This window comes from Prinia subflava, chromosome Z, assembly GCF_021018805.1.
Source record: "Prinia subflava isolate CZ2003 ecotype Zambia chromosome Z, Cam_Psub_1.2, whole genome shotgun sequence".
Classification (NCBI taxonomy): domain Eukaryota; kingdom Metazoa; phylum Chordata; class Aves; order Passeriformes; family Cisticolidae; genus Prinia; species Prinia subflava.
The window spans coordinates 75,430,454-75,966,256 of NC_086283.1; the positions used below are offsets into that span (position 1 = coordinate 75,430,454).

At 38.8% G+C, this 535,803-nt stretch overlaps 18 protein-coding genes across 38 annotated transcripts; 7 read left to right on the plus strand and 11 right to left on the minus strand.

Moving 5' to 3' along the window:
• Nucleotides 1-8,369: 8,369 nt before the first annotated feature.
• LOC134563842 (uncharacterized) lies at nucleotides 8,370-29,185 on the minus strand. Of its 2 annotated transcripts, XM_063422190.1 has the most exons (8): nucleotides 29,120-29,185; nucleotides 25,914-26,111; nucleotides 24,671-24,793; nucleotides 22,733-22,804; nucleotides 20,891-20,932; nucleotides 20,269-20,357; nucleotides 18,663-18,734; nucleotides 8,370-11,731 (listed from the first exon to the last, which is right to left on the minus strand). In XM_063422190.1, the coding sequence occupies exons 2-8, from the start codon at nucleotides 26,050-26,052 to the stop codon at nucleotides 11,543-11,545; spliced, it is 726 nt and encodes a 241-aa protein (XP_063278260.1). In that variant the 5' UTR covers nucleotides 26,053-26,111; nucleotides 29,120-29,185; the 3' UTR covers nucleotides 8,370-11,542. The 2 variants fall into 2 exon arrangements, with proteins under 2 accessions (XP_063278260.1, XP_063278261.1); XM_063422191.1 differs by lacking the exon at nucleotides 24,671-24,793.
• Nucleotides 29,186-41,683: 12,498 nt separating this feature from the next.
• On the plus strand, nucleotides 41,684-96,215 carry BRD10 (bromodomain containing 10). Of its 3 annotated transcripts, XM_063422234.1 has the most exons (9): nucleotides 41,684-42,409; nucleotides 44,726-44,926; nucleotides 45,337-45,408; nucleotides 51,646-53,075; nucleotides 62,216-62,292; nucleotides 67,593-67,682; nucleotides 79,765-79,880; nucleotides 85,983-86,170; nucleotides 88,346-96,215. In XM_063422234.1, exons 1-9 carry the CDS (start codon nucleotides 41,853-41,855, stop codon nucleotides 91,957-91,959), a joined length of 6,345 nt encoding a protein of 2,114 aa, XP_063278304.1. In that variant the 5' UTR covers nucleotides 41,684-41,852; the 3' UTR covers nucleotides 91,960-96,215. The 3 variants fall into 3 exon arrangements, with proteins under 3 accessions (XP_063278304.1, XP_063278306.1, XP_063278307.1); XM_063422236.1 differs by lacking the exon at nucleotides 45,337-45,408; XM_063422237.1 differs by lacking the exons at nucleotides 41,684-42,409; nucleotides 44,726-44,926; nucleotides 45,337-45,408 and adding an exon at nucleotides 50,971-50,993.
• Nucleotides 96,216-103,568: 7,353 nt separating this feature from the next.
• MLANA (melan-A) lies at nucleotides 103,569-112,352 on the minus strand. The gene is made up of 4 exons (XM_063423539.1): nucleotides 109,700-112,352; nucleotides 107,161-107,257; nucleotides 104,978-105,079; nucleotides 103,569-104,019 (listed from the first exon to the last, which is right to left on the minus strand). Exons 1-4 carry the CDS (start codon nucleotides 109,771-109,773, stop codon nucleotides 103,951-103,953), a joined length of 342 nt encoding a protein of 113 aa, XP_063279609.1. The 5' UTR covers nucleotides 109,774-112,352; the 3' UTR covers nucleotides 103,569-103,950.
• Nucleotides 112,353-118,475: 6,123 nt separating this feature from the next.
• Nucleotides 118,476-128,852, minus strand: LOC134564547 (monocarboxylate transporter 13-like). The gene is made up of 4 exons (XM_063423441.1): nucleotides 127,067-128,852; nucleotides 122,425-122,568; nucleotides 120,496-121,302; nucleotides 118,476-118,681 (listed from the first exon to the last, which is right to left on the minus strand). The coding sequence occupies exons 1-4, from the start codon at nucleotides 127,266-127,268 to the stop codon at nucleotides 118,476-118,478; spliced, it is 1,359 nt and encodes a 452-aa protein (XP_063279511.1). The 5' UTR covers nucleotides 127,269-128,852.
• An 11,131-nt stretch (nucleotides 128,853-139,983) lies between these two features.
• Nucleotides 139,984-160,615, plus strand: ERMP1 (endoplasmic reticulum metallopeptidase 1). Its single transcript, XM_063423670.1, has 15 exons — nucleotides 139,984-140,603; nucleotides 141,227-141,528; nucleotides 144,850-144,977; nucleotides 145,307-145,412; nucleotides 146,293-146,439; nucleotides 148,061-148,153; nucleotides 149,540-149,752; nucleotides 150,640-150,860; nucleotides 153,374-153,548; nucleotides 154,091-154,281; nucleotides 154,925-155,077; nucleotides 155,570-155,772; nucleotides 156,492-156,607; nucleotides 157,117-157,280; nucleotides 158,399-160,615. Exons 1-15 carry the CDS (start codon nucleotides 139,999-140,001, stop codon nucleotides 158,561-158,563), a joined length of 2,982 nt encoding a protein of 993 aa, XP_063279740.1. The 5' UTR covers nucleotides 139,984-139,998; the 3' UTR covers nucleotides 158,564-160,615.
• Nucleotides 160,616-164,154: 3,539 nt separating this feature from the next.
• Nucleotides 164,155-211,954, minus strand: RIC1 (RIC1 homolog, RAB6A GEF complex partner 1). Of its 4 annotated transcripts, none has more exons than XM_063423666.1 (26): nucleotides 211,810-211,954; nucleotides 201,889-201,996; nucleotides 197,714-197,790; nucleotides 187,228-187,335; nucleotides 185,972-186,114; nucleotides 185,600-185,733; nucleotides 184,535-184,626; nucleotides 183,394-183,482; nucleotides 182,445-182,589; nucleotides 181,921-181,969; nucleotides 180,615-180,767; nucleotides 180,065-180,268; nucleotides 178,590-178,628; nucleotides 178,212-178,322; nucleotides 177,540-177,629; nucleotides 176,708-176,868; nucleotides 175,559-175,697; nucleotides 174,371-174,487; nucleotides 172,899-173,627; nucleotides 172,416-172,574; nucleotides 172,173-172,306; nucleotides 170,919-171,205; nucleotides 169,919-170,113; nucleotides 167,988-168,177; nucleotides 167,663-167,851; nucleotides 164,155-167,362 (listed from the first exon to the last, which is right to left on the minus strand). In XM_063423666.1, exons 1-26 carry the CDS (start codon nucleotides 211,948-211,950, stop codon nucleotides 167,077-167,079), a joined length of 4,269 nt encoding a protein of 1,422 aa, XP_063279736.1. In that variant the 5' UTR covers nucleotides 211,951-211,954; the 3' UTR covers nucleotides 164,155-167,076. The 4 variants fall into 4 exon arrangements, with proteins under 4 accessions (XP_063279736.1, XP_063279737.1, XP_063279735.1 ...); XM_063423667.1 differs by having other exon boundaries at nucleotides 167,988-168,165; nucleotides 185,600-185,736; XM_063423665.1 differs by having other exon boundaries at nucleotides 185,600-185,736.
• A 238-nt stretch (nucleotides 211,955-212,192) lies between these two features.
• Nucleotides 212,193-304,594, plus strand: PLGRKT (plasminogen receptor with a C-terminal lysine). Of its 4 annotated transcripts, XM_063423679.1 has the most exons (6): nucleotides 276,978-277,074; nucleotides 295,432-295,524; nucleotides 295,995-296,150; nucleotides 296,450-296,580; nucleotides 297,524-297,633; nucleotides 301,867-304,594. In XM_063423679.1, the coding sequence occupies exons 3-6, from the start codon at nucleotides 296,103-296,105 to the stop codon at nucleotides 301,986-301,988; spliced, it is 411 nt and encodes a 136-aa protein (XP_063279749.1). In that variant the 5' UTR covers nucleotides 276,978-277,074; nucleotides 295,432-295,524; nucleotides 295,995-296,102; the 3' UTR covers nucleotides 301,989-304,594. The 4 variants fall into 4 exon arrangements, 3 of the variants coding, with proteins under 3 accessions (XP_063279745.1, XP_063279748.1, XP_063279749.1); XM_063423678.1 differs by lacking the exon at nucleotides 295,432-295,524 and having other exon boundaries at nucleotides 276,935-277,074; XM_063423675.1 differs by lacking the exons at nucleotides 295,432-295,524; nucleotides 295,995-296,150 and having other exon boundaries at nucleotides 276,904-277,074; nucleotides 301,867-304,592.
• LOC134564668 (programmed cell death 1 ligand 2-like) lies at nucleotides 233,216-243,011 on the minus strand. Its single transcript, XM_063423674.1, has 7 exons — nucleotides 242,367-243,011; nucleotides 241,697-241,765; nucleotides 239,860-240,222; nucleotides 238,502-238,783; nucleotides 237,041-237,181; nucleotides 236,265-236,306; nucleotides 233,216-234,201 (listed from the first exon to the last, which is right to left on the minus strand). Exons 2-7 carry the CDS (start codon nucleotides 241,749-241,751, stop codon nucleotides 234,119-234,121), a joined length of 966 nt encoding a protein of 321 aa, XP_063279744.1. The 5' UTR covers nucleotides 241,752-241,765; nucleotides 242,367-243,011; the 3' UTR covers nucleotides 233,216-234,118.
• On the minus strand, nucleotides 260,448-273,068 carry CD274 (CD274 molecule). 3 transcript variants are annotated; one of them, XM_063423671.1, is made up of 11 exons: nucleotides 272,785-273,068; nucleotides 272,585-272,658; nucleotides 271,475-271,580; nucleotides 270,383-270,491; nucleotides 268,126-268,194; nucleotides 267,082-267,432; nucleotides 266,349-266,630; nucleotides 265,055-265,165; nucleotides 263,438-263,488; nucleotides 262,428-262,493; nucleotides 260,448-261,486 (listed from the first exon to the last, which is right to left on the minus strand). In XM_063423671.1, exons 5-11 carry the CDS (start codon nucleotides 268,178-268,180, stop codon nucleotides 261,464-261,466), a joined length of 939 nt encoding a protein of 312 aa, XP_063279741.1. In that variant the 5' UTR covers nucleotides 268,181-268,194; nucleotides 270,383-270,491; nucleotides 271,475-271,580; nucleotides 272,585-272,658; nucleotides 272,785-273,068; the 3' UTR covers nucleotides 260,448-261,463. The 3 variants fall into 3 exon arrangements, with proteins under 3 accessions (XP_063279741.1, XP_063279743.1, XP_063279742.1); XM_063423673.1 differs by lacking the exon at nucleotides 272,585-272,658 and having other exon boundaries at nucleotides 272,714-273,068; XM_063423672.1 differs by lacking the exon at nucleotides 272,785-273,068 and having other exon boundaries at nucleotides 270,383-270,429; nucleotides 272,585-272,721.
• A 3,206-nt stretch (nucleotides 304,595-307,800) lies between the features above and the next one.
• Nucleotides 307,801-311,221, plus strand: LOC134564429 (relaxin-3-like). Its single transcript, XM_063423282.1, has 2 exons — nucleotides 307,801-308,094; nucleotides 310,226-311,221. Exons 1-2 carry the CDS (start codon nucleotides 307,878-307,880, stop codon nucleotides 310,591-310,593), a joined length of 585 nt encoding a protein of 194 aa, XP_063279352.1. The 5' UTR covers nucleotides 307,801-307,877; the 3' UTR covers nucleotides 310,594-311,221.
• Nucleotides 311,222-325,702: 14,481 nt separating this feature from the next.
• JAK2 (Janus kinase 2) lies at nucleotides 325,703-415,395 on the minus strand. 8 transcript variants are annotated; one of them, XM_063421925.1, is made up of 26 exons: nucleotides 415,257-415,372; nucleotides 406,176-406,294; nucleotides 375,595-375,740; nucleotides 371,176-371,426; nucleotides 364,803-364,926; nucleotides 363,897-364,014; nucleotides 363,345-363,490; nucleotides 361,867-362,188; nucleotides 359,835-359,954; nucleotides 357,336-357,493; nucleotides 356,541-356,652; nucleotides 354,694-354,880; nucleotides 352,435-352,562; nucleotides 351,736-351,870; nucleotides 350,076-350,163; nucleotides 347,898-348,025; nucleotides 347,061-347,199; nucleotides 345,633-345,784; nucleotides 344,475-344,625; nucleotides 344,079-344,215; nucleotides 342,690-342,879; nucleotides 342,012-342,136; nucleotides 336,453-336,625; nucleotides 335,532-335,649; nucleotides 332,069-332,182; nucleotides 325,703-329,865 (listed from the first exon to the last, which is right to left on the minus strand). In XM_063421925.1, exons 4-26 carry the CDS (start codon nucleotides 371,393-371,395, stop codon nucleotides 329,758-329,760), a joined length of 3,393 nt encoding a protein of 1,130 aa, XP_063277995.1. In that variant the 5' UTR covers nucleotides 371,396-371,426; nucleotides 375,595-375,740; nucleotides 406,176-406,294; nucleotides 415,257-415,372; the 3' UTR covers nucleotides 325,703-329,757. The 8 variants fall into 8 exon arrangements, with proteins under 8 accessions (XP_063277995.1, XP_063277994.1, XP_063278001.1 ...); XM_063421924.1 differs by lacking the exon at nucleotides 406,176-406,294 and having other exon boundaries at nucleotides 415,257-415,395; XM_063421931.1 differs by lacking the exon at nucleotides 375,595-375,740.
• A 15,438-nt stretch (nucleotides 415,396-430,833) lies between these two features.
• Nucleotides 430,834-465,296, minus strand: RCL1 (RNA terminal phosphate cyclase like 1). 2 transcript variants are annotated; one of them, XR_010083409.1, is made up of 10 exons: nucleotides 464,526-465,296; nucleotides 461,827-461,898; nucleotides 460,818-460,993; nucleotides 454,021-454,095; nucleotides 452,625-452,749; nucleotides 450,014-450,139; nucleotides 448,331-448,487; nucleotides 439,010-439,113; nucleotides 432,466-432,928; nucleotides 430,857-431,263 (listed from the first exon to the last, which is right to left on the minus strand). XR_010083409.1 is itself a non-coding variant. In XM_063421863.1 (9 exons), exons 1-9 carry the CDS (start codon nucleotides 464,773-464,775, stop codon nucleotides 432,778-432,780), a joined length of 1,236 nt encoding a protein of 411 aa, XP_063277933.1. In that variant the 5' UTR covers nucleotides 464,776-465,296; the 3' UTR covers nucleotides 430,834-432,777. The 2 variants fall into 2 exon arrangements, 1 of the variants encoding a protein (XP_063277933.1); XM_063421863.1 differs by having other exon boundaries at nucleotides 430,834-432,928.
• An 8,635-nt stretch (nucleotides 465,297-473,931) lies between these two features.
• AK3 (adenylate kinase 3) lies at nucleotides 473,932-484,986 on the plus strand. 2 transcript variants are annotated; one of them, XM_063421865.1, is made up of 6 exons: nucleotides 473,932-474,224; nucleotides 478,467-478,586; nucleotides 481,389-481,561; nucleotides 482,010-482,068; nucleotides 483,192-483,310; nucleotides 484,636-484,774. In XM_063421865.1, exons 1-5 carry the CDS (start codon nucleotides 474,077-474,079, stop codon nucleotides 483,298-483,300), a joined length of 609 nt encoding a protein of 202 aa, XP_063277935.1. In that variant the 5' UTR covers nucleotides 473,932-474,076; the 3' UTR covers nucleotides 483,301-483,310; nucleotides 484,636-484,774. The 2 variants fall into 2 exon arrangements, with proteins under 2 accessions (XP_063277935.1, XP_063277934.1); XM_063421864.1 differs by lacking the exon at nucleotides 482,010-482,068 and having other exon boundaries at nucleotides 484,636-484,986.
• A 3,091-nt stretch (nucleotides 484,987-488,077) lies between these two features.
• CDC37L1 (cell division cycle 37 like 1, HSP90 cochaperone) lies at nucleotides 488,078-497,468 on the minus strand. Its single transcript, XM_063423214.1, has 7 exons — nucleotides 497,281-497,468; nucleotides 495,698-495,979; nucleotides 493,310-493,400; nucleotides 491,222-491,337; nucleotides 490,796-490,918; nucleotides 489,757-489,912; nucleotides 488,078-488,804 (listed from the first exon to the last, which is right to left on the minus strand). Exons 1-7 carry the CDS (start codon nucleotides 497,383-497,385, stop codon nucleotides 488,703-488,705), a joined length of 975 nt encoding a protein of 324 aa, XP_063279284.1. The 5' UTR covers nucleotides 497,386-497,468; the 3' UTR covers nucleotides 488,078-488,702.
• Nucleotides 497,469-510,148: 12,680 nt separating this feature from the next.
• On the minus strand, nucleotides 510,149-514,861 carry LOC134563645 (killer cell lectin-like receptor subfamily B member 1B allele C). Its single transcript, XM_063421766.1, has 6 exons — nucleotides 513,065-514,861; nucleotides 512,295-512,393; nucleotides 511,838-511,978; nucleotides 511,238-511,392; nucleotides 510,953-511,062; nucleotides 510,149-510,546 (listed from the first exon to the last, which is right to left on the minus strand). Exons 1-6 carry the CDS (start codon nucleotides 513,132-513,134, stop codon nucleotides 510,378-510,380), a joined length of 744 nt encoding a protein of 247 aa, XP_063277836.1. The 5' UTR covers nucleotides 513,135-514,861; the 3' UTR covers nucleotides 510,149-510,377.
• On the plus strand, nucleotides 513,622-519,060 carry LOC134563647 (C-type lectin domain family 2 member B-like). Its single transcript, XM_063421769.1, has 7 exons — nucleotides 513,622-513,685; nucleotides 514,870-514,918; nucleotides 515,534-515,628; nucleotides 516,886-516,984; nucleotides 517,681-517,853; nucleotides 518,192-518,298; nucleotides 518,749-519,060. The coding sequence occupies exons 3-7, from the start codon at nucleotides 515,571-515,573 to the stop codon at nucleotides 518,960-518,962; spliced, it is 651 nt and encodes a 216-aa protein (XP_063277839.1). The 5' UTR covers nucleotides 513,622-513,685; nucleotides 514,870-514,918; nucleotides 515,534-515,570; the 3' UTR covers nucleotides 518,963-519,060.
• Nucleotides 519,061-519,171: 111 nt separating this feature from the next.
• On the minus strand, nucleotides 519,172-521,681 carry LOC134563646 (butyrophilin subfamily 1 member A1-like). Its single transcript, XM_063421768.1, has 3 exons — nucleotides 520,963-521,681; nucleotides 520,576-520,678; nucleotides 519,172-520,249 (listed from the first exon to the last, which is right to left on the minus strand). Exons 2-3 carry the CDS (start codon nucleotides 520,649-520,651, stop codon nucleotides 519,738-519,740), a joined length of 588 nt encoding a protein of 195 aa, XP_063277838.1. The 5' UTR covers nucleotides 520,652-520,678; nucleotides 520,963-521,681; the 3' UTR covers nucleotides 519,172-519,737.
• A 970-nt stretch (nucleotides 521,682-522,651) lies between these two features.
• LOC134564549 (uncharacterized) lies at nucleotides 522,652-531,483 on the plus strand. Its single transcript, XM_063423442.1, has 12 exons — nucleotides 522,652-522,780; nucleotides 523,084-523,179; nucleotides 523,709-523,921; nucleotides 524,005-524,027; nucleotides 524,136-524,245; nucleotides 524,497-524,628; nucleotides 524,925-525,489; nucleotides 526,712-526,950; nucleotides 527,085-527,327; nucleotides 528,183-528,456; nucleotides 529,391-529,438; nucleotides 529,570-531,483. Exons 1-12 carry the CDS (start codon nucleotides 522,718-522,720, stop codon nucleotides 529,745-529,747), a joined length of 2,184 nt encoding a protein of 727 aa, XP_063279512.1. The 5' UTR covers nucleotides 522,652-522,717; the 3' UTR covers nucleotides 529,748-531,483.
• The last annotated feature ends 4,320 nt before the right edge of the window (nucleotides 531,484-535,803 follow it).

A 535,803-nucleotide genomic window follows, 5' to 3' on the forward strand; every position in this document is an offset into this window, starting at 1 on the left:
AACTCACAGACTGTAAGTGGAGATGTTTTTTCATTTACTTCCTGAGGCAGTGGAACTCACCAAAGGCAGTTGCAACGTGGGAATACACTGAGTGCTCACAGAAGTACAAACCCTGACAGTGGTAAGGGAGCCATCCAGTGGGCTCTAGTGAGACACACGGCCATGAGAAATTAATATTAGCTGATTACCGAGGAGTTTCTGTCTGTTTGATTGCAAGATGTTGAGTGTTGTCCGAAACCTGCTTGTACTATTAAATGCTAAGTCCTTTACTTTTTTCTTCATTGTGGAGAATGAATTTTCCCTGAAATGTATCTGAAGATCAGGGTAGGGAGCTGCATTTTCTAAATACTCATTTAATTAAGCTGTGAACACCAAGCTCAGGGTTTTTTTTCGGTTTATATAATGAAAAGGAAAATGTGCCATATAATAATGAATAAGTTTGGAAGACATTTAATTCATCCTTTACTTTCTATTTTAAATACAGTTTAATCCTAATGGTTTTGATGTTGTGTGTGATATTTTAACTGAACTAAAAAGTTTTCAAATTTTCATTAAAGATTTCTTAAGATTCCTTTAAAAGATTCTTACAGTTCATTTATGGATGATTTTTCTATGATTTGTTAACTCTAGTTTAGAGTGAACAAAAAGCAATGGAAATTATGACTTCTAATGCTTATAGCAGCCTAAGGTCTGCAATCCAGAAAATTTTACATTATAGCTTAAGGATTAACTAGAAATCACCACTCTTTTCTAAGCTTGGAGAAAATGGTAATTGAGAGGAAAATTAATTTTTATCTTTGTTGCAAATAATCTAGCACATAGTAGCTTTTTTTCCTATAATTTTTACTCATCGGAACTTGATCAGGGGTCGATCTTCAATAAAAACACTTGACTTTGTTCCTTGACAAAGAAGGTCTTAAACAGTTGCAATGTGAGATATAATGACAAAGTCAGAAAAAGATGCAGCTGAACAACTATCAAGTGAAAAAGTAAGAACTCACCACAACATCAGAGATGGATTTCAAATTTTTGTTCCTCCCTGTATGGCATGATACTCTGAGGCATGCTTTTCATCTGATCACCATTCAAATCTGTCCTTTAATACCGAATCTTTTGCTGAAGTTCATCTGACATAACTGTAAGTACAGTTTATTAAGTAAGCCTATTCTAAACTTTTTTATCTCAGGCAACTCCTAGAACATTGAGGGGGTTTTATTCACATTTTAATAGATAAAGGAAATAAAATTTTGGATTATCTTTATAAGTAGACTAGGTATGTATGCAAAACCCCCTGAATTTATCTATGTTATAGTATCAAATAATCAATGTAGTTCCACAATGACCAAAAAAATATATTGCAATCTATTCATAAAATGTAATATTCTTGTTGTACAAATACAATATGAAATGTAGGTTACTTGATACTTCACTGTCTATTTGATTTAAAATTTGAGATCTTTAAGGATGTTTTAATTACTTTTTAAAATTTATTTCTTTTACTACTGTGTCTGAAAGCCCGTGAGTCTCTTACAAGCCTGAAACAAATGCACATACAAATTTGGGAACTATATATGCAGTAGCTGCAGTAGCTCAGGATATAGTTTCTTAATGCTATAGTATACAATGGATGCCTCTGGCTAAGATAGCATTGCAAACTCCTGCATAATATTTGTCAACCATTTCCTTCTGTGAATTTTGCCATGTATGTCTATGCAAATTTGCCTGTTGAACCGATTAAGGCCCCACTAAAATTTATCCTCCTCAGCTTTGGCTGAAAACCACTCAGAATTCTGTAAAATTGTTGCAATCATGGGGGTTTTTTTGGGTTTTGGTGGGTTTTGTTTGGTTGGTTGGTTTTAGTTTTGGGGTTTTTTTGTGTTGTTGTTGTTGGTTTTTTTGGTTTGGGAGGTTTTTTTTGGTTTTTTGTTTGTTTGTTTCTTGGTTTTTGGTGGGGTTTTTTTGTTTTGTTTTTTTTGGTTTTTTTACAGTTGATGCTTGGACTATTTTGTAAGAACTCCCTTATTTTATGAAAATATGTTTTCTGCTTGTTGTATTAAAAATACAGTTATTTTATATTTCAGAGAGAAAGAAAGAGTGGATTAGAGAATTCTTTGTGTAATTATGCTAGTCATTCATTTTCGTTGAGAATTAAAGCAGTTGAAAATAATGTATTTCAGGAGAAACCTTCCTTTTTCAGCTTTTTACAAGCTTGTAATTTGGGGGTGGTTGGCTGGTAAGTGAGCAGGTGCTGTCCTTAAATGCTGTTTGTTTCCTATTCTTTACATGACCTCCACAATTCATTCTGCTGTTTGAAAAAAGGCTTTCAGACCTTTGATAGTATATACTGCATGACACATTTCCTGATAATTCAAAACAGATGTAGAATAGTTTCTTCTTTTCCATGGTGATTTTATTCCTTGACCTCATTTCTTTCTGTTTTTTTGTTTCTATTCCTTTTTTTTTTTCTTCTTCTTTTTCTTTTTCTTTTTCTTTTTTTTTCTTTTTCTTTTTTCTTTTTCTTTTTTCTTTTTTTTTTCTTTTTTTTTCTTTTTTTTTCTTTTTTTTTCTTTTTTTTTTTCCCCGGGGTGGGGGTGGTGCGGGTGTTGGGCTGGGGAGAGTAGCTTTGGCTACAAAAATACAGTTTCTTGCCAATACTCGGCTATTTTGTATGTTGAGGGAGGAAAGATCAACAAATAGACCTTCTGTATTGATTTCCAAGAGAACTGAGAGGAACCAAGTAGTTCAAAACATATTCCTCCTGAATCTCTTTGCAAAGGTCTCGGGTAGGTGATAAGGTCTGCCCTTAAAATATAATATCAGTTTTAAAAAATGGCAATTTAAGAACATTAAGTACTGAAACTGATAAACAAACCATGACTGTTCTGACACAGACAATATTTTATTAATATATTTTTACTCATAGAAATACCCCAGAATTACAGCTACTATACAAGCAGCTACACTATATGAACATGACTACTAGATGAGAATGTAAAGCAGTTCCTTCTTCCAGCATCTACAGTAAAAAGGGTCTTTCTATCTTGGATTTCAGTTTTTTATCATTTTCCCATGCTTCTGCTAGAAATGAAGCCAAATAGCTGATATTTTCTTAGATTTTTGGTTATGAGACAGCACCAAGCTGTATTTGACTCATCTGTTGAACTAATCAGTTACTGACCAATACAAAATATTTTCAAAGTGCACCCTGAGAAAGAGGCACTTTATTTCTGAGATTAAATTTTCAGCCTATGAAATCACATTCCAGTTAATGACCTACTCTCAAAGTAAATTGTTTTCAAAATGTAAGGTAAAACTCTTTCAGGTTTTCCAACTGCATCTGACCTGCTTCTACAAGGCTTTAGTGCTGAATTTTCATGTTTTAGACATTCTCTTATATTAAAAATCCATTCAAACACAAGAGAATTCAACTACAGTCTTCATTGTGTAGCTGAAGTGGCAAGAGTTCAAGAAACAGAACAGTTACTAGGAGATCTGAGAAACCGTAATTCACAGTAGTCCTAAAGGCTTTCTAGAGTCTGCCTCTGCCAACCCTAGCAGGTTCCAAATGAAAAACCTCAGAGCCACAGTTTTCAAAATGACAGTTTCGTAGGCCTGTTACCCCATGCTGGTTGATCTGTCCAAGAAAACTATTGTCCTTATTTTTTAATTGTCTCAGGCATTACTATGCATCCAATCTCAATGCATTACATTGCATCCCCTTGGTAAAAGTGTGATTGTGATTTGCCCTATTTAAGACCAGAGTAAGAGGAGGATTTGAAATATTTTTGTTCTAATGCAAGTGGAAGCATAACATCAAACCCAAGGAAACTGATGGTGGCAGTACTACTGCCTTAAGCAGTACTGTTGTACTTAACTGTTTCAAGTGTAGTTGAAATTTACAGTTCAGCAGTAGAATGTAGAGGATTGTGAGACCAGGCTTCCATTAACACAACAGAGTTCATTACCAGTTCATTTTTAACAGAAATTACCGTGTTAATATCTTTATTTTCTTTGTGCTGAACAAGATAGAAATAGTCTAAATGTGAGCAATAAGATGGTCTTCCTAACCAAAGAAAAGGACGGTGCTATATCCCCCAGGGAGGCGGGGACTAAAACGCATTATAATTGTCACTATTATATCTCAGGTTATAATTGGCATTGCAATCTCTCTGTCTTAACCACGCCCCCCCTGAAAATACCTTCATCACAATGCCTTCTGCTCTCAATGACAGTTAAGTAACTCATATAATAGATCTGTGTAATAAAATATTAACTATTTATAAATTAACAATTCAGTGTACAGCCAATAACCTCTTTGTTTGCCAAAAGCATATCCCACTCTGATAAGGTGTATGATCTGGTATAACAGTGCAATTACACTAGTATGTCTGGTCTCCTACCAGCATTAGATGAACAGTGGCTCTTCTGTTTGTTGGTGACTATACCACAAAATTGACCACAGATTAGACAGTTTGTGTAGGAGTGGGAGAATGCCTTGTCAGCATTTGCCTACTTTAAAGTATTTGCCTACTTTATCCTTATTGCTAAAAAATCCATAGTTATTAGAGCTGTTCAAAGAGTAAACACCGTCATTTGTGTTTATTGAATGATTAAGGGTCCGTAGTCAGAACTTAGACTCACTGAACCGTTATTCCAACAGAGGTTGTTTAGATGTTTGCTTAAGGTCAAACATGATAAGAAAGTATAACAAAGGATAGAGAGAGAAGGATTTCAAGCAAGAAAAGATGGGAGTTATAGTGCATTTCTTTGTCTGACATGCTCTCTCCTGTGGAACATTATACTTTTTGTGTATTTTAGTACATTTTTAGATTTAAGGGGATGCATAAAGAATAAAAGTTCTTCTGGGCTAAATGACTAGAAATCGAATGTCTATTATGTCTCTAATTTTATAACCAGAACCTATTGCTTACACAGGCAGTTCATAACTTTCAGGAATCCATGGCCCTATGAAATTCAACTTGAAGTCATCTTCAAGTCATATAACTAGGTTTAGGGTATTGCCAAATGGAAGCTGAAAAATTCTGACAAAGATATGGAGATTAATCTTAGGTTTTAAATAAAAAGGGTTCATCATCATGATTTAAAATAGTGCTTTCAAGAACTGAACAGGACAAAAAGACAAAACATAATTATCTGTTTGCCCATAAAAATACCATACCATGCCCTGCCATAAAGACTACAGGATTGAAGCCCAAGAGGTACACACTTCAGTGCAAAGCTAAATATACTGTCACTTAGGTTTGCAGAAAGTTTATAATAAGAATATGGTGTAACTGTATTTCTAAATTGTCATTTCAAAGCAATCAAAGCCTTAAATGTGTTTTGAGTAATCAGCAGGGAAGCACTGTAAAGCTGAGCTCATTTTCTTGATCTTTGCCACCTATTAGAAATTACTGTAACAGACTTAAGAAAATTATATGTTGCTTAAATGCTGAAAATGAAAGCAAAACCGCAGTTAAATATGTGTAATAAGACAAAGTACCTTAATCAACTAGCTGTTTTATAATAAGCCATTTTTAAATGTTTCTTTAAGGAAAAGTTTCTTTAAGGAAAATTGTGTCATGCCCTGGAACACATCAGCAGGTTCTAATTGCCATGAGAAGCCTGTAACCCTCTTTCTCTGTATGCATCCTGTGTAAACTCTTCCCCTCACTGAGTGGTTGACTGCTTTTATTTAAGGCCAAATCACTTTCCCTTGCTGACAATGCAACCCTTACTGCTCATTGACATATTTATTTGCCATTTATTATTCCAAACATCTGCAATTAGTCCTTCAAAAATGTATCACAACTTTTTAATAAAAATAAATGTAATTTCCCAACATTTCTTGTGTATATTTCACAGTCTTATTTACCTAAATAAATTTTCTTAAATATGTATATTAAGCCATGTGCCTTGAAATGACTAGAAATCGATTTTTTTTAATATATATTGTTCATCTATGTGTTTGTGTAGGTTCTATTGAATTCTTTCACTCTTTGGATTAAATGCTCTGTGAGTTCCAAGGCACAGAAGCTTCCTTTGAATCATAGGACCACAAGATAGTTTATGTTTGAAAGAGCTGCTGGAGATCGTTTTGTCCAACCACTTGTTCAAAGTACATTCAGCCTTAAGTGAGATTGCACAGAGCCCTGTCCTACTGAATTTAGAAAAATTCAGGATATACAAATATTAGAATTTACAAATATTAGAATACTTTGTAATCAGAAAACCTGCTTCAATTCCTGTATCATCTGTGTTTTTATTACAGACAGTGAAAATTCATAACTTGTGACTTCTGCCTATTGTTTTTCTGATGTGCTTCTCTAAGGAAAGTTTGGTTCCATCTTCTCTGCAATCATCTTGCAAGTAGGGGAAAGGTTTCCCTCTAATCTCCAATGTAAACAAAAACTGCTGTCTTACCTCTTGCTTCTCAGGTGCTCCATCCTCCTCACTTTCTCATGCCTCTGCTCAGCCTTGTTCCAGTATATGTTGGAAAGCCCCAACCTTAACACAGTACTGCTATGTTATGACTGGATTGATGAGCTGCACTTGTAACAGTGATGTAGCAGCGTGTTTCTTGGTCTAAATCAGTGATTTAATAAAGTTTCATATTAAATATGACAGTGATTTAATCAGATTGGATGGTAAGGAGGTCTTAAATGTTTACTGCATAAAGAGCAGGGTCAGGCAGAACTACTGGAGACCTGGCTGTTGAGTCATGAGGTTCAGAAAGCACCGTGTTGCTTTCTAAACTTCTGTGATGAGGGGAGCTCACGTGTAGCTGCATCCAGACTTAGTCCCAGATCTGGTCAATGGTTCTTGCCTGAATGATGACATGGGCACAATCAATCCTTTATATCACTTAGGTAGGATTTCAAAGTTTAGAATCCTATTGATCACTTACCAAGGATCTGTAACAAGGAATTTCTCAGCCTTGAGGAGTAACATTGAGAGGTGTCCCTGCTCAAGGGAGGGACACCTCTCAATGGCTGCAGCCTGCTGTCCCATTGGAGAGATCAATGAGCCCTGGGCTGCCCTTTGTTTGTGGAAGAGGATGGTTGACTTACACCAGCTGTATTTGGGGTTGGCACATGCTCAACTAGCCCTTGCCTGTTGAACAAGTATTATGGCCCGTGGCTGCTGAGCAAGAGTTATGGCCCTGAGCTATTGTATCTCTCAGTCAGATACACCACAAACACCACTGGTGGCCATTGCTCAAGCAGAAATTTGGGAAGTGCAGACATAGCCTTGAAAGTGCCAAATAGAGGGGGAAGGTTTTCTTTCCTTGACCTGCTCCTCTGCACCCTTTAGTCTTCCAGACATAGGAGATCTAGTCTCTGTGTAATCTGGAAATTATTATCGAGGTTTGGAAAAAGTAATATGTTTCTTGTTTTCAGCTAATGAGAACTTTTCGTAGCTTGCTAATGAAATGTGGATAGCAGTTCACAACAGACCACAAGATGGTGCTAGAGATGGATGAGTTCAAGGAGCTGTACAAAAGCAGTCGCTGTGTCTTGTTTCTGGGCACCAGTTAGTCAATATAATACGCCAGAACCAATGAAGGGAGGGACTGATAGAGAATCTTCTCTGCAGTCTCTTTGTATCAACAGGGAATATAAGGAGTCACATTTAAAGCACACAAACTATGATTTCATTGGTTAGACAAATTATAGGCAAGCAGAATCAAAGCCAAAATGACACTAAAATAATGTCTATTTATATATATCTTCAAAATTCATACCATGTATATGTAAATGTAGCAACACTCAAGGCAGAGTACTCTTCTGTTTAAATCAGCTGGGAATTACAAAACACACATGTATTTACTGTGATGGCACCCTGACCACACCATCCTATCTAAAAGAAAGAACCCTTGACATCAGATTGTGAGTGCAAGGTGAGAATTTAACACTGGGGAGAAGGCATAAATCAGTCCTTCTGCTGAGATGTTGTGTTACTGAGCATCCTTAACTGAACAATTTGGATTGCTTACAAGTTTTAGCAGTATTACAATTGCACCAACATGAAAGTGTAATCATTTGTTTGGACTGTAGAGACATTCAGTGTCTACTGAATGTTGAATAAGTATTATGGCCCGTGGCTGCTGAGCAAGAGTTATGGCCCTGAGCTATTGTATCTCTCAGTCAGATGCACCACAAACACCACTGGTGGCCATTGCTCAAGCAGAAATGGGGGAAGTGAGGTCACACCATCACATGTGGACATAGCCTTGAAAATGCCAAATAGAGGCAAGAGAAATTACAATTTTTAATTCCAATTTCTAGTTCTTCTGGCTCCCAATAATGAAGGGAATGTATGTAAAACAGGGAAGGATCACCTACTTTACAGTTACTGTAGTTCTTCTCACAGGTTTTATTGTAGAAAGACACAAATATGGTCAAAATACTAGAAGGTATATATATAAAGAACACTTGCATTACATTGGTCTAAGCAAACAAAATGCAGTACTTTCTTTAAGGCAAAGCTTTAGAGGGGCAGAAATACAAGAGCAAATATCTACATTATTACTTTTATAATTATCACATCTGTTAAGTGAAAGTTAAAGAATATCATTGTTGGTTTTGACAGCAAAATACTAATATTTCACATTCAGATGTTGGACACATTGGATTTTTTTAATTACAAAGTAATAGAAACTATATTTTTCTAAAAGACTAACTGGCTTTCATTTTCTAATTTAAAATAACATTTCTATATGATTTCCACCTCACATAATGAAAACTTATCTGCCACTCATAAGACACTTAGATGGGAATTGGAAAATGCCCATTTGAAGGGATTTTATGGTCAAAATAAGACTCCAAAGATTAGGATAGAGTTTTTTTTAAACTTGCTTTACTATGTACATTGAGAAAGTTATCTGATTTTACTGTGTTTTATGAGAAAAGACGTCAATTGATGTTATCTTATATATGAAATCTGAAATTTTACAAAATTACCACTGCTGCTTTCTGTGGGTATTGACAGTGGTCAGATTTTAGGCTTCAGGCACTGCTCGAGTCTGTGTGAAAGACAAGTGAGCAACTTTCTCATTCTGGCCTGGGAAAATCTTAAGGCGGAAACCATAGCAATCCTTGGGAAGTGAAAACCATCAGCAGGTGGTGTTTTTTCAAACACGTTTACTGGCAAAGTTATTTACAAGAGGTGTAGGCTCTGAATGACCAATCATATTCACTGTACCGAAATACTGTATAAAAGGAAGATTTAGAAGAATAAAGATTGCTCTCATCTTTGCATCACGCCGAGAGTCATGTCATTATTCCATGCCGTCCATAAACCATAACAACTGTTTTTCATAAGGGCTTATTTTCCCTTAAATTAAAAAAAAATTAAGATGGCAGACAGTAAAAGTACAAAATTCTGCATATAATCATAATTTAAATTTTAACCATAAAACGTATTCAAATTTAACTGAGGTAAATGTTACTTTTGTGGTGATATCAGCAATGCTTATTTTATTTATTGTCGTTGTGAGCCTCACTCGAAAAGACACATGGAGTCAGGAATTTGGGAGAGCAGAAAGCAGCAGGGCAGAATCCCTGCTTTGTTTATTACTTCCTATTATATACTTTTAGCAAGGGGACCATGGATTGGAGACTGGTATTCCCACCTCTCAACCACATTGGTCAAAGGGACTGTCACACAGTCATTCCACTCCAAGGATAAGAATGTGAAACAATGATAATATTTACAAATACACTCTCCTTGTTTACATGAAATAAGCGTGAGAAGGTGCACACTTCTACTTTAGTATGAACGCTCAGCAAACTAGGAAAATCTCATGGCAACAATTTATATGCTTTGTACAAGCTTTATGGTGACTTGTCATCTTTTCGTCAGCTTTCCGTCTAGCCCATTTTGTAATTTAGTGAGGTGATTACACTACCAGTAATACATATATGATTATGAAGTGTTTATGTATCAGATAGTGAAACTAATGTACTTACTGCATGACTGAATCTATTTCTTGTACAACATCTTAAGTTGTGCTGAAATAACTTGATTCTAGTGTTATAAATGCTGAAATTAATATCTAGAGTTTGGGGTTTTTTCTTCACGCTAACTTTATTGAACTCTTGGCAGGTCCAGAAGTTGTAGGTATTATTTTAAAAATACTTAAAAGCTGTCTTCAATGAGCATGATAAGCACTCTAAAGATTTTCGCTATTTGAAGAATACCACAAGCAAGCTGTGAAATCTTTTATGGTCTCACAGACCTTTGGAGTTTAGTTTAGCAGAAAATTGCCTTATTTCAATGTGTATTGGTATGACCAACTGACAATAAGATTCCTATTTCAGGTGTGCGTTGTTTATTATATTTACACAGGACTATTCTTGCAAGTGTTGTGTTATCTTGTAGGCTGTTTTTGTTGCAACTAGGCAGCAGTCTCTTGGCATAGGTGCATCATGTCTCTCATTTATACACGTACAGTCTCAAATTACTTGCATCACAGAAAGTTGCCACTAAACCAGAGTGGAATTCCATGTACAGCAATGAAAACCAGATCTTTAACACCTAGTGATCCTGACAACATTTGGGTTGTCTTCTCATGTATTTCAAATAGGTTATGCTTTGCAGGGTATAGTCTATGGACATTTAAATATCTACATCTTCCATTTGACACTTATAGACCCTGTTGGTCAAAGGTAGGTACTCTTATGTCTCCTCCAGTGTAACCCCCATAAGCACCCCGTTTATTTTATTCAGTCATTTTGAACATTATTATTTTTCTGATGTTGTTCTTCACTGTGCTTTGCAATTGAACATGTGATTGCATTTGCCTCAATGACTCAGAAGTAGAAGCCAATGTCAGAGCAATTTTCTGCTGTGTTTGCAGGCATCTGTTATGGCCCATCGGTTCAATGTGTCTCCCTCTCTCTGTCTGCACACTGTGCATCTGATGCTCTGTGTACATTTTCTAAGAGAGCTGCCACGCTGGAGAGATGCTGAAATTGCATGGACTACATGGGCTGACTTGGAGCTACAGGTGCAGAGACATCTTCTAGCTTTCACCATCTTCCCTTGTTCTCAGATAGACTCAAGACACCTTTTCTACCTCTTTCTCCAAGTCAGTCAGGATATGCACATAGGCATTTAACAACTTCTAAAACTTTTCTTGTCACATTCAGGTGAGCTTACAAGAGACAGTTTTAAAATAGTAAAATGTTTACTACATGAAGAACTAATGGCACATTTTATGATCATATTCATATATGTTCCTTATTGTTGCCATCTTTGAAATATCCCCTGTATATTTTCCCACACCAGGCTATTTTGTTTCCTTAAAAACATAATTGTGTACGTAGGACACAGAGACTCATATACTAACTAACTGAGTTAGTATGTTTTTCAACTTGACCTTCCTTTTTTGCTATTGAATGTACAGAAATAAAGGACATTGGTGACTTAGAAATTATGAAAACATTAGAATTTAGCTCAAACAGAAATTAGTTGATCTTAAACTTCTTCATCTTCTTAGGAGCTGTATGGACACTTAGGCCACTGAAAGGTAGACAAGTTACTTTTCCTGTAAATATGACACCCTGAAGTAAAAATTTTTGTCCTCGTTGGGCTCTTTGTTTTCCAGCTTGCGAATATCAAGTGAGTCATCATTCACATACAGATAGTAACTTCTGTCTTCATAGCATTGGAACTGCACTGAATCTCCTTGGTCATGCATGATGAAAAAGTAATTATCTTCACTCAGCTATGAAAATACATGAAATAAAATACACATTATATTTCTAATGCCATTCTATTATGTTAAATGTGACAAAAATTCACATATGTTGTCGGTTTGTTATATTTTATGCTTGTTATGCTTTTCCCCAGTGACTCGTATTTACCAATTTTTATATAAAATTTAGGCAACAACTAATAATTTTGGGGTCGATTCTGTGATAACTATGAATAAAATAATACCCATCTCCCTCAAAGGACTGAGTAATACTAGACTAATAGATGCATTCCTTTGCTTTACAAAAACAACAACACAATTTCCCCAGTGTCATTACAATAACTTAGGTTTTTCATCTGGTTATTTTCTCACCTTAGGCCTACCCTGTCAACTACCACTAGCAGTAAAACATCAATCCACAGTTTTTCTTGCCTATTTTGAAGCGAAATTAGGATGTTACAGTAGAAATTGCTATTAAACAGCTGTTCTAGTACCTATGGCTTTTCTGTATGTCTCTAGTTTTCAATGTACTTTTTTTAAAAGATTCATCTCTGGAGCAATAGCTAATGTCCAAAGAGCTCCTCTGTGTGTGTGTATGTGTATGTGTTTGGGCTCACTAGGCACCTTAGAGTGAGAGGAGAAACTATGGAGAAATAGTTACAAAAAAAAATCACACTAGAGAGAGTAAGAGCATGTGCTGAAATCTGCAGAAACTGGTAAGCTTGGGGCACCAAAGGGCTGCTGAACGTGCCTGCGGTCTCCAGCCCTCCTCCAGCACCTACCACAGGTCATGTAATCCACATAACATCCAAGGCGCCAGCAGCTGCTACAACTGGACAAAGATTACAGGGCAGTGTGTGTGAACACAGCTGCTGAAACCAGGACCCCTGGTTGTGGCTGTGCACACCTGCTTGAAACCCGCAGGGGTGTGGGTATGAGCCCCTTCTCCTGCTTGTGTGCGCTGAGCGAAGGAGTAAAGGAATACTGTGTGAATAGCTATCCGATGTAATAGTAAGACATTAATTAACAGAAAGTTGAAATTCACATTTCCCCCAACTCAACCTCCTGCCAGAGAGCAGGGAATTTATAGTATCTTTTGGGAAAGACTGAAACTGTCATAATCTAATTATTTGAACTTTACTTTTGAGTGACCTCATTGAACACTCTCATTCTGCCCAAGAGACAGTTCCATAACTCTGACTAATCTGGTGTATTTGAGAAATAAGTGCCTTCTAGAGACTCAGAATGGTAAAAACATAAAAGGTATAAGGAAGTTTGATGAAAGAAAACCAGTAGAAGCAAGGAGAGAAATTCGTATGTACAATGTAAAAATTCATGTCATCCCACTGGGTGACAAGCTATAGCTGTCACCCAGTGGGAACTTGTAAAGCAAATATTACATGATTGCAAAAGCAGATTGAGATCCAGAAATTTAAAAGTACCTACTGTACCTGCATGAAATGATGGGAAAGTAGGTGGAAAACTATAAGAGGAAAATGATTTGGAGAATGACATTATGTGACTGGGAGAAGGAAGAAGAACTCAGAGTAAAAGCATAACGAAACACTACTAGGACTGTGAGGTGCAGCAGGTCATTAAAGAAAAAAATGTTTTGCAAGAAATCATGGCAGAGGTGATTTTCTATTATGACCTGTAAAGAAGGATGATGAGAAAACCTGGAGAATGTAGTGGACTACTACCAGATAAAGTTCCTCCTGAGGACAGTTTCTATAGCAGCAGTCAAGATAATTTGCAAGTTCCAAGAAAAAAGCTACTGATTTTTACTTACAATCTGATAATTTGTTTTCCATTGCATTGAATGGAGAACTAATTTGCAGCTTAGTTTTCACATTTAATGACAAAAATTACTCTTTTATTCATGTCCCACAGGTGATTCACAGTGCATTTGAAAAAGAATACATATGCTCATGTCACAAAAATGCAACAAATATTGCCTTCACAGGCTAAAGAAAAACATGTCAATGATGGGAACTAGAGAAAGAGATGTGAGAGAGGAGTATACAAGTTTTAAAATAAATAGACTAAAACTTATATAAAGTCAGATTAAATATGGCACAATGTGTGTTACTCCGAGCTGGGTTGAAGTGCTACACTCTAACCAAGGAAGAAACTAGAAGATAAAAAGGAATTAATTTGAAGGCCAGCTGAAACAGACTGTCTTGTGTTGTTCTGAGAGGTTACAAAAAGGAGTATACAACACACTGCAATCTACATTTTCTCTCATATAAAGCAGAGAAATGAGCACATGATCAAAGAGACATGAGTCATACAATGATGACAAGCAAATTAGTAAAACTGATCTGCCATCTCAATTGCATCAGAGAAGTTACGAACCTTGGAAGGCATTACAAATTAGTTATGTGGTTTGTGGCTAAAACAAGGTTGATGATGACACACCAGTGAAAATTTTGACTGTTGTGCAGTGCATGCACAACACAATGATCTTCTCTTTCTTCCCACCAGCCTCAGCATGTAGGCTGGGATGGGCAAGAGGCTGGGAGGGAACATAGCTGGGACAGCTGTCTCAGAGTAGCCAGAGGGACACTCTATGCCATGTGATGTCATGGCCAGTCATAAAGCCTGGTGTAGAGTATGGAGAATGTGGGGTTGAGGCGGGGGTGTTTGCTTCCAAGAAGACTACTGCTCAGAGACTGGCTGGGCATTGATCTACTTATGGGAGAAGATGAGTAAGGGCTTTTGTATCACTTGTGGTTTTTTCTGACCTTCATGGTTTAATTTTAGTTTTACTAAAGTTTTTTTTTAGTTTTACTTTTACTTTTTTCTTAACTGAAAAGTTTTCTTATTTTTGTTGTTGCTATTCTGTAATAAACAGATAGTGTGATGCTGGCTCTTATGAATGTTAAATGCATGTTGTAAAGTTAAAAGAAGTTCATTTAAGATCTGATGTTTCTTCATATAAGTTTTGTTATGTTGAAAGTTGATCTCCAGCCATTGGGAAAGTCGAAGCAAGAACAGAGTGCACAGATTCTGAGAGGTGGGATGAAGGAGGAGCTGGGTCAGGAAAGTGCACAACTCCAGGAGGGTCGCCTTATGAGACCATCCTTAACAGGCTTATCAGCTTACCAGGGGTTTGGCTTGTCAATAGCATATATAATGCTATATAATAGATTTTTGTGGGTGTGGGTGGTGTGCCTCTGGCTGCTGCTAAGCACCCAACACTGTCCCTTTTTCCTTATTCAGTCCCTTGTTGCAGTTCAATAAACCTTTTGGAATTTTAAGAAGTGAGGTGTCATCTCTCACATATTGTCTCCCCTGTCCACTGGTAGGGACTGGGTCTGCATGAATATTGGGGGCAGGGACTTGGACACTGGCTGGAGCAACACACCTTAACTGGTCCTATCCTGACAAATTGTAGGGCTGTGCTTCCAGCCCTGTGTCAGTCAGTTCCAGGTGTATGGGACATCCCTCCAGGGAAAGTAAGCTTTGGCCTGCACACTGCTGCCACAGTGATGAAGAAAAATGCTTTGGCAATATCAGCTGTAGCTTTCACTGTGCAACCTTTGATTCCATTGATACCGAAGGTGTAGGATCTCAGATACAGCAGCCCTCAATGGTGCATGACGTTGTTCTGCCCAGAACAGTCCACTTTCACCCTCCATCAGACTTCTACCCTGGCCATATCTGACTACTGAAGAGTAAGTGAGACTTGCTGATCACTCCGTGGCTTTTCAATAGGTGAATCAACTTTTGGAGCAAAAAAAAAAAAAACAACAAAAAACCCCAAAATCAAACCTCAAACTTCATGCTGGGTGTCAAAAAGGACTATGTTCCCACCAGCCTGCTGCCAAGTAAACATGGCATTGTCACTACTTACAAGGTCAAAACTTCAGAATCAAGGTATCTTGGTGGGCATTGCCAGATTTTATCTGTTTAGAGTTTATTTTGGCCTATTTAATTGAATAAAGAGTAAGCCTGTTAATAAAGTATTTCATGACTGCATAGCCTCTCTCTCACTTATCTTCATCAAACTACTCAGTAAAATAGAGAGTACTGTGGAATAAAAACTGTTACAGCTTGTAATAGAACTTTTACAGCTGCAGTCCTTCAGGTCCCAGTCCACCCAGGCTGGGGTATTCCAGTCAAAACTTTGGGAAATTATGTCCAGATAATCACCTAAGAACTTTGCATTATCCAGCAAGGAACAACAACTTGAAGAGAAGAAGACAGATCCAGCAATTGAAATTGTTGAATTCTATCTTTTAGTATTTTTTTAATCAAATGTGTTAATTTGTGAAGAGTTGAAACAGAGGGAAAATTGAGTTCTACTAGTACTTAAGAAAAGCTGAGAGGGTAAAGAATACATCTGCAGAAGTTTGAAGGTAGTAATGGTTCAAGAATAGTAAAATATTATAGTTGAACCAGAACAGAAGTTACACTAAAGTGATATGCCACAGATGTGTACTGAAGAAGATGTGTACTTCTTTGATAACCGTTATATACTCACTGATTCCTGCACTTCTGGAAGAGCAGAAAGGAGAAATAGTAAAAATCTACACATAATTAATGCTAACAGTAAAATGAGAGCTGTCTTACCTACTGGGAGAATTATGCACAAAGGGTGGAGGAACTGGGAAGACATTTTCAGTGGAGGAAAATACTGTTCTGTAGCTCTGAGATCATTCTGTTGTGTGGTTAACTGCATCTTCTTCTATGATATTATTAATTATGATAAGCATGCTCTATTATAGAGTTAAAATAATCACAGCTATAAGTAAATGCTCATGAGTGAACTGTGGGGGTTGGCTTCTCCACTGCTGCTCTGGCTGGGATGCTGCAACTGTGTGAACTATGTGAGGCCATAGTTCTGTCTACAGTGTAGTTTTCCACTCCTACCAAAACAGCATTGCAATAAATATTGGTTTTCACTTGTGTTGCCTTTCTGACTTAATCCCCAATCAGAATCAGATGTTATTGTAAACTATTACCTGCTGTAATTTTAAAAAAATATTTTATTGTTATTACAACATAATTAATATTTTTATTTACATCATAAAATATGTTTCAATTAATATTGATTGATTGTGAATGTTTTGATAGCCCTAGATACAGAAATTAATGTTTACAACACTATACACAATTCTTCCTGGCATTACAATAGGGTCCACAGATTCTCATGTTTCTGCTAATGCTACTGGCAGTCTTCAAACAGAAAAATGGAAAATGCCTGTCTTTAAGATTTACTATTCAAAGCTAGCAGATTAAATATCACATTGCAACCCTGCATAGCTTTGTCATTATCCACAAGAAGTATTTTTGCATCTCAGTGCACTACTCCCACGCTTTCTCATCTTAAGGACAATGCAGGCATTATTCATCACACTAGAAATTATTTACTAATCGGTACACTCATTTTAGAAAGTTTATGAAGAATCTCATGATTCAGACTTGCCTATTATTTTGCCTCTTTGCCCAACTGGATGTAGTTCAAGTGCAGGCTTCTGATTTCTCCTCATACAAGTGAGTAACAGTTTTCTTCTGTTTCAGGGTAGCAGCAAGAAACCATGATGAGCAGATCACTATTTCTCTTGTTAGGTGATGAATGGGTTCCCAGAAAGAATTTTTCCTTTTAACTATGTTTAAAAACCCAAAGTGATATATAGGTGTCTACAGGCAATTGTAGACATCTTTCCAAATATCTCCCAAAACCTGCAGGCACAAAGACACTAAGTCTCTGTGAACAACTCCACAGAAAAGGCATGTATTTTTATGTTTTAAAAAGTGTGTGAAATAAAAGAGTGCATTAAATATAATTTGCAGGATTCAATATCACTGTGATAGTTTACAGCACAAAAGGAGGGGACTGAACGTTGAGTTAAAAAATTCCTAAGCTTTGTTGCTTTCCCCTTCTGTATGGAGCCAAGGAATATTAGTGGCAGATGAGTAACTAAGGGGAACTTAAACTGAAGAATCCACTTAGATTTTCCAGGCCCAGGATGCAGGAGATTTGTTCATTAATTATTAGTAGTGTAGCTCATACCTTTTGAAAACCATTTAAGACAGATTTCAATTTACCAGAACTGGTAATTCAATACTTTCTGATTTAGGAGAAAGGTTAGCATTTTAGAAATTTTAGGCTGGGAATTTCAGGTTTTCAAGGCTTCACAGTCCCTATTATGAAATTCTGAAATTACCTGGGTGCAGGTAACTCCAATTTTGCCTATTGAAATTGGAAAGATTGTCTTTTCAGTTGAATAATAAACTCACAGGGCTATAATCCTAATAAAAACTATTATTAGATACATTTCCTTAGTTTTGCATTTTCTCTAAGCTGTAATGTGTATTACCGTTTAGGGATCCCAATGAGCAACTTCATGTGCCTAGTATATTTTATCATATCTGTCTAAAGAAGAGCCAACAAAACCAAGCTTTTGTCACAAAAACATGTTAAGAAACCACCCAGCTATCTGTATTTCTGTCCACAATGCATTACTACTAATTTATAATCATCTGATGATAAGAAATTGTCTGAAAATATGGCAGGGTTTTATTACTTCCCAGAAGTTTGCAACTGTTAGATTAATTAGTTCTTAAAACATCAAAACTTTTGTAATCTGATCCTTCTAGATCTCCAAATATACTCATCCAGATTTTTTCCATGGTGTCTAAGAATTTGTACCAGATAAAATCTACTTTGTATCTCACTCCATTCGGTGTAAGCATAGTAATACAGGAAACACATCTACCTTTCATGTTTTAATTGAAAGTCAGATATTTTGCCTGGACATTGAAGGATGTAGTCATAAATATAAGTCAAGGGAAAACTTCTTATTTTCCGTTTTCTGATAAAAATACAAAAAATCAGCTGAAAGAAAAGTAAGCAATTTGTCATCTAATGAGTAACAGGATGGTTTTAGCTGCCCTTTTTACACACCTGTATTTGCATACACAGGTTTTTATGTGTTTGGTCATGATTGTATACCTGTTTAAAGTCAGGATCTTCATGGCTGTATGTTTTCATATTGCTTTCCTCCACTGAAGGACACCTTACAACCTGTGTTTAGAACACATAGATTTGTTAATTTTGTAATTTAATTTGGTATTTTTTCTTCATATTTTGCTTTTTAAATCCATCAAATGTAGCATTAATTCTAAAGAAACCTCTCTTTTAAAAAAATTCATTAATTATTATGTTCAAATAATCCAAAATTAATAAATTGATAAATTCTTGAAAAAGTTCCATTACTATATTCCTTCTTTTGCCATTTGCAATGCAAAATGCATTGGGTTGAAAGCAAATACTCAGGACAGTCCTTCCAACTGTGTAATGTCCAGGCTCTATTTAGAAATGCAGCCTGGATTGAACCATATTATACCAGGATACCAAAACTTTATTCCAGATAAGAATTGTCCTGTTCCATACCAGAATCTCTGTTGAGGTTAAGGTAATAGTTTGTATTGTGATGGAAAAAGAAAGGTCCATGATCTTTCCAAGGTTTTTACATATTTGGTAGACACTAGGTATGTCTTATACATCTTCAGATAAGAACTGCCTTCAATTATGCCAAGAAACATAATTTGGTATGACTTGGAATTTCAAAATAGTTAATTGGAAAGTAAAATCTGTTAAGGCTCAACACTCAGTTCTTCTCCTGATTTGGTGGAACATCCTTCAAACAATTCATTTATGAAGAAGCAACCTCTGAACCAGAAGAAAAATACTTTAAAAATAGGTTCTGTTTCAGGGACAGAAAGGAAAATCCCTTTCTGTGAGTAATAGGGTATAAATATAATTTATGTATCTTAAAACATACATTTCCCTAGAAAAAATTCAGGAAATATATCTTATGGAGAGTCACTTGTGAGTTAAAAACAAATGAAAAACATCCAAGATTTTTTGAGGAAGCATTTGGTGTTTTCCACCATCACGCATGGCTGACATTAGATGAAGGGTTATTCTTTATCTCAGCATACCTGTGTAAACAGAGCTTCTTGGACCTTTGCTCTGTTTTAGACGGTAAATTGCAACATAGCATTCTTCCTCAGACAGATTTTAGCAACAGTTGTAATCCCTCACTGGGGAAGACTAACCTTGCCTTCTCTTCCTATCAGAAACAAGCCTTCACAAGACTCGAGAAAATGGGAAAGCTTATATACCAAATGGTAAACGTTTAAAACAGGATGTTCAGCTTCGTTTTCTTTTCATCACATTCCTTATCTTGTGATGTGGGTTCATTGGAAGAAACTAGTTTCCGTCTTAAACTCATCTCTTTCCAAAGCAAGATGCCTGCTTTTTACTCTCCTCTTATTTTCCTGCATGGTTTCTGGCTAAGAAACTCTCTCTTCCTCCACAGAGACTGGACTCCAAAATCCCTGACTGTCTTCTAGTGGTAGTAGTCAGCTACCCAACCCCCAGATTTTTGTGATAACCTTCTCTGAGTATTTCCCAGGAAAGAATAAAGGGACATACTTGGAAACTATGAAATGAGGAAGATGGTAAGTAAAGAGAATTTGAAAAGAACTGTGGGGAAAATTGTCTTATAGTAAGAGAGAGCACTCACAAGTTATAAAGAAAATAAACTTCTTACCTTCAGAGAGAGATGCTTCTTACCCGTGCACAACTGGACAAATTCGTTAAGCTTTGATCTCTGCCTGAGGATCACCAAATTTGGAGACTCTGTTTCACACAGAGAAGAATATTGTAATAATATGAGTATCACTTTATAAAATGAAGAAGAGCTGAATATGCTCTACAAAGAGAAAAGTTCATTTATAGGCATAGGAACAGAAATAAATACAATCACGCTTGATACCATGCTCTTGTATAAAGTATTTAACACCTGTGACTTTGTGAGACTTTAAATTTGCCATATGTATATTTCTCTACTTTCATGGTCAACATATGAAATGTCATTACTACGTGTCATATGAACTACAAGGGCATACGTAGTAGTAGATAATACATATGTGTAATAAACATGTTTATGGTATACACCTGACTATGTATATATCAATATGGAAAATGTAACATTTTTTCCATTTTGTTTTCTGTATGTTTCTAGATCAAAATCGTTCTACTATCATAATTGTGGATGCATTGGATTAATTCCATTTTTGAGCTAATACTGTTTTTTCAGCTTCAGGAAATAAGACAATATCAATAACATGGGACATTCTTCAGCCTGATAAACTGACAGTGTTCATTGTTACCTGGTACTGTAACTGTACTGTACTGTTCTGGTACTTCAACACCTGGTAAAAAAAAGTAAATAGATTAAGGTACCCTTTGCCAACTGATACAGCATGCAAGACCATTACCTAGCAAAACCCATTACATTAACGACTACTCAGTGATGCTACATCTATCTGACTGACTTGGAAACTTACTTCAAAAAATGCCACTTGTGCTTGTAGAAGTACCATTTAAGGCAAAAAATATAAAAGAAAGTGGCAGTTGCTCTATATGTTTAACACTGCAGCAACTGAATACAAATTTATAATACATTAGATTATTATGCGTTAACACTTGCAGTTAAGGAGATTGGAGTTATTTTACATATTATCATAAAAAAGGCATTTTTTAGCCTCTGAAGGATATTCAGAATTAGCAGAAAGCTTTCATTCCACTTGACTAATTTTAGCTGCTGTTGGCCCTGATTTTAATTGCCTTAACTTTTCTTAACTGTAATGCTTGTGTATCATTCTTCTGAAGGAATTTTTCTGAGACAGCTATACCATGATTATAGCATAAAAATTCTTCTTAAAAATTGAGAAGAACTCTCTAGCCTAATCTGAGTATGCTTTATTCAGTTTAAGTGAGTATCCAGATAAATATATCAGAATGTAGGTCTACAATTCTGTAATTTTTATTACTTTTTGGAATGTCACCTTAGATTGTCTCAGCTGCAATTGTCCAATTTCAGTTGTAGCATTTAAGAGACACATGAACAGGCAGGAGACAGTTTCTTATGTAAATCAAGAGTGTTCTCTCTTGAGGGTAAGAGTGACAACAAAAGAAGTCAGCAGGAGTCCATCCAGTTGACCAGGGGCATCCATCAACATTATTTACATCCTAACTACCCTTGTCTCTCCATCTATAGTGTTTATTGTGACTTGCTTATACATTGTTTATTCTGAGGAAGTCCAAAGGAGACCAACTTTCTCTGTCACCTCTAAAAGACATGACAAGTGGTCTAAAGAGCAGCCAGAGAAAGGCAAGGAAAGTAAGGAACCTTCCGGTGACTGTCTATCCGCGATACCGCCACTCTCTGATGGCTTCTGAATTAATTATCCTGCATCCCTGGTCACTAAAACCTTACCAGAGTCCCAGGGGCAATTTTAAGACCCATGCAAAGAAAATGCCTTGAAATTAAATAAATTTAAAAACTTCTTGCTTGGGATATCCCTAAAATGCAAAGTTTTGGGATTTGGGAAGATATCAGTATTTTTATACTGTTCCCTAGAAATTGTCATTTGTCCCTTCTTCGAGGTGCAGTACTGGACCAGATGGGTATATGTAACCATATATATATGGTTACAGGAGCCCCTGATGTCTGGAATTAGAGTGCATTTCTCCTCTACTGTAATACCTGAACTAATATATCTTTGATTTTCACAATCATTTCTTAAGTGTACAGTGTGAAAGTTCCAAAAGTGTGCTTCCTCTTTCTTCATAATAATTTATTTTTTGTTTTCCTCTCTTGCTAAAGCAGGTCTCTGCTAGTTGAGGCTCATATGGCAGCAATGGAACACCCACACTTTTCTACAGAAAAAATTGTATGTTCCAGTTTGTATACAGTATATTCCCTTACATACATTTGTGTTCAGTCCAAGCCACTACTCCTAATTTACAAATTTTGTAACTTTGGAGATTTCTTCTAGCAGAACACAGAAAGGGTCTTTTATTTTAGAACTGTCCAGTAACCTTAGCTAAATGAAAAATCTGATACAATATATTTCTTCTAATGCCAAGTCTATGTGTAAAACACTACTACCTTCTTTTCCTACTCTCAAATATATCTTCAAAACCAGACCCTAACAATGAGGTGATACCTTTTTTTCCCACAAGACGCTTATCAGTAACTGCTGCTTCATTGCTTGTGAACACGCTTAACCACGCAATATCTAAAATAGAAAGTAGTTAACAAATATGTGGAATTAGAGAGCTACATTCCTCAGCTTTAAAAATGATACAATCAATTTAAGGAATTGTTTTGAAATGTAACCTGAAAAGGAGTATGTCATAGAGGCAGACATCAGATTTCTTTTTTGAGATTCTTTGAATTAATTTAACCCTGGAAAATTAAACTTGTAAACAGATACACTGAAGTCTCAACACTGAGCCTAAAAAGTGTATTGATTGCTTAATTATCTGTTGCAACAGAGAATGCACATGAGAAACAAGAGGTTGGTGACCTGCTGTAAAGCCTAGTATGCTATTAAAGAGGACCCTGAAGTCCTTTGGCAGTGCATACCCTAATATGAAATGTATAGGATTGGAAGGCAACAGGTAACAACAGCAGGTGGTTTCTGGCTTTTCTAACATCAGCCTGAATCACACAGCCAGTCAGCTGGAGAAAACATCACACACTTCAGGTAAAAATCTCACAAATATCCTGGTTACAACTGGTTCCTAATATTATGTTGTCTTAACTGCATCATGAATATATGTCTGTGGTGCTTGTGTGCACTATAATATTACGCAGCTCTTTTTTTTTTTCTTTTTTTTTTCTTCTAAGAATATCACTCTTCTACAACAGTCTTGCCAGACTATGTCATAAATTCACAATAATAATTGTCTGAATGACTTCAAAATTTGATGGAGTTATCAAGGAAAAGATACTGAAAAATATATAAAACACACTTAAGAACCCTATCAGTGTAGCTGTTGTTATTCTCGATTTAATAGAATGAAAGTTTTAACAGTTTGATAGCTAACTTAAAGATTTCAACTTTTTCCTCTATTTTGGTTAAAAATATTTTTTATTGAGGTTTTTTCCCTACTTTCACATCTCTGGAAATGGTACCATTCTAGAATAATTGCATCAATCTAGAATAATTGCATTTGATATTATTTAGCTCTTCTCTACCAAAATTATATCCTCTAATAGGCCTTTGCATTATGATAGTTATGGTACCATCTTTGGTGTCAAATACAGAAGCCCTATTTGAGACAGAAGAGTTCAGTGAAAAATAAAATAACCCCATAAATTCCAAAATATGCTCTTTTCTCCATTTTGCATTTTTTCTTTAGCATTACCTTTCCTTTCTCTCTTTTCAGAGCTAAATGTCTGTACTTCCTGCTAAATCAAATGACAGTGAACAGTATAATCTTATCATTAAAATATATAACGTACCTACTGTAAATCAGGATAAAAATTTTCTTGTATCATTATCAATATTCATACAGATCCAATATATTGTTATGTCTACAGAGAACAGTATCATAGAATCATTTAGGTTGTGAAAGACCCTTATGATCATTGAAGACAACCCTAATCTGACACTGTCAAGTACACCATGTGCCTAATCACCACATGCAAACACCTACATCCCTACAGAGGTGGAGACACAAAACCTGGGCAGCCTGTTCCAAAGCTTGGCAGCATTTGCAGTAGAGAAACTCGTCCTAAATTTAATCTAAAGCTCCCCTGGCACAACTCAAGGCCATTTCCCTTATACTGTCTCTTGTTACCTGTGAGAATAAACTGACCCCCACCTGGATACACCCTCCTGTCAGGCAGCTGTAGAAAGTGATAAAGTCCTTCATGAGCCTCTTTTCCTCCAAGCTAAACACCTCCAGCTCCCTCAGCTGCTCCTCACAGGACCCGAGCTCCAGACCCTTCCCCAGCTTTGTTGCCCTTCTCTGGACATGCTCCAGCCCCTCAATGTCTTTCTTGTACTGAGGGGCTCAGGGACACATGATATATTTGAAAATGTCCTGAGTACTGTACATAGAGTTGGTGAGTTTTGGTGCATAAAGAACACTACCTTCATGGGATTGTGAATCCTTGGTAGATATTTCATGATGACCATCTTCATCTATATCAAAATGCACTGTTTTTGAATCTTCAGTTAGTATATAACATTTCACTATTTGCTGCAGGCTAAACACTAATAAAAATAAGTTATAATTATTTTACTATAAACAGAGAAATGACAACATTTCAACATTTGCTATTTCCATAGAAAAATATCAAGTGCATTTTTTTTTACAATCTTTACTTGATAATCTATGCATATTTGCACTATGAGCAATACGGCAAACATATACTAGAAGTTACCCGGTGGGCTTAAGCAGTTGTTTTGAGAGCTTGGTGTTGGTGTGAAGGAGGAAAATAAATATTTCTTTGCTTAGAAATTTATGTCAGTGAACAGAAAAGATGTATCTCAACCTTTCAGAGAGATAACGTGAAAACTTGAGTTTGACAAAATAGCTTCCAACCCAAGAGCCTGAGGAATAGTGCAAGAAAGAGGGATGGAGGACAGTTGAAAAAGACTAAAGACTAATGGGGACAGGATGAATTTGAATGTGGGAGAGTGGGTCCACATTTGCAGTTGGCTAGTGACTGAGTAGACTTAGAGTGGCCAATAGAGCTCTCTGGGAAGCCTGAGCCAAAGCAAGTTGTTCACAGAAGTCTTTGAATGGAGAGATGTGAAAAATAATGTTTTTAGACTAGTTTCCTGCATTTCATAGGTAAGTATTTGCCTGTTTCTCAATTTTGTATTTTGAATATTGGATCTGGGTATAAACAGGACTTTTAGGTTAGAGTGCTTATGGCTACCTAAAATAGCAGCATTTAGTTTGGGGATCAGACATCTCACACTGAAATTAAAACAAAAACCCAGGTCTTTCTAGCTAAAAGCTTCCAGGAGGGAAATTGTTCCCTTTCATTCCTGAACACAACTCTGTTGCTCTGGATGTCAGAAGGATGTATGTCCAGACACTTGGACATCAGCCACCTCCAGAATAATACTATAATAAGGCACTATTTTGGTTAAGTTTAGCTGAACATTATTGTTTTACTGGACAAGGTTTGATACTTTAAAATGCAGTTAAGACACTTTCGAGATCACATAGACCTCCAGGGTATACTGCAAGATAAAAAATCCTGTATTTGCCAGAATAATTAGGCAAGCAAAACAACAGGATACACAAAAAGCTTTTCCACATGCTTAATTTAGTTGGATTTTGCCTTGGATTCGAATATTCTTCTCAAGATTATAAACATACCTGTCTTATCACTCAGGTAAGAGTTACCTGGGTTTCCAGGAGGTGATCTCATGTTTGTAAGCAGAAATTGTTTCTCCACAGACTGCCTTCTACAGAGAGGCATTTGATACGGCTTTCTGCGGCCTGAGCGAAGCAGCATTGCAGAGTCACTGAAGGAATACTGCTGCTGATGATCTCAGCTGACTTCCTTTTCGAGTCCTAAGGTAGGAGTTAGAATTTGTCACGAGACTTTGTGTTTCTATTGAGAAACAAGTTTCCAAATATAATTTTAATAAATGGCAGTTAATGGAAGTAGATAAACTCAATAAATGTTTGATCGCCATGCATTACCCAACCCTTTGTCTTGCAAAGCAAAACCAGTGTGTTGCCAATGATTAACTACCTAAACTTCCAATAAGATGCACAGCAACGTGGATAACACAATTATGTTGAAGGAATATATTTTGAAAGACTTCCTCTTAGATAAGATATAAGCAGTGTTTGTGGCTTCAGTTTATGTTTGTCATAGGCAGCTAGCTACATCTTTCAAACTGAATTGGAAAATTACATTCATTTTGTGAATACAATCTAGGATAATTGACAAAGTATTCATAAGCGATTGAAAATGATGCTACCTTCAAAATATATTATCAAAAGTATCATCTGACTCTCAGAGGTATATGCAAGTATATTGCAATCTTAAGCCAAGGTTCAGGAAATCTTGCTTTAGAAATGATGGAATTTGAAAATTATTATTGTTGCAGAATATGAGTTAGGTTAGATACCTGAAGGAGAAGCTGATGTCTAAGAATATTAACTACTTTGATGGTGAAACCACCCAGGCATCTACTAAGGTATCATGAAATTGCAAGTTAAATCACTGCATTTCAGAAAAGCTAAGGACCTTATTTTTGTTTAAAGAAAGGGAAACTGAAATTCTGAAGTCAACATGCTCTCCTGAAGTCACTTGTTTATGACAAGCATTTATGGCAAGTGCAGACCAAAGAAAACAACGAGCTTCAATTCTGTCTGGTGTCCTGGTGAATGAAACAAGTGAAGATGGGTACGATTTTAGCCCCATGCAGCTTTGCACAGAGTAACTAAATATCTGTCAGACCAGAGAGGTCATGGCTCTGACACAAGTGTAATGGCTTGTAAATTCACCCAGGGAAGGGTAGGACAGTTCAGCTTTCTGATTTGGTTCACTTCCCTGTTGCAAAGCTTCATATTATATTTTTACATGAAGTGAAACATTTCTGGCCCTGGCAAATCTCTTGTTACTAGACCAAAAGGGATAACTAAGGCTCATATTCATTCTCTTCAACTGTAGTTATAACAACATTCATTTAGATCACTGAAAAGTGAAACACTTATTTTATGGGATTGCTCTTCCTTATAAATAGGGCTCATATCATAAGTGATAACTTGCAGTTAGAGGTAGAAAGAAAAAGAGGTAGAAAGAGTCTTCCGAGTCTTCCTTATCTTGCTGAAACTGCTTTATAACTGAGCATTCTAAACAAATAAAAATGTTTTTTGCCTTTTTTCCACTAGGAACCTGGTCTCTGGAAACTTCCACCTGAATCAGGTGGACAATAATACCACCCTGTGGATCTTAAGAGATGTAAGTCTCTAGGTGTTCATTAACAAAGCATTAAGACTTTGCTAGGTCTATGAGGCTCAAAAACAGACAATCACTGACTCAAATTTCCTGCTGAAATCATGTGTAATTCTAGTTTGGCTGCTTGTGATCAGAAGTTCTGAAGATCCCAACTCCTGATTTTGATCTGTGTTCAGAGACTTGCACCTGCATTCCTTACACCCACAATAGTAAGAGAAGGAGAATATTCACAAGTCAAGATTCTGAAGAATTCCTGAAGAGGGCAGGCTAGTTCAAAGAGATTTTCAGGAACACTTAGGAAGTGCATAAATTCTTAAGCAATTTTGTATGATGAATGATGGACAGGTAACCTTGATGTTATGAAAGACTGCACTTAAGTTTATTTGTTTTTTCTTGTTTAAACAAGTAGAAAATAGAAAAGTCTATGGTAGACTGTTGGCTCTCCATAAGTCAATTAATTGTTCACCAGAACAATTAAAGCTTCCTACAATAAATAAACCAGGCTTTCACATCTTGAATTGCCTCATATATTCCTTAAGACTGAGTGACATATAAATACTCCCATTTCAATAAACCTTTCCTGTCATTACATGTTCTTATATACATGTCACCTACGCCTTCATGTTTCATTCTTTGTCATAGTTTTTTAGGCTGTGTATATCTCCCTATGTTGATTTCTTTATCTTAATGTCTTTCATACCTATTTCTTCAGTTCTTTTCTCTCTTCTGTAAAGTATACATTGAAGAGAACTAGGAAGATTTGTATATTATTCTTGGCTGCAGACCTATCTACCATTGTTTTGGAAACCAGGATCTGATTTGTTTCATTTTGCATCTAAACTAAGTATAAGGGAATTAAAGCTCTTTAAACTGCTGAAACTATCAGCAGTCTAACTACTCTTAAGAAACTAATGAATATGTTTGTGGCCACTGACAACAAGATCACACTAAAAGCTGAGGAAATTTGATTTTTTTTCCTACTACAAATATTATATTAATTTATTGATATGAAGACAGCAAAGAAAATCTGTCATATAATCTCTCTTGCTCCTATTGTGATCTTCTTTGTTCTTAGCCATCATTCTTCTTTCATTTAACTGCAAGACACATGTGATCATAAAATGAAATTAAATCAAAATCAGTATATGAAAACAACATTTAGAATTTTGGAGTTCATTCATACTGTGGTATGTCCCAAATATTATCTCATATTGTGTTGATAAATTCGTAACAAGATATGTCTAAGATCCTTATAGGGTCAGAACTGTTTTAGTTGAGTGTACTGTGTCACAGCTGTCAGTCCTGCTAGCAAAGATAGTAATTCGTTCAAGTTTATTCCAATTTAACAGTGGATTAAAAAGAATTTTTGGCATCCTATAGCTAATAAAGAATGAAGTTATAGTCTTTTTCAAATCAGACTTTACAAAATCTATCATCTAAACTAGACACAAGGATACACAATATGCACATAAACTAGATGTAGAAAGAGCTTTCTTAAGAAAATTTTCAAGTCAACAGAAAAAAATCACTATTTCATAGAATCTCAACAAACAGTCTGTAATATATCTTAAATTATTTAACCCTGCTGTAATCTCCCCTTCTTGCTTACCTTATTTTTTGTGGTTTTGTCTCTCCTGGGATACTTCTACTGAACAGAATGCTAAAAGCAGCTCTGTTACAGCCAATTTATTGCCTGAACAGAGGGCAGGAAGCCAAACCTCTGAATAAAACAAAAGTCTGACGTGGACCTAATCTTCTAGATCTCTACATACTCCTATTTGTATCAACATTCCAATGGTGCTAACTACTCCTGGAATTACAAGAGGGTTGAAAATTGCAGGAATACAATTTTAAATGTCTGTTTCTGTAAGGTGCCACAGAAGCTTTTCTGCCTAGAACTGCATGCAAATTTTTAGTCACTAATTTTGCGTATTCTATTCCTATGTTTTATGTCACTAATATTGTTCTTGTTATCTGTCATTCTTCCAGGGCTGAGTCACATGCAGATACTGGGTTTATAGTAATATAGACATATTAAAAGTACAAATGTAGACTGTTTCAGGGAGCTCAAAACAAACACTGCTTAAACATTTACCCAGTTATCAAAAGGGCTTTGCCTGGATTGCAACAATGGGAATACTTGGACTGCCTGTGACATGAGTGGACTTTTAAAAGCGGATGTGATACAATTTTTTGCCCATGAAGCACTGGCAATAGGTAGGTTTTCATTATAAAATTTAGCACATTCACTTGGCCTTATCTATCTACCTATTTACATTTCTAACCCTTCACTCACCTATTGGTGAGTCCTCCCTATTCATATTACCAAACTTTTTAAAAATTAGTTAGCCCTTCATTTTTATAGGAGTGAATCACGCTTTTATTTGCCTCACTGAAATGCTAAAAATCCTCTAAAACCAATTACATTGACCTTTTTTTGCCGAAGTTTTCTTAAAATCAAGGAGCTACTGCTTTCATCTAGAGTTTGTTCACTATGTAAAGAAATTTCTACACTTTACCTGTGCTTGGTTTAGCAAATACAGTGTTTTTTTAGTTTTTTAAGCCCTCACCAGACACTTGTATCAGCTCAACAGAAAGACTTTATTAAAACATATATTTAGTGACAAAGCAATGTGATACTTTGAAATCTCAGGTCTTTGTCTATTTTCCAAACAGTCTGCAAAATGTGGGGAGATTTCTAAATGGCATGTCGTGAGATTGTCCTTTTGGTACACAATTGTCCTAATTTTGTGTGAGATAGAGTTAATTCTCATGCTGGTATATGGTATAATGCTGTGGTTTAAATTTAGAATGAGAATAATGTTGATAACACACTGATGGATGAAGTGTGAAGCATTAAGAGAAGGACTTTTCTGTTTCTCACATCACACCACCAGTGAGGAGATTGGGAGACACGAGCACCTGGGAGGAGACACAGGTGATACAGCTGACAGGGTCTGACTGAAGGGATATTCCATACTATATGGTGTAAAGCTGAGTAATATCAGCTAGAGCTAAAGCTGGCTGGAGGCTGCTGCTTGGAAACTGGCTGTGTATCAGCTAGCAGGTGGCTAGCAGCTGCATTGTACATTACTTGTTTTTTATATTTTAATTTTTTAATGATACTTATTTTTGTTTCCCATCCTGTTTCTAGCCTATTAAGCTGTCTTTATCTCAGCAGGTGAATTTTACAGGTTTTTTTCCCCCAGTTTTCTTACCCATCCTGGGGTGGTGACAGAGAAGTGAGCAAGTGGTTTGTATGGTGTTTATCTGCCTGCTGGCTGGGTTAAACCACAACAGTCCCCTTTGGCACCCACCCCATGGGGTGTGAAGGGCTTAAGATAACCACTGTTCTGACATGTTGAAACAAATTTGTTATAAGCAATCAGTTGCATAGTTTTAATTGTTGCTGGCCACAATGTTGATTTATTTGATCTCAATGTTGCTGTGTGTTCTCAGAGTTGCATTATGTAACACCTTACTTGTTTTGTGTGCTCCCCATTGTGTCATTTCTCAGCTCCAGGTTAAGGTTATTATGTTGCACTTTGTAACACGGGGTTTTGATATGATAAGATGCCTGTTGGCAGGACTGAGGCAGCGTGTGCACCCGGCATCACAGCTGTGCCTGCGTGGCAGGAGCTACCTGTTGGGAATTACACCTAACTACACCTCCAAGGGCCCATCCACGGGAATGACACCTCTGCCATCCTTTCCTTCTCCTCCAGGCAAGTTACAATGGCTCTTGGAAAGTATTCTCAGGGTGTTCAAACCAACACCTTTGCACTGCTATGGTGTCTGAATGTGTCTTTGGTCTTACATAAGATTACACAACTAGGTAAGAACATCACCCAGGGATCTGCCCTAAGGCTGGATAGTTATGAGTGGCAGGGAGTATGGGATAGGATGGGCGAGTGCCTAGGACAGTGAGCACCTTCTGGTGTTTTATAACTTCACCTCTGAAAAAGTGTGGAATTCAGAAAAAATTGTTAAAATATTTGGAAAAGATGAGCTGTCACCAGATAATTCCAGAGAAACACAAATTACTGCAGTGTGCTGGGGCCTGGCCTGATCTGACTGAGCTCTGCTCAACAGAGCTCAGTGCCCTCTGCAGGGAGGGAAGATCTCTGAGACTGAGAGCAAAGTGACAAGAGTCCATGGCTGAACCAGAGAACCAGCCTGTGCCAGTATTATCTGCCCTTGTATGCAAGGAGAAACGCTGGAAGCAAAAGCAGACATTTAATAAGGGCTGAAGGAGCTGCCTGTAAGAGGGATCAGGAAGTGGACTACTCCAAAACAGGGGAATCACAAAATAGATTGCTCAGTGGGCCATGACATGTTGGGCCATCCAGGAAGAGATGCAACGTACAAATGGGTTTGTGAATGAGGCATGGACTTATCATGGACATTACCCAATACCATGCACCATCTCTCCGGCCCTGAAGGTCTACTATGACAGAAGAAGCCCAAGCCCGTGGACTAATTTTACTCAATGGACTTTTCAGAGGGATGCCCCGTAGACTAAGGGAATGATATCTGTGTGTATGTATCAAAAGACAGACAGGGAAGCATGCACTGGGAAGAGTGGAACCTGGGCATGACATAAATGACACAGAATACAGAGTGGATATTGCTCTGGTTTTATTGCAGACAGAGTTAATTTTTGCCCTAGTTGGTATAGTACTGAGTGACAGCTTGAAGATAAGAATAATGCTGATAACACACTAATGTTTTAGATTTTACTAAGTGGTGTTTACACTAACTCAAGGAATTTTCAGGTCCTCCCACTGCCAAACCAGTGAGGAATCTGGGTCATAAGAAGCTGGAGGGGACACAGGGGAAGGGTAATGGTGGAAAGTGAGCCCATAGCTGTTTAGCTACCTTCCAGATTAAATCACAACTGGACAAAGGAAAAAAAAAAAGTATTACATGGGAAAAACATTTTAATTTGTTTTAATGAAGTTGTTCAGATGCTATACTGAGACAGGATTTGATGCTGCTGCAGCTGCATTTTTTAGTAAGGAGCAGATGGATACAGGTTGTAAAATAAAGACTGCATATCACATGAATCATGCTCTCAGGCTGCACATGTACCTGGGCCAGGAGGTAAAATTCCAGGTGTAAATATGCAATCCCTGTAGCCATAGCACAGAACAACCTCTTATTTTAAAGGAGCAACTGTAGGGACGTCATAACGTGCTACATCATCACTACTCTCGAGGAGCTAAACAACATACACCGTCAGCAACCACATCCACACAAAAAAGCTAATCATAATTGATAAAATCTGGGTGAAATAAGGCATAGAAATACCGAGGATGCAACTACATTGCATCTGACCTTCCACCTTAAGCTTTACAGTTTATTTTCAACTTTATTGTTTTATTGGTTTCATCAGCAATAACAACACCAGCAGCAGAAAAAAAGACAATTTTGTGCAGATCCTGATGGAAAGTATCAATTTACCAGGTTAGAAGTGAAACAGAGGAGGATACTCATCTGGACAACCCTGCACACTTATCTTCTAGGTTGGTCACTGGGAAGCATTTTCCATTCTCTGTCTCTTTCCAACACTGCCTGCCCTACCTCTACTTCCTGGCACCTATGCCTCCCTTTCCCTTTCTCAATCTCACACTCTTTCTTTCTTTGCTTGCTTGCTTGCTTTTCTTCTGCAAGCTTCACCATTAGAGTTAATGTACTTCATTGGTCATGGACTCCTCTTAATACCTCTATCCCTAGAGTTGCAACATTAGGTTCAGTCCATTACAGGACAGGTTTTCAAAATTCTCTTCTAATTCAAATTAATATGTCATATTAAATCATCTTGAAAGGTGACAGCCTCTAGAAAACAGTGATAGAGAGAAAAACATCAATGAAATCATTAAAATAATATTTTATATATAACTGTTGGCATGGAAATGACCAAGAAAAACAGCTGCCTAGGACTGGTTTGGATGTTTTTTTGGTTTTAGATATTCATCGGCAAAAAGTAAATATTTGCAGAAAAGAGAAGGAGGAAAGGTTTCCTGGTACCGCATGCTACTGCATGAATCATTTTGAGAGTACGGTAAATACTGACATTTTATCAGTCATTTAATTTGCCAACAATTTACAGGATAACTAATTCAAAATCTCTCAAGCTGGAGAAAACCTGGAACATAGCCAATGGACTGTACCACATAAAAGATCATATAATTATAATTTGACTCAGTGTATAGTCAGATTTACATAGGGGAAAAGATATTACTACAAGTAGTAATAGCGTGAAGAAAGCCTTTTCTAAACATTTTCTATGAAAGTGATTGAAAACATTAAAATAGATGGTGCAAGGTAGGGTTTTCAGATTTTGGAGATATCATCTCAAAAAAAATTGCTCTAGTTTAGGGCAAAGGGTTTCTATTCTAAAGTCCAGAACATATATTAACATTTTTATGAGAAGTTCTTGTTTTTCTTCACACTGCGGTCTTCCCTAAAGGTATAAAATACCCAATCCGAATATATTTAGCAGTAATATATTTTCTAACTGACAGAAACTGACATGGTAATCTACCAATGCCTTTTTTCTTGGAAACTGTTGGGGTTTTTTAATATTCTAAGAACATTATAACATAAGCATTTCACTTCCAACTTAATCTTCCTTCACATTCTGTTAACATGGCATGCCAAAGACATATATAGGACTAAACAGAGCCTACTGTAGCCTATCTATTGCTTCCAGAACTTCCAAACTGTCATTAAATAATTCTGTTCTATGTGCAGTGAAGACCTCTACTACTCAAAAGAGCAGGGACTTGTTTAAACCTTCATGTGTTTCTGTTTACAACAGAAGACTTATGACATAGCAATGTCTGTGTTGACCACTGCTGAAAAATCTACAATTTTTTTGAAGTTTGTTCTTAAAAACACACACACAAAAGTGAAAAGTGGTGTGTATAAATTAAAACTATTTATGCTTCAGTGCTAAATTACTATTTTTTAACATTTCTCTGTCTAGAGTTCTTATACCAAATGTTTTTTACTCATTAAGGGTTATATTATTTTTGGTGTTTATTGGAATAGGAGAAGGATGATGTCTCTTGAACTTGTGATGGCAGAAGATGTCCTCCCTTCACTTGCTAGAGTACACACAGGACCACAAAAGGCATTCAGCAAAAGGGATCCACTGGACTGTAACATACTGAATCCATACAAGGAGTGGCTGAGGTCACTTGTTCTTTCCAGTCTGGATAAGAGGAGACTGTGGAGAGTCCTCATTGCAATTACAACTTCCTCACAAAGGGAAGATGAGGGACAGCACTGGTATCTTCACTGTGACAGGACCAGTTACAGAACCCAAGGGAATGGCCTGAAGTTGTGTCAGGGGAGGTTTAGGTTGGATATTAGGAAAAGGTTCTTCCCCCAAAGAATGGTTAGGCCTTGGACAAGGCTCCTCATGGAAGTGGTCATTGTACTAGCCTGACAGAGCTCATGAAGCATTTGGATAATGCTCTCAGGCACATGGTATAACTTTTGGAATGTCCTGAACAGAGCCAGGAGTTGGACTGAATAATCTTTGTGGGTCCCTTCCAACTCAGGATGGTCTATAACACCCTGGGGTGCTATAAGCCATGTACATTAACTGCAAATAGAAGAAAATATAGATGCTGACAGGATATCTTCTTGGCCTACAGTAGTTTGCCTTTATTGCATGCAAACCTTTTGTGGAGCCTTCATCCTTGAAGGTACTCAAAACCCAACTGAACAAGGTCCTGAGGAAGCAGTTCTGTTTGCCCCCATTTCAAGCATGGAGGCATGGAGGCAACAGACACACAGAGATCTGTTTCAGCTTCAGCTATACTGTGATTCTGTGAAATCAATATTATGAAAATTTGTGGTTTATATTGATTATTAATTACTCTGACTTTTCTGTATCTCTTATTTTGAAACAATTGTGTTTTCTTTTTAAATATAGAATAAAACCAGATATATAGAAGAGATATGGCTGAATGAGACTAAAGACTGTTACATTTTAACCAAATATTGCTGATAGATTCCTGTAACTTTTGTGACAACACTTCAGAACAACAGTCAGTGTTTGTACAGACAATAGTTTTAATTTATCATTTTCAAGTATTGCTCAATGTTTCCACTGTTCCTAATTGGTGGACTGGTATAGCAGCATGTCAAAGTTGTCTTGAGGTGTGCTGTATGTCCAAGATATATCTATGTGTGAGGTGCCTAGGCATTGCCACAGATTCCTTTCTTTCACACCGTTCACCAGGAACAGTGACATTCAACACATACTGTAGAATAGTTGATATCATGAACATATTTGGAGCTTTTGCTCTGTCAGAAGCAGACATTCGTATCTGTGTGACTACAGTTTTAGCCCTTGCCCATGACTTGTCTTCTCAGATATTGTATAACATAGTTTTTACAGTTAATGATTATAAATTATCTGAATGGGCAGTGAATGGAACAAATGTTTTAGTCATCTAAACATTGACTCTGTGAATTTTATACTCTGCACCTAGTTGTTCTCAAAATCTCTCTTTGCTATGAAAGTTATATCCTTGTATTTTTTCTCCACGCTCCAGCACTGGGAAGGGGAAATAATTGTCATTTCTATAAGACCACAAAAATGAAAAAAAAAAAGAAAAAAAAAAAGAAAAAAGGCAAACGCTTCAGGTTGCAATTAGACACAATAAAGTATAACTGCAAAACCTTTCACATAAATAAATATTAGGTCTGCATGAAGCAATTTTGTTGCCTTTCCTGTGTTGCACAATTACAGAGAGCAGAGTAAAATAAACAGTGTTGGAGATTACTTAGTTCCTGCTAAAAATTTTCTAAGGGACTGAGGCATATGGAGTTGTGTTGTCCATCTGTCCTCTCCAGCCACTTTTAAATCTTTTGGATAATTTTGACTAAGTTTGGCAAGGGCGTGGAAGGAGGAAGCCTATTTGAGAAAAGTACACATTTTTTCAAGTTCTGTGAACATGAGGAGCTGAACAGCAGACAGACTGACAAACATTGCTAAATGAAATACTGCAGCCTGGTCTAATCAGTTATCCTTCCAGCTTGGCTAAGGACCAAGTTATCAGCCTGTATGTATGTATTGAGGTACTGGATATCCAGCTGTCAGGTGTAAATGGCAACGAACAAGGGATCTGAACTCTGGAGTTTATTACAGAACCAAAGAGATTAGATGTTTTACCTGACTTGATTATCTGGCATAATCATTTCCTCGTGCCGCATTCCTAGCTCACAACCTGTGTCCTCTGCAAGAAGGTCTCTGCTGATGGTCTGACATGGTCGTACAGGAAATCATGTTGATTTCTGTGGTGCCACTTCCCACAGCAGACAGCTGCATTAGGTATTAGTGGTCAAAGTCCCTGGGCATCCTACAGCATTCACGTGCTTACAGTTCTCATGCAGTGTATCCCAAAGGCCATCTGGAATCAAGAAAAAAACATTTGTGCTCAATTGCTTTATTCTTTATCTAGTTCTAAAAAGACATCATAATAAAATTTTGGATCATACTATGTGATGTTAATTTAAAAAATACTTATTCATAGTCTTTGTTGGAGAATGAATTTTTGATGCATTGTAACACATAAATTTTTAATTCTGCTTTAAGTTGCTGAGAATTACTCATTTTGAGGAGAACTGTACTTTTTCACTATTATATGCTGCAGAAGTTTGAATGCAGACCAGCTTATAGCTTTGAGGACTCAAAAATGAGGAATACCTCTAAAGTGTAAAACTCAAGGACAGTTTCTTTGTTTTCTGTCTGTTAGAATTCTAATTGGCAACGAGGACATCAGTGGCACTAGAAAGTAGCACTGTATCCTTAAAAGGGAGAAAGATGCAAGTAAAGGTGGGGAACATGAGAGAGGATGAAAAAGATTAGCAGAATAAGTCATCTGAAGCATTTCAAAGATTATTTTCTTCACACTCCAGAGCCCTTGTTTCTTTCTCAATAATTTTTGTGCATATCATAAAGGGAAACTTCAGGTGTCAGATCTGCAAATGGAAAGCACATTGATAGTGTTTTCTAGAGTTTAGTGTTCATTTTATTTACCATTACTATATGTAATCAGAAGGAGCATGTAACTACTTGAACATACAGTTTAAATGGCTCTGGTGGCAATGGTAATCCGGTCACCTCACAGTAGAGTTCCAAGGACCTTTTGTGGGCATATTCTATATCACCATGGAGGCCAACAGTAGCAGAAACTTGTACTTTGGACCCCTGGCTTTGCTGTATGAAATAGAAGAAGCAGAATGAAGGAAAATGGAAGCCACTGAGTCACTATTTATAATGCCAGGAGAAGAAGAAAATGATATGCTAAGTGAATATATGTTATACAGAAAAGGTGTTTTTTCCGATTTGTGAACTGTAACCTAAAGTTGAAGGTGGAAGGTACTTTTTAATCCCCCTTTACTACTCCTGAAGCAGAGAATGTGATTTCAAGGTACAGGAATCCAGGCCTTCACAGAAAGAAACAGTCAATTTTACTTCTCTTCCTAAGTATTCTGTCCTGCTGCTACAGAAACCATCCTTCTTTTTTCATTCTACACCCTGTAACAGGCAGCTCTGACCTGTTAGAAAACAAACTTTCAGTGCCGTAATATGAATATTATAATTCAGCCAGCCTAAATGATTCTTGGAAGGTGGTAATATCTTCTTTTACAGAACTATTGCATTTAAAAGTGCAATAGTTATCTTGTCTACTGGATAGAAGACAACTAGAGGGCTTCTGGATTTAAGAACTTTAGACTAAAATATTATTTTTGTATATATTTTACACATTTTCTGAGAGTTATATAGAAATCTCTAAAAATTCACATATAAAATCTTGTTAAGTGTAGAAAATGGCCAACAGTAACTCAGGAATTTTAAACAGCTGGGGTTTGCTTAGCTATTCATCATCTTAATCTATTTAATATTTGTAACTTCTTTGTAGTTTAATAACACTGATTAAAGATTGAAAGCAAATGTAAAGACAGAGTATCTGGTTAGGTATAGGATAAAAACTTATACCCGAATCAAGGTTTAGGAAGAGACTAATTATTTACATTGTCATTGGGTGTCTGTAGAAATTGTGGGTGCTTTCATGGTCAGGCTGAGATACTCTCCTTACTTTAGATCCCTGAATGTGACCGCCATGAGCTCCTAATGCTCCATCACTCAAAAATCACATCAGAGGTGTAGGACCCTGGTCACGTCTGACAGTTGCCTCTTTTTCTTTGCTAGATCATCCTGTCCTTTGTGAATTGTTTATGAAAGATTACTCTTTCCCAAGCATATCTCACATTTCTTCCTCATGGTATATCTTTATCCACTTGACATTTGCACTGTTCTGTACCCACCTAAGACATTGTGGATAATACTATAATGACAAAATTTCTTGCTGTCTTTGTGATAACATAAAGGCAGAGGCACTCAGTGTAATATTCTTTGAGAAGATCATGCATATCCACACTTGCATCTATTTTTTGTTATTAAAATATACGTAAATCTCTATCATGCCATTTTACAAAAGTCATATATCCAATTCAGATGTATGGAGAGGAATGGTGAGAACATTTATCAGCCCTATTTACTGCAATTTTTTTTTCTGGTATGCGAGTCATAGCTCCTATTAATACTGAATATGTAAAATGAAACACCATTGTTACAGGTTTTCCAAAATGTTTCCTTCTGCTTCAGCAGTTCCACCCTGGTTACATTTAGATGGGAGTGTTACCTCTAATTTAAGACAGGAATGACAGGAATAATTTAAAACATGGCATTTATTCAACAGTGCACTCGTGTGGCAAGACTCAGGAAGTACATAGATAGCGTATCACAGAATTCCTTGAAAACAATATATTTTTCTCATTACATAAGAAAATACAGAAAAGCTCTTATAGATGGATGCAATTTTGTTTCTCAGTATGATCCCTTTTTAAAAAGATTTTTCAATCCACTTTGATTGCATACATAGAAAAAAAAATCCTCTTTCAAATATTTTGGTGATACAAGTCAGGACTCCCAATAAAGGATATGATCTTGTTTTGTCACACGTGGGCTCTTCTTCACTGAAATTTAATTTCAGAGTGTAAACTTGATATCTTCATTTCTTTCATCACCATAAAATTTCAAATTTTGACAGGAGATCTAAATATAGATAAGATGTTATCACACAAAAGTCTCTAAACACATTTTGTGGTTACTAAGCCAATGAATTGTATACAGAATTAAGATTACAAGTTCTCATATTCTCCAAGCAAGGTCACATATATAGCAAGAAACAAAACTTCTATTCAGCTACCAGGTATGGTTGCAGACAGCATAAATGAGCCAGGAATAAGGGTTGCAGGCCAGATGTCCAACAGCCACAAAACTTGTAAAAGAGCTGCCACCCTCATCTAGTTTTATTTAATTTCTGCTAGAAATTCCCACAGTTACTTGAATGGTTGTTTACTTCAGTTATGTTTTTCCTACAGTTGATTTAATCTCCACACATGTTGCTGGAATCCCTCCACCACTCGTGTCCCTCCAGTGATGACCCTCCACCTTCAGCTTGGAGTGGGACTTAGACAAGAACACTGTTCCTGAGATCAATTAAAGAAAACATAACATAGCATTCCCTGTGTTTTGCAACAGGACATAGTGGTTCTTATGGTCCCAGTAAAAAAAAAGGCATTCAGACTCTGAAAGGTATCATTTCAAATGCAATTTATTAGAGTTAACATCATAAGGAAAAAGAGAACTGTTATCCCACAGCATTTCAGATCCCACAAACCATGAGCAGTGCAGCATCAAATGGGTCTGTAATGAGCATGCATCACAAAGTCTGTGGAAGGGCTATCCCATTGTGGTCATTCAAGCTATAAGGGGATTTCCTTAGAAGAGAACAACTTTATCCATAATTTCTACTGTCAGAGAGGATACTTGCATAAGGACTTGGCATTTATTGTGCAGTTTTAGATAGAGGCAAGGTCATAGAGATGCCAGTACAGTGTGGGAGCTGTCCACAGCTGCTCTAACAGGGCACTGCCTGAACTCATCCTGTGGCCGTGGGATATGCACAGCACAATGCAGACCTGAAGGCCATCCTGCATGTGGCCACACTTGGGTTAACTGTTATATACATCACTAGTCTCAATGCACAATGATCCTTCCAAGCAGGTCCACCCTCCTGCAGTGTGGAGGCATTTATTCCCATTAAGAGGATTCCATTGTGAGCAAAGTCTCTGGAGCGATCTCTCACGATCATTCTAGAACAACAAGAATACCCCTACTGAAGTAGTTTTATTTTTCCTGCTCCTTTACATTCATTTTCTCCCCCCCTCTCTCTCAGGTGGATGCCTTCAGCTTTTCATGTAGCTAGAAATGTGAAAACCACACACAGAGGTATGTCTTCAGGTGCTTTGCAGTGCCGTGGAGGCAATTATAACTGTCTGGTACTCGGGCAGTGTCCCTTAGGAGATCGTGTAGGCGTGAGTAAGACTGGAGGGAATGTGAGGGCAAACGTGAAAGGACTACTAGTGCACCCCAGCCCAGGACAGCCTCGTTAGCCCCCTCACAATGCACCAACTCCTATGGCAAGTCGGGCAGAACCGAGTGCTTTTGTGAGCTGCTGCCTCGCTTCGGCGGCTGAACACTCGTAGTGGCACACCTCTGACATGAGACGACAGACCCGTTCCGGGTCCGAAATGTCTCAGCCGCAGCAGCACAGCACCAGAGCTCTGCGGGGGCCCCGTGCGCTGCCGCGGCCGCCCGCGCCGCGGGAGGGCGGCAATGGCAGCCCCGCCCTCCCGTGAGGCGCCCGTCGCCCCGCCCCCGCCGCGAGGCCCCGCCCCGCCCGCACCGGCGGCCGCCCCTGCGTCGCCCGGCGGTCTCGGGGCTGGGCGCCCTCTGATGGCGTCATATCCACCCGGCGCCCGACCGCACAGCGGGCGCACGGCGGCCGGCCGGAAGTGCGCATGCGCGCTGGTGTGAAAGGCTCGGAGGACGGGGGGGGCGGTGCCCCCTCCCTCCCCTCTGCTCGCGCTGCTGCGCGCGCCGCCCGTTACCTGACGGACGCCGCGCGGGGCCGGCACGCGCCGCCTGCCCGTCGGGAGCGCGCGCGCGGCGCGGAGGGAGGTCCCGGCCGGCCCGGCGGGAAGGGCGCGCGCGGGGGGCGGGATGCGCCGGTGCCGCCGGCGGGGGGGGGGGGGAGAAGGGGGCGGGCCCTGAGGGCGAGGGCGCGGTCCCCGGGCGGGCGGGGCCGCGCCAAAGCCCAGTCGATTCCTCCCCGCCGGCAGCCGCGTCCCGCCCCCCGGCCCGGCGGGGCACTGAGCGGTGTCTGTGTGTGCAGGTGAGCTCGGTGCGGATGCGGCGGCCGGGCGAGGCGCAGCGCCGCAGTCCCCGGCAGATGCCGGAGAACGGGCCCGGCGCGGGAGACATGGAGTCCGGCGAAGACCTCTCGGCGGATCGGGATCGGCCCTCGGCCCTTCGGAGTGAGATGGAGGAGCCTGAGAAGGAGCCCGATGACGAGGGAGGGAAGACTGCCTGGCAGCAGAGCCTGAATGACGAGCTGCAGCAGGGGTACCGCATTCTGCGCGAGTTCCTGCTGGAGAAGCACCGGCCCCTGACGGCGCCGTTCCTGAAGCCCCTCGCGGACCAGGCATCTTTCGGGGAAGAAGGCGCCGGGTCCCTGTCGGGCCGTAAGAGCGGCCAGTCCTTGCAACAGTTGCCAGATGGAATATGGCTATTGAAAATGGAAGAGAAATTTTCTAGTGGGCAGTACACAGGAATAGCAGATTTCGTGTGCGACTTCCGGCTCATGCTGGAGACTTGCTATCGGCTGCACGGTGTGGATCACTGGCTGTCCAAACAGGCCCAGAAGCTGGAGATGATGCTGGAACAGAAGTTGGCGCTGCTATCCCGGTAGGTGTAGAAAACTATAGGGGCCGTGCCGCGTGTTCTTTAAACAAAGTAGAAAAATTTGTTTCTTTACCTAAAAATTCCGTTGAAAGAAAACAAGCATCAAACAAAACCCCACAACAGAAAGAACACTGGAACTTTCGATACTTTCATGAAGATTAACGTTTCCTACTGGGAACTATTCAAATCTTAATTCAGAACGCTTTGGAAATCCCAAACCTCAAAATGCCAAATAGAGCACAGCATTTCCTGGCTAAGATTTTTCTTCTGAAAGAAGCCTTTTGTGAACATGGAGGGACACTTGTTTACACAAGATGTCAAATGCTGCTTTCTTTATTTTATTCTGTCGTGAAACTGCCAAAACTATGTATGAATATTTGGCTCTTAGAATTGTTATTTTTACAATCTGTGAAATTTTTACCGCCCTTGAAGTACGTAGGAATAAAATATGTAGCCGAAGTTACCTGCTTTGAAATGGTGTCTTTTTTGTTAATCATAAAATGAGAGACAATGCTTGCCATACTGTAGTTTTGAATGGCAAAATGGAAATTGTGGTAAGTTGAAATATAAATCCCTGGCTGGAACTTTCTTATCAGCCAAAGCAGCTGAAACATAGAAAGCTTTCAAGCTGTATAGTAGAAAGCTCAGATTGAATCACAGCTGGAGTACAGGCTTTCTCATGGGCTTGTCATAGGCATAGTTCAGTCATTGTCAGAAAACCATGGTGGCTTCATACAGCCCACCGGTCTTCTGAATTACATAATATTTTGCATGTAAAAACCAAGAGGTGTTTTTGGTGAAGGATGAAGATGAAGAAGGAGGAGTGTTGGGAAATATGTAAAGCTGTATGTGTCCATCAGCTTTAAGTTTGCTAGTTACATACAGCATGAATTGCAAGCCGGTAAGAACGTTGCTCATTTAGGAAAAACAAGAGAGTGGTGCAGAAGTCATCTGAACGCAAAGTGAATTTATTCTGTGCTGCCGTAGTAACAGTATATTTGAAACTGTTTCTGTGTAACAGCAGTTTTGGGACAGTAGGGTAGCAGAAGGAAAGGAGCTGAATGTATTGGGGCATGAATGTTCCTAGTTTTCTTGAATAAAACCTGATTTAAAAAAACAAAACAAAATTCCTGACTTAGTAGCTAACTACTGCTGGCAGATAAATAACCAAATAAGACTTGGAAGATTTTGTGTTTTCAAATAGAAATATAGGTATTTACAAAAATATAAATTCAGTTGCCCTTGTCGTTCTTCCCTTCAGTGCACAGTCTTTTTCAGATAAACATTAGGAAACACTGAACTGTCTAAAGATAATTCTGCTTCAGTATATAGTTAATGTCTTGTATTAACTCTTCAGAGATGTGTAAAGATTTTTTTATTATGTCTGAGTGCACTAGCTTAGTAGAAGTTTCTAGGAACTGTAAGTATTATGGAACCTAGAAGTCTCGAAATTGTTTAACAGTTTTAGTTAGACAAATTTGTTTGAAGTTTTAATATAATGTAATTTGTAAAATGAAATTGAAGAACTACTTCTTGGAACAGTCATTCTTACGTCATTACAGAGCAGTGTTTAGGTCAGTGATCTCCTTCAAGTGATTCAAGGGAATCAATCGGTATTGGTTGTATAATTCCTGGATACTACAGCCCACAGAAAATGACATTAGAATGGAGGTTCCTTTTGAATGGAGATTGGATTTTTCTCCTCTATCCCTCAAATGTTTTGCAGGTTGTGAAAAAGTCATAGTAGTTTTAATGGAGTGTTTTGAAACAATGTAAGAAGAAATGTGACTTTGCAGACAAATTTGTAGGTTTTGTCTTTCAGATTTTGTAGTTTTAAATAGGATGAACCTGGTGTTTAACATACGCTTCCCCAGCTACCTTTCCCCCCACCACCCAGCCCCCTATTTTTAGGTATCTGCTAAAATGATACTTTCATATCTTAGGTCTTGTGAAAGTTTTTTCTTTCCAAATACCTAAGATTATGGATTATAATTATATTTTAATGGCTTAAGATAGAGAATTCCAACTCCAAATAGTATTTGGTAACTTGTGATAAAGATGCAGTTTTTAACTGGTGTGAAAACATAGGTCTTATTAATGTGTTTGGTTTAAGTTTAAAATTTCATCAAGGAGTTTTCAAAGTGGAAAAAATGGCAGGTGAAAAAATAATTGTGGGGGTTTTTGTTTGTTTGTTTGTTTGTTTTTTGGGTTTTTTTTTTCCTGAGTAAACATGCTCAATCCGTGCTTGGTAGGCTAGGCATTGAAGTGCCACTGGTATGGAAGTTTGTAGTTGTGAATTGGTTTGCTTTTTTCTTCTAGGCATTTAAGAGAGAAAACATCGTTAGCTGTAACATCTAGAGGATGCCATGGGCAGGAGGATGAGAAAACAACAGCATGCATTTCTACAAGACGTCGTTCCACGCCTCGCAATTTAGTAGGTTTGTCAACAGGCATGTTTGAGTCTGTGATGGTTCAGGTTCTAAGACAAGAGGAGCAACTGAGAGCAAAAGAGGAAAAGAGGTAATACGAAAAACTGTTTTGTTTTAGTTTTAAATAGTTGTGTCTTCCTAATTTTCTGAAGAGGCTAGCTCCTTCTGGCTTTTTTAGGTAAATAAATGTTATAGTGCTCTTGGAGTTTTAAGTTCATGACTACAACAGAGTGCATCCACAAAGCAAAAAAAATAGTACCGCCTTCTTGAAAAACTGCTGAGGTCATTTAAGTTTTGAATTAAATTGCAGCTGCTTTTATTTTAGTGTAGCAAATCTTCTAATATTAACTAAAAGCATCCACAGTAATTTCCTGCTAGTGCATTAGGGCTTAGCACACGTGTCCTTGGACAATTTTTCATGCAATAATTAGATTAAAAAGTACCAGAATGCTTAACTACAGTCTAATTCAATGATCTTGTCACTGCTTCTCTCACTGATAGCAAGAAGCAAATTATCTCTGCCAGCGCCTCAGCTGTTACCTCACTGATGTGGAATTTCAGCTTGTCACTTAGGTAACAATTTTAGACCGTACATGTAAATAGCTCTGAGATTTTGTGGTCTTCTTAAATTTAAGATCTATATAATTCCAGACAGTGTTAAATGTCAATAAGTTTCACTTTGAGGAAAATGAAGCTTTTAAGTTTGTCTACTTTAACAGTAATTTGAGTGACTGTGTCTAAACATGGCACACAATGGTAAGACAGTATTTGCTTCAGGAAGCAAAACTTTTCTAGCTTTTCCCAAAGTTCACTGCTTTGTAGACTTTTCCCCATATGTAATCAGCTAACTTTCAGCTTTGCAGATAATCTTCATTTGCAGCAGATTTGAAGCTATATCATTTACTTAACTGTTAGACAGTACTTTTTTCTGTACAAGTTTCTTCTTTCTTCTAATCCACTAATCTTCTAATCACACTTTGACAAAAAAAAAAAAAAGAAAATCACTAGGGTTATTGTTTCTCTGGTAAAATTCTCTTGATTTTTTCTCAACTCTGTGATCTAGAACTCAGAACTTGATAAGAACATTATGAAAAAGGACATTTTGGTTGGATTTTAATTCATTGGTAGTCTCTGCGGAACAGTTTACCAAACAAGATAAAATTACACTTTCATACACCTGTTTTAAGTACATTGCTGCAAAACTGTAGTAATTAACTGTTAAATCCATGTATCTGGATATACTCAAAAGTCCCAGATCCTGGGCAAAAGATGGTTGATTCTACAGAATGCTCCATGATAACAGAAAAAGACCACAACTAGCTTGCCTCTTTACACCCTAAAATTTTGATCTGTACAGCTTATTAAGAAGCAGTAAAAATCCATCAGCAGATAGCTGGTTTAATATTTCTTTGACTCTATTGACCTCTCCAAGTAATGATGCTTCAGATACCTTCTGTTTTATTTTTTAATTGCACCATATTTTCAAAGTAGTTTGGACCTCTCTGTACCAATTGTTTCCCAGCTCACCAAAAATTTTCCAAAAGTACCTTTTCCGAGCACTTTTATGAAATTAGAAGGCCTATAAAATTAGTTGCACATTTCCAGTGAAGATCACATTTTACAGTATATATGAATAATTCAAAGTGTTGCACATACAAGTGCACATACTTTCAACATTATTTTTATTTGAAAATATATTGCAACTTTCTAAACTTAGTTTGGCTTATTGCTAAAGTATATATTATTAAGAGAAAATGCTTATTCTGCTATTTTTTTGCTTTCTTTAGAAATCTAATGCACTGAGTTTGGCACAAAAGAGGTACTTTCTAAACAGTATGATAGATTGCAGCTTTGGATATTTTAGCTGGAGAGCACAGTGCTGGTAGTTGTGTTTGGATAGGCAGCATCTGCTCTTCACCCAACTTTAAGAGGAGTTATCAGGAACATAAAGAAAAGGCTCCATTTCTGGCCATCTAGTGAGAGACTCAGTGTGCTTGTAGTTGTAATTTATGTATGTAGCCATGAATTATCTTAGTTTAGAATGTCTAAGAGTTGCTTAGTCTATCTAAGACATCTAAGAGATGGTTTCAGTCCCAGAAAAGTAAGACTGCAAATGCAAGGGCCTTTCTATAAAACTTAGCCCCATATCTGAAGAGATTGCCTCTTGAAGTCCAAGTTTATATATAGTACTTTGCTTTAGATATTTAGGTACTATCATAATACACAGACGTGTTAGGATGAGAATTAAGTAAAACTGAAATTAAATTTTAAATAGTCAAACATAAGAATAATCATGTCAATTGTATAGAAATAAAAATGAAATGCAAATTAAATTAGTAGATTAAATCCTTAAAATATTTTTTGATTAATTCTTCCCCACAAAATCCTTGAAATGAATTTTACAAGCTTTTTTTCAACTGCATATTTTGGAAGAACATTCTGAAATGGGATTTTTATCTTCTCTTCTGTAGTTAATTTGAGGCAAATCCTACTCCAAATCTTCTAGTAACTTTTGTTATATAGCTATCCTTTTTTGCGAGTTCTCTTTTTCTCGTAATTTGTCCATTTCTTGCATGATCAGTTTCACCTTGCTTTATATAATATTTTATAACTTTCCCCAAGTGAAACTTTTATAACTTTACCATTTGTAATCGTAGACTCAACATGTAAAACCTGACAAGATGTTGTTGGCAAAGCTGATTTCACTGTTTTGCAGCTAATAGTTTTTGTACAGCAGCAAAAGCTCTTCACCTCAACAAAATACATATATGACAATATCTGATTTATGTCTTATTTACTTTTGTCAGTCTTGATTGTAGGTATTCCTTTTGTTCAATTGTTGTAATTATCGGAATATTGACTATCTTCTTCAAATTATTAATTACATTTCTATGGGTTTCTACTCAGCTGCTTGGTTATATGCTAAGTAAGTAACAAATCAACTGATTTACATATTAGTTAATAGTAAATAGTTGTGGGATTATTTTATAATTGGAAATGATTGACTAGTTAGTTGGATACTGAAATATAAAGGTAGATTCCTACTGAAATATTTAGAACCACTAGTGAATGGCAGATAATTAACTGGTTAGTTTCAGTGGAAATTAAGTGTCTGTATGGCTTTGGTTTGTTGAAAATTATGTAGGCAGTTCTATGTCTTTTGTTTTTGAAAACATGGTTTTGGGTAAGTTCCAGACATGTTCATTAAAACATTTGAAGTTAAATTCTGCAAGTAATTTAATTAAGGAAGTTGTGAAATAAGGTATGCTTATATAGTCAACTTTGCTTTTTATGAGGATGTTAGCAGGGAATTAACTGAATCCAATGGAAAAATATAGAGTATGTAATAATATGATCTAAGATATTTGAGATACAGAAATAAGGTTATGTAGGCATCTCCATATTTAGTCTCTTCTGACTACTAAGTCTTGGCTTAATTTAGAATAATACGCAGTTTTGCTAATCTGTATGTAACATTCTATTTAATTTTTTTAAAAGAAAGTTTGTAGAAACAAGTTATTGTGATTTAAAACAGTTCTCTGTCTTGTCATTAAGAATGCCAGTGTATGACCTTTTACCTGAAGTAGGTTAGACATGGTAATCGGGAGAACAAAATACAATCTAGTCTTTGTCTCCTCTCCCCACCAAGAAATCTCCGATTGCAAACAAGAAGGAATTTGCTAGTGATATTTGTCTGCTGCCTTAAGTAATGGAGGAAATTATAAGAGTAGGGAATTATGTCTGGACTCTGTTTTAGGTGTTATCTCTACCAGAGTATCTTGTTTGCTGAGTTTTAAGGTCAGATGCCACTCAAGAGCTGCAAAACAACAATAGCAAATGTGTCCTAGAAATATGGCCATTGTTAGTCTAGAAAAATCACCTTCACCTTAGAATAGTTTTGGTACTACTCTAAGTCCAACAGATATATGCAAACATATTCCTGGTAAATGTAAATAAAAGTATTTACAAACAACTTTTTTATGTTTTTTTACTTGCTGTCATCATGAAAGCCCAGTATGTATACCCAGATAATTTCTCAGAATAAGGGTATTTGTGCCACTAAAATATCAAATGTCTCTCTCTTATCTCTCTCTCCAGTTTCTCCCTTCACCCCTGCTCCCTTGCCTTGTGTCCTATTCTGTCTTTACTTCCCTTTGTCCTCTAAAAAAAAAAAAAAAAACACCGCAGGAAAAAGCTACACCTTCCAAAGGATGCTAGCAGGAAGACCTCAATAATGAAGATGTGAAAGGGTGCTATTATTTACATTTTTTCTTGAATGTCTGCTGAGAATGGAATGACAACAGATATTGTGATAAAACAACAGCTTAAGAGCAAGGCAAACTTTTTACAAGTGAAACAACTTACAGTTTTCTTTTAAAAAGAAACATTTCAAAAACATATTTTAAAATGTTCTTAAAAATTATATAATTGTAGTTTTATCTAGGTAGGGGTGAATCTAAGGTATTGCATTTATTTTGATAATTCTACTTTGATTTAAATTATTACTCTGTAAAAAGTTGAAACTGCTTGCAAAGATGATATTTTTGGGTCACCTACTTTTTTTAATGAAACGATACTGAAATGCTGTTGTTTCTACATATGTTCTGTCTCACCATGTACTCAATATTTAGCCTTGTTGCCATATGTTAACAGAGTTCACACCTTTTGGATGCAGGAGGTTATTAGGAAGTAAGTTTTACATTTAGGAAGAATGAGGAAGTGGGATCCAAGAGTGCTATGAAATTTATGTTTCAGACCACTTTTGCTTTCAGACCACTTTCTTCCTCTGCCTCCCTTGGATATTAGTTATTTTTATTTATTATTTTCGGTTACTTTTATTTATTATATCAATGCAATATTAACACATTTAAATAGAACATAAATCAGAGGAAAAATAATGCCCACTTTACATGTGCAAGTAGTATTGTTGAATTTAATGGTTTATTCACCAAGAATGGCTAATAGAGGTTTGTGCAGAAAAATGGGATTTTGTCTTTATATTCCATCTTTTTTATTCTTAAGTTAATGTTGCATCGGGAGACTGAAGTTAAGAATTTACTGACCTGTTTGCTTTTACCTTTTCTGCTTTACATGAGTCTGTCCTTCTGCACTATATGTATAATTACTAGATATATAAATAACAAGCATGCATGTATGTGGTATTAGAAAATTCTGTTCAAATTATAGTAACAAGTCATTGAACATTTAATTTTATTATAGAAGTTAAAGTATTCAGTAGAGTCTTACTGTATTTTATGTTATTTTGCATACACATGGCATATTTCTCCTGTGCTGATACTAAAATGTGGACAAAGCTACATTTGTTGCATTTTTACGTTGTTAAGATAACTAGTCAATAGTTAATGCTTGAAATACATGCCCTTCAAGCTAGAAGCCACTGTCAACTTCATGTTGTCAAAAGAAACATTTTCATTTATCATTACTCTTTTGCTGAATTTGGAATGCATTGATGCTTTGAATGGATATATGGCATTTATTTGCTACGTGTTTATGAAGAAATAAAATTGGAGATCCACAATTTGGAAATAAGGATATGTAAATTCCAGTAGCAGGTCACATTTGTGTTAGAGGCAGGTGATAGTTTTCACCAGTGATAGAAGCTTCAGAGAAAAAGATAAAAGAAGCTTAGGATAAGATATAAAAAACTTTTCTGTGAGTACAGCTGAATCCTAATCCTGTATTTTGGTATCTGGTTGTACCTTCAGGCAAAAATGTTAAGTCTACTTGTGCAGCAGTGTTAGAGAAAGTTTCCTTCTGTTTGTAACTTTTGATATTTGTGTGATTCATGCAGATGTCCACATTTCTGCTTTCAAAATAAATTGACATTTCTTGTATCCTGGATGGTAAGATACATGTAATTAATTATCTGAGATGGAAGCGTTTATTTTTCTAGCACATGCTGCCCTTAAATTTCATGATGAAATTACAAATAAAAGCAAATAGAAGTTTCCAGTCTATCATACGAGGTTTACATACTGCTGTCATTTCCTCTTGCTAGTGTTTTGTCTGAACTCCCAGATTACTCAGAAGTTTTTACAGGTCTCTGGTTACTGCTAATCTCTTTCTCTGAATGCATGTTATTTCTGCTCTATCCTGTTTTTTAGATAGGGGGACCAGAACTGAATACATTTTTTCAGGTGAGGGTAAACCAATTAATGTAATAACATTTTATTATTGGTATTATTTTCCTTCACATTCTTTGTGTGCTGATACTTTTATTTTTTGACCACCATTGCAAACTGACCAGTAACACACCTTTGGGTGGGAGGGGAAATGGCTGTAAATCAAGCGCTTAGCAATTAGGCATGTATACTTGTGTACTGAGGAAGGTGACTCATATTTGTGTACAAGGCAGGTGACATGAGCCACAGGCCAACCATTTGAGAGCAAGAATTACCTGGAATTTATTTCAGAGATTTTTTACATGGATAGTTTGTCAGCAGTACTTAATTCTGATTAAACAGGATTGAGGAAGGAAATAGGTTTTTTTAATACCTGAAAATCTAAACAACTCAAACTATTGATATATGCCAGGCTTTTTTCATATCTTTTTCCCTTTTTTAGACTAGTGGTGATAGAAAAAAACGACAATAATTTCCCATCTTGGTTGGTGTGTTCTGCACTGCAAAGTAAGACAAACTGAAATAATACTTCAGTTTTAGTATACGCTTTGTAACTTCAAGATAAGTATGTTTGACATACTGTAGTTCTGATTTATTTTCCTCTCTTACTTCTTTTTGTTCACCTGAATTTTGTTCATCTGAATTTTCATGAAATTTCTTTTAATAGGCAGAGAGATCAAGAAAGAAAAGAAGCAGAAGAAGCTAGTCAGAAAGAAATAGAAGAATGGGAAAAATCACTTTTAGCTCAAGCAGCACCTACAAGGATGGAGACAATGTGGGAGATTCCAGCTATTGGTCATTTTCTTTGTTTAGCACAGCAGATTTTAAATTTACCTGAAATAGTATTCTATGAATTGGAACGTTGTCTTCTGATGCCTCAGTGTAATGTTTTTTTATCTAAAATAATGACTTCCTTGTTAAGTCCTCCTCATCGCAGACCTACATTACATCGCAGGCCTACATTTTCATACAGGACTTGGGAAGCAGCACTCAGAAAGAAAGTGCAACATTGGTATACTGTTGTGGGCCAGACTGACAATCCTAATGGTGCTGCAGAAAAACTTGGATTGTGTCCCCAGTTTTTCAAAGTGCTTGGAGAAGTTAATCCATTGGAGGAAAAACCATTTCATGAGCTACCTTTCTACCAAAAAGTATGGCTGCTAAAAGGTCTCTGTGACTTTGTATATGAAACACAAAAGGATGTTCAGGATGCAGTGCTAGGTCAGCCTATTCATGAATGCAGAGAAGTAATTCTTGGTTATGACTGCTTGGAAAATGCGTATGTTCACTTTCCACAGTTCTGTGGTGCAGATGTTCGAATTTACAAACAAAAACCTTTTCAGGCTCCTGAATTCCCATCTCTTCCCATCAAAGTTAAAAAAGTGCCGCGTATTAAATCGGAAAGAGTAAAACATGAATATGGAAGCAAAAGCAATGGGGAGGTCAGTTCTGCTGGGAGAGGACTGCTGTGTCATTCCAAGACAGAAGGAGAGAAAAGTATGGACGTTGTTATCTGTCCAGAAAAAAGAACACATTTAGGTAGGTTTAGAGTCATTGCAGAGGATATGAAGATTGACTGTGAAATAAAAGCCTCAAGAGTTTGTGACATCAAAAAAACTGGTTGTCATAAAGAGAACTTCAGGAATTTGATTACTTCCGGAGAGATTGTTGAAATGGGTGGTCACCCTAGTTCAGGAGAAATAACAGATGTGGAGAATGGACAAGATTGCACAGAAATGGCCAGGGTAAGATCTGAGCTGAGTCCGTTCAAGGAGAACACACTGAAAGCTTGCCAAATGCATGTCAATGGCACTTATAATGAAAACCAAGGCAGAAATTACCATGAATCTGCTAAAGAAACAGTGATAGAGACCTTACTGCAAAATAATAAGAAATTAAATAAGATGCTGGCAAAAAAGAAGAAAAAGAAAAAAAAGAAGTTGAAGGATATTCTAAATGAAAATCTACAGAGAAAACTTGATGACTTGCAAAGAAAGCGTGAGATTCATCTTCATCCATTCAAATCATATAAATCTGAGATCCAGAACAAGTTGTTTATAATTAAGAAGAAAGCAAAACATAAGAAGCACAAGTCTGGTAAGCTGACATTTTTACTTACAGTAAAAATGAGGATGATACAGATTTTTTTTGAAGTTATTTTCTTAGTAGATAAGTCTACATTTTATTTTGTGAAAAAGGAGAGCCTTATTGCATTAGACAATTTGGATATTAATTTTGGAGTCAAAGTTACCTACGTGATAACATAAGCAGATAAAACATCAGCTAATTAAACTGTGATTAATTTGCAGAATGTGTCTTTGGAGAACATAATTATTTGGAAGAGTTGATTTGTTGCAAAAAATCTTCAGGAGAATGAATGTGACTGGCTGGTTAGCATCAGAGAGTGTCATTTGAGGGCATTTTATGGTATCTTATGTTATAGCAAATAATGTGGAAATGTTTCTCCCTTTTTTGGTAATATTACCTTATCCAAATTATTAAGAAACACATAGTAATTACATGAAGAATCTAAAGTCATTCATAGTGAAACTGTGCAGTCTTAGGTCACCAAACAGTACTGCTTTGACTGTGGGCCTGAGTCAAACAATCAGGATGCATCAGCATCAGAATTTATGCTGATGACATTTTTATTACAGAATTGGGCAGCGTCTAGTTAAGTGTTTCAGGTAAGTGATACACAACCAGATTTCAGTTAACTCACTGGAGAATTTCAAAGGTGTTTGCAAACAGTAAAGTTATAAAAACCTTAAGTCAGTTCAAATTGTTCAGATAGCTGTAGTATTTTTGGTGTCATAGGAAGCAATGTAAAAGCTTAATCATTTTGAGTCTCTGGGCTTAGCTATCTGTGCTAGATTTTAGCAAAATCCATCAAACATTTTATTTTTTGAGGTGACAGGCTGCTTTTCAGAACAGTGTAGACTGACAGATAAATATTGGATTTCATTTGAAAAGCAGAAAACCAACACCAAAAATCTGGGTGACAGTAAAGTAGCTTCTAGAGGTTAAGAAGCTAGCCAAAGTCTGATGGCAGTGCATGTAGCTAGAAGTCAAAATTTAAAGCTAAGAGAACAAGTAATATTTAAATCCTAAATATTTGCACCTAACACCCTAACATCTTAAATAGTAAAAACTGTCTTATTATTTAAATCACAAATTCCTCCTTCCAAAATATTTCACCTCCCACATGGAAACAGAAATTTTAAGAGGTGCAGTTAAGTATACATAGTATATGTATATACTATGTATATATATATATACACCACTATATAGTAGTACATATGAATATACACAGTATTCAGGGAAACTAATGTATTTTACATTTGCCTTTGTGACTGTTAGCTCTCCAAATATGTCACTATTTTCAGTATTCTTAAAACCAAGCAAACTGAGTAACAACCCAAATGGCAAACAAGGACTCCGGTTTGGAGAACTGTTGTCCTTTATCTCCTGACATGTTGAGGCATTTCCCTTCTTATTCTGACTACTTCATTTAACCTTGCTGGAGAAAATTTTGCAATAACTTTACAGCATTGCAAGAAAGCACTTTTCTTCTTATGGTTTTTAAATGTCCTTTGATCCTATAGCTGCTAGGCTGAAATGGATAGGATTGGATTAAATTTGTGCAAATACCTTGTTGTTTTGTAATGTTTCCTAATGTTTAAGGTTAAGTAGTATTTCTTAAAGATTGTCTGAAATTAAATCTTCTGTTTAAAGATTCCCTTACAGTATAGAGCAGAAAAAGTGATTTACTAAAGTTTGTTCTGAGTCCACAAAGACACCTGATTTTAATCTGATCCTAGCCATAATAGCTCTTTACAAGGTTCTTTAAAAGTACAATAAGTAAAGAGAATATCAGGAATGTAAAAGTGAGTACCTTTCATTACTTTTCAACAAAACTATTTTTTTCTTGGTTTTGATTCTCTTAGGTAGCTAAATGTAACTGAGTCACAGTTTGTGTTTCTGTTGAGATGATTTGCATGTTCCTGACTTGCAGTGGCAGTGGTACCCATAGTGAATATAGACTGGTCATGCTGTTTTTCCATCTGAAAACTTCAGAGAAATATTGTGATCAGAACTTACTGGAGAATAAAGCTATGACCTATACAGTTATGACCTTTACCATAGTGATAGAGTTTTCTTACCATTTATGAAAAGCTGTGGCCACTTTACTGAATCTACGTCTTTGGAACAAGGTGATACTTATTATTGTGGCAGTGTTCTGTGTCATTATGATTGACAGAGTAGTACTGAGTGTAATGGGAAGACAAAGTCAGAACTGTTCTGTAAATAACTGCATGCTATGCATTGGTTTTAAAATATTATTTTAAAAATTTAACTTAGTGGAGTTAGATAAGTTTCAGTGCAAGGCACAGTGCAAGAGCATGAGAATCCCACAATTGCATGTTTGAAACTTGGATGGAACTCAGAACATCTGAAGTAGATTGAGCAAATAGTTGGGACCCAATAGTTGGGTTGAGAAAATAGGAGGGACCCAAGGCTGCTTGAAATGACTGTGATGTGCCTGAAGCAGAGGTTGAAGTAAGTGTAAATTGAATCTCTTTTTATTCTAATTAGCCTAGAAAACACCAATATAACACACAACTTTGGAAGAACCTTGCATGTAAATTATGTACCATATACTCCTGCTGTGGAGAATTCATGGTAGTCTACCTGCTTGAAGTCCATTTTACTATATATTTTATTTCTTTACAGTACCATTACATTTTCTGTGTGAAGTGAAGCATTGCTTGAATGTGAGAAAACGAATTTAACGGCCTGGCAGCAATTTTGAAAGGCCTGGTTTACTGTCCTTGGGAGTTTAATATTCAAAAAACTTCTGGAGACTTTTCAGTAAAAACTTGGTTGTGTTGTCTAGCTTGTAGATAAAGGAACAGCCTGTTGATCACATTCAAACAATAAGTGATGTATTCCAGCAAGTAACAGTGTACTCTATGCATTAAGCTTTAGTGCCACTGTCTTCAGAAATATGTAACACTGAGGTTTTATAGGGTTTTGGACGTTGTTCTGTAAATCAGCAATATTAATGCACTTGTGCAGACTAACTTAGCTCATTTGACTGGATAGAAGTGTCTGCTGTGTCAATATGTGTCATGGGTTGGCACTGGCTAGATGTTAATGCACCCATGAATATATGGTTTTTTTCTAACAACTACTGTGGGATGTGATCAGGAACAGAGCAGAGCAGGCTTAAATCTTGAAAACAAAAAAACCCACCAAAACTTTATTACATTACATAAGAACAGAGACAGAAAAACTCTTAAACACACACAGAGATAGAAATAAAAACTTCTCAGAACATTTCTTCTCTCAGTTTCTACTCCTTACACATTACTTTTCACAGACCAAACCTTTGGGTTTTAGATAAACAATCACTACTCAAAAACAAACTAATCTTTAATTCAGCAAGGGAGAGAGGAGTCTCTCTCGCACCACAGACTGTTCCTCAGAAAACACGGGTCTACCCCTTATGTGTTTCTATCTCACTTGTGGCACCGCTCGGAGAAGTCTGCCAGGGTGACACTCTCTTTTTCTTATGTCTAGTGCTCTTACTGCTGTCTATAGTCTGAAAGCTGCATACAGGGCTCTTTTAAGGATACTTGCATGCCGAGCTCTCTCTCTTTTTACTCAGGGGCCAGGATTCTAAGAGCAAGTCTCCCCTGAAGGCAGAAGGCGCAACTTCACTTTCTCTCTCTCTTTTCTGCTCACTCTACTCTTCAAGTGCTAGTTACTGTAGCAAAAGCAGGGGCAGCTGTATCTACCTAAAATGCAGTTTATGTTCAAAAGAGACTCAAGTTCAGACCATGGCTGACATTATGCAAGAAAAGTCCAGCTCAGAAGGCTACTCTTCTCATTCTTTGCCCATCGGGTTCCTTTTAATTGTGCTTTATCATCTCAGTCTCAGGCCGTTTCCCTCTCTCCTCCGAAACCACCAGTCATGAGAATCAATGTCTAAGAAAAGTTTCTTTCTGCCAAGCAAGGGTTAACAGTTTTTATCTCTAGGCAGGGTGCAGGCTCAGGCACTCTCAGGCTGGGCAACTCTCACGTGGCTGGGCATCTTCTCCCAGAGGGGAAGAGGAGAGGGGAGTAAGCACACACAGAAGGCACTTCCACAGTTTTCTACTCTTCTATCTTCGACGAGGCAGCTCAGTTCTAGTCTTGTCTACTCTCTTCTCCCCCCGGGGCTCCGGCTTACCTGAGCCTGACCACGTGTTTCCCCTCCCCCACCCAGCCTCGTGGCTGGGCAGGGGAAGGAGGCCTGAGAGGTCTCTCCGCTTGAACTAGAATCTAAAAAGAGGACGAACTCCCTTGGAGTCTTGCTTTTAACTCTTTATGTCCTCAGAGGCGTGTCTAAACTTCTGAGTGACTAATCCAAGTGCCAGCAAAAAAGCTAATCACTGATTAGCCTGCTCACCTCCCCCTAGAAAAACTGATCTCCCCCCGCAACCACGACAATATGGAAGCTTCAAAACTCTATAATAATGCTTCATTTTCCAGATTCTATCATGTTACATTTTCTGAAAGAGGAGCTGTTAGGGGCAATATAGAAGAGTAGGAGATTAAAAGAAAATAGATATTTACAGTAGTTGCCAAATCTTTGAAAGACATGAAGTGTGTCTTACAAATTTGTTAACACAAATACACAGTTATTTAATTTCAAAACACTGCAGTTGCTGCTGGAATGTAGTGAAAAAACAGAAGTTCTTGCAGTTGGACAGGGCTAACTTAATGGTATTCTACCATGACAAATACTGCTGAGTTAGTGTTTAATATTAAAAACGTCTGTTGCCCCCATCTGGCATAACGAGACTCTGTTCCATGTCCAAGAAAAAAGTTTCAATCTTACAAAAAATAATTATTAAAATAAGTTTTTATTGAAAATTGCTCTGTGTTGTCACTTTATAATTTGAAGCATGGATTGACATTGCTTTTGTTCTTCAAGGAGAAGCCACAAGAACTCAAATACCAGAGTTCATAGTAAGAAATTTTACTAGATCTGTAAAAACGTTTCTGTTTTCAAATCACATCGACCTCAATGTAGAAAAAGTTATAAATAGGTTGTATTGTTCTTGCTGAAATAATTTACAAGTGTCAAGAACATTTCTGGGCCTTATTGTTTCATTTGTCTCATTTTTATGCCAAAAATAGTACTAGAAGAGATATGAATTATCTCTTTGTTTCCCCTTCTTCACCCTTGATGGCAAGACGAACTTGAGATGGCTTATGATTTAGTTGCCTCTAATCTCCCCAGTGTGTTTTTTTGGATGCTTATAATTACTGTTCACGTCTTGGTTATGTTACTTTGTTAGTTGCTTACCTAGCTATTCACTGATAGTATCAGTAGAATTTGTTTTGGCTTGAAAAGAAAACCTAGGGCAGTCACATTTCTCCTGTAGCTACTGAACTTAAGTTTAATGTCTAAGAGTTTTCACAGAGCTGGCTAAGGGGCTCTTGGTTAAGAAAATGTTGACTTCCTATTAGCTCCTGCTGGGGGCAAGATGCCTCATAGTCTCTTCCACTCTGAACTGAAACCAAACTGAGATGTGTAGCCTTTTGGAAAAGGCTGTGTGGAGACATAATTGCAAATTATGGCACAGTAAATTGTAACAGTGAATTGTTAGTGAATGTAAAGTTACACTGAAATATTTTTAAATGTGGGCAAGAAGCAGGCTGTGTTGAATTGAGTAGGTGAACTAAATAGATTAAGTATATGGGATTCTTAATTATAAATATTTTTCTAGTAAAGATTTAATAATATTCTACTAAGGTTTAAGATTTTTCCAATTGATTGCTTTTAGTCAGTAATTCTGTATTTGTACATTAAGTATGCTCTGAAAGGCACAGTGCACCATGATTCAAAATGCACTGTGATTTAACTGCTGTCAGAAACAGTAATTCATCTGCTTAGGAATTAATATCAGCCTATGAGTCAGTTTCTTCATCCAGGATTATAGATAAAAAGATCTCTAGCAGACCTCTGAAGCGATTTGAGAAGTTGCCTCTCTCTAGTGATTTTGTTATCCCAAGATGATGTTAGTAGCTGGGTGGGTATAACCAATTACATGGAGAAGATATTTATGTTTATTACACAGTTGCAAGTCTGGTGCTGGGTGGAAATCCATAAAACCATCACACCTCTGGGTTACAAAACTGGATTTTTATACACTTTTAAAAAATGTTTCACCTATGGAATATACACAAATTACAGATAACTGCCAATTGTGAAAGATTTGGTTTCTGTTACCATTGTCTAAAGGTGAGAAATTATTTTCAGAAAACCAGATACAAGCTTTTATAAAAGGTAGACATCGTCAGTACTACTACTACAACTTCTTTCTAATATCAAATTTTTATTTTAAAAGGGTGTTACTGAGGTAGAAGATGAATTTGCCGTATGCAGTTTGTGATGTATATTAATTCTCTCCCTTGGAGCAATTATCTGTAGGGTTTTTTAGGTTTTAATACATTATGTCCAAAAATGTCTGTACCATAGGACATCTGGTGTCAAAAAAATGGGAAAAAGACTGTGGTGCTGCTCCATACAGATGTGTGCTTAGCTCTTGGCAGTTACCAGCCCTGGAATTGTGTAGGTCTTTTGGTACATATATTCCAACAGATATGCTTTATGATATGTCAGACTATTTTTAATTTAATGTGTAAAGCTCATTTTCTTCTGCTTCTAGATGGTTTCTCTTAATTGTTGATCTGTGTGTAATGCCATAGCTTTCTTACTTCATGCTTTTCAGTTGCTGGTGTGAAGAAAGGAATGATGTGTGTTCTTTTTGTTTGGGTTTCTAGTTATTTATAACTCCTTCTAAAATTTTTCCTCCTCCTTTTCCTAAGGATATATTGGGGAAAAGAGAAAGAATATTTCTGATTAACTTACTTCTTGAATTACACTGCATCATACATCATACAGCGCTGGATGGTAAAAATAGACAAGTAAATACTTGTTGAAAAATATGTTGAAAATATTCAAGTAAAATGAAAATTCTATTTTAAACATATTAAAATTTTCCTTTTTGTAAAGAAGCAATCTAGCTGCCTTTTTTTTTTTTTACTTTTAATTTTGTTTCCAGATAACATTTTTTAAAAGTCCTAAAGGAATGAGGCACCATATGACCAGACTTCTTTTTGAGCCAGATTGTCAAGAAAGCTTCTAGACTTCTATTTTAGTTCATTCAATGAACAACATTGTTTTCAGTAGTAGCATGCAGCTGTATTCATAAATTATATAACAAAAATGCTGACTTCTTTTCCCATTGTCAGAATGGTTGGATTATTGTTCTAATAAATAAGCTTCTCTTTTTATCACATATTCTCTAATGTGAAATATGGAAGTATTTATTTTTGATAGTTGAGGTAGTTGAGGGCTCTTTACATTTTTAAATATGTTTGGTATGGGTAGTTTCTAGGTTGTTTAATTGATTTTAATACAGTTTGATTTTATGTGGTGTAGCAAAATGGGATTTAGATGGTGATGGCTGGTACCTATTCCAAATAAGCATCTCTTTTGGAAAGGCCACTTGGGTAGGCATTCAGGCAAGCAGTTAAGTCCACACACCACACACACCACAGCTAGCTCAGTGAAGGGAGGCAAGAAGAGCCTTTTGTATGATGAATTTCAGCAGGGGTTTATTCCAACATATGCTGAAGGGAATTAGGGACAAAAGACCCGGACCATGTGGTGCTCAGTGGCTAAGTAAGGGGTCAGAGACCAATGGTCTGAGGGCACAGGGGCAGTGCTAAAGGCAGGGCAAAGGGCAGTGCCCTATAAGGGGACACGAGGGCAGGACACCAGGGATACCACAACCAATGGGGAAACAGGAAAAAGAGAAACCATGAGAGTTAGGGACATATGGGGAAAGCAAAACTGGGGTAGATCGCATAGTGTCTTGCAAGGCAGCATGGGACAAGTCTTTTCTTTCAGCCTAGGTGGAGACTCGATGGTGTATTCTGCCAGGGCAAGGCCTTGGGGATTCCCCTGAGGGGTTCAAAGGCTTCCACAATGTGGAGTTTCAGATCTAGATTCTTCAAGCCCTGTGCCTTCTCCCATAAGTGTGTTTATTTCAGATCCAAATAAGATGTTCAGGAAACTCATGATGTAATAAACTGGAAATATAGATGCATAGGCATCTATGAATATTTGTGTGTATGTGTACCTACGCATTTGCACACACATAAAGCATCTGTAAGGAAGAAGGTTAAGTGCAATTTTTGCCAATATTTTCATTAATATAAATATCTAATCTTCCTGTGTTTGTATTATTACCAAGTGCCTGCAATCATGCTAGTTGACAACAAATTCCACATTGGATTATTTTCTTCAAGCTCTCTTTTTGTTTAAGGTTTTTAATTATTGTTTAGGACTCCTGAATGGGGACAAGTGATAGAGTGATGGTTTCGGCCTGAATGAACAAGTTAATCGTGATCTTGTTTAAATTTATTATATGATTGTAGAAATAACCATGTAAGAAACTTTGCTGTCTTGCTTGGTGATATAACTACTTGGTTTGAGAAATGAATCTGACTTGTGAACTCTTAGACTGTTTGCAGTGAAGCATTTGCCTTACCTTCACAGAGATTTTTTTTTTTAGATCCATTTGTATATAGCACAGCTGCATGTGAAGTGCATTATAGGAAGTTGTTTGCCTTCTTCTGAGAATGCTAGGTATTGCCACAGGCAGAAAAAACAAATCAGCCTAATTTCCTTGGTAAATTCAGTATGTTCATCAGGGATTTCTAGATACTGCTTGTGTTTTGAGGGTATCTTTTTACTATTAGATACAGAGATCCTAGATCCTAATGTTTGATTCTTTAGAGTGTTAGAGACAAATCTTGCAGGTAAGATTCTATATTTCTTATGTTTGTGTCTTAAGTTCTGGGTTACGCTTCTTTCAGAAGAGTGGTATCAATGTTACTTTTATTACTTAGATTTTTTAGGTGCTGTATTATTGAAATTGTAGTAGGCTTTTTCTTTTTTTTTTTCCCTTCCAGTCCACACAAAAGACTGCAGTACACAGATACTTACTCAATGTTTGCTTCTGCTGAGTCTGGTTCTGATTCATCATGCTTACATGACTTACTGAAAACCATCTGTTAGTTGCAGTTTAACTTCCAAGTCTGTATGTAATTTTGTTTTATTAATAAAGTGAAATGAACAGCATTATGAAGCTTTTCTCTTTTAATCTTACAAGGAAAAAAATCACTGTCTAAAAAACCAATCACAAAGAAGAGGAAAGGTGTCAGAAAGTCCACCGTCCCAGAATTTCAGGTAAACTACTTTAATTTTTGTTTCAAGCACTTGAAATCTGAATGTATGTAAGTCCTTTAGTTTCTGATAGAGACCTTGGAAATATTTATTAAAGCTTCTTCTACTTTTAAAGGCTTAAACTGATATTTTTGAAAGTACATTTCACTTTCTCTATGTAGAAAATATTTTACCATTTTTAGAATGTGCAGCTTGAACACTATTTTCAGTATTGTTTATCATCCCAGATATATCTGTTACAGTATAAAACCTGTTAAAACTGGGACTTGTTAAAGACATTTTTAAGGTAGATATAATTGTCTGGGTTAAAATTACCTTGGTTTATGAAGTGTGACAATGTGGTTCTTGAATTGAAATCTTGCTTGGTTAGCTGAAGGACTTGAAAAAATTTATAGGCAACTGTGCTTACCCTGCTTGCAACTGTTATTCCTTATCAGCATGTGATTTCTAGGCCTCCAGGACCCCTTAGGCTCTAGAAAGCAGCACGAGTATTAATTATGCTAATATGGTTTTATGGTGCTGTAACAGAAGTGTTACAGTACTTCAGTTCTAAGTTGCTCTCTCTGTATGTTGCTCAGATTGAAGTTCTCCTTTGGCTATTATTTTCCCCCTTCAGAGAGCAATCTGTACAAGTTTGGCCAGCAGGCTTTCATGAAATCATGACTGTTTTGTAATACCCTCACCCTGAGTCATTCCATCATGATCATGTGTTTCAGATGGAGCTGGTGGAATTTCTTGTGTTAAAATTGGGTAATAACAGTCAATGTTGAGAGATGGCTGATATTTAAGTTTACACTGATTTTGTCTATATTGTAATGGTGGTGACTGAAATGTTTCCTAACAGCTCCAAAAAATAGGCACATGTCTAATTTTTTTCTTACATGCATGTTATCTGCATGCCATGGATATATGCAATTAGTATAAAAATATTTTCTTACATAATTAAACAACCATATTTAAGTGGTATACCTAAAAAAGCCCAATCTTTTAGCTTTAGTAGATGAAACACATGTATGTCTAAGTGTATATTTATTGCCTGCAAAACCTTATATTAAAATGTAACAAAATACATCTGGCTCTTTTGATCAAAGCTAGGACTAATATCTGTTTCAGGTGAGGCTCAGACTGATTAGTATTGAGCAGTTTAATCATTTGGGGAGCTTTTTAACAACTTAACAACTTTTTAACAATTTACCCTGACTCTTTCAGGAGGTATGACTGTTAGAAGAATTTGCAAATATTAAACCTTTTATATTTGGAATAATACTAAGACCTTTGGAGTCTAGTAATGTATGCTTCAGTATACTCTTTCCCACATACACAAATGGCCAAACTTTACGAAATTACATAACTGGTTGAAGGTAAAAATATAGTTTATAAATATTTGGTAGAACAGCTTGCAGACCTTTTGAGATATGCTGGGAGGGCAAACCACAAGAATTTTGCTGTTCATGTCGACACATCAGTTCTTTCGGAGTGAAAGTTAATAAATTAAGAAATATAATATGTTTCATGTGCCTGCAGCCAACAAATATAAAAAAACCCCAAAGCCAACCAGAAGGCACTTTAGGTTATAAGATTAGGTTTTGTACTTAAGTATAGATCTTCTGAAAGTCATGACTTGGCTTTAAAGCTGAGTAAATTAGTATTAATAAGTCTTTTAGTAAGTGCAGTGACAAAAATCAAAATTAATTATTAATGAAAATTCAGTAGGTAATAGTGCTACTTAATCTAACATTTAGAATGCCATTTTTATAATATATAGCTCCAGGCTGCTTTAAAAAAAAACCCAAAGCCCTGCAAACAGCAAAATAAAAGCCCTGCAAACAACAAATCAAAAGCAGATGCAAATTAAATTCTTTTTACCAAATAAAAATGCACAAAAAACAAGTCCTGGTTTTAATATTCTGAAAATTATTAGAGAAGTGGGTTTACAACTTCATAGATCATGATTTGGTTGTATCTTGTTTGTTATTCTGAGTTCTAAGCTTCTTATTACTGTTGCTCATTACCATTTTAAAGAAATTAACAGTAATTATAGTACTGTACAAAAGAGACACTAATGTGTTTCGGGTTTTTTTCCCAGTTACAGAGTAGATTTAGGTTTGGTAACCAGTGCTTCACTCAGTCTTTTCTCCTTTCACCTCATGTACATTCACATGTTGCTATATAGACCTACATGTATGATAACTGTGGAGAAAGGGACCAAGCAAGCTCTGTTTCAGTGTATCTTTAACAATTTCTGTTTTATCAGCTATGGTCTATATTAAATACGGATCTCAAAAGGGGGCTATCTAGACATTTTCCACATGTTGATGTCAGTGACAAATGAGCAGCTTCATAGGAAATACAATTATAAATAACAGTCATTGCACAAATAGCTTAAAATAAAGCATGACACCCTGTTGAACTGAGTAAAAATTCTGCGAAAAGTTTGTCTGAAGTTAAGAGGGCAAGGATCAGTTATCTGGAGGAACACACTAGGTTTGTATTTATCAACAGGTCCACAGATTAGATATGGTTCTATGGTGTTAAAGAATTCATTTATAAGTTGATTACAGGGTATTTGAGAGATTACTGAGGTCTGAGATTGCATCATAACAAGAAAGTTGAACACTGAATTTGAAGTTTTACTGAATATCTGAAGATTCCACTGTATACAATTGAGAAACAGGATGCTTCTTGCCTAGAAAAAGAAGTTCCTCTGTAGTACATACTGTACCAGATGTGTGTCATTGTTGCAGTTAATATGTACACAACTAAGAGATTACACTAATGTAAATGTTTACAGCTTGGATTGTTAAACCACCATGTAGATATTCCCTAGAGAATAGGGACTAGTCTTTCACTCTCTCTGATAATTCAATATGAAAATATTTTTCACTTCAGATTATTTTCCTCATGATAGGTGATTAAAAGGCATGTTCTTCAGGAGCCAAATGTGAAACTACCGGTTTCAAAATGTGACGAAATTATTAAATTGTAACATTAATACTTTTTTTTTTTTGCTTTCATCTTAACTTACTCATTGAAACATACAGATCAAGTTAGAAGGCAATGTTGTTTGCAGAAAGTTGAATCATTAAGTTCCACTTAATGAAAGTTCCAATCATTAAGTTACCAACCATGAGCAAAGAACACTGAAATATAAGTAAGAATCTCATTGGGAGAAACAGCATCTAGAGGCCATATCAAAATATATGAAGTACACTACAATTCATTATTTTCATCACTTTTTTTTTCACCCTTCCTTCAAAACACTAGCTTGATTCTCTAAGATAGGAAATGTTAAACATATGAGAGAAGTTTTAGAATTAGCTTTTTCACAGTCAATGTGCATCTTTATTTTCTCGTCTCAAATCATACTGTGAATAGAAGAAATCAAAGTTTTTTCTTGAACCCTTTTTATAGTGCTTTTCAGTACAATATTAGAGTATTTGAAATACTAAACTAAATTTGACCATAAATCCTACAAGCTCAGCTGCTGTTACTTTCCTGGTTTTACTGTTAGGCAATTGACACACAGTTATGACCATCAAATGTACATGTGATGAAAGTTGTGACTTAGAGATTTGGTTACTCTTGCCTGTCACCCCCAGCCCCAAGGCAATTAAACTTTATTTACTGGCATTGTTTTTCCCTTTGCTGTAGTTTGGATTGGCCTCACAGGAGAAAATAGAAAGCAACGATAGAATTTAGTAACTGAATTATCAGGTGTATAGTCAAAAAACAGATTATAATTGTTTAGGGAAAACCTTTATCCATGCCTTTATTGACCTTTGTCAAGGACTTTGTGATATATTTTTGCATAATAATACAGTATCATAAATTTCTTCACAGGCCAGACACAGCCAGTATTTGGCTTCAGTTTATATTTTTAAGTATTTGGGACTCCTTTAAGTGCAGGACATGCATTTTGAACCTAATAGAGTTACCAATAGTAATTCTGTTTTCTGGGTTAAGAGAGATACTTTTCACAAGTAAATTTTGCATACACTGTCTGTGGCAAGACACTGCCAATTTCCTTACTAATTTGATATTCTAAATTCAATAAATGTGAAAACTGCAAACTTGGTTTCAGTCACTCCATTTCCTCAATGCTTCAATGTACACAATGCTATGAAAATAATGGAATGTGTGCACTAGATGTTTCTGAAATTTTTTTTGCTAAAAGGGTTAATTCAGTGTTTTAATGGTGACTAGCGAAGGTGCTTTTTTAATATAAACTTGCTGAAAATCTAAAACCGCACGTGAATTTGAAGTAAAAATATATTATTATAAATTACTGATTTGAGAAAAATACTTAACAGTTGTTGGATAAAAACATTTTAGTGCGCATGAATTTGTATGGGGTTTTTTTATTTGATTTTTCTGAAATTATTGCACATTTTCAGTAAAAAGGAAAACATGTCCACCTAAAGGTGTTCAAAAGAAGCAAGTCTAAATATAAGATATTTAGAACCTAAACATAAGAACCAAAAGAACCTAACATCTTAATAATTTCTAGATTTGTAAGTCTAGTTTTTTAACTTGCCCTAGATGATGGTAAGACAAAGTATACAAATCACCTTTGTCTGACAATTTTTTCAAGAAAATAGCATTCATTTTCTGAAAGGAAAATATGTAAAAAGCTGGTTTCTAAAGATAAGAATTAGAAGAATATAATACTTCTTCAAAACATACATTAAGTAGGTATATTTAGTGGATGACTAGTTGCCTTAGGACCATTGGTAGACACCTTCAAGATCATCCAGTCCAGTCGTCCAACCAGCACTGCTGCTGTCACCCTGAAACCCCTAAACCACATCACCAGATTCAGATGCCTCTTCACCATATCCGGGGTTGGAATACTCTGTGTGAGCATATAAAGTTATGCTCAGGAAAAGTTATACCAGTGTAATAAGTTATAAACATAGCATACTACAAAGCTGGTATACTTATTTCACTTAGAAGTTGTTTGGTACTCAGAGCTGTTCTAAAGTCATCCTTGTGGTTGAGACAAATTTGGTACTTGTCATTCAGAGAAGTTTTAAGAACATTCCTACATTTTGAAGTGGAATCTTACAGGTAGATATATGGTTTGTCTGAAGAAGAAGAGTATTTTCTACTTAGATTTTGTTCCTCTCAATAAGTCCTGTTTTTTTGTTTGGGTTTTTTATGTTTGAAAATACTATAAGGAAATAAAAATCAAACTGTGGCACTAAGTAATAATGTGCTTTTAAATTTTATTTAATTTCACTGTACATTTTACAAGTCCCACATCATCAAATGTTTGTGTTAATTTGTTTGGTTTTTTTTTTTAGCTTATTTGCACTAATCTTGATGAACTCAGGGAATTAATCACAAAGATTGAGAATGAACTCAAAGATCTGGAAGACATTAAAAAGAAATCGGTATGTGACATTAAAAGCTTTCACTTGTATGGATATGAAGCAGTGTCAGTTACTTGCCGAGGCCTGTCAACTGAAATTTTTTATGCTGTTCAGTAGCTACATGAAACCTCCTAAGGTTGATACGTGGGAACTGTAATCTTAACCTTTTCTGTGTTATGCTCTGTTCTCAGTGTTTTTATGGTAAGTGAATTCAGTATCTGTGTTAGCACTTCTCCATGCCAAAACAAAATATAGATAGTGATAATACCTTAGTACAAGTAGTTCTTCTCCATTAAACATGTGACTGTTTTGCTCTGAGGACAAGTTCTTACCAACAAATAATTGCAGGATAGAATTCTCCTATCTGCCTATGCAGTTTTGATCAGAACTTCTAATTTTCTAGAATTCTTAATTCCTCTTTTTTGCACGTGTTATTAAAATTTACTTTGTTTATTATTTATTGTAGGTGTTTGTACCAGAAAGCATGCTATCTGGCTTTTGATACCAGATTGAGTTACAAATTTTACCAAAATACACTGTGTCACTGAGTCTGTGCAACTGAAAACTTCAAAGGAGTAACAGACAAGAGAATCCAGCATGTCTGGCCTTTTCTAGGAGACAGTGATTCTTATTAAGATGGTGGATGGGTTTAAATACATGAACAGTGCTGATTTGAACAGTCCTCTGCAGTGAAGTCTTACTACTTTTTTCATTGTAGTTCTGTTTATTGAACCTTTGGTAGGCACATCTATAGTGGCATTTCTATGAAAAAGTAGTAGTTAGAAGTGTTGATTTTTCTATGTTAGAAATCAGGCTGCTTTTAATTCAAGTGAAAGTTCATAGTCTCATGAAGAATCAATATATTCTTAAGTTATTTAAATAAGGGAGAGAATTGTGGTAGAAGAGAGACAAAATAAATTAGGATTCTGAAAGACAACTATCAGTGCAGATAATTAGCATAATAATTGTTAATGTAGCCAAAGGAATAATACCAGCCTAATCTTGAAATTATATTGTAGTTGCTAAATTGCAAACTGGTTTTATCTTAAGAATGCCAAGAGGCTATCAGAAAGGCTATGTTAGCAATAGGATAAAAAGCCAAAAATTAGAGTATGCTCCTGGAGTATATCAATAATCTTAATGCAGGTGAGACTTTCAGTCTGCTAGTAAAACTGTAGGAACAGGACTTCTTCAAGGGTGGACAAATGCTAAATATGTCATAATTGCACTTTAAACTGAAATCTGATAATGTCATTATGTAAGTAAGTTGCATGACTTCAGCAGGAATACTATGTTTAGTTCTAATTGCACCATCTTAAAAAACCCAAGTAGTTAAGTACAATTCATTCAGCATGCAGAAGCTGTGAGGTAAGGACAGTCTTTTTTTTTGGCTTTTATAGACCTATCAAATCATGATTCTGTGTCTCTAAATACTTATGTTGTTTAAATTTTTATGTAAAGCAAAAGGATTGGGATTAATTGTTGAAGAAATGGTTATGAGGAAACAGTAAAGTGAGATACTGATTTTGAAAAAAATATTTATCAGGGAAATGTCATAGTTACCTTTTAAACATACAAATAGAAAAATGTTACATTAGGTGAATAATCATAAATTAGAACTTGCAAAAAATGAAGTTCTGCTTTGTAAGGAAAGTGTTTAGGATTTACTTTTTGATGTCTAACACCATCAACTATGTTTGATATCTGAAAAACTGGGGAAAATGTAGGCTTTCGTTCTTTACCTCTTAATCAAATGACAGTGGCAGTTTCAGAAGCATCCAGAATTGAGTTTGTCTAATTTTTCTGAAGTGCATCTGTTAAGTAAAACAATTTTCTAATTTGATAATGGAAATTCTACCTGATGTGAAAGTTTATTTTAATAGGATGGCACTTACATGCTGTTCATCGATTTCCTTGTTTTGACTGAAAGATGATGATGTTCTTACTACTTCATGGTAACTTAATACTGATTTTTGTTTGCAATAATGACCTGAATGAAGCCATAGGAATCTTTCTTCTTCACAATTAACCTCCTTGGTAATTTCAGTTTAGTAGTTGCTAGCACATGCTACTGAGAAAAGCCTTCAAGGCAAGCTTTACTTTTATGCTAAATACTAACACATTTTAGAAGTGCAGCTTATTTAACTTTAAATTAAGACTTTCAAACATAAACTTTTGTTAACTGTAACCTCCCTTTTATTACGTTGAAGACCATTCCAGAGTACATAAAAGGGATTCCTTCTCCAGAACTTGGAAATAATGGAGACTATAATGAAAGAGCTGAGCTACAGGGTCTTTTTAGTATGAATAAACTTACACTATTTTCCCTCATTTTTGGTAGGTTGTTGGACTGGTTTATATGATACTTTTCACAACATCAACTTGAGACAACAAATGACATGACAGATTTTTGTTTGGCAACTTAAAAGAAAATTAGAATAGGGTTATGTAAAGGAAAGTAATGAATAATTTTAAGTTTGGGCATTTCTTCAAGTTTCTTTTACGAGGAAATAATAAACCTGTTGGAAAGTATTTTCACTCTTTGATGAAAACAGTTTGGTTCTCTACTCTTGTAGAGATACAAACTGTATTGTCCTTTGAATTAGCTATAAGTAGTATTTTCCCTTGTAAAAATCCTAGTACTTTTTCTTGATCGCTGGTGAGTTTGTTGTACTCATAATGTGATTTGGTTTGTGCTACTTTGCTGTGGCTGTTTAGAGTGAAAAATTAAATTTCACTTCAGTTCTTTAATTTTGAAGAGTTCAACTCTGTACTTGAACTCTAGACACAGTTTTGAAGTGATGCTGCAATTTCACATATGCTTTCAACTGACATAAGCCTAAATTGCTGCCAAATAAATAGTTCCTGCTACCTGTGTCTCTGGAAGCTTCTGTTTTCTGTGCCATCCCGTGCCAGAAGCTAGCAAAATCCTTTGTTCCATTGCATGGCGAAAGTTAGACTGTGATAAACCTAACAACTTACTTCTGCTGGTGAATTGTTTGTAAGCCAGACCAGTTTTCTAATGCAATTTATTATGGAGTTGCACAAATACCTGTGCTTGCATTTGCTACAGGTTGAGTGGTCATTGTAAGAACAGAAATGGCTGTCTACAAAACGGGCAAAAGAAAGTGGGACTAATTTTAACAGGAAAAGCACCTCTGTGTAGCAGGTGAAGTTGTGTGGGATATTGCCATCGGGGTGCTCTAAGAAGTCTATTCCTTCAGCTACTAAACAATTCCTCTCCCTACCACATATTACACATTGAGAGGGAGAGGAGAAATTAATCAGATTTGCTATTGTTTAAGTACCTGACCGGAAATAAGAATGTGAAAGGTGCAGAAAGGGGACTTAAAGGACTTAAAGTTTAATGTTTTGTGCATTGCCCAGTGAAAGGCTTATACCCTAAGGAATGTCTAACGTAGAATTTCTTCTAGCTCTTGTACATTGCTTAGGACATGTGAAGCTGCATCCTTTAATTTTAAAAACTGGAGTAAAGGTTGAATCGATAGAAAAAAATCCAGAATTTACAGCAATGAAAATTAGATACTAGTAGAAATTAGGTCTCTTTTGTTGCTAATACTTACACAGATAATGTGTGGGTGAAATTACAAGCAGTCAGTAAACAATTAGTAACCTGAAGTGGAAGAATACTGGCTAAAAATTCTATTGACATTTTATTGCATTTTAAGCTCTTGGGTTTGTTTTTTGGTTTGTTGTTGTTGTGGGGTTTTTTTTGTTTGTTTTTTGTGGTTTTTTTGTTTGTTTGTTTTGTTTTGTTTTTTGTTTTTTTTTGGTTTTTGTTTTTGTTTTTTGTTTTTTTTTAAATTTAGACTGTATATGTAATGTGTCTGGCATTCCATTGAATATGAGCTCCTAGAAATTTTCTGTAACTACAAATTGACCAACATATGCAAAGTAGCTTAATTTCACACTTGCAGTGGTATTGCTGAAAAAAAATTTTGACAAACACACATGATAGGGAAGTATTTTGCTAGTATATTTAGGATCATATAAAGACTTCTATCTAATATACGAAATTTCTTTTATGAGAAGAGGCAGTAAAGTAATGCATTCTGTAAGATCAATACACTGGATAAAACTATCAGTCTCTGGCATTTTGGATCCCACTTTTCCCTAGGTCCTCTCTGTCTGGTCAAATCAGTGTTTCTTGGAGTATAAATGGAAATCTTATTGCCTTTCAGATAATCTGCCTCTCGTGTGATGTGAGTGTGTGTGTGTGTGTGTGTGTGTGTGTGTGTGTGTGAAACTGTTAATTAAGCTGCTTAGTTGATCCGTTGTATGTACTTAATTGTTGCGTATCATAGCAGAAATTTATTTTTAACTTTTTTTGTTTTTTCAAATCCTTCTTGACATTGTATAGTATCAAAGTGACAGGATTGCAGGTATTTGCATATAATAATGAACTTAGGGCTTTTTTGCAGGTACTAGCTGAATTTGCAGTAGCATGAATGGAATTTTTAACATCAACATGGGAAACTTTCTTGTTTACTGAAGTACAAGACTTTATTTATCCATATCTGATGGATAAATGCATAGCTGGGGCGACAAGGGAGGCTAGAGCCCAGGATTCCCACAGTTAAGCTGAGAAGGTTAAAACAAATAATGAGCAGTGCCTTCCTGAGAAGGAGACTTCATCATCCCTAGAGAGAGAGAAAAGTCAGACAAAGATTATGGGAAGGATTAATCAAAAGACACCAGCCAAGGTAATAGCTAATTATGGTTTGAAGAAAAGGCTTTATTGTTTGCAGAAATATGTAACACCCTGATGTTCTTGACTTAATAGCCAAAAAAGTTAAATCCTCGCTTTTAAAAGTTTTGTGTTCTGTTGTTGTTCCTGGAGTTCCTGGAGCTTGTAATGAGATGGTCCCTGGAGGCTGAATGCCTTTGTCTGTCTTTGGAAATGGATATTTGTTTTAGGCAGGTAGGTCAACAGGCCTGAAAGCAAAATGATGTTTTCTGCAGCATTAAGTCACCTGCAAAAGTATGTATTTCAGAGTACACCTGAAAATTTAAAGTGAAAAACCCGCTGGTTTAGGTCAGAAATAGTTAGAACTGCAGACAGAAATTCATTTGTGAGGCTATTCAAAGGAATATATTGATCCAGGGTGGAAGATATTTCCCTTATGTGGTTTTTTATGAGATTCCAATTAAGCTGCTGTTGAATTTGTTCATCAAGTGTAAGTATCTAAACTAAGAATCTGCTTTCTGAGGTTTTTCATTGATTTGCTATATTTTATTTTTTAAATATGTTAATACATGGAAAAAAATAATGCAAAATGGTTAATTTTATAAGTTTATAAAATATTTCCTCTCTGTTCAGTGAAGAAATAAGACATATTATCACACTTGAAAATGTTTGGCAAAATGTTTGAAAACTGTTTAGACAAGAATCTACAGGGACTTCTGAAGAACTTCCCCTCAGCAGATACTCATGTAACCATCAAAAATAGTTTAGGGCTCTTACTAATATTTTAGTCATTCAGACCTTAACTTTGCAAGCAATGAAGTGGAAAAAACTACTGTGTCTTGTCATTTGTGGCCTATGGAGACATTTTATTACTGGGTTAAATCTCATTCAGTTTTTATTCAGAGGCTGACTTCCTCTCCCCATTCCTGCCTCCTCATGTCCTGACCACTTCCTCCCTCCCAATGAAATATGTGCTTTGCTTGAGACTTTTGCACGTAAAGGGTTTTCAGTTATACTTGTTTTCATCAGCATTACTATGTTTACGTAAGTGTACACACACAGAGAAAGTACTATAATCTGAGAAATCTGTGTATGCACACCCATTTGCTGGTTTAAACTGCAGGTAAAGTGAACTACAATAAAAGAGATACCAATAAATACTAGGGTTGAGGATATTAATAGACACACTTCATGTCTTGAAGCTGAAACATTTTATATTAATTTAAGCCTAGTTTCTCTATTAGTGTGTATCTTCATCCATATGGTATATAGCCTACTTTTTTTTGTCCTTATCCTGAACACCTGATTTGTACTTCAATCACTTCCAAATACTGTTACTGCTTCTCTGATTTGCCTACATCTCTTGAAAACACTAATATAAGCCCAAAATACTGAATTTGAGACAGAAATATACACATCTACATCCATGTGGCTTCTTGTACTTTTGAGGATAGATTGAAGATGTGGAGCATTTGTAATATTTAGTTGTATAATATGAATGAATAAGGCCAATTCTAGGCTTCAGTTTTGGAAATCTTCTCCACATTTGTCTTCTCTGATATTTTTGACTTTGGCTTATCTCACTGGAATTCAATATTTTTGTGATAGTCTTTAGTTTTTCTTATCTTCTCCAGTTTTCTGTCTTTATTGTCTACTTTTTTTTCACAAATATTTTCTCTTGATATTTCATGCCTTTCCATGTGTAAAGTGAGGACTTTATGGAGTCTCCGTAAAACAGAAAATACGGAGGACTAAACCTCCAATAAATGTATTTTATTACAGAAGCTTTCTTTAAACCATTTTTGCCACATACCTTTCTACAGTTCCAAATGTGAAAGTGTGGGTTCTGTATCAGAGATGAATGGGTACCCATACATTTTTGTCAGAGAAATACTACTAAGTAGAGCACTTGACAGTGCTTTGGATTTTGATCAGTTAGTGTGTTGTTCTGAAGAAGTAATTCAAGGCATCCATGTCAGCACACAGTACTAGCAAACCAGCTGCTTTTAAGGTGCTCATCTGAGGAATACAGAAACACTTTTATATCTAGAGTTAAGAAGATAAAGAAACTCAGATATATAAGAAGGAGTCAAAGAAGATCTCGACAACTTAAAAGACATAGAATAATGTAAATATTTTAAGATACTACATACATCCAATTTCTTTGCAAGTTGCAGAAGTGTTAGTTAATAACTTTGAAGTTCTTCTACTGGAGGAGTAAAATGTGACAATTCAGTGCTGGATAATTTCACTGTTCTGAGTTCAACAGTAAGTTCATGCTGATAATAAAGTTTCTCTTGTATTTTTGCGGTTTATATATTTGTATATTTTTTTTAAAATGTGGTGTGTTGATCAGCACAGTGATGATTGTATAGTAATTTTGACTAAAGAAAATTAGAACTTGTGGCTAAACAGCTGAATGAAAACCATTTCATAGTAATGAATTAAATCATAAGATAAAGACAGTCTTGGTAGCAATAAATTTATTGCACTTTGTTTTGGTGTTGTTGTTTTTTTGTTTATTTTACTTTATTTGCTTGTAGAAAATAGAATAGTAGAAAGAAGAGAAATAATAGAAAGAAGAGAGTATGAGATGATTTTAGGATATAACTTGGTGTGATCAGATATCTACGTCATGGAACTGTATGAGGGAGTCAGGACTTTTCATTAGTTGCTGGTAAATGCTCAAAGATAAAATTGATTAAGAGATGTCATTAGTGAGTTTGTTTTATAATTTACTACAGGTCTTTCTTCCTGACTCTCCTTAATCCCAGTCTTCAAAGAGTATCAGAGGTCGGTTAGCTGTTGATATATATTTATCATGTTCAGAATGATGTTGCTGAAAGTAGAATACAAGATACTGCCTTTCAGGAACTTTCACTGTAGAAGAGAACTCTAAGCATTAAAACACTTTCAATAATAGATGAATTTGCATAGTACGAATATGTGATCTCATCATGCATTCTTGTTCAGTAAAAATTGAAAGTAAGTATATGAAATAGTAGTATTTGCCCCATCAATTAGTTATTAAGAGCATTCAACATTAATCCATATATTTGAAAAAGTTATTGATCTCTTTTCTTTAGGTATCTGTTGTCCAAAGCAGCTGGAGATCACCAACTCCCTCTCTGTGTGACATCACTAGAAAACGCTAGACTGGTGATTTCACACATACCACAGAACCCCGCAGCAGAATGGAGCAGGCCTATTAAGGGTAAGTTTTCTCCCTCCACCACCACCCCTTTTTAACAATATTGCATGGTTTTATAAGATTACTAATTTTCTTTACTTTATGTCCCTGGGATATTAAGTAAAGATTACAGATAATCTTATAAAACTGCATAATATTGTGGTGTTGTGTGTGTGTGTTTATTTAAAAACAAAACAAAAACTCCTATAAAAAATTCAGTCCTTACCCCATGTATCAATATCCTGGCTCCAGTCTGCTTTGGGGTTCCATAAGTATGCCAGAATAGTGCATGTTGGAGCATCGATCACAGAGAGTGGAGTCAGCATTTCCTGGCTGCTCTGGATGTCAGAAACCTTGTTTTAGAAGGTAAGTTTTCAGTTGAATGTGTTGAATATCTCTCTGTATTTATATGGAAACATTCAGCCCATTTCTAAAATGGGTTTTTATTGTGTTTGCATTTCTGAAATTCACTTGTAACTTGACATAGCCCAAAGTCACATTTTATACCTCTCTGTCTAGTCCTTTTTTTCCTCTGTTATTTTCTTGTGTTAATTTTCATGTCCTTTTATTGTGTTTCCAGAAAGAAAAATACTGTCTTGTTTGTCACTACTTGGAACAAGATGGTAATTAAACTTTGTTTAATATCATTCTCAGTGATCTGGACAAGGGGATCAAGGGCACCCTCAGTCAGTTCACAGACAGGGTGGGAGTGTTGATCTGCTGGAGGGCAGGAAGGCTCTGCAGGGGGATCTGGACAGGCTGGATCGATGGGCCAAGGCCAGTGGTGTGAGGGGCACCAAGGCCCAGTGCTGGGCCCTGCCCTTGGCTCACAACAACCCCAGGCAGTGCCACAGGCTGGGGCAGAGTGCCTGGAAAGCTGCCCAGGGGAAAGGACCTGGGGGTGCTGTGACAGTGACTGAACATGAGCCAGGCTGTGCCCAGGTGGCCAAGAAGGGCAAGGGCATCCTGGCCTGTACCAGCAATGGTGTGGCCAGCAGGGCCAGGGCAGGGATTGTCCCCCTGTACTCAGCACTGGTGAGGCCACACCTCCAATCCTGTGTTCTGTTCTGGGCCCCTCACTGCAAGAAAGACACCGAGCTGCTGGAGGGTGTCCAGAGAAGGGCAGTGGAGCTGGGGAAGGGTCCGAAACATAAATCTTGTACGAGGCAGCTGAGCGAGCTGGGGATGTTGAGCCTGAAGAAAAGGAGGGTCAGGGGAGACCACAGCTGCCTGAAAGGAGTGTGTAGCCAGGTGAGCCTCTTTTCTTAGGGAACAAGTGCTGTATGTTTCTGGTTAACATACACCTTTGGACGTCCAGCCTGAACTTCTTAAGCTTCAGTTTGTAGCTGATCTCTTATATTATTTGTTATTTCTGAGAATTTACAACACAGACATTCGTGAGAACAAGTTTATTATCTATAGAAAGTAGTAGGCAGCTATGTAGTAGGAAGTTAAATCATAGTTACATCACCTATCGATTTGCCTTTTCTCCCTCTGAATAAGACAAACCGCAGACTGTTAGAGAATCAAACTGCATATGAGAAGAAATGCTAAATTTTATAGTCATGGGTTATATAAAATTTTAATGTCTCTTTTTACTGTTTAATATTTAAGGAATAATAACATCTAGCATTTATGTGTTTGCACAGAAAACCAACTGAATCACAATAATTTAAAAGATCAGGGTTTTTTTATTCCAGTCTTTTTTGGACTATACTTGTTCTGTTCTGATTACTTCTGAGGAAACAAGATTCTTCTTATGGCTAAAATTTGTTCATGCTTCCATTAACAGGTTTACTGTCAATTCCAAAGCCCCACTAAGAAAAAAAAGTAATTGGGATAAAGGGAAATAACCTATGTTTTTAAAAATTATGTTGCTATAAGATTTTCATTGAAATTACTTGGAAGTATGGCTCCTCTTTGCCTGTTTCTCCACCCTATTCAAGTCCTTCTGAAGGCTTGCACAGCTCTCTGGGGTATCAGCCACTCCATCCAGCTTTGTGTCACTGGTGAACTCACTGAGGAGGCATCTGCTCCTCCATCCAAGTCACTGATGAACAAGTTAAACGATGCTAGACCAGTACTGAACACTTGGGGACACCACTAGAGACAGGCCTCCAACTATAGCTAGCTGTGGAATTAGGGGGCAGGAGTTGGCTAGCTTTTTATGTTTGTTTTTGTAAGTAGAGAGAAAAATATTTGTTTTTCTGTGAAGTAATAATGAAGTCAGTGAAGTCTTGAAGTCTGTTCTTGACTAAACACTGTTCATGTGCTGGCTGCGTAACAGTTGCTGCTTCAAATTCATTCAGTGGTCAGCTGATATTTATCTTTCTCATAAATACTTTTTTTTCCTACTTAAGCCAGGATCTTAGCCTTATTGAAAGACAAATTAGGCTCAGAAATTAATAATTTCGTGGGGTTTTTATTTTGTAGTGATTTTTTCATCTCTTTTTATTACATTTTCACACATTTTCTTTGCTATATCAACTACATGTACAGCATTTCTATTTTACAATAGTAGTAGCATTGTTTATTTTTGCTATTTGATTTTTGTTTTGAGACAGTGACTAATGCTCTGTAGTGTATAAATACCTTACTTTAAAATAGTCTGCAAAATGTTTTATCTTACAAGAAAAATAAATTTGCATGTAATATTCTTTTGTATGTTAATAATTAATTCTATTGATTACAGATATTAACAGATGATACCAAATGCCCTGGTAGGCTACAGTATGTGCAAGGATACTGGTTTTTGTTGTAGTGATTAGTAACAGGTTTATGCATGTGACTGGCCACAAGTGTGTTCAACACCGATCACTATGTGGTAATGTGGCATAATGATCCTAATTAAAATCTTTGCTTTTGTAATTTTAATTGAAGAATGAAGGTAACTACTTGTTTTGTTATGTAACATGTAAATGGTTATCCATTAAAAAATAGATACCTGGTCTTCAAACAAGCATTCAACCTGAGTGATCTTGCTGTTCATTGGAGAGATCTGCTGAAATGTGTACAGAGGAATTGTCTAAAGTCCTTAGGAAGATCATTTTTGTACACTGCTGAAATGCAGCTGTACAAGCTTTATCCAGATTTTCCTGCCTTACCTTTCTTGGTGTGCTGGACCACAGGAAGCTGTGAAGGATATGTGCACTGCCAAAAGCTAAATATGTGTATGAAATAAGTAACTTCCTAAGTCTTGCTTCTTTTTCTTGCAGAACCATAATCTCTTTACTGTTTTACATTTTTTCTGACCAGTCAAGAGCTAAAATCTTCATTTACATAAAATGCACGGAGTTAGTAGAGTGGCAGAAGTATTATACCATGTCTCTAACAGTTACATATATATGCATTGTTCAGTCTTTTATGCAATGAACTACAGAATAAAGTTTTGGGAAGAAGTATGTACAAGGGCTGTCTGTGAGTGTTAAGGGGTGTGTTCTGCAGCACCATGGCCAGCATGGTTGTAATTTCCCAAAGTCTTCTCTCCTTATTCAGACTTTCTAGGTTTATGAAAACATGAACATGAGATTCCATATATCAGTTTTGAGAATAAAAATTTTAATTATGTGTTTGAATTAAAAGCTTAAAGGATTTTATGTTGGAAAATTGGTTTTTGTTGTATAGTCTGTTGCTTCACAAAAGATGAATTTGCTAAACTTCTCTTTAAAAAAATCCATTTTTCTAGAACTTTAAATAAAATGTTACGGAAAAACAGTGGGATTTTTATCCTTGAAAATTGTAGTAAGGTTTCTTTTGCAATTACTAATGTTACAATTTATACCACTTTTCTTAAATGAGATTATGGTGAGATTTTCTGAAAAACTTTTAACTCAGAGAAGTGTACATACGTGGTTGATTTCCCTGATCTGAGTGGATTATTACCTATGTTAGTTACTCATTTAAGTGATTTTAAACACATGGTGTATTTGTAGAATCCTGTTTCAGTTGTAATTTGGACTTGTAAAAAGTGAGCGTCCTTGCAGTATTACTTTTCTAGCTAGGACATTATCTCTCTGTAGTATTAAAATAAAAGTAATAGTGTCCTACGTAAGTTAAAGATAGATGTAACTCTGAAAGTTTCTAATCATTTCTTCCAGTTGTTTTCCATATGCTTTACCAGTGTACCAGGATTACTGTAGTCCTAGTACAATCTAACAAGATTTAGGTCTAATGCAATGATAAATAAATGGAATTTATGTTTTCAGGGAAGATGGTACCACCGGAAGCAAGCAGTAAAGGAATTGCATGGTACATTGTTACGACTGCTTAATGAACTGTTACCATGGGAACCAAAGCTAATTAAAGCATTTCAAAGAAACAGGTAATTACCTGCTGGGGTTTTTTTCAACATTGGTACATGGGATGAAAAACAGAACAAAATTCACCTTTTAAAAACTGATCAATAAGTTGGCTTCTTAAATAAAATTAAAATAGTTTGTGGAGAGGAGTGAGGCATTGGTAATACTTTAGTTGGAAGTAGTATCTTATATTCCAGAGTTACTGTCTCCAAAAAAATTTGGTCTTAACCTGCTAGAGTTTTTTTCCTCTAAAACACTCTAGAATCCTTAATCAATAGTATATCACAAGACAGCTAAGATTTGTGTTGCTGCTTATTTGGTTAAGAAATGCTGAAAATCTTTCTCTAGAGAACTATACCAGGGCTTCTTAGAATACTCTGACTACTTACTGTAGTACCTAAGCTACCTAAATTAACTGTTAATGAATTCTCCACAGAGAAATTCTTGAAGCATTGTTTTGAGGTCTTTGTAACTCAGTAAATTAGAAATGCATCTGGAAAGAAGTATATCAGAGGAATGTGATTGAAGTAGTGACACGTTTAAATCTAGTAAAGCACAAGTATTAGTAACAGTGAAGGTGCTACCCTGATCAGAAATTACGGAGAGATTAGATATAGATACTGTCTTGAAGCTCAGTGCCATTCTTGCCTCTTAACTGTGCAGCTGTTGCTATAATTGTACCTTAGTTCTGCCACGTAGACAATTAAAAAGCAAGGAATGATTAGAGGATCAAACACTGTGACAAAGGATAGGAGAAGAGGCTGCTTCTTAAATGTTGAGTGTGAAGGCAGCAAATTATGCCCTTATGTGGTGCGGAGCTAATGCTGAAAAGTGTAAAAGGTGTTATGTTTAAAAAAACACAACACCATAACACCAAAGACATCAAATTGTTCCTTAATAGCTCATTTTGTGAATATCATGCATGTATTAAAATTCTTATTTGGAAATTTGGGATATTGTTGAATCTTTTGCTTTAAATAATGGACCCAAGTACAAGTTTTGAGGTTTGTTTATTCCTTTCTATTCTCATTCCCGTTCATTTTCCTGAGGTGTTAATTTCTTCCTGTCTTTCTCAATTCAGAATCCTTCTGGAATCATGGCAGGTAGTAATACTGTCAGGAAGAATTGTGTTTTCCAGTATGTGAAGTTTACAATTTTATCCTTTTGGTAAATTCTATTGTGGAATGGTTTGGTGCTCGGTATTCTTGTCTGTCAAATCACAGAATTATTGAACAGTTGGGGTTAGAAGGGGTCATCCCTTAAAGATCATCCAGTTCCAATCCCCCTGCCATGGGCAGGGACACCTTTTGTGGACCAAGTTCCTCAAAACCTTGTCCAATCTGGCCCTCCAGGGATAGGGCTTCAATATCTCATCTGAACAACCTGTTCCAGTGCCTCACCACCATTGCACTTCAGATTTCCTTCCCAATTTCTAATATAAACCTAGTCTCTTTCAATTTGAAGCCATTGCCCCTTGTCCTCTTACTACAAGTTCGTGTACAACTCTCTCTCCTCAGCTTTTTTGAAAGCTCCCTTCAGGTACTGGAATGCTGCAGTTATGTCTCCCCTGAAGCTGCCTGTTTTCCAGGCTGACCAATCCCTCTCAGTTTTTCTGCACGGGAGAGTGTTCCATTCCTCTGATCATCTTGGTGGCTTCCTCTGGACTCGCTCCAAGAGGTCCCTGTCTTTCCTGTCCCCTGCCAGGAGCGCCAGAGCTGGATGCAGCACTGCAGGTGGGGTCTCAGCAGAGCAGAGGGGCAGAATCCCCTCCCTGGCCCTGCTGCCCACGCTGCTTTTAGTGCAGCCCAGGACACGTTTGGCTTTCTGGGCTGTGAGTGCCCATGGCTGGGTCATGTCCAGCCTCTCCTCCACCTGCACCCCCAAGTCCTTCTCCACAGGGCTGCTGTGATCTGTTCATCGCCAGCCTTTGGTGGGACTGGAGGTTGCCCCAACCCATGTGCAGCACTTTGCACTTGGCCTTGTTAAAACACATGAAGTTTTCCCATGGACCCATTTCTCAAGCTTGACCAGGTCACTCTGGATGGCATCCCATCCTCTAGGTGTGTCAGCTGCACTACTCAGCTTGGTGTCATCTGCAAACTTGCTGAGAGTGCCCTCAATCCCTCTCTCAGTGTCTTTAGTGATGATATTAAATAACTCTGGTCTGAGTATGGACCCCTGAGGGACACCACTGGCCCCTGATGTTGTCCATCAGGATTTTGTGCCATTGCCCACTACCCTCTGGATACCACTGTCCAACCAATTTCTTACTCATCTAGCAGTCTGCTTATCAAATCACAATCTTTCCAATTTAAGAGACACTGAAATTGGGGAGAGACCATGTCAAAGGCTGTACAGAAGTCCAGATAAATAACAACTGTAGCTGCTCCCTTGTCTACTGATATAATCAGTCCATCCTAGAAGGCCACTGAATTCATCAGGCAGGCCTTGCTCTGAGTGCAGCTGTGCTGGCTGTCCCAAATCACCTCTCTGTGCCTTAGCACAGCTTCTAGGAGGGTCTGTTCTGTGATCTTCCCAGGCACAGAGGTGAGGCTGACACGTCAGTAGTTCCCAGGGTCCTTCTTTCAACCTTTTTTTAAGATGGGTACAATGTTTTGCTTTTTCTTGCCACCTTGGACTTCACTTGACTGCCAAGATTTTTTCAAATATCATGGAGAGTGGCTTGGCCAATTCCCTCTCTTCTGTCCATTCATGTTCTTTAGGTGATTGTGAACCTGACCTTTACTTAGAGTAGGAGGGACTTTATTCTCCCAGTCCCTGTCCTGCTGTCCATCCACTCAGGAGGTTTGGGAAGAAATGTTGCCCTTGAAGACTCAGGCAAAAAGCTGTTGAGTACCTTAGCCTTCTCCTTATTCATTGTTACCAGTTTTCCACCCTTATTTATCAGAGGGGGTCACTTTCTTTGTCCTTCCTTTTGTGGTTAACATGCCTCTAGACACCCTTCCTGTTATTCTTTGTGTCCTTTGCCGAATTCAATTCCAGTTTTTGCTTTGGACTTCCTCACCCTGACCCTGGACAACCAAACTTGATCTCTTCAACATCTCTTCAAGCTCTTCCTGGGCCACCCATCCTAGCTTCAGCTGCCTGTCCATTTGCTTCTTTCCCTTCAGTCTGACCAGCAGTTCCCTACTCAGCCCTGCTGTTCCCTTGCCTTCCCTGCCCAATTTCTTGTTCCTGGAGATCGCCAGCTCTTGCACTCTGAGGAGGATTTCTTAAAGATCTGCCATCTCTGTTCCACTCCCTTGTCCCTGAGGGGAAGTCTCCCAGTAGATCTCACTGCATAGCTCCTTGAAGAGCTGAAGTCTGCTTTCCTAAAGTTCAGGGGCCTAACTGTTCCTTGGCTGGCCCATATCCCTCAGGACTGCAAACTCCACCAATGCATGATCACTGCAGCCCAGACTCCCTCCAATCTTGACATTCAAGATCAGCTTACTTACACTGGTGCCCATCAGATCCAGGACTGCATCTCCTCTAGACAGGGGAAGAGCTGGGACTAGCAGGAGAGCTGCTGTCTATTCCTTTGCTCCAGAAAGTATCCCTCATGCTTTCCAAGAGTCTCTTGGCTTGCCTGCAGCTTGCTGTGCTGCTTTCCCAGCAGATTTTGGGATGGCTGAAGTGCCCCAGCAGGACAAGAGCCTGTGAGCAATATGCTGCCTATAGCTGGAGCAAGAAGGCTTCAAAGGGTCCATTTGATCAGGGGTCTGTGGTTACGGAACACAGAACTGTCATGCAAAGTGTGTGAAATGCTATATAGGAGCTGTGACTGATAGGAGTAAATTTTAGTCTTGAACAGCAGAGTTGAGATGTTATGTTTCTGTGTGCTGGTAGCTGGAGAAGCATGCACTTGGAGTGCTAGATAACTTCTAAAATTAACTAAATTCAACTCATGTTGTTAGTATGTATATTTTAGGCTGGAACCCTAGTTTATTCAACAAGGAAAGCCTGAGTATTTCTGTGACATAAGTGGACATACGCATAGGATACCAGGGACCAGGTCCATCTGAAGGATGATATTTACAAATCGTGGGGATTCTATGTCACTGTCTTGGTCTGATTAATTATGCAGCTGCTAGGCAGTTGTGTAGCACCAGTGACAGTGGTGAAGAAAGGTGTCATGTAAAAGAGAAAAAGCAATTCAGCAAAACTTGCTTACAGTAGCATAAACATCAATTCCCCCATAAGTGTCACTGCAGTTGCTCTGTAGGGTGCTTCAGCAAGGTACTAACATCTACTCATTGAATAACAATGTTTAACTTCTAAGCTATGAAAGACTGGGCAGCGCTTCTTCCTCCAGATGCCACAGTATGAAATAAGAGTCTGGTGTTTTCCTTCCTTCCTTTGTTATTGTCTTTTACTAGTAGGAGCACACCTTATGATCAAAATCCTTTTCTTTCCCTTCTGAAAGGTCTTTTGGTCTTTTCAAGATTATGACAGAGTATAATGTTGAATTGTATTTGAATTAGTAGCAAGGTTTAAAATGGAAAGTTACGTGTGCCCACTGATTACAGTTGTTCACTGGCCTCACAGCAGAAGTTTCTCAAAAGGAAAAAGGAAATTACTTCCAGAAGCTTTAGTACAGTAGTAGTTCCCTGGTGTGCTACTACAGTTCTTCCACACCTAGACTTCAAGTTCAAAATCCTGATGACAGTATTGTCCACACTACATCTTCAAACAGGCTTCAATATCTACTCTCTGTAAGAGTGTCAAAGCCGAGTGGAAACTACTAGATTGCACTGACCCGTAACTGGGCCCATGTGGCCATTTGTCTGTGCCACCTGTCCATGGGCCCAGGATCCCCATTTCAGGTCATTCTGCCTTCAATCTCTGCTGCTCGTGCCAGTTTCCAGCTGAACTACAGCAGTTAATGTGCCTGGTCATGGATCCTACTGATCTGGACTGACCCTCAGACTAACCTTCTACCTGCGTCATCACTGTGGAGCTGCTCAGAAACCACTTAACTGGGTCAGCCATCACTGCACCTGGTCCTGATCTTAAACTTGGAATTGACTTCCCAGATTGATCTCAGACCTGCCTCAGCACCAGGAACTTGCTTGTTGATCTGGGCTCTTGGTTGAAGCAAGTTACCATCCCTAGGCCTACCTTGCTGCGTTACCCAGCAGGGGGTGGAATAGCATTTACTGACTGGTGAGGTTCATGCCCTACCAGCTGTGACATCATTCTTGGCTCTTCCCTCACCATGTCATAGAGACCAGCTGGCCATTGCTGCATTCAATGTAAACAACTGTTATACTAATGAAAAACAATGAGTAAATTCAAGATCTTAATGTTACTGAGATAAGGGTTAGGTCCAGAATAGTCTAGATTCTATTCCACACAAGGTGTTAATTATAATCTATTCATTTGCTAAATAATCCTTCTGGGCATTGTGTGGTTACCACTAGCTGAATCCTGAAGTTCAGTGTATTTGTACAATAAAATAACAACTACATCCCATCCAAACAATGGTTTAGAAGAGGAGACAATGAAAACATGTACAGGTTAGCAGTATCAAGGTAAGTGGATGTGTTTCTGAATGGTGTTCAAATGAGTGAAATACCTGTGTAGTTCTGTCGTATGCACATTCTTTAGTGGAATGTGAACCTATGGAAATGATAGGCTGTTCTAATGGGCCCGAGATAAGAAAGTGTTCTTAAGATGGAAGTTACGTTATAGTCTCACAGCTGAGTCAAAGGCATGATGTGTTTAACAAAAATGAGAATTACTTGATTCTCGTCTTGGAGTTGCCTTCAAAGTAAGGAGTAGACGTCTTACAGCTAATACTCAAGTCCATACAGGTATATTTGTCACATAAAGATGAAAGAGGAAAAGCAATATGGATGCAGTAAAATGGTGATGGTCATTTGACTTAGTCTTTTTGCTATTGTTAGAGGACTTAATGAAATAGAATTCAATTTTGATAAAATAAGGGACATTGCTGTCATTTCACATTTTCTGTTTTAGAGACTTGCAGATAGGGCTACGCTGTAATTATTTGAAGGGCACAGGCAATTAAGTCTACACCAACTTTTAGTTTGGCAGCAAAACAAATAAAATTAATGTTTAAAAGTGTGGTTTTTAGTAAAGTTAGTTTTGTTATTTTTAAGGTCTAGATTGAAGAAGGACTATGATGACTTTAAAAGACATCCAGACCATGATAAATTTACCAGAGAATTGTGGAGTAATGATGAAAGCGAAGTTGATTCTGGCAAAGAATCTTTTGCAATAGTATGCGGTAAATCATCAGAGTCTGCAGAACATATAGAAGTTCCCAAAAAAGATCACTCAGATAATGGTAAGCATTTACTGGAATTCAGTAACTTGAACTTGATTCAGGAGCTGAATCGAGTTGATTTGGGAACCTAAATTTTCCATGTGAGCTTCCATGTGGCCTACTTCTTACCTTAACTCTACCACTGTGAAAATATGAAAATAGCTTGTGATGCATATCTGTCAGATGTAGACTTGAAGAGGGCAGACATGACCAAGATGAAAATTCTGCTATATTGAAGTCTTCACTATTTTTTGTGCTTAACTATTTCTGTAATAACATAATTGATATATGTGGAATTTACTTTTGTAAATTTTGTGGTGGCTTGACCTTGACTGGCAGCCCAATGCCCACCCAACCACTGTAACCCCCCCCATTCCTTAAGAGGCTAGGGAGAGAAAACAATATGGAAAAGCTTAATGGTCAAGATACAGACAAGGTAGATCATCACCAGTTACTATCACAGTCAAAACAGACTCACTTGAGGAGAATGAATTTAATTTTGTTGTCAATTAAAAATAGAGTAGAATGGTGAGAAACAAATACTAACTCCTTCCTTTCACATAGCCACCTTCTTCCAAGGTTCACTTTCATTCCCGATTCTTCCACCTTGTCAAATAGCACAGGAAGGATTGAATCTGGGGATTGAGGTCAGTTCATAACAGTTAGTCCCTTCTGCTCCTTCCTCATCCCTGCTCCAGTATGGGGTCCCCCCTAGGGAATATAATGCTTCACAAACTGCACCATTGTGGGTCCTCTCCATAGGCTAGAGTTTTTCAGCATAAGACTGTACTAGAGTGGATCTCCCATATGCCACAGTTCCTGTCAGGAAACTGCTCCAGGATAGGCTCTTCATGGGCTGCAACTTCCTCCAAGGCATTCTACTCACCTGTTGTAGAATGGGGTCCTCAAGCATCTGCAATATACATACCTGTTCCAGCATGGTCCTCCATGGGAGCAGGTAAACCTGCTTGATCAGGGGTCTTACTGGGTTGGGGAGGAATCCATTCCACTGGCTGGAGCACATCCTACTCCTCCTTCTTTGCTGTTCTTGGTGTCTACAGGATTGTATCTCTACATTTTTTCCTCCATCCACTCTGTCACATTATTCTGCAAAGCATTATCCATGAGACATGACCAGTTTGGCTGACAGGCTCAGCCTTGCCCTGAAGTGGATCTGTTTCGGAGCCAGCTGTGTCTGGCATAAGACAGTTCCTGGCCTGTCTCCTCAGAGAGGACCCCCTGCAGCCTCATGCAATGAAAACCTCAGTGCATGGCCCTTCTGTCTGCCTGGCCCTCCTGCATGCATCATCAGCCCTCTTACCGCTTCATGCATCCCCTGCTCATTGGCTAGTCCAGCTTGATGCTCAGTATGAAATATGGCATTCACATCTTCATTGCACAGGCATTCCCCACTCACAGGTCCTCCTGTTAGGCCAGCCCAGACCCCTAGGCCCTCCTGCTCAGCATCTAGTCTAGCTTGAAGTTTATCAGTGAATACACACACACTGGATTTGGGGAGGATACAGACACTCACCCTCCAGCAGCTGGCACCAGGCCCACAGGCTGTAACCTCTTGCAGCTGTCCTTTCAGCTCCCCTTACCTGTACACATTGATCCATGGGTTTGTATGGCTGTACCAACTCCCTCACCCCTCCTGATTCCGTCTCCAGGATCTCCCCTGGTTTCTAATTGTATTAGGTTCAAAAAGTTGATCTTCCTGCAAGAGGTCTCTGCAGTTTCCTGATAGCCCATCAATTGGTGTGATTTGTGAAGTTGTTTTCTTGATATTGTCTCCATTTTTGTTTGGTTAGATCGGTGTCTCTTTTGTATTTTTTTTCCTGGCTTTTCCCTTTTTCCTCTCAAGATAATCTTGCTTGAATATACATTTTCATGCTCTCACATACTGTTATCAATTAATCTGATTGACCAGGTTTGATTTTCCTCACTGTCTCCCATTGCTGGTCAGGTTTCAGTCCCTGTGTGTTCTTGTTTATTACTTCCTCCTTTTCTTATTGCCCCCTTTTTGTATTGCAAAGGTCCTTGACCAGATGCCTTTAAAAAATTAGACATTTCCTTCCACATACCTTTACTCTTGCAGACTAGTATAATGCCTTTAGTGAGACACTGTAAAACTGTTTTATAGGGGTTTGAGTTACAAACATGTAAAACGTAGTTTCTGTTTTAATATCCTTGCAGATGAAATGAAACTATTAGAGATGAATTTACCTGCAGGAAAAAGCAGAATTCTGAAAAAAGAATCAGCTTCTAAAGAGATACAGAAGATACTGCCCAAATGCACTAAACGACAGTTCAAACAAAATAGTTGTCTGGATCAAAGCACTAATGAGCTTTCACCAAGGAAGAAAGCTAAACTGAGCACTAATGAGGCTGTGGTCCAGAGTTCAGAAAGTAGCCTGCAGTCCGATAGTTGCTTGACTGAGCTGAAACAAGTTGAAGGGTCAACTCTAGAGCTGCTTTCCTTGACAGATCCTGCAACATCAGTATCAAACTTTCTGAAAGGGACCAAACCCATCCAGGCCTTGCTTGCCAAGAATACTGGGAACAAAGTGACCTTAACAAATCAACTGTTGCCTCCTGCAGGCATGAACATGACTACTTCTGAAAAGTCATTTTTACCAGCTTTGGAACCATCACTGATCAAACCAGCATTGCCCTGCCAGGCCAATTCAAAGACTCCTTTACAAATGGTATACAAAATGCCAAATGGCCACTGTATACCATTAGATGTTCCCAATAGCTCAGTGAAAATTCAAATGCAAGCTACAATTGACCCTAAAAATGGAGAAAAAGTCATGCAACAAGTTCTTATTTTACCTAAGAATTTTCTTCTTCAGCAGAAGGAAGAAAAAATTGTGTCCAAGGATATTCAGTCACTACAACAAAAATCATTTGAGATGCACTGTACATCTTTACCAAAAATGTCAAATGTCAGTGTTTCTTTAACACCTGTTTTGGTAACAGGCCCTGCAAATGCCACTAAGTCACCCACTACAGTTTTTTGCAAGAATACTACCCACTCATCACACTTGACTAGTCCCCTGAACACTACACAACCATTTTCTAATGTAACTTCAGCAGATAACTTATCACCAATAATTAAGGTAAGCCAAAGTGAAAATGACAAAATCAAGACTACAGTTTCGACTGCTACATTGCCTGTACCTTTGGCTTCACCTACTCTTTCCACAGCTAGCCAATCCTTGACACCAGCAGCAGCATTAAGTGCATCTACAAACACTGATTCTGCCTCTCATAATCTTGCATCACAGCAGCAAAATGACTCCCTTGAAACTAAGCAAGAGCTAAAGACAATGTGTGTAAGAGAATCACAATCTATTCTGGTCACAACACGAGGTGGAAACACTGGAATTGTTAAAGTGCAGACAAACCCAGACCAGATTTCACCTAGTAGTTTATGTCCTAGTTCAGTTTTCACTTACACATCTCAACTTCAGGCCTTTCTTGTGCCAAAAACCACAGCAGTATCATGCTCTAGTCTTCCGTCTGTTGCAACAGCCACATCCTGTCTCACACATATTGGACAATCATCTCCTGGATTTTCCCCCTCAACAGCTTCTGCTAACATTCCAGCTTTTCCTGCTGATTCTACCCAGGCAACAGAGAAAAATACCAAATTTACGCTACAGCAGCCAGCTGTTCGGGACTCTTTGTGTCAAGTAAGAGAGAACTCCTGCCATGTGTCTTCTTCATCCTCCATTCCATTAGCTAGCAATTTGGTGTCTGCAACTCCAAACAACCCTGTTAGTGTGACTAGCATTGGACAAAGTAATATTGTCAAAACTCAAAATTCTTCTGTGAAGCATCAAGGGGATACTAAAGTGAAAACAAAGGCTGTTACACAATCTGAGTCAAATTCTGCATCAAATGGAGAGTTAATCAGTGGTACTCCCATCCAGAAATTTACATTAATCACAAATCCACCAATTTTATCTCCCTCTGGGGCATCAGGGGTCAGTATTATACCCTGTCCAGCATCCACTGCTATTAATGCTCAGAAGCTGGTTTTCATTAACACACAAATTGCCAATGGCCCATCGACCACCAATCTAGTTACAGAATCATTGAAACAGAACCTTCCTTCTTCCCTAACCAAAACCTTTGTTAATGTCTCAGAGCAACCACAGTTGGTTTTGATCCCATCTACAGTAGGAGCACCAGTAAGAATAAAGTGCTCGTCACCAACTATTGCTCAAGTAAAAGATGTGAAAATTGGACTAAATATAGGTCAGACCATTGTAAATACTAAAGGCAGTGCGCAGGAGGCCCTACCAGTTAATAAATTGCACTCTGACATTTCTAAAGGAGAAGACAAAAAGAGGACAGCCTTGGCCCCATCCTTGACAAATAGTACTGTGGTTTCTGTTCCAAGTTTTGCCGTGTCAGCTAATGAATCTGTATGTATTGCAACAAAAGCTGAAAATGCCTTTTCAATAACAACAGCAAGTGCACAAGTAGAATCTGTTTCAGTAACATCAAGTGGAACTTCCTCTGGGGCACAGCCTACTGTCTTGATTGGTGGCAATGATCCCTCAAGAATAAGGCCAGTTGTGTGTAATCGACTTTGTACATCAAATATTGGAAATACTGTGGGAATGTCAACTGTGAAAACAGGACATCTTGCTTCATCTGTACTGATTTCAACACAGCCAACAGTATCTCCGCAAAACTTAGCATCTGCTCTGCAATTTCCAGTCATTAGCTTGCCTGGACCTGCAGCCCCCCCCCACAAGGTGTTACATACAGTTCCTCAGTTGGCAGCAGTTCCGTCTCCTCTTCCAGTACCAAAAAGACAGTTGCCCGCACTGGTTCAGTTTCAGTCATCAGGAATTTCAGCTGCTCTGTCAAGTCCTGCAGGTATTAACAAACCTCAGAGTGTGTTGCCCCCTCCATCACCAAATACAGGTGAAGTAATTAGTTTTCCCAATCTTTCTGCCCTACAATGCCAGCAGATGCCTCCCACAACAGAGAAACAAAGTCATGATTATGCTTGTGCTTCTACCATTCAGATGTCTGAGGCTTCACACCTTGTAACAAGCAAAACAGGAGGAGTTCCGTTGAATGGACCTTCCACTCAACAGAAAATAGTCATTAACACCTGCATGCCTTTGGCACCTGGAACTCAGATAATGATTAATGGTACTCGTTTTGTTGTTCCACTGCAAGGCCTTGGAGCTGGCAGCCATGTTCTTCTTCTCTCCTGTAATACAAAACAGACTCCTTTAACAATTAACCATGGCCAAGAGCCTCAAGGTGTACCAACTGTTAAGCCAATAACCCCAATAACCTCAAAAGTCATCCTAGCCCCAAGTCATTCATTAAGTTGGCAAATACCGAAACATCCTTCGCAAAGCTCTACAAAAATTGTGAACTCTTTTGGAGCTGCAGATGCTTTACCCATCGTACATGCAACACCCCAGATATTTAGTACTCCAGCTAGCTCATGTACTCCACTGTCTGCAGTAACTCTGTCTATATCTTCAGTGACAAAGTCTCCCCTTAATGTAGCTACATCTTCTGTTTCTGTCGTTCATCCTCCAAATTCCCATTTACCAAGCAACACGTCAGTGTTTCAGCTAGACAGTTCTATCAAAAAACTGTTGGTCAGTCCAGAGGGAGCCATACTGAATGCTCTAAACACTTCAGCACCTAAAGTTTCTTCCCTGTCTTCGTCACTGCTTCCTGTTGTTTCCACAAGCAGAAATCCTACCACGGTCTTCCCTGCATCTCAGTCATCTTGCCTTGATAAACCTGACAAAGCTGCATCCTGAATTTACTGCAAATGAGCCACTTTGAAATTCTGAGGCATTCTTCAAACTTTGGAAGTTGTAACTATTGAATTTTTTCTTACAATGTTTTAAACAATTGATTTACTCAATAAGGTTACAGTTTTACCTGTTTACCTGTGGGGATTTGGAGAAAGAAAAATTTTAATTTGTCAGAAGTTTTCCGAGAGTTCTCTAGTAGAAGGCTCAGAAATGACCAGTGAATTCATTAAACTGAATTCAAGTTTGGAGAAATCTCGCCTTTTGCACATGTTCCATCTTACGCTATGGACTGTTTGCCAGTGTGTTTATGACAGTATATATCTCCTTTTTATTTGTCAAATTTATTTTGGCTTGTTCCTTTAAAAAAAATTATGCATTGTAAAAATGCAATCTATAGTATAGAATTGTACATATTCCTGATATTCCTGATTGTACTAAACAATATGTACAAAGAACTATGCTGTCTTATTTATGTTTTGTTTACATAATGTATAGTTTTTTAAGTATTTTAGTAACTTTGGACCAGTGTACTGTTTAGCAACAATGCAGAAAAATCTGCATGTAATAAATCAAGTTGCTGTACTGCTTTGTGTTGGCAGTAGTTAAAAATATGTGTAACTGTTACACCATGGGAGAATACGTACATACATACATAAATACATACATACATACACATATATATATATATCTTTTGGTGTATGGTAGAGTGAAATTATTTAATCTCTTCTGTTCTTCTCTGATTTTACATTTCATGTGATTTGATAGGATTTGGAAGGAAGGCCTCCTTGTAGTTCCTCATGATATAGGGCAGGATAACCCATACTTCATCCATTCTTAATGGTTTGGTTATGTTGCCTAAATAACTTCAGTGAAATGGTAAGACTACAAATGGTTTCCTAGACAGCAGTCTAAGTCACACTGATTGCTGTTAAGGACTGTCATGCTTTGTTTTAAAGCTCAGAGAGCTGTTGAACAATTCATGGTTCTGTGTTTTACAGCCTGGTATTCACATATCTGGTAACTGTAACAAGGTCACTTACTAATCTTCCATCTAGCCATGACAACTACCCATTTTTTCCACTGGTCATGCTTTCTAGATTTGTATTTTTTTCTTCAGCTTATAAGTGGTCTATCTGGAAGGAGACTGCTAAAACATCATACAAGATTAAAAGAAGCTTTATTAGTACTTTGAATGGGGATAATTAATATATTGCATAAAAATTCCCTTTTTATACAGTGTATTTAGTATTTATTGGTGTAGTTTCAGCATTTGATCTGATAAAACCTTTGAGTTATTTTCTGCAGATCTGCTGAGTTCACAACTGCATGCTGCAGTGCTCATGGAGATAAGTTTTTGATATCTTTTGTGATTTTGCATATAGAGAAAAGGATGCCCATCTCTTTATCTTGTGGAAGATGATGATGATTTTAGAATTGTTGTCTTCATATATGTTGGATTTTTCGTGGAGTTAGTTGGTTTTTCTAGAAACTAGAAGGGAAGATTTCAGAAGAGCTTATGAATGATAGTTGCCTTTTAAATAGCTATGACTTAAAAGGGGATAAAAGCTTACATATCTGTATTTAGCAGTGTTTGTAAACTGAGCTTCATAAAAATGAAGCTTCAACCTTTGTTCTTCATCCTGTTGAATTTTCTACTTCCCTTCCTCTTTTGCTGTACACAGTTTTGCAGTTCAGGTGATGAGTTGAAGAGCAGGACCACATCTTACTGCCTTTGTCAGCTGCCCTTTAAATTGTTCTGAAAAGTCACCTGGTAGCTATTTAGCTGAAGTTCTGGGAAAGTGGGGGAAAGAAAGGTTTGTGCTTTCCATAGGAACCTTTCCTTTTGCACCAATTAAAAGAATTGCATTGGGAAATTGCGTCTTTCTGGATCAGAATTTTCCATCTTATCTCAGGGCTGGGAAAGATGGAAGCTGTCAATTTCGGAATGAAAGAATGTTTGTTTAAATTTAGAAAAAGCTACTGCTATGATTTTCCTACTTCTCTTGAAAGGTGTTTTGTAACTTATTTTGAAGACACCTAGTAGTAAGGGTGTCTGCTTGCCCTTGCAGAGTTTACAGTACTAAGGATTTTTAAGTCTGCATTTTACAGTTGAATGCTGCAAGTGACTTTTCCAACAGAGGGAGATGGCAGAGAATGGCAGTTTCTTCATGGACATTTTACATAGCCAAACCCCATATATACCAGCAACTCATATCCATTTCACTGGTTGAACCTTGGGACTTGCTTTTTTGGATTTTTCTCTTTTCTTGCAATGATTGTTTTTTCCTTTTTTCTAATTTATATTTACTGTAGAGTGAGTTGCCTACATTGTTTGGAAAGCTGAAGACTAGGTTTTAGTATTGAAGTTGTTCTTGATGGAGAAAAAAATTCTTGCATGGTGTTTTTCTGTGTGTTAATGTAATAGAAAGATTTATGCTCTAATTGATTCTAATAAAAAGAAAAGTTAGAAAAGCGGAACTTAGGAACTCAGGACTCAAATAACTTGCTTGAATGATTTCCAAAACAGTCTGAATTAATATGGCAATATTTTATGATTTTCATAAATATTTTATAATTTGGCAGACATAAACTTTACAACATGGAAAGTTTGATTCAGTTTGATTAAATTTTTCATGGATTTTAATTCTCAGACATATGTTCATATTCCAAATCCTTGTGGAGGAAGACTTGAGACTACTATGTAATGGGCTTGCAACACTGATTATGTAAAACCAAATTTTAGTATTTTTTGTGAATAAAATTCCTATTTCCAATACTATTCTCCAATAGTATGAATGTCAGTCAGAGATAAGGCTTTTTTTTCAAATGAATGTAAATACCCATTGACAATTTGCTATGTACCTTTGGCTGTCCATCAAATGTATAGTGCTACCAGTAGCACAAAAAGAACTGTAAAAAAGTACATTATATTCACAGACACAATGAAAAAGCAGAACTGCCTGCATCTCGACTTGAAGTTAAAAAGATGTTTAATGAAACAGAACAGATCTATAAATCAGCCTTTTAAGAAAACACTTTCAAATTTTCAGAGCCTGTAAAATGCTGTGCTTTTGGATGCCCTCTGATATTGTATACAAGTATTCATACACTATATTACATGCAAAATTTTAGGTTTACTAGTGACTTTGAATATTCTGAATGATGTCCTTTTAATTACCTGAATGGACATGTTCTGCACAATAATTTTGCTTTGCAATGAGTAGAAAATGATATTAATATTACTTCACTGTTCAAACCTCCATGTGTGTGCTGCCATTTTCTCATAGGGATTCTGCTACTTGAGAAGGAATTAAATTTGGCAAGTCTTAGGGGTCATAGAAGTACCTATTCAAACCAAGTGTTTCTGTCAAGTGGTTCAAGCCTGTGCTGATTTCACTGTGTGACATAACAAAGGGTTTAACATGAAAAGGGAAGCAAAAATTCTCCTGGTAATTGAATGAAAAGAAACTAGTTTGTCTCATGGGAGTAGGTCAGAAAATTACTAAAAGCTAGCATTTGTAGGGTATCCAGAGCTGCCACAGTGTGTGTAGTTCATGGTTGGTTTTGCCTATACTTTGTGGTAGTGCAGAACTTTAGTAGCCCAAATTAATTTTAAAGTAAATTAATAATTTTTATTGAAGTATGAATATTTGTTATGTTTAAGGACTGTTTCCTTTAAATAAAATGGCCAGAGATGCTCACAAAAACTTAAACTCATGTAGACTGCTCCCTGTAAGCTGCACTTCAGATGAGTTTACTGACTCAAAATAGTAAGAAAAATGAAATCAATAATGCTGCATCAGACTTAAGGTCCATCTATCCTATTATGATGGCCATTGATCCCAGCATCACTAGTCTCTTGAAGCACTCAATGGTAGCATTCCAAAAGAGCACAATAACAGGCCTGAATACTCTTGTAGTGTCCACTAATCTGTGATTCAGTCTTCCTCACACAGCTGTGATTTTTTTTTTATTTAATAGCTTTCAGTGTATTTCTCTTGATGAAATACACCAATCCTCTCAAGAATTCTTGGAAGTATGTAAACAGACAATTACCATTCACAGCATCCAGTGGTAAAGAGTTTGTAAATAGAGCTCCTTTTTGGTTTCCAAATTTGGCACCTGCTAGTTTCATTTGATGCAAGTAATATTTATATTGTAAGATACAATAAGCCCTTGCTATTTTTCCATGTGGCCTATGCAGACCACTGCCATGTTGGTTGTCTCTTTTCTAGAATAAAGAGGAATTGTGAATTCAATTATTTTTTTCATGGAGGATTTCAGTTGCTGTCATTGCTGTGTATACCTTTTCAATTTTACTGTATTCTTGAGATGTGGTATCAGGAGAGTGTCTGTTCTGAAGGCCCTATGAGCTATTCAGCAGTGTGTTGATGATTTTTCTTTCATAATAATTATTTCAGTGTTTGTGGGTTGGTTTCTGACTATTATTTAGCCTACGATGAAAACTTTTTCATCGAAGTATCAGTTGTAAACCAACTTCACAGCAGTGTCAACTCAATTAATCCAATATATCTATAGCACTTGCAGAATATTGTATCTGTAAAGACATGATCTTCAAACCAGGTTATTGAAAACACTGCAAGTCTGACACTCTCTGTTCCTATTTTTGCTTGGTTTATGTCTCTTGAAGATGTAAAAGGACAAGTTGCTGTAATGATTTTCAACATGATGCTTTTAAAATCTCATTGGTTTTTTGCACAGAATACAAGATAAAGTCTGTGTATGGTCATTTTATACAGATTGGCATCCAGATAAGGAATTTTTAGTTGTTGAACAAGCCACTTTGTAAATGTGACACAGAACAATGTTGTTTTTAAAAACTTCCTTGAAACTACGATGGCATAAAAGCAAACTTGAAAATCTTGATAAATCTTGGTGTATTTTCTTACTTTCTCAAAATATGGAATTGTCTGGTCAGTAATCACACCTGAATGTCCTGAGTGAACCTGGAAACCAGGACAGTTCATTGTTTCATTTGTAACTGGACCAGAAGTTCTTCAGAAAGTTGGTGTTCTTACAGTATCTTTTATTACAATCTCAGCTGAACTAAACACATTAAATGAAAATGGTATGTAATGTAAAGAAAATGTAATTAATTGCTTATAATATTTCTTGAAATTATGTTTATTACACAGAAGATCTATTAAAATGTGCATAAATATTATTTCCCACCTTTTGCAGATGAAGACAAGTTCTGAGTTCTCATAGCAACATGGAGGAACTGGGAATAGAATCCTTGGTCCCCTGACTCCTTCCAGCATCCCATCCATAATTAAAGGTTAGACACCTAGATTACTGCTTTATCTTCCCCTATTCTCACTTTTTACGATGAAGAAAATATTTGGAAAATGCAACTATTTTCAAAAATGTGAGGAGCATTAACAAATAACATTTATAAAAACTAAATAACAAAGGGAAGCAAGATAGTAAAAAACCGCTAATGTCATAAAAAGAAGACAATATACTTATTTAATTAGTTGTTCATATTGATTCCTTCTCAAGTATAAGTACACAAGAATGAATAAACAAGTATAAAATTAGATTATTTTGGCTGACAATAGGTTGTTGCCATCTGGTAGCAGCATATAGATTGAGATTGTCCTCATGACGTGGTGTTATTTGTAGAATCATTGTTCATTCTGTTTTTTAATCACATGCAGCAGTGAAATTGAATAACAGAGAGGAATTAGTGACTGAGTATTACTATGTAGCCACAGGATGTCTTCCTTATAATAAAGGGAGAGTAGTATCATGATGAATTCTATTTACACAATATAAAAAGCAGACATTTTTAGTATTATAATCAGTTCTAGCTACTGAGAAGGAGAAATTTCTTGTATCTATTTTTAAAAAACATTGACAATTCATATTAGCAACACACCAATACTAAAATTACAGTAGTTCGTTTGAGGCTTGTCTGGACAGTATTCTACAGTTCAACTACATGTTATGTCTGCAAAATATTGTTCTCACCAGTAGAGCGTTTTTTGCAGTGTGACCATAGAAGAGCAAAAAGTGAGAGAGGCATGTCTGAAGTATTTGCCTCCTCCATGGCCTAAGAAACTGGTGGAAAACCAATACATTTTTTTAAAAGAGAGCCCATGTCTGAAAGTCATTTCTTACTTAGGCACATGAAATGCAAATGATGTGGCTGGTGCAATAGTCCTGTCCATGTATTAGCTGCACCTTGGACTCGGTGTTTCACTCTCTGTAGCGGCCAGTAGAGAATCCTTAGTGGAAAGAATGAAGAAATTGATCAAGTATGACCTAATTTTCCCAGTATGTATACAGCCTCCAACAGTAATTCCAGGAGAATTGTGTGAGCTCAGCCTGAGATTGTCTGTGATGTAAAAGGGAAGATTTTGCAGCCAAAGAATCAGGTAGTGGAAGAATGTGAGCAGTAATTTAGAGAAGCAAAGCAGAATAAACTGATATAAATGTAAAAACCTGCTTTTCCGCTATAAGAAGTGGTAGGAGAGGTGCATGAATCCTGTTAAACAGCAGAAGATTTGAATGAGGAGTTGACTGAAATTGTTGTTGGGGCCAAAATCCAGGAAGTGAAGATCCTGTGAGCTGCATATCCTGGGAATTATGAATGTAAGAGAGACAAGCTTCTTAAATCTGTGTTGATACACAAAATGTTCAGGTTGAGTTTCCTGGAGAGAGAGAAATAGGAGTAATTTATAACAAGATAGACATCTGACACCTGAATCCTTGCAGTGGTTTCTCTACAGGATATTAGTGTCCGGGAATATTCATACTTAGCATAAGATTTTTTTTTGTTTTAATGCAAATTCTGAAGCAGTTCTAAGGATTTTCTTTTTTATGGCTTCCAGATGACAATCCTAAAATTCATACTGCAAACAACTGCAGAATCAAAACTAGCACTGAACTGTGTCTAAAAAGGGCCACTCTTTTGGTCCAGAGTGTCAGGAGCAATGAGGTGTACATGGTGCTATGGAGAAATAGAAATCAATTACTTTTGCCAAGGTGAGTGGGAAAGGACAAATTGATAGAACTTGGAAGTTGATACCTTTTTCTTAAATTGTTTTCAACAAAAATGAGTCAGATCTTTCCCCTTATATCTACAAGATGGTGGTAAGGTAAATGAAAAAAAAGAACTGTGAAGAAGGAAGGCTGCTTTTCTGTGAATGCAGAGAACATAGCAAGTGTACAGCAGAGAATTCTGTTTCTCCCATCCAGAGATGGAAGCTAGTGGAGTTGAAAAGACTTGACAGAATTAGTATTGAAAGACCGAAATACTTATATTAGGCCATCACTCTGTTTTGTACTGATTTGAACTCGTGTGATGTATCTCTCAGGAAAGGAGCCAGTAAAGCATGTGGTCCAAACATCTAATTGAGGCTATACTAAAATGGTTTGGAAATCTGAAGGCACATGTGCTATTTAAGCGTTGTTCAGATTTTCACCTTTGTGAACCCACCAAGACTGAGTTTGCATCTATCCCATGTGAAGAGCTTTCTGGGGGAAGAAGAGAAGGCAATAACTGTAATATTTAATGTCAATAGTGTTGCTACAATGGATTATATATTCTGCCCTTTTTTTCCTAACATAAAATAGGGCCTAGCAGTCTCTGGTTCTTTTTTTGCTGAATAAATGTTATAGAATCACAGAAGCAGAGAATGGATCAGGTTGGAAGGGACCACAGCAGGTCACCAGATCCAATCTCCCTGCTCAAGCAGGATCATCCAAGAGCACATGGCACAGGATTGCATCTAGACAATTCTTGAATGTTTCCAGTGAGGGAGACTCCACAACCTCTCTGGGTAATCTGTTCCAGTGTGAGAGATGTGATCCAGTAGGATTTGAGAGATGGTTCATGGTGGATGAGAGATGTGATAAGCCTTTCTTCTTCATATTGCTGTGAGCACAAGGCAGTTAACGAACACCACTACCCCTAAAAATGTAGTGTATTGGCACAAGAGTAAAATCTGTGTGGACAAGACATCTAGAGGAGCTAGATTTTGGCAGCAAGGGAAGCTATAGTTCATTCTATTCATTAGAAATCTAAGGCTGCTGCCTTTGAGCCAAGGACATTTTGCATAAAGGACGTAAAAATCTGAGGTTCTCTAAGGATGCAAAATATGGAGGGTCAATTCCGAAAAGTGCACAAGTGCTGGATTTTAGCTGGCAGCATAAATGGGATGTGTAGATAACACCTGTAGGTAGCTTTTTAAACTTTGTATTGCTGCTAGTTTACCTTTATTACTGCGTGTAAAGTTCAGTGCAGATCTGTGTCCAAAAGAAGACACTGGAAATTTTCAAGCACTTTTCAGCTCTAATGGGCAGTAAAATATGTTTAATGAAATGGCATGAACACAAAACAACCTTTCAGCCTTGTTTCACAGTTTAATATGCAGTCAACAAAAAAGTACAAGTGCATAAATGCTACTTCTCCAAAGACAAAAGACTCATTAACCTTTTCCTTTACATAAGAAGTGAAAAGAAATTTGCTTTTAAAGGCAAAAAATGTACTCTTACGTCATGTGAGTACATGGACATAACACCAACAAAGTAAAGGATATTCTACCAATATTAGACATAAACGTGAATTAAAGTATTTCACTGAAAAATTACAAGCAATATGGCTAATACTAATACAGTTCTTAGGGCCAAGATGATAGACATACATCCCAAGCTGTAGTGAGTTAAGGCAAAAGACATTGCTGAGGTAAATATCACTGGATTCTTCTAGCAACCAGCTGCAAATGACAGTCATTTACACTAGATTAGTGAGACTCTAAAAAAGCAAGTGCTTCCTGTGGAAAGTTTGTGGTACTTTCTTTTATGATAACCCTCTGACATGTATAGACTACACCCTTTGGCCCTTGGCTCAAGAGAGTGTTTTGCTACATGGTGCAGTATGCCAGGAAGATTGAACTCATCAGGACCTGCTGTATTTTACCTTTGTTCAATAGCTTTGAAGCTACTTTGAGGTTTGTAACTGCATTAGAAAGCAGATGATACAACAGGATCATACCAGGAGTCCAAACATAAACAGCATAACTGCTGTTGCCATTCTAATTTACCAATCTGACCAAAACACACTATTAGCAAGGGGTCTGTTTTTGAAGTATTTGTTGCATCTATGTAAAGGTTCCATGCTTAGCTATGGAGAAGCTCCTAAGATCCTCTTGTAAGCTTTAATATAGTATAAGCTTTAATAATAGTGCATCTGCTGCTCTGATAGTGCAGATAAACAGCAAGCAGAGCTTATTCTCCAGCTATGACCAGCCACCTCTTCATCAGCATCCTGGGAAAAAAACTCAAATTGCCCGTGAATTTCTTCATTAGCTTTTTTTGATGGAAGAAAATGGAGCACAAATATCACGTTTGTTCAAAATTATAGTTGTAATACAAGGTAGCAGCCTGATTGCAAAGAGGGTAAAACCAGAGGAGCAGAAGGTCTTTGACTTTTACATCCTCTCTATTACATACATGACCAAACTAAAGAAATTATGAATCTAAATTTTGCTGACCAGTTGGTACTCTGGGGTGATTGTCTGTCTAATCTGAAAGACTTTCCAGGACAATTGAACACCCTATATTATGTTCTCCATGTACAAAAGTTAAAACATTTCTGTGCATTTCTCTTTAAATGAACAGATGTCGTGGAATGTTTTAACTAGTCTTTGGTAAAGTGTAGTGTTACTGAGTGTAATACAGAAAGTACCACTTCTTGAATCATGCAACTTTGGCAATTACAGGTCTCTTGTTTTCAAGGTCTGACCTGTCTTGTATCAGTTGTTTGGTTTTTTTAATGTATCAGCAGCCAGACTCTGCCATGTACCATCACCAGGTATAGAGCCAGATCTGAAAAATGGAATTTAGAATGACATTCACCATGAGTAATGAAGTTCAGAACTATCTGAGCGCTCTGTGAAGCTCTATTTCATGCTGGTATTTTAATGCACTTAAATCTGAGACTGCTATCTAACTCTGTCTATAGAGCAAAAATACTGCTTTCACCAGGAGAAAAAAGGAGAGGACTTTCTGAAAACTAAGGATAGGTTTCCAAGAGGGCTTATCTATCCTTAAGTATCTATAAATTCAGCTCAAAGTTTAATTGTTCCAGTTGTGGCTCCTGAGGAGTTTTAACAAGTTGGTCTTACATAGTTCCACAAAGAAATAATTATTCCTACTTCATCAGTGTTAACTTACTCATGAGCTTTTGCAACATCTAGTAATATATTTAATTCTGACACTACTAAAAAATGTATGCAATCAAGTAATGCTTTTTGAACTCTTAAGCACTTCACTTCTTCATTGTAAATAATCTCTGTCCATTCTTTGATTTTTTCCTCAGACATGAGAAAATGACTGTGTATGTCAGTTCTATTCCACTGTAGCACTACAGTCTTTTGAAAGGATGCTGCCCTAGAGCAGAGAAATGCAGAGTGCTGGGTTGCTAAAGATACCATCCTCAAGATTTATCTTATTAGTCCTGCAAGAAACTTAGTCAGTCATTGTGTTCTACATCTCTAGTGCTTACTAGCTATGACATTTTTTAGGTTTTCCTGTGTATTCTTCTTCCTGTTGCTAAATAATTCTACAGTTTTTTCCCGACAGGCGGATATTGGAAATGACACGAGTAAGACAGCTTTTTAGGTTAAAATGCATCTCTAGGTTTCTAAATAAATATATCAACTAAATTCATAAAAACCATATGGATGGATTATAACCTTTCACAGTAATTACTGATATTTATTAACCTCAAACAATTTTACTAATTTATGTAAAATTTATATAAACATTTTTATTACAAAAGAAACATTTTTAAAAACCTAAAAACAAAAAACCTAAACTTTTTGGGTTAAGATGTTTGTATTTGCATATTTGATGACAAAGACCTAAATTCTTTACTAATAGCAGTTAATAATTGCTTTATGAAATCAGTTTTCTTCTGTAACTGCTTTTGATTGTAATGAATGTTGTACTGTTTTAGCTGCCTCCTGCTATAAGATATCAGGCCTTGTGTATAAATTTATTGATCTGCATATAATCTTAAGTAATAATCCAGCAAGCAAGCAATAACAAAAAGGCTAAGTAAACAATAACTGTATTTTCTGGCAAGCTGGGAAAATTAACATCTAGGAGTCCGCTGTCTTCTGTGTTCTTCAATAAACATAGGGGTTTATATAGTTTCATCATAGTAGAAAAAAATGACATGTAGGTCTTTATATTTACAAAGTTCTTTTGCTCTCTCACATGACTGCCACAAGGACACAGAACATGATGTCGTTATATACATTCAGAGTATGAAATAGTATGGACTCCAAACAGAAATTCCTAGATTGCCTAGATTGTGTTTTATAGGGAATTAATTCATTACAGGTACATAAACAAGTGATACAATGTAAAAGTGTGTTGTAAAATATAGTAACTTTTTGCACGTTAATTTTAAAACTGCTGGTGAGGAAAACAGCCTGTAAGAGGACATACAGTCAAATGGTTTGGTTCATTTTGTGACAGACTCTTTCACACATTCTAAAGAATAGCTGGGGTGGGGTTTTTTTGGTTTCTTGTGGGGTTTTTCTGGTGTGTGGTTTTTGTTGTTGTTGTTATTTGGTTTTGGGGTTTTTAATTTATTTCTTAAAGAAAGGGAAACTAAATGAGGAAGATGAAAACAAAGGTGCCATCACTTTTTACTCTGATTCATACTGAATAGTGTGTTATTACAGATCTGTGTAGACCTATGAAGGATTCAAGATGACCAGACCATAATGCATTAATTTGGCATGAAGTGAAAAACTTAAAAGCACATTCATATTTATTAAGGCATTTCAAGGACCACTTCTGTAAATTAAGCGGGAATTGCTCAGCAACAGCTAATGAAAACGTGTTGTTTTCTTTTTATGATTCTAGCTTTAAGAAAGTTAGGCATATACAGGAAATAAAGAGCAAGCATGAAGAAATGGAATCAGTATGTTCAGGGTTTCAAATTTCATGTTATCATGGTGAATAAGGCGGTGGTGACTGCTCTGCAGCAATTTTGTCATAAGCTGGTGGAGCATCGGGTACCTATGGTAAGGAAAATGGGTGTGAAAGATCAAAAAAAATTCCCAATTAGTTGAAAGAAAAATGACAAGAGAATGACATTAAACATGCAGCAAGCTATTTACCATCATATTAGATGCAGTTCTATGACTTAAAGAAGCTGAGCTTATTCATTGTGTCTATTGTTTAAGGTTATTTGTTTGGTAGTATGTTTTCTGGTGCTGCATCAGATTCACTGCATTGCTATTGTTCATCCAAAGTGAGAATTTTCAGTGTTGTAAAGTCAGGAATATTTTTCTTATATATATGAGGTGTTTTAGATTGATAATTCAGACAAATATTGAAGCTTTTCTTTAAGAGTCTTGATGCAGGCATGTTATCTTATTTCTAGTGGCAAAAATTTGAGCAGCTTATTTACAATTGTTTGAAGTTAGCCTCTTTTCAATTCTAAAGCAATTTAAACATACCCATTTATATATACTTGTCACTTAATTTACCTTTTTGGAAATTGAAGGTTTAAATGTTCATCATTCCATAATGATTAGAACAGTTACTACATTGAAGTTTTATAATGTTCCCTGATAATGGTTGTCAGAATATAGTATACCAGACACAATCCATTTGTTGTTTATCAGAATGGGAGAAAAACAATTAGAGAGCTGTTTGGGATATTTCAGTATATTTCAGCATTCAGGTGTTGTGTCATTCTAATAGATTGAAAAATGATCATATAATTTAAGAATAAATGTAAATTGAAGGCAATAACTTTTAAAATAAACATTCTAAATAGTAGGTTTAATTTTTAAAACAAATTTTCACAGTACAAAATTTTCCAAATAATTCCTTCTAAGTTGATCTTGAGGCACTGAAGACTCAAAGTATGAGAGAATACACCAAGGGAGAAATCATCAAGTGCTTGTTTAACAATGTTATCTCCCCATATCTTACTCAGTTTTAAGTCAGATCTTGAGTTGCAACTTACCACAGAATTAAAGTCTCTGTAGTCCTGCAGAGCCATTTTGCAGTCCAGTATTTCTGCCCCACCTACCACGTTTCGTATTGTGCTCACACTAGAGCTTTTACTCTGTGACAGATCATAAAGAAATATGGGGAAGGTGAAGGGAAGAAGAGACTGTGAAGTTGGAGCAAAATTTGACAGCACATATACAGAATGTATTAGAATATGGGACTAGACACAATGCAAGTAAGAAAGATACCTTACCTAACACTTTTTGCTGTGTCTGCTGACATATATGTTCTCTCCCCCGTGTAATCCAATTACATGGCCAGAAAAATAAGCATCACATTTTTTTACGTCCCAGGCTGATGTAGGAACTTACATGTCATGTACACAAATGGCTCCTCTTTTTTATGGCACCCATTTTTCTTTTCTTAGTTTCCAACCATTTTGTTTTCAATATTTTCAACATTTCTTTTGTACACATTCTGTACAATTCTCCCCTAGCCAAAAATAGCCTAGGGAAAATATGATTTTCAAAACTAGAAAGTACCAATCCATGATGTGTGATGAGAAGTAATTAAAAAACAGATTTTGCACTCTTTTTTTTGCCAGGATATACAAAGCAGGCATTTGGTTTGATTTTTGAAGGAATTTTTAAAATATTACCTTCATTTTTGCAACATTTCACTATGAAAGTTCAATTTTTAGATATTCTGCCAGTTGGTATGTGTATTGGATAGATAAATGTGTATTTGGATAGAAAGAGAATGGGCCAAAGTAACCAGAAACAGCAAGGAAATGGATTTGCTGACTTAGATGAGAGCTTTGCTGTTTCTTTTGATCCCAAATAGTTACTTTATACACTCTTCAAAATATTAGGGTAACTAAAAGATACTGTAAAACATATATTTGGATAAAGCTCTGTCCTGGTTTTAGCTGGAGTAGAGTTTATTTTCTTTTAAACATCTGGTACAGTGCTTTGTTTTGGATTCATTATGAGACGAATGCTGATAACATAATGATTGTTTGGTTCTTGTTTAGTTCTTTTGCTCTAAGTCAAGGACTTTTCAGTGGCTCATACTCTGCCACAGAGCAGGTGCACAAGAAACTGGGACAGCTCATAGCTGGGACACCTGACCTGGACTAGCCAAAGGGATATTCCACACCAGAGAACATCATGCTCCATATATAAATAAGGGATTTGGCTGGGAGGGGCTGATTGCTGCTCAGGAATGAGATGGACATCAGTTGGGGGTGGTGAGAAACTGTATTGGGCATCACTTGTTCCTTTGGGGTTTTACTGCTCTCTTTCTCTCCTTTTCATGATTATGAATAGTAGTAGTAGATGATTATATTTTGTTTCAAATTTTGAGCTGTTCTTAACTCACAAAGTTCACCTTTTCTTTCCAATTCTCCTCCACACCAGGGTGGCAGCAGGAAGTAAGCAAGTGTCTATGTAGTGATTAGTTGCTGTCTGAGGTTAAGTCATAAGAAGCTTTCACTTTAAAGAATTAAAAAAGGCTTCCCTTTCATAGGAGAGGGAGCAAAACTTCAAAAATAAAGCATTGGGACTTCTAACAACAGATGTTATGAGAAGGATTGTACCTTTTTAAAAAATATTTTCTAAGAAGACACAAATGAAAATATTTTTGAAGTGGTCTTAAGAAAACAAATCTTAAACCTGTCCTGCTTTTTTTGTAAGTCTTATAACTGCAAGTCAAATTTTATATGGATGAATCACACATCACCATATGTGAGCATATTTACCTACTTGTAACAGTTATTTTTCTTCTCTGCTTCCTAGATTTACTCTAATCATATCTGTTCTTATTGAGGGGTAAATCTTATGAACAGTGAATATATTACTTTTATTGGAATGAAGGGACAAAGAATATCTCTTTGTTTTGTGTATATAAATATAAACAGAATGCCTTCTACAAATAATTTTTTTACTGATGTGTTGTGCAACTGGTTTCATGTCCCTTTGCTTCTTGTTCCTCTCACCCCTTTGTTTGACTGGCAAGTTCTTCAGAATAGGTTGTGTTTCGTATTGTGTGGTTTTGTTTGTGACATGTCAGTGTAAATATTGCTTGAGATAATGATGTCCTGTTACAGATTTGATGTTCTCTGCTTTAATGTAATGTAAATCAAGGTAATGTGTTGTCAAAATAGTAGCACGAGAGAAAATGAGCTGCCACCCTTACCCGCAGACTTTTGTAGCCACTACGTCTTTTGTAATACCAGCAGCCAAAGGCAAGTAAAACAGCCAGCACCAAAATGAAAAGTCCAATACCCAGAGCTCTGTTGGGAAAGCAAAATAAAGTCATTTGAACCACAACTAGATGTATCCTCCTGGGAGCAAGAATGGTTAGACCAAAAGTTTGTTTCCTTTTATTCAGAGGAAGGCATGGAGCAGAATTTACCTCAGAAAATTGGCAAAGTATCAATAACTTCAGCCGGTTTCCGTAGATTTAGCTGTTAGCTAATTTCTCTACCAAGTTCTTAAACATTTAAAAATATATTTCTTTGAAAATAATTATCTACCAGTCACTACTGATTCCAAAACATACCTTTCTGTAAATATAGCTAATCACTGCGTTGTGATATTGCAATTGAATGTGAAATAAATTAAATGCCACATCTGCAGTGATGCAGCTCATGTTTATTTGCTAAATTTCTCTAGTCAGCAAGTATTTAAAATGTATCCTAATTGCATCATATTGCAACAGCTTCTAATGACAGAAGTGTTTTTTGATACATAAAACACATATACCACCTTAAAACATGACTAAGAAACTTCGAATTATTCATAAAGAGCTCTATAAGGATTTAGTTCTTGCATGACATACTAGGCACGGTATTGGTGTCACTGGGTCATTGTAGGGAAAATATGATTTGCAAACTGTGCTGTAAAACATCCTTCCACTGCTCACTGGGAACTTGGCAGAAGCAGCACAGTTCTACTCTATGTCAAAAAGCAAGCTGACAAAGTAATTTCAAATTTCCTAGTTACAAAACCCCTTCCTTTAGTGTTAAAATCCTCCTTGTTGAGACATATCAGATTCATTCCCCATTTTTTTGTTCTTTGCCTGTTCAGGAGCAGAAGAATATATGAAATGATGAAAGGAAAAAGAGTATGGGGGAAAAATTACTACGTGAATCAGGATATACAGAAGTATGTTAGAATGGGTTTATCTTATGCCTAGTTGCCTTGCAGTAATTAATTACCCCAGGCTTTTTCATTGGGACTGAATGGTGGCATTATGTGACTTACCATAGAGTTTTTATATATATTTGCTGTTGTTTTCACTGGCCCCAAGTCTCATGAAGAAGAAGAATCCTTGTGATCTAAAAAGCTTGAAAGGATGCAAGCAAATTTGTGTGGCAGAACAGGCTGCCTTTTTGTCTGAACTTCCTGTGTGCTGTTTGAAACATGAAGCCCCTTGGAGACAAAGGGGTTTTCTTTTTCCCAAGTACATGGATCCTGTAAGTTCCTCCTGCCTCTTGAAGACTTTGTGTGGCCTGCAGGCCTGTTTAACCCAAGAACAGAACTCACAGTAGCCACTTTCTTATGCAGCCGAAGTTGTGAGATGGCTCTACTGGTTTTGCTACTTTTGCCAGCACAGTTCAAACTTGGAGGGACTACTTCTCCGGGCAGCTGGTGCCCTCTCTATGTTTTTAGACTTTCTGTTTGTCACATGTTGTATTGTTTGAGCTGTCCATTAGCCTATATGCCCCCAGAATGTAATTTCTGGAGCTGCTATTTCTGACTGCACATTCGCCATCTAACTCCTTCCCTAACTACTCAGAGGCTAGTATGAAAAATGTGTATGCAATTTCTTGGAATTCCAGTTAAAGCTAAAATTGTGCTGCTAGGAATCTGGGCTCAGGTCTAGTGTACTTCTGGTACTGGAAGTAGAGTGTCACTTTAGCACACCTAGAAAAACTAGTAACGGCTGCAGCCTCTAGAATTCACATCAAAGAGGTGAGCATGCCTAGTTTCAAGTGCTGAAACATGATAAGCCAACTTCTTTTTTTTTTTTTTTTTTTTTTTTTTTTTTTTTTTTAAAGAACTGAACTGCTTTGGATGGACTATTAGAGAGCTTTCCCCTTTGTTTATTTTTAGGCATTAAGTTTGGGGCCCAGTAAGCCATTACCAGCAGCATAATTCACATACATTTATTCCAAGCACACTGGACTTACTTGTCTTATGTAATAAAACATCAGCAGTTGGGTGATGTCTCCAATAATCCCAGACCAAACATATTTTATTGTAATTCAAAGATAAAAAATATTTGCCAGAAACAATTTGGGAGTCACATTTGCATACCATTGATGCCTTTCACTCTTTTTTTAATCATTTCTCTGGGGACAGGGAACGAGACAATGTCTCTTTGAGGTTCCTGAAGAGAGTTCTGTGAATCTAGAGATTTAGTATAAAGATTACTTTGCAACAGCCTCAAAAGTAAATTCTAAATAAGCCTCAATAAACCTGGTAAAGGCTAAAGACTTGCGATCATGTGATTTAACTCTAGATTCTTGAATTCTGCAATTCTGATTTTTCTTAACATTGAGGGCTCTCTAAGATTGCACTATGACAAACATTAGAGAGAACTATAAGATAGTTAAAAGGTACTCCATCTATGTACAACAGTGACTTTTTTGATACAATTTTCTGTTTTTCTTTCAATGCAAATTCTTTTGCCAGCTTACATGCTAACATAGGTTTTGAATTATGCTTACTCTTCTGCTGCAAAATAGATGTGTCCTTTCCCTCTGAAATAGTTGCCATCCAGGTGGTTATATCTTCTGGGCATTTTGTGAGTTTGGTCCTGCTCAAACCTATATGGTAGAAACACAATGTGTCAGTGTGATAAATAATTTGTTACATTTAAAAGATAATATTGTTTTAGCAGGAGCATTTTAGAGAGGCAGGATAATCTGGTATCTTCAGAATCAAGTAGATCCATATACACATGCAACTGTCCCAATTTAAGATAAAGCTCAAAACCATAACTATGATCTAGATATTAGTATCACCACTGATATCAAGGTGTTTGTAACTGATTGTAACAGAGTTTGGAGAATTTGATGTGATCTGTCTAGGTACCAAGTGATGGCAGACTTCTGAAGCAAAATCTAGAATTTAAGAAAAAGGCAATTTACCTGGACAAGAAAAGCTATTGAGAAAAAAACCTAATATTATTCTTACAAATAATTGTTTTTCTATTTGGTTATTCACTGTAAACACTCAGGGGACAGGTTTTCAGTCACTGGAGACTCTGAGAGATCTGTTGAATTTCATATGGGAATACTGATTTATGTTTGCTGACAATCTAAACTCAGATGTGTAAGAAATTTATATTACAATCTTTATTGCATCTTATCAACTAAGGTGATAATCATACCTGGCTGAATAGTTAAAAATCTATTCTATCAAATACAGTGAAGAAAAAATCCACACATAATCGTGTTTCTGTAATATGGAGAGCACAACAACAGATGTCACTTGATAGTATCCCACTAATCTGCCTACCCTATAGAGGTAAACTATAAAACACAATGACTTACTGAAGAGTATTCTAACCAAAGAAGGAAAACATTTTGAGTTTACTTAGAGACAGTCAAGCTTCTTCTAAAGCATAATTTTTAAACAAAGCTGAAAATCTTGTGTAAAACAAAAAAATATAATTCTTACCTCCTTCAGATGTGTACTCTCTCTGTTAACTGAAGGCATATGTAGCTTTCTTTGACTTGGTCTGGTTTTTTCTCCTTTGATCTGTCCTCTTATGACTATCACGAGTTTAAATTCCTTTCAGTACAGCTCCTGAATGCATTAATTAGCATGAAAGGGGCAAGGAGACAACTTCTCATTTTCTTTTGTATCCTTCCCTCTTAAAAAGCAGCTGAAAAATCTGTTATTTCTTGATTAATTACATGTGCTCTGAGAGACAGCCCAACACCTTTTTACCTGCCCAAACTTCTAGAGTGGGCAGACTGTTTCTAGATTAAAAACATGTTTTGATCTAATCTGCTTATTTTGTTACAGATGACTGGAATTTTTGCATGCATTTACCATGGCTTTGTTTATGCACACTTTTTGCACCATTTTAACACTTTGCAAACTAGTATAGGTGGACCAAAACTCATTATTCTGTGACAGAAGTGTCTTAGATTAAGGTAAATACAGTTTAATTCTATACTGAGAAGCAAATACTGCAATAAAAAGAGGGTCTGTCCCATAGGCTGCAGAACTAATGAAGCCTGGCTTTTGCCTGTGCTAACACTGTAGTAATTCCATTTACAAGGCCAGGCAAGAAAAGGCAGTCTCTGATTTATTCAGAGGTCTGGGTACTGTGATACACCAGCAGTTAGTTACTGCCAAAAGAGCAAGGAGATAAAAGAACCATGTTCTGTTTGTCATTTGTCCTAATGAATCATTAATCTGAGCCTTTCTGTCCCTCTACAGATTTTTTTAAATTTCAAGGATTAAACACTTTTAAGTTTGCACTGGTCTTTGAAGCTGTGCACTGAGCTCTAAATATCGTGAAAATGATTGAGACTCAAAAGAAATTAGGAAAGAACAGATAATGTGAGTGACCAACATCCATTTCTTTAGGAAGTCAGATGAAAAGTATTAACATTGATATTTTGTAGCTAGTGTGGGGCTGTTTCTGTATTTTTCCTAATTATGATAAAAATTTGTCCTGTTCCTTATATATTTTTCCATGGTAGTGCGTAGTGACTGGGCCAGAGGCCGTGAGCACAGACTGAAACACAGGCTCGGCTCTCTGAACATCAGAAAACTTTTTTGTGTGTGTGAGGGTGACTGGGCACTAGAACAGGTTGCCCAGAGAGTTTGTCGAGTCTCCCTACTGGAGATCTGCGAAAGCCACCTGGACACAGTCGTGGGTAAGCAGCTCCAAGTGGCTCTGCTGCAGGAGGAGGTTAGATCACAGGATCTCCAGAGGTGCCCTCCAAACTCAGTCATTCGTGCGAGAAGGATCTGATGGGTTTTGTTAGACCCATTAAAGTTTGAAGCAACACAAGTTTTTGCAGAGGGGAAAATAAACGGTACAGGAAGAAGGAGTAGTGAGGAGCATAAACTTCCTAATATGGGCAAGTTAACCCAGATGAACTCAACAGGAATTTCAAAGGTGAAGGAGGTGCAGGGAAATTTCTGTAAATACCCATGTGTGTAAAACTAAGTGGACGCTATCACAGTCTGTCAAGTTCCCAAGAAACATGCCAGCCCTTGTACACTCTAAAAACGTTGTAAAGTTCCTTATCAATTCATGTGTTTTCCTGAAGAAAAGCTTCACTTCTGGAAAAGAATGATAACTGAAGGGTGCTGCTTGATCATGTGAGAATTAAAACACTAATAAAGAAAATCCATGTGATTTCTTCATGTAGCAAAAACCAGTCTCTGACCTTACTTGCCTCAAGTGATGTGTAGGGTAAAATGTCAACTACTTGAATATTATGTGTTATGAATGAATCTCTTGTTAATAGTTTAACAAAAAAGGGAAAAAACAACAACTTTGTCATGAATCTGTGGTGCCATCTGGAATGTAAATGCAGAATGCTCCTACAGAGGAGTTGGATGGATGAGGAGGTGAAACACTACATCCTGCTTCTGATCTGAAACACTACAAAATCTTATTTCTCTGATATAGTGCTGATAACTCCATCAGTGTAAAGTCACTGGAATTGACATGGATTACAAAGATGTAATCTTTTCAAAGACAACTTTTCAAGAGGAGAGGATGGAAGAGGAGTAACCAGTTTTTTTCTGATAGCCAAACCTGTGGCAAATCCAGGACACTCCAGTGAATCTTGGTGAAAGATAGGAAATGCATGCTTCTGGTGTAACTGAATAATAGGCCTGGCCTTTGAAAAATAATAGCTGTTCATTGGTTTTGTGCTGTTGACATTATGATTCCATCTTTCTAGGACAGGATCATGGGATTTTTATTAATTTACTTCCTTAATTTACTTCCTTAATTACCTTACTTCCTTCCAGATAATTATTTTTCTCTGATATTTGAGGCTTCCTTTCACACACAGAGCAAAAAACCCACAAGTACCTTGAAACCTGATTTAGTAAAGACTTTAGTTTTGAGTTTTATGGGAAATTCAGTGGAAACTCACAGGTATTTCACTGCTAAATCTACATTACCAGTAACACAGTACAGCAAGAGAAAATAAGGAATTACATCCCTTTCAGTTCGTCCTGAGGATCCTTTTCTCTTCATGGTTTGGGGACTTACTTTGAAGGAGGTATTGTCTGGTTTCCAGGTGGAAGAGTTCCACTATAAGCCAGAATTGAAGCTTTTTGAAAGGAAGTTATTCCTCAGCTTGCTTCTCCCTTGACTGCAGGCCCCTCCAGGGAGCAACATGTCCTGTAGGCTGCCTTGCACAAGCACCATAAATATGTTCATCCTGAAAGCCTGGTTCATGACAGAAACTTCCTCTTCAAATAATTTCCAAATAAAGCTGTGGTCCTTACTGTCAGACCCATCTCCCTCTGCTCCATCTCTGAACCTTACAATAAAGAAGGAATGGTAGTGTTAATCCTGTAGAAGCTGTGCCAAGGGGGCACCATGATTACCATGGTGCCTTTCTTACTCCACCATGTTTTTCTAAAGAAAAATGTTTGAAAGGCAGTTTTCCTTTGCTCCTACTTTGTGGTAAACTGGAGGTTCTGAGCCCAGGGGATTTTCAGATTTGTGGGACTTTCTTCATGAGAGGCAGGATGATCAATCATGGGTGAAAAACTTCTGGATGCAGTTGGGTGCTATCAAGGTGAGGTTGAGTTATGACTTCCCTTGCATATAATTTCAGGAGGCCATACCTAGATTCAAGAGAATGACAGTGCTTTCTACAGCTCCCAATCCTGTTTCCACCAGTAATTTGCTAACTGTTTTGGGGTGAGAAACTCCTTAGAGGTGGGCTACTGGTTCAGGCCTCTGAGGCCATCTCTTGGAGGAAATTAGTATAGTTAACACTGACTAATTTCTTAGAACTTGATCAGAGGAGTCCTTTGCAATAGGTTGCTCAGGGAGGTGGTAAGAGTCATCATCACTGAAGATGTTTTAGAGGTGTGTGGGACCTGGCGCTGGGTGATTTGGATTTAGAGGTGGGAGTGGCAATGCTGGGTGGATGGTTGGACTTGATGGTCTTAAAGGTCTCTTCCAACTTTGATAATTCTATGATTCTAAGTAATCCCTGTAGTAACAGTCCAGTGAAATTTAACTTGGAATATTTTACTTCAGCTGCAACTGAAGTAAAAGCAGGTCCAAAATGGATACAAACACTCAGTACTTGAGCTCTAGACATGAGGGGAGCAGACTTCAGGCTGCTCAGGGAATCAGTGAGTAAAGGTAGCCTGGGAAAATGCTTCCACAGGTGCTGGGCTCTGTCAGTGGTGGTCATGTTTTAAGCAGCCCTTTAAGGGCACAGGGGGAGGCAATTCCCAAATGTCAGAAGTTGACCAGGTGAGGCAGATGATGGTTTGGCTGAGCAGGAATCCTCTTTGGGAGGTAGAGGCTAAAAAAGGAGGTGCAGGCTCAGCAGAAGCAGGGTCAGGTGACATGGGAGGAATACAGAGATGCTGCTCACCACTGCAGAGAGAAAATTTGAGCAGCCAAAGATCAACTCGAGTTGAAGCTGGCCACAACTGAGAGGTACAACAAAAAGAGCTTTTTCAAATATATTAATGGCAAAAGGCAGTGTAGAAATAACATCAGCCTGTTACAGGATGAGGACAGTCACTTCAAAAACAGGGACATAGGCAAGGCAGAGATGTTTAATGCTTCCTTTGCCTCTACTTTCAACACCAAAAAGGCACTAAGGGGAGTCCATTGCATGAAGCTGGAGTACCATGGCTATGAGAGTTATCAGGTCTCAGATGACCCAGAACTTGTATAAAATGTTCTGCCCACAGTTGAATAAACATCATGAGGTAGTTAATCAGCTGGCTGATGGGTCAGGCCTGAAAGGTTACAGTGAATGGGCTGATATCAGACCTGTCACTAGTGGGCTTCCACAGGGCTCCATCTTAGGGCTGGTGCTCTTCAACACCTTCATAAATGACTTGGATGCAGAACTTGAAGACTGAGAAAGTTTACTGTAGACATTAAATTGGGAGGAGCTGTGGACTTCTTTGAAAGCAGAGAGGCCCTGCAGGGCAATCTCAACAAATTGCAGGTTACCAAAAAAATGAAGTTTAACAAGGGAAGGTGTCGGATTCTGGACCTGAGATGAGACAACCCTGGATGTGCATATAGATTGGGGAATGAGGCTGAAGACCAGCACTGCAGGAAGGGACCTCAGTGTCCTGGTTTGTGGAAGGTTGAACATGAGTCAGCAGTGCCCTGGCAGCCAGGAGGGCTGTGTCCTGGGGGGCAAGGCCCTGCATTGCCAGGCAGGCAAGGGAGGGGATGGTCCTGCTCTGCTCTGCTCTGCACAGGGGTAACTTTACCTCGAGTGCTGGGGACAGTTCTGGGTGCCACAGTATAAAAGATACAAAATTACTGCCCAAAGGAGGGCAATGAAGATGATGAGGAGTCTGGAGGGGAAGCCACGTGAGCAGTGGCTGAGGTCCCTTGGTCTGTTCAGCCTGGTGATGAGACTGAAAGGAGACCTCACTGTGGTCTTCAGCATCTTCATGAGGGGAAGAGGAGGGGCAGACCCTGATCTCTTCTCTGTGGTCCAGTGACAGGACCAGAGAAAATGGCCTGAAGTCATGTTAGGGGAGGTTTAGGTTGGATATCATGAGAATGTTCTTCACCCAGAGGGTAGCTGGACACTGGAAGAGGCTGCCCAGGGAAGTGGTCAGAGCACCAAGCCTGACAGAGTTCAAGAAGCATTCAGACAACACTTTCAGGCACATGATGCGACTCTTGGGAGGGTCAGGAGTTGAACTTTGATGATCCTGATTGAGCCTTTCCAATTCAGTAAATCCCACGATTGATTTCATGATTTTACTTCTTTTGTGCCATTAAACAGATACACAGCAACAAGATGACAGAGTGTCCAAGTGATTAATACTATTTAGTGCATTTAGCAAAGAAAACAAAAGTATGACTTTTCAATTCTCACAAGATCCTGTTGAGGCTGGTGGGAACCAGGGGAAATCTCTGAGCCCTGACAGAGCCAGTTCTAAGCTCAGGCTGGGCTGCTCAGGACTTCACCCTGTCGGGCCATGAAAGCCCCAAGGATGTCATCAGCCCACCGTGTGGAGTATGTCCACACTGCTGGGCTGTCCTCACTGCTTCAGCCTGAGCTCCTTGTGTTTCAGCTTTGCTGCTGCCTCACCCTCATACCATGCACTGCTGTGAACAACCCAGCTGCATCTCCTCTGTTTCTCCTGTTTGTGCCAGGGATGCTGTTTGGTGCCCCCAAAGCTGCTGCTCCCCCTGGCTGCACCAGCCCTGGTTCCACAGCCTCTCAGAGATGCTCTGCTGAACTCAGTCATCTTTGTCAACTTCTTTCCTGTGCTTGCTGCTCCAAAATGTATGCACAACCGTGGAGCAGAGGGGAATAATCACCTCCTTTGACCTACTCCTTGTGCCCCTGTTCTTCCAGCACAGCATTGCCACTAAGGGCCTTCTTTACTGCCCATGTCAAACATCAGGACATGTCAAAATAAACTGGTGACAGGGCTTGTAAATAAAATATAGGATTTTAACAGAATGCAGGAGGTGGAACTGTGTCTATTAAACATTTCCCCATTCTTCCCACCTCCAGCAATACCACTTCCATTGTATAAAATGAAGAGTTGTTTTAAGTTGTGGAACACTGCGGAAGACTGAAGAATAATACTCCCAGAAAAATCCAGAGTTTTCAATTGATAAATTTGAAAAGGATTTTGTCAGGTATTTCAGATCTTACTACAAGACTTTTCACACCCAGGTGTGTTCCTTCCAACATGTGTTCTTCAATCACACCCTCACAGGTAGTTGATTTAATGGTTCAGCTGATTCCCTCCAAATTAAATTAAATTTTTGAAATATTTGTTCTTATGAGACAAGAAGTTATTTCAGATGAGAGATTTATGTAAACCTGGTTTCATAGAGGAAGTGTTTCAATGGTGAAAATTTCTGAAGTTTATAAGTAGGGCAGATATGATTTTTATAATAGTTTGAAGGCTTTAAAGTCCTATGTGTTTTTCCTTTCAGTGTTTCTTTCTAAATATTATTCAGCCTTTTCTCCCTTAAATTCTGTCTTCCCCCTGATAGAGTAAAATTACAAAAAAACCAGTTGTTTGGATACAGACTCTTTTTTTATTCTTATAAATAGAGTGTTTAGTCAAAGTATTTGCCTTAGGATTACTGGAATGTGGGACTGAAGGGGACCTCAGGAGTCATCTAGCCCATCCTACTACTCTGAAGCACATATATTTAGATCCTTGATCGTGTGTTACCTATTCTCTGATATCTCAGTGTTTTTGTATTCTCCCCATAGCCTGCTTTGTATCGTAATAGGCTGCAGTGAAGCTTTTTCCCTATTACATTACCACCTTTTTGTGAATTATATCAATTACCAGTTCTCTTAACAAGGAAAGGAATGAATCATATTTTCTTTATCTCAGCCTATTATGGATTTGAAGTCTGTTCTCATGTCCTATTCAGAAGACAAAAAATTTTTGTCTTCTGAACTTCATTTCTTATACTTTTTTCTTAGACTGTTTTCTTAATTTTCTCATTTATGTTCCACTTAATTCTTTGCAACTCATGTACTTCTTCCAGTTAAAGCTTTGCAAGCATCATTATCTCCTCTATGTTACCCTAACACAGAAAGACAATATACTATTTTTAATACAGTGATGCATTTGGGATTCTTTCTGAGTTTGAAGTCCACTGTAGTCTTTCCTCTACTATTCATTAATCCTTCTTCATTTTGTGTGGGTGTATTTCGTTTTTTACTTCTGTTCTTTAGGAATGCATTTCTCTCTACTGTATTCTATTACTCATATAACTTTTACCTTTTATAGCTTATTTGTTTATCTTATTCCAGCACTGCTCTGTAGAATACCTGCAAACCCTTTAGCTCAAAACTGTATTCATTTACTTATGCTTTCAAATCCAACTTGTTTACAGAAAATACTGGGCACTACTTCCCCAAGTAAACATTTATGAGCTGATGCCTCTTCCACTTTTTTAGTGATAGCTGCAGTCTGCATTTGGGGGTAGGTTTTCTATCTACTGCACAATTGCTTCATGGGAATTTAATTTAGACCATGGTTTCCCTAGTTCTCCTAGCATGGCCCTGTGGGACTCTGCTGAAGACTTGCATAGTCAAATAGCAACTTCAATATCAAAATAATATGGTAATGGTTACTGCTGTAGTTTGCATGTAAATTAATTACTTTCTTCCTTTGTTTCAAACAGTCCTACCTGAAACTTCCATTCATTTGTAAATCCTAATAACAGTGAGTTTGGCAAAAATAAAACACTTCCATATGTCCTGAAATGCTGTCAGAGGTCTCATGTAGTCACAGCACTACATTATGCTCTCAATACCTTCTGGTCTGATGTTTCAGGATATGGAGGGAAGGGTAGGGTAATGTTGACTTTTCTGGTTTAGTTCTGATCTTGCTTCCTCTTTTTTTTCTCTGTTGGAGTCGATCTAAAATAATCAAAAATCCAGCTGATAGGACAAGAGTGGCTCCTGCCATGTAGAAGCCTGCTCTGTAATCTCCAGCCATGTCCACAATCAGACCTAGAGAGAAACAAACGACAGGAGTGTGACTGATGGAAAACAGGCTAATGTAAATTACCTCAGCAGTGTGGGTATGTCCTCTTACAAAGGCAGTGTGCTGGATGCATACTTTTCTTGCAGATTTCTACATCATGAGCACATGGAACATCACCTCACTATAGCATTTTTCAGTTTGAAACACAATTGACATCTCATTGCTTTTTATATATGAATTGCTGGTGAAACAATATATTGCACAGTTTGAAGCACTTTGCAACCTAACATGTGGCAGACAGTGCACGTATTGGCAGAAAAAAAGACAGACCATGCAGCTGTGTATGTGAGTAGCTCCATGTTCTGTTCTGTTCTGTAGCTGTCACCAGTTGCTGTAATTTGGACCATAACTACAGCACGACTGAGTTTAAAAAGGAAAGTAAATTCATCTGGTGGAGACAAATTTGGAGAATTTGTCTGATGTGTTACAGGTTTCCAGTTCATCATTTTATAGAGAGTCACAGATGTTAACAAAAAGACCTTGGTTTTCAGGGAGGTTTAAGCCAACCAAAATATGGAATGCCATTGTGTATTATACTGAAACATCTCTAGTACAGTGACACACTGCAGCAGTGTGTCAGCTGCCCTGTGGGTTTGATGGCACATTCCTTTGTGGGCTGTGATGAAGACTGCTTGCTTGGGGGAAGTTTTCCCATGATTAGGGTACTCCCTAGCCCATATTCTAAACTAAGATCAGCCCTATATAGGCACAAGGATCAGGAACTCAAATATTTTCGTTTTAGACTCAAAGGAGGAGAGGAGAGCTCAAGAGGCACTTTGGGTTCCCTGCTCTTCCATAAATTCTTTGTAGTTTACTAAATACACAAAAAGGGGCCACAGTGATTCCCAGGTAATCAGTACTAGTGCCCAGCCACTATAAACTATATTTTATTCAGATCTTTCCACACATTTTTGATACTGTTCTGTCTCAAACCCTCTACAAATTTTCCTGGTTCCTGTATTTTCAAAAGTGAATGAAAATGTTCCAGTATTCAGTCTGATTCATTTGCAACCCATTAGTGATATCATTACCACAAAAGGCACTTGCAATGTGTTAACAATGGTCTTTGGATGAGGACTCAGATCTGCATTGTACAAGTCACACTGGTCAATTTTTTTTGCTGTATCACTTTTTAAAGTTTCTACAGCTTGCAGTTCATTTGTCTTGCATTTTTCCAAGATGACTATATCTTGTTGCCAGCCCATAAATCCATGTGCTGTCTCATTGTCTGCTCTCTCTTCCCACTGTTCTTATGTGTTGCCTTCCCTATTTATTATACTGGTTGGCTCAAATGTTGCCTAAAACCACCAGGCATTTCTCTGAAAGTTTCCTTGAGGTTTGCATAGCCTAATGTTTCAGGCTGTTCAATCTGAACTTCTGTAGAAACCCTCCCAACAATACTAGCATTTGTGCAACATCACTAGTCTCAAATTTCAGTTTCTTCTCTGAAAGTGTGTGTCTGCTGCTTGTCCCAGAGGCACACTTTCCTAGCAAGATAGTTGGAGGCCATCAAGTGGCATCATGTGGGATCCAGGAAACAGGACCACCATGTGAACCCTGCCTTTCATCCCTCTTTCTTGTTGAAAATCACACAGAAGAGAGGGAGCAAGGTATTTTGGAGTGGATTTAAACGGACTATGTTTTTATGTACTCCTTGGTGCAGATACCCCTGAGCTAAAAAAGGGGGAAATTTGAGTGCAGACCCAGATCTTTTCAGTTTGTATTACCATTCCTCTTTCTTCTTGTAAACTATATTTGGCAGTGAGTTGTCTTAACTTACCTGCAAGTGGAGGCCCTACAAAACCTCCAGTGCTTCGAATGAGCATGAAAAGCCCCAGAGCACTGTCAAATTCTGGCATGCCTACAACATCTGCCAGCACTGTAATGTGAATGGCGACTGTTGTACCAAAGAAGAATCCGTAGAAGCCAGTGAATATTGCCAAGGAAAGGTAATTGTTAGCCAGTGGCAACAGCATCAGGGAAGTACTGATCAATGTAATTGTCATTGCCAGCAAATGAATGGTTTTGGTAAGGTGGAGGTTGGCATACCAGCCACACAGCAATCTGCCTCCAAAGTCCACCATAGCCAGAATGGATAGGAGGGATGCAGTCCATGATTCATCTATTCCCAGGCTGTAGCTAAGTGGAACTAAAAATAATGGAGGAACAAAAAAGCTCATAGCAGCTAATATACCAAAAATTGCATAAAGTACAAATTCTGTTCGCCTCACAAGCATCCAGTTGAAGGTTTTGTGCATGATGGGCGACTTATCTTCTTTGTCTCTCCTGGATGCACCATTTCCAGGTGGTGTTTCAGTTTCACAGTGGCTGGCCTCAAGGAGGCAGCTGCTTGCCAGGGGTCGCATCAGTACTCCACAGACACAAATATTGAGTTGGATGGCACCTATGATCAAGAGGGAACCTTCCCATCCATACTGACTAATCAACCACTGGAAAAATGGCCCAAACATGAATGCAAAGGCACATTCTCCAGCACTGGCAATGGCATTGGCCAAAGCCCTTTTCTTCGAGAAATAGTGGCTAACAATGCTAATGGCTGGTGTCCACGAAAAAGAAATGCCAAGACCTGAAAAACACCAAGAAAAATAGCACTTAGTTAGACACTATTGAGGTATTTTGTGAAGGTGGAAATTAAAGCAGCCAGTGCTTCTACATTGGCAAAGTTAAAAAGTGCTAGAAGGAAAACATTTTTGCCTAGAAGAAGCATGAACTTAGATGGAGTAGATATAAGGGCATATTTGTGACATTATATTCTATAAGTGGTATATATTCAAGTGAAAAAGCAGAGCATGAAATATATACATTATTATATTCTCACTTAAAAAAAAAAAAAAAGATTGGTTTCTCAGCTTTGTCAGTGCGTGAGAAATCACATGGTCATGGGGTTGAAGCTAGGCAGATTTCAATGTCCATGCTGTCTGTGTTAAGGCTGGTACTAGGTCAGACCAGCAGGTTAAGCTGAGCTGTGTTCAGGGTAGACAGTGAGGCAGGACATGAAGGAAGTTGGTGTATTGCCTCTATTTGCTCTTCTTTTTCTTGCTCGACTGCTTTGAGCAAACTTAAAATCTGCTCGAACTAAGGATTATTTTGATGCCTCCCTAGACTCTTTGGCAGCCTAGGACTGCCAAAGGGCTCAAATTCCAGACATTTTCTCAGGCATCCAGTGTGGAATTTGGAATGGTTTATTTTATTCTTTGCTAGCTTTACTTCCTGTTCCAGGAAAATCTGCTAGCTGTTGGAAACAGTTTTCTGTACTGTTTTTTTGTGGGGTAAAGGAACGGATTGGAATCAAATGAAAGCCTTGGACTCTATTCAAAACATAAGATAAGTTGATAGAAAGTACAGAATTTGGGATTTCAATGTCTTTTTACTTCAGTACCCTTTATGAAGACTTTTTAAATTTTCACAAAGCTCTGATCTCTGAGTCAAAAATAAAACAATTTTCTGCTTGCATATAATTTGCAGGTGTAAATTACTGGCATCTAAATATTTGTCTCTTTTGTTGATGCAGGTTTCCTGTACAAATTCTTATTTCCAGAGTGGGACAGAAGGGAAATCACTTTTAAAGAGCATTGCTTATTCTGGCTGCTCATAAAGTCAAAATAGCTACCAGATTTTAAAACTCCTACCACTAGCACCCTCAAATAAGTTGCTGGTGGAAGAAAGCCATAAAGCCATAAATTCATACCCTGTAGGAAGCCGGTCGTTGCATACATCCAGACCATGTTGAGTCCAAAAAATCCCAATGCCATTCCTGAAAAAGCCAGAAGTCCTCCAGTGATCACAACCGTCCGATGGTTATATTGTACACACAATGAACTGGCAACAGGGGCTGGATCAGCAGAAGAATTGGAGAAAGAAAAATACATTAGGAACATTAATCTGATCAACATGGCCAAATAAATAAAACATTTTGAGGAGGACTACCCTTATTATGCTTGACACAAACAGCCTTAATTGTCCTGGATGGGGTAGGAGGTCAATCAAAATTTCAAAATTGTATCCTTGCTGATAGAGAAATTACTGTCCCCGAGGCACAGATTTGAAAATATATTCAACATATGTGGACTCTTTTAAAGGGAAGGAGCATTATAGTGCCTTCCTTGTAGTAGGACAATTCTACTGATTTTCATATAAGTATACAACTACCAACAGGACAGAACCTCACAGAATCATAGAATCACTCGGTTGGAAGAGACCTTCATGATCATCGAGTCCAACCCATGCCCTAACACCTCAACTAAACTGAGTGCCACATCCAGTATTTTTTTGAACACATCTGGGGATGGTGATTCCACCACCTCCTTGGGCAGACCATTCCAGTACTTTATCACTAAAAGTAAAAAACTTTTCCCTAATATCCAGCCTATATTTCCCTTGGTGCAGCTCAGGACTGTGTCCTCTCGTTCTGTCAGTTGCTGCCTGGAGAAAGAGACCAACCCCACCTGAGCACAGCCACCTTTCAGGGAGCTGTAGAGAGTGATAAGGTCACCTCTGAGTCTCCTCTTCTCCAGGATAAACACCCCCAGCTCCCTCAGCCGTTCCTCACAGGCCTTGTGCTCCAAGCCCCTCTCCAGCCTCGTTGCCTCCCCTGGATGTGCTCAAGTGTCTCAATGTCCTTCCTGAACTGAGGGGACAGAGCTGGACCCAGCACTGGAGCTGTGGCCTCAGCAGGGCCGAGTGCAGGGGAAGAACGACCTCCCTGCCCCTGCTGGCCACACTGTTCCTGATCCAGGCCAGGATGTCCTTGGCCTTCTTGGCCACCAGGGCACACTGCTGGCTCATGTCCAGCCGCTGTCACCAGCACCCCCAGGTCTCTTTCTGCCTGGGCACTGTCCAGCCACACCGTCCCCAGCCTGTAGTGTTGCAGGGGGGTTTGTGGCCAAAATGCAGGACTCAGCACTTGGACTTACTAAACTTCATCCCACTGGACTCTGCCCATCCATCCAATCATTCCAGGTCTCTCTGCAGAGCCCTGCCACCTCCCAACAGATCGGCACACTCTCCCACCTTAGTGGACTGTTTTAGCAGAAACTGAAACTTTGGCCACAGAATCTATAGTTTCATCTATAAAAACTGTGCTATTGAGAATGTGTTATTGATATGGCTGGCATGAAAACTTTCTGGACAAAACTAAATTTTGTTTTCTAGAATTTTGCAAAAATCAATTGTTAATGGAATTTTAAAAGTTTATAAAGGACCAAAAATTATGGTTTATTTTGTGGTAACACTTGTACAGAAAATTGGCAGTTCATTTTTAAAATCTTTATTTACAGTTTCTCTAAACAGAGTGCAGGAGCTCTTCAACACAAGGGCAAAGGTGAAGTGGTACAGATCTGATGGTGCAGCAGCTGCTTTGGTCTCTAGTCACTGTCTGGAAACATCTGAAATGTCAGGGGTTGCTGCTTAGTTGAGGTTGAGTTTTACTGCCTGGCTGTTCTTTCCATCAGCATTGCTGAGTCGAGGTCAAGGCCATAGGATTTCTTTAAATAGCCATGGCCACTAGGGGGTTCTCAAGGACCGCCTGGCATGAACCAGCTCCCTACATCTGTTATAAGTATCCTTGGAACTGGAGTTCATGCGTAAAACTGAATTCGGTTAATCGGGACCATGTTTCCAAATTGAAATAAGTAGGAAGACACTGATTAAGAGAGAGCAGCCTGCAAGGGAGGTTCCGTAGTAGTTTGTAGGGGCAGGTTGTTGTACATTCACCTGTATTAAGATCAGAATTAAGAGAATTTGGTAGCTAGGATGAGTGAAATAAACCTGACAGAGTATTAGTTGTTGCAAAACCTGCAGGATATACATTGTCTGACAGCAGAAAAACCTGGCAGGAGTTATACAAACCTCAAATGTCTCATCAGCTTTTACAGCAAAAAAATCTCCTAATTTTGTAAGTATGTAAAAATGATACTGAAATTCCATCATTATCTTAAGATGTAGTTGATGAGACATGATAAAGTACCTACAGCTGGTGAATCACACAATATGATTAAAAAAAGAAGAGAAAAGTAGACAACATCCATGTCCATGAATAAAGCAGGATAATATCCCTGAGAGTTCTTAAAGACAAGAAAAAGATCTGCAGCTGGAGCAGAATTATTACGAAATCTCAATTTTTAAATGTCAAATGAGGAGAATAAACAGGCAGAAATTAAACATGGGGTAGCAAGAGAAAGAAAGAAGCTAGCCACAGAACTGGAAATGGGTAAAATAGCTTGACTCCAAAGTCTGAAAGGATAAGGGCAACACACAGAAAATGTACAAGCAAATAGAAAGGGATGGCAACCAGAGTGCAAAGAAGAAGGTGTTGGGAGGTGTACATCAGTACCGAGAGAAGGCTGGTGAAGATGATGGGGAGAATCCTTGCTGTGGTAAACTGAACAGCCTGTTGCAAGTGCAGACCTTGGGAGTAGAAGAACAGGCTCTCCTTCGACACAAGAAACAGACCTGCTGTTGAAAGGATCCCAATAGGAAAAAATAATAATTCTGTGATCATCCTTCATACTGAGCCAAGTGACACTTAAGATTTCCCATAGATACACATTAAGAAAGACTAAGCCAGGCCAGGAAACATGCTCAAAGAACTGGAGGCTCTGGTGATCTTCTTCAGGAAGTCTTGTGGTCCCTATAAATGAAGCAAAGGCAGAAGAAGATGAGGACAATTATGTATTTACCTGAGACATTTATAAACTATTATACAGAGGGCGTTTGGAATGTTTGACCACCAAGCTTTATTCACTGAAAGAGGATTATTTTCAAAGGATTTCAAAGGATGAAAGACAATTTTGGTTGAAAATTACAGCTGCCTTCCTTGAAGTAGGCTGATCTCACACCTGGCTAGGCAAATATAATTTTGCTGGCTTATACTTGATATTATTGTATCATATTCTCTATTCCTTGATACATTCCTATACAATGTAAATATATGCTATAACAAAACAAAGCCTAATTAAACAGTACTGTTAAGCTTTTCCCTCCTTTGCTGGCTTTTTCTTCTCATGAAGTTTAAATGCCTGAATGACAAAATAGTATCACAATATGTCAGTGATATGTCTAATTTGTAAACCAAATTGATAGATTACCATTTATTCATTTCTGTGGTCTGTGAAGCAGGTTTTTCAAATTTTTTTTCAGTTAATTATGTCACTGGAAAGCAGGCATTAAGGATAACAGTTTATAAAACTGATAAAATCTCATGACTTATTTTATCTTTTTACTTTGACTTTGGGTTACTCTTTTTTCCTTCTGAAAACATTTTTCAAAGAAAGATCAGTTGCTCTTGATGTTTGGAAGTACTGCAGTTCCAAGCAATAATAGTGATAGGTGTGGACTGAGTAGGATGTATGTAATTATACAGTGTCTATGCAATGAAGTGTCTTCAGAAACAAAATTATAATAGCATTTATTATGTAAGGATTTTTACCTATTGCAACCATATATCTCTATGAGAATATGCAGAGCAGACTTCCCAAGTTCTGTACAGTTCAAGCCTGCACATGTTTGGAATCCTCACATCATGTGAAGGATCATGCAGTTTACAGGGGCACTAAGGACGCTCTAAACAACCAAGTTGAGTCAAACACAGTATGTTTCCTAATTTTCCCTCCTTCATTTGGTGTGATGTGGTATTTGACCTGTTCCCATAGCTCACTGCCTTTGACATGGATTGTTCACTCTCTCTTTCCCTACTCTCTGCTTGCGTGCTCATGTCTTTATTGTGCTCTCTCTGAGTGAAATGATTTTTTTTTCTTTTTATCTCTGTGAGTCTTCTGGTAGGTCAATAACTTGGAATCATAATAAGAGAGGTAAAGAAGACACAGAATTGGTAATACATGCAAATAAAGGGGATTGTCGTGAAGATAAAAAGAAATGGGAAAAAGCAGGACTGAGAATAATTTTGGTAGCAGATGGCTTACCTGATAGATGGGGTCACAATCCTTGTATTTTGAAGTGCTTTGAAAAAGTGAAAGTCACTCTGAGATCGGTGATCTTGCACAAACTGGTTTAGGAGCTTGATTCAACAAGTCCTGTGGCTATTAGAATTATTAACTCAAAGTCTATAGCAAAACTTAATCATAAGTTTAGGTACATGATGTTTTTTCAGGCAATCAATTCCTGTAATGGTCTATAGAGTTCTGTTATTAACCCATTCTATATTGGAGGCAGCAAATGCCAATTTTCTGAAAATTTTCTGTATTTCCTATAGAGACAGAAGGAGGAAGTCTAGACCTTAAATATTTCTGAGTTTGTTTTTTTTAAGGAAGATTTCCAAACTTGCTCAGGTAGTTAATATTAAAATAAAATGCTAGAGGGGTACTGCTACCTACCTCCTAAATGAAAGATGGCAATAGTTACTGATGTGATCCAGGAAGTGGTGCTTGCAAGTTCATCAAAGTGCTGCTGGATTTCAACAAAGAACAGACCAAAAGTCTTGAGGACAGCAACAGTGAGGCCCATCACCATGAAGGCTGACACTACCACAACCCATCCATAGCCACCATCTGGTGGATTGCTGTCTTTAGCCTGCATCTCTTCCAATTGTTAGATCTTCTCTGGGTTTTGGGTTGTTTTTTTCTTTTTCTTTTTTTATCTGGAGTGGTAGTGATGGTGATGAGATCTGCAAATTGGTAGAAGGCCGATTGTTAAAGAAATTAATTAAAATATTCTAGGAATGGCTTACACAGGTAATTACCAAGTTAAAATACAACATTCATTACAGTGGTTTGACTGAAAATATTACCTGGACAGATGCCCCAAGAGACAGAAGACTGAATAAAGAAAGAAAAAAAAGAAAAAAAAAAAGAAAAAAAAAAATCAACTACACAAAAGAAGCATGCAGATGTGAACAAATGAGAGAAGACAAAGGGAAAATATTCAGACATGAAGATTTTTCAAAGATAGAAGAATTTTAGGGTCATCAACATTTTAGCATTTATAAATATTAATAGTTCCTGCAATGCCAAGCATTTTTGCCTAAATAGTGCACATCCATCCTTGCAAAGATATATTCATAGGCAAGAACATCTTATTAAACCCAAAACTGAAAAAGCATATTTCCCCTTAGAAGTTTTGTGATAAACATGAAGTAATCATGCAGTGCATGGAGGACATGGGATCTGGCTGGAGGCAGAGAAATATTCATACATTTTTCTGGTTTCTTCATGGACACTAAATTCTGAGCAGGGATATTGTACAACATGCAGAAGATCAAAAAAGACCTATCTCAGGAGGAAAATGGGAACTTGAGATAGTTGATGTACTATATTTTAAATTATCTACCCTGTGTGCAGCTGAGGAAAAAAAGAGCTGCATGAAGGAGTCCATACCAGTAACTTGAAATTATCCAGTACAAAGAAGCAGTCACTAGTCCTGTGATTTACTCCATTTTGGTACATGATCTCAGGAGGATCTGAATCACTGCAGCAGGGTGGGGAGAAGAAGCCGTCAGAGCCTTGTAGGCATCAGAAGCAAAATCATTCTACTGCCGTATGTCCGGACTGACATGGCACTGGACACATGTCTTAAAAAAATCTTAGAACAGCCACAAGAGAGGGAGAGACTGCCTTGTGTTGGGGTCTGTATGAAAGATTCAGGTTTTCATTCCCACAGTTTCTATGTGACCTTAAGCAGGTTGTTAGATCTTGCTGTGCCTGTTTCCTTGGTTGTCAAATGCAGGTAATACTTTCAAAGGTAATACATTTTGTGAAGTTGGAAGCATTAATATCTGTCTGAGTGCTCAGTTTAACATAAGAAAAAACAGAAATTATATCAAGGTGTAGCCATGTCTTCTAACAATGCTGAGTTCAAGTAGCATGGTCATAATTTTGTCTGAAGCCTGGAAGAACATGAAAAAGATGCAACACTCAAGCTAAATAAGCCTGCCTAGGCAGAATGATACTGATATTTCTGCATTTTGCATGGACATGCCTGGGCAAGGGATTATGATTTGTGCCACAAGACAGACAGAAGAAATCCTGCTACTTACCAGGCAATAGTGAGACTAAAACAGGCATGATAAAATCTGCATGACACCACCCATCACCCTTCACTTTCATTATGCAAACTCTGTCCCAGCAGAAGTAAAAATTGGGCCTTACTGATCACAAAACGTCAATGAACAGTATGTTTCCTTATGACATCTTTTATGTCACAGCTCAGGATTCATCCTTCGGTTGCTTTTAATGATCACAGTGTTACAGGTAGCTCCAAAATGAAATTACAATTTCAGCTACATTATTAATTAATGAGGTAGTTATTTTTCAGCAGCCCTATGGATATGAAAACAGTGCAGCTACATACTATAGGGAATTGTTGGAATGCCTGAAGAAAGCATAGATATTACAATATGGGAACATGTTTTCGATGCCATGCTTTGCTGTCTTCCCCCTTCACTTGCAAGAGAAAGTTTATTATAAGATTATGTAATTGCAAACACCCTAAGCTAAAAAAACCTACACAGGATCTCATTTTGCTCTTAGCTATTGAGTAATGGTAAACTGTAAGGTAGTAAGTAAAGTAACATTAATATCTTCACTTACTAATTTTGTCCCTGGAGCTAACCTTCTAAATAAAAAGGAGGAAAGACCTGTAGAGAAACTGTTTCTTCTGTTGTGCCTGGCCATACACAAGATCCTCCAAAAATGTAAAGCTGTGCCTGGAAGCATAAGCATTTTGTCTTATAACATCCCACTGACTCCTACCTCCAAGATTTCTCATGGCAGCTGGAACAGATGTCCTGTGAGAGAGGGACTTAAATCGGGGAAGCCTTTGCTTGTTGTGTGCATCAGCAAGAGCTGACAAGAGCAAGAGGTCTGTTAGTGGTGTTATTATGCTCATGGTGAATTTTGCCAGCAAGAACACGCAGTCAAGAGTGCAACCTTTATCTTTGCACCTGGATAGCTACAAAGGCACTTTCTAAGGCACCAGGGCTGTTCCTGTATTCATGCTGTACAAGTCCTCCAAGCTATTTCTGCTTTGATTCATACCAATGATTCAAAAAGTTTATCAGACAATAATATAAATAAGTTGTAAAATGCTTATCTCATTGTTTGCATTTTAGAGTGCCACATAAACTTGTGAAGACAGATGCTTTTTCTACTTGGTTATCTTGTGCACCATGTTCTAGTTGACTTTTTACAAAGAGCAAATGAGTTGAATACACTTCCTGCACATTACAAAAAATCTTGGTGGTGGAATCAAGAAAAAACTGTTGCTAGAATGAATATTAAACTTCTTGTTTTCATGCAACTTATACTTAAAACTCCCCTGACAAGTGTATTCACTCTCTGAATGGAGACTGAGTGGGCTCCTTGTGAGCTGGTGATACTTTACAGATATAGGTTCCCCAAGAAGACAAAAAAGGGCAAGCATGCCACACTTAGATAAAGAAGTGTGACTTGGTAATGGGCATTTGGTTTGGGTTTCCAGTACAAATATCATACTATTACCTTGGATTTGGACTTACAAAAAAAAAAAAAGGAAGAAAAACATACTTAATATACATAGACACAAAAATACTCTTATCAAAGGCTGATACCCTGAAACAGGAACTAATAAAACTAAATACAAAGTAATTCTTTAATAAGTTAACAACAGATTAAATAATATAATTTTGTTTTATTGGTTATATTAGAAGAAAGATGAAAAAAAAGGAAATTAATTGTAATTTATGCTGAAACTTCCTCCACACATGTGCCTTGGTACACAGACAAGGAATAGACACTATGTTTGTCACATTCATCAGCTTGTGATTTTCATCTAACACTCAGACTGGCTCTGCTGATGCTCACCTGTCACTAGAGCTTCAACTACAATAGAGTCGTACTAGTTACTGCTGCTCAGACAAATTCACGAGGAACTCTTAATTAAATTTTCCTTTCTAACTTCATAACATCATTTTAGAAGGAGTCAGTCTAATGAGTATGATCTATAGCAGTTTATTAACAAAGCAGGGTGGAAAAGAGGGGCTGAATGCTCTGAGCAACCAGTTACAAGCAACAAAAATCAAGTATAGCTTCAAGAAATTACCTTATTCAGATAGCCAAGGTTTGTATGGGATATGAAAGTCTTCCATTATCTTCCAGTTGTGTGTAAGTCCTTAAGTTGTGCTGCAAACCACCAGGTCATCTTTCTCATCTGAGCTACTGTCTGGTTGTACGAACAAACCAATTTGTCTCCTTCAGGATGTGTAAGCATCGGATTTTATAAGAATCCCCTCCTCCCCTACTCAAAAGTCATTTGACTCCACCTATACTCAGAAAAACAAAGTTCGGTCCTGACTAGAGATCAGAGAAACAAAATCAGGAATGGGTGGAGGAAACTTAGAGGAGGAATGCAGATTTTGTTATTTATGTGCACTATACTTACGCTAGCCTTGAACTGCTGTCCACGTTTTCTACTGAACTCAACTATCGGACCAACCAGAAAGTTCAGATGTGTCAGCTGACTTCAAACTCACCTGTGTTCTGGGGCATTTACTGGAAATGTTTATTAAAAATTGAAATTCATTTGTGGCTTCCCTATGATTATGCTGTTGGGCAGATGTTGGCTACCGTGAGCATCACATAGCCTGCAGCAACTACAGAAGTTGCAGGAAGCTTGAATGTGCTCTTCTGAGCATGATACATGCATATTTGAACCTTTCACCACAACGGAGCAGTCCTTTACTTTTGTGATTTAAGAGCCCTCAGTTAAATACTGCTGGTCCTCGTAAAACTTCTCCCTCCCAGCTCTCACTGCTAGTTTATTGTAACCTATTCTCTTTCCTACCAATTTGCCTTGCACTAAGGCTGTGGTGGCTATACTGCTGTTGTAATTGTTATGGGAGCAGGCTGGGTCGTTGCAGTAGCTTGCTGCTTTTTGTAATGTTTTTATTTACATATTTATGTACTTACTTAATGACTTCATCAGTAATCTGTACAGTTTGTATGTGCTAAAGGGAAGTAGAAATAGGTAGTTGACCTGCATAACTAAGAAACACATATATTCCATATTTTTGGCATATTTGAATGGGAAGCCAGCAAGTTTGTGAGGTGACATTCTAATTTTATTTGGCTGGGAAAATTCTCTAGAGTTGTTTAGGGCTGGAGAAGACAAAATCATGAAAAGGAAAAGGATGGGGTAGTTTTTGAAGTGCAATTAGCGTGCAGTCTTGATAGAAAAATTGATGCCACTCCTACTTCAACCTTTCTGCTACCACGTGGGTTTTCACGCAGTGTACTAGACTGGTGAACTGACCCTGCTGGTCACTATATTGAGGCAGTTTCCCAATCTGGAGAAATTAATTGTGTGCTTTTACAATGCAGAAGGCAGAAAAAAAGTGGCCAGGAATGAAACTTGGCAGATGAGGCTGCTTAATCCGGAGGAGAAATTCACATGGTTGTTGGATACAATTAGTGCATTCACATGCCCCATTAGCCCACCAAGTTATGACCCAGGGTTCCCACAGTGTTCCTTATTGCTTTTCCAAAAGCAGTAGTTATGCTTCCCCTTTGCCAGATGGCTTCACCAGACTGCCATGACTTACTTCTCAAATGCAACAAGGTGGCTTAGCCACTTCCTCTGCCCATTCTCTCAGAACCTGTGGCTCATCTGGACGAGCCTCCCGGTGTTTCTGCCTGACTTCCTCATTGTTGGGATGCTTGGAATAGGTGGCCCTTGAATATTATATTCCAGTCATGGGAGTTCAAGTCTATAAACAAAATAATGAAGTCTGGAATATTTCTTTCTGAATGGTCAGTTCATCAAATTATTTTTAACCCTATATTCACTGAAATTACTGGGGATTATGTGCAAATAATGCCTGCCATGCCCTGTCATGACTCTGACATAAAACCAGAATGGTTTTAGGGGGACTACACTGAATGTTCATTTACTGTAGTCCTTCCTACTAAATACATTTCATCTTTACTCATACCATTTAGTTTGGGTTATCTGGAACTACAATTATGCATTAATACCACAGTAGATTTTGCTCATCTGATTAGGCTAAAATATTTTCACAGTTTTCTGTCAACATATAGAAACTTTATGCTATTCCTGTGTACAGTACTGCTTAATCATCCATTGGTTTTCTTCACATGTTAAATTTATGAATAAAATTACTTAAGAAATAAGAAAAAGATTGTGGACTGCAAGCAGGGGGATAAGGGCAACTGAATAGCAAACCAGTATGATTTCACCAGAAGCTGTTTATTGTTTACAATACAACTCCAATTATAGATTCTAAGTCTCTGGCCAACATGGGCACACATCTCTCAGTTGGCCAAGTCACTTGCTCAGGAGGCAGGTGCATCTCCTTTAGGACATCTAATTGGTCAAATGTCCATCATCACATCGTGCCTTCTGTATCTAGGGTTTAGATTCTTTGTGGACAGTTTCTCAGGCTCTCTGTTCTTATTTTAATCCTGTTCTTTTCCCAGTAACCTTGATGAATTCCTGAGGGCTCTAATAACAAGACTGCAGGTGGCTTGATAAGATTACTCACTAACAGTTTGGCTGGTGCATCAAAATGGCCTGTTATACAGATGCATTGCTACAACTGCACTTTTATTAAACTGCTTACATTATTTCTTGTTCAACATTTAAGCATTTTTGAAAACTCTTAGGAGAACTTTCAGGTTTCCATTCATACCCTGGAGGAAAAGTTTATTCCAGGTGGCAAGAAGAGTCACTTCTGCTCAGATCTAGTTTGTCAGCTCAGGTTTCACTGATTCCAAGGGTTAGCTTCCACTTCAAGTGCTTGAGTAAGCACAAAATATGTTCAGGTAGACTGCCCCATGAAATATTTGGTGTAGAGTGAAATGAGAATCTCCCTGGAACATCTGTACTTCAGATAATAACAGCAATTCATGATTATGAAGAGATTATGCTCAAATGCTGTCTAGTCAAGTAACAAAGAAATATTTAACCATTCTGGAGTTAGTTTGTCTTGGCTTTTATTACTAGGCTCACAGAATGAAATGGGCAATAGTTTCAACATGCTGGATATACATGTATTTTTAAAATGCCTTCTTCTCAGTATTCTTGAAACTGAAAGTAGTGATTGTGTTCTCTGCTGCTGTAAATAATTTGAGTTCCACTGATTTCAAAACTACTTTACCCCTTTTACCACCAGAGAATTTCTTCACTGATTTCTTGTCAGTAGTTGCTCCTCACACAGAGCTTCAACTGACAGTAGACACACAACTGATGCCAAAAATGGTGGCAAGAATCAGCACTGTATTATTCCCCAGTACAACCTTTTATACCCTTTTCCCTCACATGCATAACATCTGCATGCCCTTTTACTCTTTTGTGATTGATCAATACACATCAGCACTCCATGCTTCGTCTCCTTCAACACTGGTCACCTGTCATACACAGCTGCACCCCATTAGGGATGAGGCTGTGCCACAGCCCCATTCCTAATGTCGCACAGTCTATTCTCCCACAATTTCTCAATGGGAATAGAGCTGTCCTATGATACAACATATCTATCTATATCCTCTTTATTGTTATTATTGTAGTATATATAAAATCTGGGATACAAGTGTCTGGAATGTAGTTCTTATTTAAATAAACTGCACAAATTTAGAAAGCCAGCCTGACATAAATACATGCAGATTCTGGCAAAGTCTCCTTGTAGTTAGTTAGCTGTGATGGATGGAAAGGCTTATGAAATCATGTCTCTTGCATTCATCAGTCCTTGGCGGTGATCATGCTTGTCCCTCTACTTGGAACTACCTGCTCTTATCACATACATCCTCTTTTTTTGCCTGATCAAAGCCTTCTGACAGCATTGCTAGACAGATAGCCAAGATAAAACATTACCAGGTCATATGATCCATCAGCTGGATATTGACTGAAATGACTGAGTCAAAATGACTGGGTTTGATTTTTGGTGTTAAGTGAATACTAATGTAATATGGGTAGCCTGAACATAAATATTCTGGGGACTGTGTGCAGGAAAGATAGCATATGAAAGGATTGGAAAACTATTATGTAAGAAATAAACAGGCTGACAAAATAGCTGACATGAGATGCTAGATGAACCTGAGTAAGAAATGTGGATGAGTGTGGAGGTACTTAAGGTCTTGAAGGAAAAAAAACCAGAATTTAATCTTGATGTGATTAGAGAAGAAGAACCAGGATGGTGATTCAGTTGCATAAAGTTAAGATGACAAAGGAGGTTTTGTGGAGATAGGATACCTGGTAGTGATAGCTGGCAAATATCAGGACGGCTTAAGTGCAGAAAGAGGTAGCAAATAAGTGATTAGGGTTTGTCAGAAGCTATCAAGACTGTAAAAAGTGAGCTATTTAATAGATAAATGAAGAATAAGTGGCTTGGTTTTGGTTATCCTATTGGGTTCTGGTTATCCTATTACCAGTTCAACAAATTCTTATTAGTTCGACTGAAGCTTTACAGGCTGGGAGAAAATGAAGAAAAAGCCTTTTGCCCTGAAATTACAATCAGGTATGCTGATTGCTCCCCTCCCCAGGGCAAGATCAATCCCTGGCCTCCCTTTTTAACAAAGGGAATGCTCAACCTGCATGGAAAGGGGGGCAGAGTAGTTACAGGGAGGAAGGTGACATGGAGGCTGAATTGGCTGCAAGTGGAGGGTATATTTATCTGAACAAAGGTTGTTTGTTTTGTTTTCCAACAAGCAATAATAATTTCATTTTATCTGTGTAATTCTTGGTTGTGATTATAGCTTCCATTACAAAATTATAGGGTAAGAAGGACAGGGGCACATGAAATGAGTACTGCTAAACAGGAAAGAGGGAAATGCACTGCTTAAGCTTATCAAAACAAAATGGTTAAGTACAGTGCTGATGCAAACACGAGTCTCCCTGTGCCCTATCAATCTAGCATCTGTAGGTGGCTTCTTCCACTTCCTGTTCTGAAAAGAGTGACCAGGGTTTAATCATTCTGCTTTAATTATAGCATGAAGGTGAAAATGCCCAGTTCTTGGGTATGTCTGGAGTGTCAATGAGGCATTTTCTGTCCTCATACCTTAGGAGAGAGATGGATGTGTTTGGCTAAATCAGCCCTAAGTGTCCTCTGGTTTATGTCTAGGAAGGATTTTTACAAGGATTCAGCTGAGAGCACAGGCATTAAGGGATATAAGCTCATTAGACTTCTTATGCTATTTTCTTAAACTAGCCTGTGACATACTGTCCTATCCATGGCTAGGTGCTGTATTGTGGAGTTATGAAAAAGTCCAAGTAGAAGAAGTGCCAATTTCCTTGACAGCATGGAGTATGCCTGTATAGGAGAGTTTTCAGAATGAACAGCTGCTTGTATTGAACTGAATACAAGGCTACACAAGGCTGCACTGTATTTCTATAAGGATGGATTCTTCACTGAGGTCCTAAAATATTCTTCCTAGTTTAATTGTTTAGACTAGGATGGCAACAGATAGCGAAGAAGAGTGTGTGTTGGCTCACAGCAATACTGAATGCTTACAAAGTTTGTAATGCAAACATTTGCAGTACACAGAATGAGAATCAGGCCACAATTAAGGGACAGGAACTGTACTGTTGGTAGTAGTGCCCAAAAAACCCACTTTGAAGACAGGGCAGAAAATTGATTTAATATGAGCTTCTAGTCACAATACTATGGTTACAGGAGTGAGGTAACTGCTGGATTATATGACTGAAGGGATGAAAGATCTGTGCCTGCGGGAGGGCTAAAGATCTAGCTCCATTGCAGCAAAAGGGCTCAGTGATCCAACACCACCTTCTGTGCAGGGAAGCAAGATTTTTTCCAAGCCCACGTATGTCACTAAGGAAAGGCTGACATAATAAGCCTTGGAAACTCAGAATATAAAATCTGATTCTTCTTCCTCACAGTTTCATCCTGAGACCAAATTTCACTGAAAGCTGGTCTGTCAGAAAAGCTGCGGGACACTGACAGGATGGCTGGAACATTCTGCATTGACAGAACCAGATTCCCAAGACAACTGGACAGAACTGTCACCTCAAAGCTGTGGCAACATGCTGCTATTAAAGCACATAGACATTTCTGCCTCCCTGCAGAGTAGCAATTATTTTACCTTTGTATGTGTCACTGGTGTAGGTGCTGCAATACTAGAAAATTTGAAATTATCAGAATCGTTAGCAGGAGGATGAAAGGACTGGAAAATCAACAGTTTATAAAATTTAAGCTTGAAGATGAATATAAGAGGGGTCTTGATCATGGTGTATTAATACCCACACTGGACTAGAAATTTTGTAACAAAGGGATTTTCAATTAATGGGTCAATGATTCAATGGATTAAGAATCAAGAAGATTCAATGGATAGAAAATGGAGCTAAGAAATTAATACCACAAATAAGTCACATCTGAATAAGCAAGATGACAATGGGAACAACTTAGCTATTATTTCATCACTGTTTATTTTTAATCAAAACTGAATGCTCTTCTTAAGACAGTGTTCTAGTTCTCTCGCCCTAAATAGCTGATGGTGGCCTTAACATACGAAACATTCATATCTGTACTTTTCTGTTAAGCAAGAATGCTGTGACTTACCTTGCTTTTACTCCTAAAATAGAAAACAAATCCAACCCATAGTCCTTAAAAATAAGGAATTGTCTTTTTACTTTTTCTGCTTAAAACAAGGTTTACAAGTATAATTAATGCTCAGTGAACATGGGATTTTCCTCTTTTGTGAGCTGACAAAATGAACCAGCTTGGATAGCAATATACTAGGTTAAACACCAGCTTTCTTGACATGAAGTCAAACTGAATTTATGCTGAATAATTTGATTGGAAATTAGATCCGATTATCTTAAATTGGTCATTCAAGACTAACAGAGCAATAAAGGGCACTGTGTTTGCTGATGTATTTGACCCTGATATTACAGTCATGTCAAAACCTGTAAGCACTGTCATTCCAGCCTAATTCATACAGCATAGTGCCCTCCCAAATGCTGTGCTCAGAACAGATGGTAAAAGGGCAGTCGGTCTTTCAAACATACGAAGTTTTCTTGATCTAAAGCAGAAATTTACTTCTGAATTTTGAATTGACAGAATTTTTAAAATTGTTTTGATCAGTAAGAGTATGGCTGTCAACAAAATCAGTATAGTCAAGACTTTTTCTTAATGGGGGGTGGTTTAATGTTAAAATATTGCTGAAATAATAAAATGCAGAAGACCATTAAGAAAACAATGAAATTTTTCTACAGTTCCAATCCTCATGTATGCCTAGAGCTAAAAGATATAAATGATGTGTAGCTCCTATTTCTCAAACTGATCTCAAACAGATCATTATACAATCTGAAGTATTAAGCACAGTTTGAGAAATTGGAGCTACTAATAATGTAGGCATAGTAAAATTGATAGGTAGCAAAATATGTTGCTGCAGAGCAGCGGGTCCTGCATAAAGCTGCTCAAGTGAGCCTTTCAGGAGTGGTGGCCCCCAGTACTTTAACACTGATGATATTATCCATGAAATCAAAGTAAGAGATGAAAGTCTGTATTTGATTGCTTGATTGCCTTCTCTATATATAAGAATTTCAAAGGAGAAATAGAGACCTACACTCAGTATCAGGTCCATCTTTCTTTAAAACCATATTTTCTTACGTGTATTAATAATACTACCTTAACATCATACAGGTCATTAATATGACATTGTTTCCATTCCATGACATATTGGAGGATTATATTTGATTTTTTTGTTTTGTTTTTTGTGTTGCAAGCTTTTCAGTGGACTAATTCTGCACTGGTGTTCTTAAGAAAAAAACTATATTGGAATTTTTCATAACAGCTTCTCACGTAAAGTCTACTTTTGAGAACCTAACCTGTAAGTACGTTTGTCTGCTTGTGAAGAGAGAGGTAACATAGGTAAGTGAGACAAAAGCAGAAAGGAAGAAAAACTGAATAAAACAGAATAAAACAAGCCTCTCAACCTAGAACTATGTTACTGGGTCGTCGTGAATCATAAATTGTCATCAATAATCTTGTCTGTACTGAGGATGCAGTGAAGCAAATCAGAAAACTCACTAAGCCTGAGTATGGAAATTTCCTAAAGAGCCTGGGGTGTGCAGAGAGCATAGTCATCACCTCTCAGTCCACTGCTTTCTTCAGACTTTTAATTCCAAAGAGTATTACAAATACTATCCGTTTTCATTTGGCAACAAGGGCAGGGTAGAAAGCAGCAGTGTTCAGTGTTTTTCTGCACCACTGGATTTATTCAAACCTCCATTTCTCTAGATCATTACACATTTTGTTTCCAGATTACATCACAAAGCAGCAAAAGTAAGTATTTTTTAGGATATCTTCAAAAATGGTGAAGACCACTGGAAAGCAGTATGATAAACATAGGGTTGGCACAAACAGGTCTGTGCCAACATTCAAAGACAGTGTGAGAGCAGGCAGAAGTGTTCTTTCCCCAGGAGAACCATGTGGAGTGCTGCATGAGCGATGGTCCTCGTCACTGCTCGGGCCCCATCCTCGCGGGTGCTCTCCTTGGCATGGGTTCACTGGAAGCCGCTATTCACTAGCACCTCCTGGCACTACTGCTCTGCGCCCCAGCCTGCCTGAGCTCCAGCCGGGGCACTGGAACAGCTATGAAATGCCAAAGATATAATGCAGTGGAGAAAATGCAGAAAACCCTGCAAGAATCACCAGTGGTTAGGGTTAGAGTTAAGGTTAGGATTGTGGCACTTTGCTGCTCCTTTATGTAGCACCACTGTTACTTCCGTGAACTTCCCTTTCTGTTTTAATGAAACAAAACCAACCAATCAAAACAACTCAGAGAAGCAGGGAACCAGGGAAAGCCTTGCAAACCCTTTCGAGTGAGGTGATGCTGCACAGAACGCAGGGGCAGCAGTCTTTGGTCAGGTGCAGGGTCAGGTGCACGCTCACCCTGGAGCTGTGGCTGGACAGAGGGCCCAGGGCTTCACCACTGCCAGGCCTCCATTTTCCACAGGCCAACACTGCTGAGGGCTTCCCAGCCCGAGGGTGCAGCCAAACACGGGCCCGCTGCACGCCTGCGCCCAGTTATCGGCTCCTGAGGACACCACACACATGGAACTGCTGGGGCTGGTCCAGCAGAGAGCAACAAAGGTAACTAAAGAATTGGAGGGTCTCTTTTATGAGGAAAGGCTGAGAGAGCTGGGCTTGTTCAGCCTCAAGAAAACATGACTGCGAGGCGACCTTATCCGTGTCAGTAAATCTCTGAAGATAGCATGCCAAGAGGATGGACCAGGCTCTTCTCAGTGGTTCTGAGCAACGGGACAAAAGGGCACAAGGCAAGAGGACAGCAGGCAGAAAATAATGCACAGGAAGTTCCGCCTGAACAAGAGGAAGAACCTTTTTACAGAGCAGGTGGCTGAACATTGGCACAGATTGCCCAGAGAGGCTGTGGAGTCTCCCTCACTCGGGATATTCAGGAACAGTATGGCCATGTTCTTGCCACGTGCCATGTGTTCTGGAGGACCCTGCTTGGGGAGGAAGGCTGGCCCAGCCACCCCGCCGCCGTGCCCACGCCGGGCGCTCCGCCGGGCCACGTGGGCGGCGGGCGGGGCGGGGCCGGGCCGCGCCGTGAGCGGGCCCGTGCCCGTACTGCGGCTGCGCGGCGGGCGGGCGGACGGTGCGGCCATGGAGCGCGGCGGGGACACGGCAGGGTGGCGGCTCCGCGCCACCGCCGCACAGCGCGACCGCCGCCGGCCGCCGCCGCGGGACGACGGCGACCGCGGCGCGGGCGGGAAGAAGCAGGGCGGGCGGCGGCCTCTGCTGCCGCTGTCCGAGGCGCGGGGGGCGCCGCTGGTGCTGCTGTACTTGCTGGGGCTGCGGGCGCTGGCGCAGGTGTCGCACCGGCAGCTGCTGAGCCGCTCGCCCGCCGCCGCCGGGCCCCGCGAGTTCAGCGCCTCCCGCGCCAGGTACGGCGGGGCCGCCGGGCGAGAGGCGGCCGGGGTGGGTGGCGGACCCCGGCAGAGGGGTCGTGTCGTGCTCTGCCCGAGCTCGTGGAACAGCGAGTCCCCCACAGTTTAGTTCTAGTAGTGTCGTAGATTGCTGCTGGGTGTCTCGGGAAGCTTTCTTGCAAATTTTTAGTTGTTTTATTACCGAAGCGTCGGGAAGACTAAAGCTATCACTGTAATTTCTGTTTTAGAGTGTTAAGGTCAGATGTATGTCTTGATACAAGTGTCGTTTTTCAGACATTCAGAAAAGGGCATGTATACGTATACAGAACCTTGCTAAAGGTAAAATCTTTAGCTTCTCCATTCACCCTTCTGTTTCTTTTTGAATTATATGTTCAAATGAGAAAACCAATACAATGTCTTAATATCATGGTAGTTAAGATAAGGAGTCCTGAGTAAAGATCAGGCTTATATGCCCGTTACAAGTTACCGTCTAACTGGCTTTACCCTCTTCTGCCTACCTTGAGTTTTGAAATAGAACCATGTACAAAAATGTTACAGTTGTAGATAAATTACACGCTAAATGTATTGATGCTTTGTAAATGTATGATGTATTGATGCATAAGTTTCAATTTGTTTTACAGGGAATATCTTGACAACATTACAGCAATTGGGCCCAGAACAGTTGGAAGTCCAGAAAATGAAGTTCTTGCAGTTAACTACCTCTTAGAGCAAATTAGGGGAATAGAAAGAGAAAGCACGGATGCTCACAAAATATCTGTAGACATACAGAGGCCCACGGGCTCCTTCAGCATTGACTTTTTAGGAGGCTTTACTAGTTACTATGCAAACATAACCAATGTGGTAGTGAAGCTGGAACCTCGCAGTGGAGCCGAGCATGCAGTGTTATCCAATTGTCACTTTGATTCCGTACCAAATACTCCGGGTAGGTCTGTGTGTTTGTTCCACGTTTCTGTGTGTTACATGAGCTTCAGAGCTTGGCTCATGGATTTCTCCTGCCGAGCAGCCACTTCAGAATAATGCGTCAGCTTGGTCTCAGTGAAATTCATGAGTTTAGCATTCCTGCCAAACTCAGGATTTCACTCTCACTTTCTGGTAGGCAGCAATTTACGGATGCTTATTTAGATTTCTGGAAAGTTTGGTTATATCTGCCCTTCTTATAGTTCACTGCTTATGCATATAGTTCATATGCTGTTTCCACCCATGGTACAGGTCTTTTCATACTTCTGTACTGGTTTAATCCTGGTTTTCTTTTCACAGGATGCTTTGTGCCAGAGACTATGCCCACCCCCACTTAAGAGTCTTTTTTGCCCTCCTTTTTCTGTTGTCTCAGATTTTCAGTCTGATATGCTTAAGATACGCCAGGTTTTTTACTTTCCACATTCAAAGCTTCTGTCTTAAAAGACTGTAGTGATCAAAGGCTGGGGTACTTTGTCTTGGTGTGTGTATCTTTTACTGCTAGTTTGACTGTCAATGTTGTGTACTCTCTTGTTCTTCTATATTTTTTAAAATCTAATCCTGTTGTTATTGCAGCCAGGGTGTAAACTGCTTTGTAAATTTGTGGGTTTAACAAAGCCAGGAAGGTATGGATCTGAAACACAAAATTAGTTGTAACACTCAGCCACAGGTGTGTGCTTGTTATTGCAGTTGAAAAACACCCACAGATGGCACTCTCCAATGGTGCAGCCTTTACTGGAGTTTCTTTATTTACATCCCGCGCAGTATTTTATTTTTTTGGTGGTGAACTTTATGTTCCTTAGCACATGTGACTGGTCTTCATTATTTAGGGAACAGTTGAGTATTAGCTAGAGAAATAAAGCTTTGGTGGAGTACTTTTACCTTTTCTCTGTCCATAAATAGTATACAGAACTTCTCTTTCTCCTCAATCATATTTGTACAACAAGAGTTTCTAAATTAAGCTTAATAAATGCGTTATTATTATGCTCTGTGACTGAGGAACTGCAGAGAGGCTAATTATTGTATGTATAGCCTATGTATGTCTACCTAGACCTAGAATATTTCACAAGCTAATAATACTATTATTATGGTAATTAAAATGGTTTTCAAATTGATGTCCTATGTAAATTGTATGTCGATTTCAGTGGATCATAAAACAGGATTACGTTTACATCTATTATTTTCTTTACAGTTACTCAGACACTAAAATATTTCACCAACCTTGCACAGAAGTGCCAAAAACATAAAGAGTGGTTTGTATAGGATTTTACAGAAATCTGCAGAGGAGCTAGAAATCAGTGCTTGTTCTTAATCACAAAGCAGCCTAGCGCTTTATAGCAGCTAGGAGCTGCTCTGCCTATTGTTTTCTTAGTATGCCACTTGCACATTACCTAACCAAGAACATTTTGTTTTCTCCTGTGCTGTATTTGCTGTAGCTATTTGCTTACAGCTTTCATTACCAAAAAGGTGGACTTTTAACCAGAATCAGCGTGACTCAAAGATCAGCATGTAATACATTTGAAAATCAGATAATAAAATATAATCTGCTTGTGGTGCTTATATATACAAAATGCATGAAGCAAATCTCAGTAATTCATTAATTTGGGAAGACTTGTGTTCCTTGTGAAGAAAAAAACATAAAGTCCTAAAAGATGTCTCTTGCTATGATTCTACTGCTCTTCAGTTTATGTGGCCTATTTGATTCTTTGCTGATAACCTCAATGGCAAAAACATCCTTGAAATTATCATTGCAGACATAATGTGTATTTTTTAGGTTACCAATATCTGCTGTAAAATCTGTTACAACCTCCTGTCAGTTTTATTATGTATGAGGTATTGGAGTATATTTTCTCTGCAGGTTTGTGGAATAGTCTAGGGCAGCATGGCTGCTTTTATCAGATGTAAATCTGTATGGCTCTTGAAGCCAATAACTTTTATTTTTCTTAACCTCACAGCAAGGCAGGTAAATGACTAACCTCACTGTAAACTATACACATCTGCTGAGTTTTCAATGCAGCTTTTGAAATAAATCAGCGTGGCTAAAAGCAGATTCCTGATAAACAATTAAGGTCCCTTCCAACTGACACTATTCTGTGATATTCTGTGAAATTAGTGGAAACCTGTGACAATCAGGGCTTTAAATCAGGTATTTGGGTGGTGATCTATGGAAAGCTTTTGTCAGAACACAGCCATAATTTCTGAGAAATCAGGTAGAGAATGATGTATTGGAAAGATTTCAAATTTATTTATTCCATACAAAAACTAAAGCTAAAATCTAGACTAAGATTTATGTTTATATTAGGAAATCTGTCCTTTTCATAGCAGATACTTCTTAAGTTTTCCAAGCTTTGGAAAAGCTGCTCTTTTTTTTTTCTTTTATGTGTAAATTGAACATTTTGAGCAGCTTACAAGTGTACCTAAATGTTGTGCTGAGGCGTCACCACACCTTTGTCAGTATCTCAGTGCGTGTCAGCAACATGTGTGCAACCCAGGTCCAAAGGAATGAGGTTTAAATTTCTGTTAAAATATGTCCCAAATTTCATTTATTAGAGCAGGATAGGGAGGTGCTACAGCTTGCACCAAAGTGAGGAAAGTGGGAAAATGGGAGACCTTGACTAAAAGATGGATGCTTAATCAAAATCAAAATAAATAACCAGTGAGGCATGGGAGGTGTTGGATGAGAAACTCAGAGTTTAGACTGAAAGGGGTTTCTGCAAAGAAAGAAGGATGTGAAAAGCATCTGATCATTAAGATCTTGTATTATAATGTATATCTTACGAAGGCTTTTAAAGATGTGAATTGTGATATTTCCTTAGCTTTATTTTGCAGTCTTAGCTTTATGTTACTTTGAGGTTTTGTCCTAATTGAATGCACTGTAACAGTGTAGAATGCTTTAGGATGACTTGTGTGGGAATGTTTATTTTTTAAAATTTAAGAGTGCTGTCAATGAAAATTACATCCTTATTTATTTATGTTGTGTTTAGGAAAGTAGATAATGATCACATTGCTTTCCCAGTAACCTGGTTAGTCTGCTTTTGGTGAACAGTACTGTTGGATCTGATATCTTGTAATTCACTTGCTCAACTTCTGAACATATTTTTTCTCTCAGCTGTTGCTTTCTACTAGTACAGAGGTTGCAAGCAGTACCAGAAAATATACCAAAGCTTAACACAATTGTACTGCAGTTATATTAAGTGACTGAAATAGCATAAACCATTTTTCATCTTTTGTCTTTGTTGTAAATCTGTGCATTTGTTGTAAGCCTTATTATTTTGCTGATTATTTTAAGGTGCCAGTGATGATGCTGTTAGCTGTGCAGTGATGCTTGAAATACTTAACACACTTTCAAAATCATCAGAGCCCCTACAGCATGCTGTCATATTCTTATTTAATGGTGCAGAAGAAAATATTTTGCAGGTGAGAACATGCCAGAATTATAAATTATACATCAAAGCAGTATATCAAAACTCTTAACAAATGAAAGATGTGGCTTGTGTTTAATCTCTTGAAATATTCATTAATTATATGTCTTTTTCTGAGGAAATTGTGTATTATTTCAACAGGAAAAATGCAGTTGAATTAAGAATATTGTCTGTATTAGTTCAAGTAGAAGACTTGCATTCTCTGCATCTGTTTGTGTTATCTGCTTTGTGTAGTCTTGAGCTATATGCAGTCTTGAATGATGGAAGATAACGTTTAGGCTTGTCTGGTAGATGTATGACCTATGTTTTATTTTTCCCATCAAGGCTAGTCATGGTTTCATTACACAACATGAGTGGGCCAAGTCAATCAGAGCTTTTATTAACCTGGAGGCGGCAGGTGTAGGAGGAAAAGAACTTGTTTTTCAAACAGGTATGAGCTTGCATTGTGTCCAATTTCTACACTAGGATAATTTGATAATAAATGATGCAGACTTGAAGAAATATTGAAAGGGACTAATAAGCAAAAGACAAGAGAACCTCTGTGGCTTTTTCCCAGTCCTGTGCAGCAATAAAGTTGTTCTCAGTCTTTAGATAGTTACAGGCTAAAGCACTGCCACAGAAGTTGCTTCATAGATGGGAAGCCTGTGGAGGGCAGAATAATAGAAGTTGTGTTTCCCTTTTACATCAACGTAAAAAGGAGAAAAACATGTGGATGGTGTATATATCTTAATACTCATAGTTTGATATGTTCTACTTATTTTTCACAATAGTTGCTTTACAATCTTTGCAGGAAGATGTTTGCATTAGAACTCCATTTCATGCTGAGGAAGCAGCAGAATTTCTGTGTTTTGTAGGCTACAGCTAGACCTGTGCCCCAGCCTTGCTGAACTGCAGACTTTCTTGTACTGCTGAAGCTGCTTAGCTGTTTACTTGAACCGAATGCTTTAGGGAGAGAGACTTTTTTCTAAACAACAGTATTGATGTGTGATACATACACGAAGGATTGGAAGCTTGACTAAAGGTTGTGACTTTTTCATTAATGCTGGGTGTTTTTTAGACATGGCTTATCTGCTCTGCCACTGAGCACAGGAGGCAACAGTGGCTTGTTTTTTTACCCCCCATGTGTAGCTGATTCTTTCTCTCAAGTGTGAGTCATTCATCCAACACAAGTGTACTTACTGTGTGCTCTGTGGGGCAACAGAGTTAAATCTCCAGTGAGTTACTTTGCATTATTTGTTACCATGAGGATGCATATCCTAACTGAAGTTCAAAAAATACTTGGTGTGAATTTTCTTTTCATCCTTTGTTAGGACCTGAGAACCCTTGGTTGGTACAAGCATATGTAGTAGCAGCCAAGCATCCCTTTGCCTCTGTGGTGGCACAGGAAATATTTCAGAGTGGCATTATCCCAGCAGATACAGACTTCCGTATCTACAGGGATTTTGGCAATGTTCCAGGTATGTTATCAAAAGACATGTCAATACATATTACATTCATAACAAGGACTCTGTTCTGTGGTTGACTATGTGAACATCCTCAAATTTGGTCTGTCTCTCACACTGGCAGGGAATTTCCCTGTTCCTTTCCTAAGAAAAGAGTTTTTAGATTGAGTTTGTCATGTGGTTTCCTGGGGTGTTTTTAGATGACTGGTGTTTTCCAGAAGGAAACTCCATTGTAGAAATGTTTCCTAAAAATCAGGAAAATAGTCCAGGAATGAACAGTACTTGGTTAAATATTCTGTTTCGAAACATTTTGGTACATGATGTTAATAACCTTCTTGCAGGTATGAAATGTCTGTATCTAGTTGATAAACCAAAATCATCATTTTTGGAGGTAGTGATATAGTCATTAATGCATTTTCATTACCCTTGGGTTTTGTTTGGTTGGGTTTTTTTTGTTGATGGGGTTTTTTCTGTTGTTGTTTTTGCTTGGTTGTTGTGGGTTGGTTTTATTTCTTACTGGTGACATTGTTTTGTTTGGGGGATTTTGGCAGATTATGAGGTTTTTTCCATAAACAAGGACAGGACAGAAGCTTTCTAGTTTTGCTGATGTATTAACAGGTTGCTGTCCTTTCTGTGGAGAATGAACAGTGGGAAAGAAATGTGAAATGTTCACCCAGTGTGAACGCAATTCAAAAGACTATAAACTTCCGTAAAGTCCTTGTTGTCCAGGACTGGTTGTCACTGGAGTCACTTTCAAGAAAAGTGATATTTTTGAATTGATTGTTTGTACAAAGCAGTTGTTCTGGCATATTCTGTACTGTTCTGAAGTACACTTCTATTCTGAAAATAAAGTAGCTGATTTTGTACAGTGTCTTCTTTGTTCAGAATCATACCTGGATGGTAAATGATTTCTCACTGACCTTTGGGGTTTTTTTAATAAACCAATAAAAATTAAGTTAAAAAAACTGGTTTGTTCCCCAGAATTGAGACCTAATTTGCCAAAAATTGTGAGAATTCAGATTGCAGGTAGCAGCCTTTTGCATATGCAGCTGAACAGGTGAATGAGATACACTGAATGTATAACTAATGAAGCAGAATAACCTTTGGGTTTTGGTAAATACTTTTGTTTGTTTGAACAACTTATTTGGACTTGGAAATGAACCATTTTCAGACTGGCTCTCTGAAAAATTGTTTACATGTTAGAAGTACAAAGAGCGCACCTGGTATTTTGAGAAGGTGCTCTGTAGGTTCAAAGTACTGCTCCTTATTACTTTTCAGCACAAACATTTGTTGAAGTGTTGCAAGTAAATTTGGCAATTATCTTGTACATCTTTTCTGAAGCTGAGATGATGTGGTGTTGTTTGCATGTGTTTCTCCAGTTGCATACAGATGTCATGAGAATTGGTACCTGCAGAAAGATACTTTGAAATGTTTTAAAGCTGTTCTCTTTTCAAGACACTGGAAGTCCAGTAGTTTTCCTTCTGCAAAGAAGACTATTTTGTTTATCTCTAAGGATAATCGACTGGATTACAAAGTAGAGCAACATTTTTTGTGAAGTATATGGGAGGCTTTCACATATTTGTTTTGGAGTTTTAGGATTGCATAAATTTTAAAAATGCTGCTTCTCTTTCTCTAGGAATAGATTTGGCTTTTATTGAAAATGGCTACATTTACCATACAGAATATGACACATCAGACAGAATTTTGACAGATTCCATTCAGAGAGCAGGTTGGTATTTTAAGAATTCAGTAATTTACTGACCAGTAGTATTGTAGCTGCTTTTTCATTTTGCTGTAAGATTGCTATAGTAATAGATTAATAATTTTGATTACACATTTAGTACATGTTGGTTGTGTTCTCAAGAACAAAGAATTAACTGAGTACATATATTTTAAATAAAAAAGAAATATATTTGGTCAACTTGGGAAGATAAACTCCATCAGCATCCAGTGATGTTAATTAGATTCCACAGTTGCTTTCAAATCAAAGTTCTTGTCTATCCTTTGATACTTGATTGTGATTGTTCAGCATTCTGTGTTCCTTTTATTCCTCCTAAGTTCCATTATTGGATAATGTTTCTCATTAGAAGCTTTTGAGTAGGTTGGTGGCATAGACAGTGATCTGCTAACAGAGGTTTTTGTATTAGAGTGGACCACAGTCAAACTTACGTGGTAGCAGACTGGTATACACAGACTGGGTATACAGGGTTTATTTTCTACAACAGTTTGTGCTCACAGCAGGCTATTAGACAGACTGCAGTAAAGAAAATTACAATGACCTTTAATTTCCCAGGAAAAGCTAGCATAATCCTAAATGCCTCCAGGGTTTTGACTATTCACTCTTCAAGTTTATATAGAAGCCAACTTAGATGACCAGCATGAATAAGGGTTTTAAACACTTCCTTGCACCAGTTTAGCTGCAGGACAGGAAGTAACACTTCTAAATTCCTATTGGAAATATGATTTTAGTAGTCATGATGGTTTTATGTAGAACTTGTCCCACTAAATATATCACAGATTAAAAAAAATATATAGACTTTACAGCCAGTAAACACTTCTAATGGTCTTGTAAAAGCAAAATGAAGTTGAGAATGATTGTTGTTATTTGCTTACCTGTGTTTTGGTTGTATTGTGAGAAAGAAAAGGTGATTGATGCCTGGAGGTGATTGGTGCCAGGAAAATAGTGGCCTTGTCTTTATAGTCATGTTGGGAAAGAAAGGCAATTCATAGTCATGGAAACGTTGAGGGGTCACTTAGTTGTGAGAAGAAGAGGAAGATTAGGAAGTTATAAACTCTTTTATGGGTTAGTCTTCAAGTCCACTGCTAAATATCAGAAGTGAAGAAGAGTTTATGGGCTGAAAGCCTGACTGTTGCCTTTACTGCCGTGGTGTGTAAGTCATGAGAGTTCTCAAGTATACTTATTTTGACAGCTGGGTAGAATAACTAATGAAAATACTATTGTGTGTGTACTGTCAAATTCCTTTTTGAGAATTTGTGTATTCATGTCTTTGTTGAGGATATTTCTATACAGTTTTTCAGAATAGTTATATTAAAATGCTCTGTGGTAGTTTATCAACCTTGATATAATTGTATTGTATCTCTGCTCTTCTAATAGGTGACAATATTCTAGCTGTCCTAAAATACCTAGCTACATCAGAAAAGTTGGCTAAATCTTTTGAGTATCGACATGGAAATGTTGTATTCTTTGATATATTTGGTTTATTTGTCCTGGCTTATCCTGCTCGTGTTGGCACAGTTATGAACTATATTACAGCAGCAATTGCTTTTTTTTATTTAAGCAAAAAAATATTACAGCCGAAACCCAGAGGTAAGTGTAGGTGATTTTTGGTTTTGGTTTGTTTTTTTAATTGTATGACTCTTTAACAAATAGCAGTTACTAGATGCAAAAGTGTAGGTCAAAAAATGTTTAGGCCATGACAGTATCTGGTTAGTTGAACTTCAGAAGTAAATTTTAGATTTACAGCATGCTGTAGGAGTTGCTTTGTGTTTAAATCTTGCATCTGGGTGAAAGAGTATGATAGGCCTAGATGTCTAGCATTTATGAATGATGATTTTGTCTCTTATCATTTCACAAAGATTAAAATTGAAACTTAATAGAGAGTATAAACCAACTTAAATCTAGTTATACCTCCTTAGTACATGTGGGAACGTGCCTATTTAAAAGTCTTAAGCAAACACACCCATCTCCTCCTCAAAATCCAGAAGACATTTTTGGAGTAAGAAAATGTTACGAGAATAACAACTCAATTGTTTTGTTGTTGTTGGGGTGTTTTGGGGGAATGCGGAGGGAGTTTGTGGGGTTTTTTGTGGTTTGTTTAGTTGGTTTGGGTTTGTATTTTTGGGGAGAAGTTTTTGTTGTTGTTTTTCTTTTTGGGTTCTTTTGTATACTTAAAAGTGGAACCATGGAGCCATCTGTCCCCTAGTAAAATTTTTGCTGTCAAGAAAGCTGTAATCTGCAAAATACACCAGGTATTCTGGGAATAAACCTTGCAGCAGGAATGTGTGCAAATAGACATGCAAAAATGTGCTAAGTGATGAAAACTCTGCTGTTAAGATATCTTCACAGGGCATCTGTTTATTTTGGTCATTAAAGTAGTTACACCATGGCGTAGTTAAAATTCTAATGATAGTCTGCAGTAGAATACACAAGTGTTGAATGAAACTTCTTTTTTTTTTTTTTTTTTTTCTTCATAGCTGTTCATAACCTGAAGAAGTTACTGGCTGCATTCAGCTTAACCCTGACGAGCTGGGTGTGCACACTGGTAGCAGTCCTCATGGTGGCAATGTTTGTCTCCATTATTGGACGGGCTCTTTCTTGGTACACTCATTTCTATGTTTCTGTGTCTCTCTATGGCACTGCAGCTGCAGCTAAGCTCATTCTTGTGCATGTGCTAGCCAAGAAGTTCTTCTACAAGGTAGGCAAGACTTTGCTGTTATTGCTGAGGGGCAATGAAGTGTTCAGTCTGTGAAAGACCTGCCTTTTGAGCTGGTTAAAAAAGAAAAGTGAAAAGTTTTCAGTATTTAAAATATTGCTGTAAAAAAATTGCTTCATCTAAACATAGTGATTGTTCTGCTGAATCAGAGAGGTAACAGCTATGTGATTTAAGGGAGCTTTGACCTAGGATATATTTCGGAAAAAAGGCAGGAGCTTTTGTGACTTAGGTCACAACAACCCCAGGCAGTGCCACAGGCTGGGGCAGAGTGCCTGGAAAGCTGCCCAGGCAGAAAGGGACCTGGGGGTGCTGTGACAGTGACTGAACATGAGCCAGGCTGTGCCCAGGTGGCCAAGAAGGGCAAGGGCATCCTGGCCTGTACCAGCAATGGTGTGGCCAGCAGGGCCAGGGCAGGGATTGTCCCCCTGTACTCAGCACTGGTGAGGCCACACCTCCAATCCTGTGTTCTGTTCTGGGCCCCTCACTGCAAGAAGGACATTTTAGTGCTGGAGCATGCCCAGGTGTTTGGTCTCTTCTCCCAAGCACCCAGCAACAGGACAAGAGTCAATTTATGCCAGGGAGAGTTCAGATTAGATATTAAGAGACATTTCATTATGGAAAGGATTATCAAGCTTGAAACTGCCCAGGGAAAGGGTTGGGTCACCAGAGGTATTTAAAAGATGTCTAGATGTGGCACTTAGGGACATGGTTTACCAGTGGCCTTGGCAGTGCAAGGCTTAGATCAAATTATCTCAAAGGTATTTTCCAACCTAAACAAATTCTGATTTGTAGTTGTTTTGATCACAGCTGGAGATGGAACAGAGCTCTTGGTTGTCTGTGTTTTTCTCTGCAGTAGGTAAAAGTCATTTAAGCCCCTGCAAGGCTTAGTAAGGGTTTGCTGTGTGTTACTTTTCATTGACGGTCATTTGTCATGTTTACTGTCTGTCTACCTGTTTTAATCAATGCAATTTAACTTGTGTAATAATTTCATAATTATAGATGATAACAGTCCCATATGATTTTGTGTTAAATACGAATAGTCTTGAGGTATCTGATAGATGACACTCTTCCAGGGCAGAGGTTGACTACTGAGGCCTGCTAGGTTGAAGTTTTAGCTGCAGTAATATTTAGTTGTTCAGCTTGCTATTAATTGCTGTTACTTACCATCTCAGCCCTTTGGGTGAGTTTTGGGCAAGGGAATTTAGAAAGCCTTAGTTGTCAGCCAAGTACAGGTGTTTGAAAAAGTTTTAAGAACTTCATGCCATTTGATTGTATGAGAAGTTCTGAGTCGAGAAGAGTGTGTTAACTGGTACATGTATAGTACCAAATACATGTATTTGGTGTGTTCCTTTTGAGGAAAAGATGAGCCGTTTATAAAATAGAGGCAGTGTTACCATTTTCCAGTCTTCTGGATGAGCTGGCAGATACTTTCATTAGCTGTTAAGACATTTCAGGTTCTGGATCTGTTTCATGCCTGATTGCCTAATCATCAGATCAAACATCTAAAAATCAGAAGTGTTGCATGCTGTAGCTTGCACCACACTGTACAGTTAATGTTGCTTCTGTAACTTGGATTTGACTTAATAGTTGCATAAAAATTTTGGAAGCCAATCACTTTCTTGTCTATCAGAGGCAGTGCCTATCCATGGCTCAACAGCTTGTGAGTTGAAAGGCTTTAGTGTTGAAATCAGTTTGGCAACTTGTATGTGTCTTCACTCTCCTTTTTTTATTTCTTCTCACCCCAGAACTGAAGTAGGTGCTTTCTGATAACTGTTGTTCATGCAAGTAGTCCTTCTTGCTAGTCACAGGATTTGCAGTTAGGAATCGTGCACTGCAACTGCTGCAGCATTGCCCATATAACTTAAAATAAAACCCCGAAACTAAACCAAATCACATTTTTGATGGTAAAATTTCTCCTTTTTTCTCCCTGCCCCCTGAGACATATCTGGACATCTCACCCATGATATCTTTTATTCAAAACAAATAACACATTTTAATAAGCAGACTTCTGAAGTGACAGCTTGTGGCATGACCTAAACAGGCACCAGTATAATATTTGCTTGTGTAAGAAGTCTGTTGACAGCTACTCAAAAACAAGTTTACACTCTCAGGTAACAATTTTTCCCCCATAAATATTACATAATTTTTTAGTATGCTGTGTTACATTTTTTTGAAAAAGGCCCTCTTTGCCTGAAACACTAGCCTTGTGTATTCTTTTGTATTGTCATTTGTACATTCTCTTCCTGTTTATTCCCTAGCCTGTGGGGGGGAAGTGTTTTCAAGTTACGTCAGCAGATTTAGAAAACTAATGAAAAAAATATACCGTCATGGATAACTCTGTACAGTAAGAGAGTGGTGAGATGATGCTTGTCAAAATTGTTTTGCCCAAGGAAAATAATTATATACAAGGTACATGGATTTTTCAATGGTTTTCATGAGATGGGATCTCTGGAATGTACACAGTAATGAAACACATTTACTTCTTTTTGTCACAGAATGTGAGTGAGCAGTACCTGGGAGATGTTTTTTTTGATGCCTCATTGATGATTTGGTCAATAGCATTGGCTGTGATGACTCAGATGGGTGTTTGTTCAGCATTCATTTGTACGTTATGGGTAGCATTTCCTTTACTCACTAAACTGATGATCCACAAGGAATTCAGCCAAAAAGGTATGGGTTTTGAGGAGCAGAAATTGTGTTTCAAAACTTGTACCCCTACTCTTACTTAAACAAAAGAAATGGCAAACATGGACTTTGACTAGTCAAATTAACTAAGTCACACTTTTGTAATGAACAAGTGTTCTTGAACTAGAGACAGTTTGAACGTGTGAGAAGCTTTAAAAAATACACTGAAAGTCCCATGTCTCAGGCTAAAAGAACAGTATGTGAGTATATTAATAAGTGATCAGAATTTTGATGAACAGTAAAGGTTCAGAAAAATATTGTAATATTTAAAGAATGCTTGGGACAGAAAACCTGTTAGAATTTTTTTTTTGTAATACAAGATTAATTTTGCAGTGATTTTGAAAATTATACTGGTATTGGCTGCGCAAAATGAGATGATCTTTTCATATCCATGTCACAGTTGAAGACCGGTATTCTGTATTGGGCCCTGTAGCAGTTTATCCTTGTGGATATATCAGTAAAGCTGTGTGTTTATGTCCTTTTAAACTTTTGCTTTTTCGTCTTTTGTTTTTTCCTGTTCTGCATAGGTGCCACAATGAAGTTTATTGTGATGTACATGCTGGGGATGTTTGTTCCCTATCTGTATATGCTGTATCTTAGTTGGACTGTGTTTGAAATGTTTACACCTGTCATGGGACGAAGTGGTTCAGAAATTCCACCAGATATGGTGTTGGCAGGATTTATTGTGATCTTCACTATGATCTTGTCTTCCTATTTTGTAAGTAGAATTTGCAAATGTTGTTTATAACCCTTAAACTTTCTCTGTAGTTTAGAAAGATGGGGGTTTAATGAATACAAGAAGTTAATAATAATTTGGTAGTTTCTTAAATGTTACAAGAAAGTTCTAGAACATGTGTCAAAGATTCCATGGTTTGTGTTAGTCAAAGAAAGGTCATTGAAGCAGAACTTATGTTGCCCTATGATGATGTGGTGAAGACTGACTTAAAATACAAAATGTAATTCTGAATTTTGAGCAGATTCATTTTAGGTGTAATATATGACTGAACAATACATGTACAAACTTAAAAAAGAATACTCTGATTTGTGGGCTTTTCCTGCTGCTATAGAATCTGGAAAGAGTCTATTGGTTTGGGGGTTTTTGTTGGCAGATGTTTTAAAAACAGGAAAGTTTTAAAGCTCCAGGAAGTACTCACTTTATTCCTTTTTTATAAAATAAATCATCTTAAAAATCCTAGTTTTAAATACTGAGGTTAAAAAGAAGTGTCTTGTATGAGGTAGTACTTGTAATTATGTCTTTTTAATGTACCTTCAGTTCCTTAATTGAATTGTAGAATTATATAAATAGTGTCTTATATCTAAGTGTTGCAGTTTTATAACCGGACTGTTTTTTTATTCTCTAGATTAACTTCATTTACCTTGTCAAAAGTACAAAAACGACACTAGTAACTTTAACTACTGTGTTTGTAGTCACTCTGATTCTCGTTTGTAGTGGAATCTTCTTTCCTTACAGTTCTGATGCAGCTAATCCAAAGCCTAAGCGAGTCTTTCTCCAGGTAAGAAAAGCTTTGCATGTTGTATTGCCTCTTTTGGTTGCAAGAGTGTTTGATTTTTTCAAGGCTAAGTATTCCTTTTCTTTCTTAGTTTAAAAGCTGTAATGATTATTCCTGGATTTGAAACAATTGCTAGTGATTCCCTTGTTCACTCTCAGTGCTCAGCTCATCTGTGTTAGAAGAGCAGGGTGTTTTAGGGGGTTTTAAGTGGGTGAATTGTGTAAGCAGTGGTGATTTTAAAAGTGAATGGGGTTTGAGGTGGGCTAAAACTGTCATCTTCTGATGGTGTTTTTTATGGTATGTTTCTTATCCGAGTAATTCTTGTATTTATGTTCATAAATACTCAGATATGTGTTCAGTGCTGAAAGGGCTACTGAAAATCCAGTAGACCTTAAGGATTCACACGGAGGTTATTTCAGAATCACCTCTGACTCTTGGAAACTTCAGAGGCTCCATTATCTTTCTGTGTTTTTTTTTTTTTTTTTCCCCTTGTAGCACACGAGCAGAAGATTTCATGATCTAGATGGAAATGTGGTTAAAAGTGACTCTGGTATATGGATTAATGGGTTTGATTATAATGGAATATCTCACATAACTCCCCATGTACCTGAAATCAATGACACCATTAGAACTCCGTGTGAGGAGCAGGCTCCCTTCTGTGGCCTTCCTTGGATTCTGCCAGTGCATTTCATGTTCCGGTTCGTGTGAACTCTGCTTCACTTCAACACTTCACAGCAAAGTACAGGGGTCATTTATGCAATTTCACTTACATAAGGGAAGAAAAACTAAGGATAATCCTGTTCTAAAAGTAAATAATCCTTCCTCTACAGAAGACAAATATCTGCCTAGATGCTGTGTCTTCTGCCACAGTGTCTGCAAGAGATTTATGGGTCTGCTGCAGGAGCTGTAGAAGTTGATGTGTGGAAAATAGATGTAAGCACCAGTGGAGAAAAAGGTGAACGGGAGGCCTCCTAAAGGGCAGTTCAGAGTAGGAGGATATATGTCTCCTCTCTTCTTCCCTTTCTCCACTGCAGCTGACAGCAGAGGATGTCTAGAGTAGCAGGTTTCCACAGAAGGAAACCAGCTGCTGTGGCTGTTTCTCACACCTCAGGAATCTTGAGAGCAAAAGTTTAGCTGTTTGAGGTTGAAAGTATTGTCATTGGTTTTGTTATTTAAGGCAGATGAAGGTAATGAATTGATACACTGGTGACTATTTTTCTATTAACATGTCTGTCCTTTAAATATTTGTTTGGCCACAAGCTGGTTTTATCTGCCTTTTGCTAGAACCAATACCTTTTGAGTGTTACATGTAGTAGCAACACAGTCAGCTGTACTACAGAGAAACTTCCTTTCTTTTGATGTTTAGTACCTCAGGGTGTTGCATTGAGAATAATTTGAAACCTTTTTTTTTCCACAGGAAAAACTGGTACCTTCCTGCTCCAGAAATTTTGCCAAGAAGCCCCATCCACTTTAAACTTCTGTCCAAGAAGCTGATGCCCTGGAACTCTTTGAGGTTAAACTTTGAAGTGTCTGGTGAGTGACTGAAGATTCTGGTTTATGATTTGCGTTTATTTTATGCCCATAATAAATCAGGCTGTGACTCCAGTCCTGCAGGTTCTATTGCAATTCCCAAGATAGTGAGCTTTCTGAGATGAGCATGAGTTAATGCAGTTTCACAGTACACTAGAAACTGAATGGTGTCTTGCAGGTCTTATTTCTGGGATTGATAACCTCAGCTGTCTTGAGTAAGTCTTGATTGTTTTACAGCAGGTCCTTTCTAAACTGGATCTTGTAGCATTTAATATGTTAGTATCTGTAAAGACTGTATTATATTTATTATTATAAATTGTCCTGCATTCCTCTGTTACATCATCATCTCACCTATCCCAGTGCTTGGAGAAAAATGAAGCACAAGGCGTTTCTGTCATGCTTTGGAAGGCACGGATAGTGGTTCAAGGATGAGGTGCTGTTCTGTGGGAGAGCAGGTGGTTGTTCTGCCTCTGCCCGTCAATACACGCGGACACTCATCTCTGTCCCCACAGGCCCCAGCCACATGTCCCTGTACGCGCGGCCGCGCGCGGGGGCGGCGCTGTCCCGCTGGTCCCTCGGGGATGGAGTGCCGGTCGCCAGCCTGGGGGGAGACTACTTTGTGTTCTACTCCCACGGGCTGCACGCGGCTCCCTGGCACTTCTGGGTGGAACTGACGGTGAGTGCGGCACCGCTGCAAACCTGGTGATGCCTTGGTCCACTCTCTTCCCGCTGTGGCTGCATTCCTGTGTGGAAAATGTCACAGGAACTTCCTAAAGCTTTGCTGTATTTGGTAGATCTTAATTCTAGTATCCCTCTTTTAATACGTCAGCTTTATAGATCAGCTCCCGTGTATTTTCCATGAGTAGTTTGCTAGCTTGACAAACAGCCAAGGGAAAATATTTTCTTGTCTGCATGGTCTTTGATCATAAATTTTGATTTTTCCGATCTTAACCTCATAGTTCTTGAAGTTTTATCTTTACTATTGTTATTTCAGGGTGGATTTTTATTATTATGGGTAGTTCCCTTTCCCTTTCTCTTCTCGTTTTCTTGGGTTTGGGAAATTACAGAGTCCTTGGTGGAAAATTTACCTATCTTGAAACTGAAGAGAGTTGCAAAAGCTTTGTTTTATAAATTTTCTTTTGCATTATTTTCAGCTGGAAGCAAGGCTTCCAACCTTGCTGTTTCAGCATGATTTATGATCTGCCTTCCCACTCTTCTAACTTGCAAAAGAATATTATTTTGCAGACCTGTATGTTTTTACTATAGGTTTAACAGTGTCTAATCCTTTGAGTAAATATTACAAGTATCCTTGAACGGTCAGAAAGTCCCTTCTTCCTTTCTGCACCAGGCAGCCTAAATACAAATAATCCTCAAAGGGTACTTGATAAGGCAGGCTTGAGCCTCAAGTGTGACAAGCCTTGCAAGAATGATAGTGGCAAAGCTAGGCAGAAGGGGCTGTATATCCTCAGGATTTGCTGTAGAAGGATCAGTGTAGTACTTACACTGTGTTGGAGTCCATATCTTGATTTGTCAGCAAAACAGACAGATGCAAACACTGAAGTTGGAGCACATGGAAGCTGTGTAACACATCAGAGGCACTGTGATCTAACCATCTGGTTGCCAGTTCATGTCAAACTGAACTCATCATGTAGTAGTGTGTTAACATAGAGGACAAGAACTGCAGGATGGATTTTGTTGCATAGATACTGTCTGTAGAAAGTGCATCTGAATTGATCTCATGTTGAAAGGTCATGAACAATCATAAAGACTGTATTGTCCTCTTCTCACTTTCAGGCCCCAGAAAAGCATTCTGATGGAATAGTCTCCCTCGCCATAGCAGCACATTACTTTTTTGGGGAAGATCAAAAGTCACCTCAACTCTATGCCTTACTGGAGAGGTTTCCAAACTGGACGTTTTCTTCCGGCTGGTCCTGTACTTACGACCTTTTTGTCTTCTAATTTTGATAGCAATGCTGCAGGGCTAATAGGGTTATCTCTGATGCAGAATGCCCTTGTGGCAAGAGCTTTCTAAGAAGATGCCATAGACTTCAGCAAGAATTTAAAATACTTCAGCAAATGGTGTTTCTTTGGCAGTTTGACTGTTTAAAGTCTACTGCTATCTTGGGGATATAATGATACTTTTCTGAATGCAGTTCACCTTGGCTCTTCCACTTAGTTGGTTTCCTAAAATGAAAATTGCACTTGACGAGGTAATACTAGCATAATAAATGGTGGAAGGGCTTCATGGAATTATTTTGGTGTTATGTAAAATCGTACTTCAGTGATACATGGAGTATCACCTACCAAGCCTATCCGTCCTATTCAGGTCCAATCTCCAGCTAGAAGGTGTTTGTTCCTGTGGGAGCAGGGCAGAGATGGCAAAATCCTGAGCCTTACTTTTGTCACTGGATGAAGTCACTGAAAGCTGTGGTACTCTTGTAGGTTGCATTGAGTCCTTGGCAAATGCACAATGCAGAGAAATCAATATTATGGTGGAATGTGGTAATTGTTTATCCAAATTGTATGTTTCTGTTAAAAAACTTAGTTCTACCCCTTTTCCTTGTGTTTTGGTGTGCAGCATGAGTGGCTAAGTTCAACCTAACTACCGTCTAGTGGTTTTGTTCCTATTGGGATCTTTCACTATCAGCACACGAGCATGTGACTGGCTCTCTCATATGTAAGAGTGCTAACTCCACACTTCTTTGAGTGAATGTCTCATAATTAATCTACTCTAAATTCTAAGTTACCTTCCAATTTATTAGAATTGGCTAATTTTGGTATCTCCTCTGGAGAAACTTTTGGTAGTGTGTCAGCATTGCACTTGCTAATACATTTTACTATTCCTTAAAATAAGGTTTCCTTTCCATATGGAAAAGTACCTAAAAGAGTAATCTTGAAAAGATGTCTTATACTCTGGATTGCTCTTAGTTTATTTTCATAATGGATGGATTTTATAAATGGCTATGTTTCAGAGCATCTTCCAATTTTAATTGACAAGCTTTGAAATCAGAAGCTAGTGACCTCTTTTTTTTATACCTACCAGGTTTTTGTGGGTTTTTTTAGTGAAGTGGTCAATAGTTAAGAGCAATTTCTGAAATTCACATAACTTTGCTTATCTGAAGGGAGCTCATGTTTTTTTTCCAAATGATATATAAAATATTTGGCTATATCAATACCATATTACAAATTTAAGTGTTTTTAATTGCATGAGTATTGCCTAATGTCATGCAGAGCAGATTTTGTTCAGGCATCATCATTTTGAGTAGAAACATGCAAGTACTGATAAGTTTGCAGAGCACATGAAAGAAGATTTTGTGATAGTTAATTTGTGTGATGGATAACAACTCTCCAGTCAGGTATTTTTCTTTTGGGTTGTTCTGTAGTTGTGTGTAATAGTGGAAAGAACCAGTGTCATTGGTTGCAAGTGACGTTAGCAAAGATTGTCAACTCACTCATGGACTAGGGTAAGAGGTTTAATTACTGTAATCGTAATGAACTGGCCATCAGTATTTTAAAACCTGTCGGTCTATACATTAATGTGCATGAATCATCACTCACCTGATTGTATCTGATTTGAAAGTACAATCCCTATATTACTTAAAAGTGCTATTAGTGATTTGAAAATCAGAGTTATGAACTAAAACTCCTGTGTCTTGAATCTCAGCGAATGTATTGTACTGTACTCTAGCTGATGCACAGCTAGTTAACTAAAGCTGCACTGATATTTACCATCTTCCTCAATTTTGATTTTTGTGTTTTGCCTCTGATTTAAAGCTTTGAAAGTGCTGTGTGAAAAATTCGTACTGGGAGCCAAAAATATAAAAATGCCTTTTGGCAATTTCTGAAACTTTAAGTGAAGCAATAACTTCTGCTGTCTCAGGATTTCATCCTTGTTAAATAATTTAATTATGAGGTATGTCTGGTTTGTTGCAAATTTCTGTCTTTGTAAATAAAAGCAAAACTTGATTGGTGACACTTGATTTTTAGCATGATTAAAGGCTATATATTTGAGTTGTTTTCATTCATTGCAGTAGTGTTTTACTTGAGTTTGGGATAGAAATACTGCTACGAGGTGCTGGGTTAGACAGCTGGTGTTAGAGCTGTGTGGAAGATAAGCTTGGCCAAAGAATACAAAAATTGTCTGAGTTGAGAAAAGTTTACATGGGAGTTCTGGCTGGTTTCCTGGAGAGGAAGGTGGTTTTTTAAATAAGATGTGATACGGAGGAATCACTGGTAGCCATGCTCACTATTCTTTGCAAAATTGATGGTTGTCTTACATTTATTGTTGATCTAAAACAAAAAACCAGGATAGAAAAATTTGCTGTTTGTGTCCATCTGCTTCCCTATTCAAGTACAAGCAGATGAGTCTTCTGCTGCTGTTGGTTATTATTTATCCTAAAAAAGCATTGTGTGACTTACTCTTTGAAGCATATAAAATGCAGCTGATAACTTTATGGTACAAGAGCATAGAGTAGAAACATTATTTATTCTAAGTGGAGGCAGTAAACACTTGTTTAGAATTACCTTATGCTCATCTGAAACAATTTACATCCACGGCATTTTCTTCTGTTTTTCCCTCGTTTGATGGCTTTGAGAATCTGCTGTGTTCTCTATTAAAATACATATTTCTGAAGCTGACTACTATGCACTTTATCAGTTTAGGCAAAGGAGGCCTCTACATGTTGTGGTTATACAATCTAGTGTGTCCTTATAGTGTGTTACCATTGCCTGTCAGGTAGAAGTATGCATTTGAAAAAGTGTTGGGATGGATGCAGTGAACAGGAAAGTTTCAGCTATCATACACAAACTGATAGACTGTTGAGCTGAGTTGGGCTGTTCTGTGCTAATAAGACCTGCCTTTAATGTCTATCAGTCTGCTTTGGATTGCATTCCACATGGAAAAACACTAATCAAATAGACAAGATCTAACAAGTCTATACAGAGCTAGTTATAGCAGGTGGGACGCAGCTGGAGAACAGTTTGTCTGCACAGCAAAGCTGTTTCATACTTTTCTCCCTCAAGGGCTAAATGTAATCTCACTTTTGATGATTATCTGGAAGGGCCTGCAGGATGACCCATTTTAGAACTGGGTATGTCATCTTGGTGGAGAATGGTAGGAAGACATGCAAGATCAGTAAACCTACATTCTGTAGTTAGTGTCAATTTATGTAACTGTGGCTTTCATTTTGAAGACAGAACATGCATTCTCAACCTTCATGAAAATCCTTTTCAGTCTTGGGGTGTCGGAGTCCAGGACATCCCTCTGGCCACCCTGGAGGGTTTGGAGACCAGACAGGGGTTCTGGGATCTGTACAAGCCAGCCTCACACAGAGCCCAGGAGGACACTGCCTCTGATCCCTGGCCATGGGAGTGAATGCCCACATTGTATGAAGAATCACAAGCTGAGAGAATTCAAAATAAGTAGTGGTTAGTTTATCACAGAGTGTAAATGTAGAATCCAGGATTTTTAGTATATGGGCTTGAAGAGGCAAGATGGAGGAATTGGGGAGTGGTCCTGTCCTTGTTCTCATCCCCCATTTTCTGCTGAGTTGCATCACAAGGATTGGTTTAGAGTAGAAACATGTTAACATAGGTAGCAAGTATTGGTAATATTCTGTAAATAAAAAGCACGTTGTGAACGGTGGTTGGACCAGGGAAATGGTACAAAAGGTCCAGGACCCTCTGATCCGCCCAGTCCGCCGCATGTCCTGCTCTGCTGGGGACGCCTTGCAGAGCTAAGAAAGAACTGAGAGATAATGAAGAATAAACAACGTTGCAAACATGGACTGGCAGACTCAGCTTGTCGTCTCTGGCTCCGGTGTGAGACCTTTTGGGCAAGGGAAGCTCGAAAACCCTATTACCTTGGGGAACAGCAACCCTGAGATTGGGGGGATAAATGGATCCTAGAAACTGAATTAGCCAGGCTTCCCTGTTCACTGTGGAAGAGGTTCTGTTGGGCTGCAATGCTTCACAGTTCTGTCAAAGCTGTGGGTGCAGCTTGAGAACATGCTAAGCATTTAAAGCAGTCTTGAGCAGGAAGTACAATCCAGACATTGTTACCTGTATTTCAAGCAGGATGTCAAGTATCAGTGGTCTTTAGCAAACGGGTTTTTTTTTTTTTAATTCAGTTTCATAAAGCTGAAAAAATCAGTCTTAAAAACCAGCAGTATTTCATCTAAGAAAGAACAGTTCTTTCCATCTGTTCTGAGAATGGAACAAATAGCAGCTTCAAAGCCAGTAAGTGTATAGGTGAGTTTCAGTTACTATCTTAGAAAGCTGCCCATGCAAAGTTTATTTGGAGATGGTTTTATCGGGGAGGGGGTGGTGGTTTGTTCTGTTTGGGTGGTTTTGGTTTAAGGTTTTTGTTTTGTATTGTTTGGGTTTTTTTTTTTTTATTCTTTTGTATGTGTTGGAGTTTTTTGGTTAGGAAACAAAAACAAAGTAAGGAAAGAGTTGTTAGGAGCCTTCTATCTGCTGTGTAGTAGCTTTGGGCTCCAGCTGCGGACTCTTAAAGCCTTCTCTCAGTGCTCTCTGAGTAAGTAAGCCCAAGGAGTTTGCCATCTCAGGGGCCATGTGATAAGTAGAACGCTCAACAACTTTGTATCTCTCTTTTCTCTGCTTAACCACTGGCCTGACTTACACCACTCACCCTACGCTGCCATTCCTGTCACTGCCTACTACAGTACTTCAACAGTGCACAGCTGAAACTGTGCAGGAAACTGAACTAAGACAGTAAGTTGTGTCTGTAGCCTTTATGTTCCCCCTTACTTGTGGGAAATCTATCCTTCACTTGAAGTCAGCTTAACCACTCTCAGCAAGTTACCCATCATCTTTCATAATACATTATAACCATAGACAACTTCTCCCCTCAGTTTATTATGAAAAGGACCTCCTTTGAATTCAGGTATTTCTGCTTACTTAACAGTGGGTCTCAAACATGTAGCTTAGAGACACTTTGGCTCTAAAACCATCAGAACTCGTTTCTTCTAAAGCATGCTGAGGAAAAATTAGCTTACTTGGGTTGGCAAAAGTGATTAGGTAGTGAAGGTAGTGATAAGCTACCTTCAGCAATGCAACTTGATTCAAGCAGTTTTACAAGTAATACCTGGGGTGACAGGATTTGTTAAATTGGTAGCAATGAATATAGATTATTGTCGCTGTTTTTCTGAGACAGTTTTGCACAGGATGAGAACCAGATCAAGACAACTTGATGATACGCAAATTGTTGTGAAGGAGGAAATCTGACATCAGCCATTTTTATGTGAGCTGCATACACAAAATGAAAAGTGTCACCATGTTGGAATTCCATAAAAAGATGTTGATCCTCAACTGGTTAAGTGGACCAGTTTTCTCCTCTTTAGTTAAATAATGCAGACTTGTAGATGAATAAGCCTTTTGTGATGGGTTAACCCTGGCTAGCTGGTGGGTACCTACCAAACTGCCCTCTGATACCCTCCCCTCAGCAGACCACGAGGAGAAAATAGGATGAGAAAATTCATGAGTTGTGAGAGGAACATTACTCACTGGTACAAACAACAAATGAAACAAACTGGCCTTGGGAAAATTAATTTATTACCAATTAAAAGATGATAACGAAACACTTCCAACCTCCCTTCACTCTTCAACCGTGTCTCTCACAGTGTAGAAGAACTGGGGATGGTCAGTTAGGGGTCAGGTCATGGTCAGTCTGTTACATTTCCTCTGCTTCCTTCCTCTCCTCGCTATTGCTCTGCTCCAGCATGGGGTCTACTCCATGGGATACAGTCTCTCATAAACTGCTTCAAAGTGAATCCTCCTCTTGCTGGGGTGGTCCTTCAAGAGACTATGCCAGGATGGATTCCCTGTGGGCCACAGGTTCTGTGCCAGAAACGTGCTCTTGCATGGGCTCTTTGGGCTGCAGCTTCCTTCAGGGCTCATCCATCCATCTGCTTGGTGTGGGTGCTTCAAGGCTGCCACAGTGGTTACCTCTCCAGCATGCTCCACAGTGGGTTGCAGGTGGAGAGCCTGCTTCCCCATTGTCCAAAACGATTGAGCTGATGAGCACAGCAGTGAGAGGCTAATAATAGCAGGACTGTTAGGATGTCATTTAATGCGTGTATTTACTTGCAGAGAGCCACAGGATGCAGGGAATCTCTATTCCAGTGCCTGGATCCTCCTGCTCCTCCTTTATGGGCCTGGCTGCCTGCAGGACTCTTCCTCACTCATCTCCCACAGCGTTTTTTACCCCTTGTTAAACACATTATAGAGAGGAGGCACCAGCTTGGCTGATAGGCTTCCCTTTGTCTGCTGGAACTGGCTGTGTCTGACACAGCCCCCCCTTGCTACCACACCCTTACCACCTAAACCCACTACATCTCTTTTCACAGCAGCAGGTGGATGTAGCTTCAAAGATGCACTAATAAGGTAAAGGCTTGATTCCTTCATCCTGTTAAAAACAAGCCACAAGAGTATAAAAGGCAATCTTCATCAGGTGTTTTCTCTGAGAGCTTTGTTTCTCAAAGATGGCCTACCTGAAGGGCTTGAAGTCAGAAATAGTTATTTTTCACAGGAGTAACTTCAAGTAAAGTTGAATACATTTGTCTTTTAATTACAAGTATAACAGCAGTGAAATCAAAATACAAAATTAGCACGTAAGATTTGCATAGAGATAATTACTACTAAAGAAGTACAATCTTCTAAAATGTCACAACTAAAAAGATTTACCTGCTAAAGAACAGTAACACAGTAGTAAGATATGAATATTAAGAATGTCAATATATCAGTTAATGTATGTTTTACTTGCACAGATCCAAAACCTGAACAGCAGAACGCTGACTAGGATGGGGTTGGCTTACATCATTACCACAGAACCACAGAAAAAATAACTTGAAGCACAGTTTTTATTTCTTTTAACATAGATTAAGCAGGTTTCTTTATCATAAAAAAAGCTTTAAGTATTATCCCCTTAAAACAATAATGAATTTTGACGTCAGGTCACAACAGGCTTGTAGGTATGATAGACATTATATGTAACCAGTAGCTACAATGCAGAATAAGCTTAATGCTGGGACTCAGACTGAGTTTCTTTCCTCTAACTTCAGTCTCAGTTTCAACTCTTACAAAATGAAGTTTAAGTTGCATTCATTAATAGCTCCAGCTTTCCACGTAATACTTGCAATTATTGCACTTGTACTGGTTGTATTGGCTTAGTAAAGCCATTCTAAAGCAACAGTTTAATATCTGTACATTTTAAAGCACTTGATCTTATCTACAAAGGAAATAAAGATGATGAAACCACAATTCATTTAAAACTCAACTGTGAATAGTCTTAATTTTCAGATTTTAAATGGATGTGCATTTACTAACTACACTAGAAAAGCAACAGATGCTGTAACTACCTTAAGATGACTAGTTTGGTCCATGTCAGTAATCAAGTGATGTTATAAAAAATAAACTAGTTTATCATGTATAAAATGAGTAATGTTGCATTTTTGTTCAGATTGCACAGTACAAACAAGCTAATATCTAAATTAATACTGCTACAGGTAGTTATTACATAGGGACAGCAGCTAGAAAAAATAAGTACCTCAAAGCAACAGACTTCTGCAGCCAGGTTTTCATAACATTGTATGAAAGTTAAATATGTCTTAGTTAGAAGTATGCATATTATAAAATGTTTGAAAAACGTTTAAGTATGAGCTGTTAAACTAGTTTTCCATAGCAAGAGTATATGATGATTATTTACATTTTAAAAATCCATTTATCAGAAAAGAATTTACAATGAAATAAATAACCTTCAGCAGTCCCTTAACCCAACTACAAGATCTGTTACGTGGCAGTAAAAAACAGGTAAGCCACCTTGTGTCAGTGTTAGGTCAGTAAAGTATGCCTCATCCAAAAAGAAGTGCAACTCTGCTTTAACTTTACTAGTCATCTAGAAACATGCAAATACATATAGGTACCTCCAAATATGGTACAGCCTTGAGTATTTGTACAAGATTATTCACAAAAACATACACTATATTTTACAGTCCTTTAATACAAAATATTGGTATCAAACCAATCTGAACTGCATTGATCAGACATGTATTAGGCAGGCAAGCTGCAAAGAAAACAGTTTTTATATTTAATCCCCTCTTTGCCTTTAAACTCAAGATATAAGTAGTTCAGAACGTGTTGGTGGTGATAAGGTACTGATGAAGCATTGGCTGAATCTATGTCCATGTGTGTTCACTGTCTCTCCAACACTATTCAAAGTATCAAAATGTAAAGCTGCAGTCTGGTGATTGCATCAAAAAAGAGTCATGCCTCCTTTTGAAATTATTAGATGAAACTGGTGTTTAGTTATCCCCACTAAAAATTTCAAAGATTGAAATATTAAAAAACAACGAAAGAAACAAAATTTTTATAAAGAGTTCAAAACACAGAAGCAGATCTCAGAGCTGGTTTGCTTCCTTTCACACCTGATGCTTGGGAAGTTGTTCACCTTCCATTTAAGACACAACACAGTCATAACTGCCTTCTTGGAATGAATCCTCCTCCTCTGTCTTAGCCTTGTCCTCTTCATGTCTGCTTGCATTGCTGCTGCCAGCATCACACTGAGGATTAGTGCCATGGCTAGATGAAGTCCTGCTTTCCTCAGCTCTTGGGTTCGCTTGTTCAGGAACCTTAGAAGGATTCACTGGCTGAAACGCTTCAGGTTGTACTTGCTCTTCTACTATTTCATTAAGTTTCTGGATCTGTGGTTTGATGATACTTAGAAATGGCTTGTACCCAGGGCTAGGAAGAGAATGGGACAGAACACCATGTGTGAATTAAAATTAGTACTTCTGTCATGTGCCTGAAAAGCAGGAATTAATTTAAAGAAAGAGAAAACGGCAACCCTAATCAAACAATAAAAGTCGGAAAGCTGGTTGCTTTGGGTTTGTTTTGGTTTGTGTTTTGGGGTTTTTTCTCAGCTTGATTACAACACTCAGAAGCGATGTTTCAGCTAAGGCTATGGTAATAACTCAAAGTTACTTTGTAGGTAACAAACTATCTACAGCTCAAATGAACATGAAGGTGGAAAGTAACACTTACCAATCTGTAGAAGCCCACTTGTCAACAGCATCTAGGCCAGTTTTGATATTCTGACAGATTTCTCCATCAATATCAGAGGACTGCATGATGCTGAAAACCTGGTTGATAACTGAAGATTCTCTGAGAATAAGGCCTATGACAACACACCAATCCAGACATCCTGCTTCCATGAAGATATGTAGCAAGTACCTATATGGAAAAAAAGGTCGTTTATTTTTCTACTCCCAAGACAAAAAATCGCAGTGTGATTGTGTATATTGTTTCTTTCTCCAAGTGCTGCATGCCAGCAATTCTCAGTCTCAGAGGCAGACACGTCATTACTTACCGCAGCTGCACCTGTGACTTGTGCGGCCCTTTACTGGCCAGCTCTAGAGAGAGCTGCTCAAGCTCTGACTGAGTTAAACTTAGACTGGAGAAGTTTTCATCCACCATTGTCCAGTCTCCATCCACCATAGAACTTGTTTCAGTCAGGTCCGTTGCTGAACCAATACTGCATTCATCACCTATCAAAAACACTCAGACACATAAGGGAAAAAAGAAACTACTTACTTTAGTAAGACTCAGAATTTCTGAACTACTTCCTATAAAAACTGACAAATAGTCATGCTTTATAGTGTATCAGAGTTACTTCAGGAATATTACCCATCCTGTTTCAGCATCCTTCTTGTCACACTGGATGGTAGAACTACTGTTGCAGGAATGCAATTGTTTTTCTAGCCAGTAAAAATAATTCAGGAGAATTATTGTCAGTAAGAGATCCTAGGTATGTGTTGGCAATCATCATAAAAGCACCAATACAGCATCTTGCATACTATAGTCCTAGAATTAAGTGTAGGTGGGGTTGCAGTCTGTCTAAAATTCTGCTTACTTAATTTTAAATGAAGTTTTCAATATCAAATTATTTCTTCACACTAACCCATTAAGATTTTGAATGCTTTGTAATGTAAGTATTTACCTGTACAAATTACAAAAAGAAGTCTTTCCAGTAAAAACATAAAAAGCACATGCTGTAACAGAATTTTCAAAGCAGCAGTAACATCAAAGCTAAAACAATTACAGTGGTGACTCACAAAGGCACCTACTCTTGAGAACGATTTCCATATTAAAGCAGATGCATCTTTTCTTGGAAAATGTTTAGGAAGTCAAAAAACTATTTGATTATCTTCTTGCCCACAAATACCAGTGCTGGATGCGTAATTTGTGAAATTGTTATTAGAATTCAGCTTGCAATGTTTTAAGGCTATTAATTTAGTTTCTATAGAAATAACCTGCTTCAAAATGCATACCAAAATCTATTGAACTCAAAGGTCTTTATCCAGCTCAGAAAAAAACCCTAACAGACTTGTTTATAGAAAGAGCAGTAGTGGCAGACAGCAGTAAAATCAGTGCAGTGTAAAGAGATACTAGTTCTCTTGCAGTGTCCAGATATAAAAAACAAGAGAAACAGGAGTGAAAATAAAATGAGACCGTGCCCAAGCAGACAGAGAGGATCTCCAAATGCTCTGAATGTCACAGAAGGATCTACATTCTTAAATTAAGAGATTGTAGTTCACACTAGGTACTTAATCTTTGCCCTAATAGAGTGGAAATCAGGTACTGTTGAAAACATTGCTATATGCTCAAGGACAAGAGGAAGTATGAAACATTTTTAAAATAAAATTAAATTTAAAAAATACTAGAATGGTCGCACAAACTTTTCCCATCTCTTTCTGTGTTCAGAAAAAATACCTACAAAGTACAATTTCTATTTTAGTAAGCTGATCATACATTGCAGCTTTTAAAAAGCAATTTAAATAATGCCATAGGAAAAAACACAACTATATGGGTCTCTAATTTCCTCAACTTCCGCAATAAGTAGTGTATCTAATATCATTCTTAAGAAACCCAAAAGCACAAAGTTCATGCAATTAGAGCTGTTCCAACCCCTGCAAGAGACAAAGAAACAAAACCCCACAACGTGGGACACTGTTTCCTAGACAGACTGAAAAAATATTGAACTTCAAGTTATTACCACAGACAGAAACTTCAGCAAATATCTATTTCATATTCAACTTCATGTGCTTAGAGAAGTACAACATGGGCATTATATTTCTCTTGTAAAAAATTCCATTCACTTTTCAGTCAGTCTTTTTTTTTCCCTGAATTTTTCCTATCAGCAGTTGAGAACTGACAATAGAGCAGTGACAAGCAAAAATCAAAATATAAGCACACACTTCACATTTTTCCAATGAGCAAATTGAAGGAAGAGTGACTAACCTTTACTTAGCAAAGGAGAAAGGAATGCATCTTGCATGTGTGGTCCATGGGATGAAACAGTGTCAATCTCTCTCTGAGAAGAGCTGATAGTACCAAGCCAGCTGCGACTGCGAGGTGTGTTTGAAACCCCTGTGTCCAATTCCATGTTTACAAAGGTGTCTGCAGACTGAGATTTTAGTAGTTGCTCCCCCACAGCTAAAAAAATCAAAACACAGCACAGAAAAATCATGTAAGTGTCCAAAAGGAATTCTAGAGTGTTCTCTCCAGGCATTTCAGGAAGGTAAAACTTGCATCTAAGTCAATATTCAGGGGACCATTGAAATGCAAGAGAATGCAACAAGTTTAGGCATTTCGGGAATTTCTGATCAGCTTTTTATGTAAGCACTGGCATAAAAGAAGTATGATGTAATTAAGTGTTAGTGTCAACAGAAGTAAATAATGATGCTACTACTAAAAAGAGGAAGACTTGGCAGCCAATGTCAGCCTTGACATACGGAGATAAGGTAGTATCAGCTTTGTTGTAAGGGGATAAGATAGTGAGCTGAAGGAACAGTAACATAAAGGAGGTGTACAGAAGTCTTCAAAGTTCTTACCATCTAAGAAAGTAAATTTCAAACATTAGGAACATTACTATTTAATTTTTAAGAAGTTAATCAAAAGCTCATCAAGAGACTACAAAAGAATATAGATTTTAGTAATTTTCTGCAGCAGAATTTACACTGGAGCAATTTCCACGTTCAGTCTAACATCTGCACTGATGCCCAATTCAGTACATCTGAGAAAGCAGGAGATTTCAACAGAAATGGTAATCACACAAGAGATACTGTCTATGCTAAACAGAATCTCTTCAGAAAATACATTTTGTGTGAGAAAGCTGTGCAGGTGGCAAGCCTCACCCTGTTCTTATCTTGGCTGAGGGGAGGCAGAACAGAGTGAGATTCACAAATGTATCATTGGAGGAGGGAAATCTAGTTCATATCAAACTCAGATGTTACTGTACCTGTCTTGTACTTTCCATTCTTGAAAGGTGAATTAATAGACGAAGCTGGTATAACTGGAAATGGCCAGAGGAAATCCTTGTGTAGCTTTTTCAAAGCACACACAAAGTCCTCCACACGGGCAGCTCTGGCTCGCTCCTTGCACAACCAGCCGATCAGTTCAAAGCCCAACTGTGCAGCAAAGCAGCCAAGGTCTTTCAGCTTGATTTCCTCCAGCAGACGCCGAGCATGCCGCCAGAGCATCATGTCTATGTACATGTTCTCAGCACAGTCACTGTCTTTACTCCACCTACACACACAGCACAGAACAGCCCAGTGAGCACTGATAAAGCTGAGTTGCACAGGCTCACTTGGCCACAACTGCAGAACACTGAGTGGCCAGAGTAGAAGAAGGAGAGCTTTCTGTATAACAGCAGAAGCAGCTTCCATCATTCCTTGCTATTTATATTCTCTAGAAGATGGCACTGCCTCAACAGGTAGGTGAAATAAAGGATTTAAGTTACAACAGCAGCAGTATTTATAGAGCATTAAACCATTAGCAATGCAGGAAAAAGTAAAGTAAGAGACAAAAGGCAGATGACAATGCAAAGTTTAGAGAAATAGTCAAGCACTGATCCTTCCTATCAAAACCTTTAAGATAGTACTCTCTGTTAAAAATTACTAACTCAGAGTTTATACTAGGATTATTTTTTGGGAAAAACACCAAAGCAAAGATAATAATAAATTTCAGTTCAATACTACTTTTGAACTGTAATACCTATCAATATCAAGTCAGTATACAGCAGCTTTAGAGAGGTTTGCCCCAAGGTATAAAGGGTTCTGTCTTGGAAACACTGCCAGTTCAAGATGTGCATAGTAGCAGAGCACTACATTGTGATGCTGCGAACTGTGAGCTATTCAAAATGTATTTTTCAGCAAAACAAATCCTGTAAATATGAAGCATGTGGTGTCACTAGCTACTTGAATTAGTACACATGTAATGTGTACCACACCCAGTGGTTTCAGAGTCTTGGTAAGCAGTATCTATGTAAGCACGTATGTGTATACATACAAACACACATACATATATTTACATGTGTGAGAGCATATTCTCCCAAGAAGGTTATGAGACACAACAGTACAAAAGTTGTGAAATGATAAATGCAAAACATGTAGAAGGAGATTATGGCAAATCTGCCATATAATTTATTTCTATAACTTCAATTGGTAAGGAAGTTAGTCCTGCACTAATAAAGTGGGGAAGGAGAGGACATTACCTTTTTCCAGATGGGCCAGATGGCATACTCAGTGTTTTTGTCAAATTAAATTTGCTATGGAGATTCTCTGCTGATTGGGATAAACTAATGCTGCGATGCCTGAAGAATTCAAAACCACCACTTGAACTAGGTTCCTAAAACCAAGAAAACCAAAACATACATTCAAAGGACCAAACATGATCTATAACATGAAGATTAATCATATAAGGTTGATACACAGTGTTTACTTTTCTCATCACAAACCTGAGTTGTTGGTGTAGCTGGGGGTGTTTCTGTTTCTCCAGAGCCAATGGCTTTAAGAAATCTAATCATATGACGACAGAGATCCCACTTTCCCTGCTCTAAGGCAGTATTAAATAGGAGAGTAGCATGTTGTCTGCTAACTGCTGGAACTTCCATATTCTGCAAGCAACAAAGCAGAATTAAGTGATTTGTTTTTACTATAGAGCATCAGAGGTTCTATTAAGTGAAGCCACACTGCTTCACATTCAAGTATACCAAAGATTATAAACAGCACATTTCATGCTATTATTTTCTTATTTAAAACAGTTAACTCACTAGTAACACTGCATTATCTTACCACTTTTCATAACTGGACATAGTATCAACAGAAAACTGCTAAATTAAAAGTCTGTTGAACATGCATAACTGTAATATGACATTGATTTTAAAATACTGCGGTGTTAGTAAATATCAGCACTCTTGCAATATATTTGGTGCCATTACCTGTAGGATAATAAGGTAAGAGGCAGCTGTGTCCAAGTCCTGGGCCATTAAGCACTCTTCAAATAAGTCCTTCGGGTTTCCAACAGCAGCAAAAAGGTAATTCCACAGGGCATATTCTGTCTTCCTAGCACAATGAACAACTGTCTGCAGGAAGAGGGGGAATTCTGTAATGAACTTCGCCACAGTGGGAAGGAGAGGATCGGGAATGGGTTCCCGCGAGGTAGCTTCTTCTTCCAGCACTTCATGAAGCATCAGTTCTAGTACATGAGGAAAGTATGGTAATGTGGCACAGGAGTGGGCCAAAAGCAAGGCTTGTTCACCGAGGTTCCTAACCAACAGCTGGCGTAAAATGTGATGGAGGTAGATCTGAGAGGTTCTTTCAACAATGGAGAAAGGAAAGAGAACCTCTAAGTGTTCTCTAGCACTGGTTTGAGTGTATAAACAGTCATAGAGCACAGTGTCATTAACAGCACCAAGAACCAAGGCATCTTCAAACAAAACAGCCAATGGGTATATGTTGATGTGGAAAGGCAGCATGATCCGTCTTGACAGAAAGGAATGCGGTTTTCGATGGTCTCTGGGAAACAGGGGAAGCCAGACTTTCATACCTGCCCCACCACAGCTGAGCCACAGAGCCTCCAGTAAGTGGCGTTTCTGTTTGTTAATCCTGCAAGTAGTCCATACATTTTCAACCGACTGGGCTAGGACAACTGGAGCACAAAAAGGCAGCTATTTAAAATAAAAAATAATAAAAAAATCAGTATCCGTTACCTTTATTCCTTTTATTTTCACCCTATTCAAGAACTCTATTTTTCAGCAAAGAACTACTGTCTTCAAACACGTTATTCTTCTAACAATGCTTGTTCTAGGCTTCTCTCTTATCTGCATTCTAGCACGTGACAAAAGACCATTTAATACTTCCGTTAAGTCAAGACCTTTCTTTCCTTTTTTAAAGGAAGAAAGCAGAGACATAAGAATAAAGGTGAAAAATAAAGAACTACTCTCTGCTCCTTCAGTTAGCCCACAAGTCCAACCTATAATTGACAAATCCTTATCTGACCTTTCCAAATTTCACTGTCCCAATTGCTTGTTTCACACAGAATTGGTTTTCATAAGTCCAGAAGAATTGCAAGTTTAGTAATCGATTTCTGTGGTTGTTATTTCTAAGAACTTTGTAAACATACTCTGCAAAAAACAATACTGTTCAAACCAGTTCTGGACAGACTAGAAATTTTCTGTTACTAATGTACACCAAATTTTGGGCAGTATCTTTACTCTTAAGGCTTGTCTATTTCATTTCAATAGAACTAGCAAATACTAATATACTTCCCACTAACAATTCAGTCTGTAACTGTAGATACTGTCTTGCTTATAGCCCTATTTTCTTTATGTCTGGACCATTCTCTTGCACATCTTCTTCCATCACTGACATCTTTGAAGCCATATGCAATACTCCACATATATTTACTCACATGCTTTCTTTGATTAGGATTATTATCTTTATCTCGTATCTGGGGTCCAGATCGATCCCTTTGCAACATGATAAGTTGTCCTGCTAAGTTAAGCATTATACTTTCAGCTTCACAAGCCTACAGATAGAAAGAGTATTATGCAAATTATTTAAGTTTCTTGAATGGTAATTTTACTCATAACCACAATAAAAACACAGAAAAAAAGGCATAAATTAAATGTGCCACTTTACAGAGATGACTAACAACTGAATTCATTATAGAAGGACTCAGAAAAATCAAGAACCAGTTATTGTGCAAAGGAGTGAATTCCTCCTTCCAGTAAACTGGAAGGTTTCTTATTCACCAGATTCATTCCACGTGTTTAATAAGGACTTTTTCCAACTCTGTGTCTTAAAATGGGCAATGCACCAGTATTCTAAGAAAAATAAAGCTCTGTATTCTTATCACTATCAACACAATATGATTGTCAGTCCCTGACTGCAAAGACTAACACTGATACACAACCCAAGAGCTGAGCCAAAAAGAGTTGAGCCACACTTGTACAGCATCTTGAACTTCCATTTAGCTGCAGCTGGAGAAAAATTGTTTTAGTGTGTCAAGAAAGCACAGTATTCTGCTCAGTTCAGCCTACTCTGTTTGCAACCCAGACAACAAAAATCCAAGTTCTCTTTGCATGTGCTTTCAGTGCCCTGGCTAAATTTTGAATTTAAGACAGGGACCTTCACATCTTATGTCATTGTTTGGCTGTTGCAGAATGGACAAAGAGTACCTTATAGAGTCATATGCCATCTTTTTATTTTTTCTATTTATTCTTTGAGTCATGGACAGGTTGTTGCGGAAAAGGTAATTCCTAATGCCATGGATTGCTCTGGTTTTTGACTTTTAATAGATGATAGAGCAATATACCCTTTACAGAGTTAAATTTAATTTGTTCACCAAGATTTGGTCCCTTGGCAAGTTAACAAGAGAATGTATGAAATAAAATCTAAACTCTTACTTCTCCTTTTACCCCCTCACCCCTAATTCCCACAAAAAAAGTCTATATAATGAACATCAGAAAAAAACACATTCTGGATTTTACCACAGAGAAGAGCTACTGATTTATGATTGATTTATCAACCAGATAACCTCTAAGGAGTAAGCTAACAAACTCAGGCACCAATTCTACAAAATTTTGAGACCTGTTACCTGCTGTGGCATCTTCAAGGTGATGCCAGTCTCTGTTCTCACTGATGTCAACGTAACAGACACTACAAGAAAAGGATGAGGAATGTACCGAGACATGGACACTTCTTGAAGAATTTGGATACTGGCAGTAGGATTAAGACTGAAAGGAAAATGACTACATTTAGAAATTTTACAACAGTACATAACATGAAATAACTACATTGAAGTAAACCTAATGAAAAAAGCAACTTGCCCTTAGCAAACAGGTTACTCTACAGAAAAAATGACATTCCTTTAATCAGGAACCAGTAGAAATGCCCACATATCTACTCTATATAAAGTTACCAAACAAAACGAAACTGGTTTACTTCTCTTGATACTTTGGGAAATACAGCTATGAGTGGGTAGAAGACAATATCAGATACTTCAGAATATGACTCTATTGACTCTTCAATGAGACAGTTCCCAGGTTTGGATTCTGTTGGGAGCTTTTTTTAAAAGCATTGAAAGTATTTTTCTCTGAAGTTCATCAACAGCTTGCTTTTTTCTACCACAAAAAGGTCCCTTCTTGCTAAAAAGAAGGTACCAGAACTGTAAGAAAAACCAACTACTTAGGCACTTTTAAAAAAACCCTACCTCTGAATCTTTATCTCCTCCTTAAATGCACTAGTCTTAACTATCTGAAAGTATATGGCATATCTTATGTTGCTACTTCTTTTGCACTAAAACAATTTCTCACCACCACACCAAGACCAAACCTTTTCTCTCATCTTTGCAAGCCTGCTGTCACCTTCCCTTCACTAATTACTGCTTCTAATGTTAGAAACATGCTTTTATTTTAAAATATTCAAATATATGGGCATCTTTTAATACCTTTTTGTTCTATTCATATTCAGTTTTCAATTTTCTGTAATTTAGGAACATGTTTGTTCAGACAGCTGGAAATGTGCATACCTCAGTCACTACCTCCACACCTAATGTGCCTATCAGCATGCATGGGAGTGACAACACGCATGAACTTGTACATAGAGATAACATTTGCCACTCTGTATTTCAGAAATCTGACTCCACTAGTTATCAAACATCTTTGTACTATTGTAAGAATTTACTTGGACTGAGAGCAGATCTATAGGTACCTCACTGCAAAAGCATTCAAATAGTGATACTCACCCCTCAGACCTTCTCTCAATACTATAAAGGCAAATGGAACAATCTGCTCTGAACAATATCACAATATCCCGGAAGACACTCAGTAGTAACGTGTTTGCTTGCACTTTTGTGATGTGAGCAAACGCGTTGTCAAGGTTAGACGTTCGCAGGTAGATTCTCAGCTACAAGGGAAAGGAGTAGTTTGAAAATATATTCAGCTAATAGTAGTTCCACATCTGGTTATTTTCTTTATTGTGGAATGGCTGTCAAGAATTTCTACCAAGACACATTACTGAGATTTTGTTTCATCAAGTATTTTATCCACTGCATTTTATTATTACAGCCAAAGTGGTTAAAGCACATATCTAAAGTACTGAACAACAATCATAAGAAAGGAGTTTTATTCGCCAGTTTTAAAAAACAAAGAGTAAGTAAATTTCCTCTGCTCATATAGTTTAAAAGCTTGCAAAAGTGTCCCAAGACACTGTAAATAGGTATCTCAGAACACACTTCATGCTAACATGCAAAAATGGCACACAGATTTCAGAACAATGAGTAGATTCACTCTGGTCAGCAGAGAATAGTTTTTAATAGCAAGAACAACAATTTTCTCCAATTATCAACAATTCTCTCTTTTAAAGAAGAAGTACTTATATATTAATATATAAACTCTGAATATGACCAAAAGCCATCAAACTTTATAGTGAATAAACGTGTTTATAATACCACAATACTTGTCATGTATTACTGTAATATTATTACCAGTATATTACCACAATGCATGTCTGTATTACTGTCATACAGATCAGATATTCTAATCATTATATGTTTACTTTGAAGAAAAGTATCTCACCTCTTCCTGGTGATCATTTAAATTATAACATGCAAGAACAATGAAGTCATTCCACCAGGCTAAGCCACCTGTCACCATCATAGTTTGCTCCTGAAAATAAAAAGCATGCAAATGACATATAGGTATGTATTTTTATATACTTACTCACATGGACGTGTACATTATATGGGTAATTTCTGAAAGCCATGCATGATCTCTATAAGCGTTACTTATAGTGGCAACACTATGTATATGAAGTTATTAATGTTTAAAAAACCCAAAGTGCTTAAGAGTAGTATGTGAAAGACAAACCCCATCCTACAAAATACAGTTCCCCAGTTCTCTATGCTGTTGGCATCCCTGAACTGTCTCGCATGTTTCCACCCAGAATTTACAAGCTTTACATCCAAAGCTACGTCACACGAATTCTCAGACAAGTGGAATTAAGTGTCTGACTATATGCACTCAAATTTGGAAGACCCAGCTCATATTCAGACACAAATTACTGTGTCAAACCCACAGATCTGTGTTTCAGACATTTTATGAGAAACACATGTAAAACTAGCATCCCTAATCCCAAGTGTGTCTACAGGCTGTTTAATTGAAAATGATACTCTTTAATTTTCTCCAAGTCTCACATCCAACAAATAAAATTTTCCCTGTGCACCAGAATAAAATTCCATCCCCTCTCACCTGGGTAATGTTTCCGAACAGCTTCCATTTTTTGGTGAGTAAAGAATAATGTGCAAAACCAAACTTGCCAACAACAGCTACATTCTGTCCAAGCTTGTCAATAGCTGAAAACTGTAAAAAAGAAAAAAAAAAGTTACCAGAACTTCAGAAGGGAACTTATTTAAATTATGTATCTTATGCAAATATGGCACCACAAGGCAATATAACATCAGACTCAAAACACGTGAAGTATCTTCATGTTTCATATTTTACTAACACAGTTTTCTTTCTGTAATGTCAAATAATGATTTAATTTTCAGAGTTCAGCCAATTCTAATGCACAATTATAATCCTCCAATATTTTTAAGTAAGCATGACTATAGTCTTAAAATAACTCACCCTTATAGGCCAGTTGCTCTCTAGATATGTACTGTGAATCTAAAAAAAAAAAGAGAGAAAACCAAAACCACATGTCTATACCAACTACAATTAAAGTACTGATTAACTGCAATATCCTAAAGGGATTTGGACAATGTCAGTGGTTTTTTTCCAAAACACTAGCATAAAGGTATTTAATGCTGGAATTTTGTTTTTAAATACAATTACTCCCCTCACACCAAAAGTTATTGATGCCTAAATGTTTTTAATACACAAAATCTCAAAATGCATGAACAACATACACCAGCTAAAACTGTATTACAGATTAACAGTCATAATTTGCTCATCTCTTCTCCCAGCTACCTCCCTCTCCAAAAGAATCCTTCACAGGAACATAAACGTTTTGATAAATACAGTCTTCAGGCAGGACTTTCAGTATAGGGATGAAATTTCTAATCCTGTCACAAATACACACCAGCATATACAAAAGCTTTCTTGTGAAAGAACTTGATTGCAATATGTCAGATCAAATCTCAGTGCTGGATTCTTCATATCACATGAGATGATATAAACCCAGTTTCAAACTCCAGTTCCCGACTGGAGACAGTCAGGTAGGTACTCTTGAGACCCAGCCACCGTCCTTTTTCATGGATATGTTGCTCCCCACAGTAATTCTAATTGTTTCATCTTTGCTTTTACCGCAGAACAAAGACCTCTCCCTCCTACACCAGTTTCAGAAGAAAGAGCTACTGGGCCAGCTAAGTGGAAATTCAACAGTATCTAGAACCTGCCTTACATGCCTAGAATCAAATTCTTTTTCATATTACTGATTCATGTTTTATGTGAAGAACAAAATATTGGGGACCTTTCAGAAACCTTTATTATATTATTGCACCAATTCAAGCATGGAAGAATACACATTAGAATTACAGACTAAAAGATATTTATCTTTTCCTTTATATTACAGGGAAAATAGAGGAAGTCCCATTACTATCCTAGAAACAATTTCTTTTTTGAAAGCTTAATGCTGGGAAGTTTTAGTTACATGCTTAAATAGATACCATTTTTCATGCTTGAAAATACTCCATGCTTTCAGCTGGAGTCTGAAGGCTGTATTCATCAGGTGAGCATGCTTTAAAGCATTTTGTGTAAGTAACAAAACAAACAACAAATGATTTCTTTCGTGTTGCACTTATTCCCCCTTTCAAAGCACAGGAAAGTAATTAACAGCTCCTTCCCGAAGCCATAAGACCTTTAAGACTGTTTTTACTGGCTAGGAGGCAAACTCAAAGCCACCAGGTTGATAGGACCAATTTTTGTTTACCTTTTTCAATGAGAAAAAGCTGTACCACTGCAAACCCCCAGAGACAATAAAAAGGTAATGATCTCATACCAGAAGAAAAAGATATGGCAGAGAGTGAGGAGATCAGCTGCATATTCTTCTCCTACAAACTCTTGCAGGCACAAAGCACATATGGGCAACCAGGATCAATTACCTGTACAACATGCCAATGCCGGTGTCCTAGTAAAGTGCTTAAACCCTGAGAATCTAAACTGCCATCTGAAAATGGGCCTCTTTCCCTGCTGTGGTTATGTTCAGAGTGTGCCAAAGTATTTCTGGGACTCTGAGTCTGTGCTGCATCTCCACAGTTCAAATATAAGCGATCTTCTCCTTGAAGGAGGACTTGTTCCTGGTTACTCTATATTAATACCAAAACAAAACAAAAGAAAAAAAACCAACTTTGAATTCCCATACAGAAGACAAAGGAAAACACATGATCAATATATTAAGAAATTATAAATACAGAATATCAAAAACAAGTGTTGAGGCAGTCCTCAGTTTTTGTATCACTATATATTAACAGTATGTTACAGTATTGCATAGTAATATTTTCACAGTACCATTTTAAAGGCCCTATGATGAAAAAGAAAGACCACTCTAATGGCTGCAGAACAGATTTAAAATCTGAGAGAACAACTCAGAGGTCACCTAAAACTGGAACTATGATCTAAAATAAGGATATATTTAGCAACAAAAAAACTTACCATACAAGGATTAACAGTGAGCGCACTCTTGATGAACTGAAACTGCAGAATACCAAACTGTTGAGCTTCATTATTTGCATTTCTTTCAGGTTTCATGTTTGAAGAAGAATTCCCATCAATAACCCAGAGATGATACCCTTCTGATCCCCAGGTCTGAAAATAAAAGAGTAACAATAATAAAATCCCCAACCCAACACTACATACATATATATAAATATAACACTATATATTTTCATAAAACAAGAACTACAGAAACTTATTGTAACTGATCTTATGATACACATGAGCCTGGAAAAAATCTACACATTTTGTTGTTCTAAAACGTATCATTATAGGAATCAAACAGTAAAATTCACAAGGTACGGTAAAAATCTAGCTTGAATTACTTCCTGTCTTATGTAAAAAAATAATGATTAAATGAAGTGTAACTATACAAAGAAATCCACATAGTAATGAAGACTTTTCTGTTTGCACATTAGGGCAACAAACAAAAATTTCACAAAGCCAGGTATGAAACAATTCTGATTTCTAAAATTATACTGGCCATTGTTCAGCAAATTCAGTGATACCAGAATTACAATCTTTGAAATTTTTAAAAGGTACACTTAAAACGTACTGTCATTACATATATGTACCTCTGCTTGGGATGCGTATTTAGAGTTGTCAATCATCATAGCAACTATGTCATGGTAAATTAACTAAATTGTTTTAGAAATACTGCACAAAATTCACCATGGTTTGTACTAAATCTTGTAGAATGTGTTTGAAATTTGTTCTAATTTAAAATTTACTCTAATTTATTCTATTTATTGATTGATTTTACAGACTAGCAGGACTGAATTTAATGTTAACTAGTTTGTTTTAAACAAACAGCCGTTAAATTTCTCTGGAACTCATATCTGAGTAAAATTACTTTAACTGGCCAGCTAGAAATTTTAGAGAAACAAGGGATTTTACAATTAGTGTTGATCTGTGTCTCATTGCACTTTGAAATATAGCACCAGAAAAAAACACAAAAATTAAGAAAAAAATGAAAGTGTTCATTCTTAATATTAAAAGCAAAAGCAAGAAAAGGCATATCATGCACATTTCATGATCAGGTTTACACATGATAAAATAATTAATCAGTTGTCCTTCTTTTCTTCAATGAAATATTGTGGTTAAGAAGTGTAGTAAAGGCATCTGACTGTAAAAATGAATTAAGCAAAAAAAAAAAAGGCAGTTTGATTTTTGGAAAATGTTATACTAAAATAAATTTAAAACTCTAAGAGCCATCCTATTACAGTATTTAAACATTCGTATTTACCATGGAACTGATTTTTAGAGGGTCCTTTTTGGCACCATCAGATTGATACCTTAAAACCAGAACAGAAAAAGTTTGAGTTTGCAAACAACTTCATCAGAATAATAAACTAAATTCCTAACTTTGTATTTTCATATGGTTCTATATTGAACCTCATCTCAAATGGTACAGCCTGTTTGATCCATGACATTACAAAAAAGACAATGCAACTGTCAGATGTCTAGCATAAACTATTTGAAATACAGGCACTGAGGGAATTTTAATATTTGATTGCTCAAGCTTCATTCTATAGTAATACTTTTTTACAGATAAAAAGACCACTACAAAATGAAAATAATACATTTTTGTTTATATTTACATGATCCTCTCCTAAATATTTGCCAATGATATCTCAGTATCTAAGAAATCATAAAAGGAAAAAGATTTTTAAAAAGCTAATTTGGTGAATTAATTTCTAATTAGATGCTTTGAATTAGAAAAACAAATACTTCTAATAAAGTCTCTACAATGTCATTAAAAATACTCACACAAAATCACCTCCTAAAGTACAGATAAGCTGAGCACCAAAAACACTCCATAAGGACAAACCTCCACATTCCCAGGTCACCATCACAACACAGCTATCAGGTGACCATCTAATCAGTTTAACAGGTCCTGTTTTATTCCAAACATCTGTTTAAAAGAAGACAATAAAATAAGTGAAAACACTGAAAGTCCTTCATCTGGTTTCACCTTAAGAGTATAAACAAAAATATATGGAAAGTAAATATTTGATTTTTCAATTAACTGATGCATTAATCAAACTGAACATCTCAAAATGAATAAGGAGCAACCAAACAATGTTTTTTTTCCAATAAATCCTTGGTTTCATCAGAAACTAAGAATACAGGAAAACATGCTAGATGTACACTGTTATAACACAACCACAGAACCACGATTCTGATAAAGTGATTTTTGGGACAATAGAGGCACTTAACACAACTGAAAAGCTTATTTATGTAATTCTTTCTTACCAATAGACACATTTTCAGTTGAGGATATAATTTACCCACTCTGTATGTTCCTTACTCTCAAGCACAGAATACTACATGAAAAAATACACGGCAGTGCAGGAAGGTTGCTGCATTACTCAGTATTTTTTCATGTCAGTTCTTCAAATTAATTCACAGTTCTATTACATTCATTATCAGTTTTGACAATAACCTCTCATTTCCTTGGCTAATTGAAAAATAATTTCAAGATTAAGAATTAGTACCCAAAAACCACCCACCCAAACCCTCACATACAAAATACATCCAAAAATGAATTAAAAAGAAAGCAGCTAAAACTGCAAAGACACAAGAGTTCATTACTATGAACAGACAGGAGTAAATACTATTCACATCAGTGACTATGCAAACAAATAAAAAGGTGTTAAATGGCCAAGGATAAAAAATATAGTATACCCTAAAAATTCTAGCTTTAAAAGTAGCTCACCAGGATATTGTTTTGGTGTCAGTTCCAATTTATGAGAAAACTGCATGGCGCCAGTGGTGGTATCTATCGTATAAACCTGCACAGAGCCACTGGAAGACAACACATGCTTTATTTAGACTACAGACCATTTTGATTTCTCATCAGTTTCAAGAGGCTAAGAAAAGTTGCTTTTTCTCTCACCAATAGCAAATTTATCTAGAACAGAGATGTTGAATCAAATAATAGTCAAAGAACTTATGAAACAAATTTCTAAGATGCTTTCCAGAAGGCGTCTGAGGACCTAAAACACCAGCCCTAGAATAATCAATGCACTATTTCATTCTCATAAAATACACATGTACACACTATCCACATACATTTATGGCTTCCAACTGCCAGATAATTAATCAGGTAAGGCAGTATTTACTCAGTGCCAAAGTTTCATCACTAAAGGGATGCACTAAGGCATACTAAGATCAGTAAATTGAAGTAACTATACCTGTTTCAGAGTAACACTGTATTGTTACTACAAACAGGAATACTAGTTCTTAAGAGGACAGATGAAAAATAAGCCAGATATTTTAAAATGCTCTAAAACAAAACCCAAATAAAATACAATCAAAGAAAATAAGAAGCTGAACTCTAAGGCCAGCTTAAGCAGTATTATACAGGGGAGAGCTGAAGGAGCAGTAAACAAAATACCACAGCTAAAAGCTTTTCCGCAACATTTAACTTACAAATATTTAGTTACTTAAACAGGCAACATTTTTCTTGATCAAATCATGACTGCACAGAACACTTTCTAAGTTAAGTGCAAAGTGCTGACTCTTGTCCAATATTATTACCATTAACTACTTAAAACTGACTTTATAATCCTGCTGGGATAGCAGCACTTTCCAATCCTTGCTACTGGTCCAGCTACCCTTTAATTTTTTTTTTCCCAGATCAGAACAGCAAATATAAATTTCAATTGCAGTTCAAGCAGGCAACCACTGCTTTCTACCTCTCTCCTGACTTCTTGACAGCACATTATGCAATCTCTATGCAGACTGATTATTTTCATCTTTACAGTTCTTGCAACACAACTTAGTAAGAAGTAACTACTAACTAGGCTTTATAATGAAACAATCACCCCTGCTCTGAATCAGCACTAAAAACTTACTTGGCACATCCAAAAGCCATTAGCCTGTATTTGTTATTTACTGCCACACAAGTTCCATCAACTACATCTTGCGTCCAAACACCATGGAGCTGCTGTAGAGAAAAGAATTCAGAAGATTTTTTGTTAAATAGTGCTTTTATTAATAAGAGTCAGCTTCTATCCATGTACACTGTATTACACATTTGTCAGTTGACCTTCATGATCTCAAAATTTCTATTAATGTCATAATAATTCTATTTCTATTAAAGCTCAATTGACCTGGCTCAAAAACCAAAATCCAGAAAATGCAAAACTGGTGTCATTCTTCTTAATATAAATTACAGGAAGACATCAGTATGTAAGTAGACTGTTTATAAGACCCCTTCTTAACAAAATAAGTCAATACCTATATGGCAAAACAGTCCTTAACACTGCCTAAGGAAAAAAAATCAGTAGATGGTACCAAGAATCAAGAGAAAAAGAAAAACGGGAAACTGTTACCATCTGCAACAGCTGAGATCACAGGTATTTTAAGTGGATGAAGGGGTCTGGTACTAGATGTATTCTTTTTGGTTTTCTGTAATTAAAACAAAATCTAATAACAAAATGTAATAGTTTTTAGGCTAAATTACAGGTAAGAAAACACCTAGCTTCAAAAAATTCCTGTAAAGCAAATTCTGATGTATGGTTATCACTATGAGAAAGAGATAGACTTGATTAGGACTAAGCACTAGACATAGTGCTTATGTCTACTTAGCCACAGGAGAAACCACTTCCTATCATCCCACTTACAACTTCTAACAGGAAGTCTGTCGATCTGACACAATAAGACATGGTCTATAATGACAATTTGAATGAGTAAAAGAAAGTTAAATCTATTATCAATTATGGTCTCCCAGTGGTGCCAACCCTATAAAAACCTAGCTAGAATTATGCTACAAAATGCAGTCTCATTCCATCTCTTAAGCAGATGTTAAATTTTAGTTTCTTTGTAACTGAACAGAATTTAAAGTAGAAAGCTAACTGAAATGCAGAGACCAAGGAACACAGTTATTGTATATGGTAGAAATGCTAAAGGAAATATACCTCAGCAGTGAATCTACTTGACATTGGTGTAATGAAACCAACTCTGCCATCATTAAAAACAACAGCAAAGCCATCAAGCGTGGCACAGTATTCCATATCTCTGATGTAAACATCTTCAAATCCCAAAAGCGAACCTGCTGAGAAAGTATCAGTAATTTAAAACTATGTGAACACAGAAATATTGCAAGCCAACAGACATTTCAGATGTTTACTTATTACTTCAAAGAGAAAATCTAATTTAAACCAGCTATTTCATTCCCATTTACAATGGCAAAAATTTCCCATCTCTGCTTACAAACAGAGAATATTTTATATTAGATGGTATGTCACTGAGAGGTAACTACTGTAAGCAATACAACCCCTAAAACCTACCTCGAGAAGACTGCAGATCTAAAGAAAATGGAACTGTACATAGGTTGATGGCCTTCCTTCCATTGGTCATACCATCCCAGTGAATGAGATGCAGAAATCCATCAGCAGTAGCCACAAGTACATCTTCTAACATGGACTGCAAACTAATAGAAGATAGTTGTTAATCCCTAAAAAAACTTCATTTCAAATCAATGTCAATCATTTCATCAATATGATGAAATATCAATTAATGTCATAAACTTTGTATTACTAACTTTTTAACCAGCAACTGCATTGTAAAGTTACACGCAAGTTACAAACGTGTACCACGCTGACAAAATGTGGTATAAACCTCAACTTCTCTCCAGCAATCAGAGTTCATGAACAGGTCTGTACCGTTAGAGTAATCACTTAACTAGTATACTAACTGCTGAAGATCTTTTCAGTACTTTTGACTAATTGTAAGACATTGCTGCTGACAATCAATTATTCATCTATCCCAGAAAACTAACAATACTGCCTAGATTGCAAATAATTCACAATACATTTTAATCTGTGGTTGAAACAAACTGATGAAGGAGAAATGAGACTCCTTGTAAATCCTTCCTTAAACATTTCTAAAATCCTTACAACTACTGTAATCTACTTGCATGCAAAGCTTTTTCCAGTATATACTGCATGTCTTCCAACACCCAATTTCTCCTAACGAGCTTCTTCCCAAACTTCACTTTGTTACTTTTCCACCTCACTCAAACGCTATGAAGTTTCACCAGCTTTTCACACATACTTACTTAGCACGTTCAAAATTTCTTTACAAGACAGGCAATCACCAAAAAAAGCAAGAGATAAAGAAAAAGGACAAATGTGGATTCTATTCAGGCATCTGGAGAAATGCTGAAATGCTGCATACAGTTTTGCTCTAACCTACCAATGCCTCCATGAAATCTCTAATACACACCTGAGCTGAAGAACAAAGTCATTTATAGTAGTACACAATAATACTGAGCATACTACATACTTCTATATACAGAAGTATGTACTTCTATATACTTCTATACTACATACTTCTGTAACACAGAAAGAATTCTTTAACAGGAATTCTCTTTTTCACCTCCTCAGACTTACTAGTTGCTAATTGTAACTTACCAGTATTAATCCTTACTGTTAATAAGCCTAAAAACTTACTAGAAGCCTTTTCTTCCATCCACTTTTCCCTTCACTTTTTAAAAAGTACTGGTATATATGGAAAAATTCTCAAGACCCAATAATGAGCATACCTTGTGATAGAGGCTTGCAAGTCCAGCACTTTCTTCACTTCTAGATTTAATGAAGGAGCACATTGTTCTTCCTTATAATGTGGGGTTCCCTTCAGATGTGGACTTCCTCTGAAATACAAGAGAAATATTAAAATTATAACAGGTTGTCCTTCAAAAGACACAACAGTTACTGACTTACTGTGTTAGACCAGTTACCACGGTCCTTTTTCCCCCACATATATATATGTGTGTATACATATATATATACCCACTCCCACCTCTCCCCCCAGCCAGTCATGTGCAATCTGCCACAAGTAGCACTGAATATCTAGGATGTAATTTTGGTGCTAAAGGTTTAGTCTTTCATATCATCCTCTATGTCCATAGAGTATGTAGGCAAATTAAGACAATGAACAGAGAATGAACATTACAATAGCTGTGTGGCCAGCCTTAATACACCTAAAGTAAGTGATATATATCAGTGAAAAGTCTGATTTAATAAACTGGTCCTCAACTGTTTACAGTAATTAAATATGTTGAATTCTTAAATATCTCCATTCTTTTTCAAGATGCATTACAGATATTACAGACTGCAAAATGTTTATGTTTCTTCCATTCTGTTTGCAGATAAATATTTAGAATATAAGCTTAGCATACAGACAAGCAGACATCTATCACAGTATTTCATGGGAATATTTCCCCCTGCAGCAAATTAATTAGTTTTTAACCTAAGACCTAGTAAGAAGAGATGATTGAACATTGATTCCTTCCCTTTAAACAGACCATTACACTTTATCAGCTTCTAGATGTAGAAAGTTTATCTTCCTCATTTTAAATTTCACATTCCATTCATTGCATTACAACATCAATATACGTTACTATACAGAATCATTGAAGTATTCCTTATTTATCTGGGTTATCAGATATGCCATGTGCTTAACGTTTTTTTTAAATGAAAACTGACCTACCATGAACCTGACCGTAAGTATTGTAAGATGTCATCCAGCTCATCTATCCAATGAGCATTATGCTAGTAAGCAAAGTAAACTGTGAATGACACAGACAGACACTGCAGACAAACTAGAATTTATAGTAACTTCAATGGTCAGAAACAATAGATATGTACACAAATTCATGCAATCTTTACCTGTATTTTAAGTGACAAAACACTTATTTTAATTTACATCAGGATAGCAAATGTACCTGCTTAAGACATGGCAGAAACCAAGAGAGAGTGTCTGTTTTCTTTTTTCATTCAGAAAGCGGATGCAGCTTTAGTGAAGTTTGACAGCACAAGGATACACCAATCTCTTTCCTGTCTTGTTTATCTCAGTAGATATCAAGTTCTTAATTCATTACCATTTTACAGCAACGCAAAATTACTATATGTTATTCTTTGATGGGCACTACACCTTTCCTTATGTAGCAAGGACAAAGATATATACAGGTAAGGTAAGACCAAGGTAACCTTTGACAGTCTGGAATTAGGAGATGGAAGTATCATTTTTTCGGAATGAAACTACGATGGCTGTGAAAAATTACAGCAAAAATGAGAAAAAATACTTTAAGATTAATCTATCACCAGAAGATGACAATTTGTATATATTTAAATTATTAGAATGATTGGTTTGCATTTTGAACAAAAATTAATTGCAAAAGGCAGCTGTCTTGGGAAAGAGCTAGCCCTTCATGTAAGCTAGCTATTGTGAACTGACAGGAACCCTGGAAAAAAACAGTAAATTCTTTTTTTTAATAACACTAGCATGGTGGGGCTGTTGTGGTGTTTTTTAAAACTTACAAAATTCCAGGTGTTGTGAGATAGGCTTTTCAACCCATGTTGGAAATACAGTTCCAGACAGTATACTCCCAAACCAGAAAAAATTTCTCTGGTTTACCAACAATCAGTGGTACAACTGAATTGTGCAAGCAAATTACTTAAACTGAGATGAAAGGGTTGAATAATGCAGAAATGTTGCTGTTAGGTAGGTGTAAGACACAACTTAACATGTCTGTTTTAACTGACCAAGTACATAACCAAGTGCAAACTCAGTGTTTCTGCACATTACAAACTACAAAGCCAGAATGGTAACAACATGGTTTAAAAGACATCTTTTTCAGGAAGAAAAAGTCTCAATGTAGGCTGGCTTTTTCTCCTTCAACACCTTTGATAAAAAAATAGCTCGCAAGAATATTTGAATGTTTTCAGTTTCACAAGCTATTTTAGCAAATTGGTCACCATCTGTGGCATCTTATCTTTTACCTTGGGGCACTATAATTTCTGTCCCAAAAAGGGTTCTTTCATCCAACTTGCAAGAGGCCGATCCACACGCAGTTTAGGCAGATCACCTTGACTTAAACTCCAAATATGCCACTATTTCAACACATTGCTTGTGATTATATCTAACTCATCAATTCAAAAAGAAAACCCTAGTACGGGTCCAAACGAGGTGCTGCCGAAAGTACACTGTGTTCATATAGTCCACATCTGCATGAGTCAGCCTTACTGGCTGAGTTCCTTTGACCTTTAAACAAAGAATGCACACAGATGACTGAAGCAGGAAAGAATGTTTGGTCTGGGTTGCCACATCAGCATCTGCTATGGCTGCAGCCAGACTTTGGGTAACTCATTTTTGCACAAGAATTGAGCAGAACACATTCCAGTGACTGACCAGCTGCACGTCAAATCAAATATAATCGCCACTATTTGCATGGCATCTGTTGATGTAACTAGGTTTGTGAATAAACTTCTTAAAACTCAGAACTGAGTAAAATCTGCAACCCAAGAAAACCTCAAACATGGAAAGATTAAGAATGCTGTTTGTAAAAGCCCCACCACACCAAACTTAAAAGCATCCTAAATTCAAAAAAGAGGCAGCACCATGCAAAAGCAGAGGCAGACAGACTCCTCAACTGGTAGGAAGAATTTCCTTGAAGTTTGTTATCTGAAATGCTGGGAAGTTCAGGGAGGAACCAGGTAATTTTTCTAGGTGCACAGTATTGCATTTATGCCCTCCATTAATTGCACAGCAGTTAAGTCATACAACATGATACATGCAGAAAATTCACTCAGAAATAACATAAATTTACCACTGCTACCAAAAGCATCTAAGAAATACTTACGAAGTTAATTAGAGCAGAATGTGAAAGCATGTACTTAAGGATTTCTTTATAATTGCAATTAAGGTATATAACACATATGATTTTTAAGTCTATTCTAAATATTTAAAAATAATGTCCTGTTTTCAGCTTAGTAATGAAGAATTCTAGTCCAGAGACAGAATTAGCATTAAATTCACATTTAAGTTTCCACTGTACAGTTTAGGGTAACCATAGTAATATAGTTGGCAGCTACTGTTGGATAATAGTTTAGAAAAAATCAGAAATGCTCTCGGAGTCAAAAAAATACCATACTTCAAAAAATACTCTGGCTAATGGCAAACAATTACTTAAAAAACAAACAAGGCAGTAGGCAAACAAGGCATCCATTCTCACTAGCTAAACCATACAAGTAATGAGAAGTAATGGAGATATTTCATTGAAAAAATACGACATACTTCAGACAATTAAAAATTATTTCTAGAACAATTGTTTGATACAAACAAGGTAAAATATTTCTATACTACTTTTGGGCTATGATATTGTTAGTTGTTCCTGATAAAATGGCTTCTTCAGTAGTGCTTGGAGTAGGAGGGAAGGGACAAGAAGAACATTAAAAATCATGATGTTTCAGCTACTAATGGCAATATTTATATGACAACATAGGGCAGTGTTTCTAAAATAATTTACATCACCAAGAACTCCAAGTTGTTCTCATTGAAGGCAAGAAGGCAAAAAACCTGACAACAGCCATTAGCGTTGCATTAGCACATTACACAATGTTTACTAACCGTTTTACAATGGTTCATGTTAATGTTCACACCAGAAAGCTGAGGATTTCATTATTTTATACCTGATTCAAAGAGGTATACCTGCATCATCATCTGTGAGCTGTGATTTTCATGCAACAAGTATCTTCTCACCTATAAAACTGTGTCTCTCCTCCACACACTTCAGGCAGCCACCAGCTGAGGATTAAATACCTTTGGCTGGAGCAGAACTGTATTCATATAGATTGGCAATAGCTTCCCCAACAAAATTAAAGTGAGTTTATAGTAACAACTATAAAGAATAAGTGCTTAGAAAAGTAATTCTTAATACAGCTTTTACTACACAATTAGGCAGTAGCAGATTTCTTCAATTCGAGAAAAGAAACAGCCAGCTACCATATTAATCAACTGTTCAAATGAAAAAGCTAGATAGTTTACCAAATGATTATTTCAGTTGCAAAGATTTCTTGACAACAGTTACAGAATCACAGAATCACTAGGCTGGAAGAGACATCAAGTCCAACCCAGCCCTAGCACCTCAATTAAACCATGGCACTGAGTGCCACATCCAGTCTGTTTTTAAACACATCCAGGGATGGTGACTCCACCACCTCCCCGGGCAAACCACTCCAATACTTAATCACTCTTTCAGTAAAAAAAGTTTTCCTAACATCCAACCTAAATTTCCCTTGAATTAAGAGGTTAAAAGCTCTTAACCACATCAAGAATTTGCAAGTGCTATAATGGTTAATAGAAGTTCTTCAGCTAATTTAATTTTAAAATTACATTTTCCAAACAATGCCAAAATCTTACAAGGAAAACCACAATGGTAAAGTTCAGCAGAACCTTAATTCTGGCCAAAAATTACCTAGTAAGTTAATTAACCATACATCTCATTGATTACCCTTAGAGAGTTTGAAGTTCAAAACCTTTGTACATACTAATCTTCAGTCTGTTGAATCAGGAAAAAAAAAAGTTCATTCATGAGGTAATTTATGGCACCTATAAGCCATCAGGCTATAGAAACAGAGATAGCTTTAAAAAATGCCAGAAAGAGTAAGACATGTATAGAGTAACCCGGTTTATAAGCAATAATACAATATTGTAAACCAACATGTGAACTAGCTCCTTCACATATTGATACTGATTAGATAATAACTTTAATTTTTAAGGCACTTTCAGAGACTTAAGAATCTACACTATTGAGGTCTCATTCTAAATTTACACAACATTCATATCACTCCCCAAATGCAGGCTCCATCTGAGGATATGAAAAAATCTGACACAAAAGACTGTCTAATTACCATTTAGTTAATTAGCCATGAGAGGTTTTTGATTTTGTCTTTTTTGAGAGGTAAAAGTATCTTCAGCACTATGTCACACATGCTTCCCAAGCAAAAAAACTTCAGCTACTCTCCTTGGCAAACCTCTACACAGAAACAGTGATCACTTCGGTACAGAGAAGCCTCTACAATGATGGTGTTACTCACCTCTTACTGTCAAACATAAGAATAGTTGTACAAATTAATTTAGAAATTCCTCAAAAAGTTACCACTGCAACTTGTCACAGCTTACAAAGCTGCACATTTTCTTTTATGCACTGTGACTTTCCTTAAGCAATCAGAGGCAGAGATAAACTTTATTTTAACATGCTACAATCTTACCTTACATACATTATTTTTCATGTTTTGTCTTGTAGTCACTTTAGTTATTGGGTGGTAAACCAGACTGAACTGATTTAAGCAGGACTTTGTACTTGTGCTCACTGTAGGAAAATATCCCAGAACGTGGGCTAATGGCCAATACCAATTCTCTTCAAATCTGCTCTGAACTGCAGCAAAGCATCCAAGAGCTGGAATGAAATTGTAGACTATTCTGGCTCAATTTTAAAAAACTAAACACTATACAATTACTGCTTTTTTCCTCCTGTTTTTAGTCTCACAAATTAAGCAGGATACTGTAAGTTTTCATTAAGCATGCATGACATTTCACTCCAAGAACAGACTGGTAGTTCCTAGCCAAATATCAACAATGCCAGAAACATTTTCTTTGACAGAAAAACTACATTCCTAAAATATCACCATTTGACAAAAAACTACCAATGGATTCCAGCAATAAAAAGTTTCCTTTTTATATATAAATATTCATATACTGCATGAGCACTTTTTCATCATATAAATCTAGTAACACGTTTTTACATGTAATATGTATAATACTGAACAGATCCCTCTTACCTTATCTACATGAGTAGATTTTATATAGATTAAATCTCTAAAGGTATAAAATAGTGTTTAAGAAGCATTACCCACTAAACCTTCTTAAAGTATTTAACATATTCTAAATTTCATAAGAGCTGTGTCTTCCGTTACTAATATAACAAACTTCAATAGTTTTGTGAGCTCCAGCCACAAATGCTCATTTTGGATTTCAGTACTTCTATTACAACACCGAATTTCCGAATATAACGACCATTCCAATTGGTTGATATGAAAAGGAGGAAATTATGCCAAATGTGCATTTTTAAACAGGAAATCAATTTTCCTAGGCTCTGATTCTGTCTGGTTTAAAACAGGCAATAGCAGGGTGCAGGGGAAGTTCACTCAACCTTACTTTCCAAAAACTCTGTATTTCATAATACTGAAAGATAAGGAAAAGCAAAGACTCTGGCATTCAAACAGGATGGCATCTTAGCTCCAATTCACACTTTCGCTCTTTTACTAAACATGTGCTGACTAGATTGAAAAAGAGAGACTTGGCCCTGAAAATAAAACATGCTGTGATTAGATATACTACAATGCATACGGAGTTATAAACAGCACAAGTGTTTCTGTCACTTCTAATACAGTTTTGTTTTGCTTTCCACCTTGAAGCATTTTGTTTAAATTGTATCAATAAAAAACTTTCATAAGTGCAATTACAGTTTTCACAATAGCTGTATGCTAAAATAGTTCTGTTAACACACAAATATAGACAAGCTCTTCCAGACCATCTCCCTCAACAGCTACATAAGGTAACAACTCTGTATAAAAGTAACTAGAAATTGGAAGGACATTTTTTCTCCACAAACATCCCTCTCCCAGACAAATGATGAGTGATTTTGACTTCCCACAACTCATTTGATCCTTTCCTTCAAATCAATGCTAAACCATTATCAAGCAAATTTTAAAGCAGTTATTGAAAAAGTACCAATATCACATAAAGTTACATTACTTCAGTTACCAGGCCAATCTTGGAGACTGCAAAAAACTGTGAAAGTCTAGAAATGATCTATCCTGTACCTAATTACCTGCTTTTCTGACCACTCACTTTTTCTTTCATTTATGGTAAAACATGCACATTTTGTTTAAACAAGAGCTAAGCTGACAAGAGACTCTAAACACAACCATTCTCAATATTTTCACCTGCATGTTAACAAACCTAGCTGTAATTCCAACTTCAGGATATTGACTAAACTAGGAAATCTTGCACCAGACCAGTATTTGGCGCAGCCGAGGATGTTACTCATCCTCATGAGGGGTGTATTTCCAGTGCATGACCACCTTGTTATATTGACATGCACAGGTTAAGAAGTCTGTTCAATAAGAAGTTGTATTAAGAGGGTTTCCCTTTCTCATTGTAGTCATGACATTGAAATTTTGTATTTCTGCCAGAACTGGCCACTATTATTTAAAGAAACACTACTAAAACCAGGCTTCATTCTGCTTACAAAAGGTTAGTAGATATGGGCAGTTAATAAACTTTAAGAATTGGTCATAATTTTAAAAAGTAGAACACTACTGAACACCCACCTCAGTTTTTACTGACTTGTTTACAGCAGCTGTCACTTTGCTAATGCAAGGACGCTCATACTTTTTGCAAAAGTCATCACCCTCTCTCTCACTTTGCCTAGCATAGGCAAATAACCACACAAGACAGAGCTGGAAGAGTCCTAATTAATATCTCCATGACAGTCAAAATGTTCCCAGCAAATGCTTTACCATGAACTACAAGATTTATGCAAGTATCACTGAACAGTCACTTCATGTGTTTCAACTTCTCAGTGCAGCTACTCAGTGCTACTTCAAGGTCACCATTTTCTAATGCCAACCTTTTATTAAATGCCAACTTGCAAACTAAGGTACTAGAATCCAGGGCAGGGGACAGGCATAAAAAAGGGAGATAGGCAGTTTCCCCATCAGGTCAGGAACTAGACTTTACTTAAGGCACAGCTGCATGATCATTGCTGCCAACACAGAGGACGAGCCAAGAACACACTGTTAGAGGGGGAGAAAACAGTAACATGTCCCCTTTCAAGTGTGAGGCAAGTCACATATAAGGCCTTTAACTGATCTATAATGGCTTCAGAGTGAAGAAAACTAAAGAAAAATATGGTGTTGTTCAGCACAGCAGAAGTGAAATCAAAGCGTTTCAATGAAGTAATGCCTTTGGAAAATGAACATATGCCAAAAGAAAAAGTTTCAATTCTAGCTTTTGGTCTCATTTGTCTGTTTATTCATTTTAGATTGGAGGTTTTTTGTTTGATTAACCCCCTGGCAAGTATTTGCTCTACAATGTAAATTAGTGACACTGTCTAGAGGCAGTGCGCTGTATCTGCACCTGCAAAAATAGTTCATCCTATTTTATTAACTTAAAGAATCATTTTACATTAATCACAGGAGGCACAACTCATCCACAAATGCCTGTGTCTTTCTTTTGATCTAATAGAATCAGAACAGTAGTAATGTTATTTAGGTTTCCAATACTGAGGGTTAAGTATAGACAAACTAGTAATCCCAGTAAATTCAGAGAGATCATTCATCTTCATAAAGGTAAGCACATGCATTAGTCTTGGAAAACTGTGACCAACCTATTATAAACACATTAGGGACAAACACCTTGTCCTACTCAGAATCTACAGAATTTGCATTATGGTCCTTTTTGGACTATACAAATGTATTTTAAACCCTTGATTGTTCAAAATACAACTAATAACTAAAACATGCATTTTCAGACCAACAAATCATATCAATTACTAAAGTTTTACGTAAAAGTTACACTGGTTAGTCACTGATGGCTTAATAGGTATTTTCAAGCCTTCCTACAAGTCATATTGCAAGTAAACTTTCTAAAGCTTCTTTTTTCAACTTTTACCATGTGTTTTATACATATTCCCATAAGTTTTTGCCAATTAAAACAACCCCCCGACTTTACAGAAAGAAAAGAAAAACTCAAACTACTGCTTAGTCTTCTGCATTATGTAATGTATAGCTAAGGATATACTACCATTTTATTTATTTAGATAAATTGCAGCAACGGGTTGTCTGCCTTTTCCCTTGATTACAGTAAGCCAGATGTGAAGAGTCAGTTTGAAAACTGCTATTCAGTTCCCCAAAGAGGCATGTAAAATAATAAAACCTGTCTATATTAGTCCTAAGTTTTTGGAAAACAGAAAAGTAAATTGCAACAATAAATTCAAGTTAATTCCAGAGCTTTGAGAGCTCAGAGGTCAAAAGATGCATTATAGCCATAATACACAAAAAAATTTCTAGTCAAAAAAAGCAAAATTCACTTTGAAGTCATTTACTACCTGCTAAGTCATTTCTTCCTATACATATTTGTGAAAGAAGACAGATTTTGAATTTAAATACTTTTGAAAATCCCTTTTATTTTCTTTTAATGTTTATGGCTTAATAGTTACACTGAAAAGAAAAAAAGATCAAAATGTCTTCATCTCACATGACATCCTAGGTTATCCAATACTCCTCAGAGATGACCTTGTGGAAACACCCATGATTCAACTTTAACTCTTTTTATGAATGTGGGAAAAAAATCAACTTATTAGTATTACCACAATGATGAAGATATATAGAGAGATATATTAAAAAAGGAAGAAGTTTCTAGCCAATTATAAATTGAGAGTGTCTTATTTGCATGGACAAATTCAATCCAACCTGTAACTTCAGATTCTGCTTATCTAAACACACAGACACATACACTCCTCAAAGTTTTAATGTGTCATAGGCATTTCGCAATTTTGCAAAATCCATAATCCACGAAGCCAACCACAAACACACCCAAAATAAAGTCACATTTTAAATGCATAAAATGTATTCTGTCACTCACAATAAGGAAAATAAGATTAAACTGACAACCTAACACACTGCACCAAGAAGGTACACCTGTACATTCTTACTAAAAAGCATCCATTTGCTTTCAAAAATAGTGGGATTTTATTTTCCATTTGTTTCAAAAAATCTCTAAGTTATTGAAAAAGATTTGAGACAGGATCTATTTTTGAATTGCTACTTAATAGTTTCTAAGACAAACGATTTTTTCAACTGAGTTATTCAACAGGAATTATTAAATCATGTTGTAGATCGTGAATGCAACAGACTATCTCAAATTATAAAATTAGACAATTCTAACCCTGTTATTAAGGATTTTGAGAGCTTGTAAGATGGACCTAAGGAATCATAGCAATCTAATTAAACACAACATCTCTCCTGCTGACTCTTAACTCATAGCAGTGATGGTTCATATACTCATCACACTCAGTGTTAAAACATACTCCATAAGGAAATATCTTCTGTCATAAAAACTGCTTAGCAGTTGTCCAGTCATATTTTATCATACTGTGAGGATGCAAAGTTTAAAACACTTACTTGGGATATACTGGCTCATAAAGATACTTGTCTCTTGCTGATGGGATTTCAAAAAATAGGATGTATCCATTTGCAGTCTGAAAGAGAAATACTGGTAAGATACATATCTAGTCTCAGCATGAGCATAATCTGTTAGTCTCGTGATTTCTGTATGTCCCATATATTGAAGTCAAATATACATTCATTTAGACATTTAAAATACTGTATATTAATATTAATTCCAGGTAAAATCCGTATCCACGCTTAAAGTCAAATGAATAGATTAGGAAGGAGGTCAAAAAATGGAAAAACAATGCTGTTTTATGCACAAATCCATCAGAAATTTTATCGTAATTCATACAAATCTATAAAATCTGACAAGTATTTCAGAAATTTAGAACCTGGGCACATAATTCATACCAACTACATGAATTAATGCAGAAAACAAAGTAAAAGGTGGGATGTACCTGAGTAACTCCTCAGGTGTTTGAACACTTACTACTGAGTGCAAAGACTTTACGCATTGCCTCTCAGTGTTGGTCATCCAGGTAGTTTCCAAAAATCCTCATATCACTTATCTTTAGCTACCACAACACCTGTAATAATTCAATCCCCAGACATATTCTACCATTCTAGAAGAATGACTTCATATGACACACAGGGAACAAATACAAATCATTTAGTTACATGATGTTCCAGTCATACCTAGAAGCCGCTTGCATAAGCACGAGAAAAGCAGATGACCAATAATGGTAAGTGTTCAAAGAAGTGTAACTTATTTACAGCATGAATTCATTTTCCAGGCAAATTGGTAAATGGATTTTGGTTAAATAGAGTTTCCATCCAGTCATTTTAATATGGGCTGAGCATGTATCCAAAGCACTGGAGACAAAAAGCACTGAAATGAATGGTTTCACATTTCTTGACAAGATTGGTTTCCATTTCTTTGAATAAAGCAACACTCTTGTTAGCTTAGTGTATAATTTCATAGATGCTATGGCTTTCCTCAGTCAAACATTTTGCTTTAGAAAATTTGTGTTTTGGCTTCGAATTCCAAGAAACACTGTTATTCTGATTCCAAGTGAGTATCTTTTACAAGCAAGAATAAACTGAACAATAATGGTGAGCTTGAGACAGGGTGGCAATAAATGGAAGGTTTTCTGTGTGCTGTAATATCCTGTTCAGGTATTATGTGGTAAAGAAACGTGTTCATTTCTATCATCTTTACAGGTTCTTTCCATTACATCATTAAATATTTAACCCGTAAGTTATCTTATCCTGGAAAGAAGAGTAAAACAATACTGTGAAGCATCTTTATACTGATATTAAGGTACAAAGGGCCTTACTGAACACTATTCAAAGCACAAAGTTGCTATTGTTACAGGTTAATTTCTAAATAGAATCTCAAATTCCATAAAGAGGGGAACAAAACACAGAAGCATTCAAGCACAGACTTCTGGAAAATTGATCCTACTCATTTACAGAGGTTTCATTGCTTTAAAAATGTCTGAGTGAAACTTACGAAATAAGTAACCATCACTGTCATCCATTCCCTGATCATTCTCATCTTTGACAGTCAGAAGTACAAACACTGAGAATATTGCCAAGGATTTCACAACATGGTTTCTTGTATGCTACTATGTTTAACAAAGCTCTCTCTGCCTTAGCTATGGAAACGCATGCTGAAGTGCAGTCTGTTTTGGAGGACTGCCTATAACATGGCAAGGACCAAAATGCTGCCTCGTACTTCATACTGAAGCACCTTCACCCAATTCCTAAGTCTGATTTACTACTGAGGTAGCTACCTTGGATGTATATACTAATCTAGACAAGAAAAGTATTTCCTAGTAACACTGGAAACATTACAAAGGCAGCAATATGAAAGAAGAAACTACAAAATATAAGGGGAAAAGTAAGATCTGCCTAGAAAATGTGCCAATGGTTTAGCAACAAAAGATACTAGTAGAAAAAGAAGTCAGAACTTCTAGGGGATGGTGACAACACTGTGGAAACTGCTTAAGCTTGTTTAACTGCATACCTTTAAAGCTGCTTGAGGTATTTCATAAAGCCTGATATGTTGGCCCAAAGTCTGCCTGCAGTACAAATAATATTTACCTCAAAGCATATGCTGCAAAGTAATTTGTTTTCATAGAGACACTGAATATTTGGGCTATCAGAAACAAAAAACATGGTATATCACTGGTCTGGTACACATAAAATCCACACTACACTCCCCATCATTATGTCATTAAAAAAAAAAAAAGGAATGTACCACTTGGCTAATAAGTACATACTAAGCCTTATGTTCGGCTTCTTAAAAACAAAGTTTTATTACAGAAAATTACTATAATCAAATACTCATGATCACAGGTAGTAATAGGTGAGAAACATCACCTAACTCAGCTTTCAAACCAAAATTTTTAGCTGTTGCACAGGACTTCAGTAATTAAGTGAGGCTAATTCAGGTCGAAATTTCTGGGTTTTTTCATTAAAAACTTGCTTTGCTACTGCTTCTTCATTTCAATGTGTTAGTTAAGAAAAATGAGAAAACTATTCACTTGGACAGAACTCTCCTTGGGGATGAGAGTACCACACATCTGCAGGAACACCTTCTTCATTAAGCTCCAAAAAATGACTTTCTGCTCTGTCTCACTATAACAAAACCAGCAATATTGTAAATGTGGTCTTTCAGTAGGACTTACTAACTGTTCCAAATTAAACTATATCTATTTTTTTAAGTATACTGCAAAACAACTTATGTTAAAATCACCATAGTAAAGATGCTTGGCCCAGGGATGAAATACCATCCCAAGAAACACGAAGAATATTAGAAATCTTATTACATTCATTATTCTATAAGCGATGACCATTTTGAATTTTAATTCACAGAACTTTAGTTTACAAACTGAGACTTTAAGGGCATTTAGATTCTGACACTATTTGCCAAAAAGAACACTGTACATTTAGTTGCAGAAAAACTTTAAGGTGCAGTGACCAAAGTGGCAGAAACAAAAGGTCATGTGACTGTCAGCTAAACCACAAGGTCTGTTGAGCAAATGGATCACAACATTTCAGAAAAAAACCCCACAATATGCAAAGTAATTAAATATAAAAATTCAAATTTCCTCTGAATTACTACATAAAGGTTTAATTAAACGGTGTTTGGATATATATGCTGCAATATAAAATTGAAGCATTCTTTTTCATTCATAGCAAAAAATTACAGAAATCTTTCTGACTTTATTGATAATTATTAGTAGTCTTTGAGAATATAATCTGGCACTAACAGAAATACTTGACCTCATTGATCTCATGAGACACTTTTAGGCAATTTAAATATTTTAGACTACTTATTTGCATTATGCAACAGAAAACTGGACCTTAGGAAGCTGACCTGATTTATGATTATCATGATATGGTTAGAGAGATGAACTACTCCATAAATCATCTCGTGTTTTTCACTAAGATAACAATATCTAATTTAAGACCTAGTCCTAATTTTAAGACCTGATTAAAAGACACCAAGAGGATTATCCTATATTGCAACTCTTATACTCCATCTTTCTTGTGCTCACCTTGCACCTCAAACTTTAAATACTGCTGCTGAAACAGTCCAAAGTGCTGTGAACACAGCACCAGCCATGAAACAAGACTTTATTTCCATGTGAGACAAGATCTCATCTCTAAGATTCTAAACATAAGAGTTCATGTATCACTTATCTCTGCCCTTGTTTCTGTGTTCTCAGTGACTTGCAATATTTTTAACCCCCAAAAGCCAAAAATAAGACCACAGTTTCATCTCTTAAGACCCACCTTTAAACCCTATTTATCAAGTTAAATATGATTACATCACTTAAGTCCACAACTATTTCTTTCATCCACATAACCTTACATTACCGTATTAGTTGTTACCACATTACTAAAGTAATGAGATGTTGTATCAACCCCTGCCAATACATCTAACCATTGTTTTAAGACAAAGAACTGTAGTTCATTTTCACAAGGAAAAATTAATGAAAACTACAAAAGAAAGCATCTACTGTCTAAAAAGTCCTTGGTACCATTATATATTTTCACAAGATAAATATCAATTAAATGTATTTACAATCTGCAAGTTGGTATAAGCACAGAAATTGTTAACACAAAATCGTGCTTGCAATAGTTTAACCACAGTAGTAAGGAGAAATTCTACTCACCGAAACAGCGATCATTGTGCTGTCAGGCCGCCATTCTGCTTGTTTATAAGGGCCAAACTGAGAAGCCGCTTTTGAAAGTTCCTTGTAGCTTACGATTAATACACTTGGCTGGAGGAAAAAAACATAAATAATTACATCTCATATCTAGAAGGAATGGGATGTTTCTTACATTGTGCTATACCTGTAAAGAACTATGTCTCCTTAACAGCTACAACATGTTTTCCTTGAAGTAGGTTAAAAAATTAATATGTATTTGACAATCCATTAGAAAATTATGCTTTTAAAGAAAGTCCGTGGAGAACTGCTGCCACACTGTCATTGCTAATCTCACTTTTTCAAACCCAGCACATTCAAATAAAATACTTAACTGCACAATAAGGAGTCATTACAGAATACAGAAGTAGTTTCAATTTCGATAAAGGGTGACTCATGCTTAAGATGAACAGACCCCCGTCAAGCAGGCTCCTATAATGACTAGGACTGGTAAATGAATTAGGATGAAATATTATTTAGAATATTTGACACCATCCATTTGCTTCGTTTCTACTAAGTGGGTGGGCCATTGTATTAAAGAGAGTGTTAATCAGGAAATTTGTTTTCTAGAACAGGTTGTCAGAACCTGCTGAAAATTTGCCTCTACAGTTAGCTGAAAGGACTTCGAAGTAATGAGGTGCACCCGTTAGCACCTTTCCTTCTGGGAAGGGAGGAAAACTTTTGGGTGATGAAGACCAGACAAAACTACCATAGGCACCAAGGCCTTCATTCCCTTTCACGAATACAGTCAAGAGCTACAATACAAAAACCTAATGCAAAGTTACCTTTCCTTTGCTCTAGTGCTTAAAAACGTTCATTCTCCTCAAATACATTGCACAACTGTTTCTATTTTCTTGCTCTTGAATCAATAATGGTTTTCAGCTTAGATGGGTATTTCCCCTTACATTATTCTCCAACACTTCTACTGGGAAGTGGAAGTTAAATTAAGCAGGACCACTTTTTGTTTTGTCAAAGAAGTTACCCCTCATCTTCATACCATATGCTGTCCCAACTTTATCAATTTCAGATTTCATTCAGGTTTGGAGCATTGAACATTGTACCAGAAAAATCTCACTGAAAGGGAACCAAGAGGGTACAGAGTAATCACTCATTTTACTGAAATTAACCATGATACCACTTGGCAAAGCTTCCCAGTCATCACTACCATTACAGGTGATGGAGGTTTACTACTGTTCTTGACTTACTTGATGGACCAGCAGATGCACTATAACCAATATAAAAACATTAACTCTACCCACTAATCTTTTGAGTGTCCATTACTCCAGAATTTGGTAAGTATCTACTATCATCCTATTTGGAATTACTTCCTTCCATTTCCTTTCAGAAGAAGTAGAGTTACAAAAAATCTAATTTTAAAGTACGAATAATAATTTTAAATAATATAAAACACAGCAATGAAATGTTGTCATGCACGTACATAACAAGCTGAATTAGTATCACATGGGCAGCCTTAGCCTTGGTAAATTCACAGTATGACTTGGTGTGCTGCTAATAGCATTATTCATTAAATTTCATACTCACACAGAACTGAATTATCAAAAATAAAGTTAAACAATTATGAAGTATAACAAGCATACCAATCTTTACCCTAAGAACTATTTGCAACAGCTTTTTCAATTTGTGTGGCTTCTTTTGCATCAAATTATCTAATGTTAAATAGATAACTAATTATTCTTACTAGCAGATTGTTGCTGATTGTTCTCAATGAACTACACAGCCTTTCACTGCTTGGCTTAGAACCACCCTAACTGCCTTTGATATACTGAGAAGAAGTAGTGCCTTGGTAATCTGTATCATTAGTGCAAACTTGGAGATCATTCTTAAAGCACTTCCCTGCCTGAAGCATTTTAGCAGCTGGCAAAATTAGAAACTCAATAAAAGGCAATTTTCTTTCTATATTGCTACTCTTACAGAATACAATTACAGTATTTATAGCTTAGAATTCTTGTGATGTTTCACAAGAAAGCTGCTTACACTTTGGAGCTGGAAGAACATTCTACATGTATATCAGGTACAAAATCTATACAAATTGATTTCTAGGCTTTGCACCTCACAGATTAGGACTTAAGGAGTTAAAAAGGATTGTTTGCATTCCTAATGTTATCTTTTGGTAGTTTAAGTAGATTCTTAATAGAAAGCAGACACACTTCAAATTGAATAGGTCACAAAGGGTACCTAGCTAGAGGTTAAATAAGGAAATTACTACACTGTTACTATTCATTTCTACATACTCCACACCTCAAAAGCATTAATTCAGATGTGAGGAAAACCCTAACATACAAATTTACCTCTGTTTAAAAGCTTTCCAAAGATGTGTAAATGGTCTTGATTAAAAAAGATAAGAGAGCTCAAGATCCTGCTCTGCTTATACATGAAAAATGGTAATTTTACATCTGAATTAATTTATTATATCTAAAGTGACTGAAAATGTATAATAGCACAGGAATATTTCTGTTAACAAGAATATATATCAATCTAAGTACTTGACCCAAGCACAGCAAGCCACTGAACATACATTTTAACAAATAAAAACAAAATCAAAGCAAACATAAAACCAAAACCAAACACCAACACCAACACAAAAAAAACACCAAGAAAAGGGGAGGAGGCTAGTTAGTTAGATACTCTCCTCTTGTTAGTCTTATATATTTAATTCATACTCCATATAGAAACAGTAGGGGTTTAGATTCTATTAATTAGAATTTTTCCAAAATCTTTACATTTTTTTCTGTTAAAAAAACCCCAGATCTCCATATAAGCTTCATTAAAATTCCATGGTTTTTATTCCTCACACTTCTGCATGCAGCTACTAAAATTATAAAGAAATGTAGTTAAGCTCAATTAATGAATTATGCCCACTGTCTCAAATAAGCCAATATATTCATCCTTCTTCTTTAAAATGCTTAAAATTGACTTGCTGAAATATTAATGGTAGAGTCACAGCTTTAGGAAAAACTGGATTCCAGAAACATAACAAAGGACCTAACAAATAAAGAGTCATTTAAAAAGAAGTAAAAATGTGTAGAGGAAGAAGCAAACCCCTCCTGTTGTTAAGGAAGAAAGAAATGAGTAAGCAAGTCTGAATTAAAATTGAAATTTAACATTAAAAAACGCTTCTCAAAATAGATAAGAAACATATCTAGCATTTTTAAATCGGCTGCAAAGAAAATCTAGCATTTTGATATGGTACATTTTATTTTTCAGAAGGAATATAATGTCAGGCAAAACAGAAGCTGCCACTCAGTTACAAAGGCATCTTGGCAGGGGATACTTACAGGATAAGAAAATTGGTGAAAATAAAAATAAGAAACGTAACCTTAAAAAGAATATAGCGTTACTACTACTAAAGCGTAAACAAACTCTCCAGTGCACTAGTTAACAATACTGAAAAGAAACATAACTTTTTGTTCTCACAGCTAAACTTTATCTCCTTCCATCAGTCCATCAGCTACCTTGGCTATCTCTTGACAAGAACATGTTCCACAGTTCTTACTCAGAAGTTTTTATGTTTCTTAATGTTATTCTAGCATTAAACATGCCTCTTTTTTACTGATGTGTGATTATAACATGAAAGCAAATCTGGTTTGCCTTACCAGAAATGAATTGCACTACTTGTAAAACAGTAAGGTAGCAAGACAGCTCCATTAACAAAGCCACCTAAATTCAAACTACCTAAAAACTCACAGCTATTTCATTGTCAGTTGAACAATAAGAATCCCTCTGGACTTTCCACTGTGAATGACAAGCTCTGTATCAACATCTGGACAAAATATCTATGCAAACAATTAAAAAAAACTACAACACAAAACACCACAGCCAAACTCATGATGAAATAATCCCAAATTGTTAGTGTTCTACTTAATTCTACCTGACCTAACAGTGTAATTTTCCCACTTACCAAGTATTAGAAGCATAAGCCATGTCAGAACACTTACCCATACATAACGTGTTTTTTATTAAAAAATCTATTAAGGTATACAAACCCTGCAGCACATTCTCTCAGCAGCCTCATATATGGGAAATTACCAATTACCTTAACACAAGCATTCTACTATATTAGATGCAAATGCAAATCAAGCTGACATTTAAACACTTAACTAAGATGTCAATGTCTTTCTGCAAAGGCCCTCTTTAAAGAGGACAAGTAGCCTTGAACAGACTTGAACAACAGCCCTCCCATGAGAAAGTGCCCGAATTGAGATGTTTACAGAGTGTCACAGAAAGTTATATATTACCAAACTGAAAAGAGGTGGAAACACTTGACAGAATATAAAATAATTTAAAAAATAGTTTCCTTGAAACAGGTTCTCTAGTTTGACTGCAGGTTAATGACAAACTGTGCATATTGTTGATTTTACAAGTAGGTCAGTAAATGCAATAGAAAACTACTGGACTAAGACTGAAAAGTAAACACATGACCTGACAGCACATATGCAACATGGTCTTATGTACGGGTTTGGGTTTCTTGATGTAACATTAATTCAAGAACCTGCATGGCTGTGGATAATTGTTAAAACCGAATATTCTCATCCCCTGATCATATATTATTCTACACATCAAAAATCCATCTCATGGAAGATAAAGAAGCAATTTCTTTGACAAAAACAAATTTATGTTTAATTTCATACGCCAAATCCTTCAAGGCTTCATTAGGCTGTAGGCATAAGACAAAAACCAAAAATGCTCTTCAGATGAGCTTATGATCTAAGTGACAAAGATAAGGCTGGGAGAAAACTGAACAAAACAGAACACAGGTCTGGTGACACTGTGCACTTCATTTTGTCACTATAAGGTCTGTGCTTCACTTTAAAGGCTGAAGCTCTGTAAAATTACAATCTAATAAAACAGAAAGGTTATACAGAGAAAAGCAAGCAAGGAACAGAAAAATTCAGGTAAACCGACCACAAAAGGCCATTCTGTCAGTAACAGAGATATCAGGTGGCAACAAATGAATTTCTAAAAGCAAGGTTAATTATAAATCCACAACTCCTTTAATTAAATTTTGAAAGTGTTTGGAAAGCTTAGAATCAACAGCGTATCCACCCAACAGAGCTGACACAGCTTCCAGTCGTGTGCTTCACAGCTACTGTGAAACAATTCAGAAAACCGAAGTGCAGAATTGTCAACCACTACCTCTCCCAAGTGAAAGTCTTCAGTTAACCGACTGTTCAAAAACACTGCTAAAAAGCAAAGGCATATTCTATACATCTTTGGTTTTCTGTTAAGTACAACTAACTGGACACTGAAAAGTCATACCTGAGAATGTGTTTTCCCTTCATGAACGTAATTATGATACAGCTTTCAGGATCATCTATTTTGTGGAGAGACATCTGTTTTATACAGGAGAAACTGATAGCCTGTAAGTCCTTGAATAACCACATGACAATTTTGGATTTACTTAGATAAATTCATCAATGTAACACTTGTTTCATTATGTAATCACAAATGTATCTTTTTAACAGAAGCAACAGCACAACTGTTACTGTTACTGACAAATAAGAAGAAATGGCCTTCTCAGACAAGAGTCTAAAGGGCATAAATAAGAGATCAGTATTTCAGGGGTCAAACTACTAAGGAAGAAACCACAGCAGAAGCAGTGGGATACCTTAACTTACACTGATGTTATCTGTATAATATTGGTCACAATACACAGCCAACACAACCACTTATATCAAGACATCTGTTCCCATTCTGCAATCAAATTCTAGATAAAAGGCCTCCAGATGTTGTATCCAATTCCATTAAGAAAAAGCCATGCACAAGAATTCTGTAAATTATTCTGCTTACAGTTCTGAGATGAAAATATAATCTTAAAAGCACAGTGAAAGCATTTCTTTTTAACAGTCCTTGTAAGTAAAAAAAAAAAAAAAAAAAAAAAAAGACTACAGAAACAACTAACAACTGCAGGTAATCTCAATGTATTCATTCATATATCTTACGAACTCTATGCACTGTGTCACAAGTAACTCCTTTTATAGTGTAGCAAAATTCCAGGTTACAGAAATAATTTCCCCAAAAGAAACCCACTGCCCTGTTTTGTCCTATTGTATGCTTAGATTTAAAGCACACATTGACTCCAATAGGGCAACAGCTAGAGACTGAAGAGCACATATGAGAGAGCTGTGAGAGATGTCTGGATATCAACTTACTCAGCATTTAAAACGTATATCAACTATTTGACAGTCTAGGATTCTGACATGCATGCCTTCCCAAAAGCTTATTTTAGTTCATTCAGCTGTTCTGACTCAGTATCAGATCATTAGAAAAAACAAAACAAAACAAAACCACAAGTTTAAATAACAAGAGTAAATATAAATAATCTGAGAAGCATATAGGTAATCAAGAATTCTCCTCTGAATGAGCAGATGGGACAAGCTACTCTTAGCTTCAAAGGGCTCACAAAACTGGATTGTACTGATCAAGTCATAGCAGATAGTCCCAACAACCTACAGGAGTTTTCATTAAATATTCAAGGCCAGTACTTATTCCAGTCATTGTCACAAGTCTGTTAATACTAAAGAAGGGAACACTGAAACATATTTATATGTCAGCAGACTTGCTGCACACAACTCACTTGTCAAGGGTTAGGCAGGGAACTCTACTCGTCTATGGCACCTTCTTCCTTTGTTGCATTACCTCATCCCTTAATACCTAGAGCCCTATGTGTGAATTTCTAGAATTCAAGCGATAACTAAACCAATTTAAAATTAAAGCCACAACTATCAAAGGAATAACACTTCTGAAGGGCCAACTACAATGTTCCTTTGATCCTTTCATCAACTGCATAGACTTCCATTTGTTCATTAAGCTTAACAGCCCTCTAAAAAGACATCACTAGTCCACCATAAGCTCCATTAAAATAGAGGTGCAAGCAGTAAAGATCATGACACAAGGGACTGCAAAGCTGCACTGTGAAACATCAGCTTCAGTTCCCAAGTCAATCCATTAAACAGCAATTATCTCATTATAGCATTTCAGAAAGGTTCTATCATTCATTGACCTTTTTCATTGCAAGCATCCAAGTAATTAAAAGTACCTGAATGAAAATGTTTCACAAGCTTTTCCATGCTATGAATGAAAACAGTTACACCAGCTCTTAAGTGTCAAAGAATTACCTATGGTATATAGACCTAAAACTTCTGATTTAAGGAAAATGCTTGGAGCAGAGGTCTCCACAGTGGGGTTTATTTAACAGAATCCAGTGGGGAGCAAGAAAGGATTTTTCATAGCACTAAAAAATAAAATAAAGTAAAAATTTTAAAATATGTTCATTTTGGTGTTACCTCATTCTTTTTTGTTCCATTTAAAACTCTGGAACAGGCAGCCAAGAGACATGGTTGATGCCCAGTCTGCTAGAGTATAAGTGCATTTGAATAATGTTCTTAATAATATGATTTAACTTCTAGTTGACCAGAATTGGTCAGGCCTACAAGTGACCCATGTAGGCCCCTTCTCAACAGTCGAAATAAAATTAGACTATGTTGTGTATGCTTGAAAATGTGTGTACTAGTACAGTAGCAAATGTATATAATTCATAAATAAATGTCAACATATCGGGGGGCTGTGCCCAACAACCTTTCACCAATACTGCTGTATGATCAAAATCATTCCTCTGAGTGGTCTTCTCTATCCACAGTCCAATCTCTCCTAACATGTAAAACACTAGCAGAATTCTATTTTGTTCTTCTCAACACCAGTTACCTGGTTTTGAGTCTTAATACCTATATTGACTCCAAAATAGGAAACAATCCAGATTTTGGGAGCAACTTTCCTTAGTCCCACTAGTTCTTAGCACACAGTAAGGAAATTTAAATATTACTATGTCACCTTAAAAATACACATACTGAATTGTAAACTCACACATCTGGAAGCATTTCAAAGAGCCCTGTTTTTGAAAATTTCAAAACAGAACTTTCGGAGTCTCATCACCTCATTCTTAAATGAAACGTTTGATACATACCTGAGATAGCAGCAAGTCTTAACAAGAATACCAGCCTGAAAGTTTTTCTGCGACAAGAAATCAAGTTAGTGCAACCTGACTAGAATTTATCCTTGTTTCAAAGACTATACTTCTGACAAATGAAAACATTTTCTAGAATGCAGTAGCTTTATTTTATCAAAGTTCAAACACATGATTTTAAGATTCACCTTCAAAAACAAACAAGAAACTGAAAAAAAGAAAAGCCTGGGTGGAAAAAAAAACAACAAACCACATTCAGGACCCCATCTATAGACATAAAAATAATGCAAGAAATTCCCTTTAAAAATTACCTTGACCAAAACCTTAATTCTTCCAGTTTTTTGTTAACAGCCAGTTGTCCACAGAGGCCATGAGACTGTAACACATTTTTCAGTTTAAGATCAGTGAGCAGTCAGGTCTGGCAAAGCTGGCACCTTCTTTCCTCAAAAACACCCACTTCAAACTGAATCAAAGTCTATTTTAAAAATGTTAATGACCTCTGAGTTTAGTCAACTCTTCTGCACTTAGTGAATTCCTTTAGAGCTCTGTTTGTAGCCAGTCACACAATGTTTAACATTTCCAAACAAGTCCAAGCGTGCAAGCTAAAGAACCTCGTCCTTGAGAACAGGCCATAAAGTAAACTACTTTCTAGACAACAGGGCACATCTTGTGAACCATTTCTTGAGTCTGTTGTTTTCTGCGTCTTTCCATGGAGAAGATCAGCTTTGCTGTGTTGACAGACTACAACTACAGGTTCAGCAACTAGCAAAAGCTAAAAAGTGTACACTATATACACTGTGTGCCACAAACCTAAGAAAACAGAGGCCAGATGATGATGTTCACACAGCAAAGTTACTGAGCTGATTATGTGCTAGCTGGACACCTGTCTAGGTTCAGGAAACAGCACCAGCACCCCAGCCAGGAACTACTGAACTGCCTTACTGAGCACAGTAAAATGTGATGATCTGCATAATAAAATGTGAAATCTCTGCATAACTTAGAACGAGATTTTAAGGCTATGACTGTCATTAGACATATTTTACTATCAGCTTTTTAAAACTGGATTGTTGGTTTTCTCTGGTAATCTGAGATGAACTCTATAAACCACCTGGATCTAGAGATATTTATAGACAGATTTAGGGTCTAATCTAGGCAGTACTTAAAAGGATCCAGCACCAAAATTTAAAGTCAGTATCACACTGATGTGAAGTCACTTCACTGATGTGAAGTCAGATGCACTGACTGCATCAAATCAAACTGACAAACGGCATTTTTGCTACTAATACAATGTGAATTAAAAGCACGACGCTTAATGTCAATTATTCACACAGTTTCTAACCAGATATAGCTAGACCAGCACCTTCTATGCAAAAGTCATAATTAGTCTTCATTTGAAGCCACACAACTTTCAAACTTTCCATAAAAAGAAAAGTTTGTGAACTTCTGTGTTACAACATTCGGGTAGTGATAGCACTTGTTCTGTGTTTTACGAAGACTATTTCATATCTTCTATATTCATATGTTTCCTTATATAAAACACAGAAAACACAAAGGTAAAAAACACGAAGCATATATGAAAAAAACCCCACACAGCTACAGCTACAAATACTCCTTATGTTAAGCACAATCAGGATGTACAGTCTGAAAAAATCGCTTGGAAGTCTCATCTTTTAGGAAAAACCAGTGTTAAATGCAAGCAGATTGATGTTGCATATTTTCTTAAGACTATATATCGCTATCTCTAAATATCGTGAGTAACCGCTCAGTTTCACAAACACTGGAATATCCTGTAAAGTTAGCATCAAATTCTACAATCCCTTCCGGAAGAAGAAAAAAGATTAGCAGACGACAACTCTTTTCAGCTGGGAGAGCAGGGTCCGAGAGCTTATAAAACGACGAATACTCACTCTGCAGTACCAGATGCTTAGCTGAGATGGGAACAAAACTGCGAAGAAAGCTCTCTGGGGATCCGTCTGGATGTGAAGCGGTTGCTCCAGGGACTCCAGAGGACACAGGAGCCTCTTGGGCCAGCCGCTGAGGAAATACATGACTGAAGATTTCCAGAGGAGCTGGCGCTCTGCCTGCTCTAGCCTAGGCGGGGGGACAGCGGGGGCATCAGCGGAAGGAGAGATACAGCGTTCGCGGCATACCACGCATAATCACCGGCACGCCGAAGGGACCCCTGGGCTCAGCACCACTGGGGACGGGAGCCTGACGCCTCCCCGGCGCTGGGGCCGCCGCCGCTGGTGCGGGGACGAGCGAGCGCCGCAGCCGCCGGGGGCGGAGGCGGATGCGGCTGGGCAAGGGCCGGGCGGCCTGCGGGAGGCGGCGGCGAGGGGGACGCGGCCGGGCGGTCACTGCTCCGAGCGAGCGCCGGGGCGCTGCGGCGGCGGCAGCGGCGGCTCCGCCCTCCCGCGGGTGTTTTGCCCGCCCGCACTCCGGATCGGTGCTGTCGCTGTCGCCGAGGCCCCCGCCGCCATCTCCTCCCCCTTCCGCTTCCGCTCCTCTTCCTCCTCCTCCTTCTTCCGCTCCTCCTCTTTCTTCGGATCCTCCCTCTCCGTCTTCTCTTCCTCTTGCTTTTCCTTTTCCTCTTCTTTCCGCTCCTCCGTCTCCTTCTCCTCCTCGTCTCCCTCCTCCCCCGCCCCTCGCTCCGGTGTCCGAGGCCCCGAGGGGCGGTGGCGGCACGGGGAGGGCGGGGCCGGGGCGGGGCCACAGCGAAGCCCGAGCGAACGGAAGTGACGTCATACACTATACGTCACGGGTCCGGGCGGAAAAGGCGCGCCCGGCGTCAGGGCTGAGAGGGTGCGGAGGAGTGTGGGGTGCAGGGGCGAAAGGGAGGGGGAAGGAAGCGGAGCGGCGGACGTAGGACCAGAGCCGGGAGTGGCAGGACAACGAGAGTAGATTAAAACTTAAAGGGAATGGGTTTAGAGTAGATCTGGGGAAGAAGTTTTGTGCTGTGAGGGGGATGATGCTCTGGCACAGGCCGCCCCGAGAAGCTGTGGATGCCCATCCCTGGAAGTGTGCAAGGCCAGGTTGAATGGGACTCTGAGCAACCTGGCTTAGTGGAAGGTGTCCCTGCCCATGGCAAGGGGCTTGGAACTAGACCTTTCAAGTTCTTCTAACCCAGGCCATTTTATGGTTCTGCGATGAAATCCGTGAGAGAGCCTTGTGAATCTCCGGTGTGAATATTGCCACTGAGCTGGTTTTGGGGACAAGGTGAGGCCTGGTTGCTCACATAGTGAGTGTTCTGCATCTTGGGTTTGGCATCTGGCTTCTGACAGGTGCTACCACAAACGCTGATGATCGAGGATCCACACTGAGTTATTTTTATCCAAGACCTGTTTGTTAATCTTGTTTCTATCATTGCCCAAATGCTTTTGTTCACACACTGTGGAGAGTGCAGGAGTGTGTGGTGTGAAGGATAAAAAGTCGAAACTGAAGCTGTAGCTTTAGAGGTAGTAAATAAGGCTTGTTAGTCTTTTTATGTAACTGGAAAATAAAAGGAAATAGAACTAAATGTAAAATCTCCATGCCATTGCAAGGGCAGTGACTCTGGTGGAAAGAAATAGTTATTGGTAGAAATAATCAAAAGAGTTTTATGAACTAGTCCCCTCGCACTGCCTGTTAGAGGAGTTCGTCTGGACTGAGCTGTCTGGTAACAGGTCTCACTGCATACAAATTACCCAGTGATCTTCAAAGAACATAGGTTATCCACACACCTAAGGCCTTCTCTCTCCCAGCAGCTTTCTGGTTTTGTTACCATATGAATTTTCTTTACCATATGAATACCGTTTTCCAGCTGAAATATTTTCATCTGAACACGAGCACACAAAGTAAAGTGAGTTAAAAGGACACATATATTAGAATCCTGACAAAACCATAATATAACTTGGAAAAAATAGTAATAAGGGATCAAAATGCCCAGATGTTTAATATCTCAGGCATTTAACTGGGTGAGTTGGAAATGCCTTAAAATCAAATTCACCACTCTCAAATATATGCCAACTAGTGCTTTATGCTACAAATACCCTCCTTGCTTTAGTCTTTTCTCTGAGTCTTTTCTCATCTGTGTATTTAACTGCTAGCCTTCTAAATTAGGAAATGGAAATTATGCTAGGAGTGTAATGGCATTTCATTTTACTGACTCTCCTATTCCTCAGTTTATTAAATAAATGGTACAAAATATACACTGAAGTTACAACTATAGAATCATCCTTTTTCTGGATTAATTGCATTTAGCCAAGTTCATTTTACTTGAAAGTAAGGAGAAATTTGTCAAAGAAATTCCATGAAACAGTTAGTAAGAGACCTGCATATTTTTCTTACTTGTTTGTAGCTTCCTTAATGCTGCAGCATCGTAGCATGTTTGTGTAAGAAGCAAACATACTTCCAGATCATGCTGTTCATGCATGTGGACCAATGCAAGGTTGGTTGTGTGCTGAGGCCAGCATTAATGAAGGAAACAGCTACTGCTTTTAATAGCAGCTACATGATAGGATTTTGTGGTAACTGTACATTGTGCAAAAAGTAGAGACTGAAGCCTTGCAGTTTTTGGATTGAAGCTATTGTTCTTTTCTCTGTGGAGGGACAGGAGGCATATATTTGAAATGATAAATAATGATGATGGCAGTATGTTGTTAAAAGTGTGACTGCTGAAATCCTCACACCAGTAATACAAATATGATCCAAAGTATGTAATGGTTTTGGTACATTTTTGTTCTGAATCAAGAAAAAATCTAGATGCCTAGAATGGTAAATCAGTAGTGATAGACTTTTTCTAATAATCGGCTGTTTGTACTTGACTAGAAAAGCATTTCTGAATGTTGTGGTATGGTAATGTAACTCATAATACTCTAGGATGCAAAAATTGTGTAGAAATTAAATGCATGCTGTGGACCAAGCTCAGAGAATTTCTTGATCAGCTCTGGCAGGGGCTACCAAGGCACAATTATAGGAGATAGTGGCAACACTGTGATAACAAAGCTCAACAGAATTGTGAAAGCCCTTTATGCACAAGGGTCCACTTGTCCGTTGTCATCAACTTCACCAACTTGAAAATAAGTCTTGATGGCAGCTGCCTATTCAGTGACAGTCGTGTTGTTTTGGAAACCACACTCCTGACATGGTTGCGTCCTGGAAAGGAAGAGCTAATGCAGAGCTGCAGGAACGTCCAGGGACATTGAAATGTCATAAGCCTAGGAACATAAAATTGAGTATTAGCAGGCTAGTGAAAGGGAGGAGGAGACACTGCTGGTGGCAAAGCAGGTCTGGAATGAAAATGTTGGGTACAACAAGGGTAGCGTTTCTGTGTAGTTGCCTCTGTTAAGATTCGTGGTATTGATGTGCAGCTGTTGTCCTGAGCTGTCCTTTAGATTGTGCAGCTATCTCTTCATCTAATGTGTCTGCAGCTCTTGCATGAACAGTGACAGTGTCAGTTCCTGCATGTTGAATTTAAAAAGATCAATTACTCTCCTCCCCACTATTGTCACTACTAGCAATATAGCTCAAAGTAAAAGAAGAAAACTCACAGAAAGACTGTTAGTGAGGCATGATCAGAGTCAGTGTCATAAAGTTTTTGCCATGCTGCTTACACGTGCAGGCATTGTGTCATATAAAACACAGAAAGGGAGTGACAGGGAGTGAGCATCTGTGTTATGTACATAAAAATATCTTCATTAAGTCATCTTTACTGTGTAAAAGTGGTTATGGAACAAATGAGTCTTTTACCTTGCAGCTTTCTGCTGATGAAGAGTGAAGATTGCCATATATTAGCCTGTTATTTAGACTGCCCATGTTGTTGGTCATCCACTGATCCACAAAATGAACATTTACACTGAGAACAGTTCCAGATAAACAGGACATGGTAGGACAAATATTCAAATCATTTTCCCACAGACCATCCACAGAGGTGTTCTCAGAGGGTGAATTATAATGGTTGTTACCGTCCTTAAAGATGAAATCTAAAGAAGCATTGAAATAATATCAGATTTTTTTAAAAAACCCAAATACTCCAAAACCAACCCAGTAAAAGGGAAGTGATTTCTTGTAACACCACAAGAAAATCTTACATATTTTACAAGTAAAAGGAAAAAAACAAACAAACAGTGGATCAGATGCTGCAGCTAGTCAGTTGCAATTAGTAAAGGGGAAAATCACTCTTGATTATTTCAGACAATTTCTGAATTCAGCCAAGAGAGCTGAAAGGAGTATTTTCTTGAAGAGACTGTTAGGAAGAAGGGGAAGAAGAGTTTATTATATTGTTACTACTCAATACAGCAATTTGTGCTTCGGTACAGTAGATGGCCTGAAGTACTGGGAAGAACCAATAATTCTGGAGTGGAGTACTGTCGGAGTCCATGTTTTCATGGATCCTCCACAGAGAGTGAAAAGTGCAGAGATAGAATTAAAGCCTTTAGAAAAATTGGAATATATAAAAGCTTTAAATGCATAAAGTAGAAATCTAACCCTTAGCTTTAAGCTTTACATGCCCTAAGTCCTAGTTCAGTGTAGAAGGACACAGCTTCAGGCCTAGTGATAGAGTAAAGACATAACAAAAATAGGGTAGATTGTTGCTTGTAACTCGTATAAACTTAAAGACATAACAAAAATAGGGTAGACTGCTGTTTGTAACTCGTATAAACTTAAAGACATAACAAAAATAGGGTAGACTGCTGTTTGTAACTCGTATAGACTTTATGCAGAGAAGATAGAGTTTTTCATATATGATAGGATAGAGGTTTTTTACAATAACAAGATAGAACTTCAGGCTAGCAAGATAGTGTTTTGCGTTAATAGATATGTTAAGTGCGTAGGTTCTGATACTGTTTTTCGTAATTTTACGAACTTTGGAATTGTACCTAGATTGGTTAGTGTGTAGATAAGAAATATGAATATGCATTTTGCAATTTGGGATAAAAAGCCTCAGGGTTGGAGGTAGAGGCATCGATTGATTGATCAATCCGATCTATCGATCCAACCTCCACCTCCTGCAGCCTGAGGAAGGAGCCTTGCCAGGGAGCCGAATGGGATTCTAAAGGTATCATCTAAAGGTAGCCTGGGATCTGGGCCCTGGGGTCCCGTCCCTTCCTCCTGCGAGGGTTCGGGACCCCAGGGATCCTCCCTGGCCCCTGCGATCCCGTCCCTTCCCTTTTCCCCTGCGGCGTTTGCCCCGGAACTCTGTTCGGGGCTGCTGGGGAGTCTGTGAGGGTTTCTGTCTCTGCAACCGGGAACTGCAAGGGTTTGGGACCCCGGGACCCTTCCTCGTCCCTGTGACCCTGCTTTCGGGGTCCCTTTTGTTACTACGATCCCTGTGGCTGAGATTCCTGTCTGAAATTTGTGATCGATTCCTCTCTGTTAGTGTGATTCCAGCGATTGAAAATGCAGACAGTAATAAGAGGTTGCTTTACCCTGAGGCTGTGAATTATATGCTCTGTCTATAGTTTTATTAGAGCTTTGTTTGTTAGGAATTCAGTGCTTTGTTTGCTGTTTCATTAGAACTCTGTGTGTTAAGATTTCTATGCTTTAGTTATTGTCTTGTTCAGACTTTCTTTGCCTAGGTTTGTAACTGGTTGTAGAATAAGGCCGCTCTTAGAACTCTCTGCCTTCAGATATGTGCTTTTGTATGAATAAATTACTCTATTTAGAAATCAAGATGTGGTGAGATCTTTAGAGACTTTATACCCGTACCCAGCCTAGGCAGAGTACAGAACAGTTCTTAGTCCTAATGTTTAGGTTTACATTCTGACAACTTTTCAAAGTTGTTTACTATACCCAGCTACCTTTGAATACAGTAAAAAGCTAACTTTGAGCTAAGAAAGTACAAGTAATAAAATTAATTAGATAAATTCTACATGATTTTTCTAACAATCAATGGTCAAAATGGTCAAAAATTTATTTGACAATAATTTTTACCATTTGATAATTTATAAATTAATGCAATATAATAATGATTGGTTTCAGATCATTCTCTGATTATATGTAATGTACTGCCATCCATTTTGTCATGTATTTTGCACACATCACATGATACCATTTCAGTTTTTGACTGAACAACTTATGTGACCAGCAGTATAAACCAGTAATGTTAGAACCCAGTTTCCTGAGTTCTTCAGTAATGTGTTGCAATAATCTTTTGTTTGGGTTTTTTTTCCAGTGACAAACCAAACTGACAAAATTTTATTCTAAAATTCTCAGATGTGTATATTATTGAAAAGTGGCTTTCACCAAGCATTCAAGAACCCAAGGCTAAAATTTGCAAGTTTACTAGTGAATTTTAGAGTGGATAAAGTTGTGGTTATGATTTAGTTAGGTTAGAAATCAAATCAATTTAGGCCAAAAATACTTTTGTTTACTTATCGAAAAATGTAAAAATGGGAAAATGTAAAGGAAAATCATGACAGAGCTCATTCTATTCATTAACAGCCATACCAATATATAAAGCCAGATAAAAAGGGAGACAGGTATTTAAGAGTTTTGGAATGCCAAAGCCATGGTTTATCAAATCTAACATAGCGCAACATTTGTAGAAAATCTGGGTTCTTCAGATTGTAGTGAGGACTTCAGTTTGGCTTTCATAATGGCTATAAATTCAGTGTAGGCTATTAAAAAACAAACAAACAAACTTCTACTTTAGTGAAAATATCCTTAGAAATACAGTCTTTTCTTTCAGACTTCATTATCTGGGTTTCAGTGACTGGTGAATTTACTCTTAGTTTCATGAATAGCTTACCAATGAAGTATTTGCTTTGTGCACACAATTACTTTGCCAAAAGCCATTGTGGTTTCTGAATGTGTCTAGAGAGCTGCTTTCCTTTGATGTTTGATACTAGGAAGACGAAACATCCAGACTCACAAGTAATTTTTGAAATCTCAGCTTTAAAGAATAATTAAATTCTTTTAGATTCTGGAACACACTGTGCTGCCTCCTGTGCAAAGCACTAACATAATGATCTGCAAATCATTTAATTGCATTGGGTCACTACTGCTCAGTAAAGAGTCTGTATATAAACTACACATGACTTTCCAAGAGGAAAAAGAGATTGTAGGAGGAGTAACTGACTCTGGTGTGCCTTTACTAACATAATTTTCAGGATGAACCTGTGCTGGAAAAACATTTTATATTCATTGTAAACAAACTGACAAAAGAACCATGCAAGCTGCTGTGGGTGGAAAGAAATTAAAGAAACTTTTCTGGGGTGATAACTGCATGTTTTTACCAGGTAACACCACTTATGTGAAGTACAGGCTACACAGTAGGTTTAGAGTGTCTTAGATGGATATGGGAGTGGTAGACAAAAGAGTTGGAGAGATAGGAGGTCTTGCATGTGGAAGCATTGGTAGATAGGACAGCCTAGATTTGTCATATATTGTACATTTAAATTACTGGTTACAGCAGGTGTTTCTGAAATCTTGTGAACGTCTGCTTTATTATATAACCTGAAATTCAAAGGAAGTGCACTTGAATATTGCTATAGATATTATAGCCATACAATGCTATCCATAACACGTATAATTCAGTGTTACCTGTAGTAGATCATGCCTCAGCTCTGGTGATGAATTTGAATGTTTTCGGTCTAAAGGTGAACAGTAAAGGATAACAGATGCTGGAGGCAGGAGTCTGATCTGACAGTCTGTTGAACATCATCTGCAGCATGGAACACAGTGTATGTCCAAGAGGCAGGGCCCTGACTTTCAGGTGACAGGATGTAAGACACATCCACAGTTTTCTTGTTGAGCAGATATAAGGAACAAGTAAAAGGAAGAAAGAAAACACTTGGATTTTCTTCTATAATCTTAGTGGATCTTAACCATATCTTGTCTTCTGTGTCTCTTCATTGTAGGCACTTATTTGGACTGAGATATATATTAAATAACCTCTAAAAGTATGTTAAGATGCAGACAGTGTTTAGCAGTACCTTCTGCAGGCTTTTTTTGTGGTGAGTAGAGAGAGCTGTAGTAGCTCCACTCTGTCTTATGTGTTTACAGTGGTTGAGCTGGTTCTTTTAAAATATTTTTATAGCAAAGCATCATCCGAACTTTGGAATTTCATTCCCAAACTGCTTGGAAACATACACAGTGTGCTGAAAGTGATTAATGAAATGGCACACAAATTACATGATTGTTTCAAAAGCCTGGTTTCTTATCAGTTTTTGTGTTACAGCCATACAGACTCCTGAGCATCAGGAATTCCAGCTCCCATTTCTCTTTGCCCTAGAAGCTTATTTCTGTCTGTACTGACCTGGCTATGTCTGGAAGAAAAAGATGATCAATTCAGCTTTTAGTTCATTGTGAACAATCATTACACTGAAAAAAACCTCAACTTTTTTGTAAGGGTCTTGTGTCACTTTGAGCCAAGTTGATACTGAAATAGAACTGCCCAAACATCCCTAAAATACAACTGCAAGTACAATGGAAATTGTCAGTGTCAGAGAAGGCATCATATTTTTAGCTGTTTCCTATAGAAGTCCAATGTAAGAGAAATTATTTTCAAATTCTTCCTTTTTTACCTATCTGTTAATAGTCTGTGTATTGTGGCTTAAAGTACCTTCCAGTTGCAGGACAGAACTTGGAAATAATTTCTGTCTTGGTAAATTACATGAAAATTGATTGCTCATTCCAAATCATCATTGATTAAATGGTAACCCTTTCAGTGCAAAAATATCATCACATAAAATAGAGCCTTGGCATTACTGTGTTTATTAGTAAATTGCTCTCATTCCTGACTGTGCCCTGCACATTAAGCAAAATACGTTTTCCAATGATGACGCTCAGAACAATGAGGACAGTTACAAGCCAGAAGTTATCTTCTAGTCTGAGTCTGTGCAGGGACATTTTTGTGGTCTCTAGGATGTCATCAAAGTCTTTGTTGCTAAGATCTTATTAAGAATATGTGCATCACCACAATTAAGTATGAAAATTATTTAAGGAGACAGATTTGAAGTTTTTTGTCAAGCAGAAGCTTGTACAACTTCAGCAGAAACTGGAGATCTGAGATCTGAGGCAAAAGATGTATTAGGACTAGCTGAAAATACAAACACAAAAGTGAATACTGTCAGTTATATTCCTAGATAGACCTGACAAATATTAAATATCCTAAATGAAAAATAAAACCATTAAATAAGAATGCACTTGAAAAATTATAGAAAGTTGGTTGACTTTATCCACATTTAGAAAAATCTGTAGGTATTCTGTAGCCTGTTCAGAGGTTTGATATTGGTAAATCAACACTGTGTGGAGCTGTAGAGCTTGTTCTTCAGGACTTCTAAATTGGCATCAAAACAGCAAAGTAAAAGGAGAAGTGCTATATGAACTTCTGCTTTTAGTCTATACTGCAATAGTTGCATTTTTTTTAAGTCGCTGAATCAGTCTCAACTTTTCAGCAGTTCCTTGACAGAATTAAACAGATATTTTTCTGATTGTAATCAAAGCTCTCATTGCCAGTTAATAAAAGAAAGAGGAGCATTTCAGCTTTTGTAGATCATACCCACAAAAATATTCAGTGAGAAGCAAACTGGTTGAAATGCTGGCAGAACAAAATACAATTCTGTACACCAAAGCTGACCTGTTTTGATAACTGTTATCACTGAATGCCAGTTTTTCTGCTTGGATACTGCTTTATGGCTTGGCTTATTACTTAGTTATAGTAAATAAATAAGGACATGCAGAAAACTTTCCATTACTCGTCTCTTTAGGCACCATATGATGAACATAGCTCCATCTGTTCATAAATAATCCTGGGGAACACAGGTCTTGGAGTGACTGGCTCACAGTCTCATTAACGGTATCTACCAGATTTTATTAAGAACACTGTACTTCCATATTAAGGGCTATTTTTCTGTTTTACTTATGTAGGTCAGTGAAAAATTCTGACCAGCCCTGAATATATTGAAATTATCTCTGTGACAGGAAATGTATGTCTTACAGAAGACAGATGGAGGCAGGAAGATGCGAAGTCAGAAGACTCATTTAGCAAGCACATGCTTTAAGTGCCTTAGCAACTCACATTGGCTTCAGTAGTATGTAAATAGATTAAACTGTTTAGCTATGCTTTTCAGTGGGACATTCTGTACTGATAAGAGGGTCTTATTTACAAGTTAAAAATCAGTGAAGTATGCTTTTAGTGCACTCCTAAACAACAGCTACGGTATCAGCTTTTAAACACTTTTTTAGTCACTGATGTTTTGCCCTAACAAATGCCGGCTCAATATTACTTTACTGAGAGTAATAAGAACATTATTTTGCCAGTACGTTCAAAGTGATCTTGTCGCATGAACACAGGGGCTTGTTCTCACCCTTTTATGTCAACAGGGCAACAAGAAATTATTAAAGGCCTCAGGACTGCAGGCTGCTGAGTAGGGTCTGACCAGGCGTTAAATTTGTTGAAAAGAACGTGGAAAATTATTGTACATGACATGAAAAGGACTGCAAATGTGAACATACCTTTGAGATATATGAGTGAGGACCCGCATATGTGTTGCTGTTGATCAGCCAGAGAGGAGGAACAGGATCAGGTCACCTGCATGTCCATGCTTGTGTGAGTGAAATTTCTGTTTGCATGGGAGGCACAGAAGGAAGAGATGACAGAGGAAACATTGCAAAAATCTACCAAATTTAATGATATGAACAAGGACTGGTATTCACAGTCCTTTCCAGTACAAGATCTAGGGAGTATCCAGTGAAGCTTGGCATTTGGCTAGGTACTAAAGGTAAAGGAGGACAAAATCAGGGTATTCGCTTCTTGAGCAGGCTGTTCCATTGCAGGTATGTGTTTTCTCACCATTTAATGATTTTTTCCAAAATCATCAGCCAGTTCATCAGCCAGTACATCCTGTTACTTGGTAAGCATGAACAAGATTGCATAAAGGTTAAAAATCATAACGCCCAGAATGAAAATCACTGTCATTCCTGTGTTGCCTCCATTTGGAACGCATACTACATAATTTGCAAGCATTCCCTAATATTAAATGCCATAAAACTTTAATCCTTCAGTCGCAGTATCCAATGATCCTCCTTCAGCTTTTACTCAGGCAATACATTCCAAATGGTTTTGTTCTTTGACAGAGTATCCAATTTATCCTGAAACCTTGTACAAATAGAAGTCTAATTAATCTCTGTTGACATAAAAAAACCCAGAAACTCAGTGACTCAACAATTACAAATTACATTTTAATGGATGGATTTGCAAAATTGTATTTTTTGTTTAATGCCTCTGACAGACATCTGGGAGCTTATGAGAAGGCACACAGGCAAAACTGCTCTAAAAACCTTGCTTTATCTATCAGCTGGAAGAATTTACCAAATTGTAAGCAAGCACAGGACATTCATAACTGAAGTCGGTAGAAAAATTAAGTTTATAGATAGAGTCCTGCAACTGTTCAGTATTTGAGCTGCTGTTGAACATAGATAGTTGTGACAGCTCAATATCCCTCAGGATTTATCTCTGTGTAAACATGGGAAAACCAGGTATGCCATTGCTCAGCAAAATCTGGAGAAAAGCTGTATTTAAAAGAAGTGCTTGCCTTGAGTCGTGTGACATTCTTGGATTTGTGAGACTTTTATCTAGTCCATGAAATATTGAGATTTCATCCCTCCTTTCTTCTGATCCCACTAAGAAGTAAATTCCAAAATAATATTCCTCTTGCTGAGGCAGTAAACTAAAATTCCCATCTCACAGGCAGAGTCCTGTGCTTTGTTGTAAAGGTCTCAAGAGAAATTTCGAAATGTGGCATGCAAATTGGATTAAGGACCTGAAAATTCAGCTTCTGCCAGTAGAATAACAGAGGTGTATAAAAAAAAGAACAAGACATTATAATTTCAGTACTGAAAAACCTGATGGAAATACTAGCAATCGGGTGTTTCAAGATGCAAATGACAGGTAAAACACAAGCCTCTCTGTTGTCAATAGCATTGTTTGGCCTCTTTGACCAGGGCTAGGTGTCATTAAAAATGTAGGAACACCAGACCTAGATTCCAAATTTCTCTTGTTGCAGAGTACATACTAGTGTGCATGCAGTGCTGCTAGTGCACAGTAAATATTCCGAAAAATAAGAAAAAACACAGCAAATAATTTTTTAAGAGAAGAAGAAGAAAGATAACAAGATTTCTCAGTGATACTGGTCTTTTCCCTCACTGTTTCCTATGAGAAGCAACTTGAGCTGTATTTCTCATGACATACAGAAACAACCCTCACATGCCCCTAACATCCATGTACAGAGCACAGCGTTTGGGCATCAGACAGCTTGTCTGGTTGTATTTATAAATTCTGACTTGAAATGGCATCTTAGTCAAATAGCATAAAATTTCAGATCTCTGTAATAGTAAAATAAAGTCTTTAGAGGTTTATGGGCAAGAAAGGGATTATTTGAAACATCAGCCAGACAGTGGTACTCTGACTCGGTGTTTATATAGGTAAAAATGTTAACAAGTATGTTGTCATTTCTTTTTTTTTTTTCTCCTGTGGCTATTGGTACATAATGCCCAAGAGAAATTTGAAATATGAAATAGGCAGAGGAGGGCAGCAGGAGAGGAGAAGAAACAGACAGCAAGTAGGACTGAAAATCATTAGTGTAGCATACAAAAGAAACCTTTACTAGTTTAACTGTCAAATTCCTGATTAAAGACCCCCATTGCAATCCTGTGGCTGTTTGAGACACACAGTATGCCAGTACAGCACTTAAATAACTGCATATCAGCAGTTTGCTGAGCTATTTAATGATTTTCTTCACACATCCTCAGGGCTGATTTAGTCAAATTAATTTTAGATTTTTAGCAGTGTATTCCCTGTTGGGGTGGTGGAGATAATGAAGGAAAGTATCATAGTTATTATCGTAATTTTCTTTTTTTTAAATAGTATTTGCTTTGTTCTTGCATTTTGCAGTTTGGTTGTTTGTTTTTTTTCCTGTAGTTGGTGAGATATTATTATGAGATATTTTTTATAATTCTCCATTACTTGCTTGGTAATAGGTCTGTCTGCAGTAACTGTGCCGATGATTTGTTCAGCTGAAAATCACTTGGCTGCATACTTTGTGATACCTTGTATAACATTTTATTTTAATTTAAAGGCCTTGCCTGAGTGCGATTATTCAGTGAAGTAAGAACTACTGCAAAGGTCTCCAGCACTTGCTGTTGCATGACCAGCCGTACCAGTTATTTGGTCTGCTGACTTGTGAGAGGCAGCAAAATTGCAAAGTCACACTATATATCTGTCAGAAGCAGATGTCAGATGACATTTCCTTAGATATAACGAAGTTTATTTTGAAAAAGAGAGAATAAGTCACTAAAGTGTGTTACCAATCCCTCTAACTTGAGATAAGATCTGTCAGCGGCATTGTGGTCAGTTCAGCAGAACTTAGCTGTAAGAGAAGCTGGGACAAGGTTTTTTCCTTGATTAATACTTCCAGAAAAAAAAAGTCTTGAGTGGGTGCAGGGATCATGTCAGCTATATTTCTGCTCAGTTTTCCAAATCTCTGCTGAGATCTCAAATTGTTCTGAATTTCACAAGGGAAAAAATAGTGCTGCTGTGTAATGAAGAACAACTGGAAGTTAACTGACTTAACTTTGTTAACAGACAGTTAGATGTGAGTATGAATAAATATATTTAAGCATCTCCGTTTCCTTATTACAAAAGAAACTCCAAACCGTTAAATATTTAAAAATAGCAATATGCAGGGCAGTGGTAAAATACTACAGTTAAAGCAGAAGTAACATAGTTACTCCAGAAGTGGCTGCTCTAAAAATAGGACTTATAGGAGACATCCTACTCTAGTACAAAGATGATTGCTATTAAAACTAGGAATATTGAACACAGGATGTGTTATAGAAGGCAGTGGGCACCTCATTGTTGGGTGGCTCTATCTGACAGAGGGCTTTAGCTCACCTGACCAGCCTCACTGGTGACCCCAGCAATGCATCCTTTGCCAGTGGGCCCCCCTTTACATTCATGCCCAGGCACCCAAGCACTGCCTGAGTTGAGCTGTAGGTAGGTCTGTGCCCAACCCTGTCCCTGTCATTCCTGACTTGCTGGTTTTCCTGACTGGGCCATTGGTACATGCTGTGGATTGTCCCGTGTCCAGGCCTGGCTGGACAACTGGATCTCCTGGGTGGGTGTTCAACTTAATTCAATCACCTTGACTGAGAAGGGGTTGTTCAGAGATGTGTCATTAATCCTTGTCCTGGAGTTAACCTTGGTATTAAGCCCTGCTGGGGAGGATTTGGTGCTGACGTTGCCCCACATGGGGCAGCCCTGCTCTTGCAGCTCACTGACTAACTCACTAACTCACTAAGTTTGCAAGGATAGTGAAACTATTTACAAGAGGATTGTAATTAAACTTCAGAGGTGTGATTTTTATTTCTTTGATGTCCTTCAGTCTGCTTTTATTGAGGTACGTACTTCTCCATCAGTAAAACATATTTGGAAAACATTTTTAGGTTCTCAAATAATACTTCACTTAAAAAAACCACAAAGTCAGCTAATTAAAATCCCTTTCTAAGGAAATTCTTACTTCTTGTGAAATAGATCAGATGACAAATAGCAGGATTTAATACGAAGAAGTTTCTCAAGTCTTCTTAGGAGAACTCACACTGAGGATAGGAAATGGGGCCAAACTAGACCACCTTGTTCCTTCTGAAAGCAGCCATCTGAGTTTTCAGTGTAGTTACCCTCTCTTTTTCAGAAACATAGTCAGCTATTTTCCTGCTACTTTGACCTGCAACTGTTTCTCAAAGTTTAAATAAATATAGTACTGTGATGGTGGGATGTATGGCCTGCTCTTTGGGCAGACACTTTATGAAAGCAGGTAAGAACATCCCTGCTTTCAAGGATACTTGCGGTGGTATTGTCTGCTGTACATCAGTGTGTTTCTGTAAATATATCAAAATGTAGATCAAACTGAGATGTCCAGGACCCCATGTTGCAAATCTCTGGTCATAAAATCCCTTTCATAAACTTACTAAGCTCTAGCTGTAGAGGTTTTGCTCTATCTCTTTCACTGAAAAGCTTCTTCTGATTCTCCCTTCTCTAAAACTCTCAAGTCTAATCACTACAGTGCATTTAGCATACAGACACTTTATACCTTTTTCTCCCTGCCACTCTTTTCCATCCTGGTGGACTGTTTCTCCAATAACCTATGTCAGATAATTCACTTAACAACAATCCTATCTTCACTTGCACAGGGAGCCAAAATCCAAGGAGTACTCAAGTATTATACAAAGGGCAATGTCAAAAAGAAAAACCATGCAGGCTTGGAAACAGGAAGTTTAATTATCTGTTATGATTATACTTTGAAATAACATACCAAGGATCATGCTATAAGTGTAGTCCAGAACTGTAGCTAAGTCATATATGCAGTTGTGCTGCTGTTACTGACACGGTACCCATTGTGGGCAGAATGGAATCTTTGCACAAGGGTCATCGAGGAGACCCTTCCTTTCAGTGCAGAAAGGATATACATGCTTTCTTATCTCCTTCTCAGAGAGGAGTCTGGGTGTACTGGATCCAATCCTAGCCCCAGACTTGGTCAACAGCTTATTACTTTATATTACACTTATTCTTTACCTTTATATTATATTTTATACTTACTCTTTTACAACTAAAGGATTACATAGGTGTACTTGAGCCTTTATATGACTTTTCATGAATGATTAAGGATGGCAAACCAAATATATTTCTATAAATAAATTATTTCTTCAAATTGATAATAATTATATTGACAGTAATGATAATGATTAGACTAAAAGATCTTAAGAATTACTTGCTACACAATATAGATAGTTATAAGTACTAGTATAGTGCACTATTTACTGAGGCAATATTGAATCGGTTATATTAAAGTTAGCAAAATAATAATTAGTAGATATTGATGTTCCCCACCTATATCAACGGCCAGGGACACATCTCTTGCTTAGGCACGAGGTCAAACACTGAGGGCTGTGACTATTGAGGGAGGAAGGAGGAAAGGATTAATATCCACATGCACTCCAAGAAGGAATGTGTTAAAGGTCTTACCATTACAAAGTGGGACTGGGATTTTATATGGTAAAGTGATTATCAGTCCAATGTCTCTAGGCCAGCCATGTCAAGTCAGCAGCTTTAGATAAGTTACCAATAATTCCACTGATTCCTTTATCAGGAACCTTGTATCACCACAGCCATTTTGCCAGGAAATATTGTTTTTCCTCAGAATGTTTTAAGTTCAGAATTGATAAGTCAGGCTAGTTTCAGCATTCTACAATACCAAAAGCAGTGTATGCCCTCTCTTCCATCCATCACTGATGGCTTTTTCAAATAGGGTATTTTTCACACTTGCCTAACCCCACTCTAGGGAGAGAATTCTGCTACAGTACCTGAGGCACATCAATGAACTAATGAAGCTCAAAACACGCAGATCAACAAAAGGTGCATGACTTATATCAAGACCCAGCACACAGCAGATTCGTAGGTGACGACCTTTGAGTGGAAAAAATCCTTGTCCTTTTCTACATGGTACTGGGATGCTGTCTGTGTAATTGATTTTAGTAATCACTTCTTACCATTCTTTATCATAGCTTTCCATATTTGAGTCAAGAAACTTTTAGCTTCTGCCCAGGAGCAATTCTCCTGTCAGGCCAAATTCACAACTAAATCTCAATGTTTTAGACAATGACCAGTCACTTGGAAGCACTAGAGGTGTTAAATTATCCCAGTGCGCAGTTCAGCTTCTGGAATAATGGTGTCTGCAGTATTAGAGATTGCAAAGGTCGGCAGTGACTAATTGAGCAGGGTTGGCTTGTGCCCTGAAATGGCTTCCACAGTATATCTTGTTCAAACCTGAAGCAAGAAAATGCTTCCCAGCCTTTGACTTTTTCCACTCTTGTCTCTGCAGTCTGGGATACAATTGTACAACTCAGCATTGTGGAAATTCTGGGAGTACCCAATCCAAGCAACTTCCTCCCAAGGGAGGTTCTAGGAGGACAGGGGGTCTAACCTTCTGTCCTCTTGCAGCAATTGACATAAACATTTTTAGTTTTGGAAAACTGAACTGCTTTGTAGAAATGAAGTTTGAGACATTTTATAAAGGACCAAATAGTCCTTCATACACTCTAACATTGTGGCAATTAAAACAATGGAATGAGTAGTATCTTCTGAAGTTTAACTGTTAAACCTATGTTAAGAGAAGAATGTATAGGGAAAGTAGAAATCATTCTGAGTCACAACATATCTTCATCCATCTCTGTGAATTTTCATTTAAATAAACTTCACAGATGGGAATGCACCAGATTCTTAATTTCTTAGGTTTGGTGAATTAGATTCTGCACCTGGTTTTGAGCATTGAACTAGTCCAGAAGCAGACTCTAACCTCTGACATCTTCCCCAGTATCTCAGCAAGGTCTACCCTCTGTGGCTTGCATTATACTTCACAACTCTTTAAAAGTGTAAAGTACTTGCATGGCAAACATAGAGAAAATCAAAGACTTTACATAGATGTCTAAGTATGTCATTTCTGCTCAATAAATTTTCAGCTGTCTTGTTCTCTCAGTTTTCTTAGCAGTCTGAGGCAGATCTGTGCACCAGGACTGCAATATTTCAGGGATGTACAGAAATATCACTCAGCAGTTATAGCTTAGATGAACTGAGAAGTTTTTTGAGCTCACAGTGCTTCATCTGACTTTATTATTTTTACAAACATTTTGTGTCCCTCGTGAAAAAAAAAATTTGGCCTTCTCCTGTTCCCTATTCTCACCAACAGCTTCTCGTTTCTCAGTGATTTTCTCAAGTTTATACATCAATTCACTAATAGAATAGAATTCACTCATCTAGTCACTGATATAGGTCTGTTTGGTCGGTTTGCATAATTAAGACTGACAATTACCTATTTTACTTCTGTAAAGAGTATGTTCATTGTATCACCTGGAAAAAAGTTGATTTCATACACAAGTGCTGTTATCCAGTAGCACAGAAATCCTCTTGCCAGCAATGTTGTGATTAGAACCCCAAATTTCTGGCTGGATAGATTCCCTACCTCACTAGTGAAAGCTCCACCTTCACCACCTGAGACTGAGGTAATCGTCTCACCCTACTGCTTGAAAACACATGTGTAAGGAACGAGCTTAAACCATTCTGCAAATTTCTACTGCATTATTCCTTAATCTAACACAGACTTTGCATGAAAGATGTTTCACTTCTCACTTGGAAAAGCCCAGTAAGGAAATGAGCTTGTGAGTAAACAAACATTAGCTGCTGAAAAAACACAGTGAAAATAAAACTAAAAGGGAACTCAGTAGTTCTTTAAAGTCAGCTTTTAACAATATTTGCGCAGTGCACTTACCTGTTTCAGTTACTTTTTACCGTATGGCTGCAAATTGAGTTTGAGTGACATATTATCAAGCACTGGCTATGAAAAAGTATTACAGAGCACGCTTGACAATATAGTGAGCAAAACTAGGATATCTTGTTGAACCAGATTGTAGTCATTGATGTGGGGCTGTACTTTCAGGCCACTTCTTCATCAGAGTAAAAGAAAAGATAATAAAGGAAGATAATTTGAGCAACAAGTTTACAGTCAATGGTAATTTTGGATTAGAAGGGAGTACTGAAGTCACTTAGTTGATCCCCATCTCCACAGACAGAAAAGAAGCTTGAAGTTAGACTTATTCCTGTAACAGTGACTGTATCGAGGTGGTTTGTAAAACCTTCCTCTGTAACAATTTTATGGAGTAGGTAGATACTGGTTTTGATGGCAAACAGTATGACTCTGTCAGATGAAAGAAGAAATTCTCTAAGAAAAGATGACTGCAGCATTTCTTAAGAAAGAATAGAGGTTTCTTGACGTCCAAAATTCTAAAAGGCATTTCCAATTGCTCCCACAGTCAGAATCAGCTGGTGGTTTTCTAGTATGCAGACTTAAGTCTTGCAAGGCATTTCAACCGAGTGTTAGAAATATCTCCACCACTTCAGTCTTTTTCCAGAAATAGTAACCTTCTTGATGTTAACTGTTGCTTTCAGACATGTCTGTGGTTATGGGAATTGAGAAAATGGTGTGGGTTTAGGCTGGTGCCAGTATGAAAGTGAACTTGGTACAAACAGCTAATCTTATTTTGCGCTATGCTCTTAGTGTTAGACCAAGCTGCAACTCACAGCTACTGAAAATGTTGCAGTTGCAGAAAAGCTGAAATAAACCTACTGTAAGCCCTTATAGACTCTGGTAGATAGCAGAGGTGAGGAATGAACAGCAAGACTAATCACCCAATTTGTCAGTTGCTCCTGTGCTAAAATGGCAAGTAGTTCACTCATACATAGTAAAGCAGGTCAGTGGATTGGAAAAGTAGGTTTTCCTTAGCCATACCAGAAAAATTAAATCCTGACTTTAAAAAACAAACTTTTTTCTCTGTTTACTTGTGAAAAATGGTCATCGTTAAAGTTCGGTGAACTGTATTTTAGGTGACTGTAAACCACTGAGTAGATTCTTTGCCCCTTTTGAAACAAACATTTCACCAACTTCAGTTGAGTCCATCCTTTTTTCCAGCACACTAAGATGCTATTGCTTATGACATGCACCTAGTTGAGACAAATGTATGGAGATGAATAGAGGCAGAACATATCAGAAAGGGTAATAGAATCTTCTTATGCAAGGTATCCTCCCTGCCACTCAAAGATGCCAGATGAGAGTACAAGTAAGTTTTAGAGGCAAACTCTAAAAACACCTAATAGTTTTATGGCCTTACAACATCAGCTCTTGACTCACTGTAACATTCAAAACTATAAAACAAAAAAAACAACAACAACTACACCACCAAAGAAACAAAGCCCCCCAACAAACCAAAGTTTTTTTAAAAAAACAACCAACAAACAAAACAACAACAAAACACACACAAAGAGAATAAATACCCCAAACAAACAGAACACAAACCCTTAAAACATTTTGCAGGCAGTTTATATGTACATGAAAAGTCACTTCAGCTGTTTGGAGATAACAGCATGTAAAACAGCAGGTGAAGCAGAAAGAACAGAGACTCATCGTATCACACACATATCACATGCTCAATGGTTTACAGTAAAAGACAAGTCTTGCATGAATTCATAGACATATATAGACTGGCCAAGCAGCTGACAAGCTAACTTTCACATACTTAGATGTCACAGTCAGCTCCATAAGCATCCAGCGAGAGCTGGTGAAAATAGAAACTCACAAGCCAAAATACAATTGTAGTTATTCTTACAGTTACTGCAGTAAACAGTGCTGTTGTTCCATACATAATAAAATGGAGTGGATAGGGCATAGGAGTGTTGTGGAAAACTGAGCTTTCTCAGCCTTGGGATGCCAGGTAAAACTTTTCAGTGTACAATCCAGTAAGAGGGAAAGCCAGGGTAGTATTTTCCATGCCTGTAAAATGGGCAGGAAATGCTACCCACACTTGTTCTTTGCTGCCCACACCAAGGCAGCATTTACTCACCAGTATAAGGTAATGACAGGATGACTTCCATTTCAGTAAGGAGCAATGACTATAACCATAATCTAATTGCAAATGGTGTGGTGTACTGTTTATGTTCATCCACATAAATTCAGTTTTAATTACTTCCATTTCATTTTCATGAGGAAAAAAGAAATAGAACAATGCAAAATTAACTCTTTCCAGGACCACAGTGGGTTGGATTTCACCATGGCTTATAGAAGGGCAAGGGGTCATAGTTACCAGCAGAGTACAAATCTGTAACAGAGAGAAATTGCTTGACCTTATGCACTGACCCTTAAATATTGCTAAATGGTGCAAGCCAGGACACTTCCCAAGCTGCTGTTCCATATTAAGCTAACCAGTGTTTCAAGAAGCTGCCTCCAATTCTCTGACATCTGCTTGATTTGCCAAGTCAGCAAGGACATAGGACATAGTAAGCCTAGAGCAGATTTGTCTCAGCTGAATGAATCCAGTGGCTACAAATGGGTAATTAAAGGTGCATGGATATTAAATTACAGATGAAGTCAGAGAGAGATTAGTTTTTCTCTTCCATAAGTAAAATCAATGGCAGTCCTGCTTTTTAAAATCACCTGTCCTGGTGATACAAGAGAGGATGAATGCTGATGTTCTGGTCTCATAGCAGTACTGTACGTCCACGTTTCACTGAAATAAATAGCTGCAAAGTGACACTGGAGAAGCAGTTCCCATCCAAATTCACAGCAAGTGCTATGAAAACTTTTATCAGTGGAACTCTTCTAAGAGCAAGATCATGACAGAAGTAGCTTCCATGTGAACATCTTTCTTCAATCTTGTTACATCTATCTTAATAGAAATCCATCTTACCAAAGCCACTGGTCTTTCAAAACAACATGACAGACCTTACCCAGTGCCCTGTTTCACTATCTCATGACTATCTAAGAAGCAAAGTTGTTTCCTTTTGGATGTTTTTCCAAATCTGGTATTCCAGTATTAGAAAGTAAAGCAGCCTGGCATGGAAAAGACTCATTTCTCTCAACAAAGGCAAAATTACTGTTTAATTTGAAACGTCTAACTTTCTTGTAGCATAGCATCACAGTTCATGGGTTTTTGACCTGACTTACTTGTGAGGTTTTATATAGACATGAAAATTCTCTTATGCAACATAATGGTGATTTATTGCTGGTGGGTTTTGTTTTGTTGGTTGGGGGTTTTTTTTGTTGTTGTTTTGTTTTGTTTTGTTTTGTTTTGTGGGTTTGTTTGTTTGTTTTTGTCTGCCCTTTGATTTAATTTCAACCTCTTATTGCTCTTGTGATATGAAATATCTTCTAGATGTTGCCCTGACCATGGGTACTTGTGGTAATATCCTGTTTAATGTGTTAGAAAGTTTGGAAATGGGATATGGGCATGTAATGATATTTCCACTTGAAAATAGTTGACATAAGATAACATTTACAGCTTTTATTCAAATTCCACAAGATGTTTGAATCCAAACACCATTTCTGAGACTGGAACAGTTAATAAAGGCATTCTTAGGCAAAAATCCCTTAAGCAACAGTAAATCTGAAAGTAAAGTGTATCAAAGGCACTCAGATGACCTCTCCACAGTGGTAAACCACATTTCGTGACAGCATAGTTCTCAGTAACTTCAAGAAGATACGGTATCTGAGGAGGCATAACTTTCTGTTGCTACAGTGCAAATACATCCCCATGTGTTCACCGTTTATCCCAAGGCTAAAGTGCTGTAATTTTCTTTTGAAGTCCCCAAAAACAGATTGAAAAAGTGCAAAATATGGCATGTAAGATGAAGAATTTTCACAGACCCACACTTCCAGTGTCTCTTGAAGGTGTGACAGTTGACAAGTATAAAGCCTCAGTCTGAGAGTTAAAATCATCACCTTAAAGAAAGAAAATTCAATAGTATTAGTTTAGAAATCTTCAATGATTTAAGAAAATAAAAAGGCTGATTTTAACAACTGAGAGGTAGAGAGTGAAAGCTCAGTCTTCTTGTTCATGCTGAAGTTACAGTGGCTCCTTGAAACTGTCATAATTTACAAGAACATCTGCTGCAATCTCCTGAGGAAAGAATGATCTCTTTTATGAGTAGTCCAAATTCTGAATTTTCTATTACAACAAAGCTATCACTCACTTTCAGCCATATAAATGAAATAGTAAAACTGAAATCTGTTTAGAGAGCATCCATGGTAATGCTTGTCAGTAAATTTGTACATGTGATTAAAAGTGTGCAGAACTGGGACTTCAGTGATGAGTTTAAACGTCCTGCATATTCAGTACTGATACAGCTTGAGCTGTAAGTTAAAAGGTAACATTAACAATCCTTGTTCCTGTAACCAGGACTGTATGGGTCATTTCCAAGGCACTGTGATAAAGTATGTGTGGCTTTTATGCTTCAACTACCTACTCATCATGGAAAAAAGGTTCTTTCCAGGGTTTCTTAAAAATATCCAATGCTGAGAAATATAAATGTTTGTCATCTGACTTACTGCATGTTGCAAGTAAGACAAAGATTTTTTGTCCTTCAAATGAAGAAGTAAAACCACAAAGAGCAGCCTCGTCTCCTTTAATTTCTTCATTTCACTAAGTGGACAGAAGAGGCTACAAAGTGGAAAAAATCTGCAAAAATAATACAAAAAGCCAGGGGAAGCTAAGCTATGCTCAGACAATATGCACTGAAATTGTATCTGGACACGCACCAACGCTGTCCTCCAGAATGCTGCTTGCCTTGAGCTTGTGTTCTTTAGTGCATGGCATGATGCCACTGAAGTTTCACACTGTCACATGAAAAATAAGAATGAGACTTTGACTTCTGCAAGGTTTCTGAAGGTGAAAGTGTCTTTCTGAAAGTGTTGTTTTAACTGTTGGCAGTGGGTCAAACAGTTACAGTTAAGACATAAACATGACAACCTGAAGGTGATTTGGAAATCAGTGAATTCATCCGCTCTTCACCCAATCTCTAGTTTTCACCCACGAAATTTATTTTTAAGCTGGTGACTTCTTCATGTATTCTTTTAACAGTGAGAAAATATGGGTGGATGCTCAAAAAAATCCTATCCCTGGAAAAGCCCTGAGTTGTCTCTGTATTCACTTGGTTAGCTGCATGACAGTATTACTTCATTTGTGCTCCTTAGCAGCCTCAGGGCTGACCTCAATACGCGATGTGAGGGTCTGCTTGGACACCAAGGAATGATGGCTGAACCAAGTACCTCTGTACCTAACACTGGCTACAGCCTCTCTCCTCACAATGCATTAACCTGCCAAACCTTTATCTATAGGTAACAAATTTGATTTATCTAAGTAGGTGCAATAAGACTTTTCTTGTAATATTGTTTCATAGTTTTCTATGGTGGTATCTGGTTGGTTTTTTGGTTGTTTTTTTTTCTTTCAGTTCAGTTTTAGTATAGAACAGATAGATGCATCCTGACAGTTTTTAGGTATTATCTTCCCTCTGAAATGTAAAAATTCCTGTATGTCTAGGCAAGTCAGATTCTCATAAGACAAGAAGTAGCCTAGGAGATGATATAACATCGAGGTATCATTTTATTTGTTATTAAAACCTGTAGCCTGATCCAATAATATAACAGACTATTGCCACAAAAATCTTGGTGCTTTCTAAAATAACAGTTTTCTGTGAGTGTCTTCTCAGCTGAGACTACTAGGACCCCAGTTAGTACACAGAGGTGTGTGCTGAGCTATGCATGAAAGCTTTTGGTACCTCAGTGAAAGGAGACCAATATTTATAAATTTTTACATTGCCCAAAAGAAAGTCAAAACTTTAGAAACTGCGTTTTTGAAAAACTCATGGAAAAAAGAATTTAAACTCAAAACTATGCTCTATTTTGATGTAACATTATTTAGGTTGCAATCTAGATATTTTTTAAGATTTTAGATGTAAGAAAGAAAAGTCTGTAAATGTAAATTTAAAAAATTGCCTATGACTTACTGTTTTCATCCTTTGCATTAGGGTTCAGTTTTCTTTTCCTGTCTGTTAAAGTAAATATATACAAATTTAGCTTAAACATCTCTAGATTTGAAAGGAACAATACAATTCAACAAACCTATAGATTAAACCGAGCTGTACTCACAGTTAAGTTTATTATTAAATCATATCAAATAAATAAACTTCACTGCATTTCTTTTCTTTTACAAAACTGGAATCAAATTCTGAAGTCAAAATGTTAAGACTCTCATTACTATAAATACATTAATCTGGTTTACTGGAGTCTTTTCATGTGCAAGGAAATACTGGAATAATAGTCTGTTTGCTTTATGACTTTTGCACTACTGTACAGGCAACCAAGGCAAGAAACACTGTGATAGTCCTGCACTGCACCATTTTAGTTATAGAGCCATCATGGAGTTGAAAAATAAAAATTCTGTGTAATAGACTGTAGCCCCAAAGTCTTTGTAGCTATGAAGAAAACACCGTTCAACCTGCTTTTACAATCCTCCTTACCCGAAGTTTGTTTGTGCTCTGTACAGAATACTAACTGGTCAGTTTTAAAAATGTAGCTTTCCATACACCTTGTCTCACATTGGTAACAAAGTGAGGAAAATAAAACCCAATCAAATTATCTCATTTTATACCCTCTTGTCATCTAGAAATAAAATGTGACCAAAGTCATGTAAGTGTGCCTAGAGTTACTAAAGATTCTCAAAGGTTGTTCACAGGAAAAAAAAAAAAAAGTGAAAAGTTTCACTATCTGAAGTAAAATGTACCTTTTTTGGGTTGCTCATCGATGAATGATTTTCTCTTCTGAAAAATTATTAGTGCAGAGAGAAGGACAGCTACAGTCACACATGTGGGGATGATTAAAGAGATCAGGAATTTTTGTCCACTATACTGTGTGCTCATTAAAGCTGTCAAAACATGAAAGAAAAGTAAATTTATAACTTAAAAAACTGGCATTCTTTATCAAGTTACAAGTTCTGTTTCTCCGAAGTCTTGCTCTGACTGAACAAAGGATTTAAAAAATCTATCAACATAGTGATTTATACTTATGGTTAATTTGTTCTGAAATATTACTGTAAAAAGCCTTACAAAAAACCAGTCAAATCTCTCATTTGTGTGGCATTTGAGTCTGGCATCATCCTATTGGCATCTACCTTTCAAATATTTGTATATATTGATGAGATCCCCTCTCAGTCTTCTCTTCTCCAGACTAAACAGTGTCTCCTCATAAGAGAGATGCTTCAGACCCCTCATCATCCTTGTGGCCATTGCTGAACCCTCTGCAGTACCTCCTTCTCTCTTGTGTCCTGAAGAGCCCAGAACTGGGTACAGCACTCCAGATGTGGCCTCACTACTGCTGAGTAAAGGGGCAGGACCATCTGTCTTGGCTGGGAATACTCTTTCATTGTGCCCCAGGATACCATTAGGCTGGCTCATGGAGAGCTTTTTGTCTGCCAGGACTACTAGGCCCTTCTCTGCAGAACCACTTCACAGAGGTCAGACCCCAGCCTGTCCTGGCACGTGAGGCAATTGCTCCCCAAGTGCAGGACCTTACACTCAGTTAAACTTCATTAGGTTTTTCTCTGCCCAACCCCGCAGCTAGTCAATGGAATGGCAGCAGAACTTTCAGGTGGATCAGCCACTCCCCCGCCCCCCATTTAGTGTCACCAGCAAACCTGTGGAGAATGTCTTTGATTCCTTTATCCGAGTTGTTGATAAGCTGAATAAGCCTGGACCCAGTACTGATCCTTGGGGAATGCCACTGATAGCAGGCTTCAATCTGGATTCTGTTCCTCTATCACAATCCTCTGGGCTCTGTCATTTAACCAGTTCTTGATCCTGTTGATCTAACCCACATTTCCTGAGCTTACCCATGAGGATATTATGGGCAGCAATGTCAAAAGCCTTGCTGAAGTCAAGGCAGACAACTAAATAAACAATTAAGTAGGAGGCTATCAGGGAAGATACTCATGCAGCTGAAAAAATTCCCTCTGTATTGATGGGAAAATAATGAAAGCTACCCTCAAATTAAAATATATAGAAAAAAATACAGACTGCTTTGTTAAAGTGGAAGCTAGCTGAGACTTCAAAGACATAAATAGTACTGACTTGTTCCATTTCCCAAGAATCACTCTTGCACCAATTTCTAGAACTGAACTCCAGTGATGGACCATAGCACATGATGTATGTATGAACACTGTCGTGTACAAGTTCAAGGTTATACGAACCTAAAGTGGAAATGTGAGCTGAAGTTTCTCCATTCAGTTCTTTATTCCAGAAGACACAGGTGTAGTTCTCACTCATATTTGGTTTGAATATCAGGATGCTGGTGACATTGTAGAGGCCATCTGCAGTCAGTGTATAGGTGGTATTTGCAGGTCCACTGAGATTGAAGTTCTCATTTTGCCAATAAACCTCTGCCAGAGGAAAGCCTTCTGACTGGCACATAAAAACAAACTTGTCTTCACCTGGTATTCTCACTACTTGAGTGTTTATTCTCTTGTAAGCTGCTGCATAAGAAGTTGAGTGAAATTGTTGTATGCAACAACAGTAATTTTCCCACTTCACTTTCCCTGCTTGCCCTTTAATGCTGTGTATTGTCTCTGGTTATATCTGTGGGACACTTATTTAAAATGATGAAGAATGTTTTGTAGAAAAACGCAAAATTGATTATTCAATCCTTACCATGCCTACAGCAAAAGAATACACTCCAATACTTTATATATGGCAGCAGTTGACACTAAATTTATTGAGACAGAGGAGACAAGTGCAATCTCATGGGACTCTTATTTTCACTTTCAGAATATGCCACTTCCAGAAAGGCTGATTTTTATGCTTGTTTTACCATAGCTTATAAACAGTGTAATATTTTCATCATATTAGAACAAAATTGACTCTTCAGAGGAACTAATGTGGCTCTTAAGAATGTCTGTGTCCATTTGTGCTTTTGATAAAGATTGTGATTTAATATCTGGGTGGGAAACAAATGCTGCCTTGCATCACACAGACATACAAATAGCGGGAAACACCAGAAGTCTTTCAAAGGTGTGGTCTGTCATGTTGTCCAATAACATATACCTCTGTTATTAATGCCCATTTGGCTTCAATGAACTCAGAAAATCACATGTCCTTGCTCTGGGAACTGCAGTCACCTGGGGAATCCCCAGCCTGGGGAATCCCCAGCCACTTGGGTATTTGCAGCAGGGTTTATAAATATATCAAAGCATCTCTGAGAAACTTTTGGGAATGACCAGATGGTGGCCCAACAAGGCAGGGGATCAAAAGAGAGGAGGGAGGTGGTGACACAGGAGAAGAGGCTGTAGAAAGAAGTGGAAAAGAAAAAGGATGGAAAGAGAACAGATGCTGTCTCTCCCCAGCACCTGGTGCTCCTGGAGGAGCTCAGCTGTTGAACCAAAGTCTAGCCACCACTAAGACAACTGCTTTGGTTCAGATGGGGGCTGAGCGCAAAGTCTTGGTGAGACAACTAGCAACAAATTCCTTCAGATTACCCAATCTCTAAAAGCTTGTAGGAATTTAGTATAGGCGTCTCAATGAGTATACAATTACATTTAATTTAACCACTCACCTTTTACTTCCAAAGCAATGTACTTGTAGTCCACACCCTGGTAGTCAATGAGACAAAGGTATGATCCTGCGTCTGTGATCTTCACATTGGTGATCTGAAGGATGGCTCGTCCCACCTTCAGTTCACTGTGCAGAAGTGATGCTCTTCCTATGTAATCAGGATGTTGGGATGGATGGAGTGCCTTCCCATTGCGGAAGGTGTACACCTCTTTTGATTTCAACAAGCCCTGCTTTTTGTGCTCCCAAACAACAGTCAGGAGTCCTAGATCTACTGAGCCATTCACAGGGAATCTGCATTCCATAGTCACATTGTTCCCATACTCTGCAGTGTAGAGCTGTTGAGGAACTTCAACTGTAAATAAAGCTATGTGAGGAAAAGAAAACAGTGTCATTTGTTGCATCATAATATGCTCTGAGTTTCTTTAAATTTGGGCAAAACTGTATTAGATGGTATACAGACAGTGTACTGTATACAGATAGTCAGAAATATATGGTTACTGAGGTATATGATTTGACTGAAAGTTTTAAGCATTTTTTATTCATATTCACACTTATTTATTTACCATATAGTAATTATAGCAAATAATCTATATTCTGTATTGATTACAGAATCTGAAAGATGAGGGCAAACTGACCAAGTTTTGTGGTTTGGTTTCGTTGTTTGGGGTGTGGTTTTTGTTTTTTGTTTTTGTGTGGGGGTGTTGTGTTTTTTGTGCGCAGCTGGTTTTTTTGGTTGTTTGTGTGGTTTTTGTTTGGTTGGTTTATTTGTTTTGGTTTGTTTGGTTTTGTTTTGTTTTGTGTTTTTTTTTTCACATTTTATGAGTAGCTTAAGGTTAGGCCAGTGGTTACACAGGGATCATTTTTATCAAACTACAATATGATCCCTTACATGTCCTAAGGTTGTAGCAAAAGCAACAATTAATTGTGGAAATTGTAAATCTAATTTCATTATCCTTCACAAAAAGGAATACCAGCATAGTTCCAGTGAAACAGTTGCAGTGAACAAACATGTGTAGCTCAGAATTGCTATGCAGGAATTATAGTCTCCACAAACCTGGAACCAGGTAAGTATCATTTTCTCAGATACATGCAACAGTATTACAGAAAATATGTCAAAATCAACTTAGCCATTCACCAAATCTGAAATTAATATTGTTATGAATAGGATGCCATTTTAAAGTGTACTTGATATGGCAGAGTTATTTATAATACATCATTCAATATACCTTGTTACTGCTTCCCATATTGGTAGACAATTCAGAAGCACTTGGAAGTGTTGGTAGTGCCATTCCAAAGAGAAGTCCATGCAACTGTTTATGCATTCTTTTTAGTGTATGTGTCTCTGAAATACTTACACGGAAACCTTCTAGTATTGCTAGGTTCCACTTAGCACTATGTTTGTTTATTCATTCTAATACAGCTGTAACAAGGGGAAAAATTATGTGAAAAAGTGCCAAGCTCCTTCTGTGTTTTAGCCAAGCTGCTTCTGCTACAGGCATGGAAAGGGGAACACAAGTGATTTTCCTTCACTCTGTCTTACACTGAGATGGCTATGCTTCCCAGTGGGCATTAGTTGCTTTGGTCATCCTCCTTCTCACAGCCATGCCACTGATGCTGGACACCTCAGCTGCCAGTACACATGTGACAGAAGCCTGACTCTGGAGAGTGATGGACACCTGTCCTGTGCTCAGTCAGTGGCAGTGCCTTCTACAAGATGGAAAGCAGAGGCTCCAGACATTACTGACCATTCATGCAAGTATTGCTGGAGTTGCTGAAGACCACATACTAAAAGCTGCATTGGTTCTGCTAGTGGAAATGGAAGGCAGATTCTCTCTTACCTGAAATCATGGAGAGCTGTGTTTCCAGCAACAGTATTGTGAGGATCTGGAACATTTTCTCAGGCAAATCTGAAATAAAAGTAGGATTGCATTAGAACTTGCAACAACTGCCTTCCTGCTGAGGTGGATCAGAGCTGTGCTAGCCTTTAAAATCCACCACAGCTCATAAACAGCAAAACCAGAAACAAACACTAGGCTACCAGCAGAAACAAGGAAAATCCTCATTAGAGCAACTCATGCACACACAAAGAATATGAACCAATGGCAATGAAACTGTGGCAATAAAGAGAAATAAAACATTTCCACAACTTCACTCATGACATTTTCAGGATCTGTAGCTTGCAGGCAGTTTTAAATAGTCTGACTAAGAAATGCTTTTATATTTTTAGCTACCCACAAATAATAATCAATTGCTATTGACTCCTCCCATGCTGGAGAGGTTCATGAACAAACACAAGCAGATTTTTAATTGTCTGGACTAATGCCTGATCTAGTTTACAAGTTTTTTAGCCCTGCTTAATTTCAACTCTGCTTTGCATGGTGTATTTAGCAGTTTCTTATTGCCTTAAACCTAAAGACCAGGAAATACCTGGAATACATTGTGAGGCAGTGCAAATCTCAGGATGTACAATTGAAGTTTGCTTCAGAAAGGATTAGAAAGAAAACTTACTGCTGCTGTTCTTTCACTTTACATATGGCAATGTCTGACGTGTACAAATCGCCTTGTGTTATTGACAGTAAACCAACAGCCCTGGAATAATGCAAAAGGAGAAAGTACCGTTTTAGAGTGAATGTTCCAGTAGCAAATAAATTATCACATATTTTTCATACTATTGTATACAGATCAACATAACTAAAAAGAGAAAAAAAACCCAAACAAAAAAAGAAACAACGGGCAAAATTTATAATAAATCTAATGAGAAGACAGTATAATTACTTTGCATAAAGCTTGCTAACATGCAGTATAAGCTGAAATAAAATTGAATAAGATCCAGAAATAAGCTACAAGGAAGTAAAGAAGAGAAGGAGCAATTTTAGACTTCCCCAGAGCTAGACTTACTGGAGGAGGGGTTTAATTCTGCTTCCCTATTCTTTTGTGGGCTCAGCTTGAAACATTCTGTTTCCAATTTTCTCAGGTGCTGCATTTCTCTCATTGCTTCTGCCCTTGAGCTTTCAGTATCTTGGAAAGTGAGGCTCAAACTTTAGCAAAATTCTGGGACTTTTTCTGGAAGTTTAGACGTTAATCATATGATGCCACCAATAAAGGTTTATATGCAAACTACTGCAAGCAGACTTATTACATGTAAATGAAAGCTAGTACCTTTATCAGAGGACTGACTCCATCACTACCTAATGTGTGAGGAATCATAATTACTATGGCTGTGTGAGAAAGGAGCTAATAAACATTATCAGTATCTCTATTTTCCAGATGCAGAACTAAAGACTGTTACTATTTGCCATCCTCAGTCTCCTGCTATGCTCACTTCTTCACACAGCTTAGCTTGAAGAAGATAGACATAAGGGGAAGAACTGAATGAAGAATGGAACAATATTTCACATCAATATTTAGGTCCCTAGATTAACTTTATGTGAGACATTTTAGGTATTCTATTTTTATAGTTCAGAGTACATTGAGAATGCAGAGCATGTTTATTTTATACTCGAGGGGACAGGATTTGTAAAAATACACATATTACTAATAGTAAAAATAAGAATATACACAATCAAAGCCCCGGTAGATAATCATAATTATGAAATATCAAGTAAATCTTGCCTGACCAGAAGGATTAGTTTTAGAAAAGCATTACACATAATAGAAATACACAAAAGAACCCAAATATGAGAACTTTTAAGCTTGTGATACTGAAAACAGTCATAGAATGCTTATGGGAATCAGGAAGGATCTAAATGAGAAAGATCAAAGATCTATTAGCATAGATGTGTATTAAAAAGATCAAGGGTTTGTCATCAAGGACCTGTATTAGAAGGTATCCTTTATTTCCATAATCTCACTAGCAGACATCAAGTTGTGCAACCTCGGTGTAATCTACCCATGCAATTTCATCATGTGGCTCTGACACACTTGCATAGAGCAGTATCTGGACGGTGATTTATTCTGAACTTGCACTACTAACCATTCATGATGTTACAGAATAGCACTCATATTCTCCCTGCTTCTCATAAAACATATGGTCAGTATGTCTTCAGTAGTTGTTGTACACAGCTATCCTAACTTATCCTAAGCTTATGCACAGCACAGTCTCTTGCTTTTCTGTTAAGCAAAAGGCCACTTCTAAAATGTATTTATCACATGCCTGTTACAAATTCACAGGGATAAAAGAAGGAACACTTGCCATAAAAATCACCACTTAATGCTTCTTGCAGCAAAGTGAGAGGTTGAAAATACATGTCTGAGAATACTAAGAAGTAGCATGACATTTTGTCTTGGGTTGCAATGCAAGATGTATTCTATTCCCAATATGTTGAAACTGGTTGAAGAGGTGTTTTTTTGTTTTTTTTTTTCATCTTGTAACTCTGGAAGGGAGAGGGAGAATGTCTTTCTGTTAATGGGCCAGCTGTTAAAACCAGGTGGGGCAGTGTTTCTTTATCTCTTCCACAACCCATCCTCCCTCCAGAGGGATATCAGCTGTTAATGGGCCATTAAGGCTCACCACATGATTGATACAATTACATCATCCCATTGTGAGATGCTCCACCCAGTGGGAGGAGCCAAGCATTCCTACTTGGATGAAAGCTGGGATTCAGAACAGCAGAGCAGCCAGTTTTCCACTGGATTCCCAGAGGAAGACTGGACTCATCTCTGCACCACTGGGCCCTTCTATAGGATCATCCCTATTCCCACAGAACCACGTCTGTCACTTCAGGAGGACTTATTTGGACTGCTCCCAACACCCTGACCAACAGGGTGTCAGGTCGTATTCTGATTCTGTCAGGGTTTCTAGGAATTTTTTTTGTTTGCTTGATTTTAGGTTTTTTTGTGTACTACTACATTTGTATTTTTAACATTCCTAGTAAAGAACTGTTATTCCTATTCCCATATCTTTTCTGAAAGCCCCCTTAATTGTAACATTATAATAATTTGGAGGGAAAGGGTTTACATTCTCCATTCCAAGGAAAGATCCAGCTTTCCCTGGCAGACACCTGTCTTTTCAAACCAAGACATATTTCAAGAGCAATTCAGATGCAGTCAGTAAACTGGTTTCCCAGACCAACCTGTAGAAAAAAAAGCAAGTTATCACACAGTGCTTTGTGATTATGAGAGTTAAGTTGAAAAAACCTTGAATAATTGAGGTGGTGAGAAGCATCACATCAAATATCTAAAGATCATCATGGCTTTTTATGAGTTGTAATAGTTTCAATGAAGACGTAGGGCTCAAGACAAAAAGTTTGAACAGGACCAATGAAACCAAAAGTATGACTATCAACAGGGAAAATGAGGAGTATAATCTTATCTTATTGTACAGGTTTTTTTGCTTTACTGAAAATACAAAGTTGAAACACAGACTTGATTTCATTGGCCCACAAGTAACATATTCTTGTAAATTTTTGTTGTGAATGCTGACTGAAATCCAGATGGCAATGATAATAAATTGCTTAAGTTCCACCAAAGATCGAAATGATACTAAGTATTGTTTTTCTCCTTTTGATTCATTCAGTTGAACATGCCTGTGACTTCAGCCTTGGTCCCAGCTCATATCCAGAGGGTTTATGACACCTGTCTCAAAAAAGGGTAATTTTTTGCCTTACTTTACATCAAATCATATGTAACAGTCCAAAATCCTTCTTGTAAGGAGTGAGAAGGATATTTCTTGTATCTTTTGAAAATTTAGACTTGGTGTTCCCATTTCAAACTGTACAAGCTCTGTGCTCCATGCGACAATATTATTCCATTTTCAACATAACGTATAGACTTTATTCCATTGTACAGACAGAAGTGAAAAGGTGCTTATATTGACAAAGCTGGATCTTATAAGGATACTCTCAGGAACTGAAGCTAGTGGCAGAATAGGAACATCCATCTGCCACTGGTTAAACCATGGAGCTCTTGAGCAAAAGCTCGGTAGTTAATTTAAGTAGCCATGCTTTGTATAGACCTTTTTGGTATGTGTATATTGTTATTTACTGGATGCAATTTTCAGAAAACACTCATGTGAACCATGGTGAGTTGGCAACTGAGGTTGACACCAATCTGGTCATAAGAGTTAGGATTGATTTGGTGTTAGTGACAACTCTCACAGTGTTCATAATGTTAAGTTTACAAGTAGTATTTTGAGCAAAGGAACATAGAGATTGCAGAATATTTTGCAATCTACTCCATTCTAATAAAGATTGATACCCACATCTGAGTAATGCAAATTAAATCCTGTTCTTTTAATCTGTGAAAGATCATAATGCTTTCCTGAAGTAAAAGAAGCATCTTAGTAAAAGATTCTCTGGAACCACTTTTGGTTAGTACCCTTGCTGTGATTGCTCCTGCACATGGCAGGGGGCTTGGAGTAGATCATCTTTAAAGGTTTTTTGCAACTCAAATCATTCTATGGTTCCATAGTTCTATGATTATTCTCAGCACAAGGTTAACAAAGCATCCTGAAAAAAATCCATGTGTGTACACTAAACAAAACAACCAGAGGCACAGGGATTCAGGGGCCTTATGGTCTAATAAATAATGGAAAGCCCTTTCCTGGAAACACTGTTTCAGCTATTAAAATATTTGTATTCCAGCAAATGGATGATTTAGAACAGTAAACACATTTAGTATCTACATAATGAAACTTGGCAGCATTAAGCAAGGAGAGTTTTGTAGACCAATAACTTCCACTATAATAATCAGAACAGCGGGAAGAGCTAAACAAGCTTTCAAGCACGCTGGCTTGAAAGGTTAAATGTAGGAGTCAAATCAACACAGAAATTCACAATAATAATTCAGATTTCATTCTGGAAGATCAAAGTATTAACAGACTAAAGAAGGGGTACTTGGTCCTTTTCAGGCTTAATGGCTATGGTAGACAGACCCTTCTTTGTATTTCCCTGCAGACCAAGGTATCCCATTGACAGCACTTACAAAGTGATCCTGCTTGTTTTTATTAGGTATAACACAGGTGTTTTTACAATGTAGAAGGAAGGTGGGACATTGAACTCCACGGCTGGGAGCTGGGAGGATGGAAATGTCACCAGGCTGGCCAGTTGGCCTGTGTCCACCTCCACATGAACTGTCCCATGCACTTTAGCCAACAAGGTTTTGCAAGTGGTCTTGCATCCTGAGACATCTTGAGCTGCTAGACTTTATTATGGATTTGGCACACCGATATTGCAATTGATCTATTCATTCCTGCATTCAATGTTTTTGCTCTGCTGCCACCAGACTCTGCAATATTACTGAGCTGAAATCAGCTCAGACTATGATTTCCTAATCCCTCTCTTTCTACACTCTCTGTCTTATTGTATTGCAAAGCTAGAACTAGAACTAAGCACAGGACAGTGCCTTCTGGAAATAATCCAAACTTACAAACTCTTCTTAATCAAAAGCAATCAAGCTGTGTTAACAGGCATCTGACTTTGCTCTATTTGACTCTCCCTGTGTGAAATGGAGTTTTATGCTCACTTAGCTAGAAAAGAGACTTTCTCATGTACCTATGTACACAGCAAAAGATTACATGGTCCCAGCCACAGTTTGTTTTGTCTTTCCCTGTTACAGAAATTCCCCTGCCTTCTGTACATTTTGCAATGGAAACAAGCTTTTTTCAACAGCTTTTAACACCCTAACATGTGCAGAAAGACACAACTTTTTGACATCTTCATGAAATGGCTAAATTGATTTTACTTTCAGTGAAGGATCCAGTTTAAAAAAAAACATTAAAAAATTAAGAAAAAAAAATTAAAAATCCTAGGTCAGAAAATAAACAACAGAATAAACAATAAATAAGCATTAGATCCTCATACTAACTACAACTGTTCTATATCTCACCATCAGAAAGAAGGTACATTGTTTCTATTTCAGGAATTTCATAAAAAATCCTAACCATGCATATTTAAATTTGTTTGAACACTTTCTCCAGCCTGTCTTAGTATATTCTGTGGGCATAATCTCTTCTTGTCATTCTCTCAAACGCACCTTATTCATATACCATCTCACCCACTGTTCTTCCTCTGTCTTTTGCACATTTGTTGTAGTCCCTTGTTGCCCAGCTCACCACACAGGCCATTTATTGGTGGGACCATTCCTTTGTTCCTGATGTTTACCTGTGACAACCCATTTGCATCATTTCAGTCTGCTCTCCATCTCACTTCAGCTTTCAGGTGAAGAGAATATAATTTCTCACTTCCTCCTTTGCTCACACTATCTGTGAATTCTCACTTTCCCTGCATTGCATTTTAACTGTCATTTTTTGAATATTTTCTACTGTCAGTTTTTTGTTCCATGACAAATACAGTCATTCTAATATGGCTGCAATTTTTTTTCTATAGCTACTAGGATAGAACTGGGATGAAATTTTGTTACATTTAAAAAGCAGTTGTGTCTATCATAGAACCTTTCAGAGCCTTTCAGCTCCTAGCAGCATTACTGAATAGAGGCTGACATTCTGACATGATACACTGCAAATTTTCTTTCCTATCTCCAGCTTCTACAGAACGAAAGACTTCTCAGAGAGGCACAAGAACTTCTCCTCTTCATAGCCTGTGCTTTTTCTGGGTTGCAGAAGGTGAAAGTCTCCAGACTTGCTGTACAATCAAAACAACCTATTGTCTGCACGTAGTGTGTTAGTAAGAACTAAAAGAAGGTAAACAAGAATACATAGATACAAATATATACAGAGGTTGTTTTCTCCATTCAAATCATCCCTAAAATCCGTGATGAAATATTTACGAAGAGCTACATCCTCATGCGTGAGTCTCACCAGCACCATTCCTCTGCCTTTGCCCATGACAGAAGATAGAGTTGCAAGACAGTTTCAGCTTCCAAAAATATCAGGGTTAGAAATTATATGGACCTGTGTTTTAGGATCTGGAGTTTATCTTTCATTCAGAAACAGTCTGTATCCCAGTAATAAGTTGAAAATAAACTTGAAGTAAAGTAAAAGTAAATGTAAACTTAAGTAAATCTTAAGAATCTAGGAAAAAACCCTGCAATTCATCAGACAGAAATACAGGAAACAATTTGCATTTTATCAGTGTTATACTCACATCAGGTCTTTATGCAGGTCATTGCAATCTGATTCATGTAACAGCAAAAATTTTCAAGGTTCTATCCTATTCGCACAATAGCAGAAACCACCCAACTCTTACGACAGTGTATAACATGCACCAACAGCACAGCTTGTAGGCTGATCTTATTCTGGCTTTATGTCATAAAAAACCTGACTATGTTGAAAAGACGTTTCTTAGAATGTTGTTAGCAGTTTCAGTTTCATTCTGAATGTACACTGAGCTCACTTCTCTGCATTGCTGAGAATGTGCATGCATCCAAAAAAATTATACAAAGCATTCTGTAAAATTTATGTGCTCAAATTAGGCATTTGATTATACCCATGATTTTTCAGTGGGTTTATAACCATTTAGAGCACTGCACCACATCGGCATCTGAATTTGTATTTACTAGGACGCTTCTACATTCATGAAACTATCAAGTTACATTTTCTTAGCTTTCATCAGGTTAATTTTACAGGAATTTCTCAAGAAGTTACCTAATATTTGCAGAACACATTTCCCCTTAAATTTCATCTAAATTGATGTTATTTAAAAAAATTAAAAAAAAAAAAATCACTGTGAGGCTAATCAAACACTTCAGTGAGGTTGTGAATCTCCATCCTTACAAGTGCACCAAACTTCCAAACTTTACAGGACAAAGCCTAAAGCCTGGGCATTTGTTTTTAAGATGTCACTGCTTTGAGCGGAAGATTGGATTAGGTGACTGATAAATCCCCTTTCCAATATAAAACTATTTTGTTCTGTCAGACAGCTTTATCAATTTAACAGCATCCTTTCATTTTTTATCGCTATCTTTTAATGTATGATGACATCATGAATGAGAGACATGAAAAAGATACAGATATATTTGAGCTACAGGTGGGACTCACATACTCTTCCTTCGGTTAGATTCTCACTGCTTGTGAGAATTGTGTTCTACCTCAACACAAAAAATGATTGTGGCTTTACTCCTGTGAGTCCTAGCTGGTTTGGGATGATGTATAATGATTGCCTGCCTCACAGTTCCAGACTAATTTATGAAATAAATCCTGCTTCTTAGTACAGAGCAAACTAGTTCAGCAAAACCACTGTTACATTATTTTTCCTTGCTAATGTTAAAAATGAGACGCTTGACACGGCCAATATATCAAGCAGCAATTTAATAATTAATTAATTAACATGGTAAAGTGTGAGCAAAGAGGCAGCGCTGGGTACAGTGGTAGGGGTTTTCCCTTCCAACTGCACGCCTATTGCTGGATTTGATGGTATTTTATACATATTCATAAGCTTTCTCAGCAGTTTCCATTTCTAGTTTTAACGTCACAATTCAATACCTAACAGCCATAAATCTATAGATTGTCCTGTATAATTCTATGGACCATTGTGATCTATTCTGATATTTCAATACTCCAGGATGTACTTCCAGGATATGTTTTTCCAGGTGGTGGGATCTGGCTTCCAGATGTGGGGGTCCCATCTCTATTTTCAAGTCCATCCATCTCCAAGCTGATGTCCAGTTTTCCTCTCCAGGAGCCATAAATCAGTGAGCTGAAGTCATATCTTCATGTCCAGGATGTTTTCCCACCTTGTGTGAGGCTTGAGCCCCCTCCTTATTTCCTTCTTTTGTCTAAAAAAAAAACTTTTTGCACTCTAAAACTACAGTTTAAAATTCTTTAATACAAAGCAAGCTTCTAAAGTTATAATTAAAGAACACTAATTGCAGAATAGCTTGAGACTTATAATAGATAATTGCAAGCAAAAGATTTATTCAAAAACTTCCTTCCTCAGCTATTTATTAGAACTCATCTTTATAACTGTCCCATGGCTGTGTTCCATCACTATGATTACACAGATTTTCTTCATTTCCCTGACACGAAACATAACTTTGTATTTCACAGTCCCCACTCTGCTTGTATAAATTTTTATTTATCTTACTTATTCGTGTCTGGGTTTCGAATCTGGCCAAAACTTCAGAAACTTTTCCTTCTTTGTCCTTTTTCTTCAATTTCATTATTTTGGATATTTTAGATGTTTTCTCAAAATGGCTAAATTCCCCTGTAGCTATTTCAGGGTCTACAGGCATCACAGCGACCTGCATACCTTGTATTACAGAATGGATAAGCTGAACAAAGCATGGAATTAAGCAAGGTAAAAACAACAGTCCAGTCAATGAACACAATATTATAAATACTATTTTCTTCCACCAAGCCCCTCTTCCAAACAACTGGTCTCACCATGGAGCTTGAAGGATAGAATTCTATTGTTGAACAGGCATTTGTTTGTTACTTAAATATCCTTCAGGGTTTTGTGGCTACCACCAATTTTAGAGAAATTTGTGGTATACATTTTCCTGCAAGGGGTTTCCCCTACCTTTGTCCCAAAAGCTTTCCCTTTCTTGGCTATGCATTCTTGGCCTATCTCTACATTTGTCAATACCCATCCTTCTGTCCGCTCTTCAGGTTTTGTAATTCCTGTTCGCTTCTACTTTAAAATTTGTGCTACTTCTAAACCTTCTCCTTTCTAAGGCTATTGCCCTGTCATTTGGGTCCCACCACAAATTCAGCACTTGGAAATATTTAATTCTATTACAATTCATTGCATTAAATCCATAAACAAATTCTCCAGAAGTGGAAAGGTCTAACTCTGGCAGCTGTTTCTTTAATTTCTCATACAAATTTGGGGAAGCAACTTTAGATTCAGAGTGGGTTTTCAACCCTTCTACTGCTTTCTGCACTAAATTCTCCCCATATTGAACTCTTCCCCCATCAGTGTATCCCCACATACCTGCTTTGGTAAAGCATATATATTCTTCTCCTCTTGGACATGTCTGGTAATTACGGCCAGCTCCTCCTCTTGCTCTTAAATTCCTTTACGTCCAAAACTCCCTTGCTCTTCACAAACACTTAACTGACTTTCATCATAACCACCTTTGTTTATATGGGTGTGACTAACAAAGGATACTGTTGTGACTCCTCTCCATTTCACTGACTGGTGACATGGGTGACAATTGTCAATTGCCGTGGCAATGCTTACACACATGATCAGGTATATAACGAGAGGTCCAGTATGACATGCCTTTCCACCCCTCCAACCTATTGGGTTGCTGCCAACAGTTGGGAATTTCATCTTCTTGGTGGCAAAGGCAGAGGTCAATCTGGTCTTGCCCTCTATTTATTCTTACCTGTGAATTGTTGCCAGGCCCACTGAAGCTTAGCTCTGTGCCACTCCCTTATTTCAATTTGGTATCCATCTGGTATCCAATTGTTGTAATCACACTCAATTCTTTCCAATTTTGCCTTTGCTTCTTCCTGCAGATCGATCTCAGCCTGTGCCCCGTGAAACCAGGTCCCCCACCAATCCTTATCACCTACTTTAATGTATCCTTTCTCTACTGCAGCCCTTAGTGTTCTATCTGTCTCTTTCTCTATCTCATCCCTACAACTCCAGCAAAGGGTACTAGGGATCCTTGCCCACACCAAGTTTGTATACCACAATTTCTGACACTCAATGCACCTGAAACAACCCCAGGGAAAACATTTACAGTTTTGGGTAGGACATTTCACTTTCCTTGGAAGGTTTTGATTCTGAAACCTCAGGTACAAGAGTTTCTGAAACATGCATCAATCCTTTTTAAGTCTTATTTTCAGTTCTCTAGGAGCAGATGAGATGTTCCACTGAAGCTCGGCCGGTGCCTCTGTTGGTGGTCCCACTGGTCCTTTAATCGTGATGTGTGGGTCCAGCCTTTCTCTGCAGTCTGGATGGCTGTATCAGTGGTTAAGGGGTTAAATATGGGCCTTCCCATTTAGAAGATAAGGTCTCCTCTTTGCAGCTTTTAACCAGCACTCAATCACTTGGTTTTATTTTATGTATGCTAAATCCTAGAGGGGCAGATTGAGCCAATATTCCTTTTCGCTCAACTCTAATACATGTTGTCTAATTGTTTGGATATATTTCTGAATAGTCATATCTTCAATTATTACTGATGTTTGGGGTATCTCCTGGGAATATGACATTCCATAAAGCATTTCGTACGCTGATAGCCCAGTATCTGCATTAGGAAGTGTTCTTATATTAAGCAATGCTAAAGGTAAACATTTTTTCCAGGACATTCTGGTTTCAGTCATTAATTTGGTTAAATGCTGTTTTATAGTTTGGTCCTTCTTTTCTACCTTCACAGAGCTCTGAGGGTGCCAAGGGGGTATGGTATTCTCAGGAAATACCCATGGCTTGTGTTACCCCTTTGATGACACTAGAGGTAAAATGGGAGCCTTGATCAGAATCAATGGCTCGAATAACCCCAAATCGGGGAATAATTTGTTCTAGTAGTATTTTAATTACAAATTTGGCCGTGGCCCTTAAAGCTGGGTAAGCTTCTACCCAGCGAATTAGTTGATCTACTACTACTAACAGATACTTCCACTTACTGACTTTTGGAAGCTCAGCATAATCCACCTGAACTCTTTCAAGAGGTTCATAGGCTATTTTCTTACCACCCCCCCCGCTGAAGTTTGCCTCATTACCTTTTTGTTGACTCTCTGACAAGTAACACGCCTCTGTGTTACTTGCTTTGCTATTTCAAAAAAATCCCAATACACCCATCATATTTTTTAAAAAATGATCACACAAGGCTCTGGTTCTTCAATGAGGATGCTGATGTAATTGGCTCAAAATCCTTTGTGCATAGGCTTTGGACAAAATTTCCCACTTATCTAAGAGTACTCCTTTTCTTTGTTCTTTCTTAGTATCTAATTTCTTTATAGCTTCTTGGGAGCTATAAAATTTTTTGGACTTCTCTTTGAACTTTTGTTATAATATTCAACTGAATTGTTTCTTTCAATTCAAAAGCTGCCTCTTTTTGCAGCTTGGTCAGCTATGACATTTCCTCTTGCTAAATAGCTTGTGTTTCTTTGGTGACCTTTTACATGTGTAACAGCTATTTTTTCTGGTCTTTTAATGATACAAGCACTTTAAGTATTAATTCTTGATAGATCAACTATTTTCTTTGGGTATTGATCAAACTTCTCTCTTTCCAAATCTTCCTAAAAGTATGTACAATTCTAAAAGTATACTTTGTATAAATAGTCTCCACTTTGTCTTTTAACAGTTCTAAAGCCTGGTATAAGGCATATAACTCCCGGGCTTGTGCGGGCCAGCTGGAACTTAACCTTTTCCTTTCTACTGTCAACATGTTTCCTCCCTTTACAATTGCATATCCTGACCTCTGCTTCCTTTCTAATACTTTGGAGGAGCTATTGATGAAATATTTCTCCCCTTCAGATAATTTTATTTTTTTTTTATTTCAGTTAAATCTGGTCTTACTTTAGTTTGTAATTCAATTAACTCTACAAAATCATGAATCTGTTCTCCAGTTAACTTCTGATATAAAAATTTTGCTTTTTGACTATACTTTTTTATCTACTGCCTACAATACTTTAATAGCTTTACCAGCTGTATTATCTCTCCCTTTGTTCTGGGAGAAGGTAAGGCAAGTATGCCCGATACTCATTCGGGGTCCAGTTTCTTTGTTCTTTTACTTAACTAATGACCCAAATACTTCATTTCTGCTTCTACAAATTGCAGCTTGAACATTGAAGCTTTCAAACCCTTTTTCTCTAAGAAGTTTAATAGCTTAATTGTGGCTTCTTGGGCCCCAGGAACTGATCTAGTTTATCAGACATCCCCATTTCCTTTTTAAGGGCTCTCACATCCCCAGTGTTCAGTGGTACTGATACATATCTAATAGCTGTCCTCCCCTTCCCCCCTTGGTATCTTGCTATCAGTACCTTCCTTAATGGATCTAACTGGCCCCTTTTGCTCTCATCATCACTGTCCTTGCGCCTTTCTGCCCGAACTGTCTCCCTGCTTCTATGTGCAGGTGGTGAATCTGGAGGACGAGGCAGAGCCACAGGGGCTTGAGGTGCAAGCGGTGCCATAGGGGCTTGAGGTGCTGGGGGTGCTGGATTAGGCACCTCTGGTGGGGCAGCTGGTTGTGGTAGATAAGGGGGGAGGTTGTGTAAGTGGCCTCATGGATTCTTCTCCTTTTTTGGTTTTTAAAGCATACAGGGGAGAAGGCCAGGACTTCTGCTATAAAGCAGCATAATCGCTCTCTTGGTTAATTGGATCCTTTTTATTTACACAGGCATTCAGGGCCTGACAGATCCACTCCTCAGATGACCCGTACATTGGCCAGTACAAATTATCAGGTCGTGTCATTTCTTTAGTCCATTCCATCATACAGTATTTTATCATTTTCTCTTTACTTTTTCCTTTCCTGGATTTACATTCATCCTAAAATTTTAACATTAACCCCAGGGGACTGTCCTGTGGTAAAAAGCTCCCTCCTTTCCCAGTACCTTTAGTACTGCTATTTTCCTGTTGGTTTATACCAACCCCTGGGTCCTTGCCTTGGCATTGACCCACCCTAAGAAACGGGTATTCCCTCACTTGCCTCGACCACACTCTTTCTGACTTCAGTAATGAAAGGCCTTCCTATTTTCTCACTTGTCTAGGATTTCTTTAATAAAAAGTCCCTTCAACTAATACCGCTTCCCGCCTCTGATTTACTGTAAAGAAATCCCCCCTAGCTATTGCCGCATCCCGCCCCCGACCTTTTTATATGAAAGAATTCCCTTTACCAACACTCGCTTTGTTCCTTCACCTGCCGCTCCCCTCGCGGAGACACGGAACCGAGGTTAGAAGAACTCCACAATCACTTCGTGGTCAGACCACGTCTCACACACACACCACTCACACTCTCACACGTGTGTACCCGTTCTTAGCCCACCTAACCAAGCGATACTTACAGCCTCCTTTTCTCGCCTGGGTCTCTGTGCACGAGTTATTACAGGTGAATTTCACTGCAGCTTTATCCGGGAGCTCAAAATCCTTTGCTCACAATTTACCTCGAGGATCTCCTTCTCCCTGAAAGATTCCCCAGTCACTCAGGGCCACCTGAGGCAAAAGCCTGCAAGGTGGGGCGCCTCCCCGAGATCAGGGGCCTCCCTCAATGGATTGGAGATGCCCGCATTCTCCACCAAATTGTTAAAAATGAGACGCTTGACACGGCCAATATATCAAGCAGCAATTTAATAATTAATTAATTAACATGGTAAAGTGTGAGCAAAGAGGCAGCGCTGGGTACAGTGGTAGGGGTTTTCCCTTCCAACTGCACGCCTATTGCTGGATTTGATGGTATTTTATACATATTCATAAGCTTTCTCAGCAGTTTCCATTTCTAGTTTTAACGTCACAATTCAATACCTAACAGCCATAAATCTATAGATTGTCCTGTATAATTCTATGGACCATTGTGATCTATTCTGATATTTCAATACTCCAGGATGTACTTCCAGGATATGTTTTTCCAGGTGGTGGGATCTGGCTTCCAGATGTGGGGGTCCCATCTCTATTTTCAAGTCCATCCATCTCCAAGCTGATGTCCAGTTTTCCTCTCCAGGAGCCATAAATCAGTGAGCTGAAGTCATATCTTCATGTCCAGGATGTTTTCCCACCTTGTGTGAGGCTTGAGCCCCCTCCTTATTTCCTTCTTTTGTCTAAAAAAAAAACTTTTTGCACTCTAAAACTACAGTTTAAAATTCTTTAATACAAAGCAAGCTTCTAAAGTTATAATTAAAGAACACTAATTGCAGAATAGCTTGAGACTTATAATAGATAATTGCAAGCAAAAGATTTATTCAAAAACTTCCTTCCATGCTTTCCTCAGCTATTTATTAGAACTCATCTTTATAACTGTCCCATGGCTGTGTTCCATCACTATGATTACACAGATTTTCTTCATTTCCCTGACACGAAACATAACTTTGTATTTCACACTAAGCTTATCATATGTAGCCCTGTCACACAAGTAATTCATAGGTAGTCTCACCTTTTCCCAGAAAAGCTCCAATGATTTCTTTGGCAGAAGTCAATGATTTGAATGACAGAAAAGAAACACCAAAGTTGCCATTATTGTTTTAAGGACAGCATGATAATAACAACATGATTCCCATTTATTACAGCAAGTGGAGACCAATCTTGATTCCTCAAACCCCTCTTTTTATATAGTACTTCGGTACTTTGTACTTCGTACATTGTACTTCGGTACAATGAATATGATTGTCATTTAGAGCCTACACCCCTTTGTAAACATCTTTGCCAGTAGATAAGTTAGAAAAACACTGCCTGCTAACTGGTTTTCACCTCCCAACGATTGTTTGGATTCCTTCTTAGGATTTTCCCAGGCCAGAACGAGTCACTCTCTTGTCTTTTCAGCAAGTGCCTGAAGCCTAAAATCTGACCACTGTCAGTTCCCACACAAAGTTACTTCACGGTCACCATCACCATGTTCTACTCATTCTGAGACAGTCCTGCCTACAGTATGTTTTCTTCATGTGTTCCCATTTTGGAACAAGGAGACAGCTCAGTGAAATTGCCCAAGAGTTAGTGACTTGCCTTGAGCATCACATGAACCCAGTAGTATCTGACTTGCCTGGGACAATCAGATGTCTGCGGGACCAGAGAAATATGGAGAGAGAGAGAGAGAGGGAGAGAGAGAGAGAGAGGGAATCTGGGAGAAGATGCTGGAAAACCACAAGTCCTACTGTTAATGTCTGCAAAAGCAGAAAATCCACTGTTAATATCTCTGTTGTTTTCCTGGCTAGGCCATGCTTGAATGGTAGCTTTTTGGCCAAAGGGGAAAAGAGATACACTTGAAAGTCCTGCAGTGAAAGCCTGCAGTTCTGCTCTGTGAAAAGCTGTGCAGGTCAGTAGCAATGGTTCTATTTTTCATATTGTTAGATCTTTAATGGAATTGTATCGGCGCTGCCGGAACCTTCGAGCTGGCTCAGCCAGCGCAGCCAGAGCGATTTGAGTGGGACACGTCTCCCGAACAGGCGACGGGAAGCGCGTCCTGGAGTGCTCCGTTCTACGGCTCGGATGTCCTTGCCAGGCGCAGATTGGTAGCAAGGAGTGAGACAGAGGTCTCCTCTCTGTGATCCAAAAGGATTAATTCCCTCGAATCACCAGCGACAGACAGACAGACCCCGGGCGCCAGGCGCAGCAGGTTATAAACCGGGGGGAGTTCAAGGGGCAAGCAGCGACTTCTGACCAATAGAGGGAGGGCACGGGAGGTAAACAAGGACTTTGGGGACTAACAGGAAACCAGGGGAAGGAAAACAAACTGTACGGACAAATGGAACGCCGGGGATTAGGGGAACCCCGGGACTGGGTTCTGACAGGGATTGGTCCGGTAAAAGATTGACTTAGAACATTCAGGAAAAAAGGGTAGCATCTGTATAACTGATAACCCCGGTGGAGAAAACAACTTTTGGGACAAAACCATGAACTCAGACTAAACAAGGGGATACAGACAGTCCAGTAACCATAAAACTCGAACAAACTGCAACAGAAGTGTGATTAGCAATAGCTTTCATAGTCCACAAAATTAAATAGCTTTCATAGTCCACAACATCACATAGCAGGCCACCACACTGGTTTATAGTTACATTTGTCAAATAAATGAGTCCTGAACTGAAATACCAATAAGCCAATTTAGATTGTCCACATGAACCAGGCTTTTCTGAGCACTTTTGGAAATCTGATAATGCCTGGCTACTAGGAGGTAAAATGAAACTTACTGCTTGCTGCTATATTTTTTCTTCCAGATATCTGAAAAGACTGAAGTGGCATGCAAATGTTTTTAACTGAAGGAAAAAATGTTATTACATGTTTAGTGCTTAACTACATTTTTTTGTGTTAGGATAGGAAGGATTTCCACTTACCTAGTTCTCATGAACTAAATGTATTCTATTTTCACTTAGGTGTGTATTCTCGCTCTGTAATGAGCAGCAAATACTTGACCTGAAAGTACAGCATTGAAGCATGTGGGCCTGTCTCCATGTATTCATAAAAGCAGAGCCACATAACTTCTAAACTAAGATTAGACATGCTCAGCTTTGTATTTCTGAGAAGTATAAAATACACTTATTTAGTGAGGGCAGGTCTTTTCACCTTAACTGTTTAGTCACCACATGTACTGGAAAAACCCTTTTTCTCACCCAGAGATGGGCCTCCTGAGAGGCATTTTAAAAGATTTTATTCCATTTTCAGTGTCATGGGAAGGATGAGACAGTACAAGTATTACAATCCATGCCGTTACAATCAGATGCTAGACTATGTCCTAACTATAATACATCAAAAGCGTTTTTTGGGCTATCAGCTTTTGCCACACAGTGCTGCTAGTGCTTCTAAGCCAGTCATCTAAATATACCCCACGTGGATCTTGGTACAATACCTCTTTCATAGTTCTATTTCTCCAAAATACCTAGTCTGTTTGCAAGGTCATAATTTGAAATTTGTTTCTAGTTCAGTTTCTCTCTCAACGTTTTCTCTATTCCATGGCCTTTCTCAGAGTTTGCATACAGATGTGCAGAAGGCTGTGTGAGCCTTCTGTCAGGCTTTGAGAATTCTCTACCAATCTATTTCCCACATCATGTCCTGCTTTTTTAAGGAAGTAGCAAAATTTTGTGCTTCCCATCAATCATCTAGGGATTCAAGCACTGTCATTTTAGTTAGGGGTCAGCTGCAGAATTTATATTTTTGTCCCCTCATTTTGTTATCTAACTCATCTGATATACAGGATTTTCAACAGTAACATGCCCTTTCGCCTACTGGAAAAAGAGAAATGTAACAGTTCCTGCTGTCCAGTAGAGTTTGATAAAGACCTTAACTTCAGTTCCATAACACTAAGCAAAGCACTGTTAACAGCACTGCCTTGCAAAGGCTTATAAGAACTAACAAGAGGAGAGTTCTTCACTTTTACTGTAATATGCACACAACTTGTCCAGTCTCAAACAGGAAGTAGAAAGTGAAGAGGTCATCTTGTCTGGAAAGGGAATTATTTATGTGGTGATGTGATTCTACATTTTTGTGCTGAGTCAGTCTACAAATGGCCCTGATATTTCAAAAACCCTTCTGTAGATAATTAAAATTTGGCTATCACCTTCAATGACACCCAGATTCAAAAAGCATGTTGGGAAGAGGAGGAGATATTCAAGTTCACATAGTAACCTTGAAGAGTCAAATGGGAACAATCAGTATCAGAATACACAAGATCTGCAATAAATTAGGGGAATCACTTTGTAGCAACTGTTTTACTTAACTGGGGTTGGGCAACCCCATTATGATTCTGAGACACATTTCTCTATTCTACTACATAGGACAGCTTTCTGAGATTATTAAACTCAACTGTACATTAGCTAGTTTGAATACTCCCCACAGTGAAGCCTTGGCATTAATGAATGAGGACAGTGTCCGCAGTCTTGGGACTGCACAATAAATAATTTATATTCAACTGAAAAATAAAGCCTGAATCCAGTGAGATTCCAGTTCTCTGCCGTCTGTTCTTTGTTGGAGCCATTAGAGGGAGATCATGGCTGTAGACTCTTTCCTACAGCTAAATCTTAGATATTGTTTTTTCTCAGAAATATGCACATACAGCTTACATTACTTGCTGACAGGTTAAGGAAAGCAGGAAAAAAAACACGAGAAAAACAAAATGTGTTTTATTAAAAAAATACAATTGTGAAACCATTGTAATAAATTATTTTCACTTGTGTATGATCCCCCCAAAAAGATATGCACTTAGCAAAACATAACATAACAATAACCTGCAAAATGGGATCCAGGAACAGGTTTCTTCAGCGTTTCTATGTAATCACATGTGCATATATTTCAGGTCCTAGAAGTAAGTAGATTTGCCTTTTTCCATTCCCAGGAAAACAAAATGGCCATCTAAAACAAGGGCTGTTCTTCCTAAATGTCCAAAGAATTGTATCATCCCCAAACAGTAAATCAGAAGAGCAACGAGCAGTAACCAGGTAGTGCCAGCTATATCATGAGGAAATTAAATGCCCAAAATGCCTTTCAAGGAAAGGTATCAAAAAGCTCAATATTATTTAATTTCCAAGCCATAGTTGCCAAGCATTTTAAATCATCTTTTTCAGGCTTAGCTGGGAGCATCTGGTATTTTAAGAACTGAAAATGCCCTGTACGTATGTCATCTTGTCTTGTTGCTTCATCATCTTCTATGAGGATCAAAGTATTAAAAAGATTCTTCAAAAGATGGAAAACCAGTTTTATGCAGGAAATGGAGAGCTCAGATGAAGAAGGAAGAAAAAAGGGTTCAGAAGATGACCTATCAAGAACTAAAAATGAAATTCATGATGGTCAGAGACCTAAAGTGCTTTACCTGAAAGATATTTTCAATTAAATATGTCTTTAAAAGATACATTTGCCTAAACTTAAGAAAGTGGAAACTTTGATACTTAAGTAAATGCCTCAGTATCTAGTCTTATACAGAAGCCTACATTCAATAATTTTTTATGCTATAATAATTGTTTTAACTTACATTAACTTCATTTTTTTTCCTGTGTTATAACAATATAGAAGATTAGCATCAAACAATAAATACAAAGAAATAATATCCCCTTTAATAAATAGAGCACAGAACATTTGAGCTGTCAGATCTTCACAATAGAGGAGAACAATCTTCCCCTGCTCTCTCTAGGTCTCTTCAATTTGCATATCTGTAATAAGAAGAATTACAAGAAAAAAATACCAAATTACAAAATTATGAAGGCACAGAACTCTTCATAGCTTTGGGCCCCTTTCCTAGAATTTGGAGGTACCAAAAAGTTTCCTTCATTGTCAAAATCAAACATCTAAAATTAAATTCATTAAAAGATCAAACAGGAAAAGATCATGGGAGGAAATAAAGTGGCAGTTCAAACATAACTGTGGGAAGTTCTCTCTAACAAATACAGTGAGATTGCTGTTGCTTAGGTACCCCTTTCTTTTAAAATTCTTTCAAATACATTTAGTGCTCCATCTGTCAATATTCCCAGTGGCATGTCCCTAGGCCCTTACTCTTTGACTTGGAGATCTACACCTGCAGGACCAGCAGGCTTACCTGAAAGTTTAGTGTAGAAGAGTGTGGCAGGGAAGGGTTTGGGATGCAATTAATGCAAGTGCTTTGGAAGCTAGCAAGAAAGTGAGAGAAAAACCTCAATAATTCCAGCCTCCTGTTCCATACAATGGGATGTTTCATAGATTTAATCATATATTTTCTTGCTTTGTTGACAGAATGGCACAGCTTGGGACCTGCTCAAGTGGCTGTGAGGGGTTTCTGCACCTTACAGGTGTGCATTAACAACTCTTTCTATAGCAAAAAGGCAAGCTGGAAAAAACAACTGGTTTGGGTTGTTAAATATCTCCACATCATGTTTTCCTTTGTATATCTTTTCTTTCTGTTTTAAAAACCAGATTCATTATTTGATGTAACAAACAGTACACAGTAAGTTATGATGGTGAGTTTGTAAGACACACACTGGGAGACTGTATTTCTCTTGAAGTGTCTGTTGAAACAAGAGGCTAAACAAACCAGTCTTGAATTAGTGCTCCAGTGACCAGGGATGGTTTATGCTGTGTGCAATTTGCTACTAATTTTTTATTTGTCATTTATACTTACATTTCAGCTCTCTGTCTTCAAAAGGAGCATCTCTGCCATCATGTGAATTCTTATCTTTTGACAGCTCTGTAAGCAAAGGACATAGATACACACAGCAGTGAGCATAGCTTAAACTTTTCCTATAGTGATAAATCTGTGTTAGAAACTACCACCTCAGGCTGCTCAGGATCTAGAGTGACTTGAATGCAGAGCAAGGGATAAGATTAATGCCAAACACCGTGTTCATTTGGGTAAATATTCTCAAGAGAGTTTTTTGTAGGAAAAACACCAGTGGCTAGCATGAACTAATTTTCACACAGCAATTTAATTTGTGGTGGTCTCCAAAAAACCATACAACAAATTAAAAATAAATAAACCAGTAACCATACAGAGAGGCAGCAAAAGGATTTTAATCTCTTCTTTCCTAGTGTAAATATTAAGTCTCTTCACTCTTCTCTTTGTTTCCTTCAATACCACCTGTCATGGTGCTACTGTCCTTCCAATGAGATTTGTTCATGGTAAAAAACAACAATATCACAACACAGAAACTAAAGCTTCCCTGTGTTTCTCTCAATGGGGCCAAAGTCTCTGTCATGACTCTTGTGACAAAGACCCTCAAATGCACGCTACAATACTGGAGAAAACAGAGGAACATGCCAACACGGTTCAAATTGCAGCACAAAGTCTGCACATCAGGATGTGATACCTTTCTGAGGTATTATTTTCCAGGGAGCCTGTCCCATCCTATTGCAGACTTTCCAAAACACAGCATACTGTTCTGTCCTTTCCTTGTGCTTATCAGGAGTGCATCAGTTCCTGGAACAAGTATGCTTTTCTTTCACATATTCCTTCCAAAAGGAGGAAAAGCCACTCTTCAACTGTAATTTATAGTTGTTATGTAAATGAAATGTAGAAAGCAAAATCGAAGTTGAATTTAATCTCCATTTGGTCATCACCATTGCAAAGTTAATTCTCAAGCAATTATTTCCACAAGAATCACACTTTGCTAGATTTAAGTCATATGTACATACTTGCTATTGATGAACTCGCCACAGGTATTCTGTTGCCCTTGTTTTCTCTAGCTGAAAGAAAACAAAAGAGAAAGAAATTTAAAGAACCATCCAAAATGCTGGCTTTAGATCTAATGAGGAGCTTAAACACATTGGTGGGATGGGCACATTTAGCATAGTGTAATCATTTGTTCTCAAAACACTAAATTCCTTCAAAGACTTTAAAATAAATTCTTCATTGCTCCCAGTCTGCTGGTTTCCTTTCCCACTTCCTTTTTTTTTGTTTCTAAGCCAGAACTTCTTTGATACTATACACTAACACTGGAAAATACTTGTTCAAATGGTTTCCCGTTGCATATTTTCACCCAGAATTTGAACATATCAGAAAACAGGGAACAAAAGGGGAGATCATCTTCTCAGTGCTTTTTGAGGGCTAAAAGGCCCACATTCTGAGAAAATCACTTGCTGGGTAACCCAGGACAGCTTAGGGTGTAAGACAAAAACCTATTGTCACTAGTTTAGCTTTTGAATCAACTTGTATTTTATCACACACACACAGAGGCACACACACACTCACACATGTATGTGTGTATATATAGATAAATATGAAACCTAATGTGATACACATTATCACATACAGACACAAACAATAAATATTAGTTAGGCAGCCTAGGAAACTTCTGACCTTCACTGAAATCCCCAGTGGGATTCTTTTGAGCAGTCAAGGATTTTGCTGTCCCTTCTTCCACTTTCATGTTCACTCCTATTCCTATCATGTTGTTAGGGCAAGTATATTATTATACCTGCAGGGTTACCTACAGGCTTTTTGCAGCCTTTTAGAATCACCTGGGAGCCTGTTAAGCTTATGAATACTTCTCTCAGAATGTTTCCATAGCTGCCCCATTCCCCCACCCAACCTATGAAATAAAAGGAAATTACAGTAATTCTTTCAGTTTAAGTAACAAGGTTAACCCTCCTTTTATGTATATTTTGGGTGCTAACTATATTCTTTTCATACTCAGATAACCTAAAAATTATTTCTCCAAGTTTTTCTTTTGTGAGCTAGCAAGTGAAAACAAATTATTGCCAATGCTTTAACTTTTCAACATCCTGTGATGCTGAAAATGTCCAATATTAATTTGTGAACTGAGAAAGCTCAAAACTTAGTAAGGAAATCAGTGAAATGGTATGAAGACTGAGTGAGAATACTCTCTTAAAAAACAGGTGCTTACGGTTCACTGAACTTTTTCAGAGAATGCAGAAAAAGAATCACTAAAAAATCTCCAGTGCCCTATCTGCTACCAGCTCTTTCTGGTCCCCAGTCAAAAAGGAGGACACAGAACAGGAATCTTCAATTTCCAGTAGGTAAAAAAAGTGCTCTAATGTTGGAATAGGTTAGAGACTAATCTTACTGCTATACATCTTTAACTGTAAGAAAGATTGACAGACATACATGGGTAAGTTGTTTGTGAGGGGCTGATAACCTGTTTCACTCTGTCAACTTGCTAGTATCTACCCAAGTGCAGCAAAGAGAAATAAACAATGTGGTAAAAAATTGTCTCATTCCACTCAGCAAGGATGAATTAACAGAGCAGATTGATAATAACTGAAATACTCTAAAATAAATAATTTGTGTACCTTTTCTTATGCAGAGCAGAAATAGAAGCCCTGATCCAACAAAAGCAGTAACAATGAGAGCTACTCCAACAAAACGTCTGCTCTCAGTCTGGAGAATGCCATCAGTTGAATCTTCAAGTAAAACAAGTCAGGGATAAGACATTACATAATTGCGTAAGATCCTCCCTTTGCCTTTCATTTTCATTTTTGCTATAAGCAGTTAAGACATGCCAACAACAACATTATAGATTATGTCTAAGGTCAGGTGCTAATGGTACACTTAACACTTTTTTCAAATAAGGGGTGGGGTGGGAAGAACATATTTGTCTTTGTTCTCTGCATCATGCCTTTGATCTCATCAGAATTCTCCTTGTCAAAGTGTTACATTTGGTTTCGTTTCCCATCAGGATTACAGGAAAGAGCTAATTGAGAAAGAAGATGGAGAGTTCCTTTCATCTGGTAAAGCTCTAAAGCTATGCAAAGGGTAAATTATGTCCTTGAATCCCAGATATATTTCTTGTTAAAATCAAACGTGCCCACTGAAAGAATGACTTGGCTTTGTCACTGTAGCCTGCCTGTTTCAAACCCTTGTGAGGCCCAAAAAGTGTGCCCTCACAGGTGTTCTTAAAACTAGGTGGTGAACTGGACCAGGGAAATGACCTGATGAAGTAACAGTTTGACAAGGAGAAATACTATTTTTGAGTTGGATCTGGTCTCCAATCTGGTTGAAAACATATCAGGCTACAATCCAGAAAAGAACAGGCAAAAGCAAAAGCAGCAGAGGAGCTGCCGAGTTAAAAGGTATAATTAGGAACTGTATTTGTTTTGTCCATTTATGAATTTTCCTTCCATTTAGACTTCTTGAGGGGAAAAAAAAGTGTATAATTAGTTACATTTAAATATGCTCAGAGCTGTAGTGGCAGGAAAAGACCATATTGTTCAAATGTATGTCAAAGTAATCATCAACAAAATAGAATATTCTTGGAAGATGTGTTTAATTTATATGGGAGTATTTAATTTCCAGGTGCTGAGCTGCATGTCTTCCAAGTAATGGAACTTTTTAAACATTTGGACTCAATTTTCACATACCTGCAGGTTACACAACATTCCCGTCTTTAAATTCTGACCATGCATTCATGATGAACATGTGAAACATGTGAAAGCATGCATTAATAACAAAACTTAATGACACAGGTATTTTGTTCTAGTCTCTTCAAAATTAGGAAAGAGAAACAAATTGTGGCTGATTCAACTGGGACAAAATTACATTAGCACTTTGAAGTGTACTACTGTAAATGAAATTTAGAAATGTTACCTGCAATGTGTAAAATGGCAGATGTGTTTTCTTGCAGCTCTTTATTCCAGAATATACAGTAAAAAATCTCATCAATTTCACTTTTGATTATAAGGGTACTTGTCACTCGGTACAACTGGTCACTTCCAGTTTCAAATCTTGTGTTAGCCTTATCAGTCAAATCTTCATGGTTTCTGTTTTTCCATATCACTTCAGCTTCTGGATATCCTTCTGACTGACATGTCAATTCCCATTCGTTGTGTCCTGTGTTCACCACTCCTTGGTTTATAATTCTGTAAGGAGCTAAACAATTGGAAAAAAAAAATCATTACTCACAGGAAACTTGAAGAACAGCCTGTATTAAATGCAAGACACCTTTTCTTAGCCCCCTGGGTTAAGTTTCAGCTTAGATTTTGACAGGAAAAGTAAGTAACACTATTGTGTCTGTTACTAGAGGTACAGGATTTATTACAATTTTGATGTGGTTTAGAAAGCTCAATAGGCTTTATGGTCTTTGTACTGTCTACATAGTTTTGCAATCCCATTCCTTACTTGTCATCGGGGACTTAGAGGACAGAACACAGATTCAGACTAAACAGATGTGCAAAGCTATACAGCTGCACAAGCACCAGCAGACAGCTCCTTGTCTTCAATGAGGTTTCTTTAATTGCTAATGCAGATACGTCTTACTTCAGGGTCTCTGACATCTTCTAAGTGTATCAGGGTATTGAACCTCTGGTAGTGGCACACGCACCCTTAACTTTCAGATGGATTGTCTTGTAGTCAGCTCCCCCATAGATAATGACACAGCGGTAATCCCCTGCGTCTCTGAGCTTCACGTCACTGATCTGAAGGAGAGACTGTCCCAAGTTCAGATTCTCTTTCAACAATTTTATTCTTCCCCTAAAGTCATCATGCTGATTTCTGAAGTCTTCCTCTCCATTGTGAAGTTCATAAACCTGCTTCGACTCATCTTTCTTTTCCCAGCTGACACTTAATTCTCTAAACTCTAATTTCCCATTCACTGGAAATGTGCATTCCATGGTCACATTGTTCCCACGTTCCACAGTGCAGAGTGACTGAGGAGCTTCAACAGTGAATAAAGCTGAAAAACAAAATTTGGAAGAAAACTTAGTTTTTCAATAATACACCTAATCTTAGAAGTCATGTCTCATCATATCTATAGGAAATTTTAAGGACTAAAGTATCTTCTCTGAAGAGTAACTGAAAAGTTAAACATTTTGGTATGTACTTGTCCAAGTGTGTGACAAAACACAAGACCTCTGCTGTATGCAGACACAATGGACACTTATACCTGCAGACACCTGCTTTGTGCACACACACACACTGTGATGCTGTGCTACAAACAGCAAACTGTATTTGCACAGCCCCTCAGCTGTTGCTTTGAGAACACTGCTGTGGTAACAGGCAAGTGTTAGTGCTTCAAATGGGAATGTTCTCTTTGCATAAATGTTTTTACCCACAATGTTAAGGAGTACACAACAATCCTGAGGTTTGATAGAGCCTAGAAAACATTTTGTGTAATGCTAGTGGTATCTTGTTTGAAATCGTGCCTCTGCTGGAACACTGACGGGGATTTTAACCTGGCCCCATATCAAAATACATGCATCTACTTTAACGTAAAGCCATGCCTAGACCTTTTTATTTAAAACATTAATGAAAAACCTAAAATGCAAGCAGCTGAAGGAAAGCTGGGGAAATTAGCATTTCTGTGCCTATACATGGAAAGAAAACATACTAAAACAGTTCTACTGCTTTTTACAACTTGCCTTCTTACCATTTAGGAAATGCCAGTAGAATAAAAATATGTACAAAAACAAAGGCCTTCCCATGATGTAGATTGAACCTAAAATGATAAAATAATAGACAAATATAAACACATACTCATTTTCTGACTTGCGCTTATTCAGTTAAATACTTTATAGTCAGTGCACACAAAGAACTGGACAGAAGACACTGAATTTAAAAACAGGACGAAACTGTACCCAGTAGATAATCAGGCAGAAGAAACCTTCCTGTATGGGTGGGTCCAGGAAAAACATCTTACTTTATTTGCTTTAAACATCTGTTCTTGGCTCTGGCTAAACAGGTGCTTTATCATTATCTGTTGAATAGTAAATAAGTACTCACAAATACCCAGTTGTTCCTGTAACTGTAGCAGGAAATGTTGCTCCTAATAGGAGAATGAATTTTCTACACTCAGTCAGTGCAGGAAATAGAACTTGGTTCTTCCCCACCTGCTTGCTTTACTTTAACATACTGTGAATACACCCTACTTTTTTACCCTGGTCCTACAGTACACATCAGAAAGCTCAGTAAGTTACATACATTCTGAAAACAATTAATGCAGTAATTAATCTCATAACATGTATTTACACAATAACAACTATTTATCAACTAATCACACAATAGTGCCTTTGTAAAAAAGTGACAAAGTCAGTTAATCTACAAGCAGAATCTATTGCATTGAATTTCTGCTGTTTTACCTCTGAATACAAAAGTAATTTCACTTTTCTGTCAGAAGTTTTTCCCCTCTTTATTGACATAGGTTTTACAGTCCTACCCAACATTTTAACATTTTAAAATGCTTATTAATATCAACTCGTACATTTAATCTTCACACACCCACTACTTTTAGTAAATATGTATTTTAAGTCAGAACAGTAGTAATATCCAGTAGTGCCATCGTTTTTCAAATTACTGTTAAGAAAAATTCAAACACCCTAACAGATATCTTTCATGAATACAGAAAATGGTAGATTTTTTTTCCTAAATAAAATCCTAATTTTGGATACCCAAACATCCACAAAAATAAGGAAGGATTGCCTTTAGCTGTTTTCTAGTGGTAGTTTCAGAATTTGTGTAGCAAATTAGACAACTGTAATACATGTGACACTTCCTAACTGATGAAATTCTATCTTGACTGCCATTCTTCACCATTTTTATAAGATGTTTTGTCCTTCTTTCTCTGACTGTCAGCTTTAAGATGATAGTGAAAAAACAATACTGTCCTTAATTCATAAGACACACATGCCTTTACAGTGCTGTGGCTTAAGGGAGCTAGGCTCCTTATAACAATTTGATTCAAGCTACTTCTTTTCCTCATATTCCTGCTGCCTGATCCCAACATTTGATTTGCAACAGGTAATGCATATGAAGCTGAGAAAGGGAGGCGATCCACTGCATTATGAACAATGTAAGCATGGTCTGAAAACAGGTGCAGGAAAAATACAAAGAAGATTCTTAAGGTGCGAGACCTGATTAATTGATAAATCCCAGGCTTCATAAAGTGGTTAGGTACCAGACTTACTCCTTAGCCACAAGTGATGACCTTGAAAGCACTATAAAATGGCAGCCCAGTCCTGTGGGTTCCCAAGAGCTTCTCTGAACACATATACATCAGAATGCCTCCATCATGATTTCCCTGCTTGAGTAACAAGCACTCCAGACCACCAACAAAGCTCCAAATTAAAGCTTCTCAAACCAGATGGAGATATACCAATCTCACAAATGTGCCATGATCACCCTTATTCTCGAGACAAGCCTGCCACTGAGACTGACTGGGTATTGTTGTGTACTCTTCATGTCAGAACGACCAGAGTTAGAGCACAGTCGGAGTCTTTTTTTTTTTTTTTTTTTTTTTTTTTTTTTTTTTTTTTTTTTTTTTTTTTTTTTTTAAGAAGAGGCTGTAGACTGCTCAGAACAAAGCAGACTGCCTGAACTAGTACATAGTACTAGTTTGTTCCACAGTTGGAACAAACAGTATGTGCACTACAGTCAGGATACTAAAAGATACCCATACTCCTGCCTGCAACCTCTATCCACCTTTTTGACAGGAAAACAGAATGTTGGCATGATCTCCAGGACAGGGTGTTCTGATTAACTCATGGAAGACAGATGACAGCAAGTTAGCTTTTATAGTACTAAGCCCCATGTTTATGTCCTGCAATTGCTGAAATTTATTAGCATGCTTTTTCCCATTGTAGAAGAAAACAAGCTTTACAATACACAAAAGAAGTATGAGTATTACTTACAAATTTCCTCAAGACTGAGAAAGTTTGCTGCTGTATTCAATTTTTCACTTTCAGAGGGAAAAGATGGTGATCCAGGTCAAATCCAGGTGCGCATGCAAAAAGAAAACCACTGCAATAATCATTATAGAACCTTCTCTTGTTTTATCCTGAGCAGAAGGATCATCTGGATCAGTTTGAGACCTTGCTATCTGCTTACTGTTTTTCTTACAGAACCTACCACAATGCCCTTTCTGTCCTTCTGCCAGCTTCCTATGTCTGTGGCAAATAGATTTTTAAAAGCAAAATATATTCCCTGTGCAAATTGCTCCTCAGTACTGCTGCTGCATGTTTGTGCCGCAATCAAATGAAAAAGACAGGAAAACCAGAACTATTTGTCAAAAGACTTCATGTGACAACTTAAATGCTGACATGAGTATACCTACGTCTTTAGGAAACTTCCCCATTATTGGAAAGTTCCCCAGTAGGGAAAATTCTGTATTGCTAACAGTGGTTCACTGTAACCAAAGACATAAATGTTGCAAAAATTAGAACATAAAATGCCATGGGCATTTTAAGAAACATGTTATCCCGTCAAAGCTGTATGTGAGCACCAGTCCTTGGAACACTAACTGCAAGTGGTCTTCCATCTACACAGAGTCAGATTATTAATCTCAAGCAGTGTGAAACAGCTGGTAACATCAACTAGAACTTTCTACAAAAGTTTCTCATGTCCGTAAAGGTAATAGGAATAGGAAAAATGCAAGAATAACAGGAAAAGCATTTTCCACCCTTCTCTTGTAAAGACAGATATTCTCTTCCAAAGATTTGGTCACAATGAAGGCCCCTTGCCTTGCTACTGTATAGTAAAAGAAGAGTTCTTAATCCTATGCGCTATGTTAGAAAAAAATAAAGAACACTGACTTTTTAATTTTCTTGACTCTAGAAGTCATTGAAGAATACAGAATCCCTCCTGCCCTCTCAAATGTTAGAAGCAAAAGGATGTACCCACATTAACTTGTAGATTGTAGTGAGAGAACTGGGTCAACAGCACAAAATACGACTCTAAACATACGGTTCAGTATAAATTAATTCTCTTAAGTTGTCCTCACATACCTCAGAAAAGGGTTGAAATTCTCAGAAGAGTTAAATTACTGTGAAATGACCACTCTAAAAATTTTCAGTATTTTCTTCTTTCCACTTGACAGCCCACTCACAGTATCTGTGATGGAAGAAAAAACACATCATGTACAAAACTGATTAAGGTTAGTGTTTTATTTGATGTTTGAGATGAATGTGGAAACAGTGGTATGTAAAATAGCTGAATTTAACATTTAGGTTGTAATAACCGTGTAAGATTGAGAGGGTAGATATCTGCAGTAGGTGAGACAGATGAATGTTAATTTCCACTGGTTTTTTTTGCTGCTCTTAAAAATAGGCTAAATTATATTGTCTCAGTAAAGGAAAAAAAGGTGCAACAGAAAGAAACTGAAACACATTTATAAAATAGTGTGAGATCAGATAAGCCGCTGATGAAATGACCTTTCAATGTCAGGAAATTAGTTTCTGCTTTCTCATCACTTGTTCCCAAGCCACAGGGCTGCATATTCCATGTAAATGCTTAGCAGCAAATAAAAGACCAGGACAGATGGGGTTTGTTTTGTTAAGTTTCTTTTTGTTCTTATTGTTTAATTTTGTTGTATATACACACATACTCCTATATGTATATATACACACATACACATCTACATGCAAACACATTTTACTGCACAGTTCTATACTGCAGTGGTGGGATTTGAGTTTTGGGATTTTTTCACCTGTTGTACAACAAACTTTCCAGACACCTATCTCAGTCTTGCCCGTCACCGGGCATTCCCAAGGACAGCAAACGCCCTCGGCGAGAACGCACCCGGGCAGCCTCGGGCGGCCGCCGGCGCCGTGGTCGCCTCAGGGCGGGGTGAGATCGGTGCAGCCCCGCAACCCGCAGAGCTGCGGGCGGCTCTTCCCGGGCCGCGGCTCATCTCTGCCTGGCGGCTTTCTCCGCGGCCGCCGAGGCTGTACGGAGTGTCTCCCACCCCACCTCGGCCCGACTTCTGTCGGACCAGGTGTGTCACGCCCCGGCCCCGGCCCCCCCCGCTGCCAGGCAGTGCCGGGAACTGCTCCGGTCCGCGGCCCTTCGCGGAAACCCATCCCGAAAACCCCCCGCGCCGTGCTCCTAAGCCTCACGTTTCCCAGCGCTTCAGCTGTGGCGGAACAGGGAGTTCTCCAGGCAACTTGTCTGTTCCTGAAAGCCGAGAGCTCTAGAAAACAAAACCAAAAGCGGCATCAGTACCTCCCCTCCCCTGCTTCCCTTACCTTCCCCCTCCGCCCGCTTTTTTTAACATGGTGAAATCACTTGCTAAACAAATGACTTAGATAACTGATACATTCTCATGCGGAAAATGACTGGTGTCAAAAGACAATTGTGACACAGGACCCAGGATATCCGTAAATTCTAGGAGCTATGTCCTGCTTCTCCACAGACAAGGAAGCAATTTATTTAAATAGCTCTGTTCCCTGCCACTTAAGGAGTCTTCTGGGAGACAAACCTCCAATTTAAGAACGTGATAATACAATCTGGAAATACAATGTTGTGTATAGTTTCTTTGCTGCGATAACATTTATGTTATGAAACATAACCCTAACAACATCTCAGCCATAACTTTTCTACAAGAAAGCAACCCTGAAATAAGAATATTACTCAGAACATTAGCTAGACTCAGCCATTGTGAGCACTGTTTACTAAAGAGTATATTTACAGAGTGAAATACAAATCAAATACAAAATTGTGATCCATGGTAGCATACGCGTCTCAGAGATGTGTACTGAAGGAGGGGAAGGACACCCAAACCCCTACACTCTCTATGCCCTAAGCATCAGTTACTGCTACCTGCAAGTATGTAGTTAATGGTTTTATGAGCCATAAGCCATCAGGTGGCTGAGAACCACAGGAATCCCCTCCTGGAAGCCTTTGGGTTTTCTGTTGATACAGCACACTGATGTGGAGGTTTTTAACGACAGTCAGTGTATTTGTGTTCAAATCTTCCAAAACCATATAACATGAGTCCCTCAGAAAGAAGGATGTAGACTCCTCTACACACCCCTCACATACACCACCAGAGAGACAATGACTGCTGTCCCTGCTGCTTCCAGGCCCTTCCCAGGGGATATCAGCCCAACAGATACCCATCTCCACAAGTGCAGAGGAGCACAGAGGCCTCAAAGCAGGTAGCAGCCCAAATAAAGGACTCAGAGGAAACTCATATTTTAATAAGCCTCAAATAGTTTAGCACTAAACATGACATTTGTAAATGGCAAATTTACTTACACAGCTATGTGGTGTACATGAGTTACAAAGCAGTCACAAAACCAGACAAAACAATCATAAACCAAGCTGTGAAGTTTCTTTCCAGTAAGAACAAAAATGACTACAAAAACATTCCCAGAATGAAGTGGAAGCTTCTAGTTTATGATAAATGCTTTAAGTTAACTAAGAAGACCAAATAACATAGGGACTTCCCCTACAGAAAAAAAAAAAATCAGACCAAAACCTCAAAAAACCACACACACACACAAAAAAACCCACAACCCAACCAAAAACACACACACAAAAAAAGGTGTCAAAGGTACAGGTTTATCTTAGCTCTGTGGCTCTGTGTAGCTGCTGGGATTTTCCTTCACATGAGTCCTATTTTCAGAAGTTAAGTAGTAAAACAAAAAAAATAGGTAAAAATCTTCAAGGTTGTAATCATCTTTCTTTATTAAAGTAGAGTATTAGAAAACTGGATTGTTTTGCTGAACATTGATTCCTAAAATCTAAAAAAAAAAGAAAAAAAAAAGTTATTGTCACAAGTTAAATAATCAGTTATTATGGGGTTAAGATGTCTTATGGTCATCTATGTTTACAGTCAGTACACTTCTAGCATACTCAAGTAAATATACTATTGTAAAACAAGAAAACTGGCTTGCTAAATACTACAAATTCAGGACATTGATCTGTATTTCTTTCAAACTAGATATTTTGATTGATAGATTTAATTTTGTACATAATCATTCAAATGAAAGAATAAAATTAAATCCATCAGGCAGACTGATACAGATATATCCTATTTGCTAGATAATTGTTCTACAGGCTATCTCTAGCATGCTGTTTCCTTCTCAATCTGGATTATATAATTGAATGGAATAATTAATTATTCTCTTAATTAATTAACATCCAAATCATTATGGTAAAATTCAAACTGATGCATCCTAGTGCACTACATATAAAGATAAGAGAAAGAATGCTTGCTTTCTTTCAAATACTTCTTCTGGTTATAATTCTATGTTCCTCCTTCTTCCTCATCATGTAAAAATAAATTACGCAATAAACATCTGCATTGGCACAAATGATAACTAATTCCATTTTTAATTGACTCAATTTCTTTTGTTAGGTATCACTGTCAACATTTCCAAAGTTCAGTTCTTTTTGTACCAGTGTTTTGTGGAGAAGATACATCTTATAATTTAAATATTATTTTTAAAATATGACAAGAAAAAAGGAGACATGATTGCCTGTCTAATGGCTGCCAGATCTGTGTTACTATGAAATGTCTTTATGACTGTGCATGGGTCTTCTGTGCTGCTAATGACAGCAATACCTGTAGCTTTCTGGACTAGAGAAACACTGCCTGCCTTCAGAAATGCTGACCATCTAACAGCACTGTGCAATATATGATGCTGTCTGATTTTTTCCTGGGGGCTCTATACCATGACCTGACAGACTGGGCATTGGAACAGGAGAGGCTCTGTCCCCCAGTGTGGTGCCATCAATATTGACAATATCAATGAAATCACATAATTCAGCTCAAGTCTGGAGCTGCAAGTGGTACCAACAAAGAGAGGCAAGAGCTGCAGCCGCTGCTGCAGGGGGGTTCCTGCCAGTGTTTGCAGTCTGATGTAGCTAAAAACCAGCCTCCCACAGGCATGAATCTTAGAGGCTTCTTACGCTCTATGGAAACTAGCCTCCATTCTCCATGCTACTTCTTAAATCCTAGATCCTTTCTTCGGAAACCAGTACTGTTTCTGTAGCAATAAGTCACGGTTCTGCCTCTCCACCTCTCCCTCATCTATTCCTGTATGATTGAAGTCTGCTACCCCATCGTGCTAACCCCTCCACAGAAAGCAGATCTCTGTGACACAGAGTCTGCCAGAGGCACCGTATAGAGGTCTACTACACTCTGAAACACCTTTCTTCTCAAGAAAAGATGTGGACAGACCTAAATGTTTTGCTTAGTTGCAAGGGTCTCAGTGGGTGAAGATGGATGGTATCTTTGGTAACCTGCTTTGAAAGAACATTATATTCTCACAAATTTATCAGTGAAACACCCATCAACCACAAGTCTCTCTGATTAAGTCAGTGGCTGCCAGTGCAGTAGTGCCATCTTGCGTGGAGCTGGAGTATACCAAGAAAGTTCTCTCCCGGATCTCTGCTGCATCAGAGATCCAGGGGAGAAATTAAATTCTTGTTAAATATTCCAAAAAGTCACAACCCTTTTCAAAATATCACTAAAATAGTTCTTGGAAGTTCTTTACTTCAAGTTTTCTACATCAAGTAAAAATGCTAAACAAGTTTCCACAACAGAGAAATCATTTTTTCTCCCTTACTTTTCTCTCTTTTTCTGCTGTACCAGTAATAATAATAATAATAATAATAAATAAATAAATAAATAAATAAATAAATTTTTTAAAAGGGGGGGTAGTGGGGGAGAAAAAATGAGAAGACAGCTGTCTTCTCAGTATTTTTAACAAAACTATTTGAAAAATGCCTGAATTTAGAAAATAAGTATTGGCAAAAACAACATTTGCAGGTCAAGATGTCAGCAGATTGAATGAGTAGACTGTCTCTGGAAAAACACTAAATCTTGTGGTAAGACAAGATGTCAAATTACTCTATGAGATGGTGTTTGAAGTGCCGTGTATCCTCACAGACTTAAGTTGGAAAACTGAATGAGATACTCTTTAGTGCCAAAAGAATTCTGGATATTACAGATAGGTGCTAGTATAATCAGGGTTGTAGGTTTGATCTTGTATGGGCCATTCACATAAGAGTCGGACTCGGTGATCCTTGTGGGTCTCTTCCAACTCAGAATATTCTGCGATTATGTAATTCTAGCACTTATTTGTGTCACTGACACAAATAATGCTGTGTCACTGACAGAGCATAATTTCTGACTCAATATTTTTAAAATTGAAAATTTAATTTCTTTGGAGTTCAAAGCCGAATTATGGATGTAATTATGGATGATGATGCCATGAAAACATTCTTACACATGATGAAAGGCAGAGCAAGATAAGTTAAGCGACAAAGGCATTTTAAATTATTTTCCTTGTTTATTTATATGTATTGTCTAGACATATCACACCCGAGTGGTGAGCCTACCAGGGCCTGTCTATTCATATGGGATGAGTTCAAATTTCCTGAGACAGTTTGTACAGCCGAAGGGGAGGGGAGGAAGAGGGGGCGGGACGCAGGACAGGCTCCTCCCGGGGGCGGCTCTCCTCTTCCTCACTCGGTTCTCCCGGCTCCCCGCTTCTCCCACCTCGTGTCTTGTGCCGTGCAGGGCGCGATGGGGTTCGTCTTCTCGAAGGCCATGAACGACAGCCTGAAGGGGCAGCAGGAGTTCATGCGGCTGCAGGTAACAGCGAGGCCGGCGGCGGTGCGGGGAAGCCGTGCTGCCGGCGCAGGGCTGGGCGGCAGCTGCACCTGCTGAGCTTTGCTCTCCTCCAGGGTTAAAGGTGCGCCCTTTACCTGCTCCGCCAGCTGCCGTGTGTTGACCGAGCACAGCAGGTTCAGGCGTGTCAAGGACCTCTGCTCGGTGCCAAAGGACTTCCTCAACAGTCTGTCTTAACAAACTGTAAAAGTGGAAACTGTCGTTAAAGCAGCCAGACTAAAAACAGTTCTAGTAAACCCACTTTAAAAAGTAGATTTATGCTGAGGTTGAGCTGTGTTACTGCACTGTAACACTGCAGTTAAGAAACGCGGATGTGTTAAAGTGAATCAGTTATAATGGAGTTACAGAAACATGGACATTATACTCTTAACATACATTAGTCAAATATGTTTCAATGCTTCCACTATTTAAAAAAAAAAAAATCTCTCAAACCAGTTCTTTCTTTAAGTTCAATGAGATAACTGCAGCTATTCATTTTTCTAGAATCCTCAGACAAAGGCATGGAGATGTTTTATTCCCTCTCATAAAATAAGAAAATACCAGCAGAGAAAAAGAAAAACCAGTTTGATTAGGGTTCAGAAAGTTGTACTGAACGGGCCTACAGTATAGCACTAGCTTTCTGATTCGTTGTCAATATGTTGTAACTTACATGTAATATATGCTAAGTGCTGGAATATAATGTGATGGGTTTAGATGGAGTTTGTTCCTTTAGTTTTGCATTTAAATTGAACACACTAAATTTTTAGAATGTTTAAAGTAGTGATGGATGAACTTCCAGTTTGCTAAATTGCCAGTAGATGGCATAGTTTAGTTTACAAAGCAGTGTGCAGATGGTTTTGTAGGATCGCCGATAAACCGAACTCTGAAGGTGACCTGGGATATCTGTCTAAAAAAAAAAAGAAAGGTAGCGTAAGGAAAGATGATATAATAAAACAGTGGATAACTTTTAACTGTTCAAAGAAAATCAACCTTTTGCACGGCTTATAGACATAATTTGCTGTCTGTACTGTGTTATATGTTTCTTAGATGCAACCCCAAGTTTTGTTTACATGCCTTTTATTTTTTTTTCCTCCTGCACAGAGGTGCTCCTCCTACCCGTAAGGTTTTTGGAAATCCAAATAACAGGAAGGTTTTCAGTTTGACAGATTTACAGTGAAGTTAATGTGGAAGCTTGCTTCACAAACTGCTTCTCTGTTGAGCAAATAGAGTTGAGGAAAGAGCTTGAATTCAAGCTAACATCTGTAGGTAGCTGCAGACTTTGAATGCCAGTCTTTGCCTTGGCTAGTTCTAGTTAAAATGCTCAGGCATTTATAAAAAAACAAACTTTGAGGGCAGTTACAAAAATACTCTTTCAAAATTACATATAAAATTTCTACAAGTTGTTCTTCAGGAACTTCCCCTGCATTGCATTTCTTATTTTTGACAGTAGTTATGGTCAGAATAGTACATTTCTTTCTAGCACTACAAACACCTGATCATATCTGATTGCTACTATGTTTGCAGACACACCTGCTGTGTTAGAAAATACCTATCTTTTGAAAACACCTGAAATGTATAGTTGAATTGGGTGTAAACAGATTCAGTGGGGGCAGTGGGAGAAATAAATTATATGTCATTAGGGGATGGAGGAATGTAGTCCTGCTTCAAGCTTAGGGAGAGTATAGGGAAGAGGAGAGATTGTCATTTTTCTTTTCCATATGTGACTAAAAACTGTGACATGGAGTTTACTGCTAGACTTTCAGGCTAGTTGTAGAAAATGGTAAAGCCTGATTTATTTGCTTTAGACAAAATTGCAGCTAGAAATACTTGGGGAAGTTAGGTCATACTAGGGCCAGAATTAAATAGCTTAACTTAAAGCATTTATATATTCTTATGGTGAAATACTGGGGCTTGGATGTTATCAGTTCACCCATCTTTCTCTGAAAACTATCATAGTTCTGATTAAAATAGAAGCTTACACTAGAAGCAATATAATGTACTTACTTATATAAGTATATAAATAGTATAAGATTCAAAAATGCTAATTTGTCTTAAATGTAAATAGACCCTAAAACAACATGTGGGATCAAAACTTCTTGGAGGTTTTCATAGCTTCTGAGTGTTCCTAAAGTGTCCCATGATTAAGATGTTAAAGGAGCAGGGTACAATTATCACTCCAAGCCAATTGATGCAGGTGAAGAAATCATCAAAACTGTTTCACCTAGAATGCCTTCCCTACTAGCAGTGATGGTGTGACAGTGCACAGAAATGAAATAGTTACTCTTTGGGTAGACCTGGAATGAAACACAGTAGATATTGGTGAGACAGTCAGAACCTGTAAATCTTCTGCTCCTTGAAGATGAACAAGTGTCATAACATTGCTGTAAAGTGCTTGGAACAAGATTTTTGTACTATTAATTTCTGTGACAGAACACTTTTTTTTTAAAGCAAAAAAACCCCAAATAGGTGTATGCTCTCCTCTGAACACAGAGAAGATAGAAAGCTGTTTAGTGATTGACTTATTTAATGTAGACTATTGTAGGTTGGAAAGAGACTGTTGCAAAAGTAAGACAATAACATGATAGAAGTTGTAAAGACCCTCCAAATCCCAAACCTTGGTGAATGCTAAAGCTCAGTCAGTTTTAGAGTCATTCTGATGTGTACTGGACAGCCAAACCAGCTTGACTACTTCAGAATGAGACAATATTAAAAGATGTTGTGCATGGGTTTTTGCCTTATACCTTTCTTGGGATAACTCTGAAAAGAAGGGATTGTGGCCTTGTAAATTTTATCTTAATGCTTTTTGGAACAATAACAAAAATTCAACTGTTTGCCTTGATGTTGAAGGTCTGTTGTATTGTTTGAAGTAGTTTGTATTGTCTTTGTGTGGCTCCAGAATGAAATACCAATCTGTGTCAAGTGGAGACTGTTTGTGGTAGAAATTTGTTGAGGCTTCGTTTTTATCATGAGCCTGCTCCTTAAAGTGTAATTTGCAAAATTATTTTCAAACACTTTAATATATCAGATCTACAGTTCAAGACTAGTATATGGCCTTGCAAAGTGCTTTTAGTGAGGCTGAATGTGTTAGAGGAGATCTCTGCTCCAGGCCACAGAGCAGTTATCGCAGATTTTTTTTATGAGCTCTATGTGTCCTCTTAACACAATTAAATGTGGGAATTTCATGTATTTCTTTAGTCGAAGTGCTATGTTCTGTATTTTATGTTCTAGAGAGGCTTTTATTCCTTTTTTTTTTTTTTTTTTTAACATTCCAAATGTACACCTTAAGAAAGCTATTGCAATAACTGTTTACTAAGAAAGCCATTTTAAGATGCACATGGCAGCCTGGAAAAAGATACACACCTGAAAGTGGCAAGTAGGAATGCAGAAATATTTGTGGCTGATTATGCTTTCCTCAGTATGGATTAGAACAATTTAAATAGTTCTTATTAATATTTGAAGACAGCGACCTTACTGTCCAGGTGTCAAGATCCCTGACAGGTTGCTTTTTTAATAAGAGATTGTTTGACTTCACATACTGTGATGCTTCCTAAAGACTTTATTGTGATGAGACTTAAGTTTGGTTAGTGCATGATAAAAGTACATTGTCTTCAAATAATATAAAAAATACTAAAACAATCTTGTATACTGTGTAGTGGTATTTAGGCTGATAAGCAAAATCATGTTAAAAGGTCACAGCACAGTACAAATTACAATTTTATTTTTCTTTTAGTGAATTTTATTCTAGGATTGCATAAAGCAGAGCTTACTAACTGCATCTTAGAGTGGTATTTTTGCAGTGATGTGTAAAAGACATTCTACACACAGTTTAAAAGGCTTTTAATTTAGGGTGCAGACATAGAAAAGCCTAAGCTCTCCTGCCAAATTTTAGCCAGGTTTCCTATTGCATGTAGAGGAATCAAAGTCTCTTTCTTTAGTTTTGAACTGAACCCCAAGTCAGTATTATGCCATTACCTCCCCTGACACTCCACCCCATCCACCAGTTAGATTTTAGTTTATGTCCTTCTGTTATTTTTATAGAGGTAACACTGCTTTTGGCTCTAAAAAGTTGCTTTTCCTTTCTTTCCTTGGGAAACTCTACACAGGGGAAACCAATTCGTATCACAGTTTTCCTATATATAGCATGTCTGCACTACTTGAAAGGTAACCCTACAGAGGAGGAAACTGAGATTTTGTTTTAATAACAGAGTTTTTGGTTATTTTTCCAGTGGTATTATAAGAGTTGAATTACATGAAGATATCTTGATCTGTATAAGAATAATAATGCATAGTAAGCAGTGGCTCCTAGTCCATATAACTAAAAAATTTAGGTCCTAGTAGCATTTCAAATCCTTCATAACGGTTCTCAGTTATAGCTCAGTGTATAAGTGTTCTATTACTTGATTAGAAGATTTTGTTTAACTGGAACTCCACAAATAATTGGTGATACACTGAATCCTTTATTGACTGACCTTATTTTCCTTTTCTCATATTAGCTTAGTCATTAATAATGAGATCTGAATTGGAGACTACTTTGTAATTTTGTTGTATCACTCTTTATTATGAGATGATAGGTGGAAAGGCATGCATGGAAAGACTGATTTGTTTTAATATCTTTATGTATCAGACCTAAGATTAAATGCATCTCTTGATGTTGTCAAGCCATTGAAGTTTTCACCTAGATGTGTTTCTGGAAAAGCTTTACAAAAAAGCAGTGAGGAGAGAAGCACTGATTCAGAGTCTGAGAATGGAAGAGAAAATTGTGTTGGATAGGGGCCTGCCTAGTGAATTGAAGAAAATAGGATAGTAAATACTGCAAAAAGAATTCTCTAAACTATTGCAGAGCACTTTAGTCCACTTTTGAAAAAAAATCCCCGAACCCCAGAAAATGAAAAACCTTTTCTCGAAATCAAAAAATAAATCACAGTCTATCATCCTAAAAAAATTATTTCTACTACAGCAGCACAATAGAAGCATTTTGCTGTTGCAGCAGATGTTAAATAAAGTCTAGAACATATCTAGTCCTTGCAGAAGCTTTTATGAGACAGTATGCTGGGATTTCTGCAGTGTTGATGGTTCCGGAAAAAGGAAGCCAGTACATGATTAAGCATAGATGTACACAACCTGAGAAACAAACAGGAAAAACAAGAGCTGTCTCTGGTCACAGTGCTGCAACATCATGGGAATAACTGAGATGTGGTAGGACAGCTCATGAAACTTGAAATCTCTAACAGACAGGTAGTAGCTCTTCAGTAAAGACAAGAAGGACAGACAAGAAGTAGTGATATCCATGATGAGATGGTGTAGCTTGTGAGTTAAGGTCAAAGTAGAGTCCACAAAATTTGACACTGTGGAGGCAGCATGCTGCGGGTTGCCAATCAAAGTGACAAAATACATGAAGAAACAACAAGCCGTTCTTTTAGCAACTGAAGAAAATCTCTGGATTACTAACTGATTCTCATGAGACTCCCTAAAATCTGTTGTAAGTGTCCTAAAAAGGAGGACATAAGCAATTGAGTACATTTCTGCAAAATGTGAGGAATAACTGTGTGATACAGGTGTGTATGCACTAGATGGGCCGTCCAAGGGCCATCATGCACAGCCGAATTTGTTATTTACAAATAAGGGCTAACTGTAATATTAGAGGCACACTTGATTGTAGCAAGATGAGTTGCAGACTCTGGACATTGGGAGAGAGGATTTCATCTTGCTTGGGAAACTGGTAAACAAGGTTCCATAGGAGCTTTGAAGGATAGAAGAGTTCAGGAAAGCTGACATGATTTAAGTGTTGGCTAAGTGTCCTTGGCCACAACACAGACTGGGAGATGAAAAATGGGAGCAATTCTGTAGAGATGCAGGGGACACTGGAAGACAGCAACTAGGACATAAGTCAGCAATGTACCCTGACAGAAGAGAGAGTCAAAAGAACAAATGAGGGCTTTACAGGCTCTACTGAAGCCAGTAGGTTGACAAAATTTTCTCTTGTCTTCTGTTCAGTGCTTTGTTAAATGCATTTGAATACTGCATCCACTTTTTGCCCCCCTTGTTCTCCAGTGCAAGAATAATGTAGGTGACAAAGAGCAGCTTTTGCAGCAGACCATCGTGATGGCCAAGGGCTGGAGCACATCTTGCAAGGAGGCCAAGTGAGCTGTGCATACTTAGACTGGAATGGGATGCCCTGTGGGGTGCAGGATCCAAGGGCAGCCCCCCGCCAACTGTGAGTAATCAAGAAAGCACAGCCAGAAAGTGCAAGAGGTTATGAGTATACACTGAAACAGGATTTGAGGAGCTGTTCAGACTGAGTGTAAGGAGAAACCTCTTCCCCCGCAAGGCAAATCCAGCAATGGAGCCGAGGCTCAGTGGTGCTTCCAGCCTTGGAGGTTTTCAAGACCTGGCAGGATGAAAGCCCTCAGCAGCCTGGTCTCCTGGTCTGATCTCATAGCTGATCCTGTTTTGAGCAGGACTGCTGAGGTTCAACCCAAGTTATTTTATGATGCTCTAACCCCCACAGAAGAAGGCTGTGGTTCACTGTATTTTGTGGATCCTATGAGGGACGAATTTCTTCTCTCTCTTTCTTCCCAGACAGAGATTTATGAGCAGTTACTGCTTGATGTCTGCACTTGTACTGAGCACGATATGCACAGCAGCAATCTGTTGAAACAAAATGTAACTTGGTCTAACTTTTAACTGACAGCTGTCCAACAGACTTTAGATGTATGTTAAGTGATAATGATACAGAAATAACATCACAAGGGATGGGAGAAGGGAATCAGGAATTAAAGCTTCCATGTACCCTGCCTGTCAAATCACAAAAACAAAGCAAAATTCTTGTTTGTGGGAATACTCTACCTGAAAAAGAATTGTTCAATCTACTGTATAGTTTGGAAGTTTTCTAAAATATATTGCTGTATTAGAAGATACATTTCCCCTACACTGTATGTAGCACTATGTATCCAGCATTAGCACATATATAAGTCAATTGAAATCAGAAATTCCAGTAAAATGTTACAATCATTATTTAAGCAAAACACCGTTTTAAAAGTATTGCTTTGAGATTACAGCAGGTCAGGTCCACCAGTCTTTCAGGGTCAGATTGGACAACTGAAATTCTTTAACAGTGTAACTTCTGTGAATAAGTTATACTGGAGAATCACTGAAAGTGCTGGAAGGAGAAGAGACTAGTTAGTGCTTAGGGCATGTCATTGTTTTATTGTTGTTTTGGGGTTGCAGTTCAGAGTGTTTTGGAGGGTTTTTTGGTAGACTTTTGGGGTTTTTTTTCCTTCCCAGCAAAAGGATTTCTTACCAAACCAGAAGATCGTCTTCTCAGTGGAAAGCATCATTGCTTTCAGGAGTCAGATATAGTCCTCTATATTAATCTTTGATGGAGCCACTAAACTTGTAAGAAAATAAACAGGCTAGAAAAATACTTCTGACAGATCTTCTATTTCCCAATAAAAAAGTGTTTTATTATAACCTGTCTACAACATGAATCTCTGGATAGTCTCAATCCCAGTCTGTTGCTGTGCCTCTTCTCTCCCTATTTTACTATATCAGACTCTAAAGTGCATTCTTCTCCCCAGGTAATATTGGATGGCCAGAAAACAGTCATAAATCTGCAGTTTATAGACTTGCTCCCTATATGCTCCCTGTGTGGGCATGGAAAAGATTCTATACGCCTTGGTTAAAAAATGTCAAGATCAAGTAAAACTGGAAAAGGGCTTATTTTTCTTTGTTTTGACAATGCTGTGGTACTATTTTTTTTTCTGAAAATCCATGGCAATCTTTCCTTGATTTTTTAAATCTTTTCTTTTGGGATCCCTAACATCATCTTGGTTTATTTTGAGCCATAATAAAACTATGTTATCCTATTCTAATGAGGACCAGATAGTGGCATGGAAAATCCTCTATAGTTCTGTACCTCAGTGCATATTTTTATACTTTTTTCTCTTCTCTTCTCTTCTCTTTCTTTTCTTCTTTTTTCTTCTCTTTCATGGTCGTTTGTTTTTCCCTGCTTTGTTTTAACATCTTTTGAAGTTTTGGCAGTGATGCCAATTACTTAAAGGCAATAAAAACTAAAGGCATTTCTTCCTCAGTTAGTTAAAATTGTGGAGTAAGTGGGCAGATAGTATAAAACATTGCTAGTGAAACTCATCCTCTAGTGCAGTAAGGTATAGTCTGCCTTTTCATAGATAGCTATTATACAGCATTTTCTTCTGTAAGTGAAATTTTCTTTTGACACAACACAGAAATGCCAAATGTATTTGTCTCTTGCAGAAAAAACATTTTACTTAATTCATTCAAATTATAAATCATAAGATTTCTACTACTGAAAATGGCTTTCAAGTGTTCTGTGCTTTCATCTCTTCTTCAGCTCTTGCCTGTGAGAAAGGCATATGCATTTTTCACTGTAAGCACAAGTCATGTCACATGCATTCACAAATCAGCTTGAAGTGAAACTGCTGTTGAGTGTTTTCTATATCCACAAATGCCACGAAAGCTCTCAGTTTTGTAAGAAAATGCTTCAGGATATTATTTCGTCATATATACAAATGTGTAAATATGACTATCATTGGAATGTAATTTAATGTTACAAAAGGTGTGTGACAAAAGTATCTGGTTTTGGAAAAAAAACATCAAAAAATCACTGAAAGCATAGATAAATGCAGTTTAATATCATATGTGTTCTTTCCTCTACACTATCAGCTCTTGGTTAGTAGCAGACCATAGCATGATTGCATTACCTACCTGCCAGGATTATATTGCCTTAGGAGGTTTGCTTTGAATGGCAATAAATGAAAGTAACAAGGCAGTTTTCTCTTGGTGTTCAACAATTTGTCCTAAAATCTGAAATGAAAGTATAGAAGTACCCCGTAGTGTGCTTATCAATTGACCATATCTTTTGACTAAATTATATCCATTTTTTCTGAAATAAAGAAATAAAAACAGTAAAAAATACAGACCTGTTAGAACAGATGGACAACTAATACAGCATTTCTATCCAGAAATACAGTTTCTATCCAGACACGTGTATCTCAAAACAAGGTGTTGTTTTACAGTTATACAACTGTTTATTATTGGTGTTTGCTTTTCACCTCAATGTCTCCTTGAATATGTACAAAGTCATAATATTTGTATTTGCCCAGTGAGAAATAAATTTGAACCTTCCAGCAGGAGTTCTAAGTTTGTTTCTTATTGTAATCTGTTTGATAATCTAGGTGACCTTCTAGTGGTTTTTGACATTCTTACTTCTTAAGAAACATCAAACTGAAGTTGCTATGGTAGTATGTGACAGGATGTATAGTAAAAGAGGCAGCTGAAGCATTTTAAATAAATCTTAAAGTGAAAAATGAGATTACACATTTAGCAGAAATAAAGTACAAGTAGTATTTGAACCTGCATATTTTAGAAGATAATGTTTTTGTACAACTGTACACCTTCCTTAAGTTATTTGTTTTGTGATCTTTGAAGTCAGTCATGGATTCTACACATAGCATTTTCCTGGACTTCCTTTACTACAGATACTGAGAATTTTGTGAGGGAGACATGACAAAAACCTGATTTATTTATCAGACAGCTCATGGGACTCCTCTGACCTCCTCTCTTCATTTAGTTTTAAATTCCTTAAAATTAAAAATTTGTTGAGAGTGTACAGATGTCATTAAGATAGGTCAGTAGGAGTTTTATTAGAAACTAAACACTGGGCCACATTCTTAAAGACAAATGCAAAATGTTAATGGAAATTGGATGACAAAAAACTGAAACTTTTAAAAAACCAAAATATTAATTAATGTCTTTTTGATAGCTAGTAGGCTCAGTCTTAGTACTCCATCTTAAACAGGTAAAAGGAATTAATAAAATCATAGAATATGCTGAGTGAAAGGGAGCCATCAGGATCATCATATCCAACTTCTGGCCCTACACCTCATAAGCCTATTTTCTGTTCTTGGTTGGGACCCACATCTTGCACATGGCCCTTTATCCTGCGACTCTTTGAGTAATGAGCTAAAAATAGGAATGGAAAAGAGAGTATGAGAAAGTATGAGTAAGGGCAGGGGAGAGATGACATCTCTTTTATTTAAAGATGATTGTATTTACAAATACAATTTTGGAGTTCTGTTGGTTTGGTGTTTTTTTCCCTAATAAATTAAATTAACCCATTACTCAGACAAAATACTACCAATTATTTATCAGTTGATCTTAAAATGAAGTGGTGCTTGAAATGCATATGTGTGCTATGTGTTGACCCTTGGCAGGAAAAATGGCTAATGTTAAAATGCCAATGAGTTTCTGAACAAGAAAAATCTTTTCTTGTTTCTTCACTTTTATTGATTAAAAAAGGAATGTACTGACACAGGTTTCTGCCTTTCTGTGCCTAATAAAATTGTGTGTGATGACATTTTTCCATCTACAGATTTGTCACCTTATCTTTGTCAGTAAAAGATCAACCACCTCTATGATGATACCTGAAAATTTTAATTTCTCTTAATGTCAGACACTGAGTCATTTTCTTCAGGATCTTGTCAACCCCTAACCTTTTCCTCCCCAAAGTTTTCAGTGAAATTTAGTCAAAAGGACTTTTTTTTCCCAGTTCTATTAAAATGAAAACAATTGTTCCTTTTCTTTGTTGTGAAGTAAAATGTAAGCAAGCTTTGCCTTTCCAGATTACTACCATCTGTTTCCCTTTGGGGTGGGAAATAGCTAGATTTGTTTTCTATTGACAAGATACTAGTAGCACTTGTGACATCACTAATGCATTTGTCTTGAAGCATTACATAAATTGTTTTGCCCCTTAGGTAATTCTGGGAAATAAATGCTCTCTGGTAACAATTCTATATCCTTATTAGTTTCTGCACATCAAATGGAATAGAACAAGATAAATTGTATCTGTACTGAGGAAGATTAGAACCATCTGTCTTGCAGGAAAAAAAGCCACTTTGGTTGGTATTAGGTGACAGATTGTATACTCTGCCTGATCATTGTAAAGAAATAAATGAAGTGGTTAACAAAGAGCAGATTTTAATAGCTATTTCTAACATGCAATGACTACCAGCAAAAGATGCAAAACAGATTGGTTGCTGCACTGGTAGTGAGACAAATATTAATTAAATTTATTCAGTAGAATCAATTCTATTTTTGGGGAATATCGGTGACTAGTACATTGTCATTGTGAATGCAGCTTGCAAAATTTGTCTTTCTTGGAAGTGCACCTCCAGCTTACCTTTATATGTTTAGTTTCAATTCATTGAAGGAATTTAACTGACTTCAAAGAAAAAATGCCTTGTGAAGCTGGTTCCTGTGCTACAACAAATTTTCCATAATTCCTTTCCTCTTAGTAGAGCAAAGCTGTCATTTTAGTCTTTTGTTCAGTCCACTGATGTAAAATTTGGTCTTTACTTGCTTTCTATGAAATACTATTTCCTGAATGTTAAGTTTGGGAAAAAACCCCAGCTCTTATTCAGTTATTAGTCAGATATTGAAATTACTTTCCACCCCTTATCCCCATATCAACTTACTTTAACATTAACCCTTTGTTTTATACATCTTGATCTATTTTACTATTCCTACAGCATTGATACCTTCTTTTTACATAACTGGCTGTTTGATGACTTTGGCTTATCTATATAAAACTTGTATAAAATTTCTGAAATTCTGAACGCTGGTAACAGTACCTTAAAACTTCACTTACTCTTTTAGGTAAGATTATTAAATGCAGGTGGTGGATGCTCTTCTGCACTCTGCTGTGTGTTTGTTGCCTAAAAACCACACAAAAGAAAAATAAGAATGCTGGGTTACGACCAAGAAATTTTACCTCCATGGTTTGCCCATTAGATTGAGTTTCTCCTTTGCACAGCACAAAATCTCACATGGATTTAGGGGCTTTTGATATTATTTTCTCTTTATACAGAGTGTAATTTCAGTACCTTATTAACAACAAAAGGAATACAAAGGATTTGGTGCTAATAACTACAAGGTCATCGGTTTGATCTGTGACCATTCATTAAGGGTTTGGACTCCATCCTGGTGGGTTCCTTGCAACTCAGAATATTTTGTGATTCTGTGTGATTTTTTTTCAATGCAGTTTATATTCTGTCTTGTGGCTAATTTGTGAGACCTTTTTCTTTTTCTGATAAGTCTTTGCTTGTAAATAATTCATAATCTGTCTTTTTATGGGGAAGCTTTAAAAATTAGGTTTTCTTTTTAAAGAGTACAATTTCTTGCAGTGCTAATAATTTTAATTGCTCTGTGTACTTGATGTGAAAAATATCTGCAAACAAGCTTTGAAGCAGCAGGATAAAACATTTAGGTCTGATTTATTTTAGCTGCTTCATCTAGAGGCCCGTTTCCTGAGATGTCTGTGGCATGCTGGTCATAGAACCAAGCAGACACTGTGTAATTATTATAAGTTGTCATCTCTGTATTGCATTCTGGTGGCTTACAATAGAGGTGTAGAGATAGGTATCACTATTCTATTTTTCATTTATTTTTACCAAATAACCATTTGCAGCAGCTTCTGGTTTTACCCACTGATTAGAAAGAATCAGAAGAAAAGGCAGAAAGAATTAGAAAGACACCAAGGATAAGTCACATGAGCTTTTAACCTTTCATCTGCTGATGAAATGCCACAGGTAGCTGTACTATCTGCACAAGAACTTTCATACATATTTTGGAAGAGATTTGTGGATTTTTGTATGTGTGGTTGTTACTTTTTTATTTTAAACTTAAGCCTTATTTGTCATTGCAGGTCTGAGTGCTCAGAAGTTAGAAGTTAGTAATATTTAAAAGAATACTTTCAGAGTGTCTGAACGTTGAAAAACTGTAAGTGAAAATAACCTATTATAGGCAGAATGGCCATGGCCTATAACAGATGTATTAACCTGTGACAAAACAGGAGAGCTCTTTTAACATGAGTGTAAGGATATTCCAAAAGTTTCTTCAAGTTTCAGTTTTTTTAGATACTGGGTTTCACAACTTAAGCAGAGATGGTGTTTATCTGATTATTTCTTGTAAGGTAGTTAATTCTTTTCCTGTACAAATATCTGTTTACCAGGATGTCAGTGTAATTATGTCTTATTGATGTCGACATGAAATACGTTCTCTATAGGTTTACTGCCATGACTGCTCTCAAGCTATGTGTTTGTCCTGCCCGATATTTTAGACACGTTAGGTAAAAAAGAGTATCTCCCAGGAGAGCCATTAAGCATATTGGGTTACAAATTCTCTTTAGGGGTGGTGATTACTGTGGTGGCCCCTGGGCCAGCCACAGAGGAGCTCACCCTCACTTGGAACATTGACAGCGTGTAAGCTGTTCTAAGCTCCAACCTCTCCCTCAGGGGTCTCTCTGGGAGACTCCCCTGTGCTCACGGCGAGCCAGAAACGGCACAATCCCGTGAGCCTTTGCAGGTATGCTGATCCTTTGTGATTGGTCATTACCCCACTTCCTGGGGCTTGCCTTCCCCTGATTGGACCCTTTTGGATCCCTTCCCTGATTGGTTGTTTCCCCAATCCTGTCCCTCATTGGTCCAAGTTGCTGACCCTGCCCACTCCAACCCATATAAAAGCTTGTGTTCCTGAGCTCTCAGGGTCTTTCAGTGACCAGTCCCTGTTCCAGCAAAGAAGCTCCTGGTGTGGAAGATGTCCTCCTGCTCTTTCTATCCTGTGTTGCCTGAGAAGAGCTCTGCTGCTCGGCTGCTCCTGCGGCCCTCACGACTGCGCTGTGTCACCGTGGTGCGCCTGTGCGCCGGACACCATGAGTGTCCTTTTAAAGACGCTGCACCCGGAAGGCCACGGCACCCAGAGGAGCCTGCGGTCTGTGACAGGTTACTGTGCCTTCCTCCCCACAGACACACAGACTCACACAATATGCACAAGTGAAATTATGTCTAATACATGTGGACAGTGAAGAAGAGAGCGTTTTGCAGTGGCTTTGCTTTTCATTTCTGTTGAGTATTTGTACACCACATTCCATCCCATTTGGGGGTACAAAACCAAAGTAGCATCCATTCCATCTACAGCATCTGAACATGGAAGAGAGAAAACAAGCTAAGAGCATAAAGTATGAGAAATTTCTAGTCTAGTGAAGATGTGGCTTGTAATCCAGACAGGGTTTTGTGGTTGTGGTTTTTTTTTTTTTTTCTTTTGCAAGTAGTCAAAGTCGATTTCAGCTGAGAATTTTCTCCCACTAGATTTTTATCAATGAAATGATGGTATAAATGCTCTTTTAGGTGGTTTGACATCATTGTGGCAGTCTGAAGAATAATCAGTAGAAATTATAAGGATGGTTACCACTGCCTAGTTTATTAGCATTATCAGTTTCACAGTAACTGACCTTTTCCCTCTGTGCCTCACTTCTCTTCATCTGTCATGATTCATTTTGTAACATTGATTTCCTTTTACTATAACAGCTTCTGTGTGGCAGACTTCAAAATCCCAATCAGCCCTTACAGTTGCTCACACAGTGTTGAGAAACTACTAACTGTATTTAAAGAAAAAACGGGAAAGTTATTTCTAATTGGGTCCTCTTGAGAGTGTTATAAAATTTAAAATGTCACTTGCTACTAGTAGCCATTTATTTTGGAATACTATACTTTAATTTTTAAAACTATTTTAAATAATTTTAATTGCATAATTTTAAAAATCATGTATTCAATATTTTTTGCCAATATAGAAGTTACTATTGTCACTCTTTTTATTATGATGTTAACTGTGTCTATAAAATCATGGTCTGACTGTTACAGGGTACAAGTATCTGAAAAGCATGTTTAGATGTGCACCCAGGCATCCACGTCACAACTTTAGTTCTCTGGTGCTATGCACAGCAACCTGGCTAAGAAAATTACAGCGTCTCTCTTTCTCCTGTGCTAAAGGTGCATTTGGGACCCTTTATCTGTAGTTTTTAGTGCAAGTACCGTCATGTAAACCATTCCTAGTGAATTTTTTATGGCTATGTAGAGGGACCATTTGTATACTTAAAATGAAGTAGAATTTATTCCTTAAGACATGGCACTTGGATGGTGAATGGTTGTTCAACTGATATGTGTGATGTGCACCTGTGGCTTGTTTTCTCAATAATCAACCTCTCCTATCAGTAAGACTTTTCTAAATAAACTGTAGCCCATCTCTGCTAAGGCTGAATGATATACTTTTTTTTTTTCTTATTAGCTATAAAATTCTATAAGATCTTTTGCAGTAAAGATGAATACCTACTGTTTTTAATTCTTACTTCTGTTCTGCCATAATGAGAAAATAAGTAATTTTAAAAATTAATTTAAGCTAAGTCCTAAGAGTGTAGGACTTGGAGTTTTTCATAAAATCTGCATGTTAATAGATCAAAAGTCTTTCACTATCCCAGTGTGACTGACATTTTCAATAGAACTCATGCTGAGGAAAATAAGACACAATTACTAGGAAATTAACAGCTGAAAATGGGATATTGATTTGAACTGCAGTCAAACAGGATTTGGTTTCTTTCATCTAATTCCAAGTCATTTTTTGTGGTAGACTCCTGAGTCTTCTCCTATATACATATGTTTTCAAATCCTGACTGGCTTAATGTCAACTTAGGGCACTTGCTTAAGGCATTAGTTTTGCCTTAAGATCTACCAATGGTTGTTCACCAGTGTAAAGCCAGTATGTCAGGATATCTTGGTCATTCAAAACTACTCAAGCTCCAGAGATTCATTTAAGATTGGCATGTTAAATGGATAAGCATAAGGATATTGCCCATTAATTGTTTGAATTTTTAAAAGACTAGTTCAGAGGGGTTGCCTGAGTGCCAAAGTAGATGTTTAATTTTGACACTTAGAGCACCCAAAATTAATTTAAAGGTATATACTCTTTTACAGTCAAGCATTGCTTTTAAACCTATTTAACTGTCAGGTCTGGTCATGCCAAAGCAGTTTTTGATGGCACAGGGTAGGCAGGTGGCCTGTCTTTTGTTTGCTTTGTCAAAATATGCCAGAGAAGTGTTCCCTCCTGTGTTACGCAGTGGCTACAGAGCTCCCTCAAAAGAGCTCAGGTGTACTCCAAACTGGTTTTTCTACAGTTATTCCAGTAAGTTTGTCTGATGGAACAGTATCTAGTAGGACAACTTTGGCCATAATTGTTGCTCAGTTTTTCTTTTTCCTTAAGGAGAGTTTGAAATCCAGTGGAGTCAGTGTGGAATTGCCCTGGAACACTTAGAACACTTAGACTAAATCTCTTCATTACTCAGATTCCTGTTGTAATCCTAACAACTACAGCACTATCATGTTTTGTTTTGCAAGATGAAACTATGACAAGTAACAAAACTGATCTTGGAAATGGAAAGCATGAATAAAGATTTTTTTGGAATAAAGGAATACAGAAAAAAGGGAACTTCTGGCATTTGAGAGCGGTAATCCTGAGTTTGTCATAAGACCACATATGTTCAAAGGGATTTTGGAGCACGGGTTCAGGTATTGTTACTAAGTTTTCTCTGTATAAGTTATGACTAAATTAAAATTGGTGTGCAAATCTCAGCATCAGTACTGTAGCTTACTTAGGATCCCCAAACACATCTCAGGGCTTTCTTGATGCTACATTGTAAGTTTGTGGACAAAATAGGTCTTGTAAGCTATTCATTGTAAAATCATGAAACTTCAGTAATAGCAGGGATTAAATTATTCTTTTAGCCAAATGTCACTAGACCTGCTTTTTACTGCCTTCTGTGGATTAGTATTCCTCTGAAACCATTGTTTCTTGGCTGTCACATTCCCCATGTACACAGAGAATGTTCATCTCTAAGATGCATAATTCTAAAACTTCCATCCAACACATCTGTTTTTGTTGTTGTTTTAAGAAATTAATTTAAATACAGTATTATGTTTCATCTGGTTAAAATCTACATGGAAGAAGTTTTTTGCTCAAAGGAAAAGAATTATGGGTATTTTTATATTCATTTCATTCCGCCACTTGTTTTTGGATGGAGAAAATTGAGGGTTGTTTCTCTCAAGTGAAAGAAAAAAGATCTAGTTAGAAAAGAATATAAAAAATGTTTGATAATGTTATCTGGCTGGTGTCTATAATATAGAAAACAACTTGTTTTCAATTATAGTAGGTTATTTATATGAACTACTTGTAGATATACATGAAAGTACCCTTGGGCTTCTGGAATTTGATATGGCAGTCTCCTGCAGCATGGCGTTTGTTTGACTTCATTGTTTGTGACTTATCTTTTTCTTTCAGCACTTGGGTTTTAAAGAGCTGTCGAAGTATAACAAGTGTGAGAGGGGTTTTGTTGGGGTTTTTTCGGGGGTTTTTTTGTGTGCATTTGTTTTTATAAAAATTGTGTTAGGATACTTTAGTTTACTTTTGTAAGTTTGAACTTACAGCCTTTTTTAATGTGATGTTTACTTCTTTCTAAACACTAGGCATGTTAAACTGTCTGTTTTTCTTCTCCATTGTTCGCTTTTAGCAAGACCTATATTTCATCAGCATATCCTTGTCCCACTTCCTTACCACGTGCTTCTTCAAATTGAAGCTCATTTAGGACAATAGTGTGCATCTTGGAAGCACAGGCCCTTATCTGTGCTGACAGGCAGACAAAGGATCCCTTAATACTTTTCACATATGTGGAAACTACATCTATAATCACACTGAAGATGAAAATAAAGTCATTAAATGGATATTACATGTCATTATTTTATCTTATCACGTCAGCCCTCAGCAATTTACCAGGCTTAGCATATTTGGGACCAAAATTAGTCTAATTAATGGTCAGTGTACTTGTTTATTTTACAAGTTCCAACTGCCTTGTAGGTGACAAAATAAAATCTAATTATTTTGATATTTTATTAAGTGGTTTGTCAGCCATTATATAATTACTTCTTCTGAAAAAAAAAGACCAAACAAAACAAAGCAATCTGAAAATTATGGCTATCAGAAAGGTAAAGCCTGTTGATATTTTTTGTGAGAACAACAATTGCAATGTAAGTCTTGAGGAAAGAGAAACAGATGAAATAGTACTCTGAGACTATAGTGAATGTTGTTTTTCCTACTGTGTACAATTATATGTAATTAGATCTGTCCTTTTTTCATTATGCTGTCTCAAAATTATTTCTACCTATCTAGGTACTGAATGAACTTGTAAATAAGATAGCAAGATCAACATAGTCTGACTAAATAATTAGTAACAATTTAACAGAAATTGTTCTGGTCAGACTAAATCAATAGTAATGGAGATGAATAAATGGGTGGAAACCTTAAGTAATTACAAATCCTTTAAATTATTCTTGAATTAGAAAGCAGGAGAAAGAACATATTTAATTGCTTTTAGAGATTCATTAGAAGAGAACTTTCTGATTTCACTCTTTGTTCTTTCTTCCCTAGAATACACTCTTTTAGGCAGCTGGTATTCTGCTTCCTGTACCTTGTTGAACTTTCCATCCAACTTGGTTAGCTATCCTAGACATACAAACCCAGGTACTCAGTTTTTTCCCTACAAGATGAGTTATAAACATTGCTGTGAACAAGACTTCTTGCTCTGTTAACTAACTTCTCTACTCTGGTTTCAGACTGCTTATATTTGGCACAATTCTTATTTTTTCCATCACTTTAAGAAGGAAATTAGTTTTTGCATTCTGTACAGTTGAGAGGAACTTCTGAGAAATACTGAATTTACCTTAGTTAATAAAAACATCCCAGTAAGTTTAGATGGGGCACGTAATTAAAAATATATTAAATCTAATAATCTACTTTTTTATTTCCTCTGTATCATAGAAAATTCTAGTTGAACATGTGAATATATTGACTAGGTTGTAGATTTTGCATTATTATTTTTTAATTTTAGGTACAGAAGGATTTCCTTATGGACTTTTGATATATATTCAGTATCTATAAAAGACCTGTTGTTTTCATAGTGTTTTTCTATGTTTGTAACTGTTGTGTTGCAGAAGAGTTATTAGCTTTATGATGCATCATGAGGAAGAGGGAATCCTCAAGAGCAAAGACGTTACAAGATTGACTCTGAAATTACTACAAATAAATTAGAATTAAGCGGAATGAATTGGGAAAGCAGATACTCTGTGGCTCACCATGAAAATGTGAAGGTCAGAGAATCTTAATCTAGAAAGTCCTGCTGAGACTTGGGTACCTCTCAAAACCTAACACTGCAGTTTTGGTTGTCTGGACCTTGAGAAGAACAATTAGAAACATTCTGCCTAGAAGCACTTGATAATTACCTAAATGCATTCTTGGTATAAACTATTATGGAAGAAGACCATTCTCAATCAAAAGCCATGAAAAATTACTTTCTTAGTGTTTTGGATTTATAGACCTCTGAGCAATTGAGTCAGTCTTTTAGATAAATGGATGATTTGATTTTGTTTAACTTGTCTCCCTTCTTTAGCTGGAAAGGCAACTAATACTGCAGAACCTGATAAGAGAGAGACAGACAGCCATGCAGATTGCTTGGACACGAGAATTTCTCAAATATTTTGGAACATTTTCTGGACTTGCTGCTGTAGTTTTAACAACTGGGTATGAAGTTTATTCCCTAACAGAAAATATAAATCTATTACATTATCTATTTCTATTTTGCTGGATCTTGCTTTCGCATTACAACAAGTAGTTATTTTTATTTAGTAATTGCTCAGAGATTGATCAAATGACAGATGGACTTCAAATTCTGTCTGTGTTTGAATATGTTGGTTATGTCTGTACTGCAGATTTATTTAAAAGCAGGGGCATGATCTGACAATAACATTATATATCTGAAGTACCAAAAGTCCAGTGTAAAATAAAAGTTACGTGTGGAAGAAGAGAGAGTTTTTAAAACCCATGCTATTTTCTTGTCTGTACTGAGAGTTAATGAACTGTTAGTGAGTAGTATATCCTCCATCTGGATTTTTTAAATGCAGTGAACAAGTAGACATATTCTGAAGTCTCTTCCCTTAAATTGGAATCAACTGACCCAAGGGAAAAAGAAGCCTGGCTAGTAAAGCTATATTGCATAGTGAAAGAACTTGTCCTGCAGTACTTTTAGCTGATAGTATGTTTTTCTTGTGCTCTAACATGTTTAGAGGGGTTATAGGAAATATTTGTGGTTTTGTGTACTTAGAGAGGATTAAGTGCACCTTATGCATCATGGGTTCTCTGTAGACTCAGATGTATTTGGAAATGAACATAAAATCTACATTGTTACATGTTGCAAGCAGCTGGATATGTGACTGCACATGCATGCTAAATGAGTTAGATGATCTGTTTTTGTTAGATATTTTCAAAAATTGCTACTGCATGTTTAAAATACTCTTGGATTGAGAAAGAAGGCAACCAGAAGACAAATGTTTCAGAGGAAATTAAGACTTGCTCTTTGATTAGAGATTTTAGAAGGATACACAAGTCCTAGACAGTCAAGGTCAGCCTAAAGTAACAGTATGATGTGCTGAATATCCAAATAATTTTATTTTTTTCTCTTGCACAGAGCAATAAAAAGGAAGAACCCAGCACTTTTAATGCCAATACTTCCATTAAGCTTTGTATTTTCCTATCATTATGATATGGGCTATGGGACACTGTTGCAAAGGATCAAAGGTAAATCTGTCATTTTCTCATGTAGAACCAAGCTTCACATAACCCGTTATGTTTTTTAAATGCTGGGAGAAAACTTGTAATAGATATTTGGGGTGTTTTTTTTGACAGAAATATTATGTCTCATTTTTTCTTACTGTTAAAAGCAGATATTTTGCTAGTCAAGGGTACTCACTGTACTTTTACAGCATTTCTTTTCATTCAAGACTGTCATTTTCTCCTCTTGTTTCAAAATATTTTAATGCTGAGGTTATAAATACAGCTGATGTAAGAATTGCATATTTGGGAGAAATGACAGATCTAGTGACTTCCTTCTGTATTCTGCTCCAATGCTGTTTTTTGGGGGAAGGGTTAGGGATTATAAGATAAAAGAATACAGACATGAATCATGGCCTTACACCTTCATGACCAAACATAGTCATCAGGTGATGATTTTACTGCAGTGTCCTGCTAGAAGTGAAGAAAGGTGAGTCCCAGAAAGAGAGGTCTTGCCTCATAGTTGTCCCTTGTGTGATTAAATGATATACATTGTGTTGAAGTTTATGGAGATTCATTTATGTTAGCTGTGATTCCTAGTGAAGTAGACTGGCTCAGTGAGTGTTGCCTGTAAGTGAAGACAGCATTAGGCCATGGCTTGTCACCTTCACAAATTGTCTTCGTTAACTAGCTTGGTTGTCTTGTCTGCTACTGGAACAAACCATATTGCAACAAAATAAAAATCTACTTCAGCTCTTAGTCTTTAGCTTCCAGATCTAACATTTAGGTTTCCTAGCTCTGTATGCTTCATTGAAAATAGTGGTAGGTTAATTAGACAAAATTTGCTATTGTTCCTGCTGCATGGAAGTGCAAATACTTTTAGGTGAGGCAGGAATGTACACCTGTGAACATTTCCTCAACAGCATTAAACAAACTTTGGATTTTGATATGAAGAGTCAGCTAAGCATAGGGAAGGAAAGGTAGTTCTTGGAAATCAAAGTAAAAGGTTAGCACACAGAGCAGAATTAGCACTTGGAATTTAGGATTTGAAATATAACATGTTTACTGTGTACCATGTGGTCCTGTATAGGTTGAAGAGAGGCAATATGGTATCCTATTGCTTTCCAAATAGGAAAAGTCATCTTCATCACTTCAGCTCCGTTAGGAAACTTCAGCAGAATGCAAGACTTGTGAAAATGTTGTGCAGAAAAAAAAATGTGGAGCCAAATAGAAAATAAAATGGAATATGCCAAACGAACTCAGTCTTTTCCAGAAAAAGAAGGTTTTTTCCAAAAGGAATGGGGTAGATCCATTATAAACTCAATAAAGCATTTGATATGGTATTACCTAAAGATTAAGTTAACATGAAAGACATGGAAATTAGTAGACAAGGTAAGCGTAGGAGTAAAGGAGTTATGTCAAATTTTATGTTTGAAAAGGAAAGTTAAGCTTCAGCAGGGCTATTAACAATATTCCTCAAGATTTGGTCTGGGTCTTCATTTGTTTTACAGTTGAAATTATGAGTAGGTTATCCTAATCAAATCTTTGGGTGACAAACTTGATTAAGTTCATCAACAGAAAGGAAATAAACTGTAGTGCAAGAAGAACTGATGGTTGGAAGAAATGAGACAACAAAATAGGATTCAATTTGACAATGTCATCAAAAAACTAGGAACTGATAGGAATTTCTACCACTAGGGCTCATTTCTACCAGGAAATGGTAGAAAAAGGGAAAACTTGAATGCCAATGATCACAGAATGAGTATCATCCCACAGTGTGATGAAATTGAGAGTTGAGCAAAGTCTAGAAATATCAAGTGAGGTTTTCTAGTATCACAGCATGGTTGAGGTTGGAATGGATCCCTGAAGGTTGTCTGGTCCAAGCCCCCTTCTCAGATAGGATCATCTATAGCCAATTGCCCAGGAAAATGTCCAAAAGGCTTTTGAATATCTTTGGGGATGCACATTTCAAAACCTTAGTACCGATAGGAAGGTGCAGGAAAATAATAACTCCTTTACATGTAATTTAGATCACTTCTGTAAAGGGAATCTGGAATTATACTGAAGAGCTAAAACTATTAGGGAATGACAAGCTGCCTTGCAAGAGAAAAAAAAGTGATTAATTTGTTTAGCTTTGTAAAACGACAAAGAGGTTTTACAGAGAGGTTTGAGTCTACAGATCCTTCTTACAAGATAGGATAAAGTAAGAGAAGGAAATTCAACTAATTACCAATATCAGCACTACATTAAAAGGAAGTGGAATAGCCTGAATGAATCTGGTCTGGAAATCAGGTTCAGGAGTTCATTTTTATTTTAAGGTTAAAATTACGTAGTTGAAGAGGGGATTTTATGACACAATTGACCTGCAGCCACAATGCTTATTCTCAATGCTCAACTGATCCCCGTGTTCACTCCCGTGCCTTCACAACCACTTCTCTGCTTGTCTGTCTGTTCTGTTGCTGCATGGCATGCTTAATCTTTCTGGTGTAATAATGAACGTATGCACCATTCCCTTTATTGTTCTTTAGCTGGTCTCTTTCTTACAGGGTATACCTATAATCAACCTCATAGCCAATTCTGTCTCCTAAAATAATCTGCAATTATTTCTGTGCTGTACAGCGAACTTTGTATCTGAACCACCTTTGTCACACAGGCCTGCATCTGCTGCCCTTCGTCCTTTGGAATAGTTTTATACCCCTGAAAGGTTTTATTGTTTGGCTTTCATTAGGCATTTTGTCTCTGATCTTGCTTACAGTTAATTTTTTTCTGTCTCTAGCCTACTTGACCAAAAAATATCTCATTCTTTTAGTATTCTTCCACACTGAAAATATTGGAATGGTATTTTTTCCTGCTTTGTAGCTTGGGCTAATTAAAACCCCAAACTGAAGACATAGGGGGAAACACCTGCTTTGAGTTCTGCTTGTGCTGTTGCAAAGCCCGAGGTTTCCAGGGCAGTGTATCAGGACCTAATCTTTTTTGGTATGTCAGGGTTACAGAACCACCATCAAACTATGTAAACCTCTGACGACACAGAGAATCAGTCATGGACCTGCTGCTGTCTGTGTTCTTGGCCTTGCTGTTTTGCTTTTCCTCCCAGTCTGGGCACACACTGCTGGTGTTTTTCACACAAATTATTAGAGGAAGGAACAGGTTTTATGGCCAGCCTGTAATTGCACAGAACTTCTCCAACGAACTCTGGCTGCCTTTTTCAAGATTTAGATAGCTGAGTCCTTGTGTCCTGAGCAGTGAGTGGGGCAATGTCCTCTAGTACGTGTGAGGGACAGACACAGAGATTTGCCTATCTACATCTCTGTCCCCAAGCTCTCTTGCTGGTTCATAATCAGATCAATGACTGACATTGTGGGAGTGTAACCAGTGTTGGATACTACTGATGGTCCCAGGCACTATAAAAATTACAGTTGGGAGATGTCAGCACTCTGATCTGTTTTACAGAATGACCACAATCTTGACTGCATTGCAATATTCAGTCAGGTTGATCACACATACAGTTTCAGACCACTGCTATAAAGATCATCAAGCTGGGACTTAAGGCATAGATAAACAAGATTGTTGGCATTGTGCCAAGTCGCATCAGCCAAAACAAATGCATTCTTTACCTAATCTTCATCCCTTCTTATATCACAATCAGACCACCACAACCTATGTATAATATTCAGTCTGTATCTTTGTTTTCTGGATTCTCTGTCCTGGATGTTTTCATTCCAGCCTTACCCAGAGCAATCTGCACTCTACAAATTTTCCCTGCTATGCTTCATGTTTAGGTAACTGTCTTCGCAAATATTTCTGTGAGCAGTGTGCTTTGACCAAGGACTTGACTTCTTCAAGTCCTGTGCTGCCCACATTCTGACACCTTTTAGGCTAGTCCTGAGACACAATGAAGAATTTTGCCCAAATATGGTGCATCTGTGACACTATGTACAAGTTTACTTGTTAAAGGTTATGTGTACACCTTCATGCGTATGTCTGATCCACTTTCTTCTCAGATTCCTGATTACCCCCCATTCCAAAATTCCTTTGAGACAACTTCGCTGGTATATTGACTTAAGCTTGTCTGTAAAATATGTAGCTATGACTTACTATTTTGCTAACATGGTCCAAACAAGAGTGGCTAAATCAGTTTAAGGGTTTTTTTTTTTCTTCCTTTGCTTTCTAGCTGTAATGCTGAAGAAATTAACTTCTTTTTTTGTTGTTGTTTTGTTTTGGTTTGGTTTTGGGTTTTTTTGTTTTGTTTTTTTGAAGGTGAAGCAGAGAACATACTTGACACACAGAGCACTTTGCTAGAATTGCCAAAAGGACCTCTCACACTTGAAGATTTGGAGAAAATCAGAACATCTCAGAGCAATTTCATCATAGAAAAATAGGAAGATTGTATTAACGCTGTATATCTGAAATGTGATTAAATGCTGCATTTCAACAGAAATAAATAAAAATGTCTAATAAAATCAAAATTTAATTAATTTTTAAAATTTAGTACTCTCTAAAGCAATTGGTTTCATACTATATGTATCTCTTAAAATATTCATTATTATGTAGTGTATTTTAGTTGTTTATAATGAAATATTAAATTTGCTTTGTATACTCAGAGTCTGAAAACAACTTTTCACCTGCAGTAAAAATGTCTGGTACTGACCAAACTCAGTAGAATCAATAATGATATTGTAATTGGTAGTTATAAGTTTGTACAGATATATAAATTATAAAAATAAATATAAACCACTTTCAAATATATTTCAGGATACACAGCTCAATTTCAAGTCAGGAGCAGGCAGTCAATTTCTTTGAAAAATAAGACACTTTTTATTTGCTGTTCTTTAGGCAGTGAACTCACCATCTCTGCTTCAGATTCTGCAATAAACAGCTTTTATCAGAAGTGGGTTCAGAAGTAAACACATAACTTGCTCACTGTGTGTTTTACTCCTAGGGAAAACTGTGTTTAAGTATTGGCAGACATAGTTTCTGAAAAAGAGGAAACAAATTATGTAGCTATTTCCTGAATCTTTTTCATGCTTGTTTGACATTCTGAAACTCAGGATAATTTGTTTTTTGATAATCGAAATCTGAGTTTCACTACTAAGATGAATATTAACTTAGCCTAACAGCAAGCAAAATTATTAATGTGTGTTTTTGTAATGAGTAGATCCAAGTGGCCTTACAAGTACTGAAAAAATGAGTGGTTTTCTGCATGCCTTTACTCTAGCATGGTATATACTGAGAATATAGTTTTAGTATACTTTAATATTCTGATATTTCCAAGTCACACTTGGAAAAAAATTAATCTTTCTGTATTGGAAATCTTGTTTAGAAACAGATTGTGATTTGGATGGCAATTCTTTAAGAATTAATCTAATTGTGGAATTAAAAACAAATGCTCAAAAAGCATCCAAAAACGAATTAAGCTGAAGTCTGCACTGACAATTTGTTGACTTCAAAATTAAATTCCAGCTGGAGATAATGCCCCAAATACGATTTTGAAGACTACTTAATGAAACTTAGAATATTGTTCTAAGTAAGTAAGACAGGCAAATATATAATGAAACAAAAGCTTCTCAATATAGAAGAAATAAGTAGCAGTTTCCAAGTCTGTCTTCTGAAAGTGCATTCACTTTTGCATTCAGCCACTTCTGTAATTGGTTCTGTCCTCTGCATGTTAACAATGCATACAGTCTGTAACTGATTTCAAATATGATGTGTTTTAATAGTCAGTGTAATAAAATGAACGTAAGTACTCCCTTTCTTGTTTTGCTTTGAGTAACAGTGTTTGCTATGTTTTCTCCAAGTTCTGAAGTCCACCTTCCTTTTAATTTTGAACAAGTCTTGTATGTTTTCATATGTCATCTATTAATATTTTTTCTTCCAGAAAAGAAAAACAATTGATCCAGCCTTTTGGGGTATTTCTGTCTCCATCTATGCCTTTTAGCCCACATTTTAATCCTATGAAAGACATTTTCACAAGAGAATGGTTTTAACAGACCACACAACAGTTTTACTTATAAATGTAGAAAATTAGGAAATACCCTAATCATATCCACTGTAAATTAGGAATCAATATCTGTGTGCTTGTGACAGATTCCTGGCTATTGGGTTTGATCAAAATCCAGTGCTAAGGGAGCAAAATAGTGGTCTAGGTAGCAGTTTTAGGGGATAATAGAGTAGCTATATATTACTCCATCCAAACTAGATTTGATTTCTTTTCTCCCAAAGTTTGAACTTAGATCAATAACATTAATCTCTTGCAAGACTCTACACTAAAATGTGACAGGAATGGGCTAAGTTTAAATCTGTATTACACAGTATCAATAAAATTTACCAGTTTTATTAAGGAAAAGGCTCTAAGCAAGACGGTCTAACCCAGAAATAGATTTAAATGGGCTACATAGAATGTGTCAAAAATCATCAAGGAGTTAAGGGTTACTCACCTTTATTACCCTTACTTTTTACTGTTTGCTTTACTTTTTTTTTTTTTGAAAATGCATGTTTTTGTTTTGAAGGTGCTCATTCTTTGTTGCAGAGTTAATTATTCTACTGCCAGTGCTGCCAGTGTATTAATCAAAATGCTTGCATGTCCTGTGCTCAGTCATATCTGTCACATAATGAAGATACAGAAGAATTGAATGGTTTAACTTCCTTCAGAGGACAATGAAAGAGAACAGGAGCTTATTAATGACAAGGCTTACTTTGGGGAAATACATGTTTACAACACAAGTTGCCCATAATCATCATATTTGTTATAGAAATAAATAAAGCACCTGAAACAACCCACTCCTTTCTGTCATCCACTCCTTTCTGTCATTTGTGCTCAACTGGCCTCAGCAGTTAGACTTACTTTAATATATCACAACAGTTGTCTCTTTTTTTCCATGAATCACTGGGGAAAAAAAAATGAGAGCAACTCCAGTGGGAGCTTTTTAGGGCCTGAAGGCACTACTCTTATCACCTTAATTCCTGGTTCTAATCTCTGATAGCCATATATCTTGAATCAGTGTCATTTGGAGCAGGATTGTTCTGGAAAAGTGAGAAGTCAGTCATGATTAGGATGTCAAAATTAAGCTGTTTGTGTTCTAATTATGGATATGTCTCATGTACAGAACCCAAGGAATTGTATGCCACCTGCAAGCCACAAGTGCCTCCACCTCACTCTCGTTTATCTGGTTGTGATAGTGTATGTATATGAGTATTGAGGAGAAACAAGCAAAGTCACTTTGGAGAGTCCAGTTTGGGCCCCTTCCTACATGCTTTGGAGTTATTTTATAGCTAACTGCACGTTACTGCTTTTAAATAAAAGGGGAAAGCACTTATGTAGATGTATACAAACAAGATTGTTTTGGCATTATTATTTATTTTCTTAATTAGCCTTGGACTTCATTATGCAAAAATGTGTGGATTTCTTAACTTTTTAATTATAAGCTTTCTTAAGACATGCGGTTTTATAAACTGTGCAATCCTCTAATGAAGGTAACTGGGCAATGCTCATGTTTAGTCACCAATAACATTGATGCAGTAGTACTTCCCATTTCTTACAGAATCCTGTATGGTACTAAGCAAACTTTAGAGATACTTTAATTTCACGTTTGGACAGCTTTCAAAAACTGAGTTGTTCTTGCAGTAGTGAACTGCATGAATTTGAAATGAAGTCTCTGGAAAATATCTAATGAAATCAGGAAGTTTCTGTCTTACTGCTGAGGTTTTTTTTGTCTGACATTTGGGAGTCATGGGAATAAGGCTTTAATTCAAGGTATAGAAGGCTACTGAAAAATTGTTAAAGGATATCTTTTTTATTTAGCCCCAGTTTTCATGAAACCTCCTTTACCCCCTATAAACTTAGCTATTGCTCAACAGCTTAATATTTTTGAGTGGGGAGAGAAATAATACAATTATCTTTACCTTTTTTTAAGAAATTAAAAGACATAAAATACTTGCATTGAGCCAGTACATTGGATGTTCGTCTTGAAATATCCTGTAGGTGATAAATGGAAATTAGTTTCTTTGCTCTGCTGTTGGTTTTCCTTCTTTATGAAACAAACAGAAGTTATATAGTTACTTCAGATTTGTTAAATTTATATTGTTAATCTTCTTCTGTGTGTTTTGTTTTAAATAGTAGTTTTTCTAATCACTGCCCAACTCAGAAGGTACTTTCCTTCTTGCCTTGTCCCGGCAGTGACATTGCTACAGCTTTCCAGTTACTGAAAACAAATCTGTTGTCTAGAAGAGTACTTAGAGTCCATGCAGAAGTCCACCTGATGTGATGGTATCTTCAGAAAAAGTCCACAAGACCAACAAAGTCAACATGCTGCTCTCAAAATGCAAATTGTGATTACCCCTGCACAACTTCAGTCTGTAACAGTATAGTAGGTAAGACTCCAACTGAGGGAGGAACAGATTGAGGTTTTGTTATTCGGGATTTTCATTTTAGCAGCCTCCACTTCTGCAGATTGCATCCTAGCAATATTCTGGATGATGGTGCCCACTATTGAAGAGGTACCACTGTTTAAACACTTAAGACTGGACCAAAAAGAAAACTGTCCAGGTTTTGGCTGGGGTAGAGGTAATTTTCTTTGGTGGCTGGTATTGGTCTGTGTTTGGATTTGTGCTGAACACAGGGTTGATAGTAGATGTTTTTGTTACTGCTGAACAGATACAAGCCAAGGCCTTTTCTGCTTTTGGTACTGCCACACTGGTGAGGGGACTGGGGGTGCTTGGGAGGAGATACAGCAAGGACAGATGACCCAAAATGACCAAAGGATATCAAGCTGGTATATGAAGTGGGGGAGAAAGGAGGAAGGAGAAAGGAGGGTACCTTTGGAGTGATGGCATCTGTCTTCCCAAGACGGCTGAACACCTCCCTGCCCACAGGAAGCACTGAATCAATTCCTATTTTTCTTTGCTTTTGTGTGCAGGTTTTGCTTTCCCTGTTAAACTGCCATGACTTTTCTCACTTTTCTAAGTCTGTCCCCAGTCACACTAATGGGGAGTGACTACATAATGAGCAAGTGGCTGTGTGAGGCTTGGTGGCTGGACAGGGTTAAACCACAATTACTTTGCTCCCCATTTTAGCCCTCCACAGCCTGGTTCTAGACCCAGCTCAGTGTAAAACACCCAAGTCCTCCTTGAAGAGGAGACTGGAGTCTCTCCTATAGCTTCTCTGCCATCACTAGCAAATCATACACCTTTCTGTAGATGTATGTCTTCTCTGTGCTCTCCTTCTAGACTGAGTTTTGAGGGACTTCTTAACATGCCAACAATACGCAAGGGATTGAAAGCACAGCCCTCATGCAAAAGGATCTACAGACAACTGCTTCAAAGTATTTTAAGATAGGTGAACTTTTCTGGTTCTTCACAGTATGACTTTTTATAAAAGGTGACAGCAACCACTTCTTGTCCTATTGTGCTGGGAAAACAAACAAACAACCACAAGCCAACAAACAAATCCAGAAGCAAAGTTTACCTTCATTGAGGCATAGTTCTGCATGGAGTCCAAAGACCACCACCCTTGTCAGCAAGAGCCTGCTGGGCCCTATTTGGGAAACACACAGGTGGGAGCACCAAATCCCTGGGATGCCCACACTGGAGCCAGGGTATCTCTGACACTTAGATGCCTATGGCTACCTGTGAACTCAAGTCTCCAGTACAACAAACCTGAGAGGAATCCAGGCTTTGAAATCTGCCTTCAAGTATCCACAGCTGAAGTAGTTCCTTGAAAGTGCATTTCTTTTACTTCGCTTGTTTCTGTCTTTTTATGTCAGCCAACATTTTTAGGACACAGAGGTAGTTATGGAGATTCTGGACCTGCAAGGGAAAAAAGGGTCGAGATTAAGTTTTTCACGTTTTCGAAGCAATACGAAAGGGCATCTGCGCTGCTGTCTGGCCGCAAACAGGAACAGCTGAGGCCCAGACCCGGCGGAGGTAAAGGAGCGTGTCTCCAGGTAGGTGGGGGCCGGGAGCCCGAGCAGGGAGGCCGAAGGCGAGGTGACAGGCTAGCAAGGGCACAAAGAGGGGAAGGCGCTGCCCGAGGGCTCCTCGACGGCTCTTTCAGGCACCAGGACCGCCCGGAGGGAGACGGCAGCTGCGGCACCGGGGAAGGGGAGGGGGCCCGGGCCCGGGGCCGGGGCGGTGACGTGACTCAGCGGCTCTCGCCGCGCATAAAAGGCGGGCGGGCAGCGGCGGGGCTGGGCTGGACGCCGCGGTCGGGGCGCTGCGGGTTGTGGCGGCCGTCGGGTGTGCTGCGAAGGCGCCCGCGGGACGGGGACGGCGCGATGGGGATGGCCAAGCTGAGACTGCTGTGCGCCGCCGTGGCGCTGCTGTGTGCGGCACCGCCGGGGCATCCCGGGGCCGCGCTGCCCGCGGGCGAGGGGGACGGCTACGGGGTGAAGCTGTGCGGCCGCGAGTTCATCCGCGCCGTCATCTTCACCTGCGGCGGGTCCCGCTGGAAGCGGCTCTCCCTGCTGGCGGTGGAGCCTGCGCCCGCGGCCGGTGAGTGTCCCGGGAGCGGGAACGAGGGGCGGGCGGCTGTCGGGGCGCTTCGCTCCGCGCCGAGCGAGGAGGGATGGAGGGAAAGCCAGGGAACGGCGAAGGGCGAGCTCCCGTGCCCTGAGCCGAGGAGGGAAAGTCCCCGTCCCTCTCTCGCTTTCCCTCTAGATCCTGGTTGGCATTTCCGAGACTTTTGGAAGGATGCCCTGAGATTCGGAGGGAAAAGGACGGGAGGCGATTTATTATTATTTGCCGCGATAATCGGCAAAGTTTTTGGTCAGTTCGGAGATATCGCGCGGCTGGGCAGGGCTGCCGGCTGCAGAGGAGCTTCTACTATAAAATCCCAGAAAATCACACCTCTCCCCTGTCTTGCCCATGGGGGGATGCGCCCTGGGGAGCGGTGGGGACTGCCTGTCGCTATGGCTTCTCTCCATTCCCAAGGCTCCGTAATTCCTGGGCGGCGGAACGAGGTGGGGTTCCTGCCGGGGTTTCCCTCTGCCCGTCAGAGCTCCCGGGATCCGTGCGGGGCCGCCACGGATCGCGGGCGGTGTTATCTTTGATGCTGCTCCGCATCAAAGAGTCGACACGTTGGAGGATGGACTCCGGTGCTTCAGGTTACAATTGATGCCCCAAAAACTGCTCTATGGTGAAACAGTCAATGGGGGAATTGTCCCTCGTAGTTCTACTGTCGCGTGTCCCAAGCCCGATATACTAAGAAATTGTTAGTAGATGTCTTTCGGGCTATGTTCTCAAACTGTGGTAATGTAACAGTAATTTTAAGTGATTACTCTAATTTATGTTGATGAATACTGAAGAATAACTTTTTTAAAAGGACAAATGTTGGAATTATGGCTAAAATGCAATGGAAAAGATGATTTTTTTTGATTAAACACACTTTAGAGAAATAGCCTAAGACTTTAGGCAGCTAATGAAGCCAGTATAATGGATTTGCTGGGAATTTTTTGCCTTTAGCTCCCTCCCCCCTCCCAAGACTTAGTAAAAGATAAAAGTAACTTCTGTAATTATAACAAATTACTTAGATACAGCCTCTGTGGAGATTGTGTTGTTTTCCAGCAAATTTTTCTTTCCTTTTCATTAACAGCAGCTTCTGAGAACAGTCATTAAGGAGCCTCCACTATGCTGCATGATGTCTAACTAGAAGATTTCTCCACCCCAAAAGACTATTAAATAGCAGTCACTGTCTAATTAATAAAGTAGCTGCAGCTGCTTTTATTTTTGCACATACTCAGGCAGCTGTTCTTTCTGAAAATTAGATTTTATATACTAATTAGCCATATTTAAGTAAATATAAAATTTACTGGATGTACTCATGTTCTTTCAGCTTTCTGAAACAAAAAAATTTGACTATATCAAAAACATTAAGATCACAAGACAAAGAGTTATTCTGGATTCTTTTAAAATTAAGACTTGAAGAAGCTGCTTTTCTTCACATTAGCTGAAGTAAGCAATGCCACTTGCAGAAGTAAGATCAAGAGAAACAGTGTAAGGTGAAATGAAGTAGGGCTGGATTTTTGAGAACACTTTGGTCAGTGAGATGAAGCATGTCATAAGTAAAGTCTGCAAGCCCCTGCTATGCCTTCAGTAATGAAAGAAATGAGTGGAAAGCATCAGTTAAAAATAGCTATAGAAAACTGCAATCTAAGAATCAGTTTACATGCAATCTTTGCTTATTTAGTCCTTCCTACATTTGTTCTGCACATGGTCTAGTTTGTATGATTGTTCACAGGAGAGGAGGGGTCTGATATAATTCATCAGACACATGACATAACACTGTGGTGTTTCTGGATACATGTCTTTACAACAAAATTCTATTTCTGTGGGAAAAATGAAACTTCTCTATCAATAGCACTGCAGTTATGACAGGATGCCTTCACTCCAGTTACTGTTTCTGTTTCAGTGTTTCTGCATGTCTAACAGGAGGTAGAGTTTAAAACATAGATTCTGCTACAAGTGAGCTACAAGTCAGTCATGGTGTGTGGAGACTCTGAAGTACCATCAGTTCTCCTAGTGTTTCACTTATTACTAACTGAACGGGTTTTGTTGCTATTTCTTAGAGCTATATGATCCTTTTGGTGCTCCTACAGACTGAATTGAAGTCTTCTCTTTCAAACAGATTCTGCACAAACAGCAAGTAACAAACAACTGGGAAGCTTGAACCTGCAATCAGTTTTGGATCCTGAAGTGGAGCAGCTGCAGAGAAGCAGCCCAGTTCTTGGATGGGAGGCGTTTAAGGACTTGTATAGTTTAAATTACTATAATGAATATGTCCCTGTGGCAGGCGACTTAAAAAAACTTGTTCACCAGGTAGAGGAAGCTGTTCAGAAGGACAGGGGGGGAACAGGAAATGCAAATCCCATGGAATCAAGCAGCTACCTTTGGGCCAGGTATCCCAGAAGAAAACGGGAGTCTCTGGGTTTGGCAGGAATGTGTTGCAAGTGGGGCTGTACAAAAGCTGAAATTAGTACTATATGCAGAGTTTAAAATCCTCTCTACACTTATGCATGAAATCAGTGTTTGTTGCAGTACTACTTGATTGATTACTTCATGGGGGAAGAACACTCTTGCTGTATTTTACCTTGTCTATATGTGCCAGTCAATATAGCTGGTTTTCTTTAAAAAAAAAACACAACAAAAAAAAACAAAACAAACAAAACATAAATGTAATTGCAATGAGTTTGTTTTGCTGCAGTAACTTCTAATCTATACTTTTTACTAAGTCTTTTCATTTTAATGTTGAGCCTTTACACTTATATTACGAATGTATTATATCTTTGTAACACTTTAAGAACTCCAATATTTCATTAAAATGTAATTATACTAAGTGTTGCCAAGTTATTCTTCCTGTGTCAAAAGAATGGATATAGAATCATAGAATGGCCTGCTTTGGAAGGGACCTTAAAGACCACCTATTTTCATCCCCCCGACATAGGCAGGGACATGTGTCTTCCACTGAATGAAATTGTTCAGAGCCCCATGCGACCTTGGCCTTTAACACTTTGGGGGATGGAGCATCCACAGCTTCTCTGGGCAATCTATTCCAGTGTCTCACCACCCTAAGAGGGAACAATTTCTTCCACAATATCTAGCCTAAATTCTGCCTCCTTCAGTTTGAACCCCCTACTTCTACTGCTATTAAGTTTCTAATGGAGAGTCTCACTCCAGCTTCCTTGTAACATCCAGCAATATTAAAATGAGATTCATGGTACAAAGCTGTACAGAAAGAATATCTTGCCAACTGAAACACTGCTGATTCAGCTTGCTGATTGTTTTGACCACAAGTTTTCCATTTCCTTGTAATTGCAGAACTGTTTTTATGCAGTGTTATTTTATAGAAACTTTACTGTGACACAACACTGTCAGCCTGAAGTTTTGGGGGTTTTTTGCATTTATGTATAGGCTTACACGGTTAGAGTATTAGCTCTTCAGTCATTCCTTGTTTACTTCTCAATTTTTCCCTACTCCTGCTGGGTGAGAGTGCTGGATGTGCATCAGTGACTTGCTGTACAAATACACCTTTCTGTGTGTTCCTAAGGTATGCTGGTCTACACTTATTCAGATGTACTTCTAAGTTGCTAATTGCTACTGTATTTATGAATACCTGATTTAATCCTTGTAGCTGCTAATCTTTTTGCCTTCCTACGTGTTTTTCTTAGCTGCAAAAGTTGTATTTCTAGATATATGGTTCATGAGGTGAGGGTTTTGGTTTTCCTGACCTCTAGGATGCTCATGGTAAGTTATCTCTGTAGCAGCAGTTGATTCAGAGTATGCCTCAGGGCTTAAGGTGTGTGGTCGATGCCTTTGGCTTTGTTCTTCAAATTATCTTTTGACAAGTATTCCTTCATTGGACTGCTGCTCCCTGCAATTATTTCATAATTTTTAATTCCTTTTCTTAAAATGGGAATTAATTGCAGCAATTAGGCATCTATCAATTTTTTTTTAAGACATCAGTTTTGTTTAGTAGAGATTGTGCAGAATGGACATTCACTATGAATGCTGTTATCTTCCACATGAAAAGAACCATCTCTTCATGAGATGAGAAATTTATATTTAGGAAGAATGAGTCATCTGCTTAAACATCTTAGTTATAGTGACTATAAAAATGCTTTTTGCCACTCTGAGTGGAAAAAGCAACAGTGTGACATTCTGTTATAGTTTTGGGTGGGTTTGTTTTTGCAACAGGTTAACTAAATATCTAGCTTGGCTTCCAGCAACTTCTCTTCACAGACAGTTTTGGAGACTTCTAATATAGATTAGGATTTCCTAGAAGATTACAGGAAGGGAAGTACTCCTTATTTTTGAGTAGTATCAAGAACATTTTGAGTTAAGATTACTTAGTAGTAAGGTGAGGAATAAGAGGTACATAGAATTCCTATGAAAAACCGAAATATGAAAATTCCATGTGAGAAGAAACTGAAAATTATCCTATATGCATTCGTCTTGCCAGAAAACTGTCTCCTAAGCTGTTGAAAAGGAGTATTGGAAAAGGTGAATAAGGTTATAGCAGGCCTGAGTAAAACAAAGATGTAGTTAAAACCTTAAATTTGTGAATTTAAGCCTTGAATGGAACAATCTGGAATTTAACTTGCTGGGTTAGATGTAAGCCATTAGTAAAACTATAAATAGTGTAAGTGGAAATAGTGTTTGAGTGGAACTGTTTCAGGCTGAGATTGGATTATAAATAGAAAAATCAGTCTTTATCTGATATAAACAGGCTTTTCTCAGAGGTATGAGTCAACCTAGAGAAAAGGTGAAACTTGTGTTTTCATTTGGTTTCTTAATAGGCCTAGTCATAGACTGTAACAACTTTAGCAGGCAAGCCAAGGCATAGGCAGATGGCATAGACAAAAATTAACTCTGTATTTTAGAGTAAGAAAATATTTGTGTACATATTACAGTATGCAAAGGAACCTCTCTCGTCTCCCTCTCTGCTCTCCCTTTTCTGTGATACTAGGCTGTATTTTCTAATGGTTTCTTTGCAATGTAGCTAAAGGTGGCAAACAGCTACAATTATTTGTCACTCAGTTGGAACAGGTCTAGAGCATGCTATATGCCTACCCTCACACCACTTGGTGTCCAGAGACACTTTTCTTAATTTGGGAGGCAAGCCTTTTATGTAAAATGAGGTGTCTGACTATTAAGTAAGGAAAGCAGATGTGCTTTGAAGCAAACATACTTTGGAGCAGACAGCTCAAAATGTAAAATAATGATTGACTTTGGTATAGATCCAGATAGCAGAGCAAAAGGACACTATCTGCTGAAAGTGCCTCTCTGCCATATATATGCAGCAGTATAAACATGAGGACAACAGTTTGAGGCAACACATTCTGCTTACCATCACAACTGTTCAGAAACAGTTTTAGGGAGAGTTCCTGAGACTACCATGTTTCCTACTCAGCTGGCAATAGAGAAATGACTCTGTAGAAAATGACAGCTCCTTTTCTACTCAACAAAATGGAACCTGGGCAGATTTGAATCCCACCTCCTGCTCTGCAGTCACTCATTTATATAAGCAATTAGCTGAAAGGTGGTCCTCTCCTAATTTATGCCATACTGCCACCACACATGGAATGAATTCTATTCATCACACAGTTTCCATGTACCTTGGGAACAAACACCTGAGCTGTTGGCTCCTTTCCCTGGATTTTAGTTCCAAGAGACTTACCTGACTGTTAGACTGCTTTGTGCCACCTGTTTTGTGATATTAGATACTGCACTGTAACAGTGTGCTCATCCTGAACTGTTTTCTGACCTACAAACCCAAAGAGCCAGCACTAATGGGAAGGAAAGTAAATTCTCTAGCTTGTTCATCAGATCCTTTTGCTTCATCTAAGCTTCCTGCTGCCTATGTTTTTCCTGGAAGCTTCCCACACCAGATTTGAATTACTACACGTTCCTCAAGTGCAGCCTGCTCTCATGTTTTAACCTTAGAGTGATGTATCTCTATGATTTTTCAAGAGCACATGATTGTTAACTCAGCTGAGTGATGTAGTGTATCTGTCATGTACAGAGCATCAGATGAGAATCAAAACCTGGCTGCCAACCTTTTTGCTTTGAAAACTTCTGGGTACTGCCCTTCAAAATAGGCCAGCCCACTGCAAGACATGTGGCTTTGTCTTGTCTGGATTGTCTTCCCTGGACAGTGTTTAACCTGAGTTCAGGTCTCCCGATATCATTACTCAGTGGTTAATTTACTGAAGGTATTCCCTGTGTCAGCTGTGTGGTTTCCCATGTAGCAACAGTGTAACAATACAGTTTTTCCTCATGACCTTTGCTCATCTGACATCACAGCAGTGGGCTGAGGGCTCTCCTGCAGTGCCATGCTGACCCCAGCAGTTTGGTGCCCTCTGTGCAGAGCTTTTCAGAGGCAGCCCCTTTTGAAATCAGGCAAGTCAAAATTCCTGTCCTGCTGACACATGGTAGCTGTTGGCCTTGGGGCTTGTCAGTAATGTGGTGTGTTCTACAATGGACTGATGACATCTTGGACATCTTCCTTGTCTGAGGCATCTGCATTCCTGTCTTGGTTTAGGGTGAGTTTGGGATGAAACTTTTGAATAGGTTTCTTTGGAAAGTAAACTTAAATAGCCTCTCTCTCTAGCCAGTCTGGGAAAAATAACTTTTTCAGAGAAAAGTGGAAAAAACTATTTATTTAACAAACAAAATGTCCACAAGCATAAAGAATGAATAATATGAAACAATAAAATTTTTCACTGCTCTGAAGAGAGATGGCAGACTTGAGAAAATCTTTGCTGTGTGTAGCTCAGCTCACTTAGTTTCTTACCAGTCCCAGGCCCAGGGGCCGCAGGTGCAAGCCCTCGGTGCTCCTCTGAGTTTTTCAGTCCAGAGCAGATTTAGAGAGCCCCAAGAAAAAGGAAAAAAAAAAGCTAACTAAAAAGCAAAAAAGATCTCTGTCCCAGCAGCTGGTCTGTGCTTCAGATGAGCCACTGTCTGGAGAGGAATGTGCAGGACTGAGAGTTGTTTTCAAAACAAACTTGGCGCTTTGCTCTCAGAGCCAGTCTGAAAGGCACAGAACTCAATATACAGCACAGACAGAACAGACAATTAGGGATACAAGCATCACAAAGTCACCTTAGGACAATTTCACAGATACTTCCAGCCTTGATAGAAGGAACAATGTGGGCCAAGTTACTTGAACAGCAAGGCACCTTTTCAGAACCTCTTAAGATTCATAGCAGTATGGCTGTACTTCCATTTCAGAGGAAATTCTGGTTCTTTTCACACCTTGTCAGATTTCCTGCATTCCCAACATTTGTCTTAAATCTGTCAGCTCTAGTTCTCTTGTGTCTCTTCCCCTTTCACTGAGTGCTGCATGAGAGAGAGAACTGTGAGTTGTTCTCTGTGTGTCTAAATTAGAAGGCTCAGAGACTGAATGGGCCATGGAACAAGGCAGTCTTCTGTACTGTTACAGTTGTCTAGCAGTCAGTCAGAACTTGTTTGCTAGATGTGAGTGTAATGTAGTTTAACTTTTGACCTTGGTTCAGCCTTTACCCACCTGATGGAAGACATGCATTCTCAGCTTTGCTTTTGGAAACTTAGATGGTTTCCACCCCAGCACTAAACACTATGTAGGTACACCTTCCTGCCTGTCAATTCAGCTGCCTGTCTGCATCTACCTGTTAGAAGTGTGGAGTGTGGGTCTCTTCAAAGAGATACACTCACTTTGAAGAGCACCTTCTTTTTCACTGGAACCTAGCTGTCTACATGTCCTCTTTTCAAGGATTTTTAGACTTCCTAAGTTCTTACTGTCTCCCTCTGACTCTCTTTTTGGCAGATCCTTAGTAACTCCAGCTTTGTGAATCTATCTTCAAGTACACAAAAGCTTTTTTTCATCATGTGGCTCCAAGCTTGTCCAAAAACTTACTCAACAGCATCTATCTCAAAATTTGTCAGTGAGCTAGGTTTGAGTTTGCAGAGTTCCAGGCCACACAAAAAAGGTCATAGTGGAAGGTTTGTTTTTTTTTTTTTCCCCAGGAGAGAGTCTGTTAAAGAAAAATTTCTGATTATAAAAGTGTGTACTTGTTCTAAACCCAAGTCTCCTTAAATCACAGTGACTTGGGCTTCAAAAATAAAAAAGCAGTCCTGCTCACGATACAGTCCTTTACAAGGGCAGTATATATAAAAGAACTATCTCTGCTGTTCATTCCTCCCTTGGCTAAGCTATTGCCTCTTTTAGACTTGCAGCATCCAGGGTTAAGGGGTATATTCAGTGCACGTGGGCAGCTGCAGTGTCAGATGCAGACTGAGCTCTGGTAGCCCAAAGCAAGAGGCTGTGAACTGGTGGACCCTTTGCAAACCCTTTCCAAAGGGCACAGGGTGCTATGCTGCCTGTGTGACTGGACACTCGGAGTCCCAGCAGGAGCCAGCCCGGACTCAGCAGCCTCCAGCTGAGGAGTCAGATAGAAGACCAAGCCCTTTATTGCACTGAGGGTGAGGATGCAAGTGCCCAGGGATTACTTTGTTCAGGGTCCCTCCTTGGAGGCACTTCAGGCTTTTTCTGTGCTACTGCACCACGAATAAGTTGGATGAAGGATCAAGATGTCTGAGTCTGTGCTCTGGGAAGCCTGGGGTCAAACCCATAGGGAAACATAGTATGACTGGGTGGAGTGTGCAGAGAATCAAGTGGAGCAACCATTGGCTCTCTGGAGACCTGCTATGGAGGGGCTTTGATCCCAGCTGTGGAAGTGTCTGCCCATACCTGAATGGGAACTTTCTGGGAAGTTTCCTTAACACAGTAATCTCTTAAGTCTTATCTTTGAGCCTAAATTTAACCCTAAACTTAGATTACAGCTAAACTGAAATAGTTGACCTGAATAGGTAATTGGAGAACCCAAAAGATGCCCATGACACAGTCCACTGCTACCAATGAAGAGGTCATCAGGGGGCAGGGCTCTTCACTGCAGTATCTGGGGAGAAGATGAGAGAAAATATTGATAAAGTGAAACACAGAGGTGCAGGCTGGAGATAAAAATAAGCCTTTAGCCACAAGGGTAGCTTTGGCAGCAGGGCCAGGATCCAGAGAATCTGTGTTGCCTCACTTTGAGGAATTTTCAGGCCTGTCAGGCTAATGCCTCAAGGAGCCTGGTCTGACCCTGCAGCTGAGCATGCCATGGGCAGAGTGTGGGACAGCAGCCTTAGCCAATGTGCATTTCTCTGAGATTTCTCCTGCACAAGTGCTGACCAGGATACAAATCAAGGAGCCACAAACAAAACAGTAACTGATATAAAGTCTTACATGTGGAAGCAAGTATTTTCCTGGTGTGGTCTTGAGAAAACCAAACATTAACTGACACATTTTAATTAATTATATACAAATATTTATTCATTGTATGATATTGTTCCTTACATACTAGCAGATAACTAGCATTTATATATCTATACATACACTATAATTAGTTTATTACATAGAATATGGACAAGGACGAGGACAGGAAACAAAAATGGTTTTATGTCTTAAATCATATTCAAAATCATGTGTTAATTGGCATGATAGAGATTTGGTTGGAGAGTGCACACAGACATGTATGGCCTGTTCAGAAAAGGTATTTAAGACTGAGAGACTATTTCCAGGATGTTTATTCTTAGACCTGAAGCTGGAGTGACTAAACATTTCTCAGTAAAAAGAATAATTCTGTCATGTAGGGGATCATGGTAGGCTGTAAATAAAGTTGTTAATGGAGAGGAGTCTTTCTCTGTGTGATCAAAGGACTTATCAAAAGCAGAAAAACTTCATACTAATGGGAAATTTCAATTACCATTTTGATGAGAAAGTGATACAAAAGGACACAAACTACACAGAATTCAGGAAAGGTGTTGAAGTGCTCAGCAGAAGACGGAGGAAAAAAACTGGAGGAAAGTGTGCTACTTAAGTTCCTCTCAGAAAAGATCTGGCTGAGAATGTGGACATAGTGGGCATCATAAGAAAAAAAAATACAAACATATAGTCATTAGTTTCAGAAAATAAAGGAGTATTAAAACAAATAGTGACATAGAGAATTTAAAGAAACCTGTTTTTAGTACCTCCTTCTATGCCCCAGTGTTTACTAAAATTCCCCAAAAGGTGTAATTAATTACCAAAGCTGCAACAGAGATCCAGGGCTGAGAACAGAGACTAGCCTTATGTTGTGGATGAGTGGAATACATCTCAAAACAGAGAAGCAGCAACATGTTTTACGAAGGTAAAATAATCATTTGACAGGGTTCAATAAATTTGAGGGAATTTAATGAAGAGTGGTTTGACAAGGTTCAATAAGTTTCATGGCAAGGTTCATCTTATCAATTGCTGCATGGAGAAAAAGAAAGAGAATCAATTCAGAATTTAAAAACTTCACATAGAGACAGGAGATGCCAAGAGTAGGGAAGACCCCGTCACTGAGTTATGAGGTTCAGAGATGACCCCCTTACTTTCTAAACCCTTTGTGGAGCCAAGGTGAGGCTAGGTCCAATCTTGGTCTCAGGCTTGGACAATGATTTATGTCTAAAGGAATTATCTATACAATACATATAATAATATTGAGTAACTAAGAAGGATTAGTAGTATTTCACTAATTTTAATTCATCACACTACTAGTCACTTGCCAAGGATCTGTTGTGGATTAATGATCTGCCTTGGGCATGACAGGATCTGTCAGTGTCAGGTAAGAAATCTGAAATCCCAAGTGTCCCAACTCATGGGGAGAGTCATCAGTCACATAGTCCAGCTGCAGTTTGTGTAGAGATCCAGGTGGGTCCATTCCGGAGTGCAGCTGGAGAGTGTTTCAGGAGCACCAGCTCTTGTTCTTGTAGGCACCTTTAACATACCAGACATCTGCTGGGAACTTAATACAGCAGAAAGGAGGCAGTCCAGGAAGTTTTTAGAGTGTGTGGAGGACAACTTCTTGTTGCAGCTGGTGAGTGAGCCCACCAGGGCTAGGACTGTGTTAGACCTGTTGTTTACAAATACAGATGGATTGGTAGGAGATGTGGTAGTTGGAGGTCACTTAGGGCATAGTGATCATGAAATTGTAGAGTTCTCAATACTTGGTGAAGTTAGGAGGAGCAGCAGCAAGACTTTTATATTGGACTTCCAGAGGGCAGACCTTGACCTGTTTAGGAGACTTGTCCAGAGAGTTCCTTGGGAAGTAGTTTTTGAAAACAAAGGAGTTCAGGAAAGGTGGGCGTACTTCAAATGGGAGATCTTGAGGGCACAGGAACAGACTGTCCCTGTGTGCCGAAAGATGAGCTGATGAGGCAAATATCCACCCTGGATGGGTAACGAGATTTTGAAAGAACTTAGGAATAAAAAAAAGATGTATCATCTCTGGAAGGAGGGTCAGGTCTCTCAGGAAGAATTTAGGGAGGTTGTTAGGGCATGTAGGAAGAAAATTCGGGAGGCCAAAGCTCAATTTGAACTTAATTTGGCAACCTGTGTAAAGGATAACAAAAAGTCTTTTTACAAATATGTTAATGGTGAAGAAAGGATGAGACCAACCTTTGTTATCCATTGGATGTAGGAGGGAACTTAGTAACTCCAGATGAGGAGAAGGCAGAAGTGCTTAATGCCTTTTTTTCCTCAGTTTTTAGCGGGAAGATGGCTTGTCCCCAGGACAGCTGTCCTCCTGGATTGGTAGATGGTGTCAGGGAGCAGAATGGTCCTCCCATTATTCAGGAGGAGGCAGTCAGAGAACTGCTGAGCTGTTTGGATGTTCATAAATCTGTGGGCCCAGATGGGATCCATCCCAGGGTGATGAGGGAGCTGGCAGATGAGCTTGCAAAGCCGCTCTCCATCATTTACCAACAGTCCTGGCTCACTGGTGACATTCCACATGACTGGAGGCTGGCCAATGTGACACCCATTCACAAAAGAGGTGGGAAGGAGGATCCTGGTAATTATAGGCCAGTCAGCATGACCTCAGTCCCTGGTAAGGTTATGGAGCAGTTTATATTGAGTGTCACCATGCAGCACTGACAGGATGGCCAGGGTATCAGACCCAGCCCGCACGGCTTTAGGAGGGGTAGGTCGTGTTTGACCAACCTGATCTCCTTTTATGACCAGCTGACCCGCCTGGTGGATGCAGGGAAGGCTGTGGGTGTTCCCTATTTGGACTTCAGCAAGGCCTTTGACACTGTCTCTCCCTCAGCACATTCCTGGAAAAGCTGGCAGCCCATGGCTGGGACAGGAGCACTCTGTGCTGGGTCAGGAACTGGCTGCATGGCAGGACCAGAGAGTGCAGGTGAACAGTGCTGCATCCAGCTGGCAGCCAGTGAGCAGTGGTGTCCCTCAGGGGTCTGTGCTGGGGCCAGCTCTGTTCAATATCTTCACTGATGACATGCATGAGGGGATTGAGCCTTTCATTAGTAAATTTGCAGATGACACTAAGCTGGGAGAGTGTTGATCTGCTGGGAGGTGGCAGGGCTCTGCAGAGAGACCTGGAATGATTGGATGGATGGGCAGAGTCCTGTGGGATGAAGTTTAGTAAGTCCAAGTGCTGAGTCCTGCATTTTGGCCACAAACCCCCCTGCAACACTACAGGCTGGGGACGGTGTGGCTGGACAGTGCCCAGGCAGAAAGAGACCTGGGGGTGCTGGTGACAGCAGCTGGACATGAGCCAGCAGTGTGCCCTGGTGGCCAAGAAGGCCAAGGGCATCCTGGCCTGGATCAGGAACAGTGTGGCCAGCAGGGGCAGTGATGTTGTTCTTCCCCTGCACTCGGCCCTGCTGAGGCCACAGCTCCAGTGCTGGGTCCAGCTCTGTCCCCTCAGTTCAGGAAGGACATTGAGACACTTGAGCACATCCAGGGGAGGCAACGAGGCTGGAGAGGGGCTTGGAGCACAAGGCCTGTGAGGAACGGCTGAGGGAGCTGGGGGTGTTTATCCTGGAGAAGAGGAGACTCAGAGGTGACCTTATCACTCTCTACAGCTCCCTGAAAGGTGGCTGTGCTCAGGTGGGGTTGGTCTCTTTCTCCAGGCAGCAACTGACAGAACGAGAGGACACAGTCTCAAGCTGCATCAGGGGAAATACAGGTTGGATAGTAGGAAAAAAATTTTTACAGAAAGGGTAATAAAGTATTGGAATGGTTACCTGGGGAGGTGATGGATCCACCATCCCTGGATGTGTTTAAGGAAAGAATAGATGTGGCACTTGGTGCCTTGGTTTAGTTGAGGTTAGGGTTGGACTTGATGATCCTGGAGGTCTCTTCCAACCTAGTGATTCTTTGTTCATCCTACAGTGGTATCTATAAAATGAAGTAGTTGGCTGCTAGTTAGTAATGGAGACTAGATAGATGTCCTAATTTTAGCTATGGTGTCCTGTTCCTGTGTTGGATTTCATGTATTTTTGGGTTTTGAAATCTGAAATCTGAAATTTGAAATCTGAAATATTTTCCATATCACCTCTATGCCCTTCCGTGAGAGCCAGGGCTTGTTAAGCTAGATATTTGCTTCACCCAGGCTTAGACTCCAAAATTGTTAATAGTTATCTGTGGGAATTCAGAGGATGAGAGAGCTTTCCAGTGGTAGGAAAAAATACCTAAATTGTGCAAGACTGGAGAGAAAACTACAGTTTACTAATTTAGTCTAACTGTAATTTGAGGGGCAAGAGGAAATACAGCAATCAATCAAGTGAACAATATGAGTAAGATGATGAAGATGCCATAAGATGATGAAGAGCCATCAACATGGATTAAAAAAATTAAATCAAATCTTGTGGTTAGATATTACATATCTTGGCATCAAAACTGATAATCTTCATAATTAAACCAGAGTAAGACAGAACAAACTTAGCTATTAAAAAAGATTAGTTCTGTCAGATCCTCTTAGTATCATGTTTCTGCTATTTAACATAGGTGTGCTTTCAAGGAGGAGAGACAGACCAAACTTAATTCACAGAATCTTCCCTTTGGTATAGTGTTATTTGACATTTTCATTAATTGTTTGCATGAAGGCAGACAGTGAAGTTGCGGAAAGAACTGGCAAACAGATGCAGAGGAATTTCTGAACAGTATTGAGAAGGAAGGGACTGGATTTACATTGGAAGGCTTCAGACTGGTCATCAAAATTTGGGGAAATTACTTTGTATGTTTAGGAACAATCAAAATCATTTTATACTGAAACATTCTTTTAAACAGCAATGTCTTTGGCCAAGTGAATAGAGGGATTCATACCTTATGGCAGGTCCCTCTCCTTTGAAGACTGAAGTCAAGCTCAAGTTCAACTTTAAATGTTATTTGGGATCTTTTCAGACGTACTTTCAGAGGTAAGAATCTGCATAGGCTTATTTGTAAGCGCCACACTTCACACGCAAAGCTGCTGTATGCAGACTAGATGTTAAGGTTGATTTACCTTTTTAACTTATAGATCAGTATTTTTGAGGAGAAAGAAGACAGTCCTAAAACTGACCTGACTGAAAGTTTAAGACAGAGTTAGAAAAATCCACTGATCTGATTAGAGCTTACCAGCTGTAGCTCAGGAAACACATCCAACATCCACATTTAATAACTGCTTTATTCAACTGCTCTTGATGTAATTGTTTATCTTTTTATTGTTTCATTGTTCTTGTTAGTTAAATTCAATAATAGAACCTATTATTGCTAACTGGAGTTCTTGCTGGGGAGGAATGACTGCAATTTTAAATTGAAATTGAATTTGAATTGCAGTACCCTTGAACTAGATACTCAGATAAATCTAACTATTTTAAATAATTGATTTGTTAATATTCAATTTCTTAGTGAAGTTTTCAAAAAGTTATGTAGAAATTGCTATATATAATATAAAGGCCAAAGTTAAAATGAGTTGTCTAGGTTCAGTAAAAAAGTAGATAAGATCATAGTGTGAAAGTGAAATCACTAACGCTATTACATTTGTAGGACACTTATTTTCTTTTTAAGAAGTCAGTAACATGATTGCAGCTGTATTAGAGAGAGGATGAAACAAAATGATAATTTTATTTCCCCATGCACCATTCAACCATATCAGCCAGATAAAATTTATTGTGTATACTTAAAATATTTGTACCAATCACATATTTGGAACTTAAACAGGAATTTTGTGCTATCCTTAGTTTAGGTAGTCTGATTTATGGCAATTCTGATACAACTCCACAATCGTATCCTTTTTATTCCTGACATACTTAATCTTGCTTTTTGTTCTCCTTACATTTCCATTTCTTCTGAGAGTCTTTTACAAGGTGGCAGGTACCTTTATTGAAGTCATCTGACATAATTGCATTCTTATTACTGTCCCTTATTACAATGAAACAAATTGAGATGTGTGTATAATCAGACTCATCTTCACAAGTACATTAGTTCAAGACCCAAGATTGACCAAAAATTTTAAGTATTTTTTCTATCATTTGTTATGCTAGCAGAATGATATTTGATATCTTCCTTTATGTTCAACCATTCAATTTGAAGATCTTAAAATACAGACAACAGAAGAAAATTGAATAAAATGGTCTTTGGGGGCCATTCAGTGTGTTGGACCCTGGCTACTATTTATTGGACACTGTTCATTACTAAACAGCAGCCTCAGGGGAGGAGGAAGAGGAAAGCAGACCAGAAGGCACTGTGACCACTCAGATTGCAGCTGAATCAGGGGAACAACCCCTGCCGGTAGCAGCAGTGATGAAGAAGAAGCAGGACCATCACCACAAGAGGAGGAGGTGGGGCCAGAGATAATTACCCAATTCCCACTCCTCGGTGAGCTGCAAGATACAGGGAAACATTTCAACCACCAGACAGGAGAGGCCCTGTTGATCTATCTGCTCCAGAGCTGGGATATTGTGGCACACAGTATGAAACCAGATGGTAGCAAAGCCAAGCATCTGGGATTCCTGTCACAGAATTTGGGCAATGACAAGGGTATTGGGAAGAGGACATACTCAGCCTCTGGAGGTGATTTCTGTCAAATGGGAGGGAGAGAGATTTTTTCAAGGAAGACTTAATACACAAAAGGGTGTTCACTGCTGTGAACAAAAAAACCCCCACCACTTCATGCCAAAAAGCAGTAAGGTGCAGGAAACTCCTATGGCTTTATGTCCCCTCCCTCCACCAATCTGAAAACAACAAAGAGCTGAGACAAAACAAATTTGGAAGATTGATCATCCATGTTGCACTGCTCATTTAGTGGTTTGGGGTTTGTTGGTTTGGTTTTGGTTTTGGTTTTTTGGGTTTTTTTTCCCCTAGACTGCTGAGGTCAACTGTGTTTGACTCTCGTTCCCCTGCCTTGGCTTGGTCCCCTGTGGCTGACTCCAGCACCAGTGCTGCTTGGCTTGGCTCAGCTGGGATTTTGAGCTCTGCACGGCTGCTTCTGCTCTGCTAGAGCCAGGAGTCTTCATCCACTGGGCTCAAAGGCACAGAGAAGGGACCAGGGGCGATGGAGCAGGGCTGAGTGCAGGCTGATCCTGACACCTTCTCGGCTAGGGATAGCCAAGATAGCGCACTTCCCCTTCTTTCTGATCCTTGGCTTTTCCTGCTGAAACCATATCCCCATTGAGACGTGTGTGGTATGTGCAGTAAACCATGTCATTACACCCACACAGCACTAAATACTCCGTTTCCTTTCCCTGTAACCAGGACACTGAAATGTGTGCTGGCACCCTGCCGATCAAACAGGTAAATCCCTGTGGTATGGTGGATGATGGTCAAAAGAAAATTACAGGGGAGTCTGGCAGATTGATTCCATCACACTCACCCAAACCTGCCAAGGCAAGCACTACGTGCTTACAAATAGCAGCACAACCACTGGATGGCAGATGTACCCTGCGTCTCATGCCACCACCTGGAACACCATCTTGGGCCTTGAAAAGCAAGTTGGGACATGACAGCCCTGAGAGAAGTGAGTTGGACAATAGGACTCATTTCCAAAACAGCCTCATGGACATCTAGGCTGGAGAGCATGGTATTGAGTGAGTGCTCTGCCCAAACAAAACCTCCATATAAGCAAATAAAGCAAAGCAAATAAAGTCCCTGTGGTCCATATGGGGAATGTGTTAGGGAAAACTGTCTGGATTAGTCCTGCCTCAAGCAAAGGCAAACTCATCTGTGGGACTGGTTCTGCTCAAGGACACAGGTATACTTGGTGGGTAACACCAAGGGACCAGTGGTGTATTTGATAAGAGCATTCAATTCTGTCCAAAGTAAATGGTGGTAGTTCTCATTAAAGGTGGTGGTAATTTTCCTGTAAAGTTAAGCAAAGTTGTATGAAAAGATGACAAAGTAATGCAAATAAAGACATTAGAGTTTCTAACAAATTTAAGAAATATAAGGTGGTGTAAGGCACCCTCTGTCTTACAGACGTGCATCTCTTTAAATACTGAGAGCAAAACAAAGTGCTGCTCGATCCCAAATTAATCTCCTTAGTGAAAACCTTAATTAAAAATAGATTAAAAGCCCTCAGTATTATTGTTTAGGTAAAACCTAATATACACCTCTACTTTGGTACATCTAAGTGTCTTCCAAAGGATAAATGCTTCATATGGCTATTCTAGGAAGGTCAGAAAGTCGTATGTGCTGTGTTTTACCTCATCAAACAGACCAAGCAGTGATTTAAACACCAGTAACAAATTTTAGTCTACAAAAGAAAATGCTGGCAGGCAGGTGTCATTCATTGTATTCAGTTATTTTATTTTCACTATCCAAATGCAAAAGAAACACACAGTTAAGTTTCAGGTATGGATACAGTTTTCTAAAAATATCCCTTTCATGTTCTCTTCAATAAACCATGTGTTCAAATGTTTACATTTCAATCATAAGTAGCAGGTATCTTTTCCTCCCTGCTCCCTACCACCAAGGGACTTTTTCTACTTTAATATAAAGTACTGTAAACCTCTTATTCAAAAAGAAAAATTCAGAACAAAATTTCTTAGTCAAAGACCTTTTCAGAATTGTCTGGCATGGCACAACATTTAGTAGTTTACTTTGGTATAGCAATTACTGAAAGTTTTTCAGCCAGATTAGGTGTCTGTGAATATTTCAGACTTAAGGCAGACAATACAGTTTAGAAATATATTAGCACATATTTGTCTTGGTATGGCATTTTCAGTAGACATCAGTTTTTCATAATTCATTGTGCATTTCACATTTCAGAAAGCTTCTCCCATGCTGAACTTCATCCTCCTCCCTTTAATCTTGTTCTTCTACACCCCTACTTTTACTCTCAGAACTTTAATGTTTTTGGTTTTTTGTTTGTGATTACACTGTGTTTGTGATCCTGCATTCCTGAAAAGCTCGCTTTCTTTACACAAGAGTTACATTTCTTCATACTTAATAGAGTAACATCTTTTCCCATACATTTCAAGGCAGCTGGTCAACATCTCAACCAAATGCAACAATTAAAAATTTAATTTTGGGGAAAAATGTATTTCTTACATATATCTTCACAGCTGTACTCATTAGCACATTTAATAACGAATATCTCAAATATGGAACCTTTTAACCAGTACTAGGACTTGACAAGAACATGGATTTTTTTTCCTGAAAATTCATTTCTCCTCTGGCTTACTACATGACTGTTGCAAGATTGTGGAATACTGTATGGAATATACTTAAAACTTACTTTGAAACTTAACATATTTATACTGATAGAGAACAAACCAATACTACACAACACAATACTTGATTGCAGAGATTCTATAAGATACATTGTGCACTTATTAAAAAATTCTTTCACTTCAAATACAAGTGCAAAGCGTAGTTAATACTTTAATTCTACACTGTAGTAGCAGTCATGTATACATAAACCAGCACTTTTTCTACCAACAAAATCAAACAGCATTTTGGATAGCATAATGATTACACTAAAGTATGACAAATGCAATGCCAACAGGAGACAGTTTCTAAAACAAAGTACTTAGTCTATTTATGTAAAAGCCATGTAAAAATATGACATTATCAATGCTACTGTAGATCTGAGAGCTTTCAAAATACAAAATACAGTGTTTTTTGGTGTTGGTGTTTGTGGTTTTTTTAAGGTTACACAATTGGCAGTAGCAAAGTCAGCAAAATCACTACATTTACATTCTGAACAGCTTTTTGAGAAAGCCACCAGGTCTGCTCTGGGACCTAACTATTTACACTGCAGATGACTAATCATCCTCCCAGTCCTAAGCACTACTTGGTCCTATTCTCCCAGCTAAGAACATTCAGCTCAAATGATCAAGCCCTCTGCACAGGCCTCAGGTTGTTAAAAAAGACTGTCTGTGACCAACAACACACAATTACGCTGCAGTGCAAAGATATGGCTTTCTCTAAAAATGATGTAGTATTAAAGTAAAAAAACAAAAACCAACGAAGAACTCCACAAGACACTTAAAATTATCCTTGAGTTCACCACTACATTTAAGCAATCAAATGGACTATATAATTAGTTATACTGTAGTAGAACAAGAAAAGGACCTTTAATTCACTTGAAAAATTAGCAGGCTGGAAGATTTCTTCATTGCATTACACAAACTTCCCTGAGATTTTTACATAAATTATGTTTACTACATATTTGAAACCGGTGAGCTACTGTCATACACTGCAAATTTTACGTAATTCCTGCATATGTTATCCAGCTAAAATGCTGTCTTGATGCTTTAAAGCTTTATCTCCTTTGTTACAAAAAACCATGTACACATAACTGAGACTACAAATGCAAAGACATTTTTTGCACAAAATTTCAAATCCTCAAAGCAATGTACAGAAATTGAGAAAACATGTTAAGTTGAGCAAAGCACTTCTAAGTTCTTTGCAGCTTAAAAACTGACTGTGAAGTTAGTTTGAAAAATCATCTATGCAAATGCTTTGTGGCAAGAACACTAACAGAAATTTTAAATGTAATGGGCAGAGAGAAGGCCAACGCTGCTCTCCCTATTTAGCACTCTGTTGTACTATAAAATAGTAATTTTGTAGGAGTGATTGCGGGAGAGAAACATCGTAGTGGTACAAAATACTGCTATACTGGCACTATGTTACACTAAGTAAGGATTGTTTGGTTTGTTTTTGTTCTTTTTACTTTTTTTAAAAGTTGAGGTTCTTCAGCTTCTAATAAGATGTATGTAGTTCATATTAATAACAAATATTAAGGAGGCTCTGCAGTCAAAGTAACCTCTGTTTCACTAACTCACTGCCACAAATTTTAAAAACACTTCATTTTAAATATAAATCTGGATGTCAGGTCAGTTTGCCAAGCTGTATATCCCCTTAACTGAACTTCTCTCAGCAGAAGTCCAAGAAGAACAAGAATTTTACTTTGCAAACACTAGTGCTTAAGTAAAAACAAACAAACAAACAAGATTATTGAACTAAAAATAAACAAACCCTGCAATTACACTGCTTTGAGATATGAGATTATCCCCAAGTTTTATGCCTCAAGGCAAAACCGAAGCATTCTCTTGTCCAAAAATTTTTGTTACTTATTTCAAAAGCTGAATGATACAGCATTCATGTAGCTCTGATCTCTTTCCAGTACTCAGTAACCGGAATCATACCCTTGCCCTCCGCTGAGTGCGGAGCAATTGCACTTGTAACTCCTCCTTCCAAATAGTCTCATGCTGGGTATTACCACAGAAAGAAATATGCTCAGGCCACTTCAATACAGGACAGGCTTGATGTGGTTGTGACTGGCCATATCAGATACTGAGTTGTAAGTATTCTTTTTATGTGCTGGAAGGAAGATATTAAGATGATCATCTTAACAGCAAAGCGAGGAATTGTGAAAGTGAGGGTGTTCTATAGATTTTTAATCCTGCTTTGAAAGTTCCAACTTGTAGATATACTCATGAAAACTACAAAGATGGAAGGCAAACAAAGGGCAGCATTTAAAAGGAGTATGTTTAGCTTTTCCTTAATTAAACTGAAGACACTCCTTTGTGTAAAATGAATTAACTTCTATGTGTTATCACTCTATCTTCAATTCTATAAAAGCAGTCTAATACTCAGCAAGGGAAGAGTAAGAAAAAACGGATAACATCTTTGCTTTTTGATTTTTAAATTAAAACTTTTGCATGGATTAGTAAATTTTCTGTCTCTCCCAATAACACACAATTTGCTCCCTTTCCCTCAATGTACTTACAGCACATCACACAGCCTATCACATCTCTTTGGATATACTGCTGGCTGATAACTGATTCAGACAGGCACAGCAACTTCTGTTTTGTTACACAGAGAAGCCAGTTCTGCATCAACAATGAAAAAATCATCAAACTGTATTAACAGACCAAAGTCTTTGTGCAACACACAAAACAGGATGCTAAGTCACTATATATTCAGTGTAAAAGCATTTCTAGAAGTGTTTTCTGGGTATCTCCATTTCAGCAAGGACATACACTGGTTTTTTATCTCTTAGTTTCATCACATTTTATGTCACCTCTTTTTTGTATTGCCAGGTAAGGCAAATAATGGTGTTTCTGAATGACTGCCCATTATTTAATTTAGAAAAATAATTTCTTTCCCTATTGAGAATTTCAGCATGTTCTCATAGTAACAAATATATCCTGATAAAAAAACCCTAGCAGGATTCCTAGTATGCAGATTGAGATAGGGTATTTGTCACACAGATTTTACTTCCAGCAAAGATAAGATGTGTGCACATGTACACATGTCAAATATACACAGCTGACCAAGTACATTTTGTTCTGCATTCCAACTCATCCTCTGAAGGAGGGACAGTTTTCTCATCCACCCATGTTTTCCCTTATATGATCCACTCTCTGAGCAAGATCTCGAAAGGTGGGGCGCTGGGCAACATTATTGTTCCAGCATTCTTTCATGATGGCATAAATCTGGAGAAGAAAAAAAGAAAATGGGTAGTAGGCAAACAAAAACCGTACATATTTACCTTAAAATGGACTAAAGAACGTCCAGCTTAACTATGTTTCCAAACAACAGCTGCAAAAGGTGTGCCTAAATTCTTGCTTTACTTATCAATTTATCTGCTTGATCCCTGTGAGAGCAAGAACCTAGGATAGGTGGCTCTGCAAAAGTTCTTATTATAAAAGACATTTTTTTAAAGTTAGCATGAAAATTCACTCAGCTGTTTTTTGAAACTTTTACAAGACTTATGTTATTTTGCTAAGTTTTTTTCCTGTTCTTTTTTTTTAAAGTTCAAAAATGCTTTAACATTACAAACACCAGTATGACCAGAAATCAGATTTACAGAGGCAGTAATTCTAAAAAAGGCTTCTTCTGCAAAGTTAACATACACTTCTCCACATTTGTATATTAAATTCTTAATTATTCTTCATATATAATCAGAAATAAGCAAAAAAAAGTTACTGTGCAAACTGAACCAACTTTGAAAGCTATTTCCCCTACAATAGTTACATGGTAACAGTTCTCTTTTTGCCCAGAGATGTACCTGATACTGGGTCTCACAGAACTTGCGAAGCTCTTTACCTGTACTCTTCTCATTAATTCAATACAGGTTGTTATTACCAATTTCTTATACTTTCAACAGTTTTTCACATGTTACTTAAGAACGATCTGTACAGCTACTAGGAAAAAAAAGTACACATTGTTCCTTATCTTTCAGCAAATTTGAAACAGCTGCATTGATCAAGCTGCTTTAGCACCAAGTCTCAAGCAGCTTGTAAGCTGCAAGATAAGCTACTGTAAGCTAAAGGTATTTATTGGAAGATTTATTATCTGTGATGACTGGCCTTTCAGGATCAAAAGGGGATGAGTACAATTTCTGACACACAGACATTTCCACCTTGCTTTAATATCTGGAGAAATGTCAGACACTGAAACCTTTGGGTTAGTTAAAATACAGTTTCAATGAAACAGATTATGTATTATCTTATACATGTGACATTCAGGTTATCTACAAAAAGCCAAACCTTTGCAATTCAACAGTTGCTGAACCAGTACATAAATGCAAGAAAGATTCTTCAAAGACTTCTCTTTCATTCTCTATACATTTATTTTTCCCCTGTGGCTTCCTGCCTCACTTGTACCATTCTTTCTCTCCTCTATTAGACCATTTGACTCTGATGTTTTCTCTTCCACCAGTTTTGAATGGATTATTTCTTGACTTACTACCAAGTGTGTTTGACTTCAAAGGGATGCAACAATTTATCTTGAGCTAGAAGTTACATATGTAAAAAATAACAAACCATAGCTGTTTTACTTAATTATTTTCATTACTGATTCACCTACACAGCCCAGCCAGGTCAGTTTGACTGAACCTGGCTTTGTGCACCCTGCTCTGAAGAACAGAATACTACAAGACTTAGAAGTGGTATGAAAGTATTTTTTAAAGTATCTGGTGTATAAGTAAAACCAAAAGAACACTGAATGAATTTTTGTGCTCTGAGGACAGCTTTACAGCTATACTTTAGTATCTACAAAGAACATGAATACAAATCTGAAGACCCCGCACACAGAAAATCTGATTCATATACTTAACAGTGCCTACAGTCTGCAAGTTTAAAATGCTTGACAGTGAATAATATACGCAATAAAAATGAGCCTTCCACTTGGGAAGGGAACAGTAACAGAAAGGCAATAATCAAGATCAGAAGCTCTTTAAATCCTGGAAAAAATGTGAAAAACCTTAGGTAGATATTAAGATATTTTTGCTAAATATCAAAGATTTCAAAAGAATCCAAAATTCACAGCTTTGAATGAGAATCTCTATATGGAACTTACATGGAACAAGTTTTATAAACTAATCTTGTTGCCCTAATACATGTATCTTTTTGACATAGAAATATGAGTGGCCAAGTACAGCAGTCAGTTATAATAGTCCCACTTCATATATTCAGCAAGACTATAGTTTCAGCTCCTGAAGCAGTACAAGCTAAAGAACCAGAAAAAAATACTATTATACTTGTCATGAAACAGATAAAATAACAGCACAGACATTCCACTTGAATAAATACTTTAGTGGTCCAAGCAGAACAAAATACATGTTTTGTATTGACAGGTACTCGCCCTAATTGAGCTCCATTCACACTATAATATTATTTTAACAGAGTACTTCACCTCATCAGGGCATCCATCTGGTCTTGGCAGTCGTCCATTATTCTTCAAAAGTTCTATCAAATGAAATACAATCATCTGCCCTTGTTTATCATTGCCAATCATGCGCATGAATTCCTGAAACAAAAGACCAACTGTAATATATAATCTTTACAGGAAAAAAAGGATGCTGCAATACTCTTACCAAGCAAAAATTCTTTATAAGAATAATAAGAATAAATTGAACAGTACATAACACTGATGAAATTATAAATTACACCTCCAGAGAATATATCAATAATTATAGGTGGTTTTTTGTGTGTAAAATGGAATACTGATATAGAATAAAATAAAATGGAATGATACATACACAATTTAAAGCACTAAGTGAAAAGTCTTTAAAAATGTCGATGATCATCTGACAATTTGGCTACCCTTGAGAAACAGAAGTTTGAGGTTCTCAATTGCTTCTGTGTCTGAGTCCTCAAGGACAAGTGCTCCAGGCACACCGCCCCAATTGAGAAAGGCAGATGGAGGGACTGAGAGAATGAACACCCTAAGCCCACTGTAGGAGAGGGTCATGTTCATGACCATCTAAGGAACCTGAATGTGCAGAAGCCTGTAGCACCTGATGAAATTTGTTCAAGGGTCCTGAGGGAGCTAGCAGATGACGTTTTTAAGGTGAAGTTTGTGATGACTGGAAAAGGGAAAGATAATCCTGATTTTTGAAAAGGGGAAAGTGGAAGACACAATGAACTACAAGATAGTCAGTCTCACCTCTGCCAGGCAAGATCATGGAACCAATTCTCCTGCACACCATACTAAGGTATATGGAAAACAATGAAGTAACTGGAAACAGACAACATGGCTTTACTAAGGGCACAAATTTTTGCCTGAGAAATCTAGTGACCTTCTGTGATGGAGCTATCTAGACTCACACAAAGTTTAACACTGTCCCACATGACATCCTTATCTCTAAATGGGAGAGACATGGATTTGAGGGAAGGCTGTGCTCAGAGTTGTGGTCAATGGCTCACTGTCCATGGGGAGAGCAGTGATGATGGTGTCCCTCAGGGGTCAGTATCAGGGCCAAAACTGTTCAGTATCTTTGTAGGTGCCCTGCACAGTGGGACTGAGAGCACCCTCAGCACGTTCACTGACCACGGCCTGTGTGGTACAGCCAACACCCTGCAGGGAAGGGATGCCACCCAGAGGGACCTGGACAGGCCTGAGAGTGGGCTCATCACATTCAGCAAGGAGAAGCTCAAGGTTCTACACCTGGGTCACAGCAGTTCCGGACACACCTGTGGGTGGGGAGGAGAAGTCATTGAAAGCAGCCCTGTGGAGACCTTGGGGGTGATGGTTGATTAAAAACTCAACATGACCCAGCCACGTGCACTCAGCCCAGAAAGCCAAACATGTCCTGGGCTGCATCCAAAGCAATGCAGCCAGCAGGGTTGGGGAGGGGTTTCTGCCCCTCTGCTCTGCTCAGACCCCACCTGCAGGGCTGTATCCAGCTCTGGGGTCCCCACACAGGAAGGACAGGGAACTGTTGGAGCAAGTCCAGAGAAGGGCATGAGGTTGATAAGAGGACTGGAGCATTTTCCTTATGCAGACTGAGGAAGTTGGGTCTGTTCTGGCTGGAGAAGGGAAGGTTGTGTGAAGCCCTCACAGCAACTTGCTGAAGGGGGCCTGTAGGGAAGGTGGAGAGGGGAATCTTCATAAGGAACTGCAGTGACAGGATAACAAATAATGGGTACGAACTGAAAGGGGAGAAACAAAGATTGGATATCAGGAAGAAATTCTTTACTGTGAGGATGGTGAGACACCGGAAAAAGTTGCCCAGAGAAGCTGTGGCTGCTCCATCCCTGGAAGTGTTCAAGGCTGGGCTGGATGGAAGCTCTGAGTAACCTGATTTAGTGGGAACTGTTCCAGTTCATGGCAGTGGGAATTGGGACTAGATGTTCTTTAAGGTCCCTTCCAACCCATAGCATTTTATGCTTCCGTGATTAATTAGTTTTAAAAAGATGAAACTCACAGCTGATTCTAAATAGTCCTCTGAACCATTAAAATAACTTAATGCTTTGAAAAATGCCAAATAGAAAACAGATATTATCATGCTGATGTATAAGAAACAGTTAGCAGGACTAATCAGTAACTACACAGCAGAAAAATTTGTATAATTAAAGTCGGCAAAAATGGCTTAGATAACCCTTGCTGTCCAAAAAACCAAAATAACCCAAAAAGCAAGTTAAAACCTCACTCAGACTGCCAGACATCGAAAGTGAATGAGGATGTGCAATTAACTGAAATAAATTTCTAAGCACAACATACACGACATTTTTTTCCTCCAATACTACAAAATTTCTTTAACGATCTTTGATAGGAACGTCTGAAACACTCATTGGTTGAATATGCAAATAGGTCAAGTTCTGAAAACAATGTATAATTATAAAGACTACGAGAGCTGAACAGACCACTTTGGTTAAATTTACCGAATTACCTTTTCTTGATATATACCAACCTGATGAAGTGGTGTATGTAGAATTGATTCACTGCACATGTAGAATTGATTCACTGAAAGAATAGTCCACCTGTGCTTGTAACTTACTCTATCACTTTTCATTTCATAATACTTCTGAAGAACTCTAGGTGTCTGCAACATTTATGTTCTTATGCTGGAAGAGCTGTCCTGAATTCTTCCTTGATACCTCTAATATTCCACACCTTGTATGGAATTAGTAAGAGATCCACCAAGGCCAGTGCAGAGTTATCCTCCAAGGGCATTTTTTGGCTATTATCACTATAACGCTCTCAAATCCACATTTGCCAGCACTGACACTCTGGCCAAGGGTAAGGCCAGCTCCAGTAAATACAGCCTCAACTCTCCTCTGTTATGCCCATAGATACTGCTGGGTCAAAATAAGATAATGTATTATATTCTCAGTTGAAGGATAACAGTATCTTTCTTCATCCACGGTAAATTTGTCTTTAAAGACACATATCAACAGTTTGCAAAAAGTGACTCCTTTTCTTTCTTGACCTTCGCTAACTTACTAGCTGGGGTTCTGCTAACTTAAAATACCTTTAAGTTCCTTATTTAAGTTATCTTAATTTGTATGTATGTGCTTGGCTCAGCCTTAAATTTGGAACAACATTAAAAATAAAAGTCATGCAATGGAATGGTTGCATCTGGGATAACTCCTCACAAAGGATGGGAAAGAACAACTTACAAGAGATTTTAAAATCTTTTTCAATTACAGAATGGGTAAGACAGGCACAAACTATGAAGTAATCTTCAGATCTTTCCTTCTTATGGCTTGATACCAGTATTTTTTAGTTACTGCTTCAGACTGGATGCTGTCTCATAAACACTAAGGTATCTCCAGAAAAGGATCCCTAAATATCAACCTATTGAGGTACACGACAGTCTAGAAAATTTAAATAAACAAACAGATTCTCTGAGATTCATTAAGTATGTACTTACAGCTGGTGGGCTTTTGCTTTTGTCAATATAGGTGAAGAGTTCATACAAGACCACACCAAAGCTCCACACATCTGAGGCCACAGAAAATTTGCTTTCTGTCAGAGATTCTGGAGCGTACCTGCAACACACAGCACAAGGAAAATTGCTCTCTGCAGCATGTGTCATTTTGACTTTGAAAACATTTGTTCTAATAAGACAGATTTATTTTTCATGAGTAAGTGATCATTATTCATTAGATATTAGATAGTAGCATGTTCTCATTTCCTTTCGATACCTTCAATTAGTAACCACTCCTTTAATAATACTTCATTGGTTTTGAAAACCAAATCCCACCTTAAATGAACACAGTGATATCTATAACCAAGTTTGATTTTTTCCAACAAGGTTGTAGATCTATTTTTTATTTGTAATCTAAGTAAACAAGAAATTGACAAGACCTGCAAAGAAAGACAATTATAGCCTTCCATCAGTTTCAGTGAGCCTTGAACTGTATTGCAGGCACTTCTGGAACTAAACTGTACCTATCTAATAACATCTACTAAGATGCCATTTTGTATCATTTTTTCTTTAGGTAAACAGTGCCCGAGTCAGAATTAAAATACAGACTAAAATTGCATGTACGGAATGGCATTTTCTCTTGGGGTGTATCCAACAGATCTCAGCTGGAAGACATGGAAGGATAAGTGTTAGGGAACTAGAAGGACTAAAAATTTGAAAGCATCCAGGAGAATGGGCCATTTTAGACTTCCTTTATCTCTGAGTATGTTTTCTGTTGGACACAATTTCCTTTAAATAAGATTTTTTTTTCTTTTGGGTTTTTTTCTGCTTGCACGTAACAATTCCACAACGTGCACAGTGAATTGGCTGAAATGGCAAAAGCTGAAAACACGCCATGATTTCACACACCAGAAGAAGACTTACCAAAATATAGGACTTTCACCGGGTTCTTTCACTTTGTAGTATTCTTTGTCTTGTGGCAAGACTTTTGTCAATCCAAAATCTCCAATTTTAACTCTGTTCTCATTCTCCACCAAGATATTTCTTGTTGCTAAATCCCGGTGAACATATCTTTTTGTACCCAGATACTCCATGCCCTAGGTGCAGAGATTACAAACACAGCAGGAAAATAGTTTTACCGCTACACAGGTGCACTTTCCTTAAGAGGATGAATTAATCTCAAAGTTAAAACCAAAACCATGTTTTTCCTCTGTGAGGAGTTAATTTTTCCAAGCTCAGGGACTTCCCTTAACTGGAGGGAGATAGACTAAACACCTGTCACAGCTAAGTGTTTTTTGATTATGTTGCTGGATAAATGCTACAGCTCCTTCCAGTGCCCAAATGCAGTTGGCTGGTGATATGCAGAAGGAAAAAAAATTGGGCTAAACTACACAATCCAGAGCACGTAGAAGATTGTCCAACCTATCAATTTTGTTTACAATTTTTTCTTCATTTTCTGCATCTGCTTTCCTGATTGCTTCCATGAAACTTTGTATTGTATTTGAATTTGACAATTATTCACTGTATTCCCAACTATGTACCTTGTTTCTCTTTTGTATGGATCATTACTCATCAATACAGTTCTGTTTATTGTTACATTTCTGCAATTGCTGTAACAAAACATCGGTCTGAAGCCATGTTGTCTTTTGTTGCTGATGATCCCCTCTTACCAACACACCTAATTACTTTCACTAACCATGAAATTTGGAAGAAGCCAGTGTGTGTAGTGGCATTACTAAAACAAGAAGGTCTTGCTTAGACAGCAACAAATGGAGGACTGAAATGCTGCACAATGTCAAGAGATACTCAACTCATATGTGAAAGGAACCACAAAGCAAGTTGTCAGTTTCATAGTTTTATAAGGAAGAATATCACCCCTTCAACACAATGGAAAAGTTAAATTACAGTAATAACATTAGTGTTCTCAAAAGTTCTGAAAAGCAACATTATACTAGTCATGCCAAAAGGCTTATTTCTCTCTCTCAAAATTTTTTTTTTTTAATGTGAGAAACCTCAGAGTTTGGCTACAAAGTACAATCTTTCAGATTCTAGTACCACCCAGTACCATTGGGTGGCATTGCTGTTCTCTTGCAGCTCATTCCAAAACTTCAAAAATGCCCCATTCCTCATTGCCAGCTTATTCACTGCCTTAAATACCAAACCTAACTTCTTCAAAGTGAGGCTTCTGTGTTTCTGGTACAACTAGCCTATGAAAATACTACAGCTTTTTCTCACTACGATGTATTATTCTGAAAACAGCCCTAAAGTTTGATGATAGTAACTTTTCTGTTAGCCTGGAAAACACCTAAGAGAGACTTTTAATTGAAATCATGCAAATTCTAAGTGGATATCATAATCATGTGGCACAAGTCTAACAACAGAGTTTAAATGTGATTTAAAATGTTTGTCTTCAAAACTGGGTTCACCAGCAAGGACACCTAAACACTTCAAACATTAAGAGAAGGAAAACCCTTTCCCAGTACAGTAGCAAGGAACCAAAACACAGTAAACAACCAAACACATTCATCTTAACCCTCAGGTAATGGGTGTACCTTCATTTCTCTCATACACTTCAGAGGAGAGCAGCAAGGCAGAGGTAGAAAGGGTTTTGATCAAAACCCCCCAAGACTACAGACTGACAGAAATGCACAGCAGAAAGAAGAGATGTAAGATGCTGAAAGAGCAAGCACTGCAAGAAAAGCAAAACCAGCTGAAAAGTGTAACATGATCAGCTAAATGAAGAAAAATCATACGTTTTCAGAATATAAGGTACTTGCTATGTGAATAATTGTTTTGCAGTAACAGAATGCCACAGATTAGAGTGAAATCTTAAAGCAATCAATATAACCTCTACTTTGCGGTTCATACAGCAATAACACTCCAAAGCAAGGCACTGTAACTCTTAGATTTTGCTTTCCTTAGAAGTGAAGACAACTCTTTAAGAACATGTTCTATGTGGATTTCCCACATTTTCATACTGTTTGTCCCCATGGTTTGTCTTTATCAAAGCCAGATATCTTTCCACTTCAGTATCTCCAGGATACATATTTTAGTTCCCTTTCTCTTGGCTGGTGCTTGGTACTTAGGAAGGAATCATCTCATCTGCTATTTTGATTTCTTACCTGTAATTTCTTACCTGAAGACCTGTAATATTTTAGAAGTTCTTTCATTTATGTGTAGGTACACATAGTGTAGGTACACATACACTAAGGTCCTTTTTGCTTTGTAGTTTCTGAATACAGTTCCTTTCCCCAAAATTTCTACCTGTTTGCACAGCCAGCAACAGCCAAAATCCAAAGCTGGACCTTCCAGTCCTCCCAATGGATACCTCAGACCAGGGTCCTGAGACATGCTGTCACTATCATTTCAGCAGGCTTTGAATGAAAGCCTGAGGACTTCTACATGCTTCACAGCTTCTTATGAGAGTGCACAAGGCTAGCACCTTGAGGTCACAGGCTGAGATGGACACAGAATAAAACAGCTAAGTGTCTGCAGTCTCTGTGTTCAAAAATCCATGTTGCATCTTACTTTACAAATGATTCTGTCACCACCCTCATAGGTGTTCCTGAGTGTCAAGACTCTTTCAGGCTTCTGCTTGCACAAAGATTGTTTATACTGACTTACCAGCATAACAATAGTAATTTTGTTGCAGAAATAAGTATGAGATCATTTCTTAGGACTGTTACCAGAGAATGACTTCTTGATTTGGAGACACAGATCAGAGAACACTTCAACCCTCTGAAGTGCATGGTCACCTGTTCAATCCTTTCTCTCTGAAAAAAGACTGACACTTGCCGTAGACTTGCTAACATATTTTGTTTTCCCACATTCCATGCTGCTTGCCCATCAAGGAGCTCCTCCTGGAGACTACCCACATTGCTGTGCTTCAGTGAAGCACATGACTAGGTGAGATAAGCTGTTAAGGGTGCAGCATTCCTCATACATGCAAGAGGTTCAGCAGCTAAAAGGTTAGTCCAGTTTCAAGCAGGGAACCAGCAAGCTCTTTTCACCATGAGCAAGTTTGAATGTCAGGAGATCTTAGCTCTGGCAGAGACTCCCCCCCAATTCTTGTCAGACCTTTTCTGTTGATATTGCAGAAACTAAGTCTTAGGATCTTAATGTGGCAGGGCACAATTAGGAGACATAAGAATATCTGTGGGCAACATACCCTAGAAAATACCCTCATCCATCCTAGAGTGATGAGGAAGCTGACAGGAGTGCCCACCAAGCCACTCTCTATCATCTGTCATCAGTCCTGGCTCACTGGGGACATCCCAGATGACTGAAAGCTGGCCAGTGTGACACCAATCCGCAAAAAGGGCCAAAAGAAGCATCTGGGAAACTACAGGCCAGTCAGCCTCAGCCTGGTGTCTGGCAAGGTTATGGAACAGATCCTGCTGAGTGCCATCACACAGCACCTACAGGATGGCCAAGGGCTCAGACCCAGCCAGGATGGATTTAGGAGGGGCAGGTCCTGCCTGGCCAGCCTGAGCTCCTTTTATGACCGGGTGACCTGCCTGGGAGATGTGGGGAAGGCTGTGGTTGTCATCTGCCTGGACTTCAGCAAGGCCTTTGACACTGTCTCTCCCTCAGCACACTCCTGGAAAAGCTGGCAGCCCACGGCTGGGACAGGAGCACTCTGTGCTGGGTTAGGAACTGGCTGCATGGCAGGACCAGAGAGCGGAGGTGAACAGTGCTGCACTCAGTAGGTGGCTGGGCACTTGTGGTGTCCCCCAGGGATCTGTGCTGGGCCCAGCCCTGTCTAATGCCTTCACTGATGATCTGGATGAGGGGATCAAATACACCCTCAGTAAATTCATGGACAGCACCAGGTAGGGTAGGAGTGTTGATCTGCTGGAGGGTAGGAAGGCTCTGCAGAAGGAGCTGGACAGGCTGGATCGACAGGCCAAATCCAGCAGTATGAGATTTAACAATACTAAGTACCAGGTCTTGGACTTTGTCCACAACAACCCCAGGCAGAGCTCCAGGCTGGGAACAGAGTGCCTGGACAGTGACCAGGCAGAAAGGGACCTGGGGGTGCTGTGACAGTGACTGAACATGAGCCAGGCTGTGCCCAGGTGGCCAAGAAGGGCAAGGGCATCCTGGCCTGTACCAGCAATGGTGTGGCCAGCAGGGCCAGGGCAGGGATTGTCCCCCTGTACTCAGCACTGGTGAGGCCACACCTCCAATCCTGTGTTCTGTTCTGGGTCCCTCAATTCAGGAAGGACATTGGGCTGCTGGAGCATGCCCAGAGAAGGGCAATGGAGCTGGGGAAGGCTCTGGAGCTCGGGTCCTGTGAGGAGCAGCTGCAGGAGCTGAGGTTGTTTAGCCAGGCGAAGAGGAGGGTGAGGGAGGACCTCATCACTCCCTACAATTTTCTACAAAAAGGAGGCTGTAGCCCGATGCTGGCTGAGTTCTTTTCCCAAGCAACCAGCAACAGGACCAGTCTCAAGCTGCACCAGAGCAGGTTTAGGTTGGACATTAAGAAGTTGTTCATAGAAAGGGTGATTGGCCATTGGAATGTGCTGCCCAGGGATGTCGGGAAGTCACTATCCACAAAGGTGTTTAAGGAAAGACTGGATGTTGGCACTCAGTGCCGTGGTCTGGTTGACAACATGGCGTTCATCCATAGGCTGGACTCAATGACCTTTTCCAGCCTAGTTGATTCTGAGAGTATGTAATCTTATGTAGCCTACTGTTTCCATGTCTTTGATGTAGGTATTGGGAAAAGAAATATAAAAATCTTTCTGGTACATGCCTTGAGGGAGTGTGGTTATATTTTCTATTTTTGTCTCCTTGCTGCCATTTTTCTTTTCTTTTCCTGAATTTCTAAATATGCACTGAAACCTCAGGTGTCTCTAGTTTCTTATATCTAAAGCACAATTACAGAATAAAACTAGGGAAGGCATAAGCCCTCTTTATAAGGAAAAATGAGATATCACAAGAAAGATCAGATGTTTGTACTGCTTTTCAGGATTTTATGAAACATGTTTGTACCAAATAATTTACTACAGGCTTCATATAAGTTCTTAGTTCTGCATATAGAAATCATGTATCTTTGCTCTTACTTACAGTTTAAAGTAAATTATTTAAACATACACATGTTGTCATGGTGTTTTTATAGCTGAATGTTAAATTTCCAAAAATTCCACCACAGAATATCATGAACAGATTGTCCAGTAGAGTATATTAAGTCCTACAATATTTTACATCAGGTCACTTTAGACAGAAAAGAGAGTATATTCTGCCTCAGACAGCATATAGGTCAGTCTTAGCATCCTGTATTAAGATACCCAAAAGTTTTTCCAGCTCTTGACTACATGAATATATTGCTCCTTTTTCTTAGGGTTATGTGGTGCTAGCAGTCCAACAGCATTATAGAAGATACACCAAAACAACAAGTTATTGTTGGTTTGAGAAAAATGGGAAGAGAAAAGGAGACAAAACTTTGCTGAAAGATGTATATAATTTGAAATGTCCTACCTTGCATATCTGAGACGCATACAGCAAAAGCTTCTTGTGGTCCAGCCTCTCCTTGTGTTTCTGCAGATAATCTCGTAAACTTCCATATGGTAAGTATTCCATAATTAATCTTAGATTCCTACGTCCTTTTACAGCAATAACACAAAATACAAATGTAATTTTTTCTGTAATTTTCCAAAGATGAGCTTTTAAATATAAGTATTTTAGAACATCATTAGCCATAGAGCAGAATGGACTTAATACAAAAATATTAATTTATGATCTGTACATCACTATGCAATTTTTTGTTTATTAATTAACTGCGTTTCCTCAGAAAATGCTATTTACTGAGACTCAACAACAATGTGAATATGCTTGAAAAAATAATATATCACTAATCAACATTATTTCATCAATACTTCAGCTACTATTGCTAAAGCAAAGAAGAAGTCTGTATTGAAGAAGGCTGTGTTTTCAAGATGAAACTCAGAATGGCAAATAACATCAATTTATTACCAATATTAACATCTTTCAAAACTACTTTCTTTGTTTTGTACTCTCTCAAATCTCTCTCAAAAATCAGATCTACTGTACTCTCTCAGTCCCAGTAGATCTAGGACAAGTCAGTGACTGTCATAAACACTTACCTCTCTGAATTTCTCAGTATGCATATTTAGCTGTATTCAACATAGCACATACCTGCACTGTAGCATACTCCTTTGTATTTAACAATGTTGTCATGCTGCAGAGATTTAAGTATTTCGATTTCTCTTTCAAAGTCCCTAAGGTGCTCTTCTGTGCTGTGTTGCAGCTTTTTCACAGCAACCACCTCCCCAGTATTATCCTGCAGTGGGTCATACCGGCACATCTCAACACTGCCAAAATTTCCCTAGGTCACAAGCGGAAATACTTGGGAATTAAAAACAAGGCCACATCATTCTCTCTTTGTGTTTCCTAGTGTACATGTTTGTTCATGTCGAGTGTAGTTTTTGTTCAGTGCTCACTGTACTAAGCATTAAGGCGATGTGATTAATTATTTAAGTGAAACGCCACAGAACTTCCCTGAGAGAAAAAGGGCAGAATCGAGGGTAACAGTTGCAAAAGACATGTATTCCATGAAAGGAAGCAAACAGAACAGGAAATGAGAATAAGGAAAGAGGGTGATGTCCACCTATTTTCTCTTCTTTCACAAATTTCCAGTTCCACTGTCACAATCCTTTTGCTGCACTTGCATAAATCATTTTGTCTTGGTTCTTAATTCTGCTCTGTTTCTTTTTGGCTCCTCTTCCATTTGTTTCAATGTTCTTTTTCTTCATTTATATTGTCTTTTGTCTTCTTTTATGCAGCCATCACCTACCACTCTGTTGTTGTCCCTATGCTATGCTATCACAGTCAACAACCAATCATCTGCAAACAGAAGTAGTTCTGCTACTTCACTTTCAGGCTGCTTCAGTACTTGAAGCCAAAGGAATATGTAACTAGCATGTAAAAAACCAAATAAAACAGCAAAGAACCATTCTAGGAAAATAGTACTTGGTGAAGATTTGCCAGCTGCCCTTGGTCATCTGTCTAGTATGCTTTCACACAGCCAGATTGCAATGCCTTCCAAAACTAGGAACCAAATGCTCATTTCTAAAGCCAAAAAGTTCAAGGCCTACGTGTATCTTGAAGACATATCTTCCTTTTGAATTTAGAGACTGTACATTCAGATTTGCATCCACAGAACCCCCAATCCCACTAGTTCCGTGCAAGACTGCTCCAGAGTGTTGTTAACTGTATATCAAGTGTGTGTTTATATATCTATCTATACATATATAAAGTTTATGCAGCTCTGCATTTCTGAAAAATACTTTAACCTTTTGGTGTGCCTGGATACATTGTGGAGATTAGCTAATTTTCTTCTGTCTAAGAATACTGTGAAAGTGAAAAAAGAGCTAGAAGGAACTGCACGTGTTGCTCAGATATGACTGAAATTAGTAACTTCTAAACCAGAAATTTCATTGTAAATGATGTATATGGGGTCATCAAAGGATTACTGAAAACCATAGTTATTTCCTAAACTATTACAGGATTTTTCAAACATCTTACCTTGCCAAGTTGCTGTAAAAACTTAAGATGTCTTTCTTCAAATTGTGTTGGGTCCCGATCTTCAAAAGCACCAGAAAATCCAAGTGCTCCAATTCTCATATTTGGCAACATATCACTTTCTGTCAATAGCTCATAATCTGAGAGGTAGAAGGAAGAAGGGAAGAAAGGGAACAGAAGACACAAAGTAGTGAACAAGAGAAGGAAGAACTATATTACAATCATGGCATGTTCTTTTCCGTGGCACACTTCAAGCTCAGTAGAATATTGACAGCCACCTTTATTTCTATACAGTAATTTGCAGTCAAATACAGTGATGGATTGCAAAAAACATACTAAAAACAAAATGAACCAGTAGGAATCAGGAGTGTTTTTTATCCTGTTGTATTGCAAACTCACCTGGAGTGAACAAACTGTTCAAATCACGTATAATTGCTCTAAAAGAAGGCCTGAAATCTGGCTCGTAATCCATGCAGTTGTTTATAAGATTTGCAAGTTCTGTCCAGTTGGGGGCAGGAAGCTGGTGCCTATCTTCATAAAACTGTAGTTTCTGGAATTAAACAGGTAAGTCATTTTACAAGTATGAAGAGTTGCAGAAGCCTTAACATTCTCATCAGAGTAGCCAAAAATCACAGCTCTAAACCTAGACTTGTTATCTCACCAAATGTATATCTCGCCAATTTTTTGCATAAGCAAGGCTGGTATAATTTAGAGTGATCAGTTCAGAAATTTCCAGCCAGTTACTGGTAGAAGATAAAAGGATAGAGAAAGATGAGAAAAATAGTGTCCCCTTTACTGGTAATTTCATAAATCCTCAGTTGGATAGGTCCAGCAGAAAATTCTGCAGATCTGTGAACTGGCTGAACTCACACTTGTGAAAAACTTTGTGACTATTATGAAAAAATGTAGGGTAACTTCTGAAATACTTAGATATCTATAAGCTAGGTCTAGGAAAACCCTGGAGATTGTTGTAAGAGCTGATTAAGGTATCTGAGAAATCAGATCAGGCTTTATCGGAAGGTTACAGTACCTTTACAAAAATGATACTACCAGTACTCTTGTGGCATAGTGAAGTATTCTTTTTGCTTCCAACTAAAGAAGCAAATACATATTAATTAATATTTTTATGGAATATGTTTCCCCTCCATCTCCTGCCCTTACCTAAGATAAAAGTTAATATTTCTTGTTTAGCTAAAATAGTAGAATTTTGCAACACACAAAACACTACTGTGTTTAAGATGTTCAGTTACAAGAACGCTAATTAAAATCCATGCACAGTTAGGAATATTTTTTGTTTAAAGTGATACAGTGCTGCAACAAAGCAACAAAAATATGAACTAGATAATACTGACAATTCTGTACTTTGTCCCTCTAAAAATCAAAATAAACAACATAGAAACAACTTCAAATCATCTCTTCTGGTTATTATCTACAAGTAAAAATGTCTTTTTCCTACAGTGGTCGTAGGCCACACAACTTTGCATGCTCATGTGGTTACAACAGCAGATGTTCTAAATTAGAAGTGTTCAAAGAACTGCAGACTCAAGTAATACTTACTCTTGAAGAATCCAGTGCACTCAGGGGTTTGTCTCCTCCACTGCAGATTTCCCACAAAGTGGTACCAAAACTCCATTTGTCTGTAGCTAGGCTTAGTTGTTTGGGATTCTCAATACATTCAGGAGGAACCCATGGTATTCTCTCGAGAAGAACTGTGCGATCACACAAAGGAAACTTGTTAAGATGAATAAGGAGACCAGAAAATTCTCTAATATGTTTGATTTGGTAAAAATTACTTTAAGATACATAGGTATTTCACTCTGCCATGTACTAATAATACTTTTCCAAGTATTTGTTCCCATCAAGAAAATAAAATTATGGGATATGGACAAAAATAAAAATAATATTTGTGAATCAGAGAGGACGTCCATTAATTGTATTGTAAAATAAGCCTAAAGGTATAAAATTGCCTTTATATCAATTCCGTGTTACATTTTTTCTCTGATTTCTCTATTTCCCCCAGTCTTACCAAGACTTAATAGCTACCACAGGGAACCAAGACATCCAAGACAAAAATCACTTTACTAGTGGTTGGCATATCATGGCACAGCAAAAGGCACCATGAAAAGGAATTTTACACTATGTGATTTTTAAGCTATTGCTACTGACTGTAGTAACAAGTTAAAACATGAGATTGTACTGATTTGGATTTACAGCTCCTTAAAATGAGATCTCATAAGAATAATGTAAGCTTCACATTAAAACAGGGAGAATTTAAATAGTTTACTGGCAAATAATGACACTGCATTACTTATAGGCTGTTAGATACATTATTTCTTTAGACATCGATAAAAGTACCAAGTATGAAGTGTTTTTATTAAAAAGAAAGACCACAAAAAGAATAGTAAGGTTACTTCCATTCCATTAGCATAATAACCTTACACACATTTTCCATTTAATTAATTTTGCTGTTTATAACGCATTGGAACAGTCTTAATGGTGGACGATAACCCAGTATTCTTAACATTATCAAGTGGCTCCAAGTATTCACCAAGAAACGCACTGAACTGCCAGTCAGCATTTTCAAAAGTACATTTGATTTTAGTTCTGAAAGTTCCTGCAAGCTATAAAATACTTGATCAATTACAAGACACTAAGTTCAGCAGTTATCTGCAAATGTAACAGATTATATTATATATTTACAATATAACAATAATACTACCAATGAAAAAGGGTTGAAAATGAGAACAGCAGGGGAAAAAAGCTCACACAATGGAGAATTGTGGCTTTATTTCCTGTAGCTATTTGCTAATTAAAAAGATACACTCGAAACTGCTTGGCTAGGACTGTAGAGATAATTACAAAATGACAGATCAAGGAACTTATTGTAGCAGAATTATTTTAGATAGTGGTCAGCAAAAAAACCCAACCCCAAACTTATTTTTCAAGTCAGAAGCACTGAACAAGAAAGCTGATGCCAAGACTTACTATCTCTGGGCAAAACTGTAATACTGATGCCAGGATCACTCAGTTTTATAAATGGAAGGTTTCCAGACTTCCTGTCTTCCTCTCTGATAAGCAAGATGTTTTTTGCACAGACATTCCCATGAACAAGGCCTTTATCCTCCTGTAAACAGAAACGAATATTTTACAAACTGACAAAAAAAGTCTCACTGTTGAAAAGATATTTAAAAACAAATACTGTACAGCATGAGGGAAATATCAACAAATAAAATGATTATGACAGATTAAGTTGATCAAACTTCAGATACTTTTCCAGTTTCTCCTAAAGTTACAGCTTTCAGCCAATTTTTGTTATCTGCTTAAAGTCTCAAACAATCTGATGTGTGTTAACTCAGAAGAATAATCATCCATCCATCTAAAATTAATGTAAGAACATTTAAATTCTGGTAAAGGAAAGACTTATCTTGTCACATAAGAAGAATCCACTAGCAGAATGAACAGTACAGTATTCTCCCCTCCCAGCAGTGAACACTACCAGGAAATAGTTTATGTTCAGCATCATGAGCTGAGGTGGGAAGTCCAGAAAGGACCAATTTGTGGGGGAGGTGGGGGGAAATCATTACTGCAAATGTGTTTATACTTCATGCTAAAACATAAAGCATTAAAAAAAGAATGTACATCCAACTACACTTCGTGCAAGATACAAAATCTGTCTATGGGTATCTACTAAACAGCTGGTATATGGCCAACCCATCCTCAAAACCCTCCAGAGTTTCAAGAATTCAGGTAATAGCTCAGCCTTTCTACATGCATTAGTTGGAATCACTTGAATTCTGTCATTAACAAAACGGAACCACTTACCAGAAAATGCATGGCTAATGCCAACTGTTTGGCTACTTCCAGTTTCCACAAAATATTGATAACATTTTTGTTCTTTTTCAAATATGTGTCCAAGGATCCAAATTTTACATATTCTTGTACAAGGATGTCTGATTCATAATGATAAAAAGAGTAACAATTAAAAGCAACAACATATAATGAAATTTCAGGACAGAAAAATGACTTTAGTACTACTCTTTTTTTTGATACCTTACATGTGATCTAACTATAAATTTCAACCTCTGTGGTATCTGAGTACTGCCACAAATACCCTATGTTCTTTGTATTTCTTCAGAGTGTGGAAGTTCCCCTAACTTCTTCTCAAATGCCAAGTTATCAGATTTAATCTTTTAGAGTTACTTATTTAGATTTAATCTTTTACAGATTAGGTAAAATCCAGCGAGCATCTTTCCACCCTCACCTGAAAGGCACAATAATGTAACTGCTGATGAAGCATAGTAGTGTACAGCACTGTCTATGTGGTGAGTAGAGTAACATTCACGTCATTCACTTCATAGTTGTTTACAATCTATATTCTCACTGAAAAATGCAACGCTTTATTGACAAAAGACACTTTGCTTGAAAACAGACAAGTATTTTCCCTAAAACTGTGTATATGTATATGACATATGCATTCATGCAGCCATCTAGCAAATAACTCCAGAAACAAGAACTACCATCTTGATCACTGTCAACACAACCATTTCAAATTACATGACTGAACCCTCGCCCTGAGCTGCAAAATACTCACACTGGAAACTACTGGTATTACATATCTGTAACAAATAAACAGGTTTTTTAACAAATTCATTTTAGAGACAGCAAACTTTTTCTTTTTTTTTTTTTTTGCAATTATGTGAAACAATTTTTATCGAATTAGTACATCAAGTGTGTAAATCACAGAATCAGTAACAGCTGCTCTTCCTGTTTCTTAGTAACTGCCTCTCCTTAAACTGTAGTAAGTTTCCTGCCTTCAGAAAGAGAATAATTTCTACAGGACAGCTACAATCTTAAGGTGAAATAAGTAACCATACACCTCTTTCAACAATCTTTTTTCAATCATAAACTTGATCTACCTGAAATTTTACATGTAGTCTCTGTGTGTGGTACAATGAATAAAATACAAAAATCCCATGTGGTTGTCTTGACACAAGTTCTTGGCCAAACATAATGGTGGGTCTTTTCCAGCCTTCTAAGAGAGGCAATGTCTGATTACAGAGGTAAATTCTGATTACTGAATCCACTGTCTCTTTTGGAAATTCTTTCTCCCTAATTGAAAGTAACCACCTACGCAATATGCTCATACAGTTATTATAAAATGCTTTCTTTCATACCAATTTCTAATCACAGAAAAAAAAGGGTTTTGGGCAAACTGACATTTCATCCCAGAGACTGAATGAAGAAGAAAACCTGTCAAAGTAAGATCCAGCAGTCATATTTGAAGACAGTACATATCAGCATATGACAACCATTGAAAATTAAGATTTAATTACAAGACAGTATAAGCGTATTTTTCAGGTGTTCTTAAAAAATCTTATTAATACGTCATCACAAAGGTGTAAGCTAAACTGAAAAGTCATTCAACTTTTGCAGACAATAAAAAAAACTTACTGCTGGTAAAATTTCGCAGCAGTAAAACTGTGTTTGTTGAATTACCAGGACCTCCTATTTTCAGAATGGGACCTCTAAACCAAACAAAGTTATATTTGTGCTCACAAAGTCAGCACATGTGGACAAGGGCAGCAATATCTGTTTCTAATCACAGTAAATTAACACTTTTCTGGGTAGCACAGTACCTCCCTTTCTAGCTAACCACCTGATACAATGTAGGGCTGCAATTTTTCTGGCACTTCAAAAGCTCATTCCAGAGGCACGGCAAAACTGATCTCAGACAGAACGGACATGACTGAGTCATCCACAGAGGTTGCTATTCACACTGACTGTACTTTAAACTACTTCTCCCTTTTCTTTACTTTTACTATTAACTAGTTCTTAGATACCAACACTAATACAACTGCAATGTGAACACGTATTAGCTGTCCAATTGGTGTTGAATTTACATTGTTTTGTTCATTTCTTTCCTGTTTTTACCCCAAAACAATGTCAAACTCTAACAGAGATGTAAAAATTTTGGTAAAAAGATAATTAATTTCCACTTACTCTCTTCTCCACAGACACAGACTCCGTAATTTAACACCAAATGTTTGTAAGAAAGCTGGCTCATCATACTTGCTGCTTCAAAAAAGGACTTTTTGGAAGGGGAGGGAGAGATCAACAAAGAAAATATATCAGTGAAAACAAAGACCCAAATTCTAATAAATTTACAAAACCATTTTTTAATATTTCAACTATCTCTTTACAAAGACCCTTTGTAACATATTTTATATTGTTTGTTGGTGGTATGTGTTTGGCAGGTGTTTCTTGTTTGGTTGGTTTTTGCTTCATTGTTTTGGTTGTGGAGGGTTTTTCCTAATTTTCTAAATAACTGGTTGTACACATTCCAGATAGGTTAACAAGTTCTTCTTCTCTGTGGGTGAGTACATCTCAATATTTTAAAAACAGTCTTCTTTTTTTTCAGTGTCAGTTACCTAGGTAAAGTAAACTGAATGCAAATTCATCATACACTATTCACTTTCTAATTTATTCTGCCATAATGCACTATTGAGTTTCCAATTTATTTCTTTGTAGCACATTATTAAGTTAAAACACAAAAGGTATTAAGTAATTCATACACTACTGCAAGACCTTTTCCAAGTTTGTCAGGAAGGTTTCAAATGCTTTTATTGCTTTCTTTATTTTTTTATTCTGTTCAGTGGCATCTACACTTACACTTGCTTGTGTACTGATTATTCACTCAACAAAGTGAAGTGAAAATGAGAACATTTTCCTTCAGGTGACTATAGTTTTATTTCTATACTCGAGCTTTTAGTAACAGATTCATACTTAACTTTAGAATACAAATATATTACCCATGTTATCAAAATGATAATTTTTTAAATTGTTTTCAATAGTTCAAAGTGTATGCCTATACTGTTTATGAATACCAGCCATCTGAAATGTCTCTTCCTTTTTTATTTATATTTTAATATAGATTTATCTTAAATAATTGAAAACTTCAGTAAATAGCACACTGGTTTTCTTGGCTTGCTGTAAACATAGCTAGATAATTAAAAATTGAATAAACTATACATATAAACAATAAGCAGTTTATAAAGTTCCATTAATATAAGCACTACTATGTCTTGCGAAAATATTTAAAATTAAATTCTGACATACACAGTCTTGGGCTTGATTACACTACCAGTTTATTAGTTTTTGCACAAAAGCATTTCAGGCCTACTAAAATCTTCACTCAAAAAGTGAGAAAGCTCAGTGATTATGGGTGAACAGCAAGTTTTTCTCATACATGAATACTTCTGATTACTTGATTTTACTGGAAAATCTGAAGACAGTCTATCAGAGAAAGTGTTTTTCCATAAATGCAGGTCCCTTGTCTGTAAAGAATGAATTTACTGCTTAAGAAAATCCTGTGGCCATACCACCCCCTCCTCTCGTTCTCCAGTTCTCAGTGGGTAGCTCTGAATTCTCTCACAGGTGGCAGGAACAGGGGAAATAAAGTACGTAGGTGTAATTCCCAAAGCCAGTCTCAAATCCACACTCCCAATGTCACAAGTCTAAGCATGAGCTTGGTTCGACATACAACCCTCTACCATATAACAAGTACTCATTTATGAAGTAAATGGGCAATGCTCAAAAAAACAAGAGTAATGCTCAACATAGCATGAACAAATTTTATATAGCAGTCAACAACCACACTAACCTCAGAGTAATTTCTGTGCACTTTATCCAGCACCTTTAAAAGAACTTCAGTTTGATGGAGCTGGCCATAGTCTCCTACTTCTTTCCTTACACCTTTGAAAATCTTAGTGAAAGTGCCCTGTCCAAGACTCTCCTCCTAAAAGGAAGGAAGGATACAGGTAGAAAAAAAAATCAAAAATATCTGCCTGTTTTAAAAGATACCTTAAAAAGTCACCCCTGCATAAGCATATGCAAGTCTTTAGAGTTGTGCTGGCTGCAGAGTCCAGCTGAGAAGGAAAGGAAGCAACTATATCAGAAACATCATAATTTTTTCTTGTTTTTATTGGCTACTCAGGGATCCCAGAAAATAATTTGCTGCAAGAACCAGAGAGGAAGCAATTCCATTAAACATGTATATACATTTAGTACAATTGCTTATAATTCCTTTAATTCCATTAAACATATATATACATCTAGTCATCTCTAGAACAAAATAACTGTTATTGCAGTCAAAAGAATGCTTCTTAATTATAAAAACAGTTATCTGCATTACTGGAAAATAAAACAAATTCTTTCCTGTAACTCTAAGGAAAGATTACACCAAAATCTCCTAGCTCCAATAAGATTCTTTTAAACACAGGTTTATAAACCTGAGGTTTATAAAACTTGCTGCATATTAAACCCAACATCTGCAGTGGAAAAAAGCAACTAATAGACTTACGAATATCAAGTCCTCATTACGGATTTTGTGAAAGACCATCTGATTGACATTATTGTGTCTCTGTAGCGTAGGTGATGAAGGTACGTCAGAAACACTATTGCTTCTGAAGACTAGCAGATTTGATTTATCTGGGAGAAGAAAGAGGGAAAGGAAAACCAAAGTAAATTTGTAAAATATAAAACTAAAACAATATAATTTCAGAAGGATTATTAATGAGAGGCTCCTAATTCAACACAGAAAGATATCACACTGAGATTCAGTATTTAAAAAGCCACAGAGTATTTAATTTAAATCAAAGTCTTATATTTTCTAATCAGCAAAATCATCTAGGTTCACATGAATTTTGTTTTTAGGTATTCGTACTTTTGACAAACATTCTGAAAATATCCATACTTCCTTTCACATTTTAATTGCTGCACCATTTGTTATAACAATTGATGATGGAAAAGAGGATGGAAATTACCCTCTTTTATAATAAAAGGTAGAGCAAATCTGATACTAAAACTAAATCTGAAAAGTATGTCTTTGTGGGTATCTGCTCACATCCATGATTATATTTGTTCAATAATTTATCATTCTGATATATACATATTTTTTTGATTTCAATGGATTAATGTTACAAAATTATTCTCTATAATGTGCATGTGTAGTTACTTGTTACATTTTTTCTAAGGTTTTGAATCCATTGACTATTTTCAATCAAATTTGAGAGAAGTAAAAGTTATGTAATATATAGTCTGTTCTGGCAAGTCTGTCTTTAAATAGGAACTTTGATAGAGACAAAGACTAATATTAACTGTACAGAGTACTACATGGAAGAACAGATATTTGAAGAGTTCCTAAAGGAGAAAGATATGACTATCAAAGACAAAAAAATTAAATACAAGTTCAAGAAAAGTCGACTCCTCAGGCAGGAGCTCTCTCCCATGTGTATTTTTTCTGTGTTAAAAAAGAGCTGAAATCACACTGCAGACTTGGCATAACTCAGCTAAGATCAACAATGGCAGTAATTCACTGACATTGTTGGTTCTGTTGTCTATGGAAGAATTTTCAGTGATAAATAATCCATTTAGTAGGTCTTTCCTCCTCAAGACATGAAAACACTTGACATAAGAAGAAATCCACTGCAATTAAGAAATCAGTTTTGCTTCTAATCATGAAACTAGCTACCATGATTACTTCTGGAAGACTATCTTATACCAAATTAAAATTTGGCAGACACTGGAATTCAGAACTATGACTAAGAAGATGAATAAACAGGTCAATGAAATTTTAGAAAACCCACACAAATATATCACAGAATATTCTGAGTTGGAGGGGACCCACAAGGATTATCAAGTCTAACTCCTGGCCCTGCACAAGACCACCCCCAAGAGTCACACCACGTGTCTGAGAGCATTGTCCGAACACCTCCTAAACTCTCCTAGGTCGGTGCTGTGATCACTGCCCTGGGGACCCTCTTCCAGTACTCAGCCACCTTCTGGGTGAAAAAGCTTTTATAATATCCAACCTAAACCTCCCCTGACACAACTTCAGGCCATTCCTTTGGATTCTGTCACTGTCACCACAGAATAAGGGATCAGTGTCTGCCCCTGCTGTTCCCCTCATAAGGAAGTTTTACCTGAGGAGGTCTCTCCTCAGTCTCCTCTTCTCTAGGCTGAACAGAACAAGTGATCAGTCACTCCTCAAACAGCTTCCCTTCCAAACTCTTCACCATCCTCATGGCCCTCCTTTGGACACTCTCCAACAGTTTTATATCTCTCTTACATTGTGGCACCCAGAGCTGCCCCCAACACTGGAGGTGAGGCTGCCCCAGGTCAGAGCAGAGCAGGACAATCCCTCCCTTGCCTGGCTGGCCGTGCTGTGCCTGATGCACCCCAGGACACGGTTGGCCCTCCTGGCCCCAGGGCACTGATGACTCATTCCTGTTCAACCTGCCACTGAACAGGGCCTCCAGGTCCCTTTCCATGGCGCTGCTCTCCAGCATCTCATTCCCCAGTCTGTCTGTACATCTGGGGTTGGCCCACCCCAGATGCAGAATCTGACATTTTCCTTGTTAAACTTCATATGGTTGGTGATTGCCCTGTTCTCCAATTTGCTGAGGTCTCTTCAAAGGACCTCCATGCCTTCAAAGGTACCAACAGTTCCTCCTAGTTTTATATCACACATCTACCTGAGAGTCATTTAACATTAACTTACTTTTAAGGCTTTAATCTAGATGTTAGAAAACTTACTGCTTAGAAATAATTTGTCTCTTACCTTTTGGTTTTGGAGGACAGCATTTGATGAACTGGAAAATTATGCTGTCTGAACGGACAGTTTCTGTCTGGTAACAGGTCAAGAGATCCTTAAGATTACTAAAACTTCTCTTGGTTCCACTAAGATTATATTCTCCATTCTCGTTCTTTGTAATTAAGCAGTGCTTATAATCTGTGGTATTGTCACGCTGCAAAAAAATTTTCCATTGAAATGAAATTTATTAATATTTAATATTTGAAAGTGAATTTAAAAGTATAGCACTCTACTAATTAAAGAAAGGATGCTTCAGGAAAATATGATCATAACTTGTTATTTTGTTCTCGCTATGTAACATTGATTCTGAGAAAAGATGACTCTACTCCCATCACTGCAACATGTTGATGCTAGAGAAAAACAAACATTAATGAAGTCAGAAAAGATGGAGCTGAGAAAACAGATCCCTAGGAAAAATCCTTCAGAGCTATTAATGAAAGCTTATTCACCCTGACATTGGGTTACATCAAAACAAAAATGTGTTGGAAGCAGTAGCCCTAATGCTTATACTCCATGATTGTTTGGCAGGCACTTGGAGATCTCAGCTGTAGTTCTGCTTTCCTGTCATATCCCACACAGTTCTAAAAAATTACTTCCTAATACATATTTTTAATATGCACTGAATTATTTTCACAATGACTCTTGAAAAGACAGCATTAAACATTTTTAAACAAGATGAGCTCTTAATAGTGCTTTTGTGGTCCTGTATCTCAATATTGCAGCAAATGTTCCAATAAATTCTGAATATAAAAAGCCTTTCAATGACCTGCACAAGACTCAGGAGAAGAAAAAAAGTTGCAGCAAAGTCACTTAAAGACAACAGCAGTCTTCTCTCACAAGCTTGACTGTCAACTTTGCCTCTCTAAGCTGGTTCAGGAACTGATTTCTTCATCTACAAAATTCCCTACCAAACATACTTCATTGACTGGACATAACATTTCTCCATTCACACATCAGCAAAACTTGGTCATTTTCAGAGAGATACCTATCTCTGACAACCTTAACAAACTTGCTAGCCTGCTGTACACCACCAAGAAAATTCATGTATTACCTTCCCTAGCTAAAAACGCAAAGGGTAGCTCTGCTAATGTAATTAAAGAGCAATTTATCATTGAAACAAGATCATGCAATTATTTAACAGCAATATTATATTATTACTAGCATTATATTATCACTAGCTACAATGTTAGAGAGAAGAGGTACATCTGGTTCTCTGGCTTCATGAGAACCATATGCATTTCCAGGGTGGCCTTCTCTCTAGCTAACATCAGATATACCCAGGAGATTTGAGTTCATGTAACAGCAGCCAAATAATATGGCTGGCCCAGCACTGGGGGTGGGGACAGGACCCAAATACAGAGGAACCTGTGAAGGAGGCACTCTCAGATCATCAAAGGCTGTACACTCAATCTAATGAAGCCCTGCTTGTGAGGGGGGGACGAGGTATGTAGAAAACCCAGGGAAAAAACTCAACTGAAAACCCCCAAACTTCAAAAAAACCCAGAAAACCCATCAAATTGCTCCATATCCCAAACATTTACCACAGTCCCAAGATCCATGTCACTATCTCCAGAACTCAAGCTCTCTTCCCTGTCTTGGTCTCCAAGGCAAGTGGTATGTGCATTAGCAATTCTGTACCAACTCTGATGTTTCTCACAAGGCCATGAAAGTTAGCCTGTCTGACAAAAGCAGCTATAGAATATACATATCAGACAAACACTCTGGAGGGAAAACTCAGACTCATTTACTGAAGATCTCAGGCTCATTGCTATATCACAACAAAAATTAAATAGGCACTAAAACAGAATACAAACCTCTATAGCAAAGGTAAGGAAGTATTTTTTAAAATCTTTAGGACTGCAGCGAAGGACGTAGAAACCAGTCTGATTACCCGCTTTCTTCAATTTACTGATAGCAAAGTCCATGCTACAGTAAAAAGAAAATATTTGATATCACTTAACTGCAAAATTCAGCAAAATAAGAGGTCGAACAATGAGCAATATTAGCAAATACGTTATAGAACAACAATTAAAACTTTCAATTTTGCACATTTTTCCTGAAGTTGTTCTCTTTGCTCTTTATTTTCCAATACATAGGGTGGTTGCTTACGTAGAGAGCAGTATATTAAAAATTTTTGGTACTAAATTGTCACAATTATTTGTCCAATAAGAAATGTTAAGGGCTAAAAAAGTATATTCCCCACAGCTTATGATATGATTTTCAACATGCATTATGAAAGAATCTATAATAAAATTGCCCAACAAATAAGCTTAAATTAGCAAAACATTTCTGTGGGTGAGAAAGGTGTGCTTAACCAGGAAAATAGCTAACAAAAAAGAAGAGCTCATATAAAACAACATTTGTTATTATAAGAATGAATTTCCTCTTAAAAAGCCTTGCTAACTCACTATTTCTATCCATATCAAGGAATTATCTTTCCATTTAACTTTTATAACAAGTCAAGAAGGCACTGTATTTTACAAAATGAAAAATAAGAGGAAAAATATAAAGCATTTTATGTTACATAAATGCAATAAAAAAAACATTTTAAGATGCCTACCACAGTTCAGAGACAACTAAAGGTCATCTTCCAAAAATAATATACTTACAAAATTGGCCCATGACAGTTGCTTTGGATATTTTCAAGGACTGATGGTGGTGCTACTTCTTTACAAAGATAATGATGGGCATCCGCTGTTAATCTGTAATATCCATCAATTAATGATACAAAGGAGAGAGCTTCTCTTAATGACTGAAATTCAGCCTCCTGTTCAATTGCCAGAAAACAATGCAGGGCAGGGAGGGAGAGAAAATTTCAATTTTTAATAGGCAATAAAAAATTCCTGGATATGCTAATGCTATAAAAGATACGCATATATGCACACTTTAAAGACATGAATAAAAGCAGTTTCTAACTGATGTTTGTACGTTCTACCTTCTTGTTATCTTTCAAAACTCGATAGTAACCTTCAGTGTTCAAAATCAAATCCAAACCAAACAGAAGTTGTGGATGCCTTATCCCTGGAACAGGCTTTTGAGCAATCTGCACTTTGTTAACACAAGACCGTGTCCCAGCCGGCCCATAGCAGGGGCATTGGAACCAGATGATCTTTAAGGTCCCTCCCAACTCCAATCATTCCATGATTCTATGAAATCTGCCATGAAACATTCCCCCCTTAGTCTAAATAGATGAAAGAGCAGAGGAATGCCAATATGAAAGAGCATTTGAAAGGGAAAAATGAATAGATAGAACTCAGCATGCAGACTGCACTGCCAATACAGTGTTGTTCTCTTCCTTAAAGGAAAGCCTTCACTTATCAAGGATTTATATGTCTGCCTGCAAGTAAAAAGAAGAACCTCAAGGAAAGCACCTGCCTAAAAACTTAACTACTAGTCAGCAGAAACTGGCATCCTGAGCTGGATCATAGATAGATGACCTTTTACTACTATGAAGACAGGTATGCTGGATAGGAGCAGGAAGAAAAGTAGTGTGGTCAAAGGAAAATGAGTGTGAAAAAGGTCTTATGCTCAGTATGATTAACAGGTAAAAGCAGGGCAAAATTAAATTCATCTGCAACAACATTTATTGCTCCAAATAAAACAAAAATAGAGAAGCATTTTCTGAGTCATCCTGGATTTCATTCAGTAGTGTAATTGAACAGAACAGTATGTGTTTGCTTGCGACACTGGAGCCGTACCTAGTAGCTGATCACAATTATTTGGTGAGTTCTTTGCTAAAGAGCAGTAAAAAAAGCTGGTGTTTTTGAAGAAGTGTCAAGAATTTGGAGTCTTCAAACTTCTTTTTAAGAGGACCTGCAAACAACTGCAGCCCACGGTGCAGCCCATGGTGAGGCAGATGTACCTCTGCAGCTCATGGAGGTCCGTGGTGCAGCAGAGATCCCCCTGCAGCCTGTGGAGAACCTCATGTGGCAGAAGGGGGATGTACCTCAAGGAGGTTGTGACCCCATGGGAAGCCTACACCAAAACACATAGTTGGAAGGACTTGTGACCCCATGGGCCACTTTGGAGCTGTGGAGCAGTCTGATCCAGGAGAACTGCACTTTGTGGAAGGGACAACACGGGAGCAGTTCATGAAGAACTGCAGCCTGTGGAAACAATTTGCATTGGAGAAGTTCATGGAGGACCATCCACCATGGGAGGGATCCCTTGCTGGAGCAGGGGATGAGTTGAGGGAGACTGAGAGGTAAAGACAACATGTGATGAACTGACCACACTTCCATTCCCAGTCCTCTGCACTGCTGAGGGGAAGGAGGTAGAGAATAAGGAATAAAATTGGCCCACAAAGAAGGAAGGGGTGATGGGACAATGTTTCTAAGATTTTTTTTCTCTACTCTGATTTGATTGGCAACAAATTCAATTAATCTCCTTGAGTCAATTCTGTTTTGTCCGTGACAGTTAATAGGTGAGTGATATCTATCCTTATCTTGACCCACAAGCCTTTCATTATATTTTCTCTCCCCTGTTCAGCTGAAGAGGGGAGTGATTAAAGCAGCCTTGGTGGGCACCTGGTGCCCAGCCAGGGTCAGCCCACCCCACAACTCTGAGACAGTTATACCTGCTGGAAAACCTGACTCAAGTCCAAGGTTGCAGTTTAAGTAAAAATAATTTTACAGTTGTGTATAAAATACTTTCTTAAGATCTTCTTCAAAGAATTGTACACAGTAAAAGCAGTAACATTAATTTTCTCCTGATCCTTATTTTTGTATCATCATTCTTCAGAGCATTTTGAAGTCTTTTTCAATGTGTTGATCTCTAGCAGACAGCTTATCAGGGCACCATGGAAACAGCACACTTGAGAACTGAAACCTTGGCCTCAGGTTTAAGACTAATAAAAAAAAGAACCAATCTGTGTACCAGAAATTTTCCTCAGATATACATATCGATTTCTATTTCATTCTAAGCACATAGCTTTGAACGCAGAAGACCTTCAGTGTTCTGATACATCCCTTATACTGCTGATATGTGTTTAGTTTTATCTCATGCTTAATTAACGTGGTCATGGACTATACAATACTATGTGTACAACAATCACACAGCCTGCTCATAGCAATATCTATTTGAAAGAACAGCAACCAAAGTAAACAGACCAGATTCTTGCTGTCTTGTTTGTGAATGGTGACAATTCTTCTCTCACTGGAGCCTTCTTGGCTCGCTTGTTTAATGCTGACATCAATGATATCAGGAAAATCACAGTATGTCTGCAAATCCTGCAACAAATATTATATAATTTCAGTAATAACATAAATGGCAATTAAAAAACCTCACCTATTTGCAGCATTGGTACTCCTGCAACTCTGAACTTGTAAGTCATCAACAAAGACGATTATAAAACCTTAAACATGCCATTACAAGCAAATGAAGGATGTTTTTCTTTACGGAATCATAACTAGGAGCATGAATTAAAAAACAGACAGAGATCCAGGAACCATAAACAGAAATATTCACTTATGGGTTTGGGTTTTTATAATTGTAGATATTTCTTCACTCTGCAGTATTTTGTGAACAGTGAACATTTTGATTAATTTTTAAAACATTTTTTGGTTGTTAGTTTTAAGGTCTTTAAGGGGTTTTTTGGTTGGTTGGTTTTCTGTGAGCTTATTATTGGCATTCTGATTAAACAGGTTTAGAAAGCCTGTTAACAATCCAAAATGTCATGAGTTCATTTGGAGTGATACAAGCTGCAAAATCTGTAGTTGGAATGAAGAAAAAGTGTAAGAAAAGGTTGTCCTCTCAGTCCTATCTACTCGTTTATCTGACTGTTGAAAATGTAAACTTGCAAAACAAATTTCTTCACAATGTACTCCACATATGTCATTATATAAAATAAATAAAAATTATTTTTCAGTTCAGTATCTAAATGACGATTCATCAGGAAAGTTTACTGAAACGAGATATGTTTACAAGCAGCCATATTAATTAATTGGTTTTCAAAACCAACTTTATAAATAGTTTCTTTACCAGTGAAAATACATGCAGTGTCTGTCAATAATAGAATGATAATAGTTTTAATTGTCAAAAAATAATTTGGCAATCTTTATAAAAAATATGAGTCCTTCAAAAACTACTCTTACAAAAGGCTTGGTTGCCAAGCCCAAACAGCTTCGTATGCATGCATTTTGTACACCTAAAACTGCAAATTGCAAAATCTGACATTTATGATAGCCCATGTCAAAGTAACTGGCACTTACAGGAAAATTAGGGAAGGCAGAAAGCTGATACATAACAACTATGAACAAGATAATTGTCAATCTACAAATATTCTAAGAACATCACACTTTAAAAATATGGGCATGTAATCACATTTACTTTCTACTAAGTATTGAAAAAAACCACCACCATAAAGCCTTTTTTACACATTATTACAGCACACTGTAAAAATACAACTTTTTGTAGTTTGGTCTTGTCTGCTGTATTTTATGAATCAAAAGTACCAAACCAATGTGATTGTTTTGAGAAACTCACACATACTCCACTTGGCCTTTACTTTTACCTTTGGAAAACTCCCAATGTACACTGCTTTGAGTTTCTATCAGGCTTTGGTAAACTCAACATGACGAACAGTCGTGATGGGAAATCTCATACACACAAAATAATACCAATAAATAAAAATGCAGCAGTACGTGATTACTTATAGGAACCATTAAGCACACAATTCCTGAACAAAGACTATATGGACTCCACAGTCCATATAGTAACCGATGTAATTTTAATTTCCTAACTGAGACACTGGTAGGTGTCTAACTGCAGTAGGAAAAAGGTATAGGGGCATTTGCCTGTTGTTTGGTGTCCTCAGATCCCTGCTTTCAAAGAGAATTTGGGGGATTTCTGCATTTCATCTACACCTGGGGGAATAGTCATTACATTTCCACATTTTTTATATGTCAAGTAGAGAAGTATTACACAATTTTTTTCTAGTATTTCAATAAAATCTAATTTTAAAATCTTACAGTGTTTAAGTCAATATATTTCTGTGATCCTCAGCAATATGGAAATTGTATCATTGTGAAGTAAAATTTGCCTATCAAATTTTCTTGAGGTAAATCAGAACTTCTAAAACAAGCTTACTAGCTTTGTTCCATTACAAACTGTACAGGTATTAAAATAATTTTTTAGAATTACCTGCTCTCCAAGTGTATCGCAGTCTTTAAGTTTCCCCCTTGAACACTGAATTCCACCATTTCCAGTTATTACAACAGTTGCAAAACTTTCCTCTCCAGAAGGACCTCCACCAGGTTCTTTTACTTCAAAAACCTCTGAATAGAAGGCAGGCTGAAGGGTTTCCAGATTTATGAGATACTTAAGTTTCAAGTTTCTGGCAGTAGCTTTGCATTGGCCAAACTGTTGTATAAATTTGCGGAACCTGTATCTTATTCTTTTTCGTGTCAAAATGTGATAGTCTTGGATTTTTGCTCGCACACACTTAGGTAAAAACATTTTGTAGCTGTGAATACATAACCAGACAAAAAAGCTACTGATTTTATCCATTAAATCCAGCAAAGAAAATTAGTTCTGTGCTAAACAAGTCAACACTGAAAACACCTTTCCCTCTAAATGCACTGTTATTATTTCAACCATAGGATAACAAAGACCCTTTCTTAGATCTGTAGTATGTTCTTTCAAAGAGAGCCCCCTGTCTTCCATTTTCCACTTTTTCCCTCACTCAATTGCAACATAAAATATATGATGCCTTTTCCATAAACCTAAAGATGTCCCTTCATTAGTGAAGTTCTGAGGTAAGGCAGCAGAAGTTACAAAATTGCTTTGTTTGGCGTAGAAATTGTGAAGAGGATACTGCACGGCAACTACATGGATAAAGGACAGATTTGCTGGCTGAAAATACAGGTGGTAGAATACAACACTGGTTGGTTGTCACTGAAGTTCTTACATCAGGATTAACTCAGCTGGAGTAGAAACTGATAGGATTGATACACCCAAGTGAGGTGAGAAACTCAAGAAAGTTTAGCAGAGATCTGCCCAAGACAGTTAAGAGACTGGAGCACGTGACATGAGAGAAGAGGCATATGGGAGATTGATTTGTTCAGTCTGGAGAAAAAGAAGGCCCAGTTATGGCATTCTAATTGTCTTCCAATAATGTGAAAGGGCAAGAGAGGATTATCAGTATCACAGAGAAGACTGGTTAGGTACAGAGAAAATCTTTCACAATGACCATGGTCATGCACAGGACAAAGCAGCACAGAGATACAGGGAAATCTTCACATCTGGACATTTTCAGAACTTGACTGGATGAGGCCCTGAGTCACTTCACCTAACTTTGAATTTGGCCCTGACAGGAACAAGGGCTTGGATATGATTACATCCAGAAGGTGTCTCACCTAAAATAATTAAGAAATTTTCTCACATAAGAACTTGCTGCCTTACTTTTCACTAAGAGAGTCAAATTCATGTCTCCAAATAATGAATGGCCATCATGACACAAATTTTCCATTAATTTCTAGTTTACATAACACATAAAATTATGTAACTATTAGAATATATCAATTGCCAACAGCTGAACACCTTCTCCTAGATACTAAGGTGCAAAACCACAAGCTTTAGGCATCAGATATATGTGAAACAATTACAAATTACAGAAGCACCTGACTGAATTGTAAATAGCCATTGGGGTTTGGTCCTTTTCTTTGGCCACTCTCATCATATCTAGAACAGCCATTCCAAGGCATTCTTCTTGTGTTTCATGAGTAACAGGCATCTGTACCCATCCATCCAAAAAATCAGCTCGCCACTGAAAGAGAAAGAATGTAAGAAAGCAAATGAAAACTGGTGCACTGCTGTTTATCAGGAAGAGAGAATTGGGGTGCAGTTGTTGTGGGGAGCTGTTGTTGTATTGTTTGATTGTTTGTTTGGTTTGTTTAGGGGGTTTTGTTGGCTTGTTTTTTAAAGACTGAATGACCTGCTTCATCCACAAAAAGATGTACTTATTCATAAGTAATACCAGCAGCTATGATGGTTAGAAGTACTAATTTGAACTTCATCTCTCCAAATACACAATAGGACACAGAATTTAATTTCCAGCTTGAGAGGGCTCCAAGCTTTCAAGAGCCTACAGATTTACTAGGAGAAGATGGAAGGGGAATAAATACTAACAACCTTTACTAATCTGCATTTAAAAATAAGCGAGCAAATCACACCTGTGCAAATAAATAAGACATGACAAGATCGTCAAGGACAGGGCTTTCTGCACCACGAAGAATGCCATACCGGTATGCTCTGTTGCTGCCACTGCAATACCAGTGGGGAAAGTAAAACCTGGAAGGAAATAAATTCAAGCAAATGTCAATAAAAAGATATTATGGCTACCAACATTAGACATTATTGCTTTCATACTCATGTAATTAGTGCTGCTGATCTGGAGGACCACTATGAAACCCAAGTTACTCAATGAAGACTTCAGATCCAGTTCTTGGCATTCTGAAGTACTAGAATATTTAAGCTGGGTGATAAACTGAACTAATAGGAATGAGAACCTTTTCTAAGTTATTCTTACTAATCAGAATATAGAGAATTTTATTAATGTCTTCTAGTTTCTTTTGAAACGGTTCCTAAAAAAACACTTAGCCCAAATTACATAATGCAAATAAATTAAGCAACTTACAAAAGGAAAAAAATTACTCTAGTTTTAGTTGACCACATTCAATTATAGGGTTAGGGAAAAATGGTTGTATTGCAGAAACATGGCTGACTATGCAGGACAATTACTCTGCATTTCAGAAACTGCCACTTATTTCAAACAAGAAAGCACAGGGGAGATGAGATGTATCACTATTGAGAAAGTTATTGTTTTTACTTCTGGCATATTTTTATTATTTGTTTCTTCTAGCATCTGACACTGGTAAGCATGTGGGATAGAGAAAATTAATGAAGTACATCAATCACTCCAATATTTTTTATTCTTTTAGCTCCCTGTATTTCAGAAAATGCCAGCAATCAGTTTCTCTTCTAAGAGAAAGTATAGTTCAACTGAATATCATATTGGTTCTGTTTTCTCACATAGTCTTGTTTTACCTGAATAATGTACAATATTTTATTTTGATTACCTTATCCGGTAAATTAGGATGAGTCTGGTTGTTTCATCTACATGGAAGATGTGATTTGGGGGATACCACATTCTGTCTGCTTCATTCATGAGTGCAAACATGTTATGATATACTGGCATGATACCTACATGAGGAACAGAGAAGCAAACATCAACAGGAAACTGTTTTCACAAAATACTAAAAAAATAATGTGGGGTAGAAGTAGCAGATTGCTACAGTGCTCTACTACTATAAGCAACAGGTATCAATATTGCCAAAAACACCGCAATCATGATCCATAACCTGCAGGCTGCTTTGCTGGTTAAATTTGTCACTCTTCCTTTATGTTCTCTGACTGAAGACTCTGTTCACCTGTTCTCCTATACGTCACTGTTAGATTACAAGATTTTTCTGTATGGCATTTAATAAAATGTCTTCTTAGCCTCTCAGTTTAGAAATAGCTTACAACAGTACATTTTTTTCGTGCCTTTCTAAAATCAGATAATTTGATCTGAACATTAATTTTAAGACTAAGCAGTGACTTTAAGACTTTAGACTGATTAAAAATTAGAAATAAAGCAAAGCAAAGAAAGTTATAATGACTAGAGCAACCACCAGCCATTTCCATTTTAGCAACTCACTTTAGAACAAACCCAAACATACATTGTTAAAACAAAACAGAACTGGAAAACATTGTTTTACCTCAACAGCTTTGAATTATGCTAACGGTAAAAAGCAATCCTACTTAATCAGAAACTATAAAAATCAGTTGAGCATCAACTCTTCAGCAGCACCAGAATTTTAATTTGATTTTGATGCTCCCAGCTGAAACACAGCCTACGACTCAGCATTGTACTGTGCTGTAGTGTTATGCATCTATGTGACACCAGTGCTAGATTTGGAAAACAGGTTAAGTGTCTGAAAACTGACAGCACAAAAGGATGAACTGCAAGTATTGACATATTGACACATATTCTGAAAACAGAAAAAATACAAGTTGAAAGGCCAGAGAGTGGGATGAAAAATTACAATGTCCAAGTCACAGTAGCTCATATCTGAACAAAACTTTACATTAAAGCAATATACTTTGGGCCAAGAAGGCGAAAAAAAAACCAGGTAAAGACAATAAAAGTAACTTAAAATGATGTTAAGAGACAAAAGAATTCTGGGATACAGCAAAGTACCCACATTCTTGCTCAAAGACTTAGAATGAAGTAATTGAAATTCTCACAAGAAACTGGGAGAAAAAATATCCTTTATTTCTTTCTGTTCTGAACAACATCTAGGTAATTACCAAAAGGGACAGATCCCACACTTCATCACATCAAAACTGCGTGTAAGACGATCTGAAGAAACAACCAATCAACTCCACATACAAAACCACATAACCCTTTGGAATAAAACATATTTCAGTCCTAAACAACCACTAGCTCATTAAATTTGATACAAAAAAGGTTTTGCTTCTATTGGGGTCCAGTAAGAGGGCTAAGAACTAGACCTCTATTCTGTACTTGTGAAGATTAAACTGCTGAAATCTGCAGGCCAATCATCTGACATCTTCTTAAACCAAAGCTCTAGTAAACATACCAGAGTTGCAGGTCTTAACCCATGATTTTCTATGAAAAGGAGTCATAGACTTACAGGAAACTATAGAAATGGAAAGCATTAGGTAAGGCAATGAAAGGGAAACCCACACAAAACAAACTCCCCCACAGGTATGAAACTGAAGGGATAAGTAACTGAAAGATTCGCTGTAATTCAAATGTTGCAAATTTATGGCACAATATGACAAACTTGATCCATCCAAGTTTTGAGATTTTTTTTATGACGTTAAAAAGAAACCTATCCCATGCAACTAAACACGGTTCCTATTTGATGTGTAAAGTGGGATGAATTATACTATACTACATGTCAGTTACCCATAAAGCAGTAGCTCAGCAGTTACTAACCTAGCAGTTTAAAGGCTGTGTGGTGTCTGTATCCCAAACAATTTCAGGTCAGTTACAGTGTAAGGTACATGACAATCACTAGCCTTTTTCATGACTCTTGCTAAACAACATTCAGGGCAATGCTGAATATTTACTATATAACTAGTGATACCTACCTAGTCTCACTAATCCATTTACCCAAACTACTAACCATCCCATGCATGCTTACTGAACATCATTTCAAAACCATATTTTTAAATCCAAATGTTAAGCTACTGTATTTAACCAAATACATTACAGACACCACAATCACCATGCCAAAAAAATCATCATCTCAAAAAACCCTACAAGTATTTCAAGATCATATCACTCTGAAACTTTAACCAAGACATGACTGTGGCACTCCCCCTACAAATCAGAAATGTATATATTAAACCCTTCCCCCGCCACTATCTTCCTTTGTATGAAAAGTAAACTGTGCACTCTTCCATCCCTCATACTTTGGCATTTATATTTCTGAATGGTAACTTGCACCATTCACTGGCAGTATTTAAGGACACAGAAATCATGCATATTTTTCAAGAAAAGGAGTTTCACTTTTTTATCCTTTCCCCTTAAGAACTATTCATTTGCTTTGCTACACTTAATGCTCAACAATTATAAAACAGAGCAAAATAGAGTCTTGAAAATTGTCCACAAAAATCTGACAAAGAGGCCAGAAACTTCTTTTCATGCAATTCTTACCACCACTGTTAACTGCAGGGCCTTTTCAAGTGATGATAACTGCAGTACTTAAATGTTTTCTCTAGAAACAATGAAAATCAAAAAATTGGCGTGGGGAATAGAAGTCTCCTGCTGAAGCCTAGACACATCAACAATAGTGAAAACTCAGGAAAAATGTATTTTTCAACACAAGTAAAATCATAAAAATCATTCACAACAGGTACTGAAAAGCCTCCTCTGGATTTTTGCACAGCATTAACCATGCTATCAGCTCAATCGGTGAGGAATTAGGAGAGAAGATAGTGACTCAGACATAATTAATCAGAATTTTCTCTGCTTTGCTTCTCCAGCAAGGGCAATCAAATAAATTTTCTGGTCTCTTGCAATGACAAGAGCCCTTTACAATTTATTTATTTATTACATAAGGCTAAAGAAAGGAGTCTTGTCTTACTATACAGTCAAGTAATATCACAAAGGACTAGAACCCAGCATAAGTTTATACTTTGAACTTCTGTTTCAAGCCTAAAAAAAAGTAGATTCTTCTTTTCCTCATTATGATTTTAGAACTTCACATCCAGACAAGTTTCACTATTTCATTAATCCTGAAGCAGCTAAAAAAACACAGTTTTTCTGTATCTCCTCCTTTGTTGGTATTAACAACCCTTTCTTCCATACAGTATATTTTATAAGGTAATGTCCCTCTTTTAAGAAAAAATAAAAAACAGGGAGTGTAAATCACAACAAGCCATGACACCACCATGAAATGTGAAAGCCATGCAGACTCTGCAATAGAAATATTGTCATATGAAACACTCAATTCAAACATATAAGTCATTAGATAAAAAAAGATGAAAGCAATTAGTTGAATGATTAAAAACAATTTAAAAATCTCCAACTTTCTATAGAAAATGTCTAATACATACATTAGCTCTCATACAAGTGGAAGTAAACTATCTAAAATTTATGTAGCCTTGCATATACCAGATGGAAATTTGCTTGCCTTTTCTGACATAAAAATAGTATCTTGCGTTCATCATTCATATAAACTGGAGGCTTACCAAACCCTTAACATCACATTCAATATCATTATCCTGTCAACAAAATGCTTTCTGAATAGTCAATCAAAGCTTGTATTTCTCTTCCTGGAAAAACAGAATTGCCCAGAGTTCTGATAAATTCATTCCCCAGCTAGCGGGGGAGAGCAGGGGGCTGCATGTTCTAGGTAGATTTTCAGGAAAGGCTATAACATAAAGGAAGACAAACAAACAAAACCAAAACAACACCACCACCTCCAAAAACAATTAATAAAACACACAACACACACACACACAAAACCCCCCAAACAAAAAAACCACCCCCAAAGCAAACAAAATCACAAAAAACCCCAAACAAACAAAACAAACAAACAAAAACCAAAACAAAAAAACCCAAAAGAACAAGAACAACAAAACCAACCAAACAACAACAACAAAAAAAAAAACCAAACAAAAAACACGGAAAAAAAAATCCACCAAAATTTAAAAAAACCAAAAAAACAAAAAGAACCACTAAAAAACAAACAAACAAAAAATCCACCAAAATTAAAAAAAAACCAAAAAACCAAAAAACCAAAAAGAACCACTAAAAAACAAACCAAAAAAAACCAACCCAAAAAACCAAAACACCACAAAAAAAACACAAAAAACCCACACCAACCACAAAACAAACAAACAAACAAACACCCAACAAAACACTCAATGAACAGTTACTCAATGATAACTCTGAGCCATGTGAATCCTGAGTCATGTCAGTTCTGGAAATTCAGCATGTTAGGAAAAATCTGCCTAGAATTCCCCTGTTAGCAGCACAGAATCTCTTCTGAAGCATAGAAGCAAAGAGCTACTACAAATCACATTATGCAATGCAGTCTCTCCCTTGAAAACATTTAATTGACTGCAAATGCTGCCACCACTTGTCACATTAAAAGCTTTGAAATAGTGTTTTTACTTAGTTATAACTAAAAATTCTCTGCCATTTAATGGTTTTCCAAGAGAGACCAGCATTTTTCAAGCATAGTACCATGGAACTTCCAACATATTAGCAGTTCAGATGGGTGAGAATTAAAACGAAGATACACCTAACAAAATGATTCTGCAACCTCCAGAATGATTTCTCTGAAATATTTTATTTCCATCATCAGTTATTTCCTCTAGCACCACCTTCCCCCTCAGGCTGAGAGCAATACCATTTCTTCAATTTGGTATGACATTCCTAGTATTTTACTTGGCAATTAACTAGCTAACATGCAAGAACTGAACCATGACTGACTCATCAATCTAAATTTAATTGATGAGACACCTTATTTATTTTTGCATTTCTGCTTGGAAAATGTGATAGTCACTTTTATGTACAGTTTTCCTTACAAAAAACACAAACCCACAAAAATGTTTATATTTATTATATTTTTTCCAAACCAGAAAACTGTTTTTAAATAAAGTTTTAAAAGTTTTTAAAAACAAGGCTGAGCTGTTGCATACATGTATCAAACTGGCAGAATAATATTTAGACAGAGTTTTATAGCAAATACACACTAGATATAATAGATCTAATGTCAAGTTAGCAGTGACTGGAAAATCTTCAATTGTTTGAACTGTTTGAAAGGTACATAATAAGACATTGATTGTTGATGCTTGCCTAGATCCAGTCCTGCTTGCCACCAAAAGCATTATACTTAGATGTAAATAGCTCTGCTATCATAAGATCTATCAGTTATACAGATGACAAAATTCATTAACAATTACTATTACTAATTAAAAATTAGATTTGTTATATTTCAGTCTTGCTTACTACCCAAATCACTCCCTTCTTAATGAAGTACTCTGACTCATAGCTTACTCCTGAAAGATGAGTCTTGCCAACATAAACATTATTTGACTGTATGGAGACATATGTGTTCTGCTGTAGAACCACAAGATCCTCTCAGAAAAAAAAGAAAAAAATAAACAAACAGTAAGAAGAAATGTCTCATGATTTAAACACTAATAGTTGTTAAGAAAGAGAAAAAAGAATTTAAAAAATGGTCACTTTCATACCTGGAGATTATAGGAATGAGTTTCTTTTATTAAAAAATTCAGTGTACTATTGCAAAGAAAGAAAATGCATGCACAAAATACATGCCTGAAAATTATTTTACTGCAGATTTCAGCCCTGGTGTATGTTAGATTCTGGGTAAATGCAATAATCCAAAGGCATTCTTAGATATCAATGTATTTATTTATTTAAAATATACCACCATGTTATTTACACACTTTATTTCCCAAACTATTATGAAGAGCATTAACACACACACAAACATTCATGTTATATCTAATAAAACAGTTTCCTTCTGAAAAGTGAGTGTGTGTAATATACAACATATGCATAACTTCCAGGACTAATCTGTTTTGCAGAGCTGCATCAGGAAGTATGTCAAGCTATTTACAGCTCCTGCTATGATTTAACTCTTTAAACTGTATCTCAGTTCAATGAAAGGTGACTTTCAGTTACAGGATAATAAGCCCTTAAATTATTTGAAAAAATATGGCAATTTTTTACAGCTTCACAGCCATTCTAACAGGAACAGTTTTACAGTCTGAGAAAGAACAGAAAAAATATCATTTCCATCTAAATGCCATCATTTCGATGAGCTTTGGATTGCTAAAAACTTTCTCGTATGAAGCTGGATTTCACTGCTTCATTAGATAAACTCCTACGTATATACTTACCACAGGTTTTACAGGCAACAGCACAAATCTCTTCTGCAACATATTCTCCAGCTGAAAATTGAAGGTAATCTCCTTCTGTCTTCCCAGGAGAATGATAAAGGTACACCTGAAGCAATGGTTCTGTCTGCTTGGGGGCACTGCTATTCCCACGGATGTCACCGTTCTGGTGGGCAGTAGAAGTTGCTGCACTTTCCATATTTGTCATTGTAAGACAAGCCATAGTTTGTTTTGGTTCTGTTCAGAGCATGTGCCTGAAAGAAATGTAAGAAATACTTGACTAACTGGTACTTGGTTTTATTTCTAATACTCATATTTAGTGACAGCACTGTTCTGGCACTGAAAAAACATTAAAATTTGAAGACAAAAGAATAGCTTAGGTCATTTATGAAAAGCTAAGTTTCACTCTGATTTACTATAGAGTCCTTGAAAAAAAGTAACTGACAGTATTACAGCAAAAAAACAAAATATTAACTGAGAGTCCAGCTAAAATATTATCCCTTTTCACTGGATTTTAGACAGCATGTGCTTACCTGCAACATACTAATTAAACCTGAAAGCTAAAACAATTGCTTTAATGAGATGTGTACAACTCAATTTTATTCCCAATTTAAACTTAGGAGACAAAATAACTAGTTGGGTCACAAACTAGCACTGATAAAGAGAAGCATAGAAATAGCAGACCTTTCAGCTGAGTTTTCATTGTAAGCAGACTCTTTAAAAAACAAGTGCTAACTGAAATGAGAATCTAACAGTTAGTTTGTACCTAGGAATGGAAGATCTTTCAAGACCACTTTCTTTTAGAAAAAAGCATTTAATCTGCTTGTAAAATAACAGTCCTCTCTGATAAATGCAATCAAAGAAAAGAAGACTAATAATGTAATAAATAACCACAGATATATCTGATAATTACAAAACGGTTTAAAAATGTGAGACAGCATATTCCAAAAGCCAGCTGAAGAATATTTTTGCTTCTCTGGGACTGCATCATAATTTTAATTGGTATAATCCATGCTTAAGACAAAAGCTTCGAACGTTGTCTAAAAGCTTGCTGTTATTAGAAGTGATTCCAAGTAGCTACCACCTAGAATTCTGCATTTCATGTTCTGAAAATGCAGAATAGGTCTAAACAAGACAATTATAAAGATTCCGTTTTTTTATAATCAAAGAACAGTTTGTGCCACAATAAGGCCACTCTGACGTCTCCTTCTCTTTGAACTGAACAATCCCAACTGCCTCAGTCCTTCCTCATGGAAGTGGCACTCCAGCCCTCTGACCATTTTTGAGGCCCTTCTCTGGACTCCCTCCAACTGGTCCACATCTTTCCTGTACTAGGGGCCCCAGACCTGGGCATGGGACTCCGAGTGTGGTCTCACAAAAGCACATCAGAGGATAAGAGGAGAATCACACCCTTTGACCTGCTGGCAATGCTTCTTTTTATACGATAAGATGCCCAAGTCCTCATTCACAGGGCTGCTCTCAAACCCATTCATCCTCCAGCCTGTACTGATCCTGGAGATTGCTCTAACCCAGATGCAAGACCAGGTGCACTTGGCCTTGTGGAACTTCATGAGTTTCCCATAGACTCACTTCTCAAGTCTATCAAGATGGTGCCCTTCCCTCAATCCCTTCATCTGCACTAGTCAGCTTGGTGTCATTTCCAGACTCACTAAAGGTCTGCATGTTACTCTTGAAGACACTGAACGGTTAATAAAGATATTGTATTTGAAAATGTAAATGTTTAAGCTAAAAATATGTTTATTGTTTTGCATAGGAATATGGGTGTTACATTCTTAATGCATTATTTCCAGCAGCTTCTTTTTGTATTGAACTATGTTGCATTATCATTAAAGAGCTGTTTGGAACATGTTTAGGGTTTTTTTTTAATGTTCTGTTCCTAACTACAATTGCTTAAGAAAGGTTGAGTGTACGAATATTCATTAATGTGGGCTAAAGATAATGTGCTATGGAAATCACAACAGTTATATCAGCACGAAAAAAAGGATGATACCTTCAGGATGAAAAAGGATGAAGGAATACATTCACTTACTGAGTTATGAGATGACAAAAATATTCAATTACACATACAAGAGGATTAAAATGTGTTACCATTATGCTAATTCTGGGGGAAAGAGAAAAAAGACCCCATCACCAAGGGAAAAAGGCATCCTTTTGCTTCCCAAACTAAGCAACATGAAGAACCAGTGTATCATAGGTATGTAAATATGAATGTCTAGATGCAAATGTCATTCACTACATTCCTTAGGCCATTACGTAGGGAATATACAGATTCCCTATGCCTCGTTTACAGAGCCAGCCACCTTTAACTGAGAAGATACATGCTTTTGGCTCTAAAGGTAGCACAGGTAACAAGTACATATTTAACTAAAGAAAAACAGGGTCCCTCTTAACAAGGAATTAGTGGTTTTTAGAAGAATGTTTAAATATAAACATTACATTTAAAAGATATCTCTCTACTTCTGTCAACATTATCCAAGAAGTAATGTTTGCACTCTACAACTCATTTTTATAAAACATTCACAGCTTTACCCCACACCTTTAATATCCACAGGGGTCTGTCTGTAATTACTACAGCAGTTTTCCCCAAATACTCCAATATTAAACCTCTGTTTATTGAAACCTTGACCTGAACTGACAGATTGTTTCATCTTGGTCATTTGGCTCTATGTCTATCCAATACTGAATGGACATATAATTTGCAGACCTAACCAGTTTCAGAAGTGCACTAAACATACATGCTTGTGCCTACTTCTCCTTTATAAAGTCTGTGTATTTACAACATATTTGTCCTTTCAAAAAACTCGCACCATTCCCTCTTTGTTCTTGTATTACAAAACTCAATAAACCAAGAAGGGAACCTTGCTTAATTGCACCTAAGAATGTGAAATTGCAATAAAATGCAGTAAAATATGCAAAGTAAATACTGTAACAGAATACTCTACTTTGTTCTATTTGTTGCACTAATTTCAAAGCTTCTATATGACAATGTGAAAAAAAATCTCAAGAGATACTATTTGTAAAATTGTGTCATCACTTCAAATTAAATAACTTTCAAGTATCAAGTTTGTCTTTATGTCAAAGTGCAGACAAAACAGGTGAAATCAAGAAATGTTCCTACATAATTTTCTTCACTGAAAATAGAAAACAGTTTTCTTGGCCTCTGTCTTATACATGCAGCTAAAGCAGTTATATGGGCAAAGCCTCACATGCAAAGTAACTGGAACACAAGGTCATTATTCACTGGTGCTGTGAAAAACAAACAAAACTGCTTTCACCTGTTTTTCACAGCAGACAGATCTCCAATTGAACACACTTGGTCTTCCCTGCTTTGCCCCATTCAGAGTACACTATAGTAGCACAACAGAAACACTAAACATGGCAAAAAATTTAACTGCTGTTCAACTAGTATATTTAAAATATGACCTATTCTTCTGAGGGGGTTAAGCATTTTGAGACTAAATGTACTGGGAGACAATTGCATACCTGTTTGCAGAACACACTAAGTATAATTTTCTGGGGTATGCAGATTTGTTATTACTCTGTAATTCAAAAGAATTTGGTGTTTCTGTAAAGAATGTAAGTAATTCTCACAGCTGTATGAAAGGATTTAATAGATTCAGTATGTGACTTTTGTAGATAAGTTACTTGGTACCACAAAGGTATTTTTTGAACAAAAAAATACAATACCAAGTGCACCCACATCTTAGAGTGGATATCTGATATAATAAAGACCCAATGAAAAAAATGGCCTAACCAATTATCCAAGTAATAAGTAGGAATATGTAACAAAGTCTGAGATACAAGGATGATGTTTTGGAGATTAAACTACTAGCTGTAAGAGATGTGATTCTGGCACTAATGAAGAGATGATTTGATTCAATAGAATTACTTATGTTCCTAATTCAGATAATATTTTATGTCATGGCTTCTAAAGTACAAGATTAATCATTCCACAAGTTGTTCTAACCACAATCAAAAGCATCTACAATGGAACACGTCTACATAAAATTCTCTGTTGACGAGCATACTGGCATTGCACCTGAAAATTATTTTCACCAGCCACAATGGGCTGCAGTAATTTATATGGTTCTTTTTAGGAGACCGAAAATCATTACTTATGAGAGACATTTTGGTAAAATATGGAGGACATACAAAATTCTCACAATTTAATAATATGTAGCATTCACAGCCCTCAAAAGACTGTTTTTCAACTTACGAGTTGGCTTTTTTTTGGGGGGGGTGGAGGATGATGGGGGAGGGACCCTTTGAGGCAATAGGTGGCTGTTGAAGGGAAGCCTTCCGAGCAAGGGTCTATAGCCATACCACTCCAAATGAACAACTTCTGAAGTTTAAAAATGAGAGCATCCTCTCACTATAGATAAATCTCCAACAGTTAATTACCTTTTCATCACTTGAGAAATCTCTATACTAAACAAGGAGGTGATGAAGACCTTTAAATAAGCATGTCACAAGCCATCCACTTGCTGCAGGAATCCACAGAAAGTCAGACAAAGCAGGCACACAGGCAGAGGTGGAACATAATCTATCTGCATTAAAAATACAATATTAAAAAATGTTAATGGCTGTGAACAATATATAACGCATGATTATTGAAAAAAATCAAATATGCATTTAGATATGCATTAAATGATCCCCTCTCATCTTATTTGCCCAAATTCCTGTCACCTTTGCAAGAAGTTTTAAATTTAGTCTTTTTAAAACACAAAATTAAAAAAATTCTCAGTTCTGCTTCTAAGAAAGTGGTGTAGAACACAGATATCTGACTTGAAATATAATCACCAGGGGTTTTTTCCCACATGTTTTTCTTTTCTGTAAATACAGCATCAGTTTAAGAAAACTGTTGATGGCATCACATGGAGAAAACAGAAATTAAAAAGGGAATCACAAAAAGAGACATGGTATGTTCACTTCAAGTAGTAATAATCCCTTTAGAAACAACAATTAATTCTGTTCAAAAACTGACAACATACACTCATTTCAATTCACGTGGAAGTTAAGATCAACTGTCTCGTAGCAGGAAGGGCAAGGGCACACCCACTCTTTGCTCTGTTTGCACAATACTTCTGTGGTTGCAGGAAACTATTGAAAGCGCTTAAGCACAACAGCAGCTTCCTGCAGCAGTGAAAAAATATATACATTCCCTTTGTGACCCTCCCAACACAGGAAGGGCCTGACAGAGAACCAAAAATTAATTTTAAACTGAATAAAGGTGAGGGAAATACAATGGAAGTTCAAAGCAGGCAGAATTCAGAATAGAGAACTCTTCAAGTTCTATGTTGGATGACTCCTCAGACGGGTATCTCCCTGAACAGGAGCGAAGACTTGAACACATTTTTCTCAGTGCCATGTGCTGTGTCAACTGAATCTATCATGAATACCACACTCCCTCCTTTCTTCCGTCCCCAAAACAGAACCCATCTCAGTGAGCAGTACATTCAGCTTCTTTCTCCACAGCAGTCAGACTGATGGCAATGATCAGCATTTCTCCTCTTGCAATACCAGCTTTAGAGACAGTATTGCCTTGCTTGGATAGCTATGTATTTTGTATGCACCTCCTCCAAGTGCTTCAGATCATACTAGGATCTGATCTGAAGGCCAGTACAGTCAGTGCAAGCTTTCCAGACCTGTGATGAAGTGCCAGAAGGAGAGAGGAAGGATTGTTTGGGGGAGATCTGTCTCTGACCTACTGAGCACACATTCCATGCACACTGACCTGAGAGTGTGACCTTCAAACAAAGCAGAGAACAACCACATGTTCATGCAGGTTTCAGATCAAAGGACATTGTGGGTATTCTAATTTATTTTCTATTTTAAAAGTACTGTTCCATGCTCAGAACTGCCAAGCATTTGTAACTCCCAGTTAGGCTCCTGACTTTAAGCAAAACTGCATGAAAATTTATGTCTATGTTTAACCATGCAGTTTTTCCACAAATCCAGCAGAATAAGGATGGCAACATTTTGAATAGCCCCAGTAACACTACAGCTTATGTTTCACAGGCAAAAAAAAAATCAATAAAGCAGCATAATATAAAGTCTATTCTTCACATGACAAACAAAAATGATTGCTTGCCTATGAAAGAGCAGCTTACAGCTTTGAACAAGATGCATGGAAACTCAGAGATGAAAAACTCCAGGCTGAATAAGTTCATGTGACATTTCTCTCTTTCTCCCTCACCCCTTTTTTAAGAGAGTCAGCTATTTTTTCTTCCGCATGCATTTACTGACATACCCATTTACAGGATCTGCATCAAGGCCTTATAAAACTATTCAGTTCACACACTTTCAGACTAAGTCTCATATGACACAACTTACTCTTTCAGAAGCAGAGCTGAATCTTACAGCGCACCAATCTTACAGTGCACCATCCTGTCAGTGACCTAGCTCCCCTATTTCCTCCTTCCCTCTATTTGTTCAAGTCTACACAATCTTACACTTCTGGTAATCTTACACTTCAAGGATTTAAATGCCCAGTTCCAAAGCGAACTTAAGAGTCTAGTGAAACTCAGGCAAAATAAATTAGCCCATCATCTCCAAGTTGCCACTGTCTGCAAAGAACCCAATACAGTATTTGTTATTTAAGCAAGCCTTCAGAACTGCTATAAATACAATTAGTGTTTGTGTCTGTGTCGCCAACTACTCAGTTCACTAGTGAAAGAAAAGATTGAAGAGCCCTTTCTATTGACAAGCAAGGCCTTGAAGACATAGGCTGTTTCCCATCGACTCAATATGTCTATTGCCAGTAAACCAAAGATGACAGCAATGTGCACACTTCCCATCTGCTTATATAAGCATCCTTATTTCAAGGAATTAGAATGAACATCAAAAATTAAAGCCTTCCCAAGTAATGGTGGGTAGGTGGTACAGCAGGATTCTCTGCCTGTAATGGAGTAAACCAACTTGAGCAATTTTGAAAAGCTATCTGTAGTGAACTAAAAGGAGATGTCATGCTGCTTTCAGTGTTGAATTACGCTAAAACCAGTCTGACTCATCAATGCTAAAGTTAAGCATTCTGAAAGTGAGGGGAAGATGTGGCAGATATGGTAAAGTATCCTTATCTAAAAATGCTAAGGTGACACTATTGGCCTGGACATGACTGACAGTCAAAAATCATACCCTGAAAGTCCAGTTCCATTTTCAAACAGGTTCTTCTAACATATCCCTTCTTGGAGAGCGTGTGTGGAGATCCCTCCCTTGTGTGTGGATGCTCTACTCCTCCAGGTTAAGTGAAGCAGATTTGCTCACCATTGGTGATATGGGTAAGTAACATCAATCTCTACTTCATCATTTTTAGGGGGTTTCTTTGCTACTGTTAATGAAATTGCTTTAATAGAATTGCTTTGACATAGTACACACTATACTATAGTATCCTAATTTTAGCTTCTGTATTGTATTCTGTAAATAATTGTCATTAAGATCTTTATGTCTAATCATTTATTATAGCTAATAATTCATTTCTATAGAAATATATCTGGTTTGCCTCCCTTAATCCTGTGGGACAAAGCTGTACAAAGGTTCAGTCACAACCCTATAATTTCTTAGACCTAAAACTATTAGTTTGGCACTAAGATTGGATCTACATGGGGCTCCTCTTTGAGAAGGAGTTTAGAAGGCAAGGGGTCCCTTCTGCACCTCATGACTCAATGGGAGCTTTTCTAATAAACTTTGTTTGAAGGTCACACTCTCTCTGTGACAGGAGATTAAGATTGCAGCAAAGTATCAAAAAAAGTGCTAAGAAATCTTACACTGGTCAGCAGTAATACAACATCACAAGGTTCTAAAGGGTATTATGTATCTTGTTTCAAGACAACCAAAATAAATTTTTTACCTCTAAATCTAAACTTCGACTAAGCAAAACCATCAGTCAGCTTCCTGCTTGCCATTATTTTGGCTAGTTTGTTTACATTTTTGTTTGTTTGGTTTGTTTGTTTACATTTAATATGTATACTTAATATTTAATTATAGTCTTTGCAGTTCAGTTTGAATACACAGACAAACAGCACAATTAAGCTTGCCTATAACATGTGCTTGTTATATTATCAAAACTTTAAAATCTTATGATGATAACAATAGTTTCCATATTCTGCATATACAACATGTGGCATCCTTACAAATCTGGTCTGATTTTCTATGCATATTCCAGTTTGTTTTAGTGGGTTGCTGAAAACAAAAAGTATACTAAATTCAAGGAACCAAATGCATACACTACTCTGTCAGGCAATAAAGTACTGTATTTTTAAAACATCACCTCATGCAGAATGACAGTGCTTTTTAATGGACCAACAAGAGGTTATGAAGTCTTTGTCCAGTAGTCAGAACATGACACATCAGCAAGAATTTCACCAAAAGTTTACAGCAATAGATTCATATATTTCCAATACATATTCATAAGAAAATATTCTCCTGAATAACTTTGCTAAAATATTCAACAATACTTTCAAAAATACTAAGCAATTTGGAAAATCTGAAAACATCTTTCCATTATTTGCATAACAGGTGCCAAGTTCATAAATAAAGTTAATTTGTGCTTTAAATGCATCATCTTGTGCATTAGAACTCTGTTGTCTTTTCTCAGGTAATATTTATTCTGACCTTAGAAGTAGCTTGCACAAAAAAACCCAAAAGCCAAAAACAAAAAACCCAAACAAAAAAACCCCCACCAAAACAAACCAAACACACAAACAACCCCCCCCAAAAAAACCCCAACTGTTCCAAAGCATATTCAAAGACATTTAATGAACAAGGAGTGCATCTTCAATTTTCATAGTCATTTTTCTAATATGCCCTGCCTATTGTTGCCCTGCCATGAGTTAAAGCCACACTAGAAAATTACTGCATCTACAAGCAACAAGCACCAAACTCCAAGAAGCTTTCCTGTTTCATCAGCTGTATATTAGTAGCACACAAGAATTAAAAAAAACCAAAAAAACCCCAAAACAAACAAACAAAACCCCAACCCCCCCCTCAAAAACAAAACAAAACAAAACAAAAACCCACCCCAAAAAAACCACCAAACAAACAAACAAAACCCAACCAAAGATAACATTTTCACTTGGAAAACCACTACCAGTAGCCACAATTCAGTCCATGAACTCTTACATAAGACAGGAGTAATTGTCCTGGCCTGAACTGCTTGCATGACACACAAGGACTAAGTGGATAGAAGCTGTTAATATGAGGATTATCACATTTCCATTCTGATTAGAAATTTTGAAATTGTGATTTCAAAGTTCTTCACAACAGAATGAAGATTAAGTAATTGCTGTACTTATTGCAGAAAGAAAACTATCTGGAGCTGCTCTCAGAAAATTAATGAACACCACACTCAGGTAGAAGCCTCAACACCACAGTAACCTGCCAATTAGGTGAGTTACCATGGAAGTAATCAAATCAAAGACCTGCCCAGAAGCAATAGCTCTGTTTAGGTCCCATTAGAACTTCGGAGAAACTTGGTCCATATCTGCAAAACATTTCAGTTTTGCATGGTGATAAATTTCAGCAAAAGTCTGTTTCATCAGAAAATTTCCAAGCAATTCGAAGAGTTGCCCAATCATTTGGCACAGATTATGTCCCAACATAATGACATCTGAGGGTCCTTAGTCCATTCAGAGCCACCATTATCTGCACATCTTTATATACACAGAAGACATAGGAAAAGTAATGATAACGGGTCAGAAAGACCTTCTGTATGAAGCATGTGAAAAGTATCATCAATTTACCTTTATTGCCTTACATACCTCCCAAATTATTTCAAAGTGATGCAACAAAGGATGACAACACCAAAATTGGGACTAAGTAATATTTTAACAAGTTTACCGCACCATACTAGATTTTCTTTTCTTAACTGTACTGAAAACTGAGTACTATTTAATAGCTCAGATCATGGAACAAAAGTTACTTCCTAGAGCACAGATCTTCCTAAATTGATTCATTGATTTCTTTCAGAAAGACATTAAATAGGAATTGCCAGTGCTCCTGTGTACATGAGGGAAATTAATTCAAAGTAAAAAGCAGGACTGCTTGCTACTGGTCTCATTCAGTAACAAGCAGTTGGCTTTTGGTTACAAAAGTTAGCTTTTGGCTATTAAAAAATAGTGAATTACTGTTCCACAATGAACAATCAAAGCACCAGTTTCTAGCACCAGCATAGGAAAGACTACCAATGAATTATGAAGAAGTTAGGAAATTATAAAAAAGGTTCAATGAAAAAAACAACATTTTGATGTTGAAAAAAATACTCCAACAAACCACCAAAGCAGAAAAAAAAAGTATTTTTATATGAAGAGGCATTTTTGTTAAAAATACTGTCTTGGGGAAAAACCCTTCAACAACCTCTAGAGAATATATAAGATAGTTACAGCTACACTTGTAAGTTATAATAAATACTAGAAAAGTGCAAGCAAAACCAAAAATTACAACAACAGTGAAAATAGTCTGTGAAATTACTTTGCTTTCCTAAATGTTGCAAGACTGAGACAGTCGGAAGGTGATGCTGGAAGACACTTTTGAAGAAAGCTAGCTCTTCTATCCCAAATGCAATTCCTGCTGTCATAATTGAAGAGCGATTTGTGAAAACATGAACCAGCACTTGTCATTACAATACTGCAGGGCCACAGAATAACACCAACAGTTGCAAAACAGATGTCAGTTTACAGATGTTGTCAAGAACCACGCAGGCTGTGCTAAGCTATCAGAAGTGATACACATTTCACACTGCAGTCAGTGAGTGCTGAAGAGTGGCACAGCAGGCACCAGCTGTATCAACAATGGAAAAGGTTTCAAACCAATTACTCTTCTCCCAGCCTTCTGTGGCAAGCAGGGGTTTCCCAGGTATATCCTGATTTCAGCAGCTTAACTGTGGAATCGATAGAACAGAGAACAGCCAAGACCTGCCACTTGCAGTAGCCTGGTACTTCTGAAAGATGCCAGACCTTTGACAAAGTTCTTTATCCTCTTCCACTACAGATGCACTTGGGAGTTCTGAGTCTATAAAAAAAATTATCTTCTAAGCAAATATCAACACAATAGTTTAATCAAGCAGTTATTTACTGGTAGAAATTACAAGGTTCTGTTCCTCACAGAAGAAAGAGAGTTTCTCATAGCAAACATTTCTGTGAGGAAAACCTGTCATAACTCTTGCGAGTTACCATTGGCTATTAGAATAAATTGCCCTGCTTGCATTTGTTCAGGAAGCTTTTTCCAGGACCTAGATTTTAAAAAGTTAAACTCTTTTGGACTTCCTTCTGAATTTTGTCATTTCTGTTTTCGTGCACTCTTATCTCACTTCCCCAGTTTGGCAACTTCCCGTCTCAGAGCTTAGTAAAACTACTGCCTCTACAGTAACTGTCCTGTGTGTTAACACTACATGCAGAGCTCAAGGCTGAAGAGCCAGAATTTTTCTGAGAACCAAGAGAGAAGATTATGTAGCAGGGCAGTGACATCACTAAGTCTCCTCTAGGCAAGTCAGAGTTAAACAGAAAGTGGAAGAGCCATTCTAAAGGCAAAGTGTCAGAATAATGTTTAAAACATGCTTTTACCTTCACAGTTTAACTTGTGGCTTTTCTCTTTCAACACAGACTGCATTTAGTAAAATAAAAGAAAAAAAGAGACAAAAGAAAAGAAAGAGGGGAATGAATGATCCTGATTCCTGCCCAAGGTCAGATCATCCTAAGAAAAAAAAATCTGTTATTCAAACCTCAAAGACTGTTCAATGAAATTTGCAGTCACTTAAGTGAGAAATAATTCCATGGAATAGTATCACTAGGTCTCCTCCTTCTATCATTCTAGGTGAAATGGTGCCTCCAGTTTCAACTCCAGAATATCACAACAGATACTACTAGTCTTTGCCAAACTTCTAAATATCTCCTTTAGAGATTAAAAGTACACTTTTACACTCTGCCATATACAGTAAAGTACTATGAAGAATACAATAATCATAACTCCAACCAGCTCTTCTACCTACAAAAAGAGAAACCACAAAATGATCCACTATGTTCTTCACAATGTTATGTTTCTAAGATGTCACTCCTGCTGCTCCCAATTTCACAAGTTATTTGGTTTCTTTCTTCTCCCAGTTTTCATCATCTGACCAAAGCAAAGGGTAAAGTAGTCTTGGATAAGAAAATTGTAATAATAGGCTGAGTGATAAAACATGCATTACCTTGATTCCTGTAACATTTTTTTCTATGAAGAATATGGGGGAAAACAAATCTAGTAAATCTGAGACAGACACATCAAAAATGGGAAAACATCTGGATGAAGGAACTACTCCTACACCAGCTGCACTATCTGAACAGAATCTGGAAACATGTGCTTCAACAAATTAGCTCTTTGCAGAAATAACTGTCAGCATGTAAACAGGATAACAGTTAAGTCAGAGTGATTCAGCAAACTCTTCCAAACAGCCAACAGCAATAGATGTCAGCGTCTCCTCTGGACTCTTCAGAAATACTTTCTTCAGCCTACCCTGCTTTTTCAGCTTCAGCTAAAAAATTGTATATCAAAAGGTCAGATCTAATGCAAATTTCATTGTACAAATTCCCTCCTCAAGGTGTGGGGGTTTCCAGGGGATTTTGGTGTCATTGCCCTCCTTCCTCCTCGTCTTTGGAAAACTGTGTAAAGTTTTGTAAAGGAAATCAAGCTAGCTCTTTACAATGACACATCGGTCACGGGAACCCAGGACACTAACATTTACAACCCCGCCTTAAAAAACACCCTCCTCTGCAAAAAACCAAGCAAACAAACAAATCCCCCAAAAATCGAACCAAAGGAAAAACCAACACAAGCCCACAGCACTTCCCTCTCTGCTCTCCAACTTAGATCCTATACAGTTTCAGCAAGGCTATGTCTAGGTACTTTTATAAATCCCTAGAGAGTCGGGGCCTGGTCACATAATATGAGACAACAAAATATAACCAAGGCTGTCTGAGACATACAAGTAACACTCTGAGATATTCAAGCAACTGCCACAGAAATATTTGAAACCAAATTATTTTTTTAGAAGTTTGATTAAATGGTGAAGTCAAGACTATGTAAATGCATTCACAAGCCTATCAAAAATGATGTAATTCAGAGTTCAATTACTGTATCAATATATAAATCAATATTTATATCAATACATAAATATTATAATTATACAAAGAGATATTATAAATATTGCAGCACCTTGTTACTGTTCAGTAGAACTGAAGTATTTTTGCAAAAGAATGTATTTTTTAAAATCCTATCTTAATGTTTTGTATTGCTGAATAATTTATGACAGCAATATTGATGCTTTATCTTTACAATTCAGGAAAATGTACTTGCTTGATAATTTATTTAATGCTTCCCTAAACATCAATGGCCTGTGAGTTCTCCACTTGTTCCCTATCTGAAACACCAGACACTTTTGCAAAGATACTGCACTACATGCTTTGCCAAGATCATGTTATCTCTATAAACGCAGATTGTTAGAAAAAAAGGCAGGCCAGAAAACCCAGGGCTCATAAAGTAAACAAAGGTTTTTCATAAAATATACCACTAGCAGAGATTCTGCAAAAGTCTAATAGAAGTGACAAAGAGAAAGAAACATTAAGTTAAGACAAACATATCTTCACAATGTAACATTTCAAGTATTCTGTGTTCTCTAGAACATTTTCATTGGATACACATTTGAACATATCACCATGTATCTCCAGTACTTACAGAACTGTTTTGAGCGTGATTAAGCATTCAATTGTACATTTCACTTTTAAAGAGAAAGAAAATATTCCAAATTAAGATAAACTTAGAACTGCCTATATTCAAACTACCTTTTTCCCAAGCTCTGAAACAAGAATGACACAAACCTTTCTTCATTATTTCTGAAATTATATCCTGAAACACGGTAAGAAAATTGCAGAAGGCAAGAGCATGAAAACTGTGCCCCAACAGAATAAAAGGATCATGCAGACTACCTGACAGACTCTAGAAATTTTTAAAAAATAGTAAAAAAACAATGAACTGTTTAAATGGGATATACAATAGCTTTAGAATAAATACCTATTTAAAAACATTTTTTCTCTCAGAAACAAGAGTGCCAAACTATTGAAAAAAAACAGCTAAGAAAGAGGAAGATTCTGTATTTCCTAATTTTAACACATGAAGAATAGATGCACTGTTACAAAATAGGTTTTAGATAATCCTGTGTTACTGAACTTGCTGAAGGGAGGAAGAAAGCCCAAATGTAATTGGTCTATGATATGTAGATCAGAGAGGAAGATACAATGTTCTTTTCTGAATTTTAAAATGTGCTGTTACAGATTGGGCCATTATCAGTTCCTTTATGACAAGGCATTATAAAATAAAGATTAAGCATTTATAGCACAACAGTATTTAATAACTGATAAATTGTTTATAAAAATGTTATATTGCAAATTTCACACTGAACAGTTATTTAAGTCCTCCTAAAATTCTTTCTGATGACAGAAAACTAGGAAAAAAAAGCTGAAAACACTCAGGTCTCTCAGTACGTAAGTCAAACTCCAACACAAGTTTTGCCTCTGAGCCCTGAAGTCTAGGGCTTTCATACACATTTCAATGTCTCTAGCACTGTGGGGTCTCACTCAAAAGTTCTGCAGATTTATGAACTCAGTAACATGAAGCAAGGCACTTCAGTTCTCCCTGCATATCCTCACTCCAACTCAGCAATCATACTGTTCTAGTCTTGTCTAAAAGCATTATTTTCCCACCCACGTGTGGATAGGAAATGTGAACCTGCCTAAGGTGATCTGTTCAAAACGTAAGATACTCCATTCTCTAAACTGCAGAAGAAGGACTCTTTCCTAGATCATCTCAGACTTGCAAGCCGCTTCAGTTTTCTACAGAACTTTTCAGCATATTCTTCATACTACTTGCAGCTTCACCTCAGGTCTGATGAAACAAGAATTTCGTATCTCTCCCCAGGTTTTGGAACTAGCTGTTGCAAAGAAGTATGGACCCCAAGAATCATTTCCCAAGGTAAAGCAGAATGTGACTAATGCAAAGTAGACAAAAGCAAGCTGTGACCATGATGCAATGAAAAATCCAGCTAGGCTCCCCAAAAATGCCTGTAAACGATACTGCAGACTCTTTGACACTTTTTACTTCATTGAATGCAAATAATTAGTTAAATGGGAGCTAAGTCTAGAATACAAGCGCAACACAGCTTATTACAGCCAAGTTTCTTTGTAGTTTGCAAAGTGTACTGAGCAAGAACTGTCCCCATCTGAACTAGCTGCTCTAAGAGGTAAAGTTTTGTACATACATTTACAAGACAAATTGCTGAAGCCCAGTGAAATGAACTTGAAGTTTAAAACCAACCATGGTCTCTCCTCTCTTTATGCATGTTTTGGGCTCCTAAAGATATTCCTAAACAAAGTACAAATCACTATAAATACTAGTAGTTCTTGGATTTGCTAAATATATATTCTACACAGCAAACAAAAGCCAATCAAAAATCCTAGGCAGGAATTAATAATGTCTGAGTAGACCACTTCTGACCAGGCATTCCAGCACCTATAAATGGACGTCCCTCTCTCCTCTATGCCCTTCAGACTTTGCCACATCTACCAGCAAGCAGTCTTTTAAGTACTTTTTTTTTCTTAATTGGCACTTAGTAAGGACTTTGATCACTAGTAGATGCAAGAAATAGTCCACTACATCTAGGCCCAACTACACATAACAATATTTGTCTGCCAATCCACCAGATAATAAGTGAATTAAGTTTCATGTCATTAAAGTCACAGGGCACTATATTCCTTTGACTGGCACACAGACAAAAGGAAAATATATTTAAAAAAAAATTAGTCAAGTGACAGAAGTCAGACCAAGGCACATTTATTAGATCCTTGATAGCACTCTTTAGTATCAGATTTGGTTAAAAACAAACCCCCACAATGTGGCTTTGCTACAAAAGAGAACACCCTTCTGTCAGTGACAAACTTAGCCCCAGCATCACCAGAACCCTTCCTCTACTCTAGACAATCTCTACATATTTGAACAAGCCTGTAACAATGCATAATAACCCTAATATTTTCAGTTTCCACTGTACTTCAATACTAGGATGCTTTACATAAAACACTTACTTCTCTTACTTTGTGGATCTAATACAAGAGTCTAAATCATTTCCCTAGGCTCACACTGTGAACCACTGGTAGACCAGATATAAACAAAATTCTTTGTTTCATGAAATATTTGAGAGAAAAAAATTTCATTGCAAAGAAAGATTTATCTCATCACTCTTCTCATATAAGGTAAATAGTTGAAAAATCTCCAAATTGCTTGCACACTGCAAAAAAAAAAAAAAAAAAATCCATTTTAAATTTCAACACTTATTGTAATTTTTCCCATACAGTTTCTTGTGTTTCATTTTTCAGTTTTAGGGTATACCGAAAACCTCAGGGAGAGGAGAAAGAAACTCTCCTGAACACAGAGTTCAACATAAAAGGAATGAATAAGGAAGAGACCAAATCATACCAAGGAAAAAAAAGCACTAAGGGAAAGACGTAGATTTAATATATCGATATATTTAACACCTCTCAAAATAACATAACACAGTGATTCTGCACAGTGTTTATTAATTCCATTCTCAATTACTCTTTAGAGTTCGGAAAAGATATAATTAGGTAACAAATGTGACACTACTGTGAACAACTCTATCACAAGCTGTAGGTGTATTGCTCAGTACCTCATAGGTGACCAAGATATTCCTCATGCTTATAACAGAAATAAAACTCTTCATGACTGTGGTTCCACCCAATTCTAAATGCCTTACTATGCAGGATGTAATGACCTCTACATTCTTTCGAGCAGTAAATAAAACAAACTGACAAAAACATGTTCTTGTTATTCTTCTATCTGCACTCAGGAATGATAGTATTTCATTTACCAGATCCTTCCCCTTTCCACCTCCCTGAAAACTGTTCATAGACAAAGATCACCATTTAACACTTGGCTTAACTACAGGCACGAGCAGCGTATGTCACCACAACCACATCTCAGGGTAGTGTGCAGGCTGGGATCGATTCTGCCAGTCACTTCAGACAGGCAGCCAGAATCACAAGAAGCGTCTGGTGGGTTGACCTTGCTGGAGGCCAGCTGCCCACTAAGCTGCTCTACCACTCCCCTTTTCAGCTGGACAGAAGAGAGAAAAGATGGAAAACAACTCACAGGTTGAGATAAGATAGTTTAGTAAAGCAAAAGCAAAAGTTTGTGGACACATAAGCAAAGACAAAAAAACCCCTATTCTCCACTTCCCATCAGCAAGCTATGTTCAGCCACTTCCCAGGAAGCAAGGGTGCAGAACAGGTCACAGTTGCTCTGGAAGCAAACACTAGATAACCAATGCTCTCCCTTCCTCCTCCTTTACTTAGCTTTTATATCTGAGCTGACATCATGTGGTATGGAATATCTCTTTGGTCAGTTTGGGTCAGTGTGCCAGTCAAAGGGATGTAGTGCCCTGTGACTTTAATGACATAAAACTTAATTCACTTACTATTTGGTAGATTGGCAGACATATTGTTATGTGTAGTTGAGCCTAGATGTCCTGGTTATGTTCTCTGCCAAGATTTTTCCCACCCCCAGGCTGCTGGTGGGAGGGTGGAATGATGGAGAGACATTGCTGATGCTGTGCAGAGCTGCTCAGCAGCAGCCAAAACACTGGTGTGTCACCAACACCTTTGTAGGAACCAAATGCAAAGCACAGCACTGTGAAGGCACTTGTGGGAAAATGAACTCCATCTCAGCCAGACCCAATACAAAGAAGTGAAGCAGGGGTTATGGCAGTTAAATGACTCTTGTAATTGGTAAAGGATTTTAGAAGCCTGGAATCTAAAATCAAAATAATGTAAAAAGTGGTGTTGGAGCTTCTTTTTACCAGACACAGGTTTTTGCAGACAGCAAGATAGTGTAATGGAAGGATGCCTCCTCTGATGAAGGATCCTATCTCATCTGATACAGAAACTTCCTAAAACCAAATTATCCCCCTATGTCCTGTTAAGCAACATAAGCACAGTTGAGTCACACTGAAGATTAGAGGTAATTTTATGTGTTGTACACAGTCTACACCAGAAAGAAGAAAAAGAGTGGGCAACAGGTAAAACAAGCAAATCTTTGAGGGGAAAAAAAGGGTGAATTGAGAGAGAAAGGACAATATGACATGTATGAGAAACTGACACAACAGAACATCAGATTTTCCAGAAAAATCTGAGTACCCCTTACTTGAAAACTTGGATGTTGCTTGAATAGTCTTCCAATTTAGAATGAATTGCTAGGTCAAAAGTACAGATTAGTATGCCAAGTCTGAGCCCAAATGTCTCTCAAAAGCAGTTGCTCTTCCTCTTTCCCCATCCCCACTCCCCCTCCCAACTAAGCTTTTCTAACACAGAGAAATTCTTCTCTCCTCTCTCATCCACAACCGGCTAAAAAAACAGGTTCAAATTTTAGCTGAAATAACCTCAGTGGTTTAGCACTTACTCTACTTCCTTTAAAACTAATTAAAAAGTAATTTAACCTGTTTAAAAGTAATTAAAAGTTCATGATTCAAAGGCAGGCATAACCTTAATACACACAAGGTGAAATCAATACTTGCGCATAAGCCAATGAAAAAAACTAGAAGGTTGGAGCCTGCTTCATCTTGGTAGGCACAGGAAAACAGTAACTACTGAACATGACCAAAGTCTGGATGCCACTTGATTCTTAGAAAAATCCAAAAAGAGGAAGGAAGTGAAGGCAGCCTGCCAAAATTAAGCTCTTCCAGAGCATTATGTTTTAAATTTTGGAAACACAACTGAACACAAATGAAAAGCTGGGAAAAAGTTCCAGCTACTCCTGAGAAGAAAGTATCTTCTTGTGAATTATTTGCTGGGAGGCAGTGACATGCACCAGAGGAGGGGGATACTCCATGACAGGAGGATTAAGTAAAAGCATGAATCTCAGTTCAGGTGGAAGAAGAAGAAAGTGCACTGAGCCACATGCCGGACAAAAATCAAGAAAACTAGAAAAAGATAGATATTTCTCCCACTTAATCTCCTGTTGTTGTCTGATTAGGGATGGTGGTAGGATGACCACACAAAACTCCAATCTTCTTTGGAGGGCATATAGCAAAGGTTTATTAGAAACACCCTCTTTCTATACAGCACTGCGGTACAATGGGCATGGTTGGTTATTTAGAGCTTACACCTTTTTGTAAACATCTTTGCCAGTAAACAAGTTGGAAAAACACCATCTGCTAATGGTTTTTCACCTTCCAAGGATCGTCTGGATTTTTCTTTATGACTTCCCAGACCATAGTGGGAAAGTTGTGTATCTGACTTTCCCACAAGTTCAAGCAAGTGCATGAAGCCTGAAAAATCTCTTATTTGACCACTGTCAGATCCCACAATCTCCTGCATCTTTAAATCATTGTCTTGTACAAAAGAATATTTAGGACTCTTCCATTTCCCTCCTATCTCTGGCAAACATGGTCTCTCCTGATCAGGTCCCAGACTCATCCAACTAAACCAATGCTATGTCCCTACCCACCAAGGACACTCCTTTTCCAGTTTTCTTGGGTTCTGTTGAGCCTGCCCACCATTGCCAGGCTAACAAATCAGATACTGCAGAGCATATGATAAAGAACACTTCCCACACCAAGATTAAGAAATTCATTGACTTCTCATTTCTTTGGTGTCCAAATAACAGCTACACGTCAGCAGAAATAAGAAGCAGGAATAGCTGAAGTTAAAAATATACCACAGGTGGTTCAGTGCATTCTGTACCCCTCCCTGCCCTCACTCTTCACCTCCCCATCTGTAGGGAAGAAGAACTGATTCTTTTAAGCCTTATCAAATACTTCTTCAGTCACTCCCCAGGCAACTTACTTGTTCTCTTAGTGGGCTGGAAAAAGTGAATGGAGGAGGAGATCACATTGCCCTCAGGGGGGCAGTGATTAGGAACTTTAAACTGAAGATTTCAGTCATTATTCCCTCTTTAAACATGGGAAGGAAACCTCTGAAGTAGCTCATGCCTTTGAGCTTTACAAGTGTAGCCAATGCACTTTAATGTTAAGCATTAAAAGTGCCACTCTCCTATTGCTGAGATTTTCAGGCCTTTTTTTTTTTTTTTATGGAGGTAGAACAAATGAAACTTGCAAAAATTGTATTTTAAACTGACATAAAAGTAGAGGAAGTGGGAGAAAAATACCTTTATGGAAGAAAAAACCCACCAAAGACTGGGAGTTAATTTCGGGAAGAAGATAAAAAGGAGAAGGAGTCTTTCAATAGACGACATGAGCATGTTAACACAGAGTTAAAAAAATTGTTTCAATCACTGTTTTAATCTTCCCACTGTGGAGTGAGAAAAATTATGAGTAGAAGTGACTGCTATTTCTTAATGAACTTCAGCCACCATGGCACAAGAGGCTGTGTAGCAGCAGGACCAGGGAACTGATTGCCCCCTGTGCTTGGCACTGGTGAAGCCATACCTTGAATCCTGTGGTCAGCATTGGCCCCCTTATGACAAGGACCTTGAGGTGCTGGAGCATGTCCAGGGAAGGGCAATGGAGCTCACGAAGGTCTGGTGCATAAACACTGTGAGGAGCAGCTGAGGGAGCTGAGGTTATTTAGCCTGGGGAAAAGGTGGCTCAGGGTTGACCTTATCCGTTTCTATAGCTGCTATGAGAAAGGAGGTTGTTGCAAGTCAGCATTCAGTCCCTTCTCCCAAGTAACAAGTGACAGGACAAGAGGAAATTACTCAGGTTGTGCAAAGAGAGGTTCAAGTTGGATATAATGAAAAAAATTCCCTGAAAGAGCAGTTAAACATCGGAACAGGCTGCTCAGAGAGTGGTGGATTCACCATCCCTGGAGGAGTTCAAAGACATAGACATAGCACTTTATGCTATGGTTTTAGTGAGCATAGTGGTGTTCGAAGGCTGGACTTGGAGGTCTTTTCCAACCTTTATGACTCTATGTCTCTAGAGCATGCTTTGCATTTTCCTAAGGACAGAATAAAGATTGTTTACTCTTTACTACTGGCAAATATTACCTGTTGCAGAGCCAACTAGTCTTACTGAAAGAAACCAGAACAGTAAATACTTGTAACAACACAACCCTCCAGAAGAACAAAGCAGCTCTAATCCTCCTGGTTCCAGCTGGGTACCCTCTGATCTGCCACTCTCAAGCAGAATGGAGAGCGAGCAAAGTAGCTATGTTATTTCCTTATCACCTGGAACATATGACGAATGAAATAGATAATTATAAACATCTGGCTTTCTTACAAGTACAAAAAATTGAATCGAAGAAATAGTTCTGCAGTCCACAGACTCACAGGTATGGATTTCACACCTGTTCAAATTTTTCTTGGGCAGTCTATGCAAACATCATGCTCAGATAAACCAGTTTTGCTTCATCCTAGAAGGAAAATACATAGTTTTCTATAGAGCTTTTAAAACACCCAGCCTAACAGGGTGGAGAAGATGCTTCAGCAAGTTGTGCCAGCTGTTGTAACATTGGTTTATAAAATACATCCATGCCAGCCAATTTCTTCTCTAGTCAATATAAAATCACTATTACGAGTTTCAATGCCCTATTGATGCCCTGGTGGTCTTGAAGAACAGTCAGCTCCCAATAGCTTTTGAAGCAGTTTGTCATTTCCTTGCATCTTGTCACAGCTTTCACCCCAGCATACCTAGCTTCTGTAATATGAGTCCGAAGGCTGTGCAGCCATACAGAAGTTGAAGAGCTCAAAGCACAGATTGCAGAGAAACAAACCTAAATGTTCAGAAACACTAAAAGCAAAAGCAACACAATTAGCTGCTTCTCACCTATCAATGCTAAGTTAATATTGGTCTTTCTACAGCGTGATTTCTCAGTCATCCTGTTCATTTAAGTTTGAAAAGGGCTGTATTACATTGAACACACAACAAACCCTCCCACAATGTACGTGTGGGATGTTAATGCATGTTTTATCTTTTCAGCCATCAAGGTAATTAAACACAACTGCAGTACATCTCCTTTCCTCAGTTGCTTTATGTACAATTATCAAAACATATGACGGATTTATGAGAAATTAGAGACAGGCACCTGCCTTTAAAATAGTTCTCTTTCTTTCAAGTTTTAAAAAGAATTCAAATTAAAGGTAACTGCTTTTCTACTTCAAGTACTTGCCTGTATTTCAAAAGTCTTCTTCGTTAATAGTATGCAGGTCTACAATCAGTGAAGTATTTGCTTTGTGATCAGTATCACAGCAAGAAATAGTTTATCACAAATGATTTTGTGATTATTTAATTTCCCTAGACTATCAGTGTGATGAGCTTGAAAAATTTAATTTCCCTTTAGTACCAGTATGTGACAAATTTCTTATCAACTACTGCCCAGATTCAACTGTCTACTCAACAGGAAAAGAAACTGACAGAGTGAAACCTACCAAGCTCCTTCTTACTACTACTTGATACTTCCTTGGATTTTGCTTGCAGAGTTTGCTTGAGGCCCAGTGCCCACTGAAGACATAGCAGAATACAACAGCTTTCAACAAAACTTCCACAGACTGACATTCTTCACTAGCATGGACAGTGTGAGAAAAATTAATTCGTGAGTATGGTCATATAATTTTCAAGTATGCGAACCTGATAACAAAGCTAATAAATATGGGCCATATTTTTTGAACAGACACATCATCAGAAAGGTATCTTCTTGCATGCATTTTGCACTACAGCCTTTGCCTAACTGCATTCCTTTCCTCCTTTTTTTTTTCTTTTTTTTTTTTTTCCTCAAGATTCAGAACAGGGATCTTTCTTGATTCAAAATCTTAATTCCTAACTATGTGCTTTCTTCACTATTCCCTGGTCTTTCATATCCTAGTATTCTGAGCTGCTACTGTTACTTCTATAGTGATAGAGTACCAGTAAGTATTTCTGGAACACCTACATTCCACTGTAACTACTGAACAATGATAAAAAAGCTTAATTCTTCACACTCACTAGTTATGAAACATTTCCTTCTAATGTACCCCTTCTGTTTCTTTCAGCTATATGAAGCATTCCTTCCTTCTTTTCCTCAAACTGCTATCTAACAAATTGTGACACCTGTAAATCCAACCCCAGTTTTGAAATATCTCTAGAGAATTTAGCAACAGCAATTAAGGGTCTTTTACTTATTTATGAAACTATATTTACAGCCATTTTGGAGTGGCTTTAACTTAATGCACACAAAGCAAACTAGATGTATTTAGTCATCCTTTCCTTTTCTAAACATTTGTTGTGGTTAAGGAATGGTAGTCTTCAGTTCAGTGCCCCACCAGTACTCTCCCAAACCAATACCACTTGCCTGATCTTCTCTTCTCCCTCTAGCAGGATGGAGTTGAGAACTGGAGGCACAAAAGTTGACAAGCACATGTTGAGATAACAACAAGTTACTGGAAACAGCAATGAGATATGTAAACGCAGAGTAAGAGCAACACAAGTTCTACCTGGATACAAGGATGAATTTCTTTACTGTGCAGGTGACCATGCACTGGAACAGACTGTGCAGAAAGACTGTGGAATCTTCCTTACTAGAGATACCCAAGAACTGTCTGGACAGACTCTTATGCCATGTGCTCTGCAATGGCCCTGCTTGAAAAGAGAGGTTGTCCAGATGACCCACTGTGGACCCTTCCAATTTTAAACATTCTTTGAGTCTGCGTCTTTTCTCAGCCACAGTAAATGTTTAGTGCATTGTGTGACTTCAAACTAATTTTCAACTGCCCATGGAACAATTCTGTCACTTGTATTTTCTCTACCTAAACTACAACACACAATTTGATTGTGAGAGTTAAATCTCTCTCTGTTTCCCAGGCCATTTGTTGGTTTACTTGTTTCAGAACAGCCATACAGGATGAGACCAAAGGCACATCTAGTTCTTCCAGTGGCAGCCAAGAGTAAGTGCCCAGAAAGGAGCTTAGGTGCAGAACAAGCCCACAACACTACTTCCCCAGGGTAGTCTCACAGTGATGCAAGATTCACAAATATTTTAAACCAAGATGACTAAAGCCCCCCACCTTTATAGTCTTTACAAGCAACACCTGAAAACAACGACCTTCCTCTCTACAACTACATGAAAGGAGGTCATAGTGAGGTGGAGTATGGTATCTTCTTCCAGGTTATAAGTGACAGGACAAGAAGAAATGGCCTTAAGCTGTACATGGGGAGATTTAGATTGGATATTGATAAAAACTGCCTCACTGAAACGGTAGTCAGTTGCCCATGGAGGTGGTAGAATCACCATCCCTGAAAGTGTTCAAAAGGCATGTGGATGTGGTACACAGGGATATCATTTAGTGGTGAACACAGTGTTACTAGGTTAATGGTTGGATTCAATCTCAGAGATCTTCTCCAGTCTTAGCGATTCTATAACTCTACGAAAAATAATAGAAGTGCTTTCCCTTCAGACATGAAGATCATCAGACCACAAAATACTAAGGTCCTAGAATTAAGTTAAAAGCTATGATGTTTTTCTCCCCAAATGATTAACCCTAACACTCAAACCTCATTTCCATGTAATTTCTTCTGTTTCCTCCAATCTTTTCTTTCTCCATCTTTTCTTGTCACTTTCTACAGTTTTCTTCTTTCTCCCATCCTACTGACTAGCACTCTTCTTCTGTGACCCAAAAGGGGAGGGGAAACAGAGTAACTTACTAACTTAAAAGACAGAATCATGATCAGCCACTCATGAAGTCAGCTTCTACGGAATTAAATCAAACTCAAAGCAGGGCACTTGATAGGCATTTTCAGACAAGAAAAAATATATACATAAGCAGTCATTGCATGACCTAAGACAAAGAAGTCATTATAAAATAACAACTTCATATTAAATAACAAGGTAAACAGGGCAAGAAAGGAAAACAAAGCATGCAGGTCATTTTGCTCCTAGGGAAGACACAAAATATGGCAGCAAAATCAAGCAGGACTGCAGATCCATTTGGCAAGGACAACGACTCACACTGGAACAAAACATGGGATGAGACAGAACTAGCTAAGTTAATTATCTACAGATCTTTAAAGGACTTGAGGAAGAAGGCAACTAGCCGTCTCCAGCGAAGCCTCCTTACCCTTAAGTAGGAAAAGACAGGCATACACTAAAGGAAAAATCCTGGCAGTGCTTTTATTGAGGCATAACTGATGATACAGGCTGACCAGCAGAAAGAGCTGCATGAATCGGACAGCCTGCATCTTAAATGGGGCACCAGTCAACACAGACCTTCTGGAACAGCAGTAGGGGCAGCCTTTAACTAATAGTTAAGATGTAAGGTATGCAGATGAGATAACACACACAAACTCACAAGCGAACTGAACCCACAAAAATAACATTAGTTCAATTCTTGTACAAAAGTGGTAGGCCTCCTGGCAACACATGAGAAGAATGCAGTTATGAAGAGTTCTGAAAGAGTTCTTATATGAGTGGGGCACTTTTAAAAACTGCAACATAATTTACACTACTGAAATATATGAGCTGCCAGCAAAGCTGTGGAAGCAGGGGAGGCAAGTGTTAACATTACTGCAAATTCAAATGAAATCTTTTGAATGCGTGGGGGATCAACACGTAATTTATGAAGTGCAAACAAACCTCACTTCAATTCTCAACTTTCTGATTAACTCTTCTACATGCTATCTTTGAGTACATAAATAGATACATTTAACCATTTAAATCCCATTAAAAACCACAGAAACTGTGATAGATACCTATTTTATAAATATGCCAAAGAAATAAAAGTACAGTGAACCAAGGGCATTTGCTTGAAAACTTACCTGTAAGGGTACTTTGTTCAGACCTTTACAAGCAGCTCAACTAACTTTGAATATCTACAAAACCAGCCACACTGCTATTCTAACATCACCAAAACCTAAGACGACTGTAATTATTTAACTATTAACTAACTCTAGTACCATATTTACTACAGAAAAAAAGCCTTAATTATGAAGGTTGGTGCATTCTAGTTTTCGATTACAGTGGTTTCACATTAGCTTAAGTCTGTGAAATTTTGTAAAGCTCAAGTCTTATTCTCCCTTTCACCTGGTATTCCTAATTGCTCCCTACTTGCTCAGCACTTGTCTTTGTACTGGGACAACATTCAGTAAACCAGTTTCAGTTAGCACTGTTTAAAAGTTTTCAGCATTTGCTGAAGTTTTCTGCATTTTTTGACTCCAAAAACACAGGATTGCTAGCATAGATGCAGAGACATGTACGGGAACATGCTCCACTCTAACTGCCATACACCAACTTGAAAACCTATCCTACTTGAAAATACACCACAGAAAATTGAAGTTTCTCTACATCTGCAGAAAAACCAGCAGAGTTAAGAAAAAGCTGGTTTGTGGCTGGAAACTTCTACTTTCTTAGAAAGACACTAATGGAAAATCTGAAAATAAAAGGTTTCATATAGAAAAAAGGCCATGAGCATACTTTCTACATAGTGAGGCCTTTAATTTAACCACAAATATCCGTAGAGGTTCAGCAGACATTTGCAGGGATTTAGATGTAATATCCCATTGCATTCCACTTTAAGAAACACAAAAAACGCCACACTTTAGAAAGGTTGTTAGACACGCTAATTAGAATCTCAAAGTAATAATCAAAAGGAAATCAAAACCAAGCAATATGATTTACCCTAGTGCTATGATTATTCACACACAGGTGCAATTCAAGCAAATATTTTCTTTGGTGTGAGACAATTCTCCATTTTTATATAGCAACAAAACTGAAAGTCACAATTATTATATGTAAAAGTGCAAAAAAGAACAACATAATAAAAATAACAATTATAATAATAATAAAAAATCATGGCTTAATATAGTTGGAAGGGATTTATGGTGGCCATTTGGTCTATTACTTCTGCTCAAAATAGGGTCAAATTATACCAGACTCAAAGCCTGTCTAGCAAAATTTTTACCATGTTCAGAAGTGGATAGTTCACAACTTCTCTGAACAGTTTGTTCCAGTGTTTAACTGTCCTCCTGATGAAAAAGATTTCCTTAGTAACCTAACAAAAATTTTCCACGCTCCTTGCGTTTGTTTTCTCTCATCAAAATATTCTGTACCTTCACAAAAAGTCCAGCTGCATGTTTTTTATAGCCCCCCATCAGGTAGCTGACGACAACAAACAGATGTCTCCTTAGACTTCTCCAAATTAAAACACACAATTCCCTCAGCCCACAGTACATCATGTACTCCAGCCATATTCATCTCTGGTGGTACTTCACTGAACTTTTTCCAGCATGCCAATGTTGGAATGACCTAGTATTAAGAAGCTTTGAACTGGGATGCACAGTCAGACAAAATTAGATAGAAGCCTTTAACATAGAACTTTCTTTTAAAAGGAATGAATTTTAGTGACATCAGTGTTAAGATACTCAAGAAAAATGCGGGCTACACTTAGGAAATAATTGAGCATGCCCTGAAAAACAGTAATCACAGCAACTCCTGGTAGACTGAGAGCTGAACTGAATACAAATTTTCAATGTGCTTCAGCAGTAAATACATCTTATAAGCACTACCTATATGTATGGATCAGATTATGTGTTCTTTATACATACACATGTATAATACACACATTCAATTTTAGTTATATACTTCAAATATATAAAGGACTTAGTCACTGTGTGGAAACTTTATGTACAACCTGGCGGAAATTAAAGAAAAAAAAAGTACAGTTCTATAGTATCTGCATTTATTTACGATTAGTCTAGTTTAAAGACTCTCTAGATAAATTACAAACAAAAAAATGCTTAACAACTGCAGAAGTTCAGGACTACATCAAAGAATAAGGATATAATTCATAAACATTTGCTGTTTCTGTTAAGTTGTACATATTTGACACAATCACGAAACTTTGCAAGTTTCTAACTTGCAAAAGTCTTCTAAACAATTCAAGACCTGCATATGAAAGAAGTAACCCAAATTTCTACTTTTATATAGGAACTTTGCTGTGCAACAAAAACAAACACAAAGTAGCTGGTTCAGTTTTAAACTTTCTTTGAGCTAACATGATTTTTTAAAGCAGTGCAGACCAAATTTTAAAATGAGAGAACCCCTTTCTTTAAACTTGAAGGATGTTTCATAATACTCTACAATAAACTTTGCTAGACTACATGAGAGAAAATAACATTTTACTTTCCAAGTAACATCAATGATCAACAAACTCAATCTGCAAATGGGGGAAAAAACCTAACACACAGATGTAGACTGATTCCTGGAAATAAATACTCTCTTTCTGGATTCTACACAAATATAGAAAAGCATTTAAACCACTTTTTTTTTCTTTTTTTAACCAGGATACATTGTGGGATGATTACATCAACCAGCAAGTTATGTCAATTAGACAAAAAAAAAAAATCAGAGAACCCATTTTAGCATGGAAGAGATGTGACTAATTGCAAAATGTTTGGAGATTAAAGGTTTTTCTTCCTTTGCAACTACAGTAAACTATGTCTCTGCAACCTGATCTGCCAGTGAATACAAGCAGGGACTATAACCTCTTTCATGCTGTCCAGTGTCTGTCCTCCAGCCCCTAGTCCTCTGTTATATTTAGAAGTTTCAAGTGGAAATGGATATGGAATTTTCCCAATATTTAGCTTACATTGCAAGAGAGTTCTGGGACATAGAAGCTTGTTAAAACTGAGACCAAGAACTTCAATGTTTTAACAATAAACAGGACCTGCTACACAGAACTATTGTCAAAGTAACAAATCCAGTGTGTGCTAAATGGTGGTAATCTCCAAAAGGCTCCATCTGATATTTTACCTAGAACAATGACCTTTTAGTAACCTACTTATCGCAGCAATAACTCAGAAATCACTCTAAATAAAAAGATAATACACATAAAACCTGCCTCAATTTATTAAACTACCACCTGAGTCACATATTACTCAAAATTGTATAATAGCCACATACCTCAAAATGAAAATGGTTTAATTCAAATGAATTCAAATAAATTTTGCTGATTTCACGAGGTTGACTGAGAGACAAAGAAGTGAGGGCTCATATTTGAATCCTCATAGAAAAAAAAAAAGAAATCAAATTAAACAAGCTGCATCTCAGCAAGATTAGGGAGTCTAACATGCTTGATTGTTGACTTGCTTGATGCATATTAATCTAATGTAAATTTCAACTTGAATTCCAAAAGAGCAGAAACCAGGTTTCTAGTGATAATGCTGAATCTCTTGCATATAGGTGTCTGATTATTTATAAATACACAGGAATAAAAAAAAAAATAAAAAAAAAAAAAAAAAAAAAAAAAAAAAGTGATCCAGATGCAGATCCTCTTCAAAAGCACTTCAAAACACTTCCTTAAAAGCCACTTCAATGGCTGTAAGCACATTTGCAGTTATGATTATTCTTTCATTCTTAGTATTTTAGGGACCTTATTTTATAGTGAATGCAATCGAATAACAGACTCCTCGCTTTGATGAAAGCCGCCTATATGTTGTATCTCTATAAGAGTATTTATTTTAATTTTAATTATCTCAAGTACTGCAACAATACTTAGCAACTAGGCACAATGATGTTGTCAGTTTAATGGCCAGCTCTTCTCACTGCTGCAGAAGTACTAGAAATTAAACAATGACAAATAAAAGCTTACTGGCATTCTTCATCTATGGTATCCAGCTCCAATTAGTTCAGTTGTCCTTTAACTCAATCAAAAGACCATCACTGCAGCACTGAAAACCCCATTTCACTGAGCCCTCTGGAATGTGTCTGCTAAGCCTTGGAGGTGGAAGAAAGTGTCACTACTCCAAACCTTTAAGCCTTCTCCCTCGTCAGTGTTTTCTGCTTGAGGACCTCAGTCCTCTTTGTTTGTAGGACATGTTGGTAAGAGTGACAGCAAGCTTCACATACCTTCTCATCCCAGCCTTGCCAAACCCCTTCCTATTAATGTTGTCTATCCCACCATATTAGCAATCCTATTCTACAACCAAGCAAACACAAACACTTGGATGTTTGTCTTCCTTTTCACTCTTCTTTTATGTGTTTGTGACTAATTGATAGATTGGGTAGGAAACTTTTGCCAAGTCACTAATGCAGGAGGTACCAGCTGGGCAGTCAAAGGCTGCCCACATCCTGGTGAATAGAGATGTAATTGAAGCAAGGGTGTTTTTTCACTATGACCAAACCGGATGAAATATCATTACATCTTATTCCTTTTACAAATCCAAAGCAGTCCCATATGCAGTCCAACTGCCTTCCTAGAGCCATAGTTGCTCTCTAATCAGTCCTTTCTGCACTGCCTTTGCTCAGCTACTGAGGGCCACTTACTGGTCCTTTATTTCACAAGCTTTTTAATGCAGTAGCTTGATGTAGGCAAGTGATTAAACATTTTTCCCCTTTCCACACAAATGCAAATACTTTGCTTGTATTGGTCCTGCAAAACGTCTAAATACTTCTCAAGCTGAGCCTTTAGTCCAGCAGTACTACAATTATGCTGGCAGCTAAATTCCCTTCCATTTTTTTTCTAGTTTTGTTCCTCCCTTCTCTTTTATACATCATAACCCTCTCCCTGCCCTGAAAAAGACAAAAGGAAAAAAGCAGAAGAAAAATAAACTAGATTTTATTCTTTCCACTTTACTCTATATCTCTGCTCTATTTTGTATTTTGTGAAATTTCCCCACTTTAAGTCCTTTTCCTTGTTTATACAGGGCATTAGCCATTTCCTATTTCCTCCTTCCTTTCCTAGCAGCTGGACTCCTCAAAGGAACTTGTACTGCCCCTTTGAGAGGTTTGGAGTTTTTTTTCCTTTTGGTAGAGGACAAAAGAGCCAGCTCTCCCTGGTATTTCATTTCTTTATCACTCAAGAGCATGCAAGTTGCTTTCAGAGTTGATAATCTTCAGTGTCTTCTTGTGTAACGGCTCTCAAGTCAGTAATTTTAAACAATCCACTGCAAGTAGAAATTATTGATCTGACTATTTATGTGACAACTGAACTTTAAAAGACAGGATTATCTGCAAACAGGCAACACTCAAAGAGTGACTTCTAATGGGGAAACAAGTTAAAAATTTATATAAATCTTAGAATATACAAGGAAATATATCTAGAAAAAGGTTCTAGAAAAGTAATTTCCATGTAATCACTAAAGGTAGTGTTGCCACTGCCATTTTTTTCTTACTTCTGCACTGCAAATTACTTCATTTCTGCCAGTGATTAAGTTTAGATTATTGATTTCATTAGTTCCAGCTCTATTAGTGAACTAAAAATTACATAAGAGGTTTTCTTCATCTCCTGTTTTTTTGTGTGAAAGAAACACACGACTGCAGATGTCAAATGATGTGTTGCTGTTATCGAGTCTACATATCATGCATCTGTTCCAAATAAATGGTCTAGTCATCATAGTAGTCTTGACAGTAAATATGATGTTCTTAAGTCAGCTAGGATTTTCAGGTTACAAGGACAAAAACGAAAAGACAGAAAAATTACCAAACCGACACTCCCACATAGTCTGTGTAATCCACAGCTGACCTGCCATTTCTTTCATTACTTGTACACACAATTTAACGCTTTAAGTATGGCTGTAATCATATAATAAGATTTGCTAAAGCCAGACTTTGTGTGAACTAGTCCAACACTGGCATTTTGATGATCTACTTGCTGAACATCAAGAGTACTTTCGAAATGTTTGAAACTAGCAGAAACAATAGCATTGGCCATAACGCATTTGGAATGTTCTATCACATTCTGAAAGCATATGACATTCTATTCATTACCTAGAAGTGACTCCAATATTCCATGAAACAGAGGCATGTCGTAATTTAAAATACAGAATGCCTAATGTTATGTATGTATGCAATGACACCCTATGCCATCTCATAAAAACAACAGAATTGTATAACATTTTACAGTAAACACTGCATTCACAGTAGTATACTTAGGGGTTTGTAATCGTTTCATAACAATTAGTTGTATTATGTAGTAATTCACCCAGTTCATAAGTACTATGATCCAATATATTAATTACGACTTCAAAAGGGCCTCATCCATTACATATATAAACCAAAACTTTAAAATACAAGTATGTAGGAACAAGCAGGAAATGAGGGATCACAAACTGTAATTGCAAAACCAATCCTGTACGTGATCTGTGTCAGTAGATGGAGATGTCAAAAATAAAAGGTTTATTAAACTGCTACTTTATTCCATCACATGGCCTAAAAAATGAAAGGACTACAATCTGAAATACATATTTGTGCTTATTCCCCTGTCAATAAACCATAAAGGTATTGGTGAAAAAGAAGCAAGGAATGTGTGCATACATATGTAAGACACAGCATTTTCTGAGGAAATAAACACTAGCTTGGAGAAAATTTCAGTTTGCATTATGAAATCTTTATTGCTCACATACAGCCAGAGTGTCTGACCCTCAACCACGGTGAATCAAAACTGAGTAAAACACTTGCAGATAGCATGAATGCCTGCCTCAAACGCCTACCAGAATCAACCTTTTCCTAGATCAATTGTCTATACTGAGGTTATAAAAGAACATTTCCAAAGTCTTATCACAAAGGAGCTCTCTACTATCAACACAGCAGCCTCACTGAAATTTGACATTACACAGTACTTTCCAACAGTTACTACTGCTGGAAAAATTAAACATGTACTGTAACAGGTAAAGTTAAAAAGACATAAAAGGACCCATCTGTACCTTCATACAGAACCACTCATCTACCCACACTTTCACAGAACATTCAGTTCACTTTTGTGACACTTCACAGTCAAAGCAAGGACACTTGTAACCTTAAGAATCACTAAATACTCCGAGTTGGAAAGGACCCACACGGACCACTAAGCCCAAGTGAATGGCCTGTGCGGGGATTGAACCCACAAGCTCAGAATTATTAGCATCGTGCTCTAAGCAACAGAACTAATTTCAGGGTTTCTTGAACATTCTTCATTGCCTGTCATCTGTATTTCTTTCCCTCATTGGTAATGACTTCCTATCATTCCCCTTGTACTCAGATCAAACATCAGTTCTCATCTGCTACCAAGCAACCTGCCAGTTTCTGTTTTCCTTCCAGAAAAAATATCGATACTTCTCCTGCCTCACACTTCAAAAGAAATTCTAATCAAAATACCACACCTTTACCCACTAAGGCTAACAGAACTGAGTCTTTTCACAATCTGCTTTGCACAAGCAATTTGTTTCTTTCACTAACAAATCAAAACTAATTTCTTCTTCAAGAGCAGCAACAGTTCTCCTCCAACTGAAAATCAATTTTCCAACTCCACAATTTTAATATAGCTTAGCCCAGCTTGCAAATCTAATCATATTTAATGTGCTGTAAAGTGGTTTTTTGTTACCTTATTTTCTTCCTATTTTCTCTCCAAAGACACTCAAAACTTGACTGGGGAGTTGGCTATAGTAAATATGATGACAACAGAAAGACAAAAGGTTGTTTCAGCAATGTAAACTGAAAGACAAAATAGTTGGCTAGATTTGGGCCTTGAAGTTTGATTCCAAGAAGGTTAGACAGTGACTACTGTCAAGATCAGAAAGCAATCTTAAAACCTACTTGATTCAGAGCAGAACAGCTAATGGCTGTTTTATTGGCAGCACCAGAGGAAGAAATGTAAGAAAGCAACAATGCCTCAGCAGGAGAGATGTGGCTGAGCATGAGAGAAAAGTTCTGAAAAAGAAGAGTAAAGAGATAGTAAAAAGGTAGTGAACAGAGAAGCATCTGGAGGGATGATGAGACAAAGCTGTTTATGTTCTTGCTCTCTCCTTACTTTAAGCCCATATTATTTCCAGAATCCTATTCAGTTCCTGGTTCTGCCTGTAAATTCACCTCATGCTCCACTACTTTGAGATAGGAATGAAGAAGTATTTTTGCTGTTGTGATAAAAGAGGAAAATTCCTTTTCTTACAACACTGGAAATACAACCATTTAGAAACAGTATGGTTATATTATGCTTATAATCTTATATATATTTTATAATATATATATTTTATATTATATCCCAATGTCTTTGACTAAGATCGTCCTATTTGTAAGTTCAAAATAGTTGTCTTGTGTGTGGTGCAGTATCATTCATATTAGAAAATTCAAATCAACAATTTAAACAAACTTTTTCCCTACCACTTTCTGTGTAAGCTTACCAAATTAGTCTACAAGCCCATTTAACCTTGTTGCTGCATCTTGTATGTTTTTGTCAGGAAGGCTTTAATACTTTCTTCCCTTAATTTATCTTCTTTCTCCTCTAAGTGCCATCGGTGACAATGATTTACCTTCCTACTTCCCTGACAGCAAGAGGATGTGCAGCAGGTTTTTTTGATTAGTTTCTTCTTCTAAAGGCTCAGTGAGTAACTGGAAATTATGTCTAGATGAGAAAGATTCTGTACCAAACAATAGGTAAGTATTCTAGAATTACTGTAATGTCTTATAAAGAACTGTTTGATGAGAAATAAAATTTCCTTCTTAACCAGAAATAAGCAAAATATTGTTTCAATCAGTAACACCATAGTGATAATTCATGCACATTTACTGCCTCTGAACATATACCTCTGCCTAACAGGGGAAGTAATTAAGATGTTATTTTGCTTAATAATGGGATTTCTTAAAATTTCTTCTTTCCCCTTAACACTTGCTAATCAAGAAAGCAGCCTAATAATTTAGGTCATCATAATAAGAAAAGAGTCAGGAACATGAACTTTAAAAAGCACTATAAACCAGAAAGATGTGGAAACAGAAGGCAAGTGTTCTAACATTACACACATACTTAGCTCCTCAAGTACAAGAGCAAATCTTAGTAAGAAATGGAACAATTTTAGACACAAACAATATCACTAGTATAAGCTCTAAATTAAACACATTCAGAGGTCATTAAATTATGCAAAAAATGGCATACTGATCTATGGTATATTTATGTTCCTTGTTGTATTCCACAATTAATGTTATTTGTATGCAATAAGATTACAGAGAAACTGTTAAGATAGGCAAATATTAGAACTTGACTTGTGAACTTGCACTCACCAATCTGGCTTGATGAAAGAACCAAATTGCACGGGCAATTGAACTTGTAACCAGTTCTAGGAGACATTCATTCCAGAAAAACAGTACGCTTTGGTCTCAACAGCTTGAATTTTAATGACCTGACAAAAACAAGACCATAACACCCCAAAAGTTCTAGCTGGTTTAACAGTCCATGAATCTTAGAGACTCAAAGAGAAAATTAAAAGAAACCCAACCAACCAAACCAAACAAACAAAAAAAAGAAAAAGAAATCAAAACACACAACAACAACAACAACAACAACAATAACAAACACACACACCAAAAAAAAAACCCAAAAACCACCCACAAAAACCCCACAAAACAACAACAAAACCAAAAAACCCAACAAGCAAAAAATCCCCAAAACAAAACAAGCCACCAAAACCCCCACAAACTCACAAATATGAATATGTGTGTTATATGCATGTAATGTATAATTAAGTAGTCAGTAATCTAATTGCCAGACAAATTTATTTATTCAAATTTTAAAAAAATCTTCTTTAAGTTATGATGGAAATTAAAGAGAACATCTACTGTGTTATTAGTATTTTATTTAATATTAATGTTATTTAGTATGTTATGAGTAATTAATAACACTTAACACTCATGTTGCACATTTACTTTTTAAACTGTTGTTCCACATGTTTAATCACTCAAGGAGCCAGAGTTCTCTGCACTAATATTTTTAATTAAACAAGACACATTATGGTGCATTTTTATACAAGAAGAGATGGAACTTAACGAGTTCAATCTAGACTTTGAATTTTAATTAATTACATTATGCCAAAAAGCACATTGGCTGTAGTTTTCTACTACAGTAATTTTTAACTTACTATATGCAGTTGAGATGCTGCATTTCCAAAATAGAAATGTAACAAAAGCACAGGAAACCGTCGAAATAAACTATAGTAGAATGAATGCTTAGTCAATTACATGAGCTGAACAGCATGTTTCTGGTCACAGTATCCTACAAGTATTTAAAACAATCATAGTTCATTATCATGTGCTTATTTTACACAAACTGGGGCCAAAATATATTCCCAGTTTGGTTGTTGGAAAGTGTCTGGCCACTGACTATCTGGCTTTTATTTGGAAATATGCCAATATTTAGATCTTAGCTGAATTAAAAATTCTGCATCTAGGTCTTAATCCACTGCCCTAACACAGAAAAAACCACTGGTAAACAGGATAAAGTTCACTCCAGAGGCCACCAACGTAGCTGGAGGCTGTAGCCCAGCCCCTATGAGGACAGACTGGGAAGCAGGGTCTATTCCACCAGGAGTAGACTACGGAAAGCTACCACCAGTACCATCATGGAAGCTTTTGAGAAGATGGAGCGAAGCTCTTGTCCTCCATCCACAAGAGAAGAGACAACAGGAGCAAGTTGAAACACAAAATATTCAGAGAGGATATAAAGAGAAAGTGTGACAACCAGACAATGGCCCAGCAGCCAATGTGCTGTGTCCATCCTTGGAGATTTTAATGACCTACCTGGATACAGCTTTCATGCCTGTTATGATCTTCTTACTGACCCTGCTTTATGCAGAACTTTGAAACAGAAACAAACTGAGGTCCCCTCTTCACTAAATTATTCTGTGGTTCTATACATACAATATCTGTCTTTAACTAAGTTACATTATTTGACTAAATTTAGGCTTTAGCAAAATTGTAACTATAACCTCCTAATGGTTCTCTTTAAAATAAACAATAATCTTAAGAAATCTTTCCATGTCTATTAGCTGCCTGTCCACTGAAGATCAGGGATGATATGCTCTTGTTTTCATTCTGCGTGTCCCCTGAGCATGAAAGGGGACCATCACTTTTCCTGGCTTCAGAGATATTTATCCCATTAACTGCACCATAAAGGTGACTTTCCCTCAGGCACTCACTTAGAAACACGTCTGCTACATTGCATCGACTCAAAATAATACCGTTTCTTATCCGAGACATACTACAGATGTCAGAGAGGGAGTAGCTCAACACATTAACACAAAGCACCAAGTGCCCCACATACTGTTCAAATCCAATGCTCTTCTGTATTTCCAGAAATGGTTTCAAAAAAATCTAAATATAAAGCTTCTCAAAGGCCTTTCATTGAACTTAGTTGAGCAGTCCATAAAACTACTGTAAGGATAAGAAACCAGACAGTCAATGCCTTCTAGCACATTGCAGCATGCAATTAATGAGCTGTAATATCAAATGATGACAAACTTCAAATATCCTTCTAAAAAGTCTGATTAAAAAATAGTTCACCATTCTGCACAGTCATAGCAACTGCACAATCACATCACAGCATAACAACTACAAAAAGAGACATCATGTATTATCAATCTTTCCAAAAATTTCTACCTCAGATTCAAGAGTTCAAAAAAATTGAGTCAAAACTCACCAAACCACCAAAAAATTGACAAAGACTATAATCTTTTTTAAAAAACCCCCCCAAAAAAAACCCAACAAAAAAACACACACAAAAAAACCCCAAACAAACAAACAAAAAAAACAACAACAACAACAAAACCCCACAAAACAAAACCCCAAAACAACAACAAAGTAAAAACTTTTTTTTGCATTCCAAAGTGAATTTAAAATTCAGCTTTGTAGGTTCACTGGCAGAATTATTGATAAGTGTCATGGTTTTGGAATGGTATTCCCAATTTGGTACTCCCAATAAAAAAAAAAAAAATCCTGGCTGCTCCCTCCATGTCCCTGCTCCAGTGAAAGAAACAAAAGGCAGAGATTACAGGTTGATGTAAGAACAATTTACTCCAAACAGCAATTCTAAACAGAGATAAGAAAATGGATAGTAATAGGAAAAGTGTTAATAACAGAAGTGTACAAAAGAGGGTGATTTACATGCAAAACATTCCCCAAAGGTCCCTTTGAGGGCAGGTTCCCTCTGCCCACCACACTTCATCTTGACCTGAAGCCACACCCTTCTTTCCAGAAGTGAGATTGCCCTACTTTGGACAGGATGAAGTGCATGGTAGAATAACAACCTAGACACTGCCACATGGCTCTAGGCTCCTCGCAGCCACTGCAGAAAAATTAACTCTGTCTTGGCTGAAACCAGGACAGTAAGATAGCAATCTCAGCAAGTGGCAGAGCTCTTTGGAAAGAAACCTGGAAAAAATACCAAAGCCCAAGAAAATTATGGCAGGGCTTATTGATGCTGCAGTCTAAAGATATCCTTCTAAACACTGTTAATACATGTGAACCAGCTAGGGTAGCAAAAGCCATGTGAAACTTTCAGTGTCCTGTATGTTTTAAGCTGCTGTGGCTTCCAGCTGCTGAAATATGAGCTGAGTTCAGGTACACCTATGTGTGTTACAATCACACATGCAACTACATTGCAAATATAGCTTCAAATTCATTTGGTTCTGAGTGATACTGGTGTAATCTCATTAAACCTCAGCCACATAAATCCCTCAATTTATTAATTCTCTACTTTGATGCACATCTATTGCATCACACTGCTTTTAGGTCTGCCAACACGTAACAATGAAAAGTGAAGACTCTAGTTCATTTTCACATCCACTTTGCACAGTGCCTGTATGTTTTATTAACTTTTGCATTCTTGTTATCACTAACTGAAGTCTAACATGCTTCTCCTCAGCTCCTGCAAGTATGCTTACAAAACACTCGCTGAAATTCAGCACAAGTTTATCATCCTTTCAACGTCCACAACATGGTTTTACTGTGCTAGGCTCCAATTCTAGGGAAAGACAAAAAAGACAAATAGGAATAGAATGCCCTAATGTTAGCCAACCACCTTGAAATCACCTTTAACTGAAGAAACTAGGATAAAAGCAACCAGAAGTACATTTTCACAAGCTTCCTGACAGAGAGCATAGTTACAAAGGTTTATGAAGACCCAGGTATATGGCAATTAAAAGATAACCATGCACCTATTTACACAGTAGTTAGAGTAGTTCCAAAGTCTGTCTTTTGGGAGCCAGCTGTTGCATTGACACATGCTTTATTGCCCACAGCCAAGGATCTGGTTCTTGTGCAATCCAGTGCCCTCCAATTCCACTGGGAACCCAACATATCTTTTGTAGCTCAGTCCATCTTTGGGGTTATCCAGGATGTGATTACACAACATTTTCTCTGACATTGCAAACCAGCTTAAGAAGTTATCCTGTCCGTTACCTTTCCCTTGTGCCACTTGTTTCAAATGAGACAAAAAAAAGAAATTTTAACTTAGGTCACTAGTGATACAGTTTACAGCACAGCCCTACAAAAAGCTGTTCTGTTTTACACAACCGACGGAGCAGCAAATTACAGTGTTTGTGAGAGGCTAAGGAAAGAGAAGTCTTGAGACCAAAGAAAGGTTAAAAGATCAGTTAATACACCTCGTGAAACTGCAACTCCACCTTATTCTTGGACCTCTGTGACTTCATGGTTTATAATTTCCTCTTTATGGTTTATAAACCCCTCTTTCATTAGGAATTAATGTTTATTCTCCAATTGTCTTTGTCCTCAAATGCTCTTGCATTGGTCTCGCAGTCAAATTTTACCTAATACATAACTCAAACAACACCTGCAGCCATATCTCTGTAGCTGAACCCATGCAAGTAATCCCATGATTTCATGTCGAAATTAAAAGGCCTCACAATATAAACAATATAAACACTTGAATAACTGAGGCCTCTAAAAATAAATGATAAATACAGGTACCAAATGTACTGTATATTTATGTATCAAGACTGGATATTTAGAAGTCAAAGGGTTTCTTACTTTAGAAGTATCTGACAGTACTATAAACCCAAACTGTTGCCAGTGTTATGACACACTGAATACTGAGGAACATTTTTGTCATAACTATCAAGTCCTTGTAGTCAAGCAAGACTAATGGATATGAGAGATGGAAAATACTCATTCAAAGAAAACTAGACCTGTACAATTACACTATTCTTCCAAGATTATCTGCCCACCAAAAAACCCCTCAAAATTCTTGCATTGTTTCTGGTGAACAGGATGATATAGACTATGAAAAAAAAGGTCTGAAAAACTGATTTAGGCTGATTTGATAGTTACTCTTACTAAAGACTACAAAAATATAAATCCTTGAGACAAACTAGGTCACATAAAGAAGCATTTTAAAATTTTTAATTATACATGCAAAAACTTTAATCACAACACTTTGAACATGTATCATAAATCCATTTACTTAAAACATCTGTAAAAGAATTTCTTAAGTCCTGAAATCTACTGCAGCTGCTCAAGCACATAAGTAGAATAAAGGCAATACCAGCTAAATCAGCTCCACTGAACTGTCAATAAAAAACCTTACATCACAAACAACACATAGATCAAGAACTGGGGTAAATTTCAGAAAAGATCCCATGTGGGGTTGCATGCAGAGCAAGAAATACCACACCATACATATTTATGCAAGCATATAAGCACTTTCAGAGTCCTAGCCTAAAAACAACTTTGGTGATAACTGGCTTACATGAGACTTGTGCAGGATCAAAACTGAGAGCTAGCCAAGCTAAAAAACCAGAAGACAGATACTATCTGATGTCAACAAACACAAAATCATAAACCCCTGAAATAATAACCTGCAGTTATTCCCACGTGACATTAAATTTTAAGCCAAATGTAAGCCAGATGCAAACAAAACAACCACTCACAGCTCAACAGAATTTCCGCTTAATACAGGCACATAAGACAAGAAAAAGTGTTCTGATGAAAAAAGGAAAGATAATGAAAACATTGTCAATTTACCTGGAATATTGTCTTTTGTGACATTATAAAAAACACAGAAAAACATAATCAGTTCATAGATCTGTATGAGCTATGAACAAATACTAAAGAAAAAAGAAAATACACACATATATCCCCCCTTCCCCCACTCCTGAAAAAAAATCACCACACAAAACCAGAAGAAAACCAAGAAGACAGAAAATCAAAGCACCAAGAGCTAACACCTCTCTTCCTAATAAAAGGAAATGTGCAACATGATTAAAAAGCAATCTACTAACAACAAAAGGAACCCTGTAATACTATGGTGGAAATCATTGTCAAGGACACATGCAGAGTCAATTCACCTCAGAAAAGGATGTCTCTATTGATTCTAAATCAATAGTTGCCTGCACAAGATTGGACTCTTTCTTTCTTACAATCAGATTTAAAGATCCAGCTTTGACTGTGTGAAACACTTAACTACATAACCAAAATCAGATGGACAATTGCCTTCTAGGCAAGTCATTCTACATAACACATGGGGGTTATCAGTGTCCATGTGAACCAGACCTCTCTGCATCCAGTACTGCATAACCCACAGAGCTTGACATTTGAGTAAGGCATCACCCTTTCTCTTTGAGCATCTTACAGGTTGCAACTGACAGTGACAACCTACCTTACACTTGTACCTGTCACTGTACTGATGCACACTGCACAATCCAATCTCTAGATGAACACAGTATACAGCAGAAGGCATCTATTTGTATGAGGCAAATAAAACTGGATTGCAGTTCCTTCAGAAGAGCTACTATAAAGAAGCTTCTTTGTGTATTCACATTTTTTAACTTTTTTTTCACATCTGCATAAAGAGAGACCTATCTTTCAGAATAATTTTGAAAATCTTATATTCAGAAATTCAAGAAAGCTTCTTATTCACCTTTTGATAAAGAAATTTAACTGAAGCAAGTTAAAGAAATACAAATGTAAGCATGACCTCACAGGTTGACTTAGATCATGCTAGTATTACTCATATTAGTCATCTTACTGGGGTCATGTTGAGAACCTCATAGGACATATGAACATGTAAAAATCCACCAAAATCAGTGCACAGCCAGGGTCAGAGGCTTTGAAACAGCAGCTGTATTAACTCAAATGAAAAGATATAACTGTGTACTTGCCTAACAACAGTGATAACATTTGCATGAAAGTCTAGGTAAAAAGTAGTAGGTGTGTTACAAGAACAATGCTAGCCTGTAACAGAACAGGAGCACTAGGATAGAATAATTTGGGTTGAAAGGCACCGCAGGAAGTCATCTAGTTCAACCTCCTACTTAGCATTCCAGTTACTTTTCTTAAAAAAGCCATCAGATTTTGGTTGCCTTCTTCCAGTTGTTCTTTGGTTTTTTGGTGTGTTTTTTTTTAAACATCATTTTTTAGAACAAATACTTGGTTTATTATTGCCTGGTCAATTCTGTTAATTGCTTTTTAATTGCAAGTTTTTAAACTTTTGATAATCTCCTATTCACAATGAGCATCATTTAATTACTGCCTCTGTTTAACAGTGATACATTTCTGAATTTTGTTTCCCTTTTAAGGCTCTTTGAGATGAGACCTCAGGTTATTTCTTGTAACTGCAAACACAGTCACTTAGCTTTTTGTTTACATGACGTAAAACTATAAAATTGACCCAAAGCTGAGATAAAAAGAGACCAATGGCAAAGCAACAATCTCATTCAGCAACTGCTTTTCTCCTAACCTCAGAAAGAGGATGCCACTGCTAGTAACACATGGCAGTAACATTCACTTAATACTATTCTGTGGTCGTGCATAACATTATCTCCATATAGTTTAGAAAGAGTTATTCTACAGAAATGTCAACTTTTTACTAGCCTAATCATTACTTTGAATAGCTACAAGTAAAAAGAGGTAGCAGCCTCCTTTCATTTTCCATTCTGCAGCTCTAGTCAGTCTGATTCGACCAGCAAGGGTGTTGGACCATTTTCTGCATTCCGTGTACTTCTTGCTCATTACGACTTCCCCTCCCAGCAGCAAATACTACTTCCCCATGTTGCTGTTGTTGGCATTTACAGAAAATGAAAATCTGTAAATAAGCCAAACTTAGGCTTCTCTGGAAAGTATACCTCTACCTAAAATCCCAGTTATTTCATACAATAATACTGAAGTTGTTTAATTTAAAAGTCTAGATTTACACCATGTTAGTCACTCTGGATGCAGTCTCATCAAGCAGAAGACAGTAGTGGCTACTGTATTCCTACTGACTCCTCAAATTACTGCCACAAACCCTAAAAGGGAAGAAAAATGGGCATGCCCGAAGAACATCATTACACTGTTTGCACCATATCAGTTATGATGAACACTGAGATGCAGGAAAGGAAAAGAAAGTTAATCCATGTAACTGATATAACTGATCTAAAACACCTTTAAATGCCCACAAAATCTCTCTATAGTCTTCTGCCCATACTAATTTTCCATAAAATAAAAACTTAAGAAATACTTCTCTCACCTAGTTACATACATGTTACATTTAACTAGCAATAGAACAAATGAAGAAGTAGTTACTAAATTGGTAAGCATTGCAAAGCTAAGACATACTCAAACACTGATCACGAAGCAAATAATCTCAAGTGCAAAATCACACTCAAAAATGTTAATAGCCACTGCAGTCTTCCCAATTAAGTTTCCTTCTGTCCAGCAACCAAAAGGAATACCATCAACAATTTTCAGCACAAAACAATTTGCAAATAACCAAAGGAAGGTGTTATTTTCTCACCCGTCACTGATTTCAGAAGTGAGAAATTTGAAGACAATACCACACTTAAGCTCTAATCAGACTTCAGTTGAAAGAAAAAAAAATCGGAGGAAGTTTTGTCTGAAATTCTTTTCTTTAAAGAAAATAGTCTTGTGAAAATTAATTAAATCCATTAATTCACAGCCTACGGAACACTTCCCCACGCAGAAGGAAATTCAATGGAGGCATATAGAGAAAAACCACAAATATGTTTTTTCGTGACTGCTTGCCCTCCTTCTGCGAAGCGATCTCTTTTAACGGCGCAAATAAATGTTCGCAAGGAAGTTCTCCCGCAAAACACAGCACCTCCACCGACGAGGCGCGGCAGCCGCACTCGCAGCTCCCCCGCCGCCCAGGTCGGCCCGGCCCGCCCCCCGGAGCCCTGTTTACGGACGGGAGGGAGCCCGCGCCGTGTCCCGCTCGCAGCCCCGGCGGGCAGCGCCTCCCGCCCCGCCCGCCCGGGGGGAAGCCCCGCTCGCGGGACGGGGCGCGGAACACGGCGGTGCCGCCGCCACCCCGGCCACCCCCAGGGCCCCGCCGGCGGTGCTGCCGGCCCCACTCACCGCTGTGCGGCGCGGCGCGCAGGCAGCGTCCCGCCCGCTCCCTCCCCATGCACGGCGGCGCCGGCCGGGGAACGCGGCGGCAGCTCCGCGCCGACCCGCGCTCCTGCCGCTGCCTCCGGCGGGGCGGCGCTCCCGCCGCTCACGTCATCGCGCGGCTGCGGGCGGGGCGGGCCCGCCGCTCCCCGGCCAGGCGCTGCCCCCGGGCGCGCCCGCTCGGCGCGGGGCTCGCCGTGCCGGGCGGGGCGGGCCGTGCCTCGGCCCGCGGGGCACCGGGCGGCCCGCGGCAGGCGCGCCGCGGCTCTCGCGGGGAGGCGGCAGCCCCTCGCCACAGAATCACAGCGTACTCTGAGTGGGGAAGGGCAGGGGGCACACAGGGATCATCGCGTCCAGCTCTTGGCCCAAGACAGTACCACCCCCGAGAGGCACGTATGTGCTTGAGAGCGTGATCGAAACTCATCTGGAGCTGTGTCAGGCTCCGTCGGCACTGGAGAGGGCAGCCGGGTTTGTCAGTGCGAGAAGCGGAACCGCTGCCGAGTGTTCTGTTGGCCCCCGCAGCGCGCTCAGCGCTCGGTGTGGGCAGCAAGGGCTTCTCGCCTCCGCGGGTCTCCTCCGCCTGTAGGAGCCCGCTGACGTGAGGGCTGGACGCGGTGAGGCGAAGGGCATCGGACCAGCGGGTGTGAGGGACAGATCTGGCCTTGTTCAGCCATGGTAAACAAGCAGTGCGTCTTTGCTGCGGTCTGGGTGCACAGTAGTGAGTGTGTTAGCTGGGCCAAAGAAAAATGTACGGTTGTTTTTTAAGCAAAGTGTGTATGTCTGCTAGTTCTGTCCCACCTCCTGTGATTTACTGCACGGTTCTGACTTCTGAAATGCACACTTTTCTGTCACTTTCTGTGTGATGAATTTGTTTATTATTTTCTTGTCCATGCCAAGTAAACCTTGAAGCTTCACCTGAAAGCTCAGGAACTGAGTTGTCTGTTAAACAGAGGAAAAACGTAAGTTGGGACAGGGACGAACTAAAAAGCCACATAAAAGTTTGGTGGATAATGAGTCTCAGCAGACTGGTAACAGGCTCACACTCATGACATTGATGATTTCAAAGAGGGCTGTTACATGTCAGCTAGCAATTTGGTACTGTCAAAATGTAATTCTTTAAGAACAATCTTACTTTGTCATGTCACTGTCATTTCTATGATGTGATGCATAGTTTTTTGCTCTGTACAGAAGAAAAGAGTATGCCCATGTACTATAACATTATCTCACATGTCTCATGTCCTGTGAGATCATCTCACAAAATCTAGGCTGTTTCAGAAACTAGAAATTATATCAGTGGGTACATGCCTTTGTTTTTATGGAATGTGCAGTGTAAAGAATACTGGTGATTTGACACAAAGTCAATTTTTGTGCATGTTTTCTTCTATAACATCTAGTCCTTCATCTCAAAGAAAGTTTCTGTGGTATCATATCTTCTAATAATTTGCTTTTCAAATTTAATGTCTCTTCTCAGTTTGCAGTGTGGAAAACTCACACAAACATGCTGCAGTGACACTTTCCTATCTCTGACTCTTCACACAAGAGATAGGAAAGAAACTCCAAAACAAAAATATTCTGATGCCTCCCAAAAATAATCACCTAATATGCCACTGATATCCAGGCCACTCAAAAGATAAGGAGTTCATGTACTACATTGGCTGGGCTCACTGCATAATGTAAGACTCTGCTTATCAAGATTTCTGTGGACAGACACCTGCAAATGCAAAAAACTCTACTAAAATAGATGACAAATCCTTATATTGTTAAGTTTCAGTAGGTTGCCAGGGTCAGGTGTAGTTGGATCTGCAAAATTTCTCAGCCTCTGGAGTGATAAATCAAACCATCACTTGCTTCGATTTTGAAAGTCCAATCTGTGTTAGGACTCCAAACAGCTTATAGATAGCTCCAGATAGCTTATGTAATGATGCCTAGATTCTCATATGTTTTCTACTATAAACCTGTTTTAGTATAACATAGCAAGAAACAGTATTGTCCTATGAAACACCCTTTTTTATTCCATTCAGCACTGTTCCTTACGTTCATCAAAGTTCTTGCAACTACATCAATTTTCAACAAATCCTTTAAAAGGCATCTGCACTCAAAAGCTGTGAACACCTCAGGTTTTGCATCTATCTACCATTTAAGCAGTCCCCTTCCCTTTTTCTTTGCTAAATGATCACGGTGTCCATACATTTGCATGTTAATATGCTTGGACACAAGTGTCAGCCTGTGGGAGTTGAAGTACCGTTTATCTCCGTACTGTTCACACATTTCATTTTGCATATTCACCCTGTGGGAATACCCTCGTGTGTAGGATGTAGTAACAGAGGCATAACCACAGAATCCAAAAACATGGATGCTAAACAACAAACTTAGTAAACATATTCACAAAACAATGGACAAAAATACCACTAATTATACACAAAACATATTTCTACAGGAAGTGTAGCGGCTTCAAATTTACTTTGCTTTTCAAACCAAGTTATAAACTTGCCATCTGTGCAAAGGCTTAGTTTTACTTACTTTATTGCTTCTGTGTTCCAAATTGTGAGATTAGTGTGCTGGCCAGGAAATAGACTTTGCTTTATTTTCATGTTTAAAAAGCTGAAAATTACAGAAATAGTTCTGTAGTAGTTCCTCCAAAAATTCTCATAGTTCTCCTTTGATTTATCATTTTCAGCAGAAATTAAAATCAAAGCATATTCTCTGTTCAGAAGTAGGGAATTATTTGCAAAACCTTTGCAAATTACAGCATCAAGGAAGTTACTTATTTTAGTCAAATCTATGAAGTCAGACTGCATGTATTTCACTTTTCTTCCTACTTTTGTAGGATGTAAAATTTGTACTGTTTAGTAAGTACATATGCCAAAGTTTTTTCTCCTTTTCTTTGTGTAGTAGGCCCTACCTTGGAGAAAATCATATTTTGGTTAAAAAGCAATGCTTTTCCTTTAAATATATGGCACAAAGAACGGTCCTAAAGGAAATGTTTTCATTTTTTATAGTTGTTCTCTGAAACCTATTTCCTGAGGTTGTATGAGTGATCACCTCCTTCCTGGAGGAGAATGGAAGAAAAAGCACCTGCAAATACAGGTTTGCCTATGACTCGGCTTGCAAAAGTACACATTTCTAATTCATCCCCTTCAGGAAAATATAACTTAGGAAAAGAAGCCATCTCTTAGCTTTGAGGGCCCTAACAACAGGCACAAGATTGTTCCTTTCCAGACATCCATTTGATACCTGTTCCTCTGAGAGACAGTAGAAAGTACCTAAAAATACCTTTTGTAATGCATTTCTTGCAAACACAGCTTTTGGAGCATTACCTCAGTATGCAAAAGGTACTTCTAGAGACACTAGGTTGTATCCTCATTGTTGCTCCTGGTGGAAGATGCACTTCTGTATCAGTTCCTTCTCCAACCAACATCCCACTTGTTCTTAAACAGGTACAGAATACTGCATTACACAACAATCCCATTGGAAAAAAATTTTAAAACCCAAACAAACATTTAAAAAGCCCTACAAGAACAGGCAACTGAGCAAGTAAAAAGCAGTCAGAGACTACAGTGACTAAGACAGAACAGTGACTTCAATAAGCCAGAGGAATGAAATCAGGTAATGCTCCCTGTGTGTCCAAAACTGCCGTTTACTTTCCCAGAAGTTTCCAGGAGCTGGATAAGCTTTCATTTTCCAACAGCTCTCTGGGATTCCCCCCCAAATGATGCAAGGAGAAGACAGAGAATCCTGCTTTGTAGCCCACAGTGATCAGGAATAGTACTCTGCCTGGCAGATTCTTTCTTTGTATGAGAGATGGATGAGCCAGATGTCCAGCGGCATTAGATCTTGGATTAAAAAGGATCACATAGCAGTATTTTTGTATTTCTTACCAATATTGGCTGCATGTGCACAAGTCAACCACATGTAGTGGCTGAGATTTTCATCTGCACCTTGAAAATTGAATTGTTCCAGTTTTGTGGATTTCAACAGTTCTGATAGGTTTTCTGCAAATAAGTATTAAATTATTTGCTTATTTACTGTTTAATGAAGCTAATTGCCTCATGTGAGTAGTAAGGCTGCACTGATCTCCATACTGCTTGTGGCTCTATTAAATGTTGCAATCTTTTGAACACTCTCTTCCACGTGGCCCAGCACAGGTTGGTGTGGATTCGATATGGAAATGGAGTAAATTCATTTTTTGCCAAGTTAGTTGAGTCACAATGGAGCAGCAGCATGGGATTTCCTTTTAAGGAACATGTGCCTTTCTCTTATTAGAGGATAAAACCTAGTGTGCAGCCAACAGTTTTGTAGCTGGAAAAAGCAGGCAGGCAAGTAAGCACAAGCATTTGGTTTAACTGTAGAACTTCAAAATAATTTCTGAAATGCAGTCCACTTATGGGAAATGGCTTGCTATAAATTGTATTACAGGGAACCACAAATTTACTGTCACTCTGTGACTTTTTGCTTAGTAACCATTTAGTACCACACAGTGAGGAAAAAGGTCAGTAAGTCTGAATTTCTACTCCAAATCTGCTAACAGAATTAAATTAAATAAAACAAATAAAACTGCAGCCTGAAGCTGAAGGGGAACCTCCAAGCATAGACATGGAAGATTCAGCCTGCAGTGTTTGTTAGTGGTTCTGCTGTCAGAAGTCCTAGTGATTGCAATACAAATGCTTCAGGAGTCCATCAGTATGCCAAGTCTCCATCAAGTAACAGTTTGTTGCCTAATCAACTTTTGCTGGCATAGGTTCTGTTTTGCTTTGTTTTCTCTTACATCTTCAAAGCAGGATATTGTCTGTGCTTAACCGGTATCTAAGTACAATAATGTGCAAATTTGTCTTGGGTTTGCATGGCCAGGTTTTGGTAGTTGGGAAGCTACTGGCTTCTGTCAGATTGTGCTGGAAGCTTCCTCCACATCTGGTAAAGCCAGTGTCAGACATCTTCAAGACAAACATGCTGCTGGCCGAGGCTGGACCAACCAGAAATGGCAGTAATGCCTTTTGATGACATATTTAAGAAGGAAAAAAAAATATTGGGCAGATGTAATTGCAGCCAGAGAAGAGCAGAGTGAGAATACTTAAGAGGAACAGCTCCACAGTCAGTGAAGAAGGGAAAAGATGAGATGCTCCAGGCACTGCAGCTGGGATTCCCCTGAAGCCCATGGTGCAGCCCATGGTGAGGCAGTTGTGCTCCTGCAGCCCATGGAGGACCACATGGATGCAGAGATCCACCTGCAGCCTGTGAAAGGAGACCCACACCAGAGCAGGTGGATGCCCAAAAGAGGCTGTGACTCCGTGGGAGGCCTGTGCTGGAGCAGGTCCTTGCAGTGACCTGCAGACCCAGGGAGAGAGGAGCCCACACTGGACTCCAGGACAGGTCTCCTGGTAGGACTTGTGAAATCTCACGCTGGAGCAGGCTTTGCCTGATGGATTGCACCCAGGGAAGAGTGACGCACATTGCAGTAGTTCATGGAGAACTGCTGTTGCCTGTGAGATGAGCTCACACTAGGAGAAATTAATAGGCAGCTGTCTCCTGTGGGAGGCACCCCATGCTGGAGCACAGGAAAGATGCCTCTCCCTGAGCACTGGGAAAAAACATGTGATGAACTGACCATAACTCCCATACCCCTTCAGCCTGCACCACTGCAGGAGGAAGTAGAGCTAGGAAGGAGGAGAGGTAGGTGAAAGTGTTTCTAAGATTTGTTTTACTTCTCATTATCCTGATCTGATTTGCTTGGTAATAAATTCAGCTAATGACCAAATACAGTCTGTTTTGCCTGAGATGGTAATTGATCTGTGACCTCTCACTGATTTTATCTCAAATTGTGAGACTTTCACTATATTTTCTCTCCCATGTCCAGTTGTGAAGGAGAGTGTTAGAGTTGCTTTGGTGGATACCTGGTACCCAGCCAGGATCAACCCCCACTTTAAAAGGTTTTTGGTTCTACTGTTATACAAATTGTATTCATATTCATAATAAAGATAAATTAAAGTGCCTTCCCAGGTCTACCTATCACTAGGAAAATAACTTATGACAAGTAATTGTCTTTGAAAATCCCATGGGAATAGGGAAGTCTACTAGGTTGAAAACCTCTCAAAACAGATTTTGGAGGGACCAGGGTCTGTTTTCTCTTTTGAAAAATCAAAGCAAAATCACCTCAGCCTTCCTTACCTTAGTCAAAGATGCGAAACAGCCTGCTTCCGTCATATACATAAACTAATATTTCTCCATTCTTGGAGTTTGCAGATATTTAAAGGGACTCAAAAATTGACCAGAAATACTCTAATGCATAATTATAGGTCTCCAGCCCAGTGCATGTGAATACCTTCTCCTCAGGACTCTTAGAATTTCACTGTGTACGGTGTTCACAACTGCACAATGACCTGGCATCAATTTGAGGAAAGCAAGATTGTTCTTTCAATAGTGTTTTCAAATGTGTACATATATTAGAATTTTTTCTTATGTCTCAAGACATGAATGGAGATTTAGACAAGAACATCTGTTATGGATTTTTAGAATTAATATTTCTAGATGTTAATTATGTGCTGATTAATAATATTTGATTTTAAATGCAATGGACTGCAGCTCTGTCCATATTCTTTTACCATGCATTATTATGGAAAGTTAACCTTCCTGAGTTCATTTGGCAGCCGTTGCCTATCTGTGAAAGCCAGGAAGCCTCAAAAGTTAATGTTTATGTAAATTCATTTCCATCTGTAGTGTTTCATCCAGTTGGGTTTTCTTTTTTCTTTTGTGTTACTTAATCTGTTGTGTAATTTAATCTGCTGTAGTGTAGCAGTATGTGCGTGTGATACAGCTAGAAACTAAAAGGATGAAAAACAACAAAATGTGGTAAAAAAAATTGTCTTAAGGTCAACTGTTGAAGTTTTTGAATTTCCTCACTTGAGAGCTCAGCTTTTATGATATTTTTAATTCTTTTTTTTTCCCCATTCTGAAACACATTTAAGATACAATTACTAAGCTATTTGGATGCAATACAGAAATCAATGTCATGAAACTGAACCAAGTGTATCTTGCACATTTTCCTAACTACCTACTGTAGTCATATTAATCACCAGAGAAAAAAAATTCTTAATGAGGGTTCTTGAATTTAGCATGGAGAAGAGAAGGCTTCAGGGAGAAGTCTCCAGGAGACTTATAGCAGCCTTCCAGTTTTAGCAACCTTCCTGTAAAGGAGTCTTGCAGGAAGATTGGAGAGAGACTTTTTACATGGCCATGTAGTGACAGGATGAAATGGCTTTAAACTGAAGAATGTAGGTTTAGATTAAATATTAAGAAGAAGTTCTTTACCGTGAGAATACTGAAGTGCTGAAACAGGTTTCCCAAAGAAACTGCAGATGGTCCATCCCTGGAAGGGTTCCAGGTCAGGTTGGATGGGACTGAGGAACCTGGTATCGTGAGAGATGTCCCTACCTATGACAGGGGCATTAGAACTAGATGACCTTTAATGTCTCGTCAAACCCAAACCATTCTATGATTCTGTAAGAGCAGGAAACTTTATTATACACACACAAATACAAAAGAAGAAACTTTTATTAACTGATTCTAGGAGTCTCTAAACTGATTACAGTAAACTCAAAGCGAAAAAATTTGTTTGTAGTTAATTTTTCCACATGGTATTCTCATCTTAATGTTTCACAATGAAGCAAAGACACTGAATTTCATTTTGTTTCTACTCAGTTTTACTTCTGATTGATAGTATGCAGTAGCAGCAAGTTGTATTTTGATTCATAGCCCTGGAAAAGGCTGAGGAGATTTTAAAATCAGAAACTATTCCAGTCTGAAATACAATTATAAAAATATGCAGTCTTCTGATTCGTCAAATGCACTAAGTAATTGTTGCTCAAATGAAAATAGATATGAGACCCTTTGCCTTATCAATACTTTTGAAAAAGTTACTTCAGGAAAAAGCTAAGTACAAGTGTTGGTATCAAATGTGCATATTGGCAAAACTGTAACATAAAAATATTTTATGTTAAAAATAAATTTTTAGTTATCTTTAGCATATCTGTTTTGCTTTTGAATCTTTTGGCCAATTTCAGTTAAAACTAGCATGACTATAGGTTTTAACAAATAAATTCCTAGTCGGGATTCAAAAAGATACCCTTCTATGGATCTCTGCAAACCTGCCAAGAGGTAATTCTAAGAGAGGCCTGTCCCACACACCACCACTTTGGTAGCACAGCTTTCATTAATTAGTTGTGGGATCAGACTCTACATAATTTAACAACTTAACCCTTAACTACTACTGATTTTCACTACTGCTTTGTAGTTACATTGGTATAAACAATATCAAACCCATTTCAAATCGTTCTTTTCTTCCCTTGTTTTTGAATTCCAGTCAGATCAGTTAAAGATCTTTGTTTGTAATTAAAACAATAAATCACATTCAGCTCTTTTAATTTCCTATATTTAAAAATGTACCCAGCAACTATTAAATTTTAAAACATTTATTTTTTGTTCCAGTCTTTATAGCATAATGGAAATAAAATACGTATTGGAGCTCTCTGGGAGAGCATTTCAGGATCTAGAAATAGCTTCCATGAACTCCTTTTCTTGGAGGAGGAAAATTTTTAGATAAGTCATTCCAGTAAGTATTCCCTCACACAGAAGCACACATACAAAACAAAGCACAAAAGCTCTCCCTAGGGCAAAGAATACATACCACTTGCCATTAAGCTTCCTCAAAGCTTATGTTATAAAAGATATTGTCAAGATAGTTGTACCTCAGGTGGAAACAGGAGTTAACTTGATCCTTCCAGGGATTAGCTTCAGAGTGTGTAATTCCCAAGATACCTTTCATATGAAGAACCAAAGCAATTAGATTTGTTTATCTGATTGCTACAGTACAGAGTACAACTAGTTCTCACCCACAGAAATGAAGGAAAGCTAGTTGTCATGGTTTTCACTCAATGCCGAGCAATGTTGAATCTGGGTTTCCCAGGACCAGAGAAACTGAAAGAGCACCCTGCAGCCCTGGCACTGCCTTCAACACAGCTAGACCTGTGGAGGAAACCCTACTTCTGAGATGAGTCACAGGTGTCCAACCCTCCTGGTTTTGAATGTTTTCTATTCTGCTTCCTCTGCTGCTACAGAATTGAGTCAGACACAGAGAGAAAGCCTAGAGCTACCAAAAAAACCAGACAGATATTTTTGGTTACTAGAAATTGTGACAACAGGAGCCAATTTATGCTTAAGAGATGCTGCAGCAGGCAACAGAAATAAATATTCTACTGATCTATGGAGAAGTTACCATTCAGTAAATGGCAGACGAAGCAAACTGAAAAGATTGCAAAGGGAACAGCTTTTACTTGGAGCTGCCACTGTTCTGCTTACTTTCAAAAGTGAAACTAGCAAGCTCCACACAGAGCTATTTGAGTTTAATATTTGGCTAGCAGCTCCAGTAACACCAGAAGAAATGGATTGTCATGAGAATGGTGGGTGAAATACAACTACTGAACTACTATGCTAGGCATCTGTGTTTCTTGATTTGTTATATGAGCTAATGCTGCCAAAATATGATGGCAAGGGTTGGGATTTTTTAAAATTCTCTATGAAATGCTAGTGGGCTAAAGAAAAATATTTAAAAATAGCTTTAAACATTTTAAATATAAACAGATAATTGAAACAGTAGCACAGTTATATTCATTTCTTCAATTGTGTGCTTCTATGTCTTTGTGACTTTTATTCCTAACATTGCTTCATTGAAAAGCAAGAAGCTAAAAAGTAGTATCTTGTCCTTAAAGCTTCTTCTCTTAAGCTAACCTTGTCTTTGTGCTGGAGATAGTCTTTGCAGTAGCAATGGTAGACACCTTACATGATGAAATGCTGTAAGGGTTTTCACCAGAGGAAAGTTAACGACAGAAACCCTCACAGTATTGATAAGCAAACACAACATGAAGTTGGCCTCCTTAACAGAAGGTCCTAAAAGAATAAAGTCTTTCAATCTCATGGGACTGGAGCTTTATATCAGGATTTTTTCTTGTACAATTTGGAGAATTAGGACTTTGTAAGGATTTGCTCATTGACCATTTAGTAGCATAATATTCCACCAGTTTTAAAGCAGCCCATACATGTTAGTGCCAGTCAGCAAGAAACTTTGATTTTGAGTGTTAGATTTTGTTTCCTTTCTTGCTCCACTTTAAAACTCAGAGGATTCAGCCAAAAGACCATTACTTTTAACACGGCAGGCCTTCAAGGGGACTTCTGAGCTGGAAAAGATGAGGACAATGCTTTGTTTCCACAGCAGGAAGCTTTAGTGCAGATTTAGTTAGAAGAAATCCAGTCTGTCTCTTCACTCTCACATTTCAGAAACCCTGGATGAAAATCCCTGTAGTGAGGCAGATCAGTAACTAGTGGAAAAAAGAGAGGAAGCTGTCTGAGTGAGTGGCCAGGGGGACAGCCTTCAGAGGATTCTGTGTACATACAGGGAACAGAGAAATGAAATGGTGTAGCAACTCAGAGGCCCACTGGAGCATGGTGAGGGCTGTTCTTCCAGCTTGTACAATAGAGCAAAGACTGTAGATCTAACAGGAGAAGTGAGAAGAGTTCAGTAGAGAAAGGGATTTACCACAATGGGAAGCTTTCTCAAGTAAAACTGGCAGAATTTAGTCTTTAGAGGTAGACAAAATGAACCAAACAAATTCTGTGAACGAAACAAAAGAAAGCACCTAAACTTCACCAAAACAAACATACACTACCCTCAGACCAAAACCAACATTAAAAAAAAAAAAAAAAGAAGAAAGCTGGGGAGATTCAGGCTTGTAGAGCCCAAAGAAGGGTCTTCTTAAAGTGAGGGAAAATCATAAAGTGAGGCAAATGTTTGCACAGACCTGAGGTTCCATGAATCTTGGTATTTTCTAGTCCAGCTCCCTATGGAATACAAATGAGTCACTTCATTCTTCTCTACCACTTGCACAAAAGCAGTTCTTCAAAACACAGAATTTGGAACAGAGGATAAAAATGCATGAAGCCAAGAATTACATTACATATAATGCAAACAATGTACCTTTTTATATCTAAATGCCTATGACTTGGCAATAGCAATTCAAACTGTATATTAATTAGTAGCATTGTTATTGTCTGGAGAAGACATAAGGCAGAGAAAGTCAGTGAGAGACTTCACTGAAATCTGGAAGGATGTGAAAAGAGAGGTTTCAGACAAGTTCTTTCATAGCAGCTCTTTCTTTGAAAGTGATTCAGTGAAGGAAATGCCATGACCATAAATATGATTAAGTTTTCACTCCATGTGTCAGTCAGGCAAGTGACAATTTTGGTAATTTTTTTGTATTTTCCTTACAATGTCTCAATAGCTATTCAACAATTTCTGACAAAAATTGCTCTTTTTTGTGCAAACTTGTGAGACTGAGAAGGGAAAAGAAGGGTAATAGGATTCTGGAATATCCTTCTCCTTGGCTGTTAGACTCTCTTTTTGCTTCTTACTGTAAATTTCAAATTTTAAAAAAATCTGCTAACAATGCTTATATAACTCTGCAAGCTGAAACAGATGTTCGTTCTTTATTTGTATTTTAAAATGAAGAAAACCTTTTTAGGCTGCTGCCACATCCAGCCTCTGGTGGTGCAGCCTTAGACTAGCCCTCCTCACCCTCTTGTTGAGTAAGAAACTGTTAAGAAGCCTATGCCTTGTCTAATAGCTTGTTCTTCTAAGATGTTCTACGTAGCATGGAAAAAGCCAGATCTTTCAAAACAGCTCTTCACTTTGAATTCATACATCATTGCTTAGAAAAGTCTTGAACAAGACCTTGACACATTTTCAAGGCAAAACTTGCTGCTGACATTAACAGTGAAGGATGAAGAAACAGTATTTTTACTAACAAACTGAAAAACACATTTCCAAGAGAAACAGAAATACCATTTCCTAGTCTGTCTTATTTAGCCCTAATTCACTGTGGATGTATTCTTTGAAAATATATTATGTAGGGTACTTATGTCCCAAAAATCAAGTGAAAATAGTGGATAATAAACTTGTGGCATGAATTATTAAGTAGATATTTTACAATCAATGCTCAGAAACATTCTGCAGTAGCAATTCTTTTCCAGTCACATTCTGAATGTTTAGGTGTATTTCTCAATGCAAATACTTTTACAAATCTCTCAGGAAGCCTTACTGCTTCAGGCACCTTCTGAATGCTGGCACACAAACCAGTATGGATGGTGTTTTCTTCTCTTTTTTCCCCACTTCCATGATGTTAAAAAGAGTAAATAATCAAAACTCATGCATATTTTGATCTGGAGATATCTTCCAGATGTTTAGTGCATTATACAGAATGAAAGCTGTATTTCCACACACTAAAAGAAAATTGCTTGTCCTAATGTGCTGAAGGATGACCATTCAGAACCATAGTCTTAACTTACAGAATATATCCATATCAAAAATTAAAAAAATATATCTACATTTATTTAGCAAAAAGTTGCTAAAGCAGTTTTTTTCTTATCATTGGAGACAGTTAAGGATTGAAAAAAGATTTAAGTAATTTTCAAGGAACAAGGTGGTGGCAGGTTAAAAATGCAGTGAGAAGGGGTAAGGCATTTGTTCTTAAATGTGTAACTTCTGAGGTATCCTACAAACATGGGTGCCCTCCTAAGCCTGTTTCATTTTGTAAAATGGGATGTCATTGACATGTAGTGATGATCATTGGAATCAAGCCCTTAATCCTACTAGCTCATCCATAGTTAAGCATCAGACACCTCATACGGATTAGTCTCCACAAGGCCCTACAGACCATGGGCTCACTCTTGAAGGAGTACTGATGTTTGTTGTGTGAACAGTGCAGCGGAGGCTGCCAGCAAAACTGGTACTGAGAAGAGGGAGTGACTATGTGGCAGACATACAGCACGAGGACAAATGTGCCTACCTCTGTGTGCTCAGTTGTGCTACTTCATTTCCGTGGGCAGCCAGCCAATGTTCACCCTCATGTAAAGTTGATTTTGGCCTTTGTTTTCTTGTGGGTACACACTTGATCAATACCACTTTAAACCAGGTTTCCTCTGTGGCTCTTCTTATTGCTACATACACACAGGGAGTATTTCTATGCTCTCTAATACACAGCGAATACAGCTTTGGGCACTCTTCTTAGTGCATAATAATCTTCCTGTTCCAGGAAAGAGATTAGCACTAACACCTGACATCTATTGCTACTGATTTACTACAAATCATCCTAATAGTTCTGCTTGTAACAATGTCACAACTCAATTTATATCTAGTCCAAGTGCTATTTGGACATTGTGATGCTGAGACACAGTGCATGACTTACTTCTGTTACTCATCCAATGCCATCACCACACAGTTGAGCCCACACACTCTCTTCCTGGTCAGACCTTCTCTCTTTTTACCCCTCTCACTGACAACAGGTTAAAGGTGTTTTTCAGAGCTTGTCAGTGTTGCTCAGAGATCAGGCACAAGGAAGACACTATATACCTCATCATGGATGCTCTTTTAAGATACAGCTTACCAAGACCTAAGCAGTAACTGGAAAAGATGCTCCTTCCACATTTTTCTTTTGTTTAGAGTTGCCCTGACACAGTTGTGTGTCTCACTTGGGATCCCTTAGGAGGCAGATTAAATGGAAATGTACATACATCAGACATACAAAATAAAAGCGTGGAGATGGCCATACTATATTAAAAAAAAAAAAAAAGGGAAATTAACTCATATATAAAATTATGCATCCTGAAAACTCATTCTTTTCTTGTCTTTTTTTTTGGCCTCTGGGTCTGTCTCAAGAGTATGACTGAGAAACAGGGAAGTGAATGTCAGAATTTACAAGCAGAGAATTATGCCTCTGTGGATTGAAACAAAATCCGTATCACCCATGGAAGAGGAAGAAGAGAAAAAGTACCTGTGCTCTGGCAGTAACAAAACACCATTTTGAAAACATTACCCAAGACAGCCATGTACTTACTGTTTTGGCCTAGCTAACTTACCTACTTGTGTGCTTCCCCAGACAGTTATTGCACTGGCTTCTAGCCATATGCCTTTGCTAAAGTGCACTGGCTTGGAATGAAACAATTTTGCTTCCAATATAATCTCTTCTACTCCACAAGTTGTCCTGTAGCAGGTTACCATGGATTTTCTGACATTAACTAGAGGTGCAGTCAAACTACAATCATAGCATCACAGAAGAAAGTTTGACAACAGGTATTATAAAACTGGCAGGAGATGCAAAGTAAAGGCATATTTTACATTTATTTTTCACGTCACCACTGTGACTGCCACTCTCATGGAACTGCACCTGCAGTGCTACATCCAGCTCTGGGAACCCCAACATAAGACCTGGACCTCTTGGAGCAAGTCCAGAGGAGGCCCACAGTAAAGATACAAGGGCTGGAGCACTTCTCCTCTTTATGAGGACAGCCTGAGAGAGTTGGGTTTATACAGCCTGCAGAGGACTCTGTAGAGACCTTATAGCACCTTTAAGTCTGTACCTAATGGAACCTAAAGGAAGGCTGGAAAGGAGCTTTTTAAAAGGGCATGTACTGACAGAACGAGTAGTGATGGCTTTAAACTGAAAGAGGGTATGTTTAGATTAGCTATCAGGAAGAAATTCCTTACTGTGAGGGTGCTGAGCTGCTCTAACAGGTTGCCCAGTGTAGTTGTGGATGCCCAAAACCTGGAAGTGTTCAAGGCCAGACTGAATGGGTCCTTGAGCAACCTGTTTGGGGGATGGTGGAACTAGATGATCTGTAAGGTCTCTTTCAACTCAAACCATTCTGATTCTGTGATCAGAGCTGTTCACGCAAAGGGATTAACTAAATTACTGATGGATTGTTCAAAGGGTACAGGATTATTCATGTACAGCTAATCACTACAAATTTAAGTTACTTATTACTCTGCTATGGATGGACTGAGATGAAAGATGTGTCTCCTAGTAACTATCATCTTTACCATAAAGTCTGTGGCTATCAACACTGAATTTTGACCAAAAATTAATTTCCTCTGTCCAGCTCTAAAATTAACTATCTTACTTCCTTGTATGATCAGACCACCAAAACAGATATCAATTGCTGTTATGCTGATAAACAAGCAGCTTTTATCTGCAGGATTTCCTTCTAAGTACTTGTCCCGGAATATGAAGGCCAAATAATTTTAAGGAAGTTCTTACCTTAAACCTCCTCTGGAATTGTTACTATTTCTCTGAAGAGTGACTTTTCTGGAAAAACTTATCAGTTTTATATACCTATCTTTTTCTCTGTAAAGCAACAATCAAATTCAGAGTTGCAGCAAGTGTTTTGCTGTAGAGCTATGCAATTTGCAGCAGGGCTAAGGCTTGCCAGTCCAATTTTAACACAGAGTTTAAGTACAGGTAATTGTGTGACAATTATTGCTGAAGAATCTGATGCTTGGGCAACTTATTGCTGTCTCTATGCCTGGTGCAACTGGAACATTTGGAAAAATGTACAGCTTTATAGTTAAGCTTAAAAACAATAAAGCTTTTTATTTTTGAAGTTGTGACAATACTTACAAATTTTTATTTCAGCAAATTCTGGAAATTGGAGCTGTGGCACAAACTTGAATCTTTAATTAAGTTTTATATCTTTATTCTATTGGCTTTTAATCTTAGTTTGTACATGTCACCTTTTGGGATCAGTGGCACCTTGTATTTTGGGTAATTTGAATTCATAATGTTTCTAGTTTTTTCATTACATAGTGACAGAGGGGAGCAAGGAAAATTTTTTCAGGCCTACATACCTTTTTCTCACTTGAAATGTAAAAAAATATAGTCAAGTTATTTTATTTCATTTTCTATTGTTTTATTTAGGATTTCCTTAGCTGCAAGTCAAATTTTGAAAAGCTAGTAAGATATAAGAATGGCTTCACCCTTTCCCTTCCTCCCTCTCTGGCAGCTCCCAAAGATGGTTTTTTTTGATGTATCAGTTCAAGATTGCCATGAAGGGCTCAGGAAAGACTTCCAGGCTTCTTTTTCCAGTTATTGTCTGTTTTGCTTTAAAGGGAAATAAAATCTTATTTAGGAAATAAATACTTTATTTTTTCAAATCATGTCTGACAGATTGCAACAAGAACAAAATACAGCAAAAAACTACTCACACAGCCTGCCAAAGTTAACAAAATACTAAGCAAATACCAAGCCTTTGTGAAAATCCTTTTGGGCCTAATATATAGTCTTTGTACTACAGAAGTAATGCCCACTTTACAGTGGCATCAAATAAAGTTTGTAAAACCATTTTAACACAGTCACTAGTATCTGCTCTCTCTATATACCAGCTTTTGAGACCGTTTTATTTTTCTCCAGACACAAGTATAGTCTGAAGTCAAATATAAATTTCTTCCCTTGTGTCATGAGTTCAGCATTAACTTCACCAGGTTTGCCTGGAATCTACCAGAAGCATTCATGGGTAAATATTTACAACCTCGTAGAAACTTTTTTGCATCTGTCAATCCAAGCATACGGCCCAAACAGCATTACTGGCATTTAAAAAGGGAGCAGAGGCACAAAATATGATGATGAATATTCTGAATATATTCTTCTTTCTCAAAGCCTATAGCTTTTTTTGCTACTACTCACAACTAATTGTGAACCAAGTGTATAACATGCCAAACAAATCTAAAAAGAGTACATGTGATGAGTCAAAAGCTGCCATGGAGATTTCTCCTCCTATGCCCATCTTTGCAAAAGAGACTAAAATAAGTCAGTATAGGCTGTGATCTCTTCTGTAGTATTCTAACAATAGGAAAAGTAAAAGACAGATATTTTATTCTTCCTGTGAAACAGCAACCCTGAGATGAGCTCAGCTGGTTAAAGGACGGTGCTAATAATGCCAAGGTCATGGGTTTCATCCCTGTACAGTCCATTCACTTAAGAGTTGTACTCAGTAGTCCTCCTGCGTTCTTTCTGACTCAGGCTATTTTGTGATTCTGTGAATTTAATAAATGCAAACAGGATGGAGCATCTGACAAATTCTATATACATGAAATGTATAAACAAAGAATTGCTGTCACACCTTTACTTCAATTTTCATGCCAATATTCTCTCTGCAGTTACCTCAAGAATCTAATATTTCCACTGTGATCATTTGTTTTGCAATACAAAGCTTGTTTTGGTCAATTCTGTTTTCCCTCTCTACCTAAACCTTTCAGAAAAAGCTACCAGTGAAATCAGTAAATACACAAAACCAGAACACTCACCTCATTAAGGCTTGAGAGCACAGTGACATGAAGCACTTGTGTCCCATTCAGTGAAATGCAGTGCGAAGAGTCCCAAGTCAGCTGAGGCTCCAGAGAGCCACTCCAAACAGCACAGAATACTGGCATTGCATTTATAAATAGCACAGATCTAAATAGTCTAAAGTCAGGTTTATTGTTTACATGCAGTGAGCTTGGGTACACCCACATTGGAATCATCACAGGTCTCCCTATGCCAGAATAAGTACATAGACAGGTAGGTTTTATTAGCTCTTTGCAGCATTTTCTGTCTTCCATGAAGTCTGTATATGTTTTTTATCTTATAGTTTTACTGAGGTTGGAAAATCCAATGCCAACACATGTCATTAAGACTTTCTCCCCACCAGTGTGCTCTTCTTCAGTAGTCTTTGTTTCAATTTTAAACATGATCTGGAAGAAGCTTCTGAGGTGTCGCAGAAACTTGATTCTGAATGAGAGAAAATAATACAGTTTAAGAAATAAAACAGAAAGTCCAATAGCATTATGCACCAGCACCAATTCCAGCAATGAGCATGGTGAATGAAATATGAAAATATTGCTTAGTACAAACAGAGAAACAGGGCTACAAACTCCAAACACCGTTCTCACTTGTGTTGTAGAAGTAGCTAGTGACCCCTGCTGAAACCTGTGCGCTCTCTGTATAAGCAGACAGAGGAATGGCTGGTAATACAGCAAGACAAAAAGGTGAGGGAAGAAGAAAGAAAGGAGAGAAATGTAGCCAGCCAAGGTCATTTACTCCTGATGCTGACTCTTCATCAGGGCTATATGAACCCCATACCAACCTGTGATTCTCCTTTCCCCCACCCAATGTTTAAAGCAGAAATAAAACAGAAATAGGGATAGTCAAAACATTTGGTGCATACTTTGAAAGAGATCCCAAAGCATGGGTTTGATTTCTGATTGATAACTGACTTCTCCACTTCTCAGTTAAATATTTTATTAGAGTTATATTCAGACACATAATTCTTCCTGTTTCTCATTTTCAGAAAAAAAATCCTTTTGTCATTTCAGAGAAAGGCAAGAAGAAACTGAATAATCACACTGATCCTAAACAAACACTGACTCCAGGGTGAGTAACATAAAAAACTATAAAAAAAGAGAAAAACCTAAAACATCCAAGAAAACATTTTTACTGGCTTCTCCAAAAGAGGGAACTCTTTTGGTGCAATTGCACCAAAATACTACAAAGAAAAATTTCTAATTGCCCCTCAAAGAAGTTTGGACTCCTCCAGTCAAGGCCACAAGCAAGCTGGCAGTCTTGAACTAAGATTTAATCTCCTACAGCAATTGGTATGTGCTTTTCTTAGTTTAAAGAAAGAGAATGTGGACATCCAGTTCACACATTGGCTTGTCTGCTCTACATGCTGAAAGTATAATTGCAAGCTAATCACACATACATCATTACAACCAATTGGAGTAAGTACGCACAAAATGAGAAGGAGACCAAAAGCCTAAGCCTGTCCCCACTGTGACATCATGAGGCCTCTGAAAGCCTCTTGACAGCTCCTATTCACTGAAATTGTAAAGGAGTACAAGGAAAATTGCGGGAGCAAAATTGCTTTATACACTTCAGCTGGGCATGCTACTGCTTCTGCACTCAGATATATAGAGGAAAGGAGGAAAATGGCAGGACCGGGAAAAAGAAAGGCTGCTTTACCTCTACTGGTGTGTGCTTGGGATGATCTTACTTATCTCTGAGGGAATCTGCTAGATAGCTCTGCAGGATGAATGTGGGAATATTGCTCCCAATGCTATGGATACTTTCTCCTGCACCTTCCTGGACTGACAACTTGTCTCAGCACAGACACCAGCTCTCTCATCTCTCAAATGCACCAACCGTTGAAAGGAAGAACTAAAAACCACCTTTTCTTCCATGCCTCCCCAGCTACAAGGTTTCTGGTTGCAGCTATAGTAGGCAAAGGGGCATATGCTGGCACAAATGCTTCAGTAAAGCTGACAGACAACAAGCTCTGTATCAGCCCTCTCCTTAGCTGGGTCCTTTCACAGGCTTTGGCAGTGTGACAAGAAAGCAGCCAAGACCAAAACAGCAAGAGTGGCATGCTGAACTGCAAGGAGGGCACAGAATAAACTATAAAAATGCCAACGGCACGTGGAGCCAGAGACTCAGGAAAAAATACTAAAAGGTGATCAGGAAACTGCAACATGGCGGGATCAGTTCAGGCCATACTTCTTTGCACATAGGTGGGCTACACTGCATCTCTGCCTCTTCTCCCTTTGAATAAAGGCAGAAAGTTATCAGCCCACATGTAGATGGGAAAGGCTCGCTGGAGTGTGAGCAAGGGCGAGACTGCCTGGGGACATCAGGGGAGAATGTAGAAGCAGCAAAAGGCCAGCTTTGTCTTGTAGCAGTGGAAGCACAAGTGGTATGAGCCCTGAAAACAGAAGAGAAAGAGGTGGGAAGGTAGGGGTACGTGACAGAAAGCAGGTTTGTATTAGCTCTGGGGTTAGTCTGGGTCACAGGTGGGTACCTGTGACCACACAGGCACAGGCTGGAGGACTGAGGGAAGGGGTGAAAGGTACAAAGGTTTATTTTGCTGAAAATTTACATACACTGTGTATTCAGGCAAGAACAAGGCAGCAGCTGAACAGAGCTGCTCCTTAGGTGCGAGGACAGCTACATGAGCCATTAGAGGCCTTACAGCCAACAAGAAGAGTAAAAGGCCTGCTTATCTAAGCGCTGTCTTTTCCCCAAAGCCTGCTAAGAATTACCAAAAAGTACCCAAGAACTTCACGTACTGGGCAAAGCAACCCACTAACAGACCAGCCTGAGAGAAGACCTGAGCACTAGCAGTGCATTCTTGGTTCAGCTGCCCTGAGGCCTGCACAGGGCTTTGCCTGGTTGCACTGGCAGCACCAGCACTCCTGAGTCCTGCCAGAGACCTTTCCCAGCAGGAGAGACTGAGGAGCTGGGGGTGGGCATCCCCAGTCAGGGGAGGAACTGAAAAAGTCAGCTTGGCTGGGCAGAGCCACCCTAACCCCACCTCTTGAAGCTCCTAAACCCTTGTAAAACCATGGACTGGGGGACTCAGGCTTTCCTGTTGCTGTCCTCCATATTCCTCCAGCTCATGCTGATCCACCTGTATGCGGACAGGTCTGTCCTGGCAGACTGACCTCTGTGAGTTAGAGGCATGGCCAGAACCCTGCATTTGATTTTAAGCTCGGAAAGGCACTTGCTTCTGTCAAATATGGATGCTAAGAAAGGGGTCATGCAGACAGCTGCTGGACATGCAGACTCGTAGCCCCATTGCCACTCAGGACAGCCCTGCTCATGATGCTGCCTGCCCTTCCACTCCCCATTGTTAGTTAAGGCAACGGATGTCTCCCATGAAAATAAGACATTTCCTCATCCTAATGGACATATTCCAAAGCATTTTGTTCACATGTGATGCCCTCAGCAGCCAGCTGAACTGTCACATTCATGCTACACTATACTGGACAGGGAAGCCAATCTAGCATAACATAGCTTTTAAATAACTTCAGATTCTGTAGGGTGAAAGTGTTAAATGCAGGGATATCATAGCTCTGAGAGAAAAGAAGGGACAAGGACATGAAACATGACAATACTGCAATTTGCTTCATTTGCTTGTGTATCCAATGAGTTGCTTGGGAGCCAAATTTACCAGTCCATTATAAGGAGCCCGAGTTGAGGGCATGGGGGTCCTACATAAAAAGCTGCATTCTATCTGAACAGATCCTCACAGGACTGACGAGTCACAGATCCTCACAGAATCATAGATTTTATGATGTGCTGCTTCATTATGTGTACCCCTGACCTTTATCCCTTCTGCATAACACCTAGCTTGGAAAAAGTGACAACCCACCAACTTGAACTGAACCTGCTTAGAAAATAAACTAGTGCATTTGCTTGATTTTCACAGAACAAAAAAAGGGTAAAAAATTAAAAAATACAGTGATAAGTGATTGGACTGTCTCATATGCTTAACTGTGCACTTCATACACTAATATCTACTCTTCTGAAACCATCCACAAGAATACTTACTTTACAGGGGATTACTTTCCCTTTGTGCAATGGGACAGTTCCCTGTCTTCCCCTCAAAATCTGATGAATGTTGTTTCCAAGGTATCGGGAGTTGAGAAGAGCAGTTAGGTAACTTTTAGCTCTCATGTGATGGCACCACCATTCTTCAGTTATCACAGTACTGTACCTTTCACGTATACAGCACCGGTACCATGATAACCGAAAAAGGACAGTTCATACTCTTATTATTTGATGCCATTGTCAGATAAACAAACCTCCCTTCATTTGACTACAGAATAACTGCCCAGTCTCTAGAAATAACTGTGATCTAGTAAATCCCTTGCAAATCCGAAAAAATAAAGTTTTTATCATGGATGCTGTTTACCTAACCAGTTTCTCCTAGAACTCAGTTTGGCCACTGCTGTAAAAGATAATAAGAAAGTGTTTTTTTAAACACATTAAAAATTAAAGGAAAGCCAAAGAGAGTCTCCATGTTTTACTGGATGTGGAAAGGAACATTGTCATCAATGATGAGGAAAAGGCTGAGGTACTGAATGTCTTCTTTGCCTCAGTCTTTAACAGTAACTCTTATCCTCAGGGCAACCAGCCCCCTGAGCTGGGGTGCAGGGACCAGAATAGATCTTCTGCAACACACCATGAAGTACTGAGCCATTTAGACACTCAGAAGTCTATGGGATTGCACGGGATTTGTTCAAGGAAACTGAGGGAGCTGGCAGAAGAGTTCACCAAGCTGCTCTCCATCATGTAGCATCAGTCCTGGCTAACTGAGCAGGTCCCAGAGGACTGGAGTTGGCCCGTGTGATGCTCATACCAGCAGGGTCAGAAGGAGGACCCAGGGAACTAGAGTAATAGCCCGTGGCTTGGATGGGTACCCTCTTTGCTGGGTTTCTGTCTGTACCTGTCTGTGCAGCTGGGCCCAGAGAGTGGTGGTGGATGGAGTTAGATCCAGTTGGCCGTCAGTCACCAGTGGTGTTCCCCAGGGCTCAGTACTGGGGCCAGTTCTATGTTCTTCATGGATCATCTGGACGAGGGGATTGAGTGCACCCCCAGTCAGTTTGCAGATGACACCAAGCTGGGTGGGAGTGTTGATCTGCTGGAGGGCAGGAAGGCTCTGCAGGGGGATCTGGACAGGCTGGATCGATGGGCCAAGGCCAGTGGTGTGAGGGGCACCAAGGCCCAGTGCTGGGCCCTGCCCTTGGCTCACAACAACCCCAGGCAGTGCCACAGGCTGGGGCAGAGTGCCTGGAAAGCTGCCCAGGGGAAAGGACCTGGGGGTGCTGTGACAGTGACTGAACATGAGCCAGGCTGTGCCCAGGTGGCCAAGAAGGGCAAGGGCATCCTGGCCTGTACCAGCAATGGTGTGGCCAGCAGGGCCAGGGCAGGGATTGTCCCCCTGTACTCAGCACTGGTGAGGCCACACCTCCAATCCTGTGTTCTGTTCTGGGCCCCTCATTCCAAGAAGGACATCGAGGTGCTAGAGGGAGATCAAGAAGGGCAGTGGAGCTGGGGAAGGATCCGGAGCCCATGTTCTGTGAGGAGCAGCTGAGAGAGCTAGGTGTGTTTAGCCTGGAGAAAAGGAGGCACAGGCGGGACATTATTGCCCTCTACAACTGCCTGAAAGGAGGGTGTAGCCAGGTGTGGGTTTGGTCTCTTCTCCCAGGAAACAAGTGACAGAATTAGAGGAAATGGCCTCAAGCTGCACCAGTGAATGTTCAGGTTGCACATCAGGAAGAATTTTTTCATTGCAAGGGTTGTTAAGAATTGAAATGGGCCACCCATGGTGGTGGTGAAGTCAATCTGTGGAAGTGTCGAAGAAACAACCATACCTAGCACTATGGTCTAGTTGAGAAATAGTGCTCTATCAGAAGTTAGACTTGATGATCTTAGATGTCTTTTCCAACCTTGATGATTCTGTGATTCTGTAACCGGTGTTTACAACTAGCAATAAAAGAAATTTTTTTTCTATCCTCTTAAGAACTATTAGCTACAGACAAAGCTTTATTAAAAACTGAGACTGTAGGACCAGACAGGTTTCTGCTGCCCGATAAAACCTTGAAATAGCACATAGCTCCATGAGTTGAAGCCTTATGCTGTTTCATAGGAAAAATCACAGCTTTTGATTTTGGCTAGCCTTTTGAAATATGACATTTAATGACACAGCTACAGAGAGATCACTAGGGAAAACATAGTAGTGTACACTAGGCAACAAAAAGCCAACTGATGTACACATACATTCCAGGTCAAGAACCATCAATAAATCCTGTCTCTGCAATTCTCAGAAATAGGAATAATATAGAACAGTAAGGGTCTCATCTAACATGTAGAAAAAAAATCTAGGCAACTTACACCACTTGTCTCATTTGAAGTCGGGTACAAGCTGTTCTATTTGTTACCATAGGCAAAGTCTTCCATATATAAAAACAGCTGTGCAACAAAACTAGTGGATTAAAACAAGACTGTGTAATTGAACTGAACAAAACAACTTACGTGTATGGAGACAGAGGTCCCAACAGGACTTTGGAAACATCCCGCTGTCCAAGGGTCATAAGGAGCAGAGCAAGGCTCTGATTTGTTGAATCTACACAGCCTCCCTGTAAACCAAAATATTTTAATAATTAATCTCTGTACAAACCAGAAATTGGGATGGGAGGAGAGTAACAAAGGCAAAAGATAAACTTAAAAGGCTGAAATACTACTCTCAATTTTTAAGGGACAAGAAGATAAAAATCTAGATTTTTTAACAATGATAAATTAGTTTCATATGTCAGGCTGGGAAAAGAACAGAACTAAAACAAAACCCATAACAAGGTCACAATAAACTTTCTTCCTAATCTGTTTAACATCCCAGAATGTAAACACTCAAAAATTGCTTTCCAGTAAATTGAAAAGAGGTATTAGTTCTAGTTCACATGCATCTGAAGATCCATGAATTCCAGCACTTTATTATAACAGTAGTTACATTTGGACAAATAGTTCAGTGTTAGCAAAAAAGGTGCAAAAAAGCAAGTTAAAAGTTATTTAGCACTTATCCACAAAAACTCTTGCTGCCAACTTTTGTGGGTTTGCACTTGTAAAACATTTCTGTTCATAATTAAAATGGAAGACTTTTTTTATTACTAAGTGAAAGAGCCATACATAAAATTAAGTAGAACCACAGATAGTCATGTACATATTTGACTATAGTAAGTCACATGCATGGTAAATTGTTCTGTATGTGGAAGGTGTTTACTATGATGCATACATTAATTAGAAATGGAAGGCTAGAATTAGAAATAAGAAATTTTTTACAAAGTTGAAATATAAATTTAAAGGGACACTTTCAGTCAGGGCAGCTGTAGAGAGACTTTACCAATTACTGGTATGCAAAAACACTGAAAATAGAAAAAAATCCAACATAATTTTGGACTGTCCTTATATTTATACTGATCCACAGCCACATGAAATCTATGAACAGTTTTCTTCTGCATCAGGCCTAATGCTAAGTCCTCTGAATAGGCTCTCTAGAGAGAGTCAAACTAAAAATTCATCTTTTTAAAACCAAGTTCTCTAATGAGGTGAACTGACAGCTACCTTTGTTGAAAAGGAAGGTAACCTGTCATAATTTCAAGACATAACATTATCCAAGAATGCAAGGGAGAAAATAAATTTTGGACTACATAGATAAACAGAATCAGCCAATGTGACAATCTCAGCATGTTTTTTCAGTGAGAGGCAGAAAGGAAGAGCCTTTCCAAGGGGGAATACTGAAGATTTAATTTTCAAGATGGCCTTGCTTCTATGTGACATGCCTGAGCTCCACTGTTCTAACAAAAAGCCTCAGCATTTCATGCAATGAACTACAGCACACCAAAATAAGTTGCTCTATTACATTCACTACCATGACCCAACTCCTAAAACATGCTCTTACAGCAGTACATGCTCTTTTAACTATGTGAACTTGCCATACCAAAATGAAGTTCACATACTCAACCTAATGCCTCCTATGGGACCGATAAAAATTGTGCTTTATCTTGAGTGAAGAGGGTGTTTGCAGAATTTGCTCGTGCAATCTAAAGCCACAGATCTCACCAGTTGTATTTGCCAACGAGAAACATACAAGAAGTATTCCTGACACTGGACTTTCTGTAGTTCTGTAAGTTAGTAATTCAAAATGCTCCTTATTACCTGGATGAAAACTTCACATTTTCTGAGCTTCTTTCAGTTGAAAACATTATAAAGTATCTACTTTTATAACCAAATTTAGACAAAAGCTTTAAGCAGCATGGAAAGAACCATGTTCTAATACACCAAAACACAATGCATCTACCATGTCCTAACTTTCTTTCTGCAGTGAATCAATCGTCCCCAGTATTGCTATGCAGTAGCAATCTGTTATGTCCATTTGGTGCATTCCTCTCATCCCCTCGGGCCACTCTATGATCTCCTCAGGAATTCTCATTAGACACTGACCTTGATTAATGGCTCCTGAGCAGTTAAGCTCCTTTTTAGCTTACCAGAAACAGTCTGTTCCTAGGAACGTCTGCCTAACAAACTGCTGTTTTCTAATGGACAACATTGGAACATTACTTTTGTCTAAATCATAGCCCAGGAGGAACAATACTATTGTTACAGCACCTTTTGATGAAAATTCCACTAACAACTGACCCAGACTGGGGCCAGAACAGAGAATGACAGAAGGCTAAAGCCAAGCATCTCATAACCCTACAGGCAGTAGTACTAAGTGAGGGTCTTTGAGTTCTCCAATGCCACAGCAGGCTGCACCAGCACCTCCCTCTGAGAGTTGTACCACCTGAAGTTCAACAGTACTTGGAGAACAATCACCAACAGCTGTTGACAGGCCCTGGACTGATACACTCCCAGCTTAACACTCAAAGCTTAACACTCCACATGTTGACGGGTACAAAGCCATCTGACACATTTTATTAGGCTTGAGGGGAATTTTTAACCTTTTTATATACACTGTAAAGGATATTCAAAAATATCTTCCTAATATTCAGGTAAAACTTCCTGTGCATCAGTTTCTGTCTGTTGCCTCTTGCCCTACTGCCTGGCACCACCAAGAGCTTGGATCCATCTTACTGGCACCCTCCCTTCAGATATATTGATAAGGTCCCCTCTCAGTCATCTCAACACCAAACATGTGCAGCTCTCTTGGCCTTTCCTTGTGAGAGAGATGCTCCTGTCCTTTAATCACCTTTGTCATCTCCTCTAGACCTTCTCCAGGAGCACCTTGTCTCTCTTGTCCTGAGAACTGGACACAGCACTCTGTATGTGGTCTCAGTAGAGCTGAGTAGAGGGGCAGGATTACCTCCCTCAACTTGCTGTCAGTGCTCCTCCTAATGCATCCCAGGACGTTCCTGGCCACCAGGACACACTGCTAGCTCATGGACAACTTGCTGTCCTCCAGGATACACACAGCTACTCCCCAGTGGGTCAGTTCCCAGCCTCTGCTAGTGCCCACGGTTACTCTTCCCCATGTGCAGGACATTGTATTTCCCTTTGCTGAGTTTCAGGACGTTCCTCTCTGCCCATCTCTCCCACCTGCTGAGGTCCCTCTGAAGGTCTGCACAGCTCCCTGGGGTATTGACGACTGCTCCCAGTTTTGTGTCATGAGTGAACTCGCTGAGAAGACATTTGTATGTTTGTTCAAGTTATTGGTGGAGAAGTTAAACAATACTGGACCAGTATTTACCTTTGGGGACACCACTAGTGGCAGACCTCCAGCCAGACCCTGTGTTACTGATTACAACCCCCTGGGATCTCCCACTCAGCCAATTCTCAATCCACCTCCCTGTCCACTCATCTAATCCACACTTCCTGAGTTTGCCTGTGAGGATGTTGTGAGACAGTGTCAAAAGCCTTGCTGAACTCAAGGTAGACAACATCCACTGCTTTCCCCTCATCTATCCATTTAGTTGTTTCATTATAGAAGGGAAGCAGGTCAGTCAAGAAGGATTTACCTTTAATGAAACCATGCTGACTATTTCACTTTCTTGTCCTCCATGTGGATAGGAATGGCCTCCAGAATCATCTTCCCAAGGATTGAGCTGAGGCTGACTGGCTAGTACTTTCTTGGGTCATTCTCCTTGTCCTTTTTAAAAATTGGAGTAACATTTGCTTTCTTCCAGTCCTCAGGCACTTCTGATCACCACAGCATTTCAAAGATGGCCGTAAACTGCCCACCTTGGTGTCTCTCAGCACTTGTGGGTGCATCCCATCAGGGCCCATGGACCTGTGGATGCCAGATTTGCCAGACTCCAGACTGGTCCTTCTTCAGCAAGGGAAAGTCTTCCTTCAACCCCTCCTTCTCCCTAGTCTCCTGGGTCAGACATCCCTGAGGGCTGGTCTTGTCAGTGATGAGGACACAAAAGCCTAACTCACTACCTCTGCCTCCTCTGTGTCCTCTGTTAATGGGGACCCACTTCCATTCAGTATCAGGCCCATATGACCCTTTTTCTTTTTGTTATTGATGTATTTGAAAAAGCCTTTCTTGTTGTCCTTGACGTTCTTCGCCAGACTTAATTCCAGATGAATTTTGGCCCTCTACATACTCTGACAACCTCTCTATATTAATTCCAAGAGACCTGACTCTGCTTCCAGTTCCTGTTGTTTTTGATTTTTTTGCTTACTCTTGATGCATTATCAGGAGAAGTTCTTTATTTATCCATCAGATCTCTTCCCCTTTGCCCATTTTCTTGCTATTTGGAAGCATTGTTCTTGAACCTGGAGGAAGCGATCCTAGAATATCAACCAACTCTCTTGGACCCCTCAGGGTCTCTTGGACACTGTGGGGCTTGTTCCCATCACATTCTCCATGAAGATCTCCCTGAAGAAGCTAAAGTTAGCTCTCCCTAAGTCTATGGTTGCAAACGTACTGGCTGCCCTGCTTTCCCCTCATCTGGTTCTGAATTCCACACTCTCACGGTCAAACCTCCAGGAAGCCCTTCCCTGTTTGTTAGTGTCAGCTGAGCAGCACACCATTCCCTGTGGGATTCTCCACTACCTGTGTCAGGAAATCAGCATCTGTGCTTTCCAGGAACTCCTGGGCTGTTCGCGTGTCACTGTGCTGGTTCTGCAGCAGATGTCAGGGTAGTTAAAGCCCCCAAAAGAACCAGGCTTTGGTGACTGGGAGGCTGCTTCAGGCTGCCTCATTCGCTTCCTCCTCCTGAACAGGCAGCAAACACCCACAACAGTGTCACCCTTACTACGTCTGCCCTTTTATCTTGACCCATAAGCTCATCATCCACACCAAGATAGAGCTTGACACGTTCCAGGTGTTGCCTCACACAGAGGTCAACTCTGGCACTCTGCCTTCCTGGTCTGTTCCTGCTGAACAGAGTGCAGCCCCTTAGGCCAGCATTCCAGTCACACGAACTATCCCACCATGTCTCTGTCACCACAATAAAAGCATGCACATCTCTAGCTCATCTTGTTTGTTCCCCATACTGCGTGCACTGGTGCACATGCACTTTTATAGTATTTGATTGTGTCAGCATTCCAGTAGCCAATGATTAAATCCTGCTACATTCTTTAGACAAATTGTTGATCAAGTCTGAGGCTACATTTTGCAAGGGGTCCACTTCTGTGACTCAAAGGGAGGATCTCCCTTACCCATTTTGCAGTCTTACCCTTTTCCATCCTTACCCTTTTTGCATTCCCGTTCTCTGCATAAATCATTGTAGATTCAATCTAATCCAAATATTTCTTTGTGTGCTTCATCTATGTAATAAGCAATAGTGAACCTTGCCATCAAACTTTGTTGCCTGTCGACAAATTTATACAAAACCTTGCTTTTGATGATACTTTTGCCAGTGATTTAAGTGATCTAAACCACTCATTTGCAGCACCATTCCTTCAAAGGCAGTTCCCAGACAGTGACATTAAGTGATCATATGTAATCTAATAACTAAACAGCGTGAACTTCTGCCAAGTGAAGGACTTAACACTCCCAAGGAGGCCAAGTTTTTTTCTGTTAATCCACCTGCCACTTACTCAAGAGTCAAAAATTAAAAACAACCCCCCCAAAAGGAATGGGATGGGCAAAGTCTGAACCAAGGTACGTTTGTTCCAATGCAGAATGCAGCTTCTAGACTGTATTAATTCAGTCTGTGGCAGTTTCTCTATTATTGTTTACACTGACTACAGAGCTAGATCCAGCTAGTTGTGACAATTAGACACAGATCATTTAAAATCCCATTAATTTTTAAATGTTATACAAATACTACAGCTGACATGTACACACAAATATCACAACTCTGCATATTGGACAACAGTGTTTCAAAAAAGTTTATTCTTCTGAACTTGAGCCCAGTTTTAATTGAGTGTTAGTTATATTTTGGCATACACATAATTTCCTTCCTTACTGGTGTGGTACATATTTGCAGGACCCAATAGTTTGTTATGAAAGGGTAACAAATTACTGCAGAGGGTTTGTATTTTGGTTTTTGGGGTTTGATTTTTTTTTCCAGAAGAACAGAGCAAAGCCTTATCAAATTGAAGTAAGACCATCTTGAAAATTAAGCCACCAATGAATTCCTTCATTCATTTTAGCTCTAGTTCAATAAAATAAGCAGCTTTAGCCCTCCTGCCCCTTCAAGGTCCCCTAGCAACTCGGCCTTTGTTCATTAAAGAATTCAGCCTTAAATAGGTACATGTTCTCCCCTATTTTTCATGATTACAAGCAATATAAAAATTAAATTCTTTTCCAGTTCTTCCGGGCCTTTCCATTCTGCCAATTACTCTCTACATAAAGCTCCCATAAACAATGGCTTTCAAAGACAAGAGTCAAAATCCTTACTGGCCTTCTACAATTAAGCTTCAGAAAGAGATGCTTATTTGTAATAAGCATATATATATAAGCATAATATAAGAGATGCTGGATTTGTAATGACAATGCTAGTCAGTCACTCCATTGACCCCTCTTGCAGAGCCACTGCAGTTAAGGCACTGTACCTCTTACTATTAGTCAATTAGCTCTGACATCTTTCCATCAATGTGCTTTAAAAAACTCTGCTGATTCCAAGAATCATGCAACCTATTTAATATCTTCTTGAAGTTAAAAGTCCTCCTTAGTAAAAGGACATTTAGCAAGACTCAAATCCTTGTATTTCCTGGGTGGTAAAGTTTACAAAATAGCAAGCACTTTACAAAATGTCCCTGGACCCATTTCAACAGTAACTCCAACTCCAGCAGATTTGTGGATGATCCTAACACCTAAAGCCCTTTTACAGAGAATTGTCTCCAGTGTTCTCAGGGTACCTTTGTCTGGTCAACCCTCCCTGGCTCCCACTGCACAGTACCTACTGACAAAAACACAGATGGTGAAATTATCTCATAAAGAGAAGATCTAAAACAGGAAAAGAAATTCTCCCTTGAGCCCTGTATTCAACAAGTAGGTGGTGTAAAATGATGTGGGACTTAAAGATTGCCTGTTCAGAGCAATCTATTCTTGCTTTTTCAGATTTTTAATTTCATTAAATATCTTACCTAGGCAAAGAAACATAAAAAATAGTATATCGAACCTAAGCAAACATTGTACATCTTGCAACAGGCAAACTGACCTAATAAAAAAAAAAATCAAAAAGACCAAACAAACATAAAATTCCATCCCAAACAAAAAAAAAAACCCACCCAAATGTCTAAAAACCAAACACTTAAAAAAGCCCATCCTAAAACAAAAACAAACTAGCTCCCCAAAAATACAAAAAAAAAGAAAATGAGAAACCTTATGTTTCAAAATTCTGGCTAGCACTTGTATGCATGTGATACATAAATTCAAGTACGTATTCTGAAAAATACATAACAAAACTCATCATATTGCCCCTGATGGAGAGAGAGGGGAATTCACTAAATAATGACAAAACACTGCAGTAGCACAATAGCCAAAAGCAGCACAATAGTCAAAAATGCTAGCAAACTAGAACTTTTCCACAGTAAGCTGCTGTAGTGAAGGACAAATAGTCTGTACACTGCTCAGCATTTTTCAGTCACTCTTGGACAGAAGTCACCCACACATGATGTAATCCTCCAGGAGTATCAGCACTACCAGTAGCAAGCCACAGCTAGCAGCTTCACTCAGAATCTGATCTTCAAAGACACTGAAACCTGACTGAAGCCTGTTACTGAAGCCTGTTACTTTATGACTCAAAGACTTTTCTGACCCTGCTTCCTCAAACTTTTTTTTCTGTTTTCTTAAAATCCTCACTATCCTTTGCAGAATTTGACTCATCATGTTCAAATGGCTGCAATAAACTAAAGCATAAAGTTACTTGCTTTAGGCCTTTCCAGCCCTCTTCATTTTGTAAGTTCTCTCACATCTGACTCTGTGAAAAACATAATATCTGGACAAATTCCCTCACTAGTTTTTATCTGTCAAGTGCTGAATGGTTTCCAAAGGACAAAAAGCACCTATTGTTGCTGATAAAAGTATGTTGAAACTGGATTTTTGATGTCTCTGGACATCTGACTAAAGACACACAAACAAATGCACCAAAAGATTTTTACAGTTCACGCCTGAAATAAAAATAACTACATGCCACTACATAATTGCAGAAACAGATGTTTCAGTCACTAGTTGTGGCTATACTCCCCACACATGCTGAACATACAAATACAAGGGGTCTAGACTGTACCCAGCAACCCAGGAAGAACATTTTGGTGCTGGCATTTCTGTGAGACAAGAAACCTGGGCTAGAAAAGTCCTTTAGCAACATGGTTTATATACTGAATAAACAAAGACAAAATATTAATGGGAGACTGGAAAAAGTGGCCAACTGGTAATTGAAACAGGCAAAAGATTTGCAACAGGGAAAGAGAAAAATAATATGGGCACAGATTAACAATCTAACACAGGTATGGATGTGATTTAGGAGGTTGAGGGGCTTTTTTATATTTAAGTACATTCCCTAACACACAATCTAAATAAGTTTTAACATTTTGCAAAGTCACATAGGTTGTTACAGACCAGAGCAACTACTTGTTGTTTTAAATAATAGCAAAATTTGTAGATTACTGCCTCCTAAATGCCAAATGTGTTTTATCAGTACTAAAATATAGTTATTTAAACATTTGTGGAGATATAAAACAAAGAAGCTGGAAGGTTCTTTATTAAATCAGAAACTCACCAGGGTGCTATTTGCCAAATCATCTGAAACACTGAAAGCTGCTCATCCACTAAAATTCTTGCCACAAACAAAAATCATTTTATTAAGAAAGAAAAATATCTATGCTGAAGAAAACTGTGATGCACTTAGGATTCCTAAGTGAATTCCTAGCTCTCTTCCAACAACCCATTAAGACAATTCTTCATACAACCAACAGTTTTCAGCACATTTGACTTTGTCATCAGCATCACAGAGTGGTCAACATGGAGCCTTGCTGGGTTTTTTCCCCCCTTCTGCTCCCTCATTCCTATGTTCTGCTACTCACAATGTTCCATTCCAACCACTAGTTTAGAAGCACTGATTATATTACCTATCCATATTACTTTAAAAAGTAACAGCCCATGTAAAGCTAACTGAATTCCCTTGCAGATAGAAAGCAACAGAAGAATTTTCTACTCCTGTGATTCATAGCAACGCATATCAGACATTGGAAATAACATGTCCCTGTAACTCATTACACTGTTGAAGGACACATGCAAAACCCCTCTTCCTTTACCTGGATGAAAAAGACACTGGCAGCACCAGATCATCTGTTTGGATCTGAGCCTGTCTGAGGGTGCCAGCAAACCACCTATCGCCTTACCTGTTTTATCACCTCCTTCCCTTACATCTATACACACATACACAAAACATGCTGGCCACTTACTCTGTAGATCTCCTCAAGCAGCAGCTTAGCACAATTCTGGCCCAGTTCCTCAGGAAGCACAGCTGCTCCCTGGCCCTGAGGGTTTGAGGCTAGCTCAGCACTGAGAATAGTGCCATTGATGGTTTCTGCAGTAAGGCACATGCCAAAACCTGGTGATCTAAAAGAAAGAGGAAAAGTGCATTTGATTTATGGACAAAATTGGAGCAGTGAGCCAAGAACTTCAAGTCATAAACAGCTCCTCCTACAGAATGACAAACGTCCTCTTTGATACAATAGGTTGACACTGTAAAAAGAAAATTAACAACAGTATTTAAAAGTCAAACCCAGTACCAGTTGCCATAAAACCCTCTATGCTGGCTTTTCGTGGGCCAAACTCTAAACAGGAAAAATGGAAAAGAAAATAAAAAGCCATACAAACCTCAGAAGTGCTTGGTGTTTTTTATAATAGAGGAGGGTACCTTTCACATTTATTTAATTTGTGTTTGATAGACATTTCAAAGGTATCTGGTGTTTCTTCTCTGCAATGCTCAAAATCAAAACTACCCTTCTTTGAGCCTTCAGCTCTTTCCCCTGGAAGCCGCAATATTTAGCAAGATTAGACTAATTAGTTAGTGTCCAGGATACTGCTATCATACTGGATTCGTACTTAAGACGAATGTCACAACACAGTAGCATCACAAACCCAGCCAGACATGTTGAAAGGGATTCAGTTCCTCTTCCCATGCTATTGTTTATCCCTCTGCATGAGTTACATGTACACGCTGTTTCAATTCATTTGACTTTTTAAGTTTCATAAACAGATGAGAAACAAAATGGAGACCCCAAAACCACACAGCTCCTAGAAAAATTTTTGCAATTCTGATCCTGTAAAGGGTCTGGAGCCATTAAAGTTACAAATCTGGTATACTAAATGTGATGAAGGACTAGAAAAGACAAAAAATACTAAAAAATTATTGAACAATTTCGAGGTTCATAAACTTTTGAATCTAACAAATTTTAAGGAAATATTTCAAAAAAGCAGAAAAACATGCATGCCTGCATTTGAGCATACAGACAAAAAGACAAACAAATGAGTTATCCAGAATCTTTTAACCTCAAGGAAGAGTGACAAGAGGACAAGAGAGATGACAGATACCAGCAAAATTGTCTCAATTGCATCCACTACTTCTGTGTTCTGCTGGCAAACAAAATCTGTAGAAGTACAGTAAGTTAATTTTCCAATCCCTGCTAGTGAGAGGACACTCTGTCAGCCATTCAGCAGAAGTCAACCCATACTGCTTCAACACTTCCTTAAAACACCTCATTGCCATCCTTAATATTATTATTACCATCAGAAGGTGTACTGTCAATTCTGACTCTTGGTTTCCGGAACATACCATGACACCTTTGATCTTAATCCTTTTTCAAAGCAGCGGATATAAAAATAAGGGAGCTTAAATTGCCTTTAGTGGTAGTAATGATGTCTTGCACTCCTTGTTTAAGAAAACACACTTCTATCCCCGTCATGTAAGTAAAATAAATGTATGTAGTGAATCACCCTTTCTTTCTTTGTGAGAAATATTTATTTCAAATCAAGAAAATAGAAGCTTGTGATCTAAAACTCAGTAAAATTAGATCAGGACACTCTAGCAAATGAAAAATGCAGAATTACATGCCTGTTTCCTGTAAATTCTGGATACTCACTTTCCAGAGTTGGCCCCCTTCATATGATCTGTGTAGATATAGATGTCTGGGAGGAATTTATTCAGGATGCCCCTTGCAGATTCCACCATTCTGTTTGCCATCTGTGGTGACACTCGGACAGAGTATCTACATTTCTGAGCTAAGAAATCCATTGTGGTCACAAGAAAAATTGAAAGCAGAGAGTGACCAAAGTGAAGAGGCCCCACCCACTGCATTATTTCAGAAAACTTGTGTTTTATACATCTATTCATGGGCTTTTGTCCATGTTCCTGTACCTAGAGAACCATATGCACGTAAGTGCTTTCTACAGTCTTTCAACTGATATACCTTGAAGGGAAGTATAGAGAATATGTGCTGAAGAATATATTACGAGTAGGCAAACATCTATCTTGAAAATGCCCTTCATCAAATTTAAATTGCTATTCTGTCATCTTGTACTTTCTTATGATGGAGGAAGTCCCATGTGCTATGTTCTTTGTGTTCTATTAAAATATGATCCTGAGTGAAGTTTCTGTGAATTAGCAGCAAAAATATTCTGCCTTTCTGTTTCTGTCAGGGAGAAATTGGGAAGATGAATAACAAATTAAAGACAAATGTTCCAACAAAAAAAATTAAAATGTTCTAAGAAAAGTGTCTTTGCTATATCAAATGATTTTGCAGTGTTCTGAGGCTACCAGATTCATTGGTTCTCTAGTCACTCAGCATCAGACGGTTCCAGGAAAGAACCTACCAACTTCAGACTCACTCCAACCCATCTCCTCACAGTACGTAAGGAATGAACTGCCTTTCTGCTGTTGTACTCAGGTGCTGCTTCAGAGAAACTCCCAGCAGATCTTCAAATGTACAAAGCACATTATGCTTTAAATTCCAGCCCAACTACAATGCAAACTCAACGCTCTACACATTTAACCACCCAACTGCACATGCATTCACATAGCAATGTGGAGAATTACACTATCAAAACTCCCAGCTGGCAGGAAAGAATTTCCTTTTCTATATCCTTCTATAGCATCTCTTGTGGAATAGGCAAACCAAAAACTTTAGGATCTTAGGGCAAAGTCATTAAAAAATAATCAGAAAACTGGTTGTTCTGCACAGTTGATGCATTCAGTATTTTGGATTATATAAAAAGTTGCTGTAATATGATCTCCACAGCTGTGAGGAAGAATATTTACTCAGATGTATCTTGGAGGAACAAAAGTACACATAAAAAAGACATACAGACTTATCCTTACAGATGTTTAGTTTTCTATTGCCTTGAAGGACCACTTAATAGCTAAAGTAAAATGAGACTGCCTCTCACCAGGCTTAATGGCAAACCTGTATCCCCAAGGAAAGGCACAGGAAAGCCTACTGTGAGGTATAAGTTCAGAATTCAATCAGATACGTCAATCAAAACCAGTCAAAGATGGTCAAGAATGGTGCTGCATATTAACATCAATTTAGAACAACACCACTGAAGTCATGATCATGGCTTCCTCCTCCACACAGCAACATATAGAACTACTTACTAGAGAGCAGAATGGAGGCATAAGAAAATTACTTTCTCCACCAATATACCATAGCAGCTATCACCAAAAGCACAATGAGCTGCCTCCTTCCTACTCTGCAGCACATGCATTCAGTAAAACTGCTCTTGCTTGGCACTACTGCACTTACCCAAATGCTGCAATTGGACAAGGTAGTCAAAACAGCAAGTTCTCACACACAGTTGTGACAGTATGCCATAAAGTAACAGAAGATACAGGCTGCAAATCTACGCCTCTGGCAGAAAATGTGACCTCATTCCTGCTTTCCTTTTGCGTTATCAAAGCCAAATCATGTTTGGGACTCTCAAATACAAATTAAACGGCATGTTGGCCAGTGCTTAACACAGTTTCTTGTAAAGGATTTCTACCTTCTTCCTACAATGACAGTAGACTCGTGACATATACCACACAAAGGCCACAAGAGAAAAATAAAATCAAAACCAAATAAACAATCTAAAACACTGACTAAATTTGCAGTTGTTTGAAAATGTAAGGAGCTCACAACAGTATTTTGTGCCCTTGTCTCTGTGTGGAGTGAAACCTGCTCCACTTCCACCTTCAATGGTACTAACCAAAGGTAAAGAGCCAAAGCACTTTCTTTCAAAATACATCAAAAATCTCAGTGTGTGCTGCGAGGTGTAAACTGAACTAAGATTTAAGCTCCCACCTAATTTCTTCTAAACTAGTAACTGCCAAGATGTCACCTATTTAATGCACAACTAAACTACATTGGTTACTACTGAATTTACACACAAAGTAAGATTTCTTTCAGTGCTCCTAGATGTGATGGAAGGTATTTTAACATTTTATTGCTATTGAAAAGATTTTAAATAGTGCTGTTCAGTTTTGAATTTATTCACTTGCTTACAAATGCTTTTTGAACAGCAATGTCTTGAACACTGGAGTTTTGGGACACAGCCCTGAAATCTAGTTGTATGACTCCTCTATGTAATGTTTGCCTGTGTTACCCAGATCCATGCTCAGAAACATGGGTGTGCTTCTGTGACTTCCACGTTAGGGGACATTTTTTTTAATAAGCAAACTCTTTTACAAGTAGGAAAACAGAGAAACAAAAAGGATACGCAGTTCCTCTGATGCGCTTGATTTTTCCAGGGTCTGTGAACTGAACAGGCTGCAGGACCTTTCTCACTGGGCAAGTAAACACGATCTCTCCACCCCCTTTGGGAGCCATTCCTCTTCGGTTGATCTAGAATGAAAAATGGAGGAAAAAAGCTCCAGTTAGTCAACATTTAGTAGATAAATAGTAAATAGTTAGTAAATAGTACAAAGAATATAGTACAAAAATAGTACAAGTAGCTACACACTCCTGAATTACACTTTTATTTTACATAGAATAAAATGTAGGGGCATTTTGTGAACACAGGCAAGAAAACTACATCCTAAAGGCAGAAATGGATTTTACATCAGAACTAAAAGCAGGCACTGAATTCTTTGTTTGTCTCAAGTAAAGCAAGGCATGGCTTCTCAGTAGGAAACAGTGCAACACCAAACAAAACACCCTTGGTTTAAGACTTGTCTCTAGTGGCAGATCTGCACCTTGCTGCTGAGGAGACTAGAGCTATTTGATTTGAGCTCAGTTGGTTAGAGCGTGGTGCTGATAATGCCAAGGTTGTGGCTTTGATCCCCACATGGACCATTCACTTAAGAGTTGGACTTGATGATCCTTACAGGCCCCTTCCAACTCAAAATACTCTGTATGTGAGGGATTAGAATGAACTGATTCCCACTGACAGGTCTGTCTACCTGACATTCCCACCATTCCAAGCCCGGGATGGAGCTGGGACATGGCCAGTGAGTGGGTCTGGGTCAGGAGGCCCACAGCCAGACAGGGCAGGGCTGTGGTGAGCTGAAGGCCAGCCCTGCTGCAGGGTGACAGGAGTAGAGTGACAGTGGCAGGACAGTGACATGGGCACCTGGGCTGGGGGCAGGGTGGGGGTGAGGCTTTGCAGAGCAAGGCACCAGCAGGCCCCAGCGGTGCAGCCAGACCCTTCACACATTTCTCTAACCTCAAAGAAACCCAAATGTTGTTTTATATCCAGATTTACTGGGACTCTGAAGACTGTAGTCTTCAAGAGAAACTTCTTTCCTCTGTTTTCCAAACTGGAAGCAAACCTCAGCTACCCAAACTCAGATTCAGCTCTCCTACAGGTGAAAAAGGTTAAAGAGGACATTTTCACTCCCTAGTCCCAAACATGGGGGAGAATGAACAAGTAGAAATAAAAAGATAATAAATGAACTGAAAAGCAACAAAAAGCAAGAAGGTTTCTCAGTCTTCTTTGGAGACTAAGAGAAGTCATTACTTTCTCCTTACCCTCTCTATTGCTGCATGACTCAGTGAAGAGCCACAACTAATTATCTGTTAGAGACAGAAACCCACAGCAAGCACATTGCCCTGTGAAGGACTGCAGGAACATAATTTCAACACATGCTTGAAAAGAAAGGAATAGATTTTCTTACCTTGATTTCCAGACTTTCACCATCAATTCCAAACTTTTTCAGAAGGGGTAGAGCTGTTGCCTTAAGGACATCAACCTATGGAACACAGAATTTAAAAAAAAGACTCTCTATTGTAAGTTAAGTTAGTCAGTAATTTTAAAAAATCACTAAATTATGAGGTGACTAACAGAGACAAGTCTTCATAGAAGGTATTTTATGGGAAGATATGGGAATGTAGCACAGAGAGTTTCATCTAGTTAGACTACCACATCATTACTGAAAAATTTCCTAGAACAAATTACTGGCAGATAGAATTTCCTATTCTGGCTTTCTTCCTCAGCTTGATTTTGAATGCCATTATGTAAAACACCTTACTTGTTTCTCTGAACAGTGAAACATTTCTCTGAGTGTTTTTCTGTTATTGAGAAAATAGTATTTTTCTGTCATTACTAAAAAAAATCCTATGGCTAAAAAATTAAAGCAAGAACCACTGCATTTTTTCAATCACCACCGCAAGAGCAGGCCCTGGATTTGGCAGAAAGATCACTCTTATACCAACAACTTCTTTTTACTTGTTTCTAAGAAACAGAAGCTTATAGATAGCTTCTATTGAAGCACTTAAAAGAATCTGAAGTAGGCAACACATCATCAGTGTACTCCTTTTTAAACCAGGTGCTCACCAGGTCCAGCTCTGAACAGAATTATCCTAGCCATTGCTCTTCCTAATTCCTAACACAACACTACAGGGACTGCCCTCTTCTTCCCTCTTCTGAAACTTCAGTACCACTTTGCCAAAAGTGATAAAAATTATTTAGCAGTGCAACAGCACAGGGAGTTACCCAAGACAAACAGCTGTGGATAGACAGGATCAGGACAGCATGACCAAAGAGAAAATAAACACAGATGAAAGAAATAGTCATGAGATATATAGCATTTGAGGAGGCAGATAAAAAGCACCCTCTTTCCCATGCCTTCAGCCAAAATTCACAATTCTTGAATTTCATTTTCTCTGCTTTGAAGAGGGTGCAAGCCACTGACAAAATAGCAGCACATATCTTACCTACAAATCTGTGAACACTCTGTTAATGGTACCTGAGGAGCTATGAGTGTATCTTGCAGTTCTCATTTTCAATTCCTGCTGGACAACATATTTCCTTTCTTACAGAGAGGCATTTGGTGTTATTTTTAGGATCAAGATTTGAACGTCTTAAAAAACTAAACCTGTAAGCCAATGCTTAACTTCTTTTAACTTACAAAGTTCATGCGTTTTTACAGCCAGACTACCTTGCTTTGGCCCTTTAGTAGTGTTCATTAACTATACAGATTTGACTTTGGAGCAAAGCCTGTACTAATGTGCATGTGCACAAGCATGTGAATACCACTGGCAGAAGTTTCAACAAGCTGATCTGGTTCAAATTAAAATTACACAATATTTCTTCCTCCTTCTCGTGAAACTAACATTCGAGTAAAAAATAAAAGGTGTAGGTTAAGAACCCAAAAAACTTCAAGACTTGTCATAGTTTTCAGACCTCAGAAAAGTTCCAGGCATAATACTTAGAGGTACCGGACAGACAAATAATAAGCCTGACTGTTCCAATTCTGCTGCCTAAATAGAGGTGGCAATCAGCAGTATTTGAAGAATAAGAAAAGGCTGTTCTGCCCCGCAGACAAGTGGGGAGTTGGGCAGGATGTTAAGCAGTCACTGAAAATCACAAAACAGCAGCTGAACTGACTTGTAAATCCATTTTTCTATCCTTACACCTATCCTCAGCCACAAACCCCATCCCTTAGCTCCTCCTGGAGGGCAGTTATTCCATTTCCAGAATAGACAACATAACACCAAGTTGCACCAAAAACAGATACATCACACAACTGATGGTATACCTCACCACAAATGACAAGGTTTAAAGTCCCATAGTCACACTGCATCTTCACAAAGTTGTGCAAGTGCAAATGACTTCCTTTAAAGAAATATTCCAGTCCATTGCTCTAGGAGGGGGTCCCAGAGCACACAGCACCTCGGGGAGCAACACTTCCCCCAGAGCTCTGATGCTCTCAGCTGTTGCTTCTCAGGGAGCAGAGATGACACAGAGACCAGACCCCCCGGGTCTGGGGGTGAAGCTGAGCTGGTTTATTGAGGATGTGCCAGAGCCAGGACCCTGAGCAGGGGTCAGACAGTGGGTTTTATGAGGGGGTGGTGCAGAACAGACAACCCATGAGGGCACAACTAGGGAGGGGTCCAAGGCAGGGTTTACATCTTACAAGCTTATCAGGGGGGAGCAGGGGAGGGGAATGATACACAGGGACAAATAGGACATTGAGTAACCAAAGATTGATAGGGAAGGTTCTGGGGAGTGGGATAGGAATACAGGGGATTGACATTTGGGAAAGGGGGAGGTTAGGGAGAAGATAGGCACCTGGGGGCCAGAAGGAGAGTCTCTGAGGAGTGGCTAGCTAATAAGTGAAAGAGATTGACATATAACCAATTGAATAGTATTTAGGGTACAAGTCAAAATATAATATAAGCTGATACAAATAAAGACAGGCACCATAATAGGGAATGGGAGAGAATATGCTTAGGGAAGACATACAGCAAATCCTAAAGCATAACCAGAATGTAAAGCAAACCCCTTATGATTGCTAATTCACATATAAAACAGAAGACTAGCAAAGAACCTAAAGCAAAACCACACTGCAACAAAGAAATCTGCAATAGCTAAGAAAAAGGTGGAAAAGTAATTTTAAGAATCCCTTATCCAGTGCAAAGATATTAAAAAAACCCAAACAAAACCCAGATAGAGACCCTGCAGCACATGGCTACCTATGAAAAAGAAAAGCACCAGATGGTCTGTATATCTATTAGCATTGCACAGATAATTGAGCCCCACCATATATACAGTGTTACACTTCATGGAAAAGGGCCTAGATTGGGAGAAGGGGGAAGGAAAAAAATAGAGTTTAACAAGGTAAAAAGAAATATGGGAAGAAAACTCAGAAGGAAAAGCTCGTTTTCTGCAGATAACTGTTGAATTCTGGTTAAGATTGAAGATTACTGCTTGTAAGCTAAAATTTCATCTGGTAGCCTCATGTCAGCATGACAGTCATTTGAACTCAAAGTCTCATGGCATAGCTGTAAAATACCTTCAACACCTGGAAACACAAACATCAAGAATGGTTACTCTAAAGCAGGTTACTGCAGCTGTATCTACATATCAGAATAACAATACACAGAGAGGGACAACAGGAGCTATCATTGGTGTGCCATTCCCTTCAAAAGGGCACTTTACAAAGGACATTCCCTGCATCCACAATCACTATACAGAGAGACTTTAAATTTCCTCAACCAAGTCCCACATGTTTGGTCCCACAAGATACCCAGGGTCAGATCTCACCAGTGACAGCACAGGAAAATATAATGCAAGTGTAGGCTGCCAATGAACAATCCAGGCTGGTATTCCAAAGGCTCATCTCTTCCTGACAAGTGAAAGCAAAGTAGCATTCCTTTCACCTATTTAGTATGTATCACTCACACATTAATAATACTGTGCAGTATTATCACAGAATTTGGGGTTGGCAGGGACCTTAAAGATCATCTAGTTCCACCCAACCCTGCCATGAGCAGGGACATCCCCCACGAGACCAGGTCCCCATGCAACCTGGCTTTGAACACTGCCAGGGCTGTGGCATCCACAGGCTGATTTGTTCCAGTGTCTCATAATATACCAAATAGTATGTATAATATTATTAGTAATAATGTCACCACAGTCCCACTTGGAAAAAGTGCATGTTCAGAGGCCACAGTATTCTTTAGGACTGATGCCAGTTGTCGAAGAGCTTTCCATTGCATCCTATTGGAGGGCTATTAATGTATGTAAACAAACACCAAAGTAAACACACGCTCTTATACTCCAGGAACGCAGCCTGACCGGTGCCTCACTGAACTCAGCTAGTCTTTCCTTCTACAAAATGTCCTTAAGAAACTCTTCCTCTCACCTGGATCTCTTCTGCTCTCCTCACAGCAGGAGATCCACAATATTCCCTTGCATGCACCTCATGAGGTCTCTAGTCTAGAAGGAGGTCTCTAGTAAAGAGCAACCTCAAACCACACAGCAATCACATCTCACAAATACTTTTGAGGCTGTATAAAAGCCAAGATCTCAGTGCTGAAAGTGGATTTCACACAGCCCAGTGGGTCAGCCTACCTGTTCACTGACACCATGAGAGAAAGGTCACACTCCTCTGGTTGCACACATATTCCTGCTACTTGCCTCAAGAGATGCCTCCCACTGGCTACAGTTCTTCATACACTGCTCCAGTGCAGGTTGCCCATGAGTTCACCAGTCCTACCACCAAACCTGCTCCAGCATGGGCTCCTCTCTCCACACACCTGCAGGTCCTGCCAGGATCCTGCTCCAGCGCAGGCTTCCCATGGGTTCACAGCCATATTCAGACATCCACCTGCTCCAGCATGGGGTCCTGCACTGGTTGCAGGTGGATATAAGCTCCACTGTCAACATTTATGGATTGCAGGAGGACAGCTGCCTCACCATGGTCTTCGTCATAGGCTAGAGAGGAATCTCTGCTCCAGCACACGGAAGACCTACCATTTTTACTGACCCTGCTGTCTGCAGGGCTGCTTCTGTCCAGCTCCAGGTCATCCCACAGTCCCAAGCCCCCACTCTTCCTCCTTGAAGTTACCCCAGCAGTGCTACCACCATCACTGGGAGGCCCAGACTTGGCCAGCAGTGGGTCTGTCTTGAAGCCAGCTGACATGGCCTCTGTTGGATGAAGGGGAAACTTTTGCCACCTTCTTGCAGAGGCCACCTCTGTAGCATCCCAGCTCACAAAACCCAGCCAGGCAAATCCAGTAAAACCCACTAAGCTGAAATAGAGAGGCTGTCACATGAAGAGCAGCAGGGAAAACACCTAAACTCCCACACTGTAGTCACATTGGTTTGCCTTTCCACCCTCTCCTTGGAAAGCAGAAAGCATGCAGATGGATAAACAAATTTAAGCACCTCTTTTTGGTAAGCATAGGTAATAATTGTTCACTGAGTTTATAAACACTCTCTATCTACTGAAAAATAAAAACAAACATCAACTTAAAACCAAGTTTCCATTTATTTAAGCATACAAATCAATTAGAGTAGTGCTTAAATTTGTGCTTCTAGTCTCAGAAACATGTAGAGCCATATGTTATACAAAACAACAAGTAAAAGTCCTTAAAGTACCTTATAGGTGTGCACCACGATTAATGTTTACTCAGGCAAGTTAAGCAGACATAAACCAGGTTTAAATCAATTTTAGGAACTGGTATTTGGTTACAACCACTTAAAAAGTTAACAAGTATGAGCTAAGTCATAGTAACTGAAGTTGTTACTGTGTTGTCACTAACAACTAATACCTAGTTGCTAATATACAACAATGAACTTAAGATGCATGTAACTACATGCATTTGATTTACATGTCTGGAGCTTGGAGTCAGTTGATGTATGCCAGCCCACTTGTCTGAGTTTTGGCAAGTCCAGGCACCCTTCAAGCACAGAGTGACCTTAATTCTTGCACTCATTTGAACTAAAACAGTTTAATCTCAGGCCCATGTGACTGATTTCCAAAATGAGATAATTTCCAGAATCAAGACTCCTTTGCTTAGATGAGTGTCCAAATTTACTTGAAAACAATATGAACATTGGACTACTCGTCTGCTCCAGATTATGTAAGAATTTCTCCACTGTGATTAAACAGTCAACAAAATAGGACTTCTTTGATTCCTACTACTTACCAGCTACAGTAAGTACTTTTAGTCACAATGACCGAAAGGGCAGCAAAAAATGTTTCCTCTTTTTATCTGTAGTGCTGTGTACAACTCACTTTGATCATCCTTGGACTCATGTGGATGTCTCACAGAGCCACAGGTGAGAGAGTGAGTTTTTTAAACAACCTGAGAAACACAGCTGAAAAGTCATAAATTCTAGCAGGACTCAGGGGCTGGTGTAGTATCTGTAGTTATACTTCATAGGCATTTGTATTCATTTAAACAGGCAGTGTCCAATCACCATTCAAAAAGTAAAGGGTAATGCTGTTCTCTAAAAGCAAAAGTTTACTTTTGGAGTTTTTGGAGAAAAATAAATGAAGAGCAGAACCACTAATCATTACTTCAGGATTCTGATCACCTCTCCCTCAGTTCATTTTTGTAACAACACTGGTACAAAACAAAAGACTGCAGATCAGTAATAGAAACCAAGCCAAGCATTTCATAGCCATTTGACCTACCACATCTTCTGGTACATTTCTGAAGAACCAGAGAGTTATTACATACTTTTGCTACCATAATCTCCTAATCACCATGTGACTCCCATTTCTAATAGAAAGAGGGCTTGAAGCAGCAGCGGTATGACTATGTCCAGAATCCAACAGAGGAGAAAGATTCCCTCCTTTCTGCACTCATATTTTGAAGACACTTTCCTCTTTATACAGTAAATACATGTGTGGGTCAAGAGAAATAGTCCATTGAAATTCCAAGAGGAGAACCAAACCTGTGGCAGGGTGTCACACTGCATTTAAAAGGAGTTTGCAAGGGAAAAGATAGAAGCAGTAAAGAATTGAACTTCAGAATGGGGATTACAAATTGAAGTTTAGAGTGTGATATGCTCTAGTTCAGCAGTTGCTTCTTAGAGAGTTTGCTAATACAGCAACAATGGATACTTCTGGATGTAAGGTATAATAAAAATGTAACATGTTTTAGATACTTCTTCCCAATCTTGCTATTTTAGAGGGAAAAAAATATCCTTCTCTGATATGTAAACTTTATTACTTACCGAAGGATCTATTTGATCATTTGTTACTCCCCTCAAAACAATCTTCAATGGATGCTTCATGAAGGGTGCCAAGCAGAGCAGACTCTCCAAATAGTAGCCAATACCACGACTGGGGCTGCAGTCGTGTTCCAGTGAGCCTCCATACAGAAGACCAGGCTGATAATACAAGGTAGTACCTGGGGAAGAGGCCAGGGGAGCAAACCAAATGAGAGCACTGTAAAACAGTGGCCACTGAAACAGCATAAAAAATACTTGCAACAGTGTACGTGGACAAATTGGAGGCAGAAGACTATATGGAAGATTACAGCACTTCCAGCACACTATTTACATGCCTACAGCTAATAAATGGGTCAACACATGAGTGTCTGTCTGTCCTGCACATTATTTTCCTCCTTTCCCTTCCACCTAAAATAAAGGATCTCTTAGCAATCTTTAAAATGCTGATAACAAGCAATTATTATGCTCCACAGATGCTAAACCTTCATCGGTCCATCAAGTCATTGGAGTCTTGGCATATCTAATGGTAACTCATTTGCTTTACTTACCAACTAAAAATCATTACAATCCTTAAAAAAAAAGAAAAAAACTCAGACCAGGTAAGGTTTTCACATGGGATGCTTTCCACTCTAACCAAACCATTTTCTAAGCATGAATAAGCAAGCAGTCTGGCTAAGAAGTTTGCCTCTGTAGAGGGTAAATCTTTTTCTTCTACAAAAATCAATTCTGGTACTGAGGAAGATTTGCACACCCTAAAAACCTGCATACCTAACAAAATACTAATTTTAGTTCTTGGGCAATACAGCTTCCTTGACTCTCTGCATTATGGTGGAGCACTGACCTTCTTGCATGTAATCAATTACTACAAAACTTGTCAACTTTGTTATTTCTGATCTACTCCATCAATCTTATCTGAACACCTATCTCTATCAAGACAAGACTTCTATTCTACTGCAGAAACTCACAAATTCTGGAGACCAGAGCAGATGAAGCAGAACGAAACAGATCTCACCTGTTTGGTTTATTTCAATCCGTGAGCCATTGGTCACTTTGTCAATGAGGCGAATAAAACTTGCTTCAAAATCTAAGGAGAAGAGCACAGACAGAATTATAAAGTTTCTTAGAAGTTCAACACCTTACTTGTACTTTTACCATTTTCTGCCTTCCATGACAGTAAGGCTACTCTCACACTTCAGTTTGTGGTATAACACGTGAAAAGGCAATTCTCTGTAAAAATAGAGATGGTAATGTGAGCCTCCATGCTTACAGGCATCTCAAATCAATTGAGATGCCCTCAGATGTGGCAGCTAGACTAGACACACTCATCTCCCTGGCACACAGCACATAATACAAGTGGATGTTTCTGACCACAGTGGCTTGAGGGATTGCTCTTGTCCAGGGTAAAACCTTTGACAATTTACATTTTACTCAGTACAAAGCAAAACATACAAATCAGAGGAAAAAAGGACTCCATATATTGAAGCATGACAAGCTAATAATAGCTTCACATTATTCTCTGTAAAAGTGTTAGCTTAAAAGAAGGGGACATTTAGACGTGAAGTGCTGCTGCTGCATAGCTGCTCCACAAACAGAATTAGTTATCTGCAGACTCTAAAATTTTCCATTTCTAAACCAGTTTTGGACATACTCAGGGCTAGAAAACCACAAGTCTTCCCACTGCCTCTTTTCTTGCTTACTGTGTTCACTACACTATTACAATTCATGTGGCAGTAATTCCTCAGTTTCTCTTGATTGTGTGGACTCTCACTCAGAGACAATGAAAAAGACAAGCAAATTTAACCCAAAACAAAACCAAAAATATCAACCAACCAACACCAAAAAGGAAATAACACACACACACAGAAAACAGCTGAAAAAAGCCATCCCAGGAAGAATATACTAGTATTCTAGTATCCCAACATGGTACATACTCAGTATTAAAGAATATAGGTGAATACATGCAGAATTCAAAACCCATCAGGTTTTAAGTGCTAGCAGCATCTGCGTAATTGCTTGTAGGTTGAAGAACTCCCTTAGCAATAATCCTGTGTTACTTCTTACACAGTAATCAGATTTTTCTTTCTGTGTCTGACTCTAGGATGTAATAGATATTTAAACCACAGAACTACCTGCAGAATTTAGTTTGTTAATATTTGCATAACATGACTGATGCATCAGTCACACAACACTGGTTCTGCTCTCTGTTATGACTATTTCTAAACTATGGCACCTGGTATGTTTATGAAGTTTATGTAACTTTATAAGCACTGGGGCATCTTGCAGTTGAAGAATACATCCTTGTGAGCACAGGTTTCATTCTTGGAGAACACCATCAGCAAAGTTTACAAAAGTTCCAGTCATGAAAAGCAAAAAGAACTGCATGTTGAATTATCAACACAAATCAGGATTTATTGTTACTATTTTTCTATTACAGTCAAAGTTCACACTTGAACCCATACTTTAAAAAGGCGATTCAAACACTGTTTAAAAAAACGTGGCAATATCTACAAACTTCACCACCACCAAGTGCTCCGTGGTGATAACAAATACTTTGGATCATAGTAAATGTTATGTCAAGCACACAAGAATGCTTCGGCAGTTTCTGAGTAGAATTTGTAGCTACACACTGAAGGCTCCTCAGGAGACAGAGAAGCATCTATCCCAGCTCCTAACTGCATAACAGGGGTTCTTGCCCAAAAAACAACTGAACACCACAATAATATTTCTTCCTCAAACATCCAATTGTTTTCTTACTTACTGTTTCTATCCTATTGTTTTCTTACTTCAGTTTATGATGGAATTCATCCTGGGATGCCAAAGGCTTTGTACAAGAATGAGTATGGTACTGCCTAAGAAAGGTTTCCCTAAACAAATCTGCAGAAATGAGACTAAATGATTTCACCTCTTTCACCTTTACTGTTTCGGCAAACTCTGACAAAAATCAAAGCATAAAACGTGACCTATTAAAACTGCATGAACGTGAGCTCCCACAAACACAAGGGAGCACACAAGGCTTGGGCACGGGCTCGCGGGCAGAAAGGACGGCCCAAGAGACAGGGAATGAATTCTGCTATCGCTACCGCGAAGCCACCGGCACGGGGACGAGAGCCAGCTCCCGGGCTGTAGCGAGAGAGGCTCCCGCACCCGCGGCGAGCCGCTGGGAGCCCCGCCGGCCGCTCCCGCACCGCGTCCCGCCAGGCGCGGAGCGAGCGGCGCTGCCCGTGGGGCGGCAGGGGCGCACGGCAGCGCCAGCCCGGCCGCCGCACCGGCCCTTGACGGCCCACTCTGGGGAAAACCCATGACCCGCGGAAAGCAGGGCTCCCGAGCCGAGCCGAACCAGCGGGACGGGGATGGCACTGCCCCGATCCCCGCGCCCCGCCGGGCAGCGAGGGAGGCTGACAGCAGGAACCGGAGGCTGTGTGACAGTCCCCTGCTCTGGCCTGCTTCACCGCTCTGCCCGCTCCCGCGCCTCCTCCTCCTCCTCCCAGAGCCCCGCGACCCACGTGTGACAGCTACAGCCGAGAGGAATGTGCGGAGCGCTCAGCGCAGAGCACACCCACGGGGAGACGCCGGCACGCAGCGGGGACTCCCCTCCTCGCCCAGCTGGAGCCCGGCCGCCCCTGCCCGGCAGCAGGTCCCGGGCACAGCCGGGACCGGAGCTCCGCCGCCCCCCGAGCTCCTTCCCCCGCGGCCGCCGGTGCCGCCGCTCACCGCGGAGGCCGGGGTCCTCCTCCTTGGAGCGGATCTTGCGGATCTTCAGCGGGCGCCCGCTGAGCGTGGCCAGCACCAGGCGCTGCCGCAGGAAGTTGCAGCCCGTGTAGCTCAGGCACTGCGCCTCGCCCGCCGCGCCGCCCGCCATCCCGCTGCCCACGTGGTTGGGAACAGGAAGCGCTGGGACAGCGGCGGGGCAAAGGGCAGGGGGCGGGCGGGCGCTGGGAGGGGCCGCCCCCGCGCCTCGCATCCGCCAGCAGCGCCCGGCGGCGGGCCCGGGCGAGGAGGGTCGGGGTGTTTGTCGCGGCACGGGTGGCAGCCTCTGCCTTTCCCTCCCAACCTGCGTGTTTTCAGTTAAAACTTAAGGAGTGGGGAAGTGTCGGGAGCTGTCTCTGACCGGAGCCCGCTTCTCCTCTGGGTGATGCGGGCTCTCCTTCGACGGGCGGGTAAGGACGGTCCGGAGGGGAACGTGGTGCCTGCACAAGGATACTGCCCCTACATCGAAATGAGCCGGTTTCTGGGCACATGTTCCTTGTGCAGTACTGTTCAGTAATTTATCCCAGGCTACCTTAAGGAAAACTGGGCGGAGGAATGGGTCCTGCTCGCGGTCCTTGGGACAGCCTGTTTGCTTAGTGACAGAGTCCTGCTGTCCTTAAGGAGGAGACTGACTAAAGCTTTCAGTCTCTTATTTTAAGAGGAACGTCGATTACAGTGGAGGTGTGACACTGTCAATTGTTAGGCTACCTTTACCTGCCCATACATTTGTGTGCCCATTCTTACAATGGAATAGTCTAGTTGAAAGGGATGTGCAAAAATCATTTAGCCCAACTGCTTTGTGGAATTGCATTTTATGGAAATGGTTTGCTCTTGTTCACCCCTGGAAAATGTATGGTTTATCCCAAGTCTGTACCATCCCTGCAGTATCGTGTATCTGTAACTATTGGCTGGAGAATGTTACCGCGCCCCTTTGAACCTCGGTGTTAAGAATGCTAACGCAAGGGGTCTCGCTCTCTTTGCCCTTCTTCCCTGGAGGCCTCCGGACACTCCCCTTCCTCTTCCCCCCTCTCCCCTTCCCTTCCCCCTCTCCCTCAGTGAATAAACCCTCATCTCATCAGCACCCCACCGGCGTCTGAGTCTCTTTGCCTGCCAGCACGGGAACACCCACGACCCTAGGACCCGGGGGTCTCCTGGGGGACCCTCCCCGGGAGCCCCCCAGAATTTAAACAACAATACTGCTTCACTTCAGGGCTGTCCCAAAGGTAAAGCAGGTTGTTAAGGGCTCTGTCTGAATGCCCCTTCCACACTGACAGGCTCAGGGCATCATCACGCTTGACCACACTCTGTATAAAGAAATGCTTTCTAATAGTGAATCTGAACCTCCCCTGGCTCAGCTTTGAACCATTCCCACACTTCCTATCACTGGATCCCAGGGAGAAGAGGATTAGCACCTCCCTCTCCACTTCTCCTCAGGAAGCTGTAGACAGCAAGAAGGTTGCCCCTCAGCCTCCTTTTCTCCAGACTAGACAAGTTCAAAGCCCTTAGCAGCTCCTCAGAGGCAATAGTATCCAGTCCTTCCGCCAGCTGTCTTGGCCTTCTCCAGACACCTTCTAGGACCTTCCCATCATTCTGAAATGGTGGAGCCCAGTCTTGCACCCAGCAATTGAGTGGAGGCCCTGCTCTAAAGCTGGACATGGAGGGACGGTCACCTCTTTGGACAGCTGGGGATGTCAAGTTTGCTGCGCCCAGGATGGGGTTTGCTGCCCTCCTGCCTGCCAGGGCACACTGCTGCCTGCCACAGAGCCTGCTGCCAACCAGCACTCCCAGAGCCCTCTCCCAGAGCTGCCCCTCTCCCAATTCAGACTTTGTGTGTCTGGCTTTTCTCTATCCCAGGTGCAGAATCTGGCGTTTTGACTTGTCATTTTCATGTCACTGGTGATTGCCTAGTGCTCCACTGTATCTAGATCCCTCTCTCTGCAAGGGCTCTTGTCCTTCAAGAGAGTCAACAGCACCTTCCAGTGTTGTACAGCAAAAGTCAGACAATTTTCCATACAAATGATAACCGTTTTAAATTTTACTAGATTGCTTTTCAGAGACTAAAACTTTTTTTAAAACCTATGATAGGCACACTTTACAGAAATTGAAGGAACTAAACCACCTATTATTAGCTGCTTGCTGACTTTTGTGATCAACATGCATAAAGATTTTTGTTGTGTTGATATACTGGTCTGCAAGCTTTATATCACAGAAAAGCAGAATGATTTTGTTTGGAAGGGATCTTTAAAGATCATCTAATCAACCCTTATGCTATGGGCAGGAACACCTTCTAGGGACCAAGTTGCTAAAAGCCCCATCCAACCTGGCCTTCAACACTTACAGGTCCCCACTGGACATCCACAAGTTCTGTAGGCAACTTTTGCCAGTGTCTCACCACCTTCACTGCAGAAAAATTCTTCCTTATGTCCAGTGTAAATCTACCATCTTTCGGTTTAAAACTCTTGCCCTTTCTCCTGTCACTACCTCTTGGTAAAAATTCTCCCTCTGTCTCTCTGATAAGCCCCCTTAAATACTGAAAGACTGCAATGCACCAAGGCCCTCTCTTCTTCAGGCTGACCAATCTCGGCTCTTTCAGCTTTTCCTCAAGAAGAAATTATTCCAGCCCACAGATCATTTTTGTGACCCACATTTAGACTGGCTGAATCAGGTCCATGGTGCAGAATCACAGAGTCAAAATCACAGAATTGATTAGGTTGGAAAAGACTTTTGAGATGATCAAGTCCAACCTATGACCAAACATCATCTTGTCTACTCGACCATGGCACTGAGTGCCACATCCAGTCTTTTCTTAAACATCTACAGGGACAGTGACTCCACCACCTCCCTGAGCAGCACATTCCAATGCCTAGTCAGCCTTTCTGTGAAGAAATTCCTCCTAATGTCCAACCTGGCACAGCTAAAGACTGTCCTCTTGTCTTTCCTGAACTGAGGACTCCACAGCTGGATGCAGAAATCTAAGTGGAGTCCCACAAGCCTGTAGTAGAAAAGGGAAATCATGCCCCTTGACCAGCTGGACACTGTTCTTTATGCTCAAGTCCAGTTTTTCCATATCAGTATCCCAAATTTCTGTTATGCACTGAGCACAACTAAGAGAAAACTGAGTGTAAGGAAGGTAAAAAATATACATATCTTCTCAGAGCTAATAAATCTATGTCCAAACTTCACAAAAATTCTTTAAACTTTCTTGATACATCATTGGTCTGTTTTCCTGCTTACAAACAATTAAATTCAGTCAAGTCTCTGCATAATTCTTTTGGATTTCAGAGTTTGGAAAGTATTTTGGAATTCCAGAGCAAACAGTGCTAAACTTCATGATCAATGGAGAAGTCTAGCACCTACTGTTTCCTATTTTCAGGGAATAATTTTGTCTTCTTTAGTTTCCTTCATTCACAAGCCTTTTAGACATAACTGCAGGGTAGTAGTTAAATAACAGTTTGCTATGATGTTGTGCATATGGGATGTGATAGAGGATGAACACTTCCACTGAAATTAAGGTTGTCTTCTGTAAAGACAGCTGGGTAAAAGGCTTTCAGGCACTGCTGCTGGAATTATGTTTTTCACTGCACTGTCTGAACTTTGTATCTTAGATTTGTGTTGAAAATATCTAGTCAACTAGATCTACTTTGAATGAACTCTCTGCTGTGGTTCATTTCTCTTCCTTTGTGTAGTCCCTGCTCTCCCACACACATATTTTTAGTTCTGTCCATCCTGTCCTTCTTCTGTGACTTCCAATTATTTGCTGTCATCTCTTAACAATTTGCAAGTATCTGCTTTATGTCAAAGCATGGGAAAACAAAACTGGGAAAACAAAACTGTGAAAATAGTCTTCCCCAAAAATTATTCCATTGGTAGCCAGAATTTTTTCATGTAACTGAAATAAGATACTTCTGTAAAAAATCCCTGGCAGACTGACTGAAAAACAGTACTCTGCTGGTATAATGTAAGTATCCCTGTAATGAAAGCTCCATCTGTCATAAAAATACCCAGTGACATAAAAGAGGGATTTTGTTTTCCTGGGAATGCTGGTAGCTTGTTGTGCTAGAAGTTCAAGGATTTCTGGAGTCCAGAAAATTATTTTTACCGACTGCCTATAGGTGGCATAGAGAGACTGAGTGGCACCTCAGAGATATATGCACATCATGATCATGATATATGCAGCTCTTACAATTTAACCTCAAAATGTAAAGCTATTACTGGTTTACCTTTAATACTCAGATAAATGGTAATTTTCATTTAATCAGTGGTTGAAGAACATGACAGTCTCCTGATAATTTAATCACTTGAGATAAATGATACAGAAAAGATCATTACAGAAATTTCCAAAAGAGATCTGCCTTTTGATAATGTGTGAGTATCCGAGTATGCGAAAAGATAACACTCTTTTCTGAATTTCTGTTACTTTACATATCTCCCAAGAGTTTTCACACAGTCTCAGAAACACAGCTAAGTAACTTCTCTTCTACTTGATTTATTTTCCTATTTATGTGTATCTTGAGGGATGTTTAAACAATCTGTGATGAGTGCTTTTTATACTACTAAAATTACAAACTCCAAATTCTGCTCAAAAGAGCCACTGGGACAACAGAAATGTTTTTCAAATAATTAAAATACCGTATTTGAATATTATCAACTTGTAACTGCAACAAAGTATTGCCATTGCTCGTAACAGGACATGAGCCTTGTACTGAATTTCCAAGGCATCAGAACAGAAGCTTGTCAGATTTGCACTGTCTGAATGTTCTTTGATCTGCTTGCAGGTTTGGTTTGCTTCCTTTAATTGTGAGAGCAGTTTTGACAGGTTTTCTATGGCTAATTTATTTTTCTTGTATTAATTGTTTCTCTTCTTGCATGCAGTCCTGGAGCTGGACACAACTGGATCCATTTAGCAAAAAAGACAAATAAACTGTCCAGTCTATATGGAAAGTACTACATATAGTAAACTCAGATGTAATGTAGAGCTATGGACTAGTGAAGAAAAAGCAAGGTATAAAATTGTGTTAGCAAGCATACAGAAGTAAGTCCCAGTGAACTCTAGAGGGAAGTCAACAGAAGTGTGGCATTCTTCCTGATGAGGGACTCCAGATGCTGATGACTCACTATAATCCCACCCCATCACCTGAGTGAGACCATGATCTTGGGGCCTAGGCAAGGAGGGGAGAGGGGTAAACACAGCACCAGGAGAATGGGGCAAACTAAGAAATGTGTGTGGAGCAATTAATTATTTATGTAATAAATAATAAAAATAATGGTAATTTAGCATAATCTTTCTGTAATAATTACATCTGAATTAATAATTCTTGAATGAGACTATGAAATAGTATTTCAGCTATGTTAATAGATTTTCCTCTTTATAAATAAAGTGTGAGTCTTCTTTTTCATAAATAAGGTTTTAAGTGTAACAAGCTTGGTGTACAGGCAATAAATTTCTGTCTGAAGAATACACATTTCCTAGGAAACTTAAGGGTTTTGGAAAAACCCATGCTATGTGTAAGTGTTAATTTGCTATACTCAGTCATATGGGAGGAATCATTCATTAAGATTTTTAATAAAGGTAGGAGTGACACCACAAAAATGATAGTGTTATATCCCTCTTTCCAATAAAACACTATTTAAATCTAAATAAAGGATCACAGTTCTACCTTTTTGGTTTGTAAAGAGTTATGTCTTTGCTACTTTAACTCTAAAGGAAACAGTTCAACAGCAACATTTCATTCTACATATTTTAACCTATATCTAATAAAAAATAAAAATCTGCTCGTCAAGTGTTCTTGATGGTATATATATTTTTAAGGGAGAATTTTCAGCTCTGTTGTGTATATATGTTAGCCTTTATTGGATAAGTATTTCATGCATTTTTTAAAAAAACATGATTAATGGAGTATCTTGTTTGACAAATACAGCATCACAGCCTTATCCAAGTTGGAATCCAGATCTGTAGCCCAATCTGTGGACCAAAGCAGGGTCAGACTGCGTTGCTCAGGGCTTTATCCAGTTGGGTCTTAAAAACCTCAGGAAGCTGAGTCTACTAATACTTAGATTCCACTGCCTGACTTACTGAATCCTGCAACTCCCTGTCTTCTCAGTAACGTTCTCGTGGGTGCTAGAAGGCTGCTCTTAGGTACTCCTGAACCTTCATCTCTCCAGTCTGAACAAGCATGGTTCCATCTGTCTGTGGCAGTGCCTCTTCTCCATCCCCTGATCATCTTGGTCACTTCCTGCTAAACCTGCCCCAACCGATGAACTGGAGGGCCCAGTACTGGCCACAGTACATGGATGTGGCCTAAGAAGTGCCTAATACAAAAGGATAACTGTTTCCCCTGATGTAGAGGCTACCTTCCTGTTAATATGGCTCAGGGTGTTACTGGCAACATGCTGGATGGTGCTTAGCTGGCTGTAGACCAGTTCTTCCCAGTCTTCTTCAGCACAGCTTTTGCCTTGCTGGTCAGCCCCCAGACTGCACTGTTGGAAGAAGTTAGTGTGTCCTGTGTGCAGGACTTTGTACCTGCCTTTGCTGAATTTTGTCAGGGTCCTGCTTGGCTCCTCTTGACCTGTTCTTGCAGAACTTCACCTCCTGGTGCTAAGCCCAAGCGCTCTGGCCACATGGTTTGGTGTTACTCACAAAATGGATGAGGGTGCCATCTCTCTTCTTCCAGGGTTATTCATAGACAGTAGACAAAACAAAGCGCCAGGACAGGCCCTGGAAAAACATGCTCGGTAACAGCTTTTGGTCGGGTACAAAGCACTAAGCACTACACTTGGATTCCAGCCAGATTTTCACCCATCTGTCTGTCCACGCCCCCCCCAAATGAGGTACAAAAATTATGTGTCGAACTATGTTCGACAGTATACTTTGACACAGTATACCTGCCAGTCAGTATACTATGACTTCTTCCTCCTGTAAGTAAACACTTAATTTTGATACCAACTATAACACTTGGGAAGTAGTTACCCAACAGTACTAAACAAACTCTGTATCAAACTCAGAAGAAAGGATTTACATTTACAAGGAGCCTACCTGAGAGAAAACTCTTTTGATGGTTTAAGGCTTAAAAAGCCTCCTCAAAACGTTTCTTATGTTTGAAAAAATGCTGAGTAATATGAAAGATTATTTATTGGTATGAACATTTGGTTTTGTTTGTAACAAGATTTTGATTACTATTCAGTCACTATGAGTGTTATTTCTGTACTCACTAAGCAAGAGTTAAGTTTTTAATTTATAACTGTAGGCTACATGTGTGGAAAAGATTAATCAGAATATAGTGCAAGTTGTGTTACAAAAACATTGACTACTCTGTTAAGATGTGAATAATTAAGGCTGAATGGAGATGATAAAATGTTATTTTCCAAACATCATAATGAGGGCTGCAAAAAAATCCACTTGCATGTCTTTAAATACAGAATAGCCGTGTACAAACAAATGAACCATTGACCAGTTTCTCCCATTATTTCCTTTTCCACTTCTGAGTATGTCACAACTAATCGCAAAACGACTAGAACGAGGTTTGGACTTCAAAAAAGATAGCAAATGAAAGAAGAACAATAATTTCTTTTATTAACTATTTTCTGTAATCTAAGTTTGCACTTCTGTTCTGCAAAGGCCATAGGTTAGTAAGAACATGTTTGTGTAGGAGAACTGCCTTTCCATCCTTTTCTACCCCTTCCTCATGAGTCTGTCATGAAGTTCAGAGAGGTTTCGAAATAGTCTTTAAGAGAGGGATTGTCTTAGCATTCCTGTCTGGAGTTCAGAGCTGCTTAACAGGCATGTAGAGGGGCTGAACCTCAGGCTTCCTTTTTAACAGGCAGATAAATTATTGCTGCTTTTTATACATGGTGGCATTGGAGATTAGATTTAATAATCTCTCTGACAAGTCTAGTTATTTGCTGGATATGTATTTAATACAGTACCTTCCATTTTCTCATATATTTGCTTTAGGAAGATTTATCGACACATTTTGTGGACTTCTGCCATTTAGAAGTCTCTGAAGTGTGGAGCTTAAAACAAACAATGTAGCTTCTAACATTTAAATGGCTTTTGTTGCCAAATTTTGTTTAAGACTGTGGTGCTTTGGCAGACTGAGGTGTTGCCCTGGGAACGCTGCTAAACCCTTGAATGTTTCACTCTTTCTGTCCTAGTACGATCTGGAATAGAGGTATTACTAGGTTCATTTATGAAGGTTCACATTTCTCAGTGTGATGAGACTTATGCTCATAGTAAGCCCTATGAGCTAAGCCAGTGCCTTCCTACTTAATTGTTAAGGCAATTAGTTTTGTTGACTGGAGAGTTTTGGGGCTATACTCTCATTTCCTTACTGTTTCAAAGTACCAAACATCCATTTGAATATTTTCTTGTGGCTTTACTTGTTTCAGTGTAAAACTGTTGAAATAAAACAATGTTTTAAAACAGGAAGCTGAGTTTCATTATTGATTTGACTCTAGCTCTGTTTTCTGCTCACTTTTTCACTGTGACCTTTCTGGTACACTGGTTGAGATCCATCAGCATCTCCAGAACCTTTAGCAGGAAGGTTCACTTCTCCTGCGGTGAACATGAGTGTGAACACTCAGGAAAGGGGACAATCTAATGTTTTGGCCAAAACATTGCGTTCTGCTGTAGCTGAGAATCTCCAAATCGTATCTGTGGGAATGGACATCTTGGTGTTTGGAAGAACACTGCTCAGAACAAGGACAACCTGCAGCTGTTCACATTCAAGTATCATAAAGAAAACTCAGGCACAGCTCATTAAAAACTCAGCTGCCTGCTGCTAGACAGTGGGAGCTCATTTGTGAGAGACCAGCAAGAGCAGGGCTGCGGCGTGGGGGTGAATGAGGGCAGCAAGGTCAGCCACAGCCTCAGGGCGCCCGGGCGGGGCAGTGACAGCGATGGGATGTGTCAGCATCCAAGCAGGCGCCAGGTGACAGCCCGGTAAGGAGCCACGTCCCAGCTCAGTTTGGGAAATCCTCGTGATAGTTCAGGGAAGTGGTGGAGTCACCATTTCTGGGGATATTTAAAAGGTGGGCCTGTGTCAGTTGGGGGCATGGTTAAGGGACGGACTGGCAAAGCTGGATTACTTGTCGGGCTCGGTGACCCTCAAGGTCTTTTCCGAACTACTCTGATTCTATGACTGAGAGGGGCCAGGGGCTGACGGCCTAGGGAGCAGCCAAAATGGGCTGCCGAGGGCTGCGGGAAGCTGGTCAGGGCAGGTTTGAACAGTGACGCCTAAATGCGGTCTGATGCGACCTGCGATGCGGTTCTGAGATACAATCTGCTTTATTTATCTTTTTTATTATGGTTATTCATTTATCCCTCCCTTCCCCCCGCGCACTTACGTAAAGGATCTTTGCTTCCTGCCCCTGATTGACAGCCGCAGAAGCTGCCGCTGCTGTTCCCCGGGAGGACCGGCCCGGGCTGCCCGGGAAGGCGGCGCTCCCGCCGCGCCCCCGCCCGCCCGCGGCAGGAGCACCGGGAGCAGCCCGGGAGCACCGGGAGCACCGGGAGCAGCATGGTGGTGCCGCCGCTGCTGCGCGCCGTCATCATGGGGCCGCCGGGCTCCGGGAAGGGCACCGTCTCCGCTCGGATTATCAAGCACTTCGGCGTGAAGCACCTCTCCAGCGGCGACCTGCTGAGGGACAACATGCAGAAGAAGACAGGTGGGAACGGGAAGGGGGGGTGGGGGTGTGTGCGCGGCGGCGACGATCCCTCTTCCTGTCGCCGTCCCGCGAGAACGGTCCCCACGCAGCCCTGAGGGAGCTCCCGAGTGGCACAGCGCCGCTCGGGCAGGGAGACTCGCTCACAACACACATTCCTGCCCCCAGCCCCGCTCCTTCAAGGGGGTTTGCTGTTCCCCAGCCCCACCTCTGTGCCCCCCACCCCGGCAGAGGCTGGGTCGCTTCACACAGCCCATCTGGAGGCCGGAGGCCGCTGAAGTGCGCCTCGTACCCGCAGCCGTGGGTCCTCCACACGCTGTCGCTGGCCAGCCTCTTCATGAACGTGAACAGGGTTATCTGGGGTTATCCTGTGTTCCTCCTTTCATTGTTCCTTTGTCTTGGCTGCTTTTTGTAAGCACCCAGTGGTTTTTGTACGTGTTTCTTATTGCTCTCATAGTTTCTCATGGTTTCTCCAGGTGGAAGCATCTTGAAAAGAAAAAAATATTCACATCTTTTAACAGGCAGGACAAGAGGAGGGGTTTTGGGGAAATCAGACTTTTTTGGATGTTCATATGATGGCTAGTAGAGGTACCTAGAATTGTTACACATCTATTCCAAAATTAGGCCTAGTTCTGAGCTGGCATGCATAACACGGTGCTTTCAAAAAAAAAAAAACAAAAAAAACCACCACCACCACCACAACAACAACAACCAAAAAAAAAGGTGGGGGGCAAAATTTTCAAACCGCATAGCTTTCATAGCTTTTAAAATTCTTATTATTGTCATATGAGTTCAGATTAGGTTTCACCGTGGTCTTTGTTTACATACACTGGTACTTATACTAGATAAATATATTAATTATTTTGCTGTGTAGTCCTAGCTTGACCTCTGCCTTGGTTGAGATACCACAGTGCCCGTCTCTGATGGATTTTTGCAATGATGGAAGGTTCCCTCCTGACCTCCACATCTGCTTTTCTATATGGTGGGGTAAAAAACCTTGTAAGAACCATCTCAGGCTATACATGATGAAATGAGAGTATTATAATTTCCAGCAACTTCAAGGTGTAGAATATTACATTCACTTGTGAGCATCACTGTATCATTATGCCTAGGTAATTGGAGTCTGAGTTTTGGAATACTTATAAGCACGTTTGAAGATGAAGCAGTTGTGATATGATTTCCACGTCTTGACAAAAATTCTGTTTACTCAGTAAGGATAATGACTTCGGTACAGTGACTGACTTTACTGAAGTTGATATTGTAGATATTGTAAGTAAAGAATTTGCTAGGAGCATGCCTATGTAGACATACCTGATCATATTAATGCTATTTCTATTTGGTTGCACAATCATAAGTTTTTATTTACAGAAGGTCACAAAACTCTTCTGTTACGAACTTTCATAAGTGAAAGTGGTGGTAGCCACTCCAAGAAAACAAAGGAAATTTGAGGTGAAGTAACAAAGGTTACTTCACCTCATGCTTTGAGGCTTACAATGTTTACTAAATACTTTAGGGTTTGTGCATGACCATAGAGTAGCAGAATCATGCTGAAGGTTGTGTGAGAAGAGGAAATTGCAAGTGGAAATATTCTATTGCTTGAATTGAGGGGGGAGCCTGAAGCGATGGAGAGAGAAGTGGTTACACAAAGCATTGGTCAGATGAAAGACTGTGAAGGAGAGCAGATGTGTGAAATGGAAGTTTAACAGACACATTAAAATCCAAAACATGAGGAAAGGAGTCAGTGGACAGGTTAAGAGGTAAAGTTTGCTCTAAATTAGCTACAGCAGAATTTACCAGAATCTACTACAGAGTTTCTCATTCACTAGTAAACCCAGAGGAAAATCTATTACCATTTCATTGAATGTGAATCACTAGTTGCAGAAATGGTTCCAAGAGGATTGAGCTGAAGTATGAGGTAGCAGGACTAGGTAGTACACTGAAAATAGGAAAACAACTGAGAGGCAACTCAGAGAGCCTTGACAAGTTCAGTCAAGGCAAAGACCAATGAATTGTGATTATAATACAAGAGTCCTGCAGTTTCCAGTTCTTCGGTAAATGAGTTACACTCAGATGGGCGATTAAAGCCCTCAGAAAATTAGATACAGTTAACAGTAGTTATATGATACAAATTTTGCATTTGCTGCCTTGTGAAAATGGACACTGTTGTAAAGTCCTGTTGAAGATGAGTGTCCTTACCATTCTGCAGTTTTTATCATGTTCTTCTGGACAGTGGAGAGTCTGTGACCACCTCTCTAATGCTAAGGTAGTTATTGCCTGATTATGGCTTGAGCTGGATTGCTGTAATGTGGTTAGAACACACCAGTCCTTTGGAAACCATGGAACATGGATACCTGTCATCACCCACAAAGGAAAGAAACCTGTATTACCTGTAATTCTGAAGATTGCCATGCCTGTAGTGATTTCAGACCCAACCTGAAAAAACCCAGAACTAAATAAAACCTACTAAACACTGTGAAATCCTACTCCCAACAGCAGGTGTGGAAAAAGAAAAAAAGCTGTGAGCTACTGTACCAACTTTTTGTCCTAATATGACTATTTGGGAATGGTTGTGCATATTTTTTCCTTTTGTAGTAGTGACTTTCTAAATGACCTGAGTTCTGTAGAGAACGGCAAAAGGCAACATTTTTCAAACTCTATGGGTCTAATAACAGCTTGCCTTATTCTAAATCTTTCTGGGCTCAAAAAATCATGAATCTTTCCAAAGTAAGTTAGAATTGTTCCCTGTGAGCCTTGCCTTGTGCATATTTCTAGATCATTATGGCTAGAACAAGGTTGCAGCATAAATCAGTAGCACAGCCAAGCATCAAGTACACATTAAACTATCTAGACATGATTTATTCCTTCTCCCAACCTACTTCTGCAGGTTACATGGTTCAAAGTACACTAGAATAATAAAAGAGGTAACAGGAAGGGAGGTAGGGAAGAGACACTTTTTACCTAGGCAGACAGTCACCTTCTTTCCAGTTTGTGATGTGCTGGAGGACTCAGGAACCACAGTCTCACTCGTTTCCATATAGTGAGTGTGTTTTGAAGTCTGACCAAGGTGCACAGTGCCCACTTCTAAATGGTCTTTCTAAATGGTTTTCAAGGCCTGACTAAAGATGTGAACAGGCAGTAAGAAGAATTGGTTTCTTTCTTTTTTCTCTTCACCAAAGCTACCATTTCCATCTTTTGAGGGCATGTACTCTTTTCAGTTGCCTTATCTGAAGAAGGGCCTCTGTCCTTGCACATTCTATGCACTGAGTGGTGGGATTAGCATTGGCATTGCTTTCCTGGAAAGTGGGCGTATCTTGTCTGGGTATGTCAGTTCATCCCATTTTCTCTTCTTTTTTCTTCTGTAACTAGATCTTAACTGCCTGCAAGTAAAGGCTTCTTCAGATCCACAATAAAACTAGTCCAGCTGCTATTCTGGGTTACTTAACATAATTGGGTAATTGTTCTATAAATTAAAGATACAGAAACTGTGTCTAGGACACAACCCAGGCAACTGAATTTCTTCCTGGCTATACCCATGATTTGAATGAACTACAGCATGCTACTGCCTGCCACGTAGGAGCGTGGTGTGATAGCTGGAGCTATGATGCATGGATGGAATTTTAGTGAGCCAGTGTGATAAATGACTGGTACTAAAGGTTAGTCAGTTCCATGGGAAAATACTAGTGTCTGTGTGCTCCCATAAATGGTGTACAATATCTATAAACATCCTCTTGCAACTCTAGTAATCATAAAAATACATATCTGGCAAGCCTGTCCCACTGCTTTCTTAAATGCCAAAGGCATTTATGTTTGTAATGAAGCCTAAGTGTAAGGTGGTAACTAGCCACTAAGCTGAGAAAATAACTTTCTTTTCAGGAAGTCTGAGGGCTGATATCTTAATAAACTTGTATCTTTTCTATTTCTTATTTTGAAGACTCTTGGCTAATGGCCCCTCCTCATCTTAGTTTTTGGAACTTCATATTTCAAATACATACTAGTAAATTTATTCAGAGGAAGTGAGGATAGAGGTGTGTTTTGCCCTACAGCTGGATCTAATTAATCTGATAAATATTTGCATAGTCATGTCCTAGTTGATCATCTAGATTTTTTTTTTAATTTTGGCAAGCATGCTGTCTTGTTTACAACTTTCCTGTGTCATCCTGATCAAAACAGTTTTTTTCAGGCTTGTGGGCTTTTTTTCACTTGCTGGAAGTCAGAGATAGTGTAATGTAACTTTTACTTTTGCAGAAGTGGGAATCCTTGCCAAGTCCTACATTGATCAAGGGCAGCTTATTCCAGATGATATAATGACACAACTAATGCTGAATGAGATAAAAGGTCTAGACCGGTACAGCTGGCTATTGGATGGTAAGTTATCATGTTGGTTATCACTATATATGGAGAGAAAATCTGCTCTGGAAAACTTGGAACTGCTTTGGTCACCGGTTGCCAGCTGGTTGTGAAACTTTCAGCAGATAGTCTGCCCCAGTTTCTTCGGCTGACAAATGCTTTGGGTGTATCCTGCCTTCAGAACATTACAGGAATATTTAACTCATGTTAAAAAGTGTGGTTCAACGTTGCAGAAAAATTTTGAAACTAGAAATTCTGGTATTTTTTATGATAATTCATATGGTATTTCCCTGTTAAAATAGACATTGAGAAGTTTCTTTTTTTGAAGTCTGTTTTTAATAAAGTCCTTGGGGAACGGAAAACTTTTGAAGTATGGGGCTTTGGAATTATTTAAATAGCAAGGTGTAGTAACAAGGTAAGTATGGAAAAGTACTGCAGCAGTGTGGAGTTTATTAAAAACCATTGCTCAATTGCCCTAAAAGGTCTCTTTCATTTGCTGTTTGGTTCTGTTCTCCACAGTGAACTGTTTTGCAGTTCTGCAGTGTAAGTTCATTGCTTCATCATTCACACTGGATAGAAAATACTTTGCTGCTGTCTTCGTGAACTGGATGGCTCTTGTGCCAGCCCATGGGAGTACAGTTGGATGCCCAGCAGAAAAACAGTTCTAGGCTGGATGCATGTTTTTTCAGACTGTAGTCACAACCTCTCTCAGTAAATAAAAAAGTTATTGGGGTGGCTTCCTATTTAGAGGGAGTGAAAAGTCCACAATGGTCTCTGTCCCTGAGTGCTTTATTATACTTATATTTATACAGTTGCTCCTACATACAGTGATACGTTCTGGTGGCTTTAGTCACAGTTGCATCCCTCCCTGAGATAAAGGTTTCATTCCCACAGTCAACAGTACAATGAAACCTAAACAATAGAGCAAAGAATGGGAGATACTGGGGGGTTTTTCTTTAGTTCCAGGTCCCATGTACACACAGTTGTAGTCTGGATATGTACTAGTATAGCTGTGCCCACTGGCAGCTCTCAGCAGGAGGATTTTGTTGAGAACATAAGAGAATAAACGAATTTCTGCTGCATGTTAACATGCTCCTGCCTTTAAACCTGTGGAGCAGAAATTTTGTCTGCATCAGCATTCGTAATGCGAGTCAGTGGATTACACTGGGGATAGCTCTGCCATAATGGGCTTTGCAGGAACAACACTGTTCTGTTGGAATATGTTAACCCGAAATCTTTAGTTTTGTAACTGCAATGCAGAGCAAACAGACGGGGTCAGTTAGCTCAAACCAGAGTCACTGAACTGCTTGTATGTTCACTTAGCTGTACATGCACTTACTGCCTTACAATAAGTTGGTGGCTTCGAGAGCCAGAGCAGATGTAGCAGCCTGAATCGTATGTGTCTGTGGGTATAATCAATTTAGATTTATATGCTGTATAATCTGCAGCACTTTTCCCTGTGTTCCTGGAATCTTCATAATTCATCACATGTTGCAGATCTTTTTTTCTGTATAGAGAAAACACTATATAGAAAATGCCAGTTCAATTTCAATGAAATGCTTTTATAAAGGCACTTCAATTTGTTGAGGAATTTTCTCATTACTCAGTCAAGCAAACTCATTCTCCAGCTGCATAACTTAAAGGCATGGTGGCTGTTCTAGAACAGTGTTCAACAGGAGTGTTGAAGACCTGGCTCTTCCTCTGTTCTTAACATTTAGAAGCACTTCCATGAGATAATGTGTGAGAAATAGGATAAGGGCAGCTCATGACTGTGACACTAACCAGGTGCAAGAGACTTAATGCACAAGCAAGCACTTGGTCTGAGTTAATCACCTCTGTCTGTTCGTAATGTTTTTCCTTACTCATGCAATGGACACATCAACCCACATTATGCAAGAGTTTCTTAAGTTGGTACCTATCTTGGTACTTGCTTTTATGGAGAAGTTTACTTGTACAGTGTGATGCAAATTACAAACTACTGAAGAACATGAGACAATGCTAGAGCTTTTTGAGGAGAGGAGTTGTTCCAGTGAATATAGGGTGTAATAGCATGTTCTGCAGTAGCTTTGACCACTGAAGGCCTTGGGCTCAATTTTTCATTTCAAATTCTTTGTGGAGACCTTGGCTTTCTTGTTTTTTGTTCCCACTACACCATCCTAAGTTCCACTAGATTTATCTAATAGTTTAAGGCATACAGTGGGGAGCCACAGAGTTCAGCATTTTTGAAGTGAAGAGACAGGTTCCTGATCAGCCTGAGTGTTCTCACAGTCATCATATCTGAGGACAGTTTGATACACTAAAACTTTTAAGACCCTTCTAAATCTTGGGCTGTCTCTCGTAAATATATTTGGCTTACTGCAACTGAATAAAACAAGTTTGTAATGGCCACCACCTCAAGCCAGATTTACATGGCTGTGAAAGTAAGAGATGTCACAAATGTTTCTAGGCTGTTCTGACTTCTGAGTGAAACTTTTCACTGGAACTTTTATTATTCCAAATGTGTATACAATGCTTTTATGCAGTGTAGCAGTATGCAATATATATGAATATGGGGTCTTTTTGCACTTATTTGTTGCACTTTTGGGAAGATGATTAACTGAAATGAAGAAATGAAATCTAAGGGGCATTTAAAAAGTTAAAATACCATGACACACTGAAAGATACTGGAAAATCTGATGGCTTTTCCATCTTTATAGAATGTGACAATACTTTTTGTTTTTTTTTTCTGTTTTAACAGTTATTTTCTCTAATGACTCAATCCAGGTAATTTTTGCTATAACTCTGCTTTTGGAATTTTATGAAGTTGTTTCCTTTAAAAAGGTTTTCCCAGAACAGTTGCTCAGGCAGAAGCCCTTGATAAAGAATGTCACATAGACACTGTGATTGACCTAGATGTGCCATTTGAGACCATAAAGTGTCGGCTTACAGCACGCTGGATCCACCCTGCCAGTGGCAGAGTCTACAATCTTGAATTCAGTCCTCCCAAAGTGCAGGTAAGCAACACACATTGGTGTTGGCACTAAATAAGTGCTGCATTGCATTTGCTAGCTGTAGTAAAATATTGTTTGCATGTTGTTTCAAAACAGCAGCTCAGAAGGAAAAGGCTCATTTCATTTCTTGGGAGCACAGATTCTTTCCAGTTACACTGTGCTGGTATGAGGGTATGTTAGTGACCTCGTAGAACCTCAAGCTGCTAGACGACATATTTGTCCCTGCAAAGTAGAACACCATGGTGTTTTATAAGCTCTTGTTAAAACTGTTCACTGATCTGGAATACTCTCTTGCACAATACTGCCTTGCACAATGGCACAGGATCTGGGCATGGTCTTAGCCTGTATGCAGCCTCTTCCTTCCTCCAGAGGAGTCATACATTATATATAGGAAACACCAAACTACCAGAGGAATCCACTTAATGATTTCCCTGTGTTTATATTTGACCAGGATGGGTATTTTCAAGGGAAGAGCTGCTGTACTGCAAAACTGGATGTAGAAACTTTCAAGTAAGGGAAGCTTTTCAACAGATTTAAGAACTTATTGAGATATCCTAAAGAGGAGCTTGAAGATAAAGACTGTACAGTGTTACCTTAGATTTTTTTAAGAACAAGGATTTGCTTTAGTGCAACTCAGCTAAAACTGTATTTCATCCTTAACTCTAAGTAACTTAGCTGTTGTGGCATCACATTTCACCTGGAAGCTCTATTAATTTACATCAGAAGCACAGCAGGCCCTGTAGTTTTTGGATTTCAGTGTTGCAGGAAAAGAGCCAACCTGAAATACCAGGTAAGCACTGGAAGTGAGCAACTGAAAATATTGCCTTTGTTTTGTTTAAAACAAGGTATTTAAAATCATGGTTATTTTCAATTGCAGAAGAGTACAGGCAAGATGGAACAGAGAATTATCAGACTTACCAGAGTAGGCTTCAGCTGCCAGAGCTTTGCTATTAGGAACTGCTTTCCTTTCACTAATTAGCAGACTTAACACAGTAGACTGCAACACTTAAAAGTGAAAACATGCAATAGAGCTAAACAGGTGAAATATGGTTGTCTCTATTATCTTAATAGATCTGCAAAATGCTTACTTATTTAGTAGGAACCAAAGTTCACATATCAGGTCCCTACCTCTGTGGGGAAAGCTGCATCTGACTCTTACACCATTTCTTGTACAGTTGTTGCTAAATGATAATTCTTCCATGTTGCAACTTAAAAATCAAAGGGCCATAAACTCCTTTGCCCATTTTAGAATTGTCAAATGAAGGTCCGGTTGGTCTCTTGTTTCCTCTTATACAGCAAGGTATTACCAACAATATTGTTTTCCCTTGTACGTGAAGGTTTTGTCTTCATATTCCCCATATTCTACGAATGCTGCAGAGAACAAATTAGTCAAGTTACTATGAACTAATATTCATTGGCAATACTAAGAAAATATTTTTAACTAACAGACTGTTTTACTGGAAAATCAACAACTTACACTCCAGATAAGAACACAGGCAGCAGACTCTTTCTTTATAAGCAGAAATCTACACCCTGATTAAGTGGAAACTGATCATAATTTAAATAGAAAATCACACAAACCATGCTTAAACAGAAGTAGTATACTCCAGTGTTTGCATTTAACCATGATTAGGGCATTGACGACGTTACTGGCGAGCCGCTTGTTCAGCGCGATGATGACAAGCCAGAGACTGTCAGCAAGAGGCTGCAAGCTTATGATGCACAAACAAAACCTGTTCTAGAATATTATCGGTAAGTAGTAAAATCCATTCTTCCACGTTCCAAATTCTGCATCAGCACAAGAGCAGATCTCTCCAGTTACAGAATATAGTATACTGCAGTGGTATGAGTAGCTGCGTAACTTTCAGGAACGCAGTAAGAAATCAACCCAGGAGAATGAGTATGGTTTTCCAGTGTTGTATGACACCTTATGGAACCTGTGTGGTAAAACAGCCTGTCGCTGCAGCCAGCCACATTTAGCTTTATAAAGAGTGCCGTGCATTACTCAACACATCATAGTACTGTTCTGAGCAACAACAGCTCTGGTGGGTGAGGTAATAGAGACAGTTCCTCTTTTTGCAAGAATTTACAGTATTTTGTTTTCTGGATATGTAAGTAGAAGCTCTTCTAACAAGAAGGGTTTAAGAAATGATACACAAATAGTGAAACTATTAATGAGGATTTAAATGTGGTTGTTCTAAGAACAGGACTGTGACTGGGCCCAGCTAGCAAGACTCTCTGGGAATAAATAATTCAGAATTGTCATTTGCATTGTAGAGTAGAAACAAATTACTAGTTCTTTCAAGAGTAAAAATTATACACAACATTTCTCTTAATGTGAAGCTGCAAGTACCATACTGCTAATATATAGATATTAGTAGATCACCATGTAGAGCTTTAGTCTTCCCTTGCCTAGACAAAGAAATCAGACTCTGACAACATCAATGATTGTCCTTTCTGTATTTGCATATTCATTGTATTCTTCCAGAACTGTTGAGCAGAAAACTAGAAGCTCCATCTTTGGTGTGGTTAGGTTTTGAAGAAGTTTTTTTTAGATTGACAATGATATTCCAAATTTTGTTAGATTTCTAAAGTGAAAATGCCTCAGAGCACCACAGTAAGACAGATGCCTAAGCTGTTATTACTGGTAGTAACATACTTGACAGATAAAGCTCCTACCACTCCTTTGGAGTAACTTACTTGTGCCTGGTTATTTTTATTGTCCTGATGCACATTGTTTGACCCATGAGTTGCAGCCTATAATACCTCAGTCAGTGACAGTCATCTGGACAATGTACAGCACGTGCTGTGGGACAACAACACTGCTTTACCCTGTTTGTGATTAAGTGCTCTGCAGACAGCCATCAGTTTTACAAACTGATGTGGTCAATAGCTAACTGTTCAAGGAACAGAGTAATGAATGTCCAGCCTGCATTTCCAATGCTACATCTCTTCTGATGTGGTACATCACATGCATACTTTCACACTCCTGCCAGGGTAATCTTCAAGTGAGGTTGAGATTTTGGAACAAGTAAACAATTTGACATCTGTAATGCTTTCTCCTTTTTCTTCCTTAGGAAAAAAGGGTTATTGAAATCCTTTTCTGGAACAGAAACCAATAAGATCTGGCCACATATCTATGCCTTCCTTCAAACCAAGTTGCCAGATGTGAGCCAGAAAGACGCTGCCAACCCCAGGTGAAAATAGGTCAAACTTCTGCTCATCTGTCATAGCTCCCTCCTGCTTACATGAGATTCTGCAATCAAGGATTTGTCCAAGTTATCTACCAGACTCATCACTAATTAAAGTCCAATGTTGTCCTTAACTTACATTATGGTGAAATTTTGTTGCCTCTGTTTATCACTTTAATGTTCTATTTTTTTATATTAAATATAACTAATTTTAAAAATACAGTGTCTTTAATAAAAGCAGGTACTCTTGTGTCTCTTATTTTGAAAATACGTTTGCAATATTCATTGATGAAGGAAACACATTTCAGAATACAGCTTAATTAGAAAGCACATTGACTGATTTACTCAATCAGTAAATGAAGCAATGACAAGGAAATGAAAGCACATTTCTTGAACATGTGCCTAGCTGGAGCTAGCCAGAAACTGTGAAGAACAATGACCACTGGTCTGCAAAAAGCCGTTTCAGACGGTGGTGTGTATGGAAATTGATCTTATGGAAAGGCTACCTTCTTGTTTGCTCGCAGAGATGTTGGTTTTGCTCACCATAAATTACACTTAGTACCAAGGCAAATTATCTAAGCAAGTATTCTATTTCGGCCCTCAGAACAACAATTTTGCAGACATGGGAAATGAAGTTTCAATGATGTGTAACACATTTGGTAAAGCCTCTGTCTTTGTGTGACCCTGTAAGACTTTATTAGTAAAAAGATAGGAGATTTAATCTGAACAGATTTAATATAATCTGGTAAACCTGTAGCATTAATGTGCCTTTTCATCTCTGAAAACAAGTGCTCACTGACGCCAGTGACATGATTTCCAGTGGTCAACATATTAACTTTGGCATATTACTGTAGCAATTTTTATTGTAGCAACTGGACTGGTTTTCATGAGATTCTAGTCTTTGACCAGCTCTTGTTTTTATTCATAGATAACTGGAAATACAAACCTCCACAGTCCACACTTTTTAACAGCCCAGGGAATGCAGACTTTGCTACTTTGCAGTGAACCCTCCCAGCCCTTTTTCAATGCTTATCAGAGTTGGAGTTTCAAGAGTCAGCAAAACCTGAGGAACAAACAACTCTAAGTAATGTCTGAAGTAGCTGTGTCCTAGTAATGCAGGTTCCAATCTCTCTAGCAGTGACTCTAAACAGCTACAGGGCTGGGGTGCTGACATACCTTGGACTGCATCTGCACATCCACTTTTAGCATTATGAATATTGAGACACAATTGAGTATAAAAAGAGATGGTCATTGTAGAATTTGTGAAGTTTTCCCCTTACTATAAATGAACAATGTAAGTAGCAGCTATCCCTACAATCACTTTTCCTTTCATTTAAAGAAAGCTTGTCAAGAAGCTTGAGCACTTGTACTGTCCTCTTGAGGAAACATCTACATATTACAGTGAGAAACCTTGATTAGCTGCTTGTATTTTTACATTTTGACTTCAGTAAAAAACAGTGAATTTTTTTTGCCAGCATACATAAATTTCAATGAGCCAGAAGAAGCAGGGGTAAGGAATCTCCTTATTGACACTTATTTCTGCACCATCCAGTTTTATCCCCTTAGAAAATAACTTCTACTGTGTAACAGGTTTCTAGATCAATGGCTGTACTGCTAAGGGTAGCTGTTACAAGTCACTGTGCTACATTGCCCTTACCACCCTTGCATACAACATTCAGTTAAAAAACAAACTGAAGTTACTTGTTTTCCTTCAAGTTTTCCTTAATAATTAACTAATTATTAAGGAAGAGGCAGTTTTTACATATCCTTTTCTGGAATATCTGCAGTAGAAATCTGTATTTTTTATCTCCAAATTACATGTGGGACAGAACTGCTCCTTGCTCTTTTATCTTCAGTCTGCAAAAGAAGGCTAGAGAGCAGGTATCATATGGAAAGCTACTTCTATGAGTGGGTCTGCTATTGCATTGGTACTAATACTCTGGTATATTCTCCAGACTTAGACTTTTCCATAACTTGACTATGGGCAAAACTGAAAATGACTGGAGTCTACTTCACAGAATCATTAAGGTTGGAAAAGACTTCCAAAATCATCAAGTTCAACCTCTGACTGTCACCACCCTGCCAAATAACTGACAGCACTAAGTGCCATGTCCAGGCACTTCTTAAACACTTCCAGGGATGGTGACTCCAACATTTCCATGGGCAGTCCATTCCAATGCTTGACCACCCTTTCAGTGAAGGAAGTCCTCCTGATGTCCAAGCTGAACCTCCCCTGGCACAGCTTGAGGCCATTTCCTCTTGTCCCGTCACTTCTTTGCTGGGAGAAGAGACCAAACCCCACCTGGCTACACCGTCCTTTTGGACAGTTGTAGAAAGTGATAATGTACCCCTGAGCCTCCTCCAGCCTGAACAACCCCAGCTCCCTCAGCTGCTCCTCACAGGATTTGTGCTCCAGAGCCTTCCCCAGCTCCACTGCCCTTCTCTGGACACCCTCCAGCAGCTCGGTGACTTTCTTGCAGTGAGGGGCCCAGAACAGAACACAGGATTGGAGGTGTGGCCTCACCAGTGCTGAGTACAGGGGGACAATCCCTGCCCTGGCCCTGCTGGCCACACCATTGCTGGTACAGGCCAGGATGCCTTTGCCCTTCTTGGCCACCTGGGCACAGCCTGGCTCATGTTCAGTCACTGTCACAGCACCCCCAGGTCCCTTTCTGCCTGGGCAGCTTTCCAGGCACTCTGCCCCAACCTATGGCACTGCCTGGGGTTCTTGTGCCTGAACTGAAAACTAAAGGTAGGCTATGATCACTAAACTTTTGAAATCAATATGCTTTCCAGACCTTATGCACAATCAGAAGAATTCAGTAATGAATGGAGAGTGTGTAGTGATACCATTATCTGAAGTATAAGCTGTCTTTGCTAGTCTTCCAATTGCAGTGTACATTTTTACAGACAAACCTGCTGTAACAGCAGCAAGTTAGAAAAGCACAGTAGAGTTTTGGAGTGTAAGGCTCTGTGGAAGGGCTTGTCTAGAAAATGTATTTGGATTTCCAGCTTCTTAAACAAGAAGCCTTTAATGGTTTTCCACGTAATGTTTGAATTGACAGTGTCAGAAACCCACTTCGGTTGAGTAGCATATGAAGCACCTCTCAAACACTGCATGACACCTCATCCTATACAACCTGTAACAAAGCTTTTTGTTTAAACTGAAGTCTCAGCCTAATCCTTGTACAAGTTTCCCCCATCAAGTACTTCTACCATAACAAGGCTTGGTTTTTAAAAAATAATCTGAAGTTAGCCTGATGAACAAGAAGAGAATCAGACTCCCAGAAATAATACAACCCAGCAGTCATTTGTAGACAAGTGTCGCTTATGTCTTAGGATTAAACCAAGTTACGTTTAATGAAAGTACAATATAACATTTAAATCCCCTTCGTAGAGGTAGAAAGCCAGTGTTTTAATCCAATCCATTCAGATCAGAAATACTGATACCAGATACTGATTTATTGCTATTAGTGATAACCAAATTTGAGAGCTTATACTGTCAGCAAGGTAGCATGAATACAGTTGCAATCTCCAATATTCAGAGTAAAACATATCCACATCTGTAGTAAGACAATAGCAGATTTCTACCAAGAATCTGCTGCTTCTTGTAAACATTGTATTTGTGCAGATGTTTAATTTCTAAAGTCATGAAAGGCAAGGTTAGTAGCAGAAAACACATCCAGTTTCACATTCGGCAATAAAAGAACCCTGCTCTTCAAGGACAACTAAAATCCTAGCAGCACATTTCAAACAATATTACAAGTTTTTTTCTTAATTATTCACCCTGCGAAGTCCCTCCCCCCCAAATCAAACAAAAACAACAAAAATCTGACATGAAAAATAAAGTGCAGTACCCAGAAAAATAAGTGTCAAGAAAATAGCCATGTTTGTTTCTTTGGGAAAAAAAAAAGGGGGAAATAAAAGAGTACTTGGCTTCAGTCTTAAATGTACTATAATGTGTCCATCATTTTGGATTCTTCTTCATCTCTTTGTATCACAGAGTTGAAACTGCAGACATCTGTGTTTATGGAACCTTGTAGATCTCCCGTGTTCTGGAACAGACAAAAAATTGACAGCTTAATGCTCCGTAATTGTAAACATGGAGGGAGAAACAGAGTGAGAAACACACAAGGAAGACTGTTTGCATTGTTTATCTTATGGTGAGACAAATTTACAATAGAAAGGAAATAAGGTCTGAAAACATCCCCAAACAGTATTATGTCACTGTGTCAAGAGTTTTTAAAATTTGCTACCATAGCTTGTATTTGGTCTTAGTATTTCTAACATCTAACTGCACATTTACATAAAATTCAGCTGCTTGATCTACTTCTGAGAGATACTTTAATCAAATTATTTCAAACAAGTACTTTCAATTGTGACTCCTTTCCTAATACATAATTTTTTACAATCTTTTAAGTTTCTTCATTGCAGAATGTGGCCATAACTGGAACTGCAAAAAAACACCCAAGTACGCTCAGTTTCCTTTTATCACAACGGGAGACTTCCCTTAGGCTTGACTTCTCTTGCCCATAGAAGTTGTGGGGTCCCTGGTAGCATTGAAGGCCAGGCTGGATGGGACTGTGAGCAGTCTGGTCTACGAAAGGTGTCCCTGCCACGGCAGGGAGTTTGGAACTAGATGAACTTTAAGGTCCACTCCAACTCAAACCATTCTATGATTCTGTGACTTACTTGACTGATCCCATGATTTTACACTGCTTGTGGTGAGGACTGGGAATACAATTCTAGGATCTCATCAGTTTAATCATGCCATGTTTATTTTAGGCATGAAAATATCAAGGCACTGAACAAACATATCAGCAAGTAAATCCCAGCAAGTAAAAAGAAAGCCCATATATACCTTGTGTATTAATAACACTGTATGATATATCCCAAGCACTAGCAATTCAAGAAATAATCCGCTTTATAGCTCAAAAATGTACAGCTTCTCTAGGCAGGACATAATCCTTCTTTAGTTAAAGTGAATTTTAGAAATAATAAACTTACCTGTAAAAAAGATGTCCACTCTCCCATGCACCCAGGACTGACACTGAGATCATGGAGTAACATAGTTTGAAAGCCATGTGATTGTGACCAGATTCTCACTCTTGTCTTGAATGCCTCAAGTTCATTTTTAAAGGCCTCAAAGTAGCCTTCTCCTGTCTGCAAAAAGAAAAATGAAATATTTGTTCCTCAGCCTTACTTTTGAATTTTAAGCATACACAGTGCTGAAAAAATTTATGCAGCAAGGGCATGTTATACCTTTTGGGGAACAACAACTGTGAACAACTCAGGAATAATGCTAATCAATTTAAAATTACATTTCAGGTAGACTCCTTTTTAAGACAATCTGTTGCATTTATATGCATTAGTAAAGTAACTGGTTTATCTGAGAACATGTAAAATTAAATCTAATTTTAGCCTTTCATTTATTCCAACTCAGAAGGTATTCTTACAACAGGTGGTTGTTGAAGCCCTTCAAAAGTAAAACAAACTAACTCACATTTTAACTACACTCGTTTAGGCAATACTAAGATCCATTAGAGTCTTGAACAACTGAACACAGTCTACAGCAAATCACAGTTTCAGTTTTCCCAGCTTTTTCCTGCACAGCTTTGCTTGCCCTATTTCAGTCATGAGAAAGGGACTCTGTTTATATATCTAGCCCACTGTAAAGGGCAAGTGGAATGGAAAAGTTGTGACAATACATAACTACATTTTGTAAACGTGTGTAATTAGTCAAAAGTCAGACCAGTTTAAGAGCAGTCCATGTTTGCTGTTGTTACTTAGTTATTACTAGTCTGTAACACACCTGCTGTCACTCTGCATCTTGCTTTCCACTTGAAACAAGCAAAATCCACTAAGCTTTCATTTTCAGAATTGGAATTATAACAAAGTATTCTGTCTAGAACAAAACACTTTCTGATAAGCCTCAATCAGTCAACAAATTATTTAGCCTCACGTTGTTAGGAAGAAACCCTCTCTGAAACACTGGTCTCTTGTACTGTATCAAGAGTTTCTCACATTATTACCCAAGTTGACTTACTTTGGCTTTTTGGAAAAAGAGACGAAAACATCCCCTTGGATCCACATTGCAGCTTTTGGCAATTTCTATAATAAACTGCATTACAACTGCTTGGTGTGCTACTTGCTCCATCAGAGCTCTTTTCTGAAAAAAGGGGAAAAAAGGTTGAAGTTCTGATTTAAAGAAGTTTCCTGTGATTGTATTTCTAAAATTAGGCAGAATTTCCTTTTGCTTCAGTTCCTAAGCAGGTGTAAACTGCTGCTTACAGAAGCAAGAGGACTCATAATTAGCTACAACTATGTGACAATTAGCTACAAAAATGTGACAATGGACTATCAATAAATTAGAGATGGTTGGAAGAACAGTTAAACAGCTAATGAAGTTGATCACCTTTCTACTGTGCAAATGAGAAAATTAGTGTTTCCAAAGATTTAAACATCTTCATACCTGTTCAGCTTCTAGATGAAAACACCACAACATGAGATACCTAGATGTCTCTTCACATACAAGGTATGGGTGATCAGACAAAAACCTTTGACTATCATCCCATCTGCTCAGCATACCTAATAAGAGAAACACAGTTAAGATATTCTAAACAGATAAATGATTTAATGCAGCAAGGAAGTTACTTGCATTTATACCCAGTACACATAACAACCTGGCAATTTACTAACCTCAGAATGACAGCATGCAGCTAAATTTGGGGGTTTTATTTATACATCTAAACAATGGTGAAAGAGCATTACTGGAAGGTATAATTAGACTTTAAAGATACTAAGAGCAGATTATAGCAGTCATGCATTTCTAGTAATGCTGATAATTTACTTTTAATCAGTTCTCATATGCTAATAAAGTGGTGTAGATATCTCATTAGTTACAACACTAAATAGTTTGAAAAGTTTACGGACAGAAATTTACAGTAAGTGATTCTAACAAACACAAATCCTCTAAGTGTTTGCAAATAAAAACACAAAGAACAGAACCTGCAATCTGTCAAAAATTGAAGTGCTTCTAACACATAGGTTGTTAGATTTTTAGAAAAAATCAAATTAATTACACAAACAGCTTGATCTCAAAAAACAAAGCCACACCAGTATTGGGAAGTTAAATCAGAACTTTGAATTGTGGTATCATGGCACTACCTTCAGGTAAGCTGAATTTAAAAATCAGAACTCAATACTCAGAGCACTTCTTAAAATTGTCCTTCAAGTATCTCTGACAGTCATTACTGGCAACAGGTACCAGATGTACAGCTTCACCAGTCTATCAGCATATAATTATAACTGGGCTAAAGATAATTTAATGGTAATGACCTAAATTAATCTCCATTCTAGCAAACAAATGCTGAAAGAGAAAGCAACAGCTTATATTTTTTTTGACTCCTTCCAAGTTACTAGTGTAAGTTCTTCATTACTTTGAAGCCAGAGCAGGATCCTAAAGCAGGGCTCATAAAATACAGCAGAGTCCACACTGCGCCTTGGCAGCAGCTCACATGGAACAAGTGACTTCAGAAAGCACTAATGTACTGTGGCTTTCTATAATGGACTTATGTATCACAAATTAAAATAATAACATGGCTTTGAACTCAGGAGGTATAAAAAATATCTTCTGTAATAAGGTTGTTTCTGTAATAGTCTAACTTGAATTTAGACAAAGAGTAATTCTGCCCAACTCTCAGCTAGGAAGCCTACAAGATAGCCTCTTTTTCTACCTGCTGAAATGCACACCAGGGGAGATGTTTTCTAATTCCAATATCATTACACTGAACGGTTAAGGTACCTGAAAGGACCTGTGCCCATTACTGCTGTTTGCATACTCTGACAGTGCTGTGCATTAACTTGATACTTGCAAGGCTTGCTAAGGCTAACAGGGCTCAAAGCCCTTTCTTTAAAAGGCTTTAAGCCTCTCAGAAGCCAAAAAACTTAGTAAAAACAAGTTTGTAAGAACAACTGAATTTTGCCAGTTTAGTCTTTTTCTTGATTGTTCCAGAATTCCAAATATGGCTATATATATATAGTATATATCCAAATATATACTATAGTGTGAAACCAGCCTGGTTTGCAAGCACTTCAGAGAACCATAAAAATTGCAGATTATGTTACAAGATCAGCTTTGTGTTCAATCTGGTTTAACAATTACGACTGAGCTAAACTGACACCTAGTGGATAATTTAAACATACCAATCTGAGCACACATACTCTCAGTGTAGGTGTTAACAACCATGTCCATTTAATCAGCCATTACCCTTATGGCTTAACAGGTGACAGAAAAACATTTAACAAAACATTTAATTTAATCTCCTTTAAAAAAGGAGAGAGCTATGGACAACCCATGCACTTCTATATACACGACTTATACTTTCAGGAATGACCTTGCCTTTTCCCACTGGTGCGGAATATCCCTTTATGCCTGATAAAATAAAACCGAACAGTCTGTCATTCACCTTTCTCATTTATTAGCACTGATTCTGTACAAGAAGGAGCAAACCAACACAAATTCTGTAGGAACCACAAGATGTTGGAAAAACAGACTCACCGAAGTGTCTAATTTTTTGTTCATGTTTTTGCATAAGTGGTTCAGACACAGCTTCATCTTCAATTTCTTTTCTTTTTTGATTAATAAAACTCTGAGGAAGAGAAAGATTGTACTATCACATGAACTCCACACATACTGTTTAGTGAAATAAAGTTAATATATTTTAATATGTTACTGTTTAGTTTAAATGGCTATGTTCTAATTTTAGAGTCGTATCGTATTTGAGAAGGTTTTAATTTAGAAAGTGCATTACCTAGTAAGAGAATTTCTAAGTCTCCTTATAGTCTCTGAAAAACTACTGTGTTCAGATAGGAATTTACTGATCTGTCATGAGAATCATGTACATTGCAGCCTGGAGCAGATAAATCAATGAAATTAGGAGATGTGATAGTGATACCAAACTGATTCTTGCTTTTATATTCTTCATGTATATTTGTAGCTCTGTGGCCTATTATTGTATAACTATATAGATTCATAGCTATAATTTTACCTACTCAGTTAGCAAGAAAGACAAAAATACATTCCTAAAGGCTCAGTCCTAATCTTGGTTCTTCTGAGACCAAGAACAACACTTTCTCATAAAGAACTAGAGAGAAAGGGGGGCTTCAGAAGAAAGTCAAACCAAGAGGGAGAACTACCTCAATATCTGTGTTTCTAATTGGGCATTCTTGTCAATTATGCTAATTTGCTAAATTTATAGAACTGTAGTTGCTCTATGTCACATTTGCACCTTCAGCGCATCTTCAGCATGTATTTCAGTGTGTTGTGCACCTGAAGGGACCCTTCATAAAAAGTTAACCTGACTCTGTCTGGCTTGCGACTTTAAGGCCCAGAAAAAGGCAACGATAGCTGTTGAAAATAAATTGTGAAATCAAAGATGAGATTCTATTATTAAAAAAAAAAAGCTCATGCTAAATAATTGGTATTGCAGTAGACACTATTAGAGGCAAACTAACACTTTCATATTCTGGGTTTGATGGGACATTTAAAGATGACAGAATTTCAACCCTCCCTGCCCAGGCAAGAACATCTTCCACTGGATTAGATTGTTTCAAGACCAGTCCAATCTGACCTCTGTTGCTTCTAGGCATGGTGTATCTACAACTTCCCTGGGCAACCTGCTCCAGGGTCTTGACACCCTAAAAAAAATGTCTTCCTTATATCCAATCTAAACCTAGCCATCTTTCATTTTAATGTCTTGTTCTGTCACTACAGGCTGTGATAAAAAAGATTTCTCTCCATCTTTCTTGTAAGGCCCCTTTAAGTACTAAAAGGTCACATGAAGGCAAACAAGGGCTCCCCAGAGCATTCTCTTCTTCAAGCTGAATAACCCCATCTCTCCCAGCCTTTCCTCACAGGAAAGATGCTACAGCTCTCTGATCATCTCTGTGGTGTTCCTCTGGAGCTGCTCCAACAGGAGTCCTTCTTGTACTGGGGACCCCAGAACTGAGTGCATTTCTTTGAGAGTGGGTCTCAGCAGAGCAGAGGGGCAGAATCCCTTCCCTGGCCCTGCTGCCCACGCTGCTTTTAGTGCAGCCCAGGACACGTTTGGCTCTCTGGGCTGTGAGTGCCCATGGCTGGGTCATGTCTGCCCTGTCAGCCGCCACCACCAAGCTCAAGTTCTTCTCAGCAGGGCTGCTCTGGTCGACTCATCCCCAGCCTGTGTTTGTACTGGAGACTGCTCCAATCGAGCTGCAGCACCTTGCACTTGACCTCGTTAGAACACTTGAGATCCCCATGGACCCACTTCTCCATCTTGTTCAGGTCCCTCTGGAAGGCTCCCTTCAGGTGTGTTAACTGCCCCACTCAGCTTGGTGTCAACTGCAAGCTTGCTAAGTGCACCTGATCCCTCTGTTTAATTTCAATGAAGATACTCAATAACACTGGTCCCAATATAGAGCCCTGAAGGACACCACTGGCTCCGATGTCCATCGGGACTCTGAGCCATTGACCACTACCCTTTGCATGCCACCAACAAACCACTTTCTTATCACCTAACAGTTCGCTCATCAAATCCATGTCTCTCCAGTTTAAGAGAGAAGGATGTTGTAGGAGACCACATCAAAGGCCTTGCACAAGTCTAGATAAATGGCATCTGTCCACTGATGCCGTCAGCTCGTCATAGGTCACTGATGAGGCCACTGAATTGATCTGGCAGGACCTGCCCTTGGTGCAGCTCTGCTGGCTGTCCCGAACCACCTCCCTGTCCTCCATGTGCCTCAGCACAGCTTCTAGAAGGGTCTATTCCATGATCTTCCCAGGCAGAGGTGAGGGATATGTTGTGCTTTTGTGCTGTTTAAGACACAGAAGACACTCAGAGACTAGTAAAAACTGGAATGAACAAAAGAGGCCAGCAATTGTTTCCATGCACAATGATGTGGGTCATACCTTGTTAAAAACTTCTTTACTAACAGGATCTGTGTTCCATAGATTCTGTCGTTCCCTCTGGTTTAGTGCTTCTTCTTTTCTTCTCCACTCTTCCTCTCTCCATCTCAACTCAGCAGCTTCTGTCCTTGCTTGAGCAGATTCCTGATCACAGGATTCTGAATTATGCAGTGCTAAACTACCAAATTTTTGCTGGGCTTCTGCTAGGTTCCATGTGCATTCTACAGAGTGCTTCACAAACTCTCTTTCTTTTTGGCAGGCTAATTCAATCCCTTGGCTGTATGTCTGTAAGGAAAATTAGACATGCTATTTATGGAGAGAAAATTGTTGGTTTACAGTTTCTATAGAAGCAGACTAGCCTAAATCCTGAAAGTAATAATAATGCACTTGGAAGACACCTTAGATATGCAGCATTAGAATAGCAGAAGTGATGAAGCATGGCAATGAATGGTTACGTCTTCTAGAAAGAGATTTCCAATTGAAGCCACCTTAACTTTATTAAGAGTATTTGCAAAATCATGGATCATGTGGTGCTATCAGTAATAGTCTCCAGACTGTAAAAATACTTTTGAGAGAGCTGAAATCCCTCTGGCTATCTCAGGGCTGGAATATTAGCAGCAACCAAGTGTGAGAGTACTCTGAATACACTTCTGATAAGAAAGGATTTGGTTTAGGATGTTAGATCACAATAGTAAAGTAACTACTGCCACCTGCATTTCAGTATTAGTACCTAAACAGGTGGCCAACATCTCCTCTTGAACTGACACTAGAAGTGGTATTTAAGTTATAAGGTGGCCAAAGCCCAGGACAAACACGTGCTCCTTTTTGTCAAATCTGTTGAGGTTGTCACTGCTCACAGCTGAGAGAAAGGAGACATCTTAAGTCACCCTGTTTATATTCCTTCCAGGTGTGTGCTCAAAATTCACACTCAGTAATTCACGAAATTATCCTCTACAGCACATGCCATGCCTTTCCCACCAAGAATGAAGAAAAAATGCATCCATTTGCATTAGTTCCTCAGCCTTCCACTGCCACGTTATGAAATCTGCAGTGCTAATAACCTCTGGCAGGGGCACGCGAAGGACAATTTGTGAAAGATTATCTGAAGGAAACTTTAACACAAGTAAATCAAACTCATTGTCCCAACTTTGTTTGGGAATTACAGCATTTTTATTTCTGCAGCAACAAGAAGAAAATTCCACCGTTGGAAAAGTAACGTAATGGCAGCTATTTACGAAAACACAATTCCTTACAACGCGTTTATAAATCGCCGCCTCGCCCTGGCCAACAGAGAAACACACCGCCTACCTATCGGCTCCTTAGGCACGGAGACACTGGGATAATTCCAGCCCAGCTCCTTCCGCAACCTGCCGGGCGGAGCTGTTACCCAGGCGCCAGACCTGCCCTGTCCCCACCGGCCCTCAGAGCGCGGCGGGCGCTCCCGCACGGCCCCGTCCCGACACGGTGACCCCGGCCCCGCCGCCGCCCCCCGCGGGCCGCGCCGCCGGGCACCGACCCGCACCGCGCCCCCGGGCGCCAGACGCGGTGCCAGGGGCCGGGGCAGCGGGGCCGCGGCACGGGCGTACCTGCACCTCTGGCAAGCGCTGGCAGAAGGTGGCAGCTTGTGCCCGCTCCTCGTCCTCCTCCTCCGGGGCGCCGCCGTCCCGAGAGCCCGGCAGCCAGAGCGCCATGCCCGGTGCCGTCCCGGCGGCGCGACCCGTTCGCCGGAACTGGGGCAGCGGCACTTCCGCCGCTCGCAGCGGGCCGGCAGCGCCCGTCCCCGGCGCGCCGGGAGGAGCGAGCGGCGGGCGCGCCCCTGGGCGGTGAGGAGGGCAGCGCCGGGGGCGGGCCGGCAGCGCCGCCGCGGCCTCGGCCCTGCGCGCCCCCGGCCCTGCCGCTGCCCTGCGCGCCCCCGGCCCTGCCGCTGCCCTGCGCGGCGGCTGTCCGTGTCCCTCGCTCTTCCGTGCCTCTGGAAGGCTGGGCGCCTTCCTGCAGGCTGCCGCGTGGCGCTGGCAGTGTACCACATGGTATGTGCGTGTGCACACGGGTATACGATCCTACTGCCCTGAGAGCCCCGGGGGTGCTGTCTACGGTGTTTGAACAGCTTGGCTCTCATCTGGGAATGGAAGTTAGCACAGAATGAGGCCATACCTTTGTGATAACACCCCTGTAAAGATTAAAACGTGCCCTTGTTGTAGCCCTACTTTTTTACCCATGGATTGACTATTTAACTCTTCCTCCAAGCAGGAGGTGCTGACTAATTCTTTGGAGGGTCACAAGTGTAACGTCTGTTACAAAAATATGCCAGGAAAACTTCAGGTGAAATTGGGAAGGTAGGGGACCTGTTGATGTGTTTAACAGGTCTCCTACCTTCCCTTTGGCCACAGGGATTATTGCTGTGGCCAAAAGGATAATGCTAGTATGTTGCCCACAACAGTTCTCATCAGATGGAAGAAGGAAAAAAAACCCCCAAACATATATATAGTTTTCACTCATTTTTTTGTAATCAAATGTTTCTGTGTAATGCTAAGGCCTATGAAATTTAGTCCTTGTTACATGGGATGATGAAAGACAAAAATACAAAATGTGAGAACTTCCAGTGATAGCTCTTAACCTGTCACACTTTTGAGGTTATCAGTAATAAAGCCAGTTGCCACCAAATCCCTTCTGACATAGGGTCCAGCAGACTTGGACTGATGCACATGCCTAAGACTGGCCCAGGGGGTTTCAGGTGAAAGTATCCTTTCATAAGGTTACATTTCCTGGTGTTTTTCTGGCTGAGAAACCAACATACTACTCAGTTTGTGCATCTTGGATCAACACAAAAAGGCAGAATTAATGCCTTCCTCCTGTTTCTCCTCTCATGTCTCATAAGGTGTGCTTTGAAAAGGTTTGTTGCATACCTTAGATGAGAAACTGGTGTCTCAAGTCTTGTAAAAGATGAAATTCAGGTGTAAGCTTTTTTTTTTTTTTTTTACAAGTGATAGGTAATTCTTGTTTCACATGTATCTCAACATAGTAAGATGCATTATTAGGTGCTTTGCTCAAACAGAACTTCACATTTCTTTTAGATTTTATGATCTGGAACTTTTGACATAAGTGGTAATGAGAGGTCATCTGGTCATCTCCCACATGGATAGTTCTTAACCTAATCTGAGTAATAGCAACAGTCAATATGAGGGTAATTTAAGTTATTTTGTTTCAGATATGATTGATCTTGGGTCAATATGACATCCTAATTATAATATGGCTATCATCTGTTAAGATTTCTGTCTGTATAGAAGACATAAGACGTAAATGAAGATCTCAATAAGTGACAGACAAGTGGTTTTGGTGCCCTTTTACATGTCCCTTAAATACCTGGAATTGATGCTAAGAGGAGCCTTTAGTGTTTTTCCTGTACTTTACTGTATGTTAATGTATGTTGTGTTTTAAGATTTTTTTAAAAAAACATTATATAAGACAGAATAGCTGTGTCTACTGAAAAGCAAGCCCACACTAAAGCCATTGCAAAACAGGAATGCAAGAAGTTTAGAGGAATGGTATATTTCATATCTATTTGATCCAAAGGCTTCTTGATTGTTTTTCAAATTACTCTCACTGCTTGTGTGTTTCTCCAAAACTGATATCTGTTTCACAAAAGGCCTTTCTTTGAGTATCATGATGGCTTTTCCTTTCCCCTGTGGTTGTCCTTGACACAAGTGGAAAACCACACATGGAAGCTAAACTATAATTCTCATTAAGGCCTTTTCCCATTCTCAAGGCAAACACAACTCTGAACACATGACTCTTCCATCTCTATGCAATAAAACCTCACAGCCATGTTATGGCCAGAAGTGGGAAATATAACCTACTTCCACAGAAGAGTAGTTTCTCATATTTTTCATCACTCTTTACTTACGCTAAAAGTAAAGTAATTCACACGAAGTAGGTGTTGTTAGATAAATTCACCTTTTGTCTTACCACACATTAGGGTTTTTTGTGCCTGTAACCTGCATTAGTAGCTGATGACAAACAGTGAAGCAGTACACTTTCTTGGAGAAAACATGGCTTAGGTCAGGTTTTTAAAAAAAGACTTGCTGAAATACTGCATGAAAACTCTGCTGTCATTTGAAGGAGGGTGTTGATGTGTTCAAAAACAAACAAACAAAAAAAAAAGGAAAAAGAAAAAAGAGTAGCAAATTTTAATAGAACAAGAAGAATGCAGTTTCTCTAAATAGGTAGAATGTTCAACATTAATGCTCAAATCAAATCAGTGGTAAAATTCCCATTTAGTTCAAAGGGATCAGAATTTCACTCCAAGGTGTGCAAAGAGTATTTGAATAAGACATAATTCATTGTAGTAAAGTAGACGAGCTAAAGGCAAACAGATGCATTTGGATTTGTTTCTTAAAAGGCATTTCAGATATCTTAACTGACTTTATTTTTATAAGATATTCAGACAAGCCTTACATAATACACAGAAACATAAAGGAAAACTTCCTTACGTTTTCTCATTTGCCCATAATCTCTGTGGAAAATTAGTCCTTTAAGAGTCATAGCCGTTAATCTTTTATTTTGGGATGTGTTTTATAGGATTGGCCAAGAATTCAAGTGTTTTTCAAACATATGTTTCCTAATTGTACTTGTGGTTCTTCTGGTTTACAGTTCAAAGAATTTCACTTAGGGTACTATAAACCTGATATTTTTTCCCTACAAAGTACAGGCTGTTCTGAAGTTGATGCTGATATGAATGAGTATGAAATTTTCAGCTTTGTTTTTTCCAAAATATTGCATAACATTAAAAATGTAAATCACATGCTAAAGTACACAGTAATATATAATATTAGCTAAGATATTTTCTCAGTGGCAGCTTGGCAAAAAATACAGGAATTATTTTGAATAAGTATTAAAGTGTTCCTGTGAATGCTGTTTTTTTTAATTAGTGTTATAATGAATTTATGTACTACTTGCTGCTTTCCCAAAGGTGTTTGAAAGTGCCTTAGATCCTGCTGCAGAAAGCAAAGTACAGAAAGTAAGTATGATTTTTAAAACATTTGAATAGGTGATAATTAAAATTGAAAAAGTAGATCCATGTATTCACATACAGTGAGTCTGTTTCTCTGACTGTCTTTCCAGAGTACATGACCTGGGACATGTTGATCCCCCTTGATGGGGCTCTTATTTGAGCCGTTTGAATGTCAGCCTTTATAAGCAAGCTCCCCTCAGATCAATTACATGATTTTTCCATTCTTAAGACAGGCTGTGTTCTGACACCTAGTGTGACATACTAGGCCAACCTGACCCTGTGCTTTTTATTTTTCTATTTCTGCAATTTTGCATTTTGAAATCTGTGACAAGTCATGTCACATTTAATGGTTAGACAGTCTTTTAAAAGCCAAAATCTATTGCTTGTAGGGCGATGGGGAAAGAAAATAAATATTTATAACAATCGTCTGTCTACATTCAGTTTTGCCATTGCTAGTAAACTTTTGACAGTCAGTCCTACCTGCAGAAGCACATGTTTTATTAAAATATTTTTGTCCATTAGCTTTAATTAACTTGGATTTCTTTGTGTTAGCTGAGTTTCAGGTTTTTGTCCTTCTGGAGCAAGCCATTCCTTTAAAATGAGCAGAAGATCAAGCAGAAGGCACTGACTGTCCCATTGTCCTGATAGATTATAGATCCATCAGATATCAATCACAGAGACTGATTGTCATGATATTACTTTTATGTGTTTTTAATAATAATAATAATAATAATAATAATAATAATAATAATACTCAAGGAACCCAAGTAGAAAGTAGCTCTGCATCTCCCTCCTTTTTCATTGATAATTTGTCCACTCTTCTGATTTCTTTGCTGTCCTTCCTCCATTCCTTTCTGTAAGGGTAGCTTTTGATTACTGTCCCAGGTGTAAACAGTAAATATATTCTATTATTCAGCCACTCTACTACAATTTATTTTTCATCTCCCACTTAATGTAATAAAGTTTGGATTAGCTCATCTTGTGTCTTCAGGTAATACTTTTCCATAGGCAAGTAAACATTCTTCCATATGCTAATTGATTTGATACTGTAAAGAATATTAGTATGTGTTACTTTTATGCCTTGCCTCTTAGCTTTCTCTCATAAATTTAAGGACCTGCTCCACTGGTACTTCTTTCTACTCCATCATTTCTGGCATATTGTGGGTACATGTTTGAGCAGAAAAAAAATCCTTTTCTGATTACACTCACTGAATAATTTGTTAGGATCAGTCATGATGCTCTAGTTTTTTCACCCTAATTTTCTTGTTTCTCATAGCAGTCATTTGCTGGTTACATTCAACCAGAATACAATAATGCAGAGTTAATCTTGTTAGATATTCATCTTCAGGCTTCATATTGGGTGTTCTTCTAAGATGGGAAAAAGGCAAATGGACACTGGGTGGCAGATGAGTGCTGTTGTTGAGGTCACTGATTATGGAGCATTTATGTATGTTCTAAAACTGCGGGTAATTTGCTAAAATTGGTTATTATTCTGTTACAGCAAATCAAAAATATGCTCTATGTTCCCCGTGTAACAAATATTTCTTGTACATTTGGTATTTATTTTTCAAGATATTTTGCTTCAGTTAGTCATCTTTCCCTTTCTTTTTTGCTTTATGCTTTTATGAGTTGCTGATATATTAAAGGGTAATTTGTCATATTATTACTAATTCAAAAACATCAGTGATACTGGAAAAGAAAGATGCAGGAATAAATTGAGAGACTCTCTTATTATCTCTATATAAAAGCCTAAACAAGGCAACAAAAAAAGGTGATCTAGCTTAGTACAGAGTGCTTTTTTTCTTGTATGATTACTTCCATGCACGCTTTGTGGCTATCACACTGTCAGGTAACTAGGTGTAGTGTATAAAGCTTGTTTGTCCCCTGGGCACAGCTGATTTTTTCTATGTGTCAGGACAGAAAATAGTGATCAGTAATAACTTGAAAAGGGATGACAACCTTTTAAGTAACGCCAAAGGATTTAATAATCTCCTCAGCATATTCTAGCCCTATAGAACATCCATTCTTTATTCTGCCTACTACTGACATATCCTTCATCCCTCAGATTTCATCTGTTTTCCTTCTTCTTGTTGATTGGCTCTGCCAAAATATGCAGCTTTGATATTTGGCTTACCCATTGTATTGTTGGGTATACTATCTTCTTTCAACCTTTTAAATTTAAAAGATAATGACAAAAGCAAAGTATATTCCTCACAAGAGGAACTAGTTCCTACCTGTGTCCTTGGTACATTAGAAGTCATGTGGCAAAACTTAGTATTGCCTTCTTTTCATAGTGTCAAAAGCTCACAGAAGTTTTTCTTGTTTGTTGTAAAGCTGGGATCCATTAGAAAAGCAGAAAAGCAGTGTGACTAAAAGAGATGAAATTTTGCATACGATCAAACATGGTAGTCTCAATATTGACTTCTTCTGAAAATTGTCAACCTTATAGCATGGTTTGCAGGGTTTGTTTTTCCTCTGATTAGAAGTGAACATCTCCCTGCTTCTGTAAAGACACAGAACCTGTCCAGGTGAAGGCAGCAGCAGCTTTTATAGCAGAATGTCCATTGTGGCCATCTCAGTGTCACACGTCAGGAAGGCAAAACTCCTGCTATAGTTTCTAAGCCAGACACTTGACAGTGTACCTGCCTGCTGTGCCAGAAGCTTATGAAACTATTTTCTCTCCCTGGCTGTGCCACCTGTAAGGAGCAGAACTGAGCTCCTTTACTCAGAACACAGTTAATAGGCTTCTAAAGGAAAAAAATAACTAAAGACAAGTGTGGTGTGGGGCTTGACAAGACTTAGGTGTGGTAACCCAGGATAGTTCATCTCTCTCATCCAAGTATGTACAATCCCAAGCACATCATGTCTGGTCATGGTAGCCTGGAGTACCTTACTTCTTCCCATCTGCATATGCAGAGTCCCAAGCGTGTTTTATCTTGTGAAAGTAACCAGGATGGCTTGCTTCCTCCATCATCTGCATTCAGCTTTGCACAGGTACCAGTGTGATGGCCAGCTGCCAGTCTTGGAATTCAGACAAAAGCAGTGAGATCCCTAGGGAACAAAACAGAACTTTGCACATATATGTGAGGCAAGCCAGATAATCAGTGCAACTTTTATTATCCACCTCTGCAGTGCTATCTTTTGATCTGTATGCCCATGCAGTTCCACTGGGCTCTCCATTTGGTTAGGGTTGGTGAACTGGTAATGCCATGCTTTCCTCAAAGCCAAAGTTGTTGAGTGTTGTGCCTTGTCCCTGAGAGACTGGCATCACCTTTTTGCTTGTGATATATGGATAGTTACACGCTCAGTTTGTAGGACACTGCTTGCATGCTGTATGGTTTGTTGGCCAAATTATAAAACGTTCATTTACTACATGCTGGCTCTCTGGAGGAAATAAATTTTGAAAATTATGGTGATTATTGTTCAACACTATTTCATGATGAAACATCTGCTGAACAAACATTGGAATGTTGTCATTTCACATCCAAATTTTTTATTTTAGTCTTGCAGGAGGCCGATTAGAATATTTAATTCTTTTCGCTGTGTGAGGCAACTCCTAATTGTACTGAAAACACTGAGAAATAAACTTGATCAAGATTTAGTAATCTGTGTACAAACACATGCCTTATACTACACTGTCATGTACTAGCACGACATCCTCTATCACAGCTCTGGACATTCTCTACAACCTAAATAAGTAGTCTGCCTTCAAGACTTGCAGTTGTGTCCATCCCCAACATACTTTGACTCCTCTGTGATGCTTGGAAAATTAATGACAATATCAAACTCCAGAACTGCTCTGCTTAACCAAATCTTTCAAAATCGGGGCAAACATAAATGGTTCCCCAGCCTCTTGCCCTCTTCATTTCCTGTCCAGAAAACAAAGTAATCAGCTGCAGCTAAGGAAGAACTCTGGGGATATAGTGAATAAGCCATTTTCTGGAGAAGCAGTTATTCTTTTAGTCAAGCAGGCAAAAAACCCCTTGATGTTGTTGTGTTCTTTCATATATACAAATGTAGGACCAAATGGTTTGGACTTGCTGCATTTCTGTGCTTTTGTTTGCTGTGGCTCTCAGGAATGCAAACTGAAATGTTCCCCAACAGCAGAGGACGACAGTATGCTAAAAAGTAGCTGCTGTCTTAAAATTTCTAACATCAAATAATTCTAAATCCTGCTGAATGTATGCCATTCCTGTACCATTCTTCCTAGGTCCACTAATGTTCTAACTACCACCTGCTTCTGAGAGCATCATTATACATGAGACAAGCAGCATCCTGTCAAGAACGATTTTACTAATTTACTCATTCATTCACATTTGTAAATTTATGAAGTTTTGATTGCACAGCAATGATAATTCCGTGTAACAACCCTGACAGCTATTTTTAATGGGCGTCTCTTTCTTCTTTCAGTAGGGGATGACTGTGCATTTTATAAAGGAATTGCAGGAGACTTTCTGTTCCCAGAATGCAAGCTGCCTTCTGCCTGTTGTGGTGTGGATAAAGAATTAGTGATGATAATTTCTCCTCATTTTCCAGTAAGTTGCCTGAAAGGAGTGCTTATCATACTAAAGATAAGCACTAAAAGAAGGAAGGAGTTCAACTACTTAAGTGGCAATTTTGTGTGGACTGGCATTTGACTATCTCTTTGATCCTCTTAAGCAGAGGAGGATGCTCCTGTGCACTTTTGAATATAGAAGTGCTGAGAGAAGTACAGGCTATCCTAACAATTAAATTGTTAGTCACAGACTGTAGGCTAGTTGAAGATCTAATAGCAAAACCTTATGTTTAACTATACCTTCATCCACAGATGAAGTCCAATCACTTAAAAGATTTTCAGGATTCTTTGTACCATTGGCCTTTGAGGGTGCCGGATTTCTGTCCATCTTCTTTATCTCATGTAAACACCTTGTTTTCTTCACTTTGCCAGTTCTCACTCTTCTCTTGAGGGTTTTTTATTTTCGTATTTTTGTAAAGCCTCCCACTGCCTAGTTTTTAGGGTTTATTGTTTCCAGAAGGAGCAACAGCAGCCTAGAATGATTATATTTTCATTCCTCTCATTGCATTATGAATTAGATTATGCAAAAGAAGCAGTGAAACTGATTTTAGTTTTATTAATATGAATCTATTTCAGCATACAATAGCTTTGGACAGGGAGGGTCATCTTTCCTGTGGACTCAGTTTTGCACTGATTCATTCTGAAGGTTCTTGTGCTTACTCTACAAACTAGAAATGGCATTATTTCACATGAAAAAATTGGGTACTATGTATAAATTGCAATTTATACAAATACTAGACTTAAAAGAATCTTTAGAAAGTTCTGCCTAATACAGGAATACTTTCTGTACATTTGGAATAGAAATTTAGAAATGTATGCTCAGGTTAACAAAACATTACATTGTACAATGCTTTAACTTGGTCTTAAGAACCTGATGAAGACAAAGAATGTGGTGACATATTGGTAAAGGAACAGGTGATTTGAGGGTAACCTCAGACTAGCTCAGATCCAGAGAAAAAAATGGCACCATCACCTCATTTTTGTGGCTGGATCTGGACCAGCCAGATGCTGCACTCAAATTACCAATATGTCATAATCATATTTCCTTCCAGTTGTACCTAATTTCTTTCCTTCTTTATCACTATTGCTTTTATTTTATCCTCTTTGCATAAGGGGAGAGGCAAATACAGTTTGAAAGTACTGTACCCTGATTTCTCTGTCATTCTTGTAGAAGAAAGAGAGAAACTGCTAGAAATGCAGTGAACAGATGTTGTTGTTTTGTTGTTGTTATTGTTTTGTCAGCATCATTAGTGTCTTTACAGTATTTTTCATGTCATTACCCGCCTTAAAAGGCAAATTTGAATTTCTTTTTCACATCACTTTAGAAAGTGTACTTTGGGTTAGCCTGATCCACCACTGCACAAAAGGAGCTGCTAATTACACAGTAAAGAACTGCATATCTTTTTTTGTAGATCAAGGTTTCTTCTCACCTCTCTTCACAATACTGGCTTTATGAGGAAGTGTCAAAATTATCAAGTGTCTGGGTCAGTGCCTCAAGCAGACATTTGGAACATGCTGGCCTTGTACATCAAGTTCCCCTTCTGGCACAATTTATACCAATTAAGAGACCAGACTAAAATCAGAGTGCTGCTTTTCATAGGAAAACTCCTTTGGCACTGTTACTTGGTGGTGAATTTCCTGCAAGGCTTCTTTAACTAAAGTGCCTCCTTTAGTCACTTCTGATTCTGCAGTTTCAATGGAGGACTTGAAGTGTTCTGATTACAAGGCTGATGTATATGGAGCAATTAACTGTCAGTATCAAGGAATTAGCAACAAAAATAGAGCTCTGCACAAAGACGCTTATTAGAGAGCTTCCACTTCAGTACAGAAAGAAAAATTTGGTAAGCATTTATGGTAAGGATGCAGATCTGGTTACAATTTTTACAACCTTTTACTAAGTCTGAGTCTACTTTTACTCTTGCATTTGTATCTAAACATCTTAGACAAATTTCTGGTGGAAATCAATTTAGTGAGTTAGGAATATTCAGGAAAGGAAAAGATATTCCTGAATATCAAGTTCAAAAGATGTTTAGATACAACAAAAATACTTTTCTTTTTAACTTTCTCCTTTTATTTTGGACATAAACTAATCTGTACATTCCAATATTTAGTAAGAATTTAATGGACAGGTTTTTTTCATATTTTTGAGCTAGGCCTTCTGCTTCCTTCCGAAATCTCTGGGGCTATTTGTACTTACTGACAGGCCAAGTAGGCTGAGGCACCTGGTGGTATGGCAGTGTTTGTCCCCCTGGTTCTACTTGGATCAATCAAATTCTTTTTTTAGTCATTGAAGTTAGTGGAAAATATTTCTGGAGTTTCATGCGTAAGCCTTTGAGTTTAGCCAGAGGCCTGTTCCATCTGAACATTTCAAAGCACTAAAAATTACTAGGACAGTGTTCTTTTGGCTATTTACCTGATATATATAGAGAGAGGGACGTCTCTCAGGTGATCAATATTTCCAATAGCTATCTAGAGTAACTTGGCTTTGCCTAGGTCCTGGTCTTGTATTCCACAGTACGCATGTTTTACCAACCCTTTATTTGAGTTGTGCATTGTAAGTGCTACCATAAATATGTTAAGCTGTTATGAGTTACATTCTTTAATTCTATCAATGGAGAATCATGAAATCATTCAACTTGAGATGGACCTCTGGAGGCTACCTGATCCATACCCCCTTAAAGCAGCTCCAGTTAGATTGAAGTGCCTGGGGTCTTGTGTGGTTGAGTTTTGAGTATTTCCAAGGACAGAGAATTCATAGCCACTCTGGGCTGACCACCACCTCCACCTAATTAAAAGTTACACCATTTATTCTTGCCCTTCCACTAAGTATCTCTGAAAAAAAAGCCTGGCTTAATCTTCCCTATATCTTCACATTAGATAGTCATAGACGACCACCCAATCTCAGAATAATAGAATTATTTCTGTTGGAAAGCATTTCATGAAACCATCTAATCCAACCCCCTTCCTCACACAGGGTCAGATAGAACTTGTTGTTCAGGATCATGCCCAACTGCTCATTGAATGTCTTAACCTTTCTGGGCAAGGTTTGAGCAGCCTCACAGCAGAAGAGTATTTTCTTGTGTTCAGTTGGAATTTCACGGTTTTCAATTTGTGCCTGTTGCCTCGTGTCTCTAAGCACCACTGAAAAGAGCCTGTATCCTTCATTCCAAACCATCAAGTATTTAAACATCTGGGTAAGACAGCCCCAAGCCTCTTCTTCTGCAGGCTGAGCAGTCTCAGCTCTTTGAAGCTTTCCTCATATGGAAGATGCTCCAGTCCCCTAGTCATCTTTGTGGTCCTTCACTGAATTGGTCCAGTAAGTCCTTGTCGTTCTTGAACTGGGGAACTCATAGCTAGATGCAGTGCTCCATGCGTGGCTTTAATGCTGAGTAGAGACAAAAGGCCACCTCCCTCCACATGCTTTCAATTCCCTTCCTAATGTGGCCTAGGAGGCTGTTGGCTGCCTTTGCCATCAGCTTGCATCACTATCTCATGGTCAGCTTGTTGTTCACCAAGACCCTCAAATCCTTCTCTGCAGGGCTGTTCTTTAGTCAGCCAGGCCATAGCATGTAACAGTGCTATGTGTTATTCCTCCCCAGATGCAGACCTCTGCATTCATCCTTGTTGCTCTTTAAGAGATTTCTCGCAGACATCCTTTTTCGGTCTGTTCAAGGCCCTCTGAATCTTACCTTATCTCTGAGCTACAATCACCTTATAGATTTATCCTTATAGTCCTTCTAGTTGTGTACTGTGTACTTGCTGAAGATGTACTCATGGTCATTGGTGAAGATGGTTAACAGTGCTGGTCCCAACACTGACCCCTTGGATACGCCACTAATGACTTGCCTCTAAACCAGTGATCACTACACTGGGCCTGGCAGGTAGGCTGTTCTAATCCTCACTGAATGCTTGTTTAATCTGTGTTTTGAAAGCTGTTCTGTGAGGCTGTTAGGAGAGCTAGTGTCACAAATCTTACTGAAGTTGAGGTAAACAACTTCCATTGTTCTCCCATCATCCACCAAAACAGTTACATCATTACATTGTGGAAAGTTATCAGGTTAAGCATGACTTCCTCTTTGTAAATCCATGTTGACTATTCCTGACTACCATGTTGTACTTCACCTGTTTGGAAAAATGGCTTCCAGGATTAGTTGTTCCTCTATCTTCCCAGAGATTGTGGTGGAGCTGGTCTGCTATAGAACCCTTGGTCTTCACCTTGCCATTCTTGACTATAGGAGTAACATTTTTTCCCTCCAGTCTTCAGGAATCTTTCCCAGTTACTATGACATTTCAAAGATTTTTCTCCTCTCTCCTCTCTCCTCTCGCCTCTTGTCTCTCGCCTCTCTCCTCTTGCCTCTCTCCTCCCCTCGAATCGCCTCAGATCTCCTCTCCTTGAATCTCCTCTCCTCGTCATCAGGAATTGGAAGCTGAAGAAGTTTCTCTGCCTCTTGCAGTTTTTACTACCATTTGAAGGAGATCAAAAAAAGGATGAGGAGAGAATTTGGTAAAAAACAACAAAACCAACCCAATAAAACCCCGATGTGCAATCCAAAAAACCTCAAAAACAAGCAGACAAACAAAAACCAAAAAGGAAAACCTCTCCAAAACCACAGGAACAAATAAGCCCAAAACAACAAGAAAAAAAATAACTCAGAAGAAAAACAAACCCCTCCAGATCCTCAAAACTTGAGCAAAACTCAGCTGCCCACATCCACCCAGTTGCATCAGTGTGCTGACACTCTCAGCTGTGCCTGGAGAGATGTGTGTGAGTAATATCTGTCAGTCACAAAAGCTTTTTTGAGTTGAAATTTGCTTTTTTTTAATATGAACTTTGCATGACATGCCACCTGTGTTATTTCAATAAACTGAAGCAAACCAGTTTGATGAGCTTTTTATTGATGCCACAGCTCTACCAACACTGTTCCTGAGGCACAGGCCTTTTTGATTCTCCAGCTCTGGGGCTCATCTGTTCCCCCAAAACTGGTCTTCATCTTCATGGTAAGAAGATTTGCAAACCCTGAAATCTTCTGCAAATCTGTAACTGTGAGGATTGGGGCTATTTCACCCCACATATTGGCAGCAAGTGTCTTGTGGGATGGGTATTTTGGGGTGGGTGTTAGTCAGATGGAGGCTTCACTTTTCTCTCCATCTTCTGCTGTCACAGAGCAGAGCAGGAAAGGCTTTTTTTTGCAAACCCACTTGTGTTCAGCATCGCATCTATTAACTTCGAAGTCCTTGGCTCTCAGTGCCCCACACCCTTCATCCATCTCATGCAGAGAGGTGCCAAATCTGTAAAACAAAAATTGTATTGCTTAAGAGGAGAAAACTCTCCAAACTTGCAGAAAAGGAGAGGTGGAGTGGGGTTGTTCTGCTCTTTTTGTGCACCATCTCACCATGTATGCATCATTTTCTGCTGGAGGGTGACCAGATTTGAAGAGAGTTGCCGTGCCTGCAGTAAAATCTGCAGGAGGAGTGTGGAGCATGAAAAGCCATGATATTGCATGAGTCTGGTGGGAGCTGTGAGGTTACTGTGCTCCAGTACAGGTCCCCAGCTTTTGGTCTACAGAGCTTTGCTGGGAGGAATATGGGACTGTTGCATAAACTCCAGCATCTTCGAGAGATGGGTCAGGGCATGAACTGGGTCTGAAATGGAGCAAAGCTGCTGTCTACACCAACAGACTGTAGATACACTCACATTTTGGGGTTGAAAGGTGTGTTGTCCACCCATCTCCACACTTTCTGATATGACCTTAATCCAATCCATACTGGTGGTGGGCTTTTGCCTGTAACAGTCTTGATGTGGTCCTGGAAAATAGAACTGACCAGTTGCTCCCAAGATTTGTCTATGGAGGGTTTCAAATTGTGCCCCATACTTTGAATGCTTCCCCAGCCCCTCCTGTTGCTAGGCAGTTTTTTCTTCCATGCCCATCTAAAAATCAGAACTTTTATGACCTTTTTAAGCCTTCTTCTCCCTATTTACCTTTTCTTTCTTGTCCTGGAGCACCACCAGCTGGGAGTTCTGATTTTCACAGCTTTTCATGCCTTGAGTCCAGTTTCCCAATTCCTCAGAAAGCCAGTAGCATCTTTCCCCATGGAGCTGCCAGTCCTGGGGACACAGCTTGCAGCCAGCATAGGCTGAAGAGGAGAAAAAGCCATGAGACACTCTAAAGGATTTTCAGGTTATTCCCCAGCCACCAGCTGATGGTACTGAGGGATTCCCCATCTCACACCCTGGCTCTTTCCCCACTGCTGGGTTTTTCACATCACTGAGTTTTCCAGCCACTGGGGAGAAGGAGGGTTACTGAGGCTGGGTGACCACAAGGACATTATTGGCTGGTGGAGGTGGAGGAAGAGTGGTGAGGAACCTCCTCCCTGGGGCTGATGATGCTCCTTCATGGAGGAGGGATCAGCAAAAATTGCATAGAAAAGAGGATTCTTCCTTGCAACACCCCTCTTTGCCAAATAACCCTTGTGGCCTCACAGCCCAAGGGTCTAATGGTCTGTCTCCTTGCAGTAGAAGACCCTTACAAAGGTCTCACCTGAGCATATTTTGGCAGAGTCAGCTGGGAAGGGGGATTACCTGTGGGGCTGTCCCCTCGGGGCTTGCAGAAATACTGCACCAGTGATGAAAACTTGCACTGCTCCACCTGGTTCCTTCCCTGGATCCCACTGCCTAGCTGTGGAGTGCTTGTCACCACTGGCTGTGGGGAGCCCTGAAAAACTTGGAACAGTAATCTGGGGTGAGAAGCTGCAGCCATTTGGGGATAAAAGCCACAAACTCTACAAAACTGGTTTTCATTTTCTCATACAGTTGCTTAAGCAAGCCTGAAAAACATGTTTTGTATTCTCCACTGTTGTTTGATAGCTATGGGCGTAATCGAGGTTTACTCAAAATGGGTTTATTCTTGATGGGTGATATTACATCACTACAGAACAACCTTGTCCCCTCCAAACACTGAAATGCTGACATAACCTCCAATTTCCCCTCCCTGGCTGCTCACTGGAGTGTGAGATGTAGATAAGAGCTGGTTACTCACCCCGCACACTCAGCACCACCACCAGGACCAGCAGGATGAGTTGCCCCAGCCCCCCAGATATGAAAAGGAGCCTGTGCCACCATGGACAGAAGGCAGGTGCTGAAAGAGGTCACATTTGCTTTAAAAAATGAAATATTAAAAACCTGGGGGTTTAGAGGAAAAAAAACAAACAAAAAACCTCTGTCAAGCTGATGAGTTTGAGCAGAAATTTACAACTTCTTTGCTTCCTCCAAAAAAGTTAAAAACTGATGAGGTCTAGGAGGAGGGAGGTTTCTCAGGTGGAGGAGGGGCTGCAGGAGCCTCAGATGCACCCTTGGGCACCCAATGATAGAGCTTGGGGGATCAGAAACCTTTTGAAATTGGCTTAATTTAGAGCTCCTGGTGGAGCTGGGAGTTGGTGAGACAAAGGTCACTCCAGCTCTCATCTCCACCAGGATTCCAGACAGTAATTCCAGCAGCTTTCCTTCCCATCCAGGTGTGTTGGTTCATGTTGGGTTTCTTGGCACCCGTTTTTCCCCCACAGATGAAGACTCTTGGAAGCAAAATGGCTTCCAGATATTTGTCACCCTCTCCCATCCCTTCTTTTCTCTTTTTCCTCCTCTTTTCAAGTCAGGATCCCACCTTAGAAGACATTTAACCAACAACAATGTTCTCCATGATCTTGGAAACTTCAACATGGAGATGAAGAAGCAAGAAAACCTAAAAGTAAACAAATGCAAAAGTCTTCCCCGAATTTGAAACAAACATTTTCCCCCTGAAATAGGACTTACTGCGATTCTTCTCAGCAGAAGAACAATCCCCAAGATGCCTTAAATCAGCATAAACGATTTCCCCAGCCATGGTTGCTCAGAAGGTCCCAGGAGTAGCCCAAAAGTGACACTGTCCTTGGACAGCCCCTTGCCTTGTGAACTACATGCTCATGTCTGCATCCGGCTCCAGGAAATGGTATTTGCTGGGGCTTTTATCTGCTTTTTTTTTGTACGTATATGTGTGTCTATTCTACATCCTTCCCTTGTAAATGGAAGGTGGTGAGGGAATGGATGTCCTGCACCCAGGAAGAGGTGGCACACCTGGAGGTGTAGAAACATCTCTGAGTTTGGTGGTTGTGCTAAACATCTGTAAAAACAGAATTAATAAATAATCATTTCAAAAAGCCTTCAAATAAGGTTTTTACTGTGAGGTTGAAGCATATCAGGAGCTGGATCCGTGTGACCACAGGCAGATGACATTTCGTGTTTCTTCCCCAAAATATGGGCTGGGTGTGACTTTAAATTCCTTTTGTTCCATGTGACTCATTCTCCTGTTTTTGACACAATATTTGGCCTCTGTTTTATCCTGGGGCAGAGAGATCCGATGTGGTCAGGGGTTGCCCAGCTCCTGCCAAGGACGAGGTAAGAATCTGGATTTCCTGCAGGCTGCTAGTGAGTTTTATTTTATTTTGCTACTTTATTTTATTTTGATTTTTTTTCTCCTGAAAGCCCACTCCTGATGTATCCTTTTACACCATCTAGACCTATGTTTTCTCCAGGCTGAGACTCTTTGGCAATTGCATGGAACAAACACCAATTTCCAGCCTACAATAACTATTTCCCCTCCCTTTTCTTAGTGCTTTTTTGTTTTTGTTTTCTTTTTGTTTGTTTGTTTTGTTTTGTTTTGTTTTGTGTGTGTGTGTTAATCTCAGGTTTTAGGCAGTGCCACAACATCCCAAAGCAACACCTTTTTATAGAGGTAAAAATGATGGGTTTTTTCCTCAGGCACTCAAAAAAAAGCAAGGAAAGAAGCAGAAATTTGCCCCATACCTATCAGCAGCCAGAAACAGGGAAAATAAGAGGATAAACCCAAAAGTCCAAAGGCCTCTGTAGCAAAAGCACTGTGTTGTTTTATTTTTAAATTATTTTAATATTTTAGTTAATTTAAAAATACTTCTATTTTAAATTTGTGTTTATGTAATTTTTTTAATATATTTTTTTATTATCTCATTTATTTTTAGTTTCTTTTCCGCCCTCAGCCTTCTCCTTGTCACAGAAAGTTTTTGTGGTGAGCTGCTATCAGCTGGCCTTCCTCTGCAAAGGCAGCTGCTCGAGTGGTGTGTGACCAGTGATTACAAAAACCCCCTAAAAATACAAAATAAATTATGTTTTAGGGTAAAACCCTGCAGCTGGGTAGCTTAATTGCAAGAACACCCTTTTAGAAATATTTCTATAGTAAAAAAAAAAAAAATAGGCTAAAGGGAACTGTACTTCAACGTTGTAGAATCCCTGAGGGCTGTTGTGGGGTGCCCTGACATCCTGAAACAGAGTGATGTCCATCAGTGTTTCCTCCAACTGGACACTAAAAAAAGCATTTTTGGACAATCCATCTCCCTAGCTGACAAAAAAATCCAGAAATGCTGGAAAAGAGGGTGAAGTGGTGCTGGGTGGAGCTGGAGGGGAACCCCTGGTTCAGTGGGTGGACAGGTGGCCCTGGGCAGGCAGCCCCTTCTTCATTGCCCTTGAGGAGGCACAGGAAAATCCCTCAGAAAACAATAAAATAAACCAAAACAACATTTTTAAAGATACTTTGTTTCTCTTCACAGGAGCAGTTTGTGCCTCAGCACTGGGCTTGTTCCCACAGAGCAGACACAGGTGACAGGGTTTGGGATGGGCCTGGGGGCTGAGGGGGGGTGGTCTTAAATTTTGATTCGAGGATAGAATTTCAATTGCAGGGAGAAGGTTTTATTGCAGGAGAAAATTTTAATTGAGAGGATTTTAACAGGGGTAGATTATTTTAAGTGTGGGGAGAAAACCTTAATTTTGGAGAGAAAATATTAATTGAGGGGAGAAGATATTAATTGGAGGAAAAACTTTAAGGGGGAGAAACGTTTGCAGGGAGGAAACTTTAATTATAGCAGAAAATTTTAATTGCAGGCAGAAAATGTTACCTGAGGAGACTTAATAGGGGAAGATTTTAATTGGTGGAGAAAACTAATTTGGAGTAGGAGTTTGATTGTGGGGAGAAAACTTGACTTACAGGGAGAAAATTTTAACTAATGGGAGAAATGTATAATTAGGGGGATAAAACTAATTGCGGGGAGAGGAAATTTTAATTGCAGGGGGAAGATTTTAATTGTGTGAGAAAACTTCAGCTGGGCAGTAAAGTATAAGTACGGCACAGGAAGAAAATTTTATATGGTGAGAAAATTTTAATTGAGGACTGAGAGCCTTCATGATACCTCTGATAGATGGAACTTTGCTCAGCAGGTGAGGCAAGAGCACCTGTAGAGGTGGAACCCCAAAAATGGAGGAAGTGAGAGTTTATTCCGGATTTTTGGGCATGGAAAGGAGCAAGCGGGCAGGTAACCGTAGAGCAGTGAACTGTAGAACCACTGGCTTTGAGTTTTATTTTGATACTTCTGTAATTTGAGAACAATACCCAGCTGAAGTAAGCTTGAAGTAAGGGGGGGGAAAGCTTCTTCTGGCACTTCCCTTGAGGGAAAATTTTGTCACTCAGCAGATAGAATTTTTGCTCCAAACAGACCGTTTTCAGACACAATGGGTTATTCTATTTTAGTACTAACTCTTCCTGAGGCTCTTGAGCAATTGATTAGTTTAAGCATATTTTCCCCCCCGAAAACATTCCAATATTTTGATTTATTCTGGATTAGAATAAAGAACTTTTTGAAGAGTTGAACTGTAGAAGATCCCAAAAGGAAATTTGGTGTTTAAATCCAGTTTGGACACATCAGAAGGTATTTATTATTGTCTTATTTCCATGGAAAAATCAGCTTTCCCTTTTGCCCTGTTTCAGCTCCCCTGATTTTGCTCCCATCTCTATCATGCCCTTGGAACTCAATAAGGTAAAAAATGGACTTTTGGGGCCTTTTCCATCATCTTGTTCTACCCAACCAGGGACTAAGATTTTTGAAGATTTTTTTTTTAATTTAGCACATTTGTGACTCTTTCAAATTTGATTTTTTTAAAAAAATTAAATTTATTTGTTGATTTCAATTTTTTTTAATATAAATTTTTGGGGTTTTTTACTATTTGGCATATTTGGCTAATATTTTTCCAGGAAGAAGAGGGGAGAGGAGGGTTTTTCCCAGAAAATTTGGTTCATATGATGGGGACAAAAAGGGAAAGTCTTAAACAAAAAATGGGGGAAATCCTACTCCATGAAAACACTAAGATTTTTGGATAAAACCCCTAGGAAACAGAATTTTCTTTGCTCATGGTCAAGGGAAATGGCATATTCTGGATCACAAGACACAGAAATGGAGGCACCATGACCCAAAGAGCATTAGTTTAGGTGGAGAAAAAACTCCACTGAACTTTAATAATGAGGTGAACCCCAGAAATTAAAGCAAAATTTTAATTATGGTACATTTCAGGAATTTGCCTCTGGAACTGGGACGGAAACTGTTCCTCAAAGAGCTTCCATTAAAAAAAAAATTGTTCTACATGAAGGAGAATTTTTGGTATTTCTCTCCCAAAATGACACCGAGTCCACAGGCATTGGCACGAGGCCAGCCTTTCATCATCTTGGCATGACCTGTAGCGTGCTGCTGCCCTGGGAGCCCTCGCAGAGGCACTGAAGGTGGTCTGTTCTCCTACAGGTCACAGCATGGAGATGAAGCCCGAGGCACGTGTTGCCTGCCAGGTGATGCTGGCAGTGCTTTTCACAGCTCTGTTCATCACAGCCATTGCTTTTGCAGGTGAGTGTCAAAGTTTTAGTCTCACAGGTAATGTCTCTGAGATATTTTGGGTTGTTGCATTTGTGACAGATCTACTTCCATGTTCCTGGGGAAGACAAAGCCCACCCAAGCTGCTGTTCCCTCTGGGAGAAGGATGTTTCAAAGCAGTCTTTCTACAGAAGACCAAACCCACTCCCTTGGTGTGGGAGCTGATACAATCTAGAAACGCTTAAAAAATCAACAGGAAGAGCCATTTCAGGACTACAGTCACACAAAAGTAATGTTTTCAGAGAAGAAGGGGCCTGGAGATGCTGGCACAAGTTCCACCAAGTCAAAAAGTTTGCAGGAATAAGAGGACTTTTTTCCTGTCATTTTCACTACTTTTGCATTAATGATAGAGAGCAACACTGAAGGGGATGTTTCGGAATAGAGCTACTCTGAAATTCCTCTTTAAAATGTGTTTTTTTTGAAGTCAATGACCCTCTTTCCTTCTTTGAAGCTGCAGCACCTCTGTTTCTTGCCCAACATCACAAGCTTGGCCATGATTTGAGCTTATTTTCTCACAGGATTTCTCCTGGTATCTTAATTTTTCTCTTTGCCCACAGCTGAGGCAGATGCAAGACTTGTGGAAGCCATGGGGTGGAGGATGATCTCCCCACTGCAGAGAGGCAAGGGGGAAGGTGCTGCTCATTAATGCTGTTCTATTTTTAATGACAGTGCAGGCTTTTCAGCCTCATGCCCAGCCCTGCTTTCAGTGTCCCTTTGACTGGATCTGGTACAGAGGAAAATGCTACTATTTTTCTGAGGTTGAGGGGAACTGGACATCCAGCCAGGACAACTGCTCAGCACTTGGTGCTTCCTTGGCCATGCTGGACAGCATGGAGGACTTGGTAAGGAGACATGAGGACTTGCTCAGCACTAGGGAAAAAACCCAAAGGCAATGTATTTGAAACCTTTTGGTTTCTTTGACTGCTATTCCAAGATCTTTTTTGAAGATCTGGGGTGAGAAGTTGGGGAAAAGGCCTTGAGGGTAAGACATCTTTGGTGTCTTCAAATTCCTCACCAAAGCAAGAACTGTAGAAATAAACTCCTGTTTCAAGATGACAGGTTTTGGTAGCAGATTGAAATGTTCAAGCCCCAAAGAAGCCCTGAAGCAGCATGAGCAACTGGTAAAATCGAGATTTTTGGTTGAAAGAAGGTAAAAAGCTTTCCTTTTCCTCTCTTTCAGAGCTTTGTGATGAGATACAAGGGCATCTCCGAGCATTGGATTGGCCTTTTGCGGGAGGATGAGGAGCAGCCATGGCAATGGGTGAACCGCTCACCTCTATCTCACTTGTGAGTCCATATTTTTCATTATTATGTTGTTGGTTGGTGTTTCCTCAGCCACAAAATGTGCATTTCTTCTTGTACTTGAGGTAAATCCAGAGGTAGCAACGGGACAATGTTTGGGAAGGGCAACATTGCATCTGGAACTGGTCTTTGTTTCCCCCTTTGACCTAAAAGATGGGAGTGGTGTGTTTGGTGAGAAAATCCTAAGTTTAGATTTTTTTAATTTTAAGTTTGTTATTTCTTGCAAAGCTTTGTGTTTCATATTAGAAATAGATTGGTGTCAGTGTTGGTATATTGATATTGAATTAATTCTATTCCTAGAAAAGAAATATGTATAGATATTTTGGCATGTTGGTGCCCATGAGGATGACTGAGAACTGGGGGAAGCTTGTGTGTGACTTCTCCCCTTTTTCCTGCCGCCCCATCTGAAATAGCTTATGTCCTCTGTACTTCCAGGTTTCAGATCCGTGGTGGTGGGCTCTGTGCTTACCTGGATGACAATGGGCTCAGCTCTTCCCAGTGCAGCACTGAGCGGAGCTGGATTTGTAATAAACATGAGCTGCAGAGCTCAAGCAAGGGCAACAGGATGAGACGGCCTCCAAACCTCTGTGTCAGCTCCTTGGGTGCTGCAGGGAGGCCTTCTCACTCCCAGATGTCTAGTGCACCATAAGGACATGAAAGAAAATCTCAAAAAGGTTTTGAGCTCCCTGGGCAAAGGGTTACTGGGGGTTCCACGGGACCAACAAGGTGTTTCTGGGACAAGGTAGCCTTTGGGGATCAACACGTGATAGTTCTTGAGAATCCAGGAGGGGGTGATGGGGGTGGGTGGGCAGGGCAGCCCTGGGGGCTCTTTTTGAGTTTCGGGCAACTTGGTGATGGCACAAATGTAGATGCCTTCTATTTCTTAGAGAAAAAGAAATTTATTCTATTCTGAGCATATTTACTTGCTAAGTACTTGAAAATACATCTCGAGCCTGAGGAAGAACAGAGGAAAAGAGTGAGGGCAGTGAACGTGAGCACATCCTTGTGATGAAAAACTCAATTTTAATATGAGGTCTAGCGGCTGGTATTAATACAAAGCCTGCAAAAATTAAGATTTTTAACTTGTGCTGGAAACACAGCCAATCACAGGCAGTGAGGTCAGCAAAAGGAACCTTCAGAGGACACTGAATTTGGAAGAAAAAGCGAAGTTTTTGGCTCAAAACAAGCTCAGGGAAGTCCAGCTCTCGTTAACAAGCTTTGGATGAGTTTAACAACTTGAGATGAGCCATGCTGAGCTCACACCCAAAATCCCCTGGACATAACCCAAAACAGAGGCATCTAAGATGGAGGTAGGACCATGAACTGAGTTAGAAATTACTCCAAAACTTGGAAAATAAGAGTGGAGGAGCATCAAGAAGCATTTCCATGATGCAGCCAGATTTTGGGAGGATCCTTCCAGGGCATCAGCCCTTGGGGGACAGTTTAATGGTTGAGAGGAGCACACAAAAGTAGGGGAAGACCCTCTCCCCACTGAAGGAAGCCACAGGAAAAATGAAGATGCGTTGGCGGCTGCTGACGGCGTAAAAAGAGACCTGTCCTACCTCGTAGTCCAGGTAAACCCCAATCTCCCCATTGAGAAGTGGGACAGAGGTGTTGGATGGAGCTGTGAGGGCAACGCAGAGCTCATCGTACTTCTGCAAGCCCCAGATTTCAGTGTTGGGCTTGAAGAGGACCCGGCCTTTCCTCTGGACTGACTCACGGGCCACTCCCACGGCCCAGAAGCGCCCGTTGGCCTCCACCTCCCAGTAGTGACGGCCCGAGGTGAAGCCCTCGCTGCCCAGCATGCACGGATCCGTGTCGAACCGGCCTGGGCCCTCGGCCCACCGGCACCGAGGCCTGCCCCAGGTGGCTTCTTTGAGGTCCTCAGAGAGGATCACCTCTGGACCCACTGTGGCTGGATCCAGGGTTACGTCCACTGAAAAGCAAAACAGAGAACAAATCAGAAGCCAAATTTAAGCCTAGAGAACACACACCCCCAAAACACCTTCACTGGTGACTTTTCAAAGAGAAAGGGAGAGGAAAGGTGAGGTTGGAGATGTAAGTGTAAAGAGGTGGAAGCTGGAGATGGAGGATATATCTCCACTTCAGGCTGAAGATGGAAGAGCAAAGAGATGGAGGTTGGAGACAGGGGGCTTAGGGAGACAGAAGGCGGAGGTGGAGAATCTCCAACTCCCTTAAACATCTCAGCCCAGAGAACACAAGGAACAGGTACTTTGCCCCTCTCTAGCCACCTCTGATTACCTTCAAACTGTTTGGCGGTGTGGTAGTCCAGGGCAAGGTCCCATGTGCATGGCCGTGGTTTGAGGAAGAAAGCCATTGCAACCTCAGTGTCCTCTCTTCTTGACTGGAGGCACAGGAAAAGGAAAGAAAGGATAAAATCTAATTATTATTTTTCAAGCAGTCACATCTCAGCTTCTGCCCCTTTCTATGTCAAAAAATGTGTTTAACCACCACACTTAATCAAAGTACTTCAAGAAAATAGCATTCTTTTTCAACAGTTGCAACAGAGCTTGGTTAATTTATGGGAAGACTCTTGGAGGTGGGTTAAATAAATTAATTCCCTGATGACTATGAAGGGAACATGAGGAGCCCATTTGGATGAACCCAGCTCCATTGCAGATATTATACCCTTAAATCTTCATTCCTTGTGCTGGTTGAAGGCTGAATCTATCCGTCTTAAATCCATCTCTGCCTCCACCACTCATCAGTTGAATCTAACAAAGTTTATTTGAGCGAGGAAAGTCCCTAAAATTGAGATAAGCCACTTCACCTCTCACATCCAGAGAAATCTTGGGAGAGGGGAAGAAATTTGCTGTTGACCTTGGAGAAAATGTGTATGGGGGAGATAAGAGCTGGCACCAAATGGCTTCATATTCATCCTCTGGAAATCAGTGTAGGATTTTGCATGCAAATAAGGGATTGCCTGTGCTAAAGGGCCCTGGGCATGAGTAATAAAGCCCCCAAGTAATTGAATAAACCATGCCGTGACAGTTGAAAACAAACAGGTTGCTTCTTTTCCGTGTGTTTTCCTCAACAAATCTGCAGATAAGAGGATTAAAGCAGCAGGGTGATGAGTAAAAGTGGGAGAAAGGTGAGAAAATCACCCAAATGGAGATAAAAGCAGGAGCCATGCTGTTTCTCACCCAAATTCCCTGGCTGGATTATTACAGGTAGATGAGAAGCAAATAATCACCATGACCCTCCATTGCAAAATATCATGAAATCCAAAACAAAGATCCTGAGAGCAAGGCAAGGGTAAACCTCTTCTCGAGTTCATGGGATGGGAAGGGGGCTCAAAATCCCCTTTTCCCTCCATTATAGACATCAGGGTGATGAAACCCCCTATCAGTTCTGGGATTTCCCCCCTCACTCCAACCTTCTTGGTGTTTTCCTTACTGTTACTGTTGGTGTTCTGGGGTTCCTCCAGATGGTTTTCTTCCAGTGGCTGCTTCTCCACTGGGATCTTTTCCTCTTGGGATTTTTTTCCTCCTCTCTCTGGCACAGGCTCAGCCAAAGCTCAGTCCTGTCTCAGCCTCTGCCAGCTTTTATCAGCCAAGAGGGGAGGAGCCCTGCAATCTCTCGCCTGCAGATGGGGCCATGACGTGCTTGGACACCTTCTGCACTATCTGATTGCCCCTTTTCCCCCCATTTCAGGGCCATTTATTTTCTCAACACAGGCAGTAGGGAAGAAAGGGAGGAAAATTAAGGCACTCAAAAAAACCCAAAACAAAACAAAAAAACCACACACACACACACACACACACAAAACCCAACAACCCAAACAAAAACAAACAAACAAACAAAACCCCCAAAAAACAAAAAACCCCAAAAAACCCCACAAAACAAAAAACACCAAAAAAACCCCAAACCAAACCAAACCACCCACAACAACAGCAACAACAAAACAACAACAACAACAAACAAACAAAAAAAACCCAAAAAAGCAATGCATTACTGCATGGCACCACAAGGGAGCAAGGGAGAAATTGGTTTAAATTTTCCCCCTAGTTCCCCAAATCTGACTCTGGCCCCTTACACATGACGGAGGTGAACAAGGCAAAGCTGGGAGCAGCTTCCAGATGAGGAACGTGACAGCAATGCCTGGAAATAAGACAACCTTGTGGATATAAAATATGTTTAAAGACTAGTTGTGGGTGATGACATTTGCTTTTCCAGCTGGGGCAGCTTGTGCTGGGAACTGAGCACAGGAACACCCAGGGGCGGTTCAAGGGCAGGCAGCTTCACCCTGTGCCACGGCCAACCCCCAGCACTTCTTTCTCCTCACCAGGAGGAAAGCATGGCCACAGCAGCCGCACAAAACCCCTGACACTGGCCAGAGCTTCAGGTCTTGGTGCTGAAGAGACAAAAACCCCTAAGGAGGCAATGGGTGAGCCACCACAGGCTGTGGTCATGAAGACTTCTGGAGGATCGGATGACACCTGTGAGGTGAGATCACCTTCCTATGACCCATCAGGCCTTCCCTCTCTCCCTCCCCCTGAAAAAAGGTGCAAAGTAAAAATATTTTAATTTCTTCATGGGACAGCAAAGCTCCAGTGCCTGCTCTAGTTGCGGGAAAAACATAAAGTGAATTGATCTTTGCTTTCCAGGGAAGGCAGTGAGGGGGCTTTTTTAGGATTATTTGCTTTCCTTCCCCAAATAATGTAAAAAGGCGGTATTATACAAACAATCTTGGCTGTTTGCGTCTTTTTTTTTTTTTTTTTTTTTTAATATGTGTGTGTGTGTATTCAGGAGAAAATCCAGTCTCACCTGCAATCCCTAAGGAAGGTGTTGGCAGAGTTTCTGGACTGGAAAGTGAGCGAAGAGAAGAGGCTCCAAGACTACCTGGTACAGGGGGTCCCTTCTGTTCTTCAGCAGTCTGAATGGGTCTTTGGGTATTTATTTTTCTCGAAGCCCCTCTTGAAGAAACACGTGGGATCATATCCAAGAGGCATCCTGGTGCCCTGCAGAGCCCTACACCCAGTTGGAGTGGTTGGTGTAGATCCTGGGCAGGTTTGGCAAGCACCAACCTCCCTGTGCAGCTGCTTATTATCCACAATTTAAATCAACGTAATGCTCATTTTCATCCGAGACTGAGTCATAAGGAGACATTTGTTAACACGGAATTAACACTCCCCCCTGCTTCTCAGGGCCTGGATTAGTATTGGACAGAATATAGAGAGGAATGGCAACAGGGGAAAGGAATAGAGAACCTTGGGGTGAAGTACTTAATTACCTTGCAGTCGCTAATTAGCTGTATCCCCACCCCTGCCCCAGTGTTACAGCCCCCTGGCTACAGCGTAAGCACTTTTGTCCTTTAACTCAAAGGGGAAAATTCAGGTCTGGGGGTTGCACATGGAAGTTTTGTCCCCTGCAGGAGATGAGTGAAGCCGAGCGGTGCCGCATTGAGGCCGAGTTCGAGCGGCTGCGCCGGCTGCTGGCGGAGCAGGAGCGCACGGTGCTGGGGCGGCTGGCTGAGCTGGACGGCACCTTCGCAGCCACCCACGCCGAAAAGTCACTGCGGGTGGCCGAGGGGGTCACACAGCTCCAGAGGCTCATCGGCCAGCTGGAGGCCAGGTGCTTGCCCCAGGTGAGTGCCCGCCTTACCCGAAAGCTCTCCCAAAGTGTTGCATTATGGAATCAAACTGCTTTTTTCTTCCTTTTTCCTTTCAGGATGTTGGGAGCATCCCAAGCAGGTATGTGGCAACTGGTCCACGTCCCCATCACTCCAGCTGCGGAGAGGGGCTTGGCTGATACATCCATTGTGTAACACCTGTCCCTGTCCTTTCCCTTCCCTGCTGGAGTGAAATGAGGCTCCACCTCCCCTCGGGGCTCCCCAAGGAACTGGAGATGAGCCTGAGCTCCTGCTGCCGCCAAAGCGATGCTCTGTGGGAGGCCCTGGAGAAGTTCAGAGGTATTTGGGCAGAAATCGGATATTTTAGAATATTTCAGAGGTATTTTAAGAGATTTTGGAAGCTTTGGGGGGGAGTGCAGAGGTATTTGGGATAATTCAGCTATACTGGGGGAGGAATTCAATTGCATTTTGGGATAATTCAGTTATCTGGGGAGAAGTCAGGCATTTCAGGAGGAAGAGGAGCTTGTCCAAGGCAAAGGCAGCTGCAGGCTCTGCACCTGCTCATTTTCCACCTTTTTTCCTCCTCCCAGACACAGATCTCCCCACGGGTCTCCCCACAGCAATGATGATGATGGAGACTGGCACAACTCCTCTCACACAGGCAGAGAGAAAATGTGTGCGGTGGGATGAGGAGGAGGAGCAGGACGGGGCCAGAGAGCCCTGTTAAGGTCTGGAGCTAGTTGGCAGCTCTCATGGAGGTCATTGCCAGGAGACGCAGGACATGGACACAGTAGCTGGACTCTGCAAGATGCTGCCTGTGCATCCTCATCCTAGGTTCTCCCATACTCCTAGGGACACAAATGGTTTTATGACAACCTTCCCTCCAAGCTTCTTTAATTAGTAAACAATTTTGTGCTGCTGCTCACCATGTAAGTCATGAATTAAAGAAAAAAAAAATTAAAAACCACCCCTGATCTTCCTTTTGTGCATGTGTATGTGTGTGTGTGTGTATGCATAGGCCAGATTTTAAGGTATTTCTTGGTTCCGCCGGGCCAGGGAGGAGGGAGCAGGCGAGCGAGGGGCAGCGGTAACACGGGTTCCGCTTCTCGGGTGCAGAGTGGCGGACTTGTCCCTAAACTCTGCGGCCTTGACTGCGAGCAGCATGTCCCGCTCCCCCCGCCGCTGGAAGCGGCTGTCCCGGCTCTGGCTGGCGTCACTCGGCCGGCCCCCAAACCCCACACGATAAGCAGCGCGATAAGCGGCGACTCCCGCGGCCCGCGCCCGTCAGCAGCCATCCCCCGCTGCGGCTCTTTAATTCTGTTTATTTTATTCTGCTCCATACGTTCTGTTCACATCTCGCCCCCCTTTCGGTGCAGCCCTTTTGGCGACACCTGTCGGAGGCGACAGTCACCCCCGGCGCGGCTCCCGGCGGCCCGGGCCACCCTCGGCTCCGCCCGTCTGTCGTCGCCCGCCCGTACCGCGGTGCGGTCTATGGGGCGTGGGCAGCGACCAGAGCGGCCGCACCGCGCCCCCGCTCCGTGCGGCTCTGCTAGCGCCGTCTCGCCCTCGGGACAGCTTTTCGGGTGACTCGGCACCGGCCAGGGCTCAGTTCGGCTGCCGCGGCGCAGCTCTTCGAGGCGCGGGGCAGCGGCCACCCCGAGGGGCCGCTCACGCCACACGGCCCCGCCACGGCCACCCAAGGCAGCGGGCACACCGAGGGGCAGCTTTTTTTCGCCGCCTCGCCCGCCCCCTTCGAGTAGACCCTTGGCCGCCACCTCACCCCGGGGAGAAAATTTCTGGGAAGATATTTCTACCTAGCATACCGCTGACTTCTCTTGCTGCTGCAGAATCTTCATGTAGGTTGACATCCTTCTTCGAAAAGAACATAAGTGCCTGAAATAATTAAGAATTAATTAAGCATTGAGTTGCTCTGCTGTTAACTAATCTTCCTTTATTAGCAGAAAGCGTAATTTTTAAAAAAGGATTTAAGGGTTTCTTTTATGTTTTGTTTTGTGGGGGGTTTTGTTTGCTTATTTGTTGGTTTGTTTGTGGGGGTTTTTTTCTCCTTTTTTTTTTTTTTTTTTTTTTTTTTTTTTTTTTTTTTTTTTTTTTTTGCCCCGAGACATCAAACTTGGGGTCGGTTTGGGCTCGGTTTCGCGGTCCCGCCCTGTCCCGCTCCACACCTCGAGGAGTCAGTGGCGGGACGGCACAACGCCACTGCCCCGGATAAACCATGGAAAGGGAATTTTCCATGAGGCCCCATCCCCATCCCCCCGGGCAGAGGCAAATCTGGGGCTATAAACGGAGCTTTTTGGGGAATTACGAAAGCCCAGTGCGGTTTGTTGTTTCTTTTTTTTTTTTTTTTTTCCCTATAACTTCTCCCTATTTTTTCCCCCGTGGAAAAAACAAAGCTGATCAATTCTGGGGCACAGAGGATTTTACAACTGTTTGGGAACACGGAACTTCTTTTACTCTTTTATCTTAATTATTCATAACCATAATTCCCGATTAGTATTTTAAACATTATTTTATGTGTTTATTATTTTTATAGCTCTACAAAATTTTCAATTACATTAAAACATATATATGTCATATTAAAATAATATATATTATACTGAGACTCCGTTCACGTTATTATAGTTAAAATACACACCACAGTGGGGTTTCATTTCACTTCATTTCACTTTCATGTCACCAAGCTGGTATTCACATGAGCTCCAGGAAGTCGCTCCCTTGCCACATTCCCGTTGTGATCCTTGTCTGCTGGAGCCCCCTCCTGGCCGCACTCTGCTTCCCCCGCTGCAGCCGAAGGGGCAAGAATCCGCCTTGCAAACAGCTCGTCCCTCCTAGCCCCAGCTGCCGCTGCCTGCGTTCCCTTCCGTCCGTAAATCCCCGCTGGCGCCGGCCTGGGGGGCAGCACCACGGCTGGGGCGGTGGGAATGCCGGGCCCGCCCGGGGTAGCATTTCCCGGGGGGTTCCGGACGGCGACACCCGCGTCCCGCCCCGCCGCCGCTCCCAGGAATGCCGGGGCCAGGCCACTTGCGGTGCGCGCTTCCCCGAGTGCGTGAACAACCACGGCCGCGGGAACCGCCATCGCGCACCTCCAAGAGGAAAACACCTGCGCTGGCTGCTTGGATAGCTCCCAGGATCCTGCCACGATCCTGAGCTGCGGCCACAGCTCCTGGCGGCGCTGCCCGTGGGGGTGCCCGCTGTGCCGGGGGCCGTGCCCGCCCGCCGGCCCCGCCCCAGCCGGTAGCGGCCAGCGTGGTGCCGCCCGGCAGGAGCCGGCCCGCCGCCGGAGCTATGCCACAGGCACCCGCAGCCCTCGCTCTGTTCTGTCCCCGCGGTGGAGTGCTCGTCCGCGCCGCCCGGCCGAGCATCGCGCCGACCCTGCCGTGCCGCTCCAAGAGGCCGCTCGCTGGTACAGGGCGAGCTCATCCCCGCTTCAGACACTCCCCCCTGCCTGAGCAACGCTAATTTCCCTGAAAACCCAGCCCCCACAATATGTATTTTCAGCACCGGCAAAGCTTTTCCCTGTCTTTCTAGGGGGAAAAAAAGCGAGGCAAGCATCTAGAAGCCAAAATGGAACTGAAATGCTGCAATTTGGTGAGGGTTAAGGATGAAACAGGATAGCGGGTGCTAGTTTTGGGACCAAAACCAAATACTGGAGATCTGAAGCTCCTGCTCTCACCCAGCGCTTGCACTGTGTAGAGTTCCTGTTCCGCTTCCGGGCACGGAGGAGAAGTGGGGGTACCTAAACGGGGTTTGAACTGGCTGGGGATGCAAGGGGTGAGGGAAAGGGGATGGAAACTGAAGGGTGGTGGAAGGTTTTTAAGGTCTGGTGACAGCTTTTTTACAGGAGACCTTGCAGAGATGGGATATCCCAGCCTGTTTGGGAGACCTGTAGTGCCCACTTACCATTGTGTGATTACATAACTGTATGGATAAGGTGAGGGTATGCATGCAGCATAACTATAAAGTTAATTATAACATGGATATGTATGTCCATATCTGCTTCAGTGCAGCTGCAGTGGAGGCTGAAGATGGGGCTGTCTGTGCTGGCCATATGCCTGGTGCTTTAGGGGCCTCAGCTCCCTCTCCTCCTTTTCTTCCCTTCTCTAGGAGTATAAACCCCCTTTCCCCGCAGAAGCAGTTTGAAGATTCCCTAAAAACCCTGCAAGAGGAGAATGAGTAACGTGCTTGGCTGCCCAAGGCAGCAAAGGAGACAGGACAGAAGATGCTGGGGGATGGTGCTGCCATCTGGGTGCACCATGAGGGCCAAACTGCTTCATTCCCCCTCCAGCATCCTACTCCTTCTCCTTCATCCCCCAGACTGGAGTCAGTGCTGAGACGCAGAGGCTGCAGGCGATGCTGAAAGGGCTTTGCCGGGTGCCAAGTCTCAGGAATCACAGTTTCTTTCCTGGTTCCATTGCCTGTGCTGGAGGTTGGAGGAACAGCAACGTGGTGAAGCTGCTGAGATGTCATGGATCCAGCAATGCCATGCAGAGCTCCAGGCCAAGAGCCAGCAACCCGATGATGACCTGCTACGAGTGAGTCAAAACTTAGCCTCAGAATCTGTTTCCCTCCTGTTGGCTTTTATTTACAGGAAGGCAGTCCTAAGCATCTTTCTCCCTCTCCAGGATGCCCAGGCCACCTTGAGCAGGTATTGTAGCAAAAAAAGCATCACCAGGAACACCAGTTTTGGCCCCAGATCCTCCATTTTTTAAAATCTTCTCATCCTGTGCTCTTTTCCTCTGGGATTTTTGCTTTGAAGGTAGAGGGGATTGATAGTTAATCCAAGACTTGGTGATGATGGGGGAATCTTCTATCATATCTTGCAGGAGTGGGAGCTTTGCCCAGGGAAGTAAAGATGTCCCAGTGGTTTTCTAGGAATGAGAAAGAGAAATTAGGGAATTTCTTGGCATTAAACACCCCAATTAGCATCCTATAAGGTGCACAGAGAGGAATGTGCAGCCATCACTGCTGTTGATGTCAGAGCTAGAAACAGAGCTTGAGGATTTTATCCAAAAAGCCAACATGCTGGCAGAGGCAGGGACACAATTTAAAGGTGCTTGGAGGGTAAAAATTGGCAAAAAAAGGGAAATTATTAAGCAGAAGTGGGAAACTGGAGTGGATCTGAGAGGGCATATAACCCCAGGGTTGGCAGATTTGTCTGTAAAAGTAAAAGCAAAGAAAAAGCATCTCAAATGCTCATTTAATTAAAAGAAGATCAGGGATTTATTCCTGATTAGCCTTAAGGGATAGAAAACTGAAGGTGAGAGGTGCAGAATGCTGTTGATGGTTAATTAGCACCCAAATTAGGACACAAATTATATGTGGAGGGAGGTGATGCCCCAGATGAAAGGGGTTGTGTCTCCCACCTCAACTGGTCTTGCCTTCTCCATGCAACAGGGATTGGATAGGTATGGGGAAGGGCCAGGGCCAGATCCAGATGTAAAAATCTCTGGAGTCATCTATTTCCAGATATCTTGGAGTGCTCTCTGGAAGAAGACTCAGAGGGATATCAGAGAGGTGAGTCCGGCTTCAGGGACTTACTGAGCCCTCATTGGGGTTCAGTGCCTGCAGCTGATGTTGTGGTGCAATTTTTGGAGGTGATATTCCAATGCATAGAGCCTCGTGAACATCCCTCTTCCTGCCAGCAGCCATGACCCTGGATCCGACCACAGCTCACCCGCAAATCCCGGTGTGATCGGATGGCCGGACTGCAGGCTGCCGGGGTCGCCCCCAGCTCCTCTGCCTTCAGGAGTGGAGCGTTTTGAGTCTCTCCGCTGTGTCCTGGGTTGGCAGGGCTTTGGGGGGGGCCAGCATTGCTGGCTGTGAAGGTTCACCCCGGTCCCGACTGGGCACTGGGGGTGGCTCGGGAATTTGTGTCCCATAAGGCTGCTTCGGTCTCTGCCCCAAACGTGAGGTTTGGGCTGTGGGGCAGTGGCTGGGCAGCTGCAAGCTCTCAGCTGGGCCAGCCCCGCGTCTCTGCCCCACAACCACACTCTCTGACGCATAGAGGCGGCTCTGGATTACACTGGCGGGCGAGTGGCTTTCTGTGATGCTCATAGCCAGACTGACATCTTTGCCTTTCCCACAGCCACTTGTGCAGGTGAACGACTGCAGCCACTGCTCTGGCTGGGCAAGGGGCAGCTCTGCTCACCCTCTGTCCCTGAGTTCCCCAAAAATCCACTATGAACCTCCCAGGTGCAGACACTTCCATCACCCCAACAAACACTCCACTCTACAATAAACAGCTCCACTCCTCCCACCAGCCCCATTTGATTTTCCCTATAACATCTAATTTAACAATCACATTTCACTCTTTTGCTTCTCAGTGGGAGAACAGAGGTATTTTTAATTTCTCAGCTGTTTGTCAGTGGAAGCATGGACCAGAAAAACAGGGAGAACATCCTTAAAAGATTTTTAAAAACTCACCTTGAGGAAGAAAATAGGCTTTTCTGCTTCTGCTAGATGTCTCATAATAAAGTTTTGCAAGTGGAAACTTTTCTGCTTAGGATTTGTAGAGAATTTAGGGGAAGTGGGCTAAAACCAGGTTTCATGTCTCCCAGGATCACTCAGGCTGGGGCCTTTTCAGGGTTTTGTACTCACTGCCAGGATGTAAGCAGGGAGAGAGGCCACAAGACAGCATTTGGTCCCCCATTTCACTGCCTACAAGTGAATACAAGAAAAAGACTAAATGAACCGGTATCTTGAAGCAGCAGATAGTTGTTACTAGGGTTGAACTATGTAATAAAGTGTTGTTACCAGTAGGCATGGGCTAGTAGGACTACTACTAGTAGGACTGGGCAGGTCTCTGCCTCTTGCAGTTCCAGTCACTCCTTTGCTGCCAGACTTGCCTCTCCATCCACATGCATTTTTCACATTGGTCTGAGGAAGAGGAGGAACTACCAGAAAAGGCAGCAACTTTTCTCTTCAGGACCCTAATTTTAGACAAGGGCCCTGACAAACACAGGTCAGAGCTAAATCCACATTACAGCCCTGCTCATTTGTATAATGAGTTGTTTCTGTGTTTGGCTCATGTTGAGGTTGGTCTTTCCTTGAAAGACAAGATCCGGTGATGTGTAAAGCAAAGCACTTTGTAGCACCTTGCTCCATCCAACATGTGAGCTTCCAACACTCCATCCACTTTTCATCTGAAAAGCTTTATGGGTGTTTCATTTGAAAGTCCATACAAAGAATAAGCAACAAAAACCCCTCCCTTTTTGTGTAATTCAATAGCCCCACAGCTGGCTCTCCATCATTGGGGTGAGGAGGAAATCAGCCTCTTTTTGCTCAAGGGCAGCTCAACAGCATCCTATCAGCCGCTGTGAGGGCAGATGTTTGGGCGTGGAGGGTGCACAGCCCCCACTTCTTGAGCAGAGCCAGCAGATGCACCTTGCAGCTCTCCCACAGGGGCCTGTGGACCCTGAAATTCTCCTGGGTGACAGGTACACCTCATACCAGCCCATGAAAGAGGCTTGGGGGAGGAGGCTGAAGGGGGTTTTTTCCACAAGAGTCAAAGATTTTTCCACAAAGCTGGAGTTCAGGGTGCATTTTGTGGGAGTTTGCAGCTTGAGGATGAGCATTCCCAGGGGCGAGTTTTAGCCATTGCATCCTGCTTCTCCCCATGCTGCGCCTCTTCCACTAACACCTCAGGATCAGACAGAGTGGGAACTGTACATCCAAGGGAAGTGAAGGAGGCGTGGAGGGACAAACCTGACTGAGGACTGCAGGTCCTCCATGATGGCGGGTTGTTGGCGATTGGTAGAGACAGGACAACTGATTCGGTGATCAGAATTCAATTTTACTCAGATTTCCCAAAAGCTTAGATAGCATTTCATAAAGGTTAATAATTTTCCACTACAATAATCAGGTTAAAGATCATATAGATAACTCATAGATTTTACAACAACATTTTGTTTGCAGAAGTTGATTGAATCTTCTCTCTTCCCATAAACCAGTTTAATCCCATCTTCTGTAATCTTCAAAGCTCTGTTTGTTCCTGCCATGGCATCCTGGTTATCAAATCAGCTATGCTAATTAAGTCTGTTTGACTCTCTGTCTTGTGTATTCCCACATCGGGTGTGTTAAACCTCTCCTGCTCCTCATTGAGGTCCACTGTAAGTGAAAAGAGGTGGATTTTGGGGATGGGATTACAACTGTTCAGGTTAATAATTTCTTGGTGTTGGTGGGTGCTTATAAAAATGGAGCTCAAAAGTCACTTTTTAAATCAGTAGCTTGTTACATCCAGAAGACAGAAAATATAGCACCAGTGCAAACCAGGGCGGGTGTTTTTAATCCTCTGGTTTTGGGTATGTTCTCTCCATTTTGGGCCTTCTCCCCAAGGGAGCAGCTACCACAGTGGGAAATGAGGATTTCCACCTGTAAACAGTGCCCACAGGGAAGATATCCCCAAATTAGGGAGAAACTTGTTAAAGAAATTGTGGACTCTGCACTGCTGCCTTGAGGAGAAAGTGCTGATAAGCTCCCAACCCCTTTGTTTTTGAGAAGACTGTCCTCTTTTAAGTGAAAATAAGATTTGTTGTTTTCAGCACTAGCAGTGGGGAAGAAACAGCTCCAAAAATATCCCTGAACCCTCCCAGAATCAACCCATATCCTGCTTGGTTGGGCAGAGGCAGGCTTAAGTTCTTCACGTGTCACCAGTTTGCCCAGTTCCTCCCTCCAGGGGCCTTTTCCTCTCTTCTTACCCAGTTTATTGGGATAAAATTTAATAATTTCATTTAATTTTTTTCAATTTTATAATTTCTTCTGCTCTGAGAAGAAGCTTTTTCTCATAAAAATGAAGCCAAGCAGGACGTTTCTCCCTCCAAGCCCCTTCATTACCCAAAACCCCCTTCAAAAAGCCATTTCTGAGGGTTTATTTAAGATAAAAGGGGCCCTTTTAAACATAGGATGAAACACTATAGTGTATTACAGGGCCTTAGTGGCATGAATAGAGCTGATAGCTGGGTTGAGCAAAAGAGATCTGAAGTTTTGGGTCATTCTTAGTTTTTGCCGTTTATTCTGTAAAATAGTCACTCATGTTTTAGACCTGAATTTCCTATATGGAGGGATTTCCCCCTAGAACTCCAGTTAACCAGCTGTACTTTGCTGCTCACCCAAATCCTCCACATGAAAACTCACCCAACTCCACAAAAATGATGAACTGAACTTTATCTTTAAATAAACTGGTTGAGCTCAGCGATTTATTGTGTGACTCATAACCTGGGACCAGTGTCTTAAACAAGGTGTTTTTGAGCCACACTGCAGTGCTTCCCCAGGTGGGACCCTCCGGAGCATGGGGACAGCCAGAGATGAGACTGTTCAGGGAGAAACTGATCTGTGAGAACAAAGACATCTGGGATGGGGGGTTGGGGACTTAGGGGGAAAGGTGTTGCCATGAGATTCTCCTAGCTAGCTGAGCGTTTCATATAAAGAAGTTTGTACCTTCTCACGCTCTTTTCATGTAACACCAGCTATGTTCTATAAACATAGCCATTGTTCTCACATTCCATGTTGGGACAAACAAGACTGTGTGACAGTCCCCTTGACCAATGGGTCGAGAGGTGGGACTGTTAACAGTCCAATCCATGGTCACCTTGTTAGAAGTATATCATAGGAAGAATAAACAAAGGGTGGTTCTTCTGCCCTTCATCTGCACTGATGAACTCAGATCCGTGTCTCTGAGTGTCCTTCTGGCTAGGCTCACGGTGATGGACCCAGGGAGGTCAGGGACCTCTAGGGCACACAGATGACATGCAGTTGCAGGTCAGGGGTGGGTGATCTACCCATGTTGAGGTGGTCTGTCCCCAGCTCCATGACCCTCTGCTCCTCCCCAGTTTGCTGGGTCAGGGCCAGGGTTCTCCACTGTCATGTCTCTGTCCTCAATAGTCAGCCGTGAGGAAGAAGGAACTTCTTTATATTGGTGCATTTGTTTGACCAGCAGTGATTGATGTGACTGGCCATTAAATAATGGTGCCAAGAAGCAGGAGGATGCCGACAGATTCAAACAGGTCCAAGCCCACTGTAAAGACCGGATTAATGCTGTAAATGCAGTGTGCTGAGAGAAGAGGTCAGGAAGGAGCACCCTGGTTCCCAGGCCATAGGGAGGTGCTCCAGCTCACTCCTCACACAGAGTGTAAATCATGGGCCCCATGGGGGCACAGGACAGTGTCTTATTCTGCTGCCACATCTCCCCAGCTCCTGCTGTGGCCCCCACCTCAGTAGCTCTCTGCCCAGAGGTTTCCAGCCAGCCTCACATCCACCAGTGCAACCCTCTTAGGGATCTGCGATCCTGCCAGGGGCTCAGCACAGGGCAGGGAGTCTGCCCCCATGTTCCCATGGTTACAGATGCTGCAGTAGCCTTCACACAGGACAGAACTAGTGGATGAGTTCTGGCAAGTCTGTCCTCCCTGCTGTAGGTGCCCCATAGCCAGTACTACATGGGGAGGGAATGCCATCCCATCCAGTGCCTCTGGCTCCTCAGGGCTCATCATAGAAAGGCAAACTGTTAAGTGTGAAAGAGAAGAGGTTTTGATGGCTAACATTTTGGCTGATGAAAATTCAGTAAATGTTGTTAATGAAGTTTTCAGAGGAGTTCTGTAGGCAATGGGTTTAAATGAAATTGGGGGAAAATAACACTGCTGCAGAACAAACTGCATCTGATACAGGAGGAGCCAGATGAAGAATCAGAAGAGTGCTAGAAATGCTGCTGCCTGCAAATGTCCCACCAATGACAAGGTAAAGTTCTGGAGTAAAAGCAGATCTGGACCTGCCAGATGGTCTTGGACCCTGCACCAGTGTCTGGCACCATGTATCTAGCCATGGGCTCTCAGGCACCTCAAATGCCAAGCTATTCTCACCCCTGAATGTCCTGACCCCCTGCAGCCCGGGTGAGATGTCCCCAACCTTCAGCACTTTCAGCTCCCCAGCACCCCTCGTCCTGCCCCTCTTCACTGGCCTCCCAGCATACTGTCCTGATGGTGTTGAGGTGGATGGTGCCTGCAGTGGTGACTGCCTGGATCAAAGCCCAGGGATACCTGACCAGCACCATATGGAAAAAGACACCCTACAGGGCACCTTTTGGTTCCTGAACACCCATCCCCAGTACCTGGTGCTCACCAGGCTGGGTGGTCACCATGTAGGGCTGCGAGCAGACAGGCATTGGCCCCTGTGCTCTGCAGGTGCCCACAGCTGTGCCTGCTGGGTGCTCCCGTGGGCTCAGTGGGACATTCAGGATCCTGTGCACCCAAACACGCACCCCTGACCTGCATCCCTGCATGTACCGTGATGCCCTGGTGTTTCCCAAACTCTTAAACTAGCCCCAGAGGTCCCTGTCCCCATAAGTTGTCTCCAAACCCCTATGGTTCTCCCCAGCCTTCTAAAATCCCCAATGCCTCTGACATCCCTGTCCCTGCAGATCAGTCACCCTTAATGTCCCCACCTCTGAAGTCCCTGGAGGGTCCCACCCGGGAGCAGCACCCCAGGGTGAGGTTGGGGTCTCCGCACAGGCCTGGGGAATGTGAAGCAGGTGAGGGTGATGTCACTGGACACCTTGAGGGCCTCACCCTTGGGAGAGACAGGTGGTGCAGGAACTGCACCTGCTGCATGCTCACTGTCACTTATGGGACACCAGGGATCTGTAGGACACCACTGTCACCTAATGGACACTAGGGACAGTGGTGGATGGCATGGATGGTGAGGATGGCAGTGACAGTGGTGTCACTGCTGCATATCCCACAGGGAGCTGAGCATCTCCTGCAAGACTCCCACAGGTTTGCCATATTCCCAGGGCCTGATGATGATGATGATATTAAACTCTGCCCTGAACCTGATGTGGGCGAGGGAGCAGTGCCACTCTGACTCACCTCAAGTTCCTCCAAGATGTGTGG

Excerpts from the sequence above, each read along its gene's own strand:
- ERMP1 (XM_063423670.1), top strand. The coding sequence starts at position 139,999 with ATGCACAGGAAGTTCCGCCTGAACAAGAGGAAGAACCTTTTTACAGAG. Across the intron at positions 140,604-141,226 it reads TTCAGCGCCTCCCGCGCCAG|GGAATATCTTGACAACATTA; the intron begins GTACGGCGGGGC and ends TTTGTTTTACAG. Across the intron at positions 150,861-153,373 it reads CCAAGAAGTTCTTCTACAAG|AATGTGAGTGAGCAGTACCT; the intron begins GTAGGCAAGACT and ends TTTTTGTCACAG.
- LOC134563842 (XM_063422190.1), bottom strand. The coding sequence starts at position 26,052 with ATGCTGCTTCGCTCAGGCCGCAGAAAGCCGTATCAAATGCCTCTCTGT. Across the intron at positions 22,805-24,670 it reads GGATTCACAATCCCATGAAG|ATATTGCGTGGTTAAGCGTG; the intron begins GTAGTGTTCTTT and ends TTTCTATTTTAG. Across the intron at positions 11,732-18,662 it reads AAGATCCTGACTTTAAACAG|CTGAGTGAAGATAATTACTT; the intron begins GTATACAATCAT and ends GTATTTTCATAG.
- LOC134564429 (XM_063423282.1), top strand. The coding sequence starts at position 307,878 with ATGGGGATGGCCAAGCTGAGACTGCTGTGCGCCGCCGTGGCGCTGCTG. Across the intron at positions 308,095-310,225 it reads GGAGCCTGCGCCCGCGGCCG|ATTCTGCACAAACAGCAAGT; the intron begins GTGAGTGTCCCG and ends TCTTTCAAACAG.
- MLANA (XM_063423539.1), bottom strand. The coding sequence starts at position 109,773 with ATGCCCAGAAGATATAACCACCTGGATGGCAACTATTTCAGAGGGAAA. Across the intron at positions 105,080-107,160 it reads GTGGCTACAAAAGTCTGCGG|AGTAAAAGCTCTAGTGTGAG; the intron begins GTAAGGGTGGCA and ends GATCTGTCACAG. Across the intron at positions 104,020-104,977 it reads ACAGAGACTTTAATTCTGTG|GTACCCGATGCTCCACCAGC; the intron begins GTAAGTTGCAAC and ends TCCTTACCATAG.
- LOC134563646 (XM_063421768.1), bottom strand. The coding sequence starts at position 520,651 with ATGGCTTTCTTCCTCAAACCACGGCCATGCACATGGGACCTTGCCCTG. Across the intron at positions 520,250-520,575 it reads CACCGCCAAACAGTTTGAAG|TGGACGTAACCCTGGATCCA; the intron begins GTAATCAGAGGT and ends TTTGCTTTTCAG.
- LOC134563645 (XM_063421766.1), bottom strand. The coding sequence starts at position 513,134 with ATGGCTGGGGAAATCGTTTATGCTGATTTAAGGCATCTTGGGGATTGT. Across the intron at positions 511,393-511,837 it reads CCGAGGGGACAGCCCCACAG|CCTATGCTGGCTGCAAGCTG; the intron begins GTAATCCCCCTT and ends TCTCCTCTTCAG. Across the intron at positions 511,063-511,237 it reads TCCAGGACAAGAAAGAAAAG|GACCACATCAAGACTGTTAC; the intron begins GTAAATAGGGAG and ends TCTATTTTCCAG.
- BRD10 (XM_063422234.1), top strand. The coding sequence starts at position 41,853 with ATGCGGCGGCCGGGCGAGGCGCAGCGCCGCAGTCCCCGGCAGATGCCG. Across the intron at positions 42,410-44,725 it reads AAGTTGGCGCTGCTATCCCG|GCATTTAAGAGAGAAAACAT; the intron begins GTAGGTGTAGAA and ends TTTTTCTTCTAG. Across the intron at positions 86,171-88,345 it reads AAAAGATCACTCAGATAATG|ATGAAATGAAACTATTAGAG; the intron begins GTAAGCATTTAC and ends ATATCCTTGCAG.
- LOC134563647 (XM_063421769.1), top strand. The coding sequence starts at position 515,571 with ATGGAGGAAGTGAGAGTTTATTCCGGATTTTTGGGCATGGAAAGGAGC. Across the intron at positions 515,629-516,885 it reads GGAAAGGAGCAAGCGGGCAG|GTCACAGCATGGAGATGAAG; the intron begins GTAACCGTAGAG and ends GTTCTCCTACAG. Across the intron at positions 517,854-518,191 it reads TGGACAGCATGGAGGACTTG|AGCTTTGTGATGAGATACAA; the intron begins GTAAGGAGACAT and ends CCTCTCTTTCAG.
- LOC134564547 (XM_063423441.1), bottom strand. The coding sequence starts at position 127,268 with ATGCAGGCTAAAGACAGCAATCCACCAGATGGTGGCTATGGATGGGTT. Across the intron at positions 122,569-127,066 it reads TGCCATCTTTCATTTAGGAG|CCCCTGTTGCCAGTTCATTG; the intron begins GTAGGTAGCAGT and ends CTGCTGATCCAG. Across the intron at positions 118,682-120,495 it reads TGTAGGGCCTCCACTTGCAG|GTCTGATTGTGGACATGGCT; the intron begins GTAAGTTAAGAC and ends GTTTCTCTCTAG.
- LOC134564668 (XM_063423674.1), bottom strand. The coding sequence starts at position 241,751 with ATGTTCCAGATCCTCACAATACTGTTGCTGGAAACACAGCTCTCCATG. Across the intron at positions 238,784-239,859 it reads CATTGCTTTGGAAGTAAAAG|CAGCTTACAAGAGAATAAAC; the intron begins GTGAGTGGTTAA and ends CTTCTTATGCAG. Across the intron at positions 234,202-236,264 it reads TAATGCAAAGGATGAAAACA|GTGATGATTTTAACTCTCAG; the intron begins GTAAGTCATAGG and ends TCTTTCTTTAAG.
- AK3 (XM_063421864.1), top strand. The coding sequence starts at position 474,077 with ATGGTGGTGCCGCCGCTGCTGCGCGCCGTCATCATGGGGCCGCCGGGC. Across the intron at positions 481,562-483,191 it reads TCAGTCCTCCCAAAGTGCAG|GGCATTGACGACGTTACTGG; the intron begins GTAAGCAACACA and ends AACCATGATTAG. Across the intron at positions 483,311-484,635 it reads CCTGTTCTAGAATATTATCG|GAAAAAAGGGTTATTGAAAT; the intron begins GTAAGTAGTAAA and ends TTTCTTCCTTAG.
- RCL1 (XM_063421863.1), bottom strand. The coding sequence starts at position 464,775 with ATGCGAGGCGCGGGGGCGGCCCCTCCCAGCGCCCGCCCGCCCCCTGCC. Across the intron at positions 461,899-464,525 it reads GGAGGACCCCGGCCTCCGCG|ATTTTGAAGCAAGTTTTATT; the intron begins GTGAGCGGCGGC and ends TCTTCTCCTTAG. Across the intron at positions 460,994-461,826 it reads GATTGAAATAAACCAAACAG|GTACTACCTTGTATTATCAG; the intron begins GTGAGATCTGTT and ends CCTCTTCCCCAG.
- RIC1 (XM_063423665.1), bottom strand. The coding sequence starts at position 211,950 with ATGTATTTCCTCAGCGGCTGGCCCAAGAGGCTCCTGTGTCCTCTGGAG. Across the intron at positions 182,590-183,393 it reads GACACCAAAACAATATCCTG|ATGTTTGGAATAAAACAGGA; the intron begins GTGAGCTACTTT and ends TCTTTTAAACAG. Across the intron at positions 172,575-172,898 it reads CTTACCTTATTATCCTACAG|AATATGGAAGTTCCAGCAGT; the intron begins GTAATGGCACCA and ends TGTTGCTTGCAG.
- CD274 (XM_063423671.1), bottom strand. The coding sequence starts at position 268,180 with ATGGGAAGGCCTTTGTTTTTGTACATATTTTTATTCTACTGGCATTTC. Across the intron at positions 266,631-267,081 it reads AATCCATCTGAAAGTTAAGG|CTCCTTACAGAATTATAAAC; the intron begins GTGCGTGTGCCA and ends CCAATTGTTTAG. Across the intron at positions 265,166-266,348 it reads TGCCATTTTACACATTGCAG|ATTCAACTGATGGCATTCTC; the intron begins GTAACATTTCTA and ends TTTTACTTGAAG.
- CDC37L1 (XM_063423214.1), bottom strand. The coding sequence starts at position 497,385 with ATGGCGCTCTGGCTGCCGGGCTCTCGGGACGGCGGCGCCCCGGAGGAG. Across the intron at positions 489,913-490,795 it reads TCTTTTTCCAAAAAGCCAAA|ACAGGAGAAGGCTACTTTGA; the intron begins GTAAGTCAACTT and ends TTCTTTTTGCAG. Across the intron at positions 488,805-489,756 it reads AGTGGACATCTTTTTTACAG|AACACGGGAGATCTACAAGG; the intron begins GTAAGTTTATTA and ends TGTCTGTTCCAG.
- LOC134564549 (XM_063423442.1), top strand. The coding sequence starts at position 522,718 with ATGGGTGAGCCACCACAGGCTGTGGTCATGAAGACTTCTGGAGGATCG. Across the intron at positions 526,951-527,084 it reads CCGGGGCCAGGCCACTTGCG|CTCCTGGCGGCGCTGCCCGT; the intron begins GTGCGCGCTTCC and ends CTGCGGCCACAG. Across the intron at positions 527,328-528,182 it reads CTCCAAGAGGCCGCTCGCTG|GGCCAAACTGCTTCATTCCC; the intron begins GTACAGGGCGAG and ends GTGCACCATGAG.
- JAK2 (XM_063421924.1), bottom strand. The coding sequence starts at position 371,395 with ATGGCTTGTCTTACAATGACAAATATGGAAAGTGCAGCAACTTCTACT. Across the intron at positions 357,494-359,834 it reads AACAAGACAGCAAGAATCTG|GAGGCTGAATTTCAGTCATT; the intron begins GTCTGTTTACTT and ends GCAATTGAACAG. Across the intron at positions 336,626-342,011 it reads ATGCGTCTCAGATATGCAAG|GGCATGGAGTATCTGGGTAC; the intron begins GTAGGACATTTC and ends CTCTGCACCTAG.
- PLGRKT (XM_063423675.1), top strand. The coding sequence starts at position 277,006 with ATGGGGTTCGTCTTCTCGAAGGCCATGAACGACAGCCTGAAGGGGCAG. Across the intron at positions 277,075-296,449 it reads AGGAGTTCATGCGGCTGCAG|CTGGAAAGGCAACTAATACT; the intron begins GTAACAGCGAGG and ends TCCCTTCTTTAG. Across the intron at positions 297,634-301,866 it reads ACTGTTGCAAAGGATCAAAG|GTGAAGCAGAGAACATACTT; the intron begins GTAAATCTGTCA and ends GTTTTTTTGAAG.